The sequence below is a fragment of the Sarcophilus harrisii genome, chromosome 1, assembly GCF_902635505.1.
Source record: "Sarcophilus harrisii chromosome 1, mSarHar1.11, whole genome shotgun sequence".
NCBI lineage: Eukaryota > Metazoa > Chordata > Mammalia > Dasyuromorphia > Dasyuridae > Sarcophilus > Sarcophilus harrisii.
Genome location: NC_045426.1, coordinates 497,086,514 through 497,583,742, shown reverse-complemented (window position 1 = coordinate 497,583,742; position 497,229 = coordinate 497,086,514). Strand labels below are relative to the sequence as shown.

Sequence of the window (497,229 nt, the reverse complement as noted above, 5' to 3'; positions counted from 1 at the left end):
CAAATTACTTATTCTCTGAACTTCAGGAACCTGATGTTATGAAAAACAGCAATAAATAACACTTTAAAATTTAAAGAATGTTTCATTCACAATGACCCCGTGAAGTGGGTAATGCAAGTACTATGTGAATACTGAAAGGATCTGTGATTTAATCAGCCCAGTCCCTGTTTGGAACTGCCTGCCTCAATGCAGATTTCATCTCCCCTCGGACTTGATATGTAGTTACTAGGAAGTTAGCTGTTAAATCGCTTGTTTAGGTTTTCAGATCTAGTGAATGTAAAAGGCTGGATATGAATTCATACCAGATTGATTCCAAGCTCATGTCCCTATCTACTACACCATGCTAACCACAAAGCTGGTGGGCAGGTGGCACAGTAGACAGTCAAGCTTGAAGTCAGGAAGACCTGAGTTCAAATGTAGCCTCAAATACTTAAAAGCTGTGTGACCCCGATCAAGTCATTTAATACTGGCTTATCTCTAAAATTCCATAAAATTTATTTATCTATATACTGAACTGGAGAAGAAAATGGCAAACCATTCTAGTATCTTTGTCAAGAAAACCCCAAATACAATTGCACAAAGACTCAGACACAACTGAATAGCAAAATAATGCAAGTATTATCATCCTTTAGTTTTCATCCATCTATAAAATGGAGATAATAATGGTAGAAGCATTGTTATTCCCATTTTACAGATGAAAAAGCTGGGACTCTTAGAGTCTCATATAGCCAGGATTCAAGCCCAATCCCAAATTGAGTAACAAAGTCTAATATTCTTTCTGGTATATTATGCTACTTTTACTAATAGACAACATTTAGCATTTTACACGACACAATTTTCTTCTTAGGGTTGTTACAAATTTCAAGTGAAATATTTACTTTGTGCTTTGTAATTATAAAGCCCTATGTAATTTTTTTTAAATCCCAAGTTGTAGGCATTGTATTGTGGTGTGCTGGATGAAATACTAAAATGGTAATCTCCAGACTGGGGATCTTTGCCTGGCCAGTAATTTGTTCTGTGATCCTGAGCAAAATAGCTTACTTTTCTTAGCTTCACTTACATCATCTATAAATTGAAAAGTTTGGTTTAGATCTCTGCTAAATTCCTTTCCTATTCAAACATTCTAAATGGCATATAGAACCAAGTTAAAGCTGCAGTAAAAGATTAACAAGTTAGAGGAAATATGGAATAAATGCCCTACCCACACAACCAAAACTATGAGAATTTTCGGAGACTCTTCTGCTTGGAACTATGCAATTTAAATTCACACACACACAAAAAAAATCTCATCCTTTTCCATTCTCATCTCTTTCCATTTCAAAGAGTATTTGTCACTGAGTATAAATCTATCAATAATATTCACTAAAAATAAAAATAGTTTAATTTAACCTGAAGTGATAGTCCATATTGTGCCCCCCAAGATTATGAAGGAAATTATTCTAACATATAGGTCCTAGTCAGGTATGTGTCCCAACATTAGTTTTCTTTCAAACATATGATTCATTCCTGAAGGAGCTTGCCAGTCAGGTATTTTAATTACTGATGCTTATACACACTCAACCATTTCTGGAAGTTAATGATTGTCTGCACCTTGCCTTAAATAAAAAGAAGAAAATAATCTAGAAACAATAAGCTGCATCACAGCAGTAAGCTAATAAATACTTAATCACCAACTCTTCAGGAAAAAATATATTAAGACACATGCTTAAATTTAATTTTCATTTTAAACATTATTTTATCACTTTCTTAAGTCTGGACAAGCAACAAAATAGTCAAGACCTGACTTTTACTGCTGATATTTGAGTATAAATGCTTACCCTTGAACATTTTATAATTGACTCTCCTGAACCCATACAACTCAGCCCCAACATGTTCCTGACTATGCATCCTTTCAATTAAATATGCTCAGCATCCAAAATTTTTGCAAATTTTATAAGGGATGGGCAAAAAAAAACTATTTTCTTGCTCTTTGAGAAAGGCTTCTATAGATTGGTCATTGTCCTTTGTCCTCAAAGAGGACCAAAATGATCACTATGTTAGAGTTGTCACAGTGTGTCTGACTGGCTGATAAGATCACTACGAGCTCAGAATGCTCCGCCACAGGTTAGACACAATAGTCCCCATGAACATCTGGGCTGGACTCCCTAACCGCTCATCAACCATTTCTTCTGAGCCAGTTCATTTCTGCTTCCTTCTCCAATGAGGGCACGCCATGCTGGGCGGTCCTGTGCCAGTTTCTCTCATGTCACACCATCAAGTTTAAGTTTTTAGGAGAGACCTGGAGAATGTCCTTGTATCGCTTTTTCTGACCATCTTGTGAGTGCTTGTTCTCCATGAGTTCTCCATAAATAGTCTTTTTGGCAAGCATACATTTGGCATTCGAACAGGGTGGCCAGCCCAGCGGAGCTATTGCATGCAAGTCAAGGCAAAATGCTTGATTTTCTGAGTCCATAGAAGCGAACCACTTCACATGATGCACACAATTCCTTGAATCATTGTTTTAGAACAAGAAGGGATCTTAAAGATCGTCTAACCCAACCCAATCATTTCAAAGACAACCAAAGTCCTATTGTAATATCAATTAGTTATAAGAATTAACATTCCCTCTTCAGATCTGATTAAGTTTCAAGCATTGGCAGCATGAGAATGAATATAAAGTCAGCCTTGGATGTCCCCTAATCCTCTCAAATGCTCTAAACAACTCACTACCACTCAAGTTTCATAGAAAGTGTTGACCTACATTGATAAAGGTTCCATTGGTCAATAAACTCATAAGTCTAGTGTCTATCCCTAACTCACTTACTAGGTTATTCTATCAGCATTGTCTAGATGCTATGGAGATGTGAAAAACCGATTTTATCAAAAATTATAAGCTAGAAAAAATGGAGAAAGTGTGTCATGCTATATACATATTTTCCCCCAAATTATGTTGAAACAGTAGACAAAGAAAAGGATTTTTTTAATAATTATTATTTGAATCAACAACCCAACTTATAGTCTAGATGATTCTGTCTTAATATGTGAGGGAAGAACCAAGAAATAAATAGTCACTCTTACCAAGAGTCCTCAAGCTGCTTTATTTCATTCACTTTTTAAAAAAATAACTTCAGGATTGGGTATCTGCTGCCATAATTAAAGATGAATATAGAGGACTCTGAGTTCCATTATTAAATGCCAGTCACTGGGTTAAGGATGAGGGATACAACAAAAGACAAAAACAATCTCTGATGTAAAGGAGCTCACACTTCTGTACAAATGGGATCTATCCAGGATAAATTGGAAATAATGAGCAGAGGAAGGAGGGTAACACTAAGAAAACTTGGGAAAGGTAATAGAGGGTGAGATTTTGGCTGGGACTTGAAGGAAGCCGGAGAAGTCAGGGAAACTAGGAGGAGGCAATGAGGAAGGAGAACATTAAAGTATGAAGGAATAGCCAGTAAAAATGCACAGTTGGAGGAATGTTTAATGATACATTTTTAGGCTCTCTGATAGATGCTTTTGTTGGGGATGTTTTGTGTGTGTGTGTGTGTGTGTGTGTGTGTGTGTGTGTGTGTGTGAAGAGGGGTGTCTTGAAATTTTACTTTGGTTTGGGGTTTTTTGTTTGTTTTTTCCATAAAATTCTTGAAGCTATTCTCATATTAGTCTAATGGCTAAAGCAACAGACTCAGACACAGATTGAAAACAGCCTGGTCCATGGGAGGAGAGTTCTGGGAAGGAGAGGTTTGTGGGAGGAGAACTGGGCTTAGATCCTGGCTATGACTCTTACTACCTGTGTGACCTTAGTTAGGCAAGACAATGAAATTCTCTGGACCTCAGTTTACTTAACTGTAAAATGAGAATTTGGACTATATGGTCTCTCCAGCACTGTGATTCTAGACCTGAGATCCCTCATGATTTTCTAGGTGATTACAAACATTACTCTTCTCTGTGCCCCAGATTCTTCATTTATAAAATATTTTACAAACAGTCCAACAAAGTGACTTGATTTTGAAAAATAATATTCTGGAGTATGGGATAAGAGGCAGAAATCACTGCCATGGCAGGTCCTGGAAAGTACTGAATGCTTTGGAGAAAGAAAGATGGAAGCAGAAGATACAAAATCAAGTTATCAATTGCCCTATAAAATTAAAATTCTCTCAGTCTTAGAAGGATGCTCAATATAAAAGGTACATAAACACAAGGAAATATATAACATATTATACAATTAATCTATAATTATTTATTAGGCATCTATTGTGTGCCAGACACTATCATAGGTACAGGAGATAACAAGGCAAAAATAAAACAGGGACTTTGAGTCTATCAGTAGAAATGATGTGTACCTATAAACTGTATGAAAATATATTCAAAATAATTATCAGATAATTTGGATGGGAAAACACTAGCAGCTGCAGAGGGGAGGGGCATCAGGAGAGACTTCACATGGAAAGTGGCACTTAAACTGAGTTTTGAAAGAAACAAAGAATTCTAAAATATGATGAGAGAGTGCACTCCTGGTATAGGGGTATATAGTTAGTGCAAAGGCCCTGAGATGACAGATAAGTGTCCCGTGTAATGAAGAATCAGAAATTCATTTAGGCTAGAGTACTGTGGCTGAAGGGGAGTAATAAATAAGTCAGCTATAGATAGATAAATAGATAGATATCATTCTAGACACAAATGAAAATGATTTTCTGAAAATCACTCCAGTCAACTGTTTGTTTTCTAAGCACAGCTTTGCTTTGTTTTGCTGATTCAATGATTTCATCAGTTAAGGGCATTCCATTCTCCAATGCAAATCAAAAGCTATGCCTTCTCCTGTGAGATTCTTATTCATGCTTTCCCCATAGAGGATCTAGATTTACTCTTATTCCTCTTGTCTCTCAGGGCACCAGTATATCTGTTGCTTCTCATTCTTGTTACAACCCATTCTCTATTCAAATATATCCTTGATTAGTTCTTCAAAGCATTCACTGAAATCTAAGTTGTCATTGGTCCCAGTTTGTATCTTTAGATGGATCATTTTATTATATACATTTTAATTCTTCGGACATTATGGTTTTGCCCAATTTGCAGACTTAAAGCATTAATAGATATACTGCTATAAAAGTGGTGGGATTTTGCAGCAAGGAACTACTCAATTTTACAAACAAATGTAAATGCTTGCAATGTGCCAGGCTCTGTGTTAATCCTGGGGGATATAAAGAAACAAAACACAGTTCCTGCCATCAGAGAGCTTTCCTTCTCCTTGGGCAGATAAGAGTATAAAGATGAATAATATAAAATATATGGAATATTGGGGAAAACAAAGAAGAAAGGGAAGGGAACAAGCATTTATTATAATCTATTAAGTAACAGCACTGTGCTAAACATTTTACAAATATTAGAAAAAACCCAGACAATAATTCTGTAGGAAAACTTGAAGAGGAAAAAATCATTGAAAATGCCTACTATTTTCCTGACTGTAATCCAATCTTCTCCGTCTACTCAATTCTGAGTGCAGGTAATTACCCATTTTCAGTGTCTCTCTAAAACACACATATTGATAGATTAATTTAACCCATTATGTTTTTCATCTAGTTTATTGTTCACTGTGATTAGCTAGACCAATCTCTTTTGCATTACTCTGGATTTCTCCAAGGAGGTTTTGGAGTTTTCCTGGAAATTGTCACTGTAATTAGGAGCAAGCAGAGAACCTCACTATCCTTTGTCTGAGCCTTATGCAAAATATCTTCCATTACCAACTGACAAACAGGTATAGCAAGCATATTACATCATCTCCCTGTTTAATTCCTTGCGAGTTATCAATACTTAGGGGATCATTGCTTGTCACAGTCATGCAGATTTTGAAACACTTTTCTGAGGAGCCAAATTCTTTCTAGAAATATATTAACAACAAACAGCAGAATTTTACAATCTCTAGATCTCAGAATGTCGTGTGACTATTAAGATATGGTCTGCTACTTAAAAAAAACAAACCTGTAAAAAGTCTACTGTTAGCTGTAAATGGATCCAATCATTCTGGATGGAATGGAATTATAAGAGGAAAATTGTTCAATTGCTTATATCCTTTGAGAAATCCCACCTCATTTACTTGAACAAAATAGAGAAAGAGAAGGTCAATGAATTGGGCTTGCAACTTAAAAAGCTAGAAAAAGACCAAATTAAAAACCCCCAATCAATTACTAAACTTGAAATTCTAAAATTAAAAGGAGAAATTAATAATATTGAAACTAAAAAAACTATTGAACTAATAAATAAAACTAAGACTTGATTTTATGAAAAAACCAATAAAATTGATAAACCTTTGGTAAATCTGATTAGAAAAAGAAGGGAGGAAAATAAAATTAGTAGTCTTAAAAATGAAAAGGGAGAACTTTCCACCAATGAAGAGGAAATTAGAGAAATAATAAGGAGTTATTTTGCTCAACTTTATGCCAATAAATTTGATATCCTAAGTGAAATGGATGACTACCTCCAAAAATATAGATTTCCCAGAATAACAGAGGAGGAAGTAAATTGCTTGAATAGTCCCATTTCAGAAAAAGAAATAGAACAGGCAATTAAACAACTCCCTAAGAAAAAATCCCCAGGACCAGATGGATTTACATGTGAATTCTACCAAACATTTAAAGAACAATTGGCCCCAATGCTATATAAATTATTTGATAAAATAGGGAATGAAGGAGTCCTACCAAATTCCTTCTATGACACAGACATGGTACTGATACCTAAACCAGGTAGGTTGAAAACAGAGAAAGAAAATTATAGACCAATCTCCCTAATGAATATTGATGCTAAAATCTTAAATAAAATATTAGCAAAAAGACTACAGAAAATCATCCCCAGGATAATACACCATGATCAAGTAGGATTTATACCAGGAATGCAGGGCTGGTTCAATATTAGGAAAACTATCAGTATAATTGGCCATATTAATAACCAAATTAACAAAAACCATATGATCATCTCAATAGATGCAGAAAAAGCATTTGATAAAATCCAACATCCATTCCTATTAAAAACACTTGAGAGTATAGGAATAAATGGACTTTTCCTTAAAATAATCAGTAGCATCTATTTAAAACCAGCAGTAAGCATCATATGTAATGGGGACAAACTGCCACCATTCCCAATAAGATCAGGAGTGAAACAAGGTTGCCCACTATCACCATTACTATTTAATATTGTATTAGAAATGCTAGCTATGGCAATAAGAGCTGAGAAAGATATTAAAGGAATAAGAATAGGCAATGAGGAAACCAAATTATCACTCTTTGCTGATGATATGATGGTATACTTAGAGAACCCCAGAGATTCTACTAAAAAGTTATTAGAAATAATCCACAACTTTAGCAAAGTTGCTGGTTATAAAATAAACCCACATAAGTCATCAGCATTCTTATATATCACTAACAAAATCCAACAGTCAGAGTTACAAAGAGAAATCCCATTTAAAGTAACTACTGATAGTATAAAATATTTAGGAATCTATCTGCCAAGGGAAAATCAGAAACTTTATGAGCAAAACTACAAAACACTTGCCACACAAATTAAGTCTGATCTAACTAACTGGAAAAATATTAAATGCTCTTGGATTGGGTGAGCAAATATAATAAAGATGACAATACTACCTAAACTAATCTATTTATTTAGCACTATACCAATCAGACTTCCCAAAAACTATTTTGATGACCTAGAAAAAATAACAACAAAGTTCATATGGAAAAACAAAAGATCAAGAATTTCAAGGGAATTAATGAAAAAAAAAATCAAATGAAGGTGGCCTAGCTGTACCAGATCTAAAATTATATTATAAGGCAGCGGTTACTAAAACTATCTGGTATTGGCTAAGAAATAGACTAGTTGATCAATGGAATAGGTTAGGTTCAAAGGACAAAACAGCCAATAACTTTAATTATCTAGTGTTTGACAAACCCAAAGACCCCATTTTTTGGGATAAGAATGCATTATTTGACAAAAATTGCTGGGAAAATTGGAAATTAGTATGGCAGAAACTAGGCATTGACCCACACTTAACACCGTACACCAAGATAAGGTCAAAATGGGTTCATGATCTAGGCATAAAGAATGAGATCATAAATAAATTGGAAGAGCATAGGATAGTTTACCTCTCAGACCTGTGGAAGAGGAAGGAATTTATGACCAAAGAAGAACTAGAGATCACTATTGACTACAAAATTGAAAATTTTGATTATATCAAATTGAAAAGTTTTTTACAAACAAAACTAATGCAGGCAAGATTAGAAGGGAAACAATAAACTGGGAAAACATTTTTACAGTCAAAGGTAAAGTACTCATTTCCAAAATATATACAGAATTGACTCTAATTTATAAGAAGTCAAGCCATTCTCCATTTGATAAATGGTCAAAGGATATGAACAGACAATTTTCAGATGATGAAATTAAAACTATTACTACTCATATGAAAGAGTGTTCCAAATCACTATTGATCAGAGAAATGCAAATTAAGATAACTCTGAGATACCACTATACACCTGTGAGATTGGCCAGAATGACAGAGAGAGATAATGCAGAATGTTGGAGGGGATGTGGGAAAACAGGGACACTGATACATTGTTGGTGGAATTGTGAATACATCCAGCCATTCTGGAGAGCAATTTGGAACTATGCCCAAAAAGTTATCAAACTGTGCATACCCTTTGATCCAGCAGTGTCTCTACTGGGCTTATACCCCAAAGAGATACTAAAAAGGGAAAGGACCTGTATGTGCCAAAATGTTTGTGGCAGCCCTGTTTGTAGTGGCCAGAAGCTGGAAAATGAATGGATGCCCATCAATTGGAGAATGGTTGAGTAAATTGTGGTATATGAATGTTATGGAATATTATTGTTCTGTAAGAAATGACCAGCAGGGCGAATACAGAGAGGATTGGCGAGACCTACATGAACTGATGCTGAGCAAAATGAGCAGAACCAGGAAATCATTATATACCTCACCAACGATACTGTATAAGGATGTATTCTGATGGAAGTGGATTTCTTCAACAAAACAAGATCTAACTTAGTTTCAATTGATCAAGGATGGACAGAAGCAGCTACACCCAAAGAAAGAACACTAGGAAATGAATGTAAACTGCTTGCATTTTTGTTCTTCTTCCCAGGTTATTTATACCTTCTAAATCCAATTCTCCCTGAGCAACAAGAAAACTGTTCGGTTCAGCACACATATATTGTATCCAAGATCTACTGTAATCTATTTAACATGTATAGGACTGCTTGCCATCTTGGGGAGAGGGTGGAGAGAGGGAGGGGAAAAATCGGAACAGAAGTGAGTGCAAGGGATAATGTAAAAAATTATCCTGGCATGGGTTCTGTCAATAAAAAGTTATTAAAAAAAAAAGATATAGATGGAATGTCTTGGTATCTGTAAAGCTTCTTTGATGACTTAGGCCAGAAGAGTTATTTCCTGCATCTACCTCCTATAATAATTTATGCCTCACTTCTAGCACTTTTCAAATACTATTTTGTTTTATTTGTACAGCTTCCTGTACTCTATTGTAAACTCAAGTGTGGGAACTGTATCTTACTTGTCTTTGTAATTTTCTCAGTACTTAGAACAGTACCTTCCACAAACAACCCATGAACATTTATTAAATTGAAAAAATAAAAAGAGAGAGAAATCCCACCTCAGGGCATATATCTCAACAAAGACAATGATGGATTTTTAAAAGGTCTCTAATATAATGAAATATTCATAAGAATATTGTTTGTAATACAAAAACCTGGAGACAAATCATATGCCCAATGATTAAGAGATAACTGAAAAAAAAACCCCAGCAACAACTGTGGTATATTAGGGGCATCATTTACCATAAGAAATAACAAACATAGGAAGACTTAAGATCTAATACGAAAGGAAGAAAGTGAAACCCAACAAAAAGTTACATAATGACTTCAAACATGAAATTGAAAAAATATTGAAAGGCAGCAAAATGCAGGTTAAAAAAATAATAATTTTGGTTCCAAATTATTGAAGTTAAACCACACATCCTTCGGACAAAAGTGAAAGTAGCATACACTAACTTTTGTAATCATTATATTACACAGTTGTAATCCATTTTTCTTTCTTTTTTTTTTTATTTAATAGCCTTTTATTTACAGGATATATGCATGGGTAACTTTACAGCATTAACAATTCAGGCCCTTCTCAGCAACGAGATCAACCAAATCATTTCTAATGGAGCAGTAATGAACTGAACCAGCTACGCCCAGAGAAAGAACTCTGGGAGATGACTAAAACCATTACATTGAATTCCCAATCCTATATTTATGCCCACCTGCATTTTGATTTCCTTCACAAGCTAATTGTACAATATTTCAGAGTCTGATTCTTTTCTACAGCAAAATAACGTTTTGGTCATGTATACTTATTGTGTATCTAATTTATATTTTAATATATTTAACATCTACTGGTCATCCTGCCATCTAGGGGAGGGGTGGGGGTTAAGAGGTGAAAAAATTGAAAAAAGAGGTTTGGCAATTGTTAATGCTGTAAAGTTACCCATGTATATATCCTGTAAATAAAAGGCTTTTAAATTAAAAAAAAAAAAAAAAAAAGAACTGGTCATCATATAGTATTGTTGTTGAAGTATATAATGATCTCCTGGTCCTGCTCATTTCACTCAGCATCAGTTCATGTAAGTCTCTCCAGGCCTTTCTGAAATCATCCTGTTGGTCATTTCTTACAGAACAGTAATATTCCATAATATTCATATACCACAATTTATTCAGCCATTCTCCAACTGATGGACATCCATTCAGTTTCCAGTTTCTAGCTACTACAAAAAGGGCTGCCACAAACATTCGTGCACATACAGGTCCCTTTCCCTTCTTTATAATCTCTTTGGGATATAATCCCAGTAGTAACACATATGCACAGTTTGATAACTTTTTGAGCATAGTTCCAAACTACTCTCCAAAATGGTTGGATTCGTTCACAACTCCACCAACAATGCATCAATGTCCCAGTTTTCCCGCATCCCCTCCAACAATCATCATTAGTTTTTCCTGTCATCTTAGCCAATCTGACAGGTGTGTAGTGGTATCTTAGAGTTGTCTTAATTTGCATTTCTCTGATTAATAATGACTTGGAGCATCTTTTCATATGACTAGAAATAGTTTCAATTTCTTCATCTGAGAATTGTCTGTTCATATCCTTTGACCATTTTTCAATTGGAGAATGGCTTGATTTTTTATAAATTAGAGTTAATTCTCCATATATTTTGGAAATAAGGCCTTTATCAGAACCTTTGACTGTAAAAATATTTTCCCAGTTTATTGCTACCCTTCTAATCTTGTCTGCATTAGTTTTGTTTGTACAAAAACTTTTCAGTTTGGTATAATCGAAATTTTCTATTTTGTGATCAGTAATGATCTCTAGTTCTTCTTTGGTCATAAAGACCTTCCCCTTCCACAGGTCTGAGAGGTAAACTATCCTGTGTTCCTCTAATTTATTAATAATTTCATTCTTTATGCCTAGGTCATGAACCCATTTTGACCTTATCTTGGTGTCTGATGTGTTAAGTATGGATCAATGCCTAGTTTCTGCCATATTAGTTTCCAATTTTCCCAGCAATTTTTATCAAACAGTAAGTTCTTATCCCAAAAGCTGGGGTCTTTGGGTTTGTCAAAGACTAGGTTGCTATATTTGTTGACTGTTTTATCCCTTGAACGTAACCTATTCCACTGATCAACTAATCTATTCCTTAGCCAATACCAAATAGTTTTGGTAACTGCTGCTCTATAATATAATTTTAGATCTGGTACAGCTAAGCCACCTTCATTTGATTTTTTTTCATTAATTCCTTGAAATTCTTGACCTTTTGTTTTTCCATATGAATTTTGTTGTTATTTTTTCTAGGTCATTAAAATAGTTTTTTGGGAGTCTGATTGGTATAGTGCTAAATAAATAGATTAGTTTAGGTAATATTGTCATCTTTATTATATTTGTTCGCCCCATCCAAGAGCATTTAATATTTTTCCAATTGGTTAAATCAGACTTAATTTGTGTGAAAAGTGTTTTGTAGTTTTGCTCATAAAGTTTCTGATTTTCCCTTGGCAGATAGATTCCTAAATATTTTATATTATCAGTAGTTACTTTAAATGGAATTTCTCTTTGTAACTCTGACTGTTGGATTTTGTTAGTGATATATAAGAATGCTGATGACTTATGTGGGTTTATTTTATAACCAGCAACTTTGCTAAAGTTGTGGATTATTTCTAATAACTTTTAAGTAGAATCTCTGGGGTTCTCTAAGTATACCATCATGTCATCGGCAAAGAGTGATAATTTGGTTTCCTCATTGCCTATTCTTGTTCCTTTAATCTCTTTCTCAGCTCTTATTGCCAAAGCTAGCGTTTCTAATACAATATTAAATAGTAACGGTGATAGTGGGCAACCTTGTTTCACTCAGATCTTATGTGGAATGGTTGCAGTTTGTCTCCATTACATATGATGCTTACTGATGGTTTTAAATAGATGCTGCTGATTATTTTAAGGAAAAGTCCATTTATTCCTATACTCTCAAGTGTTTTAATAGGAATGGATGTTGGATTTTATCAAATGCTTTTCTGCATCTATTGAGATGATCATATGGTTTTGTTAATTTGGTTATTAACATGGCCAATTATATTGATAGTTTTCCTAATATTGAACCAGCCCTTAGGTTATCAAATTTATTGGCATAAAGTTGAGCAAAATAACTCCTTATTATTTCTCTAATTTACTCTTCATTGGTGGAAAGTTCTCCCTTTTCATTTTTAAAACTACTAATTTCATTTTCCTCCCTCCTTTTTCTACTCAGATTTACCAAAGGCTTATCTATTTTATTGGCTTTTTCATAGAACCAACTCTTAGTTTTATTAATTAGTTCAATAGTTTTTTTACTTTCAATATTTTAATTTCTCCTTTTAATTTTAGAATTTCCAATTTAGTATTTGATTGGGGTTTTTAATTTGGTCTTTTTTTAGTTTTTTTTAGTTGCAAGCCCAATTCATTAATCTTTTCTTTCTCTGTTTTATTCAAGTAAGCCTCTAAGGATATAAAATTCCCTCTTATTACCACTTTGGCTGCATCCCACAAATTTTGGTATGAAGTCTCATCATTGTCATTATCTTGAGTGAAATTATTAATTGTATCTATAATTTGCTGCTTCACCCAATCATTCTTTAAGATGAGATTGTTTAGTTTCCAATTACTTTTTGGTCTATTTCCCCTAACTTTTGTTGAATGTAGTTTTATTGCATCATGATCTGAAAAGAAAGCATTTAATATTTCTGCTTTCTTGCATTTAATTTTGAGGTCTTTATGTCCTAATATATGGTCAATTTTTGAATAGGTTCCATGAACTGCTGATAAGAAAGTATATTCCTTTCTATCTCCATTCAATTTTCTCCAAAGATCTAACATACCTAATTTTTCTAATATTCTATTTACTTCTTTAATTTCTTTCTTATTTGTTTTGTGGTTTGATTTGTTTAATTCTGAGAGTGCAAGGTTGAGATCTCGCACTATTACAGTTTTGTTGTCTATTTCTTCTTGCAACTCTCTTAACTTCTCCTTTAGGAAGTTGGATGCCATACTACTTGGTGCATATATGTTTAATATTGATATTGCTTCCTTGTTTATGCTACCCTTTAGCAGGATGTAGTTTCCTTCCTTATCTCTTTTAATCAGATCAATTTTTGCTTTTGCTTGATCTGAGATAAGGATGGCTACCCCTGCTTTTTTGACTTCACCTGAAGCATAATAGATTTTGCTCCAGCCTTTTACCTTTACTCTATATGTATCTCCCTGCTTTAAATGTGTTTCTTGTAAACAACATATTGTAGGGTTCTGACTTTTGATCCAGTCTGCTATCTGCCTCCTCTTTATGGGGGAGTTCATCCCATTCACATTTATGGTTAGAATTACTAAATCTGTATTTCCTGCCATCCTAATAACCCCAGATTATGCTTTACTTATTCTTGCCTCCCCCAACCCTCTTTCCCCCTTTTAAACTTATGTACCCCTCTTGTATCACGATGCTTACCCTCTTTATAATCCCTCCCTCCCCCCTTTGAGTCTTTTCCCCTTCCTTCCCTTATTACTCTTTTTCTTTTCCCTTTTCCTCTCCCCCTTTTAATGAGGTGAGAGAGAATTTTCTCTAAAACAAATGTCAATTATTTTTTCTTTGAGCCAACTCTGATGAGAGTAAGATTCACACAATGTTCCTCCCCCTCTCTAAATTCCCTCAGATATGATAAGTTTCCTTTGCCTCTTCGTGGGATGTGGTTTCCCTCTTTTTATCCCTCCTTCCCACCTTATTCTGCCATCATCCCTTTTCCATATCTACTTCCCTTTTTTATGTTATATCAGTAAAATCAAATTATACATGTATTTTTTTGTATATCCACAACAGAAATACAATTCTCAAGAGTTATTTTTACCTTTTCTGCATCTCTTGAGTTCTATGGTTGGAGATCAAATTTTGTGTTTAGTTCTGGTTTTTTCCTTAGAAACAAATGGAATTCATTTGTTTCATTAAATGTCCATCTTCTTCCCTGGAAGAAAATGCTCAGCTTAGCTGGGTAGTTTATTCTTGGCTGCATCCCAAGTTCTTTTGCCTTTCGGAATATCAGATTCCAGGCCCTTCGGTCCTTTAATGTGGAGGCAGCCAGATCTTGGGTAATCCTTATTGTGGCACCTCGGTATTTAAATTGTTTTTTTTTGGCTGCTTGTAAAATTTTTTCCTTAATCTGATAGTTCTGAAATTTGGCCACAATATTCCTTGGGGTTTTTATTTTAGGGTTTCTTTCAGAAGGTGTTCGATGAATTCTTTCAATGCCTATTTTACCTTCTGATTCTATTACATCTGGGCAGTTCTCTTTGATGATTTCTTGTAAAATAGTATCTAGGCTCTTTTTTTCATCATAGTTTTCGGAAAGTCCAATAATCCTCAGATTATCTCTCCTAGATCTATTTTCCAAGTCTGCATCAGGCAGAGACGCTGGGGCAGAGCTCCGGGCAGAGTTTGGTAGAATGGGGGTCAGTGGTCAGCTGCTAATACTCACAGTCCCACAAGAGGCTCCAGCCTGGGGCAGTGACACTTTCACCCCTTAGTCTCTAACCTAGGGCAATTGCTAACCCACACAGCCCAACTGGGCACTTCAATAGCTCGGCCAGTGCTGAATCCACTTCCTGTTGGGGGGAGGGAAAACTCTCACTCAGAGCACTCCCATATCTCGTTGCCGGAAATCGGTTTACATCTTTCCCTGCTCTGCAGAGGAAGCTGGTAACCCCCTTGCCTAGGAGACCTACCCTAAAGGCTTTAAAACATGAATAAAAAGATGAAAAGAACGATCGACAGCTTCTATGCAGAAAAAGAGCAGGTCAGCAAACCTGAAGAGACCTCAAACAGCAAAAATGCATCAGACTGTCCTCCTTTACATAATGCTCTCATAGAAGAGACCATTAAAAGTCTCAAAAGAGAGTTAGAAGATAAATGGGGAAAGGAAAGAGAAGCCTTACAAGAGAGCAACAACTTCCTGAAATACGAATTGGAAAAGTTAAAAAATTCCCAGGAAGTGCAGGGAAACAAAATTGGTGAATTGGAAAAAATAAAAAAATCTCAGGAAAGTAAGAATTGTGAATTGGAAAAAGTAAAAAAATCTCAGGAAAGTAAGAATTGTGAATTGGAAAAAATAAAGAATTCACTAGAAAGTAGGATTTGTGAATTGGAAAAGACAAAGAACACTCAAGAAAGTAGGATCTGTGAATTGGAAAAAGAAAATAATTCACTAAAAAAAAATTAGTGAAATGGAAAAAAATTCCACAGACCAAAACAATACATTTAAAAACTCAATTGGACATATACAGAAAGAAGTAAAAAAAGCTAATGAAGAAAATAATTCTTTAAAAATTAGAACTGAACAAATAGAAACTAATGATTCATTGAGACAGCAAGAATCAGTCAAGCAAAAACAAAAAAATGACAAACTGGAAAAAAACATGAATTATCTACTTGCAAAAACGACAGACTTGTAATCCATTTTTCTATGGAAAGGTAATACAGTATGTGTATTGGGGATGGTGTTTGTTGATATGTAAAATCATTTTTATAAAAATTTAATTTTTAATTTACAAAATTAGTGCATTTTGAGTTACAAAATTAATTTTACAAAAAAGGAGGAAAGCTTTTTTTTTCCTTTCTCATATTTTCACTGAAGATGTTTGGCCTTTTTTGTTTTTTCTTTTGTAAAAGCACCATCTATGATCCTTTTTCATTCTTCTCAGAGTCTTCTCTCTGTTCTATTCAAAAACTGATTCCTACATGTCTTTAGAAACTGAAATACTGGGTGTGAGGGCAATCTGACTATGCTGTCACCTCATCAATTGCCAGTGTTGATTCAGCTGATCTTGGACACTAGGAGGATGTCCCCTTCCTCCCTCACCACTTTATCTGCATCCTTCCTGAAGTGGCGTGTTCAGTGAAAGATGACCTTCCACTATAGAGACCATTCTTTACCATTCTTTGGTCAAAAGTATATGAATTGCTGTTCTCCCCTATAAGAACTAGCTCCCAAGATTCATTTGTAGAAGAGCATAGGGAAGACAAGCTTCCAAGACTTCAGATATATTCAGATGAGACGCTGTACATAGCAGTCTGCCTTTCTTTAAAAATAAAAAGGAAAGAAACTAAAACATCTCCAAAATTAATTTTCTTCAGTTTAAATTTAGTTAATTTCAGCCAGACTTCTTCAATACATCACTTAAATGTGACTGCCATTTTTTTCCCCACATAATGCTTCAGATAAAAAAATGATGGAATCCAATCAATGTGGTTTCTACTACTTTTACTGATGAAAATAAATAACTACAGAAATGCTGGCCTATCTACTTCATATTGTATATTTTGGTTTCTCTTAGGTATTTAATTTATAAATGATCTTTAGATAATCTGTTTTTTAACTGAATCTCCTCATTTTCTTCTTACTGCTGCTTTTGGCTGCTAAATCTCTCAGACTGACAAGAGATCATATCCATGTTAAAGCAGTTTCTAGGTTCTTTGAATTTTCCATGTTTTAGTAGTTATCTTCTATTTATTTTGTCAGTTCCCATTTTTTGGAATTTAAACAGATCAAGTTAGAACAGCTGTGATTGTAAAATATTGACTTCTCCATATCTTTTCTCTTGATCTGGTGTTTATTTTTTCCTCTGTTCTAGCCAATTGATGATTTAACAATACACAAATTTTCTGAAGTGACTGTTTACAGGTTTTTTTTTAACAGTTTCTGTCTGTTAAAATAAAGGCATTTTATTTTTTTAGTATGCTACATCCATTCCAATTATTTTCTTAAAGAAACTGTTCATTGTATGAATGTGACCCTTCTTAGTTTGCAAACCTTGGATCTTTTTTTGACTGATCGTGAATCATTTTTCATATAATTTTCCCTATCTCCCTTTGCACCTACATTTCTGCAATGAAATCACTGATAATAAAAATGTTTATAAACAGACATTCATGTAACATTCTAAGGTTTATAAGCATTCTCCTCAGAACAGGATCTGTAGGTAATACAATTATCAACCATATTTTGCAGATATAGAAACTGAATGTCACAGTGATTTATTGACTTGAACTAGTCACACAGCAAGTATCAGAATTAGGAACTGAAACCAAGTATCTTGACCAGAAATAAACTGCTGAATATTAAATATTAATTTGCAACACAAGGTTCACTTATTTGAATAAGTCTTTTCTCATGGGTGAAGAATAATAATGCAAATAGAGTTGAGTCCCAGCTTATATGATGATTCAGTTTGGAGGATCTTGTCAAGTTCTTCATTGAATTTCTCTCTTTTTCCTTCTTTAAGAAAGATGTAATTATCTTGATGATGACTTGTTCGATTACCCACCTACTGAATGTTGAAAAGAAGGAAGGCCAAGTATCACACCATTCTAGCTGTGTCTGGGCAGATATTTGAACCAACTTTGCCAACTTCTTTAACTGCTTAAGAACAGCATGTGTTACTACTGGGCTTATATTCCAAAGAGATCTTAAAGGAAGGAAAGGGACCCACATGTGCATAAATGTTTGTGGCAGCCCTTTTTGTAGTGGCTAGAAACTGGAAACTGAGTGGATGCCCATCAGTTAGAGAATAGCTGAATAAATTATGATATATGAATGTTATTGAATATTATTGTTCTGTAAGAAACTATCAGGAAAACTTAGATGAACTAATGCTAAGTGAAGTGAATAGAAACAGGAGATCATTATACATAGCGACAGCAATATTATATGATGATCAGTTCTGATGGACATGACTCTTTTTAACAATGAGATGATTCAGAGCAGTTCCAATAATCTTGTGATGGAGAGAACCATCTACACCCAGAGAAAGGATTGTGAGAATAGAGTGTGGTTCACAACATAGCATTTTCATTCTTTTTGTTGTTGTTTGCTTGCATTTTATTTTTTCTCTTTTTTTTCTTTTTGATTTGATTTTTCTTGTGCAGCAAGATAATTGTACAAATATGTATGTATATATATTGGATTTAACACATATTTTACCATGTTTAACATATATTGGACTATTTGCCATCTAGGGGAGAAGGTGGGGATAAGGGGAGGAAAGTGTAACACACAAGGTTTTGCAAAGGTTAATGTTGAAGAATTATCCATGCATATGTTTTGAAAAATAAAAAATTTTAATTAAAAAAGCAAAAAAAATAAAAAAGAACAGCATGTGAAGATGGAAGAATACAGGTAGCAATTTAGTTGACCTCTCCAAAAATTCTCTTCCACCAGATTCAGAAGCAAGATAGGCTTCATGCTGTTAGTTTGTCGGGGTCCTCTCCCTTCAGAGAACAGAGTGGTCAGTTCCCTTTCAGGTCACAACTCTATTGTCCATATGCAGTTCCAGGTCACAGTTCCAGGGCAAAAAATAGCTCTTGGGTTGGTCACAAGGGAATAGGGCCTATGATTATAGTTCCAAAGTTATGAAGGTTACAAGGTCAAGAGGAGAGCTGTCAAGACATAGGTGCAGGCAATCAGGAGTCCTTCTTAGCTAAAGACTAGACTGTAGACCAAGAAAACAGTGACTCACACCTCTCCCTGGATCATTACCTTGGAAGCACTGAAAACATACAGACCCTCAAAACTAGCTCTGAAAATAGCAATACCAAAAAAGCTTGGGGAAGTGTCTCCTCACCTCCAGATGGGCAGAGTTCAAACTCAAGAAATAAGCTGGAAAAATGGCCAAAGACCAAAAAAGAACTTCACTATTAAAAGCTAAAAAAAAAAAAAGTGGTCAGGGAAGATCAAGAAACAAACTCAGAAGATGACAACAATGTAAAAACACATAAAAAGAAAAGCTTCAAAGAAAACTTAATTGGATCCAAGCCCAATAGGAATTTTTGGAGGAGCTAAAAAAAAAAAAAAAAAAAAAAAAAAAAAAAAAAAAAAAGGAGATGAGTGGTAAAGGAAAAATTAGGAAAAGAAATGAGTGACTCAAGAAAATTATTGTTTTATGAACAACTTGGTAAATAGAAGCACAAAAAAAGTACTACAGAAAATATCACCTTAAAAAACAGAATTGGCTTAGTGATAACAAAATTCACTAAAGAAAAGAAATTCTTAAAACACAAAATAGACCAACTAGAAAAAGAAAGTACAAAAACTCACTGAAAAAAAAATGATTCCTTAACAATTAGAACTGGGCAGCTGGAAGTCAATGACTTCATAAGACATCAAGAAATAATGAAACAAAATGAAAAAAGAAAAAAATGTAAAATATCTCATTGAAAAAACAGCTGACCTAAAATACAGGTCAGGGAGGTAATGTAAAAGAATTATTGTACACTTGAAAGCCATGATCACAAGACATCATATTTCAAGAAATTATCATTGAAAGCTTCTTTAATATTTTAGATCCAGAGGATAAAAAGAAAATTGAAAGAATCCATCAATAACCTTCTAAAAGAGAGCCCAAAATGAAACTCCCAAGATTCCAGGTCAAGGGGAAAATATTGCAAAGATCCAGAAAGAAACACTTCAAATATCATGAAGCCTCAGTAAGCATCACACAAAATTTAGCAACTTTCATGTCCAAAAGAGTGAATAGGGTATCCCAGAAGGCAATGGAGATTGGGATTACACCCAAGAATAATCTACTCAGCAAAAGTGAATAGAATCCCTCAAGGGAGAAAATGGATATTTAATGAACTAGCCCACTATTAAGTATTTCTGATCAAAAGACTAGAGATGAATAGAAAATAAGACATTCAAAGAGACACAAGAGAAGTATAAAAAAGTAAACATAAAAGAATAATCATGGTGTCTCAAGGCAGTGGAAAATACCATCTGCATCCAGAGAGGGAACTATGGAGACTGAATATGGATTGAAGCATAATATTTTCATCATTTTTGTTTGTTTGCTCTTCTTTCTTGTGTTTTTTCCCTTTTGGTCTGATGTTTTTTGAACAACACAACAAATAAGGAAATATGTTTAAAAGGATTGCACATATTTAACCTATATCTCATTGCTTACTCTCCTGAGAGGGGAGAAATAAAGGATGAAGGGAGAAAAAATTGGAACACAAAGTCTTATAAAAATGAAGGTTGAAAACTATCTTTGCATGTATTTGGAATAATAAAATACTAATGAGGAAAAAAGAATAATCATAAGGGACTCAATAAAGTTAAGCTATATTACATTCCTATTTAATAAGGTGATATGTGTAATTCCTAAATGATTTTTCATTATTAGGACAATTAAAAGCAGTCTATAGAGATAGAAGGTATAAATGTAAATTGCATTGGGATGATCTCAAAAAAAGTGAAAGAAGGAAAAAGAAGAATGCATTGAAAAGGGGAAATGGAAAGGTAGAATTGGGAAATTTTTTCTCACATAAAAGAGGCACACAACAGCGAACTTTTATAGTTGAGAGGAAAATGAGGAGGGAAATGGTAGGCAATGCTCAAACCTCAGTTTCAATGGAATTTGGTCAAAGAGGAAAGAATACATATACCCATTTCGTTGGATATAAAGATCTGTCTTATTCAATGGACAAATAGGAAGAAAATGGAATAAGAAATATGGGATGGTGGGAAAGACATGATAAAAAGGGAGGACAGATTAAGAAAGGCAATGGTTGGAAGCAAAACAGATTTTTGAGGCAGGACAAGTTACAGAAAAGGATAAAAGAGAAAAGGATAAACAGAAGAAAATAGAATGAAGGGAAATACATAGTAATAATAACTGTGAATGTTATAAATAAAAAGAAAGTGGATGGCAGAATGGATTAGAAACCAGAATTCAAGGAAAATACTTGAAACAGAGAGAGACAGACAGACAGACAGAGGAAGAGAGGGAATAGAATTTATTATGCTTTAACTGAAGTAAAAAAGACAGGGGTAGCAATCATGATCTCACATAAAGCAAAAACAAAATGAGACCTAATTAAAAGAGATAATCAGAGATACTTCTTGTTATTTATGCTTCATTCTCAAAGAGGACCAATGACATCAGAAGGGTGATGTTTTGACTTTCAAATGAATTTAAATGAAGAAGGGCAATGTAAAGTCATCTCTCCTCCAGAATCATTGGAGTCTAGTAACAAGACATAGGTCGAGATGACTGGCGATGGCCCTGGATGCAGTGGTGATTTTAGCCATTTTAAGCTAAGGTGTTTCCCAGGTCCCAGTTTGTCTGAGGATATGTCCATTTGGTCAAGGGTAGGTAAAATTGAAGCAAAAGATGGCCTAGTTTACCTTCCAATCAGGGAAGTTAATAGTAATTAAAAAGTCTCTTAGTCAATGAAGTCATATCAAAAAAGTTTATAGCAAATTTCTTTGATATAGACTCATTTTTCAAATATATAGGGAAATGAATCATATCATTCACCAATTGATAATCAAAGATGATATGAACAGGTAGTTTTCGGAAAAATAAAGCAAAACTATCTATTGTTATATGAAGAAATGTTCTAAATCACTATTGATTAGGGAAATGTAAATGTTGCAACTCTGAGGAACCTCCATTACATCTATCAGAAATGACAAATGCTAGAAGAGATAAGGGGAAATAAATTCACTAGTAATCTGTTGATGGAATTGTGAACTGATTCAAACATTCTGGAAAACAATTGGAAACTATGATCAAAGGACTATTTGACTCAGCAATACAACTAATAGGCCTGTTTACCAAAGAGATCAAAGAAAAAGAAAAAGGATCTCTATGTTCAAAAATATTTAAAGCACTCTTTTGTGTATGTGTATATATACATTTATTAAGCTCTTACTATGAACTAAGCACATTGGAAATCCCAGGATAAACCAGGGGAAATCAGAAACAGGTCCAGGAGAGAAAAGAGTTTGGCTCAATAATTAAAATACTTGCTCTAAAATTCAGGAGATAATTTGGTTTCTCATCATAATGATACTATAGTCTTACTTTAAACCCATTTTTACCCCTTTTTTCCATCCACAAATAAGAAAAGCAAACCCTATTCCATCCCTACTTTGCATTAATATCAGCGAGACAAAAATCACTTGGAAAAATATATATTATCATTATTGGCAGCTTAAAAAAAAAGTTGCTACACAAAAATCAAGCAGCTGTAATGGCTTACATCTATTGGGAATAACTCCCTTATGTATATGTATTATGTATATCTTTCTTACAAGGAGTTGTTGTTAGAAGTGATACTATTCAGATGGCAGATTTGATTGTAAAGAAATATCTGTTCCTGAATATTTATAAGTAAGGATTATATGAATATTGCTTCTAAGGTCATGTCCTTGAATATGAGAGAGACAGAGACAGAGACAGAGAGACAGACAGAGTCAAAGAGACAGAGACAGACAGAGAGATAGAGACAGAGACAGAGTCAAAGAGACAGAGAGAGAAAGAGACAGAGACAAAGAGAAAGAACAAGGGATGGAGGGAAAGAAGGGAAGAAGAGAAAAAAGAAGGGATAGAGGGAAGGAAAGAGGAAAGAGGAGAGAGGGAGGGAAGAGGATAAAAGGAGGGAGGGAGAAAGAAAAAGAGGAGGAATAGAGACAGGGAGAAGGGGAAGGAGATAACAGAGAAGGGGGAGAGACAAAAGACAGAAACAGGGAGACAGAGAGAGAAGGAGGGAGGGAGGGAAAGAAGGAGGGAAGAAGAAAAGGAGGGAGAGATGGAGGGAAAAGGGAAGAGAGGGAGAGAGAGAACAAAAAACTAGATTTAAATTTTTCAATTCTATCTAGGCGCTTAGATATTTTAATCAAGAAAACCTAGGGACAGGATTGTTTTAAACCCATGAATGTATTTTGCTCCTGAAAAGACATCAGCTCCCCTGATTCCGTCTCCAAGTCTGTAAGAAGAGAGATGAAGTTGATTTGGGGGGGGGGGTGGCATTTGTGTGGACAAAACAAATAAACAGAATCAGGGAAAATCCTGCTAAGTCAAGTAGTTTTTTGTTGTCAGCACCAAAGCTTACCCCTTACTATCCCCTGCCCACAAGGGGCAAAGGAGCTCATTCCTCCTTCAGGGTAATGAGCTTATTCTTCCAAAGCAATATCACTGGCTGGCTTTTCCCAGCATTTTTCTCTCTCCTTGTTCCAACAAGTTACTGAGAAGAGAGTCAGGGACTGTATCTGGTAGTAGGAGTATCCCTGTAGATTATGAATGGACACTGTAATGCAATTGAGCACTCATCTGAATGGTTAGTTGGCTTCTAAGTATATGGTACTATAGGTTGAGTCACAAATTAGTATACTAATTGAGCCGCTGTCATTATCTTGGTTATAGATATGATGGGGCCTTTACAAAACCTCTGTTCCTTGATCTATAATTAAGCCTATAGTTTAGATTAATGAAAAATAATTATTATGTTTTTATATATCTGAATTTTCATTCAGATATCAGGGTTTTTATGTTTGTTAAACAGTAAGCTTTTCCTGCAAGACTCAGGTGGTTTTGAAGAATCAATAAGGTCATAGGTTTTGAGCTGAAAGTGCCCCCAGAAGTCTAATCCCCTTAATTTACAGATAAGGAAACAAGCCCAGTGAGGTTAATTAACTTTTCTGAGTTCACATAGACAATAGGTAACAGAGTCAATATTTGAACCCGGGGGAACCCTGCCTCCAAATTCAGTGTTCACTCCATTGTGCTACATTCAGTCATACCATGTTATCAAATGATTTTATCATTTCCTCCATTTAGAATCTCTCTCTCTACCAGTATAGAACCTATCCAGCTACTACATACAAATTAAAAGTGTTTAAAAATCAAATGAAAGTTTAAAAAAATGTACAAATTGCTAACTCAATTAAAATTTTTTTTAATATTTAGCATAATGCATTTTTAAAATATGAACTAGGCCCAGAATTAAATAAGAAGGAGAGGAGTCTGGATTGCTTTTAGGAAATTGTCTGTGTTTTAAATGGCCACAAGCTTCTCCCTGAAACAAGGACTCATCATTTTAGCATCAATATCTTCATGCCATGTGGCTGTGAGCCATTAAAATAGTACAGACTCCAAAAAAGTTCTTGGTCATACAAAGAATAATAAAAAGATGCATGGTGGGTGTAAGACGGCTGCAATACTTTACCAATGAGGAATTGCACAAGGGAGAGTGATGTAAAAGATATCAGAAAAATGTAAGAAAAGAAAAGAAACTGGGATGGTCACATGATAATAAAAATATGTGGACCATTCTTGTGCCCTATTGGGACCCATGCAATGATAAGAAATTTGGGGAAAGCTCTCTTTTTATATATGTTAGGAGGGAAGGGAAGAAAAAAGGAGAGAGAGAGAGAGAGAGAGAGAGAGAGAGAGAGAGAGAGAGAGAGAGAGAGAGAAGAAAAAGAGGAGGAAGGAGGAGGGAAGGGAAAAGAAAGGAGAAGGAAGGAGAGAACAAGGAGAAGAGTGACAGGCATATAATGGACCCTTCTAGAGAGCTTCTAGGAGGTTATTTTCAAGAGTCACATAGGATAAGAAAGAAAGCAGAGGCTAGAATCTACACCATTGACAGGTGAGTATACCTACATTCATAAGATCATAGTTTTATAGAGGAATTAAAATATTTTAAAGACAACAAAACAAAAACAAAATTAAATTAAAAATATATTTCCAAACTAGATCCTGTTCAGTGTCTAGGCCACAGAGGGTGGGTTCTTGCTGTAAGGACCAGATTTAAGACTAATCCTCAGACACCAGGCCTTAACAAGAGCCAAATGTACATTCCATATGATGCACAGTGCTGTGGTGGATGTTTACCAGCTTGCTTTCCAAAAACAAATATATATGAGATATACTTTTAAATTTATTCTGTATTACTAATAATCTTTTTAGCAATCATTTTCTTAAGTCTAGAAATAATCAACAAAGCACTAAATCAAGCCTTGATTTATAGTGTCTGCTGATTTCAGAGATATAAATTTAACAATTGGCTCTTGTTACCCAGTTTGAGTTGGCTCTAGCACACCTGTGGATGGGCATCTTCCGGATGTCTATTTCCTCTTCATTCCTTTTCCTCTTCCAAGTTTAGGATTAGGCAAAGAAACTGTGACTAAGGATGAACTCAGAGAGTCTCCTTGAAAAGACCTTTAGATTGTTTTAATTATTAGGAAGTTTTTCTCAACATCAAACTTAAATTAACCTCTTTGTAACCTCTGTTCTGTGGTCAAATGGAACAAGTTTGTCCCTTTTCCACATGACAGTCTTTAAAATGCTTGAAAACAATTAACATACCTCTCATCCTGAGTATTCTCTTCCCCAGGTTAAAACACTCTTAGTTCTTTCAATTAATTATTTGACATAGACTCAAGATTTTCCCTATATCCCACCCTTGGACATCCTCCAAATTATTAATATTCTTCGTAAACTGTGGTTTTCAGGATTAAACACAATCCCCCGGTGAGATCTGACTGGATGGAATCCAGAGGACTCCTTTACTCTTTGTCCTGTGTCCATTCATGCCTTAACAAGCTCAATTCTGGGTTACTCCCAACATCTGGCTTTTCGGCTCCTATTAATGGCTTGCACTAGAAAAAGTTGGAAGGGTGTACTATATGGTGAAAGAGTCCACTACAAATTCATGTCATCTTATTTCACCTGGACTCTTGTTGAACCACAATAATTCTTTATCCTTTCTTAGGTAAATGTCATAATTCAACTCATTTTTCATGAGAATATTCCAAACCTCTTTTCTCTAACCCCCTTCTGCCATTCCCCGCTGCCCCTTTCCTTGCCTCCTGCTTTACAAGGGGTATAGAAAATTTTGGTTGCTGTTTGGAAGAAGAGGAAAGGTTGCCAGTTACCCCAGCTGGTCCTTTTCTGGTTTGTACCTGAGTTGACTGATGCTCCAAGTACACCCATGATCAAGTTAAAAGGAATCCTTTCACTGGAGCTTCAATCAACCAGCTCACTAGAGCTTAATCCTTAAATATTTTAATCTGTCCTTTGAATTCTTTTTCCCTGACTGCCATAGGAAAAGTGAGATGGAACATCTCCATCTAAACTCTTACTAAGAGTTAAAGTGAGAAAATTCTCTTCAATTCCTTTCAATTCATAAAGTTGTGAACCTTTATGCTGTTTTTATGATCCCATAGATCATACTGTCCATGGGGTTTTCTTGGCAAAGATACGTGAGTGGTTTACCATCTGGTCTCCAGAATTGAGATTAAGTGACTTGCTTAGGGTCACACAACTAGTATATATTTGAGGCAAGATTTGACCCATATTCTTCCTGACTCTTGGCCCAGCGCTCTATCCACTGAGTCTCTTAACTGCTAACTTGAGTCCCCCAGAAATTATCCAGGGAACTTTATTTAGCAAAATTGCAAAGGAACTGAATATAGCTTTGGTGAAGAGATTTATTTCAACTCTATCATGTGACTATTTGCCATGTAAATAAACTCAAGAGCAAGATGGAATAGAGCCAGGTCAAGCTGACAGAACAGGTAAACTCTGTCCTACTTCCTATGATCAAACAAAATCATTTTACTAAATATAGGAATAAAAATGGAGGCTATCATTTTTTTAAATCTAAAAAGCTACCTTTTTTCTATTCTGTAACTCAAAATTCCTCTATTCTGCCCCTCATTTTTTCCTATCAGAACCAGATTGATGGTCCCGCCTGGAGATTCCCGCTAACCAGAGTTTGGATTTCATCCCCTCCCACCCCCCTTTGTCTTAGAGCTCCAAGCTTGGAGCCAGGGATATATATGTCATTGAGAACTCACATTTGCTGCTGTATACTTTGAAATGAGAGTCAGATCCCGTCAATCAATTAAGCTCTTCAATAAATAAAATATTAAAAACTCTCTAATCTCTACCTTGCCTCAGTTTCTCCGGCATTACATTGGAATGCTTAATTCAATTCATTTGTAAAGATAAGTAGTCCTGGGTTGCTATTGTTTTTCCTTTGGGGTAAATGTTTATGATATTCAGTTTTTTTCCTGAGATTGGGTTAAATTATCTTTTTTCTATTAACCTGGGTATTTCATATTTCTTGTCAATATTCATTTATCAGTTTTCTTGATATATAATCCAAAAAATAGTATTTAGCAATTTTCCTTTTTTGCATTTGTTATGAATTTTTGTTTTTCATTTTTTTATATTGGCATGCGGTTAAAAGACAATGTTGCATAATGGATAGAAAACCAGCCTTGAAGCCAGGAAAACTTATGTTCTTACCTCTGACACATATTGACTATGTGACCCAGGATGTATTAGTTACTTAACCTCTTAATAATCTAGGCAATGCTCCAAGATTATCATATGAATAGAATGTGCCAACCCACATTAGTAGGAATTTCCTTATTTTGGCAGTTCACTACACAAAAGAAATCAGAATCCTAGTTGCTATTCCTGAATTATTTGATAAGAATAATCACATCTTTTCTGATGATTTGTCTATTCTACTAGGTTTTTTTTTTTTTAACAGCTTCTAGTATTATTTATCAATTCAGTTATTTAGCATTTTTTAAAATTTCCAATTTTGTGCATCTCTTCTTAGATTTTTAGAATTGCTGAATTAGGATTATAGGTACTAAATTTTCTACTTTGGGTTCTAGTCCCCATTGATCTCCTCAATCTAGGGGATATAAATTCCCCAGCATTCCAGTTCTATTAGCTACTCACAGATTAGCTTTTAACACACTGAAATATTTACTTCAAAAAGTATAATCACAAATACAAAAACATACTCCCCCAATACATACGAGTTTCTCCTCCCTTTGTACTGCCAAAGTTTTGAGAGGAGAAAGAGATTAGGTTAATATCTTAGATAGGTTCCCACAAAGCACAATTTTGGTTCCAAGCCCAAAACTCCCCAGGAAACCTGTTTCTCCTCTCTGTAAGATGAATAATATTGCTGCTACTGTTGATTTAAATAGTGTGTTTAGTATTAGAGTCTGCTCTCTGTAAGTCAAAAAACATCTTATCAGATACCTACTATATTTATGTGCCTTTCCTGTTTTTTTTTTTTTTTGGAAGAGGACCAATGATATCATATACTATGTTTTATCAGTAGAATGTTACTCCCTTGAGGGCAAGAACTATTACATCGTTTATCTTTATACTCCTAATATCCTATTACAAGGCCTGGAATATATTAGGTACTTAATAATATTTGTTGATTTGAATTGATTCTTCTCCTCCTGATTCTTGTTTTATCCTTGGAATATTTCTTTGGAATCTCTTAACTTGTAGCAGAAAGGAATTAGGCCAATTGGGCATTGTTTGTATTAGATGTCTTTGTAACTTAATTGAAGAGCTACTTGGTAGAAAACAATAAATATTAAGAAATATAAGAATTGTTTGTTTTTTTCCTGTCTAGACCAATGTAGAGTAAGGAATTTTCATTCTACCAATGAAGATGAGCAATTATAATCTTCAAGAGATGGGACACTGAGAATAAGTAAATAGCTAGTCCAGAATGGCAATATCAATTTGAGTCAGACTTAGGATTTGAATCCAGGTCTATCTGACTCTAAGGCTGGTTCTTTATCTAGGATTCAATGCTACCTTTTCAGACTTAATTTTCCTCTATCAATTCAATTTAGTTCTATTTGGTATAAATGCTTCTGTTCAGTTATTAGAATTTTTTCTGCCTACTGAGCATGTCTAATGGCAATGAGAGCAGAGATCTCTAAACAGTGGATCAATATCTTGGTTGCTTGGTTGGTTGGTTAGTGTCCCTCATTCTCCAAAAGGACCAAAACAACCTCAGTACATTAAAGTTACGTTACATGTCCAGCTATAGGTGATCGGACCAATGCAAGCTCAGAATGCTCTGTCACAGGTTGGACACATAGTCCCTGTGAACGTTTGGGATGGACTCGCTAACTTCACAAATCTCTTTTTTCTGAGCACCATGCTGGGCTGTCCCTGTGTCTTCCATGTCATACAATCAATTCTAAACTTCTTTAAGAGAGACCTGGACACTCTCAAGATCTCTCTGAAGACTTTAGAATTTAGAATCAGATCAATATCTACTGTTAAATCAGAAAGCTTTACCTAGCAGCTCTCTAAAGCTGCTGCCATCCAAAGACCTTTTCTAAGGTAGCTCATTATATGTACTATTTGTTAGATTCTCTTCCAGGAGGAAAACATAAGGTCACTTATACTTTCCCTCAAACCCCTTCGGGAAAACTCATGAGGCAGCAGGAAAGGAAGCAGAGGGAGAAGAAAGACAGCTTACTGTAGCTGCGGTGGAAACAGGATCATGACCCTTGAAACCGCTAACTAGTCTGGGTTCAATCTCTTTTTTCTCATTATTTTTTAGCTTTTTATTTTCAAAATACATGCATAGATAGTTTTCAACATTCACCTTGCAAAACCTTGTGTTCCAAATTTTTTCTCCCTCCATTTCCCCCACCCTTTTCCTTAGACAGCAAGTAATCCAATATATGTTAAACATGTGTAATTCTTCCATATATATTTTCACAATTATCATGCTGCACAAGAAAATCAAATCATAAAAGAAAGAAAATAAGAAAAAAAACAAAAAGCAAGCAAACAACAACCAAAAAAAGATGAAAATGGCTCGCTCTATAACAAGTCTATTGGAATTGTCCTGAATTACCTTGTTGAAAAGAACCACATTTTAGGCTCAATCTTAACTACAATTAACTAAAGGTAGGGAAATGATATGAAGGAAAGAAAAATCTATGGCATATTGAAAAGAGTTCTGATTATAAAATCAGACAACATAGACTCAACTCTGACCTCAGATAACTTCACTTATCTGACCAAGTCAGTCTCCTTAGCCCTCAAATACCTTATCTGTATGATGAGAGCCTCTCTGTCATTATTGTTCTTTAGTCATTTTTCTGTCTTGTCCAACCCTCCATGAACCTTTTTGGGGTTTTCTCATCAAAGATATGGAACTATTTTTGCATTTCCTTCTCCAGCTCATTTTGCACATGAGGAAACTGAGGCAAACAAGAGTAAGTGACTTATCCAGGTTTACACAGCTAATTAGTGTCTAAGGCCAGATCTGAACTCAAGAAGATAAGTCTTCATGACTCCTCACTCTTTACTATCCATTATACTACCCAAAAGGAGAAAGTAAGAATAGATATATTATAAGCTATGAGAATAACTTTTAAAAATAGTCTATATATAACATGGGAGTTATTACAAAGGAATTGTGGAAAAGAAGTCAGAAAAAAAACATGAAAGACTCATCTTTTTCCAGTTCTGAAAAATGCACACAGCCAGTCAAAGATCCCTCAAAGGCACCTACATTAGTTGAATTAGGCATGTCCAGATCAGCCTGAATTACATCTGAATAGAATAATGCAACATGATGGGTTGGCAGTCATCCTGGATTTGGTCCTTTAGTTCCTAGCTCTGCTACTTATTATTTGTGTAAATGTGGGAATGTTATCAAATCTTTTGGGCTTTTGGTATCTTCACCTATGGATAGTTAGGTGGTACAGTGAAGAGAGTGCCAGGTCCAGTGAATAAAGTCAAGAAAACTTGAGGTCAAATTCATCCTCAGCTACTTACTAGCTGTGTAATCCTGGGCAAGTCATTTAATCTTGTTTGCCTCAGTTTCCTCATCTGTAAAATGAGCTGAAGAATGAAATGACAAAGTATTCCAGTACCTTTGCCAAGAAAATCTAAATGGGGTCACAGAGTAAAATGCTACTGAATGAACAAGAACAAAATCCTAAAATACAAGTACTAAGAGGACTTCCAATTCAAAATGTAATATCAAGTTTTTCCACGTGTCAGGAAATAAATGTTTAATGTTTTGTATTTTAAAACATTGACCCACTAAAATGCCATCTTATTTTAACTTAGAAATCTGTGGCATTTTATTTGTCCCTTAAGTCCACTGGGATCCAAATTAATGGACAAGATACTGTCCTTTGCATGATATTTGAGCAGTTTTCATGAAAGTGAAATAGATGGATGTCTTGCATAATGTAGATCCACAACCAATTCTTCCCACTCTGAGGGAATGAGATAACCCAGGATTAAAGCCAAAGGAAGGGTCTTGCCACATCTTTAAGAGTCTTTTAGCAAGTTTTCAGGTCTTTGTTGCCACATAAATTAGGACACAGTGCAGAAAATTTGGAAGTAAAAAATATAAATAAAAGAAATAATATGAATACTTGTTACTGCTGGACAGCAGTCCTTGGGCTAAGGGACTACCTCTATCAAAAAAGAAAATTATAAAAAGCTGGGGAAATATCTTTTTAGGGAATCATTCCCCTTTTCTGTGCTAACAATAGTTAACACCAATTCAGCAGTCTTTGTTTGCCCAGGAAGTGATTCATAGTCTGCAGGAGAATTAACAATGACATCATTCAAGAAGAGATAAAGGGGTGGGGACTCCCTTTCCAAAGAGATGAAAACATCCATCCTTGGTGGTGATTCTGTTTTTTAATTGGCTTTTAAAATTAGTTTATGTAGAGATTACTTGGTTCTTTTACTATAAATATTTCTAGTCAGCACAAATAAGGCTGCATTTCTCTGGCTTTGGATTGAGGCTATGTTCTAGAGGTTCTTGATTACTTGGTTCCCCTTGTCTTCCCTATTCTACCAAAAGTCTTTTTCTTTCCTCCACTTGGCAGAAGCACATTCTTTACATTAAATTCTTTACATTAAATAAAGTATTCTTTACATTAAATAAAGCTACCTTGCCTAAGAAGGACTTTAACATCATCCAGTGGCTCATGTCTCTGTGACATGAGTCTACCCATCCGTCACCCCATCTGTCCTGATAAACTCTCTTCTCCCACTCCCAGTCCCCAGCCCTCTTGTCACCAACTCCAACATCCCTCTCATGCAGACCCAGGGCATTGATCTCCATTAGTGAGAATGACAGGGGTGAACCCTGAAACTGTGTCTCCTTTAATCTGTAAAAGAAGGGTGATTGGGGGTCTCAGGCTTTCCCCTGGGAAAGCACACCTTCCCAGACAAGCCCTTCCCAAGTTAAGTGGCTTCATTCATTTGGAGATCTTGGGCAAATCACCCTCCCCCCCCCCCGCATTGAAACTGAAATCTTTTTTTGGGGGGGGGGGCAGATCCCCTTCAGGAAATTCCCAGACTCTGGGGAAAAGCCTTCAAAATGATTTTGTTCAATTGGAGATCTCTGTCTGATGGTCCCTTATGGATTAGCCCAGACAACTCCCAGCCGCAGGCCAACATTTGCCCATAAAACCAGCGGTCTGTTAAACATACTTTTGCCAAATTCCTCATTAGGAATTTGCCCGCTAAGAGAATAATAAGCTTTCCTTCTCTGCCATTCAGACTTTTCAGGTTGCAAATTCTTTCATTGGACCTGAGGGCATTCTCACATCTCTCCACTACCACTAGCACTGAATCAAGAATAGAGTTCCAAAGCCCAATGTATAAAGCATGTTTATGGTAGAACTGATATTTAGTGGGAAAGGGGTCTTGGATATAAAGCTTGGGGTACTGCTCTCTTCAATTAATGAATGGCAATCAGAAGTTAGTTTGAACCTGAAAAACATATCCTCTAGAGTCCAGGGGTCCTCAAAATTTTTAAATAGGGGGCCAGTTCACTGTCCCTCAGACTGTTGGAGGGCTAGACTGTAGTAAAAACAAAAACTTTGTTTTGTGGGCCTTTAAATAAAGAAACTTCATAGCCCTCGTCCTCAGCTGCCGCATCTGGCCCATGGCCATAGTTTGAGGACCCCTGCCCTAGACTAACAATATTTAATAGAGCAGATAGATATAATTCTAACATGGTAGTCAATAGAATGCAAGCTTCTTGAGGGAAGAATTGTTGCAGGTCTGCCTTTGTACTGCATTTCATATTGTGTTTTGTTTGTATTTCTTCCCCTCTGGGAAGAGCAAAGTAGCCAAACTTCTGACCCCAGCCTCTAGCTTTTCCTTCCTGAAAGAAAGAAGGGTGGGGGAAGAAGAGGTATGGGGAACAAGCTCTCACCACACCAATATTTGCCCAGGAAGTCCTATTTCTTTTGAAAACTACAGTGAGCCATGATTATTATAATCATTAACAAACATTTACTGAGTGCTTATCATTTTTAAAATACTGTGCCCAATACTGTAGGGATATTTTGTAAAGAAATGCAAGAATATAGTTACTGCCCCTTGGGATCACTCATTCTTGCTGGGAAGATAAAACATTCATATGAACAAAATTTTAGTCTATAAGTTTTATGGGTATGGATAAGTGCTATAGGAATAATTACTTCACATTATTTCAAAATCCAATTCTTCTTGTGCAGCAAAACAACTGTATGGACATGTATGTGTGTATATATATATATATATAGTATTTAACATATACATTAACATATTTAACATGTATTGGTCTACCTGCCATCTGGGGGAGTGGGTGAGGGGGAAGGAGGGAAAAAATTAGAACAAAAGGTTTTGCAATTGTCAATGCTGAAAAATTACCCATGTATAAATCTATAAATTTAAAACAATTTTAAAAAGTCATTTCACATGAAGTGATCAGTCCAGATAAAGGGAAAGGCTCCCTACTGACAGAGTTTCCTTCTACATTCTTAAATTCTGGCTCCACAGCTGGATTTGGGGGCGAGGGTCCCAGCTAGAGCTCTGGTAACCCACAATTATCTGGTAATGTTTACATTAGTAACTTGGAACTCATTATTTCTCAAAATTTCTCTTGGGTTTGTTTCTCTCTAGCACAGCCTTTTAATGCTTGCCTTGCCTTTCATCTCCTCTTCCATTTTATTACATTTATTTAATGTGTCTCTCCTCTTATTGTGTTCATGCTCTGGATGTGTTCAGTGTAGACCAGAGCACAACAGAAAGTTTGCTTACTTGTTGTCCTAGAATCGGTCCAAGCATTAGCTTGTTTAAATAAACTCAGATGGACAATCATATTTTTTTAATGTGTGATAAGTTTCCAGTCTTTTCCTATTGGCACTTTTCTCTCCCTAGAGACAGCATCAGAAAAGGCAAATGAATCTGGAAAAAACCTGGGTTCAAATTTTACTGCACTTGCAACTTTAGGGAAAATCCATAATCTCTCTGGGTCTTGGTTTCCCTAGATGAAAAATGGGAAGATTTGGCTAAATAATCTCTGAGATCTTCCAGCTCCTGCAAGCAAGAATATGCAGGATTCTGGAGCCAGTCTCTATCCCTCTCAAGGGCAGATTGTTAAACATTTACCAGCAGATCCCTGCATGAAGGCTTTCCTTGATGTTCTCAGCTACTAGATATAGATGTGTTTTCATGTGTATGTATATGTATACATATATACACATACATATCTCTATATATGCATGTTATGCATTTATATTTGTGTATATATGTATGCAGTCATATTTACATATGTGTATATTTTTCTGTGTGTATATAGATACATATTATGTTTTATTGGAAATATATAATTATATATTGCGTTAAAAGATGATAGTTTAAGAACTAAAAGTGGTATGTTGAGAGTTGACATAACTGACTCCATTTTATCCTGTATTTGCCCCTTTTTAAAAAATTAGGTATTATTTACTCCAGACATAACTTAAGTACATTGTCACCTTTGATCTCTCCCTTCATCTGAAGACTATAAAAGTTCTAGGAAGTTGTCCTTTTCTTTTTCTCTTATGTGATAAAGCACCCAGTAGGTGCTTCACGGGGGCTTATTTTCACTCAGACTTACTGACAGATAAAGAGGGTATTTCCTGTGTCTAGGATGAATGGCTAGATCAACAAAACATAACTCCTTTCTCTGGTAATAATCATCTTTTTTGGTTGTAATAGTACTTCTGTTCTGTAATAAGCGCATCTTCTCTTTCATTATTTTTTCTGGCTCATACAGCTTTGGAGGGAAGAATATAAATGTCATCTGTTGAATTATCACCCACATTTGTCCTTCATTCTCTGGTGGAATGTGTCCCACATGGACAGATAAACTATAGTTTGCCCATGTCTGTGTCCTGTGCTAATGGGCCAGTCAGCACCTTGCTGGGGAATTTCTCAACACAGAAATCCTAAGATCCTCAGATCCTCCTAAGGCCTTTTGACGGGAGTCAACAAATAAATCAAGAAGGCCAGAAGATAAAAAAGTTTAATTAGTATCAGCTGATGAGCAGTGGCCAGGTGGCTAGCAACTCAGCAGATTAGAGGAAGATTGCTGTTGCTCAGTCATTTTCCATCATGTCTGACTCTTCATGACCTCATTTGGGATTTTCTTGGCAGATATACTGGAGTTGTTTATCATTTCTTTCCAAATCATTTTACAGATGAAGAAACTGAGGCAGAGAGAATTAAGTAACTTTTCCAAGCTCACACAACTAGTGTTCAAAGCCAAGATTTGAATTCAATTTCTGTGCTACCTATGATATGTATATCTATTTATACGTATAAATATACTTATATTTCTATATATGTATATACACATTGTGTGTTTATACACATATGCATATTTATGCAGGAGTATGTGGATGGATGGATAAATTATATTTGTGTCTATGTATATATATATATATATATACATATATGTACATATATGTATATATATATATATATATATATATATATTACATGTATCTGTGTGAAAAACCCAAGGCAACTAATACTATTCATACACACTAATGCAGCCAGGGAAGAAAGTTGACTTTCTCACAGTGAGATTCTTTTTAGAACACTCAGTCCTAGTTCAGTAGCCAATCAAAAAACCTTTCCTTGACACAGTAAGTAGATAAAAACAGTCACAGAAAATCTGCTGATGTTCTTGGAGGGAGAAAGGGGAAAAAGGGAGAAAGAGGAGGATGTAAGGTGTTATTCTTGCCAGAATAGAAGGGGCCTTGCTATTAACAGGCCCAGAATCAGACTTTACCCAGCCCCCAGAAGGGCAATTACAGGATTCAAAACACAGTTCATGCTCAAAGAATGGGACTCTCATCAGCCAGCTCCCTTCCATCTCCCCCACCCCCACACAGACTCACTTTAAAATCAATGATCCCTGCTGTTCTTTGGTGACTTTCTAGAATAGGCTTGTTTCAGGGCTTAGTTTATTCCATATCCAAATAGCATGTCTGAGGGAAACCCAGATAAAACTGGGCGACACTTTGATAACAGAAAAACTTAGTATAATCACAGGAAAAGAAATAGACTTCGGATTGAATCTTAAGAATTTATTACTTCTTTCAAACAAATCTTTCTCATTACAGTATAGTTAAAATTCTCTCAGAGGGAATTCTGGCTCTGGGTGAGAAAAAGTAGCCCCAGAGTCACTTGTATACAAAGAGCGAGCAGATTAGTGGCAAGCAGGGGCTAAAATGTTGACTTATCTGAATCCTTATTACATCAGAATGAGACCAGTAAGGCTTCTTACATCATAATATATATCATGTTACCAAATGTTATTATATTATCTGAAGAACCTTATTAGTACTCTCCCTAAACTAACTGTGAAAAACAAATATTGTACAGAAAACTGTATTTTCTAGTAAAAGTCTGGTTGGTGTTGGATTAGGTAATTGATTATCTGGGCATTTCAAGAAAAATAAAGCTTTCTCCTATAAATCCAAGTTATGCTAATAACTTGCTCTGTGAACTTTAATAATTGACTTTGCCTAATTATGCTCCATTCCTTGGATAAATAAAAGTATTATAAACATTCAAAATACTGTGGGGGTTGAGGGAAAGGGAAATCTTTGGGTCTTTTGGTGTTTATGGGTTTTTCTTGCTTGTTTAAATAATCTGAATAATTTGCTTTGATGGTTTTATTTTTTCAAGATCCTTGCATTAGTGTGGATCTTGGTATTTTTCAAAGCACCTGGTCTTTACAACGAATCTGCTAAGTAGGAAGGGCAAGTGATACTCCCTTTATTATCACAAAAGAAACTAAGCAATTTGCCCAAAGTAACATAGCTGGTATATGACAGAACCAGAACCAAGAACCTCATTTTTCTGTGGATCCTAGACTCTTTTCATTATATCACTCAATCTCCCACATTGGGTACCATGCCTTTGAACATCAATCTATGTTGGAAGGTGAGAATTGAAATAGGTACTTACATAATTCTCCACAATTATTTATATAACATACAATCTGTTATTCTATAGAATTAATGTCCTATTCTTCTAGTATTAAATAATAACATAATATTCACTAGCATTTATGGTTTACACAGTATTCTATATCCATTATCTCATTTGTTTCTTAAAACAATCCGTCTGCATTTTTCAGGGGGACAAATTGAGGCTCAGAGAGGTAAACAACTTATCAAGGTTCATACTACAATCTAAAGGTGAGTAACATAGTATTCTGAGATAGAACTCACAGCTTCCAAACTCAGATTTAGGACTCTGCCTCTGATCTGCAAATATAATATTTCCTAATTCACAAAGTCCTTTTCTTCCTAATAATCCTATATGGTAGATAGAGAAATGTTGTTATGTCTAATTTTTAGAGATATATTTTAGTTGTCAGAGATATCTGGAAAAGGGATCACTGAGAGAAAGAAAATCTTCCTCTTTCCCTCTCCCCACATGACAAGAAGCTCTAATTTACTGCTTTTTGGAAGTTTCTAATTATTACCCTCACATAATACCTTAATACTCCTATCAGGATTTCCTGTTGAGGTCTGTAGTTGCTCAGGGCTTGAAGGGATGGAGGAGAGGGCAAGAAGAAAAGAGAAGGGAAGAAAGGGGAGGAAATGAAAATCAAGCCAAGAATGTTGTGGATGAATGATTTCTACTGTCTCCATAGAGACAGATGGCAGCCACCTATAGATCTCCTTGTTAAAAAAAAAAAAAATTACTTCTGCTCTAGACTTCCATTTGTTGTGAAAAGGAATCAAAATACTTATGTAAAAAAACATATAGGATTGGATTTTTGTTCTAGAATCTTAGAATATTAGCGCTGAAAAGTACCTTTGAGAGTTCTTTATTTCTGATGAATATGAAGAAAGTGAGAGATAAACTAACTTGTCCCAGCTCTTAGCTACTGAGGGACAAAGTTCAGATGAGAAACTAAGTCTTGTGACTCCTAAGAGGGCATCCTTTTCCCCATACCAGACAGGCTCTGAATGCTGCAATGGCACCTCCTGACCTGAGCTATAACTGGAGGAGGATAATCAGGACTTTGGCCAGGGGCACACTGACAGTAATTGTATTTCTTCAGCACATGAACAAATGAGCCTGGTGCCTGGTTAACAAGAAGCTGCCAGATAACTGTGCCCAAAGGGCTTTCAGACTGTGCAAACCCTTTGATCCAGCAGTGTCTCTACTGGGCCTGAATCCCAAAGAGATCATAAAAAAGGGAAGAGGACCCACATGTGCAAAACTGTTTGTGGCAGCTCTTTTTGTGGTGGCAAGAAACTGGAAACTGAGTGGGTGCCCATCAGTTGAAGAATGGCTGAATAAATTGTGGTATATGAATATTATGGAATATTATTGTTCTGTAAGAAACGACCAGCAGCATGATTTCAGAGAGGCCTGGGGAGACTTACATAAACTGATGCTGAGTGAAGTGAGCAGAACCAGGAGATCACTGTACATGGCAACATCAATATTATACAACAATTAATTCTGATGGACGTGAATCTTTCCAACAATGAGATGATTCAGGCCTGTTCCAATGGTCTTGTGATGAAAAGAGCCATCTATACCTAAAGAGAGGATTGTGGAAACTGAGTGTGAACCACAACATAACATTCTCACTCTTTTTGTTGTTGTTTGCTTGCTTGTTTTTTTCTTATTTTTTTCCCTTTTTGATTTGATTTTTCTTGTGCAGAAAGCAAGATAAATGTGGAAATAGATTTTTAAAAAACTGTACATATTTAACCTATATTGGATTACTTGCTGTCTAGGGAGGGAGAAGACGAGGCAAGGAGGGAGAAAAATTTTGAACACAGGATGAATGCTGAAAACTATCTGCGTGTTTTTTTTAATTAAAGCTTTTTAGTTTTCAAAACATATGCATGGATAATTCTGCAACATTAGCTCTTGCAGAACCTTGTGTTTCAGTTTCCCTCTCTTCTCCCACTCCTTTCCCCTAAATGGCAAGTAGTCCAATATAGGTTAAACATGGTAGAAATGTTAGATCCAACATATGCATATATATTTATATAATTATCTTGCTGTACAAGAAAAATCAAATCAAACCAGAAAAAAATGATGAAGAAAATAAAATGCAGGAAAACAACAACAAAAAGAGTGAGAATGCTATTTTGTGATCCACACTCAGTTCCCACAGTCCTCTCTCTAGGTGCAGATGGCTCTCTTCATCACAAGACAATTGGAACTGGTCTGAATCATCTCATTGTTGAAGAGAGCCACGTCCATCAGAATTGATCATCATATAATATTTTGCATGTATTTTGAAAGACAAAAAGCTATCATACATTAAAAAAAAGAAGCTACCAGATACAGGACCTCTTCCTCCTTATCATTCACACCTTAGGTGAGCTTCTCCTTGACTTAGTTTCCTTCTTCTCCCCAGGAGTCCAAAGATTTGTTTCTCCCCCACAGGATATGTCCTGAATCTATTCTTTCATAGATCCTTATAATCTTTGCTCTGAGGTGCTTCTCTAAGGTTTCTTTTCTACCCCCTTCCCATCCCTCCCCATTCCAATGTAATTTTTCTTAGCAAGTTGATTGAGAGTGGGTAAAGCAGCAAATAGAGCACTGGGCCTGAAGTCAGGAAAACTCATCTTCATAAATTCAAATCTGGCTTCAGACACTTACTAGCTGTGTGACCCTGAAGAAGTTACTGAACACTATTTGCCTCAGTTTCCTCATCTGTCATATGAGCTGGAAAAGGAAATGGCAAGCCACTCTAGTATCTTTGCCAAGAAAACTTCAAATGGGCTCACATAAGTTGGATCCAACTGGAAAGATTAAACAACCACTTGTAGTGCTTCCCCAGGCACATTTTGTGGGTTTTTTCCCCAAGATACCAGTTTCTAGTTATAACTCTGCTCCATTCATTATTCCAACTATCAACTGCTTTCATGCTTCCTCTTAATAATAATGATAATTAATATTAATATAGCATCTACTATGTAGCAGACACTGTGCTAAACACTTTATAATTTTATCTTATTTAACCCTTACAATAACCCTGGAAGGGAGGGAAGTACTATTAATATTTCCATTTTACAATTCAGATAAATGAAATAGAGATTAGGTGACTTACTCAGGGTCATATACCAAGTTAGAATCTGAAGTTCTATTTGAACTCAGGTCTTCCTGAATCCAGATCCAGTAATCTATCCACTGAACCACCCACTGCCTCACTGAACAAATGAGGACAACTCTAACATTTCATTTCATAACCAACAACTTGGAAAAGATGATGAATAATGGAAATAATCAACATTAAAGGAATCGTAGAAATATTGGTACATTAAAAGACTATTTGTAGATCTGTGAATTATTATTCATGTTGTCAAAGACATTTGAAATTATGTTTTAAAAAATAGATAAAATAGCCTTACCTTTTGACCCAGAGATACCATTGGTAGTTTATATCCCAAGGGAATCAATGATAAAAAGAAAATATTCTAAAATATTTGCAGCAATATTTTTTTATAGTAGCAAAAACTGAAAATAAGATAGATATCCATCAATTGGGAAATGTCTTAGTAATTGTGGTATATGTGTAATATAATATTACTCAGTTGTAACTAAAAATAAATATGATGAAATCAAAGAAATAAGAGAAGACATATGTGACCTGATACAAAGTAATGCATGAAGAACCAGGAAAACAATATGCACAATGACTACAACAATGGAAATGAAAAGAACAACAAAATAATTGAACCAAATGCTATGGAATTTAATGACCAAACCCCACCCCACCCCACCCCCCAAAAGAAGTACCTCCTTTTGTTTTCAGAAGTGGGTAAATAGGAGTGTGGAACACTACAACATCAGACTTTTTCAATGTTTTAGTTTTGCTAAACTTAGTTTCCTCTCTTTTTATTTTTTATTCTGGAAAAGGGAATAGAGGTAATGTTAAAATGAAAAACATCAATAAAAATTTGTTGAAATTTTTAAAATATTAATGGGCTAAAACAAAGAATTTTCTTCTTCTGACTTATGGTACTACTCTGTGAAAGTATCACTAGCAGTTAACCTTCCCATCCCATTCCTTCAAGGACTATTCAATTTACATATGCAGCATCTGTAAAGGGCAGGGCTTGGGTGGATTCCTCTACATTTAGGCTTTGTGCTTCTCTCTTCATTTTTACCCCATTTGCCAGCCCTTAGTTCCTGCGATTCCCTTCCATACTGGCCTTTGATGTATTATCATTTACATTCTGCTGCGTTGTTCTTGGCTGACACTGGCTAATTTCCATGCTCTAGCTATCAATTTAATTCAATCTCCATGTCTGTAGGTATCCCAGGGTCTCTGCCTGTCACCAGCTCCTTCCATCCAATAATGAGCAGATAGAGCCCTGATTTAACTCCGGATCTACCTGCATCTAAATGGCTCCATATTCTCAGCCTCCCATCCTGGGTCCACTTTATCCAGTGGATTTCTTTTTATTTCTGATTTCTTTTTATATAGAAACAGTTTCCTCTTTCATATATTCCCTGCCCATGAGAAGCAATTCCACCCAGTTCCTCTTGCTATATGTGTATTATAATTTAAAAATGTAACTTTTTATTTTAAAAATTAAATATAGTGCACAATAAACAGTAAAGCAAATAAATATAGCAGTTATCAGGGAATTCCTGATTTGCTAAACTGAGAACACCTGCCATGGACCTGCATATGGATCTTAGGGCTACAACCTGAAGACTCATCTGGGATGAGCAGGATTAATTTTTAATCAATCTCAAATATTTTATATGTTGTTGGAATGTCCACCCATCTTTGACATTCGTTTAAGTATGTTTAAAATATTTTCAAATGAGCCTGCTTGTCTTCGAGCTTGGAGCTTCATTTTGAATGTTACAGAGATCTGCTCAGAAATTCTGCATTTCCATATATGCTGCAGAGATCCAGTGGAAATTTTTTTTTTTGTCTATTCCTTGATCTGGATTATCCTTTGTATCACGGGATTCACCAGGGAAATTCACAGTTTGCCCTGTATGCGGAAGGTATCTACTAGAGTAATTTTTAGTTAGAGTAGTTTGATTTCTTAGCTAAAAATGGTTGACTGATTTGACTGGTTTCTCCAATTTCTTGGAGAATCTTCCTATAAAACTAGGAATACATTTTAGCTCCTTAATAAGGAAATTATGTTTTGCTGGCATGACATAGAGACCTCTTGTTAGTCCCCAGTGATTAGGGCTTTACTAATAATGATTGTTAATTTAGAGCTGGGAAGATGAATTCTTATCAGGAGATGCTCCTTTCAGTGTTCTCTAAAAAGAGTAAGAAGAAATCTTCTTTTTGATGAGATTCTTGTCTCCCCACAAAGGCTTTCTTTTCCATAGATTTCCAACAAAGAGCAAGAGAAGACATTTCTTTCCCCTGCTCTGAGTTGCAATGATGACTTGCAACTTAAAAACCTGATGCCAGAAGATGAGTGCTTGAAAAGCAAAATCTAAATTCTGTAAAGGGCTGAAGCTCGAGTTGATGTATTGAGGTCCCAAGTACGTGAGACTAAATAGTAATTGGACCATACTCTATTAATATATATACTTGGAGAAAGAATGGCCCCCGCCCACTCTTTGTGAAAGTCCTGGTGTGTTGTATAGGAAATGACGATTTTGGTGGGTGGAGGCAGAGGGGCAGGAAGAGAGGCCAGAAGAGAGGCCGGGAGAGACTGCTGGCTGGCATCTTGTTGCAGCTGCACACATTGCAATCGCCATCTCCCCTTCACCTCTGATCCCCCTTCACCCCCGATCCTTCTTTACCTCTACTGAGAATAAAGATTGAAGATTTTCCCTTAACCTGAATTCCTGACTCCAGCTGATTTTAAAATAAGCGGTCATCACAAAATTCCACACATCTTCCATCAGTGGTATCCAGCAAATTAAAAGTTCCTTTAATTAGTCCATGCTACATGAGCTTTGAAAGTAAATCAGTCCTAGGTATAGCCTAGTACGTATATGCTCTACTCCCAGATTTTTAGACTATTTTTAGGAGGTAATTAGAGTAGAAAGAGCCCTGACCTGAGTTAGAAGGCCAGAGTTCTGTTTGGGGCTCTACCATTAACCAACTGGGTAACTTGGACAAGTTTTCTCATTTTTAAAATGTAGATACTGTGTTTAATAGCAAAAGTGCACTGGACTTGGAACCAGGAAAGACGTATCTTTAAATCTTGACTCTGGCCCTAGTTAATTGTATGCCCCTATACAAGTAATTTAATTCTCTGATCTCAGTTTCTTCTTCTGCAAAATAGGGATGATAATTTCCTCAGAGGGGTGTTGTAAGGAAATGCTTGGTAAACCTTAAAGTGCTTTATAAATGTGTGTTATTAGCATGTGGTTTCTTAACTGTGGGTGGAGTTAAGGGAGAGAACCTAGAACTCAAAAGTCTTAAAAACAAATGTTTAAAAAATTGTTTTGAATGTAACTGGAGGAAGTTATTAAATAAACAAACAAATGAATGAATGAATGAATGTTAGTATTATTTCTAAGAGCCATCCTATCTCAGAAATTCTATAGTTTCATTAATCTTACTATTTATAACTTTAGTTGGGTGCCTATATGATCCTTCTAAACCAGTTTTTGAAGTCAATATTGGATTGTAAGGGTCACAGAACTTCTGATGCCGGCACACCTGCAAGCCAAGGGAAGGTCTCAGAGTCCTTGACATCATGTCACAGATTCAATCTCACCCAGGAGGCCCTTAGATGTTTTCTGTGTTCAAGACTTTCAGGTGGCATCTAGCTCAGCTCAGAACACAAGACTTTCCCAGAAGGACATACCTGTACCTCTAGAAGTACAGGTAAAGGCATCTTGGAGCAACAGGCCTCCAAACCGGCTTCTACAACCTCAAAGACACAGCATCTCTCGACTTTCATCCACACAATTAGCTCTATTAAAGTGAAGGTCAAGTAAGGAACACAAGCCTAGAGGTGCTGAGTCTCCCTGATCTTATCTCGGATCTGCAGGCACTCTCTGAGTGGGAGAAAGGCTGTTCTCCTTAGGGAATGTTGTCAACAACCTTCTTCCCATAGTTCAAGTGTGCTTCCCAACAGAAGATTAGGCTGTGCTAAGGAAATCTTTCATAGATTATAACCCAGGACTCTTGGTCAGTTTGGAGTCTTAGCTCCCAACAGCTTTTCTTTCTTTAATAAATATGGTTCTTTTTACCTTGCGCTTCCTTCTATTAGTTGCGAAGAAAACCCTTAATTTGCCTTCCCTAACACTAGGCTATATTCCAGAAGAGCCATCAAGCAACAAACAATTATTAAGCACCTACTATGTGCCAGGTGTTGTTCTAGGTTCTGGGAATACAAATATAAACATGAAACAGGTCTTGCCTTCAAGGAGCTTACGTTCTAATTAAATGTTTCATGGTGAGAATCAACACAGCCATATATAACTATATACAAAATAAAAGTAAATTTTTTGAGAAATTGTACAAAAAGAGGGGGGCGGGGGGAGGGAGAGATGTCCCTTATGCTGAAAACATAAAATTCTCATTACTAGGTTCTTTGCATTCAGAAGACAATGTTCTTTAGAGTGAAGCAGTTTCTTTCTATTGACTTTTTAACTTCTCTATCCAGAAATGTGAATAACTTCATTCAAAACCAGACATCTTAGCAAATGCCAATTTTTTTTAGAATGTCTCAGCATGTTTTTCTGGAACTTTTTTCTGTAATTATCCAGAAATGTGAACAACTTCATTCAAATCCAGACGTCTTAGCAAATTGCAGCTTTTATAGAATGTCTAAGCAAGTTTTCTGAAATTTTTTTCTGTAATTATAAAGGTTAGAACATAAAAAAAAAAAAACCACACATTTAAATGGAAATTAAACAAAGGTTTTTTTTTTTTTTTTTTTTTTTTTAAAAAGCAGAAATTGCAGGTGTTTTTATCATGGAAGAAGCCAAATAGAATATGACTGAGTTAAGAGAGTCTATTTTCCTACTTTTGCCCTGTTTACATATCTTTTGAACAGTCACATAACCTGACTATTGATTTTCTCATTGATACATATTAACATTATACATATATATATAATATGTGTAATATATACTTTATATGATAGAATATATACATAGGCTCCTAGATTTAGAGATAGAAGAGACTCTAGAGACCATCACATTTAACCTTCTCATTTTGCAGATAAGAAAACAGAGATTAAAAGAATTTTTTTAATATTGCTAGAAACATCAATACAGAACTACATCAAGCAAAAGTGGTAATTATAAACAAAATTGCTTTACCTATGACTATTCTAGAAATACTTCTAACATTTTTATTTCCAGATAATGCTAACTTGTATTGTTAGATGGATACAATGTAACACATTTAAAAAAAGATATTGTTTTAAAATATTTGTCCAATGATATGCCAATAAAAACAACACTTTAAGAAAGAGAGAGAAAAAGAGAAACAGAGAGAAACAGAGACAGAGACAGAGAGACAGACATACAGAGAGAAACACAGAGTCACAAAGTTAATAAATATCTGCCGAGGCAGGATTTTAGTGAAGATCATTCTGACTTCTACTCCAGTGTCTTATCCTCCACTATTCACAACTTTTCTTTATTAGCAGAAATAAAATCCACTAGTCTTACTATATTGTTGTAAGAATTAAAATCTGAAAATAACTAGAAATTTTTATAGAGCATATATTAATAGGTAAATATATCATAATTCATAGATACTATGACACTTATCAGGTGTTTTTTGTTTCATTTCATGCTGTACTACATATCTGAAATGTATATATATATATATATATATATATATATATATATATATAATGTATATATAATGTCCCAAAAGTCTTAATTCAGTTTTAAGTTTTAATAGCTTAAATTTTAATAGCTTGAAACTGCATTAAGAAATTTGGGGTACATACTAGTACATATTATGTTGTTCAATAAATTCTTTTAAATTATTCTTTCCCACATTTATTAAAATAATACTTTAATTTATTAAATTTTACTATTTATTAAAATATTAATTTGTTAAAGCAACTATACTTTGATAAGATTGGGAAGGAGTATTTAATGGATTGTGTATTAAAATTTCACAGTTGTCATTTCCCCCCAAACCTAGCAAACATTTATAAACACTTATTAAATTCAATAAAGCTTTATTAAATGCCTGCTATATGCCAGGCACTATGTTAGATTCTGGACATACAAAAACAAAAATGAAAGTCCCTGCCTTCAAAAAATTTGCATTTCAATGGGAATCTATAACATAGATATGTGGAGAGGAATGATTTAGGCAAGCACCAACATGCCAGTCTCTCTAACACAGACATATATAAAAATGTAAAGTAATTTGAGAACAGGAGAACATAACTGTGAGTAGATTCTGGAAGTAGAAAAGGATTCTAACAGGTAGAATCAAGAAGGCGGTACATTCCAGACATAGCAGACAGCCTGAATAAATATGTGGAGAAAAGAAATGGATGTCCAATTTGGAGAAGGCTAGTATCCTGGGTTGAATGGAATCTAGAAACCATAAAAGGCTGAAGAATTTGGATTGTTTTGTTGTTATTGTTGTTCTTAAAGACAATAGGAAACCACTGAAGATTCTCGAGCAGAGTAGTGACATGGTCAGTCTTATACCTTGGAAAAATTACTTTTACAATCTATTGAGAATAAATTGGAATAAGGAGAGATTGGAAACAAAGAGACCAATTATGAGTCTATAATAGTAGTCCTGTACATCAGGGCTTCTTAAACTTTTTCCACTTGTGACTCCTTTTCACCTAAAATTTTTTTTACACAACCCCAGGTATATAGGTATGTAAAACAGGTATATAAATCAAACATTTACTGTAACAAATAATAATTTTGCAACCCCCACATTTGGTTTTAGAAGCTTTGCTACTGGTAATGACAACTTAAACCTCACAGCTGAAAGTGGAGGAAAAGGGATTAGATTGTAAACTCCATGAGAGTAGGGACTGTCTTTTACCTTTTTTTGTATCTCCAGCACAATGCCTGACACATAGTAGCTGTTTAATAAATATATTGATTTTAATGGAAGCAAGAGATACTTTTGAAACAGAATCAACCAACTCAGTGATTGCTTAGAGATGATGATTAAGGGAGAATTTTCGGGAAGATGACAAAGTTTACAAATGCAACAAAAAATGAAACATTTCCTGCCCTCAAGGCAGTTGTTTGTTGTTATTGTTCAGCCATTTCAATTGTGTCCAACTCTTTGTGACCCCATTTAAGGTTTTCTTGGCAGATGTAGTAGAATGGTTTGTCATTTCCTTCTCCAGCTCATATTAGAGATAATTTCCCAGGATCACACAGTCAGTATCTGAAGTCAGATTTAAACTCAAGAAGATGAATCTTCCTGACTCCAACTATTCATTATACCACCTCGCTATTCCTTCTTACATTCTACTAAGGAATAAAAGAGCACACAAGTCTATAAAAACAAAGTGCTTAAAAACAAGAGGATTAGGGGATAAGAAAATCAATTACTTTGGACAAATTTATTTATTTTTTTTTAAAGATATCCAATCTCAAATGTAACTAGTTCTTTTCTATATGGTCACAATATTACATTTAATTTCGATTACATGTATTTCCTACAGGTATTTTCTAGTCCTTTAATTCTTATTTACCTAAAGATTTATTAAAAATCTAGTTTTAGTTTTCCAACAGTTCTTGGTTAACTTTCCCCCCATGAAAAATGTGTCATGATTCTCCACTGACTTCTACAAGTATAGTTTTCAACCTCTATCAAAGGTTATCCATTCAGCTCTTAGAAAAGAAGAATCTAAGTTCAAGCCAACTGGTCTTTGTCTTTTAACATAGACATTCTTCCCTTTGTTCTATACTTTACCTTTTCCACCCCCTCCATTAGATATAATAGGGACTATTACAAAAGCAGAATAGAATCATAGAAATCATGAATAATTAACAAAATCACATTCTGAACACTTAGATAGCTGAACTGGAGGTATTATCATTTTAAAGCACTACTCTCTATTGCTATCCAGTATGTGGATTGTCTCTTATGTGATTGTCCAAAAAAGCAAAGCTAGAAAATGTTGAAATGGTAGAGGAGTAAATAAGTGAACCAAGAAACGCTTCCAGGCGTCTTCACATTTATACATGTGAAGTAGATATACAGCTGCTTCTCATTTTCAGTAACATTGTACATATGTTCCTGAAGACATTTGTAGATATAAATAAAAGAAAAAAGAAAATAAACAAAATGGGACTTTGTCATATTTTAGATGCGCTCAAAGAAATCATTATTTGATAATACTGCTCTAAGTCCTCTTAAAAAGCAAAGTATTCTGTTGAAGCATTAATATAACCATTCATTAACTTAATCTATTTTGTAAGTTTGTTTTTGTATGTGCTGGATTGTAAATGAAAGACACATTTTATTTTTAGTAGTTCAGAGTTGAATATATTGCACACTAACTTATCTATGATTTTGACCAAGAATTTGTAACATTTCCTCCCTTGATTTTTTGAGTGACATTTAAACAATAATTCATAGCTTAAGGAAAATTCAAATTTATGGATAACCAGTCCAATTATTTCTACTTCAAACTCCACACTGGGGGAGGTAGAAAAGGAAAGGATCAGGGCATATTCGGATAAAAGCAGAATAAAACCCAACCAGAGATATAGTAAATGTTTAATAAACCAGCTCTCTCTTAGGAAAAAAAAAAAAAGCAATTAAAAGGCCACACTATTACTTTAAATCTGCATTATCAACATTTTCTCTCTTAATTTTAAGTCTAGATAATCAACAAAACAATAAATCAAGCCCTGATTTGTAACATGTGTTGAATTGGGAGGCTTACATGCTCACATTGAAAATTTCAAGAACTAGCTCTCTAAAACAAGCTGATTCCAGCACTCCGCTGTATCCAAACTGACCTCTTCCTATGGCTCTGACATGTCTGTGGATAGCAATAGTGCTATCAAACCATCATCAGAATGAAGGATGCTAACAGAAGCAACTATAGCAGCAGGTAGTACAGTGGATAAAGTAGAGACAGGAAGATTCATCTTCTTGACTTCAAATCTGGACTCAGACACTTATTAGCTGTGTGACATTAGGCAAGTCACTTAATGCTGTTTGCCTCAATTTCCTCAATTATAAATGAACTGGAGAAATTAATTGGCAAGACCCGCTGTCTTTGCCAAGAAAACTCCTTATGGGGTTATGAAGAATGACATAAGTGAAACAACAACAATTATAGAAGCAACAACCTTTTGTCATCAGCAGAGGCATAAAACTGAAATAGTCCTCTCCTCAAGAAGCTTACATTCTACTGCACATAAGTAAACACAAGTTAAATAGAACCAATAATTTCAAGGAGAACACCAGGCAGGTTCTCCTAGGCTGTTTTTTGAAGGACTTTTCAAGACAGAAGTGAGGAGAGAAGGCATTCCTGAAATCGGGGTCATTTTTTTCAAAGGCAAGGAGATAGAAAATTAATGAATTGACCAACAATATATATGCATTGTACCAAGTAATGGGAATACACAAAAGACAAATATGAAATGTTCCCTGCCTTTGAAGAATTTAGAGTTTAGTTGTAGGAGATAACACAGATACATATACATATATGCAAGACATATAAATTAGATACAAGATGATGGGAGGAGGTTACTAATAAATGTGAGGAGCAGGAAAAACTTTATGGAGTAGAGCTTTTAAATTTTAACAAGGCACTAATTGTCTTTGATGCTAACAACTTCAGAGAAGGCTAGAAAGCCTGCCTCTGGGAAAATTGTGAAAAGTGTAAGGAAATTCCAAAGAGAGAATTTGGATCATGTATAGACATCTACTTCTCATCTGCTAATCATACAGTTAGGATAAGCCTTTCTGATTGATTTTTATTGAGAATTAGAGAGATACCTTCAAAGGACACTAGCTAACCAGAGCCTAAGGCATTCTTTTTGGCTGCTCAATTTGTGGGCCTTTGCTTCTGGTCTGACTCCTACGTTGACAACATTTGGTAAGAAACAGTGCTCTAAAAGGAGACATCTTGGACCTTCTCTTTTCTGAGGTCAATATGATAATGAGTCTTGGTCCTTTAATTGAACAATATTCTTTTCTTTTAGGTAAAGGAGATTAGTTTGAAGGTTCCAACTTTGTGCATTTCAAAAAGAAATCAAAGAGAGTGAGCCTTAAGGATCCCAAGAGCCCATAACTTCAAAAATCTGAGCCTAAAATGGGTTTTGCAGCCAGCCCAGCATGAATGTCCTAAGGACCTAGGAATGACTTTTAGGAGTGATTTTTGGGATCCAATGCAATAATAGCTGAAATGAGAGCTCATCTGGCAACCATGCTATGTAGGAACTATGCACACTCTCCTCAGAGATTAAGGTGATTCGGAGAGAGAATGACCCTAAAGTTTTGGGAAGAATTGTTTGTACCTTTGTATTGTTGCATCTTTAAAGTTAATTCCTTTTTAAAAGCTAATTGATGTTAAGTGAGATAAATGGAACTGGGGCACTAATTATCAGCGCTTAACACACTCAAATTTGGCCTCAAACTAGCTATGTGACTCTGGGCAAGCTACTTAACACTGTTTACCTCAGTTTTCTCATCTGTAAAATAAGCTGAAGAGGAAAATCACTGTAGTATTTTTGCCAAGAAAATCCCAAATGGGATTCAGAAGTCAGACATGACTGAAAATTACTGAACGGTAACAGCAAACAGACTCAAGCTGATAGTATTAGATAAGAGATACCACAAATCTTCCAGGGTAGGATGGAACAATATAGATCCATGTAGTTACCTGGTTCTGGGAGAATGAACAAGCAAATATTTGCTACAAAGGAAACTAAGGAACTAGTATTTATTCCAGGCATAGCAGACAATCAGTGCAAAGGCAGAGATACTGAAGATGGAGTGCTGTGAATAAAGAAGACTCTATTATACTGTATACCTAGGTGACATGAGCTAAAGGGGATAATGGAAGTAAGCATAGAAAAATAAGTTAGGACTCCATTTTCAAGAATTCTAGAAGAAAGGAAGGAAGGAAAGAAGGAAGGGAAGGAAGGAAAAGGAAGGGAAGGAAGGAAGGGAAGAAAGAAAGGAAGAAAAAGAAGGAAGGAAGGAAGAAAAAAGGAAGGGAAGGAAGGAAAAAAGGAAGAGAAGGAAGGGAAAAAAGGAAGGGAAGGAAGGAAAGAAGGAAGGAAAGGAAGGAAAAAAGGAAGGAGGGAAGGAGGGAATGCAGGCAGGAAAGAAGGCAGGAAGATACGAAGGCAAGAAGGAAGGAAGGAGCTACTGGAGGGGTAGGGAATGAAACTGCTTTGGTAAAATCACTTTTGCAGCTTGTGTAGATGATCAAATAGAGTGGAAAGAGACTTGAGGCAGGCAGAAAGACCAATTTGAAGCCAATTGCAGTTTGACAGATGACAGAGGGGATAAGGGCTTGGATTAGGGTGGTAACTATACAGGGAAAGAAAGGAATATATCAAACAGATACTGTAGAGATAGAAATTATAAGATTTGGCAACTTCTTTGATAGGTGGGATGAAAGAAAATAAGGAGTTAAATATGACACTGATGTTGTAAATTTGGATTCCTAGAAGGATGATGGTACCCTCAATATAAATAGGAAAGTTTGGGAAAGAGGGAAAATTTGGAGGCAAAGACAATGAGCTCTATTTTGGCTATGTTGAGTTTGAGGTTCCCTTGCAACATACACTTTGAAATGTCTAATGGAGCAGTTCATGAAATAAGACTGAAATTCAGGAGAAAAACTGAATACTTAAATCTGGGGGAATTATTAGCAGAGATAATCATTTAGCTCCTGAGCTGAGGTGATTGATAAGAAAATAAATATATACAGAGAGAGAGAGAGAAAGAAAAGAGCAAAGGACAAAGCTTTGTAATACACCAACAACTCTGCCTCACTTAAATCCTATGATGTCATCGATCCTCTTAGAAAATAAAGGAACAACAAAAATTAAGACTTGATATGCAGAATGATCCAACAAAGGAGAATAAGAAAGAAAACTAGATTAGACGGAAGAAAACAAAGAAAATCAATGTCATTTTCCAGATGAGAAAACTGAGCTCTAGATCAAATGTATCAAATGGTCTTGTGCTGTCCAAACCAGATTAAAATGCATTTAAGAAATATTTAACAAAAAATACTATAAAACATAGATAACATTACATTTAAAAACTAAATCAATATGCAACCCACAAAGATCCTTATGGATTAGTGAACTATTTTTCTGTTTGATAGCACTGGTCTAGTTCTGGAGGAGGGGAGTCAGTGTAGAGAGGTAAAGTGATTTTTTTTTCAAGGCCAGACTTAGTGGTCAGGAGATAGGTTCCATAGTTAAGACCACAAGTAACTCTACAAGTTTAGCAGAAGCTAAGTGCAAAATTAGTAGTAGCAAAAATAATTCCAGAGTTTAGAAAAGGCAATGAACACCAAACTCTGGAGTAGTCAGAAAAGGAAAAAGGGAAACTAGATTTGAGCCTTAATGGAAGTCAGGATTTAAACAATTTGAGGATAAAAGTAGGCCATTTCAAGGAAAGGGGAGGACAGGAATGAGCAAGAAATGTTTATAAAACAGTAAGTTGATCAGTTTGACTGACCAGAGAGCTCACGTGGGAAAGAAGGGGAGTAATGGTAGATAGCTCTTGAAAGCTGGGTACTCCTTGTACCTTGGCGGTGTCAGAAGTACACTCTGGGGCAATTAACCTCCTCTCCCTATCTCTTACTTCTTACCTTGACCTGCCTGTTATATTTGCATGGTTTGTAAACTTGCCTTTGATCAGGATTAAGGGAAGCTGCAAGGTCAACAATACAGATCATAGAGTTTTGGGTCTGGGCATTTTTTATTGTTGCTGTTGTTGTTTTACTACGCACGCATGTAGCATCTTTATTGAGTGTTTGTCCTAAAATCAATTTTGCCATAGCTGGCATTTGCCCATCCTATTGCTGCACAGCAGATCTTTGGATCATCGATAAATTGTTTAACATTCAATATCATGATTGTTTTAATTTTAGTAGAATTTTAGCAGAAAGTTACAGAACTTTGGAAATCACTTAGATCACCTTAGTTAACTATAGAAAAATGAAATTAGAGAATACATTATCTTTCTTTGTATCCTATGATAAGACTTGTATCCAAATCTATATTCATCACCCTGTACCTAGCATGGATTAAGCTAGGGTTTTTTTTTCTCTCTAAAGAGTCTAAAAGACTCTCAAGAATTGTTTTGATTCAGAGGTGGGGCAATATTCAAGCCACACCTATCTAGTAGCTTCTGGCTATATTGATGTAGTTTTGGGGTTGCTTGTGGTTATAAAATTCCTACCCAAGGGTTGAGGGTCTTTCAATCCTGATGGATCTCTCAAAACCATGCAAATCATTGGAAATTGCCCTCCTGTCCTGATGTGTTTCCTATATGCTGGAAAAACCTTGATGACTATTCTTTCTATGCCTTGGTTAAGTTAACCTCCTTTTGTAAACTGTTGAATGAATGACTACTATTTCATTTTGTACTCAAAATGAACCTTGAACAAATAGGATGCTGCTCTGAGTATGGCCTGCCCTCTTACATATCCCCAGCATCTCACACAGTACCTTTCTCATAGCAGGATAAATGTTGGTTGAATTGAATGATTTCATTTTACAGACAAGTAAACTGGATCAGGGACTAGTGGAATGAATTTCCTGAGTTCAAACAGTAGTAAGAAGTTCAAACCCAGATACCTGGATGCTAAACCCAATGCAGTCGAAATTAACAATAAAGAATTAAAAAATATATAGTAAAATATGAAGGATTGAAAGGTAAAAGATTACTAAGACATAGTATTATTATACTGAGTATGACAGACTCAGATACAGTCTGTAATAAATGTTTTTCCACAATTATTTTTGTACAAGGGAGATCAGCATAGGGGACTGGGATGGGAAATTACTGTGGTGACAGGAGAAAAGTCACCAAAAAATGTATTTTTAAAAAGCACCCTCCAAATAAATTCAGCATTATTTCTACTACATCATAATTCCATATAATTTAGAAATGACAGTTAATACCAGTATTAATATCTCTTGCTTTTATAGAAAGGAAACTAATGAAGTGAAGGAAGTATCACATACAATTTACTTGCCTTGGTCCTGGTTATTCTCCTACCTAGCGTGCCTTTCTTCCTCAAAATCCCTCTTGTTTAGTCATTTCAATCACATAAAATTCATTGTGTACTTGATAACAGAGTGTTGTTGGTTAGATATTTCAGTTATGTCCTACTTTTCCTGACCCCATTTGGGGTTTTCTTGGCAAAGATGCTATAGTGTTGGCCATTTCCTACTCCATCTCATTTTACAGATGAGGAAACTGAGGCAAACAGAATTAAATGACTTTCCCAGGATCACATAGCTTTTAATGTCTGAGGCAGGATTTGAACTGAGGGAGAGGAGTCTTTGTGATTCTAAGAGGGGCATTCTATCCAGAGTCACCTGGCTGCCTTAGTTTCCTTGAAAGTTCAACCTAAAGTACCACTTTCTCCTGAAACTCTTCTAATCTCTTCAGTTGCTAGGTTTTTTCTCACAAAAATTGGAAATCTATCACTTCTCTTGTGCACATTTTGCATAGACTAACTGCATATATGTATATGATAGAATGTAATCTCAAGAGACTTTTGTCTTTGTATCTCAAGTCATAAATACTTGATGATTGACTGACAATACAATTCTGAAGAAGTAAATTGACATTATCTCTGAACTAAATGCCTGATTTTTCATAAGATTGGCATCTCAAAACATAATCTTACTCCTTCAGGCAAAAATAGAATAGCTAAAGTGTTTCCACTTAAAATGTCAGGAAAGGCTTTTCAGTCCCCTTTATAGCTTGTATATAGAAGATCTAACTTTAGACTCACTTCTGAAAATAGGATGGCAGACAAAGCTATCGTTTTCTTTCTGAAGTCCTCATTAAACCCTAAGGCAGTCCATGTTTTCTTGAGCTTCTTGAATTACTAGAAAGACTTTCACATCTTAGCATGTAAGCATATTCTCCCGTTGCCATGTAGTATTTACCAAAAAGAGATTTACATGGAAATTCTTAGGTGGGGGGCAGAACAACTGTTTAATGGCAATTATACTGACCTCTTAAGAACATCTGTTCCAAAGATTACTCTTCTGCCTTTTCCTTTTTCTGGTTCAGAAATTAGGAACCAAACCAAAAAATCGTGATTAATTTTTCAATATCAGGCAGAGGTCTGTCTATTCACTTATTCTGTTATCTGCTGCTACCATTTTGTCTGCTTTTTCTTCCTTTTAGTTCCTTTTCCTCTGTGTTATAGGACAGATGTTAGTCTGTTCTTTTTTCCTTGATGAAAACCCAAAAGTATTTTTTTTGTATGTGCACATATTTGTTCATGTGTGTATGTGTGTTTATTCAGTATTAGCGAAAGCTCAAATAAAACTTATAGGACCTGTATTCCAATATTTTCTTCTTGAATTCTTTTGATGTACAATCTATAATAATGACAATTCATGTTCATTTAATACTTTAAGATTTACAAGAAGCTTCTTCTTCAGTGTTAGATAGTCTAAATAGGGGTACCCCATTTCCTATATTCCAACTGTGAAATTAAGGAGCTCTTGCATCAGTCCCAAGGAAATCTAAATCCAAAGGAGGAAGCACACTTTTTTTCTCACATTATCTGGCTCATTATGCCTACAACTCGGTCTCAGGAGAAATCTCTTACATAAAGTTTATATATGACTCTTTTTTGGGGTCTTCCTCAAAGAGGATTAACAGGATTCCTTCTAGAACAGTTTATGAGAGTTGAACAACCGCCACAGATTCAGGTATATAGGTATATAAAACAAGTATACAAAGTGAGAACTGTCTAGAGTAGTAGATCATCAGATTTCAGACATTGATTTATAAATAAATTTTTAAAAATTTATTTCTATTACAGCAAAAAAGTTTAAAATGCAGAAAATTCGTAAATATGTATGGAAAAATAAGTAAGCCATGAAATAGTAACCCATCTCTTGTATTATTCTCTCCTAGCAGGTAGGCTAAATTTCCAATACATTTGAAGCAGAACTGAATGAATTTCCCTTCCACTTTACACTCTCTGAGCAGCAATCCTCTATCTTTTGATCAGTCAGACATGCATGACTCTTCATTTTGGTGATGATTATCTTCTCAAGATTCTGCGAACAGTATAGTTATAGGGAGTACCTCCCCCTGAACAGCTAGGACCCCACTCAATGATTCCTGACTGCTCAAATTCACTGATGCTAGCAATATTCATTTCTCAGGGTTAATTTCCCTGGCCTTTAAGTAAGCAAAGAAATAAAAAGCAAAAGAGAGAGCGTCTCTCAGTTTCCCCTAGGCAAGAACATGTCATCCAAGTCTAGTCACCATAGCTACTACTAAAGAAGAAGAGGGGAGAAAATTTCCTCTTTCACTCTTCTTTTACATCTGGAAGTCTATGAGAGAGCTATCAGAATCCCAAGTAACATGTTCTAAAAAGAGAAAAAGAAAGACACTCTATCTTTTGTCTCTGGAAATTTCCTCTGGCTACCTTCCATTCCTGGAATGCTCTCCCATCTCATCTCTGCCAACTGGTTCCCTTGGCTTCCATTAAATCTCAACAAAAATCCCATCTTCTAGAGCAAAACTTCTGAAACTGTGGATTGTGACTCCATATGGAGTCATGAAACTGAATGTGAGGGTCGCAAAATTATGACTTATAATCAGTAAATGGTTGACTTGTATACTTATTTTATATACCTATATACCCAGAGTTGTGTGATATTTTCTCTGGTGAAAAGGCATTTGCAAGAAGAAAAAGTATAAGAAGTCTTGTTCTAAAGGAAGTCTTTCTCAATCCCTCTTAATTCTAGTGCCTTCCCTCTTTTATTTTTTTTTTATTTATCCTGTGTACAACTTATTTGTACATATTTATTTGCTCATTTTTCATCCAACTAGAGTGTGAGCTCTTTTAATATTGTCTCTTTTTGTATCAAAACTGATTAGCATAGTGCCAGGCATTTAGTAGGCTCTTAATAAATATTTATTGATCGACACAGAGAGAAATGGACATTTTAGCTTCTCCTTCAAATCTTCTGAGATAAGGCCGTTTCTAACACAGTCAAAAATCCTCTTTAACATAACCTGCATTCCCATTGCAGGTACTAGGGACCAATCTGGAGATTCTGATCATTCATGCCCTTTAGCAAGAGATTAGAACATTCTGTGTCTCTCCATGAATGCCTAGCTCCATATTGTTCTAATAACATCCTTTCTACATAAAGAAATTGAAGCTTAGAAAGATTAGGTGGCTGACCCACCATCATATAATAGGTAAATGTCGGAATTAGTCTGACACTTTTTACCTTGTTCATCTCCTTCCCACTCTATTATGATTATACAATGTTATTGCTCCTGATTCTGTATCCAATCCTCTATACCACCTACACGGAAATTCAGTTCCTACTAAGGTCATTCCTGAGGGGGTAAATACCTCCTCTTCCTGTGTAGAGTGAGATAATGCTATTATACTTCTCTTATATAAAAATGAAATAATTAATTTTTACAAAGCATTCTGAAGCTTTCAAGCAATTCCTAAATCTTAGGAAATATTATTTAGTGAAAAGAAAATTATCATACTCTGAACATAGCAATTCAAGTGGTAAAAGTGGCACTTAACAAATTTGTCTGACAATGGGAACCTAAAATTAGACAAATACAAGGTGGGACAATGAAGAGGAAAATGCTTTGTGATATAAAAGAATTTTTTTATTAAAACTTTTTAATTTTCAAAAGATATGCACTGACAATTTTTCAACATTAACACTTGCAAAACCTTGTGTTCCAATTTCTCCCCCTCTTTCCACCTCCTCCCCTAGATAGCAAAGAATCCAATAAATGTTAAACAAGGTAAAATATAAATGTTAAATCCAATATATGCATATTTATATAATTATCTTGCTGCACAAGAAAAATCAAATCAAAAAAGAAAATAAAATCCAAGCAAACACAAAAAGAGTGGAAATGCTATGTTTGATCCATTCAGTTCCCACAGTCCTCTTTCTGGGTGCAGATGGCTCTCTTCATCATAAGATCATTGGAACCAATCTGAATCATCTTATTATTGAAGAGAGCCATATCTGTCAGAATTGATCATTTTACAATCTTGCTGTTGCTGTGTACCAATGATCTCCTGGCTCTGCTCACATCACTTAGCATCAGTTCATGTAAGTCTCTCCAGGCCTCTCTGAAATCATCCTTCTGGATCAAGAAATTTGTTTAGGGATCCCTTTTGGTAGGGATGGGAGTTGGGGGTGTGAAGAAGAGGTGACTAAAAGGAATAGTTTGGTCTTTGTTAAAATAGAATTGTTTCTCTAAAATGATTTCGTTAGTTCTGATGCTAAGGAAAGAAAACTTTACCAAAGCACCGGAAAACTCATGCAAGAAGCAAAGGGGAAAAAAAAAGTGTGGTTTTAGAGTCTTTCAGTCCTTGATGACAGATGAGATATAATCTGTTCAATAGAAGAAATATTCCTCTCCAATGAGAGGCTGTTTTGAAAGTAATAAACTAAAACAACAGTAGATATTAAAACAACCCATTCTGGAAAATTGGGGAAGTTAAAATTCACATATAGGAAATTTTCCAGTCTTATATCAGTATCTGTAATGTAAAAGATACAAATTACTGAGTACTTTCTAAATAGGAAAAAGGACAAAGAGCCATTCTTTGGTGAGAGTTTTCCCTACCATCGATTCTAAAAATAATCTTAATAATGATATAAGTATTGTTAAGTGGCTGGCAGTAAAAAGGTGTAGGAGAATCCAAATATGCCAATTGCCAAATGATTATACAAAATATTCAGTTTTTCATTAAAATTAAAGAGGAATTTTTGGGAGGAGAAGAACAGTTCCCTAAATTACTAAGTATTATGACTATAACATAGATGGGAACAAAATATGGCAAAATTATTTTCAGAGGGGATCTTTCCTAAAGTATGGGATGGGATTGATTAGCTTCAGAAAGGCTTCCCAAAAGATTAGACTGACAAAAATATGGCTTCTTATAGGCTGCTCTGGCCCTAGCAGAAAAACACTGCATATGATCAAATGGTAACAATATGTTAAAAAATTGATTCATTTATAACTCATGTTTCTATAGCATTTTAAGGCTTACAACACATCTTTTTTTCCCAAAACAAATCTGTGAGTATTATCATTCCCACTTTATAAATGAAGAAAAAAAGATCAGAGATTAAATTACTTATCCAAAGCTAATAACCATCAGTACTAGATCTGAGTCTAGGTCTCCTGACTCTGAGATTACTGCTTTTTCTACATAACACCATATATACTCATTCATTCATTCAATAAGTTTTCATAAAGTTTCTAGTGTGTGAAAGGCATTTTTATCGATGTGAAGTAAGAGTTAGGGATAGGAAGACAGAAACAATTCAGATATGATATGTTCCCTATCTTTATGAAACCTGCAGACTGGAAGGACTATAGGACACAAACATATATCATGATAATTCCCAATATTACTTGACAAGAGAATTGGAGAGATAAAAAGAAATGTTCTATGAGAAGTCTCAGGTAGGCGATTATTGCCAACAATAGCTGGGAATCTGGCAAAGTTTTCTAGAGAAGGCAGTTGAATTAGGCTCTGAAAAATGAGTAGGAGGAAATACATTCCAGAGTGTGAGCAAGGTCATAGAGACTAGAGCATACAGCATATTTGTTGAACAAAATCGTCCAGTTTGTCTGAAGCATAGAGCATGGAGAGAAAACTAGAATAAGATAAGGCTGAAAAAATTACAGAGAGCCTTGAAAGCCTAATATGAGTTTTAATTTTATTCAATAGGCAATACAAAAAAAATCACAGGAGTCCATTTTGGACTTCCATGGGAGAAGAAAGAGGGAAACATTTGCTGAAAAGGACAAGGGATTTTGAAGTTATTTTGGATGGCTTGGAAATGGGGAGGGGAAGTTTAGAGATTTAATTTGGAAGGTCTTGGGAAATATGAAGTGAAGAAGGTTAATGCAGAGGAATGCAAGCCAAAGGATTCAGTGAAAAGGAAAAAGAGAAGAAGAAAAAAGGCTTGAGAAAGGAAGTGCAAAAGCAGAAAAGAGTTGGTAAAAGAGCTTAAAAATTACTTAGAGAGAAGGGAAATTTTGGGTAGCAGTTAGAGGGTTAATGGAGTGATGAAAAGATGACAATATTGAAGATTCATAGCTAGTTCGACACAGAAGTTCATCAGGGTAGCCACTATCTTCTTTTTCTTAAAAGAATTAGGGGTCTCATTTGCAGCAAGTATGGAGAGAAGTGATCATATTGCAATGGCATGCAGAATGTGGAAAATTATGATACTTCTACCACACTCTACAAGGTATACAGTCTGATTACTTTCCTAGAACAAAGGTTTAAAGGTTCCTACATAATACTTTTGCATTCCCAAGATTATGAAGGAAAATGAAGTGTTTCTTCAAAAAAAATTGATGGATTTTGATATGAAAACAGAAACTAGAGTATCTGAAGTGGTAGAGGAATGTGTCAGGATGCTGGAGAGTAAAAGTGATATTATAAAGAAGAAAAAGTGAGATAGACCATTAAACACTTAGAGCTAAGAAACAAAGGTAAAGCTCTTCCAGAAGAAGTTCTGTTACATTCTGAACAGAAAATGGCCTCTTGTTTCTCTAAGGAATGATGTGGATTCACAAGTTCTGTCATCTTAGAAATTATAAGGGAGAAAGAAAAGCAGAATAGAGTGCTTAGAGACTCCTTCCCACCCCATTGGAAAATCTCCTTGGGCTTCTTTGTCCAGGGTCTGTCTGTCCTGTATCCCAAATAATTAATCTATCCCTATGATTTACTATTAAAGCCTAGACTATCACCAGTCATCTTGACTTATGTCTTACCACTGGGGGAGTGATTCTGGGGGAGTGAAGCCAGATTTTGCGTTGCTCTACTTCACTTAAATCCAATTCACTTGCACCCTCAGAACAAGATAACTTCAAGAATGAAAGATAAACAACTGAGGCAGCTATTTGTTGATCTGATATCTTCCTATTGCTGTATGAGAAACAGAGACAGAGAGACAAAGAAACAAAAAGGAACTTAAGGAACTTCCTAAGAATTACCAAACCCAATAACTACTACTCATTTGTGGTCATTGTGTGAGCACCAATGATAACACCACAAAGAACCTTTAAAAAAAATTGCTAAGATTTTGAAGTCTTGGCTAAAAAATTGAAAAATATACGGGCACAATACCCTTTGATCCAGCAGTGTTACTACTGGGATTATATCCCAAAGAGATTATAAAGAAGGGAAAGGGACCTGTATGTGCACGAATGTTTGTGGCAGCCCTTTTTGTAGTGGCTAGAAACTGGAAACTGAATGGATGTCCATCAGTTGGAGAATGGCTGAATAAATTGTGGTATATGAAAATTATGGAATATTACTGTTCTGTAAGAAATGACCAACAGGATGATTTCAGAAAGGCCTGGAGAGACTTACACGAACTGATGCTGAGTGAAATGAGCAGGACCAGGAGATCATTATATACTTCAACAACAATACTATATGATGACCAGTTCTGATGGACCTGGCCATCCTCAGCAACGAGATCAACCAAATCATTTCTAATGGAGCAGTAATGAACTGAACTAGCTATACCCAGAAAAAGAACTCTGGGAGATGACTAAAAACCATTACATTGAATTCCCAATCCCTATATTTATGCACACCTGCATTTTTGATTTCCTTCACAAGCTAATTGTACAATAATTCAGAGTCTGATTCTTTTTGTACAGCAAAATAATGTTTTGGTCATGTATACTTATTGTGTATCTAAGTTATATTTTAATATATTTAACATCTACTGGTCATCCTGCCATTTAGGGGAGGGGGTGTGGGGGGGTAAGAGGTGAAAAATTGGAACAAGAGGTTTGGCAATTGTTAATGCTGTAAAGTTACCCATATATATATCCTGTAAATAAAAGGCTATTAAATAAAAAAAAAAAAAAAGAAAAAAAAAAGAAAAAAAAGAAAAATATACGGGCACAGATTGTGTTTTCATCACTGATACCTATTGAAGGGATTCAGTAAAGAAAGGCAGTTTTAGGAAGTAAATAGTGGATTTTAAAATGCTGTTTGAAGTTGGGATTTAAATTTCTGGATCACAGCTAAAAGACAAGGATGACAGGCTTCTGGTCTAGGATATACTTAACAAGGAGTAGTAAATATGTACCTACTTGAAGCCTTGCAATACTGAAAAAGAAATAGGAAGAAGAAAATTGCCTAATTGATCTAATCAAATTAGATACAATAGAATCATTAAAATGCAGGAACTAAAACTATAGAGATGTATAGAGATTCAAAGGTGGTGCAGTACCAGCCCTGAAATCAGGAGGACCCGAGTTCAAATGTGGCCTCAGACACTTAACACTTCTTAGCTGTGTGACTCTGGACAAGTCACTTAAACCCAATTGCCTCAGGAAAAAAAATTGTCATATATAAATGTAATAGATATCATTATTTCATAAGAAATTTAAATATAGAAAAGTATGAGAAGGCAGGTGGATGGTTGCAAAGTACAGTAGAGCCAGTAGTTCTATAGAATCAGAAAATGTTAAGTAGAATCAGGAAAATGGTATGTAGAATGACTATAATAACATAAATTAAAAAACAATAAACAAGAAAACAATGCAAATGAATGCTGTGAAATTATAATAACCCTACTTGGTCCCAAAGAGATATAAATATGCTTTACTTTCTTTTTGTAGGCATAGGATACTATTCTATTCTATATACGATTCTATATTCTATATATGATAGTAGATTTTACTAACCAAACTTTCAGTCTAAAAAGTAACAAAACTCAGAACTGAGGACCTCAGGAAGTCAGAGAGGTTTCTGCCAATCAAAGGCTGATTTCTTTGCTGAAAGAGCATTGTATTAGTATAGTGGACTAGAGCATGATATCTTACAGTCAATCTAATAAATATATGGGTGGTTTAAAAAAAAAATGTAACTAAATATTGAAGAGCAAGCAGTCCCAAGGAATTCAGTGGATCAAATGACTGATTTAAGATATATCCTGTGAGTAGCCCAGTAGTCAAGTTAAACCAGGCTGACAGCATCCCAGCAACATAACCCAGTCTAGCAGTGGACTGACCTGACCTATTGAGACACTACTCCCTATGAGGATCAAGCTGACTGAACAACAAAATGACTCATCTATCATGAAACTGTGTCTCGGAGAATTTTGTAAAGATCCTACAAAGAAAAAAGAGAAACCAGTGTCACATAGTTTCAAGCCTATAAGTTACTTTGGTTCTTTGTGCTCCCTACAGGGGTACTTTACTTGTTCATGATTCAATTGTGTCCTATTCTTCCTGAGTTGATTTGGGATTTCTTGGCACAGATACTAAATTCGTTTGCTATTTTCGTCTCTAGATCATTTTATGATGAAGAAATAGAGGCAAACAGGGTTAAGTGACTTGCTCAGGGTCACATAGCTAGTAAGTGTTTGAGGTCAGATTTCAACTTGGATCTTCCTGATTCCAGGTGTGGTGCTCTAGCCTTGGGTACTCTAGCACTATAAGCTTGTCTCCTTGTTTGCCCCTATAAAATCTATATGTATTGTTGAAGAACCTTCTCAAGTTGTTTTTAGGGAAATATATTTGAAGTATCCTTCTTGTTTTATAATAATACTCTTAAAACTCTTCATAAACACCAAATAAAATGATCATTTCCACATACAAAGTGGAACCAAAAAAGAGAATTTTAAGAAATCATTAAACTCAAGTATAATTTACTTTACTTCTTAAGCACATAATAAATTCAATGTAGATTTTTCAAAGTTGTCCTGCTAATCCATGATTCTTTCTGGTCTTTTTTCTGTTTTCTTCTTTACATGTTAAAAATTGTTGAATGACCTTCTTTTCTCTCCCTAGAAGGCAACCTTATTACATGACTCACTCTGCTTCCTACTTTACAAAAATTGAAAGGAAAAAAAGAAACCACACCCTTTAAGCAAAAATGCAGAGTCAAGTGAAACAAATTACTATATTGGTTGTTACAGAAAATTTGTCTTATTCTCTACCTTGAATATTTTACAACTCTGGCAGAAAAAAGTTAGTAAGTTTTATCAGTCCTACAGAATTGTTATTGGTTATTGCATTGATCAGTGTTCTTAAGTGTTTCAAAGTTGTTTTTAATTACAATTTTATTATTATATAACTTACTCAGCTAAGCTCACTCAGCTCAGCTGAGACTAAGCTCATTTTAGTCTTCTCAAATTATTTAAAACCATCTCTTTTATCACTTTAGGGTATATAATATTTTATTATATTCATATGCCACAATTTGTAGATCAATTCCACAATTTATAGACATTCCTTTAGTTTCCAATGAGTTGCTTTAAATAATGCTTTAATGCTATTAATGATATAGCTATAAATATATTTGTACATATGGCTCTTTTAATTTTTCTTTGATCTCTTTGGAATATATGCTTATAGTAATATGGTAGGGTATAAATCATTTAGTAATTTTGAGATCATAGAAATTGCTTTCTTTCAATCTCATTTGAGTAAATGTCTTTGCTAAATTTAAAAATAATTGGACCTACTGGCAGATTGTTAAAGAGAAGCACACTGGTAGGGACTCATGAGTTATAGTTTAGGAAAACAACTACTCATAATTACTCTTGGATGCCTGGCAGTCATAGCAGCTATTGTTTTGAGGAATTTGATCTGCTAGTGCCTGGGCAAGTTGGAATAATCAGCCCAGAGGGATTGTAATAATAGAATCCAAAAAGATATAGCAATATATAAAAAAAAAATATTCAGAAGCCAAGTTGGATTTATGTCAGGAAATCAATGATTTCTCACCATCAGGAAAACAATCAAAACAGTCATATTTAAAGCAAAATTCCTTAAAAGGTATTATTCCTATCAACAGATAGAGAATAAGCCTTTGACAAGATAAAATATTCATTATGCACAAAACTCTTAGAAAAACTGGCATAGAAGAGCTATTCTCTTTTTTAAGGTTTCTTTTTTTGTTATTATGAACTTCAGAAAAATCATTAAATATGATCTTTAACACATAAAATTAAAAAAGGATTGGATATAAAACCTTGAATCTTTATTGAATACAGTTTGGATTTTTTATTTTTTTTTCTTTTAGTTCTGGAACACAGAATTTCCAAAATTAGCCTACTTGTCTGTCACTTTCTGAACTTCATTCTTTCTTCTGTGTATCTTTTAATGCTTCATTGATTTTAATTGTTTTTCAGCAAGGAATTATTATTACTATTCCCTCTACCTCAATAATTTTATTTTGAATTTCTTTTAAGAAATGGCTATTTAGGGTAGCTTGAAGACTCAGTGGATAGAGCACTACCCCTGAAGTCAAGAGGACCTGAGTTCAAATCTAGCCTCAGACACTTAATATTTCTTAGCTATGTGACCCCATGCAGGTCACTTAACCCCAACTGCCTCAGGAAAAAAAAAAGCTATTTAAAATCTTTTGACTTTATTGATTAGGGATGATCATGCTTATGAATTTGAATAAAATCCCTAAATATTTAGAATGTTAGCCCTTTATCAGAGAATTTGATACAAAAGCTTCTCCTCCCATACACACCCTTCCCCCAGTAATTTTGACTATCTCCCCCAACTCCTTACAATTCTGACTATTGATCTTGTTCAGGTAATAAGTTTTCCATTTTATATCATCATATTGTCCATTTTATATCCTGTGATCTATCATTTGTTTGGCTGAGAATTCTTGCCCAATCCATAGTTTGAAAGATATTTTCTTTCATGCTACTCTAATTCATTTAGGATATGATCTTTCATATCTAAGGCATGTACTGTATCTAAATGGAACTTATTGTGGCATATGACATGAGATGTTGATATAAAATTTAATTTCTACTTTTAACTTTTTAACCTTTTAACTTTTTTAGACTACTTTTAATCTTTCTCAGTAGTTTTTAATTAATAGTGAGTCCTTGTCCCAGAAACTGATGTCCTCTGGTTTAGTGAAAAAATATGCTACTATTTTTATTTTTCTTGGATCTTAAATGTCCAACCATTTCCATTAAATAATTTTGTATTTTTGACAAGTTATGATTCTAATTTTGTAGTGTATTTTCAGATCTATTATTACTAGTCTCCTTTCCTTCCCATTTTTACCCCTTCCCACCTTGCATTAGTTCCCTTAAGATTCTTGACCTTTTATTACTTTGGTACCAACTGCCTACTTTTCCTTTTGGCAGAAATCAAAGTCTCCCTTGGAGAAGGGTAGGAGGAATTGATGCTAGAGATGTCTATTCTTGTCTCCCTATAAGCCAAATTTATACACACCTACGTGGGCAAACAAAACAACACTTAAAAATAATTTGCTATATTACATTTAATATTTTTTATTTTAATATTCCTTATGAATATTGACCAATGGTTTCTCTTTTATCCCTTCCTAGTTTAGACATCAAAATCATATTTATCTCACAGAATGATTATGGAAGGATCTTTTATTTTTCAATTTTTTTTTGCTGATATTATATATGATAATAGAATTGATTATTCTCTAAATATTTAACAGAAGTAAATTATAATTCCATCTTGTCCTGAGCTTTGTTTTCCTTTGGAATTAATTTAGACCTGCTTCAACTTCTTTCAAGTCAACAAGCACTTTTAAGTGTTGACTATGCACTGTTCCCAACACTGTGCTTATTGCTGGGGGGAAAAAACACAAATGGAAAGAAAAGCAATTCCTAGCCTCAAGAAACTTACATTCTAAGTGCTTTTGAGATTCTTAATTTCTTTCTTCTTTGTCAATTTGTCAAAGTTTGAAAATATATATTTATATTTACATCTAAATATATATATATATGTGAGTATATATATGTATAAGTGAATATTTATACAAATAAAATATCTCAATTAACAGAATAAGAAATAATTTGAAATAACTTGGTTTTTATTTCTGACATACCTTTTTATACCTTGAGAAGTGTGCATTGAAATCCCTAATTATTGTATTTCTATCAATATCTTACTGTAATTTGATTCATTTATTTAAATACTAGATATTATGTCATTTGATATATGTATGGACTACATATTGGTATTACTTCATTATATATGTTGATTTTTCAACATAATGTAGTTTCCTTGTTTATTTCTTTTAACCACCTTTCTTTTAATTTTGTCTTAAATTGCTGCCTACTTTTTTTCTGATCACTTGAGGCATAATAAATTCTTCTCCTTTCAACTTAATTTTATAAATTTTTATATTTCAATTATACTTCTCATAAATAATATTTTAGTAGTCTGTTTTTAATCCATTGTCTCCCTCTTTTATGCATGAATCAATACCATTTATATTTGTAGTTATGACCGCCAATTTTGTATTTCCCTACAGTATCTCTTTCCTGTTTTTGCCAAATATCAGTATCTACACAATGATGAAAAAGAACGAATGTAATCAATGTTAGTAATCTAAAATTGATATGCTCTATTTCCATTCTATTCTTTTTACCTACTCTAGAACCTGATACTTGTTTTTTCCTCTTCTTTTGTTCTCTTAATATTCTACCCTCTGAAGTTGAAGTTTATTTTGCTTGTTGGTTAAATCTACCTCTTCCATTTCACCTACCTGCCAAGGTAAAGATAGCAATACTACCTAAATTAATTTACACATTCTGTGTGGTAACAAATTGTTTTGATATTTACTACTTTGTACTATTGTTTGAGATCTGGGACTGCTAGACCCTCTTCCTTCAAATTTTTTTTCCCCATTAGTTCCCTTCATATTCTTGACCATTTGTTCCTCTAGATGAATTTTTCCCCCTAGCTCTATAAAACAATTTTTTGGTTGTTTGATTGATATGGCATTAAATATGTAAATTAATTTACGTAATATTGCTATCTTTACCTTGGCAGGTAGACTCCCAAGTATTTTATACTGGATGTAATTATTTTAATTGGAATTTCTTTTTCTATCTCTTTCTGGTGGGTTTTTTGTATAAGATATATAAATACTAATGATTTGTGTGAATTTATTTTATATCCTGCAACTCTTCTAAGTTGTTAATTGTTTTGACTTGTTTTTAGTTGACTATCTAGACTTATCTAATCATATAATCATCTCATCTGCAAATAAATAGTATTGTTTCCTTATTATTTTTGCTCATTCTTTTGACTTTTTCCTTTCTTTTTGTCTTATTGATATGGCTAGCATTTCTAATAAAATAGTGAATATAATATTGAGGATAATGGATATCCTTGCCTAATCTTTGATCTTACTGGAAAGGCTTCTAGTTTAACTTTATTACAGATAATCCTTACTCTTGATTTTAGACAGATAGTCTTTATCATTTTAAGAAAAGCTCCATTTATTCCTGTGCTTTCTGGCGTGTTTTTAAAATAGGAATGGTGGTTGTATTTTGTCAAAAAAATTTTTTTCTGCACCTATTAATATATGGTCCTTGTTGATTCTATTATTAATATGGTTAGTATTCTTATGTTTTCCTAATATTGAACAGACTTGCTTTCCTGGAATAAATCCAACTTGCCCATAGCATTTGATCTTTATGATATAATCTGATATCTTCTTGCTAGTATTTTATTTAAAATTTTTGTACCAATAGTCAGTAGGGAAATTGGTCTATAGTTTCGTGTTAATTTTTTGTTTTCTGTTTTTCCTCTCCATGGTTTAATTTTCAAAATCATATTTGTGCTTTAGAGGAATTTTGGTAGCACTCTACCTATTTTTTTCAAGTTTATATAATAGTTCTTTAAATATTTGGTAGAAGTTGCTTGCAAATTCATCTGGTATTGGGGATTTTTTTTCACAGGGAGAGAGAAAAGAATTTGGAACTGAAAATAAGATTTTGAATTCATTTTTAGAAAAAGAAGAAAAAAGTTTTTCATAGAATGTGTAATCTGAGTTGATCCTTGGCCAGCACTAAGAATTCTGAAGTAGATGTGAAAAGATAGTATATTTGAGGCCAAGGCACAATCTCAAGCTATGGAGATAGTAAGTAAAAGGCTGAACTTGAGGAAATAAACTGTGGGCCAATTTTTGTTTTGCTTTGTTTTTAAACAAAGTGGAGTGGAGTAATATGCAATGAGGCATCATGATATAGTAGAAAGAAAACTGGTCTTAAGTCAGAAGACCTGAGTTCAAATTCCATTCTTTCTTATTGCCTGTGTGACATTGACTAATTCATTTTTTTCATTTCTGAACTTCAGATTTTTCATATGTAAAATAAGGTTAGTCTGGACAGCCTCTAAGGTCCTCTCCAATTCTCAGTCTATGAATCTTTAAAAAAAAAAAAAAAAAAAAAAAAAAAAACAAACACTAAAATCAAAAAGTAATCTGGAGACAGAAAGTAAAAGATTTTAAATACCAAGACAGCAAATTTATACTTTATCTCAGAGAAAATAGTCATTGAAGACTCTTGAGCAGGGAAGTGACATAATCAAACCTGTGCTTCAGTAATACTAGTTTGGCAGCTGTATAAGGAATATAGATTATATTCATGAATTATATAGATGAATACTGTAGGATATTTATATAATTCAACTATAGTTTGGAGGTAATTAATTAAAGATTTTTCATTTATAACCTTAAAAATTATAGAGTTGTAAAAAGAAACATGACTGCTGATCTATACATCAATTCATTCATTCAGTAAAAACACATATTTCATATTTAGAAAAATTGCACATATTTAACCTGTATTGGATTACTTGCTCTCTAGGAGAGGGAGGGAGAAAATTTGTAACATAAGGTTTTGCAGGGTGAATTGAAAACTATCTTTGCATGTATTTTGAAAAATAAAAAGATATTATCAATCAATCAATCAATAAATTTAGGAGGAAAAAAATATTTCAGGCATAATCTTAAATACTGGAAATATAAAGGAAAAGATAGAAACGGTTTCTAGTCCTGAAGTCTATTGGAGGAAAATTGTATACAGAGTCAAATAAGTAAATGCATGGCAATATGATTGGGAGACCTCAACTACTAGAGGAAGAGGGAGAAGAAAAGGCTTGCTGTAGGTAGTCTCTGAGGTGAGCTTGAAGGTAAGTAAGGATTTTTATTTTTTTTGAGGCAGAGGTAAAGAGAGAATGTTTTCCAAGCATGGAGAAAGGACATGGCGGGTTTCAAAAGGGGAAAACTTAAGTAGGCCAATTTCAATACTTTGATGATCCTTGATTTTGTCTGAGAACACTCCCTCAATCAAGACACATTACAACTCTAGCATTATTTAGAAGATGTTTTTGAGAGTCGATTCTGGTTAGTCATTCTGGTGCGACTCATCCATTTAATTATCCATTTAAAATATACAAGCACACACACATATTCTGGGTTTTAATAGTTATGGGGGAAAAGTGACCCAGAAAGAGGCGCTGCCCTTCCAGTCATAAGGCCTGTGTTCAAATTACTTGCTATTTATTAGTTGTGAGGCGACCAGAAGCAAAAATTTCCTTCATTTTTCTCATCTATAAAATAGGTACAATAATACTGGCATCATTTACCCTTCAGGGTTGTAAGGAAAGTGTCCTATGAATGAATGACATATACAACATAGATAAAATGGGTGACTTAAGGGAGGTCAAAACTTTGGACTTTTAATTTTTTTCTCCTCCATTTTATGTATTACTCTCTGTAAGGTTGCTATGGGTACCGAGGCACCAAGCGCTTAAAACGCACACGCGCGCGCACGCACACACACACACACACACACACACACACACTTTTTTTTTTTTTAACATAACATACAGGCTGCCCCCTGACCAACCAGACGCGGACACCACCTCCAGAGCTGTGGACCACTAGAGTCTGCTGAGCTTAGAGGCCAGACACCAACTGGCTTGGCCCCACAAGATCTAAGCAGCTGCAGGAAAAGAAACGAAACAAAACAAAAACAAAAACGTGCTCCCACTACCGCCCCACTCGGCCCCACACAGTCAGGGCTGCTTCTACTGCTTAGCCCTGGGGTCCTGGAGGAACGTCACAGGAGAGATCCGAGTTGCTGAGAAGCCGCGTAGCAAAGCAGCAGCTATAGTCAGAGCTCCGGGTGGTGGAAGGAGGAGGGAAGCTCGGGAGGAGGAAGAGGAGGAGGAGGCAGAGGGATCACGTGCCTGTCGCGGCCGGGTTGAGCTGGAGGAGCGGGAGGAGGAGGAGGAGGAGGTCGAGAAGGAGGGGACAGAGAGAACCTTTGGGCTCCCTGATTACAAGCGAGCCCTAGCTCAGGGCTGCGTTCCATTCATGAAAGCTGCCCGGGTTAGCAGCAGCCTCGGCGGCTCCAAAGGCAGCAAGAGCAGCTCAGCCAGTGGCCCCTCCTCCTCCCGAGCTCCCGCATCCCCCAACCTCCTCTGTTCACCTTCATCTCTCGCCCGAAGCCAGAAGGTAGACCAAGGTAAGCAAGCTAGCGAGCGCCAGTGCTTGAGGCTTGGAATTTTTGTGCGCGTCCCCCCTACCCCCCCAACCAATGTTGTGTTCCTAAGTTTAGCTCTTCCCCCCCCCACCCCCATCCCACCTCCCAGCCTGCTGCCCCCGCCCCCTTCTCTATTTCCCCTAGGTCTGTCGGCACCCGACAAGCTTGCTGCGGTTGTTCACTTTTCTGGTTTGGTGCATCTCTCTCCTCTCCTTTCTCCAAGGTGGGAGGCCCATTTCTTCTCCAAGAATAGAGAAGAAAGAGTCTGGGTCCGATCTCTGGCTCTTTCCTGCCCTGCGGAAGGCCGCCTGGCCTGGGGGGCTCCCGTGGTGGCTTCGAGGGTGGGAGAAAGAAGGGAAGCCACTGCTTAAAAGGCTGGACTTGTGTAGGTGCAATGTATGTATATGTGTAAGTGTATACACGCGCGTGAGAGAGCAAGAGGGCGAGAGGGCTTTGGTGACCACCGGTCATCTGTATCTTGGGCTCACGGCTCAATTGCCGCGGTGGGGGGAGCGCCCTGCCGGTTGCTTGGGCTCCCGAAGAAACCCGGGGCTCTGGCGGAGAGCTCCTTCCCGAGGAGCCTGCCACCTCACCAGCAGAAGCCGCCGATTTGCCCCGGCCCCGGCCTCGGCCCGGGAGGAGCGCGGCGGCAGCAGCCACAGCAGCAGCAGCAGCAGAGGCGGCGGCGGCGGTGGGTGGGTTACTCTGACTGGCGCGCCGGTGTTGACGGGAAAGGGGTTTTCAAAATTGTCCTGGGGGTGGGGGAATGAAGATTTTCCGTTTCACCCGCCTCTCTGGGATTTCCGGGGACCAGAAGCTCAAATGGTGGCTGATTCTTTGCCAAGCAGGTCACGAAAGAGGAAAGAGCTCTTGGCAGACTGGAAGCGTTCTCCCGCCTCCCCTCCTTTTATTCTCTGCCCAGCTAGGGTAGGGGTATGTGATGTCAATTGTAGCGCTAGTACAAGTTATGTCTTCTTGGGGCCACTTGCCTCTCAATGCTGCGGGGGTCAACTCACAACAGTTTCTGCTTTTACTACCACCCTTCCCTATTTTAACCTTAGCTGGGGGTGGAATGGGGGAGGTGGTGCGGTGGCAGTTGGAGGACTAAAAGTAACTAGTTAACCAACAGGTCTCACGCACAAACCACTCCCTCCTACTCCCAGAACCTCTGCCTCCTGTGGAAAAACTTAAGTTGTTTTAGATATCAGGTTTCAGAAGAGAAAGGAAGGGAAGGAAGAAAGTGGATAACATCCCCCAAACTGAATCAAAAATTTCATTTTTCTTATACTCTCATGATCCCATCAATTTAAAATATATTCATAAACTCTCCTCCCACTTCCCGGAAAGGAGCTATTAAGATTGTAAGGGCTATTGACCTCTGAATGGATTCAACCTCCTTGTGGATTATAAATTTCCCTACTTAAAAGATCTGTGATTTCATTCATGTGTGTACTCACTCCCTCCACCAATCCCAACCCTTTCAGCCTTTGTAAATGGTTGAATGATTTACTGTGGATTAAAAAGCAAAATCATCGGATGCCTAACCCTCATAGTTGTGAACTCCTAGCTAGACAGATTCAAGGGCAACAGACAGGATCATGGAGGAAGAAATAGAATAAAAGTTTTTCCAGCTTGGTTGGACGTTTTAGAACTCAGGATCGAATAGGATTCAAGATGAGGCACCTGAGTAAGATTTTAATGAAATTTAGAGCTACTATTGCAAACAAATTACGCTATGGTAGCGGTGCCTAGGTGTCAATGCAGCTTCACTTAAAAAATTACCTCCATATTCTACTTCTCCTTTTGCATTTGCAGCATCCTCTCCCAACCCCAATCCAACTTAACCCAATAACTACAGCCTGTTGTTAACTTATGGTAGAACTGACAGTCACTAGAGGCAGCAAGATATCCAAAGATTGAATATAAAATAAAATCAATTTTGCTTCAGAGAGGGTCCCTGGTTTAGACTGTCACCTGTTTGTGGAAATATAAAGATTTTTGAGAAAGAACTCTTTCCCACAAATATCACTTCTTCTCCCAATTCCTTGCCACCATTTTAGAGTTTCCTTTTGGTAATAACCAACTTTAACTCTTAAAATGCAAATAATCCCTTAGGCTCCCAGTTTTGGATGAGAGTATGGGAACACTTGAGTTTTGGTTCTGAACTAATTGTGTGACCTCATTCAAAGTTGTTTATTTAAATCACCATTTCTTTCTGTATTAAATTAGACTGTTGAGCTATTTGCTACAAGAATTTTTAAGGATTTGTCCAATACTGTATTTTCATGATCAATATTTAGACAATATAAGGGTCCAGGTAGATGAGAGGGTTCCAAAAAATATCATTTTGAAATTTTGCTTAGAGTCAGCTCTGTACCAGGACTCACTCCTTTAATACATAACCCTCTCCTCTCAGAATTTAGGCCACTATAATTAGTACTATAGCTCAGCAACATTATTCACGAGATCATGGGATCATGGATTTAGAGCTGAAAAGAACCTTAGAGGCCATCTAGTACAATCCCTTCTTTTTAAAGATGAAGAAACTGAGGCCAATAGAGGTTTAATCACTTGCTCAAGATCACACAGCTACCAGGTGGCAGAGCCACTTCAAAACCAGGTTGCTAATTACAAATACAGAACTTTTTCTATCATAGAGTGTTGCATTTAATTCAGTTTAACAAATTAAGTATTTATCCTGTGCTAGGCAGTACAGTTAGTGCTGGACATGCAGAAGCATACTTTTCCCTTCTCTTGTCAAATCAGATCCTTGTTGGGAATAGTCAATTGGAAAAGTTATGCTATGACTATTTATAAACAGTTAATTCTAAATAGTCAAATCTAAAACTTGAAAAAATTAATTTTCACATATACAGTGCTATATGATGCTTATGATTTCTCTGCCACCTACGTGGCATTGATTTTTTTTCCCATTAATTGATAAGAAAACAAGGCATAGTCTGAGAACCAATGCTTTTAATTTATGACAATAGAGCAAAGAAGAGTTCTTAACCAGAAATTGGATTGTGAATATGGATAACTCATTCAGCAAATATTTGTGTGTGTTTGTTAGAGCATTTTATGGGAGATAACAAGGTTGATTTGGTCCATGCCCTCAAGGAATTTAGATGGCTTCATTATTTTGTTTGAAATGTAACTTTCTGGAGTATATTTAAATGAAGAGGAAAAAATTTTGTCCAAAGATAAAGTGATTGATTTAAGAAATATATAACTTTGTTTGTCCCTTCTATTGGCACAGATGCTTAGTGGATTAGAAAAGTAACATGAAATTACCAGAAAAAATAAAGAATGGTAAAGTTTAAAAGGTAGAGTTTATTTTAATATTGGCATAGTACAAGCTTAATTTAATTATATTCCCGTTAGAAATAGGAACGTTGGAAATGGTCCTTTTTTTAATGTCTATTTTAAGTCAAGCCACCGTAAAAAGCAAAATGGAAGATCAGTTTGGTTCCTTATAGACGTCTGAAGTTCCTCCAAAAGTCCAGGCGTTAAGATAAATAATTCCTTAGGAAAGACAAATAGGTTTTTTGGATTTTCCTGGAGTAATGCACTCCAGTTTCCTAAATTTATGATCTTTGGAATAATCAGGGAAGTGTCAGACCTCAATAATTTGGGTTTCTCTAATTTAAAAGGTAAAATTGACATTAAAGCAGAATTCATTGTAATTAATCTATACGGTTTATAAAATAATAGTCTTTACTTTATTAACATTCTCTTAAGTGTTTTAGGTTATTTCAATATCTAACTTTTCTGGCATATTTCTTTATATACGTATTTCTTCAAGGAGCAACATAATAATCACTAAACTGGAAGAGAGTTCTAGAATCCCTACAATTCTGCTGCTTTCAGGAAAGCTTTGACTAAATTGTTAAAGAGAGCTATGCATATGTTTAAGGTTCTTCCACCTTGCTGGATAAATTATCTCAGTGCTTAAAAATCCCTGACCATTGGTAAAGTTTTGTTGTTGTTTTGTTAATTAGCAAGCATTTAGTAAGTTCCTATTAGGTGCTAAGTAAGTATAATACAAAAATATATCCATAAAAACAATTATTTCCCTATCGCCCAACCTGGTGTTCACATTCAATAGTTAAGTCTGACCTAAATTCCTCCTACCATATTTAAATTTTTTTATGTAGTTGGTACTTGGTTGAAAAAAGATTGATTCCTTTTGCCTTTCCTTATGTGTGTGTACACACTCACCTTTGTATATTTGCTCTCAATATAACTAGTTAGTGGCTTTGTTTTTATTGGTTTTATAATATGCATAGTCTTCACTTAATAAATTATTTTACTGCCTAGCTAAGCTTTTAAAGTCTGCCTATTTATGAAGTTACCAATACATTATTGAGTAAACATTGTTTCTTGAACTATATAAGACTATTTTTTATTAAAATATTGAGAAGTTTGCCCAGATTCAGTGGTTTTGATGCAGTGTTGGACTTTGTGAATTTTTCTTTGCACTCTATTAAAAAAAAAAAAAAAAAAAAAAAAAAAAAAGCAAAGCTTCAGGATGAACAGTTGCTTACATTTCACTCATTTATTCTGTTCCCGACTAACTGTGGCATCTTGGCAATGCATTTAATACCTCTGAGCTTGAGTTTTTTCACCTGTAAAATGAGAGATTTTCATTGAAATAGATGGTCTTTCAAGATCCTTTCCAGCTAGAAATCTGTGATGTTTGTTTCAATTGCCCCATCAATAAAGGGAGAGGGAAAAAAACTAAAAGATAGTTAAGAAGTAATATTGCTCAAATACAAGATGTTACTTTTTCATTCATTTTTAATAGATTTTTTATTGATAGCTTTTGCTTTTACATTGCCTAGATGTTCTGTTGAATGTGGCCCTCCTTCCCCTTTTTAGAGAGCTATTTTTTATAACAAAGAATTTAAAACAGAACAAGAGAAGAAAAAAACTAGCAAAACCCAATCAATTATTAAAAAGAAGAAAGCAAAACCCTGATGTTGCACATCTGTGGCACTTTATTTCTGCAAAAGTTGAGAGAGGAAGAAAGATAGCTTATACCTCTAATTTGGGACCAAGGTTGTCCTTTGTAGATTTGCAGCATGAGGTTTTTTTTTTTTTTTATTATTTTCTGGTTATTATTCTTTACATTTGCATGTTGTTCTCCTGTCTCTGCTTACTTCACTTTGCATTAGTTCAGATCTTTCTATGTTTTTCCATTTTTGTGTTTATTATATGTTAAAGCAAAGTAATATTCCATTATATTCATGTACCCTGTCCAGTGTTATTTCCCTGTTCTCTTCTTAAATTCTTTTCCATTCTCACTGGCCTGCTAGCTATTTCCAGTATACAGCATTGCATAGGTGGTCTCCAATGGGGCCTTTTACATATCCTCGCTTTATCAAAGTACATCTTAATACAACTTCATGCCTGAAACCTTTTCTTATTTTCCAGTGAAATTGTTAGTGCTTTTTTTCTTTTGATATTACTTTGTATTTACTTAGGTATATATAGGTTGTGTCTGCCATCCTTCTTTTCCCCAGTAAAATAGTAACTCCTTTAGGATAGGGACAGGATTGGATTGGATTGGATTGGATTTTTTTGGTTTTGTTTGATTTTGGTTTTGTCTTTTCATCCCTGGCACCTTATACAATACCTTGAACATAATACATGCTTAATAAATGTTTGTTGAATTGAAATCCTTGATGGGATTTCATATATGGGGAAAGTGAAATATGCAACTATTTTTCCTAAGTGGATTCATTGGCCACAATTTTGAAGCTTAAAGAAAAAATAGAATAGCGGTGTTGCCTTTGTTTTGTATTCTAACTGTTGTTGTGAAAAGGGAAAAAGCCAGAAAGCTACTGAATAGAATTAACTGTGCAGCTGCCTGACAGACTGGTTACATCATCAATGTCTTTTCTGCCTTTTATTTTTAGATTCAGTACAGTGAGAATAAGGGTAGGAAAACTGACAATGTGCATATTTATTGGGTATATCTTTGAAAATACTTTATGAGAATATATGTCTCATAATTTCAGAAACTAGTATCTATGATACATTGGAGAAAGATAGTTCAAAAGTATGAGAAAAGTACTGCTTTTTAAAGGTTTTGATTTATAGTACACGATTTTGGGAAATATAGAAATATTATCTAGTATTTATAACTCTATATTTTATAGTTTCCAGATTTTTTTTCTATTCCTTTCATTTTCAGCATCTCTGTAAAATTTGACTTCAATATTTTTACCTTTTTTAAAAATCATGTTCTCTCTGTGTGTATTCAGATACTCCATCCATTTGTTTCCTAGTATATCCTGTACTTGACAACCAGATCTAAGATGTTTAAAAAGTCATTTATTGCTATAGTTAATATCATAAATTTATTGAGAACTGTAACATAATGTTATCTTAAGTAAAATATATTTAGTGCATTTGAATTATGTTGCATAAGTTTTCCAAAAAAAAAAATTGTCACTTCCATGATAAAAACTTGAAGTTCATAATTATTGTATGTCATCAAATCTAAATTCCTTTTTCTAGAAACCAAAATTCAACTGCTCCCACTACCTCTAACCTTACCTCCAGTTATTGTTCTCCAACTAGGCCAGTTTCTTTGCTTTCTCCATTTTTGGTTGCTTTCTCAAATTTCTTCCTCTCTTTCATTTCTCTCAAAGGGTTCTTCCTCTTCCCATCTCCAGATAATCAATATTAATTATTTTCTTTGGGACTGGCTTTCTTTGACTAACTTTATTTTCACTATTTTTATTACTTTATCCTGTTGACTTTCATCAGTTGTATATTCAGTGATATAATTTTGCTCTTGTTCTGATGCATTTTATATTTGTTTTGAAGTAATGAATGAGTGGCTTACATTTGATAAATATTTATTCTGTGAATGAGTATTTTGCTTTCCCAGCTAGGTAATCTCTCTGATTCAGGAACCATATTTTACTATTTCTTTTATTTATTTCACTATCTAGTTTCCCCAACTCTTTAGTGCCTAAGACACACAAACCCTCCAGGCTCTTAATAAATGTTGACTTTTGAAAAGAGGAATAGATATTTGATGACAATTCAAGGGGAATGGGTTAAATAGTTCAACCCAATTAACTTTGAAAATTCTTTTTTATTTTGGAAAATGCATAGTAGAAGCAAATTTTGAGGATGTACCCCACCAAGCTTACTCCTTCATATTTTTCTCAGTTGGTTGGTAATTTTGACAATGAGAGATGATAAATGATATGAGGAGGGAAGAAAGGGAAAATATTTGACCTAAATGTTGTATTTAGAAAGAAATAGAAGCAAAGTGTTTTTCATAGGACATCAGAGACAATTTAAATATGACCTGGAAAAATGGACAAATACTTGACAGTAGGGGAAAATTTTTTTCAAGGTCCAGAAATTGTGTGAAAACCAGAGAAAAGTAAAAGAGGTGTTGAGGAAGGAAAAGGTAATAATTCTAAAATAACTGTAGGGATTGGAGAAGAAATGCACTACGTTTCAAATAACTATGTAGTATGTAGGCTTTTTACCAATTTTTTCTTTGATGAGATACAATAATTAGGCTTCTTAGAGCACTCTCTTTTTATTCACTCTGAATTTGTACAACTTTAGTTGTATTGTTTTTGTATGTTGTCTTTCTTGAAATATTTATTACTTCACATATACAGATAACTCTCAGCCCTATTTTCTTTCCTTAAACTATTCCTGCAACACTAACTACCTATTATATATATGAAACTGGATTTCTCATAGGTATCTCAACTAGAATTCATTATTTTCATACCAATTTGTGATGTCTAAATTTCCCTTTTCCTGTTGAAGGTTCCATTAGTCTTTTAGTTATGCAGGTTTACATCCTCAGTCATTCTTGAGTCTTCCCTCCTTTCAAAATCCCTATATCCAATTAGTTGCCAAGTCTTATTAATTCTCAAATTCATCTTCTTTCTACTCAAAAGCCTTTCACAACCTAGTTCAGGTCATACCCTCTTAGCTAGACTATTGCAACAGTCACCTAATTGGATTCCCAGTTTCTGGCCTTGCCTCACATCATCCTTCATACAAAATTATCTTCCTAAAGCACAACTTTGACCATATTACTTCCCTAAGAACCTTCAAATAACTCTCTTGCCTCTTAAGATAAAATACAAATTCTTCATCATGCTATGACCTTCACATTCTGTCTTTAGCCTATCTCTCTAGCATGTTGCACATTATTCCCTCTTATGAATTGTATATTCTAGTCAAATTGACCTAATTGTTCCACAAGCTTGGCATTCTTTCTCCTGACTTCATGTGCTTCCTATTCTCCATGCCTGGAATGTCCTTACTTTAGTGGATGAGTGAAGGATGGATTGGAATGGGAATAGACTTGAGGCAAGCAGACCCACCAGGAGGCTGTTGTTATGAGAATCCAGATGTGTGGTGATGAAGGTCTTCCTCTAGAGTGATGGCAGTTTCAAAGAAGAGGAGAGGAGTGAATTAATAAGCATTGACAACAGGTTGGATATGGGGGAAGGGAGGGAAAGAGAGAGAGAGAGAGAGAGAGAGAGAGAGAGAGAGAGAGAGAGAGAGAGAGAGAGAGAGAAAGAGAATGAGAATATAAACTCCTATGTTGCCAATCTGAGGGATTGGAAGAATGACCTTTATGGTGTAATAGGGAAGGTGGAGAAAGGTATGGGGGTGGAGGAGAAAATAATGAGGTCTGCTTTGGACATAGTGAGTTTAAGCTGTACAGTGGACATCTGCTTCAGTTTACCTGAAAGACGAGTAGAGTTGCATATTGGTGGTCAAGAGAGAGATTGGGGCAGGAAAGATAAAAATATCAATAATCTGGCATATATTGGAAGAATAAATATTATGCAACTAGTGGTTACTGCCACTATTATCTGCTTACCTTTGTTGTACTAAGCTTCATTTCAACTAAATTGCCTTCACCTAGTAGAAGGGGAAGGTTCTTCTGTCTCTTCTAAATGTTGTATGGGAATTAGAATGGGGTGTTGTTACTTGGTTGTCTTTTACTAGTGTCTGACTCTTTATGACCCTATTTGGGTTTTCTTGGCAGAGATAATAGAATGGTTTGCCATTTCCTTTTCCAGATTAGATGGGTACCTATGACTTTGTTCTGGGGAGGTGATACATTTATCTTTTCTCCATTCACATATTTACTCCTTAATGAATTCATTCCTCTTACACCCATTCACCAGAGGAGTAATGAGAGATAAGAAATAGGGTCAGCTGATATGAAACTGCTCTTTGTGGGAATTTGAACCCATGACCTTGGCCTTATTACCGAATGGCTCTTTTTCATTGAGATAACCAGTGACAGCAACGCCAGTGAAGAGAGAAGTCAGTTGAGAGTTTACGTGCTACTTGCTTCAGCATGCTTCATTATTGAGTTGTGGTGCTTGGATGTGGGTGCCATCTTCCTGAGGACAGAAATATGCTGACTTTGGTGTGTAAGGTGAGCTGTTCTTAAAAGAAAAACTAAGAGTCTTCCTGCTAAGGTCTTTATGGAAATCTTGCTTGACTAGCCAAATAGGTTAACTGTTGTCCTGTTTGCATTGTCATGGGTTGTTTTAAATTAGACTATATCTTTTCATGTCTTCCTTGCTTTCAGGCTTCTGGATAAAGAGTTTTGTGAGGGTTGTCAGACAAGGCTGCATGGGTTAGGATTTCATCAAGCTTTGGGGACAGTTTTGATAACCTGAAAGTGCAGATTCTTTCAGGGCACAGTGTTCTGCATTTGTGTGATATCCTATATTTGCACACTATTGCTTTGGTTTTTGTTCCTCTTTCTTGTTTTTTTAGTTACATTTAGTGGAGAATTCTGCTAAGTAATGCTTATTACTTGTGCAGCTCACTTGTACAGAAGTTTAAAATTATACTCCACAGAATGAAAAGTTCCCAGGAGAATTTAGAAAACTGTTTCATTGACAAGGTCTTGTAAAGAGACCTTTGCTGTATATGTTATGGATCCTGAGATGTGACAGACTAGGTAAGTATGTTTTCTCTCTGGCTTTATCCCATAGTTATTTGGAATTTTTGATGATTAAAAAAATGATAAATGCAATTCTTTATTATTAAATAGGCTGTTGACCCAGAAAACCTACTTATTTTTAAGTCTTTCGTTTTTTTCCTGTATCCATGGATAAAAAGAAGTGGGAATATTGCCCTGCTGAAATATTACCTTGGGAAGGCATAGAGAAATATGAAAATTAAGAAAATATGTTTGATGTTTAAGGTGTGACTATAAAGTAATGTGTCTTTTAAAAAATGATCAACCAGTACATCCAAATAAGTCTTGTGTTCTTGAAAACTAGTAATCCTAGGAAGCTCTGCTCTTGGTTGTTCCAGTGATGTTGATGTTACTCAAAACACATTCAGAATTTTTCTGGTAATTGCCTTTAGAGGCTGTGGGATATAATTTTCAGCATGATCAGTGGCAGCAAATTATTCTTTGGGTTGATTTGATTTTTGGGAATTATCAAATAACACTTATAAGGTGAGCTGATCTTTTGAGGCTGAATATATACAAGAAAATTGAGAGACTTTTCCTGATAAGGTCTTATGGAAAACAAACAAATCAAGTCTGCTTAATAATATCAGTGATCATATTGGGCAATATCATTTAGGAAATGAGATCGATTCTTCTTACATTAGTTATGAACTGGTACTTCTAAAAAAAGAAGTTCCCTCCCCTCACCCTTCACCAAAAATTAAGCTACAATAATACTTATTGTTTTGGGTATGATGGGGGGGGCTATCAGTAGATAGAAGGCTGAAACTAGAGTCAGGAAGACCCAAGTTTAAATTTGGCCTCAGACACTTAACTGTGTGACTTTGAGCAAGCCATCTGACCTCACTGTGCCTCAGTTTCCTCAACTATAAAGAATTATAATTATAGCACTTTCCTCACAGGGTATTGTGAAGATAAAACAAGATAAAAGAATGAAGAGTTTAGCACAGTGCCTAGCATATAGTAGGTGATATAAAAATTCATATTTCCTCCTTCCCCTATTAGAAAAGGGAAATAAGTCTTTAACTAGGTCAGAGGGGAGAAAAATTCCTCTTTATAGTTGAATGAGATATATACACACACATGCATATACATATATATGTAAACATATATATGGATATCATGAAACATGAAATAATGGGATTTTAAAATTGGAAAGGACCTGAAAAATAATTTTATTCAATACTTTTATGATATAGATTAGAAGACTATAGTGCTGTAAAGCCATACATTTTGCTCCAAGTCACATACTTTATTATTGGTAGAGATAGAACTCTTGATACTATGTTCTTCCCACTGTACCATGCTATCAGAAAGAACCATATTTTTAGTAAAGGATGTATGATTTCTTATTTTTTCCATTTTGCATTTTATCAAAATTGTATCAAGTTCCACTAACCTAAATCTCAAATTTGAATTGTATGTGTAAAATAAAGCTTTTTGTGGATATTTAAATTTATTTTAGTTTTGCTAAGAGAAATCTTTAGGTTATGGCTAAGATTAAATTTATAAAATTTATAAAATTAATATGACATCCATAGGAGGATGGTTTTCCCATCCAAACTAAATATAAAGGCATTAACCCTCAGGATGAGGGGCAAAGGTATTGCAACAAAACCACAATGAGAGAACTTTTTGTCTCTTTCTAATATTGTTATCTCTGGATAACAATGATGGAAACAATTTTTCAGATATCTCAAAAGTTGCTCTCATTTTTCAGAGGCTAAATACATCCTAGCAAGCTAAAATTCAGACATTGTAAACATTTGGCCATGAAGAGTAACATAAATAACTTTTCTTTACTCTCACATCTGCTGTTAGGTCATTTTTGCTTTCGTCTTTTTCCCAGGAAGAGAGATCATAGAGACAACAGCTAGTTGGCACAGTGGATAGAGTGCTAGAATTGAAGGCAACAAGACTTGAGTGTGAATCCTCTCCCTGATACTTATTTTGTGACTCTGAATACTTTGTTTGTTCAGTTTCCTCATCTGTAAAATGGGGATTATAATAGCACCTACTTCCCAGGTGGTCACAAAAATAAAATGACATATTATTAATGCACTGCAAACCAGTGCTCTATAAATGCTAACTCTTATTAGTAGTGTTGTTGCTGTTGTTATGTACACCTATAATTACCAAATTTTGTATTTATTAAAATTTATCAAATGTACATCTCTACCCCATTATAGAATAATAGATGATAAATTTAAAGCTGGGAGGTACCTTAAGACCATCTAGTCTAACAACTTCACATGTTTTAGATGAAGAACTAAAGCCCAGAAATGTGAAGGGACCTCTCCAGGGTTTCATAGATAGTAAATGGCAGAACTAATACTTCAAGTCTAGTATTCTTTCTGTTGGATCATATTGCATTTCTTTCTTTTTCCTTTTTCTTTCCTTTTTTTTTTTGTGAGGCAATTGGGGTTAAATGACTTGCTTACATTACACAGCTAGGAAGTGTTAAATGTCTAAGGCTCGATTTGAACTCAGTTCTTCCTGACTCAAGGGCCGGCATTCTATCCATTGTGCTATCTAGCTGTCCCCCGCGTTGCTTTTCATACTTTATTTCTTTTTTATATTTTTTCTTCTTATAATGCCTAAAGGAATCAAGCTAATACATTTAAATACTGGAGGATAGATGACTACCTTGTTAAAACATGTAATTTCCTAAATAAAATAAAGAAATTCTTTGGTTAGCATTTTAATTTGGAAGGGTAGATGCATGCATGAGATTGTGTCAATGGTCATGGATTGTTACTTATTAACTCACATGAATGGAAAATTTCATTTTTTTCCCTGAGCTTTTAGAGTATAAGTTCCTAAAATGCTTGTTCACTGATTTTGTACTTATAGATATTATTTATGAGAGACTCTCCAACATTACTTAATGGATGGAGTGTTAGACATGGATTCAGAAAGAGTAGATTCAAGACCTGTCTCTGACACACTGGCTATGTGATCATAAACTAGAACTTAACATGTACGTGCACATATACACACCCATACAAACACATTCTCAGAACTGAAGAAGTTGTATTCATGAAGGAAGGAGTCAGTCAATAAACATATACTAAATATCCTGTTATGTGCCAGGTACAGTATTATGTGCTGAGGATACAAAAGAGGGAAAAGATAGTCCCTGCCTTCAGCAATCTCAAAATCAAATGGAATTCCTATGTTAAGAAAAATAACAGGTTCTGACATTGATAGATTTTTTTAATATAATAAATATTATTACATGTTTCATTACTTCAAAAGACTCATAATTTCATCTGTTAGCACTCTCTCCACTAACAGATTCAAAAATTACTCCACACCTTAGTAAATGGTTTCATGAGTTGCTTGGCTAAATTTTTTTAGGTTCTCGTACTTACTTAAGTTTTGACTGGTTAGTCTGTCACTGGACTTTTATCCAAAGTATTAGCTTTGTCAAATGCATAAAATACATAGGATTACAAAGGAAATCAACCAGAAGCAGCTAGGTAGCACAGTTTATAGAGTGCTGGGCCTGGAGTCAGACCTGCATTCAGATCTGGTCTCAGACACTTACTAGCTGAGTGATTCTGGGCAAATCATTTATACTCTATCTGCCTATAAAATGGGGATCATGATAGCATCTATTCCTGGAATTGTTGTCATGATGAAATGAGATAATATTTGTAAAACATTTAACGTAATGCCTGACATATAGAAAGCAGATACAAAATGTTTCCTTCCTTTCTTCCTTAGACCTTAGTTCTGCTGGCTCAGGGTGAATTTAACATACCCTTAGGCCATAGAGAAGCTTTAGAGAATATTTTTAGATCTTCACTGGAATGTTAGATATTTGACATTCCAAAAGAGATGATGTGATTTCTTTTAGGATACTATGGGTGAATTCTGACTCTGGATGGCTAATGAAATTAGGTTTTCAAGTATTAGTACTCTATAAAGTAAAGGAGAAGATTATCAGCTTCTTAATTCCAAAGAGTTCCAGTCTTTTTAAGGTTCTCCTTATTACCTAAATATGATACCCATGAGCATCAGATAGCTAGCTAGAGTAATTGCCCTTGCTTGCTGTCTAATTTGTATTTACCTTCCCTCTTTTTCCTTTCCTTCTGCTAGTTCTGTGCCTGAAACTACTTTCTTATCTCCAACTAGTCACTCTTAACTTTAAAAGATCAAGGTCTCTCATTTACACAGGGCCATCTCCAATCTTCTTGATCTATAACTTCCCATTGGACCCAGATGGCTCTAGAAGAGAAAGTGAGGCAGGTTGACCTTGCATACCCCTCCCTCACTTAAATTCAATTCACTTGCATGCCATAGCATCACTTCCCTGATGTCATGGTCTTCTTCAAGAACAATGGACAAATAACAACTCTGCTTCTCAGATTGATGCAGCACTGGCTTACATTGGGAGGATTTACCATACCTGGTCTTTACCTCTTTCTAATCTCCATGACTTTTGGGACCAAGGAGAACAAATCTAAACCTTCTTTTCCATATGGTAGGCCCAATTATAGTGCCTTCCAAAATAGAATGTACTGACCAAAGGTTCTTAAATTGGGGTCTGTAAATTTGTTTTGTTGTGTTTTTTAAATATATTTTGGTATTTTTTCAATGATTTCCTTTGTAATCCTATGTATTTTATGCATTTGAAAACTTTATTTTGAGAAGAAATCTGTAGACTTATTCATACTACCTAATGAGTCCATTTTAAAAAGAAAAGTTTAGAATCCCTGCTTTAGGCTAAAGTGTCTCTTGAGTAACTGAAAGCTGAAATTGTGTCTTCTCTGAGTGGGGGAGGATTACCAGAGATAGATTCCCAAAGTCTGAAGTTGAAACTCTAAATTCATTTTTTTAATTGAAACATTGTTACATAGAGTGGTTAGATTCTGTAGGGCAGTTAACACACTATTTTACTTCAGGTATTCTATGGATTGAATAGGCTTTTGTGGTCAGGCTTGAAAATCATTGCTTAACATAGTTTCCATCAGAAACTTGGAGTTTTATAACTGATTTACAAATAAGCTCCTGTTTTGTGAAACATTAGTCAGCTGAGACTTGAAGGAAGCTACAGAATCTTAAAGGCATTTCCTTGAGGAGAACATTACAGGCATGGTAACTGCCAGTGCAAAGGTACCAGGATGAAGCGGTGACTATAAGGATGGTGTGCTTGATGGAGAGTAATGTATAAGAAGGCTGAAAGCTAAGAAGAGCTCAGATTTCAAAGTGCTTTCAGGGGAGCTGAAAGCTCCATTAGTCTTGCTTCTCAATATGATGTAATTATCAGAGAAAAGATAACTAAAATCAAAAAGTTTGGGTTCCAGTCTTGTATCACCACCTACTTCTTGCACTTTTAGAATTAGTCCCATAGTTATCTCAAATTCAGAACATCTAAAACAGAATTCATTGCCTTTTCCTCAATCCTTCTGCCTCTGGACTTCCTCATTCCCGACAAAGGCACCCACATCTTTTCAACTCCTTGTATTCATGCTTAGTTTCTTCCTCTACTCATTACTTTCATTCATTTTACTTATCAAATCAGGTGCCAAATATTGTCATTTCTTTCTCCATAGCATTTTTCCCTCTTCTCTATTCAGTCATCACTGTTGAGGTTCTCATCATCTTTCTCCTGGACTACTGAAGTAGCTTCCTAATTGGTCTTTCTGCTTCAACTGTCTCCTCACTCTAATCCATTCTCCATCTAACTGGCAAAATAATTTTCGAAAGCTCAGGTCTGAACATAGCACTTTCTCCCCCAACTCAGGAGCTCCACTGAAAGCACTTTGAAATCTGAGCTCTTCTTAGCTTCCAGCCTTCTTATACATTACTCTCCACCAGGCACACCATCCTTATAGTCACCGCTTCATCCTGGTACCTTTGCACTGGCAATTACCATGCCTGTAATGTTCTCCTCAAGGAAATGCCTTTAAGATTCTGTAGCTTCCTTCAAGTCTCAGCTGAGAGCTCTTTGGTGCCAAGCTGATAGTGCCTTCCCCTCTAAGGTTATGTTGTATCAACTCTACATATTTTGTAAACAGTTATCTCTTCCATTTTGCAACTTTATCCATTGGGGTTTCAATATTTCTGCTTGGCATGAGAAATTAAATGGGAATTTGGGGGGAGTTTTGCAGAAGTCAAAGACAACATGGAAAAAGTTTGGAAACTCAGAAATGCATAAATTGTAAAATGTATTGTATAATATCAACATATCTTATCTTTTAATACTATAATAATTCAGATTTTTTTCTCTGACATAAAGGGAGGGCCAAAATTTTTGACATGGATTTTCAAGATAGCTAGCGGGGCGATGGGGGGGAGATGGGGTACATCACACCCCTAACCCCTGAGATGTAGAAAGGATATATTTATGTATATGATCATCCCTTCCATTAGACCATTAGCTTCTTGAAGTCAGGGACTGTTTTTACTTTTTACACAATACCTAGGCCATTAGGATAGAGATAGGGAGGGTACCTTTGATTTCACTGACGGGGATCTCCTGGGATATTAGTACTTTCTCTATGACTTAGTCTTATAGAATGCTTGAGCATTAAGAGGTTAAAAAACATTTAATAGTCACACATCCAGTATTTGTCAGAGGTGGAATCTGAGCTCACATCTTCCTAAGTTTGAGATTGGCTCACTGTCCATTACATTGTTTTTGTCTTTATTTCTGGTGCCTAGCAATAGTAGTCCATATTCAATGCTTGTAGATTGGTTGTTTTTCAAATGGGCCAGAAAACAAATTGGTTTCACTCTGAATAGAACTGAAACAAGAATGCTTTGCTATAGAGAAACAAAAAATAATTTTGCATTGTCTTTCATTAGTTATAAAGCATGAGACTTTTGATTGTCCTTATAGTTTGTAACTATCTTTTGGTGATTCTTTTATTTGATATACACAGATGATAAAATTTTTCATAATTGCATCATTGAATTTTATGTACTTGGGGCTATGTTGGCAAGTTTTTCAACCCTCATATTGATTTTTCAAGTTACTGTAGAAAGTCTAAAACACTTGGGCATTTTGTTCTCAAGAAGTACTCTAACCTTTTCCTTATCACAATCTCTTGAAGAGTTTTAAACAGAAATTTCCCTTTCCTTCAGAAAAAGGGTGAGCTTGAGATCTATAGCAAATTGTCCATCAAGTTGTTGGGTAGCTTGTCTCAGAATACTGGGAGTAGAGCTGATGTGTTCTTTTGTCATCTAATTCAGAGTTTCTCAACTTTTTGTGTGTCATGAAGGCCTTTGATAATCTGTTGAAATCTGTGGACCCTTTCTCACAATAATATTTGTAAATAATTGAAAGCAATGATAAAATTTCAATTAGAGATTAATGAAAATAAAGATGTATTTTTCCCCCTCCATGTTCATGAACTCCTTGAAATCTATCTCAAGATCTTTTGGGAATTCGTGGGCCCTAACTTAAGGACTTCTGCTCTAAATAGATTTAGGAGAATAGAAAAATTCTGAGGTAAGAGGATGATGGAGGAAGCTAGATGATTTTTCAGGATGACTTTTTTATTTTTTTGGTAGATATTTTGGACATTCCCAGGATAATTAGGCAAAAGTTGGTTAGAATAGATTCTGATGATCTCAAGATAGTAGTTTAAATTTTCTTGATCATCATTTCAAGTTGACAGACATTTCTTAAGGGTTAAGACACTGCACGAAGTGCTAGAAGTACAAGAATAAAAAATTGAAAATGATCTCTGCTTTTTGTAGGATTTTAGTAGAAGATAGAACTGACACATAAATAAAGATAAGTTAAATTGGGGAGTTAGCACTAACAGTGGGGCTTGTGAAGATCAAGAAAGATTTTCTAAGAGGTGGTCTCTGAATTGAGCTTTGAAGGAAGCTAAGAATTCTGAGAGGCAAAAGAGGCATGGGTGCAGCCTATTAAAAAACTTCTTAGGCGTTTAAGATGAAAGAAAAAAGAGTTATTTCTGGGCAATATATGAGAATAGAATGAGAGTTCCAGGTGGAGATATCCAAAAAGTAGCTGATGATACAGGACAGAAAGTTGACGGAAATTTAGGTCTGGATTTATAGATTTGGGAGTATGAAATGGGTGGTGATTTGCAAAGAAGAATGTGAAGGAACAATCAGTCAAGTTAGAGGAGAACCAGGTGAAAGTAGTGCCAGGGAAGCTAAGAGAGAACACTATCAACTACTATTTCCTCCTGGACAGAGTTATCAGAATCTCTTGTGAGGTCATCAGTGTTGAAAACTGAGAAAAAACTATCTAATTTCACAGTTGAAACATTATTGATAAGCTTGGAAAGAATAGTTCACCTGCAAAAGGTTGAAAAGGAAGTGGAACCTAAGTGGAGGGAGTAAGGATGCACTTTTCTATGAATTTAAGTTTCCATGAATTTTCCTGCAATAGGAGGTAGAAATGTAGGAGCTTGAGTGAATGTCATGACCAAATGAATTCATTTAATTTTGCATCCCTGCCATCTCTGTATCTTCCCTCCTCTATGTAGCCATCTTCTTCCCACTGGAACCTTGGATTCTGACCCTCCTGGAACCAATGTGGAATCTTCTAGGCCAGCCCTCATCTTACCTTGGATGATGTATTAATAATTTGAAAGACATAGTTTCTGGCTAATTAATAATTTTATTAGTAATATGAGCATCTTATTACTAAAAGGATCATTTGTACTCTAGAATGCCAAAGATCCCTCATGGCAGTGGACTCACAGTTGACATGTCTTTGGAAGAGTGGGAAGTCCTGAAGGTGACAATAAATTCTGATTGGTTAACAATTAATGAGAGAGAATGAATGTTATAATGAGAGATAGACCTATTCTAATGAGGGTCTTCTTGTGATACTACACACCCAAATCTTGATCAAAGAGACATATCCATTTTCATACCACCTGTCTGACAAAAGGAAGAATCCACGTTTTCCTAGACCTAAGCAAATACAATGAGCAGGAATCTGCCCATTCCCCTAAGCTTTAGATTTTTTAAAAATTGTTTTTAATGGATCTTAACCTAGATAAATCTTTGCCCAAGATTTTCCACTTTGATTGATTTCTGGATGAGGAAGTAGAAAAGGGGAAAAACATTGATCCTAATTCAATAATTATCTATTAAACATAATAGAGAAATAGTCTGATCTGTCATTTGTTGAGACTCAAGCCTCCATTTCACTTCCTGGCCATTTGCATGCCACATGATGGGTGCATGCTGGGTGGTTCTAGTATTCTTGCCCTTTCTAATACCTTTTAGGTATTGTCTAGGATGTAAGGTTCTTAAAGTCAAGAAATATCTTGCTTGCTCATATTTGTATCCTCAGAACTTAGCATAATGCCTGACATAGTGAAAGACCTTAATAAATGATCTAATTATCTTTTTATCTGTCTATCCATTGGGTGAGCATGACTATTCTCAATTCTACTCTTCAGACTCTGTTAAATATGATGATAAATACTAGGAAAGATTTGGATGAATTATAGAATATTTAAACTGGAAGGATCTTAAGAGAATCGGACTCAGTCTTCATTTTACATGTAAGGAAACTGAGGCCTAGAAAGATTTAGTGACTTGCCCAAATCACAGCTGATTACTAGTACAGTGGAAACCAAAACCTAGGTCTCCATTATACTCTAATGAAAGTAGTCTCTGGATAATCAACATAGCATAACCTAATGATAGTTCATCAGATACTGCCATCTTTTACATAAAAAGAACCAAATATTATTTCAAAAATACATCCAAAGACAACTAAGCAGTATAATAGGATTATCTTTAGATAAAAAAAAATATTCTCTAACTACAGGTCAAGTGAAATTAACATAGCTGCCCATTTTTTTGACAGAGGACAATGGGTGTTTCTATATGCTGTGGCATCTTAAAGTAGGATAAAAGCAGGATAAACTGGTAAGAAGCTCTTCCATCAGCAGGTGGATGAGTGCTTTGAGAACATACAAAAACAGTAGTATGAAGGATTTTCTCTTAGCTTTGGGGAAAATTTTTCATGTTTTCTGAAAAAGATTATATATTTTTGAGTCTTTTGAGATAACTTTTCATCTGCTCTCTCACTTTTTTTTATATCATACCTGCAATTTAATCATTATAGGTAGAACTTCCCAGTAAAAACTTCTCACTACCAATGAAAATCAGCATTTTTTCTGAATCTCATATTCTTAGAGCAATGCTTGGGGCATTGGAAAGTCAAGTGATTATCCAGGGGTATACAGCCAGTATGTGCCAGAAATAAGATTTGAACCTTACCCCCTCTTATTTTGAGTCTAGCTCTTTATCTACTATACGTATTGCCTCTCAGTCATTATAAAGGATAAATGATTTCCCATCCTTCATAAAGGTTTTGGGATATGTTTTACTTCTTTGAAGTACGGCCAGAAGCATAGCTCATAGGCATTGTTGTAGTTGAAAAGAGAACCATCTGGAACAAAATTTAAAAAAATTAATAATAAAAGAAACCTAATTGTACTTAAACTGTGACCTTGTTATCACGAGTGTGACAGGTACCTTTTATTTCTCAAAAGGGAGATAGAAGAAATATGTGTAAGCTAATTCCCTCATTGCTGGGTGTGCCTGAGTATCTCAAAATCATCTAGAATATTTTGGTTATAGGGCTGGGGAAAGAAAACTTCAGAGAGAAGCCTTGGCATTAACTACACCTGGAGCTTTTGAAGAAAAGAACCTATGGCATCTTGGGAGTCATTGGAAAGGGAGAGTGGGAAGAGCTCACTAAGGGTTAGAATGGGAAAGTCTGTCATTGGGTAAATTCTTTCTCTTCTTTTTGTCCCCCCCCTTCCTTCCCCTTATAAATTTGTCACTGTGAACAAAGCTCTGATCACTCCATTCCATTTTGCTTTTAACTTTGCTTGCCATTTTGGTTCAGGACAGTTTTCATTAACTGATTTTTAAGAAGTATCTAACTGAATTTTGAAACATGTATCATATTAACCTAGTGATATTTCTACCCAAACTTTTATTTTTATATTATCCAATTCGAATTTTTTTTGAAAGTCCAGTATATGGTATTTTCCTTTACAATAACAATGTTATTAACAACCTTGAACTTCAGTGAACCCAAGTATATCAAATGAGATTGATAATTTAGAGCACTTAACACAGTCCTTGGAACATAATAAATGTTATATAGATGTTAGTTATTATTACTATCCATTATTACATTTGGGAGGATTAGAACTGGAGTTCAGTAGATAGAAGTAGAAAAATTGGGTAAAAGGTTAATCTTTTATCCCAGGGAAGCCTACCATTTCTTTTGTCACTTCTTTCTTTCTCATTCCTAAGCTGTCCAATTGTGGTGGGTATGTTCATATTTTTGAACATAAGAATATGAATTAAGAAGACACTCTACTACTAAATTTGTGATTTGGGTCCATCATTTAGCCCATCTGTGCTTAATGACACACTACAAGAATAAAACAAAAACAAAGAATCAGAATTTGAGCATGAATCATCTAACTCCAAATTCACTATACTATTTTATGATTTTTATGATTTTGTCCTTAATTTATCTTTGGGCACATTTTCTCTTCCATATTATCAGTTTCTCTTCTTTCTTTTTCTTTCTTTACATTTAATTTTTTCCCCCTTTTTTATCTTAATGAACTTCTACCATCCTGTTCCTTGTGTCTTTCCCCTCCCCCCCCTTTTTTTTCTTTTAGTCTTTGGCTTCTGTGTCCCAGGTTAGATTTTCTGTTGCTGCCATCTAATGTTAGGGACAAAAAAGTACAGCATGGCACAGCATAGGAATCTCAACAGTTTTATAATTATTGTATAATGATTTATTTTTAATGATAATTTTTCCATTGTGAAAGATTTGTATACTGTCTATATTCCCCATGCTGTGTATTTAACTAGATTGTGAGCTTCTAGAGGGAACTTTTTGATACATTCTTAGCAGTTCTGTATTGTAACTCTTAAAATCTATTGCATAAAATTAGATCTCAGTGATACTTTTGATAACTTTTTTCTTATTGACATTTTTTTAGTGACTGATTTTTTTGATGTTAGAACTGTATGCTTTATTCTGTAACCCTTATCTCTTAGTGGTTTGTGATATGGGGACAGTCTTTACAAATAATTTTCCTTACAAATATTTAGTAATTAATAATAATTAATATGAGAATAGCTGATAGTTATGTAATACCTACTATGTACCAGCCATGGCACTAAGCATTTCACAGTTATTACATCATTTGAATCTCACAACAAGCATGGGACGTTGGTGTTATTGTTAAATTCATTTTACAGATAAAGAAACTGAGACAGAAGCTAAGTTAACTTGTTCAGGATCACATAACTAGGAACTAGTTTTGAATTTATGTCTTCTTGACTCCAGGTTCAGCACTCTAGCTAAGGGGGAACCTAGCTGCCTTAATTTTGTCTGTCGATGAGAAGTATAAGGGAATATGTGTATAGAATTCTTATGATGCATGGAGTTATAATACTCTCATAATAGAATGATGTTTTTTTGGAAAGAAGATGATTTTGTGGTCTTGGGAGCTCCAAAGCTACTGACAAGCTGTATGACCTTACTTTTTTATAGCTGTAATGAAGACTAGATGACTTCAAAGGCCCTTTTCAACTCTTATATTATCATTGATTCTGTTAGATGAAATTTTTCTATAATATTAATTTTTCCCTGGTATAGAATTTGCATCTCACCTCATTACAGTGACCCCACTGAGTTATCTACACTAACTTCATTGGAGTTTCTGGGTTTGTCTGAATTGTAATTTTAGGATCTTCTTCCCTTACACTAACCCTCCTCCTTGTATTTAAAAACAAAACAAATATACATTCATTTTTTAAAAAAAGACAAAATTGAAAAGCCTCTCTTTAATAAGTTTTTAAAAGAAAATTAAGATTTTAGCTTATTAACTACTTGTACAACCCTGGGCAAGTAACTTGATCTCAGTTTGTTTTTTTTTATTTGAAAATGCAAAGTTTAGGATCTGATGGCCTCCAAGTTCCTTTCTAACTTTAAATCTATCATCCCATGATCCATTCACCAGATTCTTTAACTCAAGTAGCAAAGGCTCATTATAATTTAAATTAAAGATTTTTGGGCCACGATGATGTGATACAAATAAAAGGTTCTGTTTGTTGTTAAAGTAGCTCTTTATTGGGCATATGTAAACATCGTTCAGCTTTTTGGAAACCCCAATTCTGCTCAGAAAGTGACTGCTAATAAATGTTTTGCTTAGATGATTCATTTGTTTGTTTATTTCTTCACTTGTGTAGAGTCATTTTTAAGAGGACATGATAAGTTTAAAGAATTATTAACTAAATCCCTGTTAGCTTAATGGAAGTACCAGTGGCTGTCATATGATTGGGCAGGACTGAGCACCTATCAGTATAAACATGTGGCAAAGTCTATCCCGTGCCACTGCTTATCTTCTACTGAGGGAGAAGGGCTGAATCAATTTAAGCAAATCTTATTGGTGAAGAAGTCTTATGTATTGACTTTTTTTTTTAAAGAACCATTTCCTTTCAATTTTAAGCATATCACTGTTGTCTACAAGGCAGCAACTCTCAATCTGGATAATAGCTGGAAGGTTTTGTATTTCTAATTTAGAGGTGTGTTTTCATCAATGCAAAGGACATGGTTGAAGAGCTAGTTTAACTTTAAAATGTTCTACCTAGAAGAAGATAGTGATGAAGAGGAGAAGGAGAAAACTAATGATGAAAGCAAATTAAATAAACCTGAAAATGCTTTTCTTAGAAAAGTCCCTTCTGGTATTCTGGTGAGTTATCTTTACAGGTATCTTCTCCCTTCCCCTTTTTGTCTAGTGATTCAAAATGAATGGTACAGGGAGAAAAGGAATGATTTTTTTTTTTCCTTGAAAAGTTTTATATTGGTGGGTTTGTTTGTTTGGTTTTACTTGTACAAATATCAATGAAAATTTAAAATTCTTTATGAATATAGGATTTAGGTGCTATTTTACCAATATAATCTTAAAAACCTTCCTTTCTTTTTCTTGGTTAATACCTTGCTCTTTAACCCTTTGACTTATTTATATGTCAAGAGTAATATTTGGTCTTTGGTTTTCCTTTTCCTTCCTCAACAGTATGACCTTTCTTTCCGTCATCTGCATGTTTTGTTACTTCTTTGATTCTGTTACCAATTCTTAATTTCTTACATATTTCCTCTGATTAGGAAAAAAAGAGGAAGTACATGCTGCTGTAGTTTTGTTAAACTTTGTGATTCTTAAAGGACTTTTTGAGGTTTGAAACAATGTTAGTTTCACATTCAATTCTCAATGAAGCTTGGGTAAAAAGAAATATACACTTGTGTGGAATAGTCAGAATGGGGGAGGAGGATACAAAGACAGCTTAACTTGAACCACAAGCTCAAAGAGGCCCTAAAATTTACCACTCTTGGGAGTGTTAGAATTGTGTGACCAGGTTTACAATCAATTTTGACATTATGTGGAAACTAGAGTTTTCTTCAGTAAGGTCATTTTTGGAAGAAAAAGCTGAGGAAAACATTTATTTTGATTGCTCTTTGTGGGTGTTTTTTCTTGTTTATATTTTTAATACATCTTTATGTTTAAAATTATGACTAAGGATCTCAAAAATGGTTAGTGACCTAGGCTTTAATGTATCTCAGAGAAAGACTATGTTCTATAACTCAAAAAATTTTAAGTGTTTGTAAGGCAAACCAGAGTTTTGAAACTGATTTTCATTGAATTATTGTAGTGAAAAATGAAGGAGTTGGCCTTTTTTCCCCTTTTTTTTATTTTATGATTTTGAACAGGTGTTATTAATTTAAAAATGTAAATGAAGTGTTTAAATTTATCTGTCCAGAGTTTTCACTACTATCTTTAGATGGTATTCTACTACATGATCAATATAAGTTACATCATGAAGCCAGTTAGTATTACAGAACTCTATATTAGTTCTGTATTAACTAAACATAGGATAATTAAAAACTTAAAAGAACAAGGCATCTATCAATCAATGCAAATATTTTAATACACTTTCATTTTGAAATAAATGTTTTTATCATATTTATTTATTTATTTATTTATTTTGCCTCATGGGTATCTCTTTCCCTCTCCCTCTCCCTCTCCTTCTTCTTCTCCCTCACTAGCTCCCTTTTCCTCTCTCTCTGAGCATCAATTGACTCACTCTGGTCCCTTGGGGTACTGTTAAATTCAGGATAAAGCACTGTTAACTTTTCTTTTGTACATATATTTCTCTTTTAAGTAGAATTAAGTGATACTCATTTTAAAAGGAAAGAGAAATATAGAAATTGGCATTTGACTTTTTCCTATAAAAACAAGCAGACAGAAACAAAATCATTTTGAATCCTTCCTTTAATATCCAGACTCTAGTTTTAATGTTGGTGTGAGTTTAGCTAGTTTTAGTTTTCATGAAAGCTTTATTGCTACTTTAGACTTGCTATCACAATGGCATTATGACTTGAATGCTTCTTAATTTCAAATGCTTTAATACAAAGATATGATTGTTTAGTGTTTTCTTACTAAATATGATTCCTGTTATCTGTGTGTGAGTCCAACTTGAGGACACTAGAGAGAAATATTTTCCTTTGAGAATGTGCTTTAGGGAAGTAAAAACAAATATAAAGATTACAAGGAAAAATAGCATTGTACTAGTTGGTTATTTTATATGTAATTTTTGCTTATGCTGTAAAAAGTACATATATACATATAAATAAGCATCTCTATGTAAACTACCAACAACAAAAACCAACTACAAAGACTTCTTCCCTTTCTTGCTGTTGATATTTTCTGGACTATCAGTATAACAATTGGTTAGACAGTTATATCAAAGTTCCCCCATATATACTCTATGAAACACTATGTATGGAATCATATGACCTCCCACCTCTCAAAAATGGTTATGAGGAACTAGTGATTTTTTGAATGACTTAAAGGGAAGTACAGGTGTTAATATAAAAGTTTTTACTTATAAGTTGTTTTTTAAAAAGTTATCGGTCTTTATAGTTTACAGACTATTTCCTTGTATGTCTCATATACACTGATCAATCTGACTCACATGCTTTCTAAATCTAGATAACTAACAAAACTCTCATTCTTCATTGTTTCATTATACATACACAGGTGAAAACATAATCACAGTTTTATCTAATCATCAAGTCTTGTGTAATTCAGCAATCAAAAAAGAGCCTAGATTTTGTGATTTTTAAGAAAAGTTTTGGAGGCAATTGGGGTTGAATGACTTGCCCAGGGTCATATAGCTAATAAGTGTCTGAGGTACACTTGAACTCAGGTGCTCCTGATTCCAGGGCTGGTGTTTTTCTACTTTTTCACCTAGCTGCCCTAAGAATCTAGATTTTTTATAAGACTTTTTCCCTTAAATATGATTTCAAGATAATATGATTCAAAATAATGAAGATGACACAGTGAAATGAAATATGAAAAGTCGCTTTTTTGAAACTGGAGAATTTTAAAATAAACCTGCACACCTTGTGCAATAATGAACCTCTTTTACTTTAGTGTCCAAGTAGTTTAATAATCAAATGAAAGTGTGCCTTTTGTACCTTTCAGTACCTGCCACTGCCTTGCACATAATAGGTGCTCAATCAGTATTTCTTGAAGAATCGTAGGAAATTATTAATGGAATCATAAAATGTTAGAGCTGGATATCTTATCCAGGGTTATAGAATTTCACTTAAAAGGCTGTTTATTCCAATACTCTCATTTTACAGATAACAAAACTGAGTCCAAAAGACAGTTTGGGGCTTTTCCAAAGTCACATGGATAGTAAGTGGCTAAGTTAGGATTTGAACCCATAGGCCTTGATTTCAAATTCAGCACTCTTTCCACCAGCTTCTTATCAGATGAAAGGTGGGGATATTCAATTGTTCATAATCAAAACTAGGTGATGAAAGTCCCCTATAGTCCAGGCCTTTCTCTCAATCATATTTTCATAGTCCTGTCAATTTGCTGTGGATAATGATGCTGACCCCTCACTCCCCACAAGGGAAGTCCTATTACTGTACTCCATTGATCAGCCATTGCCTTGCTTCCTAATCTCATCTCCTGCCTTCAGCACAAGACCTTTTTTTGCTCAGGTTCTGCACATCTTGTATCCCTAATATTAGACTGGATATTATGTTTTCTCTGTCTTCTGTCAAGCTAAGGTAAAAAAGAGCCACAATTCCCCAAATGCCTGGCTATCATTCAGAACATTTTCCCCCTGAGAGGTCCACAGGCCTGACTGCTCCTGGGGGGCATTTACAATTTTAAAACCTCACATTTTTTTCTCTATCACATTTTGTGAGGGGGCTTTTGGGAAGGGGGTAGTGACACTAAACTATATCTCTGAATTGTTTCTTAGTGGGTTCTCTTTATAATTAAACATTTAGGGACAGTTAGTTAAAGACTTGCTCTTGTGTTTATTGGGTATATACTCTTGGCAATAGAGATTATAGTTTAGAGTCATATCTTTTAAACTTTGCTGGTATCCTAATTCCAGGTCTTTCACTTGCCTTGGCCTGTTTATTTGTTTAGAATTGGTAGAAGCCAAGCTTGTACGGTTCTTCCTTGTATAAGTCAGCTTAGAATTAGTCTGCTGACATAAACTTTGCCCTTAACCCCAGTTAGTATTCTTGCTTGTAAGTATATTCTGTAGAGGGTAAAATGTCTGAGCAGTAGTGTGCAGGTATAATTGTGCCAGTTATTGGAAATGTCTTATCCTGTTTATTATTAGTCAGTACCATCCTCTTTATCTATAATAGTAATAATCTTTTCATTTATATTGTGCCCTGTCCTTTGACATCTGTTAGTGATCCTTTAATTTTTCATTTATATACAAACACTGTTGAGAGAAAATGATTCACTGAAATAAAATTTGAAATGTAAAATCTTAAGTTTTGTGATCAGGGACTTAAAAATAAAACATTTTTTTCTTTTTTATATAGGGGAAATGAGGAAAAGATATTTTTAAATCTTATATTCTTTACTTCTGATAACAGCTTTTCTTTTTCTTTACTTCTTAAAGCTTATGTTATAACATAAAATAGAAATGCTTTCTAAATATTCTGATTTTTGAAAATCCACTTGTGAAATCTCAGCTTTGCTGAAGAGTTAAAAAAAGAAAGCAATGGACCAATCTTATTTTTATAAGAGAAAATTTTTAATATATGCATAGATCAAGGACAGAATCTTATAGAACTCATTTTTATGAGTTTAACTTTAGCCCATATCTAAAGGAGGATAAATGTCTAAGAGAATATCAAAGAGGAAAAAATTTGCAGAAAACGGAAGCATCTGCTGTACTAATCCAAGGAGCAAGTGAAGCAAGAGCCTAGAATCTCTAGGTGGTTTTTGTTTTCTTTGAGCTTTATCAGAACTCTCTTTGAATTACAAGGAGCTCTCATAGTTGATGGGGTTATGAAAAATGTTAATCACTTTTATTTTTCTCATAATCCTATATGCCTGGCCCATAATAGGTACCTCATAAATGTCTATTGATTGATTACAGAATAAATGTTTTAGTTTAGCTAAAATAGCTGGTTAGAACAAATAATCTCTGCAAGGAAACTGGGCAGGAGAGGGACAGTTTAATGACAGGAAATACACATTTCACCTAAATTCTGTGTTTTTTTCCTTTGTCCTTGCCTTTTTTTCTTGCTCCTGGAAAAAATCTTCCAGAATACATCATAAATGACCCCAGTCTGAATATAATCAAATTAATAACAAGTTGCATGACAAAAATTTGCAAATCTTTCTCTTCTTCAAAGGGGAATTTGCAAACAGAAGCCATATTCTCTGATGTCAACATGAGCTCCACAGTCTGGATACAAATAACAAAGCATTGGAAATGACTGAGCTTGCTTGAAGTCAGAAAGGCAGGCCTGAGTCTGGCCTGTGAGACTTCTGACTGTGATCACAGGCAAATCCCTTAATTTCTTTAAACTTTAGTTCTCTATCTGTAAAATGGATATCTTAATACCTGTGACACTTCTCTTACAGGGTACTTGAGATTCTTTGAAAGAATAATATATGCAAAGTATATGTGCAATATGCTTAATATGTGTAAATAACTATAAAGCTCTACAACAGTGTCAGTTATTATTATCAAAAACATTAATATAGGCATAAGAGTTAGAGTGTCAGCCATACAGAAATTTTTACTGGTTTATATACACAGGAAGGCTGGTAAGTATATACTTTCTTTAAAAAAGGAAACTTCTGTACTATGGAATTTCATCTTCAGATTCCATTTAGTCTTTGACCTTTATCTTCTTTTGGATCCAGCAGATTCTCAGCATTGTTTTTCTCAAATGTCGTTCTTTATATAAAGCAAGATGAAAGCTGAGACTTAAGAATTTCTTTCCTTTAACTACTAATTCTTCAGCCTTGGTAGTTAAACAAAACTTTTGACTGTTATGCCCTTGTTAGCAATATTAATAAAGTGGAAGTGGAAACCTCTGTAATCTTCAGTGATCACACAGGTTATTTCTAAGTTGAATTTGTTGTAATTACTGATTTAAAAAATTTGAATGATCATCTGCTGTTTGGAGATTCAGGCAACTAAGGAAAAGTTTAACATTCCAATTTAGCTTATTTTTGTTGGGGAATTTAGTGATATTTAGGGGGAGGAGAGAGAATAAGTGAATATGTGTTTCCTGTTCCCACAGCCTTTCACAGTAATGTGAGGGTTGCCATCCTTTGTAGAGAATTGGTAGTCTTAAGAGATTTTCTTACCACGCTGGCTTTTGTTTCTTTTGCAGGATTGTCATGAGTTGCTATTTGTACTATCCATAAATAGGGAGGAAAGCTTTCACAAGTCAACCTGTTCTAAAGAATTTGTATCCTGTAATTTCTATGCCTTAGTAAATACCAATTGCTAAAATCGTTCACTGGTTTATTAAAAACTTGCTCAAAGTACATCATCTTTGTGTTGAAGGTATTTGATCCTGTAATATTTCCTAATAAGGAATATGATTCAAGAGTTCCTTATTAGTACCCTCGATTATATTAGGTATATTAGATATTCACTGCATAAGATAATTAGAAAATATACTTGATTGAGCTCATTAGTAAAATTTTAATCAGAAGAAGCTTGTCTTCCTTCCTTAAAATCCCAAACTAAGAAGTCAGTTTCCTTTTAGCTTGTTTTTGATATTGATAACGTCAACTCTGTGAGTACTACTTCTATAAAGAATACAATATTCTTCGCATTATATATATGTTCATGAGATGACATGACAAAAAAAGCCCCAAACAAACCCATTCACTGATGAGCCAATAATTATGAATCTCTTCAAACTTAGCTACACTGGTTATCGTCTTCAGCTATATTCAAAACTTTGTCACTGAGTGAGACCTAGTAAGAAAAACTGATGACATTGTCACATACTATCTATTCCTTATGAAAATCATTTTTTAAAGAAAAGAATACAGGCTATCTTCAATTATTTTCACTAGTTTTAGGCATAGATTAATTAAAGTATTTTTGTAATGTCAAGTCATGTTTCAATGGTGGCCATAGTCAAAAAAATTCATTAACAAGCTATTTACAGCTTCATCAGTAGAAATTAGACATAGTTTGTAACTGTGACTGTACTTGAAACAAAAAAGCACTTTATTAGAATCATAGAATCTCAGAGTTGAAAGTCATCTCAGATATAGTTTTATGTGTATCATGGCAGAAATCTTCATAGCATGGTTAACAAAGTATTGGTTTAGTTTTTGCTTGAAGACCTGCAGTTATGGGGAATTCAAAGTCCCTTTAAAAAGCAATTACACTTTGAAGAATTCTTCATGTGAGAAGGTTTTTCCTTATAACAACTGGAAAATCTGCCTCCTTGAAACTTCCACCCATTATTCTCCATTCTTTAAACAAGTCTAATCCTGTTTCCAAATCACAGAACTTCATACACTCAAAAGTATCATGTCCTACACGTGCATCTTTTCTTTTAGGAGGCTAAATATCCTGAACTCCTTCTAACTAGACTTTGTTTGGTATGGTTCCCATTCCTCCTACTATTTTGAATAGTTTTCTAGTCTTTGACATCCTTGCTAAAAATAGGGTGTCTGGAATGCATATAATACTCTGGATGTAGCAGAGTAAAATATAGAAGGACTATAATTTCTATAATCTGGTCACTCTGCTTATGGTAATGCAGCCTAAGATTAGAAAAGCCATCTTAAACTTACATTTAAGCCATTAAATTCTCATATGGATCTTGTAGTCAATTAAAAGCTCAAGATCTTTTTCATATGAACTATTATTTAGCCATAAAAAGTTGTTCTTGGAGGGAGAAAAAAAAGTACGCTGCAAAGAACAAAAGAAAACTTAGAAAAAAAGCACAGTAAAGCATGTAGCTTTGAAAATGATGGCTAGTAATTATTTCAGAGTTTGGATTTTTTAAAAGTAAACAAAACATAGATATAAATATTGAAGATACTAAAGACAGAGGCCTACAGTGCTCTACTACAAAGATTTCCTTTCACACCGAAAATTCATTCACTTGTCCTCTTCACTAAAGATATTTTGTCCGGTTCTGAATCCACGTAACTGTATTATTAAACAACATAGATCATTTTGTCTTATCCATAAACAATAAAAGGATTATGGAAGATAATCAAAGCTCTCCAAAATCTGACACCACCCAGATTTTCTGGCCATATCTCATAATACTCTGAAGTCATATCAAGTCAAGAAGCATTTGTTAAATGTCTACTACTTGCCATGGGTCTATCCTTTCTACAACTGCTCCTTCTGCTCTGAAAGTTCTCCTAGCCCCATTATCGGTAGTGATTTCCCTGCTTTGACTCCTGGAATCTCCTAATATACTTTTGGCACCTCTTTAATGCAGGTACCATGTATTACTTTGTATAATAATTATTTATAACAGCTACACCTAATTATCTGTTTGTGTAATTATAATAATTTTGTCATGTTTTGCTGCATGTAAACTGTAAATTCCATGAAGAACAGAAAATGTGTCTTCTCTAAATTTATATCTTCTCTTCCACTGAGCACAGTTCTCTGTATATTATGGGCTTTTATTAATTGTTTATTGAATTTATTTTGTTGAATTGAAGGATATTCTAAGTGACTTTGACTAATTTTTTGTTGCTATGGGCTCATTTTTGTGTGACCTGCCTTTGATGTCCCCATAATAACTTGTGGTAATTACCACTTCCCATTCTAAGTGCTCAGAAACTATCTTTGTAATTACTTGTTTTCAAATTTTTCCAGGCCCACGGACTCTTAGTTTATAATCGACCTTCTTTACTTTAAAAATTATAATATTTGTCCATCTCCAGATCTTTGGTACCTCTGTGGTTCTCCAAGATTTTTCATGGATTACTCACAACAGTTTAGCAGTCACAGTTATTGGGACTTTTAATGCCCTAGGATATAGCTTGAAAAGGGTTCTGGGCCTCTGGTGACCTGATCCAGATTGAATGAGGTTGACTAAATGTTCTGGTCTAAATGCTCTCTTATTATGTCTTAAGGCTCTCAATTTAACTAGTTTTGGATTTTTCTTCCCAGTGTGAAGCTCATTCCTGCTGATAGAGAAAAGACAGTAAAAATTGAATAATTCCATCTTTCTTCCTATTATCACACCATCTCTCCTAAACATTGGTTCTATTCTTTATTTCATTTGTTATTGTTATTATAAAAGAATAATGGCTGCCATGTGTATAACATTTCAAGACTTGCAAAGCACTTCGCCTATGTTCTTATTTGATCCTCTTAAGAACACTATGTATAAGGTACTAAAAGTATCATCCTAATTTTTCAGATAAAAAAGCTGAGGTTTATTAAATAGGTTAAATCACTTGTCCAGTGCCATCTGGTTAGTGTCAGAGGTTGGATCTGATACCAGGTAACTCCTGACTCCATATGTATCATTTTGTCCAGTATACGACACTGATTCTCCTAAATGCCCATTTGTACATGACAATCACATCTATTCTTTATCCTATGGAAACTTTAGGCACAATGTACTTTTAGTACATGCAGAGAGCAAAATAAGATTTAAATGGGTACATAAAGAGACTATAAACTATAGTGATTCTATAACTAAAAAAATTCAACAAAAATATAAGGAATATTTAACTACTTAATAAATTAGGGTTTTCTTAAGGCTAATTATTTATTTTAAATAATATAATTGGTCATTATTTCAGGTCACAAGTGAGCATGAGTAAATGAAAAAAATTTCTAAGATAAACATACATGTATATACACACATATATGGAGATATATACATATACGAGGATGTGTGAATATGTATGCGTCTATACATAGAACACACATGCACACACACATTTGGAGCAAATCCAAAATCCAAGTATATAAAAATTGATAAATTATGGATAAATCCTTTTATAAGTTGAATTTTTCAAATATATTTTTGGTGTTATCCTATTAACAACAATAACAATATTTTGATTCAAATACATCTTTCCAAAATTTCATCTATTTTAGGAATTAAAGAATGCCTATGTGTTTGTTTTTCTTTTGTCTTATGTTTCATAGAAATGTTTCAGGATCAGTCAATACTTAATATACTGATGCTCATAATCAATGCACAGGGCCTGGATCTGACTTGTTTTGATTGGGCTGCCTACTAAATACACATTACTAATACCTTTTCTCATCATAAGTTGCAAATATAACTCTAATCAATATTATTATTATTATTCTTTGCCAAGCTTTTGTATTGAATTTTTAGCTTTATTGAAATAGTTAATAGTGTAAAAGCATCATATTCAAAGTAGAAGACATTTGCATAGTATCTTTGAAATTTCTCCTCCTCCTTCCTTTCTTCTTCATCTTCCTTTCTCTTTCTTCTTTCCAATCATTCCATTTTTTTTTAGCTTATTTTCCTTATCTGGAAGAGGTAATGATGATTAAGAGGATGATGGAGTTGTTTAAGGAAAAACTGAAGTCAAAGAGAACAAATCAGAAAGTCTTTCAGTAGTTGAGATGAGAAGTAATGATCTATATTAGGCTGATGGTTGTGTAGGTGAAGAGAAAAAGTGTTTTTGAGATAAAATGAATATTAAGCAAAAAATTGGATCTGTGGGGTGGATTATGAAGTCAAAGATGATTCCAGATTTGTGGACCTTAGTGCCCTCAACCACAATAGGGAAGTTTAAAAGAGGGGTGGATTTGATGGAAAGGATGATTCAGGCTGTTTGGGACCTGGTGAGTTTTTGAAGTCTCAGATCTATCAAGAGGGCCAAATAGACTCTTCACTAGTTGGAGAATTAGGAAACAACTATATGAGATTGAATTGAATTGTCAGAAAGTGATGAGACTATCAAATGAAAGATAAGGTTCAGTATACCTGTGGTTGGGGGTATGATATGGATTGTAATCCAGCTAAGGAGACTATAAAGAGTAGTCAGACAAGTAAAAAAAAAAAATATTCCAGAGAGAGAAAAGTCAAGAAAACCAAATAAAATATAAAGGAGTAGGTGGTACTCAATGATGCCAAATTCTCCAGTGGTTAAAGAAAAAGAATAAGGACCAAGGAGAGGCAGATTATGCATTAAGACAACATTGGTTACTTTGGAAAGTATAGCTAGGGTTAAATGATGAGGTAGAAAGCAGGTTTCAGAAGGTTTAAAAGAAAAGAAGTGGATGCACTAAGTATAAATGATTTTTTTCAAGGAATTTGACTGAAAAAAGAGGAGAGAATCATAGGATCTAGAAAAGGGTGTTTTAAATTTTTAATTTATTTTATTTAAATAATTTATATTTTATTTACATAAATAAATTAAATTTAAAAATAATTTTAAAAATAATGGAGAAACTTACCTATTTGTAAGCAGTAGGAGCCAGGGTATGAGAAGAGATTGAAGGTTAGAGAGAAGGGGTTAACAGTGAAAGCAGTCTGTTTTGTGACCCTTAATGCTTCTAAGACTATAAGATTGATAATATCACGTGTCAATAGACAAGGAAATTTCCTCATTGGGAGGGCATTCTCTATAACTAAAGAATTCTCAAATCTAGCCAAAAAAATAGAAGATATTATGTGAGAAGTTAAGGATAGATATATGAGATGGCCCTGCTTTCAAGGAGCTGATAGAATAGAAAAAGGAATGACAGTGTTTGATAAATGATTTACAGCCAACTTTGGAGGACCAGGAGAAAATGTATGACAACACACTTTTAAATTTAATTTTTACTATTAGTATTTTTGCTATCACTTTCTTAAGGCTAGATGATCAATGAAACTATAAATCAGGCCTGGTTTGCAGTTTAATTTCTGAGGTGTCAATGCTCATGCTAAATTAAGCAATAAATTTCCTCCTACAGATTTAAGTGGGCTCCAGTAGGTCCCTAAAAGACACAGGTATCTAACTAATAACACAAGTTAGACTATGATTGTATGCATCAGACATCACAACAAGAAACAATTATAATATAGTGGGAAGAATACTAGACTTGGAAGTTAGAAAGCCTGGTTTTGAATCATGACATTGGCATTTACTAGCTCCACAACCATGGACAAGTTATTTAACTTTCTTGAACAGCCTCAGTTTCCTGATTTTTTAAAATGGCTTTTTTGTGTGTGTGTTAGCTTTGGATATGAAAAGTTCAAGGAGAAGAGGTGGACTTTCATAGAAAGATCAAGGAAACATCATAGAGTAATGAATATAGAAATATATTTAGAAGAATTGCACATGTTTAACCTATATTGGATTGCTTGCTGTCTTGAGGAGAGGGAAGAGAGGAGAGAAGAAGAAAAATTTGGAACATAAGATTTTGCAAAGGTGAAATGTTGGAAACTATTTTTGCATATATCTGGAAAAATAAAATACAATTAAAAATTACAAAAAAAATTTCATGCTAAAAAAAAAAAAAAAAAAAAAAAAAAAAAGAGCATCATGGAGCACCCGAACTGGTCCTATTAGGGAAAAGGTTCTCCTATTCCTGCTTCAGATAGTATTTTTTTGATATTTTTACTTCAGGGAAAGATTGTTTTATTTCCTGCTGTCAATATCAATACTATCTCATATTTGGCATTCTAGTGAAATCTATGGATCCCTTCTCAGAATTTTTAAAAAATTCATCTTTGAAGGAAATGGTTAGTGAAAATAAAGGTATACTTTTCTCTTCCCCTGAAATCTTTTCACAGACCTCTTAGAATTAGATTTACTCCATGTTAAGAATTTCTGTCCTATATGAAATCCTTTTTGATCCTGCTTCTAATTACTACTATACTCTCTACCAAAATTCTCTTGTATTTATGTTAGATAAATTATAGCTTTTATTTCTCATTAGATTCTTGAGGGCATTTTTGTTTGAATCTCCATTGCTTAGCACAGTTCATGGAATTTGCTAACCAGTCAATAAATGTTTGTTAATTGATTCATAATGCACATCTTGTCTCCATTTAATGACACCTATTACATGTAAAAATTGAAATCTTTTGACTCCTTGTTCAGTGTTTTCCCCACTGTACCTTACTACCTGTAGCAGTGCTTTTTCTCTAAGCATTAGAGATCTTAATTAAATACTTCATAGACATGGGGTGTTGTTCTTGTAGTCCTAGATATGTCTGTTGAGTAAATAATTATGATGTAATTTCTGCTCAAAATAGGGCCTCCTCCAAAGGTTGATTACATGCTTTTCCCTCAAATACGCCCAAGTGCAAAGCTCTTCCTTTTGCCTTGTTTGTACTTTAACAGAGTTGCTGTTTTTCATTATCACAGGATAGTACATCTCCCTGTGTGTCTGTCATTACTTTTGTTATTTCAGTGTTCATCATATAAACAGAATTCTTCATGCTTACTAATCAAAGGCCAGTAATTTGACAGCCTGTATTTTTCTATATTTAGAAATCAACATTAACACAATAGTTTTTTCTTACACAGACAGCATATCACTTAACCATGGTAATTAAAAACATCTTGAGTGAATATAAATGTTCTTAATTAGGGACCTAATGTTCCATTTTCACTGATGTCTTCTCTCCCAAAGCTTATATATTTTAACTTTAAAAAAAAGTAAATTTACAGTGTTAAAAATTCATTAATAATTGAGCTGCTTAACCTGACAGTTGAGAAAACTGAGTCCCTGAGAGGTGACAGCATATGCCTGTACTTACCTTGCTAATTGGTGGCAAAACTGGAACAAAGTTGTAGCATCTAGGTCTCCTGATTCCAAATTTGATGGAATTTTTTATATTATACTATAATGCTTTCATATAACAGTTATGGATATAGTTGTGCTTTCCTGTATAAAATAAAAGGACTATTTCCTTTCTTTTTTTTTTTCTATTGTATTCCCAAAGCATTTAATATATGCTTATTGATTGCTGCTGGATTAATTGGTATATGGAATTAGAAGAATAGATTTCGGATCATATTGACGTAGGGAATGACTTCTAATAAAACAAGTTAGTACCTTCGCTACCAACATATGGTCTTAGAAAGATGCGTAGATCCCTGAGAAGCTCAGTGCTTTACCCTGAGTCAGATAATCAAAAAGTGTCACAGAGAGGAATTGAACCCACATCTTGGCTTCAAAGCCAGCTTTCTATCCAATTCATCCTATTGCCTATTTGTTTCACTAGATTTACTTTTTCCATTTCCCAAGCAAGAAAAACTATTAGAAGTAGATAACAAGTATGTTTATCTCTTATAAATATCAGAATGCTGTTTTTAAAATGTTATCATTTATCAAATATCAACTAAAACTTGGATTATTTGGTAACTGCCTAATTAATAAAAGTCTGCTGAGCAACAAACAGATCATGACATTACCTACAGAAAATAACAATTTCAAAAGGCTTTTTCTTTCAAAATGGTGTAATGGGAAAACAATGGATTTGGACTTAGGACATTTCAAATCTCGCATCTTTCACTAGCCATGAACTTGGGAAAGTAAGAGTTTCTTTGGGCGTGAGTTTCCCTCCTTTGTGAAATGAAAAAAAAATTTGACTAAGATGACTTCTGAAACTTCTCTTCTGAGCCTGAGCTTCTGAAATATAGGCTTTAAGTGTGAATTAATTTACACTGGACATCTTGCTTTTTTTTTTTTTTTAAATTTTCAGAAACTATTTCAAGGTTTAGAGTTGATTATTGTAATCCAGACACAAAAGCATTAATTGCTTTTAATGAACTTTTTTTTTACTCTGTTGCAAAGTGTAACTTAATGAAAGTTAAACTTGTCAAATTAATTCTTTTTTTGAATTAATCTGTGGCGTATATAAAAGTTGAATTCTCCCTACAAATTAGACTGGAAACTTCCTAAGGCATGTACTTTATTTTATCTAATCTTTGCATCTCACTGGTCATTTAGTATATTATTCTGTTGTACAGTTGTCTTTTAGTTAATGTTTGTTGAATTTATTGCTCTTGAATAAAAATCTATCTTATGCTACAGAACTCTTAATATCAATCATTTCTTCTAAGTAATGTCATTAGAGTAGCAAGTAGCAAGAAACTGAGGGTTTTTTGCTCATTTTTCCACAGTTTCTGGCTGGTGTTCTGACTATGTGTTAGTTTTCCATATCTGCAAATACTTTGTAATAATCTTTATCAGCTTAAAGCTACTCCCAATTCTTTTTTCCCCCTGTGACTCTAAAATCTAAATTTTAGATCTAAAGTTTTAATTGTTTAAGATCTAAAAGAACTAAACAGGTTATTTTAACATCTTATTTTAAAGATCCTTGGCATGCAGAGAGATTATTTTTGAGAGTTAGAGATTTTAAAGCATTGAGACCCCCCACTTTTGCCTGAAGGTTAACAGGCCCTAGCTACAATCATGTCACAATGACTATGAGAAAGGCAGTAAGTCACTCATTGATGGGGAGGGTAAGGGGAAGAGGAGTCAGTGTTCATGCATTAAAGCTGATCATTCCTGGCAGGAACAATGGGGCCTATTTTAAAGATTGAGGAATTCATTAGAGGTGGGAGCAAGGAAACTTTAGCCAAATTAAGGTTTTTTTCCCCAATTTTTTCTCACAGCTCTTCTGGAGGCAGTCCACTTTAGCTAATCTCTGGAGACTTTTATCACATCTAAACTTCAGAAATTTCTTTGAGACCTTTCTGTAGATATTTAGGGTATTTGGGTTATGATTTCAAGAGAGAGAAAATGTTGTATTTTGAAATAACATTAAATATCTTCTCTTAAGGAAGGTGATAAGAATGAAAGCATGTGTTAATTTCATTTAGTTTACGAAATACAACTATATATCATTCCTGGAAGAATTAATTTCATTCCAAAGCTGTTTGTCAGTTTGTTGTTTTGGAATTCAGAATGGTTTTCCCATAGAAACAATATAAAAATGTTTATACTTTTATAAAGAGCAGTTAGGTTCCTAAGTTAGCTGGTAAAAGACTTTAAAACCATAATGTCACTAAATTACATTATGTTCTCTCATATTAGACTTTACTATGGAATCTAACAACCATGTATAATGTTGTTTCTATGGGAAAACTTATTCCAAGTTCTATTTTAGGACTCTGGGCTGTGGAGAAAGGATGCTTCTTTCTTCTCTCTCCAGTATTAGCCACAGTAATGAAAGTGGGGTTTCCAGAGGCCTGAGGTAGCAGGGAAGGGGGTCCAAACAAGAGGAGGCATAGAAGGTGGGGAGGGAGGGAATTTTTCTGGGGTCAGTTGGTGAGAATGAGGGATCTAGGACTTCAGGCCAGGCAGTCAAAGCCATATGGAGGGAATCACAGTCTTCAGGTGGTGGTCGTTAAGGGCTGGGAGAGCGGGTCTAGATCTTTGGCACATGGTAGTAGCTGGGTATTATTTACCTGGGACTTGAGTGGCAATTATTGTGAGGGTCCTTCAGTGGTGGTATGAGTATTCTAATATTCATCTTATAATAGGTGTAGATTTATGGGTCTTGGCTATTGAGAAATAGGCATTTGCCAACGACCAAGAAAGGAAAAAGAAAGGAGGGGAAAATACCCACCTGCAGCTTTGTGAGGGAGAAAAGATGTAATGGAAGAGGAGAAAGGTGTTACAGAGGTAGCCAATCCTAAGGAAAGCTTGTCAGTCAGCATTCCAAGTTAGGGGATCTTGTAAAAATTTCACAAAGCATAAAAAAATCTTGCTACTTGGAATGGCATCTTGATGCAAATGGATCACATCTATGATTTTTTATCATTTAATTTCTATTTTTTCTTTTTTTTTTTTAGTCTCAAACCATGAATTATGTGGGGCAGCTGGCGGGGCAAGTCATTGTTACTGTGAAGGAGCTCTACAAGGGCATTAATCAAGCCACACTCTCTGGATGCATTGATGTTATTGTGGTCCGGCAGCAGGATGGCACCTATCAGTGTTCTCCTTTTCATGTTCGGTTTGGGAAACTTGGAGTCCTCAGATCAAAGGAAAAAGTGGTAAGTATCACTACTAGTAGTCTATTTTTGAAGGGGACTAATTATCAATCAGTTACCAAGTATTTATTGTCTTTTAGATCCCCCCCCCACCCCAAGTCAAATTAATGACAGTGGTGTGAATAAGCAAACTTGACATTAAAGTTTTGAGGGGCTACAAAGTGCTTGTTTATATGCCTTGTCTCATTTGGTCCTATCCATGTGACCCTGTGGAAAATCACTTCACCTTGGTTCCCTCAGTTTCCTCATCTGTAAAATGAACTGGAGAAGGAAATAGCAAACCACTCTAGTATCTTTGCCAAGAAAATCGCAGTTGGGATCATGAAGAGTCAGATGCGTGACTGAAAGTTAAATCAGCTTACAGGTGTTGCAAGTGTGATTAAACCCACTAATCTATTGTCTCCAAGATTAGTACATTGTCTCATTAAAATGTCTTCATTCATAAAAAGTAATACTTAAAAGTGACTTTCATTGTGTTCTTCAGTATGAGATGTCCTAGGTGACAAATTGCTTTGCCATCATTTGGCTCCAACTCTGCTTTTTCCTCATCCATGTCCTTCCTTGTCATGAAACAAGCCACAAATGGAAAAGTTTATCTTGAACATGGCTCATTGCTTCACCTGATGAAGATGAATTACAATTCTTAACTTTGGAGTTTGGAAAGTTCATAGCATCATTAGTCTTTCTGAGGCACTCATTTATTCAGCATAAATGTTTGAAGGTGTAAGATTAACACATTTTCTCTAGTTTTCATACTTTTATCATCTTTACTAAAAGTTTGTAGGAAACTTTTTTTTGAGATTCTGAACTTCTCCCTTCCCTCCACCATAACATGGGCTACAAAAGTGGTTCTACTATTAAACCTGAAATTGTGTTTTGGAAGAACTACTACATAAGTTTGCAATATATTTTCTTTCAAAGTATGTGTGGGTGTGAGAGGATACATCTGTTTTATGCCTTTAAGCTGAAAATTCCCCCAACCTTGTTAAAACATATTATACTTTGAAGGAAGCAGAGAAGGGAGGAATTACTGGCTTCACAAAACAAGTCATTCATTTTTTTCAGACAAATATGATTTTATTTCATGGTGGTGGCGTAACAAGTTAAGTTTCAATTTAATTCCCCTTCCATTTTCTGGAGGCAGCAGGATTAATGTGGTTTGGCTTCTGTTCACTGCTATGTTAAACTAAAGGGTTAGCCATTGGAAATCAAAAGCAGTGTTACTTTACTTGCTGACTGAAAAACTTTGTTGTTGGTTTGTTTTGTTTTTTTTTTTTCAAAAGTGGCATTTGACCAAAGTTAGTTTTCCTAGTCTTTGTGTTTGGGTTTTTGTTCCCAGCAACACTAACCCCCGGCTCTTATTTTGGAATTTCCGTGGAGCCATGGAGACTGTGACACAGTAACCTGCCCTACTTTTTCAAATTTAGTTTTTCTTATATTGATACTTATGAAAGCACATATGGAAAACATTTATTTGCACCAAATATTTTACTTTTTAAAAAAAAGACTTCTAGTGTAAAGGAAAAACATGGGAGATGTGATATTGGTCACCAAGTTGTTTATTCTTATAATCAAGTACTTTTGAATGATGACTCGAACAATAGCCAAAAAACAAAGGATGGCATTATATATGGTGTTTAATGATGGAAGTATTCTACTGGGCAAGAAGGTGTAACAAGCACCCTATACACATAAAATAAAATCTTTAAGGTAATGTCTCTCTCAGTTTCCCAGTATTATTGAATGGAAGTAGAGAGTGTAAACATAAAAGACTTTGAAAATCTTGCTCTCTTTTTCCTGTCTAATAGTCATCAGCCTTGCTTTAATTTGAGTTTCTGACCAAATAGTTTCATTAGTCTTCTGGCCAAAAGAAAAGCTTTTTATTTCAAGATGTGTCTGTTGCTTGAGATTTCATTTGTTGGTCATATACCACTGTGCTTTTGCAGGGCACTATCATAACAAGTTAATAGGTAGATAACTTCCTGTTTCCAGAAAAAAGAGGATAATGTGGGAAAGAACTCTTGAGGGTATTAATGCTGAGATTTCTTTCTTTTCACATAAGATTGTTTGTAATTTAAATTTTTTTTTTTAGTCCTTATCTTGGGATATGTCAGGTAATAAGATTTTCATTTAGGGGCTCAAAGACTGGCATGATACTTGTATGTTTCTGTTATCATTGTCATATTATCTTAAGACTTTCGTTAAAGTCTAGAATTAGTGATAGAAAGGAAAACAGAGAAAACATCCTAAAGATGTTTGGGGGATAAACGAATTTCCTAAACCACTGGCATTCATTTTCTCATTAGTAAAACTAACTAGGGCTAGCCTGATGCATTTTTGCCAGCATTATTGAGAATTTTTTGTTATCTAATTGTGTTCTTACTCTTTTGGGACCCCATTTGGGATTTTCTTAGCAAAGAGGCTGGGGTAGTTTGCCATTTCCTTCTCCAGCTCATTTTACAATCAAAGAAACTGAGGCAAACAAGATTAAGTGACTTCACCTAATGTCACATAACTAACTAGTAAGTGTCTCAGCCCGATTTGAACTCAGGTCTTCCTGACTTCAGGCCTGGCTTTCTATCCTACTGTACTACTTGCCCACCCTATTATTGAGAATGCTTTTCATAAGTATGATTTTAACCTGTAGGTTCCAAATTTCCAAATATTGCTATTCTTGTGAAGAGTAGATTTAAATGAATTACACCACTGGGTAGAAGCACTAATTAAACTGTTGAGTATAAGCATATTGCCTTTCCCCATTAGATTCTGGACTTTTTAAAGGAAAAAAGTCTTTTGCTTTTCTTTGTAACCCCAGAACTTAGCTTAGAGCCTAGCACAGAGCTGGTTCTTAATAAATATTTATTAACATTGTTGTCCTGATAATTTTTGTAATAGACAAGCTTGATTATGTTGTTCTCTTGATCAGGTAATCTTTAATAGTGTTCCTATTGCTTAGAGAATAAAATACAAAGTCCTTTGATTATCAATGCCCTTTACAGTATGATTCCAACTTACCTTTCCAGTCTTATTTTAACATACTTATCTTTACCCAGGAGGGACCTTAGTAGTGGACAAAAACCTGGCCTTGAAGTCAGGAGGACCAAGGTTCATTTTTCAGTTCTGACACATACTAACATTGTGATCTTGGACAAGTCATGTAGTTATTCAGTAATTTAAGGCTGTTAGTTGCAGAAATTCCCTTTAAGAATGCAGGTCAGCCACTCTTTAGTTGCAGAAGAGTGGCTGACCTGCATTCTTAAAGGGAATTTCTTCTTAAGGAAGTTCAATCCACTAATGAAATCACAGTTCCAGTTCTCTTCCCAATTCCATCTTTATACAATTTATGTTTTATTATAACTTTTCACTATCCCCCAAATTGGTATTTTTCTCAATTTGCTACTGCCTCTTCCTCCCCCATTTTACTTCTCTCCTTCTTTCCCTTCTCTTCCTCCCCCTCTTTCTTCTCCTTTTCTTCCTTCTCTTCCTCCTCCTCTTCTTTCTGTTAAATGATCTTTTACCTGCTAACTGCTAAAAAGGTATTTTTTATTAAAATATATAACTTCCCTCAGCCTGCTATGTTTTATACTACTATAGCCCTCTTGTCCACAATCCTACGCAAGTTGGAAAGTCATCTACTATTGTCACTGAACTTTTCATAAATACAGTTGTACTTTCCAAGTTTTTCCAAAATCATTCTACTTGTCAATTTTTTTTTTTTTTTTTGGTGAGGCAGTTGGGAATCAAGTGACTGGCCCAGGTCACACAGTTCGGAAGTGTTAAGTATTTGAGGCTGGATTTGAACTCGAATCCTCCTAGTTCCTGGGCTGGTGTTCTGTCCCCTATGCCATTTAGCTGCCTCTGCTTGTAATTTCTTATATTACAATAGTACTCCATTATAATCACATGCCACATCTTGTTTAACCATTCCCAATTAATGAGTATCTCTTTGATTTCTAGTTCTTAGTCACTACAAAAAGAATTTCTGTAAATATTTTTGTACACATAGGTCCTTTACCCTTTTTGGGGGGATATATTTGAAATATAGACCTAGCAGTTGTATTGTTAGATCAAAGGATGTACAGAATATCTTTGGGTATAGTTGCAAATTGCTCTCCAGAATGGTTGAATTAGTTCATAATTACACCAACAGTGCATTAGTGTGCCAGTTTTCCCACATCCCCTCCAACTTTTTTCATTTTTATCTTGTTAGCCAGTCTGATAGTTATGAAGGTAAGACTTACCTTCTTGAGATGGCTCTCCAGCCTGAAAGAGGCTCTTCTTCCCCTGTCCTAATTAGCCTGTTAAAAATCTTTCTTTTTTTCTACAAAATCTAGCTTAGCTTTTCCTTTTTAATGGAGGTATATCTCTGCAGAACTCTATCCCACAAGAAGTCACATCCTAATTTCTCAGGATTCTTAGATTTCATGTGTATGTCATTGTTTTTCTCATATATCTTACTCCTCTTATTACTTCTGCTCCCTATTATCTTATAAATTCATTGAAAGTAGAAGCTCAGTTATTTTTCAGCTTGAACATTGTAGAACACTTAATAAAGAAATGTTTGTTGGATCAAAGGCAAGCTACAAATTCATTATTTAATTAGATTAAAAAGCTTACATGTTTGAGGTTCCACAAACAATTATTTTAGCAACACAAGCATATCTACTTTTAACTTCTAATCACAAATGTATTGTGCAAACAAAAATTGAATGTATTATTTCAGGTCAACACAAAGAATTGAACTTCTTGGTTGAAGTTGCTGAAATAGTCTTTACCTTTTTTTATATTCATTGAATAGAATTTTTTTCCATCTATAATTTCAAATTGTTTCTCACTCTAAAGAATAAAACACTCTTTTCTTTACCTGAAGAAGCCATTGTTAAGAACTGAATTATTACATGAGTTCACAATAGACTTTTCAGTGAATTGTTCACTCTTGGGATTTTCTGCAAGCCTTATCAGAAAATATGTATTTCTTAAATTGATCATTCTTAGATCTGGAATCTATTCATGTGGTTAATGTTAAAAAAGAATGACTGTTAGATGTTAATAATATACCCATCCTACCCCTTGTAGGCAATCCTCTTTTCGATTTTCTGATTGATTTTCCTAAAGGATAAGTTTCATTTCGCAACACTGAATGGATTGTCTCTCAGATCTGGAACTCTCTTTCCCGTGGTTTCCTTCAGGTTTCAGTCAAAATCCCACCTTCTTCAAGAAACCTTTCCCAATTCTTCCTGTAATCTAGAGACTTCCTTCTGTTGATTATTTCCAATTTATCTTGAACATTTCTTATTTGTTCACATGTCATTTTTATGTTGTCTCCCCAATTAGAGCAAGAACTTTCTTGCCTCTCTTTTTATTACCCCCCCCCATAGCTCAGTACCTGCACAATCTAAGTATTTAACAAATATCACCTGACTGATTAACTCCAGAAATTACAGAAGAATATTATTGTTATCAGGAGAATCAGGTAGAACCAATTAATGATCTACCTATAGAATGCTTCTAAAAAGTTTATGTAATTACTTTCTGTTCAAAATATATAGATGTCATTAACATAAAACAAGATTGTCTCATAGACAGACAAACAGACAAAGACAAAGAACCTCTCAAGGTTCTTAACCTTGGGGTGAAAAACTTGTTTATAAAAATATTTTGAAAACTGCATTTAAAATTAGTGATTTCTTTTATAATTCTATTTTCTGCTAAAGAGATATAAAAAGGGACTAAAGACTTTCACATTAACATAATATGAACTTTTAATGTTTTTTTTTATTTTTAAAACATTTTAACATAAAGTTAAACTTTGATTTCAATAATGAATTTGCCTTTTCAATTTTAAAAAAGTGTTAGTTGTTTTCCCAACTAGTCACTACCTGTCTATAGGAATTATGAATAAATATTTCTCTTGAAGTCCTCTTTGAATGTCTTCTTCTGGTGACCTAGGTTTCTGAAAGAGTGTGCTAGAATTTCTTTGAGAACTGGAAAAACTTTTCCAAGTACAGATCCAGTAATGGATTGTGATTTTTGTGTGAAAACCAACCTAGCTAAAATCAGAAGGAGTTATCTCACTTTTCAGATGATGAGTCTTTGTCTCTAATATCTCATAAAAAAGAGCCTATTAAGATGTGGAAAATTCTCATTTGGCAAGATGGAAGATGTAGCTATACCTATAAAATCTTAGGTCCTTGAAGTATTAACTATAGTGTGGACTACAGGTTCATTTCAGGCTAGCCTTGAACCACCTAGAACTAGTCATGAATTCACCAAGAGATAAATAAACCAGCCTTTTAAGGTGTATCCTTCTAGGGCATTTGGATTTATTTCTTAATCTAGAGATATGATAGGTTTAGAAGAAAGAAAGTTAACATCAAAGAAACATTTGCTGGGTTTATGAAATATTGTGTTTATGAATATTAGAGGAAAGATGCAATTTTTTATATGCCTGAGTATTTGTAGTTACAATGCTGATGAATTTACTGATGAAAAGCTGTTTCTATTTCAGATTGACATAGAAATCAATGGCGATGCTGTGGATCTTCACATGAAACTGGGGGATAATGGAGAAGCCTTCTTTGTTGAGGAGACTGAAGAGGAATATGTAGGTTTTCAGAATTTTTGTCTCTATAGTGAAACTGGCATCTACCTCATCCAAGTCATCACCTAATATTGGTGTCTGAAATTCCTTTCTTCTGCCCCTAAAATGACAGAAATGTTCAGCAATTTTTATGACTGGTCATATCCAAAATTTCTACTGATTAGAGAAATTTTGAGTTCCACTGCTTGCATCTGGGACAGTGACCATTGCTTTTCACCCAGACAGAAGTCTTTGCTGACATTGAATCTCTATTGTGTATCGTTGTTGTACTCTAGAGATTCAGTAAAGAACTTTTGCTTTCTTTCCTCCCTGTAAAGGCAAGCACATATATCTCCTTTCAGTTTGAACAAGCTTTATTTAAGTTCATCTCAGGTAAACATAACAGTCAAGACAAAGTTCCATTTAGCTGCCAAGTCATATCTCTTTAGGATGTTGACCTCTAGACTTAGAAAACATGTTTACCTTTTTGGTTAGGGACATTAAATCGTTAACCTCAGAAACATAGCAACAGCTAAGTTCTCATGATATAATTCAAGATAGTAAAATATTGATCTGAACTCATTCACTCATTCAAGCAGTTATTACATACCTACTATGTACTAAGCAATCTCCTTAGTGCTGTAGTTACAACAAAAACAATTCCTGCTTTCTGGAATTGGAATTGAAGGAGGAAGAGAGGATTCCAAAGTGTACAGATTAAAGCAATAAAATACATACCTATTAAATACAGATAAGAGAAGATACATGGAGGGAGAGCCCTGACAACTGGTGAGATCAGGAGAGCATTATATAAGAACTGCCTTTTGAGCTTCGTAAGCCTTGAAGGAAGGCATCCATTCTAAGCATGGGAGGATGGTCTGTCCAAAGTCCCAGAGAAGTGGGAAAGAGTGCTTTGTATAATGGACATTAAATAGAAAGGCTTGGCTGGAGCATAGTGTGTGAAGAAGAATATATTAAATCTAGGGTGTACTAAACAGAAGTGTTTGTATTTTATTCTATAGGTTATAGGGACCCACTGGACTATGTTAAATTCTTAAGAGTAATTCTTGGTTCTAGCCTTCCCTTACAAAAAATTATAGTATTATGCAGTTCTTTGAAATTGCTAAAACAATGGCTAACATATCAATTATTCAACAAGTATTTATTAGGCAATTATTACGTGCTGAGAGCGGGGCAAAAGCCAGGTGGGGAAATGGATATAGTTTTGGCTGGAATTGGGAAGATTCATCTTCCTGAGTTCAGATCTGACCTTGGACACTGGCTTTGTGACCTTGAATTGAATAAGTCTCTTAGTCCTGTTTGCCTCAGTTTCCTCATCTGTAAAAGCATATGGAAAAGGAAATGGCAAACCATTCTAGTACCTTTGCCAAGAAAATTCCAAATGGATTCATAGAGAATCAGACATGACTGAAAACAACTTAACAACCACAAATGTGCTAAGAACTATGCTAAGCACTGGAAATACAATGAAAGCAAAAACCCTGTCCCTATGGCTAAAGTGCTGCTTGTGATGCTTTATTTGACTTTCCAACAATACTGAGTATTACAGATATTGCCCTCATTTTATAGATGATGATACTGGAACTTAATGAAGTTGTGATGTGGTTACACAGTAAATGCCAGTTGGAGAATTTGAACCCATTATTTTCTTGACTAAGTCTAGCGGTTTTCCTACTTCAGAATGCTATCTCTTGGTAAAGACACAATTCTGTAATTTCATAGAATACCTGCCTCACCTGGCAATTTGCAAGCTTTTAGAATTCATTAATGGATTAGATTTATCTGTAGCTAGAATTTTCCTAGCTCTCTAAAAGTCTCCCCTCCACCGCCACCCCCCCCCCATTATGTTTTCTTCTACAAAAACTAATATTTCATTTGGTAAAAACAGTAGGTCCACAAATAATTTTCCAGATACTGGACTGGCTTATTTCATATTATGCCTTTCTAGTGCCTAAATTGCTTTCCAAACAGGATTCATTTTTTGCTATGATGAATTAGAAGGAACACACACACACACACACACACACACACACACACTACAGACAGTTCCAGCCCTGCCACTTCCTATGTGACTTTGGGCAAAATCTATAACCTCTGAGTCTTTTAACTCAGTCATAAAACATCAGATTTGCACTAAATGATCATTAAGACCTTGAGGGTCTCAAATTCTATGAATGATGTAGGAAATAAACATTTCTTCCTTTGTAATAGAGGGAGGTCAATTCATGGGAGAGTATCTTGAGCATCTCACCATATCAAGAAAATTCCTGGCCCATTGTTCATGTTATATAACTGTTACTTATGTTTATTTGCCTTAACGTGGAATTCTTTGAGTTGTCTTTGACAAAGGCAAAAACCAGAAAATGACAGTTGAAGTTAAAGCTGTCATAATGACTAATCATTTTTGAGAGTTTTTAAAGCAACTACAAACAGCTCTCACTACAGGAAAAGGGTTTCAGGATGAATTGTGCACCATATATTAAGCAAACATGTTGAGAGGACTGACTAATCAACATTTAGCAACAGTTCCATTCAGACTGAGCAGAAGCGACTCCAGAAGTCCAAATTTTCTAGTTTGGGTTTCCCTAATCCTGAGTTAAATATATGCTATATTTTCTGTTGGTTGGTTAATTTCCTTCTGAAATTGTGTGCCCATTAAAAGTCAGCTGCATTCCTTTAAAATATAGTAATGGTAAAAAATGCAACTTTACTATTCAAAAGAACATGATTTTCATTATTAAAATAGTCCAAGTTAATGTTTCCCACAGTAAACATTTTTTTTTTTTTTTGGCCAGTACTTTTTTTTTTATTTAATAGCCTTTTATTTACAGGTTATATGTATGAGTAACTTTACAGCATTAACAATTGCCAAACCTCTTGTTCCAATTTTTCACCTCTTACTCCCCACCCCCTCCCCCAGATGGCAGGATGACCAGTAGATGTTAAATATATTAAAATATAAATTAGATACACAATAAGTATACATGACCAAACCGTTATTTTGCTGTACAAAAAGAATCAGACTCTGAAATATTGTACAATTAGCTTGTGAAGGAAATCAAAAATGCAGGTGGGCATAAATATAGGGATTGGGAATTCAATATAATGGTTTTTAGTCATCTCCCAGAGTTCTTTCTCTGGGCGTAGCTGGTTCAGTTCATTACTGCTCCATTGGAAATGATTTGGTTGATCTCATTGCTGAGGATGGCCAGGTCCATCAGAACTGGTCATCATATAGTAGCCACTACAAAGAGGGCTGTCACAAACATTCATGCACATACAGGTCCCTTTCCTTTCTTTATGATCTCTTTGGGATATAAGCCCAGTAGTAACACTGCTGGATCAAAGGGTATGCACAGTTTGATAAACTTTTTGAGCATAGTTCCAAATTACTCTTCAGAATGGTTGGATTCGTTCACAACTCCACCAACAATGCATCACACATTAAACATTTTTGAGGGCATGTTACTATATATCCTTGAAGTAGGGGGACTGTATTATTTTGCTTTCTTTGGGGAAAAGCAGTGTGAATTCTAAACCTTTTAAGCCAGATTTTCTTTATCTTAAAGGTAGAAATATTCCTAAATAATGTAACTTCTCTAACTTCATTTCTCTTTCATCCATAATTGATTTAGGAATTCTGTGTGATTGTGTTTTCAAGTTGGAGTATGAGTAAGATTAAGCCTTCATATATAGCAGCACTCTTATCTTTTTAAGGAGAGATTTTTGAATGTACTTATTTAGTAATCAGCCAAGTAATGAGGAAAACAACTGACATTTAAATAGCTCTTTCACATTTGCCAAGCACTTTACTTAACTGTCTCACTTGAATCATATCCCCTTAACCTCAAACTCATTTTAAAAATTTTCCTCTGGTCTCTTCTTTTTTTAGGTGGAGTGCCTTTGTGAGTAGGAATACCTTGACAAAATGAATATAATTTTTTGGGGGGGAGAGGGAAAATGTCAGCTTATAGCAAAAAAAAAAAAAAAAAAAAAAAAAAAAAAAATCTTAGAGTTTCCAATAAGCTCAGGAATTCTAAAGTCGTCTTGAAGTAGTACCCCAAAAGAGCTACTGCCCTTCCCCAAATTCCACAGGTTGAGGCCCCTAAGGGGTAAGTACCTTAGTTTTAAAGTAGTTTATCAGTCTATTCTCACAAAACCATCTACTTGCAAACATCCCTCCTCCCTTCTAGGGGCCTCAAATAGTTTAAAGCAAAATAATTAACTGAAATGTCACCTTAATAAGATAAATAAGATAATAATAAGATAAAATACTTTCTTTCTCCATAAAACAGATGTATATTCTTCTATAACTGCACATGGCATCAGTAGGAGAGAGGAGACACATATATAGAAAGCCCACAGGGCCCTGGGCCATACTACAGGGCCCTTCTCCCCTAATGATGGCTTCATGGCTGATCCTCCTTTCCATAGTATCACAGATGAGATGTTTTAAGTAAGTAGCCCCCACCTTGACGCAAAAAGTGTCCAAGGTAGGATTTGAATCCAGATCCTGACTCCTGATCCAGTATTTCAAATTGTAGAAGATGAGCATAAGACATAAGAGTAGAGATAGGAGATACAGAGGTGACTCTTAAGATTTTGACTGTGGAGGACTGAGAAGGTCCCATCTTCATCAACTAAAAGAAGGAAATTGAGATAAGGCAGGATTAATAGAGATGATGATTTCTGTTTTAGACATGCTTAATTTAAGAATCAGCACAACATTGAGAGTGGAGCAGTACTTATCATTGTAACCCCAGTGCTTTGCACAGAGCACAGAGTAGGCACTTAATAAACGTTTGCTGAATTGCATTGTATTGAATGAAAAGATTTCTTTTATATCTTCAGTCTCTACCGTTTTCTCTTTGTGGTTCAGAAGTATGTATCAGTGATGTTACTGATGTCAGATGCTTCAGAAATCTATTAATTGATTCATTTATTATTGAATACTGGGACATAATTTTTCTGATGTTAATTTCAAATCAACTTCTTCTCCATTAACCAATTTAAAAGGGCTTTCCTTATTTTCTTTTTGTCCTTCCAAGTTTCTAGTTTTCTTCTCAGGAGAATAGATTTTTTTAATGCCCTCATTTTAGAATATATTAATTTTCATTTGTTAAGAGGAATTTCTTCTCTGTCCTACCTTTTCCTCTTCACACTTAATTAATTGAATAAAGTCATTCTTAAACTGTTTCTTAAGCTAGGTCCCCTAGTTTTTCTGTGCTATACTTGATTCTTACTTTTGCCTCTTGTTTGATATGAATGTCTTAAGAGTTTGCCTCTTTATTTGAATACCATTTTTCCTTTTTTTTTTTTGAGTGCCATTGTTCTTTATCTCAGTAAGTTCTTTACATTATCCTTTGTAAAATTGTTCTTTTACTTTCACAGCAATTTTAATTGTCCCTATTTTAATAGTGATGTCTATTATACTTCTATTTTTCCTTCAAGCATATAGTGTCAATTTTTCTAGATTTGTATTGTAAAAGCTAACTGTTCTTCTACTGATATCACCCAACACTGTTCAGCAATTAATTGCAGAAACATGTTCAATGTATAGTTTTTAGTGATTTGCTTAAATATTCATTAGCTCCTGACTTCCAAATTAGGCAGAGTAGCAAAAAACTTCGTAAGATTCTTTGATTCTCATGAAATAGATTTTTTCCTGCTATTATTAACTTTACATAAAAGTCAACAGTATTTTTAAAAAATATATCTTAGTTTTCTTCTTTGTTCTTTTTAAGGAAAAACTTCCTGCCTACTTGGCTACCTCACCAATACCTACAGAAGATCAGTTCTTTAAAGATATTGAGACTCATTTGATTAAGTCAGGTGGAAATGAAAGGATGTGTCAGAATGCAGAAATCTCACACATGATGGAGACAGAAACCGTTTTCAACCCAGGTTCTGTGAAGAAGAAAAAACGACGGAAAAAGAAATATAAACAAGATAAGAAGGAAGATCAGACCTCATCTCCTGCAGTGGAAGACACCTTTGATATAGATATAAGCTCTGATGATGAAAAAGGAGCCCAGCCCAGGTAAACAAATGCATTGATCAGTAAAATGCTTTTGCTCTGAAGCGTTCAATTTTGGCATGCCTGGCAGCAATCTAAAATAAGAGGAGATTGTTTTCTTTTGAATATAAGTAGTAATGTTGGGTTTAGTATAAAAAGGAATTTTCTTTTCCAAATCCCTTCAAGATCTACTATAAATAATTTTCTAATTTGCTCTGGTACTAGAAAATAGGAGTTGCCAAAGACCAGTAACCCCTTTTATTTTCACCATTTCCAAAAGCCAGATCAGCCTTATATGTCAGCCATGAAAAAGAATTAATTATTTTCTTCTCTTATAATTATATAGCTAGCTTTACAGAGGCCCAACACAGTCACCCTCCCCTCTAAAACAAAAAATTAGCAAATAAGTTCAACATGTTCAAAAATGAACTTTGCCTTCCTTTCCCTCAAACCCGCTTTCTAACTTCTTTGTTAATGTCAAAGATACCACCGTCTTCCAAATCATTTATAACCTATGCATCATCCTCAAATCTTTATTCTCTCTCATCCCCCATATCTAATCAATTATCAAGTCCTATCATTTTACCTTCATAATATTTCTTAAATATACTTCTTTTCTTCTCTGATGTTGCTGTCACTTTGATACAGTTCCTTATCACTTCATGCCAGAGTACTGTAACAGCCTGTTGACTGGTCTCCTGACTTCAGGTCTCTTCCCACTTTTGTGCTTTTCGTGGTTTATTGTCTCTAATTTATCCTGTATATAGTGTTTGGACATAATTATTTGCATGTTGCCTCCCTTATTAGCCTGAACTCCTTGTAAGCATGAGTGTTTTTTGTTGTTGTTGTTTTGTATCCCTAATGCTGAGCAGGGTGTGTGACACTTAGTAGCTGTTTAATAAATATCAATTGATTAATTGTTACTCCAAACCATGCTCCACTCAGTTGCCAAATTTATCTTCCTCAAGGGTGGGTCTGATCATATTGTCCCCTACCTCTCCCATTCAATAAACTCTAGTGGCTCCTTTTACTTCCAGGATCAAATATAAGATCCTCTGTTTGGTTTTAAAGCTCTTCATGACTCCTTCCCTAACTTTTCAGTCTTCTTATACCTTACCTTTTATCTTACATGGATCACTCTGTTTCTCAATTCCATGTATTTTCACAGGTAGTCCTTCTTTATATCCACCTTCTGGTTTCTTAGTTTCCTTTAAGTCGCACCTAAAACACCCTTTTTGCAAAAAAAAATCCTTTCATATTCCTTCTTGGAGGCAGCTAAGTGGTATAATGGATAGAGCACTGAGCTTGGAATCAGGAAAACTCATTTTTATGAATTCAAATCCAGCTTCAGACACTTAGGCTGGGTGACTCTGTTTGCCTCAGTTTGCTCTTGCCAAGGAAACCCCAAAATGGGGTCACAAAGAGATATAATTTAAACAACTTAACAAAATTCATCTTTAATCTTAGTTCTTTCCCTCTATTGATTATCTTCAATTTATTCCATATATATTTTGTTTGTAAATAGTTGTATAAATATTGTCATTCTTATAATACTGAGCTCCTTTAAAGCAGAGACTGTTTTGTTGTTGTTTTTTTTTTTTTTTTTTGTTTTATTTTGTCTTTATGTCTCCAGCACTTAACACACTGCCTGGTAAATAGGAAGTATTTAATAACTATTAGTTGATTTGACTTAGTTATAATGCAACATCACCTGCCCTAAGTAGTTTAAACTCGTTTTTAGATTAATTTGATATTTTGAACATTTCACTGGATTAGGTAGGACTCAGTATTATTTTTAGGTGAAGAATAGGAATTACAGTTGATTTGCTATGCAACTTAGAAGTAGATCTGAAAAACATTATCTAAAATTTCTAACATACAAAACGATTTTATCCTTTAGTCTATACTACTGAAACTAGAAATAGTGAGGAATATGAATTGATGAATTTGAAATAATGATCAAATATGAAAAACCACAGATTTTCATAATAATGGTATTTATAAGATGTGGCATAGCAATTTAAAGTTTTAAAGTATTTTTTACACTTGTTAGATGCAGCCCACAATATCTGATGTAGATAGTAAAGTTTTACTGTTCTCATCTTAACATGAGGAAATTGAGACCCAAAGAGGTTAAATGATTTGCTCATGATATTCAAATGTCAGAGATGGGATTTGAAACCTACACTCTTACTTCAAGTCCCTTGACATTTCATTGTGTCATATTCTCATAAAAATTAGATAATTGGTAGAATTGCAAACTTGTTTCTAAAAATTGGATTTTAATGTAGTATTGTAGAGTTAGAAGGGATATAGTAATAATTATAGCTTGGGATCCAAGAATTCTATAGTAAGAAATAAATCTCAAATGTTTAAAAATAAATTTTCAAAAGAGGTATTTGTTTAATGATCCTTACAGTAGAATTTTTTTAATTTCAAAAAAAAAAAAAGGAAACAACCTAAATGTCCAATAATTGAGAAACACTTAAGTGAGAACTAAATGTCATATGAAATACTAAATATTGAAATGGAATTAAGGGTGAAAAGTAAGAGACTATAAAATAATATAGGAATATCTTTTTGAAATAACTTAATGTTTTATAAAAGCAGAACCAGGACAGAGTAGAACATTCATTTACTACAACCACAAAAGAGGAAAAATGAATGACGATGAAGAATTCTAATGGAGACTTAGAATAAATGACTAAGAAGTTATACATTTTTATACACTGAAATTTATTCACCTCGTTGTAAATAATTTACAAAGCAGGGCTATATTTATGTTCAGTTTTAAATTAATGATAAATTATTTGGTTTTTAAAATTGTCATTAGGGATGAGGACTGGACCTCTGATTTCATTGCTGTGAGAAGCTATCAGATCCGTTAACTGTATTTACCAAAGCAGGTCAACATCTCCACTGCAGATTTAATCTTAGGATGTTGCCCAAAGCACTGAGCAGTTAGATGATTTGTTCAGAGTCACAAAGCAAAGGGACTCAATTTTTTTTTATTTTTGTTTTTGTTTTTATTTTGGAGGGAATTAGGGTTAAGTTACACAACTAGTAAGTATCTGAGGCTGGATTTGAACTCAAGTCCTATTGACTCCAGGCCTAGATCTCCATCTGTTGTACCACTTTGCTGACCCCACAGTCTCTCTTTTAAAAATTAGATATCTTTATTTTTAATATGTGCTATACTTGTTACTTTATTTAAACTTGTCAATAACACTGGCTGGAACAGTAATGTCTTAGTAACAAAGTTGATTAGAAAATTTTTACAAAAGTTACCAAAAATGAGTTTTTATATCCAAACTTTTATTTGAGTTGGGAGAAAGAAAAAAGGAGTTATATTCTATATGAGAATCCCTATATTTCTTTCTCCTATTGAAAAATTCAAATACAGTATATTAAGTCACTTTTTAGATGATTAAAGAAGTTTTTGGTTGCATTACTAAATTGCAATTTTTTTCTCTTTTGTGATTGTGATTTCTTAACAAGGGCTGAGAAATAATTCTGGACTTACCTTTGATTCTTATTATGAGTTTTAGGAAGTGATATATTTAGTACTTCTAAATGTTAAATACAAAGAAGTTTAAAATCTGAGATTCGAGATAGTTTTTATCTCTCTTCAGATCTTTTCCACCTCCTTTCATTCTAGCAGAATTGCACCACATATTCTTTCTCTCTTTCTCTTACTCTATCACCTTATACTGATTCTGAGAGAAAACAGACTTCCTCAGTTCAAACTAAAGAATTAAAGATTAAAAGATAAAGAGGAAAAATACTGACTTTGTTCACTATTTACTCAAGCTATCAATGTGAACCAAACAATTAGCAAAGCCAGAATAGATCAAAAAATTCTGAGTAATTCCTCAGTCAGTTAACATAAAAAATATTATCTGCAAAGAGATTAACAACAAGCTTAAACTTTGTACTTTTGTACTCAGAGGAATTCTGAGTGAATGGAAGACTAAAATATAATGGACTGCTAGTCATGTAAAGAAGAGTAATGGTCTTCCTTTCCTTTTTCTCCTTTCTTATTTGTGGTATCTGCTATAAATAAGTTACTGCCTTTCTCAGTATATAGGGTTTTTTTTTTTAACTGTTCATTTGCTTTTTGGGAGGTGAGGGATGCTATCTCTATTCAAAGAATGAGGTATTCTCTTAAAAAATTGAGAATGGGTGCACATTAATGGTACACTTGGTGTTGCAACTGAATTGATGGACAAGAAATTAATGATTCAGAAGACATTTGCATCCACGCCACATCCATACCTCATTTGCAATAGCCTTTCTATTCATTCCCTTGGGTGAGCCTGCTGAAATTAGTCAGAACTGCCCTAGTTCTTACCAATGTGTTTTTCCTACCTGGCATTCTGCCAAGAATAAAATTGAAAGGTCTCCTCCATCCCCCAAAATAGACCAGTTTTTCTTGACATTTTGCATTTAACATTTTGCATTTAACACTTCCTGTTTGTACATCCATTTATAAACCAAATGTATACACAGTTTATTAGTAAGAAAATTAGAAATAGACTTTAGAGCCTGCAACTTAACCTTGGGATGCTAATGAGAATTACAGAAACTTCTGTAATTTCAGCTGAGTCCTCAAGAACTATTCTGCTTAAAGAGTTCTCAGGAACAAGTACTAGGGCTATAAATAAAGGTAATAGATTCAGGAGCCTCTAAGTTCCCTTCTAGCTCTAAATGTTATGAATGAGTAAAAATGAAAAAAATTCCATTTCTATCATTAGTTTAAGATGAGTGATCAGTCAGTCAACAAATGTTTATCAGCTGTGACCTATGTGTGCCTAGTATCACGATGGTTTTTGTAGCAGAGAACCAGAACCATACTTAAACTTCCTGAAGTCCTGACTCTTATTGATTTGGCTGGCTGGCAGCTACATGTAGTTGACTGCTTATCTCTGTAAACCAGAATTTGCTGATGATGTAAAAAATAGACCCTGCCAAAAATAGGCTTTTAGATGTGTAAATTCAGCTCCTGTAATATTGCTCTAGTGTTTGTCCTTTCTCATTACATTGCTGGTGGATTCTAAAGGAACTTCAAATTGAAATTTTTTTCTTTTTTCTCTCTCTTTAAGAGAAAATGGTTTATTTAATTTTAAAAATTCTAATCATAGCATAAACCTGTATAAAACAATAGATTCTCTGAATGGACTCATGTGGATTTTGGTTTTTCCATTCCAATTACTTTTCAGCAGATGATTTGGTTCTCCCTTTTAGCCTCGAGTTTCTGGTGTGGAAAATGTGGATCATAAGTTGGTTTGTGATTCTCAGACTTATTTTGGTCTCTGGACTCCTTTACAATCATAAAAATTATTGAGGATGTTACTCTCCCCCCCCCCCCAATCCAAGAGCTTTCATTTGTGGTTACTTCTGTTGGTATTTACCACATTAGACAATAAAATATCTTAATAGTGTTATGAAAAGTTTTGATCATAGACACCTCTCTTCTTTCCCCCTCAAAAATACCTCTCTGAACAGACTTTGAAGTCCTGATAATTTTTAAAGTCTCATATACCTCCTAAATCTGTTGAATTTAAATGAACTTTCAGCATAGATATTTGAGATTTAAAAGTATATAATTAATTATGCTATTAAAATAAATAGCATTGTAATCCCCGCTAAAAAAGAAGAAATTCAGAGAAAAAGAAAATCGTTCACCAACAAAAAGGAGAATTAGCAGTATTGGGGAAAGAACATTAATTTTATACATTGCAGGAATATAGTATGGATTTTACAAGTATGTAAGCATGAGCTATATAAGTCGTATTTTGTATGTTTTAATTTGTTTATAAGCTCACTTTATGTGGCCTTTAGTTATACCATTGATTCCAGGGCCCAAATTGTGTACTTCTGTTTATAATTCTTTTGCCATTTTCATTGCATTTCTTGTATTTTTGAGTGGTTTATAGGGCAAGGAAGCACTTTGAATGATTTTAAGTGAAAGGGATTTTGTTTAGAGTTAAGAAAAATCAGTTTTATAGTATGAGATCCTTTGACACTTCCCATTCGGCTACCTCTTCTTGTCATTTAAGTCAATACTTCCATTTCCTTTAAAGCCCCCCTTCCCCATTTCTGTTTTGTTTAAAAAAAAAAAAGATAGTTCCCTCTTTTTAATGTACTTATTTTTTTCTGTTTTCTTAATGTTTTTGTTTATTTCATTAAATATTTCCCATTTACATTTTGAAAATTTTAACATTCATTTAAAAAAAATTTTGAGTTCCAAATTTTCTCCTTCTCTCTTGCTTCTCCCCTATCTCTTGAGAAGGAAAATACATTGATATTGATTATCTGTGTGAAGTCTTGCAAAACATGTTTCCATATTAACCATCTTGCAAAAGAAAACATGCCTACCCACACACAAAACCCAGCAAAAATAGAGTTTAAAAAGTTTTCTCTCTGGAAATGGATAGATAGCCTTTTTTGTCATGGGACCTTTGGAATTGTCTTGGATCATTGTATTATTAATCAGAGTAACTAAGTTTCACAATTGATCTTTCTTACAATATTGCTATCACTCTGTGCAGTATTTTTCTGGTTCTGTTCAGTTTACTCTTTATCATTTCATGAAGCTTCCCAAGTGGTTTTTTTTTCCTCAATCCATCCTGTTTATCATTTCTTATAGCACAATAGTATTCCATTACAGTCATTTACCACAAATTGTTTATGGGTTCCCCAATTGGTGGACATTCCCTCAATTTTCAGTTCTTTGCTTCCAGAAAAAGAGCTGGTATAAATATTTTTGTACAAATAGATCCTTTCCCCCTTTTTTTGTAATCTCTTTAGGATAGATAGTGGTAGTGCTGGGTCACAGGGTATGCAGTTTTATAGCCCTTTGGGCATAGTTCCAAATGATTCTCAGAATAGAGATCAGTTCACAACTCCACCAACAATCCATTAATATCCCAATATCAGATATCAGATAGAGAAAAAGAACCTTAAACCCTAGCCTATACATCTAGATAGTTATGTTACTAGTCAGTAGATGTAGTGTATGAGGGGATGAGACTTTTCATTATCTTCTTAAAAATAATATATTTTTCCCAAATACATGCATAAATAATTTTCAACATTCAACTTTGAAGGACTTTGTGTTCCAAATTTCTTCCCTCACCCTCTTCCAAGACAGCAAGCAATCCAATATAGGTTAAACATATGCAGTTCTTCTAAGCACATTTCCATATTCGTCATGTTATACACACACACACACACACAAATCAGATCAAAAGAGAAAAAAACAACAACAAGCAACTGAACAATCATCAAAAAAAAGATGCAAATACCAAAGTGTTTGATCCTCATTCAGTCTCCATAGTTCTCTCTCTGGATGTGGCTGGCACATTCTATTACATTGTCTTGGATTACCTCGTTGCTGAAAAAATAGACTTTTCATTATTTTGAAGTCATCCTGGGTATCATATGCGTTTGGAATTTTGAAGATTTCAGTTATTCAGGTTCTCCTTGACCACCTTTTCCTCAGAGAATTATGTGGTCTTTACTCTCATGGTTTCCAAAACTAGGTTTTTCACTAATAGTTTTATTTCAATAAGTAACATTCTAATACACTACTTTGTTTTAATTTGGAGACTCATTTCTTCAACAGAAATTGAGGTTGGTCCAGGCTTCTTGAAAAAAGGAATAGGTAAAAGGAAAAAAAAGTTGAATGAAATGACTTGCTATTCCCTTTTTCTTGAAACATTAGAGCCATATTTGCTTTGCTTGAATCACATCTACAGTTGTTACAGTCTTTTTAAGATGATAGTCATTTTAGTGCAGGCAATCTATACTAGAATATGTCTTTTTATTCCTAAGATAACTGGTGAAAATGATTACACTTGCAAAGTAATTGTTTTTATTCAGCTTTTGCTCCCAACATAATCTGGGTTTTGGGCTTGGATAATGCATAAAATCTTTTATTGCCTTCCACCAAATATATTAATTTATAGAAACAATAAAAATTACATCTCCTGAACATGAATACTTTTTTAATGTCTAAAATTCTGCTTTTTCTGATTTACATAGTCTGCAAAAGTAATCCAAAAGTCCATCACTAATAAAATGTATTTTAAACACCCAGCAATAACATTAATAGGATGTCAGAACAAGAAGCATTAAAAGGAGCCCCAAGGTAACATTCCCACCCCAAATTTTGCCTCTTCCTCCTCCCAAAAGAAGAAAAATCAACAAACTAACTGATTCTCCATTATTTTTAGCACAAGAATTCCTAACTATTTTTGTGATATGGTCTCTTTTGGCAACTTGGTGGTGCTTATATATACACCCATTTTCAGAATAATATTTATTTCCTCCATTTATAATCGGAGGGAATGTTAGTTTTCAGGTAGAGGTTAGTGAAAATATTTTTTCTTTATCCTAGTCATATACCATCTTTTCCAAGCAAAACAAAACAACAAATCTTTTTGACATTTAAAGCCCTTCACAATCTGGCTTCAACCTACTTTTCTAGACTTGTTATACATATTTCCTTTGACATACTCCTTATTCCAATCAAACTGGCCCTCTTATTGTCCCTCACAAGCAGTATTTCATCTTTGGTCTCCATGTTTTTGCAGTGGCTATGCACATGCCTGATTGCAATGCATCCTCTTCTCACTCAAACCTTTTCTGACCCATTTCCCAGCCTTTCTCCTAAAAATATTTGCTTTCTATTTTGTAAAAGCTTGCATATGCTCGCATTGTCCTCCAGTTACCATGTAAGCTTTGTATCCTCAGTGTATGGCACAGAGTAGGTGCTTAATAAATGTTTTTTGATTGGTTGATTGACCAAATACACAGAGAGAGACTGACAGAGACAGTTGGAAATAGAAATCTGGTCTCCAGAAGATGAATTTTTCTCAGCTTCTTTAAACCTGTAGGCCCTTCATAGCCCTATAGTGAGTACAGTCATTATGAGGTGATTTTAATCTTGATCGTAATCTTAATCCTAAAGCTTTATACCCTGAATCCCCCTGTTCTTTTTCACTTCCAGCATGAACAGGTAGGCAAATACTGATTAACTAATCATCTGACTTTATTTTAGCTAAGGTATTCATGAAAAATGTTCAAATTCCAAATGTGAGTCTAGACCATTTAATAAATGGAACAAAATTTCCCCTGCATTTTCTTTAAAGCTTCAAACACATTGATCATATACATAATAATTTTTCTTAATGTTGTCATTGTCAATACCTGGCAACTGATGGGATCAAAGCCCTGATAGATGACTTTCTCAATGACTAATGGGGTACTCTTAGAGCTAAAATTATGCAGCCTACTTGTGTCCTATAATTGCCAGACATATATAGGTTAGATTTTTCTCTTTTAACTTATTATTGGTCTTTTGAATGGGGAAAAGAAAGTGATCAGTGTATAAAATGATTCTAGATTTGGAATCATCTCATTTTGTAAAGACTACAAGTTTTCTGCAAAGTAGTTTTTACAAGTACTGTGTTAACAATAGAGTCACAGTACTGGGGGAAAAAACACCCACCAAAACTTTACTTTGATCAAATCCAAGACTAATTTCCTGGAAGGCAAGAAGTTTTTTATGATCCTGGTTCTCTTATTGAAATTTTTAAGTCTACTATCAGAATGAGTGCTTTGCTATACTTCTTGACTTAGTTTTAATAATTAGGCATATTCTGTAAAATGTAAAAATATTTGTTCATTTCAGTCTGTTCCTTAAGCATTGCAGACTTCGTTAAGCATCTGCAATCTTTCCCTAGGAGTGGGATAGGCATGGAGATTGAACCTGAAATTTCATTGATATGTAGAGCTCCTAGGTAATCTCCTGGGTCGGTACCTTTTCTGCAATTTATAGTCTTAGTTGCCTCAAATACTTAATGGTTAAGTCACTTGGCCAGGGGCACACAGCTGGTATGTATGAGAGATGAGATTTGAGTCTTTTTTACCCTAAAATCAGCTCTCTATCCACTAACTTCTCTGCCTTTCTAAAGCCTTGTAGAAATGTTTCTTGATATCACTAAGTTCTGAGATTCACTATTATTTTCCATTAAGATGGGAGTCATCAAAGAAAAATTATATCTTTTCCTATTTATATGATATAGTCAGGGATGTGACTTTTCTTATGTATAGTTTCATCTGTGTAAATGGGAATAGGTCATATGTGAAACTGAGTTAAAATCTTATTATGACTAATAGTTTCCCTCTCTTCACCCACAAAATAGCTACAGAAACTCCTGGAAAGCAATAACATTTCATCTACTTTCACAGGTTCCTCCTTACCTTCCCTATATCATGGAATTGGTGCTAATAAATAGTGAAATTTATGGGAGGAAGAGAAAGGATCTAGGCTAATGTTTGAGCTAAAAATTTGCCTTGAATAATATATCTATTATCTCTAAATTTAAGTGTGTTACTTATGACATGAGACAGTTGCTATATTTTCTTATAAATCAGTAAATGCTAAAATATTTTAAAAATCACATTTCCTCCCCTAAATGTAAGGAGTATTTGAAGTAACTTGTGAAGTTTTTTCCCCCATTGTCACTAGTAACATCATCTTCTCCATCATTTTTTTTCCTTTTGAAAATCTTTTCTATTTAGTAACCCATCCTCTTTCTCTATTTTTTTTTTTTTTTTGATTGAGAGAATTGTCTTTGGAGGCCTGCATGTTAACTGTTAATTGTAGTCATATCCACCTTTCTTTTTTCTTTCTTTCACAGAGGAACTTCAACTACTGCAATGAAGGAAGAAGACTATAAAGAACCTTTGATCTTCCATTCCAGTGATCATTACCCATTATCTGATGGAGATTGGTCCCCTTTGGACAAGTAAATAATTTTATTAACTTCTCTTTTCATTTATTTAACTTCTTGAAGGCAAGAAGGACTTAGGCAGACTTGTTAAATGGCTGTTCTCTTTTTCAGCAGACATCAGATTCTGTCTCTTCCTAGTGATAAAAACCTGAGATTTTTCTCCCTGATATGAATTGAATTCTTTCTCTTACTTTGTGTCTATCAACCTCTGTCTAGTTTGTCTGTCTTCAGTTGCAATGTGTTGATATGCATGCAACTCTGAGCTTGGGACCTCAAAATCCTGAAATTCTAATCCTAGGTCAGCTACTGACATTTTTTCCTAAACTATGAGTAATTTTAAAAGCAGACAAGGTGTGAAAATGAAGCCATCTGACAAGAATTTGTTTTGAGCTTTTTCAATGTTCCTAAAGATCTCTGGGGTCTTTCTGCCTTGTGAAGGAAAAAAACTAAAACTGCTTCTCATTGGGGATCTTTCTATCTGCAGGGTAAACTTGTAAGTCCAACCCACATGTACCCTCCAGACTTAGAAGAATCATGGCAAACTAAAGGGGCCTGTGGGTTACTTGCCAGTCACTCCCCCTTGTCTTTCTGTTTATGTTGACAGCGCCTTCTCCCAGACCGTCTGTCCTAAGAGTGACTCAGAACTTGAAGTGAAACCTGCTGAGAGCTTGCTCAGATCAGAATCTCACATGGAGTGGACCTGGGGGGGCTTCCCAGAGTCTACCAAGGTAATGAAATATATGTAGAACAGATGGCGTTTTTGTATTCCACAGATTCAGCCATTGCAAAGTATTCTTAGATTAGTGTAAGAAAGCAGGAATTTCAAAGATTTACTTTCACGAAAATGACTTGAGTGCCCTCCTGAGGTTACATAACTCTACTGCAGATATCTCTCCAAGCATTTCTATATATTGTATCATTCATGCTTCATTTAGGAGAGATCCAATGCCATGTTGGTACATTTTGAGAAAAGGATCAAAAAAGCAAAGGCAAGCACTGCTGTACTGTTCCAGAAGACAATTTTAGGCAAAGTCACTTAACTCTTTATTTCACTTGATCCAGTCATATCACTACTGAGCAAATATTTCAGGGAAATTCAAGTAGGTGACAAACAAGTACAGCAGACTTTTCTGTGGTAACCAAAAGTTGCAAACAGAATAGATGTCCATAGTTTGGAGAATATGATTGAATAAATTGTTATATGTATATAAAATAAAATAGTGAATATGAAGAATGCAGAAAAATGTAGAAAGCTCCATATGAACTGATAGAGACCAAAGAAAACCAAAGCAGGAAGACAGTTTACACAATGGAAACATAATATAAAAGAAAATAATAACAAAAAAACATTAGAGTTCTGAATAGAAACATAGGGAATATTAGACATCATAAATATCTTGATTTGCTTTGCTTAATTATATTTTTTTGTTATAGAAGAAGGTATAATTGGAGAGGAGGAAATCATTGTGAAATCAGTGACTTAAAAGAAAAAAGGACATCAATAAAACATGTATTTTAAAAAATAGATTGTCTTGGTGTAGTAAGAATAAATTTGGAAAAAAAATAGATAATTTTAAAACAGACTGTTAGGATGTGTGAATTTGAGGGGAAAGCTGAGTAGGAAGCTTTACTAGATCTTAACATTTTTAAAAAGGAAACTGATTGAAAGTTTTAGTTTTGACCAAAATAATATCTAGAAAATGAACAATGAGTTTCTTGAAAGGAAAATAATATATATCAATAGGTTTATATTTTGTTTGGGCAGAGCTTGGCATTATGAGCTTATCTGTGGTTATGTGTAGTTCTTACCACTAAGTTTTATAGTATAAATTAAAATATAATGTAAATATTATAATTTATAATATTATAATATAATATATATTATATATAATATAATTTATAAAACTTAGTGGTAAGTTTTGTACAGTGGTGGTAAGTGGTAAGTAGTGTACAAAAATATTATAATTTATAACATAATAAGCATATGATACTATATTAATAAATTGCTCTATTTCAGTAAACTTGTTACAATGCATTTTTTTTTGCTGAGGCAATTGGGTTAAGTGACTTGCTCAGGATCATACATACAATACATTTCTAAGCATGAGTAGGCTTTATTGTATTGAGCATTTAAAAAAATTAATTTTTCTACCCATTCTTAAAATCAGACCATTTTTAGCTTTTATCTAAAAAGAAGGCAGTTCTATTCTGTCATAACCTACCTTGTGATGGTTAAACATTAGATAAGCAATCAAGAATTGCCACTAAATATAAGTTTGGAGATAATAAGAGGACACTTAAATGTCTTGATAATCTCATATCACTTGCCAGACTCAAATGAACTATATCCTGTATCTATATTCTTCTAGTTCCTTCTAGAAAGAGGAATTTGTTTTATCATCTGTTCTCCGAATCAAGACTTTTCATTTCAGTTCATTGGAATTTGGTTGTTTTTCAATGAAAACTGAGTTTCAGTGATATTTTCCTTTACATTATTATAGTTGTATATATTTTCTTGGTATCAGTTACTTCACTGTGCATTATTTTATATGTCTTTCCATAGTTCTCTAAATTCATCATACTTGTCATTTCTTATGGCCCTGGCAATATTTTATCATTGTTATTTACCACAATTTGCTATGCCTCTTCATACTCTTTAGGCACTAACTTTGTTTACAGTTTTTTTGTTACCACAAAATATGCTACTACTTGCATGTGACTTTTGAGGGAAAGATGGAGAGATGTAGACTAAGTGATAGTATAACTAGATGGGTGCAGAACTAGTATAATGGTAATTAATGATTCAATATCAGTTTGCAGAGAAGACTCCAATGTGCCTATGAATTTGTGCTTGGTCCTGTGCCATTTAACATTTTTGCCAATTGAATTGAATAAAATTATACATGAAATTGTTTTCAGATTTGTAACTGACACCGAGCCTTACATCATAGCTGATATACTGGATAGCAGACAGAATTCAAAAAGAATTTTGCAGACCAGAAAGTTTGGCAAAATCCAACATGATAAAATTTTAAAATAAATATGAAGTCTTACATTTGAGTCAAACTATTACATTTCCAGTTGTGACATGGGGAGAAAGATACAAACAGGAAACAGTTTCACTGAAAAATGTAGAGACATTTTAGCGAACTTCAAGATCAATAAGAGTCAGTAATGTGATATGGAAGTCAAGAAAGAGTTTAAGCATAGTGACTGGTAGTGGGGAAGTGATGGTCTCTTTGTGCTCTGCCCTGGTCAGACCACATCTAGAGTAGCCAGCAGAGAAGACTTTGAGGAAGAGAAGGGAAACATGATAGCTTTCTTTAAATACATGAAGGACCCTCACATGAAAAGGGGATTAGATATGGTATGCTCCAGTGAATGTAAGTTGTAAATGAGCAAATTTAGGCTTGATGTAAACAGATGCTTTCTAAAAATTAGAACTAATCAAAAATTGCATGAACTTACTCAGGAAGCTGAGAGTTTTCATTCACCAGAGATCTGTAAGCAAAGGCTTCGTTGACCATCTGTCAGGTATGTTGGTAGGGTAGATTCTTGTTCTGATGTTTAACTGGATGACCTCTGAAATCTCTTCTCACTCTGAGAGGTGATTCTGTATGTTATCCATTCGTTGCAGAATATGTATCTTCATCCAAATAGAAGTCCTATATTTCCTCAAAAATTCGTTTGTAGAAAACATGAATATAATCTACAAATGGTGTTATTTTTCATTATATATTTCCAATTTTTTTCTTGCACAAGGATCCCCATTTCAGAGGCACAAGTTATATTCAGATCAGTATGATATGTTATAAGGTAAAAGAAGTCTATGTGTATTCATTGTATTAAAGTGCTGGAAATATAAAGAAAGGGAAAAACAGAATTCACCTTCAAGTATATCACACTAATCATGGAGACAACATTGAAAAAATATATATATATATGAGATCTAGACATGGTAGATTAGAGGAAATCTCAGAGGAAAATTTTAACATTTAAGGGAGAGCGGGGAAGGATATACCAGGAAAGGATTCTAAATAGAAGATAAGATTTGAGTTGACCTTTACAGAAACCAAAAAAGCTAAGAAGCAGAGATGAAATAGCACATTCCAGGCATGGAAACAACCAGAGGAAAAAAGCATAGAACCACAAGACAATTACATATGGAGAATAGCCAGGAGGTCAATGTCCCTAAGCTCATAGAATATGTGTAGGGAAGTGTTTAAAAAAACAAACAAACAAACAAACAAAAAAACCTGGAAAGCTTGGAAAGGGCCAAATTGTGAAAGTCAGAAGATTTTATATTTGATGCTGAAAGGAATAGGGAATCACTAGAATTTGTGTTGCAGGCAAGGGAAATCAACTTACTCTGTGGGAATATCACTCTGGCAGCTGATCGGAAGAGTGGGGGGAACCAAGGATGATGACCAATTAGCAAGCTATTGTAGTAGATAATTAAGGACCTATTTCATTACAGCTGCTCTGTGTCAGAGAAGAGAAGGGAAAATATCCAAGGGATATTATAAAGGTACAGATGCCAGAATTTGGTAACATATTGGACAGAGAGAATATGTGAGATTGCAGAATCAAGAAAGACTCTTAGATTACAAGCTAAGTAACTTGGGAGAATGATGATATTCCCAACAGTAATTTATTTTTGGAAAAGGGCAGGGTTTGAGGGGAAAGAGGATATATTTAGTTTTAGATATATTGAGTTTAAGTTACCTATGAGGCATCCAGTTTGAGATGTTAAATAGACTTTTGGTAATGGGAGACTGAAGATCAAGAGAAAGACATTCTAGTAGTAACAAGTTAATGGTTCTCTTTTTGCTAACAATTACAGCCTATCTTTTTTCAGATCAGCAAGAAAGAGAGATCAGATCATCCTCGAACAGCTACCATCACACCATCAGAAAATACCCATTTTAGGGTCATCCCCAGTGATGATAACCTGGTTAATGAAGTTGAGAAGGATGCTTCAGTGGAAGACACTGTGTGTACAATAGTAAAACCAAAGCCAAGAGCACTCTGTACACAGATGAGGGAGACAGCCGATACAACTTCTGTTGCTTCTGCAATCCTTGAGCCTCCTCTTGATAGCCCACAAGTTTTATCTATGTTAGATGCAGATCCTCTTCCTAACCCATCAGTGGAACCTCCATCATCAGAAATAAAGCCAATTACTAAACTGGATTCTCCATCAAAGAAAAAAGGTATTCATTTGCTCCTAACTTGGAATTAATGGTCCTGACTTTATATAGTAGACCATTTTGATAGTCTGGGTTTTGGACTGTTTGGGACTGAACTTGATTCTAGCACTAAACAAAAAATTGTAACAAAGAGCCATTAAATCACATATAATATACTAGCCAGATTACTCACACTTTGAGGAGAAAAAAAAATATTCCCTTTTAAATTACAGAGGGAATAGAATAGAAATAGCATTGGATCATAGGAAGGCAAAAGATGTGAACAAATCATTTTCAGAAGAAATGTAAACTATCATCTATCATTTGAAATAATACTCCAAATATAAGAAAAATGCAAATTAAAATGACACTGAGGTTTCACTCTCACACTCAATAAATTGATAAAGATTATTTTTAAAATGGAAGTGATCATTGTGGAAAAGTAGTGAGAAGACAAAATATTAGTATATAGTTGGTGGAGCTCTGAACTGCTGATTTGCTAAGGAAAGTTATATTTGTGGGAGAAAAATCACTCAACTGTTCCTATCCTTTGACTTGGTAAATCCATTACTGAGCATGTGCTCAAAGGAGATCAGTATAAAATATTCTTTTGTATCAAAAAACTGGGAACAAAACAGATTCCCATTAATTGAAGAGTGGCTGAGCAAATTGTAGTGTGATTATAGAGGATATGATTATCATGGAGTTTGAGGACTTCAGAGAAACATGCAAGGACTTTTATAAATTGATGCAGAGTAAATGAACTGAGAACAACATACATAATGAAAATAGAAATGTAAATTGCATATCACTAAAAAGCAGTTAAGTTGATTGCAATAAACAATATTTAGTCCTAGAAAACAGAAGATGTAATATACCCCTTTCACAAATAAGTTGGGGAGGCATCAAGTGCAGAATATGAAATATCTTGTTAAACTTGTTTGCTTTTTCAATTAGTCGTGCCTTATCCTCCTTATAATATGGAAAATTGGTTTGAGAAGTATGTGAGGAAATAACTTAATTTAAAAAAAAAAAAAGAACATGGGTTCAAATGCTTTCTCTATTATAACTATGGGTAAACTAAATAACTTCTCTGCTCCTCAATTACTTCCTCTCTAAGATGATACAAAGAGTGCTTGTACTATTTCAAAGAGTTGCTGTAAAATAAAGGGACTTTACAAATCTTAAAGCTATATAAGAATGTCCATTAAATGTCAGCCATTGAATTACGTAGAAAACTTAGCATACAGTTGGCCAGAATTCTTTTAAAGACTCTTTTCTTTTGTGTGTTTAATAAACAAATTTGTTATGACTATTTTTGGTTCCTCTGTTAGTTTATCTATGATTCTTGACCAAAGAATCCATATAATACATCAGTAGAGCCCTGAACCAGGAAAGAGAATCATTCTCATATTCAGATTCAACCATCATTATACTGACAAATGTGATAGCCTTCTATCCACATAGTAGCTTTATAACTATACTTTCATATATATTAACAATTTCATTTGACTCATTAAGCATCTGTTAAGGATTTAACTCTTAAGAAAGGCATTGTTTGGTCCATGTTTGATCTTAATGTGTTACTGTTACCTTTTAAGAAAAGAAAGAAAGGAAACCTGGGCTTCAGATAAGTTAATTACCTTTAGCAAGAAAATTACAGAACAAGGGCTATGATTCAGATTTTCTGAATCCTAGATTTTTTCCATGGTACCAACTGCCCAAAAAGTGTAAAGCATATTGTTACTAAATAGATTACAATTATTAACATATTTCCATAGGCAGCTTTGAGAAGATCCCTGATCAGCTATGGAAAGAGTCTCTATTATGAAACAACCATGGCTAAACTTTAACAATTCAAATTTATTAACAGTATCTGCTCTGTGTAATGACTTATTTTCTGTCTTAATTGAGCCCTTTGAAGTTCAATTCAGAATGCAACCAGTCTCAGTCAATTTACTTTGAAGATTTTAAGTGAATAGTAAAATAATAGCTGGCCTTTGTCTCTGGACAGAATCTTAGTAGTCAGGTTAATTTAAAACTGATTGAAAGGACACATATATATAGTGTTGATTTAGGTTAACTTGGAAGGAGAGTGGTAAAGTAGTAGAGTTAACACAAATCTCTCCTGGACCCTTTTCTGTTTATTATTAGCTATTTAAGCAGATTCATAGTAGAGGGAGGTAGATGGGGAAAGAAGAATGAAATGAGTTTCTTTCTCACTAGAAAGGCTTCAAACAGAAACCAGATGACCATTAGGGGGAGATATTGTTAACCATATTTATGCTGTGGATAAGAGTTAAAATAGATTTCAGTTCCTATATACTGTGCTTTTCATGCTCTTCATTAAAAATGACCTAATTGTGATAACAGGTGTCCACAAGAGAAGCCAGCACCAGGGGCCTGATGATATTTACCTAGATGACTTAAAAGTCTTGGAACCTGAAGTCGCAGCGCTTTATTTCCCCAAAAGGTATTATATTTAACTATATTCTTGAATACTTCTAAGACAGTCCCCAAACTATTTGATAACCTAATTAGTTGTAGAATGAATTATAATCTATTCATAAGAATGGGAATAAAAGACATTGGACCAGAACTGAGGATTGCTTTGGGTACTGGAAATGCAGAAATCAGATTTTTTTTTTTTTTTTTTTTTGTTATTGTTATTTGTTTTCAGCCTCTGTGTGCTTTTGTAACTCTGTGAGTAGCAGGCAAGTACCTAAAAAATGGCTCCAAATGTGAGTTATAGTTGTCCCTGACTCCAGTAGCCAAAAGTATAGCAGTCTGAGTTATAGTAATTTAAATTTGTTATGATCTACATTGGCTGCAGCATTTTGTATCTATTTATAGAAAAAAGTTTTGTTAAGCAAATTTAAATTGTCACGACAGAGTTATGTAGTTTTATAAACTTATTTAGAGGGCATTGTATTATGAATGATTTTTAGCAGTGGGTATACCAATTTAAAAGGCAATCCTTTCTATTTATTAAAGCAGACCCACCCAGGTGACTACTTAGCAACTTATTTATTTATTTATTTTGCCAACATTTCAGTAATTATTTTGGGTATTTAGAGATCATGTAGGCCAATTGTTCTCAACAACTTTTTTACTTTGGGGGTTAAATTTTGAAATATCTTTTTATAACATACTTGTGAACTGCTACCTGCTGCTTAATTTTAAAATTTTTCTCTGGATAAATGACAAGTTCACTCTAGTGTTCATGTTGATTTTATTTATCAACTATATTAAGTAGTTTGAATTATTCCTATAATAATCATCTTTGGTGATGCTTATTAAAATGTCTCAAAGAGGCATTTATTTTGTTATTAAAGTAGAAATGTGTGGGTTATTTAGTTCTTTGGATTAAACATATTTGGAATTAATATGATAGTATTTGCTAATTAGAATATATATTATATATAATCTATATTTATATGCATAATAATATATAATTAGAATTCCAAAAAAATGTAAAGAGAATTATGCAAATTATGTTTTTCTTTTCCAATTTCTCACTAATTTGGAATTATTTTTAAAAACAATTTTCAACAAATGTTTCTTTTTGAATCCAATAAACTATAAGCTCTTTGAGAACAGGGACTGTTTCATTTTTGGTTTGACATAACCAATATTTATGTAGTATCCTTCACAAATTGAGTTGTTCACCTTCTGGATATATAGGCCATAGTCTTCCTCTATCCCCAAAATTGAATGTCATTAATACTCTTATTTATATAAAAACAATTTTGCCCCTGCTCATTTCTAAAAAAATCTTTCCTTTTCTTAAGGATGTCAACTCCTGGGAATTCTTTTTCTCTGTCTCCAGTCTTTTAGAATTTTGAGATGAGCACAGTTTAGGAAAGTACAGCTTTCAAATAATCTCTCAAAAACCATAGTAATTTCCTGCTGGATAATGAAGTACCTCTACTTTTCCCAGGAGTTAGAGATCAAAATGTTTTTAAATATCATGCTCTTTTTAATGACACTATAATTTTCATTGTGGAAATCTAAATAAGTACTTCTTTTTTACCCCTTTAATTAAAATCAGAAAGATGGCTAATATAACTAACATTTTTGCCTTGTTTTATGGAATGACTTTAGTGAATGTGGGCAACATTTACTTGCCTTTTTTGTATATAGTCTCTTTCTGTCTTAGTGTTCTTTAAAGGATTTTAAAGTCAACTACCTGATGTAGGATCAGTGGTTCTCAAACCTGTTATTTTATATATTTTTACTTATTAAAAATTATTGAGGATGTATTAAAGTTTTTGTTTGTATGGGTTATATTTATAGATATTTACCATCTTAGAAATAAAACTAATTTTGAATTTGTAGACCCCTTTAAAAAGGATTTCAGAGATTTCTTCCCTTCCCCCCCAAGATTCTTTGTACATTTTAAAATAATTTAATAAATAAGTGCATATTCTATATTTCAAGATCTAATTGAGGTGATATCAAGAAATGGATAGGATTCTCACCTTGAAGTTGGGAAGACCTAAATTTAAATCATGATATATTCAGGCTTTGTGACCATGGGCAACTCACTTCTTAATGGCTTGAGATAATTTCTCTAGACAAAATTCTTAGGGGCTCTAGATAATTCTTCTAAGTTATACATGAACTGCTAACCTGGAGGAAGTTTCCACCCTAAGAATTTCCCTCATTCTTATAAATTCTTATAAAATTAAAGATTCCCTTCTCAAGGAGAGAAAAAGAGGGAACATGGTATCAATTAGTAAATAGTGTCTACTATGTACCAAGTACCATGCTAAGCACTGGTGATACAAAAAGAGACAGAAGATAGTCCCTGTTTTCTAGAAGCTTAATGAAATCAATCAAATGTAGAATCTAATTATTTAAGTTGTTGTTTAGTTGATTAGTCATGTCTGACTCTTCATGATGCCATTTGGTGGGGTTTTCTTGGCAAAAATACTGGGGTGGTTAACCATTTTCTTCTCCATCCCATTTTATGGATAAGGAAATTAAGGCAAACAAGGATTTGCCCTGAGTCACAATCCTTTAGGTATCAATCATCATGATGTTATTTGATCTAGAATGGAGTTACCAATTTATTAAATAAAGAATGAGAAATCTGTGTAGATATTTAGATAGATATTTTTCTTTCCAGTGATTCTGATCCAGGATCTAGGCAGTGGACTGAGTCTGATACTTTGTCTGGCTCCCAGTCTCCTCAGTCAGTGGGAAGTGCAGCTGCCGACAGCGGCACAGAATGCCTTTCTGATTCTGCAATGGATTTGCCTGATGTAACCCTCTCACTTTGTGGAGGTCTCAGTGAGAATGGAGAGATATCAAAAGGTACGTAACAGGAGTACCCTGTCTCCTCCCTTTACAAAGGAAAAAGATCTGAACTTATACCCTTATTTATAATCTGTATGGATAGTTTATCCTATCCCAATGTTTTGGGGAGTAAATCCTCACTAAGAAAAAATAAATGCGCAGAAATAGTTTTTAGTTTTGGTTTTATTCTGGATTTGAAAAAATGGGAATGGAGGATATTGGAATTTGTCACCTAAGTGGATACAGGATCATCATGTGTAGTATATATATATATATATATATATATATATATATATATATATATAGACTCTTTTTTTTTTTTTTTTTTTTTTTTTTTTTTTGGTACTCAAAAGAGCCCCAGAATTAGTTGTTTTGAGTACTTCACCTGTTCAGATCCACGGTTCCCTAGTCCTACCCAAAATCTTTTGGCAGACCAAGAAAGATGGCTTATGAATTCAAAGCAAACAATACTTAATGAAAGAAGATAATAGCAAGCTTATAACAAGGAAATTAAATCAGGTAGCAAGAATTTCAGAGGTCCATTCCTAGAGATTTGGTTTCCATTTCCTCCAAGAAAGGCTGTGAGTCAAATCCTCATCCATTTCCTCGTGTGTCAACAACCCAAGTGGGAGAAAAATGCAGTTCATTTAAATTCACAGCAGAGTTTTAATCATTTAATCACATCTACAAGCAGTCTCATTTTAGTCACTTTCAGAGCAACTAGTAAGTATTTCTCCTTTTAGGGATCAGAACTCAAGGATGAATCCTCTATCATATTCAAGCATTTTGGTTCCCATAGCAGGAATTTAGACCATCAGCATGGTTTAACCAGAGCCACCATTTCATGACTACTTTTCCAGGATTCCAGACATTAGTACCCACTTACTGTTTAGCTACCTCTCATCATTTCACTCCTCACAAAGGCTCCTCCATATTTTTCAACTAGGTATATTTCCAGTGCCCTATCTAGTCAGCATGTTTTTTAGGCTCACACTTACTTTCTGGGAGATAATAGTATACAACTAATTTTTGCTTTTCACTAATGAATGACACTATTGGTCCCAAACACTTGAGAAATGCAGTCTACTAAACAAGAAATTGAAAGATATTGAAATTATTTTATGACATAGCATATATTCTAACTCTTACCTTAAAATACAGCTTTCTTCTGTTTTCCAATTATATGGTATCCAGTTACTAAAGATGTTCTTCATAGCAAATTATGGTTTAGTAATAGTTCCTAATTGTTCTTTGATAGAATTTTTGCTCCTCTCATTGAGGTCATCTGTGATATATTATGTAGGAGTCTTTTTTTTGTTCTTTCTCCTTTTTTTTTTCCCCTTGTTGGGGTCTGGGATTAGTTAAAAGGAAAGGGAGACTAGGATATGAGTCTTCCTTGTTTCCTTTGAAAATGTTTCTGGATTGATTTTTGATGAATACAGAAATTTAGTAAAACCTTTTTTTTTTTTTTTTTTTTACTGAAAAAAGTGTTGTAGAATTTAATATTCTTAAGTAGAAGAAATCAGCTTGACTACTTTTTGGTCACAGGGACTTGGTGATGGTGTTATTTTTCTAACCAAAGTGATCAAAATTTTTTTGCCTTTCAGAAAAATTCATGGAACATATCATTACTTACCATGAATTTGCAGAAAACCCTGGACTTATAGATAATCCTAATCTAGTGATACGGATCTATAACCGGTAAATACATTTGTTTCTATGATCTTTTTTTTTTTTTAAGTAAGAGGAATGGCAGTAAAATTTTGATGAAACTTTATTATATTTCTTGCTTTGAAGTACATTATCTAATGTGAATAAGCAAATATGTAGTGACTTTGAAATGCAAATTCAAACCTGAACTACATTTATTTAAAAATGAAATGTTGAAATGAATGTTATTTTCTTGTTTTATTGAGTATTGCATTTCCAGCCACAATTTGATTCAAAATAAGTATTACTCATGCAACAAAAAGTTAACTAATTCTCTTAACTTCCAACACAAATAGGCTGTTCTGTATGTTTTAAAATTAATTCCACTGAATTATCTAATAGTTTCTCATCAATTATTTGTGTTTATGACAGATACTATAACTGGGCCTTGGCTGCTCCCATGATCCTAAGCTTACAGGTGTTCCAGAAGAGCTTGCCCAAGGTAAGCTGTCCCAAGACTATAGTGCTACCTTTAAAAAGTGTAATATGGATAGCACTTGCAAAACACCCATTTATTTGTTGGATATTTTTCATTCTTTGAGAGTTCTATAAGACCAAGTATTTTTAAAGATACATAATTCAATACAGTTATGTAAATTAGCACATCCTAGGACCACGAAGAAATCAGGCAACTATATTAAATAATAGCTAGCTAGAATTTTGATAGCACTTTTAAGTTTTGCAAAGCATTTTATATAGATTATCTCCTTTGGTTCTCCAAACAGTTCTGTGATATAGCTGCTATTACTATCCCCATTTTATTTACTTATTTATTTAGCTTTTTGTTTTCAAAATAAATACATAGGTAGTTTTCAGTATTCACCCCTGCAAAACTTTGTGTTCCAAACTTTCTCTCCCTTTCTTCTCCTCATTCCCAAACCCAGACAGTAAGCAATTTAATATATGTTAAATATGTGCAATTAATTCTTCTATACATATTTCCACAATTATCAATTTCAGATTATCCCTATTTTATAATTGAAGAAATTGGGACCAAGAAAAGTTATGTAATAAAAAAGGGAAAAGGACCAACATGTGCAAAGATGTTTGTAGCAGCCCCTTTTGTAGTGGCAAGGAACTAGAAACTGAATGGATGCCCATCAGTTGGAGAATGGTTGAATAAGTTATGGCATATAAATGTTATGGAATATTATTTTTTTGTAAGAAATGACCAGCAGGATAATTTCAGAAAGGTTTGGAGAGACTTACATGAACTGATACTGAGTGAAATGAGCGGAATCAAGAGATCATTGTACATGGCAACAAGAAGACTATGTGATGATCAATTCTGACGGACGTGGCTCTTCAACAGTGACGTGATTCAGTCTAGTTCCAATAGACTTGTGATGGAGAGAGCCTTATGCACCCAGAGAGAAAACTGTCGGAACTGAATATGGATTACAATATAGTTTTTTCACCTTTTTATTATTTACTTGCTTTTTGTTTTGTTTCTCATTTTTCTCCTTTTTGACATTTTTCTTTTGCCAGCATGATAAATGTGGAAATATGTATAGAAGAATTCTATGTATTTAGCATATATTGAATTACTTGCTGTCTAGGGGAGGGAATGGGGGAAGAAAGGGAGAAAAATTTGGAACACAAGTTTTTTTCAAGGGTAAATGTTGAAAATTATCTTTACATGTATTTTGAAAATAAGCTATTATTAAAAAAAAAAAAAGAAAGAAAGAAAGAAAAGTTATATAATTTGCCCAGGATCACTGGACTAATATCTGAAGCAGAATTAAAACTCATTATCCTCTAGACTGCAGTTCCAGTTTCTATCTATGTTCATTATGCTGCCTTTACTACCTTATAAATTTAATTGGTCTAGAAGAAATTTTTTTTAAAAAAAAATTCTATCCCTTCTTTTTATTACTTGGTCATTCATACTTGTACATAAAATTTGAATGTATTTACTATAGAAGTAAATTCAAAGTTGAATGACCAATTTCAGTCCATGGATAAATATAGTAGAAGTTGAAAAGACTAGAAAAGGAATGGTGTCAGATGTCAGTAAGACCAGTATATATTTTATAAGCAGGTGGACCTAGAAAACTTTTAAATGATCATTTCATCAGTTCAGTTTCCTAGAAGGAATATACCCAATAATAGGTTAAGGAGGGTTTTTTTTTTTGGGGGGGGGGGTTGTCTACCTCTTAGGCATACTATTACCATGTTGTATCTCCATGTTTCCTGCGTGGCCATCCAACATCAAACTTTGGAGCCTGCTCATAGGAAAGGGAACAGCGATATATAGATGAAATAAATTCCTAAAGCCTCAAGAAACCTTCAGCCATATAACAACATTATTATTAAAGCAGGTCTATTGATTTTAAAAGCCTAAACAGTCTGCCTAGAAGAAATTGTAAGAAGAAAAAAAGTCTGAGCAATTCATCTCCTAGAACAAGTAAATAAAAGTTAACCGAGTCTCACATAATTGGTAAATGTTTGAAATAACTCAGACCTAATCCTTTTAGGCTACAGTTGAGTCCTGGGTCAAAGATAAAATGCCAAAGAAGTCTGGAAGATGGTGGTTCTGGCGCAAAAAGGAGAATATGGCCAAACAGGTAAGGATACTTTTACACCTTTTTCTAATTTAGAGTTTGTATTATAGTATTGTCTCTGTTATTAAATTTTAAGTTCCCCAAATGTATGGGCTGTATTTTATTGCATCTTTTTTTCTCCCTAAGACTTTGTATATAACGAGTACTTAATAAATATTTATTAATTTGACTTGATCATCTCCTTGGCTGGTTTAAAAAAAAAAAAAAGTCCCCTAAGTGTTAAACTTGGAGAATTCACACTGAATCTACTGGAAAGCTAATGGTACTTTCATACATAACCCTTGCTGGAACAAACCCATACTACTACTACATCCTCTGAAATTCAGAAATAGGAAATGTCCCCTTTTAAAAAGTGAAAGTATTCAACAGAGTTGGAAAAGTCATTGTACTGTTGCTGGAAGACCTATACTTTAACACAGCAATTTTATCTCTAAAATTTTTCTGGAAAGACGTTTCACTGAAACTGAATTCACTGAATACTATATAATTATAATGATCAAATTTGGTCCCTAAGAAGAATTGGGGTAATGTACCTCTTTCCTTTCATTAGAGAGGTAGGAGATTATAAGTGAGAAATATTGTTTATGCTAACAACATAGGTAATGTGTTGTTTGGTTTTGCTGACTTATTTTGATTTTGTTTCTCTCCTTCCTCTTACCCCCCACCCTGTGCACCCATTTGACTCTCTGGCACAAAGAAATGCTGCTAAGTTGGGAGGGGCAGGGAAAAGAACAAGCAAAGTTTAGATTTAGGGAAGAGAAGATTTAATAAGTCCAAAAATACTCCTCGATTATTTGAAATATGTTACCTGAAAGAAAGATTCAGTTTATCCTCTGTAGTTCCATAGGACAGAAGTAACATCAATGGACTAAAATCAGGATTGTAGGGAAGCTAGTTTGTATTGTTAAATATTCTATGTTGAGTCTTTTTTTAAATTTATTTTCCATTTAGGGAACAAAACAAGCATTTCTGTAACTCAGTATTATAAAAAAAACGATGATTGCATATGAAGCTGCAAATCTGTCACATACAGCTTTGCTATTCCCTCCAAATATACCAAAAGTTGTCATGTAAATTCTTTTTTCCCCTCTCTTTTCTTCCTCCCCATTCCCTTCCCTAAAGAAGGCTACCCGTCAGACACAAATGTATATGTTTATATGTAAAATTAATATATGCAAACTTCTGTTTATCAATTTTTAATTTGGATCCTGATAGCATCTCTCTTTATATGTCTTTTATTTTTAATGTATATATTTATAATAATCAAAAGGACTCACTCAACCAGAGAACATTGTATACAGTAATAGCAATATTATTTTAAGAACAACTTTGCCACTTTTTTGTCAGGTATAGAAACCATCAGAGTTCAGTTATTGTTCCATTCATTGTCTAGACTTAAGAAAGTGATGGAGAAAGATATTAAGAATGCAGATTAAACTTTGAAGACTATCTTGTGTACATTGTTTTTTTTTTCTCAGAAAGTTATTTTTAAAACATTTATCAACACACTGCTACTTAAAAATATAGGGAGGCAGACTTTGTTTCACTATAAGAAAGAAGAACTTTCTCACAATCTGAGTCCATCCCTTAGAATGGCTGTTTTATGAGGTAGCTCAGGAAGTAAGTGTTCAAACAGCAAGAAACTAGACGATCACTTTTAAAGATGTGTGATCAGTCAGACCTGCTAGATGATTTATCTTTCTACCATTATTAATTTGTGGTATGCTGTGTGTTTTTTAAGCTACCAGAGGCCAAAGAAGGGAAATCTGAGGTACCACAAGCAAGTGACTTGCCAGTGAATGCAAAAGAACAAACAAATATGAGGTGAGTGCCTTTTCATTGTCATTTCAAGAATTTTACTTGTTCCCCTTTCTCTGAGCTAGATAAATTTGCTACTATTTTTCAAAGCTTCAGAAGAAATCATTCTGTGATTTGGGACCAGAAAGGATTTTTGGATGTCCTTAGTTGGAAATTATTGTTTTGAATTTAATTTAGATAGTTAACAGGTGCTCACTTTGACTTTTCTAAAAATATGTGAAGTCAGATGATGAAAATACAGTATTCTGTAAACAAACTAAGGATCTGTCATAGTAATCATACTATTATTTGATTTTGAAGGATTGCCTTAAAATGGTATTTGTTTAAAAAGATCTAAAAGAAAAGGACCTGGAAAATAGATATGATGTACCCCCTTAAAATGCCATTTCTTTGAAGAAGCAAATTTTTCTTCTTGCCTCTTTGGAATAGTTGACACTAGTAAAATCAAACCAGTATGGTGGCTAGAATTGAATCACTAGATTATTTCTTTTTGTTAGTAACAAAAAATTGGGGTTCCTGCAGAGTTTTCCTCCATTGTCTCTGCCCTTTTCCCATTTAAATTCTTTCTTCCCCCTTCTTTCCCTCAGTTCTTTAACATAAATCTTAGATTTTTTTTTTCATTTCATATTCCTTCATCTTCCTATTTTAAGATTGTGAATAAAATCTTAAGGTGATGTTTTTGGCTTTTGAATTAAATGAGAGCAGTTAAATTTTTTTTAAACTGTAACTTTTCAAAATTCAGACATCCTTTGACAAAAGGCATCAACAGGCCTTAGTTCCCTGAACTAAAAATATAATAAGACAATAGCAAATCTTGAACAAGTTTTAATTATATTCAGATTGTGAGAATTAAAGGAGAAATAGTCTCATTAGTCACAGAAAATTGCTGGCTAATTATTTACAATTTCCAACCAATTCACAAATCTGTTAGATTTTGGAGGTAGTAGAGCAATCTTAGCACTTATATTTAAAAAAAAATTCAAAGTTAAAAGAATCCTTGACAATCTGATGTTGCTTTTTTTGTATAAGGCACTACTTATATTTCCTGGCTTTCACTTGAGAAATAAGAGTAGAACTCAAAAAAATAAAATTGTTCATTACTTAGTTTTTTTGTCTTTATACACTCTCCCTTCTTAAATTCATTCTTTATGATGTTGCTAGATTAAGCTTCCATAAGTGAAGAATTCAGTCCTTTGTTTAAAACCCTTCAATGATCTCATATTTACTATCGAGTGAAGTTCATATTCAAAAGTGTGGCATTTAAGGCCCTCTATGATTCTTGCCATTCTACCTTTCCATCCTTATCTCACAGTAATCTCCTATAATTCTTTCTACTCTGGTCATAGTGACTGCTCAGCATCCTGTCCCAGACATTCCTGACATTGTGCTTTTGTTTCCTTTTCCCTGAAATTCCCTCAGTGATTTTTGAACTCCTAATTACCCTTCAAAACCATTTTAAACATTGTGTTCTCAATAAAACTATCCCTCATTTTCCCAGTTGCTAATAATCTTGTCAGAATGTCACGCATTAGTCTTCCCCTGTATCTTTCAATAATTTGAGCATTAGGGACCCCACGTCCATCACCAAAGCAGAATACAACTCATCACAGCAAATGGTCTTTATGAGTTGCTAATAACAACATGAACTTCAGGTTTTCTCAATCTGACTTCCAACCTCATTATCCAACCAAAATTTCTTTCTCCAAAGTTATTGTCTAATTTGTCTTCTTCATAATTAACATTTTCCTTAATGTCTTTACACCCTTTAACACTATTGTTGATTTCCCCTTCTCTTTGATAGTCTCTTCTCTCTAGATTTTTATGGTCCTCTTCTATCCTTGTTCTTCCCCTTCCTGTCTTACCATTCTTACTCTGTCTTCTTTGCTGGATCTTCATCCAATTCCTTTTTTGCTGGATCTTCATCCAAGTCCCTCCTGCTAATGATCAGGGTTCCTCAAGGCTCTCTTCTTGACCTTTTTCTCTTTTCCATATATATACTATTTCACTTGATGATCTCATCAGCTCTTGTCATTTTAGTAATACATCTCTATAAACATGACCGTCAAATCTAACCTCTCTCTTGAACTCTAGCCTTACATCTCTAGCTGCTGGTCCCATAAACAACTTCATGTCCATATCTAAATTAAATTTTTTTCCCCAAATCATCCTCTCTTTCTAATTTTCCTTTAGCAACAAAGGGTACCACTGGCTTCTCAAGTCATCTAGGTTAGCACCACCCACCATCCAATAAGTCATCAAGTTCTGTAGTTTATCTACTTTCATGATAGTCCCTTTCTCTCCTCCAATACTACTATCCCCCTGGTATCAATCCTTATCATTTAATGCAAGAATTACTTAAATAGCTGATGGTTGGTCTCCTGCCTCATCTCTTCTCCAGTCCCGTCTGTCCTCCACTCAAATTGTCCAAAAGGACAAGTCTGACCATATATTACCCCTCTGTCCAATAAATTCCTATGGCTCCCTCTTACAAGGGTCAAATATAAAATCTTGTATTTGGCTTTGAAAGTCCTTGCTGTTCTTTGCATATGAAACTCTTATCTTCCAACTCTGAGCATTTTCCCTAACTGTTCTCTAAGCTTATAACTCTCTTCCTCATCATCTCTACTTCCAGGCTTCCTTCAAGTCTCAGTTAAAGACCCATTTTCTACAAGGCTTTCTTAGAGTCATTATCAAATTGCCCATTTGAAATTAGCACTGTGTGTGTATGTCTGTGTTTATTTATACATAGTTATTTTCCTGTTGTCTTCTCTCGTTAGATTATGAATTCTTTTAGAGCTCAATGCCTTGTAAATAGTAAGAACTTAGTAAATTGCTCATTGACTGACTGACTGGTGGCAAATCCTTTCGTGATGAACCTTTTCCCACTTAGTTTGTTCCTAAAATGACAAATCACACAAACTATTCCTGGACCCACACTCAAAGCCTTTCTTTCAGGCTTAGTAATACCTCTCAAAGCCTGGACTCTGTTAGTATATATCCTTTCAGTTCCCAGGTCCCTTCTATGGCAAAGTGAGTAATTAAAGTAGGACTCTTGTGGAGATTTATGTACTTATTATCACAGACTGTTTTGTATTGTAGTAATTTATTTATACATTGCATCTCTTTATTCAACTTAAAGCACAATGATGATAGGGTCCAGGCTTGATTTAATGTTTTGTATATCTCCTAGATCCTAATATAAAACTATTTAGAAAATGAAATGCAGCATTTGCTTAATTTAATTGAAAATGTCTTGGACATTTTTTCCATCTGTGGAATAAATCACTTCCTAGAGTATTTCCTAAATTACCCCTGAGAAGCTTAGCAGCATATTTTGATCTAGTAGGAAACATGCTAAAATTTAACTTATTTTTAATAGATAAATGTGTACTATCTTTCCCAATAATTTGTTTTTATAAAGTCTAGACTTCTTAGCCTAGTATTCAAGACTCTCTCCATGATCTGGCTCCAGCCTATGTTTTCTAACTGGGTCTCACATGAATCTTCTTCATGTACTTAGTTCTAGTCAAATTGGACTATTCAACCTGTTCTTGCTCTTGTTCTATTCTTTTCTATTTCCACATCTGGAAGATATTATTTGCTGTCACTGTTTCCTCCCATGTCCCTCTCTTCATCTATTGCAATATATCTTATCCTTAAAGGTCCCATAGCCTCATTGAAACCTTACTTGGGTTTCTTTCCCTGAGCCTTTCTCTCCCTTTCCTCCCCTTCCCACCAAAAAAAAAAAAAAAAAACCAAGTAATCTCTCTCTCCTTTAATTTCTTACAACCCTATATCTCTATCTTGTGTATGTATTTTAACATATTCCTGTCTTATTTTCCCTCTCTGTTTTATCTTTCTGATGTATAGTTTCTTGAAGATAGAGACTACATTTCCATCTTTGTTACTCTAGTGTGGTATTTTGAATATAGTGGGAATTTAATACGTTTGTGTTAAGTAAGATTTTCCTGGATCATTTCTTTTCTAATTGTGTTGCACACACACATACCCCAAAACTCTAGTGGTTCTCTCTTATCTCCAGGAGCAAATGGAAAATCCTCAGTTTGAAGTTTAAACCTCTTCAAAATCTGAACTCTTTCTCCTTACACATAAATCCCCTCTACTTACACTACAATCCAGACATATTGGTCTAATTTGCTAGTTTTCCTTTCTTCACACCTGGAGTATTTTCTTCCCTCCTCTTCTTAGAATCCCTGACTTCTTTTAAGATTCAGTTCAAGTGCTGCCTTTTGCTAGAGGTTTTTCCCATATCTACGCCACAGCTACTGGTACTTTCCCCTCTAAGATTGCTTTCCATCTATTCTTTATCTGTCTTATATACTTTCTTATGTACATATAATTTCTCCCATTAGGTTGTCAGCTTCTTGAGGGCAGGAAATGTTTTTGTCTTTCTTTGTATCTTCCATGTTTAAAAGCACAGAACATTGTAAGCATTTAATAAATGCTAATTTTTTCCTATTTAATTTACTATTTTTTTCTCAATTGCTTGTAAAAACAATTTTAAAATTCTTTTTTCAAATTTTGAGTTCCAAATTCTCTCTCCTTCCCCATTGAGAAGGGAAGCAGTTTAACATAGGTTGATACATGGGTAGTCATGCAAAACATAGGTCAGTGTAAATCATACTGTGAAAGAAAATATAGACAAAAAAATAAAGAAAATATATTTGATCTGCATTTAGACTTCATCTGTTCTTCCCCTGGAAACATCATCAATCCTTTAGAATTGTTGGGAATCATCGTATTGTAGCGAATAGCTCAGTTAAATAAATGCTAATGTTGATTGTTGTTATATAGGCCAACTGAAAATGATTCATCTAGTGACGAGGATTCCCAGGAGCTTAAAGAGTCCCTCAAAATCGATCCTGTCCCAGTAGAACACTTGAGTCATGGAAGTACTACTTCTTATAAGAAGTCACTTAGACTTTCTTCAGACCAAATCGTAAGTACATATTGTACATATTGTGCATTGTAGTATGGAACGTTTATTTAACACTTTAAAATTTTACAAACTCTTTTCTAGATCACAACTCTATGAAGGAATTAGTGAAATAACCTTTATTCCTTTTTTAATAGAATAGGAAACTGAGGCTCAGGTTGTTTTAAGTAAGTTGCTTAGACATATAACTAATAAAATATCAAAGCAGTGATTTGAATTGAGGTCCTATGAGATCAAAGCCATTTTTTTTCCTATGATACCAAGATGTATGAAAAAATTTTATTTATATATGTGTTTATATGTATACATATATACATACATGTATATATATATTTAAGAAAAATTTTATTAATGTATTCATGTAATTCATCTCTTATTTCTTACTCTTTTGAATTTTCTCCAAGGTATTTTGACTATTAAATGAAAAAGTGAAAGCATGTGAATAATTTTCACTTAAATATAAAAATGTTTTTATGGCCTGGGAGAGAGGTTGTATGTAGGAGCTCTATGATGCATAGATACCTGTGGGGGAATCCTTCCCCCATTCCAACTATGGGGTACAAGAATGAGTGTCCTAAAATAAAGAGAGTTTATTCATTTTGAAAACTGATCATTTTTCCTAATTAAATATTTATTGGACATAGTATTCCTCACATGATGCTAATCCCTGTAGAGAATACAAAAGCATAAATATTTTCAAGAATAACTTGAAAGATGAGACTAAGGCACATGAAATAATTAGAAAATGATACCAGACAGGAGATATTTAAGTGCCCAGCAGTATGACAGAGACTAAGGACTTAAAAAGTTTAAAGAAAGAAAGTAAATATCTGTGTAGCTTGGCTAGTTGGACAAAGCTGCAGAGGAAAGGTAGGGTATGCCTCTGAGCCTCTAAAAAAGATAAACTTTGGATAAAAGGGGAGGAGAACAAAATATAGCCCAGCACAAAGTTGTGAATAAGTAAGGGATGGAACAGTGAAAAGACCAGCCTGACAAAATCAGAGAGTTAGGTTATTCTTGCTGGGAAATCATTGGAAATAAGTTTGGATGGAATGGATTAATTTGAATTGTGGATAGCCCTTGAATAGTAGTGAAACAAGACTTGAATGTGGTAGGTAATAGAAAGCTATGGAACATTTTTCACATGATGAAATGATGAAAAATCTAGGGCAAAAGCTCATTATGGGTCTCAAAACTTTACTTACTGAGTATATCCAGAAAAAAAACTATTAGGGAGCCAGAGGAGCAAGTAAGTTGGAATAGAGGAGAGGAAATTGCAAATCCTAGGAGGTGGATGCTTTCAAAGACCTTCAGAGTTAGAAGGAACCTCATTACATCCTATAGTTCAACTCGCTCACTAGATGAAATACACAGATTCTTGGGAGGTCGTAGAATATGTTCAGAGCAGAACGCATGCTAGTGCCAGAATCTCCTGACCTCTATGGCATATAAATGTTATTCTTTCTCATCTTAGAATCTTGAATGTTCCTAACAAAATTGACTGCTTTCCTCCTTCATCCCCCCCAAAGAAAATCCCTTCCTTGTTCTAAGAACAGGAAAAGGCTTGTTTGTATTGATGTAAAAATAGGGAATTTATGTTTGTGAGAAGAAAAATTATTTATTTCTTCCTCAAAATTGGATAAAGGAAATTTGATGGCTTGAGTAAAAATATGGCAAAATTTTAAAAGTCAACCCACAGAAAATGGTAAATTGTTACCAGCCCTGTGAGTTAGATCATTTAAAGATGGTTGGCTCACAAGAGACAGTGAGCATCAGTAGCCCATGTAGTACACAGAGTTCTTGTTTTTTCTCTCATGTTTTCACTACAGTTCTCATCCACAGCCTGATTTGATTTAGAGCTATCCTTATTCTTTCTTAGTTTTGCCTACATAAATACTGTTGCATTTAACTAATCTTTACCAGGACCTATACCATTGTGCAACACAGTCTTCTTAGAATGAGGAAAATTTATCTCCCTGAATTCAAATCTGGCTTCAGACACTTATGGTGTGACTCTGCCCAAGTCACCTCATTCTTTTTGCCTCAGTTTCCTCATCTGTAAAATGAATTAGAGAAGGAAATAACAAAACACTCTAGTATCTTTGCTAAGAAAACCTCAAATGGGATGAAGAGACTCCAGATATCATTGAATTCAGCCCACCCCTTTTACAGATGAAAGAAATGAGCTGGAAAAGTTGAGGTGACTTCTCCAAGTTCATACAGGATCAGGACTGGAATTTGAATCCAGATCCTGTGACTTCAGAATCAGTGTATAACGTGTTGCCTCTATTTGTACTTCCTAACATCACCATGGTGATTTTTATTCAAATAAGCCTTATTTCAAGAATATTTGGTTTCTCACTTATGGAATCAGTAGTATTTCTATTCCCTCCATGAATGCAGATTGCAGCCCCCCTTTGCCTTGACAGGTCTTTAAGAGTTACTGGGACCAGGAAGTTTAACATCCTCTGACCAAATTAGCAATGGGTTTCTTTGAACTTGGGTCAATCCTTGGATAATTGATCTCTGCCAGAGTTTATTCAGCATTTCTTCTTGTCTAGCCTTTGAGAATCTCCACATGGGTCAGTGTCAGTCAGTCATTCAGCATTTCTTGAGCACTTACTACATTTGACGCACCATGCTTAACAGCGAGAATACAAAAAAAAAGCATTAATGATGAGAATTCTAGTGGACAGACATTTCTAATCTAGGAAATGTTTCAGCTTCACCAAAGCTATTTTGTGCATTTGTGTATCTGAATCTAAATCTCAGAGATATATTTAGACACTTCCCCTACCCTCCCTGCTTTTATAAAGGCAAAACTGAAGCTCCAAGATGGTCCAAATGATGTCGTGTTTAGCATCACAACCCAGTATCAAGGTACCTGTCGCTGTGCAGGAACCATTTACCTGTGGAACTGGAATGACAAGATCATAATTTCGGATATCGATGGAACAATAACCAAGTAAGTAGAAGGAAATTGTTTGGGCTTTGGGGAGAATGTGAGCTCATGTACCTAGGTGGCTTCTGTTTCACTGATTTTTTTGGACACATTGCCAGTGATGAGCTGCACTTTGGAGAGATCATAGATGCTAATCCAAGCACATGACCCTTTTATATCAATGTTTTGAATTTAGAGAGGTTAGACAGAAGTGATTGTAAGGAGTCTGTTGCAAAGTTCCTACTCAGATTTACCATCTGGATCTCAAGAGAATGATTTCAGGTTTAAAGTTGCTTCAGAAGTTTGCTTTGCAAATGACTTCCTTATCCTTATAAAGTGTGTTGATGAAATCATCCCAATTGCTTCTTTGGTCCAACTATCAGGCTGTTCTTTGGATGAAGCAGCTGCCTGACTTCCTAATCTGCATTTTGTATTGCTGATGGATTTTTTCCCCCTTAGGTGGAGGGAGATTTAGGGGAAAGTAACAGAGCATCATTTAACTAGATAGTAAAATTTTCAGCTTTCTACAATTGTGTAATTCACCCTTCATTCTTGGTGTTTATTTCTTTTGCTTGTTTTTCTCTTAGGTCTGATGCTTTAGGGCAGATTCTCCCACAGCTGGGCAAAGACTGGACTCATCAGGGCATAGCAAAACTCTACCACTCCATCAATGAGTATGTATTCCTTCTAGCATGAAAAAGAGCTCTGGGAATCTAGAATTGTTTTGGCCTACTTATTTAAGGAATAAAATAATGTTAATCATTTGTGACAAAGGATTCCCCTTTAAAATTTAAGTATGGGGCAGCTAGGTGGCACAGTGGATAGAGCACCAGCCCTGAAATCAGGAGGACCTGAGTTCAAATGTAGCCTTAGACACTTAACACTTACTAGTTGTGTGACCCTGGGTAAATCATTTAACTCCAATTGCCTCAGCAAAAAAAAAAAAAAAAAAAAAAAAAATTAAGTACAACTCCCTTCTGCTTTTGGAAGGTGATAGATAACAGAATACACAGGCATACACAGGCACTCAAGTTTTCCAGGGAACCTTTTAATCTCCCATTCTTTCTTTCCTTGTGGGATCATGAGGTCATAGAGAAAGCTGAAGTGGACCTTAGAGATTATCAAGCCCAGCTTCCTTGTTTTATAAATGAGGAAACAAGGCACAGTGAGTTCAAACAATTTGCCCAAAGTCACACTTCTAGTAAGTTTGTGAGGCAGGATTTGAATTCAGATCCTCGTGATTCCAGTTCTCAATCCATTGCACCACCTAATTGCCTTTCCTCATCCACTATGTACATACACTTTCTTTCAAAATTTTCTCAGTGCTTTTCTAAGGCAAAAATTGGGGGCAATAAATCAGTAATGTGATGGTAATATGTGTCATGTCTCATTCCTAGTCCTATTCCATTTTGATTCTTAGTTATAGTGTGATGATTTGTCAAGAGGAAATGGTTGCCTTTTAATTTCTATAGCTGCATATACTTTTGAATCTCTTCAAAACATGTTAGGGAGTGCTTTCCATAGAAAAGTTTGAGGATTCCTCAACATAGACTAACAAGTACCAGAATATGAGTAGGCAGAAATGTTTATACTGAAGCTTAGGTTTACACATTTCTACTTCACAGATACACACACACACACACACACACACACACGCACCCCTTTTATAAATAGAGGCCTGTATCTGTCCATTAGGACAGAATTAGCAGGAATAAGAACCAAATTTTTCTTATGTTCTAAATGGTTAATGAATGTTAGCTCACAATCTAATATAATTAAATAATCTTTAGTTTTTGGGGTAGTGGGTAGTCTGTGTTATTTTTTGCTCCATATTATTGCTTAAGAAAAGGTAAAAATTCATGTTTTTAGCTTACTTTTTCTCCTAGGTGATTCTCTTATTATGAGTGATTATGAAAAAAGAAGTTGGGTCTTTTCTTTTAAAATTGTATTTTCTTCCCTTGAATTATAACTTATATTTAGATAATTTGGTCTATAACTAATTTTGTATTTCTACAATATTCAATATTATAGGTAGCTGCCCTTAGGAAACATTGGTATTACCCATTTCTCAGTGGAAAAAATGTGTGTTCTTTTTTAGGAATGGGTACAAATTTCTATATTGCTCAGCTCGTGCCATTGGAATGGCAGATATGACACGAGGGTACCTGCACTGGGTCAATGACAAGGGAACTATCCTTCCTCGGGGGCCTTTGATGTTGTCTCCAAGCAGCTTATTCTCTGCTTTTCATAGGTATGTGTGTTTACAAATGGAACATTTTATCTCTGAGTGTGTGCGTGGTTGGTTAGTTGGGGATGCTGTTGTGCTAGAATGGTCTTTCTAAGGTGTCAGTAAGTAATGGTAATAATATGTGGCTGAATATAACGTCAGAAATTTGATCATTGCTATGGGTATTCCTTCCACCATTGCAAATTGCAGCCCCTCTATTACTTTGCAAAGTCTTCAGGAATTGCCATGATTTATTCTCCTCTTCCCCAACATTGCCCCCCCCCAAGAAATTCATAATCTCCTATTCAAATATAGTTAGGTTAATCATGTGTTTGTGTGTTGTCTGTGTATGTATATATACATACACAAACACATTTATGTGAATATATGAATATATGTGTATTTTTATATGTCCATTGCTTTTCTTGATTCAGTATATTTAGGTTATTCTTTTACTCAGGGAATGGAATTCCTTATTCTGTGTGTACAAGGCACTGAACTGTACTAGGTGTTGGGTCTACAAAGACAAGCGCCTACTCTCAAAAAAATTTACATTCTACTGGAGCTAAAAGTGGTGAGGGAATCAATTTAAAATCTCCCTCAAAGGATTATTGTGAAGATCAAATGAGATCATTAGATCAGAGTTTCTTAAATATTTTCACCTAGAAATTTCTATGTAATTCTAGTTATATAGGTATATAAATCAAACATTTATTGATAATAAATCATAATTTCAAACCCTCACATAGTTATCAGACCCCATATGAGGGAGTCACAAACCATTATTTAAAAAGCTGGGATAGAGGTAATGTTCTTTACATGCCATAAAGCACTTTATAAATATTAGCTATTATTATTACTATCATGATTTTTCTTGAAGAGTACATTTGACAGACCTTTTGTTCCACTAGTATCTGTGCAGTATTAAAAGGAGTCAAAAGAAAGCCCCTTGCATGTGGAAACTGCTATGGAGTATTTTATAAGATGAGTCAGAACAGATGAGATAGTATAGATAAGTAGCTTATAGTTTGCATTATTAGAGTGAAGTAACCACATAAGTGAACTTCATAGCTCTATCAGAGTATCTGACACAGTGGAAAAGTGATACATTGTCCTAGAAGGGTCTTTACATCACCAAATTTAAGATGGAGCATCTTAATTGATGAAAATTTTCTTGAAGATAATTCTAAAGATTAAGAAGTGAGATGAGAAGAAGAAATGAAACACCAAAAAGCCAAGAACTTAATATTAGGCAAGGTTATCATCTGATATTCCTTGATTATGTTCCTATTTTGTTCTAGGGAAGTGATAGAGAAGAAACCTGAAAAGTTCAAAATTGAGTGTTTGAATGATATCAAGAATTTGTTTGCTCCAAGTAAAGAACCGTTCTATGCTGCTTTTGGAAATCGGCCAAATGTAAGTTTATATCACCTCCCTGTGTAATGGGTTCTAGTCTGCTGGAAATCCACTGAAATTATTCTTATCATTTGTTTTATTTTAGGAAGTTTATCACATCAGAATTTTCCAAACTATCTGACGAAAATGAATTTCTCTCCTACAGGAATGATCATGTCAGATTCAATTTAATTCTGCAAATTTCTAAAAAACAAAACAAACAAACAAACAAAAAAAAAAACACCACCCACTGAGTATAAGACTCAGTGATTAAGCAACAGAGGAAAACAAGAAATTCTTTGTTCTCAGAGAGCTTATATTCTAGTAGAATATAAGGATCTACTATAAAATTTTTAGAAGAAACAATAAAAATTTTAGTTTTTTTCCACATTCCCATTAGTAATTGGGAACCTGTGAGGTCTCTCTGCTTTAGAACTTTTAGTTAAACCAAAAACATCTTTTTTTTTTTTTTTTTTTGCTTTTATGATTTTTCTGCTTTTTTTCTTATGGGTTCTGTTTTCCCTCTGTGCAGATGTTAGCTGTGAGTTAATCAGAACTAAGGGCTCACAGATGAAATGGACAGAGCACTGAAAAGCACAAACAGCAAAGCAAAACCTGATGTGTTGTGATTATGCTACTTATTAGCTGCATTATCTTGGCCAAATCCCTTCTAATCTGGAAACCATTTTCCTTAGCTGTACAACTAGGAGTTTGTACTGAATTTTCTCTGACTTTCCTTCCAATTTTAACATGGCATGACTCTGACTTTTGGTCATGTTCAATCAATATGCATTTATCAAGTATCTGTGATATATCCCAAGCATTGCATGCTACATGTAAGGAGTAAAAGTGAATCTGTCTCTGCTCTAAAGGAGCTTATCACCAGCACAGAGACAATGTCTTTATGTGTATATGTATATATATAAAAATTCTATAAAAGGTCATGGGTAGGGGGAGAGACTTGCAGCTTAGTGGTCCCAAATTCTAGCAATTCATAATTATTTTCTGGGCTAAGTTGTGATGCAAGAGGAGGTTCCTAGTGTCTAGGAATCAGTGATGCTGCCTTTCCTGCAAGACTCCCCTATCCCAGCACCCAAGGGGTCCCTTTTTGCCTTGTGTCACCATTGAGTTTGCCTATTGCTTGGAGCTCAGCTACAGGGGCAAAATAAAAAGTGTCTGGGTCTTTGTGTTTTCCTTAAATAGGCTCTTTTTGCCCATTACTTGCCTGTCTTAAGAATTTGAAAAGTCTTTGACCGTTTCCTCTTTTCTTATTTTTTCTGCAGGATGTATATGCCTACACACAAGTTGGGGTCCCAGACTGTAGAATATTCACAGTGAATCCCAAAGGAGAATTAATACAGGAACGGACCAAAGGGAACAAGTCATCGTAAGAGCTTTTCCATTTCTCATTAGGGTACATAGTTGCAGGGAGTGTGAGTTGGAAACGAAGTTATAAACTTTAACTGGGAAGTCCCTGCTGAACCAAGATGACAGTCCTAACTTAAGGAGATCTTTCTTTTTGCCTGGTTTTTTCTTTCTCCTCTGCCTCACAACAAACCATCCACAAACCAGACTTTGAAAATGAAATTTAACTGACCTGGACATTAATAAATTCAGTTTGTCGGGGAGGGGGTCCTAGATATATGTTGTTGGTTTTTTTCTTCTACATATTTAAGGGATACAAGATATAGAGTCATTCAAGTCTGTTGCTACACACTTATATGCCAGGCATTAGGGAATACAAAGAAAGGCAAAAGGCAGCCCTTGTTCTAAAAGAACTCAGTCTAATGGGTTCACAGACAATATGCAAATAACTGTAAAAAACAAAGTGTATGCAGGGAAAATTGGAAATAGTCAACAGAAGAAAGGCACTAGAAATGGAACAGGAAAGCTTTCCTATAGAAGGTGGATGGGATGTTAGTTGGGATTTAAAGGAAGCCAGGAAGCCAGGGAGATCATTCCAGGCTTAAGGGATACTCAATGAAAATGGCCAGAATTGGGAGATTGAATGTCTTATTCATCAGTAATCTCTAATTTTATATCTCTTGCTCAGCTTTAAAAGTCTGACTTCTGTGTTTCTTCCCTACCCCACCTCCCTTCTCATCTAGGTATCACAGGCTGAGTGAACTTGTGGAACACGTGTTCCCACTTCTCAACAAAGAACAGAATTCTGCTTTTTCATGCCCAGAATTCAGTTCATTTTGCTACTGGCGAGACCCAATCCCTACAGTGAACATGGATGACCTGGCTTGAATGTTGTCACCTCTTCAGGAAAAGGGATCTTCAGATGCTCAGGCTCGCTGTGAAGAGTGAAAAGCACTTCTGAAGTGGGGGCACATTCATCTTACCTTAGATCCATAGGTGTTGAGGCACAAACCATCCAGAGCAGTGAAAGGCCCAGCTGCCTTTTTTGCTTCACTCTCCTGGCTTGGCTTGGGGATTGATAGTATCTGGAACTTAACACTGCCAGAGCCCATGGTACCAGAAGGTAGAGTGAAGATGAAGCATTAGCCTTAAGTTTGTAGTCCTATGCTTCTCTTGTTGCATACCTTTTGTATTTGGTGGTTTGTTTTCTTTTGTTTTTTTTTCCCCTTTTAATTGCTGAAATTAAAAGGTGGAAAGGAGAAGCCAAAAAAAAAAAGTGCACCAAAAAGTTATGGAAAGTAGATTGGAGTAGTCCCCAACCAGGCACTTTGGATTTGTTTCCATGTATTACCAGGGTATTTTTAGAGGATTAATTGTTCGGTATACTGTTACAGGGCCAATTGATAATTTAGGTACAGAATCTGTATATATCTGTTCTTAAAAAATCTTACTTGGAAAATATGAAAGAATAGCTGCTTAGATGTACAAATGTGTTTTATCATATGTACGGCAATATTGGCACTCATTAATCAAATCCCCATTACTTATTCATATACTGAAGCTTTGTCATTTTTCTTCATTACATTCAACAGTGACATCCTCCCTTCCCCTGTCCCTGAGCCACACACATTCAACCCCCTTTAAACAAAGCAATTCTTATTTGAATCTTAATGTAAGAAATAGCTTTTCTTACATTAAAACATTGTGATCTTTTCAGGGAAGAAATTACTTTAATTTTTCTTTTCTGTTATTGCCCTAGTGAAGCCTTTTTATTGTTCCACCTCAAGACTTAGCCAAGAAAGACAAATTACACCTGTGCTTGTTTCTTTTACACCATAAATATCAAATAATGGGAATCTCAGTAGAATTTGTAGGCCAGTAAAGCACATGCAAATGCACATGGTTCCATGTTTCTATGAGTGCATTATCAGAACTCCAGTTGGCACTTGTTGGCCATACTGTCTCTTACTCAATTAGTTCCATGTTCTCAGGAAAACCAGGTAAGCGTGTTCATGTCAGGTGATTTCTTACCTGGGGTGAAGCTGTTTCTGGAATTCACAGTTGGCATTAATTTCAGAAGGCAAAATCTCTTAGGGATAAGATTTAATTATGTTGATCAGATTTGCTAAAGCAGTGTCCTTCTGTTGGCTACTCGGGGTCTCCCTTCATGGTTAGATTGTAAAGATTAACATTCAGTTGGGGGTTTTAATCTGGTCTCATGACAAAACCAAGAGAAATTGAAAGCTTTTTTTTGTTGGGTGGTAGGGGAGGGTAGGTAAAGAAGGGTTTCACTGTGGATTATCTATCCCTGACGAAAAGCTCCAGGACAATCATTTGGAGTCCTCATGTTTGCCGTGTTACAAGTCTAGGTCAGTACAGACAAATCAGTATGTGCAGATTTGGAATGTATTCCATTGATAGAAAGGTGGGAAGCACAAAATGGTTTTATGGGAGATATCTATAGTGAAGTAGAGCAATGAAATTTGTAGACTTAAAATTGAGGTGTTTTTACCAGAAAATCAATAGCTGGACTTCCTAGTTTAAATTGAAAATTGCAGGTAGTTACTATAGTCGCTCTTGCCACCAGTGGTCTACCTCTCCAAATGGCACCACATTATGAAGAAATTGAGAGTTTTTGTACTCTAGGTTATTTTTCAGAAGTCGGGTTGGACACTCAACCATGAATAGACAAGTGTGATGTCTCTTTTGGGGACTGTTCCTTCAGAGTGTCTATTCTTGGGAATGAGTAGAGAAGAAATTTGGAGTGAACTCTGCTATATATATATATAAATAAATAAAAGGGTATATATGGGGCTATATATATAGTCCAGTCATTGTTTTTCAATGAACTGAGATGGCAGTGGCATAAAATGGGAACCACTTAGGAAAATAAAACTATTCTAATTGATTTTCTGTTATTCCTAGTTCTTTCTAGGAGCCACTTTGAATGATAAGCATTCTCAGTTTTGACCTGCCTTTCCTACTGTGAAAATATTGATCTAGAAATGGGTTAGAGAAATAGGATACGGTCAGTCCTCCAGGTCAGAATGACTTGGAGTTTTCTTTGTGTCTTAACTATTGACCCTGGTTGGTTTGAGTTAATGTGGAGCTCACTTCAAATGCAAGGGGGAAAATGTGAAATGCCTTGGATGATTTTCTGTGGCAAAACTCAAGAATCAAATGTTCCCCAATTAAGGGGCAAAAGAGTCTCCAGTATTTCAGAATGACTAATTTGTTTAGGGATCCAATTGAAGTATTTATCCATATTAAGTTAGGGAAAGTAGATTATATTTATGAAGTTCTACCTAGTGAATTAATCATAGTAGAGTGTATGTATATATATGTGTATGTATACAAATATACAAATACACATATATATATATATATTTACATGCATATATATATAGATAACTTTATTTTCATAAATGCCAGTAGCATGTCATCTATAAAGCTCATGCTTATGAGCTCTACTCACCTAACCTCCAGATGTAAGGGTGTTTGGGGTTATTTTTTATACATACAGTACAAAAAAATTCTGAATATACCCACCCTTTCTTGAGTCCCCATTCAAAGGAGATACAGGAGTTTGACTGGTTTTATTTCTCTTTAATGAACAGTCTTCTCATTGGACACACAGACAGGCCTTTTTGGATCCGGCCTTGGAATTGAATTCTCACATCTATGTAATTGCTGTGACTCTACCCTTTTGTGTTAGTGTCATAAGAAATGGGCTTTAATGGGGCCCACTTGTTGCTTTGTGCTGCAGTCTGATTCAGTGGCTCTGTGTATGCTAATTAACAGGTTATTCTCTTTCCTTATTTAAAAAAAAAAAAAACCTCTTGTACTGGAAGTAGGTGATTTGCTCTGATGATAGTGTTATTCAAGTATTAAGTTTGTGCTAAAATCCCATTGTCATTTTGCTACAAATGACTTTTGTTCTTTCTGTGAAAGAGATGAAATTGAGTGTGTTTGTACACCAACCCTTAAGATGGTGTGTTAATGAAGATATGTTATTCCCACTTATTTGAAGTCATGTGAGAAACTGTATGTTTCAGCAGTAATAGGAGCGACTAAGGAATGTTGGAGTGCAGATTTGATCAGTCTTACTGCACAGCATTCTTATCTCCAGTGATTCAATAGCTTGAATTTCCTTTAAAAATAATAAAATCAGTCTTATTAACTTTACCAATTGCTTTTATATCCATGTGCTTTGAGCTTGTACTTCTGCAAAATGTAAAATTTGTCCATGTTGATCAGACTGTTATAGAAGTGCAGGTAGGGTGGTCCCAGAGCATGCAAATTTAGCCTTTTCAAATTCTTTTACTGTGTTTAGATGTTCTTTTTCCATAATTTTTAACTGGGGGGAAATCTCTTGCTGTTTAAATGCCCTAAAATGACAACTGCTAATTTGTAGGGAGCTTCAGGAGAGACAGCTAATCCAACTGAAAAGTGTGGGCTATTGTTGGACCAACTGCCCATGAGACTTCACCATTTTAAGCCTCATTGCATCTCCAAGGGCCTTTGAAGAGGTCTATAGGAAAGGTGCACTTAAGATTAAGAAAAAAAATAGATTATAAAGCCAAGTTCCTTCTCTTATAGAAAGATGGTGAACGTGTAACTACACAAGAAATGTTATCAGCTTTGAAGTGATAGATTTTGCTGTGTGAAGCTTGAGTTCCTTGTGTTCGGTTCTGCTTTGTTGGGTGAAACTGGTTCGAAACTTAATTTTTCTTAGAAGCAAGATGAAAACTATTATTGTTGGTTTGTTTTGAAGGTATATAAAATGTGGGGATTTTTCAGTGCTTTTGATATAATTAAGTTGAGATTATGGTGACGTATTTGATTATTGGACAGCAAAGACACTAATGAGTTTTTTTACGTTGTCTAAAATAAATCTGAGCATCAGTAGGATAATTTGGGTTTGGTAAAGAGACTGCATTACCGTGGGGTAAATGGCTCACATTTTGGTGCAATGTTTGATGTTCAAAACAAAATGTTCTGATAATAAACAAATGTAAACTAAATACATTGACTGTTTATTCTTTTCAAGGATATCCAACCCATCAAGATGTCTGAGTTCTTGCCAGAAAAGCAAACTGTTCAATTGGAATTGATCATTTCCATAAATTAGCATTCCAATCTCTGTAGACAGATTTATTTACAAAAAGGGATTTCTTTTTTTGGTTATTTTTTAAAATGTGTTTCCCAAAGTTAGCACACAGCCAGCAGGAACCAGCCTCTCCTGCTTTGTGGATTTAGCCAAGGAATGATTCATTCATACATATGCAATTTCTATTGTTTTTTGACTAGTGTTAGCAAAATTGCCTTCACCTCCCGGCCTTCCTTCTCTTTCAGAGTTTCTCTCTGCACATAATGTTCAGAATTCTTAGAGCTGTATCCTGTCAGTTTCATGGAATTGGCTAAAGTTGATCTACATTAGATATTGACTCCAGTCTACTAACACTTTTCAAAGGAAAAAAAAAATTGAAATTCTTTCTTCCAAGTAAATTCCTTCCTTCGGTGATTTCCAATGGATTATTTGAATTCTGTTCCTTTACAGAGCTCTTTCTTAACCCTTAATCATGAATATGTGTTCAAGCTCTAACTTCATAAGTGAATACTCATCTGTGTTACAAAGTTAAACCATGAAAACAATCTTTTACATTGAACCTTAATTCATTGTTTATGTGGAGTTGGGAATGATTATTAGATCTGAGAAACCTGGCACTGTGGAAATCAGTTAGTTGGGTATAAAAAAGATGAGCCCAAACTGGGAAAAAAAAAGGCATCTTTCATGAATAATTTGTGGGAGAGTCATTCAAGAGGAAATGCCTCTGCTCACAAAAACTAAAATGTTCGAGTGTTAGCACTTTCCACCATTTCTCTAAGTTGTGAATGACTAACTGCTGATTACAATCAGACATGTTGTTTGTAGTTTTTGAGACCATAGAGGGAAATGTATATATGTGTCTGAATATAGTGCCTGGCAAATAGTAAGTGCTTCATAAATGTTCAGTGATTGACTGATATATACACACTTATATTGATGGGTATCTTATTTCTTTTTTTTCTTTCTTTCTTTTTTTTTCTTTTTTTTTTTTTGACTTGCCTGCTTTGATCCCAAAGGGCAAAAATGTATCCTCCCTTGGATAGGATGTGCCATCATCAGAAGGCACTTGAGTATTTAGTGCACTAATCCTGTGGCAAAAGCAGGCAATATCTGCCTATTTCATGCCTTTGCATTTTCAGTGTTGACTAAGCTCCCTTCACGATGGGAGGTATTTGAGAGAAAGGAGATTTCTATCATGCTTGCTTCTATGAGTCCTTTTTAAGACAGCCAACAGTAAAGTGACAAAAGTACTTTTAGTCAATTCTGTAGTTTTGTAGCCAGTAAGCTGAAATTGCTTTTTTTAGGGCTACATGCTTCCCCACCCTTCTGGGCAGAACTTTATAAGTCCAAGTAAAAAAAATTTCTTGTCCTTGGAGCTACATCTCTTCTTCTTTTGGTCCTTCCAGATACCAGAGTAAGGTGAAAATCTGGTTTATACCACGAGAACACAAAGTGAGTGTCCCAGAAATAAGAATCAGAGTGGAGAAAAGATGAATGAAACTGTCTTTTTTGAACCTCCTGAAATTCAAATGGTAATTACATCCCTTAAGATAAAAGCATCCATACCACAGTGTTGAGGTTGGGAAGACACTCCAAAAGGTTGGGTCACAGACCTATGTCACAAGCTATCTCAAAAGAATTTGCAGGCTTGAACCCATATCCAAGTCAAGGGACAAAGTTTATTGTAATTATAATGCCAACTGAAATGGGCTAAAGTCCAAGATTTTAGCAAAGATCCTGGAACAAGGAGACAAATTTATCCAGTACATGTCATTGATAAGCTAACTCTTATGGCCTGGAGGTTAAACTGTGAAGAGTGTTCTCAAGAATTTGGTTATCACTGACCAGCAGACCTAGGACTATCCCAAAGTCAGATTATTTTAGAATCATTGACAGACAAGATGATTGGAACAATAGCATCCTAAGGTAGAAAATCTCAGGATCACTACATATATCTTCCCTAACGTTTAAGGGAAGAAATATTATACTCATAGGTCAAAAGCCTTCTACAATCATTGACAGAACAATAGCATTCTTAGAGGACCTCAGGACCACAGATTCCAAAGCCAGAAGATTTAGAATCACTGACAGATTGTTAGAATAGAAATCCTCTAAGGTCAGGGGACTGTAAAATTATTGCCGTCTCCCCTAGAAGCTGTATTACATCAATAGGATGGCAACTTTTGCTTTGTCTGTTGAGAAAACTTGAATACAAACCTGTTTTGGTGAAGGCTTCAGAATACTGAATTCTGGTTTAACTTTTTTTTTCTCCCTTGGAAAAATAACGTTTAACCAATTAATATAACCTTTTTAATACTAAGCAAAGCAAAGATCATTTTTCTGTTCAGTTGTGTCCAATTCTTCCTAGTTTGAAGTTTTCTTGACAAAGATACTGAAGTGGTTTGTCATTTCCTTCTCTGGCTCATTTTACAGAAACTGAGGCAAACAGGCTTAAGTGGCTTGCCTAGATAAGTAGCTAGTAAGTGTCTGAGACTGGATTTGGACTCGGGAAGATGAGTCTTCCTGACTACCTACACCTGGCATTCAATCCACTAAGTCACCTAACTGCCAAGGTCCTAATAAATACCATGAGTTTAAAGTTCCAATATGCCTCTAGGGTTCAAAGAATCAGAATTAGAATTAACTAGCCTACTTTACCGGTGGTGGCGGCTCCCAATTCTTCCAACTAGCATGAATACTGAAAAAAATCATAATTTAGAGCTTAAAGGGATCTTAAGAGTGCATTTGTACAATTTCCCCTCTTTTCCAGGTAGGAAAATTGTATTCCAGTGCTAGGTTAAATGGCTTGCTTCAGTCACACAAATGAGTGATAGAGCTTCTGTGTACAGTGAATAGGTAATATTCAGTGCTTTACAAACATCTTGATTTTAATGACCACTTTGCAAAATAGGTTCTATTTTCATCCCCATTTTACAGATGAGAAAACTGAGGCAGAGAGTAGTTAAATAACTTAACCAGATAATAAACTACTGAGACCACATTTGAACTCATTTCTTCCTGATTACAGATCTGTCACTGAGTAACCAGCTACCCCTAATCTTTTAAATGAATACTTTGGACTAGATGCCTCGTGGATCTCTTCTTTCCTAAATCCTATGACCTTTTGTTTCCTTGTCTGTAAAGACAATACCTATGTCACAGAATTGTTTGAGGATCAAATGAGATAATAAATCTAAACTCTGTTCAACCCACTTTTATAGATTTGAGGTACCTAGTGGTACAGTGGGCTAGATCTGGAAGTCAGGGAGTCCTGAGTTCAAATATAATTTCAGATATTTACTAGCTGTGTGACTCTGGGAAATTTCTTTAATTGCTCTCTTAGTTTCCTCAACTAAAATAGGAGTAATAATAGCACCTACATTTTGAGGATCAAATGAGATTATATATTTACAAAGTCCTTAGGAAGCCTGGAAGATAAGTATTATAAAGATGTAAATTACTATTATTCGAATTAATATTAACTAAAATATATTAATCTGTATTTTTCAAGCTTTTAAGACCTCATGACTATGTGATCTCAGCTATTAAGAAAGATGTGATAAGTTTGATGTTGAGCCTTTTGTTGCTTAGAAACCAGACTGCTTTTAAACCAGTGTCTATTACTGAAATATGCAGTGAAGTAATGAGCATTTGATCTCATCAGCTTGGGCAGGCTGTTGATTAAATATAAATTTTAAAATGTCCCTTCAGAGGCACTCTTCCCTTTAGCTGCAGGGATCATGTGGGGGTAATTTCAATCCACTCACATCTGGTCTACATTTACACACCCAAAAAGGCAACAGCTTGCTTGCTTTTTTTTTTTTTTTTTTTAAGTTTACAATTCATACACTTGGAGTTCTCTCCTTTTTAACTTCCACAGCTATGAACAATCCAACATATATCTTTCTTTCCTCTTCCTCCACTTGCCTCTACTCCACTTTTCCCCCTTCTCTGAAGAGCTCCCTCCCTCCTTTCCCCAATCCAAAAAGGACACATCAAATTTGAGGAAGTTACCATCACATGATTTTGACCTTTTTTTTATTGTTGGTACTCCTTGTCTTTGCACTCACAACGTACATGTCATCTGAGGAGCCCAGCTGGCTTCACAAACGCATTTAGTCTGCAATATTCCCCACACTCAGCTTGGGAAACAAGCCCAGAAATGAGGGGCAGGGCAACAATTTCAGGTGGAAGTTGTAAGAAGAATAATTTCCAAACCTCAGGGTTCCTGTTCCTCCGATGGCATCATAAATAGACACTTCAGTATTTAAACTTTTCCCCTATGTGATATAGATTAAAGGCATCAGTGTTGTGACATAACCAGAGGGGCATCCGCTCCCCTCTTCTAAGGGAGGACCATTCCCTCTGGTTCTGCTCTTTGGAAGAAATTAGAATAGTCGTTAACTTAGCTCTCAAAGCCTGAGGTCTAAAACCAGCTTTCAGATCCTAAGAAGAGTCTCGGAAGTCTACAGCAGCTGTTCCTTCTTTCTTAGGAGGAAGCACACCATCTACCATTACGCAGTCAATTCCAATTTCCAGCAGTATGAAATGACTCAGGGTTCTGAACTAGGGAGATGCAAGACGGGCAAATGCTGTGCAATCAGGGAAGACGCGATTCACGAGGGATAAAAGTAGATTTTTCAAGTTGCTTGGTTGGAGGAATGAAAAAGATTGGTGTAAGAACGTGTGTGTGTGTGTGTGTGTAAGAGAAACAGAGAATGCTTTTGTATTGTCTGGCTTTGAAACTAGAAGTAGAGATCTTAAAAATCTGAATTCAACTTTTGAAAAGGCAGCAGGGGAAGCATGGCATGGGGTCATGAAAAACACATTAGAATTACATACATCAACTGAATATATTAAAGCTTCAGAGTTCATTACAACTATCTTCACCCTTTTCCTTGATGTTCTAAGCCAGTCTAGATGTGGGAAAGGAAAGGATAGAGGAAGACCCCACTAAATGTGGAGTACATTTCATCAAAGTCTGTGTGGGCCAGCCTGCCCCCAGTCACCACAATGTTCACCTCATCTCCTGCTTTCAAGTGGACGATGAGATGGAAAGTCCCTGTTCCACCACAGGTATGTAACCCCCCTCGGGGTCTGTGATATTCCAAGAGTTCTCTTCTGTATCCGGCTGTGTGCAGCTGGGCCACGCTGGCATTAGAGACCGACAAGACAGCTTCAACATATTCATCTCTCTCAGGAGTGAGAATGGCAGTGATCAGATATCGACCATCATATGGGGCAGTAAAGATCCCTAGGAGAAACAGATATTCAGTTTATACAGAGTAAAATCATTTTTACTTAAAAGTGATGGGGAGCTAATAAAAATAAAAGTTTAGGCCCTCCTATGTCACACATACACACACACATAATGTCCTAATTCTGGTGTGTATTTGTAGTCATTCTTCCTCATGTGGCTCTTTGCCTTCTAATTGTTACAATCTTAACAAGAACAAACAAGTACAAATCCATATACAGGGTTTCCAGCTGCTGGGGCCCACCAGGGAAGTAAGTATAATTAGGGCATGAAATTCCAATATAACAGCATCAAATCATGAGGATAAACTTTCCCCTTAAACAGCTCCTGAGGAGAGGCACGAATATTTTTTTTACCAGTTTTATTAGTTCCATGGCTTTGGTCTCGCCTACACTACATATGTACTGTGTCTCAGAAACTAAAGCTATCATGACCGTTTTCCTGTGTCTTTCATGGGAAAACCTCATTGTTTCCTCTTTTATGCCATTTTGAGAGTTCCTTGCAATTGGTTAGGCCCTTGGCTCTATAAAGATTCATGTTGGAAACTCCCAAAAAGTCAAATTTATAATCTATTGAAAAGGCTGATGCTGTTACTAATGTTGCTGTTTAAATGCCAAGAGATGAGCAAGACAACGTCTTTAGAAGGGACAACCTAGGGAAAGCATGATATATTCCTCAAAATAAGAGGTACTGAATGGGAAACTAGGTGAGATCACATATTTGGCTTTTTTTCCTGAAAAATCTAACTCCTGTGGGAGTCAGTATCAGTGGTAATGCCACATGGTTATAGTCCCAATGCACCCTGTAGATGTTCATTTAATTGCTTACTGGTAAGTTACCAGTTCATCCCAAACACTAAACAATAGGCCATATGCCCAAAGCAAGAAGAAAGGGTGTGGAAAAGAGGTGGCTAGAGACAAAGGGAGCCTAAAAAATAGGAAAACCTGCAAATTTTGTGAACCTAAGAGTATTTTTCCCCAGCTGTTGCATAGCAAATATAATTTAATCCCACTGTTCCCAAGCTGGGAAATTCAAAAGGCTGGACCTAACATTTTCTTATCGGGGTCCAAGGAAAGGTAACTGCTTCCGTGATGGTCTTGGCTTTGGCCAAGATGAGTAATACCTACAAAGATCAAGGGTAAGCTTAAAGGGCAATGGCCACCTCATCTGTTAGGATCAAGGAATTGGGTGGGATACTCAGATGTGGTCACTAGCCCAGCCTCTCTCAGTCCTAAGAAGAAAAGTTATTAAGACTCTTTCTGGTCTAATTCTTGAGGCACAACAAGACCAGTTCAACCACAAGCAGCATATCCACCAGGACACTGATGGACCCCACCTCGTTAACAGATTGTCCTTTGTTCTCAAAAGGGACCAAAATGACATCTCTATTGGTGTGTCCCACTGATCAGACCCAATCCAGCTTGGAACGCTCTGCCCCAGGTCAGACACAAATAGTAACTAGGAACATTTGAGGTGGCTCTAATTCTGTACATCTTGTGTTTATCCTGAGCTAATTTGATTCTGCTTTGCTCATAGAGCACAGCACCTCCTCTCATGAGGGCACACCATGCTGGGTGGTTCTGTGCCAGGGTCTCCCAAGTCATCTGATCAACACTAAAGTTCTTAAGAGATACCTTGAGAATTAGACTCAGGAAAAGATGAGGTAAATGTAGTCTAGAGGGAGGGGGGAAAGGCCTCCTAGAGAAGAGGGGGGCCTCAGAGCGTCCCTGAGGCATGAAGAACCTCTATCTTGTATGTGGGGTGTCTTCACAACTGCTGAAGCTTTTCATTTACTCTGTAAGTGTCTTCTATATATGCATACTTATACAAAGGCTGCTTGATGTTGCAATGGATAGAGGGAATCAAGAAGTCCCAAGTTCAAATCTGACCTCAAACACTTAGCTATGTAACCCTGGGCAAATCATTTAATCTGTCTGCCTCAGTTTCCTCATCTGCAAATGAGGGTGATAATAGCACCTAACTCCCAAAGTGGCTGTGAGCATCAAGTAAAAAAAACTGAGAAGTGCTTAGCATGGTGCCTGTAAGTACCACATAAATGTTAGTCATTATTATTTATTAATAGTTTATATACATGTTATTTCTTCCATTATAAAAGATACTATTAAAAATAATAAAGAAGATAAAGTCCTTGAGAGTGGGGCCTTATGCTTTTTGTATCCTCAGCACAGAGTACAGTGTCTAATACAAGTGTCTCCTAAATGGTGTCTGACCAGCTGATTGAAGAGAAAACACTTTATAACATGCTCTGAGTGTAAATTCTTCTCACCAGAATGTAACTGGGGAGGGCTGGTGGAAAGTTTTATACTTACACAGTCCTAGTCAAGTTGCTAACCCCTTGATAAAGAAATTAGAAAAGCTGTCTGGACATATGTGGGTTTTCTGAGTATCTTAAAATCTATGCAAAGAGCTTTACTGAAACACTAACAAATAGGAAACACAAAACTTGGGTGTTCCTTCTAGCACCCTGCACGGGTCCCCCCCCCCCCCATAGCAGACATTTAATAAATGTGTGTCAGGTTGCACTAGCTCTCTCTTCCCAGACCTTACAATAAAAGGTCTAAGATCTTTTCTTCCAGAAAATGGCTTTTTTCCTGATTTAAAAAAAAAAAAAAAAAAAAAAAGTCTTTTAGGCGTGCTGCCAATAATTCCTTCTTGTATTTTTTAATTGCTCCCTATTGTTTTCTTTCCATTTTTCTGTTATGCCCATCCTCCAGGTGAAAGACTCATTGATCAGAGGGATAAGAGTGAATTCCCTTGGCTTTCTCTGAGCTCAGCTGGCTCCACACCTGGGTGGGAAAGGCTGGGAACTCAGAAACCCAAGTTCCAGACCAGGGCTGGGAGCCTGAGGCCACGGGGCTTTGCACCAGGCTGTTCTCACCTAGAGGAAGCCAGCCCCGTCCCTCCCATTGTTTCACTGCACACCCAGGAAGCTGGGGCTGGGGCTGGTTGTGTCCCGAGCTGGAGGGATTCTTGTCCAAAGTTTGCACACAACACGCATAGTTCCCATTCCCGTTGAGAAGGGAATCTGGTTCCCTGCCATGGCTTTTCCCCTTTTTTTTGAATAACATAGAGAATCAGAAGGGAGACTGAGCAGTGTCTCTGCGTTCAGCACAAAGCACGTGTCGCACGCTTACTGAGTGTCAGATAAACAAGGAAACCTCTGGCGATCCTGAGGGGCTGTGGGAGGAGCCCGTACCGAGCAGTGCCAAGAGCAGTGCTATTGACTAGTGAAGGCTGAGGACAAGCACATTGATCTCATAACAAGAAAATGTTATTACACACTGGTCTCCAGACCCTAAAACACACCATATTTTGCTGCATATGACTTAGGGCAAAGATTTTTTTTTTAAAACAGCAATGTTGGGGAGAAGACCAACCATGCAATCCTGACCCTCTGGGGCTCTTGGCGTCCACACCTGATGGAGCTGCCAGTCCCTCCCAGACAGGAACCCATCCTAATCGATCCCAGATGCATTATGGGGATTGGGAGGGTTCCCCAACACTTTGGAGTCAAGAAGGCTATAAAACAGAGCATGTGGAAGGAGGATGAAATAAGAGGTGTCGTCCTGCCTCTTCACCCCACCTGCACATCCCCGCAAAGCTTACCAGTGTTAGGGTCGTAAAATTCTCCATCATTCACAAGTACTTTGTTGAAGAGAACCACACCCGCCTCACTCGGAAAAGGTTTCTGAGTCAGACCGGCAGAAAAGGACACCAGGGAGGCGGTAGGAATCCCTAAAACAGAGGAAGTGAAACTGGTTGTCAGAGGGCCTCGGCTGGGTGTTCCTTCCCATTCCCAGGCTGTTGCATTGTCTCTTTGGGGATGACTGGAGGGTGGGGTGGGAGAATGGAGAGTAAGGGTCAAGGGAGGCCATAAAGTGGGAAGAGCTCCTCTGCTCATTAACTGGATCGTTTTCCCCACTCTGACCCACTAGTTTTGCAGGTTATAAAGTAAGAAGATTGGACTAGATCTCCAAAAGCCCTTCCTACCATGACCTTAGCTTAAAAAGGCCCAAGTCTCCCGCTGCCCCCAGGGCCATCTCCAGTCCTCCTGATCTACATCTGGCCACCGGACCCCGAAGGCTCTGGGGGAAAGGTGAGCCAGGTGACCTTGCCCAGCCCTCCAATTCACTTTCATGCCATGTTCCCATCGCTACGATGGGCTTACATGCAGAGCCATTCTGCAAGTTTCTAGGGGGAAACACCACTTTTTTTTTCTAACTTGAACGAGCAACCATGACTCAGAGGCTCATCACATTAGTGTCCTTTGAAGGCAAGAGTTTGGGAGCTGAGGAATCTGGGCAGGAGGATTCTGGGGCGCCGGGTTCTGCACAGATCCAGTTGGAAAACGTAAGTCAGTCTGAGACCCATAAAGTCTTAAGATGACAGGTTTGTGGCAGATCCGTGCACTCATGGGCTCTGGGATGTAAACGAGCCAGAAAGATTTATGAAGCAAAGTTCTTTATCTTAGGAATTAACTCCATCTTGTTGAGAAGCAAAGTTTGACCACCCCCTGCAACAGACTCCTTTTATCTACTTAGAATGAGATGGACTGTGCCCCTGTTCAAATGGGATTGCTGTAAGGGTCTAATGGGAGAATGCAGAAAGTCTCTCTGCCACCCACTATTACCTTGTGAATCCACAGGAGATGGCCGCTTAGGGTATCCTGCAAAATAAAATTGTCAAATGTTACCTAAAATCCTACATAACTAGCTAATATGACTGGACTACTATATCACTAATAGAAACAATATTTTGATCTTTATGATTAACTAAACATACATGTTAACAGAAAAACGACTTCTCTCAGTCCCAGGAACTGAATTTCACCCAGCATTCCCAAGAACTTCTTGGGCTTTCAGAGTTAGCAGCCAGAGTTCATCAGGAAGCTACAGGGAACAAGGCTCCTTTATACACCAAAATATTTGTAGCAGCACTTTTTGTGGTAGCAAAGAAATCAGAACAATTGGAGAATGGACAAACTATGTGTGGCACGTAAATATAATGGAATATTATTGTGCTATAAGAATTGACAAATATGATAAATACAAGGAAACATGGAAAAATTTATATAGACAGATACAGAGAGAAGTGGGCCAAGCCAAGAAAATAATGCACACAATAACTGTTATTTTATACTTTTCAGTTATTATCTCCTCAGCTGAGAAAACTGAGGCAAACAGAAAGCTAAAGACTTGCCCAGGATCACACAGCTCGTGAATGTTTGAGGCTGGACTTGAACTCAGGTCTTCCAAACTTCAAACCCAGCACTTTACCTACTGTACCACAAAGTAATAGAAGCAGAATAAAATTATCTAAAGACCAACCTTGGCCCTTATGAGGAGATATGAAAAGACAACTGTCCTCTCCTTTTTAGAAGACAAGATCTAAAGATAAAGAATGTTTCACATAAAGCATATAAAGATCTTTTTTCCTCAAATGTATTAGTGCATTTTGCTAAAAAAATTTTTCTTATTTTTTTTTAAATTAACTCTTCAGGAGGGGAAAATAATATAGAGGGGATTGTTGGTGATATAAAAATAAAAGATTATTGATATATTAATAAATGCTAATTTTTTCCTCTTATAAATATCCCTTTTATAATAAAAATCACCATATGATATATTTTATCTGATAGGTAAGATATTGCTATGTGAATTAAACCAAAAAATGTCATTATTTTAAATAGAATTCATAATAGTTAAAAAAAGACTCAAAGAATAAAGCTAAGACTTTTAGAGGCAGGCTATTAGGTAGATTGGATGTTTGATGGACTAGATGAATTTCTCGTGAGTTGCTTTAGTAATTCCCAAATCTATATGACTTCATTTGGGCAATATGGTTCTCCATTCTGAGGGTTCCTAAGTTTTTCTATACTTGAATTAATTAGTGTTCCCTGACGTGCTAATATAGAAAATGGTAAGAATGTGTTTCCTTTTCCCTAGGAAACTGAGGCTATTGACACTCTGGAAGAATGTTTCCTTAGAACTGTTTCTCCAATAGTATTCTATCACTGTTTTCTCACTGATACCTTTGGGAACCAACAGAATGAATTTTCCATTTACATGGAGAGACTGAGGTCACAGAGCAGCTCTCGGTCAGGAGACCTAGAGTTTATCTCACCTCCACTATTTGGCTGTTGCATAACTTAAGACTTTCACTCTCAGGCCCTTAATTTCCTTGTTTATCAAATGAGAAGACTACACCAAGTGATCTCAGTTCCTTTTCTACTAATATTCTATGAATCAAAAGACCTAAACTAGGGATTCTTCATCTAGGTTGGTTTCCTTTGTAGTCCAATGTATTTTATTTTAAGCATTTAAAAATATGAGTGTGAGCAGGGGTCTCAAGGCTTTACCAGACTGGTAGGGGGCTTCAGAACACACCACTCACCTGGGGCTCCAGCATATCCTTCAGAGCTTGGGATGGGCCACCGACTGTCCTGGCCATCAACACCATTGGGCAAGCCTCTCCCTGACATCACCATTTTCCCAGGAGGTCCAGCTTCCCCAGTCTCCATGATGACCCCTGTAGATCCTGGTAGGAAAGGCAAACCTGTCCACCCAGGTAACTCTGAATGGGATGGCATGTGCTTGGGAGGTGATGGCTGTGGAGGAGTCTTTGATTGTGAAGGCTGCTGAGGTATTCCTGGCTGGAAGGGTTTCCCAGGAGTCTTGGGAGGGAGGGGGCCTTTTGATTCTGGAGGCTGCTGGGGTGTTTTTGGATGTGATGATTCTCCAGGAACTTCCATTTGTGATGGTTCAGGGGTGCTTTCTGGTTGTTGTGGAATTAACTGTGGTATTTCTGATGGGGCTTCCGCTAAGCATCAGGAGAGGCAGAAAGAGGTAGGGTTAGGAATGTCAATCAACAAAGTTTAACTATAGTTCTCTTTATATGGATAATAGAAACAGTATAGCCTTTAAAAATGATTGTTTTATTTGTTTCTAAAAAGTAAAAACAAACTCTTTAAAGCTGTCTTCTCCCAACACTATAATAATATCCTGCCACAGAAACAGAGACAGCTGTGATCTCTCTAATATAATACAAAATAGCCTATCAGTCTAAAACACTCTGCTCCCCAAATCTGATCCACAACCTCTGGCTAAGGATTTGGCATTTGGTAGATGCCTTCTCTTAATAATATGGTGTACTTCATTATAGACTGTTGTTGATCAATCATTTCAGTCATATTCTACTCTTTATGAACCGATTACAGACTGTTGTTGATCAGTTATTTCAATCATATCCTACTCTTTATGAAATCATTTGAGGTTTTCGATGCAAAGGTACTGGAGTGGTTCATCATTTCCTTTTTCAAAAAGATTAAAAGAGAGATATTAACAGGAAAATGAAAGAAAAAAAAGTTAGGGGAATTTTGATCAAACAAACCAATCACTCTAATTTTATAAATGATAAATCTGTTCTCATTTTCTTAGCTATCTACTCAGTTCTAGAAATCAGTGTACTATACTGACCATCTCTTCTCTGAGATGAACACAGCTCCTTAGATGCTTCAATCCTGGCCCTATCCCTAACACTTTGACTTCCCATAGCTATTTTCCAATGCATAGCTAAGTAGAGAATCTATGACAGGCACTCCTTGGGGTAGAATCTGCCCAGACCCAGCTCTTTGGGAGGCACTACTAAAGTATGTCTGTCCTGTGACCAGAAATTTTCTAGTTAGAATAATAAAGATATATCTCCATTTTATTTAATGCTTGATTTAATACAGAGATTTACCAAATCTTTGCTGTACAAACACACACTATTTGAGAACAGTAGAGCCACTTTTCCCACTAAGTATTCCCATAAGATCCAGATTTTTAATCCCTCTGAGAGATTTACCAAACAATAAAAAATAAAAATGGAAAAAGCCTTATTTTTGAACTCAGCTTTTCAGCTTTCAAAGGGTTTTCATATGCATTGCCTCACCTGATATTTACAATGACCCTCTGAAACTTTAAATGAAAAGAGATTGATGGTAGCCTAAAATGGAAAAAAAAAAAAAAAAAGAATATTGGAAAACCAACTCTGAGACAGAGCCCTGATGATATGACAAGAGCCAAAGGAACATAGAAACAGATTCCTGAAACTGGATGAGATCTCAGGGAGATTACCTACCTCAACCCCTACCTAAAATATGAATCACCTCTAGACAATCACGATTAAGGCTTTCTGCTGCAACACTTGTACTTATGAAAGATATTTCAGTGAGCAGAAAACCTATGATAAATATCCTTGTCATTAATCCCAAGATAACTCATTTCCTTTTTGGGCAGTTCTAATTATTTTCCTTATATTGAGCCAAAATCTGCCTCCCTATAACTTCAATCTATTAATTCTAGTTATACCTTTGGAAAAAGTTTAAATCCATTTCTTCCTTCAAATATTTGCAGACAGTTACCAGCCATACCCTTAGAGTTTTCCCTTCAGACTAAACTTTCCAGTGTCTTTACAGAATTCTTATAGAGATCAATTTTAAGGCCCCTCAACCTGTGAGGGGATCCTTTTCAGAAGGAACTACAGCTTGTCACTCTTCTAAAACGTGGCATCCACAAATGGGCTTAAAATAAAGCCATTGATTAAGACAATAGTATGGCTGCCTTCAGCTCAGACTTCTATGCGGGATCAGATTGGGAAGAGAATAAGATCAATACAAGATCTCTAAAAGATATAGGAACCCATGATCAAAGACTCAATTTGCCTTTCTCTTATTTCACACACACACACTTCGGGACAACAATCCTTCTTTACTGCGGGATCAACACATTTAAAATTAGACTTCAATAATAATGAACTAACCACACTGTCCTATTTACTGTCAAACTGTTCCTACAGTAGCATCATCTGTGCTATAACAGGTTAAGTCCCAAATGACCTACCATTACACTTTTCCTGGGTGACGAGGTTTATGAGTCCTGGAAGTTGAGGTTCTGAACTAATGTAGGATGACTACAGAGGAAATATTCCCACTTTAACTTCAGTGATTCCTGGCCTGCTGTTTGAATTTTGGAAGATTGGCCCTATTCTCCCTTAGGGTTCGAGCTAGTGCATATGGCTGGCTTGGAATCTCAGAGTTTATTAATATGTTATTTTCCTAAGTATGCCAGACTTAAATCACATAAACCAATGTTGGGTCCCTCCAGCCTCTTATAATTTTCTCTCTTAAAAGTAGCAGCTATTTGCCAGCAGTTACAAGTGATGAACCAGACTCATCAGGGATCACCCCAAACCTAACCCCAGGCTATCTGCATGAACACTCACTAGAGAACTCCATAGCATTTTAATTTTCCAACTGGAGAGCTTATTGTTGCTTTAACAGCAAACTCCAGATCACTGAGGGACAAAGACCATGAAATGGTATCTTCCCCTTAGTTAATGTGAGTTCTGCTAGAGGAAATTGGCCTGCATCTTTCCCTTTATTAATGGCAAGCAGATTATTCCCACCTTCTCCCTTTTTAAGGATGAGTTCATTAGCAGTCAGAAAAACTGAAAAAATATGGGAAGACTTTTATGAAGTAATGAAAAGCAAAAAAGTCAGAAATCTGATGAAATAATATGCCCAATGGATACAATGTATTAAGTCAAGTCAAGGCTATATTTCAGTAAAACTCAGGCTAAATATGAGGGACTGTACTGATATCTAATAATTAAAATTAAAGCAGAAATCCTTACAGTTAATAATCTATAATACACACATGGAAGATGACATGTGCTATCAGCCACAACCACTCTTTTAGATGGTTCTTGCTTAACTGCTTGGGAACGTTTGTTTGTTGTTTTTTGTGGAGTGTTTGTTTTGATGTTTGTTGATATGTGTCTAATGTGTTACAATAAAATACCCCAATGAAGTAAACCTTTTTTTTAATTAATAAGGGCCAGGACCCAAGGGGCCATTCCTTTTTTCCATTCTACCTTCAATGTAATTATATCCTCATATCCCTAAATGAGGAAATTTCAAAGAGGAAATCTCCTGATTCATTTTTTCTTAGACTCAGAATAGATATAAGTACTACTACCAGGTCAGGAAGGAGCCACCCTTTCCTCCCTTGAATACCGTCTTGAAACTGAACTCCAAAAAGGTGTTCCCTGAATGGTCACTGGACTGGTAAAAATAACTAGCTCTGGCCTTGATGCCAATTGAACAGTCATGGATACACAGACCAGCAGAGCCCATCTTTCAGATGCATATACATGTTATTTAACTAGGATCTCGGAACAAGTACAATCAAATTCTGACTTGAGAGGCCTGAGTTTGTATCTTTTTTCAACTGTCTAATATGTTTTAAAAGTCCATTGAGTCATATTTCTATTCCTTTCTATTCTAATTCAATTTTGTTCCTTCCTTTTCAAATCTACAAATTTATTATCATTGTATTCACTATGTCAGGCAATAATCCATTGTTCCTTCACAAAAATTAAGTCAAACATGCTCCTGCTCTCAGAAAGTCACAATCTAACAGGAAAATGTAACACATACACAACAGAGACACACACATACTACACAACTCAAAAATTAAAAGTAAATTGTAAAGGGTCAAAGATCACAAGTTGGGTGGTGGAGGATACATTAAGAGTATATAGGAGGCAGCATAAAAGTTGTGCCTTACAAGATGGGAAGGATTTCAGCAAGAGATATGAGGTGAAAAAGGGATTCAAGATTCACAGAGCAAAGGAATAGAGGCAAAAAACTAGACAGTGTGTTCAGGGGGCAATGAATGCTCTGCTTGGCTTGGAAACCTAGAAAAACAAGGGTTCAGAAGATTAAATACTAGGCTTAAAAGATCAGACTTTAATTATCAGGTGATCAGATCTCTATTCCTGTTCTTCTCTATTGATACGTATTCCCTTCAATATCACAACTCTGTTCTAAAGGGTACAATGAAAGTCCTCCAACAGTCACTTGTTTGTTAGCACTTAATAATCTTGAGTGTGAAGATTCAACCTTTATATGAGGTTTTATTCTTTTTCAAAATATCTCTTCTACCTAAACATGAAGACTTGATAATATCCCCAATCCTCTCTTTCAGAATTTCCAGCATTTATCCCCTTTTTCATTTCAATCTGTTGCTTTCGATTGGCTCCTTCCCTTCTTTTACTGCAAGAATCCCATTGACTTACAATGGAAAAAAAAGTTTCCTTGAGCTATCATCCCATGCTGTTCCTTTCTCTGAACATCAAACAGCTTGAAACATTAGTCTACATTAGTTGCTTGCACTTCCTCAACATAAATTTCTTAATCCCTTGTTTTATGTTTGTCCTTATCACTCTACTGAAATAGCTCTCAAATTATTATTATAAAATCCTAATTATAAAACTTGTAGGCTTTTTTTCAGTCCTCATCCTCTTCAACTTTCTTGTGTTATATGGGACAGTGCTGACCATTCCTTTCTTCTAGAAAACTCTTTTTCCATGGCTTCAGTAATATTGCATTTTCCTGTTTCTTCTATCTATATGGCAATTATTCCTTTGTCCTTTTTCATCTTTTGTTTTCTAAATGGTGTGTCCTCCATCAAATTGGCTAATATAACAAAAAAGGGTGTGTGAGAAAACTGGGACACTAATGCATTGCTGGTGGAGATGGGAACTAATTCAACCATTTTGGAGAGCAGTTTGGAACTATATTCAAATGGCAAAAAAAAAAAAAAAAAAAAAAAAAAACCAAAACCTGGGCATCCAGTTTTCAAAGATCCAAAGATCCAGCTGCATCTTTGATCCATCAGTACCGCTACTAGATCCATATTCCAAAGAGATCCAAAAAAAGAGTAAAAGAACTTATTTGTACAAAAATACTTATAGCAGCTCTTTTTGGAGTTCTAATTGAAAATTGGGGAATGGCTAACAAGCAGTAATATATGATTATAATGGAATATTACTGTACTATAAGAAATGACAAACAGGGTGATTTCAAAAAAACCTGGAAAGACTTACATGAATTAATACAAAATGAAGTAAGGAGAACCAGGGGAACACTGTGCACATTAAGTGATCTTGTACGAAGAACAGCTGTGAATGACTTAGCTATTCTCAGCAATACAATGATCCAAGACAATCCCAAAGGACTCATGATAAAAAATGTCCATTTTAAGAGAAAGAACTGGTGTTGCCTGAATACAGACTGAAGCATACTATTTTTTCACTTTCTTTTTTTTATTCAAGTTTTCTTGCACAAAATGACTAATATGGAAATGTTTACAGTTTTATATGTAAAACCGATATGTAACATATCAGATTGCTTACTGTCTCAAGGAACGAAAAACAGAAGGAAAGAAGGTAGAATTTAAAACTTAAAAAAATGAATGTTAAAAATTGTTTTTATATGTAATTGGGGGGAAATAAAATTATTTTAAAAATAAATAGCGTTTCTCCTCACCATCCCACCCTTCTGCGTCCCCCAATCCTATCATTTTCTCCTTTCACTCTCTCCAGCCATTCCATGGCTTCAATTACCCCTTCCATGTGGATGACTTCTAAATCAATGTCTCATTTCTGGCATCTTTTCTAGGAACCAAACTCAATATTTTCAGCTGCTGGCTGGATATCTCCAGCTGGATCTCACAGCAGAAAACTAATTTCTATCCCTACTGTCATTCTATTTAAATCCTTCACTACTTTTTGCCTGGACTATTATGATATCTTCTACCTTCCAGAATCTCTTTGCTCCAATCCTTTCTGTACTCCATTACCAGATTAAATTTTTTTCTCCATATTTTGCTCATATCATTCTTGTGTGAGTCTGGGATACTATCTCATTTCATCTCTACCTGCTGAAATTCTACCCATCCCCTTAGGACCAAACTAAATACCATATTCTCCATTAAATCTTCTCTGATTTATCCCCCCTTCCAAGTTAACAATCATCTTTTGAATCTAACATATAAATCAACCAATCAACAAATATTTCTTAAGTAAGGCACTGGGCTAGGCACAATAGGAGATACAAAAGCAAAAATCAAACTATTTCCAATCACCTTTTTGCAGGATCAACAATATGCACACATATAAGAATAAACAATATGTATAAAAGAAATGCATGATATTAGGTGGGGGAGAAAGTACTACCAGCTGAGAGACTAGGAAAGGCCTCATGTTGGAGGTGAGGAGGAAATGCTTTCCAGGAATGAGGGGAAATCTACTCCAAGGCACATAGAATCTGAATAAAAAGCCCAGAAAGGTTAAGTTGAAGCTAGATTGTAAGGGCTCTAGCTGTCCATCAGAGGGGGCTGTATTTCAGCCTAGGTAAGAGAGAGCTTCTGGAGTTTACTGAACAGGGCAATAACATGGTCAGACCTGAACTTTTTTAGCAGCTGTGTGGAGGACAGATTAGAGCGGAAAGAGATTGGAAGCAGGGAGACCAATGAATAGTCTGTGGTAATAGTCCAAACAAAGGTACTGGTGGCTTTAACTATAGCACAGGAGATTGTGATGGAAGTGGAGAAAAGGTTATCTTCCTTGAAGCTTTTCCATTTGGTGGGTCCTGACAGAGTTTGCTTGCCACTGAACTGAATACATAACCCTAACATAAGTTGTAATTGTGATTATGTGAACTGAGTTCAGTTCTTCAGAAAAATCAAGTGTTATTCTCCAGTGTCTATAAAGCACAAGGAAATGATAAATAGCATCAACATCGAGTCCAGCAATGTTCCAATACCAACAATATGGCACCTATCATCCACCTTTTCTTTTTTTGGCTATTAGATTAATTTATTTTAACTGTGTACTAAACATAAAAGTCAGTATGACAGAAGGTGCTTGATTGGGGGGGGGGAGACAAAACGGCTGGTTGAATACTAACACTCTCAGATGATTGACATAAGGGTAAGTGATGTACAATGGAGAAATCCTGATATACTAACACTGCCAGTACTTATTAAAAACCTAAATACTTAACAAGAATAAATAATTTACAAAGAACCAACCCTTTAAGGAAAAAAAAATCCATGAAATTGGTGTGCTGTGAATGGATGCCTTCAATTTAACTTGCTAGTTATATTAGCAATATACATATACATATATATATATATATATATATATAGTTAGTTAGTTAGTTAGTTATATTCTGAGCACAAGTACTGGATCCTGGGAACATAAGAACTTTAGAAGTGATGTTATTCCTGTTCTCAGGGAGTTTATGTCTGGTACTCTCTGTAATGAACTAGCTCAACTTAAATTAATATGCTAAAGTTGTTTATTCTCTCTCTAGTAGATATACACTATGCTTTCTGCAAGTGCTCTTGGGGAACTTCCTTGCTTGCAAGAAAGTCCAAAATTGAAGTACTTGGTACAATGTCTGTTGAAGTGGTTGAGAACTTATGGGTAATCAGTGAGCTCTGTGTCTGTTTAGCAAGCATTTCATAGCCTTGTGGTATCCTTTCTAATAGATTCATGGTCTCTGACAACTTAGACCTATTTGTGGCCAAAAATATCTGTGTCTAGGATGCTGAAATAGGATTAAAGTTTTTGCTAAGAAATTGTTATGAAAAGCCCTTCAGAGAATCAATGTGCAAAATTCTAGGCTTGGTTTTGCTGAGATTTCACAATATCTAACAGTGGATCATCCCAACAGTTACATAACATGTTTCCTCTGATATGTTCTGTACCAGCATGTTCAATGACTACAGCAAGACAAACATCATTAGTCAAAGCAGGATCAAGGGAAGCAAACCATAGCTCCTGGAAATGAATGAGCAGATGGTGAGTTAAAGAAGGTTGCCAGATGGGAAAGAGTGATTTCCCCTAGTGCAGCCGGCTCTGTGGCACACAATTCCTGCAGCCCTGTGATGGCTCATTAATAAAAGAAAAAAGAGAACAGAAAGGTTAACAGCCTCAAATGCTGACATGGAAGTATGGAAACCTTCCTTTGGGAAAAACTGTTATGAAAAGACAATCTGAATTATCCCTTTGTTGAGGCAATAGTGAAGAAAATTATTTATCCATTAGAATCATCTTTGTCTAAGCAAACTGGAGGTCCAGCTAATGCTTTTGGCAATGACAAGATGCCTTCTCCCTTCCCTGAAAGAAGTGCAAAAATATGAGCTGGTACAATCTAAAGAGGTGATTATTTCAGGATACACCATTTGGCATCATATTACATATTGTCTGTCTTAAAGAATACAGAGAATGAGGGGCAGCTAGGTGGTGCAGTGGATAGGGCACCAGCCCTGAAGTCAGGAGGACCTGGGTTCCAATTTAGTCTCAGACACTTAACACTTCCTAGCTTTGTGACCCTAGGCAAGTTACTTAACCCCAATTGCCTCAGGGAAAAGAAGAAGAGGAAGAAGAGGAAGAAGAGGAGGAAGAGAAGGAAGAAGAGAACAGAGAATATAAATGATTGTGACCCTAGTATCAACTGCAAATGTAAATTCACCTATGACAATGATAAGAAAAAACTGATGAAGCACCTCTGGCTCTCCTGTCCTGTTCATCCATTTCTAAAAAGTTTAAAGTACACTGGAGAATGTCCTGTCTACCTATTTATGAAACGTTAACATTGAATGCAGACAGACTTAGACTTAAACATAATTTATGTCACTGAACTCCCTGGAACATTCAGTCCTGATTCCCAAAGTGGGACTGGGGGATGCAGCTGTGAGTCCATCCCTCCTGCTCTGGCACAGATGTTGGGGGTGACTGGTTTCAAAATGTGCAGGGTTTTACTAAATTTTTATTTTTCAGTTTGTTTAGTTTTTGTGTTTTAAAAAATTCTTACCAGTTTTATTTTACTTTCTTGGAACTAATCCTTAAATCTCCCTGGCTCCAAACTGAGTCAGTGTAAAATCTAGAGCCAAAACCTGCTTATTATTGGCGTCAGACTCTTCTGTCTTTGCCCAACTTCAATAGCAAATTAGCTACCTGATTAAGCCACATTTTGCATTATGATGTTGCTCTAAATTAGTCATTTGAGGGAAAAAATAGGCATATTACCCTTGTGACATTTTCAGAAGAAATCAGGTTATTTACTTGATAGAACAGAGTAGCAAGTAATCTTTAATCAAGCAATGTACTGAAAATGGAAGCAGAAAATGATAGTGGTATCATATATGGAAACATCACTGTGACACACTGTATATACATACATATCAAATCTTCTTGGATTTCTTAGGGAAGGTAGGGCTTCCATAACTTTTAGGTACTGGGACTTAGGCCCCATTTTCTAATCATGATAATTAATGCATGAATTTGGAAGAGACAGGAGAATCGAATACACAGAATAATAGATTAGAGCAGCTAGATGGCACGGTGGATGAGGCAACAGACCTGGAGACAGGAGGACCTGAGTTCAAATCCAGCCTCAGACACTTAATATTTACTAGCTGGTGACTGGGAAGTCACTTAACTCCAAATGCCTCTCAAAAAAAACAATAATAGCTTAAGTTAAAACACCAATTTGAATCCTATTTTTGGGAATCTCTCCACAGTCATCCAGATAGATTCCTTGCACCCTCTTACCTATTCACCAGTGCTCACACCATTTCCACCTTATTACTTTTACCCTGGTGTGTTCTCCTGTTCTCAAATTTCCAAACTCCACTTACTCTTCAACAACTGTGTTATCTACACACTTCAGGCCAAAGATCTCTCTCCTTCCTTACAAATCCTATACAATTTATCATCTCTACGACTCACTTGATATGTATCACATACTTCTTTCTATTACTATGTAATTTCATTTATGTCTTACTACATATATATCTGTACTATAAGTGCCTTGAACAGAAAGGCAGATTATTATTCATCCCTACAATTTCTAACCAGCATTTTATATATTATAGCCACTCAGAACATAACAATTGAGTTCTGATTACTATATAATTTTTGGTATGTGCTTGATTTGTTACTCAGGTTCTTCATCTAAAAAAGGGGGAGGGCAATAATTGCTTCCCCCAACATACTGTATTGGAATGAATGTGGTTCTATTTTGTGAGGTTTTGTTTTGTTTTGTTGTGTTCTCAAATCTGCCAACTCCCTTCATTTCCTCGTACATGCCACTTAGACCCAATGAGTCACAATCTTCCTGTAGGTTGCAGTAATTCTTTAAAATCCCTAAATTAGAACATTATAAGAATGTCCTAAAAGAATTTACGTAGTTTCCCAAGCTACCTGGTTTATTCTCAGACAACTGCTAATAAATTGGCACAATGTAACTCACTGAAACATCCAAGGCACACTGAATTCTCCAAGCATTCTGCCAGCCCCTGTCTTAGAAATTCCAGAGAAAATAGGCATAGAGTGGCTTGGGATAAATAAATGAGATTCTACTCCTCTAGTTTCCATGATCCAGTGCCTGCCTGATTATGAATTACTACACTTATAACCCTATGTCCCTGAAATATAAGTTTTCCTATCACCTTCTTTCAATACCTTGGAGTGAAATTAGGTAAAGAAAGTTGTTACCTTTAACTCCTTGAAATTAAAGCAGAATTATTTTTCTTCCAAAAACCTACCCTTCCTCCTAACTTCTTTATGTCTGTTGATGGGTTCACCATCTTCCCAGTTTCCTAGGTTCATTCATAACCTTGGAGTCATTCTTGGCTCTCAGTGTGTCCAGTGTGTCCACATATCTAATTATTTGTCAAGTTTTGCTGATTCTATCTCCACATCTCTCACATCTGTCCCCTTTTCTTCTATATGACTCATCATCTTTTACCTGGATTACTAATCTCCCAAATAAGATTCTCATCTCTCCAACTTATTCTCCACACAATTTCCAAAAGAATCTTGCTAAAACCCTAACCAAAAACTTCAGTGGTTGCCTATTGTTTCTAGAATAAACATAAATGCCTCATCCTGGATTTAAAGTCCTCCACATTTTGGTTCTATCCTCCCTTTCCAATCTCATTTACTTTTGCTGCCTTTCATGCGCTCCACATTCCAGGGAAATTGGACTATTAGTTAGTTTTTCCCCAAATGTCACATTCCATGGACTACCCACATACCTACCTCTTACTGCTTAACACGACTTCCTCATTTCTGCCTGTAAGAATCTTTATCAATCTTTGAAGTTCATTCAACTCAGATACCAGCTCTTCTGGAAAACCTTCCTTAATATTCTCAGTTATTGTTGACATCCCCTTCTTCGAATTATCTTGTATTTACTAATTTGTCCACACATGGTTTCCCAAAGTAGAGCAAAACTTCCTTGAATGGTGTGTTTTGTTTTTTTCTTATACCACAGCTCAGTAAATGTTAAATGTTTATTGAGTTAAGTTGAATTATTACTGGGGACAGGGAAAGAGAAGAGGGTCAAAATAGCACAGAGATATCAAAAATAAAACAAAAAGGAGGAGAAAATATGAAGAAAAATTGGGATGAAGCATCTGCCACATTTCACAGGAGGGTCACAACTCTGCAACATGTGTAGGGTATCTGTAAATTTTAAACAAAAGTTACTGTATGCTACTTTGTTTTGGAATACAACTTTGGTACACAGATATGTTAAGATATACTAATGCTACATATAAACCAAGAAGAGTATTTTACCCTCCACCATCTATAAGAGGGGAAAGATGGGCAGACAGGAAAGCAGAGGATGGGGGGAAAAGACAAGGGAGGATCTATGGGTAAGGGGAAGTTAAGTAATAGCAAGGCAAGTTAGGAGCAGAATTAAAGAGTCAGCAGGAAACATATGTGTTTGTGTATATAACAGAGTGGTGGGAGTATGTGTGTATGTGTATGTATATATCTACATATGTATAAATAAATATAGCTACTTGGAGACCAGAGAGGGATGAAAGTGGGAAAAAGAATAAAGTAAAAAAGATATGTAGCAGAGAACAAAAGAAAAATTTAAGAAAGTAAAGATGGACATTTATGAATATAATTTCTTCTACTAATAAATGTATATATACTTTCTTGAAGTGGTAATTTGTTATTATCTATTTTGAATCCTCCCTGATGTTCTGCTGGGTACATGTCAATGTTATTTTATTCTGTATTCCTTGTTTCTTTTTTCTTTTTTTTTAATTCTTTTTTAAAATAAAATAAATTTTTAAAAGTTTAAAAAATTAAAAAAAAATAAAACAAATTAAGCAATTAACAAAAAAGATATAATAATGGCCAGGAAATTCATTCTTGCCAGCAGAATTCACATAATATGACTATTGTCCCCTTTTGTCCCTCCATAAAAAGGCTGCTGACTCTATTATCACTTAACATTCTACCTCATCTCCTTTCATCTTCCTTCAAAAAACTATGAAGTCATCCACATAAAAGCATCAGTAAGGAATTACTTCTAAAATTCCCTTAAAAATAAAAAGCATCATCTAGTCTTAGAAGACTGTCAGCACAAAAGCTTGAAAAGAAAGAACCAAACACAGAACTTGGTCTTCTAATTTCAATTAGTCTAAACAGTGGGACACTCAGTATACTTTGTTGTAATAATAGTCATATAAACAACTTTTGCTACTGAACGTTCCTTACAGACAAGTTCTTAGGGTAATAGGCACTATTCAAATTTAGGATATAATTTCTTCTAGTGCTCATTTTTTTCTGGTAGTTCAATGAAGGGAAAGCTGGACTTGGAGCCAAGACCTGAGTTCAAATTCAGCCTCTAGTGGTTATTAGCTGTGTGACACTGGGCAAATAATTTAATCTTGCCTGCCTTAGTTTCTTCAATTCCAAAAAGAAGATAATAATAGCTCCTGCTTCTTTGGATTGTTGTGAGGAATAAATGAGATGTATTTATAAAGTGCTTGAGTCAGTGCATGGTATGTAGTAGGAACTTAACAAATGCTGATTTCCCTCCTCTTCTGGCTGAGACTGAGCTAACTCTGATAGCATAAAATGCAAAATCTTAAATTTGGAATTTTTTTTAAAAGCAACTTTGGAAGTATAAGTTAGATTAAAGGATCATAGCGGGGCCACTAGGTGGCAAAGGGTATATAAAAGCACTAGGCTTGGAGTCAAGCAGACTTATCTTCCTGAGTTCAAATCCAGCTTTAGACAATTTCTATCTGTGTGACTCTGGACAAGTCACTTAACTCTGTTGGCTGAAGAAGGAAATGGCAAACCACTTCAGTGTCTTGGTCAAGAAAACTAAATGGGGTTCAGTCTGATGATTGAAAAATGACTGAACAAGCAACAAAGGATCAAAGAATTAGAGCTAGAAAGGCTCTGAGAGGTGATCTAACACAACTCTTTATTTTTGTAAGTGAGGGAAATAAGTAAGACCCAGGGAAGTTTAAGTAATTTGTTTCACATGGGTAGTAAGAGTCAGAAGAAAGATGTGAATCCAGAACTGTGACTCCTGAGGCAGTACGATTTTATGCTATTATTTACCCCCATTTTATAGATGAGGAAATTGAGGCAGGGGAAGGTTAAGTACCCTGCCAGTAACACATCCAGTAAATAGCAGAAGTCACATTTGAACTCAGGTTTTCTTGACTTCCCATCCAATGCTCTCCTCATTGCATCATCTAGCTGTCTCCTGATTGCCTTTCTATGGACACTTTCCAGCCTTTTATTTTCCTTCCTAAGAGTGGTTTACTCCAGGGAGATCAGTAATAAAAAGGTTGCGTATATCACTAAAATATTTGTAGCCACTATTTTTTTTTTTTTTTTTTTTTTTTTTTTGGCAATAGAAAAGTGTTAGAAACAAAGATGCCCATTTATTGGGGAGTGGTGGAATAAGTTATTGTGCAGTAAGATATGATGACTGTAGAGAGTCATGGGAAAACTTATATGAAATCAAGCAAAATGAAGAAGCAGAACCATGACTCTAATAATGTAAACATAAGAGCAACAAAGAAATTACTAAAAGTGAATGATAAGAAGACTTAAGAGAAGAGATATGGGAAAGTTTCCTCCTTTCTTTGCAAAGGAGTGCTTGGGTGGGGCAGGGGATTACGGGTGTGGAACAGTAGAGATATCAGACTTTTTTTTAACACCTTGGCTACTTTTGCTGAACAGTTTGTATTTTCTCCTTTTATTTCCTATTATAAGAGATGGATCTCCTCAAGAGGATGGGGAATACATTTTTAGGTGAAATAAAAACAAATCACACCAAAAATTTCTTTAAAAAAAAACAACAACAAATTACTCCTTATTCTGTGGTCTACTCAAAGCTGCCTTCTTGATGTTCTTTATATCTAAGAGTCAGATCTCCTATCTCCATGCCCCAGCAATTCCTTATTTCCTTCTCTTAGAATCCGATATTTTGCAAAGCCCAACTCACCACCTTCTATATGAGACCAAATCCTAGTGCCTGCCCTTGCAAGGTTACCCTTCCTGTGTTTTGTATATGTTAATATATATACTTGCTGTCTCCTTCATCAGAATGTTAGTTCCTTGAGGACAAGGACTATTTACCCTCTGCTTTTGCATTGCTGGCATCAAGCACATATGGCATGGCATTTAATTATAAAAAAAGAAGGGAATTCAAAGATCATCTAGTCCTAAATCCTATTCAGTGCAATCTTCTTATGACTTCCCTGATATATAAACACATAGATACTTGCATAATCAAATACACTTCAGTAAATTTGAAGTAGTTAAAGCAAACACCAAAGATTTCTGGCAAAACCTCAACCAATCTTCAGATTCTCTTTAGTTGGAATTTGATATCTCCTGGGAAAAAATCTTGAGCTAGTGAAAGATAAGGTTACAAGAGTTAAAATGTATAGCTAAAAGAAGGAATAATCAAATTCAAATGTTTATACTTACAGTTTGATCTGATTTCAAATATAAACTCTCCAGACTGATACTCTAGTTGTCTGAATTCTAGCAACATAACATTTCTCAACTACAAGAAATAAGATAAAAAATGAAATTGGATCTGTTGACTTACATCCTGCTGGTTGACCTTTCACCAGATCCTGAAGGTCTGTGGTAATTTGGAAGACACGACCATAGATCTGCTGGACAGAATTTTTGAGGCCAGAAATGTCTTTGGAATGGGTTACAATCGTGCCATTCATCTGACTGACACAGTTCCACAGGTTGTTGACATGCTTGTTCAATCCTTCCTTGATCCTGTGTAGACTCCCAGAGATGGAATCCAGTTTGGCACATGCTTTTTCAACATTAGACACTCTTCCTCCAACAACCATGACTTCCCTCTGGACTCCCTGAGTGCTTTCCTTACAGATGTCCAGGTCGGAAAGGATTTGCTTTTGTAGCCCCTGTAGCCTCACCTCCAGATGACTGCAGCAATTACCCGCTGGGGCCTGGGAAGAAGTGGGCTCTTCAGGGGTCCTATCTAGCTCATCCAGCTTCCTGGAAACACTATCTTCTGCCTGCCTGCATGTAGAAATGGCATCCGCAAGTTGCTCTTGGCAGTTGCTCAACCCACCCTGAAGATTTTTCACATCTTTGTCAGTGTCATTTAGATGAGAAAAGAGCAAACTCAAATCTTGTTGTACTTTCTGAATATTAAGTTCAGTTTCTTTGAACTTCCTATGCATTGTATCATTCAGAGCCTTTAGAAGTGCAGAGGTATCCATCCTCTGATCATCATACTTACTGGGAGGAGTACTTTCTTTTTCATGAGACCCTAACTGGAGATTCTGCAGACAAAGATTCTCCACATCTTGGATTTTATTCTTCAGATGATTAAGTTCAGTAGTTAATTGGCCATTGCCAGATCCTGGCAACACTGACTCTAGATTGATGAATTTTACGTCAGTGCCATTAGCAATGTCTAGGAGACTGCTACCCAGACGATCCTCCAGAGACTGAATTTTCTGATCCAAAAGTTGCTTCAGATCATCCACTTCACCATTAATAGTACCACGCAGAGTTTCCTCAATGTAAAAACAATGTTCTTCTGCATTCTTCTCCGTCACATTGATCCTTGCATCCAACTCATTCCATCTTTCATCAAAACTCTCATCTGGTTCTGGTATGGTGAGATGGTCAAATTCATTGTCTAGCCTCCCATTGAGCATTCTGGTGGCTTCTGCAACCCTCTCAATTTTCTCGTCTAAAACTTCAATCTTTCGTCCAAAGTCATCACTTTTATCCAGATTACAACAATTTGGTTGTTTTGATGGTGCTACCTGTATCTGAGCTCGAAGGTCACTTATTTCCTTTCTTAGGTTCGTTTCCTTTTCACCAATAAGTTCTATCATGCCCAAGTAGCTACTTCCATAATCATCACACTGTTGCTGGATGCCAGTCAGTTTATACTCACAGGAGTTTTTCAGATCTGCCATTTTCCTGTCTATTCCTTCCATCAGCTCCTCTCTCAGAGCCTCAAATTTGCTATCTACATAAGCCTGGTAGAACTCATTGGTCGGGATGGTCACTGTGGGCCCCTGGGCAGCTTCCTGAAGCTGCTTGAGTTGTCCTTCACAACCCTTTACTTTCCCATCCAGCTCCTCCAGCTTGTCACTCTTTGTCTTCAATACATCCTTAACCTCAGCCAACTCAGACTTAATGTCCTTCATTCCCGACTCCTTGCCACCCAGGATCCCGGGAAGCTGAATTGTTTCTGTTTCGCCACCCACGACACTGTCTGGCCCTGGTGGGTTGTGAAGGCTGTTGAGCCAGGATGCCAACATTTTACTGGCATCATCCTGCACAGCATGTTTTAAATTTTCATTTACTCCTGCAATGGAGGTCTGAAGGTCAAGGACTGTCCTTGTAAGTCGGGAAACTTTGTCCTCAAGCACTTGTATTTTCTTGTCCTGCTGCTCCTGCAGGCTTGGCTTGGGGCTTGCTGTCTGTCTTGGTTCTGTTGTGTGTCTTGGTTCTGCTGTTTTCTTTGGTTCTGTGACTTGCTTTGGTTCAGTATCTGTTGCAAAAGTAAAATAGGACAAAACTTGAAATGTTCTGACTTTAATTATCTTCCTCCTAGCCCACATGTGTATATGCTATATATCAAACCCTTCCTTTACAAATTTCTTACTATTGATAAATGTTTTATCTACTTGGAAAGCACGTACTCTGTGTTGCGCAGTGCACAAAGACATCAATTCCATAGTAAAAGCTGACCTTACTCTCTAATGTCATAGACTACATCCTTGACCAGACCCAAGGTTCTTCTCTTTAATGTAATTCTGCTACATGTAAAGCACCAATTTTCTAGTCCCTCCTTTTTCTTTAGCACTCTAGTGTGAGGATTACTAACCTCACAATATGAACAGGGACAGAAGAGAGACAGAAAAGGGTCTCTTCAAATTTCTCAGAAGCTGAGTGGCAGCACCAATAGCAGAAGACAGTCTTCTACTTCCTATCCTAATCCTCTTTCTACAACACTGCATCCCCATTCTGTTTTCTTTATGAGACTATTAGGTACTTAATAAGTGATTGTTAAATGACTGGATGAATAAATGAATAAACCTCTATAGTAAATGCTGTTCTTAGCAACATCTTGGGGTTTGTTTTGTTTGTTTGTTTTGTTTTGGGTTTTTTTTTGAAATTATAACACTTCCCTACTCCAACACTTAGAATTGTTCTCTATTGGATTTATTTTGATAAGTAAACTTCTCAGCTTGGCATTCTAAGCCCTCTTCTGTATGATCCCAGCCCATCGTTTTCCAGCATTCCACTTCTCTGCTCTAAACTGTATTCCTTGCTCCATTTCAAAACACATGCTGTATTTTCCCCACATGTAAGTATTTGTACATACTGCTTCTTCCACCTGGAATGGCCTCCCTGGCTATAGAAATACAACTGTTCTCCAGATGTTATCTTCTTCAGAGTGCCTTTACAAATTTCTTGCAATCTAAATATGTTCGAAGAATGGAGAAGTCTGAGCTACTCATGGACACTTAAGTCATCTGTACCTCTTTTTCATCACTCATTTGCCCAATTCAGCCTTTATGATATTTGTGTGTTCATCTTATGCACCTGCTAGTCTTTAAATTTAAGGGCAGAGATTGGGTCTTACACTTTATTTCCTACAGAACTAATGCTTCACACAATCAGTTTTTGGTAAAGAATCCTTAAACCAAATGAATTTTTTAAGCTTGATTTATAAATTATGAGTCTCATCTTCGAGCCTGTGAGTCAGAGAATAGGCTATGAATAGCAACCCCAAAACTGGAGAGGATGTCAAGTCCATAGGAAAGACCCATATTATACACAAGGGACAATTAGGGAGGAACATCCTTGCAATAAAAAAAAAAAGATTAAGGACATCTTGGGGCAAAACAAAGGAAATTAAAACTATTCCTATTCTGAAAATTTGCCTTGTGTGTTGATGTAATATTATATTACTAATTGGTAATTTTATATGTTTTATTTAGAAAGGAAAACATATTTCCTCACAGAGCACCTCTTCCCATCATGTGGCCCATCAGAGCTCTGTGAGTCATAATTTCAGAAATGTTTACTAGTAAGAAAGTTGAGGTTCAGAAAGTTAAATTACTTGCCCAGAGCTGAACTGAGTAAATCCTAGATTCCAGACCTCATTGACATATGACACTTCTACAACTGGTCACTACAATTTTCCTTCAATCAACCAAAATTACATCTTGATGAAAATGATCAGGAAACACTTCAAATTTCAAAACTGAAGAAAATATAATCCATGGGAAAATAGTGTCATTTATGGTTGGCCTAAGCGTACGATTTTAGGAGTAAAATTCGTGCCACATTTATTTTTATATTAAACCTACAAACAAGGAAAATAAACCTTAGATAAATTGGAGTTCAATGTCATAAGTCCATCTACTAATGTTATCCAAAGAAACAAAACTTTATGACACAACAAGGATATTTTTTTTTTACTTTAATGCAATGCTGTCTTCCAGCCAAATTATATTCAGAAAAAAACATTTAAGAATACTCACTGAATATTCTGGACTATGGGCTAATTTAGGCAAATGTTTCATTCATTACAGAGAGATGACTCAAGTTCATCTTCCTCATGAGACTGTAGGAATTATTTTTTTTTTAAGTAACACTAAGGCCAAACCTCCCACAAATTTAAGTCTGTGGAATTGCAGATGAAATTTGAACTGAAATCATACATGTCAAACTTGGAAAATCTGTGTCTCCAATCCAGAATCACAGAATATGAAGCTCTGTTGAGCTCCCTTTGCAGATGAGGAAACAGGTCAAGAGCAGAGAAGGAATTTGCCCATGGTCATACTGCTAAGTGGCAAAGCCAAATCTCATGACTCCAAAGCTGGTGCCATTTCCATTATATCACGTGGAATTTGAAATAATATTTCATGCAAAAATGGTTTAAATGAATTCATTTTTCAATTAAAATAAACTCTTCTCAGCACCTATTCTTACTACTTCCAAAGGAGAGAACTAGATGCTGAAAGGACACAAAGTTTAGCTAAGACACAGTAGACTGTGGATATCATAGTGGTAGCCATCTCTAAGGCGAGGTATGGGGTAAGGTAGACAGAAAGGAAGAAAATTTAAAAAAAAAAGAAATTTACATGATAACTTTGTTATATATTTTGGAGGGAATAACAAATTGTACATGGCAGATTTGCAGTTTCATGTGCAATCATCATTTTGATTGTACCATGTGATGAAAATGCTTGTTTTGTTCTGTGAATTGAAAATAAATTAAAAAACAAAAAAAGATAGCACATACTCATGTTCATCATTGAAAGAACTATCATCTGAGTATAGATACTTCCTGTGCTCCTAATAATCAATTGAGTTTTATGACCAATCACTTCTAATAAGTCCCTATTCTGCAAGAAAGTCAATATATTCATTGGAACTGCTTCAGTAAATTCAGTGACTCATATATATATATGTATATACTCTCTTATACTTGTATATTGCATATAGGTTATTTAAAGTCCTCTAATCACCAAAAATCATAAATTAGATTGGAATTAGATTACTGATTTTAAGAAGCCCAAGAAAAGTCTATTGTAAGCATATGTGCTAAGATGCAAACAAAACATTACCCGTGGCTTTTTTCATAGTATTCCGGGGCCGGGCAGGTGTGGGCAGAGGAGATTTTGCTGGTTCTTTAGGCCCTTCTTGGCAGTCACCCCCTTTAAACCCAGGGCAGCATCTCCATTCCAGTTGTGTGACTGTCTTGAACTTAATAGTATATCTGGGTCTGAAATTAACTCGATACCTGACAAAGAAAAAGGTAAATGATTTGCTTTATGATTCTGTTTTTAAAACACTACCCTCATTCCAAGGATTTCTAGAACCAGGAGAACATTGTACACAATAACAACAGGATTATGTGATAATTAATTGTGATGTACTTGCCTCTTCCCAGCAATGCAGTGATTCAGGGCAATTCCAAAATTTTGGGATGGAAAATGCAAATTACATCCAAAAAGAGAACTATTGAAGCATAGTATTTTCACCTTTTTTGTTTGTTTCTCATGGTTTTTTTTTTCCCTTTTGATGTGATTCTTCCATGACAAATATGGAAGTATGTTTAAATGGATTGCACATATTTATCCTGTATAAAATTGCTTGCTGTCTTGGGGAGGAGGGAAGTAAGGAAAGGAAGGAGAAAAAATTAGAACACAAAATTTTACAAAAATGAATGTCGAAAACTTTACCTGTATTTGGAAAAATAAAATACTATTTAAAAAAAATGTCTGTTATGTTTTATTTTGAGTGCTGGATTTAATCAACCAATAAGCACATATTAATCACCTACTATGTGCCAGCCACCGTGCCAGGTACTGGTGACACAAAGATAAAAGTGGTTGATTGAAAATGGATCAAAGGCTTCATTTGGATTGTGAAGCCTGAGCTGAATTTTGAAAGCAACCCAAGATACTAAGAGGTGAAGATGAAAAAACTGGTCATTATTCAAGGCAGGGGGGGGAAAGCCAGTGCAAGAAGAACTATCAAAGGATCCAGGTAGCTGGAAGGATTCTTAGAAGGCATCTAGTCCAATCCCCTCATTTTAGAGATGAAGAAATTAAAGGCAAATTCACAGAGAAGTGGTAAGCATCAGAGGTGAGATTTGAACTTAAGTCTTCTGACTTCAGAGCCAATGAGACCAGGTTAAATGAAACAGGACAATTAAGGCTAGCCTACTGCTGTCCAAAAGGCAGTCATGGTAGTAAAACAAACTCCTTTTTAGTCAGGGTTAGCAAGCTAAGCTTTCTTGCCTTTCTGCTCAAGACAGATGATAGTAAATGATAATCTCTGTTGTAAAGTGAGCCATGTCAAGAGGGGTTGGGTTTTGTAAAATCGTGGGCTCTGGAGCTCAGACAGTCTTTCTAGAAGAATTAAAACTCTTGAAAGTGTCCCTTTATCAACCACAAAAACCTTAGGAGTTGAGAACATGAGCCAACCAGCTGTATTTAATTGTGGGATGTGCCTGGGGCCTATAATTAAATCCTTTACTACTCTGAGATATCTATAATCTCATGGGCATGGGTATTATCTCTATCAGCATAGATTTCAACCTATACGGTCTTCTTATGCTGTGAGAGTCTTGTTCATATTCTTTCATACATCCTCTGAAAAGAACATACCCAAAGTTCTAGAAGCCTTTATCTAGCTCTCAAGATTACTAATGTAGCATTCTGACTACTGGCTGTTTTATCCCTTGTCTTTATATTAAGTGAAAAATACAAATATGAACTAATAGGATCCTGATTGAGTGGGGGTTGTGAGTAGAAAGGTAAAGGAACTGGAAAGGATAGGGAGGGATCCTTGAAATCTTTGCAGTGGGCCATGGCTTGTCTACCTGCAGATGTTGCTCAGGGTTCATTGCTAGCTCTACTGCTGCTCTACAGAGAAGCTGGTTAGGGACAGAGCCAGAATCTACTGTACCAATGATGCAGCACTTATCCAGAAGGGAGGCAGGTCTCTTTCCTGCTTCAGGCTGAATTGGATACCGGGGCCCAAGCTGGGTTGGAAAGAAAGATCCTTATCACATCTCCCAGAGATGATATTTAATAAATGTTTGTTAAATGAATGGACTCAGATATCTCTAAGGCCTCTTCCAGCTCTAAAGGCTATAAATTACAAAAAAAAAATGATGATAACAGTTTTATGAAGGAAGACCCTCATATCTGAAGATGACTCTATTCACTGACAATGGTGAGTGCCACCTCAATAGGCACAGAAATCAGTCTTATGTTTAATTTAATTAAAGAAGTGGCCTTGTTCAAAGGTGCCTCCAAAATGGTCTAGAATCAAGGGCCACGAGATTATATTTAAATCCTTCTTTCTTCCTATCCTACCCACTAGCAAACAGGACTGTAGAGTAATCTGTTGTCCTGACATCCATTTTTTAAAATGAGAAAATCCCGATTTGTGTTTTGTCTCTTAAAGAAGATGGTTATTTAGGGGGTGGAAACAGCATATAATTTCAGAAAAGCTTACTGAACTCAGCCAAGTTCTTCAGGTTGAGTGGGCAAAGCTGTTTGCTCTTTAATACTGTCTACTTGGCAATATTGGATGATGTTGAAATAACAGAATCAGGAGAGGAAGGCTGGGCCAGAAATATCAAAGAGTTTGACATCTCCTCCTCCGAAGAGGAGGAAAGAGATCTTCATCATCCCAGACAAAGAGTGGACTGACCTCTTTAACACTGAGCCAGGATAAGCTATGCTTTGTAAAATTTCTAATTTTTTAAACACGATTATTCCCTTTTTTCCTCCCTGAAAACCACTTAACAGCTGGCTCAGAAATGATATAGATATCTCCTCCCCTTGCTCTAATAGCCTCACTTTATAGCTATGGAATCCTGGAGAATGACATGCATAGCATTTTTCCTCCAAGCCAAATGTATGGAAGAATCTTCCCTGGATAAGTGATGCAGCCAGCAATGGTGAAGAATACACCTCACTGCCATGGGAAACAGTCTGGAATTTCACTTCATTTTTTTCTTTAAAATTTTTAAAAATTATTCTAGGCTTTGTTTCTGTTGCAGTTTACTAACATTACAATATCTAAAAATAAAATTGATCATAATAAAACCATAAACTCCATAATTTAGTTTTAAAATAAATGCAAATATTAATTTTAAAAGTCCTTTTTCTATATCCCTTCCTAAATTATTTTTCTTTTCTGTATTATTAAAGTTTTATTGGTATCTTTTGTTTTAACTTTATTTTCTATTATCATTCCATATAACAGTGAAAAGGTTGGTTAGTTGAAAAGTAAACTAGCCAAGAAAAGGACCCTTCTGACAAAGTTGCTCACCTGTAATCATGCACCTCTCTACTGGGAAGAAGAAAATATGTTTTATAATTTGAACACTTTTCCAGGAAAAAGATGAGTCATGAAATAATATTGTCCCTTTGTTTAGTGATTTTATGAACCCTGAGCCATGGGAACTCCTAGTGTTTAGATGATTCCCAGAGACATAGTACTGGGATCCTAATTTGGAAAAGAGAATTGTAGGGAGTAATCCAGCCCTACCTTTTCCACCCTCAGTGGCTTTCCCGGAGCAAAACTGCTTTGAGGAACTTTTAGATTTTTCCACTACAGTGATGAGCCATAATGGATATTCCCTGGGGTACAGAAGAAAAGGGCAATAAATTTGGACTCATTGCAACATGATGACTGGGTTTTAAAACAACCCTTCCTTCCCTGCCCAGGATAGAGCAAAGAAATATTCATCTTTTTCCCTCCTAGGGAGCTCAGCAAGTCTCAGAATTATGAAATAGTAACTGGGATCATTTTAGTCAAGGAAAAATATGAGAGCTTGGGAGATATTCATAATCCATTCTAACACATCACCTGTGCAGCATTAAAGGACTCAAAAGAAGCCTAATGAGATTCAGGGGGTAATTGAATCAAAGTGGAAGGATCATATAGCTAATGGTCTCTTTGTCAAAAAAAATCATTTGATGAAATAACCGTGCTTTAAGTTGGGATCGTGCCCCATCCACAGAATACTATGGACAACTAATTAGTTACGAGGTCAAACTTTGGGACTATTAAAGATAAGGTTCAGAGAAGCCTTGGAATAGTACTAGATGGTTCTAAGAACCAAAAGTCATCTTGAATTTGCCCTAAAACAGATTTGAACCATTCTAATCCCCACTGATTCCTTCAGCTCATTATCTTTGGGGGGGCGGGGGGAAGGCAAAAATATGAATTATTCCCTTAAAGATTCTCTTCCAAGCTCCAGAAACAAGTCTACAAAGCAAGCAGCTGATCCTGTGAACTAAAACTTTATTATTTTTTTTGGCAGCATCCCTTTTTTCTAAATGAAATATTCTCTGCCTCCACAATAATCAAACAATACTAACAGGTGTCCTGTTCTGTTCATCTGTTCTTCAAATTCTATAAATCTTTAAAAGTTCATTTTCTCTTCTCAATAGGAAGAATTTGCCTGGATTTCAAAGCAGTCTAAAAAATTATATGCAATACAAAAATACAATTAATAAGTATCTTCTGGGAATACTAAGCTGTGCTGAATTTCTCCCAAGAAGGTTCTTTCTAGTGAAAACGTCTTACTCATCTGATCTCAGATCTGGCAAGAAATACCTTGGAGGCTGACACTTCTTGCTATGCTCAGAGCACTGCTCAACGAATCTGAAAAGTAATGGATTAGAGAAAGTGGGAAAATAAACAAAATAAAAATAGCTCTTTTCTGCTTACTAGTATAAATCAGATGTGTAAACTGTGAAGACAAAAGCACCCGAACAGACTAGAATCATCAGTATTGATAAATGTTTTGTCAAATTTGGGACAATAAGCATAACTCATACTTTATAGCACTTATAGAGCACTGTACAATGCACTTTCTTTGAAATGACCCTATAGGATATATATGTAGAGTAACAGCAGTATCCCCATTTTATGGTGATGAAGAAGCTCAGAGACATTCAGCAACTTGCTATGATCTCATATAGTTAATATGAGAAGTTGGCTTTCCTGACAGAATAAGTCCAGAACTTTATTCATGATAAAAATATTCATGATAAAAAGCATTCTGGAATTAGGAAAAGAAGCTTGATGTGAGTATAAAGCACTGTTGTACCTGGAATTGGAAACCTGCATTTGACTTCCAGCTCAGACACTTATCAGTTCTATAACCATGGGCAAGTCATTACTACGGCCTGAAAAAAGGATAACAATCCTATCACCTATGACACAGACTTGGGGTGAAAAGTGTTTTGCAAAGCTAAACATATTATATAAGTGGGAGTTGTTATTATTACTTCTAATGTCTTAACTTCTTTCCAAACTGAGCAGCAATTCTACTGCAGTCACAACTGGTTCCAAAGAAATAAGAGAATTCCAAATTACAAAGTATAGTCAACTACATTTATTTTAGCCGACTGTTAATTTTAACAATAACAATGACATACCTTTTAAAAATCTCAAAATTGGGAAAAAATTTTAAATTTCAAAAGATTTCATAAACCATAGTTCTTAGCAAATAATTCTTATTTTTTTAAAAAATTTACACAATAAATGAAATTGGATTATGATACTGGGTTTAGTTCTTGGGTCTCAGGTGCATCTCCAAACCCAGTAAATTGGCATGACCACTCCAAATATAGAATGGGGAGTGGGGTTAATGGGCAGAAGGGGACTTTCTATCCAAGGGCAACCTCTGCTAACAATGAAAATCTTTGCAAGTAGCATTCACTCCCCATAAGGCAATTATGTTACATATACCAATAGCACCAAGAGTGTTTGTTACAATAAAGCCAATATATCTCTCAAAGAATGTCTATTGGTTACCTCCCTCCACTACCTTGATAAATGAAGTCGTTTTATGACTTTGAAGGGGGGGAGGGGGGAGAAGGGGGGCCAGGACAACTCTTTAAAGGTGAATGTAACTTAATGGGAAATATCTCACTTGAGCTTTCTAGAGCATCAAAATGTCAATATGCTACTAATCTCAAGACAAACATTGCTAGGAGTAAAGACACCTAATAAACATAAAAATCAGCAGATATGTTCAGCCCTGATAAATTAAAATATAAAACTATTATAATAGAGGATGTGTTTAAACACCAAATCCTCTTCCCCCACCCTACGTCCGTCTACTTTTGTTTATAAAAGGCAAATGTTAACTATTTTTCTTTTTCATTTTTATCTTAAATAATAGCATCACTGATATGAATGGACTTTTACACTTAAAAAGCAAATTCTAGGACACAAATTTTCTTATCTAAACTGAATATTCCAATCAACCACATTAACGAGTGCAGACTTTCCTCATATTATTCCATTGAAAATTCTTCACAGTCATTGCTAACAGTTATTCACAGCCCTAAAGAATCTGGAGGAGAACGACCAATCTCAAACCACCATAGTAGGAAGAATGAAGCAGCTTTTCTCAGAATCAAAAAGGTCCTACCTTCTTTCTGAGGATTGCTAAGCCTGATAGCACATTAAGGGAGATGCAACCATTAAGAAACACAACTTTTACTTATGATTTCTAATGAGTTTTGACTTTTATTTTTTTTAAATTAATGTTTCTTTTCAAGATATAACAGTATGGAAAACTTCCATCCTATGCTGGGAAAGGAAATGAGAAAATCCCATCCATAAGCCAAGCTTATATATATAATGCTCTTCTAGATAGTATATAAATGCTATCTATTATTTTTTGTTAATGGTATCTTATTTTTCTAAATACATGGAAAGATAGTTTTCAACATACATTTTTGTGAAATTTTGTATTCTAAATTTTCTCCCTCCCTCCTTTACCTTCTTCCTCCCCAAGACAGCAAGCAATCTGATATAGGTTAAATATGTGCAATCCTTTTAAAGATATTTCCATATTTGTCATATTATACAAGAAAAACCAGATCAAAAAGAGAAAAAAAAACCACGAGAAAGAAAAAAACAAACAAAAAGATGAAAATACTATGCTTTGAACCACATTTAATATTCATAGTTGTCTCTCTGGATGGCATTTTCCATCCCAAGTCAGTTGAAATTGCCTTAAATCACCACATTGTTGAGAAGAACCAAGTCCATCACAGTTCATCATCACATAATCTTGTTGTTACTGTGTATAATGTTCTTCCTGGTCCTGCTCACTTCATGAAGCATCAATTCATATAGGTCTTTTCAGGCTTTTCTGAAACTAATGCTATCTACTGTTAAATACTGCTTCCCCATATCAATCAAACCATGCTAATCATGATTCTTATATCATATTCTTTAGCCAAAAAGACAGTTTATATCTATATTTATATCTATCTTCTTTCTGCCAACTTATTTTTCTTTATCACCAAAATACATAATCTATGAGAGCATCTGTAGACACTAAACCCATTAATATGAAAGACTATTACAATGTTCTAAAGTCCTAATCTTTTTCTCAGAAGTTTTAGGTAGGTTTTTTCCTTTCTTCTCTTTTTTTCAGTTTGAACCTCTCTCATCTCTCTTCCAGACAACTTTAAAGACAGAAGAAAAAGCTGTTCTAATTCAGTAAGAAATCTGTGATAATTTATTTATTATTTTTCTTTTGTTTTTCTTATTTTGTTATGCATTCTGCAACAGAGTTGCTTAGAGAAACAAAAGATCTTATCAGGAAAAGGAGGTAATTACAGCTTGTGGGATTTTGGACAATATATTCATCTGACTCTTTTATAACAATTTGACAAACAGGTCCCAAGCCATTTGTTATACCTCTGAGTCATTTTCTTGCCAATTTTCTTAGTATCCTACATAACAGCATTTAACTACTTAAGGGAAGTTGATAATAGCATAGATTGAAAAGCATTTTATAAAGCAATACATAAATGTGAGCTACTATTAATCATAAACTAATACATCTTGATTTGCCAAGCTCACTTTCCAAGTCCAAGGCAGGACTACCTTGTAGACAGAATCAAAAAGTTAGAAAAACAAAGACATAATCTCACATGCCAACTCTACTACAGAGAGGTTGCATGATGCTGGACAAGTGATTTACCATCTCAATGCATCAGTGGCAGCCAGATAAAATGCTGGGCATGGAGTCAGGAAAATCTGAGTTCAAACATGGCCTCAGACACTTACTAGCTATGTGACCTATTTCCCTCGGTTTTTTCATTGGTAAAATGAGCTGGAGAAGGAAATGGCAAAGCACTCCGTGATCTTTGTCGAAGATCACCTGTTGTGACCAAATGGGGTCACAAAGTCAAGACATGACTAAAAATGACCAGATGGAAACAATGTACCAGGAAACTCTAGAGGACTATTAAACTGTACAAGAACTGCTAATCTGCATTAGTGGAGAGAGTTTCCTTGGTAAAAAAAAATTTCCTAGACTAATGAAATCAAAGTTTTGAATAAAAAAATTCCTTAATGGATAAAAAGCAGTATTTTTGAAAATTTTAGTCTGTGATAAAACTAAAAACTGAACTCAATTAAAAAACATACTCAATATTTCTGACTTTTAACAATGAAAAGGAATGGAAGGCTGCATGTTGTCAAATGCTTGAGATATGACAGTAGATTTTCCTAATTTTTTTCTTAGCTACAAGGGAAGAATCAATGGAGGGATATGAGAAATAATTCTTATATTTAAAAGGTATTAAAAGAGTTATTGAGGAAAAAAACAAGGAAAGGGAAGCTAAGTCAAAGATGTGTATTCATTCAATTACTCAAGCAAAGATTGAAAGAATAATTAATGTGAGCAAAATGCTTTATTGGCCAAACTGACAAATTAAAAGGCTAGGGAAGATGCTAAGGCAAAAAGTCAAAATAAACCACAAAATGAATATTTGCCAATATCCACATAACCGAAGTTTGCTAAATTTAACCCAAATGGGTTTTCTTGTCACTTGAAAATGGTTACTATAATAATCATTCATATTTTATCTACCATTTTCTATTACTCTACATATGACTTTTTACACTGTGCCTTTTACACTATGCCTTACATTTGCTGTATATTTACCATCTTAGAAGTTGCTCAGAAAAATCCCCACAAACTACTAACTCTTTTTAATTAAAGCAAATATTTTGTGTATTTTGTTGTATTCTTCAAATGATGCTTCCTGTCTATGTCTTTGGATAAGTCATTTTATCTCCATGGGCCTCTGTTTCCTCATCTGAAAAATGAGAGAGCTGAATGATTACATGACTTATGAGGTCCGTTCCAATTTTACAACTATGATCTGATGATGAGACTTATGATACATCTCATAGATTTGTGTGATCTTGAACAAGTCACATCACTTCTCGGTACCTAGATCAGATAGGTCAAATTCACAGGCCACAAAATTTTTTAGCACACCAGAAACAAATTAAAACAGATTAAAAGGTGATGGGAAATGTTTAACAAAACAGATTTTTTAAAAATGCAAATATAGGTAATGTTAATCTATGGCATCCCAAGTCACTATGTGGTTGGCAGGGATCCATTTCTATTTGAGTTTAACACCACTGTCTTTGACAAATTTTTAAGATTATGTAAGTAAGTTACAAAGCAAATACTGATCTATACAGGTATATTTCCTCACTGGAAATTCTCTTTTCTAATGAAATCACAGGTTTAGTTCAAAAGGACATGTTTTCTTCAAACCAAATTAAATAATCTCTATCTACTTCATATCTCTTGAAAAAAGAAGAGGAAATTCCAGTTATGGTCAATATTTGTTTATCTTTAAAATACTAAATAGCTTTGTCTTTTCTAGTGTGCTGTGGAAGCAATAAAGGACTTGGGGGTCAAGAAGTCCATGTTTAGTTAGATCTCCTCTAGGATATTAGTCATTTGACTATTAAAAAGTCACTAAATCTCTCTCTTGATGCCTCTGTTTCATCCTATGTAAAATGGAAGTAATAATACAGGATTGTTGTGAGGAAGATATTTTTGCTTAGAAAATGTTGATGTATACTATTTTGTTTGATTCTCACAACCACTATGGAAAGCAGGTTTTAAAGTCTTCATATTCCCAGGACAAAAAAAAAAGGCATCTATCCTTGGGCAGCACTGATATAACTGTCACCTCAACTAACATTTCAACTAATTTCAGAAACCAAAATTGAATATGAAGTTATTTTCATAACTATCAATTTAATTGGCTTTTCATTTATCAGTGTTCTGAATAACTCATAGATACAACTATTGAATTTTGTTTGTTTGGTTTTGCTTTCATCACTTTATTAATAGTGCAGTCAGTGATGGCAAGTTATGTAGGAAATCAGATGCACCCAAAGAGTTTTTCTAATTCTACCAAATAATGCTGTAATTGAATAAAGCAAAAAGAGTTCAACAAGGAAAAGCCTGGCAGAAGGATTTTTTAGAAGCAAGGAAACTGCTTGTATATGATGGAATTCTATGCAAGAGATATCAGAGGAAAAAATGCCTATGGAACTTTGGTTTTATATTAGAGAAAAAACTGGATTAGAAAATATGAATTTAATTTCCTACCTGTATTTCAAAGTACTTCCTACTTTGAAACAAGGGCTTCCTGACTTCATAGTCACCTCTCTATCCACTGTGCCAATGATGATAAACAAATAAAAATAGGAGCTGCTAAACCACAAGTTACTATTATCTATGTTTTATTGTATTCTTATTTTGTTAAATGTTTAGCCTGGGTTAGGTGGCACTTGGAAGTACTATGGACCACATACAGAGTGAGTACCATGTTTTTGACTTCTCTGCTCCACGTAGTAAGAAAATATATGTTTAATATGACTAATTGTTTTGTATGGACATGAAACAGAATGACTTCTAGATTGTGAGTGTGATCAAAGGATGATTTATTGTTCGGGATTTCTCAGCTCACAAACTAGAAAGACTTCTTTTTTTCTTTCTGAATTAGGATGGATGTGGTAGAACATAACTAGAAGTGCATTTTTCCTGAAAGGCTGACACTGCAAAGAATGTTATTTAAGGAGCATTTTCTCATCTTTTCCTACATTAAAGAAAATAAGAACAGCTGGGTCCTTTGTAGGACACACCCCCAAAAAAGTTTGCCTTCTGCAACATTTCTACAAAGGGAATACAAGAAGTTCTAATAACCTATCCTACTTGCATTCAACATCTATTATCTCTGTATGCTGGTCAAAGAAGAGATAACCAAGGGGTGAATTAATTTTTGGAGATTAATTTATCAGAACTTTTTCTTTTCAGGGGGAAAATGCCATAATATTTTTAAAACATCATATGCTTCTTGTATTTCCTGGAAAATCCTTTTTATTTCTTTTCTTTTTAGAGAATGGTGACTGAACCAGAAGATTAAAATATTGCTCAGAGCTCTAGGAGATCAACAACCTGCTTTTCTAAAGAAAGAACCAATTTATATGGGCAGGAAATAAATCACCTAGTGATTAAAGAAAAAATTTAGAACATTTGGATGGCTATTTTAAAAGACAGTCCATTCAATTCTAGTCTGAGGTTATCAATTTTAGGCTAAAAATACACTAGATAAAAATATCATGTGGTTCTGTGCTAAATAGTACCTTCCATACTGATTCAACATGCACTAACATTTTAATATTTCCCAAAAAAGTAAGTATCTTTTCTGCTATGAGTAATAACTAATGAAATATGTTAACCACTTTATTCAAGACTGAACACACCATCAACATTAATTAAACACTACTTATAAGACTGAATATGAACATGTAATCAAACTATTTTGCCTTTATTTAATAGTAATGCTGAAATATGATGGATATCAATCACTGTTTTCAACACAGCTTAAAATGAAAAATTTCCCATTTACCATATTCCTATATATTCCTATGTAGGCACCTAGATGGCACAGTGGATAGAGTGCCAAGCCTGGAGTCAGGAAGACTTATCTTTCTGAATTCAAATCTAGCTTCAGATACTTGGAAGTTATGTGACCCTAGGTAAGTCATCTAACCATGTTTGCCTCAGTTCTTCATCTACAAAATGACCTAGTGAAGGAAATGGCAAACCACTATAGTATCTTTGCCAAAAAAATTTCTAATAGTGTCATGAAGAGTTGGCCATGACTAAAAATAACTAAACAAAAAATTCTTCTATGGATCATAATCATATCTATTTGAAGATTTTAGTTTTTTATAAAAATGTAATTCTTGACTCATCTGTTCAATTTCTTCTTCTAGATCTCCCCCTTTTTTCTTCCTCCTGTTATCCTCTTCCTTTTTCAAGAATATAGGGAGGCTAGCCAGTAAGGCATGCCCTTGTTAAGTACCGGGCAAACAACACTAATGTTTGATAAATGTCTTTTGTTGTTATTGCTGAATTTGAGTTAGCATGCATTCTACTTTAAAGTGCTAACATGTCTTCCAGGGATAAGAGCCTATCAGATAGTCAAACTGTTAATTGCCAAAATCTGACTTGTTCAAAACCAGAGCATGGCCTACACTCATGTTCTAAGTATAAAAGGTAGCAAAGACATAATTATGAGAAGATCTTTGAAAGCTTCTTGGAACGTCACTGTAGCTCAGGAATTATTGCCCTTTAGAGACAATGGATAAAGATAATGAAGGGAAAGAACAATGATGAGGAAGATAAAGAGAATAATAAGAACTAAAATGATTTTTTTTTGGCCTGGATTTTTTATTTCTTCAGTGTGAGGAATTTCTATTATAGAAATTTCTTCCTTTCATGCAATTCAAGCAATTTGTTTGTAATGATAGTCTTGGAGAATTGCTTAGGACACTGACAAAGTAAATAATTTTTCCCTTGGTTACTCAGCAAGTATATGTCTGAAGCAGAACTTGAATCCAGACCTTCAAGGCCATTCTGCTCTCCACTCTGTCATACTCTTTCTCATATGAGAGGAAAAATGAATGAAACATCTTTGCTTGAATTTTTAAAAATGCTAGGGAGAAAAAAAAATTTTTAAAGTAAAATTTTACATGGTCATATCCATATAGTGTATAAAGCTAACTTTAAGAAACAGTCTATACATATTGACTAGATAACCACTGAGATTCCTTAATTCTGAAGTCTGTATAATTTGATTCAGATGCTGTACATAGTCAATACAATATTGTCATTCAATCATATTGCTTCCTTACTGACACCTAATTGATATCCTCAGTACAGAAAGAATGGGAATTCTGATTGCAGGAAAGAGAATTTTGAAGGAGGGAACACTGCAGCGTGAAGGCACTGGACTCCTGAGAGAATTAGAGCCACTAGACTAGAATGGGGAAAATCAGGACTAGAATCCAAAAGCTAAAATTGATTGTTCTTACTTAAACATGATCAAACCACAGATATCGTGATATCTAATATGGAATGCTTCCACTGAACACCAGTAATGTAGATATTTTTACTTTACCTGGACATATAAATGATTCTAGAAAGAATATTAAGATGCAAAAAGCACTAGATGAAAAGACCAAGAGACCCAAGTTCTAGTGCTGACTATGCTATTAACCAACTCAGTGGAGCAAGTCAGCTGCCCTATGAACTGTTTCCTTCATTTATAAAAAGGGATTAGCCTAAATGACCTTTAAATTCTCTTCCAGTTCTGAAATGTTATGACTCTAAAAATTTTTTAAATTATGGAATAAATGGCCATCTGAATTATTTTCAAGGTCCTTAAGTAAACTTTATCTTCCTTAAATTATTTCTTAGTTTCCAAATGTGCTCTCTTGCCTCAAAGAAAATCATGGTTTGTGAATGTTCTATGTTTTTACCATATTGATCTGCTAAAAGAAAGGACAGTATTTTAAGTCATGTACTAAATGATAAGGAGTTTGTATGTATGCAAGCATATGTGTGTGTTATATGCATGTATATATTTGCATGTGGGAGAAGTATTCCTTTTTTGCCTGTCATCTTTAGAGACATTTGCAAGTTGGATTCTTCACAATTTGTTAGCTGAACTATTTTTCATGGGAATGTTAGAGGTGAGGGGGGGAACTGGGAGAAGTGCTTCCTTGCAGGATCACAGATTTAGAACTGGAAGGGACCTTAGAAGTTCTACTAGAGGGCCAGAATAAATGAAGGGTGGGATTGAAATTTACATTCTCTTACTCAAAATCTAGCATTGCTGTACTATCCCTTGATGCTTCCCATCTCCTTTTTCAACTTCTACTTTCTTATTAGGAAGGAAGTTTGGAGATAGACTGGGCAGAAGTGAGAAGAAAAGGAAAAGGCAGAAGAAAAGCTACAGAAAGAGAGCATATTGTCTACCATGATGTTGTGGGGGGGAGGGGAAAAATTCTACCACATTATTTTACAATACAAAACTCAAAAAATGTCAGTACATGAAAAGAGCCAAACACATAGCAATTTGGTTTTCCCTAGAGGTAAACTAATCTTGGTTCTTCCCAGACATTGTCCTCAAGAATTATTTCCTTTGCCACTGTTGTAATTGAGGAGATATTTTATCATGGTAATTGGCTGTTACTTTCCTAACTAGGAAAATGGGCTGTTACTAATTTATCATCTTTGGGAACAAGTTATGTGGTGAGAAGAAAAGAAGAATGGGGATTTATGACAATTACTTTCCTCCAGGAAATGGAAGTGATGGAAAAATTTGGTAAATGGATGTAACTGTAAAGGATTTTGCTGTTGTTCTTAAATTCACTAAAGCATTGTCATCTTCTAAAAAAGCCTATAGTTAATTCCATCCAACAACTGTTTATTGAGTAGATACATGTCTAGCACTGTCCTTGATACTGTGTCAAATCCAAAGGGCCTATAATATTCTTTCCCTATTCTCATGTTAGTTTTAGTCTAATTTTATTTAACCTTCTATTATTAGTCAAAAGCTATTACCCTATTGACTTTAGCCCTATGCTCATTCTCACTGAGGTAAACCAGGAATTTTGTGGTTCATACATCATAACTACAGATGGGAGACAATAAAACTAAGGTATGACTTGAACAATTCTGCTAAATTACTCAAAAGGTGCCTTGCTGTTTTCTCTAACTCTCCCAATCTGCGGCCAAATTCCAGAGTCTCAGATCAGCCTCAGCGCCACAATGACGTCAACCTTTATAGAATCATAGATCTATAAAAGAAGGGAACATTAGAACTCAACCCCTCTCGTTTTATAGATGTACAGGGTCAACCTGAAATATTTGAATATGTCTGTAAGCCAATATTACATTGAATGCGCCCAGAGAATAACATTCGATAATATTTTCTCACAGATCTTTACCAAGGAGGCCAGCAAGCTCCCACATCCTAGGTTTCCACTACATATGCAGCCCTAGGGGTGCTGTGGCAGTCATGGCATTTCCTTAACCACTTCACATTAAGTAACCTGGGGCTCCAAAATACCAACCCACATCTACCACACCTCTCCTTTCCAGCTTTAAGTCACTATGTGGTTAACTCCCAGCCTAATTTGCCTGCCAAATACAATGGGTGGGTTTGTGGTGAAATCCCCCAGAGAGATGAGGACTAGCTTCCCCAGTTTAACCCTTAAGTTCTTTCCTCAAAAGATTTCTTTCTTCTCTATTTCCAGATGTCACCAACCTGAACTTGACTCTCAATATGTTTATTAAATTGAATTGACCTTCCAGAAAACCTGTCTTCTAGATTCCAGAAAGTTTTTTTTTAAAAAGTGTTATTCTGATAGTGGTGGTGATATATCCTGATCACAAGAAAGAGACATGCAGAGAGGAAAGAAAAAATGGGAATAAGCACAGAATAATAAAGTTGGAAAAACCCTAACTAGTATGGGTCAAAAACAAGACTTAAATCCCAGTTCATCCAGATCTAAAGACAGCCCTCTATCCTTTATGCTATGCTTCCTTTTTCTGAATGTATTATGTATATTCAATTCAACAAAAATTTACTAAACATCTACTATAAAAGGTATTGTACTATGTGAAATTATTACTACTACTAATGATGATGATATAATCTCTAATCTCATAGAACTATGGACTCCATTCACCATGCAAATTCAAGCTCCTAGCATGTGCTTCTTGAGGTACTAAAGTCATAATCACCGTAGTTCACAGTGATAAAAAAAAATTATATGATTTTGCATTAAGGATTTTAAGCCAAAGCAAAATTTCTTTGATTAAAAAAACTGTGAGAATCTAATATGTAAATGAATGTGAAAGCAGTTTGAAGATTGAAAAGAAAATTCACACAAACATATAAGTTGGCATTATAATGGTGTTTTTACTTTGACACTTCAGAAGCTCCATGATTGCTTCTATATGAACACAATCAACCCTGGTGTGGCTGGCATCTTCTTTGTGTTGTACCCAAGTAAAACTTCAAGAATTACTGATGTAAAAGAAAATTCATCACCTTAAGAGCAAACTTCTGAAGTTAAGCATCTCTCAACTTAATTGGCTGTCTCACAGAAGGTAATCTGCTACCTTCATCCAGAACTACTAATTGAACCTAGTGTCCTTAATTCTATTGCTCTGCATTTTACCATATCTTGCTTTGTCTTTGGTCCACCATGACATTTCCAGTCACCTCCATGCCCTGTGCATACTCTATCTCCCTCTGACCCTACCAACCCATCTTTACCTTGGCAGCTCTAAGAACAGAAATCAAATCAACAGTATTGCTGCTTGTGATGAATGCATATTTTAAAATCAGCTGGAGTCAGGAATTCAGGTTAAGGGAAAATCTTCAATCTTTATTCTTTTTGGAGGTGAAGGGGGATTAGTAATGTGAGCAGCTATGACAGGAACCAGCCAGCAGTCCCTTTCCGCTTCTCTCTCCACCCCTCTGCCTCCACCCACCAAAATCATCATTTCCTATACTATACATCAGGACTTGCACAAAGAGTGAGCAGGGGACATTCTTTCTCCAAGCATATATATTAATAGAATATAGTCCAATTACTATTTAGCTTCACGTGCTTGGGACCTCAGTGCATCAACTCGAGCTTCAGCCCATTACAGCTGCTAATTAAAAAACATGTCAATTAATTGTACTATTGCTCACATTATTATTCTCTTTGACTTTCCTGTCTAAAACACTTTACTTTGGTCATAATTCCCCTATATATGTTGTTTCCCTTATTAGAATGTAAGTTCCTCAGGCTGATTTCAGAAAAGCCTTTGAAGACTTACATGAACTGAACAGATGCTGAGTGAAGTGAATGGAACTAGGAGATTATATGATGATAAACTATGACAGACTTAGTTCTTCTCTGCAATTCAGTGATCCAAGACAATTCAAAAAGGCTTGGGATGAAAAATGTCATCCGCATCCAGAGAGAGAACTAGGAAGACTGAATGTGAATCAAGGCATAATATTTTCACCTTTTTTGTTTGTTTTTCTTCCTCATGTTTTTTTTTTTCCCTTTTAGCCTGATCTTTCTTGCACATGACAAATATGGAAATATATTTAAAAGGATTGTCCATTAAAAAAAAAAAGTAAGCTTCTTGAGGATGGGAAATGTTTTGCTTACTTTTATTTATATTCCCAACACAGCACAGCGCACGGCACAGAGAAAGTGCTTAATGAATGCTTTTTCATTCATTCATCGATTAGTAGTATCAATACTACTATTGTCACAGCTAGTCGTGTCAACTTTAACTTTGAAAGAGTTCTACCAAGAGAAAGTTCCTGGAACTCCTAGCAGATTTGAATGCTACAGTTGGAGAAGGCACTGGACTTTTAGAAGCCGGGAGACCTGGCTCTAACACTAACTAGCTGTGTCATCTTACCTAACTGAAGTTATTTCATGTCTTTGGGCCTCAATTTCCTCTTAAGTAAAAAAAAAAGGGGGGGGGGGGAGAGGTACTTCTATATTCTGGTCCCTTTCAGCTCTAAGATCACACAAGGAAGTTAAGCCCAAGTAAGATAATATTCTGATTTTTCTAACCCAACCTTCTTATATAGCTTTCTAACTAATCTCAGTGAAAAGACTTTTTCAAAATTTAATTAGGATGAGGGAAATGCTGGCACTCTGCTCCTCCAAACACCACCTACCATAAATTCCTTACTCAGTGTTATCATTGCCACAGAGGAGCCAAAGCTGATTCTAGTCCAAAGCATCCCATTTTTCTTTTATCCTCCTCACCCTCAGCTACAGTTGTTGTTTTAAGCCTAACCAGGAAAAAAAAATGCTTTGAGATATCAAAGAAACAAAGAAAGAAGTGAAAAAACTAGCACGATAAGTCTGTGTCAGTTGGTGATGTCAGAAAAATCTTGCCCTTTTCCGGCTGGAACATATCGCATAAATGTAAATGCAATATTCCTGAGCTGCAAGTGGCTATACTTGGATGCTTATCCCCAACAATACTCCCTCTTTCTAGATTTTACTCTCCCCAAAGCCCCAAAATATTACTAGCAATTAGTTGCACTAATACGAGTAGGAAGTTATGTGAATAATTGGAATTACTGCAACAAATCATGAATGATGCATGAAAGGAAACAATACCCATTCCAATTAGCAGAGAAGAAAGACAGTATTGTTTGGGCAAGCTGTAAACCAAAATATTTATTAGGGGAGGGAGACCTCCAGGAAGCAACAGCTTACGAGTGAGCACGCGCAACTGCTTGGGCACACACACACACCCCTTCATCCCCCTCATAGAGGGTTGTGAACATCCTATATTGGCCTATGATTGCCCGATGTCAAATAGAAGCAGATTATACTCCACATGGGTCTGGAGATTTCAATGACACAGGTATGGACACACTAAAGCAAACCCCAGAACATGGGTAAGAATTTTTTCCTGCCCAAGAAAGTTTGGAGATTTGAGATACTTTGGACCTTCAGCCCAAAGGTTATTAAGTTGTCTCAGAATCTTATAATATGCAATGAATAAATACTTACTGATTAAATGAATAGTTTATTCTACCTGTTCCCTCCTTCCAATGCCTCCATATCCTAAGTCTCCTGTAGTTATCTTTTGAAAAGCACAAAAAAGTCCCTTGAAACAACATCCCCAATCTGAGCTGAGAAAAAGCTTTTATAATCATGAGACACATACACAGTGTGTGTTACTAGAGAGAGCTGTAATTATTAAACTTCAGTGTGAGCATTTACTAATCGAAAATTGACAGTCACTAAAAATCAAAGTTGTGTTTATTGTTTTGTTGAAATGGAAATGGAAATGGAAAGTGCTAATAATGCAGATTGAATTTAAAAGTGTGTGTCCCCATATTTTTCCACTCCATGGAGCCTTCATTGTTAGATATTTACCAGCATAGCCTTGTATTGCTCTACTTACATTTTCTTAAGCTCAAAGAAAGTGCAATAAAATGGTCAGGTAATAAAATCATTCTAATTTGGATATCTGGTGAATGGAGGGTAACAATAACAATGAAGAATAACAACAACTGACATTTATATAGCACCTGAAGGTTTGCAAATTGTTTTCTATCTATTATCTCATTTGAAACTCACAACCCTCCTGCATACTCAAGTCCAGTTCCATAAACCTAGGTAAGAACTGGAATTTGTTGGGTCATCCTGAAAGTTTCACCCAGTGCCATTATTCTAAACTGGGTGGGGGGTGGGGGGAGAGGGGAGGAATGGTGTACACAAAAAGGCACTCCAGGTAGATCCTAAGCTACTATATTATTGTTTACAAAGTTGATCCGATAAACTCATCATAAGAATGAATACTTTTTTTTTCCTAGTCAAGGGCAAAGATTTTATTAAAAGCAATGTGATGCCATTACTGAGCAGACAGAATTCTAAGCAAATTCAGTGAGAATGAATACTTTAAACAGAATTAGGCCTTTTGGTGCTCACTTAAAGTGTAAGGTTTATAAGAGTTTATTCAGAAAGAAAATACTCCAGAAATCCAACTTTAGTCTTCCTCTGCTCCCCCACCCCCCTTTTTTTTTTAAAGTCTGGGTCTCCCTATCACTTGGAGGCTAGAAGTACTAGTTCCACTAAATGTCAGAACTTCAAAGCACAAGCCTCCAGCCTCAGCTTTCCCAGTAGCAGTAATTCAGGTATACACCACCATGAACAGCCTCAATCCTATTTTTAAAGGATGCTTGCTAAACTGAATTCTTCCAAAGGATTCTGAAACAAAGTACTCTCAATATAGTATCTAACCACTTTCTCAGAATAAAAGCCAAATTCAAAACAGGAAAAGAATAAAATAATCACAAGACATGTAAGTTCATATTTCACTCATGTACTCTACATTTCAAGCAAACTGGCTCACTTACAGAGGTATGCACAGCATACTCCATTAGAGTATGCATTAAGGGAATTTTATTTTTTAATGGTTAAGTCATCAAGCATTTATTAAGCACCTACTATGTGCCAGGCATTGAGCTAAGCACTGAGAATAGGATGGCAAAATACAAAATAAAACAAATGTTCCTGATCTCAAGGCGTTTACTAAGAAATCCTTTATTGAATAATTAATAACAAAAGATACTGGTTTTATTCATCAAACTATATATTGCTGCAATGTATTCATTATGCAATTCAGCACTTATTACCTAACAATGAACCATGTTTTTAAATCATGTGATTTAATTTAAATGAAAAGCCACTCTTGGGACAGGTAGATGACAGAGTGGATAGAGCACTGGCCTGAGAGGAAGGAGAGAGGACAGAGAAACAGGAGGGAAGAAGCGAAGAGAGGGAAAGGAGGGAAGGGGAGGCACTCTTTAAAATATATATATATATATTTCAGAATATACGGGCAGATTCAGAACATGTACCCAAATCAAATTTCTATACTCTGATTTGACTAGTCCTTCTCTTGCCTGCATATTTATACATCCTTGACTACATTCTCTCCCTCAACAATGCCTCTGAGAAGCCTTAATTTCCAGGTCTACCTTTTATTGAAAGTTTTTCCTGATCCCTCAAGTTGTGTTTTCTTCCTCCTCAAATTATATTTAACTTATTTATCTGTATTCATATTGTAATCCTGTGATATAATGTAAGGACCTTGAGGGCAGGTCCTATTTTTCTCGGTACTTAGCACATAATAGGCTTAAAAAATTGACAATTATTAAATGAGTCAGTCGGCAAACATTTATTAAATACTTAGTATGTGCCAAAGACTGTGTTAGGCACTGGAGATAAAAAAAAAAAAAAAAAAAAAACAATGCAAAAACTTAGCCCGGCTCTTAAAGAGTGCTCTCAAAGATTCACTGTCTAATAGGTAAGGTAAGATGCAAACAACTATATGTAACAATTATATATAAAGGATAGACTAAAGAATAAGCCTCAGAGGGAAGCACTATGATTAAATAGAAGATTGAGAAAGGTTTCTTGCAGAAGGTGAAACTTAGCTGAAACCAAGTCAGGAAACAAAGACAAAGGAGGGAAGAGACATGAAGGATTGAGAGTGAAAATGCTCACTGCAGGGAAATAGAAGGTCCTTTCCTAAGAAAAGCAAGGAGTCCAGTATCTTTAGATTGCAGAGTATGCAGAGAGGAGTCAAGCTTCAGAGGACTGGAAAAAATGGAAAGGGTGAGATTCTGATAGGTTTTAGAAGCCAAACATGATTTTATATTTGATCCTAGGAAGTTCAGGGAACGCTGAAACTTACTGAATAGGGGGAAAGGTGGTAAGAAGTAATATGGGTTAGACTTTGGGGACAATATCCTGAGAAGTATATGAAAGATGTTCCTAAGAAAAAAATGAAAGGACTTGACAATTGATTGGATATGGCAGATTAGAGAGCGGGATGAGTCAGGGATGACACCTTGGTTGTAAATCTGGGTAACAGAGAAGATAGTAAATGGATGGACAGTAAAATATGGAAGCTAGGAAGAGAGTTGAGGAAGAAAAAAAATTCGGCTTTGGACATGTTGAGTTTAAGATGTCTAAATGATATATTGTTCACAAGATGTAATAAAGTGCTGGAAATATACAACTGGAGACAAATAGATCTGAGAATCAGCTGCAGAAAGTTGGTAACTGATACCATGGGAGTTGATGAGATCACTAGGAGACATAGTATAGAGGGAGGAGGGAGTGGTTCTAGCACAAAGACAAGGGGGCCACCTACAATTAGTGGCAATGACATAGATGAAGAAGATTCAGAAAAGGAAACTAAGAAGTGGTAAGATGTGAGGAGCAAAGGAGACCAGTGTCACCTAAATCTGGAGAGAGAAAAATGTCAAGAATGGGAAGATGACAGTAAATGCTGCAGAGAGATCAGGAAGGATGAAGATTAAGAAATAGCTATCAGTTATAGCAATTAAGAGATCATTGCTAATTTGGAGACAGCAGGGTTCTCTCCTTTCCTCTGCCACCACCCAGATATCTCTTTGCATCTGAACTAATAAAAGTGTCTGCTGCTTGCTCTCCTAGTCTCCTCACTGCAACTCATCTTCCACTCTATCAAAGAGATCCCCCTAAATAATGGACTTGATGATGTCATTCCCTTTGCCCCATCTAATAAACTTCAAAGGCTCCTTATTTTCTTCAGGATCAAATTTTAAAATCCTATTTGGCTTTTAAGGTCTTTCCTAAATTGTCCCTTCCTACCTTTCCAGTCTTTTACCTTACTCCCTTCTAAAATCTATGGATTGGCTTCATTGCTCTTCCCAAACAATCTCTTGACATACATTTTCACTCTCCTCCACATCTGGAATTCTTTCCCTCTTTTTCTTTACCTCCTGTATTCCATTTACATCTAGCTCAAATTCTATCTTTTGCAAGAAATCTTTCCTGTTTCCCTTAATGTCAGTATTTTCTCCCTGCTGATCATCTCATTTATCCTGTACATACTTTGCTTGTACAAAGTTAGAAGCATATTGCCTCCCTCATTAAATTGTGAGCTCTCAGAGAGCAGGAACTATTTTTGCCTTTCTTTAAATCCCTAGTACTGTAGCCCAGTGCCTGACACAGGGTAAATGCTTAATAAATGTTTGCTGACTGGACTGGTAAGAAAGGCCTGAACAGGGTGGGAATAGAAACAGATGTGAACTAATACTGTATTTCAAAATTAAGGAAACATTTTTTTCATAAGGCAATGTAAAATTACTTTTATTCTGAGTAAATATTCTATGAAAATGCCTTTAACAGACAGCTGAGGACACAAAATTACAACACTTCTGTTGAATCACAGCCAGTAACTGCTTTCTAAGAGAATAGCAGAGCTTTAAAATAAACAAGGTTTTATGGAAACAGAGCAGATAAGACAGAGCTGTTGCCCAGTGAATTACATGGAAAGCCATGAAAAATCAGGTCTTCTCCTAATAAAGGTCAGACTTTGAAGAGATTAAATGAGTAAAGATGATAGCTGTAACCACAGCTAGGGGGTCATATCTTTTTTTCAGCTATTTAATCTTTTTATCTCAGTATGATAAGAGAGGTTTGTAGAATAAACAGACAAGCTTGAAGACTAGTCAAAAGGCAATGCTAATCAAAAGATTAAAGTACCATAACAGCTTTTAAATAAAAAAATAATATGAGACAAGTTTTCAAAGAGCAAACTGTGTCATTATTTACAAATCACCATTTCCCCCATTCCATATAGGGCAGATATACTGTCAGCACTCAACAAATGATAAATACCACTACTGTATCGTTAACAGATGGGAAATCACCAGATCTTCTACACTTGCTTTAAGCTCATCCACTGATGGAGTTAATAATCATATCAATGTAATGAATTCTAATATTAATCTTCTTTCAGCATCAGGCTTTTTTTCTGACATTTTGCAGTTAACAGTTTATATGTATAATTTTTATCAACTAATCTTAAATGTTAATAAATTTATTTGCCTTTATATTTGAATAAACTAATTTTTAAATTATAACTTTTTCCATATGTGACATCTGCTTGCTAAATTCTAATTATTTAGGGATTGTATTTGTTATGCAGAGACATATACTTGCAAGGTGATGTGGTATAGTGGAAAAATATGTTTCTCCCAAAATGCCAAAGTCCCATTAGGCACAGGAAGAATGTAGCTACCTTTAACATCATTCTAATTAAAAACTCAAACTAGAGCAAGGTATTTTAAAAATCCTAAGTGGATTTTTGGGGGGGGTCAGAGGGAAATTTGTTACTATTATCAACAATTAGGAAAACTTTTGGAATTACAAATGACTAAAGTGCTGTCATTCATACGAACATTGTGCTATTGGCCCACTCACTGTCACTGAGTACTAGGTATAAATTGTTCTTTTAGTAATGAGGAAAGATTTGTCCTGAGTTCTTTCCCTTGTCTCCTTGTGACCAGTGACACACATTTCCACGACAGCTTGGCAGTGGTTATGTATGAATTCTCTGGAAGTTCTGGAACACAGTAAAGCTATTATGATGCTCATAGTAACTGTGACCTTCAACTTTGGCCTTATGAACTTGTTTCTTTCCTCCTCCTGATTTTCCAATTTCTATGAATGGAACTATCATCCCCCACGACTTACTTGAAACCTTTAAAGGTCATTGCCTTTGATCTTCTCTATTCGTTGTCCTCCGCATTCAATCACCTCACAGACAATTCCATTTCTGCCCTTTTCTGTCAAATCCATAAACCTCCTGGATTGCCCCTCTGGTTTAGACCCTCATTACTCTAGATTACAGACTGTTGTAACAACCTACCTTCAGGCACCAACATCACCACCACCTTCCCAATCTTTCCTATAAACCATTGCCAGATTAGTCTAACTCATAAACATCCCTGGTTCTTTACTGCCTATACAATGAAGTCCAAACTCCTCAGACTGGCAGTTCAGGTTTTCCATGCTCTAGTTCCAACCTACCTTTCCAGTCTTCATAGTTTAGCCAAACTGGACTACTAGCTGTTTCACAAATACATCCCTCACTCTTCTGCCCATCTACCTCTGCTCCCTGCATTTTCAAATGGAAAATGAAATGCAAATATTTCTCATAACCAAGTCCACTGAAATCCAAGCGATGATAATAGCAGAATACTATTCTAAGGTTTGAAAAGTGCTTTATAAAAATTATCACTCCTGGAGACAGTCATATGCATTTAAAAAAAGGACTGTGGGGACTGAATGTGTATTACAACATAGTATTTTCATCTTTTTTCTTTTTGTTGGTGTTGCTTGCTTGCTTTTTTCCTTCCTCTTTTTTTCCCCTTTTTGATCTAATTTTTATTGTGCAGCATGATAAATGTGGAAATATATAGAAGAATCACACATATTTAACCTATATTGGATAACTTGCTGCCTAGGGAAGGGTGGGAAGAAAAGAGAAAAATTTGGAACACAAGGTTTTAGCAAAGGTGAATGCTGAAAACTATCTTTGTCTGTGTATACCCTTTGATCCAAGAGTGTTTCTACTGGACCTGTATCCCAAGGAAATCATGAAAATGTCCCACATGTGCAAAAATGTTTGTAGTAGCCTTTTTCGTAGTGGCAAGAAACTGGAAACTGATAGGATGCTCATCAGTTGGGAAATGGCCGAATAAGTCATGGCATATGAATGTAATGGAATATTATTGTTGTATAAGAAATGATCAGCAAGAGGATTTCAGAAAGGTCTAAAGAAACTACATGAACTGATGCTGAGTGAAGTGAATAGAACCAAGAGAACACTGAACATAGCAACAAGATGAAGGTTGAAAACTATGTATGCATACATTTTGAAAATAAACTAAAAAAATTTAAACTAACTTTGCTTGTATTTTGAAAACAAAAAGCTATTAATTTAAAAAAATTATCATTCCTCACAACAACCTTAAAAGACAGTGATATTATTATACCCATTTTTACAGATGAGGAAATGCCCTGCTATGTGAAGCCTTCTTTCACTTACCTAAACAGAAGTGATATATCTCTATCCTTTGAACATTCATATTAATATATATCTCTTATATTTTCTTTTACAATACACTTTTCAACACTATACTAAAAACTTCTTAAATTTGGGGACAGTCTTATTTATCTATAGCAGTTACACATATTGGGCATTTGATATTTGATGAATGAATGAATTCTACTTGAATTAACTGACCTAAATAACTAACTTTCCCTCAGATTCAAGAAAAAAAGTATTTTAATAAAAATAACAGAGGCAATGTAGTGGATAGAAGCCAGGCCTAACGTCAGGAAAACCTGAATTCCAATCTTACTACCTGTGTAATACTGGAAACGTCACTAAACCCTGTTTATCTCAGTTTCCTCATCCGTAAAATGAGCTGGAGAAGGAAATGGCAAGAATCTGACATGGTTATATCACCCAAACCACAAAAAAAAAGAACAATCAAGCCACTTACTCAAGTTACTATGGAAAAAGTAACTCTTATACAGGTAGTTCTAACAATGACAGTTGTCAATCACTTTTCTGATTAGGAGTTGCCTTTCATGACAGAGGATTATAAATCTTCTAAATATAGCCAAGGAATACACATTGATTGCTACAACCCACTGAAGCTACATACTAAAAAGACCAATGATACTTCACATTTCCGTGAAAAGAAATAGTTTAAAATGTCTAAGTGCATGTGTAGGCAAAGGACCTGATAGTTCTATTTTTACACATTATACACCAAAATGCTCAGTTTGGCTTAAAGCAGTTGGATTTTTTATGATTAATTTGGCTCTTAAGATTAAGAGCATCCTGCTTAATGCTTTTTTTTTCAAAGGATGCCTGAACTTCCCTTCATAATCTCAACAAAAGATGTCCTCAGAACTCTCTTCCCTTGCCTTCTAATAACTATTTTCTTTGGTAGTTCTGCCTTGTACCTCAGGCAATTAGGCTCTAAATTTTTGCCTTAAGGTTCTATTCTGCTGAAGAAGCATCATAACATAGTTTGGAGCACTGGACTTAGGAAAACTTGGTTTTAAATCTTTCCTCAGACATTTACTAATTGTGTGACCCTACTGAAAGCAGGTAAACTTTTTAAGCCTGGGGCCTTTCAGTTTCCTGTTAAATAGAAGGACTGGAGCAAGGTTTCTTAAAACTTTTTCAACTCTTGATTCCTTTTTGTCCAAGAAATTTTTACATTATTCCAGGTATACGTGGCATATAAAATAAATATACAAACCATTTACTGATAATAAATCATTATTTTGTAATCTCCCACTTTCAGTTACCAGACCCCATATAGAGTGGTGAACAATAGTTTAAGAAGCTGAGGATTAGAGAACCTTTAAAGTATATTCTAGTTCTAAATCTATGATCCTATTAGCAAAAAAAAAAATATCCCAAGAATGATAAGAATCAGCTACTCAGTGGCATACTTTCTTTGCCTGGAATTCTATATATATGATAATTATATATTCAAACTTAATTATTAGGAGAATATGAATTGTACCTGTAATTGTGTCATATAGCTATAATTATCATTTATTCTGATATACCCTTACCTTATATCTGACTATAACTGCAAAAGCTATGTAAGAAAAAAAAAAAACTCCTGTTCATAGATATTTCTAAAATGTTTTATGCATACCATCTCATTTGGATTTGAAAGAGCATTACCTATTATGGAATATTACTGTTCTGTAAGAAATGACCAACAGGATGATTTCAGAAAGGCCTGGAGAGACTTACACGAACTGATGCTGAGTGAAATGAGCAGGACCAGGAGATCATTATATACTTCAACAACAATACTATATGATGACCAGTTCTGATGGACCTGGCCATCCTCAGCAACAAGATCAACCAAATCATTTCCAATGGAGCAGTAATGAACTGAACCAGCTACGCCCAGAGAAAGAACTCTGGGAGATGACTAAAAACCATTACATTGAATTCCCAATCCCTATATTTATGCCCACCTGCATTTTTGATTTCCTTCACAAGCTAATTGTACAATATTTCAGAGTCTGATTCTTTTTGTACAGCAAAATAACGGTTTGGTCATGTATACTTATTGTGTATCTAATTTATATTTTAATGTATTTAACATCTACTAGTCATCCTGCCATTTAGGGGAGGAGGTGTGGGGGGGTAAGAGGTGAAAAATTGGAACAAGAGGTTTAGCAATTGTTAATGCTGTAAAGTTACCCATACATATAACCTGTAAATAAAAGGCTATTAAATAAAAAAAAAAAAAGAAAGAAAGAAAGAAAGAAAGAGCATTACCATCTTTTCCATTAGGGATGAAATCACTATGGTTCCAAGTGATTAGATGACTACTTCTCACCATCCTACAGCTATCTCTCTCCTGACAAACAATGTTTGTGTCCCTCTGGGCAATTACTCAGTGTGAAGGAATAGTTTAGGGTAACTTTTTAAAACTATAGAATTGGCAAAAAGATGTTGACTTGCACATTGATATAGGGAGTTTCTCTATTTAGGAATGCCCCATATCAATGAAGTCATGGTCCAGTTTTCCTTTCTTATATAATTAATGACAGAGTAAGAACTTGAATGGGGGGAAAGTCTGCACTAAAACAGTTGATTCTGGCAGAACATAAGATGTATAGTGCACTTTAAAAATCGTGCCTTTTCTCTATTGTAAGGAACTGAAATCTTGCTAAAAATAAAGATAATGAAATTTTTTTATAATTTTATGCCATCACTAACAACAATTTGCAGTCACTTAAAAACACCTAACTATAAAAAGAAGAAAAAAAATGTAAAATTTAAACAGTGACTTTTGCTGGATGGAATTTGAAACTGTAAATGTTACATTCAGGCACTGAGACGATGTTCTCTCGAATCAAACATTAGTACAAAACTATGATTTTGAGCCATATTATACAATCTAGGAGTACTACAAAATTTCCTCAGGATTTTAACAGTATCTATTTTGGAAGCTTGTGCTGTGTGCTCTTGCCCCACAATGCACAATATGGATCTAATTACCTTCAGCTGCTTTATGTTAGTAATAAAAAAGGGAAAGCTTTGTTCATCATCTAACATGGTCCAGTAATCACAGGCTCAAAAATCATCCATATCCTTCAATCCCCATACAAAGAAATAAACTTTTAAAATACCTCCAACACGTTGCGCTATCCTGCTAAGCGCGGTAACTTTCCGGCTATTGAGTTTTCTCTAGATCTGGAAGTGATTTAGTGATGGAATGGAGACCAAGCTTTCTCCTTAGTCCCCCGACCCACCCCCGCCACACTCTCTCGGCCTCGAAAGTACTTACACCGGCGTGGACGGACAGGGAATCTGGTTCCAGGCACATTTGTACTGAGCTTGAATAAAACTCTCAGTTCCCTCCAGCACAGAGCAGCTTACATTCTTGTTCACTATGTAGGCGCACCAGTTCCTGGGGCGGGGAGGAGAGAAAAGGATTAACTGTAAAATGGGCAAACAATGAGAACCTCAAAGACTGGATGAATCGAGGTATATACAATGCATTTGATGGCTGAGGGCAACGTGGGTATGGAGAGGATCGTCTTTTAAAAAATTAAATAAGTGTATGAAAGAATGAGAATGAATGCCAAGGTGAGTTGCTCCAGCGTCTATGTGCCTTGAAGCAGTTTTCGCTCCCCCTCCCCTCGAGACAGAAGATGCTCCCTCCCTCATCCCCGCGCCCCCCAGAGCTTGGCAGAGCCAGAGTTCAGCGTGCGGCCAGGTCAGTCCAGCATGTCTCCAGGCCGCTGCTGTCCCGCTTGCAGTTCGGCTCCTCCGCCTGGCCAGTCAGCTCACTGCTCTCCGGATAGGCTCCCCAAACCAGCCCCCAATCCAGGAGATGCTGGCTAGGTTAGGCGCGGGGAGTCTACGTGTCACCCCGCAGCACCCCGGGGACTTTTGCTGCTCCCAGTGCATTCGGGGATGGGGAGGGAGGGAGTCCACGCCTCCAAGGGGATTCGTACTGGCCAGGAGAAGGGGAAAGGGCGAGGGGGAGACTTACTTGTTCCGAACGCCGGGCCGGCTGGTCTGCCGCATATGGGGGGTCGCTTGGGTGAGCCAGTCCCCTTGAAGGGCCAAGAGCACCAGCACCGACGCCCAGCCGCAGGGCCACATTCTGCTGCGCCCCGGGCTTGGATAGCCCCGCCGCTCCAGCTGCTGCAGCTGGCGCAAAGAAAGCGAACGAGCGCGCTCCACCGCCCCGCCGGACCGAACGCGCCCGCAGACTGGGCTCTGGGGTGGAGGGCAGGGGGCAGCCACCCAGAGCCCGGGCCACCAGGTCCGCTTGCTGGAGGCGGCAGGCTCTGCTGCTTCGGCCCCTTTTCTAGCGCCCCCCGCCCTCCCGCTCAGCACCCGACCCCTCAGTCTACTTTCTCACACTTCTCCTTTTCCGGCTTTCCTCACCCTGCTCTTCTCCTCCACGGGTCCCTTAATGACGCACAGGTCCCCCCGGTTGCCGCCCTCCTCTTTATTTCACTTCCCCCTCCGAAATGTGACTCTTCCCTCCACCCGGACTCAGTCTCTGTGTCTCCAGTCCCCTTCGCCTCTCTGTAGGGGGTTAGGAGCAAGAGGGTTGGGAGAAGGGTCTGTATTACAATATTTCAAATTACTCATTCTTTTGGTCTTTTCCCAGAAGCACAGGAACTCCGCCTTCCACCTACCAAACACACACACACCCCTAGCCCCTCAGGAGTAGCGATTCATAGTCTGAGAGTCTGTTCCCACAGGCATCCCTGGGTGCTAAACTTCTAGTGCTGAGTCCGGGGGCATCTTTATCAGTCCCCTGGGAAGCACTGATCTGGATTTCCTCATTTGGCAGGAGACATGAATTCACTCCTCTTTTCTTATGTCCACTGATTCATCTCCACCACTTTTATGCGCAGAGAGGAGATAAAGAGGAAAGCTAAGAAGGCAGTGTCTTTTCTTTTTCATCTTTACACAATGCAAAGTTACACAAGTCAGCAGTACTCATTTAAAATTTTCCAAAATTACTGACTTTGATAACACTCGAATATACTTCCTTCCCCCCGCCCCCCAAAAAGGGAAACAGCAATACCGTCTCAGCCATAGTTGGACCTTTTTTGTCTTTACCACTTACATATTTAGGTTTGTGTTTTCTAAGCAGAGATTTTCTTGGGAATCCTTATATCAATCAAAGAACTGCCTAAAATAGGTTTTTGTCTCAGAACCGAAGTTTGGTGTAGAATGGTGGTTAAATGTTGGAAGGGTAAATCAAAATCTTTGCCTGTAACATCCCATATCTAGATTTTTTTTTCTTGGTTTAGTAATCTGCCTTCAGTATTTTATCAAATGTAGTAATTTCTAATTGAAATTCTAACAGCCTTAGAAAAGTAGACAGGTTTTTGTTTGTACTTTGCTTTTCATTCAATATCTTTTGGTTCCCCTGTCCATTTAACTTTTTATTATCCTCACCATCTCTTCTTAGTAGAAGGGATCCCTTAGTAGAAACCCTAAACAAAGAAAGGAATTTTCAGAAAGTAGTTAAAAGTAATGAATTAATTTAGGAGTAAAACCACCATTATCTGATGCAACAGTTAATGTTGTTAGCTATATATTTATATATAACTGTGTGTTAGTTATATATTTAATGGTAATATAAGTTAATATGGCTACTGGCTATCAAAGCCACATTGGAATATGCACAAACAACAGAAATTAATATGAGTCAAAAAGATACTCAGATGATGACCAGCTTTTTGTTTTGTTTCTGGTAACATCAGTGAAGGAAATTCCCTAAGAAGGAACTTCCCTCAGCAGTAAAGCAGCAATTTCTACCATGTAAGGGTATATAATCTATTTACAGACTCTGAAAATGAAATATCATGAAAATGATGTATGATTGATTCATCCTAGCTTTCAAAAGAAGACCATGTAGGGAGAAATTAAAAAAAAAAAACTTATTCAAGAAGGTGAAAAATCATCTTCTATTGGATAACTCTGCCTATATATCTGTTAAGTCTCCCATCAATTATACAGATAAAAGGCAGAGAAATTAAAAAGGGAGGTGGGGGAAAAAAAGAAAAGGAAAGCTGCCTTTCATATCACAACACTAACCATTCCCCCCAAAAATAATCCTCAGCACATGAGGAATTACGTTCATGGTAACAAAAGTAAGTTGAAACAATCTGGCAAACATTGTTAAACTCATGCTATGTGCCAGACTCTGTGCTAGACTCTCATTGTATAGGGGGAGGATCACAGATGAATAGCTGTAAGGGAAGTCAACTAGACTAACTCCATTATCTTATAAGTGGGGAAACTGAAGCGCAGAAGAAGAAATTAATTTGCCCTGTTTTCACATAAAGTAGTAAGTGGAAGAATCATTTCAAAAACCCCTCTGGTGACAAATAGAGAATTCTTTTCCAATTCACTAAAAGATATATAGATATAGATATAATATGAAATAGACTATAATATGGGAAAAGGTATATCTAGACAAAATTTTCTAAGAAAATCTTATGACAGAAAGATCACTTTCATCTAGGGAAAGAAGATAATGCTACTTGAGCTGAGCCTTGAAGGAAAACAGTCTTCTATCAACAGATGAATGCATGGAATCTAATTTTCTTATAGAATTAATGGGATCTGACCAAGGGTCTAAAGCCCAAGTTTTCAAAAAAGTGATCATAAAAACTATTTAAATAACTATAAATTGTATTGTATATTCGCTAGGCATCCAAAGGGCATAGTGAAGTGACTTGGAGTCAAGAAAACTTAAGTTCAAATCTTACTTCAGACCCTAGCTTTGACCATGTGTAAAATCACTTAAGCCCTTTCAGCCTGTTTTCTCATATGTAAAATGGGTATAATAGCATTTCCTTTCTGACAGTATTATTAAGCTAGTAGATGAGGAAAATGTGGAAGATATGGTAGAATTAAATTTCAGTGAGACATCTGATACCATCTCTTGTACTTTGGATAGACATATTAGCTGGATGATGGTACAGTGAGATGCATATGGTATTACTGCTTAGATGAATGTACTCCAAAGGTTTTGATCAGTGGAAAGAAGTATGCAACAGGGTTTGTGGCTCTTCTCTTTTCAATGTTTTTACCAGTGGTTTACATGAAGATATAGGTGACAGGTATGTATGACATGTTTGTAGGTAAAAGAAGATCTAAAAGGATACTGGATTATATATATACTAATACGCATATATATGTGTGTGTGTATATGTTGATTGACAGTAGCCAAAATCTACAAAATATTTAGCAAAGTGTAACAAAGGGCTCAATCAAACAAAAGCAAACTGAAATAGGGATATGTATAAATGCCAATACTTATGTTAAAAAGTCCAATGCAAAAATATAATACATGAAAGTCTTGGCCAGATCACATGAAAAAGAGTTGCAGTTGTCTGCAAAATCAATATAAGTAAACAGGATAATGAAGCTGCCAAAGAAAGCTAATTTGATGAACTAACAGAGGCATGACATTAGATCAAGGGAGGTAATAGTCCCACTGGTGAGACCACATCTAGAGTATTATGTTCAGTTCTGGGCGTCACATTTTAAGAGAGACATTGACAAGCTGGAGTTCAACCAGAAAAATGGATGAGGGTACTTGAAACCATGTCATATGAGGATAGGTTGAAGGAACTGGAGATGTTTGCCTAGAAAATGTGGCTCATGTTCACTGCTTCTACTATTTGAAGATCTGTTATGTGAAGAAGAATTAGACTTATTTGTATTTTTGAATTCAGAGGTCAGAGCTAAAGCCAATAAATAGAAATTATAAGAATCTAAATTTCAGCTCAGTCTAAAAGGAAGAATATCCCAACAATTTTCACTGTCTTCAAATAGAAACTAATGGCTTATGTAATGAGTTTCTAATCACTGAAGATTGTAAGATCCTATGATCTTACATCTAGTCAATCTAATCAATAAGCATTTATTAAGCGCCTACTGAGCTAAGTACTACTGAGTAAGAAAAAAAAATAATTCCTGTTCTTGAGAAACTTACATTCTTAGTACAGCTCCCTTGTTTTACTGAGGGCCAGAGAAATTAAGGAATTTGCCTATAATCACCCAGACAGAAGGTGACAGTCTGGAGATTTGAACTCTGACTAGAAATCTAGTTCTCATTTCATTGTAACAACATGTTCAAGCAGGGTTAGTATACTAGTTATGAGCTTGGATTAGATGGCCTTTCAGGGCTCTTCCAGTTCTATAATCTAACCCACAGGGCTGCTTCCCAAAGGTAGACTACTTAATACAATTCTTTACCTAATCACTTTATTATCATGATAAGAGGAAATCATGAAATAATAGGTGTTTAATAAATTTTTAAATTTGCCCCAAAATAAAAAATTTAAATTTTTTGGTCTTTCTTCATATCCCTCATGCTTACTACAGTACCTGGCAATAGAGAATAAAAATTAGGCCCATGCTTATACTCTAATGAACAAATATACTTGATGTTCCCTTGAGTACCTCATTTCACTTATTCTTGAGGAATAAGTCCTAAAGGACTTCACAGTCAAACTAGAATGGGAAGCTCAAAGCTGTTGAAAATAAATAGTATTATAACCATTTTGTTTTGATTTGGTCACAGACCTGTGAATTCATCAACACATTCCAACACAGACACTTCCAAGTGTCAAAAATTGCTCTGTAGATGGAGAACAGCAACTTATCTGTAATACTGTCTTAAAGAATTGGCTGGTATCCCTAAGAATAATATCATAGGATCTTAGAATTGAAAGAGACCTTAGAGGTCATCAAATAATCAAATCCCCTCCTCATTTTATAAACAGTTAAGTGAGTTGCTCAGAGTCAAAGAACTGATAAATAAGGCAATATTAGGGAACTAGATAACTCAGTGGATAAAACTTTGGGTCAGGAGACAGGAATACCTGAGTTTAAATCCAACCTCAGACACTTACTAGCTGTGTGATCCTGTGATATTTAACCTCTGTCTGTCTCAGTTTCCTCAACTGAAAAAATACCTCACAAGTTGTTGTAAGGATCAAATGAGATAATATTTGTAAAATGACTAGTACAATGTAAAATGATTAGTACACTAGCACTTAATAAATACTTATTTTCTTCCCTTCCCAGTATCTGAACCTAGGTCCTGTAGACGGTAAGGTCATCCCCTTCTAAACACACCATCATGTTGTATTGTCTTATGACTGTTAATTTTTTTTTAGGGAAAATTTATTCTTCTTCCACAGTCATTTATGATACATTTACATTCAAAGCAGTCTCTCAACAAAATGGTCAGATTTGCATGTCTCAGCATCTGTAAAATGCAATGACATAACAAGCTGCTTTCCTTGTCCACGAGAGCCTTTGGGTGTCATTCCTGACTTCTTTTTCTGACTTTTTGAAAAGTTTCCCTAACAATTTCTAAACATGCTTTTAGATTTCTTTCTTTTGTTGCTGTTTAAAAAAGAAAAAAAAAGGCAGGGACAGTTAATTATTAGTGTTTTTATATAGTTAAACCAAGTTTATAAGAAGCAGTATGTAATACAGCAAAAGAAAAAAAAAATCAATGCCCAGACCAGAGGGACCTGGGTTCATATATGAACTTAAATACTGGCATTAGGAAGTGTGATCTTGGGCAAGTTAGTTAACCTTTAATCATCCTTAATTTCTCATTAGGAAAAAAGGAGCGAATCATAACAACAGTGTAAAACACTGTCTTTGTTAGGCTTAAATGATATAACATATTCAAGCCTCAAAGTAATAGATATATGTGAGCTATTATTACTTAATAAGGGAAAAAATAAAAGTTCCAAAGGATTTTTCTTGTGAATACAAAGTATTTCCAGAAACAACCAGGACTATTTGGTTAGGTTGTTAAAGTTAATATACACATCTTTTCTTTAGGGGGTAAATAAAATTTGTCACAGAAATTGGTGGATACACATACAATCTTGTTTTCAATTTTGTTTGCTCTCTTCTTAAGTTCTTGCTTATCTAGCTGAATAATTTTACTCATCAATGGAAGTTTAAATAAGATTTATTTTTAAAATTTTAGAAAAACATTTCTGATACTTCACATACTTAGAAAATGCAACTTCCTCAATTGTCACCAGCTGACATTCCTCATTCTTACAAAAATTCTTTTCATAGGGTTGGGTAGACAGAAATCACTGAGAGCGCTGAATAGATGAATCATGTGCCTTAGTCCAAGTGGTACTGGAATTCCACTGGCCCACTCGTGCTTTAAAAATAAAAGAAACCAAAAAAATATTTTAGATAAAAATATATTGATAAGGCCAATATACTGTCAAGATATCTTTGAGCACTTTTCTACTTCAATTCTTTTTCAATATTAACTGACATGAATGCTCTAAATTTCAAGGAACTGACAAAATCCTGACTGACTATAATATTAAAGGCATTGGTCACAGAAAAAAAATCTATTTTGCTTTTATTTTTTAATGCTCATGTGCTTTCTCTTTTTAACTAATAAAACTACAAATATGCCCCTTTGTAGTTACACAAATTCTGTGAGCTAAAGATATGTAATGCTGTTGCAAAAGAAACAAAATCAGTATCTTTTCCATCATTTAAGTTGCTAGAGGCAACATGAATTTGGTGTAGGGTGATGAGAAAATCTCCATTGTCACTGGAGAATTTGAAAAATCCATTCATTCACAAAATTTTTGAGTGTGCAATGTACTTGGTTCTCTGAAAACTGTCTTGTGAAAAACAAGAAGCTGAGAAATGGTATAATTTATGTCTCTTTCTTATATTTTTAATACTTTAATCTTAGAACTCTGATTTCATTGGGGTAAATATTCCTACCAACGGTCACCTGTGCCAATCTGGTTGTTCATTTTCAGTGAATTTAGACATGTCAATCCTAGGACAACATCCTTATAATCCATAACTAGAAGTGTATTCAAAACTTTGCCAGCTCAATGAGATTCTGAATATTTTCAATGACTATCTGTCCTGCATACTTGGAATGCTATCCTTCCTCATCTCTATCTCCTGATTAAAGTGTCACCTTCTGCAAAAAAAAAAAAAACCTTTCCTAATTGAGTAGATGCTCATCAATTGAGGAATGGCTGAATAAGTTGTGTTATTTGAATGTAACAGAATACTACTGTTCTATAAGAAATACTGAGGGACAGTTAGACAGTGGAGTGGTTAGAGTACTGACCCTGGAGTCAGGAGGATCTGAGTTCAAATCTAGCCTCAGACACTTACTAGCTGTGCAACCCTGGGCAAGATACTTACTTCCAATTGACTCTTTAAAAAAAAGAGAAAAAAAAATTTTTTTTAATGATGAACAGCCTGATTTCAGAAAAGCCTGGAAAAACTTTTCTTCTCTGGAAGGCTTACTTGAACTGAGGTTAAGTGAAGTAAGCAGAACCAAGAGAATACTGTATACAGCAACAAGAAGATTGTGTAATAATAATCTATGATAGACTTAGCTCTTCTCAGTACTACAGTGATCCAAGACAATTCTAATAGACTTGGAATGGAAAAATGCCATTTGTATTCAGAGAAAAAATTATGGAGACTGAATGCAGATCAAAGTACATTATTTTTGTTTGCTTTTTTTTCTCGTGTTTTCCCTTTTGTTCTGATTTTTCTCTCCTAACATGACTCACATGGAAATATGTTTAAAATTACCGATATATAACATATCGGATTTACTCATTCTCTTCAGGAGGGAGAAGTAAGAGAGGGAAAGAGAAAAAAAATAGAACTCAAAATCTTACAAAAATGAATGCTGGAACCAGGAGATCATTATACACTTCAAAAACAATACTATATGAGGATCAATTCTGATGGAAGTGGATATCTTCCACAATGAGAGAATCCAATTCAGTTCCAATTGATCAGTGATGAACAGAACCAGCAACATCCAGAAAAAGAATATTGGGAAATGAATGTGGACTGCTTACATTTGTTTTTCTTCTTACCTTTCTAAATCTGATTTTTCTTGTCCAGCAAGAGAACTGTATAAATATGTACACATATATTGTATTTAAACTATACTTTAACATATTTAAAATGTATTGGACTACCTGCCATCTAAGGGAAGGGGTGGAAGGAAGAAGGGGGAAAAGTTGGAACAAAAGTGATTGCAAGTCAGTGTTGAAAAATTACCCATGCATATGTTCTGTCAACAAAAAGCTATAATAAAAAAAAAAAAAAAGAAATTGGACCTGAGGGAAAAAAATGAATGCTGGAAATTATCTTTACAAGTAATTGGAAAAAAAATAAAATATTACCAAGTGGGGAAAAAAAAGTTCTTCCTAGTCTTCCTCAATTTAAGTGATTTCCCTCTGAGACTACCTCTAATTTATCTTGTATATTTTTGTTTATAAATAGTTATTTGCACAATCTCTCCAACTGGAGTGTAACTTATGTTAATATATAGATTCTTTTTAACCTTTCTTTGTATCCCTAATGTTTAATACAGTTCTTGGCACAGCCTTAGAGAATTCAATTCCATTCAGCAAATATCTAAAGCATCTGCTATATACTAGTCACTGAGGACAAAAAGATAAAATAAAAATAGTACTTACCATCAAGGAACTTATATTCTATTAAAATGCTATAGCATACACTTGCAAAGTAATTTCAGGTTGGGAGAGTACCCTAACTAAGGACGATTCTGAGAGGAGGTAGGATTCTGAGATGCAGAGGTAAGGAGGGAGGGCAGTCCAGGCATGGAGACAGAAGATAGAATGTTGAGTTTTGACAATAACTAGTCGTCTAGTTTGTCTGGCACATCGAGTACAAAGAGAAATAATGTGAAATGAGGTTGCACTTGGAAGTTGAAGCCAGACTCTAAAATGCAAATGGGAAACACTGAAGCTTTTTGAGCAGAGGGCTGATATGTTCACTGAGAAGATTATTTTGGCAATAGCAAAGGAAGATTGACAGGCCGCTCAGTTAGAGAGCTTTCTAAATTGTTCATGAAAGGCAGGATCAGGTGCCTGAAATAGAATGATGAAGTTGTGAGGAGAGAAAAGAGAACAGATGAGAGAGAAGCCAGTGTTACCTCCATGAATTGTCAAGGATCAGTAGGGATCTTATTTTAGAGTGTTCATTATCTTGACTGCCATCATACTTTAACCTTTGATTTATCTTAGGTAGTAAATAATAAATATGGATTTGAATAGTGTTTTGAATATTATAAAACTAAAAAAAAATCTATTCTTTAATTTGATCTTTACAGTGACACCATGAGTAGGCACTGCAGATATATACCTAAGGATCTGTGGTTGTCTTGATCTAAGTATTCCCTTCAATGATAAATATCATAGTCTATCTATGCCCTTCCACCCTAAGCCCATGTTCATGTCACAAACTATTAAACAAATTTGTTACAATATTATCCCTGTGTTACAGATAAGAAAAGAGGCCAAAAAAGGCTTAATGTTTTGTGGTAGCCCAGAATCAGGCATGAGAATTCAGACTAAAAAACAAGTTTCCTAAGAATTAAGAGTTCTCACTATACCACAGGAGAGAATGCAAATTCAATTTTCTATTGCCAACATTTTGTCCCTGGAGAAGTTGAAAATCCATTCATTCAGGAAATTTTGTCAAAAAGGTATGGGGATTTTGATGACAGTTTATGTTAACCAGTGCTAAATTCTGGGCATTCAAATACACAAATAGACAGTTCCTGCCCATAAGAAGCTAACAATCTAATAGAGGAAAACTACACACTAAATTGGACTTGCCAACTCAATTGAAGTCAACAGCATGCTATGACTACCAAAAAAGTTAATGTAGTCTGGAATTTCTGACCAAAGGCTGCTTAAAAGAAGGCAATTTGTACAGATCCCATAGACCTAGTTCAGCAAAAACCTGAAATTCTCCCCAGATCAATTAATGAGCAAGAAATCCAGTGAGAAATTATAGTAACTTCTTCCACCCAGAGATTGCACCGAGTCAGCCAGAAGTCCCAAGGAATCAGCAAAGGGAGCTACCAGCAAAATCAGAGTCAGCATAGACAAAGAAGCCACTAAATCCTCAGTATGACCATAGAACAGAGACCTCATCTAGCCACCTTTACTAGCCAACAAGACTCTTAGTCCCAGGCAGTAATATCTGAGGGCTGAGAAAGCCCAGAGTATTCAGAAAGGCCTCTCAGTAATGGAAAGCCCAATTGAAAGACTAGAGAGTTATAATGGCCAATGAAATTCAGAAACACTCAGATTGAGACTGACCAGACTTTCAGGGTCTCTGAGGTCAGTGCTTTGAAATGCTGAAGCCCAGGACTTAGAAAATTAAAGTTGAGGGCAAGGATGGGGGTGAGATGTAAAACTGTACCCAGGAGTTAGAGGTTAGCACAGGAACCCAGGTAAAATAAAATAAGACCTGGCAAGGTCAATTATCCCTCTCAAAATGGGATCAAGGGGCAGAACTCAGCCCTCATACAAAGAGAGGAGTAAACCAAATAAGATAATGACCAGTAAAAAAATTATTTTACTTCTAGAACACCCCAAAAATCCAGCCTAGAAAGTGAAGGCAATTCTGTAACAACTATAAGAAGAGACTCAAAAAAAAATTTTTTCCATAAAGAATACAAGAGATAAAATAAAAGCTTGGGAGGGAAAAAATAGGAAAATATCTTATTAAAAAGATTTAATTTTAAACTTAAATACAAAAAAGAGACATTACCAAGCATACATCACAACATAAAACAAGGATTCAAAATAAAACCATCACTTTCCCATTCAAACTTTTTTTTTAAAAAAAGGAAAGTATATAATAAATACTACACATCATTTTCAAAGCTATCTATGCATCTTTCTACGTTTTCTTTTGTTCATTACTGTGTACTTTTTATTTCCTTCTTCTCCTCCTCCCACAGTCTAGAGAAGGCTTCCATTAGACACAAGAAAAAATGTACATAACAGCAAAATAATGTTTTGTCATGTATACTTATTGTGTATCTAAGTTATATTTTAATATATTTAACATCTACTGGTCATCCTGCCATTTAGGGGAGGGGGTGGGGGGGGTAAGAGGTGAAAAATTGGAACAAGAGGTTTGGCCATTGTTAATGCTGTAAAGTTACCCATGTATATATCCTGTAAATAAAAGGCTATTAAAAAAAAAAAAGAAAAAATGTACATATTTGTAAAACCATATTATACATACTTCTATTTATCAGTTCTTTCCCTGGATATGGTCCTTTTTACCTGATTTAAGTATTCATAATACTCAAAATGATTTCACTTTTCCAAAGTTGTTCTTAGAACAATAATGCTTTTATGATTCACTCTGTTCATTTCACTCTTCATTATTTCATTGTCAATTTTTGTAAACATCATATACTATTAAGGTATGATATACTGCTAAGAAAAAACTGTTTCTATTCTTATTGAGTTCTCTCAAGATATATCATAACTAGCTTGTTTAAGATTTTATTCAACTCCTTATGGGAGGGTGAGATTTATCTAATTCTGAGAAGGGAAAGATAAAGTCGACCACTATTATACCATTACTATCTACTTCTGCTTGTACTTCACTATTTTCCCTTAGTAATTTAGACACTATATAGTATTTGGTGCATATAGGTTCAGTATTGTTATTTCATTTTTTATGGTACTTTTTAATTCATAATATAGTTTCCCTGTTTATCTCTTTTAATTAAATTTATTTTAGCTTTAACTTTGCTACCCCTGCTTTTTACTTAGCTGAAGCATAAATTCTACTCTACCCCTTTATTTTAACTTTATGTGTATCTCTCATTTTTAAGTATGTTTCCTTAAATAACATATCAGATTCTGATTTTTAATCCATTTTGCTATTTGTTTTCAGGAATGAACTCATCCCATTCACATTCAAAGTTGTAATTACTAATTGTGTATTTGCCTCCATTATTTTCTTCCTTAATTTTTTGGATATTTTTTCCAATTCCTTCACTTTCTTTTTAAAACTTTCTTGATTTTCTTGGATTGCCCTTATTTTTTCTTAATGTTTCCTCAATCTCTCTTATTTGATTTTTAAATTCTTTTTTAAACTTTTCCAAGAATTCTTTTTGGGCTTGTGACATTTGACGTTTTTCTTTAAATGAGAATTTAACATTTTTAAAATTTAAAATCTTTAAATTTTTAAGATTTTAATATCTTCACAAAAAAGGGAAAAGGGCCCTCATGTGCAAAAATGTTTGAAGCAGTCCTTTTTGTTTTGGCAAGGAACTGCAAATTGATTGGATGCCCTTCAGTTGGAGAATGATTGAATAAGTTGTGGTGTATTAATATTATGTAATATTATTGCTCTATAAGAAACAATCAGCAAGGCCTGATTTCAGAAAGGCCTGAAGAGATTTACATGAACTGATACTAAGTGTGGTGAGTAGAACCAAGAGAACATTGTACATAGCAAAAGAGGATTATATGATGATCAATTCTAATAGAGGTGGCTCTTTTCAACAGCAAGGTGATTCAAGACAGTCCTAATGGTCTTGTGATACAGAGAGCCATCTGTACCCAGAGAGGGAACTGTGGGGACTGAGTGTGGATCACAACATAGTATTTTTCACTTTTGTTGCTGTTTACTTGCATTTTGTTTTCTTTCTCATTTTCTTTTCCTTTTTGACTGATTTTTCTTGTGCAGTGTAATAATTGTAGAAATATATATAGAAGAATTGTACATGTTTAACATATATTGGATTGCTTGCCATCTGGGGGAAAGGATAAAGGGAAGAGAGAGAGAAAAAATTTGGAACACAAGGTTTTACAAGGGTGAATGTTGAAAACTATCTATGCATATGTTTTGAAAATAAAAAGCTTTAAAAAAATAAATTTTATTTTTTCTGAGAATGAACTCAGATCTTCGCTATCTCCATGATAACCAACTATGGTCAAGTCCTTTTCCCCTTTGTTTCCTTATTATTATTTCATTTGTTTGTGGCTTATTATTATATTTAGGTTCTAGTCTCAAGGCAAGGGAGAAGGGATGATATCTTACACTTTAAGTTTTCCAAGTTATTGTTATCTAAGCATTGCTTGGGGGATTGACCTTGGAAACACCTCTCTGCTTCTGTGTCATCGCTAGGGTCCCCCACAAACTGTTACCACAAATACTCTTGGTTCCTGTAGTCCCTTCCATGGTTGATAATTTTTGCTCAGCCCTCTGCCCTGGAACTAAATTAGGAACTTTGCTCTGCTGCAAGTGCCCAGTCTACAGGGTCCTTGTCCTTTGCTACCAGACTCACCATATGTGAGTTCACTCCTGTTTGTTTATAGTCATAGCCTAGGACCAAGTCTGGTCAGTATTAACTGGACCTGGAGTCCTGCAATAGTGGACACTCTTTCAATCTTCTTCTATTTAGTTGTCCTCACTCCACACTGTCCAGAAGGTGAAAGTTCCTGAAGTGAAAGTTGCGGCTGACCCAGGTGCACCTACAGCTAGTTGTTTGTTGATTCAACAGAGCCTGCCTTGGAGGTGGTTTACACTTCTCTCAAGCCAACATCTGTCTCTGGACCAATATCTTTAACGTGACTTTTAATTGTTTATAATGCCCAAAGTTCATATTGAGGTGATGTTTTGTCTTGTTTGTGGGGGAAATTTGGAGAACCTGGTCTTATTTGTCCTGCTCTGCCATCTTCTCTAAGAATAAATCTCTTAGAAGAGATAATATAAAATCTTACCCAAGTAATGGATTCCTCAGAAATTAGACCAAAAAGAAATCAAAGGCTATGAGATACTAATATATACTAGAACAAAATCAAGTGATTTGTGGAAAGATATTTTAAAAAACATTTCTAACCATGTTTTTGTTTTTTAAATCCTATCCACCAAATTTCAAGGAATCACAAATCAAAATTGTCCAGATCTTTGAAAACCAGAGACAAAAATAATCCATCAATGCCAAAAGGCAATGTCATGATCAAAATCCAGAGTTCCATAGCAAAGAAAAAAAAAATACTAAAAGCAGCCAGAGGGAAGCTGTTCAAGTACCACAGTGTTGGAATGCTTACAAAGTGCTAAGTCAGTTGCCTAATTTAGCATGGTACTTAGCAAATCCTCTAGCACACTAATGTATTTAAGTACTCATTGGAGTTCACAAGTATTCTTTTTCTTCTTTAAAATATAATGGTTCTCAGCCAATAACTTTAATAACTTTTTTTTCAATAACTTTAATAACTTTAATAATCTAGTGTTTGACAAACCCAAAGACCCCAGTTTGGGGGATAAGAATGCATTATTTGACAAAAATTGCTGGGAAAATTGGAAATTAGTATGGCAGAAACCAGGCATTGACCCACACTTAATACCGTACACCAAGATAAGGTCAAAATGGATTCATGACCTAGGCATAAAGAATGAGATTATAAATAAATTAATTAAAAGAACATAGGATAGTTTACCTCTCAGACCTGTGGAAGAGGAAAGAATTTATGACCAAAGAAGAACTAGAGATCACTATTGACTACAAAATAGAAAATTTTGATTATATTAAATTGAAAAGTTTTTGTATAAACAAAACTAATGCAGACAAGATTAGAAGGGAAACAATAAACTGGGAAACATTTTTACAATCAAAGGTTCTGATAAAGGCCTCATTTCCCAAAATATATAGAGAACTAACTCTAATTTATAAGAAACCAAGCCATTCTCCAATTGATAAATGGTCAAAGGATATGAACAGATAATTCTCAGACGAAGAAATTAAAACTATTTCTAGCCATATGAAAAGATGCTCCAAATCATTATTAATCAGAGAAATGCAAATTAAGACAACTCTGTGATACCACTATACACCTGTCAGACTGGCTAGAATGGCAGGGAAAGATAATGCAGAATGTTGGAGGGGATGTGGGAAAACAGGGACACTGATACCTTGTTGGTGGAATTGTGAACACATCCAGCCATTCTGGAGAGCGATTTGGAACTATGCTCAAAAAGTTGTCAAACTGTGCATACCCTTTGATCCAGCAGTGTTACTACTGGGCTTATACCCCAAAGAGATCTTAAAGAAGGGAAAGGGTCCTGTATGTGTAAGAATGTTTGTGGCAGCCCTCTTTGTAATGGCCAGAAATTGGAAACTGAGTAGATACTCATCAATTGAAGAATGGCTGAATAAATTGTGGTATATGAATGTTATTTTTACACATAGAAAGACAGATCTAAATAAATGGAGAAAGAAATTATTCATGGATAAGATAAACCAACACAATAAAAATGACAACACTAAATTAATATATTCAATATCACATTTCTAAAACCATAAGATTACTTTATAGATATTGAAAAAATAACAAAATTTATCTGGAGAAATGTTAAGAATATGAAGAAAATAACACACAAACAAAAAAGTGGAAACAGGGTCTAGCAGTACTAAATCTCAAATTATAACAGAAAATAATAATCACCAAAATGATTTAGTACTAAGAAATTGGATAGTAGAAAATTAATATGTATATAACATACATAAACAGTAGCTTAGTACTTGATAAACTTAAAATTTTTAGCTATTTGGCTAAGAACTCACAGTCAGACAAAACCTGATGGGAAAATTGGAAAGTAGTCTGGCAAAAACTAAGTACAAACCAATATCTCACGCTACATACTAAGAAAAGCACCAAAAGGCAAAATTACTTAAATATAAATATGGACATTATAAGTAAATTAAAAGAGCAGAGAAGAAATTATCTGTCATATAAATGGAGAATTCATGACCAAGTAAGGAACAGAAAAGATCACAGAAGGTAAAAATTTTATCTATATCTATATCTGTATCTATCTATGTATATAAAATTATATATGTAAAATTGTATATAATATATAACTATATATAAGTTCATTATATATTATGTATATAATATAAATTTAAAATATATAATACATAATGGATACATAATACATAAAATTAACAAGTCTTTGTACAACAATACAGCCAAAACTGGAAGAAAAGCAATTAAATCAAAGGAAAAACTTGCAGAAAGTTTCCCTGATAAAGGGTCTCATTTCTTTTTTTAAAAAGCATTTTATTTTCAAAACATATGCATGGATAATTTTTCAACACTGACCCTTGTATTTCAGATTTTCTCCTCCTTCCCCCCACTCCCTTCCCTAAATGGCAAGCAATCCAATATATGTTATATATGTTAAAATATATGTTAAATCCAATATGTGTAAAAGTGTTTATACAATTCTCTTTTTGCACAACAAAAATCAAATCAAAAAGGAAAGAAAATGAATAAAAAAACAACATCAAAAAGAGTGAGAATGTTATGTTTGATCCAAATTCAGTTCCCACAGTCCTCTCTCTAGGTGTAGATGGCTCTCTTCATCACAAGATCAATTGGCATCAATCATCTCATTGTTGGAAAGAGCCATGTCCATCAGAATTGATCATCATATAATCTTGTTGCCATGTACAATGATCTGGTTCTGCTCATTTCACTCAGCATCAGTTCATGTAAGTCTCTCCAGGCCTTTCTGAAATCATCCTGTTGGTCATTTCTTAACGAACAATAATATTCCATAACATTCATATACCACAATTTACCTAACCATTCTCCAATTAATGGACATCCATTCAATTTCCAGTTTCTAGCCACTACAAAAAGGGCTGCCACAAACATTCGTGCACATACAGGTCCCTTTCCCTTCTTTATAATCTCTTTGGGGTATAAGCCCAGTAGAAACACTGCTGGATCAAAGGGTATGCACAGTTTGATAACTTTTTGAGCATGGTTCCAAATTGCTCTCCAGAATGACTGGATCCATTCACAATTCCACAAACAATGTATCAGTGTCCCAGTTTTCCTACATCCCCTCCAACACTCATCATTATTTTTTCCTGTCACTTTAGTCAATCTGAGATGTGTGAAGTGGTATCTCAGAGCTGTCTTAATTTGCATTTCTCTGATCAATAGTAATTTAGAGCATCTTTTCATATGATTAGAAATGGTTTTAATTTCTTCATCTGAAAATTGTCTGTTCGTATTCTTTGACCATTAATCAATTGGAGAATGGCTTGAATTCTTATACATTTGGGTCAGTTCTCTATATGTTTTAGAAATGAGGTCTTTATCAGAACCTTCAAATGTAAAAATGTTTTCCCAATTTATTTCTTCCCTTCTAATCTTGTCTGCATTCGTTTTGTTTGTACAAAAACTTTTTAACTTAATATAATCAAAATTATCTATTTAGTGTTCAATTATGAGTTCCATTTCTTCTTTGGACACAAATTCCTTCCTTCTCCACAGATGATTGGTAAACTATCCTTTGTTTTTCCAATTTGCTTATAATATCACTCTTTATATCTAAATCATGAACCCATTTTGAAAAGGTCTCATTTCTAAGACACAAAGGCAACTGATTCAAATTTTTAAATATTTATAAAAGACTCACCAATTGATTAATGCTCAAAAGATGTGAACAAGGTAGTTTTAGAGAAAGAAATCCAAGTCATAAAACAGATGACGTAGGGGGCAATGGTTTTGTTCAAGTTTAAGAATTCTCTTGTAGAAGGATTAGAAGGTTCTGTTTGGTCTACAAAGGCAGAACCAGAAGCAAATGGATAAAAGAAATAAATTTCAACTTGATAATGAGGAAAAACTTCCTAACAATTGGTATTATCCAAAAAGTAAAAAAATTTGTCTTGGGAGGTTCTTCCTCTTTCACTTGAGGGTTGAATGGCTAGTTTTTGAGTGTATTGTAAATTGTAAGGATTCTTGATAAAGTAGGAAATGGACTATGTGGGCTTTGAGGTTTCTTATAAATTTATGGGAGTCTTTTCAGCTCATAAGAAAAAGCTGAGTACATTTTAGTGAGATTTGGAATTCTGAAGGAAGTTTCATTGTATTATATAAATTTAACACAGATTCAGGAATCAGTCCCATAATACATTTTCTCTTCTTTGCCAGAAACAAAATTGGTTGCTGATGTCATTTTCCCTTAATATTTTCAGATGCTTTTTTTTTCATAAAAACATGCCTTGCAGCTAACTGAACTGCCATGGAGTAAAATTAGAAACTAATTTCAATTATATACTTACAGTGTGGTTTTTAAAAATTCATAATAAGGAATATCTATTGGAGAAAAAAAAGGCTACTACGACTTTTAAAACTTCCTAATTAAACTTTAATAGTTTTTAGTTTTTTAACTAGGAAAATTTTACATCTATCTATATATAGATATAGTCGTTAAATATATATATATCTATTTATACACACACAAAGATACACCTATCATATACATAAATACAAATTGTAGGTATGTATAAATCATATTATGTATATAAATATATGTGTATGTTTACATATATACACATATACTATATCAAGATAAAATCTATTTCATCTTCATCACTAAGAGCTGCTTTTTGGAAGATTAACCAAATATTTTTAAATATCACAAAGTCTTGATTACAAAGAAGATTAATGAAATTGAGCACAATCCTGATGCTTAGTCACCTAATAGAAGTATAAATTAGGTAATCCACAATAAGCATTCTGAATAAAAAAAAAGTTTCATTTTAAATAAACTGTAAGATTAAGTTTAAAAATCAGATATTCAATTTTGTTGTGTATTTGAAGGAAAAAGCAAGCTATAAATGGTGGAAAGCAATTTCACAAGCAGTACCCTTTTTCATTTTACTATATCTTTATATGTGCAGATATTCATTTTATTTGGTGTTTAAAATTCTTAAAATTTTCCAAAGAGATAATCTATAACTTGCAATGGCAAGTTTTCCATTGCTAACTCAGCATGAAGTTATTCTGAGATATTACATGTTTTGAGAGAAAAAAATTAAAAGTGTAGGACTCTGTTTCTAAGAAACTATAATATTTGTTCAGCAAGTCAAGGATGTTTGTTGACCACCTACTAGGCCCAAGATTTTATAATCTTTTCCATATATTGGGGCAGGAGAGATCCTTGATCTAACTGAGGAGACAAAGCACACCTGAAATGAAGTTAGCAGTTAACAATGACATATGGAAACATATAATGCAAACAAAGAACATGTTATATTAAGGCAGTACAATTTTTTTAAAGGGATAAAAATTTGAGAAGACTTCAAGAAGGAAGAAAATTTTCATTTGGGTTTTGAAATTAATAGATCAGAGAAATGAAGGGAAGGAGCAAGTCATATAGAAGTAGATGATGAACTTATTATTAGGCTAGACCACACAGTCCAAGTGGAGTAGCCAGAAATGAAGTCAGCAAATTTATGGGAGGTTGAGAGGGAAAATGTCAGGTGGAGGTTTTGACTGAAAAGGTTCTTTTAACTTTCTAATTTCAAGGAGATAGACAGAAGTAGAGCTAAGGAGAAAACTGATTTTGTTAGAGGATTTACTCAAGGTGGGTAGAGAAAAAAAATCATCCCCTCTCTTGGATCACTTCCTCTTCTGAATCTCCTTAACAGGAATTACATAATATTAAAGCTAAAAGAAATAGGAATAAGATAATGTGGTCCTGTTGGGTTATGGCAGTGCAAAGGTGCTGAAACCTCCTAAATATACTGGAGCTCTATAACTGTCCCCATGTGGGCCACCAAATGTGGAGGTGTGGGGTTGAACTCAAAAAATATATTATGGTTACCCAGCCAGTGTTAAAAGTTATATCAAAAGAATTTATAGGCTTAGACCATCTCTAAATAAAGAGGAAAAGCTTTTATTATTACACCACTGGTTGTAAGACTAAGTTCCAAAAGGGAATTTAATGGAAACCAGGGGAAAGACCTGGGCTAAATTCCCTGGCAAAACTTGCTATCAACAAAGGGTAAATTCCTAATCAACCAGCTATTATGACATTTAGTAAGAGGGCTAAGTTCTTAATGGGAGTTAGCAGGGAATTAAGCTTTTGACTGTTGGGTTAAGTTCCCAAAAAGGAGTTATCAAAGAAATTGGGTACAAATAAGTTTCTTTATAGGAGAAAAAAAATCCTCAGGAGTCGACATCTATATCTTGGCCTTCTGATTGAATACAATAAATGTGGGGTCATGATGATTTTGTCAACTCAAAGTATTCAAAGAGGGCCCACTTAAGGACAAGATGATTCTGTCAATGCTCCTCCCTGCATTCTGGCCTCAGTGGATCACAAAGGCCCACTTAAATTCCACTCAAATTCAACAAAAGCCTTCTCCTGTCAATGCCCCTCTCTATGGACCATCCAGCTAACAAGGGGGCAGGGTCCTTGCTGAAGTCTTATTTTAGATCTATGGGGAATAGATCTGTCTACCTTTTCCCCCCAGAGTTCCATCTAAGAATGATAAAACAATTATGTTGTGTCCTTTGGGTTTATTCTTTCTAAGAAGGCTGACATGTATAGATGAGAATACAGTTAGAACTGAACTCATGGTGGGCATAAGCAGCACGGCTTATAAAGACAAATCACAGAAGGAGGTGGTGTAATTACATGGTGGTCTTGTTGGGTCATCTCTGTTCATCTCTGATCCCAGTTTTTCGGAACTGGGAGCTCGCATGAAAAAGCCAGAGTTGGCCAGTTCCCTGGAATTGCAAGAGACATTCTAGGTTCAGATTGCCAGTACTGCAAGGAACTTCCAATTTGCCCAGCTTAAGGAATGCTCGGTTTTATCTTTTGCTTGGAGGTCAGTGTGGCCTCTTATGGGTAGTTAAGGAGTTCCAGCAAATCAAGATGATCAGAAAAGTCATTAACCATGGCAATTTCACAAGTAAAGAGAAAAACTTCCTCTCCCTGCTTGTATGCCTTGTGTGAGCAGATCCACTCTTTCCCATCTGTTCCCTTCAGGTGTTCCCATGGGAGTAAAATCTCTTAGTTGCTGCCCTCCACTCCAGTCATTATAGGAGCAGAAAATGGGGCTCTTTAATATGCTTTGGGAAAGAAAATCAGGTTATAATTAGAGGCCACTGCCCCTTAGGAAAATAACTACAGCTTTCTTCTTACAAGCTTCTTTTCGCCACAACACTCTTGGCTCATTTTGTGTACATCTTGGCTTCTTCTTGGTCTATATTCATTTAATCTTTCCTCAGTTTTGGAGGAGCTATTATAAGTATCAATAAAATTTTCTTTAGGTGTCTCGAGCTCTAAGGTGGTTACCCCCAGCAACTAAAAGAATAATTTCCATATTGTGCCCAAAAGGCTGTCAAACTGTGCATACCCTTTGATCCGGTAGAGTCTCTACTGGGCCTGTATCCCAAAGAGATCATAAAAAAGGGAAAAGGACCCACATGTGCAAAAATGTTTGTGGCATTCCTTTTAAAGAGCTAGAAACTGGAAACTGGATGCCCATCAATTGGGGAATGGTTAAATTAGTTATGGTATGTGAATGGTAGGGAATATTATTGTTGTATAAGAAATCATCATCAGGATGATTTTGGAGAGACCTAGAGAGACTTACATGAACTGATGCTTAAGTGAAGTGAGCAGAACCAGGAGATCATTGTATATGGCAACAAGAAAATTATATATTATGCAATGATCAATTCTAATGGATATGACTCTCTTCAACAATGAGATGATTCAGACCAGTTCCAATGGTCCTGTAATGAAGAGAGCCATCCATACCCAGAGAGAGGCAGGCTTGGGATGACTGAGTGTGGATTACAATATAGTGTTTTCACTCTTTTTGTTGTTGTTTGCTTGTATTTTGTTTTCTTTCTCATTTTCCCCCTTTTTGATCTGATTTTTCTTGCACAGCATGATATTTGTGGAAATATATATAGAAGAATTGCACGTTTAACATGTATTGGATTACTTGCCATCAGGGGGAGGTGGGGTGAAGGAAGGGAGAAAATTTGGAACATAAGATTTTGCAAGGGTGAATGCTGAAAATTATCATGCATATATTTTAAAAATAAATGCTTTAATAAAAAAGAAAGAATAATTTCCTTTTCTGTAAATCATCATAGCTTGTTTCTGTAAAAACAATTATAACCTCTTCTCTCAACTCCCTTTGAACAAACAAAATACATACAGATCAGGAAAGCCTTGGTTAACCATAATTCTGTCTTAACACTGGATTTGGAAAAATAGATAGACAGAAATTTGAAGCATAGTTGGAGGAAAATGAAGGGGAACAATCTCGCATGATTCCCTCCCAGAAAGTACAGTAAAATCTTTCAATAGTGGTACAAGTGTCCTTGCATTACTCAGCTCTAGTCTTTTCCCAGAGTCTTAATCCTGGTTTTGGACTGCAGTAACAGTAGCAGTGAAGAGGTCAATCAATCAATATTTATTAAATGTCTACTTTGCTAAGCACTCTGGCATGGAGGCTGTGCCATCCCAGTTAAAGCTACCTGAGGCAGGAATCCTTTTACCTCCAAATATTGTTATGGATAGCAATCTCATGTCCGTGACCATTTTCAATACTCTTGTATGCTTCTCACCTCTCACAAGATTTCAGTCTTCTTTCTTTCTGATAAGATGAAATGACTGTCTTTTCAAATATGATCACAGTCTCATGGCTCCCAGGTCCAGGGTAACCTGGACATTGCCTTCAGTGACAGATTATAGACAGGCTTCTTGTCTACTGTGTACAAATATCCCCAGATGTCTCCCATTTAAAAAAAAAATCCCTATGACTCAGCATCCTCTAAGGATTATTAAGAGAATCAAATGAGATATTTGTAAAGTGCTTAGAACTTAGTGGACACTATAAATGTTTGTTCCCTTCTTCCTACACCGTCAAGTTATTGCTCTATGTCCTTACCCCTTCCATGGCTGTACTCTTAGAAAAAAACTACTCATTATTTCCACTTTCTCTCCATAATTATTTAATTTATTTATTTATCTAATTAATTCTTTGTAGTATACCTTCTGATCTTCTTATTCAACTGAAATTGCTCTAAAATTATCGGTGATTTCTTAATTGCCAATTCCACGAACTTCCTATTTTATTTGCTTGTTATCTATTCCATTAGACTATGAATTCCTTAAAGACAGGGATTTTTTTTTTCCTTTTCTTGGCATCCCCCGCACTTAGGTGCTTAATATAAATGTTTATTAACTATTTATTATTATTAATTAATTAAATGTGATTAAATGTTTATTATTATTGAATGACTTTTTCCTCAATTTTCATCCTCAGTGGCTATTCTCATAGCCTCCTCAGATCAGTCTAAGTAAACATAATGAGTAAGAATCCACTCATTTGACTAAACTTAGAATTTCTTTATTATCTTTGATTAGATCTTAGTCCCCTGGTAAATCTTTGAGAAAGATTTCCCACATTGGTTGATTTCTGGATGAGGAAATAGAAAACAAGGAAAACCTTGATCCCAATCCAATAATTAGCTATGAATACAAGTGAGAAATAATCATTTCTCTCATTTCTGATGGTGACCTCAATAAACATCTCTATGCTAATGATTAAGATCTAGATAGAGAGTCCAATGTTCTTTGTCAAACTCCAGTTTCCCCTTAAACATCAGTCTCTTATCTTTTGGACACTATAAATCCCATACATATATCACAAAGTCAAGACATCCAAAATAGAATTACTCTTGCCCCCAAATCCGCTCATCTTACAAACTTCCCTGTTCTTGTTGAAAGTGCTATTATCCTTCTAGTCACCAAAGTTTTCAGCCTTGTTTTCATCTTTCAACTCTCACCTCAATTCTCAAAATCCCCACACATGCAATCAATTGTCAAATCTTGACCTTTCTATCACCACTGTATCTTTCCCAAAAAAAGTGTCCTCCACTGCCCTCACAAGGCTCCTATTCTAGTCTAGACCTGGACTATGTAGTAGACTAATTTGGGAATTCCATTCCTCAAAGCTCTCTCAATTTTTAGTCATTCTCCACATTTTTAGCCATTTTCCAAAACAATATTCCTAATCAGGTTATATAATCTTTCACTCAAAAACACTCTAGTGGCTCCCTTTTGCCTCAAGAATTAAATATAAATTACTCCATTTGCTATTTAAAGCTCTTCATAACCCAGCATCTTTCCTGTCTTTTTTGCCTTTCCTTCCCTCCTCATATTTGGTATTCCTCACACATGACCCCTTTACATTGGCTGTCCATCATGCCCAGAATGTACTCCTCAGTCTCTCACCTCAGCCTCTTGGAATGCCTGTTTTTCTTCAAGACTTAGCTAAAATACCATATTCTTCATGATGCCTTTCTGTGTTCCTCCAAATGCTGGGGAAGGGAGAAAAGGAAATAAGCACTTATTAAACACCTATTGTGTGCTAAGCACTTTACAAATATTCTCTAATTTTTTCTAGTGCTAGGGTACCCTATTCCCAAAACTACCCTATGTTACTTTCTTATATGTAACACTCCACTTCTTCTTCAGATGGATGAAGTCAAGGATGACACTCAAGTTGTAAAAACCAGGACGACTGGAAGGATAATGGCATCCCAAATAGTCCTATAACTTGCTGCATATACATAGGGAAATGTGACTCCTAATTTGTGGAGAGACTTTGGAGTCTGAGATGCTTTATATTTGTGAAGAAACTGAGGAACAAAGCAGAATTAGAGAGACACAAGCCAGAGAATAGGCAAACTCAAAGGAATTCCTCAAAACACAAAAATGTAAGCAAGATGGCTCTCCTTAACATGTCCCTTGATTCCTGGCACTTGTATCCCAACTTCGAGAAGCTACTTCTGTGAGCAAATCTGGTCCACAAATTGGAATTGGTCAGTTGGAAGACTTCTTTCTTTCCTTCCTTCCTTCCTCTCCTCCTTTCTCCCTTTCTCCTTCCTTCCCTTCCTTCTTCCCTTCTTCCTTTTTCCCTCCTCCTTTTCTTTCCTTCCTTTTTCTTCCCTTTCTCCCTCTCTTTCTCCTCTCTCTTTTCTTTCTTTTTCTCTCTTTCTTACTTTGGCAATTGGGCTTAAGTGACTATATATATATATATGTATGTATATATATATATATATATATATATATATATATGCCTTGAAAAATTTTTATTCAGTCCCAAGAAAGTTAACAAATAATTGCTACCTAGCCTTAATTACTGAGTGGGTATGGCCTCAGTCTAACTGAGGCCTATTGAAGACCTTAATTTAAAAAGGTCGAGGTCTCCCATTTCATCCAGGGTCATCTCCACTTATCTTGATCTATATCTTGCCACTGGACCCAGATGGCTCTGGAAGGGAAAGTAAGGCAGGTGACTTAGCACAGCCCTCTCTCATTTAAATCCAATTCACCTGCATGTCATGGTATCACTTCCCTGATGTCCTGGTCCTCTTCAAGAATGAAGGACAAACAACAATCCCAAGTTACTGCTTGGGGCAGGTTTCTCTGGTAAATTATTCTGTCTTTGGTTAAGCTTAGATATCATTTTGCTTCAAAATCAAAGAGCTCATTTGCTTTTGCATATTTTATCAACAACCCTAATCTATAATTTCTTTGGTTTATTTTGCTATTTTCCTTAACATGTTCCTCGCAATTTGTGGTTTTCTTTTGTATAACTGCCATTGATGAATGAGAGGGAGCTAAGCTGACTGAGAATAAACTAATGGTTACTCTATTGTTTTGAGCAACCAGAAAAGTGATTTTTAATCTGTACCCTAAAGGAGAAATATTTGAAGTGTGGTTGATGGATTTGTTGGTAAATGTTTGACAACCAGCTCTCTGGGGAAAAAAGGTATACATGACACTTTAATTTGCACTATTAACATTTTCTGCATTTTAAAAATCTAGATAAATCAATAAAATAATGAATCAAGCCCTTATTTGTAGTATTTGCTCATTTTTGAGGAAAATACTCATCCTGAAAATTGAACAACCAGTTCTCTCAAGCCAGTACAAGCTGGATCTAGCACATCCCTCATATTATCCTAGTCCAAAAATTTACTTATAGGTTAAAAAAAAAAAGCATATAATTCAATCAATCAAAGATCTTAGACTAAGTATGAAAAGTCTTTGAAAGGTGAAATGATACCCATAAAGGAAGTCTATTCCAGTTGGCTTAGGGGATTTACCACTTTCCCTGAGTTCTATAGAAAAGTAATGGAACAGCTGAAAGAAATCTTTTTTCAGGACAACTGCTGTCTTCCCCATCTTGCAGTTGCAGAACTGATTATTGTCAGTATGAGTGTAAGGCTTTATTTAACACTTATTACATTTAATTTCATTTATTATGTTCTAGCTCAAAATCTTTATGGATATTCACTGTCACCCATGATGTAAGCTAATTTTTCCAGATTTCTGTCATCTGAAATTCTGAAAAGAATGTCATTTGTATATGGCTTCAGTGTATATTTGGGGCAGTAAATAAAGGTCAGAATGACAATAATTGGTGTGCATATGCAACTGAATACTTGCAGTAATTCCATACCCTCTCCCAGAGGTCTGTATTTCCCAGGAAAGGGAACCACAACTCCAAGTGTGGCCTAACCAGGGCAGAATAAAAGAGAACCAATAGCTTCTCCTTATTCAATTACAGACTATCTTTTAAAATATAAAAAAACCCAAATATTTTAAGCTCCAAATTATCAGCACATATACTTCCCCAGGGCTGGTTTTCTGAGCACACTGGTTCCAGTGCCCTTGTGTGTAGGTTGCAGCACAAAAAGAGCCCTTTACAATTACTAGATGTAAAGTTAATTCTATCAAAGTAGATTCTTTTTAATTAAACATTACACTTTTCCAAGAAAGAAAAATTATGTACATACAATGGTAAATAAAATATATTATAGTTCCTTCTGTCTCCACCAATTCCCTTTAATGTAAAGATAATTACTTTATTTTAAAAATTGCTTCAGGCTGATTCCATAACTAAGCCAAAGACATCATTTGTAAATTATATAAGTACCAATATAAAGAATAGCGACTGGATCTAGGATTCGCTGGTCTAGGGAAGTCCCCAGGTGAGAATATTTCCTCTGTCAATGTAAGTTAGTACATTCTTTGCAAGTTATAGTCCTCAAGAATTATCTAGATCTCTGACAAGTTAGTGATTACTCCAGGGTCACACAACCTGTATGTCAGAAATAGAACTTGAACCCAGGTATCCATGGTTCTAAGAATATCTCTCCATCCACTCTGCCATGGTGTTTCTCCCAAAATAAGAATCTCCTAAAAATATGAGATTGCCAGGATGTGGCTTCCATCTGAATCAGTTAACAATTGCAAGGCCTAAGAAGGAAGAGCAGCAGTGAGGAAAGGAAGAAAGTTAGTAAAGGCTGATTGAGAAATAGAGTTTGGAACCTCTCTTCTCATTAACCTTGATGTGAATAGAGAACAAAACAAAGTTTAATAGTTTTTATTTATTTCTTATTTCCTTTAACCAGCCGGCACAGCTTTTATAAATCTGAACCTCTTTGAAGCTTTCAACTCTGCTTTCATAATAGCGTTAGTTATTTGATAGAGCATCTCCAGGGATCTTTCTGTTTCTCCTCTTTTCTTTTACTCCTAACTGAATTAATAGGATCACTCCTAAATGACTAAAGTGAATTGGAGGGAGGAAAAACCTCCCTTCAAATGAGGCTGCCAAAAAATGACTTTTTCCATACTCTTGCACAGGATTCCAAACTCCAGTCAAGTCAAAGAACCGAGTAAAATGGGCCTTCTTCCTAGGCTAAGCATGTGATATCTATCCACAGCATTGTCTCACTCTGATGGACATCTTCCATGTCACAGCTGCCTTTAACTACTACTAAATAACTAGCAGTAACAAACCAAACACTGCAAAACCAGGAGCTTTACAAGGCAACCTTGCCAGCTTTCTCTCTAAAAAAGAAAAAGAATGATGCTGCTTCTTTCCAAATCTTTTTTTAAACAGGTAAAGATCAGTCAGAAATGATGTTATTGAAAAATATCTACTAACTTTTTTTTAAACCATTTTGATAGGTTACTGCTTTTGGTGGAGTTGATTTATTTTGAACATCTAGTACGTGTGTTTAATAAATGCTCATAAGAACTGTTCGGTTCTGCACACATATATTGTATCCAAGATCTACTGTAACCTATTTAACATGTATAGGACTGCTTGCCATCTGGGGGAGGAGGTGGAGGGAGGGAAGGGAAAAATCACAACAGAAGTGAATGCAAGATAATGTTGTAAAAAATTTCCCTGGCATGGGTTCTGTCAATAAAAAGTTATTTAAATAAAAAAATAAAAATAAATGCTCATAAGATTGGACATAATTCTGCAAAATACTTCAAAATGTAAGAGATTATCAGAATATTCAAATCCATACTATTTAGGACAGATTCGCCCCTTTAAATAGGCCTAGCCATACTTAAAACAAATTCAATACGGATGTGATAATCAAGACAGTATTTCCCACTTTAAGGAAATGTACTTTTTTTAAATTAAAGCTTTTTATTTTCAAAACATATGCATGGTTAATTTTTCAACATTGATCCCTGCAAAACCTTTTGTTCCAAATTATCACCCCCTTCCATCCACCTCTCCTCTAGATGCCAAGTAATCCAATACATGTTAAACATGATAAAACTATATGTTAAATCCAATATATGCATATATTTTATACAATTATCTTGCTGCACAAGAAAAATCAGATCAAAGAGGAAAAAGAAATGAGAAAGAAAACAAAATGCAGGCAAACAAGAACAAAAAAATGTGAGAATGCTATATTGTGATCCACACTTGGTCCCCATAATCCTCTCCCTGGGTGCAGATGGCTCTTTTCATCACAAGATTGTTGGAACTGGTCTGAATCATCTCATTGTTGAAGAGAGCCATGTCCATCAGAATTGATCATCATATAGTGTTGTTGTTGAAGTATATAAGGATCTCCTGGTCCTGCTCATTTCACTCAGCATCAGTTCATGTAAGTCTCTCCAGGCCTCTCTGAAATCTTCCTGCTGGTCATTGCTTATAGAACAATAATGTTCCATAACATTCATATACCACAATTTATTCAGCCATTCTCCAATTGATGGGCATCCACTCAGTTTCCAGTTTCTGGCCACTACAAAAAGGACTGCCACAAACATTTTTGCACATGTGGGTCCTTTTCCTTCCTTTAGGATCTCTTTGGGATACAAGCCCAGGAGAGACACTGCTGGATTGAAGGGAATACACATTTTGATTGCTCTTTGGGTATAGTTTCTAATTGCTCTCCAGAAGGGCCAGTAGGAGTTCACACCCTCACCAACAATACATTAGGGTCTCAGTTTTCCCACAGGGGAAATACACTTTAAAGAAATGCTATGTGACAGATTGGGGAGAGGAGTTGAGATCCAGATCTGTGATTTTTTGGTGAAAGGAGTTCCCCAGCAAGGAAACGCCTTTTGTCAATGCAATAGACATTTTCTTTATAACATATAGTTTGAGAGTTGTCTAGGACACTGAGAGGTTTAATAACTTGTCCAAAGTAACAGAGCCAGTGTGGGTCGAAAGCAGCACCAGAACCCAGTTCATTCAAACTCCTTATAGACAAATTGCCTAGACACTCTACTATACTGTCATTCATATAAAAAATCAAAAAAAATTTTTTTAAGATTCTGATATTAATATATTAGAACATGTAACTGATTTATTTTAGTTTATTTTTTATATCTTTGTCTTAGATTCTTTAATGTTGCCAAAATGAAGACCTTGGATAAGAAAAACTATGCTTGCCATTTATCAATTCATCCAAAAAATATTAAAAACTATGTGACTGTGTTAAATATTGGGAAAGATACTTAGTTCACAAATATAGCTAAGCAAAAATGGGGCATTCCTATGCAAACCACAACTGAAAAAAAATGTCTCAGGCATATCTTTTGTGTAGTGCAAACTGTTATCTGTTGGCACCTTGTGCTGTTTTCCTCACTATGTTACTTATCATCTCCCACTTTCTAGTTTAACCACAATTATGGCATTTCTCTCTTGACTTCTTCTTAATCCTCTTGAAATTGCTAATGCTGATGAATTATTTTGCTCAATTCCAGTACAGAATTCTACTTGAATATGACTTTTTCTATCCAAGCATTTTCTTTCCTTCATCTCCTGTTTATTGCCCTTAATTATGTTTATGGGATTAATGATTTCCTCAACACCAGAGGATTTTTTTCAAGAGGAAAAAATGTTTTTCCTTTTCCAAGTGGAGGTTATTTGAGTACTTGTCAGGATGTTGTAAATAAGATCCATGGTTTTGACTAGAGTTCTTTCATTCCAGCATTCTAGCAGTATTGGTAAGATTCTTTTCTCCTTACTTTTCTTACAGAAGTTTCCATTAAACATCTGAGGATGGACTTGAATTCGGGTCTTCCTGATTTTCAGCCCTAGCATACTATACACCATGTCATTTAGTTGGCTTTTGCTCAGGTAATAGTCTTAACTTACTGATGAATAAGAGGATGTGGCCTGATAAACAGCAAGTCACTTACCCATATCATGAAAGAATCTGAGTGTTAAAAAAGAAAAACAGAACCTACCCCTGTTTTGGAGATCTTTTTGAGAATGTTTTCCTGAAGAAAATATTAGGGAGTAACTGGAGATTACTTGGGGGGAAGGGTAACTAGAAACATAAGCAGAAAAAATGCATTCATTTAATTGAAAGGAAAAATTTTGAATAGCCAAGAATTGAAATAAACTTACTAACAAAAGCATGATAGTGTAAGCCTGGAACATCTCTCTCCTTCCTCCAATACTTCTCACATAGTGATTTGAATGAATGATTGCTGAATGTCTAGGACTAGTAGAAACAAAAAGCTCATGAAGTAAAGGCCTGAACCTCCATGAGGGAATAAATCTAAATTGTCCCCCTATTGTCCTATCTGTCCTATCTGTTGAGTAAGCCATTAGGAGCAATTACTGAGCACTAGCTAGATACAAAATAACTTTCCATCCATAATAACAGTGATTGACATTTATAAAACATAATAGTTTAAAAATAGCACTTTACATTACATTACCATATCATTGGTCTTCCCCAATATCTTTTAAAGTTAGTTGATTTAAAGTTGGTTGATGCTTATGTGCCCTAAAGCAAATTAACTTCACATCTCTGAGACTCAGTTTTCTAGACCTAGACAACCTGAGTTCTCTTCTAGCTTTCAATATAAGATTTTATATTGCATTTTATAATAATAGCATTTTATATGTATATAAAATATACAGATATATAAAATAGTACTTTATATGTATATAAAATATACATATATATAAATATATAAAAATATTTTATATGTATATAAGAAAATTAAGGTATAGTTAAGTGAGATAAGTTGCCCAAAGTCACATAGATAATAAGTTTCACTTCGAGGTCTTTTGTTTCAAATGACCTGGTCTTTCTACTATATCACAGTTGCCCTTAGAGAAGAAAACTCTATAATATCCTCAATTAGAGATAAATAACAATGCCAAATTCTCTCCTAAGGACATATTCCCCAAGGTAAGGGAAAGTGAGATTTGATCCTGAATTAACACATTCTGAACTGAATGATAATGATAACAAGATAGCATCCCAGGGTATTCAACTTCTACACTTCCTTCCAGTTTTAAATCTACCATCTTATGTGGGGAGGACAGATTTTCTGATACCTTCACATATAAAGGAACTTAAAAATGATTTTCCTCATAGAAACCTACAGCTTTTTAGACTTTAGAAATAATGTAGTTTAATTCCTATCCTGAAACTGATGGATGGATGCATGGATGAATTCAGAAAAGTTAAGGGACCAGCCAATGGTTCCCCAGGTGGTAAGCACCAGAGCCAGTATTTAAACCCACATGTAAGCTCTGAGATACAATGAAAAGAACATTTTCAATGCTCCAAGTCATTATTAATCAGAGAAATGCAAATTAAGACAACTCTGAGATACCACTACACACCTGTCAGAGTGGCTAAGATGACAGGAAAAAATAATGATGATTGTTGGAGGGGATGCGGGAAAACTGGGACACTGATACATTATTGGTGGAGTTGTGAACAAATCCAACCATTCTGGAAAGCAATCTGGAATTATGCCCAAAAAGTTATCAAACTGTGAATACCCTTTGATCCAGCAGTGTTACTACTGGGCTTATACCCCAAAGAGGGGTATAAGGGTCCCATATGTGTCAAAATGTTTGTGGCAGCCCTCTTTGTAGTGGCCAGAAACTGGAAAATGAATGGATGCCCTTCAATTGGAGAATGGTTGGGTAAATTGTGGTATATGAATGTTATGGAATATTATTGTTCTGTAAGAAATGACCAGCAGGATGAATACAGAGAGGCTTGGAGAGACTTACATGAACTGATGCTGAGTGAAATGAGCAGAACCAGGAGATCATTATATATGTCAACAATGATATTGTATGAAGATGTATTCTGATGGAAGTGGATTTCCTTGACAAAGAGACCTAATTCAGTTTTAGTTGATCAGTGATGGACAGAAGCAGCTACACCCAAAGAAAGAACACTGGGAAATGAATGTAAACTCTTTGCATTTTTGTTTTTCTTCCTGGGTTATTTTTACCTTCTGAATCCAATTCTTCCTGTGCAACAAGAGAACTGTTCGGTTCTGCACACATATATTGTATCTAGGATATACTGTGACATATTTAACATGTATAAGACTGCATGCTATCTGGGGGAGGCGTTGGAGGGAGGGAGGGGAAAAGTTGGAACAAAAATGAGTGCAAGGGATAATGCTGTAAAAAATTACCCAGGCATGGGTTCTGTCAATAAAAAGTTACAATTATTTAAAAAAAAAAAAAAGAAAGAAAGAAAGAAAAGAACATTTTCCCTAAAGTTAGAGGATCTGAATTCAGTATCATTTTTGGCATTTATTGCCTATATGACCTTGGGTGGATCCTTTAAGTCAAGTCAACAAACATTTTTTACTGTGCAACTAGTAGGGACTGGGAATACAAAGAAAGGCAAAAACAAAGCCTTGACCTCAAAGAGCTCACATTCTAAGGCCTGAAACAACATGATAAACAAGTAGGTAAATTAAAGACATCTATAGAGTAAATAGAAGGGCCTCAGAGAAGGAAAGGCATTGGCAATTGTGGAAAGTCTCTTAGTGTGGGTGACACTGAGAGGTAGAGGCAGTGGGGCGAGCACTTCTGGAACAGGGGACGGGAAAGGAGATGGAGTGTCAAGGAACTACATAGAATGCCGGCAATATTACTGAAAAGTACAGTATATAGAAGAAAAAAAAATTGTAATGCCAAATAAGAATTAATAGTTGAACTTGGAGGTCTTAGGGAGCCATGTTTTTGTTTTTTTGTTTTTTGGGGGGTTTTTTAGTGTTTTTGTTTTAATGTATTTTTTTATTTCCTCCAGTTACATATGAAACAATTTTTTTACAATTGTTTTTAATGCTTTGAGTTCCAGGTTCTCCTTTCTCCCCACACTCACTTGCCCACTGAGTAGGTACATTTGAAAGTATGCAAAACATTTCCATAAAAGTCATGTTTCAAAAGAAAACAGACTCTTAAGAAAAAAAAAAGTTGTTGTTGTTGTTGTTTTTAAAGTATGCTTCAATCTCTATGCAGAGACAATCAGTTTTTTCTGGATAGCATTTTTCATCTCAGGTCTTTCAGAGTAGTCTTGTATCATTGTATTGCTGAGAATAGCAAAATCATTCACAGCTGATCATTCCACAACATTGCTCTTACTTTGTACATAGCACATTTTACTTTGCTTGAGCTCTAGGAGGACTTTCCAAGCTTTTTCTGAGAACATCCTGCTCATCATTTCTTTCTTTCTTTCTTTCTTTTTTGGGGGGAATGGATTTTTTTTATTATAGCTTTTTATTTATAAGATATATGCTTTGGTAATTTTTCAGCATTGACAATTGCAAAACCTTTTGTTCCAATTTTTTCCCTCCTTCCCCCCACCCCTTGCCCCAGATGTCAGGTAGACCAATACATGTTAAATATGTTAAAGTATATGTTAAATCCAATATATGTATACATGTCCATACAGTTATTTTGCTGCACAAAAAGAATCAGACTTTGAAATAATGGACAATTAACCTGTGAAGGAAATCAAAAATGCAGGCGGACAAAAATAGAGGGATTGGGAATTCTATGTAGTGGTTCACACTCATTTTTCCCAGAGTTCTTGCACTGGGTGTAGCTGGTTCAATTCATTACTGCTTTATTGGAACTGATTTGGTTCATCTTATTGCTGGAGATGGCCACCTCCATCAGAATTGGTCATCATATAGTATTGTTGTTGAAATATATGATGATCTGCTGGTGCTGCTCATTTCACTCAGCATCAGTTCATGTAAGTCTCTCCAGGCCCTTCTGAAATCATCCTGCTGGTCATTTCTTACAGAACAATAATATTCCATAACATTCATATGCCACAATTTACTCAGCCATTCTCCAATTGATGGGCATCTACTGAGTTTCCAGTTTCTGGCCACTACAAAGAGGGCTGCCACAAACATTCTTGCACATACAGGTCTCTTTCCCTTCGTTAAGATCTCTTTGGGATATAAGCCCAGTAGCAACAAAGGGTATGCACAATTTGATAACTTTTTGCTGCTCATTATTTCTTAAAGAACAATATTCTATCATAATCACATACCACAATCTATTCAGTCATTCCCCAATTCAGGGGCATCTCCTCAATTTTCAATTCTTTACCCTGAGAAAAGAACTTCAAAAAAACTTTTGGACATATAGGTCTTTTTCCTTTTTTCAGAAAAAAAAATCTCTTTGGGGGGTTCATGCCTTTTATATTGTAGTATTGTTAGGTCAAAGTATATACATTAATTAATTCTTTGGGCTTAGTTCATATCTTTTGATCATTTATCAATGGGGGGAATGGCTCTTATTTTTTTAAATAAATTTGACACAGTTCCCTATACATTTGAGAAATAAGGCCCTCAGAGAAACTTGCTTCAAAATTCTTTTCCCAGTTATTATTGCTAACTGTATTTCCTTCTCTGTTTATTGTAGTCTCTTTCTCTCCTTTTACCCTGACCCTCCTCAAAAGTGGTTTGCTACTGACCACCCTCTCTCTCAGTATGCCCTCTCTTCTATCACTCTCCCTCTTTCTCATATCTCCTTTCCCTCTTACTTTCCTACAGGGTAAGATAGATTTCTATATCCATATTAGTTTTGTATGTTTTTTTATCTTTCAGCCAATTCTGATGAGAATAAGGTTCACTCACTCCTCCCCCCTTTCTCTTCTTCCCCTCCATTGTAAAAGCTTTTTCTTGCCTCTTTTATGGCAATTAATTTATATCATTCTACCTCTCTCTTTCCTTTTCTCCCATAGTTATTATGGGGTTCTTGGTTCTTAGTAACTAGGTGGATGTTAACAGGAGAGAATCTGAATTACTAACCAAGCTATTCTCTCAAGGCAAGCAGCGAGGAGAACTAATATGATTATCTCTTTAAGTGAATCTTGTGTTTCTTGTCAGATTCCTTACATTGACAAACCCCATAGTTATTTTATCCAATCAGATAGCCCAAATATATAATGTCAATCCTGGAGGTTATTTTTCTCCTACAAAAGAACATACCTGTACCCCAATCTCCCACTAAACTTCTTTTTTAGAAATTTAGCCCTTTTATCCCAAGTTCCTGTCTTATGGCAGCAAATTCTCCGGGAACTTTGTTTGCCTTGTAATGTCTTTCTCCTTGTAGCAAACTTCTTTTAGAATACAAAATCCTTTTAGGGTTAGCCTGCCATTCAATGGCATAATCCCCCAATTCTTTACAGGTTCATTAGGAACCACTTCCTTATGGCAGCAAGTTCTCTAGGAACTTGCCCTGCCTTAGAGTCTTCTGCTAGTTAATTGTAGGTTCTGCTAGGGAACTTAGCTCTAGTCTTTTCCCACATTAATTGCTAAAACTCCCTTTTGGAAATTTGTCTGTTGTTAGCAGCATAATAAAATCTTTTCTTCTTGATTTGAAGGTGTTAACCTATACATTCTTTTGAAACAACTCATGACACTGGCCCAAGATCCCAGTATATTCTGGGGGTTCAGCACTCGCACCCCTGTGCCCCATCAGTTGTGTCTGTAACTAGAAAAAAGGGGATATAGATGGGAGTTATTGTGAAAGTAGAAATGATAAGACAAGGCAATGGAATGGGTATGGGGAAGGCAAGGGGAGAGTTAGGATGAAATTGAGGTGACAAAACCAGGTGACTGGAAGGATGGTAATTCAAGATATCTAAAAGGCAGTTAATGAGGACTAAAGCTCAACAAAGGAACTGGGTCAGAATATTATAGCTTTGGGAGTCATTTGGATAGAAATAATAATTGAATCCATGGGAGGTGATGAGGTCACCACGAAAATATAGAGAGAAAAGAACCCAGGACAGAGTCTTCACATGCTAACCATTAGTGGGTATAACCATTAGAATGTAAGCTCCTTGAAGGCAGGGACTATCTTTTGCTGTTATATTTTTTTTAATCCCCCCATTTGGCACAGTGACTAGAATATAGTAGGGGCTTAATACATGTCAATTGATTGTTAATAAAGAACCAACAAAGGAGCTGAGAAGGAGGTGTTAAGATATATAGAAAGAGAATATGGAGAAGACAGTCATGAAAATCTAATAAAGGGACATAGAAAGCAAGATAAGAAGATAAAGGTGATCAACAGTGTCAAATGCTACAGAGAAGTCAAGAAGGTTTTGGATTGAGAAAATGTTATTTTCTTTGAATCAATTAAGAGATCATTGGTAGTAACAGATAAGGTAACTTCAGGCAAATGAGAAAGAAGGAAATTGGAAGAGAATTGGGGGAAAGGAAACACAATTGTAAATGTGTTTTTTAAATTTTTTTTCTCAAATTTGGGCAAATTTTCTCAAATTGGGGCAGCTAGGTGCCGCAGTGGATAAAGCATCAGCCCTAAAGTCAGGAGGACCTGAGTTCAAACCTGATTTCAGACACTTAACACTTCCTAACTGTGTGACCCTGGGCAAGTCACTCAACCCCAATTGCCTCAGCAAAAAAAAAAAAAAAAAAAAGGGCGGGGAAGAGAGATTTAGGACAATAGTGAGTGTCATATTACAACAGAGATAGGAGGATCAAGTGAAGATTTCACTTATATAGCACAACTTATTTGGACATTTCTCAATTAATGGGCAATCTGATATTTTAGCCAATCTAATAATATGCTCGTGACCAATATATTTTAGTTTGCTTATTTCTAGCTTAATTTCTCCATTCTCATCTGTCATTCTGAAAGACAAACTTGAAGCTGAATAAAACTGCACAGTCTAATAAGTTAAAAAATTTACATTAAAGTTCAAAGGAAGAAGAAAACTGAATAAAGAATTAAAATTCAAGTTTTCTTTATAGAAAAAAAATCACACAAAAAAGAAAGTACAGTGATTGAACATAGTGTCTTATTTATTCTAAATGCAATTCCTTATTTACAGGTGTAAATTGCTTTTAGTGTATCTGTTTCTTTAGTTAGCAAAATTTTCCATTTGCTGCCTTGGGTATTGCTTAAAACTTGAGGAATGCTAATACTTTTGGTTCCAAGAAACTCGGCTACTGCCTTACAAAGTAAGATGGGGCACACAAACAATTCATGGGTAACGGGTAAACCTCTTGGCTTCCTGAAATAAGTTGTAAGTTATCTATACTTCACTATAGAGACCATCACTATTCTAAGAAATGAATACATATCTAAGCAACAATGTTTTCCAGACATGAATTTATTTTCTGCAGTGTAGATCCTTATTTCAGAAGGCCAAATCTATTTTTTCTCCCCCACACCCCATACACACCCTTTCTCATTTTAGAGGGAAAAAAAGGTAACTAGATAAAAATATTTTGTTTCCAAAATAGTTATTCAGATCTTTTTCCACAATGAGGATTAAGTATTTTACAAACTTGATAAGATTAGGTATCTCAAGTGTTATCTTGTAAAAAAAAATTTTTTTTTCAAAGTTATTCTGAGTTAGAAAGTCTATACAATTTTTTCTTGCATACTCTGCAAGATATATCTGTAAATGACACTACTCAAAGAAATCATTTAAATCTGGAAATTCCAATGCAGAATGCCATTATTACTGTATGATTCAATCATTGTTGTCTACATCCCAAAAACATTTTTTAAAATCAAAGAAAAAATATGTAAACTTAAGTTCTTCTTCTATATTTTAATTATCATTAGGCAAATTATACAAAATTTACCTTATGCATTATTTCTAAAAAATACTAGATCTAATATTTGCTTCATTATATAGTTAATGTTATGAATTTAAATCGGTACTGGCTGAAATTAACAGGTTCTGAAAACTGGATATAATCCCTTCTTTCTCTCCCTTCCCTACTATAATTCTTATATTAAAACTATGTGTGTAATGCATAATTGAGTTTGAGTGTTCAAAAAATAATAAAAACATTAGCCTCAACATGAATTTTAAAATAATGTGTCAGTTCAGAAATTGGGACCTGCTAATATTTAATAAAGTTGTTTATTTTTTCTTTAAGTACAACCCTGACAAATTCCTGGTCTAAAACTTTTCTGTAACTCCCTATTACTTTTAGGATAAAAGAGAAATCTCTGAACATGGCATTTACAGTTCTTTACAATGTGGCTTCTATCTTTCTGGTCCTATTTCAGGTCACCTTTTTACACATGACACATGCTAGCTAAACAGGTCAATTTTCACTTCCCTGGTCTTTGCAGTGTTCCATCTTTCATCTCCATTCTTATAAACAAGCTGTCTCAGCCTCAAATGCACTTCCTTCTCATCTTCACCTCTTAGAATCCTGAGCTTCTTTCAACTGTTTCTCAGGTCACGTGACAACCTCTATGGGAAATTGTCCTGATCCTTCTACTTGATAATGCTTTCTACCTTCTCAAATAATAATATATTAGTTCATTTACATCTTTGCCCTTTTACTAGAATACAAGTTCTTTGAAAGTGGAAGCTCTGGGGCAGGTGGCACAGTGGGTAGAGCACCAGCCCTGAAATCAGGAGGACCTGAGTTCAAATGTGACCTCAGACACTTAACACTTCCTGGCTGTGTGATTTTTGGGTGTCACTTAACTTCAATTGCCTTAGCGATAGAAAGTGGAGGGTTCCTCCTCCCCCCCTTCATTTTTTGTATTCTTAGCACTTAACACATTTCATTGCAAATAGCAAGAATTTAATCATTGAATGGATTGGGTCCCTGGAGATGAATTAATTTTTTTCCACTCCCACCTATTAAATAGGCTTTGTGTCAAAAAGAAAAGTATCTCAACAAATTTCTACAATAGAAAACAACTGATTTTCAGTATTATACCATACTAGAAATGAAAACCAAAAATAAGTTAAATTAGGTAAAGTGGCAAAAGCCTATTTACTATTAAGATTCAGGCAAACCCCCTTTGTTTAAATAGTAAGACATTGCTCTAAAAGCTCTAGAATTACAGTTCCAAATTACTCACCCTGGAATGAGGGAAGCCTGGGATGAACTAGTGAAAGGGGTGAGGAAAGGGAAGGACCCAGCACCATTTGCAGAGGTGTGGTTAATAATTTTATTGTGATAATGGCTGATGAGTATCAGATTTTTTAGCTTTTGCTCTCTGAGGTTACATAACCTTATATAATATGTCCATATTCCTCATAGTTATGGCAGTAAAGTCATTAATCTGATTTCATAGGAAGTTTATAGAATGAATCTCATCACTTGATAATTATACATTATTATCTCACTAAACTGAAAAAGTTTGCTTATTTTTTTCCTCTAAAGATACAAATGGAAATCAAAACACAATATTAAACTTGAACAAACTGTGATGAGATAAGGTATAGCTAGTGTGCTAATAGTGCACACTACAGGAATCTGAAGCTAAAGGATTAAGGTATGACTCTCAGATTTGCTTCTTGCTTACCTGTATGACTTTATTATGCAAGCCATGACTATTCTGGGCCTCCAGATCATCAATTTTAAGCTAGAAGGGACCTCATCAAGTTTAATCATTTGTAAAATTATTAAATGAAATAGAACTCTAAGTTAGTTTCTTCCAGATCTAAAATCTCTGATTCTCTGACAGAGGTAAACACTTATAAATACTTGATGTTTTACTTCCTGCTATTAAAATCCTTTCCATTCAACTATTAGCACTTTATTGGTGTCTATTCATAAAACAAAGTAACAAGACATAGAACAGTTATTAGGAGAGTGTCATATAGATATGAAAGAGATTTGTAATTTTACTGCTATAGGGAACTCTCAAATCAGAAAGCCCTGGTCACCATCTCCTTTACTAATTACTAATTACTAATCTGAGAGACTTGCCAGTAGGGACTGAGTTCAGATGACTTATCCAAGATCACACAATCAATCTATATTAGAGGGTGGCTTGAATCCAAGTCTTTTTATTTTCATGACTATATTCACAATGCCATTATAGGATTATTTAAATAAGAAAACTTGTGATTTATAAAATATTTTTTTAATCATGAATTTCAAGTGAAAGTCCAAGAACCTTGGACTTGGAAAAAACATCAGAGCAGCCTTCAGTAAGGGATTGGGTCTGCCCAACTAGCTATCTTTATCAGTTCTTTGTTGTTGTTCAGTCATTTAGTCATGTCTGACTCTTTGTTACCCATTTTGGGTTTCCCTGGCAAACATACTTGAATGTTTGGCCGTTTCCTACTCCAGATCATCTTACAGATGAAGCAATTGAGGCAAAAAGGATTATATAATTTATCACACAGTTAGATTTGAATTTAGGAAGATGAATCTTTCTGAACCAAGGTTCAGCATTCTATCCCCTATGGAACCTTAGCAGCTCCTTACCATCAGCTATTTATAATAGGAGAAATGAGAGACTTCATATTTGCTCATCACAACAGATAGAAATAATAAATTGAGAAAGAAAATGCTGCCTCAGGAAAGTGTGCTTCCCCTCATGAGAACAAGAATCACCTATGAGCAAATCTGTTGTCAGTGATAATGGGATTCTTGTTCAAATATGGATTAGACAAGAAGTCCTTTGATACCCCTTCCATCTTTGAGATTCTGTAAATCATAAGTGATTTATTCTTTAAAACGAGGGAGGACTCTCAGTGATATACAAATTTAAACCAGAAATTGGAATATGGAAGATAAAATTCTGTTTCTAACTCTCAGGTGATGAGAAACACACAGAAAATCAGTTAAAAACTCTTATCAAATGCCTTCTCTGAGCTAGATATTATGCCAGGTCCTGTATACTAAAAATCAAAGAATGAAGCAATAGTTACTCTCAAGAAGCTTACAACATAACCAGAGAAACAAGTGTTTACATAAATTTATAGAGAATTCTTTATAAAGAGAATAAATACAAGCAAGTGTAACACCCTCACTAGGTTTCTTCCTAGTTTAGTACCTGCTGCCACCTGAGATTCCACGGATAGCCCTGAGGGTCTACCCTTGTACTGTGATAACTCATCATTAACTGGTGAGGTGTGTTTCTGAATAACAATCAGCTCAACAACAACAACAACAACAACAACAACAACAACAACAACAACAACAACGTAGCTGCAAAACATTCTTTACTTCCCCTCATAGAATGGGGCCACGTTCTCCCACAAGTACACAGCACTCATAAAAAAAAAAAAAAAAAAAAAAAAACTTGGATCAAACTTAAAGTACAGAAGGAATGAAGCACATGTGTGAGATGCATATATGGCAAAGGTAAATTAATCAGGTGGTCTCCCAGGGTCTGTTTCTCTCCATATCTAGTTGTCTTCTTAGCTGTCAGGGCCTTGATTTTTGAAGGAGTTTCCTTCCTCAAAATCTGACTTCTTGGTATCTGAAGAATATGGTTCTGTTCCCAGATAGTTCAATGTTTTCTACCAGTCAAAGAGCTCCACTTCAATGCAATATACCAGGATAGAGAAACCTCCTCTCCACCAAAAGGGATTTCCTTTCAAGATCCTGCTTCTTCCTCTGCTTCTGGATCCTAGGCTGAAACTACCTTGAATTCCCCAGAAGCATGGCTAATTTATTTTCTCAACACAAACTGTTTTTCTTTTTTGAGTCACTCAAGGGATTTATTCCTACTTTGAAAAAGTATGGCCAAAATTTTACAGTTAGCTTAATACCAAATTATCGCATCAAAACCTCATTATCCATGACCAAATCCTATGACTGCATCACATTCTCACCTCTCTGGAAAAAAATTATATGAAAAATAGAAAGAGAAGACACAAATAGTTAGGAAGCTCAAAAAAAAAACTTCATTTAAAAGGTAGTGCTGGAATTGCATCTTTTTTTGTTGTTCTTGTTTTGTTTTTGGTTTAATTTAACTTAATTTTTTATCTGTTTTTTAACACATTGATTTATGAATCATGTTGGGAGAGAAAAATCAGAGCAAAAGGGAAAAACCATGGGAAAGTTAAAAAATAAAAACAGAAAAAAAAAGTGAATAGCATGTGTTATTCAGTCTCTTACTTCTTTTTCTGGATGCGCATGCATTTTCTGTCCAAAGTCTATTGGGATTGCTTTAGATCACTGAGCCACTGAGAAGAACCAAGTCTTTCATAGATGATCATTGCACAATCTTGTTATTGTGGATATTCCTGGTTCTGCTTGTTTCTCTCAGCATCAGTTCATGTAAATCTTTTCAGGCCTTTCTATAATCAGCTTCTTCATCATTTTGAATGGAACATTAATATTCCATTACCTTCCTGTACCACTGAGTTGTGTCTTGAAGAGATACAAGGACAAAGAATAAAGCAATCCCTACTCAAAGAAGCTTACATTCCAAAAGGGGAGGACAACAAATATATATGTTAGAATTCTTACAAGGTGCTAAGTCATTGGAATTGACAGAGACAATAATTATCTAATTTAGCATGGTACATAACAGTTCTCTAGTTCAGAGTTCACACCTTTCACATCTTTAGAGTTCATACCTTTAAGAGAGCATATATTAAGAGGAACCCACTAAAGGACAAGCCCACTAGAGACTACGGGAGATTCATAAGTCAGGATTCACTTTGGGAGATTCATAAGTTGGGGAGATTCACAAGTCAGAAGCCCACAAGCCCACTCTCGGAGAAGGACTCAGATTCATTCCAACTTCCACCTTTGTGCTGGCTGGAGGCTTTGAATTTAGAGGGAGCTAGAGGCTGAAGCTGGAAGAGGCAAAAGAGTAGCAATGAGAGCTCTCAGAACCAAAGAAAGCTAACCAGTCTATTTTGGAAGAGACAATAAAGGATTGTACTTTAATCCCTGGCTGCATTTGAGGTGATTATTACTCTGAACTGAAACTAAGGCTGCCTCCAGAAGCCCCCCATGAAACCTGCTCCCGGAGAATGATTATATTTTAGAGAAGAGAACATTACATATATACATACACATATAAAAAATGAATACAAATAAATGTCAACCAGTCAGCTGGAAAGGAAGGGAACTAGCATTTTTGGGGAACTGGAAAGACTATATGTAGAAGGTAATATTTGGGCTTTGTCTAGAACAGAAAGATTAGGAGGGGATACAATGAGGCTAGAATAATAAATTGAGGCCAGGTTATCAAGGGCTTAAAAAGCTGAAAAGGGAGTTTTTATTTGATTCTAGAAACAATAAGATGTCATTAGAGCAAACGGGAGAGTGATGAGTTAAGATCTAAGCTGTTAGATAGCTCTGAGTCATCTCATGCATCAAGATGATTAAATGTACGGGAGATAAAGAGACTATCCAGAGAATGTAGAGAGAGAGAAGAATGATCTAGAACTTCAGAGAATATGTACATTTGGAAGGCATGATAAGCCAGAAAAGAAAATTGAATAGTGATTAAACAAACAGGAGGAAAACTAAGGAAAAAAATATTGTTATAAAAACCCACCAAGGAGAGGGCATCCAGGAAGAGAGGTTCGTCAAATATAATAGAGAGATATGAGGGCCAAGAAAAGAGCATCAGAATTAGCAATTAAGAGATCACTGGTAGTTTTTTTAAAATGGAAAAGTAAATCAATGGAAAAGACTAAACAAGGGAGAAATAATGAAACTCAAAAAACCAGTCTTTGATAAACTCAAACTATTTAGGAAAGAACTTCTTATTTGATAAGAACTTCTGGAAAAACTGAAAAGCAATATGGAAGAAATGAGACCTCGAGCACCATATTATTTTATATTCCAAAAAAGATTCAAAAAACATATTAGAAATCATACCAAAAAATAATTAGAAGAGAAACATATCATCTACTTTTCATAGCTATTTGTAGGAGATATACTTTTTCCCCTGATAATTAATCATTTTATTAACAATGCTAGCATTTTATTAATAAAAAGGATCATGACACTCCTGAATGCCAAAAACTGCTCCCGAGGCTCACATTTGATATGCCCTTGGAAGAGTGGGTGGTTCTTGAGGGTGACAACCAACTGATTGGTTAATGAGATGGATTTTACAAAGAAAAGTGGGCTCACTCCAATAAGGGGCTAGAAAGACATTATGTCACTATCTCTACACTTAGACCAATCCCCAACCTTGAGCACCGAGACAAAGGATCAACCCCCATCCATATTTGCTTGAGTAAAACAAGCGAGCAGGAATTCACCTTAGATTACATTCCTTGTAAGGCTGGGGGGGGATTTGAACAAGACTGAGGAGAAAGTTAGTCCTATCCTCCTATTCTTAAGAAGTAGGCCATTGGACAAAGGAACAGGACGGGAAAAAAAGTTTGGGTCTCCCCAATTTTAATGACTTGCTATTAATGTCAGAGAGAACGAGCCATTTTTCTCATTCCCCTGTTTGATTCTATTAGAGACAGTCTCCTCAATCACTAACTGATATGATAAACACCTTTAGAAACCAGAGTTTCTAACTACCAGATTTAATGAGAAAAGGAAACAATCTATTGACATCAATTGACACTCTTTGACAAAATCAAAAGGGAGCAATCTCCTTTGATAAGTAGACCTTACAGATAAAAGGCACAAAGAGAAAAGTAAACAGTAAAAGTAAATAAATAAATCTGTCCATTTCATAGAAGTGTCATCCCAAGTAGCCCTCTGGTTCTTTAGAAAACATCTGATACAGCCCTCTGGTTTGGGTGTGTGGTTGTCTCAGAGCAGTCTCCAGCTGACTAGTTTCTCTGGTTTAGATCAATTTTATAGATCCTCTTCTCTGCTAAAAAAGTCTCGGATATATATTTTGAACCTAATCTTAGTAATAACCTTAACCAAACTAGGGAGAAGTCATTACAAAAGATAAAATAAATAATCTGATTAAACAAAATTTTAAAACATATGAGCAAACAAAATACACCTAGGATAAGAAGAAAAGTCACTGATGGGGTTAGAATAAACCTTTATGTCAAATATCTCACATGAGAGTTTGATATTTAAAATACAAAGACATCTAACAGATAAAAAAACCAAAACCAGTTTTCCAATATATAAACAAATAACCAAAGATAATAAACAGTTTTCAACAGAATTTCAAATTATTAATAATCATATGAAAGGATGCTCCAAATCACTTACAAGAGAAATACAAATCAAGACAAACCTGAGGTTTCACATCACATTCAGCAAATTGGCAAAGATGATAAAAATTGGGAATATTCAATCAGTAGTGGATAGGCTTTGGAAAGATAGGCACACTACTGCATTATGGGAGAGATGAGAAATAGAACAATCATTTTGGAAGGCAATTTCAAATTGTGTATATAAAGTGACTAGAATGCCTATCACCTTTGACCTAAGCTTATACTCCAAGGAAGTCACTGATAAAGAGGGAAATCCTGATACAGACTAAAATACTTATATCAAAGAATTAGAAATAAAATAAATATCCATCGATTGGTGAATAGTTAAACAAATTGTACTACACGTATGTAATGGAACATTACTGAGCTTGAGAATGATGAACATGCTGAAAAACATGAATTTACATAAATGGATTCAGTGAAGTAAGCAGAGCCAGGAAAACATCATGCACAATAACTAAAATGGAAATGGAAAAAACAAGCTGAAAACAATTGAAAGGGGATGTTCCAAAATTATAACTAAGCATAATCTCAAAGAAGAGATGTGAGAATCCCATCTCCATCTTCCTTTACAAATGGGAGGGAAGGTCCATTTGTGTATAATAATTGCTTTTATTTTTGGATTGATTGGTTTTGTGGATTATTTCTCTTCCTTTGCTTATTTTTCCCTTTAAGATTATCCTTTTATTATATGAGTCCCTGAAAGGAGGAGGGAGAAAGATATGGAAAACATTTAGGCAATATCAAAATTAAAAGATATTAGCAAATATTTGTTTTAAAAAAGATAACTGATATAAGTTCAGAGGCAAACACAAACAGGACTACTTTAAAATCAAGCTGTAATAATATAAGTTCACAATAATAAGAAATAAAAATATTTTAAAAATAAAAAGAGAATTGGTAACTTCACAGTAAATACCTGAGTTTGAGATTGAAGGTTAGAGAAAGAGAGTGATTGAGGAAGCAATGTGCTGTAGAAGAAAGAAGATGCGATTAAAGGTACATGTAGAGGGGGTATCCTTGACAAGAAGAAAAGATACCACATAACTAGAGACTAGGGGAAAGAAGAAAGTGTGAACAATGTCATGGGATTGTGAAGAGAAGAGAAAAAGAGGGTGGTTCATGGTGAACAGTCTCCATGATATCAGCAAAAGAGGCAAGGTTCTAAGCAGGGAGACAGAAGGATTGAGGACGGAATAACTTCTGTCAGTGCATTGACTCAAAGTAGTAAGAATGGTTATGCATCTCTATTCAACTCCATTCACCCAGCCTTGCATAAGAGTAAAGGAGACGGATGGTGGGAGTAAATTAGAGGTAAGGTTCATAAGGGGTAACATGATAAAATGGTGAGAAATTTAAGAGTATAAGTCAGTGTGGATTTGAATTGTGTAATTTTCTAAAGGATTGATTTTAGAAAGGAAAAAAAATGAAGTCAGAGCAGAGGTACTATAGTGCCTGAGAAAGAATTGATGGGAAAAGAGATTGAAAGTCTCAATGAGAAACAAGAATAGGTTTGGGAGGGGTGAGGTGTAGGGAGAAATCTTCATGACATAAGAGGTTATGATTGGATAGAGGAATAGTGATTATTTTTGATAAAGGAAGTAAAATGCTGTTTCTGGGTAATGGTGAGATCCAGCGTTTGACTCTCCCTATTTGTGGGTGAGGTATAATGAAGATGTAGGTCATGAGATTTAAGGAGATTAAGAAATTGAGAGGTTAGAAAATTTGAGGGAGCATCAACATGAATGTTGAAGTCCCCTAGTATAAGGTAGAAATTGAGTAGGAGAGAAAGATAATAAGCCAAGTGCCAAAATCCTTGAGAAAGAAAGGAAAATGACCTGAGGACCAGTATATAACAGCCACCATAATTTGAATAAATGGAAATTTTTTAATCAAGTAGCCTTCAAAGGAGTTGCTGAGTGAAGACAAAAAGAGATTGTAGAGCAAGAAGTATTTAAACTCTCTCTTGAAGACCAGTGTATCAGAGATAAGTAAAGTATGGGAAAGGATGGTTAAGGAAGTAGTGTTATCGAAGGGAAGCCAGGACTCAATAAGACCAAGTAGATGAAAGAAGTGTCAGAGGAAAAGATAAAAATGAGGGGGGATTTATTTACTGTGCAATAGGAGTTGCAGAGGGCACAGAGGATTGGGTGGACAGAGTTGAAGTAGAATTATGGGTGGGATAGAATTAAAGAGGAAGGGAATGAAAGAATATGAAGTAGGAGTTGAAGATAATTCCAGATGACTGATCCTTAAGAGTAATAAGGAAAGTAACCAAGGGTAGGAGTTTACTAGATATAAGGACAGTATGAGATGACAGATGAATTACTATTGCTTGCAGTCTTAAAGGGATGTGTTGCAGAAGAAAGAAGATGAAATCAAAGGTACATGTAAAGGGGGTATCCTTGACAAGAAGAAAAGACACCATATAACTACAGACTAGGGGAAAGAAGAAAGTGTGGACAATGTCATAGGATTTTGAGGTGAAGAAAACAGAAAAAGAGGGTGGTTCATGGTGAACACCCCTCAATGATCTCAGCAAAAGAGGCAAGGTTCTAAACAGGAAGACAGAGGGATTTGGTGTAGGGACACATGTAGTCACCTTGCATAATCCTTTGGGCCATCTGGGGGAAGGTAGGGAGGCTGATGGAGAGAAGTTGGGTATTTGGTCCATTAAAGTAGCACAGATCCACTGGGGCACTGTAGGCACTTTTAGGAATTCTCCTTGAATAATTATATTGAACTAAAAATATTTTCCCCAAAAAAGTCCATATGCTAGTCCTCATTTAATCTTGTTCTCAAGCAAAATTTACAAACTCAAAAAAGTAGCATATAATACTGAAAAAAGCACTGAACTTGAGAGCTGAAAATATTGATTCCAATAACTGTTCTTATCATGACAGAATCGCTTAATGTCTCTGAGCCTTGTTCCCTCTGTAACATATTTCTTTTTTTTATTATAGTTTTTTATTTACAAGATATATGCATGGGTAATTTTTCAGCATTGATCCTTGCAAAACCTTCTGTTCCAACTTTTCCCTTCCTTCCCCCATTCCCTTCCCCAGATGACAGGTAGAAATACATGTTAAATATTGTAACATATTTCTTCAATCTACTTTAATACATCATTTCTGGCTATTAGTTGAGATAGAAAACATTTGATTTGATTAAAAATATTCCCTACTGGAATAGTCTATTGTTATATATTGAATTCAAATTCTTCCCATTGAATGATTTATTTCATTCCAAACCATTTGCTAGTGTCCACAATAGAATTCCATTTGTTAATTAAGACATGAAGAAGATGTTCACTGACAAAACAAGTGTCACATGCTATCGGAGTGTATAATATCTTTCCCCTTTGCACCAAGTTTTTCCTCTGAGCTCATCTATATAGATACAACTTTTCAATGAGACAGATTGTAACTCTCATTCATATTTGTCCATCATGTGTGACTCCATATTTACACATAGTTTTACAAAGTATCTACCCAAAATACTCAAGATCTTCTAGCACTTTTGACATTGTAGGAATCAGTAAATTGGTTATCTTTCATACTCTTCACATGACTGGCTCATCTTCTTTCCCAAGTGAAAGATCTCTCTGAGGTTATTATTAATGCAATTTCTTGTGCACGATTCTTAGTTGTTACTATTTTAGAATTTGCTCATGCTCACCATGAATTTCTTCATTGCTTGATGGGCAATTCTAATTCTTCATCTACTTCATCTAATTCTTCATTCTATAGCTTGCAGCCAATGAACACAAAATTCAGCTGTGTTAGTAGAGAAAACTTAGAGACTGACAAAGACAGATAAGAGGTCAAGTGATCTGATGAATATTATAGACCTATCACTTCTTAGCATTATAGTTGAAAACCTAGAACTTCCTGAATTGAAGCTATATTGTTTGTCCAGAATATTGTTGTAAAAAGATGTTAGATATTTTTAAGGAGAAACTTAAGGCTGTTACATGAATTCATCCTCTCTTCTTTTAATACTCAACTCTGCTCTTAACTCATTGTCTATTTTTAGTATCAGTCCAACACGATACAAAAAGGCCAACCTTTTATATTACCCATTTAATTATATATCATAATCTATATCAATGGTCTTTAAATCTTTTTGCCTATATAATCTCCTCTAATTAGTAAAATATTTTGATCATGTCCCTATATATATTTATTTATTTATGTGCAAATTATATATATGAACTGCTGTATTAATGCATTTTGTACATTATAAACCATACAAAATTACACATCTTAAAAGGATGAGATAAATGTGAAATAAATAAGCATTATTTTAAAAATATTTTAAATTTTATTTAATAGTATCAAAACCCTTTTTTTTGTTCTCACTAAAAATATCATTAATGATAGTATTGTAGTAATATTAATGTGATTGACTATGCTTTTTTTTTTAAATCCTGTCTTTGTGCTTTTAGTTTGGGAAAATTTATAAATAATTATTATTAGCAATTAATCAATTTGATGAACTTAACCAGTCAAGAGGGCAAATTCTTTTTTTTGTAGATACTTTTAAAAAAATACACAATATACAAATCAGTTAGTAAACATTATGCTTTTTCAGCAAGTCATACTTCCCAGTATAGATACTGACCATATAAAATGCAATAAACAAAAGCTTGTTTCTGATTTTAACTCAATAGAATTTTTTTCTTTCTTTATCTGGTTCTCTTTGATTGATATCATACATTAATTTCCCACACATTTGAATATTTTAGTTATGTTTTTGTATAAGAGTGAGAAATAGGAAAAAAGCCAAATTACCAGAACCATAGAATTACAGAAGAGAATTATATGTATAATAAAGCTTTCAAAAGGTAGCTTGAAGCCAGATTGTGAAAACCTTTAAAAGCCAGTTTATTTTTGGCTCTATAGTCAACAGGGAGCCCCTGAAATTTAATGAGTAGAGGGGTGATATTGTCATTTCTTTGTTTTTGGAAAAACATAATTGGTAGGTATGGATTAGAATTATAGGGAGAGACTTGAGGCAAGGATATCAATTAAAAGACAATTTCTAAAACTGTAAGAGGAGCTGAACCATACCTGCCCAGGTGTTATGGTGAGATAGGGGAAGGAGGGGCTAATTTTCCTAATGGCTGTTGTTGCTATGGCTATCTTGATCTTAAGTTTTAATTATCGTGGGGAGCATGAAACTTCACAGAGAAGAAAGCCTAGGAATTTATACAGCATAAGGAAGGAGCAAAGTGAGGAGATATTTAAAAATGAGTAAAAAGTAAGTATTTGTAGCCACATTATTGGCAGTTACTGTGAGGAGGACAGGATGACTTTTCTCAGTTTCTGATTGGTTAATAACATCTCCACCTCTGCTGGCTTCAATTATTTTAGCTATATATTAAAAAGACATGCACAGGCAGAAACTGGCAACCAAATGCATTTCATTGTGTTAAAAATAAACTCTGAGAACCATAATGATTTTTTACCAAATCATTTGGCATACAAAGTTGCTTAGTACACTAGTGATTCTGGCAGTGAAATCACATTTATAGAATAGTCATGCTCTTCTCTAGGGGTTTTGAATTTTTTACTTAAAAATAAGTAAGATGTTATAGTAAAGAGAATTTCATTTTAAATATTAAATAAATAACAATATACCTTGGAAATGGTGAGCAAACAAATTTAAAAGCTGGAACTTGTATATTTCCAAATATCTGAACTACATACTATAATGGAAACTGCTGAATAACTGATTTCATTTTCTGGGCCTAAATTGGACAAAAATAAAATGATCACATTAAGGGAACCAATATAGCATCAACTGGAAGTTTGAGGACATGACTTTTGGCAGTTAAACTGAAAAATGGGAAGACATAATGAAAGCATGACATCAAGAAAAATTAGATTTTTCAATATGAAAAACAAGGAAAGACTTTTTTAAGCCTAGTAAGCCTTTGTCATACATGTCTTACTCTTTAACACCAAACTGCTAGCCATTGCACAACATCCATTTCAAGATTCACTTAAAATACTATCTAAGGCAGTAGCAATCAAACCCAAGCAGAAAAAAAGGAGAGGGGAGACAAATCTGAAGCAAGGATCCCTGTGGTTTGCACAGGGATTTAGTTTTAAGACTGCTGCAGGCCTGACACCTCTGATCTAAGTGCATCACTCAAATGATTTCTTTTTGTCTGATCTCCCAGTCAGTCATGATTTTTCTTCCCTCAGGCCTCCCATAGCACTTTGTAGTCTCTAATATGGTTCTTTAAGATAGTTTTGATTTCTTTTTCCTTTCTATCAAAGTATTTTCATATTTTCTCTCTCAAAATAATTAAGCAAAAATAATTCGATATGGAACCCTCATCTGACAATGCAGGCAATATTCTGTTCTACTAGTCTCTTACTTTTCTGACATGAAAAATGAACCCATTTTAATTATTTCATTGTTTATATTGTTCTTTTGGTTCTCCTTATGTTATTCTGCATCAATTTATACAAATTTCACATTTCTTTGAATTCTTCATATTCATCATTTCTTACTAAAAATGTTCTTCAACATTCATACAACAGTTTTTTTTAGTCACTTTCCAACAAATGGGCACTCATTTTGTTTCCAATTCTTTACTACTACCAAAAAAAATGAATATTTTGTTTGGAATGGCATTTTTATCTTTGATTTTCTTGGGGCACAAAATCAGAAGTGGACTTGCTGCATCAAAATGTATGAACAGTTTAGTCACTTGGCTTGCATTGTCCCAAACAAAACAGAATGGACAGATCATTTCACAGTTTTATCAACACATTGTCAGTGTGCTTATTTTCCTCTCCAATACTGACTCTTGGAATCTTTTTATTTACATGGTGTGAGTTGAAGCCTCAGGGTTATTTTAATTTTTATTTCCCTTACTATTAGTGACTTAAAGCATTTTTTTTTTCATGTGGCCATTTATATCTCATACTTTTTGACTCAAAAATTATTCAAAACTATGGGAAATAGGTTACATTCAAGAAAAATTAGTATTTCTGCTGTAGGCTTCTAAGCTCTTTTTCACTTTTGGTGGATCCACCTAACTCTCACTTGTGGCTCCAAGAAGCTGTAGCATAGTGGCCACAACCTGGTTTCCACAGAAGGACTAACCAAGACTGAGGGAAACTGAAGAGTCTCAAGCCCATCAACGAGTAAGGGCAGTATCTGCCCCAAGCATGTGAAAACTTCCCCTGGTGGAATGGGTATGAGCACAAATTGTTCCAATGGCCATGAGAGCAACTGAAGTGGGTGCTGTGGAGCACTTCTAGCTTGGTTAGAAACCAAAGATGCATCTTGAGTCATCACTACTCATCTTGATTCTGTCCTGCCAATGGGGAAAGAGGACTCTGGAAGAGAGAGTAAGGCTGATGACTTTGTGCAACTCTGCTTCATTTAAACCCAACCTGTGTACGAATCAAAAGACTTCCCCCCATCTAATTTTACCATTTCTACCTATCTAAAAGATAGGTGGCAACAGGCAAGCGATGAAGGTGCAGGTGCCAGTACAATGCAAGCTGAGTCACAGCCTTGCACACAGGTGACCTGGACCATGGGGTCATTGTCTTACTAAATGCAGCAATGTCCTGATGTCTCAGCAGTCTTAAGGATCATACTGCTCATCTCTTGGTGTGAGGAAGGAGCTAGAAATAGTGCTCTAAAAATTGTTTGCTTATGCGACCTTGGCTAGATTACTACAGCACATGAGGATTCCACCCTATGGTCAAAGCACTAAAAAAATGTACAAAAACTTCTGCAAAATTGATTCCACCCACTATCAGCACATGGAAAGTGCACACATTTACACACACACACAAACTGGTAAATCTCAAAGACCAATAGCTCTTGCTACAAGAAAACTTGGCAGTTATCAAATCACATCCAAATAGCAGCTCTGAGTGAAACAAAGCTGGAAAACGAAAACCAGCTTACTGAAGTCGGAGCTGGATACACTTTTCTGGAGTGGCTGCAGTGAAGGGCAGCACCATGAAGCTGGTGTCTGTTTTGCAATCAAAATAATGTGATTGCCACCCACAGGAAAATGCCATGTCACCCTCCTCAGTGCCTAGGCTCCCATCAAGAGAAACTCTGGGGAGGTTATGAAGTCAAAGAGGTTAAAGAAAAATTTTATGAAGTTCTAGAGACTCTTCTCATCAATACGCTGAGACATCAAGTTTATAATTCTGAGCTATTTTAATGCTAGAGTAGGCACAGACCATCAAAGATGGCATGGAATTCATAGAAGGAATGGAGTTGGAAACAGCAACAGCAATGGTCTCTTCCTGCTGAAGACTTGTGCATCTCATGGTATTCTCATCAACAGCACTATCTTTCGTTTATCTAAATGTAACAAAATTTCATGTTTGCACCCTTGCAGCAAACACTGGCAACCAATACAAAGTGATTGTAAGGATTGTAAGCTGATTATAGACATCCTCTCCAAGCTAAATAATTGCATTCAGCAGAAATGGCAGGCCTAAGGCAAAAAGACTAGAAGAATTAATGTCAACATATCAGAGCACTTCTCTTGAGTGGGAAAAGTTTGTTGCCAACATGGGGGGAAAGTTGTGCCAACACACAGCTGACAATAGTGGAGCAGAAAAGGAGTGGGCAGCTTTCAGGGATTTGGGGTACAGCACGGTATTTGCTCATGTGGGTCAGGACACCTGCAAACATCAAGACTGGATTTATAAAAATGATGAGGAAATTCAGAAGCTGCAAAATGTGAAACGAGAATCCACAAAGTGTACCAGTAGGCTAGTTCATCCATTTCTAAGAAGCCAGGAGTTAATTCCATCAAAAGTAAAGGATAAATGAAGCTTAGAGAGATGCAGAATTCTTGGCTCAGTAATAAAGTAGATGAAATTTAGCTTTATGAACAACAATCCAAAAAATATTTTTATGAAACCTGGAAAGTTATTTATAGGCCAAAGATCTAGGGTACATCTCAACTATTCAATGTTTTCATAGAGTCATAATGATTAGTCATAAGACCATGATCCTAGAGAGATGGGGTGAACACTTCTATAGTGTTCTCAACAGACCAACATCAATCATTGCTGATGTCACTGAAATTATTTACCTCATGTTGAAGTCAATCTTTTCCTAGCTGCAATTCCAACTGAAGAAGAAGTTTTGAATACCATTAGGTTTTTTCATGTGGTCAAGCACCTGGGGCTAATACTATTCCATCTGAAATTTACAAGGTGGGAAATCCATTGCTTATACAAAACTGACTAAAATTTTCCACATCAAGAAGAAGTTATCTCCTAGGAATTCAAGGACATCCCCATTGTCCATCTCTATAAAGATAAAGGCGATTGTTCTGTGACAATCACAGGGAATTCTCTCCATTAGTCATTTCTGGAAAGAATCTTGCCAGAATTCTCCCTAATAGTTTGATCCTTCATCTGGAAGATGGTCATCTACCTGAGAGCCAATGTGACTTCAGAAGGCTCTCGTGGAATAGTCCATAAGGTATTTGATGCCCAACAATTTCAGGACAAAAGCCAGGAGCAGAATAGAAGTCTATATACAGTGTTTGTAGATCTGACAAAGGCCTTTGATACTGTCAGTCATGAGGGCTTATTGAAAATTATGCCAAAATCTGGTTGCCCCCCAAAATTCATCAGTATTGCATATTAATTATATAACAGCATGCTTATCCACCTTCCGGTTAACAGATGATACTCTCATGCTTTCTCAATCACCAATGGAGTGAAACAAGGCTGTGTATGCTTGTTCCCATGCTTTTTAGCATAATGTTTTTAATCGTGCTGTGAACATGGCATCAAGATCAACTCCTGCACTGATAGTAAATTCTTCAATTTTAAAAGGCTACAAACCAAAACTAAAGTGGTGGGAGTATTGGTGCATGATTTTTTTGTTTGCAGATGTGACAGTGCTTTTAATGTAACCTCTGAAGCTTAGATGCAACAAAGTATGGATTAGTTCTTTCCTCCTTGGACTAATTTTGGCCTAACAATTAACACCAAGAAAACACAGGTATTCCATCATCCATATGTGGAACTATCAGTTACAGCAAATGGAGATGTTTTGAATGCTGTGGATAAGGTCACTTACCTTGGCAGTATACTTTCCAGGAATGTACAATTGATAATGACGTTGACACACACATTGTCAAGAGCTAGCTGAATATTTGGGAGGCTACAAAGAAAAGTGCAGGAGAAAGGAAGTATTAGACTGACTACCAAACTGAAGGTTTCCAGAGATACTGTTCTGCCCTCACTGTTGTACACGGGAAACCTAGATAGTGTACCAATGTCAGATCAGAAAACTGAATTGTTTTCATTTGAATTGTCTCAGGAAGATTCTGAAGATCACCTGGCAGGATAAGACACCAGACACTGAGGTCTTTTCTTAAACTAAACTGCCAAGAATTCCAACTTTACTGCAGAGAGCACAACTCTGTTGGGTTGGCCACATTGTTTGAATGCCAAACGTACACTTGCCAAAAAAGACAATTTTATGAAGAAATTACACAGAGCAAATGCTCATGTGGTGATAAGAAAAAGTGATACAAAGACCCTTTCAAGGTCTCTCTTAAGAACTTTAGAATTGAATCCAATTCTCCCTGTGCAACAAGAGAACTGTTCGGTTCTACACACATATATTGTATCTAGGATATACTGTGACATATTTAACATATATAGGACTGCTTGCCATCTAGGGGAGGGGGTGGAGGGAAGGAGGGGAAAAATCGGAACAGAAGTGAGTGCAAGGGATAATGTTGTAAAAAATTACCCTGGCATGGGTTCAGTCAATAAAAAGTTATTATAATAAAAAAAAATAAAAGAATAACAAATTGTAAAAAAAAAATTAATTAATTAAAAAATGAGATTTTTATCTCAAAAAAAAAAAAAAGAACTTTAGAATTGATTGCATGGTATGGGAGACACTGGACTGGCCAACATGGTGTGCCTTCATTAGAGAAGGTACTGTGTTCTTTGAGCAAAACAGAATTGAAGTATTTCAGAAGAAATGTGAGATATGCATAATTAGAGAACCTACCCCCAAATGTTCATATGGACTATTTGTGGTTGTCCTGTGATAGGTAATTTGGAGCTCATATTGGTCTGATCAGCAATAATCAGACATACTATTACTTGACTTGAACATAATGACATAATTTTTGTCTTTTTCAAGAATGAAGGATAACAACCAACTAAAAACTATTCTTATTTTTTGATCACTTATCCATTAGGGAATAGCTTTGAGTCTTAAATATTTGTGTTAATACTTTCACATTCCCTATTATACTTTTGTAAGTTATATTTTATGTGTTTTCCCGTTGTATCATTTCTCTGATATTTCTTCTGTCTTTGTAGTGTGTTTTTTGTAGTGTGTCTGTGTGCGCGCAAAAGTTTTTGAATTTCAGGGCATAAAAATTTCAGGGCATATTTTATCTGTTATGATCTGCTCTAGATCTTGTTAAAGACTTTTCTCCTTGGCTAGAGTTATAAAAAGTACCTTATCTTAGCTCTCTTCTCCTTTTTCATGTGGTCTTATAACTTCATATAATAGAGGATGATGCCCAATTGAAAATGTCTAGAGGTAAGTGATACATTGTCAAAGGATATGAACAGTTTTTGGAGGAAGAAATCAAAGCCGTCTATAGTCATATAGTTTCCAGGAATGCAGAGCCAGAACCCTGCCCTCATGAGGCTTGCCTTCTACTATAAGATATAACAAATACATAGATAAATAAATGAAAGATAACCCAAGAAAGAAAATGTTGTTAACAATTAGGGGATTCAGAAAAGGCTTCCCCAAACAATGGCACTTTAATTGAGTTTAGAAGGAAGTTAAATGTAGCTTCTGAAGTCACTTCCAGCTTTAAATCAATGATTCTCAGCCCATGCATGCCTGTTAGTATGTGTGTTACCTATGTTATGAATCTGTCTAAATGCAGTGTGCGGGGAGATATGGTCCATTCTGGAATTTTCTGGAATCTCCCCTCTCCAAGAAAGACTTTGATATCCTCTTCTGAGGACTTTCATCAGCTCCCACTGGTTTCAAGTACCCTCTCTATGCAGATAAATAATTCTTAGATATACTTATCCAGCCCTGATCTCTCTTCTGATCTCCAGTTGCTCATCTCCAAATACCTTTTCGATATCTCAAACTAGATGTCTAGTGGGCATCTCAAGCTTATTTTGTCCAAAACTGAACTCATTATTATATTTTCTCCAAATCTACTCCTCTTCTTAAATTCTCTATTATTTTTTGAGGCTACCACCATCCTTTCAGTCCACCCTGGCTCACAATGTAAGTATCATCCTAATACCATACTCTTTTCCATCATTTTTATCCAATCAGTACTCAAGCAAGTCCTGATATTTCTACCTCTGTTATATCTCTTGAATATACTTATTTCACTCTCCTGTCACTGATGAAATGGATGAATAAGATCCCAGAGAAAGGCCATGTTTCTGCTAGCAACAAGTATCTAAATAAGTCATAAGGAAGGGCACAGTCAGGATTGCCTTGTCCTTCAGGGATCCTTTATTGCAGTGGGTCCTGGTTGAAATTCTTGCATTGACAGCATTATCTTGACCCCAGTTACTGTATACAATCAGGAGGCCAAGCTATGGACATTAATCTCCAAGTTTATATTTTCATTATATAAGGTCTTCTCTTTCCCCTTGTTAAGTTCAAGTTCATTAGGATTAGCTTGTTAATTATTATTTTCATTAGCTCATCTTATAGCATCTTCCCTCTTGTTAATTGCAAATTCTGCTAGGGAATTTTGCCTGTTTTATGGCAGTGAGTTCTGCTAGAGAACTTTGTCTGCCTTACAGCTTCTTTCACCTTGTAAATGGTGAGTTCATTTGCACCTTTGCCTTCCTTATGATATCATAATAAAGCTTTTTGTCCTTTGACTTGAAGGTGGCCTAAGCCTGGATTCCACACATTTTAAGTAAGCATCATAATGATGATCCATGAGGGAACTTCACCTGCCTTACGCAGTTTTTCCCCATGGTAATGGTGAGTTCACGTAAGAATTTTGCCTGCTGTATGGAGTCTTTCTTTTTCTAGTTACAAGTGCCTTTAAGGAACTTAGCCTGTGTTTTGCTCCAACTTAATCCACTTTATGGCATCTTTCTCCTTGTTAACTGAGGGTTAATTAGGAACTTTGCTTGTCTTATGACATCATAATGAAGCTTTTTGCCCCTTGACTCGAGAACACAAAGACTTCCTGAACCTCATCACCACCACCACAGTACAGGAGATCATCATTATCACTTAATGCCTGGACTATTGCAATCACCTGCTGGTTTGTCTCTCTGCTTCATCTTTCTCCACTGCAACATATCCTCTACTCACCAGTCAGATTGACCCTTACACCAAATTGCAAATCTAACCATATTTCCACTCACCACCCACCTCCATTCAATAAGCTTCAATGGCTCCCTATTATCTTGAGGATCAAATAAAAAAATCCTCTTTTTGACTTTCAGAGTGTTTTATAACATGGTTTCTTTATAAATTTCTAATCTTCTTATACTTAAGCCCTTCCATGTATACTTTACAGTTCTGTGATAGTACAATTTTTAAATGAGATATCATTTCTTGACTCCTTGTATCCTCACTGGCTTTACCCTGTGCTTTGAGTTTGCTCCCTCCCAGTCTCTGCCTTCTACTTTCCTTGGCTTCCTTAAAATTCCAAAATTAAATTATCCCTTCTGCAATGAACTTTCCCAATCCTCCTTGAAGCAGTTAGATGACAGAACTTAGGAGCTCAAATCCAATCTCAGACACTTCTTGGTACATTTAAGGTGACCGTGGGATAGTCATCTAACCTCTATTTGCTTTATCATAGACAAAAAAAAATGAAACGCTGGAGAAGGAAATAGCAAGCTACTCTATTTTCTTTGCCAAAAAAAAAACCCTATGGACGAATGTCTGCAGGATCACAAAAAGGTGGACATGGCTGAACATTAACAATCCTCCTTAATCTTAGAGCCTTCCCTCTGAGACTATCACTGACAGAGAGACAGAGACACTGAGAGACAGATGAGAGAGCTATGATAGATTTCTACCTCACTTGAAGTTCTCTGAAATGTATGGCAGTCCAGTATGGCAAACTGGAATTCACAGACATCCTCAGGTGCTGGATCCTCTACATGCTTTCTTCTCAACATGATACAGGAGATTTTTTCCTAAAGAAAACCTGAAAACACACCTATCTTCAAAGACAGAAGCCAGAAGAAATCTTCTCTTCCAAGTGCATGCCAACTATGATCCTCATATAGGCAAAGAGTTTTGAGTAATCATTATTTCTACCAGTGAAGAGATGCACAAGTAATGCTTATACAAGGCTTGAGCCTTATACAAAGAAGTATATTCAAAATAAATAAAAAGTAATTTGAGAGGAAAGCACTAGGAATGAGGAAAGCTCAGGAAAAGTTCCATTAAGTGGTACTTGAGTTGATCTTTAAAGGGAATTAAGTGGTGAAGGAAAAGAGGTTTTTCAACCACAGGCATAGGGAAACCTATGCAAAACAGAAACAGAAAGTCAATGCCATGTATGAGGAACATCATCTAGTTTGCCTGGAATATAAAGAAAATAAAGGGAAATGCTCTATAGTAAATTTAGAAAGGAGGATTGTAGCCAGATTGTGAAAGGCCTTAAACACCAAATAAAGAATCTTATACTTTGATCCTAGAGGTAAACGGGAATCCTTAGCAGTTGGCACCTGAAGTTAAATTGAAGAATGTCATAGTCAAACCTGTGCTTTAGAAAAATCACTTCAGTAGTTGGGTGGGATGACTTGGAGAGAGGAAAGACATAAAGCAAAGAGGCCAATTGAAAACTCTTATCTAAATCAATCAAGAGGCTTAGGAAGCAGAAATGGGAGAGGGTTTCTCTGACTTGGTGATCTTAGACAACTCCTGCCCTCTCCACTGAGGAAGGTTTGAGAAAACCCCTATTTCTAAGGAATAGTTCTAATCAAGTATGAAGGGAAAAGCTGGGAGTAATTCCATCCACATAAAGATAAGGACCAGAGAGAGGGAGTTATATAGTTCTCCTCTCTAACCACATATCTTGTGGCCCAAAGTAGTGTTAAAATTTTTAAGTAATCTATTACTATTTTTTGTTTTTCTCTTTTAGGGTATAATCACTTATACCCTTAATCTCATGCAAACTAAATTAAACTTTCTCTTGTAACAAAATAAAATTATGAAATAAAATCAATAGACACAAGACCAGATCTAATAACATATGAAACATTCCCCACCTGTAAGGAGTGAGATTTGTTTCTTGTCATGTATTCTCTAACTCCAAGACTGGTCATTATAATTATTCAAAGTTTTACTTTTAATATTCTTTTAAAAACTGTTACTATGGTCATTGTATACATTGTTTTCCTGATTCTGTTTATTTCACTTTACAACAGTTTACACAAACCTCATATGTTTTTCACTATACTGCACTCAACATCCCAGAAAATTTGGAAAACACAAAAGCAGTCACAGGATTAGAAAAGATCAATTTATGAACTAATCTTAAAGAGGGTGCTGTGTGCTAATTTCACATAGCAGCAAGGTTACATTTAAGATTCTTTAAATTAGGCTTCATCAATATGTGAACTGAGAATTACCAGAAAATCAGGCTGGGTTTTGAAGAAACAGAATAAACTAATGATGAAACTGCCAACATTTGCTGGATTATTATAATTGAAAAGCAAGAGAATTCCAGAAAACAAAAATCTACTTCTGCTTCATTGACTACATTGAAGCATTTGACTGTATGGATCACAACAAAATGTGGCAAGTCCTCAAAGAGATAGGATAATCGTATCATCCATCTTGTCTCCTGAAAACTTGTATGTGGGCCAAGAAGTAACAGTTTGTTATAAACATGGAACAACTGATTGGTTTAAAATTGGAAGAGGTATACAACAAGGATAATCTTGTTTATTTAACTTATATGCAGGTGATAGCAGTCTAATGGCAAAGTGAAAGAAAATTAAGAAGCCCTTTGATGAGGATGAAAGAAAAAGAGTATGAAAGTTGGCCTGAAGCCTAACATAAAAAATAAAAACAGAAAACGAAACAAAACAAACCAACCTAAGATCTTGGCAATTAGTTCTACCACTTCCTGGAAAATGGAAAAGAAAAGATTGTCAGATTTTATATTCTTGGACTCAAAGAATACTGCAGATAACTACAGCCTTGAAATTAAAAGATGTTTGCTCTTTGGAAGGAATGCTATGGCAAATCTGGATAGCATACTAAGGAGCAAATAAATCACTTTGCTAACAAAGATTCCATATAGTCAAAGCTATGTTGCTGTTGTTTTTTTTCAGGAGCAGTGTATTGCTGTTAGAGCTAGATTATAAGGAAAGCTGAGTGGCCCAGAAATAATGATGCTTTCAAATTGAGGTGCTGGAGGCTTTTGAGAATCCCTTGAACAGAAAGGAGATCAAAGCAGCCAATATTTAAAGAAATTAATTCAGGCTATTCACTGGAAGGCCAAATATCAATGCTGATACTTAAAAACTCTGGTTACTTAGTGAGAAGACAAAATTCATTGTAAAAGACAGTGTTAGGATATTAGGAAAGATTGAAAGCAAAAGGGAAAGGGGGTAGCAGAGGATTGAGTCAATATATAATAGAAACAATGAACTTGGACAGAATTTGGAAGATAATGGAGGATGAAAGAGTCTCACAAGTGCTATGGTCCATGGGCTCATGAAAAGTTAGTCATGAATATCAGGCACCATACTAAGTGCTGGAGATACAAAGAAAGGCAAAAATTGATCCCTGGCCTGAAAAGGTGTACCTTTCAATGGGGGAGACAAGAAGTAAGGAAAGTAGCCTTTAAGTTAAATCCTGAAAGAAACTAAGAGATGGAATCATCATGCCATAAATGATAGCCAATGGAAAGATACAGAAATGAGAGATGGAAATAATGAACAAGGAGCCAAAAGCAGACCAGTACTCTAAATTATAGAGTTTGGAGAAGAGTAAAGTGTATAAATACTGCAAAGGTAGAAGGAACCAGATTATGAAAAACTTTAAATGTAAAATGAGCTTATATTTGATCCTTGAAGCAACAGAAAGACACTTGATCTCACTGAATAGGGGTTGAGCAAGGATGAGGGACGAAAAGATGTGAGAGATAAATGTTTGTAAAATGAAATAAAGTTTTAAAAATTTTTTGTAAATTCCCTTGACAGGTGAACAGAGGATCAACTGGAGAGTAGAAGAGACCTGAAGCAGGATGACCATTTAGAAGGCTATTACAACAATCTAGGTCAAAGAAAATAGCCTTTATGTACGTATCAATTCTCTATAGACACTTCTAAATGAGAAACTTTAATGAGACAATTTTATTTCCTCTATTTAAACTCCAAAAATTTTACTAGTACAAGACTTTTAATGTAAATGGTCTATTTTATCTCTTATGATCTCTACTATCTCATTTAATAATTTCCTAATTTGACTTATTTGTGAAATGTACCTCTTGTCCTTTGTTTTTTAAAAATAATTTATTGTTTAAAACTTGAGATTTACATAAAGATAGATAGGCAGACAGACAGATGATATAGAACTTATTGTAGTATATATATAGTGCAAAATGCTAACCTAAACCTAATACCTCTTAGTAATCTGAAAAGCACAGCACTCCATTATAAATTAAACATGGTAATTCTTAGTATACTACTGTATAGTAACTACTATATAACTGACCAATAAATATCACCCCAAGTATATATACATATTTTTTTCTATCTTAGAGTACAATTCTTTCTTCCTAGTTTTTCTTTCTTTCTTGAAATTGTATTTATATAACTCTTAAGTATCTTGGTAAATTAACTCCCAGGATTTTTATCAATTTTATAATTTTTCTGAACTCACAAATTTTGTGGGTTGATTAATCAGTTACTACACTGAAGCCATTAATCAGCTTAATTAATTTGTTTGGAGTTTTCTAAGTAAATCATATCTACAAATAAGTCTACTTGGTCACCTTTTTTGCCAATCTTTATATCTTTTTTTTTCCTTGTCTTACATTTCAAAACAATATATTCATGGTGAGGAATAGCATGTGAGGAATAGCATTCTTCTAGTTACTGGGAAAACTTCCAATATTTTCCTTAAAAATCATGTGGCTTTCATTTTAGATATGTGTTTTTAAATCACCTAAAAAGACCAATAATTTTTATAATTTTTAACATGAGTGTTGCATTTTATCAAATGCTTTTTCTTTTCTTTTTTTTTTTTAACATTTGTATAGGTTATTCATGCCCTTCTTTGGCAGTAATTCCATGAGACAAACTCTACTAGTATTATATCCATGTCACAAATGTGGAAAGTGCAGCTCTTCTATACATAATTTCCACAATTATCATGCTGGCACAAGAAAAATCAGATCAAAAAGGGAAAAATGAGAAAGGAAGAAAAAAAAATCAAGCAAACAACAAAAATATGCAAACACTATTGTGATCCATACTCAGTCCCGTCCCCACAGTCCTCTCTCTAGGAGCAGATGGCTCTCTTCATCCCAAGACTAAAGAACTGGCCTGAATCACCTCAATATTGAAAAGAGCCATGTCTATCAGAATTGATCATTGTATAATCTTGCTGTTGCCATGTCCAATGATCTCCTAGTTCTACTCACTTCACTTAGCATCAGTTCGTGTAAGTCTCTCCAGATCTCTCAAAAATCAAATTGCTGATTGTTTCTTATAGAACGATAATAGTCCATAACATTCATATACCATAACTTATTCAGTCATCCTCCAACTGATGGGCATCCACTCAGTTTCCAGTTCCTCGTCACTACAAAAGGGCTGTTACAAACATTTTTGTACATGTGGGTCCTTTTCCCTTTTTTATTACCTCTTGGGATACAAGCCCAGTAGAGCCACAGATGGATCAAAGAGTATGCACAGTTTTACATCCTTTTGGGCATAGTTCCAAATTGCTCTCCAGAATGGTGGGATCAGTTCACAACTCCACCAACAATGTATCAGTGTCCTAGTTTTTCCACATTCCCCTCCAACATTTATCTTTATTTTTTCATGTAATTTTAGCCAGTCTAAGAGATATATAGTGGCACTTCAGAATTGTCTTACTTTGCATTTTTCTAATAAGAGTAATTTAGAGCATTTTTATGACTAGAAATGGTTTTATTAATTTCTTCATTTTAAAATTTTCTGTTCATATTCTTTGACTTCAAATGCTTTTTCTATATCTGTATAAGGGTTTCTACTGTATAGCTTATGACTTTGTTAATAGTTTTCTAATGTTTAAGAAGTCCCTGTATCTCTGGTATTAATCCAATCTGGACATAGTGAAAAGCTTTCAAATATATTAGTCTTTTGGGTTTTTGCTAAGATTTGATTTTTTTAATTTCATAACAATAATCATTAGTAAGAATAATTTTCATTCTTTGATTTATTAATCCCTAGGTCTGTTTTCAAACCATATTTATGGTATTGAATAGGGATTTTAGTAAAATGACTTTTCAATTATTATGATTGATTTTTTTTAGTACCAGTAATAATTACAAATAATAGAATTCACTTGGAAATTCACGTAGACTAGAATTTCTTCATTAGTAGTTTGTCTATAATTTGTCTTTTTTAGACTTGGTCTTTTATGATTTCTGTTTTATCAATTAGTTTTTTTCCCTACTTTGTACAAATTGTTATAGATATAGAAATGGAATAAGTGAGTTTACACATCACCTTGATTTGCTTGTGTTCCGTTATTATCCAGGAGAGGCCAAAATAACCTGGGAATCGGAATTAGACAATAAGGAAACAAAATGAGTATTACTTAAATTTGACATAACAGTGATCCTTTGTGGTATTCACTGGGCGAACCCAGAACATCACTGTTGTTCCAGCAAACAGAGAGCCAGATTAAACTGTTCATACTGGCTAGAGTTCACAAAAACATCCTGGTTCTGGGTACTCTGCACTCCTGCTATTATTTTCTTGCATTTGTTGCAAAGCCGTGTAAACCACTCTAAAGCCCAAACTTTGAAGCAGCCGAGACTAGGTCTACTGCTTCTTTGCATATATATTGTACTTGTTCAATAAACACTTATGGGTTCTGCACTTGAATTGTGCTTCTGTTTTCTTTGTTCAGATGAACTCCAACCCTCAAGTAATCATTCTGGTATCAGAAATGGATTGTACTGAAAGTTTGGGATCATCACTCACCAGCATGGTGGAGACAAGCTTGGAGACAAATGGGAACTCCTTGAATTTCATCCTCTCTGGAGGAATAGTGTGGTAAATTTTCTGCTCCAATTCCAATCCCAGACTACTTTCTCTTTTCAGTTGAGTTCACCATTGTTGAGCGAAGATCTGGTAAAATTCTCAGGTGACTCATTAGGAGGAATCTACAGGTACTAGAGACAGTTTTTTTTTTTTTCCTCTCCTTTTCTGAGGCAATTGGGGTTAAGTGACTTGCCCAGGGTCACACAACTAGGAGTGTTAAGTGTCTGAGACCAAATTTGAACTCAGGTCTTTCTAATTTCAGGGCTAGTGCTCTATCCACTGCACCACCTAGCTGTCCTATACAGACTGTTTTTAATAAAAACAAGCAAAATCATCTGAAGATGAAACTAAGTGACCCAAAGTCTAGAAACTAAGCTTCCTGAGTTGACCATCTTTAGTAAGTAGTTTCTTGAGGCAGGTGACTTGAAACTATAAGTTCCAGATAGCGCATGAAAACATCAATGAAAAAATATGAAAAACTGCACAAGAGAATTGGTCAGCCAAACTGAAGAAAAGATCACCCTCTCCCTGATTGTGGTTACCATTCTGCTAGACCACCCCCCCTTCCTTTTATAACAAATTTCTAAGAATAAGAAGTTCTGTAAATACAATATTAAATCTATTAAATAACATTGATACTGGAATATCTGAGTTACTTTAATGAAATGCAAGTATAAATATCTAACAATTTTAACTTGTATTTGTGGTAAAATTATGACACTGTTGCCCATGAAAAAGGAAAAGACTGTTTAAATCAAAGATTTCTGGTGACTGCCAGCTCAGAGAACCTCTCCTTATGATCATGTTAAACTCTCTTCTCTCAGATCAGATTGCCAAATAAAGGTATTGAGAGAAAAATGCTGAAAAAATGTAGGGAAATTTGAATTATGTTCCTCTTGTAGTAATTAGCTGTGTAATCTTAAGCCTGGAATCAAACAAAGATAAGGGAGTTTTCCCCCCCTCCTATATTTCATACTCACATTCCCAGATCTCACACCCTCCTTAATCTGTTTCTCCCTGGCTCCCCAATTTCTCTTCTGTCTTGATCTCTGCAGTGCCTTTTTCTTAATTAAGATACACCCCTCTAATCACTTTCCTTTTTGTTTTCACCTGGGAAGGGAGACATTATCTTGGACTGCCGACCTTGAGGCTATAGAGCGCCCATCTTACTTCTCCCAAGTTCTTCATCATGACCTTGAAGATTTAACCTTTTCTGGACCCACCCTTCTCCAACATATAGATGATGTGTTGTGCTGTCCATTGCATAAAACCTGTGTGGCTGACACCCTTCATATCCTACTTGCCTGAATTCACAAGGGCCTCTTGATATTAATGTCCAGTTTGTTTTCTCCTATGTTCAATTCTTTGGACACACTGTTATATCCAATATACCATATCTCGATTCTGAAAGGCTCAAAGGTATTGTCTACTTTTCCCCTCCCTACCACAAAACGCCTATTGTGTGCATTCCTTAGTCTTATTGACTGGATCCCTGAGTTTTCTGCCATTGCTAGCCTCCATACAAAACTCAGATTGGCCCTATCCTGCCCTCCCACCCTCTGGGCAAGGCAACTACTTGTTTCCCTTCTTCCTTTTTGTTACAAAGGAGAGAACGAATACAAGTGGGGTCCTGACTCAGAAACATGGGGAAAATTTTCACTCCTTGCAAATTATAGACTCTTGATACTGGCCAAACTACTCTAAAAGTATTAAAGAAAAGTCAAAGCAATGGCTTGATTTGGTCAAGTCTGATGCTGATAACAGTATTGGATTTCTCTTTGACCGTATTTGTTCCCATGTAGTAGATGTTTTACCTAACAGTTACCACATATAGCATCTTTCAGCAAGTCACCTTTGCCAATTTAGAAGCTGGTCTTTTCAGCAAGTCAAATGTCATCATTGACACAATACAACTACTCAATCCAGCTCCTTTTCTCTCAGAAGAGGTTTCTCTCAGGAGATGAGGTCGTCTGTGGCATCCCTACACACTAGCCAGGTGATCAAGTCTTTTGGAAGTGACATCTGAGGAAGCACTCTCTCAAGCTCTGGTGGAAAGGACTTTACCAGGTGCTGCAGGCTACCACCAATGTTGCCAAAGTACAAGGGATGGACTCTTGGATACATGTTTCCCATATGAAGAAAGTTCTTGGGCTCCTTATCTGGATGCCCAAGCCCACTGATGACCTTACTGAAAGGCCGGCAACTGCTGACTGCAGGTGTAAAAAGCTAATTCCAAGACAGAAAGATAATGACATCTAGTGTAGCCATCAGTTCCAAAACTCAGGATAGGCTGAGTAATGCTTAATATTTTAACTTGTTATGCTATTGCACTTTCATTACTGCTTTCTTGTATCTTTTGATGGGAATTCATGGAGCTCCCATGTCTTCTTTATTAAATTGGTCTCTTGTTACTTCCTAAGAATCTATCTACCAGCCCTTATTATCCTTCTCCTAATCAGGTTGTTCTTGGTTGCTCCCCAGAGTGTGTGGCTGGCTAGGTTTGCAAGTTTTAACATTCAGGTCTAATTTGACCATATCCTTGTTTTCCTACCACTGGGACTTACAAGTTTTTTTTCTGCTGAGTGTGTGTCCCATACCTACTGAAGCAGTCCCTCCAAGTGTTTGCTCGATAGCTTCCCTTAAAACATCTTTAGTTAGCTCCTCAGAGGAAAAGGCTCTCTTTTCCATTCTATTATCTTTGGCCTCCTTGTTGTTCTCACCATTATATCAGTCTATGTTATAGTCAAAAGCTTCCTTGTGCTTGGTTTGTACGTCACACAAGTAAACAAAATCATGTTCCGGCAAGTTTTGCCTCCTTGGTCTTCAGTTGGTCTTTGGACCACCTAACCAAAAGGAGGGAATGTGGAAATCACCTTGATTTGTTTGAGCTTCCTTATTTTCCAAGACAGACCAAAATAATGTGGAAATCAGAATCAGTCAATAAGGAAGCAGAAAAAATGTTAAGTTTGATGTACCAGTGATTCTTTGATATGTTCACTGGATAAACCCAGAACACCTCTGTTGTGCCGTCAACACAGAGCTGGCTCAAACTGGCTTGTCCATGCCCTAAATAGAGCAGGGACAAGCATCCTGATTTCTGGTATTGTGAACTCTTATTCTCCTGTCTTTGTTATGAAACCATATAAACCCAATCTTTGAAGCAGCCCAAAGTAGGTCTACTGCTCTCCCCTGTTCATGTTTTGCTCGCTCACTAAATGTTTCTAGGTTTTGTGCTTGAACTGTGTCCCCACTCCCTCTATCCAGGTAGATACTGAGCCTCAATTAATCAATATAATCCCTTTTCTTTAAAATTTCAAGTTTTGATGACATGTAATTATATTAAAAAGTTTTAAAATGTTTTTTGTTTATTGTGAATTTTTAATTTGGTAGTAGTTTGATTTTGCACATTGGCTTCTAAAGGTTTAAAAAAATTATTAGTTTTGTTGATCATTTTTATGGTGTTTCAATTGTATCTATTTTTTCTCCAATTTTCAAAGTTTCTTCCTTTGTTCTGTTAACTTTTAGGTTTTTAAAAACTGTGAGCTCAATTTATTAATAAACATTTTTCTATTTTATTAACATGTACTTTTTTCCCCCTACAAGTACAGCTTTAGGTGTCTTTCCCCAAATTTTAGTATATTATTTGATCATCATTTTAAATGATTATTATTCCCATGACTTGCTCCAGGTAGCACTATTTAATGTTCATTTATGTCAGTTATCTTTTGTCTTAATTCTCTTTATTAATTATCATTTTAATTGGGTTGTGGTCTATAAAGTTTGTTTAATATTTTTGCCTTTTAAACATTTGATTTCTTTGTGCTCTAGCACAATAATAAAGGTACTATCTGAGGCTGAAAAATAAATACATTCATTTAGAAAATTTTTAAAATCTAACTTTCATAATTATCTACTTTATGTTCTTTTTTATCATTATTCAACTTATCCAGCTATAGAACATTTATGTCCCTTAATTGTTGCTGTCTTTTGGAAATTTAGTCAGTTTTTCCTTTATGAATTTAGAAGTGATGCCAGAGGATCAGTTTAATAATGACACAATTTCAACTCTGAGGTACCACCCCACACCTATGAGACTGGCTAATATGATAGAAAAGAAAAATGATAAATTTGAAGATGTGGAAATATTGGAATACTAATGCATTATTGTTGGAGTTGTGAACAAATCCAACCATTCTGGAGAACAATTTGGAATTATGCTCAAAAGGAAATCAAACTTCTGATTCAGCAATAGCACTATTAGGTCTGTATCTCAAGGAGATCATAAAAAAGAGAAAAGAAACCACATATAGAAAAATATTTATAGCTTATTTTTTGTGGTGGAAAAGAATTGGAAATTGAGAGAATGCCTATCAATTGGGAAATGGCTGAACAAGTTGTGGTATGTGGACGTAATGCAATATTATTGCTGTAAGAAATTATGATGACGCAGATTTCAGAAATTTGCACACAGTAATAACAATACTGCATAATGATCAACTATGATCGATTTAGCTCTTGTTAGCAATACAATAATCCAAGATAATTCCAAAAGTCTCATGAGGAAAAATGCTATTCATATCCAGAGGAAGAACTAAGGAGTCTGAAAGAAGATAGAAGCATACTATTTTCACTTTGGGTTTTTGTGTGTGTGTGTGTGTGTGTGTGTGTGTATGTGGCTATTCCCTTTGGTTTTTACAACAAGACTAATGTGGAAATGTTTATATGATTGCATCTGTATAACCTATATCAGACTGCTTGTCATCTTGGGGAGGGGCGACAAAAGGAAGAAAAAATTTTAAACTCAAGATCTTATAAAAATTTCTTTACCCATAATCAGAAAAAAAATACTATTTACAAAAAAATATTTCATTATAGTGACTTTAAACATAGTTTTTCTCTTTATCTTTGGGGGGAGGATGTCTTTTATGCACTTGATGCTATCTTTTATGCTATTTTATGAATATAATCTACCATTCATACCAAGTTAGTCTCCTTAAAGTCAACAAAGCATTCCTGAATTGCTCTTTAGCAAGTTTTGATTCTTCAATGATTGAGGTATATGTATTGATTCACAGTGATATGGTACTACTAAAAGGATATATCATAACATTTTGTTAGGAAGAAACTTGAGGTTACAAAGTACATGATTTCAAGAAACAAACAAATCTGCCATCTTCCTAACCATATTCAATTCTAGAAGGGTCTATCTTTCTGAAATCTATTTCTAAGATAAATATTCTGACAAGCTGTAATTCATCTACTTGATTTTTTCTTTGCAGAGAATAAAGTTAAATTTTTATGGCAACCACAAGTCTCATTTAGGAAGCTTTATAATGTTCTAGGGTTTGATTACCACAATATCACTTGTAAGTAGGAGGAAAGATATAGCTTTAAGATGCATAATGAATACTCCAATTTGAATGCTGTGCTATATACAGTGCATAACAATGACAAATACCTTTAATGTATGGAAATGTTTTGCATGACTTCATATGTTTAAGCAATATCGTGTTGCTTGCTGATCTCAAGGAGTGAGGAAGGATTGGACAAGAGAGGGAGAATAGGGAATTCAAAATTTTAAAAATAAATGGTAAGGTTTGTTGTGGGTTTTTTCTTTTAAACATAAGGAATATTTAGTGAAATAAAAATGTATTTCAAATAGCTTTGGGGAATACACATCTCCTTATTTCAATGCAGCTTTGTAGTCTAGTGAACAGAACTGTTTTTAGGGTCAAGAACCACTGAATATGCATTTTGTTTTAAATACCATTTATGTAATCCTGAACAAGCCACTTAACCTCTCAGATGTTTCATCTCTAAAAGATAATAGCATAATCCCACAAGACTGTTGGGAGAAGCAAATTGAATAATATGAAAAATGTTTCACAACATTAAACTATTTGTTACCTATTGTTTTACTTTATGATAATAATCAAAGAATCATCAAAGAAAGTTAACTTCACTTTAATAGATGCCTGTTTACATCTATTTAAAAAAAAAAGTTATCCATCAATTGGAGAATGGCTGAATAAGTCATATTAGTGTTATAAAATGTTATTGTTCTATAAGAAATAATCAGCAGGATGAAGAGACTTACATGGAACTGATACTAAATGAAGTCAGAAGAACCAGAACATCATACATAGCAATAAGATTATATAATGATCAATTCTGACGGATGTGACTCTTTTTAACAGCAAGGTGATTCTGGCTAGTTCCAATGGACTTATGATGAACAGAGTTCTTTACAGAAAAGAGGACTGTGGGGACTGAGTGTGTATCACAACATAGTTTTCACTTTTTTTGTTGTTACTTGCTTTTTGTTTTCTTTCTCATTTTTCTCCCCTTTTTGATATGATTTTTCTTGTGCAGCATAAGTGTGGAAATATGTATAGAAGAATTGCACATATGTTTAACATATATTGGATTACTTGCTGTCTAAGGGAAAGGATAAGGGGAAGGGAAGGAGAAAAAAAATTGGAATACAAGGTTTTGCAAGTATGAATGTTGGAAACTATGCATATATTTTGAAAATAAAAAGCTTTTAAAAATGTTTTAAATCCTTTATGACCTGTATACTTATTGTGTATCTAAGTTATATTTTAATATATTTAACATCTACTGGTCATCCTGCCATTTAGGGGAGGGGGTGGGGGGGGTAAGAGGTGAAAAATTGGAACAAGAGGTTTGGCAATTGTTAATGCTGTAAAGTTACCCATGTATATATCCTGTAAATAAAAGACTATTAAAAAAAAAAAATCCTTTATGACCTTAACATTTACAAACATGACAGTCTGGAGTAGAGCTGAAGGCTTTATTTTACTTAATTGAATTAAATGCTTTTAAAATAATCCACAAAAAATAAACACAATTGGATTGTATGTCTTAAATTATATAATTTAATACATACATCTAATCTATCATATTAGTGTCTCCATATACTTCAACAATAGACTTTTAACAAATGTAAATTGCCACAAAAACTTGGTAGATATGAGAAAATAAATGCAGATCTCTAGTTATTGATAAATTTATCTTCCTTTTAGGTACAAATTTTTCTTTTTTTTTTTTTAATAGCCTTTTATTTACAGGATATATACATGGGTAACTTTACAGCATTAACAATTGCCAAACCTCTTGTTCCAATTTTTCACCTCTTACCCCCCCCACCCCCTCCCCTAGATGGCAGGATGACCAGTAGATGTTAAATATATTAAAATATAAATTAGATACACAATAAGTATACATGTAGGTACAAATTTTTCAAAAAATTTAATGCTTTCCTCTCATTTAAATATCTTGAGAACCTATAATTCTTCAATTACAAAGGTAGTTCATACTACCTGATCTTTCTTTGTTTGACTTTGTTAATGCCATTTCTATTTTTTCATATTAAAAATCAAGGACTATGTCAGAGTCCAAAAATAGCATTTCCAGAGAAAATCGTTGTAGAACATTTTTTCCATTTTTCTTCTATTGCTGTGCTTCCAGTTTCATCTCAGGATTTTACAAAATCAAGTATGTTCAAAGATAAATGTAGATTCATTTTTCCTCTCCATAGCTTTTCAGTTTCATGAGGCTAAATTGGTTATGTTTCTTTTATTTTCTTCTACAATTTTGTAAATGAATTTAAATTAATACATCAGTATTTTCTTTAACTGCTATCATCTCTCATTCTTGGCAAGGAAGTCAAATGTTTTCTAAATGTCTCTAGGTTTTTTTTGGTTCCTTTGTGGTGGTGGCTTTATGTTGCCATATCATGGTAGAAATTTTTAAAAGTCTGGGTCTATTTCATTGTCCATCTCACTTTATAGGATCAACACTTTGAACCTATGATGTAAACAATACAATTACAAAAAATCCATTCATACAAATTATGTGACTATTCAAGTTCTTTTATAAAAATTAATCTACTCAACATCCTAGTGGCCTTTCTACCAGTTAGGCAGACAGTTATCAAGCATTTATTAAGTCCTTACTATGTGCAAGGCACTGTGTTAAGCACTGGAGATAGTCAGAAAGGCACAGAAGGATAACCATTGCATGGTTATCAAGAGAACCTGTGAGGTGCCTACTGATAATTGCTCATTCTTGCTACATGACCCAGACCTCTTCTTTTACCAGTTGTACATCTTTCTAATGACATCCTTTATGTTGTTTTTCTTAAGTAACTCTTCATAAACATTATATTCTATCCATCCACCATGCACTTTTCCACTATCTTTTGGGTTATCTTTGTTATTTTTTGAAGACTGTAATATATTAAATGAATTGAAATCATACTATATAAGCAAAAACATACTGAAGTTATAAAGAAAGGCCTCCATTTCAAGGAAAAACTTAGAACCATTAAAAGCACTTATGTATGGTCCCAAAGGTATTCTGGCATGCTTTCCCTTTTCTCTTCAGAACTAGAATCAGCCAATTTTTTACAGAGCATATTTCAATATATGCATATTGATCAGCTTGAATTTTTCATCAAACTGCGTAAGGCTGGCTACTGATGTCATCAGATCCTAAAAGTTACCTAGCTTAACACTACAGGTAACTGGTAGTGATGTGCCTAGAGGCAGGAAGACATGAGTTCATATTTGGCATGAGCCACTAGTTTGTGAAACATTGCTGTGATCCTAGGCAAATGATTTAGCTTTTCTCTTAGTTTCTAACTATGAAACAGGGCCTATAATATTACTTAACTCACAGAGTTTAAGGGCTTAGAATAGTGCCTGGCACATAATAGGTACTACATAAATGCTTTTCCATTTCCCTTTCCCCTACATTCAGCATGCTACCTAGAAATAGGAACACTTGAAGGATCTCATCATCTACACAGATTCCCCTCTCCCCCTTTTATAAATCTATATTGGACATCTTGTGTTTTACAATTGCAAACATTTTGCCAAGCATCCATTTCCTTACTTTATTTTTAATAATGATTTGAGAATTAAATTTTTCATGGAATCTTTTATAATAATAATGTTTATAGGAGATGCCTTGTTGGAAGAAATCCATAAAGTCTTTTGATATACCAAGTTAAATATTTTTACTATCAGCAAATAATAAATGCAATGGGATCTTGAATAGAGAAGAGCATTCTCTTCCCCATTTCATCACCTGGATGACTATAGATATGTAGTTTGTAATGGATATCACACTATTTGCAAATGCCAGTCTCTTTCCTTCTCAAACTTTCAAAGCATTCCTTCAGTGAATGCAGAGAATTCTAACGAATATTATGTGCAAATTAAATAAAAAGTAGATATGTTTTCAGTAGATATAATTTCTCAGTTATCTTTTTTGGTAAGAATTAAGTCCAAGATTTCCCCCCTAATCTTTTAAAAATCTTCCCTTTTAGATAGCTTAATAATCAATCCTGAATTCCCTCAATATAATTTCTTCTCCATTATGGCACTTTTCTTGACATACTTGGTTTAATCCAGCTGTTATTCACAGCTTTGTTTTCTTTATTGCTACTTTCACTTTTATGTTGTATGATAGGGTAATGTTAAAAGTTCAAATGTGTTGGTTCTACTATGAATGGAGAAAATTACTGAATTTTTATTTCCATTAGAGCTTCTGTTTATATTGGATTGTTTCCATCTTTAATCTGTTGTCTGTTTTATTTCCTTTAAATATCATTAGGTGTTTGGTTTTGCTTAGTTGTATCTCTCAATAACTTTTCTGTAAAATTATCTTTATTCTGCTGCTTCTTGGTGTTCTTTTTTGGGGGGAGGGGAGGAGCTGGGGCAATTGGGGTTAAGTGACTTGCCCAGGAGCACACAGCTAATGTCTGAGGCCAGTTTTGAACTCGGGTCCTCCTGACTTCAGGGCTGGTGCTCTACTCACCACACCACTTATCTGCCCTCTTCTTGCTGTTTTGATGTTTGTTACTCACGATCTACCAACCTTAAAAATAAATATACATTCTAAGTTAGTGTTGCCTTTAGCTGGCATATTTCTCCAAATGGCAAGGACATCACACATCTGCTGTATGGAGATTCTACACTATTTTGTTTTCCTTACTGAAAAATAATTTATTGTGGTTAAACTTCCTTATAAAAATATAGTATGCAGATAGTTGTTCTTTTATCAATTCTCCAGGCTTCACATGGACAGCACATTTAAATATCATGATGGTGCATATCTTTTTTCACTAATTTTTTTCTAGTTTATTGATTTTGAAACTATCTCTAAAGAACTGGTGGTCTAATTATACACAAATTGAAAATTAAGAAATGGCCTTTATATAAATGCCCAGTTGTTTCCTGTCAAGTTATAAACCAATTTCATTTCTTGTGGCATCATCTGGTGTTTGTCAAATTCAATGTCTTCCAATTGTCCTCTTGATAAATACATTCATAATACATAGACGGGGCTTCTTTATAAAACTTTAGCCACTCTCATTTCTTATTCTTATTATGTCTTTCATTCCATTTTTAATATCAGCATATTTCATTACAAGCTTTTTGTTTGGAAGATTTTGTCAAATCATTCAAATGTCTTCTCATCCATGGCAATTTAATAACACATAAACTGTTATTAGCAATGCCATACAAAATGATCAAGGATTCATCCCATGAGATTGTTTTTTGTAAACATACAGAATAAAACCCAAACTACAATTTTCTTGTTTCTTCTTTAAACATCCTTCCACTCAGCTGCAACTTCTTTGTTGGTTTCATTCATATTAAGGATAACAAAATATGAGTCATTTTCCTTTTGTGGTTATGTCCATTCATTTGTAACTTTAGACTAATAGTAGCAAAATTAGTGTTGGTACATGGTTAAAAAATATGTTGCCACCTAACATCACAAAAACAGGAGAAGGTATATAGAATGAGAACCATTTATATTTTTGCTCTGAAAGCAATCACTTTAGTTGTTGCCCAGAAGAATACAGTTGAAGTCTTTTATGCAAGTAGAACTTGCCAAAGGCAGGGCTCCACTAATGCAGTTTGGTGCTGTATTAAAAGAAGCTTTCATTCCAAGAATAAAGAGGTGACAAGTGCTATAGTGTTCTGCCCTGCTCTGACCACATCTAGAGTATTATTTCCAGGAACAGAAAACAGACTGTACAAAATTGTAAAAACAATTAATGTAATGTACAAACAGATGGTGGTCCAGTCTGGCAAGGTACCTGATGGAAAAGATGGAAAAACCAAAGGGTAAATGGCGATTCCCTGGTCCTGCATGATGATCAAAGCTTTAAGACCTAGGACTTAGTGTGTTATACATAGGTGAAGTGTAGTTAAAATATTCACTCTCTTTATCAACTAAGATCTGCCCCAAGACTCCCTCTGCTCTTGAGTACTTCATCTCTTCCTGGAAAGAAGCACTCCAAAAAGCCTTTGGACTTACAAGAGTAACTATTATAAGTAGCTAGGCAATTGAAAAGACACGGTTCCTGCCTGGGAAATGGCTATTGGGTATGTGTCATTGAGGATTCCTTTTTTGGGACTAGGATTAGAGAGTCATTAGGGTCCCTTCCAACTTAAAATTTTGTGACTCTATAACCTAATATTTTAACTTTAATACTTACTTTCTGCATTCTGGGAGGACACAAGTAAGATTGACAATGTCCAGAGGAGAGAAACAAGGAAGGAGAAACGTTCCGAGTTCATGTTATAAGGATCAGTTTCTGAAATAGGGATATTTATCCTAGAGAAGGTAAGACATAATCAAAATAGCTGTCTTCATGAATTTGAAGGGCTGTCATGTGTTAAAGGACTTAACACATTTTTAGTCTGGACCCAGAAGGCAGAACCAGTAGCAATATATAATACCTGCAAAGAGCCAAGTTCAGACTTGGTTTCAGGGAAAAAACGTAACAAACTTCTAAACAATTAGAGCTGCATATAAGTGAAATTGGTTGTTTTAGGAGTTAGGTACTGAGGACCTGGATCTTCAAGTAAAGACTGGATTGGCCACTTTTCAGCCAAACTGAAATATGGATTTCATTTCAATTGGACTTGATCTTCAAGGTCCTTTCCAACTCAAGTTCTGTGATACAGAATATTCAACTGTGTTTGAATTCTTGCTCTAGGACTTACTATTTAGGTGATCTTGAAGTCATCTAGCCTTACTGAGTCAATTTTCTCATCTGTAAAATAAGGGGGATTAAGACATTTTAAAGAAAAATTCATTTTATATTGAGAAATTTAAATAATTATGTTTGCATTGTCATTTATTGAAATGTTTTTGATATTCCATAAATAAAGGATAGATTGAAGCTTTACTCCACATTCAAAACTCCAAGACACCTTAACTTTTCAGAAATTGATACTACACAAACTTGGGCAAAATTGTTATTACCATCAACAAAAAAATAATTTCTATGAAAATCTTTAGACAATTAACAACATGAATATTTAATATATATTCACATAAGTCAATACAAAGATCTTTTAAAACCAATCTAATTGGTATTTTTATGCTTTCTCTTCCATGAATTTTCACTAAATTCCGGTGAAATGGTTTGTAGTTGAATTTTCTGCTTTTTCTTGGGAGATGTAATCCATTCTTTGGAACTACTAGAAGAGGAAAAATATGCCTTACATTTCACAAATTAAAACAGACAATTCCATAGTACATCTGAAAACATGAAAAAGAAACTTATCACTGAGTAGTTTGTTAATCTGAGTAATTTCAGCACAGAAATTTATCTTTAAAAAATGGAAAGAGGCAAAAAGATAGAAAACACTTCCAGTACCAAAATGTTATAATTGACTAGACCAACACAAAACACTCTACATCAGTTGCTGTTCTTGCTAAGCATGTGTTCTAATTAGTTTTTGATTTTTCACTTACATATACTGAACACCATGTAAAGTCAAAAAAGTTCACTGGTCACTGCTTTCTATAATGATGTACAATCCAAAAGAAAAATCAATTTAATCTTTTTCAAGAATACAAATGAATATTTAAGCCTGCCTAACAGAGGGACAGAAATGCAAGAGATGAAAGGTCAACAAAGATAGTATATCTTATTTCCAGAAGGTTCAAATTAAATGATTTTATTCTAATGCTCAGAGACCAGAGGAAAAGATTATTTCTAGTGAAAACAGGAGAGATTTCAGTTTAAGGAGCTAAAGGAATGCAGCTGTACAAAACTATACTTGGAAGCAAATTCATTCCACCGGATTTAACATTAATGTAATGTCTTTACTGAATGAATAAAAAAGCATTTCTTAAGCGCTTACTATGTTATGTGCCATGCACTGTACTAAGCATTGAGAATATAGAAGGAAAAAGTGACACAATCCTGCTCTCAAAGAGCTCACACTCTAGTGGGGGGAAAGGACATATAAAAGAAAAGGGGCAGAGGATAAAGCCCTAAAAGACCTAAGTTTTCAGATAAGATAACAAGTGTTGAGAAGTCTGGAATGCATATAGCAGTGGTGTCAAACTCATTTAGAAAAGAATCCTATAGTCAACATATGAATTAAAAAACCATATATTATCTACGTTGTGTTGTACTTTCCTTCATTTTGTTAAATATTTCCCCAACATTTGGATATTGTCCCTCCCTTGTCCCAAATTCAGGAGTATTATATGCAGTGGGCCATAAATCTGATACCTCTGATATAGAGGACAATAGACAGTAACATCCAGAAGACTTTAATTAAAAGTTTAATTGTATAAAATCAGGTTGGCAAGAGTAGGGATTTATGGTATTTTAAAATTTATGATAAAGATTTAGTGACAAAAATTGTATGAAGTGTCTTGCTAACTATAGGCTGAGTATTACCTCTTTTTTTTTTTTTTAAATCTAGAGCCAAAATTGTTAAGAAGCAGCTTGTCTAATTTAAGGTTGAAGATTGTAAATTTAATGGTATTTCCAAATTATACCAATTGTTTCTAATATCAGCTACTTGTGTCAATAGCTTGCCCCATTGAAAACTCTTCTTTCAAAAGTTTGCTTATTTGGTTTGTTTCCAAATGAAATTTTAATAATTTTGAATTTTAATGGAGTTGAAATTTTAAAAGAATCTATGATGGAATAATCATTAAGAACCTGATTTTTAAATTGTTGCTTTTACAATAAGTTTTTACAATAAACAATAAGATTTTCACTGTATCTATGCATATGTAACATTAGGTTTCAGCTTCTTTCTGGACACTGCACAAGAAAACAAACATACAAAAAACAAGGACTTCACAGCTATAAGCAAAACCAAGCATTTTTATAAATGATAATATACGTGTGTGTATGTATGTATGTATATATAATGAAGATTTTTCTTTTTTGCACGAAAATATTTAACAAATGAATATTTGGAGTACAACTCACTATCATATTCACAAAATAAGTATTAATGACACTTGATGATATAAAACTACACAGATTTCAAACACTGGAATTAAAGCATTAGCCTTTCAAAATTACTAAAAATATAATTCTTTTGCATTTGTTTTGTTTCTTAGTGATTGCATAAGCAAGTCACAAAGAAGGGGGTAAAAGTTATAAAATGGAGATTAAAAAAAAAACTATTTGAGTTGTTAAAAATAAATCCACATAATTTAAAAAACCAAACATTCCCTTCTTACTAATGACATGTACAGCAATTTTTAAACAGATGGCAATGTTCTTTAGAATACTGAATTCCTTTAATGAAAATTAAATAAATATGATTTCAATTTTACAAATACAAATTTACTGCAAAGCTGCACAAAAATATATATTCAAAATGACATGAATAATATGTAAAAGAAATGATGGAAAGCTATAGCAGCAGCAAATATGCACCAGAAGTTTATCTTTAACTAAGGAGAACAGAACAAGTTCTTTTTGTTTCCAAAATCCACACATTTTACTAACAAGAATCTTCATTTTGATAGTCAAGAAATATTTTTTCTTTACTGTACTGATGATATTAGGTTTATTAGGACAAATATTATAAATATTAATTAGTCTGAATGCTGGCAGATTTCTTCTTTTGTAATGAGGACTTAAGACTTTTAACTAATAGAAACAAAATTCTGGTGCTTCTGCTTATTTTCCCATAATTAAGCCAAACCTCTATTACTGGTTATGGTACATAAATAAAAGCATTTATCTTTTCTTTTTACAAGTGTAGAACATAGTATATAGTATTTTCATACTTACACACAATATGATTTTCAATTACATTTAGATGCAAAAGGGACAGAAATATCCTTTCCCCTCTCCCCCAGCAAATACCATTGGGAAAAAATAAAATCTTTTTTGACTGAATGGCAAATCTAAACAATCAAGTTTTGTAAGCCCATTGAGACATTATTTTTCACTGATTTTAAAAAATTCAATAAAGTTTTAAATTTGTTTGGTGTTTGGAATTATTAAAGAAATCTAACGTTTCTTTCGGCAATCTGAAAAATTCCCCATTCTGATGACACAAGATATCTTTTTATCCTTATCAAATAAAATTTTAGGTGACCATGGAGTAATTTCTAAACAAACTTTAAAATTGTTCTTGTTTTAAATATTAGGATTCAGCACATAGTTATAGGTAGGAGAACCTGGATGCCACAGTAAATGATAAAAAGTAACAACCTTCAGATTTTAGGGAAATGGCTCCTAAAATTTATCTTGGTCATAAACAATAATTTATTTTTCTTGCCAGTTTTTAGATTTTTCTAGAGACAAGGGAATAAAATTATAGCAAAGGCTGAATATTTCTCTATTATTGCTGTAATGATGTGTAAATTTAACTTAACAGCTAAACAATGTTAAATAATAAATTATTTAATATTATTAGCTTAAACAAAAATAGAATAAGTCATCTTGCAATGTTAATTACTCGATGGTGGATTCCAAATTTTTGTTTTTTTAAACAAGAACTATCTATTCAAAGGAGAGGGAACATAATAATTTCTAATTTTGCTGCATGTTCAGAAAGGTCAAAACCGACATTTTTGTTGGGGTGTGTAACTATACCAAAAAAAAAAAAAAAAAAAAAAAAAAGTTCCTGAAAAACAAACAAAACAGTTATTTTACTTGAAAACTGCTTTTGTGGACAAAAATTCCATATACTGTTACACACTAGCTGGACAACAGTCTAAATGTTTTAGCAATGGGGTTTTTTTAATAGTAATTTATTATATGAATGTAGAATTTTACTTTTCCCGATCTTTTAAAAAAGACTATTAAAAAAAATTACAAAAACAATGTTAATGTAGCATTAAGGCTGAGAATTTATAAAACAATTATCAAGTCAATTAATTTCTTATTTTAAAAAAACTGCATACACTGCACATACTGCACATATTAGGATAAGCAGTTAGAATCTAAAACACTACCATGTTGCATGTGCACTGTGGTCACTTTTATGGTTTTTCTGAAGCGACATTAACATTCAAGTTCCCAAACAACTGTAGATTTACATTCTTATCCTGAACTTTGCATTAACAGCTTCCTCTCATGGCTTATAATACACCTCATTCTCTGGAGCAATACCTATAGTTCACAATAGCTGAAACATTTTAATTAAATTCAAACTAGTCCAGTTTTTTAAAGTTTGTTATCCTGAAACATCTCTCCACAACATCCATGGTTAATTATACTGGAATTCAACATGTATTTTCTTCAGGATGAAAAATTGCCTTGTGTCAGGTTTATAATCACTACCAAAGTGTAGACCTAACATTTTCCTTTGACACATTTGCAATATATCACAAATGAGCAATAAGATGGCTGGGATACTTCCAGTAAGACCATATTGTCCAACGAGAGTCCCTCCTTTGAATGGATGCTTCCAGCCCCATCTGGACAGACATGGAAACTCATGTCCTTGGTACTTGTATTGTCCCCAGAAATATTCAGTCTGGTAAGTCACCCTCTTGGTCTCCTGAGGCAAAGCTGCAGAAGTGAGTGCATTCTTAGTGAGACCAACATCCCCTCTGTCAACTTTCACACATCTGATTTGGTTATGAGCCTGGTCAAGGTGGAGAAGAAAAAATATTAGGTCTTATGTACTACAGATTTATTTCTACTGAAATCCCTTATTGGGGATGCCTATAAACTTGGAAAGTGGCTAAACAAGCTATGGCAAATGAATGTGATTGAATACTATTATGCTGTAAAAAATGATGAAAGAGATCATGATTTCAGAAAAAACTGTCAAGAATTTTATGAGCTAATACAAAGTGAAGTGAACAGAACTAGGAGAACACTGTACACAGTAATAGCAACATTCTAACAATCAACTTCAAAAGACTTAACTACTGTGATCAATATAATGATCCATGACAATGCCAAAGGACTCATGATAAAAAAAAAAAAAAAAAAGTTATCCACTTCCAGAGAGAACTGATGATGAAAACTACTGAATGCAGCTGAAAACTTTTTTTTTTTTCCATTTTCTGTTTTTCTTATTACCCCCCCTTCTCTACCAGCACCACTACTATCATCCTTGCCACAATCATGACAAATGTGGAAATGTTTTGCATGACTTCATGTATACAAAGTGTATTATACTACTTGCCTTCTCAGTGTATAGGAGAAGAGGTGAAGGGAGAAGAGGTGGAGAGAGGGAGAAAAGAAGGATCAGCCAACCTTTTAGTCAGTAGACTTTATCTCAATATCCATAAGAACTGTAGTTGACAAATGTAATCATTTTATCATACACATTTATGAAGGTAAAAAAGCTTGTAAACATTAGTACAGAGTTAATTGTTAATTTATGTATTAGTATAAAGAATAACAGCACCCTTCCAGTTCTCCATATTTGATACTTTGGAGTCATCTTTAATTCTTTCCACTCTCTCCCCTCCTCTCCAACACATATCCAATCAGTTGATAAGTCTTGTTGATTCTATATCCACATCATATAACATCTACTCTCTTCTCTCTACAAATAACAAAACGCTACCCTTGTTCAGGCTTTTACCTCTTGCCTGGTCAATTGTAATACCTCTCCCTACTATCAAACCTCTGCCATTTAGAATCCATCTTTCAAACAGACACCAAGTTGACAATCTTAAAACACAGATCAGACAATTACATTCCATTCTTCAAAAATCTTCAAAGATACAAACTCCTGAGGTTCCCTTCTAAAATCCTTTACAATCTGACTCCAACCTATCTTTAATGACACAGTATATATTATTTCCCCTTAATAAATCATATATTCCTGTCAAATTTATCTACCTGCTACTTCTTATATATGACATTCCATTTTCCATTTCTGAATATTTGTCTAGACTATACTTTAGGCTTTACACATGTTCAGAATTTCTGGGTTTATTCAAATGTTGGCTCCCTTCAAATATGAATGAAGCCTTTCCTAATCCATCCTAGTTGCTACTGCTTTTCTCCTTTATACTCAAAATTGCCTTATAATATTTAACTTCGAACATATTTATGTTTACTTATATGTGTACATATGTTCCCCAATCTGAAACAAGTTCTCAGAGGAAAAATAAAGTTTTTTAAGGACAGAATCCATTTTTGTCTTTGAATCTCCAGGGCTGATTGTACATAGCTGGTGCTTAACAAATGCTTAACAATTCTTCAATTGTTAAGAAAAAAAGACTGAAGAATTAAGTTCCCTGACTAAACAATAATGTATTTCCTTTCTACATTTTTTTCAAGTCTTTGCTAAAATCCTACCTACAGGAATCCCTTCCTAATAATCCTTAAAACTTCTCTGAGATTCTTCCTCCATTTATCCTGTATATCTTGTTTATTCATAATTATTTATACATTGTCTCTCCATTAGACTATGAGCTGAAAAGAGGAAACTATTTCTTGCCTTTTTTTATGTTTTAGCATAATGCCTGGCATATACTAAGTGTTTAATGTATAATTTCTGTTGATTGACTGAAAAAGTCAACTAAAAAGCTATTTATAAATGCTACCAAGTAATGTAATTAGTATCAATATTATTGTATTATTATTATTTTTAGTCCCAATATTAGAAATATTCGATCATTTGTTTTTATTTTTTGTAATGGTACATGTAGTTATGGTTCACTAAGTAAGACATGCAGAATACTGGAGAATATGGAGATTCTGCCAAGAAAAAAAAAATTCCCCTCTGATAGAGAACATTGTTGAAAGATAGAAATATGCTCCTTTAACACTAACATGCACATCTTCATTTTCATGACATGAAAAATTTGAGTAGATGAGGTAGAGCGAAATGAACAAGAATAATATTCTCAAGATGTTAAAATTGCAAAAATATATACATTTCTTTGTTTTTGGTGATGAAGCATTTATTAAGTGCTTACTATGTGCAAAGCACTGGAAATACATACAGAAAAGACAGTCCCTATTCTCAAAGAGTTCACATTCTAATGGAGACAACATCTAAGAAAGATTTGAATTGCAATCAGATGGAAAGTTCCATGGTCCATAGGGTGCAGCAGCAAGGCAGATGTCAATGCTTCTTCTTTAATGTCATATCCTCTGATAACATCTTATCAATTTCTGATGTTGGACTATTTGATAATACCAAGGACTTTGGGATCAAGAATATTCCTTCTTGGATCTTCAGTAGCTGTTGCTGTAGCACCTGCAGGAGCAGTTATATGAAGATGAAAACTAAAACAAACCCTGCCCCCAAGGAGCTTACATGCTACTGGGGAGGGAAACAACATTGTGTACAGAAAAATCAGTACAAGTTGATGACAGCTCAAAATAGTCTAGGTGGCAATACTAGCTGAGTTTTGAAGAAACCTAAAGGTTCCAAGAATCAAAGCACTTAAAAGCAGAAGGGTGAGCACATCAGGCGTCTGGCTTGACTAGAACAGTGTGTGGTTGAGAAAGAATAATGTAAAATCACTTTGGAAAGAGAAGCTGGAGCCAGAATATGGAAGGTTCTAATATGATAGAGAGGAGTTTGTATTTTGTTTTGGAAGTAGTAGGAAACCACTGAATCTTTTTTAATATTGCAATGACATGGTTTTCTCACTCCCTGAATATAATACAGAAGTGTGAAGCAAGCATTAAATTTTGTAGTATTGTTTCTTACTAGTAAGTGTCATGCAAATATGTGAACATTCAGAAGGGTATCTATACATTTCATGTATTTCAAATGGAGGATAGTAGAATACATAGTGAGTTTCAGTTTCAATTGTGCAACTCAGATTTTCTATAATGTAATGAAGTACTCAGGTTATGCATGGATCTGGGTGTGAAACTTAGCAGAGAACTGAAAAAAAAAAACAAAGTGTTAAAACTTCAAGGGGTTATAAAAGTCCTACAGAATTCAGAACCGGAACCCTATTCCAAGATCTTTGTAGAACTATCATCACATTTAAAAAGTTGTTTTCAACGTGGTAAAAATTACTAAAGTACACAGAAGACAAACAGGGGGCTAAATTAAGAATGCCACTTAAATGTTCACTATAATTATATTGTATTTCACTACTTCCTCTAAAGTTCTACTCAGATGACTCAGATGATATGAAATAACCAAACTCTGATTCAGTACTAGAGGAGCACAGGTTCTGGAACAATTAACAATATAGGGGCTTAGTGACCGACAGTTCAAGGATCACAAGTTTAGAGAGATAGATATATTATTTAGAAGGCTGGTTACCATGTAATTTATCTTTTTTGCTAAAGCAATTAAAAAAACCAAACATGTACTGAATTAAGGGTTTATGAATTATGCTGGTAAAACAAGTGCCCACCTAGAGAAATAGTGTCTTTAATAGCAGATTTACCAAGTCACAGAATCCAATTTTAGAGTTTGAAAAGGACTTTAGTAAGTTCATCTAGTTCAGTCTAGCTCCCTTCATTTTACAGTTGAAAAAAATGAGGTCTAGAAATAAATGTTCTTGCTTAAGCTAACATAGCTACTTAGAATTAAAGCAAGAACCTGAAAACCTACAGTCCTCTTGTTTTAGTGCAATATCCAATAACTAGGCCTTCTAAGATCACTGAAAGATACTACTCTGGCTGCAGCCTGAAACTTATGAACTACCTGCAGTAGACAAGTTAAATATAATAATAAAAGTAAAAGGGATAGAGAATATAGTTTAAGTACAAAGTAAAAATGGTCAAATATCATTGTTTAAGACCAAAGTAATGGTTTTCTTTTTTGATCTTTAAGCAAAGGGATCTAATGAGAAATGAAATGTTACTTAGTATCAATTTTTCAAATTAAAATTTTTAATCAATTTAAAATTAAATTAATCAAATTAAAAATTTAATCAAACCATATTTATGAGCAACATATGTGCCAATATACAAATAATAGTTTTTCATGCTAACTTAAATTTTTAAAAGTAAATTTTAAAATCAAAGGGGGAACTAAAGCTTAAAGACGAGAAGCAGAATTTGTTCTTCAGTAAATTTTTTAAAGTGACTAATTAATATGCAAAGTTCTTGCTAAAGATCAAAACAAACTAATAAAATCAGGCTCAAATTACACAAATAACTAAGTATGGGAAAGAAAATATTAGCTTTGATGCTTTTAAATAAATTTTTCAGGGACATCTTGGCTCATTAACTTAAAACATTCTATTTTTTGATCATAGGTCAGATTTTAAAGCTATTAATCTCTCCTATTACATGGCAATTTAACACATAGTAAAACCCTATAAGAAATTTAATGGGAAAGGAAGTTTATCTAAATTAGTAGATAAATTCAAAGTACTTATTTTTGTTTCAAGAAACACTTTTATTACTTTCAAGGACATATATTAATATAATTTCTAAATAAGCAGCAATTTAACTAGTATATTAGAATTTTAATTATAACAATAAGCATAAATGTAATATTGGTAAACTTTTAAGTATTACTTTTTAAAAAAGAAAACTGAAATACTTAAATAGATCTGCTATCTCACAGATTTTATAGTTCCCATGAACAATCCAGATGCAACTCATCCATACCTGCCCATCCTATACTACTACTGTACATATATGTTGTCCACCCAACATGGTGAAAGACTTTCTGGCTTTCTGCTACTTTAAAACACTACCAGAAAAGCACTCTATTTCCTTCTCCTGCTTTCATCGCAAGACCAGCCTATCTTATCATTTTTTTTTTTTTGGAAGATATTTTTTATTCCTGTTTTTTAAAGTTCTTCATTCAGTGTATGTTCTAGCCTGCTCTTACTCACTATGCACCTTTCCATTAAACATATGACATTCATTTTAAATTCTAAGGTATTTTCATAACTCTATTAATTTTTTTCTGATGTCATTCTATTAAAAGATCTATTCTTTGGTACTGTCTATATTAAAAACATCTTACAAAAAAGTAATTACATTTCCAGTATAGGTTACCTGAGAAAAAAATATCAAGACAGTTAACACAATAGATAATTTTTGCCACCCAAGAAACTGTGACCTATAGGCTAGGAAGTACTGGTTTATACTGTTAACTTAGCAAGAGAGCTTTCAAGTCAGGATTAGGACTAATGCAAAGTAACAGACTTCAAAGAGTCATATTACCATATTTTGGTAAAGAAAGGATTCCTTACTGGATGATTTTAGAAAAGGATATTTAAGAATTCTAAGAATATATATTTCTTGACAGAAGGGATTATTTGATTATTTTTTATTTGTATTCCTAGGATTTATCCAAGATGATGCCTGGTATATGAAAAATGCCTAAAATGTTTTTATTAATAAGTTTAATATGTATTCTCTACAAATGCGGTACACTAACTACTGCATATATGAATAGTCAGTTTTCTTTATTTCCATAATATCTCCTTCATCTATACGATTCGTTTTCAGGCCTTATAAATGTGCCCTCTCTCCCCCCCCCCAAGGATTTTCTTTAAAAACTGACCTCTAATAAAAAAAATAAATAAAAAATAAAGGAAAAATATTATCTGACAGCATTTTATAATTTCTGTTAGACCAACTATTTAGAAATTCCTGCTTAGATGTATCTCACTGAATGATAGATGTGTCCCAGAAAGTTTTTGCTAAAAATATTTTTATATAATGGGTAAAGAGGAAAAAGTAACATATTGGAAGACAATACTAGATTTTGTCATTAATGAAAAAAACCCCAAACACATTGAATACCTATTTCATTTGTTAAAAAAGAGAGTTATATGGCCAAAAAGGTTGTTCAAAATAAGTCTAACAATAGGCTTAATTACAATTCTTCAATCTTATCAACACTGCCCCTCTTTTCTGCTTAAAATAAAGATAATATCAGTTCTTTGCACCTTACTGGATAATGAGTCAATATGTATAATAATCACCACTACTGAAATCAAATTAAATTGAAGGAAACAAACCCTTACCTATTTAGTTTTTTTGTTGTTTCCCGTCTCATTCTTTTAGGAGGGATTGGGCTGTCTGACATATTGAGTTTAGCTGCCTGACGGACTAATTCACATTTCCCTGTTGGAGTCATACCTTTAAAGATAGAAAATAAAAGATTATTTTAACCAAACTGGCTATAAAATTCACAAAAATAAGTCTCGAATATTACTTATTAGAAATTTGGAGGGAGAAAGAAAAGGAGATAACTTTTAATGTCATTCTCCTACTAGCAGGGAAAAAATTCTAAAGTTATGGTGAAGAGGTTTAAAGACCATGTTTGGGCATCTTGGAGATAAATTCTCGGTTATTCCCCACTATATTTTGATAGTACTCTTATAACAAAAACATAAACAATTATCTCCATTACAGAATAAGTATTAACAGAAAACAAACACATACCAAGTTTTTGTTCTATTCGTTCCAAACTTTTCTCCTGTTCACTAAGTTCCTGCTGTTTCTTCAGCATATCTGGAGTATTAAGGTAGTCTTCTTGAACATTAAGTTCCTTAGTCACACTACTGAGTTTGCACACAGCTGAACGATATTGCTGAAGAAGATCTACCAGAAAACAAAAGAAATTTGATTAAAATTGCAATCTCACTTTTCTAAGTACTACTTTTTTTTTCTTACAAACAGATGAAGCTCTCCACTCTTCAATATGGACAACTATTAAGTTGTTTTTTTCTTTGGGGAAGATCTTTTATAAAAAGAACTACTAGCTATATTACTACAACACTGCTGTAGACTACTAATAGGGGGAGAGAATTCCATATTTATTTAAGTTCAAAAGAAGTTGTTTTGGGTGGCCTGGAATATGCAATGTCCCTGTGATGAAAATTAATCATAAATACATGAGACTGTCCCTCCTATAAAACATCTGGTTCTCTCTTCATCCTTAATCTGCACTGATACATGGGAAGAGTATTTTAAGAACTTGGCTTAACAATCAACAAAGTCTTGGAAACAGTTCCTGAATGAATATCATAGATTCCCTCTTTCCTGAATAGCATCCAAGGATCTTCTTTTCTATATTTTGGTTTACCTCTATTTGACTAGTAAACATGAACAGACTCCAGTTATCCTTTATCTTTCAGATCCTCGCAGTATCCCTTATCATTTCCCCTTTACTCCTGGGTACCTCCAAAAAATCAAATTGTTTTTCCATGTGAGTTTAAAGCACTATGTAAAAGATCTATTGCTTTGTATTACTGGTCAAGCTAATTTCTTGAAGATCCTTTAGGTTCCAACAAAGGACTACATGTAGAATAGAACTAACTATTCCAGATAACTCATTACATTAAGCATGAAATTAAATAAAAAAGAATTTTCAAACATTTATGATAGGATATTTTCTAATAAATATTTGATTGGCAAACAATTATCATTAATATGAACATAGACTCTTAAGATTTAGAAATGGAAAAGATTTTAAACAGAGTACAACCTCATAATTTTTAAGTAGAAGAACCTGAGGTAAAGAAGTTAAATCATTTGCCCAAGGTCACACAAAAAAAAGTGTCTAAGGCAGATTTAACCAAAGAGTTCCTAAAATCTACCATGCCACTAAATGCACACGTGTTCAGTTGTGTGAAGTTAATTTCCCACATTCCCAATGCCCCAGTTTGTCATATTTTCAACTTATTGGATTTCTTTTTATGGGCTTTTTGTCTTGGCTCATTGCGAAATTGTCAACTTTCAATTTTTGCTTCTGTCAATATGACTATTTTTGTAGGCCTCCCTGTCCCCTCTGACTCGATGCTTGTAATCTGTTATTGAAAGAGAAACCAAATCACCAAATTTGTAACTGTGTATAAAACAGTTGTAAAGAGCCTGACTAAATGCCTACATCTTTTCCTGTTTTCTTTGATCCTTTTAATCCTGTCTTACCTGCTCTCTTGAATAAATGTGTGAACATTTAATGTATGGAATTTATCAAGTGAAATCAACAAGTGTTTATTGTTTATGATGTAAGAGACCCTGTGCTTAGCACTGGGGATACAAAAGAAGGCAATAGTCCCAGCCCTCAACAGACTCATATTCTAGTGGTGGAAACAACATGCAAACAACTATGTACATAGAAGAGATAGACAGAAAGAAGGACAAAGCTGTATACATAAATATCTAATTGTTATTTTGTCCTTGCAGCATCTCCTCTAACACTACCACCACTTTGGTGCAGGCCCTCAATACTTCATGTTTGGATTACTGCAAGAGTTTGGTGGGGGTTGGCCTGCCTAAAGTCTTTCTCCACTTAAATTCATCTGTCATTCAGTAACTAAAGTGATTTTCCTAAAACACAGTTCCCCATTTTAAACCCTACTCAAACTTCAGTGGCTCCATTTGCTTCAAAACAAATACAAAATCCTCAGCTTGAAGTTCAAAGCATTTTTATTAACTAGCTCTCTTCTACATTTCTAGCCTTCTTCAATCTATCTCCCCAACATGTTCTCTTCAATAAAGTGACACTGACTTTCTAACTATTGTGTGAATAAGATATTCCATTTCTCAGCTCTGGGCATTCTCTTTAGCTGTACCTCACGCCTAGAATATTCTCCTTAAGTCCCAATGAAAATTCCATCGTCTTTAACAAGGCCTTTAACAATCTTTCAATTTTAGTACTTTAATTTTATCTTATTCATCCTGTGTTTAGCTTGTTTATACATTAATTGTTTGCTTCTTGTTTCCCTTATTAGACTGTGAGCTCATTGAAGGCAGGAGTGGTCTTTTGCTTCGTTTTGAATGCTCATTACTTAGTACAGTGCCTATCCCAGAAGAAATGCTTAATAAAACACTTATGGACACACACACACACACACACACACACACACACACACATTATATGAGAGGCAATATGAAAGGAAAACCTCAGACGTGCAAGGGAGTAGAGAGAGATGGGAAAGGCCTTCTTACAAAAAAGTTGGGCTTCTTGGAAGAAAAGGTAGAGACTAGAAGGGAGAAAATTTGAGGCATGACTGTCAGCAATTTGATTTGTTTTTTTTCCTTTCTTTCCTTCTTGTTCCTAGCTATATTCTGAATAATTCAATAAGTGACTATGGAGTAAATATGTTTATTTTATTATTTGGCAAAGAGAGTGTGATAAACAAAAAAGCAAGAGATATACCAGAGACAACATTTCAATAAAGTATAAGGGTAGCAGCAGGATGGAAGAAAAAGATGCCTGCTAGTACTCAAAACTAAAAACAGAGGATGATAATATCTGATATAACTCACAGTTAGCTAAAAGTGGGGTAAAAGTACGTCATTTGTTCTGTTAGAATCTTACACCAAATTCAACATTTAGGCTCTCTGTATACTTAAACAGATAATTAAAATAGCTAAAAGACTTACCTATTTGTGTACCCAAGGTCTGACAGAGTCTTGGCAGTGGGGCACCAAATACCATCCCTCGAAGTTTGTCCATTGGAGGAGCTTTATTTTGTAGGCCTCCAAATTTTCCATTACTTCGAATTCGATCACCTTCTCTTGTTAGCAAAGTAGGACAATGGGTGATTTTAACAACCTATTATAAGTAAACAATAATATCAGTAAATTATAAAGAGAAAGAAAAAACTATTGATTAAATTCCTCTATTGTATGCTGAGGTGATATACATAAAACTAAGATACAGAACCTCACCAAAGTAGGAGAATGGACAAAACAATGGGCCTGGAGTCAGGAAGACCCGAGTTTAAATGTGACTTTAGACCATTACTGTATGACTCTGGAAAAAAGTCATTTAATCCTTGTTAAATTTCCTCATTTTGATGTGGAAATAATAATAGCATCTAAATAGGTCCTAGGGCTTTTGTGAGAATCAAATGAAGTTATTATAAAATGCTTTGCAAACCATAAAGCATTTAAAAAACAACAACAACAACAACAAAAAGAAAACAGAAGAGATAAGATACAAAAGCAGAAGTTATAGATTTCTTGACCTCTTGCCAAGGTGTCACTGAATCATTAATGACACTCAGTTTATTCATTCTAATCACCATCAAATTTATCTAACTATCCAATATCTTTTCAAAAGAACAGTTTGAAATAGTTTAATGCTTTGCCAAAACTTAGACAACTATTACTAACGAATTCCCTTGTTCTACAGATTTAGTAACTCCATTCAGAAAGGAATTAATATTAGGCTAATATGAGGAATACTTAATAAAACTATGTTGAATCTTTGCAGTCACTGCTAGAAGTGAAGTTATTATAAAATGCTTTGCAAACCATAAAACATTAAAAAAAAAAAAAAAAAACAACCCAGAAAAGATAAGATACAAAAGCAGAAGTTATAGATTTCTTGACCTCTTCCCAAGGTGTCACTGAACCATCAATGACACTCAGTTCATTCATTCTAATCACCATCAAATTTATCTAACTATCCAATATCTTTTCAAAAGAACAGTATGAAATAGTTTAATGCTTTGTCAAAACTTAGACAACTATAACTAACGAATTCCCTTGTTCTACAGATTTAGTAACCCCATTCAGAAAGGAATTAATATTAGGCTAATATGAGGAATACTTAATAAAACTATGTTGAATCTTTGCAGTCACTGCTAGAAGTTCACTATCCATCTCAAGAATGACTTAATCTTGACTTTTCCCAGAAACGGATCTCAACTTCACAAGCCTCTAGTTTTTGATTCTGTTCTCTTTCCATGGTTGAAAATTGGGACATAATTTGCTCTGGTATGGAAGTACCATTCTTAATGATTTTTAAAATATCCTAGATAGTGACTCATCTGCCATTTCTTTGGGAGGGTAAATGGCAGAAATGATAAAAACAATTATTTCAGTAGTCATATAAACAATTAATAAAAATTAGTAGAAGTAAAATGTACAAATCTACACTAAGACAGTGCGAATGAGTATAGAAAGTTACATGCTTGGAATTCATTGTGAAAGAAGAGTAGATAGGACTTTGCAAATTATAAGATATGGAAAAAGAGGCAAAGAAGAACTACTTGGTACTTTAAAAAGGTCAGAATTTTAAGAGGAAAACCTGCATTTGGTCAAGGATACAAAACTTGGTTAAGAATTATAGGTAACATAAACCAAGTGGGAACATCTAGAAGGCAACTGCAAATGTTAAACCAAGGGTCAACAAAAATGGAGGAGTTAAATACAAACTCGGGAGTCACATGCACAAAATTAAGAGTGGAGGCTCTGGAAGCAGAAGATATTGTTAAAGGAAAAAAACACACGGGGGTGGGGGGGAGGGAAAGAGAGAAAGCTAGTGAAGGACTGGTCAAAGAAGTAGGAAGGAAATCTGGTTCTTAAAAGCAACATAGAAATTGGGAGGAAAAAAAATTTAAGGAGATAGGTCCAAAGACTACAAAGAAAAGACTAATGACGGAAAAAATGTCAATAAATTGGGTTATTGAGGACAGTGAAAAGAGTGAGATACACAGGATAGTAGCCAGAAGAGACAAGTTCAGCAGCAATAATCTACTAGTTTATCTAAACCTATATGCCCATACTAAGAAAATCTTTGAAAGGTAAATAATTAACCTCCAAATTTTGTGGGGGAAGTTTTTTTTTTCTTTCAAGAAGATGGCAGATTTTTATAATTACACACACACACACACACACACACACACACACACACACACACTTTAAAAGCAAACTCATAGAGCAGTTTGGAACTATGCTCAAAAAGTTATCAAACTGTGCATACCCTTTGATCCAGCAATGTTACTACTAGGCTTATATCCCAAAGAGATCTTAAAGGAGGGAAAGGGACCTGTATGTGCACGAATGTTTGTGGCAGCCCTCTTTGTAGTGGCTAGAAACTGGAAAATGAGTGGATGCCCATCATTTGGAGAATGGCTGAATAAATTGTGGTATATGAATATTATGGGATATTATTGTTCTGTAAGAAATGACCAACAGGGTGGAGTTGTGAACGAATCCAACCATTCTGGAGAGTAGTTTGGAACTATGCTCAAAAAGTTATTAAACTATGCATACCCTTTGATCCAGCAGTGTTACTACTGGGCTTATATCCCAAAGAGATCTTAAAGGAGGGAAAGGGACCTGTATGTGCATGAATGTTTGTGGCAGCCCTTTTTGTAGTGGCTAGAAACTGGAAAATGAGTGGATGCCCATCATTTGGAGAATGGCTGAATAAATTGTGGTATATGAATATTATGGGATATTATTGTTCTGTAAGAAATGACCAACAGGATGATTTCAGAAAGGCCTGGAGAGACTTACACGAACTGATGCTGAGTGAAATGAGCAGGACCAGGAGATCATTATATACTTCAACAACAATACTATATGATGACCAGTTCTGATGGACCTGGCCATCCTCAGCAATGAGATCAACCAAATCATTTCCAATGGAGCAGTAATGAACTGAACCAGCTACGCGCAGAGAAAGAACTCTGGGAGATGACTAAAAACCATTACACTGAATTCCCAATCCCTATATTTATGTCCATATGCATTTTTGATTTCCTTCACAAGCTAATTGTACAATATTTCAGAGTCTGATTCTTTTTGTACAGCAAAATAACGTTTTGGTCATGTATACTTATTGTGTATCTAATTTATATTTTAATTTACTTAACATCTACTGGTCATCCTGCCATCTGGGGGAGGGGGTGGGGGGTAAGAGGTGAAAAATTGGAACAAGAGGTTTGGCAATTGTTAATGCTGTAAAGTTACCCATACATATAATCTGTAAATAAAAGGCTATTAAATAAATTAATTAATTAAAAAAAAAAAAGCAAACTCATAAAATGTAAAAACACAAAGTCAAATCCACATGCATTTATCTATTCAATATCTACTATATGTCTGATTCTATACCAAATGTTGAAAATGCAAAAGAAGGCAAAAAATAGTCCTTGCTCTCAATTTAGTAAGGAAGACAACATGAAAACAAATATATATATAAATAGATTTGGAGATAATCTTGGAATGAAAGAGCTAACAAAAGGAAGACAAGTTAAGGGTTTCCTGTACATGAAAGATGCCAGGAAAGCCAGGAGACAGATATGAGGAGGGAAGATAATTTTAATTATGATGTAAAAAGCACAAAGGCAGGATATGGAGTGTCTTGTAAAAAGAGTATAAAGTGTCTTATAAAAGAAATAGCAAGGAGGACAGTATCTAGGAATCCAAATATGTGAAAGGAAGCAAGATATGGAGAAGACAAGATAGATAGGAAAGGGCAACACAATAAAGAACTTTGAAAGCCAACAGAGGATTTTATATTAGATCTATCTTGGAGGTATTAAGAAGCCATTGGAGTTTACTGACTAAGCAACATAGGCAGACCTATGCTTAGGAAGATCAATTTGACCAGTGAGGGAAGATGGATTGCAGAAGACAGAGATATGAAGTAAAGGATATTACAAATGTGTAAGCAGAAGGTGATACAAGCCTGTGCTAACATGCTGATACCACCTAAGGAGGAAAGAAGGCTGTACAAGAGATAGAAAGGTAATCATACAAAGGTAGAAATGACAGGATTTGAAACCCATTGAGTAAGGTGGCTTAGAGTGAGAATTCAAAATTGACCTCTTCACTGTTAAGTCTAGTGTTACTGGGAGGATGGTACTATCCTTCTAAATGAGGAAATTAGGAAGAAGATAAAGTTTGGGGAAAGATAATGAGTTATTTATATTTAAATTTAGTTTAAAATACAGTGGATCTATAGATATAGTTTAATTCTGTAAAGAATGAACCCTTTTAAAGACCCCGTAAGGCAACTGATATACTGATAAGAGAAATTTAACTGTACATGGTATAACCCACATGTGACAAATTTATGTTTAGACATGGTATACATACTCATACATAGTGGGTTAATCAAACCACTTCCATCATATAAAATAATTTAGGATAATTCAAAATCATTAGAAGAGTGAGCTTTAATTTCAGGAAAACAAGATAGCCCTGGTTAGTTGCCTTTGATACTTGAAATCAAGGTCAAATGATAAAAATTTAAGTCTCTCCCAATATATACAAGATTATGATATTTAGATTACAATATTTCTAAGTGTAAGCAAGGCATAATGCCAAACCAGACATTCAAAGTATACTGACATTTCAGATATTTTGAATGTGTCCCAATTTTTTTTGTGTGTGTTATTTTCTTTCAAATTGCTAATAGAATCGATTATCCCATAACTATCTTATATGATGGAGAATGCATCTGTTTTTCTGCATATGAGCTGTAAAATCAATTTCTTTAAAATGTAACACGAGGAGAAAATTAAAAATTAAAATAAACATACCTCTTTTCTATAATGGTTGGCAGCATCCAAATTGTCCAATATGATGGTATCTCCTAATAGCATCCCAAAAACTACAACAAAAAAATTAAAGAAAATCTGATTTCGAATGAGAACTCTTCACATTAATGTATTAAAATAAAAAACAAATAAAAAATATTTTAAGAGAACATGCTAATTTTTACAATTACATTAAATACTTTTCTCTTAGACTAAGAATGACAAGTAGAATTAGCAACAATAATAGCCTTCCATAGATAAGTTAACTTGCTGAAAATTAATAATTAGTATGAATTGGCATAGTACTGCTAATCATGATCTGATTCCATTATTTGGTACATTTACCAAATAGATAATTTCTGCCTTTACCCCTATTTAAATAATATTCTTTACCTGTTTGACAATGCTCTGAATTGTCTGGAAATGTTAACAAATCTCTTGCAAATACTGGATTACCAATGGGTCTGAAATAATTTTTTCCATTTCGTAAATGAGGAAGAGGCCTGGTTGAAAAACAACATATTAAAGTTAAGTTTCTCTCATCATTATTTCGAAAAATACAGTGAAAAGCTAGTGTATATAATTTTGTCCACATAATTAATTCTCTAATATTTACACATAATTTAACTCTGAAAAATCTGAATCCTTAGAAAAGGTTAAAGTAGTCTCCCAAACTAAGCAGCAGCACTGAGAATTACAAATATCCATATTAGAAAAATGCTTGTTTTATCTGCATCTCATTTTCAGAAGTTACAGAAAAAAATTAATGAAGAATGGGCCACATGTGCAACTTGTTCATAAATACTTTTTTAAAGACACTAGATCCCAACATAAGACTATTAAGAGTCAAAAACTTCTCAAAAAGCTGAGGAAACAAGCTGAGTGTATATGCTGGGGGACAGGAGGAAGATGTTCCCAAACCTTATACTAGATTAATTCTAATAATTTTTAAGAGTCTTCTATATTCTGAGACACTATGGGATACAAAGACAAATATCCATATTCTCCCTCCTTTACGGGATACTTTTTTTATACTTCATATCTTTGGCCTTAAATATTCTTTTTTCTCACATCAATTCTGCTAATTAAATTCACTTTCAGAGCTTTATTATCAAAATTCTATATAAATAAAATTCACAAATCATTCTCTCCAACCTTGACTTTTCTGGGGTCTAGATGTAATTTTAAACTGTCGCTCCCAAGATAATTCACCTCTGAATATTCTTCTAACACCTCAAACATAACATTTAAAGCAGAATTTGGAAACATAGCTGTCTGAATGAAAGCAGATCCCATGTAACTAATGCAGGGAGGAAAAAATCACAGATCAAGAAATGAAATGACGAACTACTATGACTCCCTCTGCCCCCCAAATATACTAAAAACCAACCAGAGGAATATAGGCAACAGGAAAAAAGGGTGCTGCTAGCCAAGTCTATTCTCAGGTTAAAAAGCCAAAGATATTCTAAGATAACCAGAGACTGGTCAGACACTTTTAAAGTGAAAGGTTTGGTAATATGGGGACAGAAAATCTCCCCCAAGAAAGTCCCAGGGTGGTTAGAAATTCATGGGGGCCCTTGGAATAGCTCAGAAGAAGCAGCAACCAGTCAGAACATAATAGTGCTCAAAGCAGAATAGCACTGGTCCAAAGGTTCTGAAGTCCTGGGATGTTGAGACTTTATTCTAAGACACTAGAGAAGACCTGAAAAGCAGTGATATGAGCTTCAAAGAATTAGAGGGGTTAAACTCAAAGAGAAAAGTCAATTTAAAAACTCAAGTGAAGCAAAGAGGATTACCTTCCCTCCCCTCCAAAAATGAAGAAATAAGCAAATTCAAAAGTACATACACCATTATAAAGAATTATAATAGTTCCAAAAATATCTGAAAATAGGAATACATCACAACAGAAAGGAAGAATAAGTCAACAAGTATTTATTAAGTGATTACAAAGGACTGTTCTAAATCAAGAGAGTAATATAAAAACAATAAAGAATCAAATGGATTTCTCACAAGGACTACATGAATACTTAGAAGAAAAGAGGAAAAATACTCTCGTCCCCCTCCCCAACAAAACAAACAAAAAAAAATATAAGAAATCACAAATGAAAACTAACTACTCAGGTCTATAAAAATTAGAGGGCAAAATGCAAAATAGAAATAATTCACCAGCCATCTCTTCAAATGCCATGTCCAAAGTCTAGATCTTCTCCATAAAAGAAAAAAAACTGAAAGAATCTGAGGTTAAAAAGGGGCAGGGTGAGGGTTTCCCAAGTACCACAGCCAGAATCACACAAGACTTGGCAGTTTCTCACATGAAGAGAAGACTTTAGAAAACAACAATGCAAACAGCTTATAACTAAGACTAACTTAACCTGCCATAGTTGAATATAGTTCTACTGGGAATAAAACAGAAGAGAGGATTTTCAAGCATTACCAAAGAAAAGGCCAGAGCTAAGTAACAACTTTGAAATGTAAACACAAGACTAAAGAGAAATTTAGAAAAGTAAAATTATTTGAGCCAATTTATAGAGTTGTATGCTAGTGAAAGGCTCTCACTTTCTAATAGGAGAAGAAACAAGTGACCCTTAGCAACTTTTTCTTTATTTAAAAAAAAATTTTTTTTAAATTCTATCTTTATTTACAAAACATATGCATGGGTAATTTTTTTCAACAATAATCCTTACAAAACCTTTTGTTCCAAATTTTCCCCTCTTTCCCCCCCACTCCCTCCCCTAGATGGTAGGTAGTCCAATAAATGTTAAATATGTTAAAGTATATGTCAAATACAATATATGTATACATATTTATACAGTTATCTTGTTGCAAAAGAAAAATCGGATTTAGAAAAAAGGCAAAAATAAGCTGAGAAGAAAAACAAAAATGCAAGCAAATAACAGAAAGTATGAAAATGCTATGTTGTGGTCCACACCCAGTTCCCGTAGTCCTCTCTCTGGATGTAAATGGCTCTCTTTATTACTGGACAATTGGAATGGGTTTGAATCAATTCACTGTTGAAGAGGGCCTATGTCCATCAGAATTGATCATCGTATAGTCTCTTGTTATAATGATCTCCTGGTTCTGCTCATTTCACTCAACATCAGTTCATGTAAGTTTCTCCAGGCCTCTCTGAAATCATCTTCCTGATGGTTTCTTATAGGACAATAATATTTCATAACATTCATATACCACAATTTCTTCAGCCATTCTCCAATTGACGGGCATCCATTCAATTTCCAGTTTCTAGCAACTACAAAATGGGCTGCCACAAACATTTTTTCATATATGGGTTCCTTTCCTTTCTTCAACATCTCTTTGGGATATAAACTCAGTAGTGACACAGCTGGGTCAAAGAGTGTGCACAGTTTGATAACTCTTTGGGCATAGTTCCAAACTGCTCTCCAGAATGGCTGGATGTATTCACAATTCCACCAACAATGTATCAATGTCCCAGCCTTCCCACATCCTGTCCAACATTTGTCACTATCTTTTCCTGTCATATTAGTCAATCTGACAGGTGTGTAGTGCTATCTCAGAGGTGTCTTAATTTGCATTTCTCTGATCAATAGTGATTTGGAACACCTTTTCATATCACTAGAAATAGTTTCAATTTCTTTATCTGAAAATTGTTCATATCCTTTGACCATTTTTATCAATTGGAGAATGGCTTGATTTCTTATAAATTTAAGTCAATTCGCTATATATTTTGGAAACTTCAGCAACTTTTTCAAAGGGCATACAGATTTAAACAAGAAAAACAGTGGTTTAATCTGGTTCTGAGGACTTTGAAAGGAAGGAAAAAAGGACAGTAAAAGGAGAAATATATTTATTTAGTGTATAAAAAATAGAAATACATCACAACAGAAAGGAAGAATAAGTCAACAAGTATTTCTTAAATGATTACTATGGGCAAAGGACTGTTCTAAGCATTAGGAATATAACAAAAATACACATATTCCTTGTCCTCAATGAGCTTACTCTAATGATGAAAGGGGAAAAAAAAAGTGGAAAAAGTATAGGGAAGAAAGGAAGCCCCAGAAACTATAACTAAGTCCAGAGAGAAATAAAGTAGTGGGCATGGCTGGTCTGGGCACTTTATGAAAACTTCATGGATTGTGGTTTGTGACCCCTTATGGGGTCTTGTAACTGAAACTGGGGGGGAAAGAGGAGGTGTCACAAAATTATAACTTATTACTAGTAAATGTTTGGTTTGTATATCTATTTTATATATCTCTATTGCCAGGATCACATACAAATTTCTCATATCAAAAGGGATCACAAATAGAAAAAACTTAAGAAAACCTGTTCTATTTAAAATAGAGGTTTCTGGAGCAATTGAACAATCACAGGGGGAAAAATGTGAAATTTATCTCCAGTAATAATCTACCTTTTAAAAAAAGCAATGAGTATGCACATTTTTGACATATTTACCATACATTATGTCTATCTCTAAATATGATTTATAATTATACTGGACTACAGACTTTTAAGAAGCAAGGATCATTTTCTCATCTAAACGTAGCACTTGACAGGACTTAAAAGAATGGATTTTTTTTATAGCAGTTAAAGAGGCCCAGATTAATGGTTAATTAATTAGGTCATTTTAGAGACTCAGATAATAATAATCAGCAAGTATATGTTTCTGTTCTGTTTTTGTTCTTTTTTTTTTTTTTTTTTTTTTTTTTTACCAGATTTAGAATAGGGAAAGAAATTTTTGCATGGAGGAGGGGATTTTTTTAAGGTTATTGCCTTCAAAGGATCAGATGTAAATACATACTAACTAGGCAAAAAATAAATATAAGAATGTATGGAGAGGAATAATAATTTGGTGAAGAATGTAGGTAAAACTGTGTGTGAAGAAGAGAGGGAAGAGAATTTATGGAAGAAGTGGAAGATAAGCTAATTCTAAGGAATTAGTTATTCTAAGATAGAGGTTATTCCAGGGATGGGGGGGGATATAATCTATATAAGAGTCTCCAGAAGAGAGTTGGGAGTTCATACATAAGGAACACAAACGTCAATTTCTCTATGATTCTCTCTGGAACACAGAGACTAGAAAGGAATAATGTAAGGCTAGAAAGTTAGGCTGATGAGGAGATAGAGGATGGTGAGAAAAAACAGTAAGAGATTCTTGAGGCAAAAAGGACAAAGTTATGGATCAGGAAAGTACATGTCAGCTCTCTGCTTCAGATGTGGAACATGGGATTACAGAGGAAACAGATTTGAGGACAAGTAGACAAGACCATTATAAGAGTGGAGGAAAAAGGTGATCACATTTTTAAGTAGTTGTGGTTTAGTTAAAGAGAAAGGCATAGACATAAAGAGACATTGTGAGGTCAAGGGTTAAGAGTTAAGACAAGAACATCCATAACAAATGGCAAAATTGAAGTAAGCAGAACCAGGAAAATATAATCTGTGACAGTAAAGCAAATGGAAAGCTCAATACTAAAAATAACTAAATCTCAAAGATATGTAACTATAATTATCAAGTGTGATCCCAGGGAAGAAATGAGAAAATACATCAAGATGGAAAATTATGAGTAAAGAAAATATAAAGGCTGTTGATATTGAGTTTTTCTTTTTGTTATAAGGGATAATTCTTTGGGTGGGGAAACTTTTTATTAAAAAATTTAAGGTTAGGGTACTTAGGTGGCACAGTAAATAGAGCACCAGCCCTGAAGTCAGGAGGACCCAAGTTCAAATCTGGTCTCAGATACTTAACACTTCCTAGCTATGTGGCCCTGAGAAAGTCACTTCACCCCAACTGCCTCAGGTGGAAAAAAATTAAGGTCAAGTAAACCCAAAAGACATCAATAAAATTTTTTTTAAAGATCATTAAAAACTTTAGAGAGAGAAGGTTTCAGTTTATTGATAAGGTCAGAAGCCAGATTGTAAGGAAGAAGGGGAAAAAAAAAAAAAGAAGAGGAATGAATTATTATTAAGTAAAAAGTATCAATAAGTTCTGAGGGCTCTGTCTCTAATATAGCCTGAAATTCTTTCCAGTTTGGTCTAGTTCAGCCACTCTACTATATAAATTGTTTTCCTCCTCTACCTGAAAAATACAAAAAAGAAAAGAAACGGGAAAAGAGAAACATACTTATTCCTTCTAAATATACTATCATCTTCAACAGGACTACTTAAACTTTATCTACTCGTGATTCCTTTTCACTCTTGAAATTATTATGCAACCCTGGGTGTTTATAGGTATGTAAAACAGGTATACAGATCAAATATTTACTGACAACAAATCACAATCCCCATTAGTAATTTAGTAATTCCCATTACTAATTAGTAATTAGTAATCTCCATATTCAGTTACACTCCATATAAGATCATAAATCAGTTTAAGAAGTTTTTATGTACAACCTTACATTAATGGGTTATCTCTATAGATGGAATATCAAAAATTTATGTTCAGTAAATACTGTGAATCTGCTCTCTCATTTTTCTATGTGCACATTATTTGGTATATATGTGAAAATCCTTACATATTAAATTTCAAATGTGATCAGTGTCACTATATTATTAACATTAGCAATGATAAGAAAGGCAGTGTAGCTATGAAGCACTTATTAATGGTACTTAATAAATACGAAAATAAAATTTACAATGATTTAGGTGATTTATTATTCTTTAAGTTATTTTATATACTTTTTTAAAAAACTGTCCCCAATTTAAATTATTTTTATCCAAAAAAGAAAAAAAGCTTAGAAAAATACTTAAAAATCCCCAAAATGTTTGGTTCACATTTTTCTAACCTGTTCCAATCTGGAAGAGTCTTCTTATAAATAGAATCAAGTGGCAACACCTGTTGACGACCTTGAGTTTCATCAAAGATTCTACGAGCAGCATCAGTGGTTAGAGTGACTACGCAGTCCATGTCACTTGCCAAGTGCCAAGAAATAACCTTTGCAGCTTCATCATCTTCAATCTGTGCCAAGTGTGCAATCTGCATGCCATATTCAAAATTAAAAGTTAAAAAATGCACAAAAAGGTCAAGATTTTTAAAATCCAAGGGTACATTTCCCTAAATAATACCATCTTTAATTGTTGCAAAGATGTATTTTGAATTTAGAAATCCTAAAAATTTTAACATATTTTCTAATCTGCTTTAAGATGTATTGAAAACACTCTGGAGTCAAAAAAAATTATCTAACTGACTCAAATCCTTTACTCAAAATTCTGTACAATTTGGTCACTAAATAATTTTTAAAATTCTTTAGATCTGAAAAGATGGCAAATGAAAAAATTTAACATTTTAACAATTCATAAATCATATGAAATACATATGCTGAGAAAACTCAAACACTTGTACGTTTATTATATTAATAAAAACCTTCAACTTTAACATAAACCTTAACATAAATTTTCACTACCATTTCAGTTGAAATGTTGCTTATTTGTGAGACGATAGTCTCATAAATATCTCTATTTTAACAGTTGGTTTCTAATATGAATTTCACATATTATTATTATTGAACATTGGCCCCCCAGCTTGTCCATTAATAATAGGCTACCAAATCCTGCCATACACCACTGTGAATGTCACCAAATACATAATACATTGATTACAATTTTCCAGGATTTAACCAAGGAGAAAAAGGGAAAGGAGCCCCCCAAAATCAGAAAAATCAGTCCAACAGTAACTGAATATCTAAAAAAAGGGAAAAGAGCATTATCAATGGTCTTATTTTCTTTATGACTAAAAAGAGACAGTTTTCAATTATGAAATACTCATTCGTCTTGGTTCTGGTACAAATAGGTTTCGTTTATGAGAAATGATGACTTTAGAATTCTATAAGAATTGCGTACAATTAGGCTACTTTTTAAATCATGGCCCAACCCAAAGTTAAGTGCCTGTTGATAGTGACCAAGAAGACTTCTATGTAATAAAGCAGATTTGGTGAGGATACATGCAGAATTTCTGTCTTTGAACTCATCCTGTCACATTTAGTTGGAAGTCAAAAGTTCTAAGATATCTTTTATCAGTGAATTAAGATGAGATTGGTAGACAAAGCCAATTTTGTTCAAACACAATTCTGCAGCTAAATTCATAATGGTTAAAAATAAAAGAAATGTTAAAATGCCATTTCTTTACAAATTAAAGCAAAAAAAACAATACCTTCTTAGACCTAGGTAAAATTTTTGAAAATAGAATAAAACTAAAAGATAATTTAAAAATGGACAATCATAGGATAATTGAAACCAATAAATATTTCAAAGTCACAAGTTTTGTTACATTTAATATGTTCCACATTCTATGACACAAAGCAATTATTTTTTGCTTTTCAGAAATCATATGCAAGACAAATCTGAATTTGACAATTACTTATATTTTAAATTAAGTAACTGCTGTTTCTTTCAACTTCAATAACTTTTCTATTTTGTTGAACAAAACCTATGCTAGCACTGCCATTTTTTTCAGTTACTAATTGTTCATCATTTAGTGGTATTGGCAATAGTACTGAAAAGATAAAAATAATTTCATAGTATTTTTTAACTGGAGAAGAAAATTAAACATCTGAAGCTTAAATCAAGTCATGTCCCATCAGGACTAGGCCAGTCTCCATTAACACACTTGTGCCAAGTCAAGAAGGCAAGGAGCTAATTAATGAACATAGAAAAGACAGACAAAGAAGTTATACTGAGGAATAATTTTTCTGCTCTTTGGAGGCGTTTGGATTCTATCTTGGTACTTACTCAATTTATAATTTTTTCAAGACTCAATATTAGTTGTTTAGGAAAGAGGCATAAAATAATTGTTTGCTCTCAGCAGCATCTAGATGCAGCAGGAAAAGGAGAAAATAATTTTCATGTCCCTTTGATTCTATGTGTTCAGTAACATACATACAATTTTCAGTTTTAGTTTGCTTATAAGGATAGAAATTTCTCTTTAAGGAATTTATTCAGTTTCTTTCTTGGAATGAGAAAGAAGAAGAAAAAGGTAAAAGAAAGGAATCATCTTTTCAATAACTAAAATTTTTATTATTTACTTCTGGTATTAAACTTCATTTAAGCTCTGAAAAATTATCACTCACTCATGCTTTATGACTACTTGAATTGTTATGCCACAGTTCTCTTTTATTGTCCTGACTCAGTTTTCCTAATTATCCTGACCCAGTCCTGACTCAGTTTCTCTACTTCAGTTTATAATTATCAGCTCTAAGCTCAGTCCTGCAAAAGCTCCTCTCCCTCTTTATCAGAATATTTGACAAGGATAAAAGATCTTATGTTTTAAAATATCAGAATGCCTCTCCCATCCCAAGCTATGTCAGATACCATCTTATCAATATGCCTCCCCCCATTTCCGGTGGCTCACCCCACCCTGTCAGAGTCCTGTTACAGCTCTCAGAACCCTAACTCTGCCCCTCCCCCAGCCCCTCCCCTCCGCCCCCCCCCCCCCCCCCCCCCCCCCCCCCCCCCCCCCCCCGACTCTGAGCCATGTGTATATAGGTCATTGAAAACTCACATTGTTTGCTGGATTTTTGGAGACAATAGTCTCATTCAGTCCTGGGACCAAACCATGGATCCATTTGGTCCCAGTAAATCTCTCCCTTTAAATAAATTATTAAATATTCTCTAATCTCTATCTTGCCTCAGTTTCTCCGGCATTATAGAATCACTTGAAATAAGTTACCATTCTGCCTGAGTAATTAGAAATGAAATCTTTCACAAATATATGTGTTTGGAAATTAAAAAAAAAAAAAAAACATTTCTATAATTCTATTTTCTTATTGAAAATAATATTTTACAAATATAAAAAAGACCTAGAATCCAAACATCTTGTTCTACAATCTATGTGATTTTCATACTTTATAAAAATCATTTCTTTCAGTTATTTTTTCAGATTTTTCTACTTTTTAAAGCCAGTACTTAAAATTATTTAAATGAAGCTAAATAACCAATCAATATAAACACAATCCCATTTCTACATAGTGAATGGGATAAAGTGAGTGAAGACCTCGCATAAGAACGTAGCCTTGAACTATGCCCAACTGTGACTTGAGACTGCAAAAACAAGTTGAGCTAGAGTTTAAAAGCAGGAAGTGTTCTATTATCTTAAACAAACATTTCCCTTTAGACTTTCTTCCCCCTCTTTTTCATCAGCATTTAAGTACCTAATAGGTAAAGTGTGTTCTGGGATCAATATTTAGTCTTTGGATAAATTAGAACTCACCAGCCAATGGGAGAAAAGGTCAAAAAGGGGATGGGAGTTTCTTGTTAGGATATATAATAATCTTGTGTTTTGCAGTTTGCAGTCTGCACTACTCTACCAACATCTTGTCTGTTGGGAGTTGCCCTTTTTTGCCAGATCTTAATATAATCAGAAATAATGTAGATGATCATAAAAGGCAACAACAGTTCTTTCTTTCCACAGTCCTTCCCGTTTTCCTCCCTCTTTTTTCCTTCCTTCCTTCCTTCCCGCATTGCTGTCCCACACAATAATCTATCAATAAAAAGAGGAACATTCCCATAGTACTAATCTGAAGAAAATGACTTCCTGATTTTTATGGCATAAATGGCATAAAATATAAATAATCTCAAAGCAAAAATTTCTTTTACTTGCTTAGTAATGAAATTGCTATTTAAACTGACCACCATCCAGAATTGATGAAAAATTAACAACAGTTTCTCATTTAATCCTTGACAATATTAAATTCATTAGTGAACCTGTGCATGGTACTCAAGAAGATTTTGAGTAAATATTACCTGCAGAGGAGGAGAAAGTGCTGCAATGAGGTCTAGATGCACTGTTTCCTTCTGCCCTGTGGATATTACCATGCTCAGAATAGTTTTATAGTGATATATAAGAGTAAATCATAATTCTGGAGCTTGAGGAAAGAGTAGGAAGCAAAGCTGTATGTATGAACAAAGATGAGAAAAAGGAAGCAAAAGGGGGATACACAAACATACTCATGCACGTACACGCTAAGAAAAGTCAAAATAAAACAAAAATTTAGAAGATAAAGCTGAAAATAAAAAACTGTAAAAGAAAGGATCAAACCCAACTAAAAAGAGAAAGAACCTCCTATTACTGGAAAATATGATGATCAGTTCAAAAACAGATAAAATTAAAAACATGCAACTGGAAAATTGCCAAGATAAACCAAGATAGATGCACTCATCTAGAAAAAGATAAAATTGATGGAGAAAAAGACAAAAAAGATAAGAAGGAAAAACTGCACTACTTCTGCTGTTAAGAAACATTCAAAGTGTACTTATTTTGCAAAAATAAATTCTCAGTGTGTCCTGGAATACATTTGTCAACGTTTCAGAATCAATAGTTACATTAAATTTTGATCCTTTTTGTCACTCTTCTGCAATCTCATTTAAATCTGAACCATTCATAAACATAGCAACTACTTTATAACAAAAATAAAGCCCTAAAAAAAAACTAGCCTATTTGTTTAAATTCCAGCATATCAATCACTGGAGGAAACAGTAATCATGGAATTACTGGTGCATATCTATTTCCATCTTGGCTAGAGCATTTTAAAAAACAAAACAAAACACGGAGAAGGACAAAGACATGCTAATATAAGTTAATTACACAAACTTTAAAAAAAATGAAGATGAGGAGAGAAAATAACCTAAACTACACTTCAAAAGATTTAAAGCTAGAAACTCACCTTTCCCAAAATGTCTGGATTGCCTTTAGGGTAATTTGGAAGAGTGCAAGATCTCCTAGGTTGCTTTTTTAGTCCCTCTTGTTCAGATAACTTTTGTTTCAGAAGCATATCGGTGTGAGGCACCTGCAAATTACAAATGAATGACAAAGCATCCATTAAGCACTTACTAAATAAGTATAGACACAGTGCTAAGAGCTAAACATTTAAAGTTAGAAAGTGAGACTGTCCCTCACCTCAAGGAACTTAAATTTAACAGGAGACAACTTATATAAAACAGAGCATGGACAAGGAATAGAATTTGATCTAGAGATGACAAGTCAGTCAACTGACACACTTTTCTTTCAATGGTACTGTGATGTGACTACTGTGCTCATGAGCGCCATGACCTCCAGTGAAGTTTCCTCACTAACACTCTTATGTAAAAATATAGGCTCAATTCTACAATTCAAGGTGAGGGGAATTATACTAGCCCCCTTTCAATAGGATGCTTCTAAATTTGGTGAAAGTAAATGTATAGTAAGGAATTGTAGAAAACTGTTCTGATGAGCCACAGAGAGCAATTAATAGTTAGGATAACAAAGGATTGATATTGCCTTACATGGATTAGCTAAAAAGATTGTGAGCTCTCTCATCAGCAAATTGTAAGAAGAGACAAGGGCAGAGGTGCGGGCTCTGCTAAAGGACAAAAGCTTTGTTAAGTACTCCCTGGCTGTAGTTGTTAGTGAGAAGGGTTGGGAGGAGAGACAAGAATAGAGTTGTGTCTTTTCTCATAAGAAAGAATAAAAACATTTTCTGAACTCTGACTCTGACTCAGACTGAATCTTTAATTCTGGTGGGCTTCTATCCCCCCACTCAGAATAAGAGCTGGAACTATAGGGGGAAAAGAACCTAATACTGGGGAAAGGCAGATAGGAAAAACTAAAACAACTATAACCATAACCAAACTGACTAAAATCATTAATTGTTTGAAATAAACTGTAATCAACTTTACTTATAGAGTTAAAAGGTGTTAGAATAGATAATCTGCTGGGCCGGGAATCAGAAAGACCTAAGTTTAGACAGGCACTAACTATAAGATCATGGACAAGTCACTTATTCTATCTGCCTTGGTTTCCTCATCTGTCAAAAAGGGACAATAACAGCACTTTCCTCTGAAGGTTATTATAATGAAACAGTATATAGAACCTTAAAATTCTGCATAAATGTCATTTACCATCACAACTTCCACAATTCACCACCACCAATCGCAATAGCTTTAGTCAAGAGAAAAGAATATTAAACTTGAACAATTTAAGGGAAAAAACCCTAAAAATCTTAAATTCTCACTATTTATACTGAAACTAGATTGTTAGCAAACTATATACACTGCCTTGATTTTTCATTTCAGTATGAAAGTATTATCACTTAGGATGGGTATTTTGAGTGGACATGGTCTTTATCAAGAGGAGACAGACTTTTTAAAGTTACTAAACCCCTTTAAAACATCCTGGTAATAATTATCAAATTCAAATACTTCAGACTATTAAGACAGAATACCAAATATCCTAGTATCTCTTCAGCACACCAGCTCTTTTTCTGATAAACAATTTATCCATGTAAAGAAAGAAAACAGAAAAAATCTACACTGCAAATGCTCCCTCTTTTTTATTTTTCTCCCTTTACTCCGTGTTATTATTTTTTAGAGTCTGTTCTTCTGGATAAAATATTAAGTGGCACTGCTTGATACGTAATGTTTAGGCACTTTCTGTTTTACAAGTATTGTGGTGATCTCCCTTATTTCTCTGAAACATCACTCTAAATGCTTCACTGAAAAAAACCTTTCTCCCCCAGCACCCAATGCTAACAAATCAATCAATAAATTTTTAATAAGCACTCATTTGCCAGACACTATGCCAAATATTGACTAACATAACTTTTCTTAACAAATAACCTCACTCTTACTCTACAGGAAAAAAACAAAAAACAAAATTCATCCATCACCAGTTGCCTTTTTCATGTATTTTTATACCTCAAAAAATTTCTCTTTATTTTTATAAGTCTTCTCTATATTTGCTCTAGGCTCAGAGGATGAAGGAATCTTTGTCTTTTACAAGTGCCTTTGATCTGATCTACACTTATCCCACTCAAGATAACATTCTAGAAAATCCATGTAAAACTTTTTATGACTCTCCTTTTGTACCAAAGAAGTCTGAACTTTTTCTTTTTTAATGAAATATTTAAAGTACCTCATTATTGAATTTAATTTGGTAATAGGCAATATGTAAGTCAATGTTAAGTAAAAATACTAAATGAAATTTTTTAAAAAATACATATGAAATTTTTTAAAAATTAAAACAAATTTAAGGAAAATAATATCGAATTAAACTGCATGTATAACAAAAAACCAACCTCTGAAATTCCCTAGTTTTATGATTGCTACTCTGTAGTAATTCTTCACTTTAACAAATTTCTTTTCCTGTATTTTAGGCATCATTAATATGCTTATATTCACAAAGAGTGCTATACTTAAGAGAAATCTTCTTCCTTGTCTCTGAAAAAAGTTTCATTTGATTTTACCTTTGCATCCCACACTACCATCCTTTTTTTCTCCTATATTTCATCTAAAAATTCCACATTTGCAGAGTGTAAAAGTTAACTGGCTTGTTAGACATGATATTCCTCTTGAAAAGGAGCCTTAGAGCCAACTACAGATTATATGGGTTGTAAAATCTAGTCTGTTAACTTTCTATTTTTGGAGAAGAGAATAATAAATACTTTATTTAAATTTAAAAAAAAACTAAATTCTTAAAAAGGTCTTCCTGACAAGGGGAGCCTCAAACTCTTTTTCTTTATCTCTCTGATTTTGGGAATGGGCCATGAGGTAGAGTACTTGAGAGGCTCCTTGAAGAAGTTCTCCTTGGGCCCTGCCTTTATAGAACCCACCCCAGGGAACCGAGATAAAGTGATTTATCTTGATGGGACTAGTTGAAGTAATCTCATTTAGCTGGAGATCTAGATTTCTATTGGCTCAAAACCTCATCTAGGCCTGAGGGTAGTGACAGCATTGAGGGAATCTCATTTGGTTAAAACTTCTGTCTCAGATTTTCCTTTAAAGCAGGCAATTTTAAACTCATTTCTTTGCAGAGGACCTAATATGCCATGCCATGGAAACTCTCTCTTTCCCTGGCATAGCAGCAAACCTCTGCCTAATGAAATGATATTATCTTTCAGCATTACCCTCTCTTTATCTGTCTCATGTATTTCCCTAACAAGACTTTATACCTCTCTATCGGGATTTCTCTACTAGAAACTACTTCTCTGTCTTGCCATTAAGGATTTCAGTCTTTCTATTCATGCATAGCAAAGGCTGACTTCCCAATGCCAATAATAAACTTCTTTTTACAAGTCTAGCTTTTTCGGGTTCGTAAATTATTTACTTAGGACCTCTGTGCCACCAGAAAGGGGTTCCCATAACTCCCTATCTTGCACCAAATCCTAAGAGGATTTAGGGGAGCCAAACTTCTTTATTTGGTTCTCTAAACCCCGAACCTGCCACTAATCTCATCATTTAACTCCCTGACCACCAGGAACTCTAATCTTATCATGCCTGCAGTTGTCTCCATTTTTCACTACTTTGGAATAAGATTTCCAACTTGAACATTCAAGTGATAAATCTAAGGGTTTTTCGCATTTCTTCCAATATCTAATCAGCTGCTAACTTTTATTGAGGATAAGATATCACTTTCATATACTGCCTTATCATCACTTCTATAACCTCTACTGGAGTTCAGGCACTAATCATCCTCTGGCCATACTATTACAAAAGTCATTATTTTCCTGCTTTCAGTCTTTTTGATGTAAATGGTGTCCCTTTCATCTGTGGGAAGAGGGTGGGATAGGGACCTTTGGGGGAAGGGTGATTTGGGTCTCAAACCTTCAGGACCTCTGGGAGGGTTCACACTCCCATCCATAAGGGAAACTCCCAAGATAAGTAATCTCACTCAATTTTGAACTGAATTTAATTGAAAATCAGTCTCTGAGATTCATCTTTGGGGCTAAAGATCAAAAGAGCCCCAGACCTCAGAAGGCTATTAAAAGACGACTCTGAACCCAGAAACTTTGCTAAATGTCCTTCTGGACTCAGCCCACTGATGAAGATATGTTCTTCTCAGTGTAAACCCATCTTTGCTAATTCCTATCAAGAGTTTGCCCACTTTCTTAGCGTACTGTCTTGTTAGTGTAAACAAACCCATTCTTTGCCACACATCTATTGCCTATATTTATTGGGTTTTGTGAATTCTTTCACAAAACCTGCCACTGGTGCATCCCATTGCTGTTAGGGGAGCTCTTACCTTCAATTGTCACACCTCATCATTTTTGCTGTCTTATCCATTCATAAAGATATTTTTAAGTTCCGTGTAACATAAGATCTGACCACATTAGCAATCTCTCACTCAAAAATCCTCAATGTCTAGAGACTATTGTCTCTAAGTAAAAAAAGTCTCCCCTTTATTCATTTTCTATTCCAGTTAACTAGCCTACCAGTTGTTTTCTATATACAATATTTCAATTTCTTTCTCCACAACTTTGAACATGTGGCCTCTAATGGCATGTACTTTTTACTTATATATATCTATTAAATACTTATATATATCTATTATACTTATATATATCTATTAAAAATCCCTAGCTTCAAAAGTGTAGTACTGTCTTCAATATGAACTCCTTTTCTACTTACTTTCAATTATTAGTCCTTGTTCTCATCTGAAATCATCATCTATTATCTTAATTATATACAAGTATGCATATGTTGTATTAAATTTTCATCCCTTTGCCCCAGAAGCCTATATAAGTGCATGATGGCTCCTCATTTGGGAGTTTCCTGTATCAAAGAAGTTATAGGCCTAATCAATATCTCTATATTATCATCATTGATGTATACAAAGTGGATGATAAATGTCTGCTAAATGTAGTATTTAGCAAATTTATATACGCCATTAAGTCACCATCTTCCGTCTGTATTTTTTACTATTGTCAAAGGCAAACTCTTATTCACTCAGACTGAGCCTCCCTAGATGCTTCATTCTTGCCTTCAACCTCCATTATCTAATTAATAAATTATCAAGTTTAGTTAATTCAATCTACTAAACATCTCTTACATTCATCCCTTAACTTCACTCACATGACCAATACCCCATTTTAGGTACTCTTCAGCCTAATGCCTGAACTATTTGCAAGAACTTCCATGATTCAGTTTACTTGCTTCCAAGCTCTGTTCTCTTCAATCTACATTGCATAGTACCTGTCAAAATAGTTATGATCAGGGTCAAGTCTGCCCATGTTACTCTAAGCTCACTTTCATGAGCAAAAGATTTAGGACTGGAAATGTACTTAAGATATAATTGAATCCAATCCTTTCATTTTGCAGATAGGGAAATATAAGGCCAAGAGAGGGTAAATGATTTGTCAAAGAAGTAATGAATGATGGAGCAAAGACTGAAATAAAGGTCCTCTAATGTCAAATACATTATTATTGCTCCCAATATAAAATTTAAAAACTCCTCTGCCTGTTATTAAAGGTATGCCAAAAATCTTAAGTGCAATCTACCTTTACCTACCCATCACACACATGGTTCCAGCCAAAGGGATTAATTACCACATTTAGTATACCAACTTTAGTATACCAACTCATCAGTTTAAAAAAGTTTTCCTCAAACTGTTCAGTTCTGCACACATATATTGTATCTAGGATATACTGTGACATATTTAACATGTATAGGACTGCTTGCTATCTAGGGGAGGGGATGGAGAGAGGGAGGAGAAAAATCAGAACAGAAGTGAGTACAAGGGATAATGCTGTAAAAAAATTACCCTGGCATGGGTTCTATCAAAAAGTTATTTTTAAAAAAATGACAAAAATAAAGAAATAAAGAAAAATTTTAAAAAAATTTTAAAAATTAAAAAGTTTTCCTCAAATAGAAGAAAACAAAGAGTGAACAGAGCTAGACATGAAGTCAAATAACCTCAGGTTCTGCCACTCACACTTAAGTTCATTTCAATGAAGCCCACTCTACCTAAGCAAGACATTATGCCAATCTTGAAGATGTTTCAAAACAAAACATTTTTCTCTGCCCTCACAGAGTTTTCATTTTATTAGAAAACAGCTGAATTGCCAAGAGAAAAGTATTTGATTTCAAAGAAAAATGACTAAGGCTTATCTAAACCAGATATACAGATGTTAGCCTTTTCTTACTTACTTTGAAAAAAACTCATGAGATATAAAGAAAAAAGTTGAATTTGTTAGTTTATAAATTAATATTTGCAGGATAAAATATATTTCTATGAAACTAGTAAATGTTAAAAAACAAACAAACCTAAAGTATTGAAAATGGCTTTCTTCTAACAGATTTTACAAAATTAAATATTTCAGCAACTATCTTTAAAAACTGACAAGCAAATTATTATTTTACAACTGAATCAGTAAAGAAATAAGGCAGTAAATAACTAATGAAAAAAAAATGTGTAATTTACCTTTGCTTTTCATTGTGGCCTCTAGAGATGCTTTTTTATTCTTTCCCTCTTATATTCACAAGATAGCCAACTTTTCCAGAGGACACTGTATTACTATTGGCTATCTTTTAATATTACTATGCCCTCCAAATACTGGACTTACTTCAAGTTTCAGATAAAACCCTTCTGCAAGAAGCCTCTACTGATTTCCCTTATGTTTATTGCCTTTTCTCTGCTAATTATTTCCTGTTCATCCAGTATCTACTTTGTTTATACATTATTATTTGCATTTTGTTGATTCCTCCCCTTTGCTTACATGCGTGTATAATATACAGTAGGTGATTATGTGAATTCAGCATTCCATCTGCTTACTCCCAATTTATTCACTGAAGCCAACTACTTTGTTCAGAATGTCCTCAATCACAGCTCACAATCCATACATTATTTTTTAAGATTCAGCTTAGACACCGTTTCCACAAAGCCATTTCTGATCCCATCAGGCAATAATAATTTTGTGTGTATATGTTTATGGCTCCAGTAATAACTGATGGAGTGCAGCTTCTAGGAGAAATAAAGCAGTAATCCTGAGGTCCCCTGACCTTAGAGCACTATTGTTCTAATAATCTAAAGTCTCCTGGCCTTAGATATACTATAGTCTTACAAACATTGCTGACTGTCAGAAAGACAATCTGTCTGTCAGTGGTAACTTTCTTGAGACAATAGTGAATAGATCACCCCTTAAACTTGTAATCCATAAAATCAGCAGATAAGTAATATGAGGCTCTGGTTTCTCTAACTTTTCCTATAAATGTATTTTCTTGCTCTTAGTTCTTTGCTAAATCCTTTTAGAACTTGGCCCCCTTCAATTGGTGTTACAATTATATTGTCTTTCGCCTTCCCTTTCCTCCATGTCACATGATGTGTCCCTATGCTACCCGGCCCCACTTGTCCTTACTTGCAGCTAACTCTTTTGGGGTGTTGGGTCTCTTTTGGGATTTAACCTGCCAGCTGAGGCTATGTCCCACTATCATGGGGCACTCATTTTTTACTGGATAATTTTGAGTTCTACTGAAGAACTTGTCTTTTCATATGCTCTCCCACTCTATTTCATATTTACATTCCCAATATCTATTATACCCCTTCATTTTGTCTGTGACCTATTCCTCTAAATGGATCTGCCTTAAAAATGTTTGTGGCAGCCCTTTTTGTGGTGGCTAGAAACTGGAAATTGAATAGATGCCCATCAGTTGGAGAATGGCTGGGTAAATTGTGGTATAGGAATGTTATGGAATATTATTCTTCTGTAAGAAACGACCAGCAGAATGAATACAGAGAGACTTGGAGAGACTTACATTAACTGATGCTAAGTGAAATGAGCAGAACCAGGAGATCATTATACATGGCAACAACAATACTATATGAGGATCAATTCTTATGGAAGTGGCTATCTTTGGCAATGAGAGGATCCAATTCAGTTCCAATTATCAGTGATGAACAGAACCAGCTACACCCAGAGAATGAACACTGGGAAATGAATGTGGACTGCTTGCATTTTTGTTTTTCTTCCCAGGTTATTGTTACCTTTCTAAATCTGATTTTTCTTGTACAACAAGAAAACTGTATAAATATATATACTTGTATTTAAGATATACTTTAACATGTTTAACATATATGAGACTGCCTGCCATCTAGGGGAGGGGGGAGTAGAGGGAAGGGAAAAGTTGGAATAGAAGTGATTGGAAAGGTCAATGTTGAAAAATTACCCATGCATATGTTCTATCAATAAAAAGCTATTAAAAAAAAAAAAAAAAACGGACCTGCCTTTTGCCAAGGAGAATGAGCACTGAGAATTCATGTGACCATTGGTCACATGACCAACTTATGGTGCCTGCCATTTTTTGGTGCCAAACCCCACATCACAGATCATATCAATAACCATTGATGTGCACAACTTAGAATCCTGTTTATTCTTAAAAAATGTTTGTTGACTGAATTTCTTTGAAAACATGATAACAGCAAGACTTGGATAATCTCATCTAGTACATCTGATCAAACTACAATACCTTCTCTGTTAAACCACAAAAAATCAGTGACTTTATCACTGTTAAGGCTAAGTTGAGAGTAATGTTAACATAACATCTGATTTAAAAATAAATGCATATATAAGTGTGTGTTAACATATATGTGTTTATAGTATTAGGATAAATCATACCTGTTGTGTTGCTGGAATATTTATATGCTGTTTTTTTAGCTCATTCCTCAAATGGATTTCTTTTGATGTTGCTTCTTGGACTTGACCTAAAATAAATAATAAAATCAATAATCCAGAATACATTCTGATAAAGACAGTTTATTATTTAAATGTCTTGAAATTTTTGAATCTTGATGCTAAAAAATAAAATATACATGACACTGTTTTAGCTCTGTGTTCAAAACAGTAATTTTTATCCTTTACTCTAGAACTAGACTCATCATGATATTTTGATCTCTAGAAAAGGTAAAATGTTTTATCAAAATTAAATATTTTAAGATACTTAAGTAAATATATATAACATATAATAAATACATTTATAATAACATATATCAATATGTTGTATTATACATAATATAATAAAAGCATTATAAATAGAAATAATTAAAATAAAAAATATTTTAACAATCAAACATTAGCATTCAGAAAACAAAAATGCAAAACACAAAAAAGAAAGTGACTTAGGAAGGTGGTGGTGTTTTCTGCTACTCATTTTCAAGCTACTAGGTGCTCATTCAAAAATCACTGAAATGAGGGAGACAATGCATTACAAAACACTACATGACTAATATAATAAAGAAGTCAAAATCTTATCAAGGAAAAATGATCCATTCACAAAGGCCAATTTTTTTTTAAACTAATAAAACTTATTTCACCTTCATAAACATCAACAAAACATATAATAGAAATTATTGCCCTTGTTCTTTGGTTTTTAATATTTTAATGATTATGTATGTCAGTACTATGCAAAAATGAAAATGTTCATTAAAAATATATATTTTAAAAAGTGCTCTAGGATCAAAAGTGGAGATGTCAAGATATATTTATACTTGTTTCTCTAAGTTATATAGTTCTGCATAAAATCAGACATTATCTCCTAAATATAACCAAAACTTCATCCATTAATAAGTATATAATTGTCAAATTGCTACAGCCACTCCCTCCCATAATAATTTACAAATGCACTTGAATGACATAACTTACATTTCATTTCATTGACAAGTTGATGGCTGGCTTCAAATAAATTTCGGTATAGAACAATGGACTGAGATAATTGGTCTCTCTCTTTTGTAAGTGCTGCCATCTGCTGCTGCTTCCTAAAGTCTAATAAAAAAAATAAGCGATAACTTACTTTAAACATTTTAATATGTTTATGCTGGAAAATTCATGTTTTTAATATAACTGAGTAGAAACAATTTTCTTGATTTTACCTGAAATAGTTAATAGTTCACATTAAAACAACAAAAGTTAAGTTTTATGCATCCCTGTACTGAGAAACTCACCATTATAAAACATAAATGGTAGATGATAAGGTTCCAATGTTCTTGATAAAGCTGGTAGGAAAGGTTCAAATACAATAAAATACTCAGTACTGTCTCTTCCAGGGCTATTTTCTGCCAGCACTAGATCCTATGCAAATTGGAAAAAAAAAAATACTTCCAATAAATTTAAAAATAGCTATTTTTCTATATTTATTGACACAGGTTAAATTATACTCTATTTTAAGATTATATTTTGCCTTTAAGACTTAAAATTCAAAAGCATCTTAACAAAAAATAAACTACTTATAATTTTAAATTAAAAGATTTTTTTAGTATATATTTTATGAAATCAACTATCTCTTCTCAGAAATCACCTTGGTAAAAATTACAAATTGAAATATTGCTTCTGTCCAAATTATAAACAGAAAAATACAACCAGAATTACCAAAGCTCACTTGTATTCTGAGCAGCAGGATCTTCCAAATCCATAAAGTTAAGACCAAACAAAAGAGGAAAGAAGGTTAAACATACAAAAAATCCCAAACTCCCATGGCTGAATTATAGTTACAACTGTTTCCATGGAAGCAGACACTACATCCCAGGTGACTGAACAAGGTGTTCCCATAAGATTTCTAAAAAATGCATTAAAATACAACATTTTTTTATTTAGTAGCCATGACAATAGAATTAAAAAGGAATACAAATAATATTTAAGATTTCATATCATAAAGCAAACCTGCCCCAAAGCCACTATTAAATAATTCAAAGCTTAAACAGAAATGATGCTTTGTGCATGTGATTATAAAGAAATGTCAATAATTAATATCCAAAGCAAAGGGAGATAAAGCTGATATTATGTCAAGTGTATAAAAAGTCCTAGAAGACTAGAAGAAGATTCAACCAGATTCTTGAATACTAGTCCCTGCTCAATCACTAAAAGCTGTAAAATTTAAAATGAGATTCAAAGAAACAATTTAAAATAAATTCACTGTGATAAGAATAAATGATTTGATCCCTCCCCCCATTTTTTCCAAATCTCTTTTTTCCTTCATATTTCTTTCCCTCATTTTCCTTATCTGAAGTCTACTTTCTGACAAAATAGGAAAGAAGCAGGCAGCTCAACCTAATGTCCTGGTCATCATCTCCAAAAAATGCTGTCTCCACTTCAGTGATTTTATCTCTTCTTCTTTACTTATTATAAGAATTTTGGATTACAATTTTGAATCCAACTTGAGTTCTGACAGGGAATTTTCTCCTTACATAATATTGTCCAAAACCTGGATATGCCTCCAAATTTTGGCTCTGTACCAAACTGCTCCACTACCAACACTGTACAGTATCCTCTTCTCTACTTTCCAGATCCCTTTAAATGCTATCTGCTCCCATTTTCTGTTTGTAAATTGTTTCTGGTTTTTGTAAAAAAAAATCCTGAGTTTTTCCCTCCCAGACTGAGACTGATTGATAGATTTATGATTAAGTAAAAGAGGCCATTCTTAGTCTCATTTTTACCTAATCTTAATCATGATTGGGCATTGCCTCAGTCAAACCAAAATCTGCTAAAGACCTTTGGCCAATATTTCCCATTGCACCCAGGGTCACTTTCAGTCATCCTGAACTGTACATTGCCATTGGACTTTGGAGGTGACTTTGCACAGCCCTCCCTCACTTAGATCCAACTCACTTGCATGTCATGACTATCACCTTCCAGATGTCAAGATTCTCTACAAGAGGAAGGGCAAACAACAATAAGAATAACTTTCTTAATTGCTTGTAATTTTATAGTTTAGGACAATGACCAATACTTAATAAGTGCTAATACAAATTTCATCTAAGTCCAAGTTTATCTCCTTCAGGGGGAAAAAAAAGACTAGATTCACTACTCCCCATTCAGACTATTATTCCCAATCCTTTCTCCTTTCAAATCACCTGTTTTTACTTCCTCACCAGCAACAGTATTCCTTCAGATCTCATTTTACAACCTACTTAAGCACTTTCCTCAAGGTAATAATGATGTGTTCTGTGCTAAATTCAATGACTTTTTCCAAGACTCTTTCAACAATTTGGTCAATCACTCCCATTCCATCTCTTTACTTCTAGATAGCGAGACAATCTGAGTTTGAAACTTGCTTCAGACTATGACTAGCAGTTTGACTGAGGCAAGTCATTTGACCCACATTTGTAAAATGGGGATAACGATACCATTTACCTCACAGGTTTTTAAAAACACATGGAATATAGAACATAAGCCATTATTATTGATTTCCCAGTCTCTCACCTCTTCCCCTTCCCTCATCTATTCTTTCTTCACAGTCTTCAAACTGATATTCCTAAAATTCAGAGCATTTTCACCTCTATAAAAAAAAAAATCTTCAACGGCTCTGTTCTGTCTGAAATGGGTCAGGTAAAGATTTCTCAAAAAGTCTATGAGATGGAGTGGATTAGCCTCTAGGCCTAAATTTCAGGAAGTCATGTGATCCCTATTCTCAGAAGTCTGCAGGGCAGAAAAGGTCAGACCTCCAGTCTAAGCTTTCAGGAAGTCACATGACTCCCAGGAAGTAGACAACATTGCTGACCATTAGTCAATTGGGACTTCCTTTTAAGTCCATCCAATGAACTTATCTTTTGATATTTAACCAAATTCACTATTCTGGCTCACCAGACCAGGTACTCCATGCTGGGAGATGGGAGCTAAGAGGTTCTGGGTCAGTTCAGCTGGTGTGGCCTTTCCTTGCAAGGACCAAATAAAGCTTCTTGTTTGTATCGGAAGATGTCTCCGAGTAGTCATTTTGGGTGATGGGGTCTACCATTCGTCCCACATAATTTATGAGGGCTCATCCAAGATCTGTGACTTCCAAGGGAATTCTGATTCAAGGCAGGCGTCTTGGTTTTCTCTGACTGTCCTTGCAAATCCTCAGAGAGGCATCCAAATACAAACAGGAATAAAAGTCTCAGGAAAAAGTATGAGGGCCAGTGGCTAGTGAGGCACATAATCTAGAGAGAAGGGGAAGGAGCACCCCAGAGACTGTAGCTGCTCTCCCCAGGGCACTCCCTGTGTCATTGGGATGTCCCTAGACTGAAGGGGACACTCTGAAATCATCAAGGCTTGGTGATCCAAAGTTAAGGGGTGCCGCCTGGTAAGTCAGAAGGAAATCCTGATAAATGGCACAGAGCCAGATGCATTCTGGATGACTGCTGGATGGGGACCACCCCCCTCCAGGCTTGGGGAATCCTAGTCGAGGTTGGCTCTATATATGACAGGATCTCAAGCCATGAGATTGGAGCTACTCTCCAGAGGGAGAGGGGAAGGACAAAGCAAAAACATCTAAAAATACCACCAGAGTATGCACTTGATGAGATACTGCTGTTTTATGTGTAGAGAAGGGAGGGTCCTCTTCCATGTAATTTTTGTCTGTTTCTGTTTGTGTCTTTAGGCAGAATGTCTATGTCATATCTGTTCTGTGAGCTAGATCTTGTTAACATTAAAAAAAAAAAAAAGAAAAAAAAGCCAAGCTGGGGACTGCTAATCTTTCAAAGCAATGATTGGGGAGTTTGGCAATTGGTTATTTCAAGATTGCAAAAATGCTTAGCATAAAACAATGCTATATGAGTATTAACTATTTTATTGGATTTAATTGCTTCCTATTTGGTAACTTTAAATGGGTTTTTAGATGTGACCAACATACAATACCAATATTGAGAAAAATGAATTGTGTGTACAAAGTAATTTAAAAGCAAATTCAACTAAATTAAGACCTTCATGAGGAGGAGAGTGCATATAGAATAAAGTCTTTCTCTTTCTTCTCCGTTCCCTCGTTTCCTGACTACAGCAGAGACACATGGATGAAGGGGTGAGAGGAAGAGAAAGAAACTATACTCACTCAGATCAGTGAAATTTATTATTTGAGCTATGATAGTAAAAGTAGTTTTATATAAACTGTAATCTCTTCACACTGACTATGTTAACATAAGAATTTTGGAACTTTGGGAAAAACAGAAAAGTGCTCAGCTGCTTTTAAAACAAGTAGTCTACTCCCCAAGCCTTTTCTGATTCACAGAGGGAAAAAAAGGTTTGCATTGACCTGAGATGGGGGAGGTAAAAAGAGAACAAAAAAAGCTGATGTCAAAGAAAGTAAATGGATAGGAAGTAAAGAAGAGTCTTCTTCTAGAATTCCTCTTAAATTATAAATTTGTTAAGCTACTTAAAACTATTTTGTAAGGTTATTATCCCTGAGAAACAATTTGTTTGACTTACATAGGTCCCAATGAAGGAATGAGACTATTGACAATTTACAACTTTATTAAGTATGAACAACTTATAATGATTGGTTTTTATATCAGGAATGTTGATCTTAAGGCTACCACTTCAGATATCAAGATGAATTGTAAATTTTATATGATGAATCTCTTAGAATTATGAGACAATCACTATTAAATAGCATGTGTTAGAATTGAGTTACTTTACTTAAAGTACAAGATCTTAGAAATTTGTATGCAGATATTGAAACAAACTAGAAATTTAAATCTGATGCTCTGATTTTAAGTTAAAAAATAGGTTATTAAAGAAGAGTTCTGGTAGCTTACTTTAGGGGCTACATGCTTGTATCCTCTAATTAGATGAAGTATGTTGCTTTCTAAAATGTATATTGGGTAATTTGAAAAAATTATGAGCTATGCTTTAAAATTTTGTTAGCTCTGCTGGACATATGTCTAAGTTTTATGAAATTTGGTCCAAAGCTATTTAGATATTAGCTATATTGTGAATCTTAAAGTCTAAAAAAAAAAAAAAAAAGGTGATTTTAAAAACAAGGGACAAGAAAGATTGATTTGAAAAAGCAATTGATAATTTGAATGGAATATTTAGAATTATCATAAGGTATTGATTTTTAAATTAACTTTTTAATTGGTGTGTACATTAAAATTGGAAATGGCTGTAAATTACATGAGATTGCTATACATTTTTGTGATAGGCTATGTTATATTTATTTGGCTATCACTTTTGAAAATTGTGAAATTGCTAATTGAATTTTTTTTGGGTTATTTTTGTAATATTGAAACCTAAAATTGTGAAGTATTATGTGGGTTTTGTACACACGATTTGATGATAGGCACCAAAGTTGGGGTTCAGTCATGTGGGGAATTTGCATGGGACATTATCTTTGGTAAAAAATAGATTTATTATGGAAAGGGACAAACTCCTAGTGGAACATGCCATTTGCCAGGGGAAGAGATACCCCATGAGGTTGGGGCATGTCCTTGGCTGGAGGGCTGGGTCCTAGCGAGGACTTGGTACCCTATAAAAGAGTTAGATATAGGGAGAAGTGGGGTCGAAAAGCATGGTGGAGTTAGGAGAGACATCACATGGAATGGGGGAAGGGGAAAGGGAAAGATCAGTGGCCTTGGAAAGGTGAAGATTTAACTTACCCTCCCCTCACTGGATGTGGCTGCTGCTTCTTAGAGGTGAGAGAACAAATTCCATTTACTGGAGTTCAATTTCTCCTCCCTTACACCCCTTGCTGGTTAAATGAAATTATTTTAACATTAATTGCTTTTACTGTTTAAAGGAATAGTTTACATTTACAAGGAGTTAATAACTGAATGTCTTTTTCCAAGTTTATGGCTGCTTTAAAGCAAGGTCGTTTTTGATGCTATAACAAAGATTCCACTGCTTAGCAATGCAAGAAACTTTTAAAAGGTTTGTTAGAATTACAAGTTCTTTGAAAATGGTTATTTCTATCAAGGTCTCCATCTGTCTTCAGCAAATTATTTAATATTTATTTAAGTCCTTAATGGTCCACTTGTTTAATGAATATGATAGCAAATATGATCTATATCTTTCTTCAAATACCCAGAACAGAATTTTAACCTGATATCCCTGCACAACTTTTGATTGTGTTTTGCAGGTGCATTTGATAGATTATCAAATGACTTTGATTTTTTTTTTTTTTTTATATAGACCTGAAGCCCCTGATTGATGAAATTTACCATTGAGATGAAATCTCTTAGGATGGTAATTAATATTGGATATGATTGCCTAATGGATCATTAAGTCAGTAACCCACTATTCCAGAGAAATGCCTTAAGTTTACTCAGCAGGATGCCATACAGGTGGATGTTTTATGTGGGCAAGAGCTGGGAGGACAACCTTAGCTTCTGCTTAAGTAGGACTCAGTTTCTCAGTTCTGTTTCTTTGCTTCCTACCTGATTATTCCCAACTCTGACTGAGGTGGAATTGTAACTGCATGATTAGTTGTCAGAGCTAAGGATGCTTTATCCTTTGTATATGTACTTTCAGATTGAGGCCCTGAAGAATCAGTTTTGACTGATGATATTATATCATGTCCCTGCTTTTTCTTCTTATCGCAAATACGAGGCACAATATAAATCTGCAGCCCAGCCTTGGAGGCTTCTCTTGTTACTACTATAAACTCCTTAACTTTCTTGCTTCTTAGAGCTAGAATTTCTTTGTCTGAAGGCCCACTTTGCCTAAGTATTTGGACTACCTCCCACCTCCCTTTTGCTCACTAGGAGTAGAAACAGATAATCTTATCATGTCACGATTAAGCCAAGGTTTTTAGGATCCTGAAAGCTAAACTAATCTTTTGCTTGGGCATCAGCCATACCTAAAGCCTTTTACACTGTACATTGATAGGGGGTTTCTGGTACCCTCAAAGAAACTTATCTTTGGGGTGATCCTCCTGCCTTAGAGCTAGCTGCCACAGCCCTTCTAATTGAAGAAGCTCCTAAATTCATTCCGGGGCAATCCTTGGAGATTCTGGCTCCCCAACAAATGCTTCGAAGCACTTTTGCCTGTATCAGAGTTTTAAAATCAGGGAAAGAAATGAGAATGAATAAATATCTATACTGACTTCAAATATTTTCTCTTGTTTGGCATGATCGTGGGGCTATATGGAAAGAGGATTTTTGACAGTCAAACATTCCTCCATTAAGTATGCAGGGAAAGAATTACTGCATGTAGTCCATGGACCTAGAGAGGTTTCTGTTTTGTTTTGTAAAGGAAGAGGGATTCGCTTTATGCTAACGGAAACAGATTTGCAGATTCAGCTGCCTGTTAGCCTCTCTCCATGGCACGTTTAATTTCCCAACTCCTGCCTCCTGCATTCCCTCATATAACTCCTAGGAAAGTAAATTCTGAAAGGACTGTTAAAAAGGCCTATACATGTGCCCCTTGCAGGGGCTTCAAACTGCTTTCTAGTATTTTCCAGTACTCTAGTAGAATACTAGTAGTCCCTTCTCAATTAAAAAAAAAATTATATAGTCACTGAAAGATTACACACACACACAAAAAAAAAACTTACTAGAAATGATGGAATACAGCTTCTAATGGAGACAGCAATAATTTTAATGTTCCTTGATCTTAGGGTACTTCTAACAAGTGATTTCAAATCTTCTGGCTTTGGAATCTGTGATCCCGAGTCCCTTTGATCTAAAATGCTATTGCTCTGTCAATGATTCTAAAAGTCTTCTGGACTAGGGATATAATAATATTTCTTCTCTTAAACTTTAGGGAAGATGTATTAATGATCCTGAGACTCTACAATATTGTTCTAGCAATCTGTCAATGATTCTAAAATATTCTGCCTTTAGACTAGTTCTAGGTCTGCTGGTCAGTGATAACCAAATTCCTGAGACCACTCCTTAGTTATATCTCTAGGCCATAAAATTAGCAATATCAATGACATGAAGAACTAGATAAATGAGTTCAGGTTCCTTGCTAAATTCTTGGAACTTTAGCTGCTTCAATTGGCATTGCAATTACAATAAACTTTGTTCCTTGACTTGGATATGGGTTCAAGCCTGCAAATTCTTTTGAGACCTCTGGATACAGGTTTGCTGACCGTAATCTTTTGAAGTCCTTTCCCAACCTCAACAGAAACAACCTGAAGGGAGGAATACAATGCATCTTGGGTATAGCTGATCCAATCTGGTTTAAGTGGGTAATAGCTGACCTAAACAGAAGAAATGACAATAAAGAAGTCATCTACAAAATGTATGCTTAGAAAAGTAGGAGAGGTTGAGTAGAGAGTGAAGGATAACACATTGCCTGAATCTTGAACTAATACCAACAGAATTTTAAAAGATCTAAAAGAAAAGTCTCTAGTATGCTGGATAGAACTTTCCCACAAGATTTAAGGGAATACTAGAATAGAACAAAATGAGAAGGTATTAACAATTGAAGTCTGGACTTGGTAGAAGCTTCCACAAGGGATCACATAATAATCTCATTGAAGTATTTGTGAATTATTCCTAAATTAGACTACGTATGCTCCATTTGAACAGGTTTTATATTTTTTAATACCTTTCATAGACCTCAGTTATAAGCACAATGCTCTATAAATAACAAAAGCTTAATACATTAAAAGAAAATATTTGTGGTTGAAAAAGAGGGAAAAAATTGAACAATGAGTGTTCCTATGTGGAAATACATTTAAAAGTAAACATATCAAGTTTTAATAAAATCCTAGATAATTAGAATCACAAAAAATGTCAGAGTTGCATATTTATATAGCCCAAAATATGACATCTACATTTATTATTAAAAAAACAAAACAAAACAAAACAAAACAAAACAAAAAAAAAAAAAAAAAAAAAAAAAAAAAAAAAAAAAAAAAAAAAAAAAAAAAAAAAACCCTGACTATAAAGGAGTTTCTACAACAGATTTTTACAATCATTGTTCCCATATTACAAATGAAACTAGAGACCTCTAGTGGTTAAAGGAAATTAACCAACAAAATGTAGTCTAAGCATAAAATTACTGGGGAAAACGGATGCTATCCTTATAATTCAAGGCTTAAAATTCAAAACAGGTCTTAGGAGCCAAATTGTTAATAAACAAGAATACAATTGAAGAGATGATAACCAAGCTACACTGAAGTTTTCTAGATTTTTCTTTTCCCTTTCCCAGTGACTGGGGAAAACATTTAAATTGGTAACAAATATCAAATAAATGTGGTTATATTTTGTGGTATACCAATTCCTCAGGATATTTAATGGTATGATTTGCTCATTTAGTGCTGATTTTAGCTCTTAACAATATCATGCATGCAATCTTGAAATAGATATACATCAATTTTAATAAAAATGGAATTAATTGACTGGGTTTCAAAAAACTGACAACAAAAAAATCAATGAAGCTTAAATAAAGTAATTTAAATTACTTTTTGAAACAATGTGTATTACTTAAATTCTTGTGGACTCCAGTTTTATTTGTAAAATGTTCTTTTGTAAAAGAACTTTAGTATGATTATTATTCTCCCAGGTTTAAAATAATACACAGATTTTAAAAACTCATAAAACTATGTTATTTTAAAGAAACATTCTTAATTGTAGATTACAAATGCTTAAATGTGTACTTAACCTTTAAATATCTGGGAAGAAAAATTACATCCTCCTTACCCCCCAAAAAAAACCTTTTTACCTTATTCTGATTTCTAATTGATAATCTGAGTAAATCTAATATAATTTATTACTGATAGAAAATAATATTGAATTGGGTAATGGGGGAGAGAAAGGGAACATTGGACTCTTCCATCGATTTTACACATTACTGGCATACCACTGGAAGGGTTGATAGACACAGGTGCAGATCTTAGGGTCATTAGAGGTGACAATTGGCCCAGGGGCTTGATCTTAATGCAGGAGACATGAGACACCATGAGGATGGTCAAAGACAGAATGCCTAACTTCCAGTCCTTCTTAGCCCTTATATACCTTATTGTAATTACATCATTACAGCATACTGATTATGTATGAACTTAGAGAACCATTATATCACAATACTAAGTACTAAATATATATGTGACTTAGAGAACCCATTATCTCATCAATTCCACTGAATTAACACTTTGTTTCAAGTATACTTCCCCAGAGTTCCAGTCCTGTACAAGAAGGAAGTATGTTCTAGGCATATGAAGCACCTTTTGGAGTCAAGGCTTATTTGAGAATTAACACCTGAATTTTAAAGATATTGAAATCCATTATTTTAAGCAGCACTTTCTACAAATTAAAATTGTTCAATTAGCTAAAATTGATAAGCTCTCACCTTTTCACTGTTACCTCAGTTTAAAGTATCTTTGTTAAGTGCTAAGATACAAAAACAGCAAAAGATAGTCCTTTCAATAATCCAGGCAAAAGCTGATGAAGGCCTAATCTTGAAATTAAGATGTGGTATGTGAATGGAGAAAAAGGGGTTGATTGATGTGAGAGATGGTGTTGGTATAGAATCAATAGTAGATAGAGAATGACTAGACTCTGGAGGGATACAAAAAAGAATTTCATAATGCTTTTTAGGTTACAAAATAGGGTAAGTGAGTGAAAGGATGGTGATACGCTAAACAAAAAAGACACTAAATCCTATACAAGATATGTTGAGTTTGCAATCCCTACAGAACATCTTTAGAAATATCCCCCAAGCAATTGGTAATGAAAGATTTGATTTTGAGAGAAACCAAAGCTTAACATATAATTTCTCAGAGACTTCCATAAAGAAATAAAAGCCAAGGAAGTCACCAAGAGAGAATATAGAGAGAAGGTAGCTCCTGAGAACACTGAAGCAAATCTACATTTAAAGAACATAAGGAAAGAGAATGAAGAGACAGGAAGGAGGAAAAACAAGAGAAAGTAATGTCACAAATATTAAAATGATTGAGTATTCAATAGGAAATTTTGGTCAATCAATCAATATTTGTTAAGCACCAACTATATATGATAGGAACTGTGGTAAGTATTAGGAATTAAAAAAAAAAAAAATGAAATAGCCCCTGCTCTTAAGAGGATAATCATGTCAAATCCTGCTGAAAGATCAAGGAAGCAATGAATTGGTGATAAAGAGATCATCAGTATAAAAGCAATGGCAAAAGAATCAAAACATTTTGGTTATTCTCCTTTTTTTTTTCCTGAGGCAATTGGGATTAAATGACTTGTCTAGGATCACACAGGTTATTCTACTTTTTAAAAAAACTTGATTAGAATTATCAGTATTGCAACATCACAAAATTATGAAGAAAACTGTTACATAAAAATAGTATCTTCACCTAACATGTCTCCCCATGTAAAAAGCATATGTTACTACATTAAGTATCTATAATTTTGTCAGTATAGAATTCCTTCCCAGAATACAGATCACAGTTTGTCTATAACTTAATAATTAAATCTTAAGAAAGTACTTTGGACTTAGAAATTCAGGGACTTGCACTACAAAGTGCTGACTTTTATATATATTTATAGCAGGAGAAGCACTTTTTATAGAAACAAAGAACCGGAAATAAAGATTATTGATGAAGGAATTTTTGATTTTTTTTGATGAAGGATTTTTGGTTTTATTGATGAAGGAATGGTTAAAAAAACTAATAGTACATTCATGTCATGAAATATGTCATGAAATATTATTGTGCTATAAGATACAATGAATAGGACTAATATGAGGAATCATAACAGTATAAATTTGTGCACAGAAATATATACGTACATATATCATATGTGTGTATATATCTGTATGTGGGGAGAAGAGGAGACAGAGAATAGAACTACGTAAATGAAAAGAAATACCTACCACAAAACAATCAAAAGACAATATTGCACAAGATAAAACAAACGAACAAACAAACAAACTTGGCCCCAAAGAAGAGATTGAAAAGAAGATATCTCTTCCACCAAATTCTTTCCAGTGGTAGAAAATTCACGGGTATGGAAATATATTCTGGGGCAGCTAGGTGGCGCAGTAGATAAAGCACTAGCCCTGAAGTTAGGAGGACCTGTCTGGCCTCAGATACTTAACACTTCCTAGCTGTGTGACCCTGGGCAAGTCACTTAACCCCAATTTCAAAAAACAAAAAAACAAAACTACATACATACATATATACATATATATACATACAAATATATAAATAGTGTGTTTGTGTGTTTTTTGTATTGCTATAGCTTTCTAGAAGAGATCAGAGGTCAGATAAAGAAGTAAATTTAGAGATACTAATAAAAATTTCATGAGCTATTGGTAAAAAATTACCTTGATTTCAGCTGATCCCTTGATAAATGGAAATTCAACCATTCTAACTTTCCCATTAAAAAGTGGAATTTCAGTATCTTCTTCATTAGAACTTTTAATTTTAGCAATTATCTTGCCAATCAAATTAGTCCCGGTGCGATTATTGTGTTCATCCTTTAAAAAAAAAAAAAAGTCAATTCATCAGAATAATCGTTTGGAAATAAAAATATGCAAAAAAAATATACAAGTCTAAGATATGTTGAATTTTGTGTGGAACACCAACCATTAATTATTTGCCCTTCTGGTTTTCATAATCCAAGCATAATAAATAAAAATAAAAAACCACTTTAAAAGGAATTTAAAAAAGCACAGAGTAATGCCAGAAAATTATACTGAAAAAACTATTCAAAAACTGGAGTTTTAAATTTACCTGTCAATGCTAACAGTCATCCATCTGCACCAACTTTTTCACTGACAACTACTGCATATTGACATTACTAACATACTATAACATTTGTTAAATATTGAGAAAGATTGGTAAAGCATAACTATACTTGTTAATGGATTATTAGCTTTACAAAATAAAAAAATTAATAGGTATATGCAACATCCAACATCAAATGGTACCAGTTATTATTATGTAATATGTACATATGTTATGTATAAATACTTAACATATATACATACACACTCTGAACATGTAAACTGATATTCTACATGGAGGAAATTTGAAAACTTTGTGAGAAAAATGCCAATAGGCAAAGTACTGGCAAGCTGTAGCATAAAATCTGTGAACATCTTCTGCATGTTGTATTCAAGAATGAATCAAATAGAGCATGAATGCCTCTAATCTAAGATTAAATACAGCTAAATACAAGGAACTACCTTATGTACTGTCACAGAAACTAAACAATTTAGGGAAAAAAAACTTCGTTGTTCTTCAGTCTAATTATATACAACTACTTATTCCACAGTACACAAAGTTAAAGTTTCTAAGATAGAAATTAAGTTCCTTCAAGCCAGAACTCTTGAATCCCTAGTGCAGAGCATTAGAATTTAAGGTATGTCTATGGAACTGAAATAGATTATCATTTGTGGTGACTCTTACTCTGTATGAAGCCCTCAGGGTGATTTAATTAAGGTCCTTTTTATTTAACCAGTTTTAATTATCAAGATAGATTTAGTCATTAGGATGGCTCTTTAGGTTAAAAATGAATTATCTCCTTCTGTTCCCAAGATAAATAATAATCAGCTACATAGCAAAAGACAACTCTGCTCACACTTAAAAAACTCTATAACCAATAATGTTGCCAACATCAATACCATAGAGTGGGAAGCATAAACACAGAACAGGATATTAGACTAATTTGCGGTTTATTTATGAGCCTGTTCTTCATAGTAAGGAGCTTCAAGATATTTCAAGTTTTATTTGATATCTAGATAAATTTGAAGGTATAAATACAAACACAAAGAATGAAAAAGAATGGCTTAAGGAATATAAGAACCATTCTTCTCCATCATTAACATATATAATCCAGAACTGATATTGAAGAACTTAATATTAAATGCTAAACAATTAATGATTTGATCTTAGTTACAAAATGATTGGGACAACAAATTTAAGACAAAACTACTCTACCTTAAATTACCTTTGGACTCTTCCAACTATCAGTTGGATACTGATCTATCAAATTGATACCTGCTGACCAAATTCTAATAATACTAAAATGAACTTATACAACATCAGATTGTATTATTATTATATATGCTACAGATATGTACATATAATATAAATATAAATAATATTACTGCAAAATGAACTATTGTATACAAGTAAATATTTTAAATTACTGAGGTTATGACTGATCAACTTTTGAGAGCAATGATCTGAGGATAAAAATTCCTCAAAAATATACTATACATCTATTATTTTAGTTTAATATTGAAGGGCTACTGAGGTCTATTTGTCTTTATATATACTTCATTAAATGCCTAAAGATTGAGGCCATTTCAGTTCTTGTGTGCTTCTGATGGGTTTTTCTTCTCTTTCAGAGGTGGCTATTATAACTGGTATCTGTTGGGATCTTTACAAAGTGTTAAGACATCGGAGTTAATTTAATCTTAGAAAGAGTTATTTTGGGCCAGAACTTGAAACAAGATACTAAGTGGAACTGATTGAACAATGCTTGTGTTCACACCTTTAGAGAGCTCCTAAGTATCTAAGTACTCAATGGAGTTCACACGTGTAGGGCTTAGTCCGAATTCATACCTCCCTTGAAGTTCTTAGGACCAGAGAGCACTCTGGGAGATAACCCATAATCCCTGCCTCGAGAAGGAGGAGTTAACCTTTGGGAGATGATATATATGGAGGAAGCTCTTGGAGCTAGGAAGAATTTCTCCGGAACATTGACAGGGCTCTGAGACAGAACACTCTGGAAGAAAAGTCTAACAAGCCCTATCTTCGAGGCAAGAGAGATCCATTGCATCTTCCAACTTGGTGCTGGCTGGAGGCTGAAGAAAGCAGAGGCAGAAGCCAAGGACAAAGCTGCAAGATCTCCTGGAGCCAGGCAGAGAGATAGGCCTCAACTAACCGGGCTATTTTGGAAGGAGAAATAAACATTTGCATTTTTACCAGCTGGCTGCGATTTTTGGAGTAATTATTTATTTCAACTGAGACTAAGGCTGCCTCCAGGAAAACCACCACAGGTATCAAGTCACAATCAGCTCACAGCTTTTGCCCTTTTATAATGCTGCAGTTGGAAAAATCACTTAGCTAGGTTTAAAAACCACATAAGCTAACTTTATTAGAACTGTGCCTAAAATAAAAATTATTCAATTATACACCCATTACCCATATACCTTTTAAAATCTCGACTGGGATTTCTCCTATGATAAAATGAATTTTGTGCATCAACTATACAATGTCTTTTTTTTGGATAGTGACGTTTTTTCCATCCCTAAACATGTTGGCTCTTTGCTTTTCTGAACAAGATAATTAAGATTAGCAAATAAATTATTTCTGAATAAAGGATTATTATAGCTATCATATTAAGTTTCCCCAAAACCCCACTTTTACCAAGTCAAACATAATGCTTTTAAAATTATCTGCTAGTTTTAGACTGCATACATCTAAGAATGGATAACCGAGTCACTAAACTATCATAACACTAAACTGTTCTTTCAGAAAAAGAATGATACTCTCTTAGTCTAAAAACCTCATACACTCTTTTCAACATATCTAACATAAAGCCAAGTATAATTATCTTGTGATAAATTTGTAAAATGCAAACATTACCACGATATTGAGGCACATGTCTTTGACTAAAGTCCTATTGGCAATGGGTGGAACATTAGAAACAGCCGGGGTAGAAGGTAGACATTCAGGAATTAACTTGATTGGTTCATTAGGTATGACATCAACTAAAATCTTAGAAAAGGAAAACAATAGGATTAACAATGTGGTCACTCATGTATACATGTTAGAGTTAACGAATGAAATGATAGTTTATAACAATTTTTTGATATTCTAACATTTTTTTCAATTAAAATATTTTTTAAAAAACACTAACAAAATGTCTTGACACCAAAACATTAAAAAAATTACATTCTAAAAACTACTAACAATGTCTTTAATGTATTAAGACCAGTGATTCTAAAATATATATCTCTAATGTTCCATAATAAGAGAAAATGAAAAGTTTAAGATATTTAGAAGGTAACGTAATCATTTGATATTTTGATTTACTTACAATATAGAAAATAAACCAAAATGTTATCCAAAAGATTATTACTTGGTTCTTTATTAACCAGAATTAAAAAAAAAAAAATCGTTACACACAGTATTTTTATATGCAGAGTTTTATATATTCTAGATGCTTAACAAATACTGTTTAAAATTCATGATGCTGAGTTCTACAATTCTTATGTGCCTTATGAGTCAAAGCAAATCAAATGTACAGGACATAAAAAAATATATTTTATCATTTCCTAAACTTAAGAATTTTTAGATTGATAATATACATAAAATATGGAAGGTAAAAATCAGAATGTCAACTTAATCCCAAAATTTCTGTCTTCAAGCTACACATTACATTGTACTATGTAAAAGCTAAAGACAAACCTGGTCACTATTGAGAACAGTAGATTTGTCAACCATAAAGGCAAACTGGATGCAGTAACTGCCCACTTTGTTTGGAATCACTTTATCCCTTAATTAAAAAGATAAAAATATTTCAAAGTTAAATAAGAGAGAAACTTAAAGTTTATGTGTTTCTTTTTCTAAAATCCATAAAAGGGAATTGATTAAAAGTATAACTTTAGTTAACAATGTCTTCATTCTTAAGATGTTCCCTCTCCCATTTTTCTTGGAGAAAATCTATTTTAGAAGGGAAACATTCCTGTTCAGGTTGTAAAAAAACACAAAACTGAAAAATTAGGGTGAATAATTTTGAGAAATTAAAAAATTCTTCCCCTAATTTAAAATTCTGCTAGTATATTTTTGTGAAATAAATGAAATCCCTGAATATCCTAACAAACATTTGTACTTTTCAAGTCATGGGATTTGCTTGATCTTTCCTATTTTGTTTCTCACCTTTTCTCCTGGTTTACATTTTAGAACTCGTGAATTAAAAAAAAAAAAAAAAAAAAAAAGTCAATTTAAACATCAACTACTATTCTTTTTTGTAATGTACTAAGAACTTTAACAAATTCTACTTTATAAAAATATGTTTCCAGGGAAAGAAAAACAAGCTCAGGCTTCCAACCACTAGTATGCACTTTTTCCTACTCTATTAATCTTTTAGGTTTTCTCTTTAACTCTATTCCACCCTACTTGATCTCATCAACTTCTATCAATTTAAGGATCATTTTACACTGATGATTCCCAAATCCTAAATATGCAAATCTAGACTGTCTGCTAAATTAGTCATTCATTTTAAAATGCCTCTTGGATCTTTACAACAAGATAACCTACAGGTATGATCAAACTTAATCTTTTCTTACTAATTCTTCTCTCCTTTAAACTTTCCCATTATTGTTGAATGTACCAATTTCCTTCCAGTCCATCATCCATGCTTCACAACATCAATGCCATCCCTGACTTCTCACTTTCAAGAATCCCTCACATTCAATCTGTTACCAATCTTATTTTTCTCCATTCATACAGCAGCAATCTTAATTTAGGCTCCTATCACCTCTTAATTTAGAATACAATAAAAGCTTTCTAACTAGTCTCCCTGCCTCAAGACTTCCCAATCCAATACAACCCAAATTTACTTGTCAAAGCAATTTTTCCAAATCATATTATTGATCAAGTCACATTCCCCATCCATAGTGCTTACAAAATCAAATACTGACTCCTATGGCATTTAAATAATCTCTTCATAAACTGGCTCTTCCCTTCCTCTATAGACTATTTCTGGCTCCCTCTTCTCCTCACACACTCCTTGACCACAATATTTCATTTCCTGCCCCCCCCCCCTATGCTTTTGCATTGTCTCCCATTCATAGAATGCTTGAGATGTCACCTCTACCCCTGCCTACCTCTATCTTGATTTAGCTCAAATCCCATCTTCTGTATGTCTTTCCTGATCCTCTAACTGGCTAATGCCTTGCTCCTTTAGATTTTCTTCATTTATTTATTTATTTTTTTTACAACTTCTATGTAGCTAGATATTTAATGTATCCTCATTCAAATGTATGCCCTTTGATGGCACAGATCTTATTGGAATTTCTTTTTTTAACACCAGTTTAGTTAAGCTAAGCACAGTGCCTGGCACATGGAAAGTATTTTTAATAAACACCTGCTGATTTAGAACAATTTTTAGAATCCTCTATAATAATATAGAAGTTAATCTTTTTCTCTGTTATGTAAGACAGCTATGAACACTAATCAGGTACAGATCACTGTAGCTCCCATATTAAAAATTTTTTTTCCTTTTGCTTTTTCTTTGATGTAAAGAACTGAAAATAAAATTATATGGAAACCAACAATTCCTAAACTTGCTGTCATGGAATATTCTCCATGAGTGGGAAAAATATTTTCAAAATAAAGAATTTGTAACATTTATTCATTAACAAATTATAAAAATAAATGAGAAATACCTGAAATAAAAGAAGCCCTCTTCCTTGTCATTATCTTTTATTTTACTACAATTAAATGTTTCTACCTGAGGAGAAAAACAAAAATTTCAAATGCTATAGCTAATATTAAAAATTTAAATGAAGACAATTTAAATGATGCCACTAATGATAGTCTATGTAAAGTATAATTTTGAACAATACTACTTAGAAAAATGAATTTTTAAAAACCAATGGAACAATGATTAGATTTAAAAAAGTAACTTTATACAAATAAATATGCAACTTTAACTTCTATGTAACTACAGTGATAAAATTTAAAGAATAATAATTTATAAAAACCTAATGTTTTCCATTTTAATACATAATATGATTACTGAAAAACCTGCACAAGGCAAATATATTTATTCTCCAATTCAAGAAGTTAAAACAGTGACCCTTTCTGAAATGGCTACAAGCTGAAGGTTGCTTATAATCAAAACAAAATATAAATTAATAGAAAAATGGCTAGAAATAATAGGTAACTATTATATTATAACTATTATATTATAAGGACTGGACCAAATTTGCTCTATAACATGATAAACTCATTAAAAGATATGAATCACCGGAAAGAAGTAAAAACCTATTTTCTTGAATTATTCTCCCCAGAATACAGCAACTACCATCTTACCTCTTCCTACAAAGTCAGGAGATTTCATAGAAGCTGCTCTTCCAAGTGGTGACATTAATCAAATATATAAATGGATAACATTGTTAAAAATTAAATAAATACCCAAATATTTCAGCTGTCTTTATTTTAGAAATGTCAAGAAAGTAGAATTAGGTTAATATTTCTAAATGCCTTCTTAATATTTAAGTAGCATTTTATAGTGACTTACATTGGCTGGTTGTCGGCTTCCACTGCCTGTGAGTTTCCACATTTTCATAGAAATCCTTGTGGGATTAATATTCTTAATGACACTTTCATCTTCAGAAATAACACTAACCATGAAATCTGTCAGAGCAAACAAAATTATTTCTATTTTTCTTAATCTAATCATGCAACTAAATTTTTTTCCCCTATAATTCATAAATATTGAGATAAAAACGTGATTGGCAAGTTAAAAACTTTCCAATAAGCACATGTTTAGCTTTTTAAATTATACTAAAAAGCAACATATGCTAATTAAATTATATGTGTAAAGTACAGGCAATAAAACATATATACATAAAAATAAAATATTATCAGCTAATGAAGTTGATGATCATTATTACTATTTTATTTTTATGTTCTCCTGGTTCTGCTTGCTTAACTTTGTATCAGTTCATGTAAATTTTCCTGAGTTTTTCAGAAATTATCTAACTTATCATTTCTTCTTCTTTTTTTTTAATTATGTTTTTTATTGACAGAACCCATGTCAGGGTAATTTTTAACAACACTATCCCTTGCACTCACTTCTGTTCCAATTTTTCCCTTTTCTCCCTCCACCCCCTCCCGTAGATGGCAAGCAGTCCTATACATGTTAAATAGGTCACAGTATATCCTAGATACAATATATGTGTGCAGAACCTAACAGTAGTTCCCTTGTTGCACAGGGTGAATTGGATTCAGAAGGTAAAAATAACCTGTAACTCATCATTTCTAAAAGCACAATAGTATTTCATCACAATCATAACATTAACTTGTTTATCCACTCCGAATTGATGGAAGTCCCTTCACTTTCCAATTTTATGTTACCATAAAAAGAGATTCAATAAATATATTTGCACATGTCTTTTTCTTATTTCTTTAATCTCCTGGGGGATTTATTTATTTATGCATACCCTGGTAGGGGATTATTGCTGGGTCAGAGTATGCAATTTTATGGTCCACATTATTCTCTGGAAGAAACAATTACAGCTCCACCAAAGAGTATACCTATTTTTCCCACTGCCCCATCTAATATTTGAAACCACTCTTCAGCTCAAAATAGGATGGAGGGACTTCAAGAAAGGTCAGTCTCACTAGGTGAAAGGGGTGTTCAGAGCAGCTCAAGACAGTGTCCAGGAAATCCAGTAGAAGGGTTTTAATCACAGCACATAAGCAACTGAGACCCTCAATCTTAACTCAGTAAAACAACAGCTGTGGGGCAGCCTCCAACCCAACTCAGAGGAATCCTGGAAACCAGGCAACAAGTGGGACTAAGTCAGGCTACTCCCAGCATTGTGAGCAATATGCCAAACACAAGGGATCCTGTGCTCAAATTTAGGCTCAGAGTTACACAGGAAACTTGCGATAGCGCCCTCTTGTGCTCCAGGGGCAGAGGTCAACTTCAAAAGTCACAAAACAGGAAAAAGAAAGAAAATGAACAAGAAACAGAAAAGAACCTTAATTACAGAAAGCTATTCTGGTGACAGGAAAGACCAAAACAACAACTTGGAAGAGGACAAAATGCCTACATATGAAACCTCAAAGAGGGATATGAATTGGTCTCAAGCGCAAAGAGGCTTCTTGGAAGTGCTCAAAGGATTTTAAAAACCAAATAAGAGAGGCAGAAGAAATACTGGGAAAAGAAACAAGAGGTTTGCAAGAGATAGTCAACAGCTTGGAAAAAGAAAACCATTACTTAAAAAACAAAAAAACCCACTGAAGAAAACACCACCTTTAAAAGTAGAATTAATCAAATGGAAAAGATAAAGGTTAACTGAAGAAAATCATACATTAAAAACTAGAACTGAGCAAATGGAAGATAATGACTTCGAGATATCAAGAATCAATGAAATTAAAAAGAATGAAAAAATAGAAGAAAATATAAAACATCTTATTGGAAAAACACCTGACTTGGATCTTTATCCAACACAGATAATTTAAAAATTATTGAACTATCTGCAGGCCACAACCAAAAAGAGTTTGTATAACATTCTTAAAAGATACCATCAAGGTAAACTGTCCTGATACACTAGAATTAAAGTCATTCAAAGAATACATCAATTGCCTCCTGAAAGAGATCCCACAAGGAAAACTCCAAAAAATACTATTTCAAAACACCAGAACTATAATATTTCAAGGAAAAAAAATTCAAATATCAAAGAACTACAGTTAGGAATACCCATGATTCAGCAACTTCTACTAAATAAAGTATCAGACTCTGGAATACCATATTTAGGAAGGCAAAAGATTGTAAATGACAAACCACTCCAATATCTTTTTTTCAAAGGTCACAAAAAGTCAGATATAACTTAAAAGGACTGTATAATAAAATCTTAATCCTATATTTGATTTTTAGGATTTCCATTTTGGCATGTAATTGGAATTACAAATTTGTTCTTTTTCTAGATTTTAGTTCCATGCCTATTCATTTATCTGCTCTTTCTATTCTATTGATCTATGCATTTAGAGATAAAACTTTTCCTTTAAGTATTGCTTTGCCTGAATATCACAAATCTAGGTAAGAATTCATTGCCATTAATGAAATTATTGCTTGTACAATTTCTTCTTTGATTCACTCATTCTTTTAGGACTGGACTGTTTCCAAAATATTTTAAATCTGTACTTCATAGGCCTTTATTGAATGTAATTTTTGTTCAATTATGGTCTGTTTTTCTGCATGTTTGTAATATTTCTATGCACTAAAGGTCAATTTTTGTAGTGTACTAAGAGCTGAGAAAAAGATATAGTCCTTTCTATTTCCATTCAACATACTCCAGAGACCTATAATAATGAAATTTTAAAAATTTTACCATTCTCCTTACCATCTTTTTTATTTTGATTCTAGAATTACCAAACTCTGAGAGGAATAAATTGAGGTACTCCACTACACTTTTCTCTATATTCTCCAGCTTAATTTTCCCTTAAAGATTTATACACCATTAGAGAGTGTGTGTGTGTTGCTTTATGTTCTATGCTCTCTCTTTTTTTTTTTTAAGCAAAATGTCCTTTATTATTTTTGCTTTGTCTGAGATCATGATTGTAGTTACCCCTGTCTTTTTCATTTCAGCTGAAGCATAACAGATTCAAGGCTCGTATTTTAAATCTATGTAGGTTTTTCTATTTCAAACGAGTCTCTTGTAAACATAATGTTGGACTCTGGTTTCTAATGGATTCTGCTATCCTCTTTTATTTTAGGGTAAGTTTATCCAATTCACATTCAGTTATGATTGGATTGTATCGCCTTTTTCTCCCTGTCCCTTCCTTGAAAGTCTTCTTTACTTCTAATAACTCCCTTCCTTAATCTGTCCTCCATAATTATTCCTAGACCCTCCCCTCCTAATTCCCAGATAGCCAAGATGATTATCTATACTCAACATATATTCTTTCCTCCTTTACCTTTGTAGGAAAAACTCTCCATTGCACATTACATAATTTTCACCAATTATCCTTCCCCCTTCTTCCAATGCATACAGTTCTCACGCTTCCATTTTTTTTTTTTTTTTGTGATCATCCCATTAAGGCACTCTATGCATTCTAAGTAGGCTATTTCTAACTGTCCCAGAATGATAATGTACTTAGGGATCACATGTAGCAGCATCTTCCCATATGGAAATGAAACAGCTAACTTTGTTAAATTATGAGTTTTCACTCATGTTTACTTTTCTATGCTTGAATCTTTTGTTTGAATGCAAATTTTCTATTCAGTTCTAGTTTTTTCATCAGGAATGCTTGAAAGACTACTATTTCACTAAGTATTTATTTTGAACCAGCAGGATTATACTTATATTGATGGGTATTCTTGCCCATAACAGTTTATGGCCATACATTGCTCTATGGTAATAAACTGCTAAATCTTGCATGATCATGACTGTGGATTCAAATTATTTCTTCCTGTTTATGTTTTTTCTTTGATTTGAGAAAGCAGTGGATTTTAGCTATAATAATTCTAGGTTTGGGGATTTGATTCAGAAGATGAATGGTGGATACTATCAATTTCTATTTTGCCCTCTGGCTCTAAGAGATCTATACAGTGTTCCTTTATAACTTCCTGAACTATACTGGTTAGGGTTTGGGGATTTTTGGTGGGGTTTATTTTTAAATATGGCTTTCAGATAATCCTATAGTTCTTCAATTACCTCTCCTCAATTTATTTTCCAGGCTTAGGAGTTTTTCCCTATGAAACATTTCATATTATCTTCTATTTTCTGTGCCTTTTTAAACTTTATTTTATGGTTCCTTAATGTCTCATGGAGTCATTAGTTTCCACATGAACAATTCTAATATTTAAAGAATTATTTTCTTCATGAAGTTTTGTATCTCATCATTTGGCTAATTTTTAAAAATGTTTATTTAAACTACAGGGCCTTTTTCTACAAGCAGAAAAAAACTACAAAACAGAAAAAAAAAAGACAAAAGGAATGTATGTAACAAATTTCCATTTCAAGAAAGCACATATAGTAGAAGAGATCATATGTACAACTGTCATCTAATTGTTGCTTCTTTGTAGTTCTATTTATTCTCTGTATTTCTTCCCCCCCCCCCCTTTTATCTCCTCACAACCTCCAGGCAGGCTACAGCTAAGCATGGGTATATATTTAACCATACATATACACAGACCTATTCGCACATACATACACATATATAGACAAACATCCAAAATAATACTAATATGGCTGACATAATGTAGATTTCTCAATTAATGTCAATTCTTCCTCTGTACTTCATTCATATAGAATAATTACTATTTTAAAATTTTCCTAGTCAGTTTTGCTTGAGTCAGATCATACTCAGCACTTTCCCAATCTTCCTTTTAAACTACCCAGTTACTGATGTTAATCTGAAACATACATTTCCATTAAAAAAAACAAATTATTTGTTCTTGTTGAGTCCCTTGAAATTAATCTTTGAGCTATAATTAATCTGCAAGCTCACTAAAAGTCCATGTTTTTCATTCAATTTTATATTAAGTTTTGCTGGATATGCAATTTTTGGCCACAGGCCTAGTTCTTTAGACTGTTGATATACATTATTCCAGTATCTGTGTTCTTCTAAGGTAGCTGTTGATAAATTCTCCACACTTCTAACTATAGCTCCAGCATATTTGAATTAGTTTTTGTGGTGGTTGTTTGTTTCTTGCTATTTTTCTCTTTGATCTGAAGGTTTCAAAATTTGCAATACTACTGTTGTTTTCTTTGAGGTGATTAATGGATTTTTTCTATTTCTACTTATCTCTAGTGTTCTATCAACTTCAGGACAATGTTCTTTGATTATTTCTTGTATTGTGTCAAGATTCTTTTTAGGGGGTAGTCAATTATTCTTATATTTTCTCTTTTTGATCTGTTCTCCTGATCTCTTAATTTTTTCCAGAGGTTTCATATTCTCTTTCATGTTCTTATTCTTTATGTTTAGTTTTGATATTACTTGGTGTCTCATACCTTCATTGGCTTTCCTTTGTCCAAGGATGCCAGTTAGTCTCAGGGTTCCTGACTTCCTGGAGGTGTTTATATTTCACACAATCAAATTCTGGTTTTGTGGTCTGTCTTTTTGAGTCTTCTCTGGTTGTCTCAGGACAATCTCTGTTCTGCCCCAGTATTAATTGTTTTTCACTGATCTATGTTTGTCCTGACATACAATTTTGCTTTGTTTGTGGGAGAAATCTGGAGAGGTTGGGATTCCCTGACCTGCACTGCCATCTTCCCAGAATTCTCCCAAATTTTGATTTTTTAAGCAATTATTTTCAATATTTTTGCACCTCTTTTGCCATACTGGATTTTTTCCCCCCCCCGAGGCAATTAGGGTTAAGCAACTTGCTCAGGGTCACACAGCTAGGAAGTGTTAAGTGTCTGAGGCCAAATTTGAACTTGGGTCCACCTGACTTCAAGGCTAGTGTTCCATCCACTGTACCACCTAATAGTCCCTTTTTGCTATACTGTTAATTCTTTTTTCATGAATTTCTTACATATCTTTTAATTGTCTTCCCAATCCTTTCTTGATTTTTAAAAATCATTCCTATGCTACTCCCACCCTTCAACTTTTGAAAGAATTCTTTGAGCTTGTGTCAATATTTTCCCCCCTTTGAACCTTTACTTATAGATGTTTCACTGTCTCTCAAATGTTCAACTTTTCAACACTGAAAACATCTATGAGTTTCTCTAGAAGTCCCTTGCCAAAAGGGACCCTGTCTTTCCATGTTCATCATAGTTTGGGTATAATAAGCATTTGTGCCCACTGTGGCACAGCATCTTATGATCTCCTCTAAAGGAACATCTTTGTCTAATCCCCATATAATTCTTTTGCAAACCTCATTATTATCTCCAATGGTTCTTATTACGGCTGTTTGCAAACGTCCCACAAAATCTGCAAAAGGTTCATTGGGACCTTGCTCTATTTTTGCGAAAGCTTTAATTCCAACTTTCTGTCCAGGGAGAGAACTCCAAGCTTTTATTGCAGCCTTAGAAATTTGCTCATACACTGTTATGGGATAATAAATCTGTTCTGAATTCTCTGCACACTGTTTCACTGTATACATGTTTCAATGTCTTCTGAATTTTTGTGTGGGGCATCCCTTGTACCACAACAACTTTTTATGGTCAGGTTTTTTTTTTCTCTTCATTCACTCTACTTCTTAACTTTGCACTTTATGTTAGAGTTGGTCTCTGTTCACCCCTGGGCAGTATGACTGGCCTGAATATGATCTATTATGTATGTCCTCCTGTTCTCACAGTTCATTCTGGGAGTTTGTAGATTTTCGGTGTTTCCAAAGTGGTATGATCTGGAGACATATCAGGTCACTGGCTACTCTGATCAGTATTCTGCTCTACTGTGACTAGAACTTTACCTCTCTACTGTGGAAAAAATAAAATAGAAAAAAAAAAAAAAACAGTAAGAAAATGTTGTTGTTTGCCTTTCATTCTCGAAGAGGATACCAGGAAAGGTAATTCATGACTTGTAAATAAATTGGATTTAAATGAAGGAAGGCTTTGCTTTCTTTGTAAAGTCACCCCCCCTTACTTTTTTTTTTTCAAGAGCCATCTGGATCCAGTGGCAAGATATAAATAAGGGCAATTGGAAATGGCCCCCATGAAGTGGGAGACTTGGCCTTTTTAAGCTAAGGTTTTTCCCAGGTCTCACTTTGACTGAAGAAATGCCCTTTCAGTGATTAAGACAAGGTAAGAAATTAGGCAAAAAATGGCCTCTTCTATCAAATTAAAAAAAATAATAAAAATCAGTCTAGGAAAGGAAGATCTTCAGGGTTTCTGGTGAAATATAGAAACAGTTGCTATTTACATTTACTCTGGACCCAATAGCAATTGTTTCTATATTTGACCAGAAACCTATGGTTTATTTGGAGCCAGAATGATTTGGGTTTAAGGCAGGATCATCAAAAAAGAAATCTAGTCCATAAACCCCAAGGCATCCTGAAAGCCAGTAAGAAAATCAGAGGTTCAGACTAGGCACTGACCCACACTTAACACCGTACACCAAGATAAGGTCAAAATGGGTTCATGACCTAGGCATAAAGAATGAGATTATAAATAAATTGGAAGAGCATAGGATAGTTTATGTCTCAGACCTGTGGAAGAGGAAGGAATTTATGACCAAATAAGAACTTTGGTTCTTTAGAGATCATTATTGATTACAAAATAGAAAATTTTGATTATATCAAATTGAAAAGTTTCTGTACAAACAAAACTAATACAGATAAGATTAGAAGGGAAGCAATAAACAGGGAAAACATTTTTACAATCAAAGGTTGTGATAAAGGCCTCATTTCCAAAATATATAGCCATTCTCCAATTGATAAATGGTCAAAGAATATGAACAGACAATTAATTCTCAGATGAAGAAATTGAAACTATTTCTACCCATATGACAAGATGCTTCAAGTCATTATTAATCAGAGAAATGCAAATTAAGACAACTCTGAGATACCACTACACACCTGTCAGATTGGCTAAGATGACAGAGAAAGATAATGTGGAATGTTGGAGGGGATGTGGGAAAACAGGGACACAAATACACTGTTGGTGGAACTGTGAACACATCCAGCCATTCTAGAGAGCAATTTGGAACTATGCTCAAAAAGTTATCAAACTGTGCATACCCTTTGATCCATCAGTGCTACTACTGGGCTTACACCCCAAAGAGATACTAAAGAAGGGAAAGGGACCTGTGTGTGCCAAAATGTTTGTGGCAGCCCTGTTTGTAGTTGCTAGAAACTGGAAATTGAATGGATGCCCATCAATTGGAGAATGGCTGAAGAAATTGTGGTATATGAATGTTATGAAATATTATTGTCCTATAAGAAACCATCAGGAAGATGATTTCAGAGAGGCCTGGAGAAACTTACATGAACTGATGCTGAGTGAAATGAGCAGGACCAGGAGATCATTATACAGTTCAACAACAATACTGTATGAGGATGTATTCTGATGGAAGTGGATTTCTTCAACAAAAAGATCTCACTGACAGTTTCAATTGATCAATGATGGACAGAAGCAGCTACACCCAAAGAAAGAACACTGGGAAATGAATGTAAACTGTTTGCAAAAATGCAAACAGTTTTTCTTCCCGGGTTATTTTTACCTTCTGAATCCAATTCTCCCTATGTAACAAGAGAACTGTTCAATTCTGCACACATATACTGTGTCTAAGATATACTGTGACATATTTAACATATATAGGAGTGCTTGCCATCTGGGGAGGGGGTGGAAGGAGGGAGGGAAAAAATCAGAACAGAAGTGAGTGCAAGAGATAATGTTGTAAAAAATTACTCAGGCATGGGTTTTGTCAATAAAAAGTTGAAGGAAAGAAAGGAAAGGAGAGGTAGAGGAGAGGAGAGAGAAAAGATTCGGGTAGCTAGATGGATAGAGAACCAGAGTTCAAATTTGAACTCAGACACTCAACACTTCCTGGTTGTGTGACCCTGGGCAAGTCACTTAACCCCAATTGCCTCAGCCAAAAAAAAAAAAAAAAAGTAAAGAAAGAAAAAGAAAAGAAAAAATAAGAGTTTCACAAATATATTTCAAAAATTAAGTAGGAATTGTAACTAAAATTTCTAAAATACTATACAAGGTTATAATGGAAGGTTTTGGTTTTCTTATGAAACTTCCAACTTGTCATTTATTTAGGGTTAGGTAATCAGAAGACAAGCTTGAGTCTATATATGAATTTTTCTCCTTGTTATCACAATATACAGATTATCAAATCTCTAAGATAAAAAAAAAAAACCACAATTTAAAACTGTGAAGTCACATTTCAACTTTAAAGCAATTTCATTTAAAAATTAATGTAATGGATACTCATTTGAAAAAGCAGTAGTAAGTCTAATTTATTATTATGAATGTAAATAAAGATACATAAATTGATAAGTCTTGTAGGAAAATTTGTATTCAATTCCTGGCCATTATGTGTTAGCTATATGATGCTGAATAAATCCCTCAAGCTCTCAGGCAACCAGGATTATAAGAGGTAAAAAAGATACTTAATTTTAACCAATGGGATTTTTTTTATGTATACATATTTTGAAAATATTTTAATGTAAACAAAGTATAATCCTCAAGTGCTTTTAAAAGCAAAGAGGACAGGCTATAATTCTTCCCATTCTCAAGCAAATACCAGCGAATAAGATCAATATCAATAACACATATCAGAAAAAAAGATAAAAATTGGGAACATATGGCTTCACAAAGTAAATAAATTGGACAGGAAATCTGTCAGATTCCAAATCTCACTGCTTTCTTCTGATTCTATGAAAAATGCTGCTGTGAATACAATATATTTGAAATAATATACCCCAAAGATACAAGGACAAGTTAAAACAATTATACTTCTAGATAATTTACATTCTCCTTAACATTTCTGTCATCAACAAAGTCTTTGCCCTCAGAAGTTTATCTAACCAAAAAAGTGAAGAAATGTCTACAAATGATATGGGAGGCATGTATGGTTGCCAAAAAGAATTTTACATATAGGAATAAAACATTACTCAATAAGGAAAGATTAGCATCTAGTATACACCAAACCAAAGAGATACAAAGAAAAAAAGGAAAATAGTTTCTGACCTCAAGGAGAGGGCAGTCAAATCAACATGTTCATAAATTATCAGCAGTTGGGGGGATCAGGAAAGGTATCAGGCAGAAGATGACACCTGACCTAACTTTGAAGTAATTTAGGAAGGAATGCATTCCGAGATACTGGAGAGCAGCCAGAGTAAAGGGGAAGAGTTACCATGTATGAGGAACAGCAAAGGTGGCCAACCTGCTGGCCTGAAGGATTTTTCACTTCCATTCCAGAATTTTTTGACAATGTCACTTGAAATGTTATCACTTTTTACATTTATATTATTTTATTAATTTATGTAAGAATATATTTATGTAAGAACAAAATAAACAAAAGAAGTTATTTGATAGGTTTAACAGGTATATACCGAAAAGCCAGAGAACATTTAAAAGGAATTTAAAATGGAGATAAAATTAATCATTGATAGTAATTATTCACATCTATATATAATCGTGAGCTTTGCAAAGGGGTATCTGCACAACATTGTTGGGTAGGCAGTATAAGTAATATTATCACTTATTTATAATTAAGGATACTTGAAGCTTAGGAAGGATAAAAGATTTGATCATGGACACAGCCAGTAAATTAAAAACAAGATTTAAATACAAATCTATTGACTATAACTTTTTCCATTATATCAAGTGACTAGTTTATTGTTAATAAATCTTTCTCTGGATTGATTCTTTCATAGGAACTATACACTGTTCTTTTAATTGCTATTAAATAGCACTAGATATTTATTGAATGCAATTTTTTTGGAAAAAAAAATAGGAGAAAATCCTCACTACATATGATGGTTTCACAAATACTGATCATTTAAAATATTAATTTGAGAATGCTTTGACAACATTAGTTAAAATTTAAACCATTAAAATCTAAGCAACGTGCTAAAAAACTTTAGTAAGTCACAGAGGTGATGGTATAGAATCTAGAGTAAGAGGCCTTAGTGGTCTGCAAATGTTATTTGCAGGTGATATTCTGCTAGTTTCATGAAGATCTGTTGGATTTTTTATTTTCTTGTTAAAATAATTCTGGCCTCAATTGTTTTAATTGTATTTCACATCTTTTTTTCAATTTTTAAAAATAAATTCCGATCTGTGCTCTGAACAAATGGTCTGACTAGATACCCACAATAAAGAAAGCTACACAGCAAAATAAATTAATTAATTAATTTAGCATTAACAGTGCTTTACAAACATTATATTAGCTGGCATTAAAAAAATTAAACTCTTTAAAGAGATCAGGTATATAATGTAATAAAACTTATACAAATGAAGAAAAAAAGTTTAGTGGCCCAAATTAAATAGAAAAAGTCATTTATAGATTCAATTAGAACCTAGGTATTTACTCAACCACAGTTTTATCAATACTTTCCACTAGTTTCCAGTGCTCTTTCTCATGTATAAAATGATAAGAAAATGACAGCCTAATTATAACAAAAAAGGCTCTTCCATTTTGGTTTCTCTAAACCATTGATTTTATTCAGTCTTTTCTTCTATTCCTTTCTCCAGTTGCTTCTGAAATATGGGTGTCTTCCAAGATTTTATCTCTATTCCAATACTAGGTAGAATAGAAAGCGCACTAGATTTAGAGATAATGGACCTGAGTTCAAAACACAGTCATGTCTAACCTTGGACAAAATATTTAACGTCTCTGGGCCTTATTTTCCTCATCTCTAAAATGAGGTAATTGGACTAGCTGACTTCTTAAGGTTCCTTGTGGATGTTAATTCTAGATTCTAAGGTATCTTTCATCTTCTCATCTATCTCTATATTTCTTCTATTTAGTTTTAATAATATCCTTCATAAAAATAACTATATCTATATCTGTACACTCAAATGACCTCAAACAGTTGTCTATCTCTACCAGATATCCTTTTCACGCCTCATAATTCAGTTCAAAGCTGATCACACTCTCACCCCTCACAATGAAGCTTCACCAGGGCTGGTCAATTTCACCTTTGCAATATCTGTTTAATGGATCCCTCTAAGACTGCCACTATCCTGATGATGCCCTCACTGACTCATGTTTGCCTGTTGTAATAATCTCCTAATTGGTTTTCTTGCCTCAAGTCTCTCCCTAATTCAGTCCAATCATCTGTTAAAGTAATCTTACTAAATCACAGGTGTGAACATTTGACCTCCTTACTAAACAGACTCCAGTGTTTCCCTATCTTTGGGGAAAAAAAAAAATGGAAAAAACTGTTCCAAGTCCTTTATGATACAACTTTCCTTCCTACTTTTTCAGTCTAAATACAACTTACATATCCCTCTCCCCAATGCTTGAATAATGGCCTCCTTGCTTTTTCTTAAGACAATTATTACTACAACCCTAAGAAGTATTATTATAATATCCATTTCAGAGTTGGTGAAATTGAGACAGACAGAAGTAAACTTACTTACTCTGGATCACACAGCTAGTGTCTGAGGCTGAATTTATACTCAAATCTTCCCGACTACAGGGAATCCACTGAACCCTGAACCACCCACTGGTTCCCACTGAACCACCAAGCTGCCATGTTTGTAAGTTGCTGCTTAAATGTTTTCTCTCCACTTGTTTGTGAGCTTCTCAAGGGCCTTTCTTTGTATTCCCAGCCCTTAGCAGAGTGCCTGTAGTATAGTAGACTTTAAATAAATGCTCATTGATTGACTTAATGGAATCAGGGAGCAAACAAGACACATATTCTTTGTTCCTTGTCAATGAAGGGATTTGCTTTACTTAACTATGCAGGTTTTATACAAGGGTTGTTTTTCTCCTTGTCTCCACCCCTGTTTTGGGAGAATGGCAAAAAAAATATAATTTTGTTCATTGGGAAATTTAAAAAAATAAAGTAACAAAAAAAAAAATCAATCTTATTATACTGCTGTAATGTACTTGTCTATTGGTGGTAGACTGTGGTATATTATTGTGGTTTCCATATTTGTAATCTGCTTTCTGCCTATATACTTACTTGTTTGCCAAGCTGACCTACATATACAGGGCCGGTTTCCAAGTTCACGGGCTTACTGCACTAAACAGATGCACAGAATCCAAAGAATAGATGAGTTCCTATGTACTTTCCAGTGACAATTTACGTGAATGCTGACAAAATACTAAGTGTGCATTTTTATTCCAAGATCTACTTCACTGAATTTGAGGACAAGTTTTCATAAACCAAAAGATCACAGAATGAAGGAACCTTGTCCAACATCTCAATTTTGCCCTTCATTTATCCCACCTTCTAAAATGAGGAAACTGAAGCCCAGAGAACTCAAGCGACAACCTCAAGGATCTAAGTAATAGTAAATGAAAGAGTCAAGCCTGGAGGAACTGAGGTTTTTAGATACCAATTCCTATGTAGTTTCCACTCTGCTCTACTGAGTCCTGCTGTGTTCAATTGATTAATTTAAAGAATGGCAGTTCATGAATACTTCTACAGGAAGTGTTCTACCTTTTATAAGCCACATTTTACATACAGAGATTTTCAAATTTTAGTATTTTAATCATTTTAGTCACACCCTAAATAAAATTTAAAATATCCTTCATTTCCAAGGATAGAAATAATCTAGAAGAGCTGAGTATAAACAATTTTTCCATTAGTTTTCATTATATAATTGTAAACATTTTGGCATAAGAGAAAAACAACCACTAAGTCAAAAATTTTGGAGAACACATCTAAAAACTGAAGATAGTCCCTTGGTAGGGTGGACAAATGGTGCAGTTCCATATTTCTCAAACATACTGTTCACTGCCTTTCAAGTATCATAGGAAATTCTATCTTTCCACCAAACAAATTCTTGTTTTCTTAGAGAAATGAAATACAACAAAATTTCTTTGTAAAAATTTATTTCCTACAATTCATATTTAACATGAAGGAAAAGTCCAACTACAAATGAGGAAAAACTCAAGCAACTAAGTAAAATGGTAATATTTACATAGATCTTTTAAAATAACAATTCTACATCCAGTCATTCTGGAGAGCAATTTGGAACTATGCTCAAAAGACTATCAAACTGTGCATACCCTTTGATCCGGCAGTGTTTCTACTGGACTTATATCCCAAAGAGATCTTAAAGGAGGGAAAGGGACCTGCATGTGCAAAAATATTTGTGGCAGCCCTTTTTGTAGTGGCTAGAAACTGGAAACTGAGTGGATGCCCATCAATTGGAGAATGGCTGAATAAATTATGGCATATGAATATTATGGAATATTACTGTTCTGTAAGAAATGACCAGCAGGATGATTTCAGAAAGGCCTGGAGGGACTTACATGAACTGATGCTGAGTGAAATGAGCAGGACCAGGAGATCATTATATATTTCAACAGCAATGCTATATGATGACCAATTCTGATGGGCCTGGCCCTCTTCAACAATGAGAAGAACCAAATCAGTTCCAATAGAGCAGTAATGAACTGAACCAGCTATACCCAGCGAAAGAACTCTGGGAGATGATGACTACGAACCACTACATAGAATTCCCAATCCATCTATTTTTGTCCACCTGCATTTTTGATTTCCTTCACAGGCTAACTGTACACTATTTCAAAGTCTGACTCTTTTTATACAGCAAAATAACTGTTTGGACATGTATACATATGCTGTATTTAACTTATACATTAACATACTTAACATGCATTGGTCAACCTGCCATCTGAGGGAAGTGGTAGGGGGAAGGAGGGAAAAAGTTGGAACAAAAGGATTTGCAACTGTCAATGCTAAAAAATTACCTATGCATATATCTTGTAAATAAAATGATATAATAAAAATAAAATAAAAATCCAAGCATTTTATAAATAGAGAAAATAATTTTAAAATATGGAGACTTACCAGTAAAAATATCCCCTGCTGAAAAAGAAACATCTTTATCGTATTTAACATTCAGACGCACTGGCTTTTCAGGATCTGGTAGAACCATTAGCCTAATTATAGGTCCTTCTAAGGAATTCTTGTTATAAGTAGCTTTAATCTGTATCGTATGTTCTCCCCTTTAAAAAAAAAAAAAAGAATTATAATAGTTACTATACAAAAATTATATAATTACATAAACAAATTCCATTAGGGAACTTAATGATTTGTATTTCCAATATTTTAAAGGTTGTCATACATCATGAAATGGTAATAATCAAACCAGTTATCGCTTAGGGGGATGACACAGTTGAAAGGAAAAAAAAATTTAACATGTATGTTTATATATAGGATTATTTTTGTGAAGTATAACAAAATGGAGGACAGAACAGAGTGTAAAGAATATAAATAACCTCCCTTAGAAATGAATGTAAACTGCTTGCATTTTTGTTTTTCTTCCCAGGTTATTTTTACTTTCTGAATCCGATTCTTCCTGTGCAACAAGAGAACTATTCGGTTCTGCACACATATATTGTATCTAGGATACACTGTGACATATTTAACTTGTATAGGACTGCTTGCCATCTGGGGGAGGGGAAAAGTCAGAACAGAAGTGAGTGCAAGGGATAATGTTGTAAAAAAAATTACTCGGGCATGGGCTCTGTCAATAAAAAGTTATTTAAAAAATAAATAAATAACTTCCCTTAACATAGTTTGTACCAAAGGACTATGTTGTTCTTCCTCCAAGCAATTATGTTCTAACACTAACTGTAAGAATCAAAGTGTAGTATGAAGGGCTCATTTACTCAACCAACTCCCAAGTGGAGTTATATAATTGCACTAATTTTCAAAACAATTTGGTACTTACCTAGGGGCAGAAACACTAAAAACTCCCAAATTAGCCCTGCCATTGTCATCAGTTTTATGTTGCTGATTTGAAGGGCTGAGCTGTAAAGAAAATAACTAAGTATTACCAAAAAACGAAAAAAAAAAAAAAACCCCAAATTACTCTTAAAAAAAAAACTTTTTTATTTTTAATCAACAATTTTATTACAATTGAATCAAAAATTACTTTTCCATTAATGCCTACTAAACAAATGTTTATTTAATTATTTATATGTATATGTATGTATTATGTATTTCTATATGTAGTTGATATGATTAATACATCTCAGTATTTTCCCAGGCTACCACTGATTTGACTCCACATTTCTCCACTTGTAAACATAACCCTAGACTCAACCTAGTTTAATTCTGCTCAAGAATCTGTGACACTTCGAATGTTTGTGGCAGCCCTTTTTGTAGTGGCTAGAAACTGGAAACTGAATGGATGCCCATCAGTTGGAGAATGGCTGAATAAATTGTGGCATATGAATATTATGGAATATTATTGTTCTGTTAGAAATGACCAACAGGATGATTTCAGAAAGGCCTGGAGAGACTTACACGAACTGATGCTGAGTGAAACAAGGAGGGCCAAGAGATCATTATATACTTCAACAATAATACTAGATGATGACCAGTTCTGATGGACCTGGCCATCCTCAGCAAAGAGATCAACCAAATCATTTCCAATGGAGCAGTAATGAACTGAACCAGCTACGCCCAGAGAAAGAACTCTGGGAGATGACTAAAAACCATTACATTGAATTCCCAATCCCTATATTTTTGCCCACCTCCATTTTTGATTTCCTTCACAAGCTAATTGTACAATATTTCAGAGTCTGATTCTTTTTGTACAGCAAAATAACGGTTTGGTCATGAATACTTATTGTGTATTGTGTATAAATTTATATCTTAATATATTTAACATCTACTGGTCATCCTGCGATCTGGGGGAGGGAGTGGGGAGTAAGAGGGGAAAAATTGGAACAAGAGGTTTGGCAATTGTCAATGCTGTAAAATTAACCATACATATAACCTGTAAATAAAAGGCTATTAAAAAAAAAAAAAAAAAAAAAAAAGAATCTGTGACACTTGTAACCTCCTTCCTTGACAAACCCCAGCTAGATAGCTTCCATTATCCATTTCCTCTTTTCTGACTTAGATACTGTTAAAAAGAACAGGAAGAACTCACAAAGCCGTATCATACACGTATACATATATATACAATGACAAATTTATATTATTTACTTGCCTCTCACTATAGCAAAGAAATCTTTTTAGTTTAGGTAGGGTACTATCTTCATTTTAAACAAAATTTCTCTTATATCTTTTGATTACATTGCTTGTTCATAATCCCTTCTTTGAAATATATTTCAGTCTATTCACAAGCACCACAATTTTTTTTATTACTTCAATCTAAAAAAGCCCTTATCTATATCTTTCCCAGATTCAAGCTTTTCTGTAAGCTTTAAAGTGAGTAACTCCCCAACATTCTACTTAAAAGCATTTTTCCATTTCTCTCCTCTTCCCCTATCAATCTTGGGAAGTCCTGTTTTAAGCAACCTAAGCATACAATGCTCAGATTTCATTCTATGTAGTCTGTATATATCTCCAGAACTCCAGACTCAAATATTCAGAAAAAATTTAAGCCTAGGTTAAACCTTAATGTATCTGAGATTAAGCACATCATCACTCTATCTATATTTGTGACTATATATGTAACTAAGGTATTATCATTCCTCTCTCAATCTATCAAGTCTGTAACCCCGAGATTATTTTCATCGCAACCTCATATTCACTCATAATATATATGACTAGGAGGTCATATCAGTTCTATTTTTGCAACATCTTTCAATGTCTTCCTTTCTATTCCCACTGCTACTGCCATAATAAAGAACCACATTCCATCTCCTTAGGAAACTAACTTATTTTGTAGGACTCCCCATTTTAATCCTTTCCTCTTAACCAATTCATTCTTCATATTACTGAGAGAAAAATCTTTCTTACTCATGGACTTAATCATATCAATTCTCTGCTAGAAAATCTTAGGTGGTTCTTGATTATCAAGTCAAGTTCAAATCTCTAACTGGCATTCTAAATTCTCTAACTCCTTGTGCTACCTACCCATTGCTCTAATTTGATGTCATATTACTGTCTTACAAAAATTCCAGGATAGGAAAAAGAGAGGCAATAACAGAGTAAAAAACATGACATTTAATGTGAAAGGAATAGCAAAGAAGCCAGTAAAGCTAGATTGTAGTAATATACGAAGGCTCAAGAGGATAGAAAGGGGGGAAGAGAGAGATCATAAAGAACTTTAAATAATAAATGGAGGAATTTATATTTGGTCCTAGAAATACTTAAGAACCACTAGAATTTTTTGAGGAAGAGTGAAAAGACCAGACCAGAATATTAGGAAAATCACTTTAGGAAATAAGAGGAAGCTAGATTAGAATGAAGAGATATTTGAGGAAAGGAGACCAACTAATACAAGATTATACAACACTCTAGGTAGGAAATATACTAGGGTAACAGCTATGTGAACAACAAAAAAGAAGATATGTACAAGAGTTGTTGTAAAGGTAGAAATGACAAGATTTGATAACAGACTGGATAACCTAGAGAGGAAGGACTATCTAAACATTACAGAAAGGAAAAGATACTAAGAAAAAGCCACATTTAACAAGTGTTTGAATGATTAATCTCCTTGACAGAAGGGATATATCTTAACTGAATCTTGAATCTCCCCAGTATATAAGACATAAATACAATACAGCAGTTGCTTATAGAGTAAGTGCTTATCAGAATTTGATGGATTTTCCTGAATAATACATACAGTATTTAACATTTATAATTTAATTTCCTTTATACAAAATAAGAATATTTATTCTCATTTATATTGCACTTAAATTGTACAGTTCTCTATAAACATGATCTCAAAGAAACATGACACTAAATCTAAGATGTATGTACTTTCAGAATCATTTTTTGATGATCCTGAAATTTACTCCCTACCTCTGAAGTTACAAATAAATATCCATGTATCACTTAACAGATTGTACATTTTAAAAAATGCCTTGCTGATTTAGACTAAATGACAGGGAAAGCAATGTTTACGTTCTAATACATAAAAACTGCTACTAAGAAACAAGTATTTGACGAAATTCAAAAATTATCATACCAACATGCTTAATATTCAAAGATGCATACTTACTTTTAAAATGGCTGCTTTCACAAGACTTATTTTGACTAGTGGTACAGGAGAAGGATTTTCCCACTGATCACATAGCTGAATTGTAAGGGGGTTTGGTAATTCTTTCCCATTTATCACTGGAATAGGCTGAAATACAGAAAAATATTTTAAGCAATCCTAAAAATAATATTCCAAATAACATGGTATTTCTTTATTCACCACAAGAAAGATTTGATTATTTTAAAGTAATGGTATATTGGTTTGTTTTTACTTCTGGAATTCTACAAGAAATAGATTTTAAAAAGTGGTTCTTGTGAAATATACTTCTTCCCCGTAACTCAGGAGTCAGCTTTTCTTCAATAAAATGGGACACCACCTAAAGTGAATATCTGCCCAAGAGAATGGCTGATGGTTATATTCTAATTTAGGGAGAAAATAAAGGGTAGGGTGAAGTAATAATGACTTAAATATGTCTCTGTTCTACACACACACCCCTCTTTTGAAATCAACAACAGAACCATCCATAGGTTATACTCAGGCTTCTCATCTTGGTTTTGAGACAAATTTGGGATGTTCAGGATGGTTAAAAACAAAGATTCAATATTATTTCTTTGGGGACTTGCTGATGAATTCTTTTTTTTTTTTAAATAGGTTGCTCAAAGAAAAAAAACCACAAAAGCAAGTTTGGTCCTATGCAGCAATCTTGAATTTCTTTAGTGATAACAGGTAGAATGGCAGAAAAAGAGGAAGAATTTTAAATGGCAGTTTTTTAGACTATGTATAAATATTAATCTCTCAGTACTCTAAATGTGAAATTCTCTTTAAATGACCAGTCGATCAACATAAGATTCAAGGAATGGAATTATATTCACCCTGACATTTTTGCTATAAATAAAACTAGAAGCCACAAGGAAATTGTAGCTATATGGATGAGTGGTTGAAAGGAGATGAACTACATTTATCCCAAAAGAGAAATCATTCCATGTGATATTGCATTGTTCATAAAATGAACTGCCAAAAAAGCTATCATGAAAATTGTACAATATGGAGAATTGTCTGTAGGACGATATGAAGTAGTGAGAGAATTTAAGATCTCCAAAAAACTCTCAAAATTCAATAAAAGCAAACCTTTGATATTCAGTAAGGAAAATGCACAAGTAGCCATAGGGAAAAAAACGGCAAAAAGGGTAGAAAACATAATTCTGAAGAAAATAAATCTAAGCCATCAATGGATTAGACTCATTAGAAACGCGACATATATGCATTATGAACATTTTTAAGTCAAAAGGCCAACAACACAGGATAATAAAATAAAAGCATTTTCATATATTTATACTATTAAGAGAAGGGAAATGACAAGTCAACAAGATAGCATTCTTTCCCATAATTAGGTTTGTAGAGTCAGATGGTCAACTTGCCAGAGGAAACAGCAAAATCAATTAGCTTAGAAGATCCTAAGAAAAAGATAAGGCATGGATTTGAGACAAATTCAATGCAAACTATATAATCAAAGTGTTGTTGGCCTTCCCCCAATGGAAAAAAAAATGATTAATATAGAACAGACACTGACACATACTATAATCTTTCCTAAGGAAATTTAATGAAGATATGTCAGTTCTCCCAAGATGGCAAAAGAGCTTAGAAATCACTTCAGCACTATAAAAAAAAAAAAAAATTCCACTCTATGATAATCAATCTAGGGAAAAATAATTTAAAAGTAAAAATATAATGGGAAGACCTACCAGTGATGGAAAGACAAGTTTAATAAAGTTTGATAATATACTCATCCCAAACACAATTAAAGATGAAACTGAATGTTCAACAGGCAAAAAGAAAAAGGACTTCTTAAAAAGTGTTTTGGTTATTTTCAATTTTAATGAAAAATTACCACATTTGGACTTAACATCCTAATCCTAGATGTAAAGCATTAGTTAACAGGAAGAGTCTTAAGAAAACAAAGATAGGAAAAGCTACTGGCCTAGGCCAAGTTTACACAAAGGAACTATGTGCTAGAAAAACAACACAATTTTAAAGAAACTGAGAAAGCAATTCTTAAAGTAACTGAAAAGGGAGAGTAAACTTCTGAACCTGAACCTCTCTTGTGTAGAACATAATAGAAATTCTAGAATCCAGGACAGATTAGCCAACTCTTTGCTAAAGAGCCTCCTGGTAACTTCTTTTATAAATACAGAGAAGAACAGACCTCAAACCCTGCAAAATAAATGAATGAATTCTGTAATAAGAATTCCATTGTCAGTACAATGAATCAAGATAAATGGATAATAAAAATCAACCTTGTAGTTGGAGGAAAAAACTATTAACAGAAAAAAGAGAACCAAGAGAATATTATTATTAATGCATGTACTTTCCAAATTCAAGAAAACTTTTAAGAGAATAATCTGTATATATTGACAGCATCCTCAAAGAGCAATTTGGAAGTATGCTCACTTTTATATGAAAATCCGAGAGAAAAAAGGTGCTTGCATTTTAAGATTTACAAAGAGCATTAGAGAGAGTTTTCCTCTCTCCTTTCTTTCTCCTCTTTTTCTTTTCCAAACCTTCACTCCATGGCCTCCTACCTCTCCACTAAAGGCACTGTACCCTCTCCAAAAGCAAAAGAATGGACCTGCTGATAGTTAGCCATCGCTGACACTTGATGGAGATTTGGCCTGAGACATCTATGCCCTCCTCTGACCATCAAATGAAGGCCTAGCCCACCGTGTTTATTTTCCACCCATCTATATCTAGTCCCATGTATGTCTCCCTCACCACCCACGCTCTTCCTTTCAGTTCAGGCCAGATCTTCACATGGATGGCCCAATTCCCCTATGTTCCTCTTCTAAGCTCTCACATGTCCTTGAACCATGTGTTGGCCCCTTTCTTTCTTTGGAGGGCCTTTGGTCTTCTTCCTGACTCTCTCCCTTCCTTACCTCCACAAGTAAATCCACATTAGGTAAAAACAGTCTAGGGAATAGTCCACTTATATAAAGTGAGAACTGTTTGAAATATCTCATTTTGATTTTCACATTCCTCCAAGGTATGTGATATTGTCCCCATTTTTTATAGTAAGGAAACTAGGCTAAGAGATTAAGTAAACTTTCCCCCAGCTTATTGATCAGTTACATAACCAGCTACATACTAAGTACCTAAGAGAAGATTTGAATTCACATTTTCCTGACTTCAAGTCCATCAAGCATTCCATCTATTATGCTACCTAGATGCTTAAAGGTACAGTTTTGTTGTTGTTTCCTAATAATCTTAATACTATGGAACCCCAAACAAACGCATAGACATGCAACTAATATGCCAGTTTTCCAGAATTTTTTTTGACACTTTTTCATACTTAAATTTATCCTCTTGACTTCTGACCGTAACACTGGATTTGCATGGGCATTATGAAATTGAACTCATTTCTTCAAGATGAATGTGAAATGAAAATAAGTAGCCCAAATACAAAATTTAACAAGAAATGTATTATAGGAACTTATGGGAATAGTAGAATTAAGAGATAAAATGAGAAATGACTGTATAGCTATGAAAAGTAAATCTATATAAGTATATTAAAGTCATCAAGTATGAGAATGTTATATAAGGAAAAGTATGATCACAATTTCTGGTAAAGGGAGAAAAAATGTCAAAAAAATAGTTATTCAATATGGAATAAAATCAAAGGAAGGTTAGAATATTTTAAAAGAGTTAATAGCAAATAATATCAGATGCTTCAGAAATATAAAGGAGATTTTTTTTAAATGACATTAAGGTTTAATGACCAGTGACAGCAAGGTCATTACTAATGTAAACTACAAATCTGAATGGGATGAATTCATCCTTAAGAATATCACAGAATGTAACAAAATCAAGTAATAACATTATTAATCTCACAAAGTTAAAACAAAGAATTAGAGCAAAATGTACCATACTTTAGCTTAAACAAGAAAGGCAGGCATAGCCATCACAATCTCAAACAAACATATAGCAAGAATTAAGAAAATAGAGAAACTAACTTGTTCAAAGTAATGATCAATTATGATTCCAGAGGACTCATGATGAAACATGCTATTTACCTTGACATAAAGTTGGTGGATTCAGAGCACAGAATGAAGTACTTTGGGAGCAGGAATAATTAAAATTTTTTGTTTTCCTTGACTATGCCTATTGGAAATGACTATTTCCATGACTATGACTTTTTCAAGGTATAGTAGTGAGGGGAAAGCAGGAGGGACAGAAAATTAGATTAGAAAGAAAAAGCAGTGAGCGAATTACAAGTAGATTTATTTTAGAAATATGAATTTAGCGTCTCTGGAGGACAAACTGAATAAATTTAAAAGTGAAGGCCAAGAGACCTATTAGGATGCCAATATAATAACCCAAGTAAGAAGTAATCAAGCCCGAATAGAGAAGAAACAGAGGTGTGTGTGTGTGTGTGTGTGTGTGTGTGTGTGTGTGTGCATGTGCGTGTGCACACACATGTGTGCTGTGTGTGTGTAACACACATATAAGAAAAGGAAGAGGCCAAGATAACTCCCAAGATTGTGAATCTAGGTGACTGAAAGACTGGTGATGCTCATAAAAGAAATGGCAACAAGAAAGGGAAGGGATGGGGGAGTAGGAGTTATAGTTATATAAGGACTGGATCAGTTTATCTGAAATGGCTTTAAGAAATCCAATTAGAGAAGACCAAGAGACAACTGGTAGAAAAGGGCTATAATTCAGAAGAAAGTCATGGGTTAGACACGATAAATTTAGCTGATAGGTTCAATGAGTTTGATTTGCTACTTGTTGCTTAATTTTGTTGTTATAAAACGAAGATTTCCTGAGAAAGAAAAAAGGGTGAAATATATCCAGAAATAAAGCCTTTATTATAGGTTAAACTTGTGCAATTCTTCTATACATATTTCCACAATTATCATGCTGTACAAGAAAAATCAGATCAAAAACAGAAAAAAAAAATGAGAAAGAAAACAAAATGCAAGCAAACAACAAAAAGTCAAAACACTGTTGTAATTTACACTCAAATCCCCAGTGTTCATTTCTCTCTGTATGCACATGGCTCTCTTCATCACAAGTCTATTGGATTTCACCATTTATTTCTATCAGTAAAGTCAAAGAGGAATAAAATGTTTTAAATATAATTTTACTTTTGCAAAAAGCTACTAAAAAGAGAGAGGGGTGGATTAGATGGCCAATGAAGTGCTCTCTGGCTTTAGAACAATGATCTATATCCCTGAAAGCCATACTCAAAATATATTCATTAAATATCATTCATATTTGATCAAATCAGAAATCTACTTACCTCTGTTAATTCTGGCCAGTTTACCAGGAGAAGTTTAGCTGGTGGTCCTGAAATTAATTGTACCCGGACAAAGTCAGAAAATTCACGCCATGCAAAGCAGAGCTCCTTACTTCCAGGAGGACCTGGATTAAACTTTATGCCTTTTATAATGATAGTCTGTGTGCTTTCCTAATAATAAAGATAAATTACCAAAGAGAAAAATATTTAGTCTTTTTAAAATTCAATAAATTAATTATTTATTACTTTATTTTTTGATTGATAAATCTCAGTCAACTATAATTTATAGTGAATATCTTTTTAGTACTATGCTGGACACAAAAAGAAAAGCAAATAAACCTAAGATATGGTCGAAAAGTTTTCAGAGACTTCACCAATCTACTTGTCAATCCATTTAAAAATACATTCATTCATTATACTATTAAGCTTGAAATATGTAGAATTTTCTGAGGCATACACTGACAAATGATAAAATTAAATGTTAAACTACATAGTACTAATTATAAGGACAACAGGAATCTAATTAATCAGTTAGCTAGAATTTTTTTAAGTATCTACTATATGCCAAGCACTATGCTAAGCATTTGGATCAAGAGAACGTGGAAAGGATTATTGTTTTAAGCAGTCAGAGACATGGTCCTTAATAAATAGAATTTAGACATTCCAGGGAAGGGATAAACATTATCAAAAACTGTTTGGTCCACCTAATTAAAGTATGTACTGTGCAGAGAAAAAACAAGGAAGTGGTTCCTAAAGAATATTGAAAAATAAATTTGGATAGATTGAGGCCTTCAAAGTTAGTGCTGTTTACCTTTAGTGCATAGAAGATAACAAAGAAGTACTGGGAGCTGATGAAAGGATATATGATGAAGATGGAATTTTAAAAAGAATACTGTGTGTTCATATCCATAGGTCCCACCACTACAAAGTAAAGCCAATCAACTATTATTTGAATTTTATTGAGTTCTAGAACTTTACATTAGTGACAAAAGGTACCAAGGTTTTCCAACATCATCTATCTCAAAACAATATCTAATTCTTTATTTTTATAATAATTTTGAATCATGCATCACTGTAGGGCTAAAATAATTACTACTCTATTCCCCTGACCCCAATACATCAAGTATAAATTTCTTAAAATATATGGCAAGAGAAAACCTATCTGAAAATCCATTTTCAAATGGAGTTCCATGTGAAAAAAATTCAAAAATTACCACGTAAAAGTTTCTAGATTATATCCATTTTTTATTATATGTGAAAATGAATCACATATAAATATTTTTTAAAAATCAGTCTTACCTGCCAAGCAATTTTCAAATTGGATTTATCAAGTCCATTTCCAGAAATTCCCAAAGATGTTAAACAACTTGATGTGAATGTTTGTATCTGATTTCCATACTGATCTGTAATTATTATCTCTTTAAAAACAAAAGTAAAATGTTTTGCACTGACATGATTATTTTAATGAAATCAATTCTAAAATGTTACCAATTCAAAAACAAATTAAATTGTAGAAGTAAGTACAGGTCTACATTCTAGACCTGTAATTCATTAGCATGGAACTTCCTGTACCAGTGTCATAGATGCTTTGAGCATTGAGGAAAAAAATAAATAAATAAAATAAAATAAAATTTTAAAAAAGAGAAAAAAAGGGATTTGCTCAGGTTCATATAGCCAATTTGTAACCAAGACAAGAACTGAATCCAGGTCTTCCTGCTTCAATAGATAGAGCCTGATGGCTCTCTAGTCAATATACCTTGCTGTCTCTTGGGGCATTAAAGATTATTTCAGTTTACAACATATCAAATTAGGTCACAGAAGGTGGCCAAAAGAAAAAAATCAAACCTTCAAATATTCAAAGAGATATGGAGCCCCAATGTATGCCCATTAGATTCTTTTACAGTTATATGACAGGAGGAGGCACACGAAGTGGTAGTTATGTTTTGGCCCCACAGTCAGGAAGATCCAGCTTCAAGGTAGGACTCTGAAACACTTGCTCTGTGACCTTGAACAAGTCAATTCTCATCTCAATGAGACATTACTTAAGACTTTTAAGTTGTAGAACAATTGCTGGTGTGTATAGGGTAGGAAATTCTCTACACCAATGAAGTCACAGGTCTGGACCAAAATAAAATGAAATATACGATCCCAGAAAGCTTTGAACATACTTTGTTGTCATTTGCATTTTACAACAAAGATAGTAAGTATATTTATCCCTAATATATAGTTCAGGAAAGATTCACATATATTTAAATGACTTCCACAAAGTTACATAGATAGAAGTCGATTCAAGAAAAAAATATTCAATTCTCTTGACTCATACTTTAGTATTCTTTCCACTGCATTCACTTAATGTTTTAAAAATCATTCATATTTGCCATTCATCATAATTCTTATCAGCCTAGATGGTGATCTCTACCATCTTCATTGCCTTATTATCCTTGGCATAACTCATTCTGATTAAAAAAAGATTCCACAATCCTTCAATCTTTTTATAACAAGAAATTCTGAATAGAAGTATCGTTTAGAAGAATATGTCAATACTAACCTATTTCTCCTTGAAGCTCTTGACCCATTTGTATTGTTTTTCCTCCTTTTAATTTGCACTTAAGTTGTTTTGGTTCATCAGGCAGTGGTCTGAAATGAGTTCATAAATTATAAAACTTTCCTTAAGTCACTAATTAAAGGAACTTTTAAAATAGAAATTTATATTGCCCTATCAAAGATATCACACAGCTAAGTGGCAAGAGTGAACTAGTAACAGCTCTGGAGTCTGGAAAATTCATCTCCATGAGTTCTATCTGGGCTCAGACACTTACTAGTTGTGTGACTCTGGCCAAGTCACTGCGCCCTATTTGTCTCAATTCCTCATCTATAAAATAAGCTGAAGCAGTATCTTTGCCAAGAAAACCCCAAATAGAGTCGCAAAGAGTTGGAATACAACTGAAAAAACAAATGATCAACAACAAATCCCCTAGTCAAATCAAACAAGTTCAATATGAGTACAACCACAGAAATAAGCAAAAGAATAATCTGCCCAGAAAACTTAAAAGGATCCCCAAATTTAAGATAGCTCTTAATGTTAGAATTTTTTCTTTTTATCAAACCTAAATTTGATGTTTTAAAACTTCTACCCAGTGTTTGTAATTCCAATCTCTAGAGTCAAATAGAATAAATCTATTCCTTCATGTTGACAGCTATCAAAGGTTTGAAGATAGATATGTTCCTCAATTATTTCAACTAATTCTCATGTGAAATTAAACTTATTGAGCACACTGTTTTAGTCTCTGACCGTAATATACTAACTTGTACTTGTTTAAAAAGTGTTTAAAAAACATTTCAGAACTTTTCATATTCCTGATCATTCTTCTCTAGATGCTCATGAGTTTACTGACATCTTTTCTAAAATGTATTATCCAGAATTATATTTTACATGGGGTTTGAACAAGATAAGAGTATGGTAGACATCCTAACATTCTTAATTTTAAACACATAATGAAGTCCATTATTTTCATTTGTTTTGTTGCCACACCAATGACTCACATTGGGCTTGCAGTCTCCAGTATAAAATTTAATACTTCAAACAGCACAAGACTGTACAACTTATGATCCTTCACAGTAATCACACAAAGAATCAATCACTTTTTCTAGTCATCTATGTATCTGGTGTCTTTTATGATATTTCTTATATATAAATCATCAGAGATTAAATAAAGCCGATTATGGCCACCATTTTTCTTTAAATGGCCCTTTACAACTTTGATTCCACTGAAGTCTTCGAGGACTTAAAGCTTGTATACAACATGGTTTGGAAGAATATGAGGTGGAGAGGGCTTAGGTCATTCTTGTAATTCCTCAAACTACAATGCAGTTTTGAGTTTGGTTTATCTTCATCCTTCTAAATAGATAATAGAGAATAGATCCTCTCTCCTCATAGTTATCCTTGGGTCTGATTTTGATAATCCAACAGACATCTCTCTACTCTATTGACTTTTTTGTTATAATACACAATTTTCTCTCTCCTGTATGCTTTTATTTTGGCCAATGTTCTGTAATTTTATCCTTTAATGTTAGTATGAGATCAACAGTTGCCCCCAAGAAGCTGAGGGCAACCCCTACTAAGGAGATGAATCATTCCTAATTCATTGCCAATGGGGTCTTGATACCAGCCCTAGTAGTTTTAATAGGGGCTGGAGACCTCCTCAGGGCAGAATCTATTTACCTACCACTGGTATAAGCAGAGTGTTCCATTGATAAATCATAATGAAAGAAAATGTAATCATGTACCTGACTGAGAAAGAAAAAACACTGATACTTTCATACTGATGATCAGGGCTAGGCCAAAGTCATGAGACACTCATGATAACTGTGCTGAAACACGGTGAAATGGTTGTTTCTATTCTTATTGTTCTAATATTATGCAAGATTAGAAGTCTCTCTTGCCACATGGCATTCCTGTATTTAGCAATTTTCCCAGCCTTGTCTCAGGATATCGGATAAAATACTGAAAGAGGACAGAAGAACGAATACTACCATGGACATAAGGAGGGAGAACATTCTAGGCATCAGAGAAAACCAGTAAGAATGTGTCATGTCTTGTTGATGGAACAGACAGGAGGCCAGTGTCGTTAGATCAAAGTGTATGTTGGAGGATGGATTTAAGATTTTAAGCAGTCTATTATTAATGCCCCCTTTCAGTGCATTACCCACCTGCCTAGCTCTGATCAAGTATTCTAATGAACAGATAAATTCTCCCCTGTTCTCAGGCTAGCAGACACCCACAGGTATAATCTTCAATAAACTGCAATGGTATTTCTATTTCCTATTATAGGATAAACTATAAAATCCTCTGCTAAGGTTTATTAAAGACCTGCCTAATCTGGCCCTTCCTACCTTTTCAGTATTGTTACACCTTATTTCCCCCCTCTCCATGTGCTACATATAAAACCCAGGGATATTGATATCCTCACTGTTTCTTGAACATTATTGGACTCCATGTTGTCTCTCATGAAGAGGTGATTTTACTTCTAGTACCAAGGCTAACCCTTTCTTGCTCAAGCAATCTCATTCCATCTCATCTCTTTCAATAGACTGCCCCTCTATCATCCCTACTCTAATTCTTATTTTCAGTCTCTTCCTGACTAATGTCTCCTTCTTCATTGTCTATAAACCTTACAATTAGGTTGTTCTCTTTACTCAATGCTGCAACCTTTGGAGTTTTCCCTAAAAACCCTTACTTAATACTTCCAACATCACTATCATCCTATATCTCTCTTCTTCCTTTTGTGACTAAACAATTCAAAAGGCCATCAACAATAGATGCAACCGAAGCAGCTACACCCAAAGAAAGAACACTGGGAAATGAATGTAAACTGTTTGCATCTTTGTTTTTGTTCCTGGCCTATTTTTACCTTCTGAATCCAATTCTTCCTGTGCAACAAGAGAACTGTTCGGGTCTGCACAAGTGTGCAATATAAGTATATTGTATCTAGGATATATTGTGACATATTTAACATGTATAGGACTGTTTGCAATCGGGGGGAGGAGGTGGAGGGAGGGAGGGGAAAAGTCGGAACAGAAGTGAGTGCGAGGGATAATGTTGTAAAAAATTACCCAGGCATATGTTCTGTCAATAAAAAGTTATAATTATTATTATTATTTTAAAAAAAAACAATAGATGCAACCACTTTCTTTTTACAATCTAGCTTCCAAACTTATTAATAGTCTACCAGAACTACTCTCTCTAAAATTACCAATGATCTCTTAGGTAACAAATCCAATGGCTTTTTCTCAATCCTCATCTTCTTCAACCTCTCTGAGGTTTCAGAAACTAGTTGAGTACTATCTTCTTAGACTATCTTTACATGTAATTGGAATAATGCTATTGAGAGAAAGCTTTTTCTTTTGAATCAAAAGGGCTTTGCACACTATCTGGCATACAATGGGCATTTAAGAAAGGCTAGTTGATTGAATGACTGATTTTTCTCTGGAACATATATCATGGCCACCCATCTCTATGTTCTATCTGAAACATTCTCTGCCAAGACAAAGAAATAGATTTAATCTTTGCTTCCCTATTACCATTTACTTCCATCGCCTCGCCTCTACTTTAATACTTCCCTCACTGTTCTTCTTGCCTGACGTAGTTTCTATTTCCAATCTATCCTTCAAAAGCCAAAATAATTGTTGTATGACAAAATTCTGAATGTATCACTTTCTGACTCAAAATACATGACATTTTAGTAATGCCTCTGGAAGAAATGTAAATTTGTCAGACTTGAATTTATTGCCCTCTACGATATCATTCCAATCTTTCCTTCCAGGCTTATTTCACATTACTTCTATTCATGTAATCTGAGCTCAAAAAACTATTGCAAACTCCATATATTCACACATTTCCCATCTCCACACTATCCTAACTACCTAGAATATAATCTCTCCTTTCTCTAGCTTTAAAAATTCCCTTATGTTGAAATTACTATTTCAGAAAAGCATGAAAAGATTTACATGAACTGATGCTGAATGAAGTGAGCAGAACCAAGAGAACACTGTATACAGTAACAGGAAGATTATGTAGTGATCAGCTGTGATGGACAACAATGTGGTGATTCAAGACAATTTCAACAGACTTGGGATGGGAAATGTGAAATCAAATCCAGAGAACTATGGAAACTGAAAACTGAATGTGGATTGAAGCATGGTATTTTCATGGTTTTTTAGCTCCCTTTTTGTCTGATTTTTCTTGCACAATGCGACAAAGAAATACCTTTAAAGGGATTGTGCATATATAACCTATAATAGCTGTTAGCTAGCTGTCTTGGGGAGAAAAGAGGTAATATAGAGGAAGAAAAATTCAGAACACTAATTCTTACAAAAATGAATGTTGATGGAATATTATTGTTCTGTAAGAAATGACCAGCAAGATGATTTCAGAAAGGCCTGGAGGGACTTACAGGAACTGATGCTGAGTGAAATGAGCAGGACCAGAAGATCATTATATACTTCAACAACAATACTATATGATGACCAATTCTGATGGGCCTGGCTCTCTTCAACAATGAGATGAACCAAATCAGTTCCAATAGAGCAGTAATGAACTGAACCAGCTATACCCAGCGAAAGAACTCTGGGAGATGACTATGAATCATGACATAGAATTCCCAATCCCTCTATTTTTGTCTGCCTGCATTTTTGATTTACTTCATTGGCTAATTGTACGCTATTTCAAATTCTGACTCTTTTTATACAGAAAAATAACTGTTTGGACATGTATACATATATTGTATTTAACATATACTTTAACATATTTAACATAACCTATTGTATTTCACATCAACTGATATTTTTCAATCATGTACATTTTACATATATTTTTAGTACAAATAGGAGTATATATTAAAAGCAAAAAGAACTTTTTAAAAATCATTTTAAAAAATGATAATTTAAAAATACTTGAAAAACAGACAAATCTACAGACCTTATAGTAAATGCACTCTCCAATGACACATGATCATCTTGGAATGAAACCTGACAATATCTCATATCTTTCACAGATGCTGGTACTTGTACATCAGGTAGGAAACCCTGCAGCAGCTGTTCCTTATTAATCTCAGGTGTCCAATTAACCTAGAAGAGAAAAATGCACATTGTGTGGATTATGTGGACAAATACATATGCACACATAAACTGTTAGGAAGTTGTTATATTCCTGGAATATTATAGTTTAAACAAAACTTCTCAGGGAGGAAATCTAGATATGTAATATAGTGGGAATAAGCAAACTTTCAGTCATAAAAACTATTAAACCATAAAATTTAGCATTTGCAGGAAATTCTTTTACTACTCTGAATAATTTGTGTCTCAAATGGTATCATGAATAGAGTAAGTACTTAAAAAATGTGTTATACTTAAAAGTAATTCAAACTATCCACCTTGAGCAAGCTAATAAAGATCTCTAAGGGATATTTTCCTCATCTGTAATATGGGAATCATATTTATAATCACAATTTCAAAGGATTGTTGTAAGGATATGAGGTGGTAAAATTTATAAAATATCAAAAACAAAGGAAATGTCTATTGACTATGGAAGAACTATACTAATGGTAGGACTTGAATACAAAAAAAATTACAGTATTTCAAGAAACAATGAATATGAAAGAATGAGGAAAAATAGGAAGTTTGAAATGAAGTAATAAAAAATGATATAAGCAAAATCATAAATACCATGACTATAATGTAAATTGAAAAAAATATAAGTTATTCATCACACAACACCCCCTCTAACCCAATTCAGGAGTTCACCATTCTATTGCCGTACTAAGCATGACCACCAAATCAATTGTTAGCCCTACTAGGGCTTAAATGATCCACCCATCCCAACTGTTACCACAACTAGTAACAATTATTACACTAGGAAATAGAGAAAGTCATAAAGAAAAAATGCAAACAAATAAGAATCGGTTAAAGTATCAAATTACAATTTAAGTAAGAATTTTTGGCAAATAAAACCAGCTAGCTTAATGACAAAATTCACCAACAGCCTTTTCCTCAAATTTATATTTATAGTTTCTACTTTGAATTAGAATTGTATTTGATACCAATTTTGTTCCTAATAAAAAATCCATATAATAAGAATAACATGTTACTGGTTGTAAAGAGACTTTGTACAAAGTGTTTACAATAAAATAGTTTTGGGGAGAGAACTTTATCATGAGACTTACCTTAATTTTTTCAGCTAAAGCAGATGTTAGAATAATTTCTCTTTCTCCTTCATCGTACATTTGAAAAATGAGATTGTGCATGACATCTCCAGCTATCCAGTTAATCTCATCCTGATGTTTGATTTGAATTGCCTTCTGTCCTTCTACACTGAATATCTGCAGTTTTGCAACATGGCTACTGGGGAGCAATCTGATAGTCTTCTCTATAGCTTGTACATCTTTACAACTCTAGTAGGAAATAACAATAAAAGTACAAAACTGAACAACCACCTGATCATTCAATGAAAGAATTTTTCCTGCTAACTTTTCCACTCTTTTATTATTTTCTACAATGTCATCTTATAATAATGCCATATTGTGAACTTAGAAGAATGATATCAAACTTTTTCAGAAGGCAACGATATTAGAATCCTTTATACATTTATTAGAAATATCTGAGTAGTAACACATATGCATTTCTGTTAAGTATAATGGAAATTCTGCTTTTGACCAAAAAAGCAATACAAACAATGACAAAAATGAAGGAAATGGAAAGAAAAATAATAATTCAATTGACACACTGATGCAAAATTTTAACAACTAAAAAAAGAAACATGAAAAGGTGCCTCCTTTTGCTTCAGAAACAGAGGACTATGAGACTATGGGTATGGAGTACTAAATATATTGCCATTTATTTTTTGATACATTGTTTGGAATTTTGCCAGAATTATTAACTCATTTGAACTATCCATCAACATTATAATCATATGTGTAACATATGTGCTATACAATGTGTGAAGGAAAATAATGGAATAACAAGACACAAAAAGTAGAGTCTTAAACTACAAAGAGCTTTAAATTAAAAACAGCTTATATTTAAATCCAGAAGTAAAACGAGGGGCCTGAACCAGTCAGGACCTGGGTTGGGCGGTAGATCTCAGTCCAACATAGTCTAATATGCACTTTTAGGAAAATCATTTTGGTGACTAGTTAAAGAAGATAGGATAGGAAGAGACTTTGAGAGAGGAAGACCAATTAAGAGGCTACTGCAATAATCAGGAGAAAAATATGATGATCTGAACTAGGGGGGTGGCTCACTGAAAAAGAAAAAGAAAATGTTTAGGGAACATTGGAGAAGAATAAACAAAGACTTAGTAACTGAAGAGCTGAGGATTACATTAGGAGTTAAGAACCCAGTGTGGAAGTATATTAAAAACTTACTTCTTCGTTTCCCTAGAAAATAAAATTAAAGGGGCAGCTAGGTGGCACAGTGGTTAGAGCATTAGTCCTAAAATCAGGAGGAACTGAGTTCAAATCTGACCTCAGACACTTACAACTTACTAGTTATGTGACCCTGGGGCAAATCACTTATTTCCAATTGCTTTGCCAAAAATCCACAAACAAACAAAAGATTTCATGAACTCAAAGAAATTATACTTCTTCAGCTTAAAACCATTTCCATAGTTTTCCCTTTAGGAAAGTAGAAGTTATAAAGGCTTTCTAACTTCTTTAATCAAATAAGCAAATTTAACATTTACATCGATAAAAATCACTGCCTAAACCCATACCTGGAAGTTGATTAAGATATGTATCAATTGCACATGGTTAACGTATATTCAATTACTTGTTCTCAACTGAAGGAGGTGGGGGGAAGGGAGGAAGAAAATTTTTGGAACACAGCATTTTGCAAGGGTAAAAGTTGAAAACTAATTTTTCATACATTTTGAAAATAAAAAGCTATTATTATTATTATTATTATTTTTTGGCTGAGGCAATTGGAGTTAAGTGAATTGCCCAGGTTATATAGCTAGGAAGTGTTAAGAGTCTGAGACCAAATTTGAACTTAGGTCCTCCTGATTACAGGTTTGGTGCTCTATCCACTGTGCCACCTGGCTGCCCCTAAAAAGCAATTATTAAAAAAAAAAAAAAAAAAAAAAAAAAAAAAAAAGATACTTATCCCAGGAGAGAGGTCAGTCAATAAGCATTTCTTAAATGTCTACTCTACTAAAGAATACAGAACAAAAACAAAAGCTTGTCCTCAAGGAACTTATAATGTAAAAAAATCATTCTGATTACTCTAGGACTGGGGAATAGTCTAAGAGAAAATGATTCAGTTATTGAACTATTCTAATATTAACCCAAATTGTATTTTTATGTATCATATATTAAGATTTGACTGTAAAGTTGTGTTACATGGCTGTGATGGAATACTACTGTGCTATAAGAAATGACAAACACAATGGGTTCAGAAAACCTGGAATGACTTAGATGAACTGAGATAAAGTGAAGTGAATAGAATCAGGAGAAAGCTGCACTATAATAACAGCAATACTGAACAATGAACCACTATGAATGACTTATCTATTCTCAGCATTACAATGACCCAAGACAATCTCAAAGAACTTATGACAGAAAAAAAGCTATTTAAATCCTGAGAAAGAACTAATGGGAGTCTAGATGCAGATCAATGCATACTTTCAAAACCTCCTTTTCTTGAGAGGAGTTTTGTGTTTTCTTTTGCACTGTGGCTAATATGAAAATGTTTTGCATGACTGCACATGTATAACCCATATCAAATTCCTTGCCTTCTCAAGGAAGGAGAAGGGAAGGGAAGAAGAGAATTTAGAATTTAGAACTCAAAAAAAAAAAAAAATGAATGTTTAAAATTCTTTTTACGTGTAAATGAAAAAACAAAATACAAAAAAATTTTAACAACCTGATTGTAATTTTATCAGCACATATACTCAGTATTAATAGTGAAAACAAGAAAGCAAAGGCAGGGAAACGGATATATATGGGGAAATCATACATATGTTTCCTCAAAATGATTCAAATTATAACAGCTTATTCTTATTTCAGTATAAGAGTTCCTTTCTAAAGAAAATTATACAAAATTGATAAATATGGCATGACAATAACATGTATGACTTTTTCTATCACAAATAGAATAGATACAAATCCACAACAATGCTTCATGGTCCAAGTAGAACATTGGTCTATATATTTTATTAAGTAAAAACATATCTTTTAGGGGGTTTATACATGGACAAAATATATCCTTATATATCTGTATATAAAATGCTATTAAAAATCTATTAATAACATTATTAAAACCTATTAATAACAATAATAACAACTTACTGGTATTTCAATCCTTGCTTTAAGTATGTGGTCTTTCTTTATATTCTGTACATGAAACGGAGGTCCAGTTAAAATACTAGTTCCAGCATTACTACAATCCACACTGTAGACAGGAAGGTTTGGAGCACCTAAAAACTATATGAGATATACATACTAATTTAAGACTGCAAATCAAAACTTTATCATCATTCATAAAATTCTAATAAAGTTGCTCAAATGAACACTATAGGTTTTATGTACATAGGTTATCTATAAATATATGTACATTTACTCCTAAAGATTGATAATTTAAATTTTAAATGTTGAAAAGTTTGAACTCATTTCTGAGTGAAACATACTAAAATAAAATAAAGACATTTCAAAATAGAAATAATACTCTCACTAATTTTATACTTCTCTTTCCATTTTCTTGTCAGTCTATATCTCCTCCCTTTCCTACCTTCAATCTTTATAGTGGAGAAACTGTGATGAAATTGTCAGAAGAACAAAAAAAAAAAAATCATTTTCCACAAACATTCACTTCTCAAAAGAACTATGTAGAACTGGTAAGACTTTTAAAGGACTTAATGATTTTTTGAGCACTATCTCTAAAGACATGTTAATGTTATGGCCATATTTTGTATTTTCAGTCAAAATCTAGTGAATGCTGAAGATCTGGACATATAGCAAGCATAACAGTGAGAAACACCACCAACTTTATAAAATATGTGGTCTTTATTACCTAGAAAGGGAAAGACAAAAACCCATTCACTTACCTTACAATGAACAATCAATTTGGGCTGTGCTGTGATATTTCCTGATTCATCTAAAACTTCTACCTGAAATGGAAAAGCTGTTCCATTTTCAATGACCAGAAAATCAGAATCTGGTTTCACTTTCAATTGATGAGGAGGTCCTATAAGAAAAACCCCAGTATGGAATCAAGTTACAACTTCAAATATAGAAATATCATTTCATGTATTATAAGTACCTCTTTTCATAAGATTAAAAAAAAATTTCAGACAAGTCAAGAAAAAAAGATCATTTTTGATCATTTCTATCCAAATGACAAATGTTATCTATCGATATTCCATGCATTAACATATATTATTTATAAGCTGAGATTTCTCTGTAATTTTATTTTTCCTCTGAAATTTTTTTTTTAAAAGAAAAATGATAGAGAATGGGAATGATTTGCTATTAAAAAATGCTCAAGTAAAGAAATTACCTATGCTAATGCAAGATGGTATCTTCTAAGCAGATTGTAATCTTTAAGGGGTACCTAGAATACTGAAGTTAAGTACCTTGCTCAGTCACACAACCACAATGTTTCAGAAGTAGAACTTCAATCTAGGTCCTACTAGGTGTAAGATAGGCATTCCATCCATTATGCTATATTGACATAATTAATATATTAACTAATTCATTCAAGTTTAAAGCTTCAAAACAATACTGAAACTGTTAAGTAATACCAAGTAACCACTGCAGTGAATAGAAGAACTTATATTACAAAAAAAAGAAAAAGAAAGGGAAAAAAAAGAGTGCCACTGGAAATCAATTATTTTTACTTTAGAAGATTTTTTTCTAAAAATTTTACATGTCTCCAAAAGGAAAAATGTAAGTAACTTTCACTTGTCACTATTCTATTTAGCCAAACAATAAAATTTACAAAATTTAGTGTTTATATGTAAATGCAGTGATATATAATTATCGTTCCCAAATTATACAATTATACTTTTCTAGAAATATGCCACATTTAAATTCTTTCAATAACCTGATCATGATTAAATACTTCTGAATAAATGTATGCTAATTAACTGCCAATCACTTTTAGTTATCACCTTAAAACCAATGCACAATTTACCACATAGATCAAGAGTGGATTAAAACCAACAACTCCTTGCAAAATTTGATCAACATTTTCCTTATACTTTTGTAGAATTTTAGTTCAACATACTTTCTTCATGACTAATCTGACAAGTTATTTAGATGGTAAAGTAAAAAAGACGTCATTACATTAGCAAAAATTGCCTTTTTTCTAGCAACAATCTAAGATCTAAGAGACCTCAGAAACCATCTAATACAACTCTGTCATTTTAGAGATGATAATACCTTGTGTGGGACAAGAAAATTTCCCCCCAAAATCACAAAGGCAGTAGGTATGGGAATTAGTCCCATTATTATTGTTATTAGCTATAACGTGTTCACATGCACAAACACATGTGTTCATTTTTTCCATAATATAAGAAAGATCTCACAAGATCATGAATAACTACATATAACAAAATAATAAATTTGAGCCTAAAAGCTTTTCCCTATCATAGAATCTAAGAGTCTGAAGGAATCTCCGAGGTCATTTAAATCAACACTGTCCCAGACTAAGAACATAGCCTCAAGCTGAAAACGTCCATTGCTAAATATACCTCAAAATACCCTTATTCATAGTTCTTTCTACCAAAGATATATTCTTTCACGTTATATTCATTTCTAGAAATTGAATGGGAAGGAAACATTTTTCAATATTACTGTTTGATCTTCCTAGAAAGAATGTTATTAAAAAGTTAAATGCACATTAAAAAATTTATAACCATATTATCAGAAATTTTTCTTAAAAGTTGTATTTACCAGGAAGTAATCTAATTTTCAAACTCTGGGATTCTTCTTTTAAACCTGGCAGAATAACCTTCAGACTAAAGTTCTGTTGAAAAAAGAACATTTCATGAATTAAATGTTAAACAAAGGATTTGAATATAGTCTCCAAAAGCAAATTGAATTATTTAATGTTTCAAAATAAGTTTCAACAGAAAATTAATATAGTAACCTGATATTTATTAAAATCAACATATACTGATATAAAACATGCAGAATAAAGCTGTTTTAAATTATTTAAGAACCAAAATTAGTACTGAATACATATTAAGTGAGATAAGTCAAAACTGAAACAGATAAAAATTATCATCAACTTTGCTTCCTACCTGTTACCATTTTATGTAATTTTTCTAATCACTGAGGTAAAAAAAAAATTTGGAAAATTTAAAGAGTAAGTAATTCTAATAATAAAATAAATATTATTACTGCCTTAGGTTAGGATAAGTAAAGGTCCCATTGAGAAAAGGCGTTAGACACTTTTGATTTTACTGATAGACAAAATGTCCAATGAGAAAAATTCTTCAACCATTGTAGTCCAACCCTTCAATAGTTCAGAGTTGCAATATTTTCATCATTGAGAGATTAAGTGACTTGCACATGCTATGTCTCAGCAGCCAGAATTTTTCCAAATGCCTTGAACATTACAAAAAGTACAAATCTTTTTTCCTAGAAAATTTTAATCTAGGAAGATTCATACTACTCCCAATTCACTTACATTCAAATATATGCTAGAAGCAAAGTGACATCCTTTTGTCACGTAATACACCAAAGATTATTGAAAAAAATTAGAGAATATAGCTGGAAAGAACTTTCAAGATATTTAATCCAATCCAGTCACTTTACAACGAAGGCAACTGAGATTTAGAGACATGAACAAAATCTGAAGATACAAATTATGTTTTATGAAAGGTTTTAACTTCAGAGCTGTCCATCACTAAAAGCCTACCTTAAATCAAGATGCAACTAGCATTTCTTTATCTAATTTCTTATTGAACCTCATGTATCATACAATCACATTAAATATTACCAATCCCTGGCCAATGTCAGTAGCTACTGATAGAATTAATTATTTCTACAAGTGGTCTATTAATTGCATTCAACAGAGTATATGTGTATTCCACTTAATAAATTTGGATTCACTATGACTAACCTTAAAAGTCAACAAATTTATACTGCCTACACTGTTCAATAATTGTTAAAAAAAAAAAATAAAATAAAAGTTATAATACAAAATCTTTGCACATAAGGATTATTTTACACTGTAGGCAGGAAACTATAAATGTTTTTAAATTAATAAACAACTTACTCCAATATTGTATGTACTAAAAGATGTTTTTTGTAAAATTTTTAATATTTTTCAAGGTATTTTGCTTTAATCATCTGTCTTCTTGCTCGCTCATCCCAAAAGAAAATACAAACAAACCCCCAAAGCCATTATAAACCTGTATAGTTAGTAAAAACAATTTTTATATTGTCCATGCCCAAAATCCAGACTCATGCTGCATTCTGAGTCTTCACCTCTTATCAGGAGGCAGTCAGCATGTTTTCATGTTAATTCTGAAACTCTGTTCTGTCATTATACTGGTAAGAAGTTAAACTTGAACTCTTTCATATTTATGCTATAACTTCTTCATCCATTTTCCAATTTAGGGACAGTTTAAAAAAAGCTATCGATATCCAAAGAGCTATCTTTTTCTCTATGTTGGGCTAGAAAAATAACTCGTGTTTTTTTTCTTAATTTTCTCACCAAGATTCCATCTGTTGCCTTTTCTAAATCAGTTTTGGAGAGAGGGGGGTTAGGGTTTAAGTTAGCTAAACTTTTATGACCAAATATGTAATCTGTACAAAAAGAAAAATTCAAGCTCTCCCATTCACCCCCATCCCAGCATCCCAAAAGTTTATTCAGGAGAATAGAAAATTTCAAATTGAAAGATTTCTTGTGGAGGATAATTAAAGAAGAAACTGAAGGTAAGTTTGATGCAAAGAGGAACTGAGGCTTTAACAAATCAATTAAAATCATAATGAGGGAAAAAAGTTAAGACATTTTCAATTCATCAATTGATCGCCTTTTTTATATTGGAACATTGGAACAATAATTATTCTAAACAGTAACATTTCCAGAGCAAACACCCTGGACTCATCAGCCACCATATTTTCTAATTTACTAAGTGCCAAGAAATTGATGATATATGAAACTGACAACTTTTCAAATATCAAACACTATAGCTAGTTTAAGAATGTTCAAAAATCAATATTAAAAAAAGTTTGCTCTCATAGCATATTGCTTCATCAATAAATTTTAAAACATATAACATTAAGATACATGGCTTACCTTGCCTTGATAAGAGTTTACATGACCCTTAGCAGTAACCCCCCGAATTACACAATTTGGTCCTTTACTTATGTCTTCATATTGTAAGGACAAGCCACTGTTAAAAAAAAAAAAAAAAAAAAAAATTATTTTTAGTGTCCTAACAAACCTACAATACAATTCTAAGAGTATCTTTTATTTCCCAAGTACTCATCATTTATATTATGGACCATACAATCACATTCAATATTACCAATCCCTGGCCAATGTCAGTACCTAATGATAGAATTAAACATTTCTACAACGGATCTATTAATTGCATTCAACAAAGTTTATGTGTGTTCCATTCTCTAAGTTTGGATTCATCATGACAACATAACAAGTCGAAAAGTTTATATTGCCTACACTGTTCAAAAAAGGACCATTAAAAAAAACATAAAAGTTATAATACAGAATCTTTGCACATAAGCATTATTTTATACTGTAGGCAGGAAAAGAGAAATGTTTTAAAATTACTAAATACAGGGCAAGAAATAAACCATCTAAGTGTTTATTCAACAGAAGAGGGAACCTGGAAGGAATGGACCCGTTGCCATTGGCAAATAAAACAAAATGCACAAATGTAGTGTGAATTCTGGGTTCCTTTCAGAAAAGGTGGTAGAAAAAAAAAGTCACTTTCCATTCAAAAGGGAAATGAATGAAGGAATTATTGGCAGGAAGGTTGGTAGTGGGATCTGAGTAGTCAGGCATGGGGAAGGTGAAAAATATCCCTATTTGGCACCAGCCCTAGCTAGAACTATCTATGAGACTATAAAATATCTAGGTAACAGAGGAAACGATGGTAGTTTAAATTAGGCACTGGAGAACCAAAAGAAAAAATATTTTCTACCTAAACAAAAACAAATAGATAAGAAATGCTAAAATTTACAATCTTTCTATCATTATTTGAAACAACATAAGAATAATGTTAATAAGTCTTGAATATATATAACAAAGAAAATTAAAATTTATTTTCTCAAATTACCTTGCCTCAAGAACTGGCTTAATATCAGTTGCCAGTTGAGTAGTATGACCAAATTCGTCCTGCAACTCCAGTGGAATATTAAATGGGACTCCAACACGAAATGGAGGATCCAAAAGACCCACCGAAAATTTCTCTGGTTTACCCTCTTTCATAGAGAAACAAAGAGGTGGAAATTAACTTTAATGAATATCTTCATTACAATATAAAAGTAGTAAAATAATTTTGACATGACAATTAAAATGCAAAGTCTATAAGTATCAATTTGGAGAAAAATCTGGTAGGGCATATTTTTTTTTTTTTTAATCCAGAAGGAATTTAAGACACAATAAATATAGTTGGGAATACAGAATAATTTTCATAAAGTCTGCAACACTGAAAAACCTAGCTAAAATATGCTGTGCTAGTCAGATTACCTGAAAGAACTGTGACAAATGTTAAGGAATAAAACTACAGTTCAATTTTCCAAAGAAAGAGGTCCTTACTTGTGCTTCATTTAACTTAGTGAAAGAATAAACACCCATTAATGACTCTAAAATTACATAAAATACAATCAGTCCTCAAGTATTCTCATTGTTTTATTACTACCTTCATTTTTACTTTCATATTGCAACCACATACATTCATATCTATACACAGTAAAGAAAATATGAGGCATGATGCCTGCAAGTAAAGAGAGTGCCTAGTACTCTACTAGACTCCACTCTGGTCTTATTCACTATACCACTTTAAAGAGCTCTCCATGTATCTGTTGCATATTTTCATAGTTTACCTTTAAAATTTTTACAATTATGCCCTGAGAGAGTACAAGTCCTTTAAGCTCTAAGATGATGTCAAGACCTTCCCAGTCTTTGCATCTTGAAAGCAGCAACTAAAGTCCCATTAACTGAATTCCCCTGAATTCAGATAGAGGCCAGAGTAGAGAAATTTATAATAGCATGGCATACAACACACTCATACTGCCATCTAACATAGTGGAATGTAAGATTAATAACATAAAGTTTGAAAATGAAAATGTTTTACTTTTAAGAATTTTATTTGCTTTAAAATTATGGTACTAAAGATTTCATATATTATGAAAACGAATATCATCTGAAGTCAATTTTTAAAATTTGAGATATTAACAGAAAACGTCACAAAATTCTAGGCAATAACATACAAGAAAACTGTTTTGCATGTCTCTTCAACAATGAAATTATTCGAATCAATTCCAGTTGTTCAAAGATGAAGAGAGCCATCTACATTCAGAGAGGACTGTGGGAACTGAGTATGGTTCACAACATAACATGTTCACTGTTCTTTTTCTTGTTTGCTTGTATTTTGTTTTGCTTCTCTTTTTCTTGTGCAGCATAATTGCATAAATATGTATACATATGTTGGATTTAACATATTTCTACCATGTTTACCATATATTGGACTACTTGCCATCTAGGGGAGGACATAGGGGAAGGAGGGGGGAGAAATAAGAACACAGGATTTGGCAAGGGCTAATGTTGAAGAATTGTCCATCCATGTTTTGAAAAATAAAAAGCTTAAAAAATGACCAGTAGGATGAATACAGAAAGGCTTGGAGAGACTTACATAAATTGATGCTAAGTGAAATGAGCAGAACCAGGAGATCATTATACACTTCAACAACAAGATTATATGAGGATATATTCTGATGGAAATGGATACCTCTGACAATGAGAAGATCCGATTCAGTTCCAAATGATCAATAATGGACAGAATCAGGTACACTGAGAGAAAAAACACTGGGAAATGAATGTGGACTGCTTGCATTTTTGTTTTTCTTCCCAGGTTATTGTTACCTTTCTAAATCTGATTTTTCATGTGCAACAAGAGAACTGTACGGATCTGTACACATATATTGTATTTAAGATTTATGTATATGTATTTTAAGGAAGGGGCCGAGAGGGAGGGAAGGAAAAAGTTGGAACAGAAGTGTTTGCAAGGGACAATGTTGAAAAATTACCCATACATATGTTCTGTCAATAAAAAGCTATTAAAAAAAAAGTTTTGCATGTTACAAATTTTATTCTGTGTACTGTATTTTATGGGGTATTTCATGGCCACTGTGTCATAGACACAAGGATATAGGTATAAGATATATAAAGAAATGTATGTACAAAAGTATAGCTTCAGTGATCTCTAGTGAAAGGTTATTGTTTGGGTTGTCACAGAACCTTAACACCCTGTTTTCCATAGGTTCAATGTATCAATATTTAAAATTTTTGAGTCTTGCACCACTTTTAGGAACATTACTCCTATCAAAGTTGAAGACTGACTTTATTTGTAAATGCTTCTGTAGTCATTCTAAGCTTAACATTCTGTAACATTCTAAGCTTAAGCAGGAACATTTTTTGACTCTAGAACTACCACAATGACTTTAAGAATTCAACGGTCCTTAATGATTAAGAAAGTGATAGAGGGGCAGCTAATTGGTGTAGAGGATAGAGCACCAGGCCGGAAGTCAGTTCAAATCTGATCTCAGGCACTTAACACTTCCTAGCTGTGTGATCCTGGGCAAGTCACTTAATCCCAATTGCCTCAGCAAAACAAAACAAAACAAAACAAAAATCGAAAAACAAAAAATGTAACACATCTGGTATCAGTTTTCTTCTAATTATAAATTTATGAGTATTTCTATATCTTAAAAGACACTTTTAAGACACTTTTTTCCATTTTATTTTAAAATGATTTTTTCAGTGAGCTACAAGGATTCAAAGGAAATAAAAAATTTTACTTACCTTTGACAGAAAATTTAAATATTTTTGATGGTAATGGCCGGCCTGCATAAGTATCTGCATTACTTTCATTCAATACAACTTGCAATTTTAACGTGTAATTGCCCAGTTTTTGAATATTTTCTGGATATAAATTTCAAAAAAAAGGATTATTACTAACCAATCACCAAACTATTGCTAAATTTCTTAATTTCTGAAGGATAACTCACCCATTTTCTTGAACCAGTAAGGCCATTTGCCTCCATGCTGACTGATATGTGAAATTATTTCTTTATTCCCACTTGAAGCTCAAATGAAAAAGAAAAAAATAAAATTATAATCAAGAATCCAATAGAACAAGAGCAGAGACTTGTGAATTCAGTCAATGAATTAGACACACATATATATACACACACCCAGAGCTTTATTTATTCCACCTTTTTTTAAATAAGTCCCAAACTATCAGAAAATATCTTGATAAGACAAATAAGAATAATGAACTTTCAGTCATTTACTAGAATTTTTAATAATATTGCTTTCAATTTTTAATACTAATACTAATAATATAATTCAAATTATATTTTTTAAAGCTATAGCATAGCAGCACTTGCTTTATTAGGAAAAAAAATTCCTATAAATAAGCTACATTTAAAATAAGAACTTTAATTTTGAATTTCATAGGTATATTAAACAAAAGGCTTTTTTAAATTATCTTTTAGAAATAAAGACATGCAATTGCTGCTAAATATAATATGAAAATAGAAAAAAAAACTACTTAGCAGATATGTCAGAGACAAAGAAATTGGTCACCTAATAAACATGACTTTTCTCAAACTTGCTAATCTATGAAATGTACGTACAAGAATATTTTTGTGGATTTATTATGGAATATTTTGTTTCAACTGTAAACATTTTTTTCTTTGAGAAAGAGATGAGATGGAAAAGGATAGGGAGAGGAAGATGAAGAGTAAAAGGGCAAATAAAAAAAAGTCATTTCACAATGGCTTATAAATGAAATATGATATTTCTTCCTCTATTAAAATTTCCCTTGCTCTAATTGAGTCCAAATGGCACTTATTTTCCATCTGAATCATTTACCAAACTTCAAAGTCAGCAAGCATAGGCAGACATGAATGAAGTGCTTCCCAGCACTTATTAAACTTATCTATATTTTAGCCAAAGAGATCATATAATGAGACAGAGGACAATAAAAACTCTAACTGAATGGTTTGTTAATAGTATTTGAAATTCAAACAAACTTAAATCTAACAGAGTCATGGAACTACACAATATTAGAGCAGGAATCTGGCAGATCTCATCTAGTCCAATTCCTTTGTTTTCTAGGCCAAAGAAAAATGATGATTTTCCTCTAAGGAAACAACAAATTAGAGATAGCTGGGTGAGACATTTAGAAATGTCCAAAAACTATTTTATGTATCTTGTCCTCCACTTGTACTTTTAAGTTTATCAACAAGGAACAATCTTCAAATTCTCTGCATTTTTATAATTCAGGCCCAAACATACAATGAGTACAAAGAAAATACTAGAAAATAGGATGAGTCTAATTATTAGATAAGACCTTATCTCAGAGAGATGATATACTTTTCCTCTACTGAGGAAAGACTCAGGAAAACATGAACTCTGCTATCAAACCCTTTCAAAACAATCCTTCAAGACCTACACTGAAAAGATCTTTAGAACAAACTAGTGAGATTAGTGACTTGGCTGTTGTTTTAGGCATGTAGGCAAAGAGAAAATCAGAGGGCAAGTGATACCTTATTCTGGCCTTGCTAAAGTGGGTCACTGGAAAGAATCAAGAATCAAACCCTCTTAGGTCAGCTCTGCTCCTACACCCTGACTTCAGAGTAACAAGATTTTGGGTAATGAAAATTAAAAGAGGATTTTGGAGGCCATCTAATCAAATCATCCTCATTTTACAGAGGAATAAAACTAAAAGCACCAAAGTAAAATAATTTTCTTCAGGTCACATAGCTAAATAATGGTGACATCAAACGATTTGCCAAAGCTGACTTCCTAGTCCATAATCTTATAAATATAGTCCTCTTTTTGTCAATACATCTATAATTCTTCTCTTTCACTTATTGTCCCATTCCAACTGCTCTTAGTCAATCACTAGAGCACCTCTTTCTATTATGATTCTGTCTCATCACTAGAGCTCATGATCCAAATCCCAGCAGAACTCACACACTGTACATTCCCTGCCCCAGATCTCTTTCAAAGAAGGCTTTGTTATGATCAAATTATACACAGAATAACAACTTTGAAGCTGTGGCAATCAAAATCCTAAAATGTGTCTTAATTTTTTTTTTCCAATTGCAATGCTCCAAATATCTCTGGTTGGGTGAATATTTTCTTTGAGCCAGGAATACAATTATTAAATTAATACCCCAAAGAGAACAAAGAAAGAGGAAAAATATGCATGTGTGTAGAAAACAGCATCTCTATTTGGAATAGCGAAGAAATAAAAGCATTTTCATACAGTTCAATTAAATACTCATCTTTTAAACACTTATTACATGCAAGACATTAGCCAGGCATTGGTGAAATAAGAGATGAAAACAGAATTAATTACTTAAAGGAGATTACATCACAATAGGCTTAAACTTCACTAAGAGATTAAAAAGAAAAATGTTTCTAAAACTTCCATTAATACGTGATGAATTTAAAAGAAACCCACAAATATATACTGCCTATGAAAAAAATAATAAAGAAGTTATCATGTACACTTGTCTACTTACAATGTAAAATAACCTTGAGCTCAACTAGTAGTTTCTTTGACCCTCCGTGACTTGTACCAGGAAGTTTTTGCATGGCTTCTCCTTTCTTATTCAGTATTTCGATTCTTAAAGCACCTATATATCAATGATATATTAAAAGAAAAATGAGATTCATAAAGCTACAAGAATCTCAAGTTAGTTACTATTAATCAATCATTAGACATTTATTACATGTCCACTATGTGCTGGACACAGTATCAAGGGTACAAAAACAAAGTCGGACACAGTATCAAGGGTACAAAAACAAAGTCTCAAGAAGATTGTATTGTATCTAGGAAAATAAAACGTTCATATATCAGAATATACATTGTATAAACACAAAATCTATACAAGGTGATTTTATAAGATAGAGCAGAAGCAGTTGGGGGTAATGTTTCATATAGGAAGTGATGCTGGAGCTTAGTCTTTAAGGAAGTAAAGTTTCTGAGGCAAAGGTAATGGAGAGAATTCCAGAACTGGGTGAATAGCTAATACAAAGGCACAGAAATAGAGAAGATGAAATATCAGATGGAAAGTCTCACTGTGAAGAATGGCATGAAGTTAAGTTTGGTAGGACTGCATATTGCATGCAAGAAAGAGACTAAGACAGAATGAAGATAGAAAGATAGATTGTGCTATAGTGAAGGTTTTTTAAAGCTGCTATTTTATCATAAAAGTAGCATGGAACCATAAGAGGTTATTAAGTAGGAGAACATAAACAAGTTTAAGAAAAAACATTTTAGCAACTACATAGTGTTGGAATCTTTACAAACTGTTAAGCCATCGAAGTTGATAGAGACAATTATTATCTAATTTGGCATGGTTCAATATGATTGATTTGATCTTAAAAGGAGATATTTTGGGCCAGAACTTGAAACAAGGTACTAAGTACAACTGGTAGAAACGATGCTTGTGCTCACACCTTTAGGGAGCTCATAAGTATCTAAGTACTCAATGGAGTTCACACGTTTGGGAGATTTCAGGTTTAGTATGAGATATCCGAATTCACACCTCCCTTAGGGCCAGAGAGCACTCTGGGAGATAACCCAGAATCCTCTCTCTCCAGAAGGAGGAGGTAACCTTTGAAAGATTATATATATATATATATATATATATATATATATATATATATATGAGAAGCTCTTAGAGCTTGAGAGAGTTTTCTTGGGAACATTGACTGGGATTGGAGAGGAGTACTCTGGGAGATACAGAAGCCCACTGGCCTCAGTTGGAGATTGAGAAGCCACGAGTCAGAGTTGAGCTGGAGGCAATAAAAGACAAAGCTGCAAGATCTCTTGGAACCAAGTAGAGAGATAGGCCTGAGCTAACCGGGCTATATTGAAGGACACAATAAAAGTTCAGATCTTTTATCAGCTGGCTGCGATTTTGGAGTAATTATTTATTTCATCTGAGATTAAGGCTGCCTCCAGAAAACCTCTCTGAGAAACCTGCTTTCTCTCAGAGAGAACTCTTATTTTAAAGAAAAAGAACACAACAACATAGAGCATGGACTAGAGCAAAGAGTGACTTGCGGTAAAGACTAAATTAAAAATGCTCCTTTAATGCTTAGATACTAGAAAATTGAAACGGCCAAAAAGGTTTCATTTTTAATACTAAGCAGAAATCATACCAATAGGAGTCCCAGCAGGCTTGACTTCATTTGGTAACAATTCATCTCCTTCAGGCCAAGTTACAGATAAACGATCTGGAAGTCTATGACCAAAATAACATAGGCAATTCCAATTTATAAAATATGTCAATGATTAACAGGAGAAAAAAAATTCCTTGTCCAATTGAATCAACATATCTTTTTAAGATAGTTGATGGAATTTCTACTAAATGAATCTTAGCAGAAACCAATTCCTCTCTACTTAAATATCACATTATTCATAAGAGTAAATTGAAAACAAAATGAAAGATTGAGACTGCACTTGCTTGTATGTGCACTTAATTTTATTTTATATAATTTAATTTTCATTAACCTAGAAATTATTTTTAAGTGAAAATATGAATTCTACGATTATAATATTTTATCATTTTTTAGTACCACACAATACTGAGAAAACAAACTTAATGATGCTTAGGTAAAAAAAAAATCAGCTATGCAAAAAAAAAAAAATTTTTTTTAATAGTCCTATTAAGTAATCCAACTAAGCTTTAACAATGTTTTAAAAAAATTTCTAGTAGCATACTTAAAATTCATATTTTAAATATGAAACTCTTTTCCCTTACACATACAATACAAACTTAGACTTGCTATGCAATACTGTTATAACAATTATTGCTTATATCAAATTCCTATGCCAAACTAAAGACTGACAGGTGGTTAATTTTCCTAAGACACAAGATTCATTCTAGAAACATTTAAGTAAAATCTAGCAGAGCTTGTCTTGCACATAGCAAACCATCAATATGCAAGGACTGTCAACTGCATATAATCATTAGACATCAAATCAGCAATTTGGTGGAAAAGAGGGAAGGGGTGGTCTTTTCAATACAGAAAATATGACAGATACAATATGCCTATAATAACAACTGGCCTATATTAACAAAATTGCCAAAAATCAGTAAAATATACTACTAATTAGTTAATGTCATTCATGTTTAATGAATCTTACCTTGCCATTTCATCTTCTACATATTTTTTTACAGTTTTCTCAGCTACTGTCCTATCAAGTTTTGTGATTGGAACAGTTTTAATTTCATCATATAAAGCTTGAGGCTCCTAAGTATATATAAACCAATAAATGTTAAAAAAGAACAAGCATTTCAGAAACAAGTTATATTTATTTCATAAAGAGAACTTAACTTCCAGAAAAAAATGTATTTTAATCTAGTTAAATATTAAATATCTGTCAGATACTTCTGTATATTAAAAAATTTCAATCATATAACCTCTTTACATATCCAAAAATCCTGATCTATGTTGATCAACAAGCTGAACAACAACCTTAACAACACCAAAAAAAACATTTGTAATGACTTTATGACATCTCATCAACAATGAAATACAGAAATAGAAATCTAAGCTAACAACATTTTGGTTTAGGGAAAAAAAAAAAAATCACATCATTGCCAGTAATTGAAGCTTAATATTATACAAAAATCTTAATTCAGTACTTCAAAAGATGTACAGTTTTTTTTCAGAGATAGTATTTCATTTAACTATCTGACATCCAATTCCTCTACAACTTAATAAAATGTTCTACAAGATTCTATCACCAAAAAACTTAACTTCCTGAAGCTCAACCTTCAAATGATAAACATCTCATACTTAAGGCCTTTCAAGGTTGATAAAATATATCTGAGATACTCTAAAACTATTACTGACTTCCATGCAAGTATGAGCCAACAGAAAGGGACAATATTAAATAAAAAATTAAAATGAAAGGGTTTTTTTTTAAGCTGTTTTTTTTTAAAAAACATTTCTTGAATCCAGAATCATAAAGTGCCAAAATTAAATAATTTTTGTTCATCTCTTGTTACCTTACCATTGCAATCTGAACTTCCCCTCCTGTGGCATATACATCTCCATCATGATCACCATAAAGAAAAAATTTTACTATGCTTCCATAAAAGAGTGGAAGTGTCTTGGTTGTCTTAACCTAATATTCAGTAACAAAAAAATCCACAGAATTAATATTCACAATATTCAGAAACTGTTATGAAAATATAAATTACACACACAAATAGGCATATCTTTAATAGTTCATATAAAACTCAAATATGAAATAGCTTTTCAAATTTGTAATTTTGTCAAGATAGGAAACTCCCACTGCTTACTGCACCTCCTCCAAAGACTTAATTTATAAAGTTCAGAAGCTATCTAAAGTATACAAGTTGAATGACTTGCCAGATCACATGTCTAAGGCAGGATGTGAAACCAGATCTTTCTTACTCTAAAGTCCAAAAACGATGCCCATATCCCAGATAATACATTGCCTCTTAATCATAATAATGCCAGACAGGAAAAGCACTGGATCTGAAATCTGCATTCTAGCTTTGGTGAGACTCTCATTATATCTAAGAATACTTGCCATTACATATATATATTCCTCCATTTTTAGATCCACCCTCTCCCCAAAAAAACTACCTGACCCATATTGGAAATGAGAAATGAAATACATGAATTATAAAAACTTGAAAAATTGCTGAATATGAATATTAAAACGTGAAATTTTTATTTGAATAAAATCCTAGCCACAAATAAAGAACACTATGAATAAACTCAAAGTAATCAAATGTTAGCACTTGTTTCAGAAATTTTAGCTCAGGCATAACAATCATTTGGTTCCTTTAATAAAATTATAATTATTCCCTGAGACATATCCTTGTAAAATATACAAATATTAAAAACATACATGCCAAAATGTAAACTTACCAACTGCCCTGCTTTGTATGTCTTTCCATCCCATTCTATTGCAGAGTATGTAGCCCATGGACTTTGCATTCTTTTAGAAGGCAGGTCTGTTCGTGTAATTGTCCCTTTAAAAAGTGTAAATTTTATTTGCTTGTCATACTTCTCATGACAATCTTTTAACCACAAAGCAAATTCTCTGTCAATTTTCATTCGTTGCTCCTATAAAATTTGGGGGGGGGGGGGGGGAGGAGGGGAAGAAGAGGGAGAGAATTCTTTAAAACAATAGAAATAAACAGAAGTAATCATAATTACCTCTACAACAAAAGAATGGAAAATACTTTTATTAGTAACTATCAGAAACAAGATGTAAGTTACAGAAACAAAGTAGAAAAAAGGGTACAAAATGCCACTAGAATTTTTCTAATTTAAACTACAACAATTATATAAACAAAAATATAATTTAAATTATCAAAACATTACCTGTCCATTAAAAATCCTTGTAAAAAGAGTATTCTTATCTTTCAGCTTTAGTTCCAGATCCATAAAAGTCAGTTTATTTGTGCTGACTTGAAATTTGTCATTAGTGAATAATGCACCAGAAATTCTATTGTAGCATTCAATTGGTGCAAGACCTCGCTTCTTAGGAGGAGCACACCAGTCAAAGCTTAAATAAAAGAGAAAATCATTTAGTAGAAGCCCTGGGTTCTAAGCCACAATGTAATTTTATTTTAGAGAAAATCAAAACTTACTCTTCTACAGTTGTATAAGGTATTAATCTTCCATTCCAAAAACATTCAAAAATAGGTCTTTTCCCTCTTGCTCCTTTTTCTATTATAAAACAGTCATCATCATCATCATCATCTTTCAATTCTAGACCAAATCAAAAAGAAAGGTTAATGCTATAAAGAGATCATATAAATAAGATTTACAATAACTTTCTGTTGAGACAGCTACCAAATCTCAAGAAAAGTCTTTAGGTGATAATGGAGAAGAAAAAGTTTCAAAAATTTAAGATATGCCTATCTACTTGTATATTTTGAATATATGAGGGGATTATATACAGGGGGAGACGGGATAGAGGGCAGCAGTCCCCAATTTATCCTAAAAGCTTACTTCAAAGTCAACTGTGGGTACTAAGAGAATTTTCTTATTTCATTAAGAAAAAAAGTTAGGTTCCCAGGAAAGCACATAAAAATAATCCAAAATCTAGCTTACGTTTTCATAACATTGTTATCTTTTGATTAATCCTTTTCTATAATAATCTCTTTTGCTCAGCTATTATCTTTCCTCTTCTTCCCCTGTGAGTGTTTCCCCAAGAGTCTATCCTCAGCACCCTTCTCTTCTCTCTATAATATAGATAATATCTGACATTTGCTATTTGTGTAGCCTTGAGGAAGTCAAAGTAATTTCCCTGGATCTCAGTTCTTAATTCATGAGACAAAATGATTGGAGTAGATAGATGTCATCATCTAAATTCATATCTTCTGGGACCAAATATAAATTCTTTCTAAGTCGCTTAAAGCCCTCACAATCTGTCTTCAGTCTATCTTTCCAGGTTCATCACACATTATTTTCTTTTATGCACAGGACAACTCAGTCAAAATATCCTTCTTGATGTTCCACACAGCTAACATTCTATTTCCCTTCTTCATGTCTTTACAAAGCAGAGGTAACAAAGTGAAAAGAGAACAGCGTCTGGAGTCAGGAAGCCATGAGTAAATTTGGACTCACACACTTACTAGCTATGTGTATAAGGACAGTCTTTGCCTTAGTTTCCTCAACTGTAAATTTGGAATAACACCTACTCAGAGCATTGTTGTGAGAGACAAATAAGAATGCTTAGCACAGTGCCTGACATGGCAAGAGCTTAACAAATACTTTTTCTCTTCTTTTCCCTTTATCTCACCTCCATGCCCTTCTCACTTCTTCCTTCCAACCTCAATTCTAATATTTCCAACCTGAATTTTTCCTCATCCCCCTAAAGCTACTAGTGACTCCTAACACTTTCTATGTATTTAGAGGTATATAGATTGCCTCTCCTCACAGAATATAAGAACTAAAGACAAACATTGTTTCTTTTGTCTTTTTATCCACAATGACTGGAAGCACTAATAAAATTTGTTCAATGACAGAAATAATTTTCCCTTTTGGTAATAACAGTACAAATGGTTTAGGCAAACTGTAAAGCTCCATGAAGGAAGAGTCTTCTCCTAAAGCATCTGGTAGCTACCATGATAAAAAATAAAATCTATTTTTATTACAAATAAACACGGGTTAAATACGGTTAGCAAATGTTGGTGGAATGGAATATGGAAACTATACGAGATTACATTCAGGATTTGTTTCCACCCTAGTAACAGAAATAACCTGAAAATCAAGAGCCACAGGGCTCCCCCTCACTTCCAAGATGATGATAACATGGGTTCCCCTGAGTGGGTCAAGCATTTGGTACAAAGGAGAAATAAAAGCAAAAAAAATCAATTTTTGTTCAGTGACAAAAATAAAATGTAATTTTTAAAAAAGGGAAACAAATATTCTCAGGCTATAGAATCATCAAAAACATTACAATTGGTTTACGTGGAAGTTAACACTCTTAATCAATGGTTTTCTCTAAATATTATTATAATAGTGGCTCATAGGAATGGTAGGGAATAGAGCCAGAGATGGTAAGGCTACTTATATAAGGAAAGCCAATTTACATAAAACATAAAGCATAATTAAGGAATAAATATGATGGTAAATTAACTAATATTTAAAGCAATCCTTTCAAAGGAGATTCCCAGCATTTCCCTAGACCTCCAACCTCAGAAGGTCTATCTATCCCTTTTGTATTCCACAATTTTGCCAACATTTTCAAGAATCTTCACTCTGAAAATAGCTACTGAAATGGTGGTGGTATCTCTGTAAACCCATTTCCTTACTAGGTCGGGGAAAAACTGTTGTTAATGGAAATTTTAATCTTACTATGATTTTAAAAAAGTAAAGAAGGTCAGATCATTAAAGTAATAATCATGAATTATGTATAACTGGATATATTACAGAATATCTTACTATGTTATAATTCAGCCATCAACAGAATACAACTACCTATCTACTCTGAATGAAACTAGGCATCCTATAGATCAGTGGTTCTCAAACTTTTGTTTTCAGTATCTTTATCCTATTAAAAATCATTGAGGATCTCTCCAAAGAGTTTTTGTTTATCTGGATTATATTTATAGACATTTATCATATTGGAAATAAAAACTGTTTTTGAATTTGTAGACCCTCTAAAAAGGTTTCAGAGATCCCCAGGATTCTCTAGACCATACTTTGAGAACCACTGAGAAGTAATAATTTATTTTTCCAGAAATAATATAATAAAAATCCCAAATGTTGGGAGAATTTGGCTACAAATAAGCAACCAACCAAAAACAAAAATGGATCTACCAAATGAATGTCAAAATCCATATACTGAAGCTTAATGAACTTGACTCATTTAAAAGATCACCCTGGGCAGGCCTTCAAATGAAACCAATTTTTTTTCTTAATTCAGACACAATCCAAAAAAGCAGTTATTTCATTTCCCAGTTCACAAATAACTGGAAAGAGGAAATTATAAGAGTATACACACAGCTAACATTATTATAAACAGAAGCCTTATAATAGAAAAATCAAAAATAACTCAAAAAAATACAAGAGTTTGGAAAAACATAGTTCTCTGTACCCATTTATTGTTAGGGCACATATCTACATATACAAAATATGTATATATATGCACCTTAATGACCTCTCCAACTCTTCATTTTAAAACCCAAGCACTTTTCTTGAACCACAACTTTATAAAAGTAGGACAGAGGATCAACATACTTGATGGAAAACATGGATCATCAGGATAAGTCTCTTTATCATATAAGAAGGGATGATAGCGAATGATTCCTTCAACCACACCTTCTCCTTCTACGTGGGACTTGAACTCAAAACTATCTGCTGCTGTATTTATATATAAAGTCTGCATGTCATCTTTGATCTCTCTAAGGTTGATAATCTTAGGTACCTTCCCTTTTTCAAACATAGAAATCTAGAACAAAAATAAACATTCAAATAAGTTTTAAATACAACTTAAATGTAAAAACTTTTTGCTTGTACCCAACTACAATATGGTAAGACAATTAAGGATGTTAAGCGAATATTTAATCATCTCAAAAAAGAAATTAAACTTTAGAAAAAGAAATTATATGCAATAGAGGAGGAAGCAAATTACAAGTGAACACAAATAACACAAAGCTGTATTTAATTCAAGATAGTTCTACTAGTGATGACAATCATCATATTAGCAATTCAGACTTTGCTTGAAGACTTCCAGGGAGAACCAACCCACTACACTCTAAGGCAATCTTAAAGCTTTGAGGCCAGAAGCAGCAGAAGAAAGCAGAAGAAGCAGAAGAAAGAAAGAATAAAAGTACAGGAAGAAAAGTTACTAAATGTTTTTCAAGGGTTAACAGGAAAAAAAAAGATAAATAGTAACAGTGAGAGAGCACCTAACTCCCCTAAGATGAGGTCAAAAATAATGAAGCCCAAACTACTTAGATTCTCAGGTATGGGAAAAAAAACAACAAAAACAAAAAACGTGGTAGATATGTAGCTGAGCCAGCATCAGTGACCTCTGAGGAAAAAAAATGCAATCTGGAAACTACAGCCAGTGAGCTTGATTTTATCCTAACAAAACATGAAAATGCACTACAAGAGTGATGGTTAAGGAATACCTAAAAATAGTGAGATCACAAAAACCCAGACTGCATAACATCATCAAAAAATAGGTCAAAAACCTTATTTTCTTTATTTATAAGGTTAAGTTACTGATCTATTATATCAAAGAAATGTTGAAAATAAGATTTTTCAAAAACATGTGATAAACCTCTTGTGTTAATTTTAGGGGCAAGATTGAGGGAAAAGAATTAGCCAAAAAAACAAGTAAGTGGGTTTAAAACACTGAATGGCAGTTAATCTTTAAGAGTAGTTATTAATATTTTAAAATCAATTTCTAAGATTCTCTGTAGTAGAACTATCCAAAGAAACTCCCATTTGGCTCTGTATATTAACTCACTGTGTTGATATTGTGTATCCAGTGGATGGACTATCAGCTATCACTGAGAAGAAGTAGACTTGTTCTGCTTAGACTGAGTAAAAAGAGCTTGAATAAATACTGCAAAGAGGAAAATCTAGGTTCAATAGAAGGAAAAATTGTCATGGAAGGGATTCTTGCACTAGATAAACACTGATATTCGTTTCAACTCTGAAATTCTGTGACCATGCAGGTCCTTGCAACATTTAAGATTCTGAGAATGACGCCCTCCTAACAAATTATTTAGGTAAAAGAAAAAGGGAAAAAGAATTTCCCATGTGTTTTTATTATCTAGTCATCATGAACTGGAACAAGAGAGCTTATAAACTGAAATATATGGAATGTGTTTACATCTTACTTCCATATCAATGTTGTTGAACGGTCCAACTTCTTTTGTTGCAGCATTTGTTTCATTTCCTTTTGGTCCATGAATATAGTAATGATAAATATGTCTAGAATTGAGAACAACAACTTTATACCGAGTTATATGTAATTATTATTTTATTTTACAATTTTCTACAAAAAAGCAGTCATTACGATGTGAGTTTTATCTCACTTTTGTATAAACTGAATTACCACTCTTCAAACTGGGACAAACATCTGTTTTCCTAAATGCAGTATTCTAAAAACAATGAAATTGAAGTACATGTTCTGAAATTTTAGAACTTCTTCCTACAATTATTTTCAAAACTAAAAGACAAATTGTCTTTTTCAAGATTAAAAGACAAAAAAACTTAGTGAATTAATACAGGGTAAGTATATTCCCAGATTTCAATTACTGACAATTACTAGTCTTCCAAGTTATAAATTGAGACTACTAATTAAATCTGGTGCCTCAGCTACTTTTATTTTTTTTTAATGTATTTTTTTTTTTTATTTAATAGCCTTTTATTTACAGGATATATGCATGGGTAACTTTACAGCATTAACAATTGCCAAACTTCTTGTTCCAATTTTTCACCCCTTACCCCCCCCACCCCCTCCCCTAGATGGCAGGATGACCAGTAGATGTTAAATATATTAAAATATAAATTAGATACACAATAAGTATACATGACCAAAACGTTATTTTGCTGTACAAAAAGAACCAGACTCTGAAATATTGTACAATTAGCTTGTGAAGGAAATCAAAAATGCAGGTGTGCATAAATATAGGGATTGGGAATTCAATGTAATGGTTTTTAGTCATCTCCCAGAGTTCTTTTTCTGGGCGCCTCAGCTATTTTTAAAAATGGTCAGACAAAGCAATCATGTAGAACTGTCTATAACTAAATCCACTTCCTCTTTATAACTCTTCTTTAATGGTATGACAAAACAATGAGTGTACTCGTGAATTTCAATTAATTTCAAAAAACATTAATTGAACAACTAAACTATATTTTTAATGGAATAAAGAATTCCCATTTGGAAGGTAATTCTTTTAAGCAAATCAAAACACTAGTTTTTTGTAACTTAGAGAAAATAATCTCTAATCACTCATAGCACAAAGTTGTGGTGATGTTAACTTTTTCAGAGGGGTCAAGATTAAGATGAATATTCTGATGATGCTGCTGGTGTGGTGTTCTACAACTTAAAAAAATTTCAGGAGGTCCTGACTTACCAAGGTCAAAATATCAACTTGAGTCCAGGTTGGGACATGAAACCAGGACTCTTGAAATGGATGGTCTATCATATACACTAAAAGACCCAACTTAAGTTTTCAAAATGTTACTTTAATATTACATATACAAAGTCTTTTAATGAACGATATGTATTTTCATCAGAATTGGGGTTTGGCAACATCTATGACCCCTCTCATTGGTGGATAAATCCTAGAGATTATTTGAAATACTAAAATGTTAAATAACTAGTTCAAAGATTACATAGGTAGTACCAAAAGGGTTATTTTAATCCAGTCTTGCTAAGTCCAGTAATTTTCATGAAAAAATTATAACATTATGCCTCTCACTAAAATTCTTAATGTATTTAATGCTCATCTGGCATTTCTCTCAAGAACTTTCAACAGAAAAAATTTACCCCAAAACAAAATTTACCCATAAAAACAAATGTGGTTCCAAGTAAGCATCTGTATTATAAATGAATCTGTTTAGCACACAACAGAATCTACTATACATAAAAACATACTTTAGGAACTATTATAAAAAGATTCATTGATACTTGGGTTATAAAGAAAATACAATGGCCATCCTTAAAGACAAATTACATAGCACACTAAACCAAAGAAAGTTATTTACTATCTATTAAGTACATTTCTTTCCAATGGAATACTGTAAATTAAGGTGTAATCGAAAGAAAACTATGGTTCTAGTACAACAGTTATGCAAAACATCTAGGTCTTTTGCACCTCCAAAATTTTATCATTTGGTGTAACACAATATACTTCTACTATAGTAGCATATTGTCTTGAGGCAAAAAATTTTTTTCTAAAAGAAATAAATCTGAAATTCCCTAATAATAAGAGAAATAATGAAACAGAAAATGATTTGGTTGAGAAGATATATTTTATAGTCAACTTTTCAAAAATACATCCATTCAAAACAAACAACAAAAAAAACACCAATTGAAATAGGACCATTTTCTTTCAGGTACTTAAATGGATTCTATTCTAATCAAATCATTTTATGCAACGATTATTAAACTTGAACATTCCCCCTTCCAATTCCTGTTCTTGACTTCCTTTGGTCTTAAAACCATTCTCTTTCCTTCACTAGTGCCTTATCCTAAAACTTCCCTTAGCACCCAGAGTATCCTCATCCTGGATACAATCTACTATTTCAGAGGCTTATTTCATACAACATCCCTCTTCAAAACCCACCCCACTTTTCTCATTAGTGAGCTTCTCCAGGGGCTTCATTTTACAAAAGGACTGGTTTGCCTTCATCTACTTCCTGGTACTATCCTTCCCAAATTTTGTACTTTCCTTTTTTGTGCATCTTACCATCCCTTCCATAAGAATATGTAAACTCCTTGAGGGTAAGGATTTTTCTTCTTTTTTTGTATGTATGTTTCCCTGATATTTAGCACAGTACCAGCACTCAGTAAATATTTAGTAAATGCTTGTTTCCTTCCTATACCTTAAAATTTCATGTCTCCATTATTTCCTTCACACAAGGATACCTTTCAACACTGAGGATCAAAAGCCTTTGAATACTTAGAAGACAAGTAAATGGGTATATATTCTACCCCTCCCAAAAAAATTTTATACATATGTATATATAAAAAACCTGATTGCCCACCTTTACAATGAACCCTCTCTAAATTTATCCAAATGGGTGCACCAGCAGTTTGACTGCCCATACCCAGCCTCATACTATGGAGGATTTCACAGAACTTTTGTTCTACTCATATAGCCTTTGAAAACCAATGACTCCTTTCCTCCAAATCTTAATACCTGCAAGCAGGTATTTAATGGCTAAATCAAATTGAAGGATTTAAAGCCATTCATTCTTACAAAAAATGTTCTCCAAGTTTTAGCCCTTACACAATATATTTCCAAGTAAAACAGTAAAATTGACTTACGCCAATTGTCTTGTCCAAAGATGAAAATAATTTTTCAAATACTGTATGTGTTCCGGTTGCACTCCTGTAATAACCACTGCAGTAAAGCTATCTTTTTCTCTCTCCTCAAGAATAAGACTGTGTAGAAATCTTTCATCATCATTTGTGATGTGAGAAGAGTCTGATGGCTAAAAAAGTTAACATAACATTAGATTGTGATATACCACAAAAAATAAAATTGAAATTATATGAACAGAAGGAAACATTGGTATAATCAATCAAAATTTATGCCTAAATGAAAACAAATCTGTGGCTATGTAGAAACCTGCACTGAGAAATTTGGCTAAGATACCAAACTAACTTCAGCCCACTTTTGTCAAGTGGTTTAACACCAGAAACTGATATAATTTTAATCAATGGAAATGACATTTAAAAAGAAGTATTGCTAACATATTTGCTCCTAAATACCAAGGACCATGAGAACACCTGAAATTTCCCATATAAGTCTGCCTCATGTTCTTTGAGAGCAAGGACTTTCTATTCTATTTATATCTCTAGCATTCAAAATGATTTGCACATATTAAGTGCTTAGTAATAAATGTTTCATTTATTCATATCAGTACATAGGAAAGAAGTCCTATTTAGAGATTATCAGGGTTAATAAACTCAAGCTACAACTTGCTATTAAGTTGAATTACCTCAACAGTGAATCAATACTAGAAGGCACATAGTGGAAAGCAAATGGGTAAATTTTACCCAGAAGTGTTATAATTCCTTCAATAGATTCCCCAATTCTCAAAACTGGGGGGTAGGGGAAGTAAACCCCAAGTCATTATGATGAAGCTAAAAGACAGAAGGCAGACAACACACCAAGCTTGGCTAAAAATAATTTTGTCCAATTCAAATCATCTTGGCAAAAAATCCCTAACACCCCACTATTTCTAAAACTTTCTGCTTTAAAAAAAAATAAATTACATTTTCAAAAACCCATGTTCCACATATAAAATTTGGCCATAGATTAGTCATAATACACACAGACTATAATAAATACATGGAACAAAGGGCAGCTAGGTGGCACAGTGGATAGAGCACTAGCCCTCAAGTCAGGAACTGAGTTCAAATCCAGCTTCAGATACTTAACACTTCCTAGCTGTATGACCCTAGGCAAGTCACATAACCCTAATTGCCTCAGCAAAAAAAATAAATAAAAATACATGGAACAAATCTATCTATATACTTTATTTGCAATTACAAAACAGAAACTTTAAGATTACTTAATGTCCCATAAAATGAGGTTGGTCCTGATATATAACATAAAGCAAAATATAAAACAATCTAATGGAAAAAAATGAGAGGTATGAAGAATGTTCTAATAACAAATATCTACCAGTAAATTGAGGTATGAAATTATACAGGATAAGCTCATAGGATTATTTTATTTATAACTGGTCTAACCATATTCATTTTGAGATAAGGATAAGATATAGAGAGAAGTGACTTGCTCATAGTCATACAGGCAGCAAACAGTAGGGCTGGGATTGTAGAGGGTCAGTCCTGAATAAGTCAATGTATAGAAAGAGCCTGGTTCAGGTGTTACTTGGTAATTGCTCTCTGTAAGGTCCAGCAATTCAAAAGATTGGTTCACCACCTCGTTTAACAATGAATTTAAGACATACTGGAGATAAATTTAGAATAATCTTGATGGAGAATGCGTGTGACAGGAACAAGGCATTACTATTTACAACTCTGTTTTGACAAATAACCTATTATTAATAGTTACTGTTATTTATGAGCCTGTTATTGCTAGTTAAGGTGGAACTGAAATGTCAAAGTCTGATCTATACATTAACCCTGCAATGTACAGTGTCACCTGGAGGTAGCTGGTGTTAATCCAACACTAGCTTAAAGAGTATATAAATTCTGGCTCTCAGATTAATATACAAGGATTGCAAAGCAAATCTTTTTCCTGGCCTCGGATATTCAATTCAGATTCACACTCTCCGTATATATGCACTGGAGCTGGACTCTGACAAGGGATTATAACCAAAATTTTCTAATTTGTTATATATCATCCTTTCCACTGTTCCATGCTACTGTTGCACTTTTAAAATCTAATAAATAAATATAATTACATTCTTTTGACATTTTCAAACCAGAAACATTCAGATATAATACCATTATATAATGGAATTCATATTATGCATTGCAAGTGTGTGTGTGTGTGTGTGTGTGTGTGTGTGTGTGTGTGTGTATGAATGTATGTCTAGTGAGAGAGTATTAAGAAAACAAAGTCTAAAAGTTAAAAAATGTTCCTGCATCTCTTTATATACATCAGACTAGAGAAGTTATGAGTCCTCTCTTTACTTACTCTTTGGGCATTGGAACATTATATAAAGTGTTTCTGTAGTACTGGTCAATATTTTCTGGTCCTGCTAATAAGTGACAATATTGGTACCTCAAGATAGAAATTAAAATTGTAAGGAAAAAGCTCAGGAGAAAGAACACATTTCATTCAAAATAGACTGTACCTTCCGGTTTCTAATATATCCACTATAAATTGATTCTTTATTTTTCTCCTTCTTTTCAAAATCCTCTTTGGAGAGTAAAAGCTCATGAACATCTTGAGAATCTGAAGGTTTGCTAATCATCTGTTGAGAATTCAAAGAAAACTTATTAATATATTTTCATAGAAAAAACCAATTTAGAGTTCAAATGCTAAATCTTTTTACTTACTCTAGCTGATTGTCCAACAAAGAAAACAGCTTGCTTGCCACCAACACCAAAATATGAAATATCACTATTTAAACTACGAGGCACTGGTAACGGACGTACATATCCTGAATGATCACTAAAATAGAAGATTACATTAGTACTATGTTTGAACAACATACTTATTGCTAAAGTATGAGCTCTTAAATTTTATATCTAACATTCCTTAATTTGGAACAAAAGTTCTATCTGAAGACAGCATAAGACTAAGCATCATCTAGTCCAACACTCTCTTACTCTCTTGACTTCTTCCCCACTCTCTTTAGACCATTAAAAATGAAATGTCATCTGCCCAATGATTTTCTTTATACTATTAAGGAGGAAATTCTACAACATCTAGGTGATAATGTATTATTGTCATGCATATCTTATAAAATCTAGTACTCTTCTATTTGCTTACCATCTATTTAAAGGAGGAAAAAACTTATTAAAGCAACATTTCTTTGTATTTGAAAAAAGTTATTAACCTTCAATTATCACATTTCCAGAAAAATAGAGCTGAGATGAGAACAATGGAATACTAATATAATCGAACCATCTCTGATATTAAAAAAAACAAAAAAAAACCCACTACAAAGAATCCTTTAAGTGCCAACACCAAGCTTGTTATTGGCAAAGAAAGCAGCTTATCACTTGCAAAACTGTCAACAAGCAATGTTTCATTTAATCTCAATGATGTTCTTTTACTACCAAGTTTCAGACCAGGTTAAGTGTTGAAAGTACCAAGCAAATAAGAGAGAAGGGGGAAAAAAAAATTGAAGAAAAACTACAAGAAAATTAAATGTGTCCAGGGTGATTTAGAATCAGATTCCTTAAGACAGTGGTGAGGAGTAAATGGAGAAGAGGAAGAAGGAAAGGATGAAAACTATAAGTTTTCCCAAGTCTTTTGTGAGAATCAAATGTGATAATATTTGTAAAGTACTTAGAATAGTGCCTCACACATATAGTAGGCTCTTAAGGAGCAATTGTTTCCCATTTTCTTACTCTACAAGATTCTGTCTCATACTGATCTCCATATACTTTGTATTACTCAAATAAAGATGAAAAAAGTCTTGAGAATAAAAGCTTTTAACTGGACTAGTTTAATATTGGGGGCTAAAATTTTAAGATGGCATTTTAATCTTGCTAATCCTATTAAGACTTACAATTAGCAAAAACAGAAATGAAGAACACCAAAATCAAGCATTTAGTTAAAAAATACTCAGCAGAAATATTAAAAGACTTCAGAATTCTTCAATATTACTTGTACCAATTCAAATTCCGAATTAAATATTTCAGTTGGAAGAAACATCAGCATCCATTCTAATTCAATTCATTCCTGAAAAATAATCCATGCTACACAATAAACCCAATGAATGGCCATCCAGTATCTTCTGGAAACCTCCAATGAACGCTACTACCTCCTGAGTTATTGCATTCCATTTTTTAGGGGGAGGTTTATGATAAATAGGAAGTGGTGAAGGTTTAAACAAAAAGAATGCAAAGGATCAGTAAAACCTTCTTAAAGATGAAAAAAGAATAAAATGATTGAGGTTCACATAGGAAGATGAAAAACCGGAAGAGTTTTGATTAGCTCCAGAAAAGGAAATCCTTACAAGTAAAACCTCTGATCTATTAAAGTGGGAGTATTCAATTCTATTCATCAAAGCATTCAATTAAATTCCATCATTTATTTTCTGCCTATTATATATGTTAAGTTCAATCATTTTTTCCATTCTTTGAGGGATTTGTGAACTCATTAATATAAGTACTTCTTCTAATAATGCAACAACCTATGTCTTTTCATCTTAGGTGACCCAGTCATAGTCTCCAATGAATGCTTCCACTAACATGCTGAGGAGCTTCTACTTGTTCTTACATTGCATAGAAACCAAAGGAGAGCATGGGGGTTGAACATAGGTTGTCCCTCATTTCTGTCATATGACTGGGCCCCACCTTATTTTCTGGTCATCAATTTCTCTGGCATTCTTTCTGCCATTTATCTAACTACAGAATTGGTCCATTAACACAAATATCTTGAAAAAAAAAAAAAATTATAGTGAGACAGTGAAAGCCTGGCCCAGAGTAGGGCAGAAAAATCTGGCTATTCTTTCTTTGGGAAACTGTATAATGATAATAATGACCTCAAAGCTCCTCCAAGGAAAAAAAGCAAATCTTTTTAACAACAATATTCATCTAATTACATAGTCACCAAAAAAAAAGAATGCTGCTAGTCCACAAATAATTAAACTTTAGGTAACCCAAGGACAATATAGTCATATTGTCAACACAGTCATCATGTGAGCAGGTTGCAACATACTATTCACCAAGAAGAGCACAAGAAAAGTGGCATAAATTGTTGGTGGAGTTGTGAACGAATCCAACCATTCTGGAGAGCAATCTGGAATTATGCCCAAAAAGTTATCAAACTGTGCATACCCTTTGACCCAGCAGTGCTACTACTGGGCTTATAGCCCAAAGAGATATTAAAGAAGGGAAAGGGACCTGTATGTGCCAAAATGTTTGTGGCAGCCCTGTTTGTAGTGGCTAGAAACTGGAAAATGAATGGATGCCCATCAATTGGAGAATGGTTGGGTAAATTGTGGTATATGAATGTTATGGAATATTATTGTTCTGTAAGAAATGACCAGCAGGATGAATACAGAGAGGCTTGGAGAGACTTACATGAACTGATGCTAAGTGAAATGAGCAGGAGATCATTATACACTTCAACAACGATATTGTATGAAGATGTATTCTGATGGAAGTGGATTTCCTTGACAAAGAGACCTAATTCAGTTTCAATTGATCAATGATGGACAGAAGCAACAACACCCAAAGAAAGAACACTGGGAAATGAATGTAAACTGTTTGCATTTTTGTTTTTCTTCCCGTGTTATTTTTTACCTTCTGAATCCAATTCTCCCTGTGCAACAAGAGAATTGTTTGGTGCTGCACACATATGTTTTATCTAGGATATACTGCGACATATTTAACATATATAGGACTGCTTGCCATCTAGGGAAGGGGGTGGAGGGAGAGAGGGGAAAAATCGGAACAGAAGTGAGTGCAAGGGAAAATGTAAAAAAAATTGCCCTGGCATGGGTTCTGTCAGTAAAAAGTTATTTAAAAAAAAAAGTGGAATAAAACAATGTCACATTCTAGGTAACAGGAAACCAATGATCTCTCTCTGTCCTTGACAAAACTCAGACCTCTCATAGTCTAGGGAATACATACTTATTCCAAACAATAAAAAGAAATGCCAAAGACAGCTCAAAAGTCAAGTTAATAAAGATATTTAATGCTTTCAACTCTTGATTACTCCAGGCACACCAAACAAGAAATCCTACATCTCTAATATTTGCTGGCATCATATTTTCCTGTTTTACATCTGTAACATTTAGATTACTTTTTGCCAAATTATTTTTAAATCAAGTCCATTATCCATTTTTAAATAATGTAAATACTTTATATGGTACAATGGTACCCCAAAACAAGTAATATTAATAGTGATTATCAACTATAAGGAAATAAAGGATATCTCATGCTGCTAAATAATATTTTAATTATAATTTATTTCATTCCTTTACTTAAAATTCTTTTGTAACTTGCCATTGCTAAATGCATAATGTCTTATATCTAGTTATTCAAGACACTACACAATCTGGCTCCAAACCATCCTTCCAATCTTATTGATATAACTTTCCCTTTTATGTACTCTACTGTCAAAGTGAAGGAAGGGCTCATTGTCATGTATTCTTATTCTGACCACTTCTCCATGCCGTTTCTTATAGCATTCTTTCCTGGCTAAGATGGATGGAGGCACCCCCCCCCCCCCCCCCCCGCCATGTCTTTTAACATAATTTTCTGTGCCTTTTGACATGTCTTTCTTTCTTCCAGCTATTATAATTCCATGAAACATACCCAATTCTCCCCAGATGACAATGACCTATCACATCTTAAATTTTGCATATTACTTTTTGTAGTCTCTTCTTTTATACTTATCCATTCTCCTTTATATCACAATTATTTATGCAATATCTCTCCTCCCCCCACCCTTAATGAAGTATGTCATATCTGTCAGGCTCTGTACCCTATCTATTACTGCAAAACCATCAAAAGGCCTTATATATATTAAGTATCTTATATTTGATTAATCAGAAATCAAATGAAGTTATACCTCCTCTAACAGTTATGCCCTATTTAAAAGAATAGAGAAGTATACTTCCACTTCAGATATCAAGTAGGTTGGGCTAGTCCTACACACCCAAGCTTAAAAGCCTAAAGATATTCTCAGTTCATCCATTTTAACAAATTGCTGAAAGGTCTTGACATTATTTCAGCACAGACTTTGCTTTTGACCTGATCTGTTACCAGTTTTTCTGACTCATTTTATCCTTAAGTTTGTTTTAGACTATAGATTTCAAGGTTTCCTTCACATCAACTGCTCTGGTAAGGAAGGTAAAGAGACATTCTCTTTACTTTAAGTACTTCTCAGACTTTCTGTTAAAAATATACCATCTATTTCATCCTTGATTTGAGTGGACTCACTTTCCTTCTTATATTTTTTTGTATCCTCTTCATATCTCAATTATTTGGCCACATTGGCCTGACCGGGACTCAGTACACCATAAAACGTCAGCAAACAGCACCAAAATCAAAATTAAAGTTTAGCTCTTTGACAGATTAGGATAGACAGAACACTGCTAGATTTGCAGACCAATGTGACCCTAAATATATAGGAAAGTACCAATAAATGTCTCCAAATGTTTAATTTCAATAATATTTTTCCTCAAGAATTCACACTGCAATGAAGTAGAAGCATTTAAAAAAAAGTACACAGATGTAGTATGAGTTCTTATTTGACTTCTTGTAATGATCTAAAAAGAAATCAAATGAAAAAAATTTTTTCTAGTCCTTTTAAACATATTTCCATATTTGTCATGTTGTGCAAAGAAAATCTGACCAAAACTGGAAAAACCTAGAAAAAGATGAAAATCCTATGCTTCAATCCACATTCAGTCTCTCTCTGGATGCAAACAGAATTTTCAATTCCAAATCTCTTTGAATTGTCTTGGATCAACACATTGCTGAGAAGAAGTAAGTCCATTGTAACTGATCATAACATAATTTTGCTGTTACCGTGTTCAATGTTCTGGTTCTGCTCACTTCATTCAGCATCAGTTCTTGTAAATTTTCGCAGGCTTTTCTAAAATCAGCCTGCTCATCATTTCTTACAGAACAATAATATTCCATTACAAATGAAAAATATCTAAATAAAACTAGTTACAACCACCATGTTAGAATTATGAGTCAGTCTTTCTTCTCAACAGTTTTCATCCTCAAAACATATCATGTACAGTGAACATATAACTAGAGGCCCCAAGCCAAAATCCCACCTTTGGGATTAACATTTTATCACTTCTTTGATATAGACTATGTAACATTTAAATCACTTAACCTCAGTTTCCTCAAATGAAAAATGAGAGACTTGGAATTGATAATCTTTAAAATATCTTTCCAGTCTAAATTTAAATAATCCCATAATAATATGAGGAGACAATGACATAGCAAGTATTAATATAATTTTGAAATTTTAAGATTTTTATTACTATAAAACTGAAATTCTAATTGAAAACATTTTCATAACAAACATCTACACCAGTACATATGGTTTCTGAATTTAGGCCCTCCTCTCATTTGTAACTATACATCAGAACATTACAGATTTTCCACAACTTAATTTAATGCATCTAAATTCACGATTTTAATGTTTTATCTTCAATGACACAATTCCCTACAAAATTAGTGAATAAGACTAACCTTTCAAAGTCACCTTTTCTTGTAAACTTTGACAACCTATATACAGCCCAGTTGTTAAGCTGCTTAGAGGTCATTCCTCTTCCATTATCAATCACTGCAACTGCAGGTTTTCCTTGTGATTCATCAAAAAGCTAATATTCAAAAAGAAAAGAAAATATAAATACATACAAACTTAAATCTCAAAAATATACCATCAACTCTAGACAACAATCTTACCAATTTGATGTGAATACTTCGAATACCAGTATTACGTGATGTAGCAGAGAGTGAGTTGTCAATCAATTCTGCAAGGGCAAATGCTAGAAAATAGCAAGAAAATAATTATAGCACCATTTTTCAACTCCAGTATGTTTTAAGTAAAGAGCCCCAATGACTCCAAAAACATGAAATGAGAATTTCTACCTCTTAACTTTAAAAGCTTCAAAAGGTATTTAGGGGAAATTCAATACTATAATTTAATTCCAATCTACAAAGAAAAAATTTCTTAATATACTCAATGTCAGTAAGACAATTTTACAAATATATACACTTTCCATCTACATCCAGATTATCCCTAGTAGACTAAATTCCTAAAATACTCAAAATGTTAAAGTCACCCAAAAAGTAGTCCTTTTCAAATTCAATATGCCTTTAACAAAAGAGCAATGGCTCTTTAGGTACATTAAAAGAAAAAAAATTTAAGAAAAGTTTCCTACAGCCTTATTAGTGTTAGGAAATGATATTAAGATAATGTTAAGAAATGATGAATATGGATACAGACAAGTATGGAAATTTATATACTAACTGATACAAAGTAAGAAAAACAACAAAAAAATATATACACAAGAATTACAACAATGAAAAACAGTAAACAAAAAAAAGAAATGTGAATGCTGTGTGATTATATAGTAAAACTTGGTCCCAAAGATGAGAATAAATCATTTTTTCTGCAAAGACAGGAGACAATGACTATGAAACATCATTTATGATGTTCAACTTGATTGATACGTTGGTTAATTCTGATGAATGCTCTTTCTTTTTTTTCTTTCTGTATTATTTTTATGTGATATCTATTGATATATATATATTCCTTTCATATTTCTTATATAACTGTTAGCTCTAAGAGTGAAAAGGGAAAACATTGAGAAATGTAAGTGACATAAAAACAAAAACCAAACATTTGAATAAAAATATTTTTAAAGGACTGATCTGAAATTTAAAGCTAAACAAGATTTAATATTTCATGAATACTTTATAATTCTTTATCAATAATTTCAATGAAATAGAATTCTTTCCAAAGGAAGAAATCACAAACCATCTATGCTTTCTCAATTTTTAAAATTTATTTCCATGTTCTAAATCATCCATAAAATCAATATCCTGAGTCTTCCTCTAAATCTATTAGAAGTCAGAAGAATGAAGAACTTGGGTTGTCCATCTGTTAGCTCACTAATCTCAATAAATGTCTATAATATCTTTTATCTTCTTTGTTATGGTATCTTTTAAGTGATTTTCTAGACTAACCTTTTCTTATAGTAGTAACACAGTTGTATAGTTACACCCATGGAGAGACTCTGAAACATCAATTTCCAAAGAATGAAAATTATCGGAGATCCAAAGGACAATGAAGATTGAATAAACGAACTAAATATCTAAAATATAAATACTGTCTCCACCATGAGCTTATCACCTAAATTTTCCCAAGTTCAGTTTTTACTATAAGATGACAGGTCTTCTTAACCATAATACTTCTTAGGGCCTTCTAACCTACAAAGTTCTACAATTCTATAAGAGAGATAGTTAAGTGAAGATAAATGTCCTAGGAAAATTAGCTGAAGCTAGAACTGGGAATATAGCCTGGAATATATATTTTTTAAATAATAGCTTTTTATTTTCAAAATATATGCAAAGAAAGTTTTTTAACATTCACCTTTGCAAAATCTTGTGCTCCAAATTTTTCTTCCTCCTTTCCCCCACCCCCTTCTCCTAAACAGCAAGCAATCCAATATGTTAAACATGCATATTTCTTCTATACATATTTCCATAATTATTATGCGCACAAGAAAAATCAAATCAAAAAGGAAAATGAGAAAAAACAAAAAGCAAGCAACAACAACAAAAGGTAAAAATACTATGTTGTGATCCACATTCAATCCCCTTTTTCTGGATGCAAATGGCTCTCTCCCTCACAAATCTATTGGAATTGACCTGAATTATCTCACTGTTCAAGAGAGCCATGTCCATCAGAATTGATCATTGTATAATCTTCTTGTTGCCATGTACAAGGATCTCTGGTTCTGCTCACTTCACTCAGCATCAGTTCATGCAAGAATCTCCGGACCTCTCTGAAATCATCCTGCTGATCTTTCTTAAAGAACAATAATATTCCATAACATTCATATATCATAACTTAGCCAGCCAACTGATAGGCATCTATTCAGTTTACAATTTCTTATCACCACAAAAAGAGATGCTACAAATATTTTTGCACACGTGGGTCCTTCTATCTTTTTTATAATCTCTTTGGGATACAGGCCCAGTAGAAACACTGCTGGATAAAACGGTATGCACAGTTTGATAGCCCTTGGGTATATTTCCAAATTGCTCGTGGAATAGATTTTAATAAGCTGCTTTCAAGTATATGGACACCAGAAGATGGATTAACAATGCTCTATTTTGTCTCCAGAAGAATAAGGAACACACAAAAGTCTAAAAGAATTAAATCTAAGCTTGATGGCAGAAAAATGTCAAAAAAATTTTATCTATACAAAACTGAAGTTGGAAGACTAGAGTTCAAGCAGATGTAGATTAACATAGGTGGAACAGCGATTCCCATCTGTATATGGATTGGACTAAATGGTCTCTATAGTCCTTTCCAACTAGAATATTCTATGATTCTGATGGTGGAAATAGGAAGTCTTTGTAAGTTTACATACATTGATTTATATTACTAGTATTACTGCATTAACATAGTATGTTTAAATTCAACAAGTATTTACTTAGTACTTGTTATGAGGTTTGTCAAAATTTAAGTTTGAATGGTTAATTATACTATGGATATTATAATAATTTTGTTTCTTGGGGATACATATACATATGTACATGCAAAAACACACACACAGACACACGTCGTTATGACATCAAAAAGATTGTTCCATATGGCAAAAGTTTAAATCTTTTAGAAAAATTTACAGTAAAATAGCGAATTGTTCAAAAACTTTTATTAAGTATTACCTAATAAAATGATAAGTCTAAAAATAGTAAACGTTGAAAGAATTCGAGGAAGACAGGAACATTTATGCATTACTGATAGAGATGTGAAGTGGTACTATTGTTTGGGAAAATGTCACTAATAAAAATGTGATTAAACCTTCTGACCCAGCAATATCATTACAGGTATAGAGATAAGGAAATATATAACATATACAGAAAATATCTATAGCAACACCTTTATACTATAGTCTCCACCCCAAAAAATTTAAACTACAATGATATGACAAAACATTAGTTTTGCCAAATATGCATATGTGTGGGTGTATACATTTATATCTTTTAGTAGTGTACATATACACTGTTTTCTCTTTTAAATCTTCATACTATATTTACAGTAGTAGAAATATCTCTACAAATTTTTCTGCTTACATTCTCACATAATTAACCAAATGTAATAATGATCTAAAGCATTATCTAAAATCTGTAATGCTTTAAAACACTGTTTGCTGTTCTTACAGCATTTATCCAAAGGCAGGATAAAATGAAAAACAGTCCTCAAAAACTGCTTTAATAACCTGTGCTTTCTTAACTGACTGCCAAAGAATTAAAAGTAATCAATGGTTGTGTCTCTCACAGCAAAAGAATTTTTAAGCCAATAAGCAAGCATGGTTTTAACTGAAAATCTCCTTGTATATTAACCTCACAATAAATGTCCTAGGTTATACTCAAACACTTTAAATTAAGGCTGAGTTCTTTACATTCTTAGAAATATAAATTCTGGCAGGCATCCTTTTTCACATCCAACGTTCACAAGGATCTACTCTTTCACAGTAGATGTCTGAAGCTAAGGGTTGGGTGGTTTTGTCTGCTTTTTAGCTACAGGCTCTTCTTAGATTTTTATCTTCTATGAATTTATAACCATCTCTCCTATCACAGTTCATTCTATACTGTAGCTACTTTTTACGGTTATACAGGTGGGTAAACAGTTGTAATGTCTCCCCCACTCCCCCACCATCCCTTTCTATGAGATTTTTTGGAGTCCAAAGAAACTATTGTTTAGTCCTATATCCCCAACACCTGTTATTTGTTAAGTTAATTTTTTGACCCAAATCTAAGATTTTACATCTATCAACAATGACTTAAGTTTAATATCCTACCTTATTAAGAGGATCTAGACTATAATGCATCATGCTATAGCTATCACTCCCAGGTTTGTGTCATCTGAAAATTTGAGAGACACGTTTTTTTAAAAAACATTAGATTAGGTTTTATTGGTGTTTTTTTTATATCACCATTACTTCCAGTGACTCCACAAAAGTACTCTGCACCAGCCTGGCAAAGGAGTCCATGGACAAGAAGTAAAGAATACTCAGGTTATGATCCAACCAATCTAGAGAGCAATTTAGAACTCTACACAAAAGGCATAAAACTGTGCATATTCTTCGAACCAGCAATACCACACTACTAGGTGTATATCTCTCTAGGATATAAAAAAAAGAAAAGGACTCACATGTACAAAAATATTTGTAGCAGTTCTATTTTGTTGTGGTAAGGAATTGGAAATGGAGGGAATGCGTCCATCAATCAGGCTAAACAATTTGTGGAATATAAATGTATTGGGATATTATTGTTCTATAAGAAATGATGAGCATACGGATTTCAGAAAAACTGACTTACATCAAAATCAACTGTGATAGACTTGGCTCTTCTCAACAATGAAGTGATCCAAGACAATTCCAACAGACTTGTAATGGAAAATGCCATCCATATCCAGAGAAAGATCTATGGAGACTGAATACAGATCAATACATATTATTTTTACTTTTTTTGTTTTTTCCTTCTTGTGGTTATTTTCCCCTTTGTTCTAATTTTTCTTTCACAACATGACTAATAGGGAAATTTGTACATAGAGGCAGCTGAGTGGCACAGTTGATGGAGTACCAACCCTGAAGTTAGGAGGACCCGAGTTCAAATGTGGCCTCAGACATTTAACACTTCCTAGCTGTGTGACCCTGGGCAAGCCACTTAACTCCAGTTGCAAGTCACTTAACCCCAATTGCCTCAGCAAAAAAAAAAAAAAAAAAAAAAAAATTATATATAGAAAAAAAATATATGTAGATATATATATATACAAAAATTGTACATACCTACATATATATGTACAATTTTTTTTTGAAAAAAATTTTTATCAAATTACTTATTGTCTTAGGGAGAGAAAGAAGGGTGTGAGAAAAATTTGGAACTCAAAATCTTACAAAAACCTATGTTGAAAATTCTCTTTATATATAATTGGGGAAAAAAATAAGATACAATTGAGTGGAAAAAAAGAATACTCATTTTAGACCAATATCTTATACCATATGCCATCCTGAAAAAACCCTAAAAATAGACATAATTTTAAGAGAGTATCATATCAGATACCTTTCATTGGTATCACAAGGGATGTATTCATAACCAAACCAGGAATTAGACAATGGATAGTTCTAATTATATGAAATTTAAAAGCTATTACATGAATAAAAGAGAAGCACTAAGGGAGAAAAAAAATCTTCATATTAGTAATCTTTAAAAATGGTTTAGGTTGTGTACATCCTTTGGTCCAGCAGTACCTCTACTGGATCTATATCCCAAAGAGATCACAAAAGAGGGAAAAAAATCCACATGTGCAAAAATGTTTGTGGCAGTCCTTTTTGTAGTGGAAAGGAACTAGAAATTGAGTGTATGCCCATCAATCATAAATGTAATGGAACATTATTGTTCTATAAGTAATGATCAGCAGGATGATTTTAGAGAACTGGAGAGACATGAACTGATGCCGAATGAAGTGAGTAGAACCAAGAGAACATTGTACATAGCAACCACAAGATTATGTGATGATCAATTGTGTTGGACTTGGCTCTTTTCAACATTGAGGTGATTCAGACCAGTTGCAATAAACTTGTGATGGAGAGAGCTATGTGCACCCAAAGAGAGGACTGACTGTGAAAACTAAATGTGGATCACAAAATAGTATTTTCATCTTTTTTGTTATTGTTTGCTTGTTTTTTTTTCCTTTACTTTATATCTAATACATTATGCAGTACTGATGAAAATTATTCTAGAAACAAACTGTGCATACCCTTTGATCCAGCAATGTTATTACTGGGCTTATATCCCAAAGAGATCTTAAAGGAGGGAGAGGGACCCACATGTGCAAAATGTTTGTATTAGCCCTTTTTGTAGTGGCAAGAAACTGGAAACTGAGTGGAAGCCCATCAAGTGGAGAATGGCTGAATAAATTATGGTATATGAATATTATGAAATATTATTGTTCTGTAAGAAATGACCAGCAGGATGATTTCAGAGAGGCCCAGAGAGACTTGAACTGATGCTAAATGAAATAAGCAGAACCAGGAGATCATTGTACACGGCAACAATAAGACTATACAATGATCAATTCTGATGGACATGGCTCTCTTCAACAATGAGATGATTTAAACCAGTTCCAATTGTTCAGTGATGAAGAGAACCATCTACACCCAGAGAGAAGACTGTAGGAAGTGAGTTTGGACCACAATATAGTATTTTCACTCATTCTGTTGTTGTTTGCTTGCATTTTGTTTTCTTTCTCAGGTTTTTTTTTTTTCTTCTTGATCCGATTTTTTCTTGTGCAAAATAACTGTATAAATATGTATACATACATTGGATTTAACATATATTTTAAGATATCTGAAGTTCTTTTTTTTTTTTTTTTTTTTTTTGCTGAGGCAATTGGGGTTAAATGATTTGCCCCGGGTCACATAGCTAAGACGTCTGAGACCAGATTTGAACTCGGGTTGAACTTCAGGGCTAGTCTACTGTGCCACCTAGTTGCCCCTATTTTAACATATTTAACATGTATTGGACTACCTGACATCTAGGAGAGAGGGGAAGGAGGGCAAAATTTGGAAGGTTTTGCAAGGGTCAATGTTGAAAAATTATCCATGCATATGTTTTGTAAATAAAAAGTTTTATTAAAAAAAAAATTTATTCTGGAAAGCAGTTGGAAATTAAACAAAAAGAGTGATTAAAGATCCACATTCTTTTACCCAGCTATTCCATTGCTAGATATATGTCCTACCTAAGAAGGTCAGTGACCAGAAAAAAAAAAAAAAACTGACCTCATATACCATAATATATTATAACAGAGGGCCATCAGGCTAATGAAGTAAATAAAGACTCTTAAATTCAATCACAAAAGGAACAACTGAAGGAACTAGGGGTGATATTTAGCCTAGGGAAGAAACTTCTTACCAAAAAAATCACAAGAGAAACTTTAAAAGTTACATGGTGAATTTACTATATATATTTAGAGAAAAAAAAAAAAAAGAGATTCTAAATAGCAAAAGTTTGAGATTCAAAAAGTAATCCTCTCCTGGTCTTCTATAACACAAATGGAAATGCTTGTTTTTCTTTGGTGTTTAAGTTTGAAATAAAAATAAAATAAGATTGAAATATTAAATGTTTTCTGTTAAAATTCTTTTAGAGACAACTTAAGTGTAAATCATAACAGTTGAGCACATTAATTTTTTAAATTAAAACAGAAAAGTAATTTGTAGAAACTGAAAAAGTGTCAGCAGACAAGACTGGGTTATAGGAAAAAGAAAGGTGGAAATAAAAAAAAAAAAAATCCCATTTAGAGTGAACTAGAATACTTACGTAAAGGATTTTGCCCTTCACTGGCATAATATTCATACATGCCACTTTTAACCAATGTGTCATAGTGTGGTAAAAAGTCAATTCGTTCCTTTGTTGCAGAAAGTAATAATTGATTGACTGACTGAAGTAAGTATAGAGTGACCCCATCTTGAACATTTTCATCTATAACCAAAAAGCAAAATTTAAAATGCATTAACTAACATTTACAAAAATCATGTTAAAACTGAACTTCCCAACACTTTTCAAAAATTTTATACCACAGTTTAATTATCTATGAAACACAAAAGTTAAGCTTTCTCCCCAATTTATACATACACTGTGATACATGCTAAGATTGTATGACTTTGTATTCAAAGCTAATAATTATTTTTAAATTCTGATTTTTTAAATTATCATAACAAAAACAGGGGAAAAAGTAAAATCTAGGAACAGGGGCAATAATCACATTATAAAGGCCCAAACACTATATATTTATCACTATTTAATACATAATTTTATTCCCTTTCATATATTTTAACATGCTAAATATAAAAGCATGAATAAGAATATTACTTACTGAAGTTATCATCAGTAATTTCTTTTCTATTTGTTGTTGTAATAACAAACTTCTCTCCAGCTGAAATCCCAAGTGCCTAGCAAAAGGGAAAAACAAGTCACTTATATATGATGATAAATTTAAATTCATGGAAAAATAGAGAAGTGAACAATATGCTTACTTGACCTCAATTTATTTATATAAACAATCTTATGCAAATTGAGCTTTTGCACATGAGATCTATGCTTTATGTCTCAGTGACTAACAAGTAAAAAGACTAGTCTTGCAAAGCTTTGTGATTAAGTATTCAGCAACTATTAGCCTTGGAAGTAGTCTTCCAGAAACTGTAACAAACAAGAGATCTGTACTATTATGTGAAGTCACCAAAAAGGAGTGACAAACATTTGGAAAGAAAGCCTATGGTGTAATAAAATAATGATTAGAAATTTTTAGTGCAAATATTTTTGAAAGCATAAAAGGTTAGTTCAACAAAGGACTAAAGGGTTTCAAAAATCTGAAGACTTCAAGTTCAAATTCAAACTTCACTATTTACTTACCTACATGACTTTCCAAGTCCCCTACAATATTTTTATTTCTTTGTTTACCTCTAAAATATGGAAGGTGGCCTAAAAATGATCTCTAAATTCCCTTCCAGCTCTAAATATATTAACATGGAATATCTCTAATATATTTATTTATAATGATATACAAAGACAATTCTCTACCTCTTCAGATTTGATTCAAATAGATGTGAAAATGAATGAATTAAATCTGAAAAACCTGTTTGGAAATAAAAACTTGGATAAAACATGAATTTATAAAACGAAATTTTAATACTGAATGGAAACATTTAATAATGAATGAATGGAATGACTAGATTTAAAGTCTTTCAAAGGAAGCAGGACAAAATTAATACATTTTTATAGAAAACAATAATAAGTTAGGACATTGTCATTTCTGGTATAACCCAGAAATAAAATAACATAAAATCTTCAACATTCCCCTAAAACTAAAATATCATGCATGTCAAAATACAATAATATAATGTTATCTTTCTGTGATATCGACTGTTCATAATCACTGACAGAATTCATTTCAACAATCAGATCTTAAATTCAGAAATTCTAAACTGTTCGAAATTTCCATAAAACGTAGGTAAAATAGGATTCAATAATTAGTATCTTCAATAAAACATTTCAGTTTAGTGTTCTTAATGGCCAACAATTTGACCAAAAATGTTCTACCTAGTTCATCCACCTTAATCAAAACTAGTTTGAGGAGTTCTTTGGATTACTAAAAATTAATGCCATATCCAAAAGTAAAATGATTTGCTTTGACTCTACGTTCAAAAAATAATGCTGTAACTTCTGAAGACAACTACAAAAGGAATTCCATTAAAGACAACATCCTGTGAATACAGAGAGGATTGGCAAGACTTGCATGAACTGATGCTAAGTGAAATGAGCAGAACCAGGAGATCATTATATACCTCAACAACGATACTGTATGAGGATGTATTCTGATGGAAGTGGATTTCTTCAACAAAGAGATCTAACTCAGTTTCAATTGATCAAGGATGGACAGAAGCAACTACACCCAAAGAAAGAACATTGGGAAATGAATGTAAACTGCTTGCATTTTTGTTTTTCTTCCCGGGTTATTTATACCTTCTGAATCCAATTCTCCCTGTGCAACAAGAGAACTGTTCGGTTCTGCACACATATATTGTATCTAGGATATACTGTAACCTATTTAACATGTATAGGACTACTTGCCATCTGGGGGAGCGGGTGGAAGGAGGGAGGGGAAAAATCAGAACAGAAGTGAGTGCAAGAGATAATGTTGTAAAAAATTACCCTGGCATGGGTTCTGTCAATAAAAAGTTATTTTTAAAAAATGATTAAAAACAAAACAAAAAAGACAACATCCTGGCAGAAGCAAATAAAATAGCCATTTCTATACTGACACATATACTCTGGGTATTTTCTCTATCCTCTTCCTAACTGGAACCCTAGACTATGGCCCTGGGGCACTGCATTTTCCAACCCTGTGGCCAAGTATCTTCTCCCACACACATAGTTTCTGTTATCCAGGTCCCCATTACTGTCTTCTAGGTATTAGGATGTAACCTAGAATACTTGGGACAATCTTTTTCGGCTTGGCTTAACACAATGCTGGCAAATAGTTAAGGATATCTACTAGTTTAAATTTCAATTCTTTAAACTTCAAACAAGTGTTAAATTGACCTAAGGTGTTGAAGATAGTGCTGATGACAATCATATGAATGCTAGTATGGTTGGGCAAAGAAATTTAAACTAATTTGTAACAAATCTTGCACATAGCAGAAGCCTACAGCTAACAATTAAATATTTTAAGTAGAAGTAATTTTAGTACTGTGAGTATATGCCTTCCATCAAGGAAGATCAGTCCCACATTAACAGTTTACAGTTCTTGTGACCAAAAATTAAAATGTCCTAGTGACTAAACCTCAATGACTTGTGAACTGATACACAAATTGCTTAATTGCCCAAGTCATTTTACCTGATGATTAAATATAAGACCTAGGTTCAAGCAAGGTCAGAGATAGGAGCTTAACCTTGGGCCAGCAGATATCAATCAGGTCTACATGTGAAACTTTTTTTTTTTTTGAGAAGCTAGAGAACCTGACAAAAGCTTCAGTTACAACTATAATATATTGGGGAACCATTTTATGGTTGAACAAATTAAAATAATGAATATCAACTTGAAAATAACACAGTCATATCAATCATGTCTCTTTTTAATAAATTCTGGTTGCTCTCTATTCCCTCAAGTATCAAACATAAAATTATTTCGTTTGGCACCCCATCCCTAAGAACTTACTACCCCCTTGCTGTCTAAGTGAGTCAATTGCAAAGTGTTGCCCTGCTGCAGTGAAATTCCAGATAAGATTACATAATATAAATTTCTTACAGACTCAATAGAGTTTTGTGATTTTCATTCAGAAACACATGTAGAAGAGTAAAGACAATGAATGAATGATAAGAGTAACCCAAGGCTGGGGAGCTTGTCAGAGTAAGACTGATGACATGATAAGGAAGTATTTTGGCAACAAAAAAGAATATTGAGAATTGAACTGGGTCACCAATAAGCTAAGTAAGATGGGAAACTTTAGGGAGGGTGCAGCCAGTTTAAAGGTTATGGGAAAGAACTGAGGGGTCAAGGGGCTGGAGGTCTTGTTAAGGATGGAAAATGAGTTAGACATGACAAGGCAGAAAGAAAAGTTGAATGACAAAAGATTATGACCAGATAAAAGAATTTTATAAACAGAGAAGTAGAACAATTCTAGGTAATAAAGGTTATGACAATCTGTACCTGGTAAAGTAAGAGTGAAGGTCAAGAAAATGAGTGAACAGGAACTGGGAAATTATGTTTGAAAAAGACTATCAATATGCATGTCAAAACCCTTTTGAAAGAAGGCAGAGTTTGGGAGTTATAAAAGATCCAGAACTAGGTATTTAGTGCATAGAGGAAGGAAGAGTATCCTACAGATAAGAAGATACAAAAGTTACCAGAATCTTAATTGGATGATACATAGTGAATAAACCTCAAAGAAATTGCTGAGTGATAGAGGGAGAGAGAGAGGGAGGGAGGGAGAGAGAGAGGGAGAGAGAGAGAGAGAGAGAGACAGACAGACAGACAGACAGACAGACAGACACTGGAAGTAGCAAGAAGGGGCAAAGATTATTCAGACTTAACACCAGAACCAAAGAGTTGGGGTAGAAATGAAAATGAACCCAGATTGACAAACCAAGGATATATTGTCATCAGGAGGGAGGCCTATATCCCAAAGAGATCTTAAAGGAGGTAAAGGGACCCAATGTGCAAAAATGTTTGTAGCAGCCCTTTTTGTAGTGGCAAAAAAACTGGAAAACTGAGTGAATGCCCATCAGTTGGTAAATAAGTTATGGTATTTGAATGTTATGGAATATTATTGTTCTATAAGAAATGACCATCAGCAATAAACTGTGATTAGTGTTTATGACAGAATATTATCGTTCTATGGGAAATAATGAGCAGGATGCTCTCAGGAAGAAAAAAAAAAAAACCAAAGTCCTCTATGAACTCAAGCAAAGTGAAATGTAATGTATACAAAGTAATAGCAATATCTCAGGATGACCAGCTGCAAATGACATTGCTATTCTCAGTAGTACTCTAAAGGACTTATGATGAAAAATCTTATCTATATCCAGAGAAGAAACTGAGTGTGTCTATATAAAAACTGAAGCATTCTCTCTTTTTTTTTTTAATTCAATTTTTCATGAGGTTTTTTTATTTCATTAGGATAGGAGATCTACGTTTTTCCCACAACGGCTTTTAAGGAAATGTTTTGCTTCACACTTCACAAATGGTTTCTTAACTGTGCGTGGGGATAAGGAAGAAAACCCAGAACTCAAAAATTTTAGAAACATGTAAAAAATTTTTTTCTTTATTTTGAATGTAACTGGGAAAAAATATAAAATAAATAAAACAAAACCAAGAAATGATAAGCAGGCTAATTTCAGAAAAGCCTGGAAAGACTTACATGAACTGATGCTAAGTGAAGTGAGTAGAACCAAGAGAACATTGCACACAGTAACAAGATGATTATGTGATGATCAACTGTGATGGACTTGGCCCTCTTCAACACTGAGGTGATTCAGGCCAGTTGCAATAAACTTGTGATGGAAAGTACCATTCCCATCCAGAGAGAGAAATATGGAAGCTAAATGTGGATCAAAATATAGTATTTTCACCTCTTTTGTTGCTGTTGTTGTTTGTGTGTTTGCTTGTTTTTATCACTTTTAACCTGATTTTTCTTGGGAAGCATGATGAATATGGAAATATTTAACCTATGTCGAATTGCTTGCCTTCTTGGGGGGAGGAGGGAAGGAAGGGAGAAAAATTTGGAACACTAGGTTTTGTAAAGGTTAATATTGAAAACTATCTTTGCCCATTTTTGAAAAGAAACAAAATATAAAGAAAATATAAAATATTTTTATTAAAGAAAATGTAAAATATATAAAAAATAAAAATAAAGAAAAAAAACAAAACCAAAAATAAACACTTGTTGAAAGAACATATATCCACATTAATCAAAAGAAGCATGAAGTAAATTTGTTTTGACCCATTTTAATGGTTTTTTTCACATCTTAGAAAAATGCCTCAATAAGATAGACCTCTGCATTGTTATCAAGTTAACAAAGAACAGTCTCAGTAATAAGTTATAAGCCAGTACTTTCTTTTTCATCTGACCCCTACTAAATTATTTCTCATCTAATAGCACATTTTTCTTCTCAAAAAGAACTAGAAATTTAAGGTTGTACTCAACTGGGGAATGCTTGAACAAATTACGATATTTGACATGTAAGTACTATTGTACCACATTTTAAAGTGATAAGAGAGAGATTCATGGAAACTTAGGAACACTTAAATAAAATGGTGAGTGCAATAAAGCAGAACCAGGAGAATAACTTACAGTTTAACAGAGAAAAACTGGAGGCAGAGCCAAGATAGTACAGTAGCAGAAAGTACTATCTGAGCTCTTTCCAACTTCTCCACAAAGATTTAGAAACTCAATCCAAGAGCAAGCCTAAAGATGTTGTTCAAACCCAAACCCCCAGGTCAGGTTCAGAAAACAAGATAAACAATTAGATTCTATTCTGAAACATGCTACTCTGGGAGCATTGAAAGTTTTCAGGTCCTTAGGCTGAACCATTATAGAGATCCTGTGATAATACAGCACTCACTACCTAAAAAAGGAAAAGATAGGTCCCCAAAACCACAAACTCAGCCAAGAAACTCCCTCCAGAAGTGCACAGGGAACAGTCCTAACATCAAATCTGAAGCTGGGAAGTGGGCTGAAAGAACAAGCAAAGAAAAAAAAATTTCTACCATAAGAAACCATTAGAACAAACACTTAAGACACAAACCTACCAGTAAAAGAATCCAAAATGTTTTGGGGTTTTTTTTTGGTTTATTTTTTTTTTTATGAGGAGGCAATTGGGGTTAAGTAACTTGCCCAGGGTCACATAGCTAATAAGTTTATCTGAGGCCCAATTTGAACTCAGGTGCATCTGACTTTAGAACTGATACTCTATTTACTGTACCATCTAGCTGTCCTAACTCCAAAACATTTACAAGCAAAGATGATAGTAAAACGTACCTTGAGCAGAAATTCAATTAAAATTCAACTAGTTTTTTAAAGTTAAAAATATTTACATAAGAACTAGAAGGAAAATTGTCAAAGAAATGAAAGCCATGGAAAAAAAGAATTGAAAGTGTAATATCTAAATTGGAATAGTAAGTACAATACAAATCTTTCCACATATACTTTTATCCCACACCTCCCCAAAATTGGAATGAGCCAAATAAAAGCTAATAATTCCCTGACACAACAAGAAATATTAAAACACTCAAAAGACTGAAAAAATATTTGAAAATGTAAGATATATCTATCTCAGCAAAAACAAATGACCTGATATATGAATGTTATGGAATATTATTGTTCTGTAAGAAACGATTAGCAGGATGATTTCAGAGAGGCCTGGAGAGGCTTACATGAATTGATGCTAAGTGAAATGAGCAGAACCAGGAGATCATTATACACAACAACAAGGAGAATAAATATAAATAAATATACGATGATCAATTCTGATGGACATGGCTCTCTTCAACAATGAGATGATTCAAACCAGTTCCAACAATCAACACACAGGGAGAGGACTATGGGAACTGAGCGTAGACCACAACATAGCATTTTCACTCTGTTTTTTGCTTGCATTTTTGTTTTCCTTGTCAGATTTTTTTTTCTTTCTAGATGCGATTTTTCTTGTGCAGCAAGGTACTATAAATATGTATACATATTTGGGATTTAACATATAATTTAATATATTGAACATTTATTGGACTACCTGCCATCTAGGAGAGGGAATGGGGGGAAGGAGGGGAAAAGTTGGAACAGAAGGTTTTGCAAGAGTCAATGTTGAAAAAATTACCCATGCATGTTTTGTAAATAAAAAGCTATTAAAAAAAAAAAAAGACCTGAAAAATAAAATGAGCAGAGAAGAATCACTCAACTAGAAAAAAGCTATGACCAAAAAATGATAAAAAGAAAATTTCTAGATCTCTTATAGCCAGAAGACCCTCTCCCTCAAAAAAAAAAAAAAAAAAAAAAGCTATTAAATTGTGCATATTCTTTTGGCCCAGCAAAATCCCTTACAATGGAGACATCAAAGAATGGAAAAGGCCATATAAGTACAAAAATATTTATAAGTCTTCTTCATAGCAGCAAAAAATTAGCAACTAATAGGATGTCCAATGAATTGGGAGAATGAATTTATGATACACATATGTGATAGACTCCTATTGGGCTATAAGAAGTAATGAAGGGGATAGTTTCAGAAATTATATGCTGATCAACACAATGATCAACTACCATTCCAAAAAACAAATGATAAAACATGTTATTCACACCCTCCAGATAAATAAGTGATGCAGCATATTTTCTTTTTCTTGGACTCATCAATAGGAAAATTTATTTTACACAACCATGCATTGTTTTTTATGGGCTTTGTTTTTCTAGCCTTCTTAATGGGTGGAGAAGGGGGAGAGGAGAGAATTTGGAATTGAAAAAATCTAATTAAAATAAAAACCAAAGATCAAAGAAGAAATAGAATTTATTAGTCACTTCCTGAAAGGAACCCCAAAATATAAATGCCCAGGAACATTATAATTATAATATAGATCTTCTAGGTCAAACAAAAAATACTGCAAGGAGCCAGAAAGGAAGAATTCCAGAACCAAGAAGCCACAATCAGGATCACACAAGATTTAGCAGTCCCCTACACAGGACCAGAGAGCTTAGATTCCAATATTCCAGAAGACAAATAATATATAGTCTTATTACTCAGCAAAACTTAGTATTATCCTATGAAAGGAAAAAGGAAGGGAAAGAAGGGAATTGGAAGAGGACGAGGAAGTAAGGAGGGGGAAAAGAGAAAAAGAAATGGATTTTGTTATTTTTTTTTCTAAATCTGTAAAATAATTTCTTGGGAGTTTGACTGATATGGCAACTAAATAAGTAGATTAATTTGGATAGTATTTGTCATTTTTATTGTATTTGCTCGGCCTACCCATGAGCACTTGATATTTTTCCAATTTATTAGATTTGAGTTTATTTGTGTGGAAAGTGTTTTATAGTTGTGTTCATATAGTTCCTGACTTTTCCTTGGCAGGTAGATTCTTAAATATTTTATATTATCTAGATATATTAAATGGAATTTCTCTTTGTATTTCTTGCTGTTGTACTTCGTTGGTAATATATAAAAATGCTGATGATTTCTGTGGACTTATTTTGTACCCTGCAACTATGCTAAAGTTGCGAATTGTTTCTAGTACATTTTTAGTTGATTCTCTAAGTATACCATCATATCATCTGCAAAGAGTGATAATTGGTTTCCTCATTACCTACTCTAAATCCTTTAATCTCTTTTTCTTCTCTTATAGACAATGCTAACATTTCTAACACAATACTGAATAGTAATGATGATAGTGGACAGCCTTGTTTCACTCCTGATATTACTGGGAATTGTTTTAGTTTGTCCCCATTACATATGATGCTTGCTGATGGTTTTAAATAGATGCTATTGATCATTTTTTTTAAATTTAATTTAATTTTTTTTCATAATTATAACTTTTTATTGACAGAACCCATGCCTGGGTAATTTTTCACAACATTATCCCTTGCACTCACTTCTGTTCTAATTTTGCCCCTCCCTTCTCCTAGCCCCTCCCCTAGATGGCAAGCAGTCCTACACATGCTATATATGTTACAGTATATCCTAGATACAATATATGTGTGCAGAACCAAACAGGTCTCCTTGCTGGAAGAGCTCCAATCTCTGAATTGGATTCAGAAGGTAAAAATAACCCAGGAAGAAAAACAAAAATGCAAACAGTTTACATTCATTTCCCAGTGTTCTTTCTTTGGGTGTAGCTGCTCCTGTACATCAGTGATCAATTGAAACTGAGTGAGATCTCTTTGTTGGAAGAAATCCACTTCCATCAGAATACATCCTCATACAGTATCGCTGTTGAAGTATATAATGATCTCCTGGTTCTGCTCATTTCATTTAGCATCAGTTCATGTAAGTCTCTCCAAGCCTCTGTATTCATCCTGCTGGTCATTTCTTAAAGAACAATAATATTCCATAACATTCATATACCACAATTTACCCAACCATTCTCCAATTGATGGGCATCCATTCATTTTCCAGTTTCTAGCCATTACAAACAGGGATGCTACAAACATTTTGGCACAAACAGGTCCCTTTCCCTTCTTTAGTATCTCTTTGGGGTATAAGACCAGTGCTACTGATCATTTTAAAGAACAGTCCATTTATTCCTATACTCTCTAGTGTTTTTAATAGGAATGAATGCTGGATTTTATCAAATGCTTTTTCTGCATCTATTGAGATAATCAGTTTTTTTATTAGTTTAGTTACTGATACAGTAAATTATGTTAATAGTTTTCCTAAAATTGAACCAGCCTTGCATTTCGGGTATAAATCTTACTTGGTCATAGTGTATTATCCTGAGGATGGCTTTCTGTAATCTCTTTGTTAATATTTTATTTAAGATTTTTGCATCAATATTAATTAGGGAAATTGATCTATAATTTTCTTTCTCTGTTTTCACCCTACCTGGTTTAGTTATCACCACCATATCTGTGTAATAAAAGGAATTTGGTGGGAGTCCTTTTTTCAAATAGTTTATGTAGTTTTGGAATTAATTGTTCTTTAAATGTTTGGCAGAATATTCGCATTCACATGTAAATTTATCTGGCCCTGGAGATTTTTTTTCTTTGAGAGTTGATTAACAGCTTGTTCTATTTTCTTTTTCTAAAATGGGACTATTTCAATAATTTATTTCCTCTTCTGTTATAATGTGGGCAATCTATATTTTTGCAACTATTCCTCCATTTCACTTAGATTATCAAATTTATAGACATATACTTGGGCAAAATAACTTCTAATCATTGATCTAATTACCTCCTCACTGGTGGAAAGTTCTCCCTTTTCATTTTTTGAGACGAAAATTTGATTTTCTTCTTTCCTTTTTCTAGTCAAATTCACTAAAATTTTATCTATTTTGTTGGGTTTTTTTTTCACAAAACCAACTCTTATTTTCTTATTTTCAATTTTATTAATGTCACCTTTTATTTTCAGAATTTCAAATCTGGTATTTAATTGAGGGTTTTTAATTTATTCTTTTTCTAGCTTTTTTAGTTGTAAGCCCAATCCAATTCCTGCTTTCATAATAAAGAGCTTTAAGGTTAATACTCTAGTTTCTTCTTCCCTGAAAACAATTATCATGAGTCAATAGTAAGTATCACCTAACAGCTAAAAACAATCTTGGGCTATATCACTACCTTGGCTGTCATCATTCTAAGGTGGTTCTCACAGAATCCATCATTACCTGCCTGAAGGAACCTTGAACAGTAACCACCAGCCTGCCTCTCTGAAGGGATTTTTTTCCAATCTTGCTCTGGTATCACATAAAAATTTATTGGGCAAAAGAGGGGGTGAATGGGAAAAAAAATTAAGAAACCCTGATGTAGAGGAAGATATCTTGTAAAGAAGATATCTTGAGGAATAAAAGATCTTCTAAAAAGTCTGCAGTATGTTTTTCAACCTCTTCTTTCAATTGAAATCTCTCTCCAAAAATACCAGTGATCTCTTGTCAAATCTAATGGTCTTTCCTTGATCTCATCATTTTTGACCACTCTGAAATCATTAAGATACTACTGATCTTTTATTTCTCAATATTTTGAGTTTTGTTGACATTATCTCTCTTTTCGTTATCCTTCTAGCCATCTGTTTTACAAGTTATATTCCTCTAGATCAGGGTTTCTTTAAAAAAATTTTTCCATTCATCGCCTCTTTTGCCCAATAAATGTTTATGCGACCCCAGATGCAAATATACAAATCATTTACTAATAATAAATCATAATTTTGCAACCCCCACATTCAGTTACAAGACCCTATGTGGGGTCATGGACAATAGTTTAAAAAGCTGGGCTCTATAATCACACCAATTAATCATGAGTGCAATATACATCCCAAAGGATCTGTTAGAACTTATCTTTTCCCTCTATCTCATTTCACTTGTGATCTCATCAACTCCCAAGAATTCAAGAATCATTTCTATGCAAAGAATTCTCAAATCAAGTATATCTAACATTAGTCTCTATACTAAATTCCAGTCCAATGTCACCAATTCGACATCTGGAACTGAATAGGTCATTCAATATTTCAAACTCAACATCTACAAAACAGAATTTAGTATTTTCCCTCCAAAAGATCTCCAGCTTCCTTCTTTACTAATAATCCTCCCAGGCAACTAAGTAGATAACCTAAATACTATCCTTGAGTCTTCTTTCTTACCCCATTATGCCCAAGTAACATTTATATTTCTCCCCATCCTTCTTCTCCTCTCCTCCCTTCCCCTTTCTCCCCCAAGTAACTATTTCAATAACTTTCTAATTGTTCTCTCTGCTTTTCAAGTCTCTCCCTATTCCTGAATTTAGCTGCCAAAATTTTCCTATTTAAAACTTCAATGGATCTCTATTAACTTCTAATGGATTTTCTATAAATTCCTGTTTGGTATAAAGCTTTTTACAATCTAGCCCCTTCCTGGATTTCCAGTCTTTTTACATTTCAATGAACTCTATCATACAACCGGAGTCAAGAAGACCTGAGTTCTTGGCAGCTAGGTGGCGCAGTGCATAGAGTACCAGCCTTAAAGTCAGGAGGACCTAAATTCAAATCTGCCTCACAAACTTAACAATTCCTAGCTGTGTGACCCTGGGCAAGCCACTTAACCCCAATTGCCTCAGAGAAAAAAAAAAAAAAAGACCCGAATTCAAATCTAGCCTGGGTGATCCTGGACAAGTCACAAAACTATTTGCCTCAGTTTCCTCATCTATAAAATGAGCTGAAGAAAAGGATAATAACTGTTGACTAACCTTCCCCAAAACACTTGTAATACTAGAAATTTGGTCAATGTGTGTTCAGTTGCACATGCATGTTTACCTGATGATGAAAAATATAATTTCTACTGACTTAGATGATGTGCATACAACCAAAATTTTATGTGCTACCATTTTGTGGAATTAATATTGTATTTTAAAAAGTGGTGGTGGAAGAACAGCTAATGAAAATAGTGATTATAACAGATTTCTGCAGTAACTGTTTGCCTCATCAGAATTTGTTTCATTGAGCTTAGTAAAATTCCTAAACAATTATAATCCTGCCTAACCTTTCAGAGCCCGATCAAGCAAATGACATTTATTAACATCCAGTCTTGTAATCGTTTCTGATAATACAAACGTGTTTTTGAGAAAAAAAAATTTATGCAAATGAAGCGACAAGAAACTCTAAAATCTAAAAAAGTTTTTTTTATAAAATCAATAAAAGAAAATTGTAAGCTTAAAATTATTCTTAAAGAAACGAAACACGAAACACACAAACTCATCATACTGTTGGGTCGTAGTCATGTGGGGAAACACCTGTATTTTCTATTTTTAAAAAAATCTTATCACAAAACACATACGAGATCAACGTTTTGTTGTATTTTGGGGAGGAAAAGCAGCTGCCAGGGGACATTTTTGGTTTTAATTTTTTGTGAAGCAAAGTCCAAGTTCACAAAATCCAAGCGGGCCACAGATACTTTAAAAAAAAAAAAAAAAAAAAAAAAAAAAGATCTCAAGAAAAGGGCTAGGTTTCAGTTTTTCCTCTATCCCTTCATGTGACCTTTTTGCAAAGTGATGATTCCTCAAGAACTTAGTGAGCCCAGCAAAATGGATAAACTATAGCATCATACAGTAACCCTGTTGCAAACATGCCCATAGAGATTTTGCAACTTCCAAACCGTAAGGAGAAACCCGCCCCCAACAACAACAACAACAACAAAAAAAATCCATGGTTGGGAAGCCAAAGGATACCATCAATACAGCCCTTACTCCCGTTTTTAAAGACAGCATCACCCTTATTTCTGAGTCAAGGCAAAACAACTTCCTCGTGAATCGATGAAAAAGTTGCACACGAATTCGAGAAAAGCCAACTTTTTAAAGTCGGAAACCTCCAGGAAACAACTTTCACAGGCCAGCAGGATGAGGAAGTAAGCCATCCTCCTGTGGCACATTTCTTCTACTTCCCCAACAGTATCAATACATGAAGAAGGTGCAGAGTGCCCGCCACCTCCAAGCCGGGAGACGCGTGCATTTCGCGCGTTGGGGATTAGCGCAAACGTGCTGGGGAGGCAAAAGGGAGACACACAAGAAACCGGGGCCGCGGGTCTCGCAGGTCACCGGCAGGTTCCCTTTCCCAGGCGCGCATTTCCCAGCTCAGACCCGGGGGCGTGTAGAGGGGCAGCTACGGGGTGACAGGTTTATGGCCGGGGCCGGGCCAGGCCAGGCGGCTCGGCCCGCGCAGCCTTGCCCAGCGCCTCATTTGCCCGCCCCGTCCCCTCCTGCGCTCCTTCCTCACCTGACAGACGGCGCCGCGGAAGCTCGAGAAGCCTGCGCCTTCCTCCAAGTGCAGCGCGCGCTCTCCGACCTCCGACTGCTCCTCGCGCCGGTCGAACAGAAAAACGGTGCGGCGGCTGCTCCCGCCGCCTTCGGCCGGCCCGCCGCTGTTGCTGTTGCTACTGCCGCCGCCGCCGCCGCCGCCTGCCGCTGCCATATTTGGGGGGAGGAGACAAGACGGGAGCGCTGGCGACGGCGGCGGCGGCCGCCCCTCTCTGCGGCGCCGCAGCTCTGGCTCCCCTTGCGGCGTCGCTTGTTACAGCTCCGAGGACCGCGGGTGGGGGAAAAGGTGTCCCAACCACTGAGGATCCGCGGCCCTGGCGGCGAAGGCGACGCGACGGCTGCCGATCTTCGGGAAGGAAACGAAGAGGCAGCGGCGGCGAAGGGGCGGGTGAAGATCACCCGGGAACGGATTTAAACGAGTCTCTCCCCCATCTCTTCACGTCACTTCCGCGCCCTCGGCGGTCCTTCGGGGGGAAGGGAACACAGTTATCCGAAAAGAGACGACGGATTTCCAGGGCCTTCCCACCGCCGAATCTCACTCCGCACCCGGCGACGCGTCAGCTTCTGCCTCTAAGCGGAGGCGGTGGGGGGCGCGGCCTCAACCGATTGTGGCGCAGGGGAAGACGGCTGAGGCCGCGGCGGCGGCGGCGGCGGCGGCGGCGATGGCTGAAGGGGCGGGGCCAGTCCCGCAAGCTCCGCGGGGGCGGTAAAGGCCTCGGCTAGGCCTTCTCCGTGGGGAGGAGGAGCTTCGAGGGCGAGCCCCGCCTCTTTTACCCTAGTGGAGCTAGAGAGCAATGACAGGTGGTTGTTAGACGGCAACTGCGCGGCCCCACAAGGCCTTAGAGCAAACGCAGTCCAGTGTCTAGGACCCTATGATGTAGGGGGCGTGGGCAAACGAGGGGAGGGCGTCACACTTGAACCCGACACCGAGCTACCGGAAGCTCCTTCGCCCTCAGCTTCCAATCCCACTCTTCGCTTGCTTTTTGTGGGCTTCTGATTTGAAGGGGACTGATGACACCTGGGCGGCCTCGTGCATGGCAATGCCACGTGGCCGGTGCCGACGTTTTGCACCCAATGGCTGCTCTTTGCTCGTTTTCGGAGCTGCAGGGATGGAGGCGGGGCTGGGGACCCCCGTGAACATTCCACTCCTTACTCGTTCCAGTCCCAATTATGGATCCCCGCACCCCTTTAGGGAGGGGAAAGATGCTCAGCCAGCCCCAACATCCCGATTTGCCAGCCCTTTCCTGAGAAATCCTCTTTCTCCATTCCTTGCCGGTGAACTGGTTTTCAGACGTTGAACTGATACCACTCTAAACCTGGAGCATCTTAAATTTTTTTCCCCCTCACGGACCTCTTTGGCAATGGGTGAAGTCTATGAAAGCTTTCATTATTTTTAAATACATAAAATATATAGGGTTACAGATGAAACTAATTACAATTTGCATAAATTCACAGACCCTAGCTTAAAAATCTGCTCCAAACCATAGGTCCCGCTTTATCCTCACAGCCTCCTTACCTCCAGAAAACCGCCAGGTCATTCGGGGCCTGTGGAATAGGCAACGCCGAGTTCGTTATTGCATTTGTTTTTGGCCCGGAATTAATAGCGCCACTTGTGTCCTGGCTAAATTTTGAGAAAAGCATTTGAACTTGGCTTTTAAGAACATTTGGTGCTACTTTTGCCCCCTTTCAATACTGCTATGAAGTGCTTAGAAATAATCAGCCGTCTTTTCAACAAAAGCCAACTTGACAAAATAACCATGTACAGACACACCAGTTTTGTTTTTATTTTGACAAGTTGGTAAGTTTAAATATGTACATAAATACGATTCGTATTTATGTACATATTTAAACTTATCAACTAGATAAGTTGATATATCTTATCAACTAAATATATCAGAACTTGTTCCAAATTTAGATTTTCTCGATGTGCTAGGATTCTGACTTGTTTGGGAAACACCTTTTAACTAAATTTGTGTTGTTCATTTTTCAGTTGTATTTTTTAATTTGCTTTAGGTTACCTGTATTTACCTGTTAATTATATTTATTCTATAAGAAGATAAATTATCTAAAAGAATGTTCTTTGATATCTTGATACCTGTTTGCTGTGTAACTTTCCTTGATGCCTTATGACATTCATGGGCAAACCATTCATATATATATAAGTCTAGAGATCTCAAAGCACCCAAGTGTATTCTGGTAAATTTGAAGATAGGCACTTAAATTCCCCCTATTAAAACATTTACTTCCACAATGCTGAGGTACCACTACACACCTCTCAGATTGGCTAAGATGACAGGAAAAGATAAATATTAGAATGTGGGAAAAGTGGGACACTAATACATTGTTGGTGGAATTGTGAATACATCCAGCTATCCTGGAGAGCAATTTGGAACTATGCCCAAGGGACTATCAAATTGTGAAATACCCTTTAATCTAGTACTGTTTCTACTGGGCTTGTATCCCAAAGAGATCATAAAGGAGGGAAAGGGACCCACATGTGCAAAAATGTAAGAGCCCTTTTTGTGGTGGCAAGGAACTTGAAGCAATGGATGCTCATCAGTTGGGCAATGGATGAATAAGTTATGGTATATGAATTTATGGAATATTACTATTCTGTAAAAAATGATCAGCAGGATGATTTCAGAGAGTCCTGGAGAGACTTATGTGAACCGATGCAGAAGTGAAATGAGCAGAACCAGGAAAACACCATATACAGTAATGAAATTATGTGATAATCAATCTGATGGATGAGGCTCTTTTCAACAATGAGGTAATTCAGGCCAGTTCCAATAGGCTTGTGATGGAGAGAGCCTTCTGCATTCAGAAAGAGGATTTTGGGGAATGAACACAGATCAAATCACAGTATTTTCATCTTTGTTTGCTTCTTCCCTCATTTTTCTTTTAGATCTGATTTTTCTTGTGCAGCATGATAAATGTGGAAATACATGTTTAATATATTTGGATTACTTTCTGTCTAGGGGAAGGAGTGGAGAGAAGGGAGGGGGAAAAAATTTGGAACACAAGGTTTTGCTAGGGTGAAATGTTAAACCATCTTTGCATATATTTTGAAAATAAAAAGCTATTATAATATTTACTTCCATCAGCTCAGCCTCTATTTTTCAATATTGCTATGAAGTCATTAGAACTGAAATTACTATTTCAACAAAAATTTTAAATTTTTGTTTAACATTTAAGAACCCTTCCAGACCTGGCTTCAATCTCTTTTCAGCCCTTATATATTACTTATCTTGATGAACTCTACAATTTAGCCTGACTAGCTGTACTGTTCCTCATATAACTTTCCATCTCCCATCTCCATACATTTGCAGCGTATCCTCCACACTAATGCCAGCTTGAATACTACATTCTACATGAAATCCTTCCTGATCCCTCCAGCTACTATTGCCTCTCTGTTAGAATCCTCACAAAGTGTTAAATCACTTATCTAATTTAGCATGGTACTTAGCAAGTTCTCTAGCTCACTAAAGTATTTAAGTACTCATTGGAGTTCACACTTTTGGGAGATTCACAAGTCAGGATTCAGTATGAGATTCACAAGTTCAGTGGAGGAGATTCACAAGTCAGGAACCCACAATCTTACTCTCAAGGAGGAGGAGTCAACCTTTGAGTTCACACCTCTAAAAGAGGATATAAAAGGATGAAGCTCAGTCAGGAGTTAGTTTGGGAGATTCAGAGAGAGCTGGAGGCTGAAGTTGGCAGAGGCAAAGGACTAGAAAAGAGAGCTCTCAGAACCAAGGAAAGCTTACCGGGCTATTTTGGAAGAGACAATAAAGTACTGTACTTTAACAGCTGGCTGCATTTGAGGTGATTATTACTTTGAATTGAATTTGAATTCTGCCTCCAGAAGCTCCCCAGGAAACCTGCTCCCAGAGAACGATTATATGTTAGAAAAGAACACTACACCTCTCCACCATAAAAAATTTCTTCTGTATACTTTAATATGCACATGTTGTCTCTTCCCAATAGAAGGCAAATACCATCTTTGTAACTAGCACCATTGTCCTTACTATAGTGTCAATAGTAGGTGCTTAATAAATGCTGATGAAGAGCTAATTTGGAAATCTGATACTAGTTTTTTATTATTGTGCTGTAAGAAATGACAGGATGCTGTTGTAAGAAAAGCAGGATTTCAGAAAAACCTGGAAAGACATGAACTGATACCAAGTGAAGCAAGCAAAACCAGGAGAATGTCATACAACATTAACACTGTTGGATGAAGAACTGTGAATGATTTAGCTATTCTAAGCAATACCATGATTCAAGATAAATCCCAAAGGACTCATAACGAAACATGCTTTCTGCCTACAGAGAACTGATATTCTCTGAATATAGACTGAAGCATACTATTTGTCACTTTCAATTTTTTTGTCTTGTACAAAATCATTACTATGAAAATGTTTCACATGATTGCATGTGATTAACCTATATCCTTTCCTTATAAAATTGGAACTCAAAACAATCCCTCAAAATGTAAAAAAAATTAGTTTTAACATGTAATTGGGGGGAAATAAAATTTTTTAAAAATGTGATTCATATTAGCTTTAAAAATTATTTAGAATTATATCAGTTTTGCTGGTTTGGATAGAGGTGTATGCATGTTTGAAGTAAACAACATGAAAACCAACTATGATAATTTACTAAAAACTAGTTTTTGTTAGTCATGGAAACCAGAGTCAATGATGATATGGACCAATTCTAACATGTTTCAACTTTAATAGCTGGAGAAAGACAGTGGAAAGTCCTTGAACAGGTTTCAGAATATCTAGGTTGTGTTCCATTAGTTAAGGACAGCTTTTACTTCTAAAATTAATAAAACATGACTAAGTAGGAGAACTAATCTTTCTTCCCTTTGCCATCCCCCCAAACCCAATGATTCTTTGAAGACACTGAAAACATAACAAGAGATTCAAGTTATCTACTGTTAGTCCTAACCTTTTTAGCGCTAGCCTATGTGCATACATACCCACTGACCCAGTATCATATGTGGATAGGTATCCCACATACACATACACATACATATAGACACGTATACTATCTTAATATTGGGAAGATCTGAGAGGCATATAAAAACTGATACTTCCAATCAATTTTGAGGACTAAAAGATAATCATGGTTAGAAATTCCTGTCATAAAGATAATAGTTTACATTTATATAAATAATACTTTAAGGTTTACTACATACCTGAATGTGATTCTTATAACATTGAAATGCAGATGATCCAGGTGTTTTGTACAGTTAAAAAAATTTTTTTTTATTTTGGAAAGGCAATGGGGACTTGCCCAAGGTCACACAGTAAACATTAAATGTCTGAGGCTAGATTTAAACTCAGATCCTCCCAATTCCTGGGCTAATTCTCTATCCCCTAAGCCACCTAGCTGCCCGTTTTGTCCATTTAACAAATGAAACTGAAGCTGAGATAAATTAACAGCTACATAGCAAATATTAAATATGGAGAACACCAAGTTGGATGCTGAAGACAATCAAAATTTAAATAGCATATTTTCTGCTCTTGAGTAACTTATACTATGCAAACATGGGGACCACTTAGACATCATGTATTATTACATGTAGACTAAGGCCAATGCCCTGGGGTGAGTTGTGCTCCTTTCCTGATAACTAATGATACATTTGGCTCAAAGTTAAAGAAACTACTCTCCTGATTGCTATCATCCTATTATCAGTTCTCACAATGAATGGAAAGGGGTGTAGGTGTCAAAGAGGAACTAGAAAGAACCTCTACTCAATAGATTTTATAGTCTAGAGCCAAAGTGAAGGTGAAATAGTTGCTCAGTAATCTCACTAATTGATTAATGTTTAAAATGCCATACTCCCAGGGAGATAGGAATTAGGAATTATGGAGTTTCATATCATGCTTTAAGTCTTTATCAATTGGTGCTTATGAGTCTTTTGTGTATTAAAGTGAGGGGTAATAAATAGGTATCCTATACCACCCCATACTTGGCAACATAGTAAATGTTTAATGATCCTTGATTATACCTTTTTATTCCCTTTTGGCCTAGACTCAGATCCATACCTAAGCTTTAAGTGATTTTTCCCTAGGACTCCAAGGTGGGAGTATAAAGAGCCAGAGACAATGAAAAAGAACATAAGGCCTGTTTATAGAGTTCTGCCAGGCTCCTCGGGGACTGAATTTGATCTTTAGGCATGAACTGAGAGTTAGGAGCCCCTGAAGGGAAAAAGCAAGTGCCTCAGCTCCTCTGGGCCCAGGTGTGGATCTGTTGTTACCATATATTACCTCTAAGTGCATTATAGAATTACAGAACAGTTCTCTGTGATATCTGAAGGGAAAAGTCACTACAAATTGGGGAAACCAGGAAAAGGTTACTCAAGGAGAATATTTCAGTTGGGCTATAAATGATAGGCAATATGTGACAAGAAGCAGGGGATTAATTTCAGCATAAGAAACAATATGATCAGGGGTCCAGAGTAATGGGAGTACAGTGAATTAATGTTTTAGAAGGGCAGAAAGATTATGTTTGAGGATTATTGTATAAATATGTATACATATATTGGATTTAATATATATTTTAATATGTTTAACATATATTGGTTTACTTGCCATTGAGAGGAAGGAGGGGAAAATTTGGAACACAAGATCTTGTAAGGATCAATGTTGAAAAATTATCCCTGCATATGTTTTGAAAATAAAAAGCTTTAATAAAAAAAGGATAATTTCTTTTAAAAAGATTATGTTTTAGGCTGAAAAGGTAATATATTACCTGAAGGGCCATGAGTGCCAGAATAAGAAGTTTAAATAAAGTAGGAAATAGGCACCAGTGTAGACTCTTGAGATATGACATGGCCAGATTTATGCATTAGAAAAATTATTTTGGCAGTGGTACTATAAAAGGATTGCATAAGGGAGAACGTAAACACAAGAAGACCTGGAGGTTATTAGAGTGATCTATAGAACAGTGCATCAAGAATAGAAACTGATGCCATGCCTACAAGAATTAGGGAAATTAAATCACTAAGATCTTGAATTGATACTGGAGATAGAAAAAAGGAAAAATCAAAGGCAAAACAAATATTACAGACATGTTTGTGGGCAATACCATGAACAAAAATTGAAATCAGGAGAACCAACTATACTGAAGGCAGCTGAAGGTGCAGGAACAGGTTGGCATTCATAAGATACATCAGAACTGGAAATAAATCTCTGGGAATAATCTACATGGAAATGGCAGTTAAAACTTTGGGAGATAGTAAGATTGCCAAAGAAAAGGTATAGCAATAATTTGTTAAATGCCTATTATGTGCTGCACACTAATGCCAAATACTGGGGTTACATAGACAAAAGTTTAACAATTCCTGCCTTCAAGGAGCTTATAATTTATCTGGAGAAGCAAGCATGCATCTCTGTTAGGTACACAAATGTGATAGAACTGGGTTTCCCTACTTTTCCATCAATAGGAACTGATTTTCCATGACAGCCAATAAAACTGCCTCTTTTAACACAGCTTCCTGTTTACCTGAAGGTGTGAAAAGTCCCACCCATGTGGAATCTGGCTGCCCCAACTTGATGGATTTCTGAAGATCACTCACATGACCATACCCTACCCTATTGAACATATGAGTTTTCTATATGAGGATGAGATGGGCATTAAGGAGGAGGAAAGGGAACAGCATGTCTAGAAAAGCCTAGTGACATTATTTCCTTGTTGCATATCCTTACTGTGTTAGGAAAAAATTAAAACTCCTTTTGTTAACCATTCAATGACTTGTCAAGTACTTCATTTCATCTCATCATCGAGCTTGAACTAAAAGAGTGCTGACATTAGGTGCCCCTCAAACACACACAAAATAGATATAAGGTAGTTTGAGAGAGAAGGTACTAGCAACTTGAGAGATCAGGAAAGACTTCACATGTAAGGCGGCACTTTCATTGAGTCTTAAAATGAAAAGAGATTCTAAGGATTGGAAGTATGAACTAAAATATATAAATGACCAAGACTTTTCTTTTCACTTAATGGTATTTTAGTTTTTCCAATTACAAATATAGTTTTCAACATTCTTTTGGGTAAGATTTCAAGTTTCAATTTTTTCTCCCTCCTCCCCATCAAGGTAGTAAGCAATCTGATATAGGTTATACATATATAATCATTTTAAACATATTTCCATATTAGACATGTCGTAAAAGAAAACTCAGAACAAAAGGGAAAAAGCATGACAAAGGAAAAAAAACACACAAAAAAGAAAGTGAAAATAGTATGCTTCTACGTGACTTCAATTCCCATAGTCCTTTCTCTGGTTGTGAATGACATTTTCCATCCTAAGTCTGTTGGAATTGTCTTGGACTACTGGATTGTCGAGAAGCAAAGTCTATCAGTTGATCATCACACAATGTTTCTGTTAGAACAAGACTTTTAATGAGAAGATATGTATATGACACTTTCCTCTGTAGAATAGACAAAAAGTCAGCCAGAATTCCAGAAACAATAGGAAAGGAGGATCCTCTGGCAAAATGAATATCAGCATAACCAGAAGTCAGATACAAGTAGTCTGTGTCTATGGACTGCAACAAAACTCTCCTTTATAAGTCCTAGAATGATCAAAAAGATCCAGGTTACTGACCTGGGAAACCTGAGGGAGCTATAGTGGAAAATAGCCAGCTTGATACCAACCAAGGACTGTGCTGTAATTCTTGGACCTGAACAAGCTAGGCCCAGGAACTCCAAAGTCTATAATGCTATCTAGAGATACCTTAAAGAAGGCTAAAGTAAGAATTGGAGGTTAGTTCAAGAATTGAAGAGACTCGGGCATGACCAAGTTGATTAAATCACACTTATCCAAAAGTATATCATTAGACAGAATTTGGCCATGTTATAATCATGAACTAAAGCTCAAGAGATGAATATATTTTAAAAATCCAATATTAAAAATAAGATTATTGTAACTATAACTCTGTGACATCAGCAGTCAGAGATCCAAAAGAAAGAAATGGATTTTCTACAATACACCAATCCCTAAAAGAAATGAAGAGATCAAAAGTGAAAAAATAGCATTAGGGAATAAGTAGCTTAGAAAAGAAAGGCGCAAGTCTTACTCAGATAAGGGGGCTCCTTGAAAGCTAGACTAGATGGAATAGAAATCAATAATTCCATGAGATAGTGAGAAATATTAGAATAAAACCAAAAGATTAATAAGTAAAAGAAAATGTAAGCTATCTGATATAAAACAAAACAAAAAAACAGTGACTTGGAAAACAGGTCAAAGAGATTATTTAAGAATCACTGGAATCCCTAAAAACCATGCCATTAAAAAAAAAAATGTGATGGTATAAGGCTAACATTCTAATATGGGGAATAGAAACAAATGCCTCTTCAAAATTGTAATGTCTTCAAATGGTATTAAGGAAGTCTTCAAATAATATTAAAAGCGTTAACTAAGAAAAGCAAAGAACCTGAGTAGAGGTTGTTTCTGTACTCAGGGTTTAAAGGATGGAAAGTAAAAGGGGTCAGGATAAAAGGAAGAGTATACATACATGAACTGATGATAAGTGAAATGAGCAGAACTAGGAGATCATTGTACACAGCAACAAGACTATACAATGATCAATTATGATGGATGTGGCTCTTTTCAACATTGAGATGATCCAGGCCTGTTCCAATGATCTCATGATGATGAGAGCCATCTACACCCAGAGAGAGGTCTGTGGAGACTTAGTGTGGATCACAATATAGCATTTTCACTTCTTTTGTTGCTATTTGCTTGAATTTTATTTTCTTTCTCATTTTTTTTCCTTTTTGATCTGATTTTTCTTGTGCAGCAAGATCATTGTATAAATATGTATGCCTCTACTAGATTTACATATATATTTTAACCATGTTTTATATGCATTGAATTATCTGCCATTTAGGGGATTGGGGGGGAGGGAAGAGGGGATAATTGGAGCACAAGTTTTTTTTGCAAGGGTCAATGGTGAAAAATTATCTTTGCATATGTTTTGAAAATGAAAAGCTTCAATCAAAAGGAAGAATATAAAATTTAGAAATAAGCATAAATAGGATGGAATTTGCTGTTTCTCATAGGAAGTGTGCATGTGAAAAGAATATTAAAAATATGAAGGAAGGGCTAGGGGAAATGAGAATCAAATAAATTTCCTGCTTATATGAAACTAATTAGAAGAAGTTTAAACACAAAGACACATAGTTTGATGTAAAAATACATTAAATTCAACTAAGAAACAAATGATCATAAAGAAGTATATTTACAATATTCCTGACTTTAGCCAGTCCTCCTTTAATTTATGTTTGATACTGAGAAAAATCAGATATTCACTTGTTATTCAACACTTAATAAAAGATTTGCTCATGCCCATCAATTGGAGAATGGTTGAGTAAATTGTGGTATATGAATGTTATGGAATATTATTGTTCTGTAAGAAATGACCAGCAGGACAAATACAGAGAGGATTGGCGAGACTTACATGAACTGATGCTGAGTGAAATGAGCAGAACCAGGAGATCATTATTCACTTCAACAATGATACTGTATGAGGATGTATTCTGATGGAAGTGGATTTCTTCAACAAAGAGAAGATCTAACATTGTTTCAATTGATCAAGGATGGACAGAAGCAGCTACACCCAAAGAAAGAACACTAGGAAATGAATGTAAACTGCTTGCATTTTTGTTCTTCTTCCCGGGTTATTTATACCATCTAAATCCTATTCTCCCTGAGCAACAAGAGAACTATTCGGTTCTGCACACATATATTGTATCTAAGATATACTGTAACCTCTTTAACATGTATAGGACTACTTACCATCTGGGGGAGGGGGTGGAGGGAGGGAGGGGAAAAATTGGCATGGGTTCTGTCAATAAAAAGTTATTAAAAAAAAAAATTTGCTTAGCTTAGCAAAATAATCAGGGAATTAGATCTTGATACCTTGAGTTGATTCAGCTGAGTTTCTCAAGGCTGTTTTATACTAGGGTAACTAGGAAGTGATATCAATAGCTGGAACCTTTAGTCCCCTGAGTCAATCAAATTTTAAGACTGGTTTCAATATCTTTTAAGAAAAAACTAGCCTAACTTTCATGGAGAAAGGGATTAGCTTATTGTTCCCACTACTGGAAGGAATGGGTTAAGACAGAGTTGTCAGAGGGAATAGTCACAAACAAAACCAAATTCCCCATCCTAAATAAGATTAAAAGGAGGAAAATAGAGGATGTCTCATCTCCCTGCCATCAGTGTTTCTTGAACTCTCTATTTTTTATTCAAACATTCAACTAGATAGGTGATCTTATCAATTTAGGAGTTGCCACTTATTCAGGTTGCAACCTCTCCATGCCTGGCCATCCTTTGTGACTCTCATCTACAACCTCACAAAAATTCTACACAATATCCAGAAGATTTTCCTCATTTTTCTCTTAATATCATAAGGATAGCAATGGAGCCCTCTGATCTTCCACCTGCTGTCCCTCACTCACCTTCGAGGATGACACCATTAATGACATCAAGCCTCTTGATCACTCCAACTTCTCTTTATGACAAATAGTTCCTTGGTGCTTCCTGTAATCCTGCTCTTATTCTTCAGAGCTCCTCCTTGCTGTTTAGTTGCAAATACTCATACCCACCATGTATCTTTCCATTGCCCTTTGTGTAAAACTCATCCTTAATTCTTTGAAGGCAATATTGTTGTAGGTCTTACTGCCATATAACAACATTAGTAAAGTTTTTGTATTAAAAAGGTATAAAAAAATAGCTTTTGCTATTACAAGAAGCTTGAGTCAATACAAGTGCTTTGTAGTGAAACAAAATCAATCCAGCTTACTCTTCCCTTTCTTTTTAACTCTAGATCCAGCTCATTATCCATTTATATTTTTGTCTCAGATATATACACTATTGTAAAAGCCCTATAGATTGTGCATTGAGGTGTGTATGGAATTCTGGGCACTAGATCTTCATCAATTAGATCTTTCCTTTGTGAATAAAAAGGCTCAAATTCCTTTGCATGAACACAGATCTCTTCCAAGAGATTCCAAGGAACTTGTTGGAATCCACACAACTTCAATCCACAGAAGGATATCCTCACCATTCATGAGGAATCCCTTCTTTACCTGGTCTCTGAACTAGATCTCCTCTATCACTATGATAAATACTTTTGGTAGGGATCTGTCTTCCTGTTATATTCTTCGCCTGATGTTTTATTAAGGGGATCATTGCATAGGGTTGTCTTGTTTGTTAGATTTTCCTTGAATGTTTTAGACATATGAATAGAAAACATCTTGTTAAAAAGTGCTGGGGGGGGGGGGGTTCTATTGAATGAATGTTTTTTTCATAATCAAATAAGCAAAATATTCTGTTTTTCAGTCAGCTGTGATAAGATCAAGATGTGATTATCATTTATAAAATCCTGCTTGTTTCTCTACTCATTGAGGATCCCTCAATTCATCTATGAATAGTCTTTATATAGATTTTGTGCAGGTTGAAGAATAGACATATAGTTGGAAGTTGTTAATTTTTTTTAATCATCTTTTTTATTAAATCAATAAAAGTAAGATATTTCCCCAAGTTTTGGTATTTTCCATTGTGCTGGTTAGTGTTTAACAACTGGCTCGCTGGAAAAATGCATTCATGTACATTTATGTTTATATATATGCATACATAGCAGAAATTTTACTGATATAAAGAGTATGTAGATGATTTACCAATAATAATAAAACATATAGTACTTTTTATTGTAAATTCCATTTAGTCAGTTGATTCTCATAAGATGTTTTTAGGCATTTGATTGTTGCCAAACTCATGGATCTGGAGTCAACCTATGGCATGTCCTCTTGCATAAATTACATTCCTTAACCTTTATGTTCAGAAATCTTTTAGCTTGAGCTAAAATTAATCAAAGTCATGCTAACTTTTTTTTTTTTTTAGCTTTTTTTTTATAAAGTTTCAGGGATTGGATTATTATTTCTACATTATTATCTACAAAGTTCAGAAAATTGTTTAAATCAATTTCATCTTTCATAATTTCACTTAAATGATATCAACTAGGTGATGCAATGGATAGCGAGCTGGGCCTGGAGACAGGAAGATTCATCTTTTGAGTTCAAATCTGGCCTTAGACACTTACTAGCTGTGTGACTCTGGACAAGTCTTTTACTCTGTTTGCCTCAGTTTTTTATCTGTAAAATGAACTGGACAAGGAAATAGCAAACTACCCCAGAATCTTTATTAAGAAAATCCTGAATAGGATCATGAAAAGTTAAACACAACTGAAAAACAAGTATAACAATAACAAAAAGGCCAAGTAGATGATTCTAATAAAACAATTAAAGATGCTTTTATTGATATTGCTCTCCAAAAAAAAAAAAAAAAAAAGTTCTTTTGTTGAATTATCTTTTACTAACATTCTTAAAAATAACATTAAATTTATTATTTTTATTAAATAGAATTCTTCTAAACTTACCTGTCAATAAAATCTTCAATTTGAGAATCATGCATTCCAAGTACCAATGTTTAAATTTTTTATGTTTGATTAATTTTTGTGTCTTCTAAATGTTGTTTGATCTTGACTGTAATGAAAATAATGAAGAATTCTTCAAGAACATCAATTGTTAAAGCAGGGACTTACAAGAAATTGTTATTAGCTAATTTCTTTGCCTTTTCAGAACAAGAAAGAAGAGAAAAATGCACAAATAATGCAGGACATGTATGTCAAACAGTGGTAAGAGCTCACATATTTCACCCCACCCATCTCTGCCCCATACTTCTTCAATGTTAGTAATTCCAATCTAAATCATTTAACTATAATTTCTATAATTTCATTTGATTTTTATTAGACTGGTAATATCAGAATAAAATTTATACAGAAATATTTTTAAATGATTAACTTGTTTTGTTTCTAATATTGAATCATTCAGTGATACATGTCACTATTATAGTTCAGTGAATAGAGCACAAGGCTGAACCAGGGAAGACCTGAGTTTGAATCCTGCCTTAAGCATTCCCTAGTTCTGTGATTGGACAAATCCTGTAACCTCAAATACATCACTTTCCTCCATTGTAAAGTGAAATATTGATAATAATTATCTCCTGGGGATTAAGCAAGTTAACAATATGTAAAGTGCTTTGCAGACATTAAAGCCCTGTATAAAAGCTAGCTATTGTTATCTTTAAAAATAATTACAATGATTTAAATAGTACTACAAATAATTTAAGAAAATTTCCTTACAACTTGTAACTACTCCAGTCTTTCTTCTGAACATTGTCTTAGTTCACTTTCAAATTATTCATTATGAAATTTGTAATCATATAAAGTACACTATAATGTACTGAAAATATACTCTGCGATGACTGACACTAATTCTTTTAAAACAACGAAAAATATTACAGGTATAGAAGTTGACTGTGTGCACACTGACTGTATTTAAGATCACAAAATTCCCCAAACCTCTCTGGACAGTACAAACTAGATGCAGTATACAATAATCTTCCCTTCCTTTTAAAACGCTTTGTAATTCTATTCTTGTATATCTTAAAATTGCATTTCCTTTAGCACAAATCTCTACTTGTTTTAATAAGATTGCTTTTCCTATCTATGTTCCATTCCTAATTTTTTTTTAATAAGCAGTTCTCAGGAATTATGATGTGTGGTTTCAAGTGATGAAGAAGATAGGTATTGGTTTTTGTTGTTATAATTTCTGCAAGTCTTTCCCACTTTTCTTCTCTTTGTAATTCTTTTTCTATTTCTAAATTTGAATGCTCTTGGGATGACTTTGCTTGTTAGACATCTTGCTGAGCCTTATTTAGACTGTTTTTATCCTCCACTGTTTCTCCTTTATGAGATTACATTGCTCCTAATGATCCCTCATCTTTTGTAAAATTTTACAAATGTTTTTATTATAACATTATATTCTTAATTTGACAGCTATCAGTTTGGCAAATACAACATTTACTGATTAAGGGACTTTCTGGACTCTTTTGGTCTCTGTGTAGCAATTAATTTAAATTGGTTTAACTTTTAGAAGAAATTATTATAGATGGATAACATTTCTGTTGTCCATTTCTCATTTTAAATTTTCAATAGCTATTTTATGTTAGGACTATCTTCTTAATTATATGCCATTAATTTTTCTAAGTACTATTCATTCTTAACAATTAAGAATATTAAATTATAATTAGTAAACATATTGAATCATAATAATTCAATTACTGGTCTTACGATATAAATAATGACAATATCATAGTAACCATAAATAATAATTACAAAATATTTTAATTTTGACAACTGCCTTAAAAGACGTGTATGACTCCATACCATGAACACCATTACTTTATACCATTGTCAAAATTATATTTATAAGGCATAGATCTAGTCATGCCATTTCCTCAGTTAAAAACCTCTACTGGTTTCCTCTAGAATTTAAAAACTTTGGTATTTGTGCCATAAATTTATAATATGGCTCCAATTTCTCTTTGCAACTTCACCATCCTCCTTCATGCCAACTTCATTTCTCACATTTCCAGAGACCACGGATTGGAGGACTTTCTGCTCCGGGGATTCATGGTCTTAATTGACAGCTGTTCCACTTTCGCTCCTTTTCCTACACAGCCTCACCTCCCATTACAGACCCTTCTCCCTTTTCCTGACCCCACTCTCCATTTCTGGGACCATATACCAGTATCAAATCCACATTACATCGTTCCTGCATGGAGTAGGACATTCCTTTTGGACTCCACTCACCATTCCTGTAATTTTCAAGACCATAGTGCTCCTCTCAGGCCATCATTGCTCTATAGGTATTGTTTCTGCCCTTAAGCTTCTTAAGGGCAAGGACTGCATTTATATATGTGCTTGTGCTAGCACATAGTAAGCCATTTCTTCCAGCTATCTCCCAGCATCTCCTCCCTAGATCAGTTAATGTAGAGGACCACGCCTAAGTACAAAACCTAGAAAGGACAATACCATTAAGGGGCGGGTCTTTCTCTGAAAGCCCCCACAGCAGTGAATCATACCACACCTGAAGGAATTGCAAATCAGTCTATACTGACGCAGATGTTGCTTGTGAATTGGGAATGAAATAAATCCGGAGGAAGAGGGAAGAGGGGGGAGGTCAGAGAATGCAACTGCCTTTCAGTTTTGTATCTTGTATCCTCCTCTTACCCGAAAGGAAGCAGTCACTAGGAGGTGGCTCCCATAACAAGTTAAACTCCTTAAAAAATAGAGCCTCTACTTTTTCCTCCTCTTTTTAAAAAACACATGTAGTCTGGTTTTTATACAAAGTTGCCATTGTTAATTGTTAATTCTAAAGTTCTTCAATCCTTCTTGACTTCTCTGCATCCTTTGATGTTGCTGATCACCTTTTCCTTCTGGGTATTCTCCCTTCTCTGGATTGGCTCACTTTTGGTCACGACCCTTCATTTTCTTTTGCTGGACCTTCGCCTGTGTCACGAGTGCTAACTGTTCATGTCCTCACAAAACACTTTCCTAGGTTTACTTTCTCTCTTTTTCCCCTTGGTGATCTCATCAGCTCCTATGGAATCAATTATCCCATTTACAATCACATAATTCCCAACCATATCCTTTACCCCAATTTTTCCTGAATTCTATCTAGTATTATCTTGTAAATTGTCTACTTCTCATTTCAAATTGAATATCCCATAAACATCTCAAACTCAACTTGTCCAAAATAGAACTCATTTTTTTCCATCTCTAAAGCCTGCTTCTTTCTGAATTACCCTATCAATAGGGTCACCATCAACCCCCTACTTATCCAAGTTGGCAAGTTCTATGTCATCTTTGTTGCCTGTATATCCAAATTTTTTTTTACCATTTTTGCCTCTACAACTCTTGCTTTCTCTGCTTACTTGATCACAGCCCTGGTTTAGGACCTCATCACCTCTTCTTGCATGAATTACTATAATAGCTCCTGCACACTTGACTTTTCATTCTTCTTATATGTTATTCCCTGTAGTAATCTTAGGCCCAGCCATGCTGACACACTTATACTTCCTCACATGTGCCATTTCTATTTCAGTGATTTTTGAACTGGCTATTTCCATAAGTATAATGTTTTCCTCTCTTACCTCTGACTCCTTGAAGCAATCCCTGGCTTTCTTCTTCAAGATTCAGCTTAATATTACCTTCTATAAGAAGTTTTTCCAAATGCCAACCCTATCTGTATTTATTTTGTTTCCCACCCAAGGGTCTCTAGGGACTTGATCTCTAAAATCACCATCTCTCTAATCTATATGTGTTTTTGTTGTTGAATCATTTCAGTTGTGTACAATTCTCCATGACTCCATTTGGAGTTTTCTTGGCAAAGATACTAGAATGATTTTCCATTTCCCTTTTCCAGATCATTTTACAAATGAAGAAACTGAGGCATATAAAGTTAAGAGATTTGCGCTGGGTCATCCAGCTAATCATTGTCTGAGACTCAGCTTCTCCTGACTTCAGGTTCTGTGTTTTATCCTCCAGGATCACCTGTTTTTTACACACCTATTTAAATATTGTCTCCGTCCATGGAATGTAAACTCCTTGAGAGAATAATTTTCTTTTTTTTTTCTTTATATTCCAGGGATTTAGTACAGTGCCTGCAACATAGAATAGAGATAAGGAAAGACCTCTGATATAATTGCCACAGGGAACTCCCAGATAATGAAATTCCTTCTACCAATGTGAGCAGGTACTTCCCCTAAGCAGTAAGTCTCTAATTGTGATACATGGACCCTTGGGGGGGAGGGGAGTACTGAGATTCTTTTAGGGGATGCCTGAGAACAAAACTATTTTCATAATAATACTATGACATTGCTGATTACTTGTCTCCCTTTTCCAACTATTTAGTTGTGTTAGATTTTCTTCATATACTTCAACCAAAACAATATATTGAAACAGATTGAATATAAAAGCAAATATGAGAACCTAGCTTTCTATTAAACCTGGTTAAAGAGATTTGGAAAAATATATAAAAACAATTGGAAAATATAATTATTTTTAAATAGAACTTTGATGTTAACATGTAATGGGTTTATTGTTATATTAAATAAATAAAATTTGAAGAATGAATCCGTTTTAATTTCTAATGTGGTAAATACTGATAAACTTCATAGACAAAGGTTAAGTGGTCCAGAGATGAAGAGACAGGAAATGAACCCAAATTTTTCTGACTTAGAAGTTATTACTTGAGCACTAAAAAGTGTGTGTGTGTGGGGGGGGGGGTAACTGACAATGTCAAGAACATACACTCACAGGTGGAGAAAATTAAATACAAAATATATACTGTAATGCCAGAGAAACTGAGTAAGATACAGATTAGAGAGTATTTAATAATTTATTAAATGGAGAGGTTTAATGGGACCAAATGGATCCATGTTTGGTCCCAGGCCTGAATGAGACTATTGTCTCAAAGAATCCAGCCCAGACTGTGAGATCCAAGATTCTTTTATAGGGTAACAAAAACAATGACATAATGGGGGAGGTACCTGGATGGGGATGACCTAATGGGAGGGAGGCACCTAGGATGACATAATGGGAGGTACTGAAGAGGCTCCTGATATTCTAATGGTGTCTAAAATGGATAAAGACCTTTATCCCATCAAACATTAAGAGGGAATAAGAATAGCCTAAGGTTTAAGATATAAGACCTTTATTCTATCAAACATTAAGAGGGAAAGGTTATAACCAGAGGCAGAGTAACTAAATAGGACAATTGGGGAAACTGGGTCAGGACATTAAAAAACACTGTGGTACAACATTCCACACTCTCTCTCGTCCAACTATTCAAATTCTTGAATTGCCTTGCTCTAGAAGGTCTTAGCACCATAATCTTGACCAACTCTATATGAAGTAAATAGACCAAATAAAAAGCAAAATAAAGCTAGAGCAATGCAAGGACTTATGGCAAGGGCAAGTCTTTCCCTGATAACCCCAGAGTTAATCAGCAATATACAAAGTTCCTTATTTCAATCATGTCAGATCCTCTGCAGTTGGGGAGCACATGGACAATTCACTGTGAGTTAGGCCTGTGGTCATTTGCGCATGACTCGGCCTCTGCTTACAGAGCAGCAGGGCTCAAGACAATTGTGCTGGCCATTCAGAGGGGCAACCTGCTCCAGGGGAAAAGGGTGAGCTTGGAGTAGCTCCACCTGTCCTTTCCCAGAGGAACAGACAGGACTGCAGAAAGGATCAGATTTCTCAGCAGATTATGCACAGTTAGACGAAGGCAGGCAAACTCCAAGCTGTTAGAGGCCTGATATAAAACTACAAGGTCCTTTTAAGTACGCTGAAATATTAATTAAGGACCTGGGGTAACAGGAGTGGAGAAACAGATCAGAGAGACTGCCAGTCCCAAGACAGGTATCCGATTTCTAGTTGTTTCTAAAATATAATCCCCAAAACTGAGTCTGTCGGGGCAATTCCAACAAAATAAGGGATTTCAAAGTTAAAGCATAACCAGCAAATCATAGTCCAGTAAATTTAAGCAAGGAATAAAAAATGAAAAGGATTGTTTAAAGAACTTCCAATTAAAGGTGAACTAGTAAGATAGGGGGTAGGGCTGAAGTACCTAAGAAAATACATCAGTTTCCCCAATTTCTTATTTCTTCCTCCTTTTTTTTTTTCTCATGGAAAGGAATTATCAAATAACCATCCCACATATAAATCATATACATATGCATATACATAGAAGACTAAAAATCCCTCAAACATAATAGTAATAGTTACAGAAATTTAACAATTTCCATCCAAGTCTTAAACACAGTAATACAGTTAAAATTCTAACAATTCAACTGCTTTCCCACTCCCCCATCAATCCAAATTACATCAGGAGCAGGGGCGATGGTTTTCTCAAAAGCTGCTTCCTGCTGAAGATAGGCAGAGATGCTCAGTCCAGGGAGGAATATGGGTGTAGTGTGGTGAGCTCACAATCAAAGCTTGATCTAGGTCCCAGAAGCAAGTCAATATATGTGTAATTTGACCAAATCTAGAAACGAAAACAAATCTAACAAAGAAAAGTTAGAACAGTCTGAGATAGAAAGACTGGTCCACAAGGTCTGCTACAAGATGTGGCCTCTCATTAATTATAAACCTTAATAAAAACTTGAACATCCAGACACAATATCTAGTAACAGAGAGATGACCAGACTAAATACTTATTTGCTCAAGTATCTTGACCAATCTTGTGTGAAGTAAATAGACCAAATAAAAATCAAAATAAAGTTAGAACAATGCAAGGACTTATAGCAGGGACATGCTTACAGATAACCAGATTGAAAACAGTAAAGTATGACATAATTGAATTGCATTAACAGTTTCTTATTGACCATTGCTCTGATTATAGAAATCAGTTACAGGAGGAAAAAATGCAGAGACATATTAACTATAAACTCAAGAAATTTTACTTCCAATAACAAATCCCTTTAGCTAAAGTTTCAGTTAAATCCTAAACATATATTTATCATAATCTTATATTTATAAAAATCAGTTTGTACTGGGCTTATATCCCAAAGAGATCATAAAGAAGGGAAAGGGACCTGTATGTGCACAAATATTTGTGGCAGCCCTCTTTGTAGTGGCTAGAAACTGGAAACTGAGTGGATGCCCATCAGTTGGAGAATGGCTGAATAAATTATGGTATATGAATATTATGGAATATTACTGTTCTGTAAGAAATGACCAACAGGATGATTTCAGAAAGGCCTGGAGAGACTTACACGAACTGATGCTGAGTGAAATGAGCAGGACCAGGAGATCATTATATACTTCAACAACAATACTATATGATGACCAGTTCTGATGGACCTGGCCATCCTCAGCAATGAGATCAACCAAATCATTTCCAATGGAGCAGTAATGAACTGAACCAGCCCCGCCCAGAGAAAGAACTCTGGGAGATGACTAAAAACCATTACATTGAATTCCCAATCCCTATATTTATGCACACCTGCATTTTTGATTTCCTTCACAAGCTAATTGTACAATATTTCAGAGTCTGATTCTTTTTGTACAGCAAAATAACAGTTTGGTCATGTATACTTATTGTGTATCTAATTTATATTTTAATATATTTAACATCTACTGGTCATCCTGCCATCTGGGGGAGGGTGTGGGGGGGTAAGAGGTGAAAAATTGGAACAAGAGGTTTGGCAATTGTTAATGCTGTAAAGTTACCCATGCATATAACCTGTAAATAAAAGGCTATTAAATAAAAAAAAAAAAATAATCAGTTTGCTCCTTTTAGCCAAAACCAGGAGGCTACAACTTGATAAAAAAAAAAAGTCTGGAACAGTTTAGAGGGACAGGGGAAGGAAAGAATTCCATGTGGCCACCCTTCCCCTCCCCACTCCATCTCCAAAGAGGCAGGAGGGAGGGGAGGTGAACTAACCTGCACTTCAGGCTAACTAAATGCTCCAATAGATGAAGTAACAGCAGAGGGGGTGAGTTTAATCTTCACTTTTGAAGACAAAAGATCCCTACCCCACCCAACATTTAAAGTAGCAGAAATCAGTGGGGGTTGCAGGAGGGGGAGGGAAGGAAGGGGAGGAGAAGATTCCATAAAACCCACATGTCCAGCAGAGCTGGATTTAAAGCATAACTTACAATGTTATAATATAGGTAGTTTTTCTCTTCCTGTGGCCCCATGTGGCCATTATTCCCAATGGACTTTTCCTAAGCTCCAATTTGGCCAGAGTTGAAGTCTTCAGAAAAGTCAGATCCTTTTTGTTACATACTTTACCTAATTAGAGGCACATGACCTCTTTCAGATAAGTTAACAGAACTTCTTTAACAAGCTCTGGTTCTTTTAAGATCTTACACTTAAAGATAACTCAATCTAGCCAGCATAGGCAACACTAAAATTATTTCCCACAATTTTAAAACTGTCCAAAAGAATACTCAGAACAAATCTGGCATGCAAAGGCAAACTAGCAAATTTCCCAAATTTAGAATCATCCTAAAATTCCTAATCAAATGTTTTCTCCAGCTGGAGTTCAGTATTGAAATAACCAATTCCCAAATTTGATCATTGTTCTTAAATTTAACAGAGTTCTTCAATTAACAAAACAGACAAACAAATCACACGGAATGCAGAACATACATCAAAACATTTAACACATTTAAATTTAACATTTAGACCAGGGACTATCTGGAAAGAATAGCCCTGAGGGAAGTTGTCAGCTCCAGTCTTTCCTCCCAAAGTCCAAACGGAGACTATTTTGTTTTTTTTTAGCCAGATGGTATCTTAAAAAAGACACCCAGATTTATACTCTGGAATGCCCAGAGTTGTGCCAACTGGCACACAGATATGTCTTAGACACCCAGGTAGGGTCCCTGCATCCAGAAGACTCTACTCCCAGAATTATGCCTGTCAGCATTTCATAATTCTGGTAATACAGATGCTAGCATACAGACAGAACAGGTCTTAAGACATAACCAGATGGTACCCCAAAAGGTACCCAGACAGACTTACTCTCCTGTGGCTGAAATGGGGGTGTCTACCATCAGGCTGTTGTGGCTGGAAATTGCTCTTTCCCAGAAGTTCTGGGGAAAAAAAATCCAGGGGGATTCCCTAGGGGGAGAGGCCAGGGGGGGTGGCCTCTCTAGGCCAAGAATTCAGATCCGCAGCCACCCTGAGGGCCAAGGCAGAGATCCGAAAGTCTCTTATCTCTAATCCTGCTCATTTTCTAGCATCTTGCTGGGGAGCTCCAAAGTGTAATGCCTGAGAAACTGAGCAAGATAGAGATTAGAGAACAATTTTAATAGTTTATTTTAGATTTACTGGGACCAAATAGATCCATGTTTGGTCCCAGGGCTGAATGAGACTATTTTCTCAAAGAATCCAGCCTGGACTGTGGGATACAAGATTCTTTTATAGGGTAACAAGAACAATGACATAATGGGGGAGGCATTGATGGGGATGACCTAATGGGGGGAGGTACTGGAGAGGCTTTTGATATTCTAATGATGTCTAAAATGGATAAAGACCTTTATCCTATCAAATATTAAGAGGGAATGGTTATTACCTGAGGCAGAGTAACTGAATAGGACAATTAGGGAAACTGGGTCAGGATATTAAAAAAGAACTGTGGCACAACAATACAAAATAATTTTCAGGGGAAGAACAAGAGTAATAGCAAGAAAAAAGGAAGCTGCTTGTGAACCAAGCATTGCAGAAAAGTAGATCTCTCTGGAGGAAGTTAGAAAGACAAAATGTTGTTTAGACAAAATGTATGTATGCTTGATGTGGGGATGTGGACTCCAGATGATGGTAGGCACCAAAAGTTGGGGTTCAGTCATGTGAAAAATTCACAATATCCATTCTCTTGGCAAAAGATAGATTTATCTGGGGAAAAGGTTACAGACAAAATGAAGGGGTATATAGGTACCAGAAATGGTCAATATGAAATAGAGTTTGTTGGGCCAAAGTTCCCTTTTGATGTCCAGACCTAATTTCCCTAATTGTTCTATTTAGTTATTCTGCCTCAGATTATAACCTTTCCCTCTTAATGTTAGATGGGATAAAGGTCTACCTCAGTTGCTCTGGCCCAAAATCCCAGGCTATAATCATTCCCTCTAAAATGATTGATAAGATAAAGGTTTTATATCTTTAGGTTATAGACATTCCTTCTTAATGTTTGACAGGATAAAGGTTTATCCATTTTAGATGTCTTTAGAATATCAGTAATCTCCCTCCATTGTGTCATCCTAGGTGCCTCCCCCCAATTAGGTTATTCCCCATACAGGTATCTTCCCCATTATGTCATTATTCTTGTTATCCTATAAAAAAGCTTGCCCTCCGATACCTGGGACCAAACATGGATCCATTGGTCCCAGTATATCTCTCCATTTAATAAACTATTGAATTGGTCTCTAATCTCTGTCTTGCTCAGTTTCTCCAGCATTACAAGTTGAGAGAGCATTATGAAAGACAAGTTCTTCAGTGGAAATCACAATTACCCTTTAGAAGCACCCTATGAGGCTGCGACATACCCTTAGCTAGCAGGCTAATTCCTGAAAGTGACTTAGCATCCTAAAAGAGATATTTAGCTGTAAGGAGAAGTGGGGTTGGGAAGCAAGATGAAGTTAGGGCATGAACGAGATGAGGTGAGATCTTTCAAGACAGTTGTGAAAACCGAGTAAGGCTTCATCTACTTCAGAGTTTGAGTAGGCCTGAAGGACTTTAAGCATTGAGTCAAGGGCATACTTAAGTCCCCCTCCTGCTATCCTCCCATGATATCAGCATCTCCCTATTTCAGTCAAATATGGGCAACCATGTACTTATTGGTCAAATTCAATTTCTTGGGTAGTTCCCACATTTAGAATATAAGTTCCTCAGCCAAGAAGGATGAGGGTCAATGGTGGGAGGGGGTATTTGCATTAGGGATTAAAAGTGTTGACCCTGCCCCCGAAGGTGCTTCCTCCCTTAGATTATCTGCTCGATGATTGGGACACCAGATTCTCATGAGAGCTTATAATAAACTTTACTTTGCTTCTAGAGATCTCTCCAGCTTTTTTTTTTTATTAAATGGTGACCCCTCACCATTTCTGAACCACACAGGGAGATATCAGGTGGTATGGGAGGGGGAAGACAGAACAGTAAAGTGAAAGACACCCCAAAGCAGAGTGTCATGATGGATTGATGCAAAAGACGGCAGCAGCTATGGGATGGCCCATAAGTAGATTTTATAAGGAAAATTTAACCTCAGGGACATGACTGGGATTTCTGAAAGGGCATGGCAAGGTGAGACTGCAGGAGACATCTACAGAGGGTGGGTCTCAGGGATTTGAAATAACTTGAATTTGAGACTGGATGACCTTCCCATAGGGTGGGACCATGAAGCTAAACTGTTCTCTATCAATGGATCTCTCTGTTTGCCTCAGGGATCAATTTTTTCCCTCTGGACCACACACCTTTCAGGACCTCATCATGCTATATGTATTTGGTTGGAATTTAGAGCTTAAGATGTGTTAAAGGAAAGGAAAGTATGTCAGTCCTGAAAAGATTGGCTGGATTTAGGGAATGACTAGCTTTAAAAAACTAACAGAAAAGTTTTATTATATCAGAGAGGGTGACAACTTCATATGTGTCCTTTAGAAAAATCATTTTTAGTAGCTGCACAGAAAATGGATTGACAGGAGACAGATATACCAAATGAGAACTGTTACAATAGTCTTCCAAGCAACAGGGAATGATGGTGTGAAATATTTTGTGTAAATCATGAGTGATAATATTAGATTTCACAAATCTTTAGCAAAGTCAAAGGATTAATAAAAAAAAAAAAAGCATGTATTAAGTAAACATTTACTCAGATTTCTGTTGTAAATTCTAGAGACACAAATACAAATGCGGGTCTCTGCCTCTAAGGATCTTACATTCTGGTCTGGGAGACCATATACTTTGGCTGTGATGGCCTTAGAAAAGTTTTTTAGTTAGAACCTCTAGAATTATGCATGGAACAAGAGCTATCTAGGGGTGGGATTTCAGATTAATAATAAAAGACTTCAAGAAAAAAGGAAAGACATCAAAGATAATATATAATACAGTCCTATACTCATTTACAAGATTGATAAAAATGTTAGGTAAAAGCATGAGAATTGGGAAGATTTATATTTTAATAGATTCAACCTGAAAGAGAATTTGGATCACTTTAAATTGGTTGTTTCATAGTTTGACTAACAAAAACAATGAAGATTTGATATTAGTTCTTAATCTTTCTGAGAAATAAAAACACATTTTTTGTTTAAGGGAAATTTTAGCATGATGAAACAGTTTTTTTTTTCCCCCCAGTATGACTCAAAAACAAAGCAAAGGCAAAATTAGAATAAATGCCTAGACTCTTGGGGTAATTATTCTAAAAGGGAATAATACTCTTTTGGAGTAAAGTTCCAGAATCTGATAGTCAATAAATATTTATTAAGTGTCTACTATGTTTCAAACACTATGCTAAGCTCTAGATATACAAATAAGAAAAAAGACAGTTGATGCCCTCGAGAATAAGAGGGGAATATAACAGAAGACAACACACAAAAGGATGCTGAAAAAGCTTGAGTTCTGATATTCCTGGAGAAGGACCAAACCCAGAAGCTGATGAGAAGATTGCTGGAAAATTCTGAACTCTTTATAAAGAGAGGCTTTGGATGAACTTCCCCCTCCCTCCCTCCTTCCTCCCCCCCAGCCCACCAATCATAAGGGAGAGATAACTGAGGATGCTGGGGAGGTATTGAGCAACAAAGCCGAATCAATTTCCATGATGATGAGATTTCACATTATGAATTTAATTGAATGAATTTTACTGCTGTAGTCTGAGGACGAAGGTTTAGGTTACTCCGGAACCTCTCAGTCTTACTATTGTGTGACCTTGGGTCTCATAAAATGAAGGGCTTAGATTAGATGACATTTGAGGACCATTCTAGCTACAGGTCTGTGATCTTATGACTTCTGACACAAGCTTGTGAGAGAGAATAAGAAATAATATCATCAAGAAATAATTTGATAGAGCAGATAAATGCAGTTAAAAAGACCTGACTTCAAATCTAGCCTCAGATACTTAAAAGTTGTGTGACTTTGTGCAAGTCATTTAACACTGATTTCCTCCTTCCCCTTATTCCCCTCCCAAAAGAATATAGTTTGATGTTCACTTTATAAGATTTAGGGGGCATCTAGGTAGAGCAGTGAATAGAGCACCAGCCCTGAAGTCAGGAGGACCTGAGTTCAAGTAGTCTCAGACACTTAATACTTCTTGGTTGTGTGACCCTGGACAAGTCACTTAACCCAAATTGCCTCAGCAAAAAAAAAAAAAAAAAAAAAAAAAAGATAAGAGTTATCTTTTCAGAGTGGTATCTAATTCAAATAGAAGAAACAGGGACCAGTAAATCATATATAAGGATTGTTGGAAGCCACCAATTTACTTAGCCATTTATTAATATTATCTATGTTTTATTGTATTTTTGTTAAATATTTCCCAATTACATTTTAATCTGGTTCAGGTAACAGTAGAGTATTGTAGGCTACCTATAACCTGTGTGAGAATTGGATGAGGGTTTAGTTTCCACAGAGTTATGTTTAAAACTAACTAAAAACCACCAGAGAAATTAAATGAAGTTGGAGAAATGAATTGAAACCTAAAGGTAAGGCTGATGCCCCACAAAGGAAATAAAATTTATAGAGAAGCCATAAATTAAAATAAGAAACTAGCTATTAGTAGATGCAGAAGGGATGTATGCACGCCCAAATTAGGATAAAAGATAATAAGGGTTAAGGTTATGGAAATGTGGAGAATGGGAGATTTAATCAGGGGTGGGGACTCACTATCATATAGAGGAATTAAGTGCTCCAGATAGGTTGTCATCTCTGTCCTATCAAGACAATTGAGAAATCAGGGGAGAGATTTGCTCTTCTGTAAAAGATACAAAAAGTTATGTTTTAGTACTCAAGCATAAGAAACGGGAGGAAAAAGAAGGGGAAATTAAAGGGAAGGAAGATTTGTTTTAAGCAGAATAAACGCTAAGCAGTTTATCTCTGTGATCCCACCCTCTGGGGAGGTAGTCAGAAATCTAAGTTAAGTCAAACCCTGGAGACCCACCCTTTGTAGAGGTCTCCAGCAGTCTCACCTTAGTCCTGTCAAAAATCCTAATCATGTCCCTGCAGTTAAATTTTCTTTATAAAATCAACTTATGGGCCATCCCATGGCTATTATCTTCCTTTGGGTCAGTCTGCCACAGTACTCTACCTCATGGTGTTTTTGCCCTTATCCCTGTCTTATGCCATGTAGTTTCTCCTAATCCCACTATGCCTTGTGGTGTCTCCTCTGACCCCCACTTATAAATATCTCTTCTAGGGTGCTAAGTCCCTTTCAGGATTTAGCCTTCCAGCTAAGGACACACTCCAACCTCATGGGATGTTCCCTTTCTACTGGGTAATTGTGAGTTCCACTAAGGAACTTGTCTTTTATATGCACACCCAATTCTATTTCATATTTACCATTCCTAGTAAATTTGTCTGTAGCCTCTTCCCTAAATAAAATCCATCTTTTGCCAGAGAGAATGACCATTGTGAATTCTTCACATGACTGGAGCCTTTTTGGTGCCTACCATCATCTGGTGTGTACATCACCCATATCAATAATGACAAACAACTTTGAAAGAATTAAGTAATGACTGATTCTAATTTTGGAGAATTACTAATGAAATATGATACCTGTTGATAGAGAGGTGGAAGATTCACAGAATGAAACAGATTTTTTTTGGACATGGTTAATGCCAAAAATTTTTTTGCTTGATTATACATGTTTGTAATTTTTTTTAATTAAAACTTTTTATTTTCAAAACATACACATGGATAATTTTTCAATATTGACCCTTGCATAGCCTTGTGTTCCAAATTTTCTCCTTCTTCCCACCCCCTACCTTCCCTAGATGGCAAGTAATCCAATATATGTTTTTCATGTTAAAATATATGTTATGTATATTTATTGTGTATCTAATTTATACTTTAATATATTTAACATCTACTGGTCATCCTGCCATCTAGGGGAGAGAGTGGGGGGAAGGAGGGGAAAAATTGGAGCAAAAGATTTGGCAATTGTCAATGCTGTAAAATTATCCATACACATAACTTGTAAATAAAAGGCTATTTAAAAAATATTTATATATATTAAATCCAATATATATAAACATATTTATACAATTATCTTGCTGCTCAAGAAAAATCAGATCAAAAGGAAAGAAAATGAATAAGAAAACAAAATACAAGTGAACAACATCAAAAAAGAAGAATGTTATGTTGTGGTCCACACTTAGTTCCCACAGTCCTCTCTCTGGAGGCAAATGGCTCTCTTCATCACAAGATCATTGGAACTGGTCTGAATCATCTCATTGTTAAAGAGAGCCACATCCATCAGAATTGATCATCATATAGTCTTATTGTTGCTGTGTACAATGATCTCCTGGTTCTGCTTATTTCATAGCATCAGTTCATGTAAGTTTCTCCAGATGTCTCTGAAATCATTCTATTGGTCATTTCTTACAGAACAATAATATTCCATAACATTCATATACCACAATTTATTCAGACATTCTCCAATTGATGGGCATCCACTCAGTTTCCAGGTTCTAGCCATTACAAAAAGGGCCGCCACAAATATCTTTGCACATGTGGGTCCCTTTCCCTTCTTTAATATCTCTTTGGGATATAAGAACAGTAGAAATATTGCTGAATCAAAGGGTTTGATAACTTTTTGAGCATAGTTCCAAATAGCTCTCCAGAATGGCTGAGTCTATTCACAATTCCATCAACAATGTATTAGTAGTGTTCCAGTTTTCCCACATCCCCTCCAACATTCAGCATTATCTTTTCTTGTCATCTGATCAATAGTGATTTAGAGCATCCTTTCATATGACTAGAAATGGTTTTAATTTCTTCATCTGAAAATTGTCTGGTCATATCGTTTGACCATTTATCAACTGGAGAATGGCTTGAATTCTTATATGTTTGAGTCAATTCTCTAAATATTTTAGAAATGCCGCCACCAGAACCCTTAAATATAAAAATGTTTTCTCAATTTATTGTTTCCCTTCTAATCTTGTCTACATTAGTTTTGTTTGTACAAAAACTTTTTAGCTTAATATAACCAAAATTTATCTATTTGATGTTCAATTGTAAATTCCAGTTCTTCTTGGGTCACAAATTCCTTTCTTCTCCACAGTTCTGAGAGGTAAACTATCCTATGTTCTTATAATTTGTTCTTTCTAATTATAATATCGCTCTTTTATGTCTAAAACTCATTTATGTCATGAACCCATTTCGACTTTATCTTTTTACGTGGTGTTAGGTGTGGATCAATGCCTGTAATTTTTTTTTTTTTAATCATTTGTGTTTGTGTAGGGAAGGTTGAGGTGGGAGGATGAGAAGGTAGCATTTTGTTGACTGAAAAAAATGTAAAAGAAAAAGAAAAAAATTCTACCTCAGCTACTCATTATCTATATCATTCTAGACAAATCACTCAACCTCTTATTCTGAATCTTTCAAATGAGTATTCTGGCTTGATAACCTCTCAGGTCCTTTCTATTACCTGATGAGGTCTACTTTGGACTTGGAATTTGACATGCGTATAATTTATCTCATTCAAACTAATAAATAATTTGGTGGTACCTGAATGTAACTTGAGAGAGAAAGATGTCATTTGCATAGATAGATCTTAGATTTGCAGGGAAATGATAAATAAACCTGTGGGAATTAATGAATTCACCATGTAAGAATATAAAGAGAACCCAGGACAGGACCTTGAAGATATGCCAAGAATGAGAGGGGATAATATAGATGACTATAATCACAGCAAAGGAGACTGAGAAGAAGTTTTATGTTCCCAGTATTTAGCATGCAGTATGGCATAGTAAATATTTGATCAATCTCTACTGACCAATAGACAGACGAAGATCTAAGAACAGTGTCATGGAAATCCAGAGAAAAGAGAATGTCCAAGAAGAAAAGGATGATCAACAGAGTCAAATGTGACAGAAAAGTTGAGGAGAAAGAGCGAGAATTTGGAAAAAAAGAGAAGACTAAGGCAGAGTAGTGAGTCTGGCTGGAACAGAAAGAAATTTAGAAGCAGCAGATATGAAATGAAGAGTTTTGAAAAGAGCTAGTCTGACACTGAAAAGAGACAAAAAGAAGTGATTAAAAGGTCCAAAATGAAAAAGAAAAAAAAAGAAAGAAGGAAAGAAAGAAAGGAAAAGAGAAAAAAAGAGAGAAAAGAAAAAAACCTTTGAACTCAATAAATATGTTGCTTTCAGGAAAATGTTAGAAAAATGAGAAATACACACAAACATAAAATAAAAATCAGGAGTAGAATTTATTATGTAAAAAATGTTGGGATAGTAATCATGATCTCAGAAAAAGTTAAATCTAAAATAGATTTAATCAAAAAAGAAAAATAGGGAAACTACATTATGTGTCATTCATATTCATCAAGAGTGTTTTAGTTTATTTAAAATAAAAACAATATAAGGTTAAAATATTACTGTATGTATGATATAATGAGCTGATAGATTTAGAAAAATATAGAAAGATTTGGACTTAAGAAGGAAGATGTTATCCTTCTTCAGAGAAAGAAGGACAAGTGAAAATAGGTATCTATATACATATACATGTGTATGATCATAGATATCTATGTATGAATGTGTATGTGCATATGTATATGTATATATGTATGTATACTTAATTTTAGCCTTGGGTGGAGTAAAAGGGAGGAAAATGAAAAAAGTACATAGGAGAGAATAAAAGAAAACTACAAGGAAGCAAAGTAAAGCTGGACAGCTCTGAACACAATGTGAAGTAATTATTACATAGGTTTTCTTGAAATGGAAATTTATTGCTTTATATTTTGAATCTTTTCATGTTCTGTGCACATGGCAATTAAAAAATTATATTTAAATACAAAAAAAATTTAAAAGTCAAGAGAAAAAAATAACAGGGAATTTAGGAAAAGGAAAGGGTTTGGGGAAAAACATATAGAGTTAAATTTTGTATCCTCTTGAGTTTAAAATGTCTGATGAGACATTCAGTTTGAGATGTCTAATAGGTAGTTGGAAATGTAAGAATGGAGATTAGGAGAGAGGGTTGGGCTGGACAAATAAGTCTGAGAATCATATACATAATGATAATAATTGAACCCTTGGGAGCTGATGAAATCACCAAATGAAATCAGAAGGCCCAGGTCTCTGGACTTGGTGAACTTCCATGTTTAATGAGAATGAACTGGATGAAGATTCAGAAAAGGAGTCTGAAAAGGAGAAGACAGGGAGAACCAGGAGACAATAGTGTCATGAAAACCTGGAGAGAAAAAAAATGGTATTAAGGAAAAGAGGATTATCAATATTTGTCAAAAGCTGTATAAAAGTAAAAAAGAAGAGAGAGAAAAGGCCATTCATTCATTGGTAACCTTGAAGAGAGTACAAGCTAAGAGAGAAGAAACAACAGTTAGTAAGGCAAATGGGGGAGAACAACTGAACTAGTCAAGGGGGTGTTCTTAAAGTTAGCATCATTTTTATCAGTCAAATAGGGGTATACTTGGAACCAAAAAAAGAAAGCTTACTCATTAAGAGTTCAAAACTGGGATTAAAGGCAATAATTTAACCTCAAAATAGAAATGCAGGCAATTTGCAAAGGAAATATAACCCCCAAAGACAGAGACTCAGATAAGAGTCCTACTGAAAGAGTAACTACAGGAAGTACCCAGAAAAGATAGCTTAGTGATTTATACCTGAGCAAAGAGAATCGTGAGACCAAGCTTATACTGTGGAACCAGTGTTAAACTGTCATGGATGTATTGGCAAAAAAGGGATATTATCAGAGAAGAGAGGATAGGATTGAGAGGGACAGTATTTGGAAGAAATTATCCCATGCCATTATTTCTACTTTATACTAGAAAGCGTAAATTTTTAATTATTTAAAAAAAAAAATTTTAAATTATTTCATATATTTCCTTAAATTCTAGAACTTATGACTCCTTTCCAGATACACTGATAAGCAAACCTATTTTGACAACATATATATATATATATATATATATGATTTCAAATACTTCAAATTCATACTACTACTTAATTTTTTAAATGCTTAAGTTTTTATTTAATTTTTTTTCCAGAATGAATTGCTATTGAGAAAAATATATTTCAATAAAATTTCTTCATTTCTGCAGCTGTGCTGTGCAAGGCAAAACTTCTCAGTCTCATTGTTTGACGTTAACCTCCGCTGAGCAACACAGGAAATGAAGATTACATGCTGTCTCTCATTAGGACTAGCATTTGCAGAATAAAAGGAATGGTAAAGTCAGCACATGGGATCATTTAATAAAAAGACTGAATGCAGTGCTGGAGGAAATTTGGAAAGACAAGGGCACATCAGAACAATGTTAATGGAGCTCTGCATCAGTCTCCATCCTTTGTGGGAAGCTACTTGGAATTGTACTAAGAAAATGACTAAGATATCTTAGCATATTTTGGGCATTTGCATTCAGTTAAATAGCATATAGGTTTTCATTTCACACTTTTGAATTCACCCTTGCTTATTATTTGTAGTTGATTATGTTAGTCAATAGGCATTCATTAAGTACTTTCCATGTACTAGAAATGTTTAGTGCAAGAAATAACAAAAGAAAGCCAAAAAAAAAAAAGAATTCCAGTGAGGGAAGACAATATGCAGGGATAGCAAAATACATATTAAAGTCCATACTAAAAATTAATACTTTAAATGGAAGGGGAAGACTCAGAAGGAAGGCACTGTAATTAAGGAACATCGAAACAAGACTTGCAGAAAATGGAGTTTGAGCTGAGTATTAAAGGAAATTAGGGAAGCCAGGAGACAGAGGTGAGAAGGGTGAGCATGTCAGGTATGGGGGGGATAACCAGGGAAAAGGCAGAGAGTCATAGGACAGATAGAAAATCAGTTATTGTCACTGGATCATAAAATGCATGGAAGAAATATTAAAGTATAAGAAGAATGGAAAGATAGCAAGGGATCAGATTGTGAAGGGCTTTAACAATTCCAAAGAGGATTTTATTATTAATCCTAGAGGTAATAAATAGGGAGCCACTGGATTTTATTAAGCAGGAAAAATATTCTTTTTCTTGAGGAGGTATTTTTCATTAACTTTACTTCTTAGTGATAAAACAAGTAAAAATGGCAGAAAAAAAGATTATATCTGACAATATATACAACACTAATCACAAAGCCTTATCTCTATAAAAAAGAAACAAGTATTTCATCACTTGGTTTCTAGGGAATAACCCTGGTCAATTTGCAATTAGTCTAAGTTTGGCTGCCTTTTAATGTCACGTTCATTTATATTATTATAGTCTCTGTATTCTTGCTTTGCAGCAATTCATACAAATCTTCCCTTGTTTTTTTCTGAATCTCATATTCTTCATTCCTACAAAGTACCTATTAATATACCACAATTATTCAGTTATTCAGACATTTCTCAATTGATGATCATCTACTTTGTTTCTAGTTTTTTGTTTATTCTGAAATTTATTACTAGAATTCTATTAAACATTTTCTTATTGATAATCTTTCTTATATGCTAACTTCATTTCTGAATATATTCCTCTCCTCATCTGTGCTCAGGGGAAGAAATGCAAAACAGAAGAAATTGCCAAGGACCAAATTATACTTTGTCTAAGGATAAAGGTACTTTGTGGGACTGTAGAACAAACTTTTACCTCAGGCCTACCCTATTTAAACTGGTCTATCTGGGAAAAGCTCTGGCTTTTGTCCTTTTGCTGTTGCTGAATTCTGTTAATAGTGCCCTTCCCCTCACAAGATAGTCAGTCATCTCCTAGGCAACCAGCACTAACTCAATGGCTCTTAATCTCTTAAACTCAAGATGTAGATTCTGAGGAGGAGAAAGGCTTTTCTCCTAGGATCACTGTTGGGTTATCTATTCATAGAAAGAAATTTAAAACAGAGCCAAAAGACCCTCATTATGAATTCTTCACCCAACTTTTGGTCCCTGAATCATTTGGTGCTAAACCCTAAACATATCATCATGCATAGTCTCCTAGGGCATAGGCTTCTAAAATAGTCCACGGTGCATGGGCAAATGATGGAAGACTTTATTATTTATTAATTAACACAACTTCATTAGGGAAGCTAAGGGTTTATCCCTAGTTACAGAAATAGATAATGCCCTTCTTCAAAATTAACATTTAAACAATTTCTCCATGAGAAGACTGGAAATATTCTTTACAAAAGTAATTTTGGCAAGATGGAGAATGGAGTGGAGAGAGACTTGAAGGGGAAGACGGATCAACATACTAAGCAGTCCTAGCATGGAGCGATGAGGATTTGCACCAGGGTGGCTGCGGCTATGTGAGTGCAGAGAAAGAGACAGATAAAAGAGGTATAAGGATAGAAAGGGCAACACGTGGCAGTGGAGTGAATATATGGGGTGGGGGGTAAGGAAGAGTGAGGGATTTAGGATCCTAAACACCTTGAGTACCTAAGAGTAGTTAGGGAAAGATCTCAATAGGTGAAGTTTGAGATGCTTATAGGACACCGCAATAAAGATGTTCAGGGGGCAATTAAGCGATGAAACACTGGGTCTCAGAAGAGAGAGGTTAAGAGCTAACTAGGCAGATTTAAGAATCATTAATAATAATTATAATAAAAAACCTACAGGAGCTGGCAACACTATAGTACTCTTGAGGCTAAAGAGAAAGCCTAAGACAGAATTTTGAAGTACTCTTGAGATTAGGGGGCACAACTTGGAAGAAGATCCAGAAAAGGAGAGCACAGACAGACAGGAGAAAGAATAGGAGAAAGTAGGAATTAAAAGGAGGAATAAAAATTATCTTGGGATATAGACGCAAGTTCCTCGAGAGCAGGGATGTCCTTTATTTTTGCCTTTATATCCTCAGGACCTAGCACAGTACTTGGCCCATAATAAAGACTCTTATTGACTGATTCAAAAAAGAAAGAAAAACCCTTGAGGGGAAGAAAGTTATTTCCTTTAATTTCCATGGATACTACGGTAGATACTGGTTCAGAGAGGAAGGTAAGTTGCAGGTGTGGAAATAGCATGAACCTCTAACCTGCAACTAGGCAAAAAAGAAAAAAAAAGTTTTAAAAATTAGTATACAATGATAGAAATATTATAAATAGGTATACTAGTTTCACTTTGGGTTTTTTTTCTTTTTTGTTCTGTTTTGTCTTTCACAATATGACTAATAATGCAATGTTTTACATGACTGAAAATGTAAAACCTATATCAAATTATCATAGGGAGGAGGAAGGGAGAGAGGGTGAAATTTTAGAATTCAAAATTTTATTTTAAAATGAATGTTAAAAAAAATTTGGAATACAAGGTTTTGCAAGGGTGAAAGTTGAAAACTAAACATGTTTTGAAAATAAAAAGCTTTTTAAAAATGGACAATTAAAAAAAAAGAATGTTAATGTTTAACCTATATTGGATGACTTGCTGTCCAGGGAAGGGAGAGGGAAGAGAGAAAAATTTGGAACACAAGGTTTTGCAAGGGTGAATGTTGAAAACTATCTTTGCATGTGTTTTGAAAAATAAAAAGCTATTATAATGAACAAGATAAAAATGAATGTTAAAAACATCTACATGTATTTGGGGAAAAAATACAATTTAAAGTAAATGTCATAGGATGGAGCAGGGAAAGGGAAGAGTGAAGTTTTGAGAGGAAAAGTAGAACTGGAAAGGGAATAACCACAGTCAAAACAAAAGCTACAGCTACAAAAGGATGCTTATCGGAGGGTGGGGGTTGAGGAAGAGGAAAAGAACTTTTTTCCTTCTCAAGATGACTCCAAACACTTTAGTTTACCCTCCTCTTCTCTTGAGATACCATCTATCCCTTCTCTCTTTTACCTTTCATTACTAAGTTTTAGAATACAGTCTATAACACACACCTTCTAGAAGATCCCAGTAAAAGCTCCAAAATATTGCACATGATGTAGATCATAAAGAAAACAAAGATTAGGGAAGAAATTACCTTTTAGATACATGGATAACAATAGTTCTTAACCAAATAAGGGGTCAAGAAGATTTTAGAAGATAAAATGGTTTTGTTACATAAATTTTGGTTACATAAAACTAAAAAAGTTGTTTCACAAATGAAGCTAA

At 34.6% G+C, this 497,229-nt stretch overlaps 3 protein-coding genes across 14 annotated transcripts; 1 reads left to right on the top strand and 2 right to left on the bottom strand.

The window, feature by feature from the left end:
* Nucleotides 1–71,660: 71,660 nt before the first annotated feature.
* Nucleotides 71,661–170,225, top strand: LPIN2 (lipin 2). 5 transcript variants are annotated; one of them, XM_012541525.3, is made up of 20 exons: nucleotides 71,661–71,977; nucleotides 112,118–112,318; nucleotides 118,824–118,919; nucleotides 124,661–124,956; nucleotides 135,642–135,749; nucleotides 136,339–136,462; nucleotides 140,593–140,947; nucleotides 143,297–143,396; nucleotides 146,055–146,242; nucleotides 147,832–147,925; nucleotides 148,307–148,376; nucleotides 150,412–150,501; nucleotides 152,240–152,322; nucleotides 157,132–157,276; nucleotides 160,090–160,238; nucleotides 160,802–160,888; nucleotides 162,313–162,465; nucleotides 163,743–163,857; nucleotides 165,120–165,223; nucleotides 165,945–170,225. In XM_012541525.3, the coding sequence occupies exons 2-20, from the start codon at nucleotides 112,127–112,129 to the stop codon at nucleotides 166,087–166,089; spliced, it is 2,694 nt and encodes an 897-aa protein (XP_012396979.1). In that variant the 5' UTR covers nucleotides 71,661–71,977; nucleotides 112,118–112,126; the 3' UTR covers nucleotides 166,090–170,225. The 5 variants fall into 5 exon arrangements, with proteins under 5 accessions (XP_012396979.1, XP_031802447.1, XP_031802448.1 ...); XM_031946587.1 differs by lacking the exon at nucleotides 71,661–71,977 and adding an exon at nucleotides 81,053–81,443; XM_012541523.3 differs by lacking the exon at nucleotides 71,661–71,977 and adding an exon at nucleotides 95,180–95,740.
* Nucleotides 170,226–174,095: 3,870 nt separating this feature from the next.
* On the bottom strand, nucleotides 174,096–232,535 carry EMILIN2 (elastin microfibril interfacer 2). The gene is made up of 8 exons (XM_031946586.1): nucleotides 231,959–232,535; nucleotides 231,248–231,370; nucleotides 202,412–202,587; nucleotides 197,374–199,320; nucleotides 181,983–182,408; nucleotides 180,220–180,255; nucleotides 179,196–179,324; nucleotides 174,096–175,565 (listed from the first exon to the last, which is right to left on the bottom strand). The coding sequence occupies exons 1-8, from the start codon at nucleotides 232,069–232,071 to the stop codon at nucleotides 175,228–175,230; spliced, it is 3,288 nt and encodes a 1,095-aa protein (XP_031802446.1). The 5' UTR covers nucleotides 232,072–232,535; the 3' UTR covers nucleotides 174,096–175,227.
* A 5,423-nt stretch (nucleotides 232,536–237,958) lies between these two features.
* Nucleotides 237,959–460,840, bottom strand: SMCHD1 (structural maintenance of chromosomes flexible hinge domain containing 1). 8 transcript variants are annotated; one of them, XR_004230979.1, is made up of 51 exons: nucleotides 460,561–460,755; nucleotides 447,014–447,089; nucleotides 446,458–446,619; nucleotides 438,805–438,887; nucleotides 438,589–438,719; nucleotides 432,751–432,865; nucleotides 432,546–432,665; nucleotides 430,039–430,205; nucleotides 426,878–426,971; nucleotides 425,265–425,475; nucleotides 422,165–422,285; nucleotides 421,896–422,079; nucleotides 421,437–421,634; nucleotides 420,547–420,660; nucleotides 419,674–419,780; nucleotides 418,686–418,768; nucleotides 417,038–417,151; nucleotides 414,509–414,586; nucleotides 414,303–414,422; nucleotides 411,556–411,700; nucleotides 410,553–410,649; nucleotides 408,197–408,269; nucleotides 406,348–406,487; nucleotides 405,593–405,727; nucleotides 402,473–402,700; nucleotides 401,230–401,378; nucleotides 396,301–396,389; nucleotides 395,052–395,170; nucleotides 393,756–393,923; nucleotides 388,484–388,609; nucleotides 385,253–385,332; nucleotides 384,367–384,524; nucleotides 369,487–369,602; nucleotides 368,630–368,694; nucleotides 366,648–366,735; nucleotides 365,823–365,954; nucleotides 362,549–362,701; nucleotides 350,548–350,674; nucleotides 350,249–350,368; nucleotides 349,226–349,311; nucleotides 340,525–340,647; nucleotides 335,653–335,843; nucleotides 329,291–329,400; nucleotides 328,901–328,971; nucleotides 324,000–324,171; nucleotides 321,051–321,209; nucleotides 320,630–320,744; nucleotides 309,481–309,530; nucleotides 296,891–296,937; nucleotides 287,250–287,333; nucleotides 238,108–238,147 (listed from the first exon to the last, which is right to left on the bottom strand). XR_004230979.1 is itself a non-coding variant. In XM_031946585.1 (49 exons), the coding sequence occupies exons 1-48, from the start codon at nucleotides 460,753–460,755 to the stop codon at nucleotides 309,527–309,529; spliced, it is 6,012 nt and encodes a 2,003-aa protein (XP_031802445.1). In that variant the 3' UTR covers nucleotides 237,959–238,147; nucleotides 309,481–309,526. The 8 variants fall into 8 exon arrangements, 7 of the variants coding, with proteins under 7 accessions (XP_031802445.1, XP_031802441.1, XP_031802442.1 ...); XM_031946585.1 differs by lacking the exons at nucleotides 287,250–287,333; nucleotides 296,891–296,937 and having other exon boundaries at nucleotides 237,959–238,147; XM_031946581.1 differs by lacking the exons at nucleotides 287,250–287,333; nucleotides 296,891–296,937; nucleotides 309,481–309,530 and adding an exon at nucleotides 255,907–255,992 and having other exon boundaries at nucleotides 237,959–238,147.
* Between the last annotated feature and the right edge of the window lie 36,389 nt (nucleotides 460,841–497,229).

What these genes read in the sequence shown, in the direction of transcription:
- LPIN2 (XM_012541523.3), top strand. Translation starts at nt 95,627, where the DNA reads ATGTTCTACCTAGAAGAAGATAGTGATGAAGAGGAGAAGGAGAAAACT. An exon ending in AGGAGACTGAAGAGGAATAT is followed by an intron (nt 118,920 to 124,660) that starts GTAGGTTTTCAG and finishes GTTCTTTTTAAG; the next exon opens with GAAAAACTTCCTGCCTACTT. An exon ending in GAATGGAGAGATATCAAAAG is followed by an intron (nt 146,243 to 147,831) that starts GTACGTAACAGG and finishes TTTGCCTTTCAG; the next exon opens with AAAAATTCATGGAACATATC.
- EMILIN2 (XM_031946586.1), bottom strand. Translation starts at nt 232,071, where the DNA reads ATGTGGCCCTGCGGCTGGGCGTCGGTGCTGGTGCTCTTGGCCCTTCAA. An exon ending in CGGCCCGGCGTTCGGAACAA is followed by an intron (nt 231,371 to 231,958) that starts GTAAGTCTCCCC and finishes TCCCCGCCCCAG; the next exon opens with GAACTGGTGCGCCTACATAG. An exon ending in GAAAGGTCAACCAGCAGGAT is followed by an intron (nt 182,409 to 197,373) that starts GTAAGTCAACAG and finishes CCTGATGCTTAG; the next exon opens with CGGAAGCCCCATCAGAAATA.
- SMCHD1 (XM_031946579.1), bottom strand. Translation starts at nt 460,755, where the DNA reads ATGGCAGCGGCAGGCGGCGGCGGCGGCGGCGGCAGTAGCAACAGCAAC. An exon ending in GATATATTAGAAACCGGAAG is followed by an intron (nt 430,206 to 432,545) that starts GTACAGTCTATT and finishes TAACTTTTTTAG; the next exon opens with CCATCAGACTCTTCTCACAT. An exon ending in ATTTAAATTTTCTGTCAAAG is followed by an intron (nt 411,701 to 414,302) that starts GTAAGTAAAATT and finishes TCTCTATGAAAG; the next exon opens with AGGGTAAACCAGAGAAATTT.